The sequence below is a fragment of the Dipodomys merriami genome, unplaced genomic scaffold (genome assembly GCF_024711535.1).
Source record: "Dipodomys merriami isolate MVZ:Mamm:240054 unplaced genomic scaffold, mDipMer1.0.p SCAF_7, whole genome shotgun sequence".
NCBI classification, from domain to species: domain Eukaryota; kingdom Metazoa; phylum Chordata; class Mammalia; order Rodentia; family Heteromyidae; genus Dipodomys; species Dipodomys merriami.
Window position 1 is genome coordinate 45,321,836 of NW_027206290.1, and position 576,716 is coordinate 45,898,551.

Genomic DNA, 576,716 nt, shown 5'->3' on the forward strand with positions numbered 1-576,716 from the left:
GTCTTCAGTGTTCCATTGGGATTTACCTCCCTTTTCCCACCTTTCTTTCTCCCGCATACCTTCAGCTCCCAGCCCATTTCTCTTCATTTGTGAAAGGCCCGCAATAAGGCACCCAATTCAGACATACTCTGAAGGGAGTATTGAAGCTTAAAGCTCCATTTTTTTGTTGTTTTTGTTGTCTTTCCGTTTCATTGAGTGGAAAATCTAGTCCTTTCCAGAATCATAAGTATTGCAACCAACCAGCTGGCTATTTCAGAAGCTTCTCTAATTAAACTGGACAAATTAGTTAACTTTCCTAAACATCTGTTTACTCATCTGGAAGATGGGAATAGTAATACCCCCTAACTCACAGAATTGGTGACAAATTCAGAGAGGTAAAGCCTATAATACTAGTACAGTTGGCCTATAAGAAGAGCCCAGTAAACATCAGCAGTTATTATATTGCTGTGAAATAATTGCTTTATAAAATAAAGTAGGAAGATCAATAGATAGCAGTAACTACCTAGTCTAATTTTACAAAGAAATTTAATTCTAAGTTGACAATTTGGGGAATATACTCATTCTCACAATTTTGCATTTTACACCCACTGACTTTTATCTTGTGGGGTTTTTTGCAGAACATATCCATTTATCTTTTACTGTAGAAAATTTCAGTATTACCTTTTCCCAAGGTCTATCAACCCTAAAATAAGCAACCAACTTGCAGTAGCAAGTAACAAACACAAGCAATGCAAAACAACACCCAGCCCAAAGATCTGATACTAGCAATATATAACATTTTTTCCTCCTTTTCTTGAGTGATTTACTTTATGAATAAATTGCTTTTCTCTAAAGGTCACTTTGTTGTTTCAGAACACTTTACACCTGACATTATCCTCTTTCCTCTTACTGGAGGAGGTTGCACAAAGGATATTTTAAGCAATATTTCCTAAGATTTTATCCATTATACTGTAACAATTCCCTCAAAGGAAAACTTAAATGGAAAATAAAACACCTTAAGGCATTGCGAATATAAGGTGGTTTACCTGGGGGTGGAAGGGGAAGTGTCACCAAAAGCAAAACAGTAAGAATATATTTTATTTATCTTCCCCCTTAAGAAATAATAACTTGGAAGTGGCACTGTAGCTCAAGTGGTAGAGCGCTTGCCTTGAGCTGAAGAGCTGAGGGACAGTGCTCAGGCCCAGAGTTCAAGCCCCATGACTGACACAAAAAAAAAGAAAGAAAAGAAGTAAGAAATAATAACTTATTACACCTGGTATTTATTGATGACTTACTATATACGTAGCAATACATACTAATTATGGATTCTAAATGCACTACATCATTGAGTCCTGACAGTTATTTTATGAGGTAGTTATTACTCTTGGTTTTTTAAGAAAGACGATGAAGAATGAAGGGGAAAAATGATTGAGAAAAAGTCACACAACCAACACGAATGATTATGCTCCCCTCCAATCTATGCTAGTTGGTCAGACTAGCTAGATTCAATTTTTTACTATAACAACTCCAAAAGACAATGCTGAAAATGTTTAATTAGGTTAGTTCTGGAAACCTGAAAGAGAGTAGCCATTTCCTGCAAGCCACCACCCCTTCGTCTGCTTCAGAACATCCATCCTGAACTTTTCATTCCCTAGCATGGGAACCTGAGAATTTTCTAATTCTAAGGTAGCTTCATTTAAAAAAAAAAAAGTCAGATCGATGCTCTTCCCAGAACACATGCTATTTCTGTCTTCTCTAAAACTATCTGAAGGGAATATCGCTCCTGCTTTAAAAATAAAAAATAAAAGTCCTGTGATATCAGAGGTCAGAACTACTATTTGGCCCATTAAGATATTCTTTTTGCCCCTACATATGATACTACTTAAGTCAAATGTAAAAAGTAAGCAATTAGGCTGGGCACGGTGACTTGTACCTATAGTACTAACTAATCAGGAGAACTACTCATGGCAAGAAGTCTGGGCAACATAGAACCTATCTCAAAATAAAAGTAAAATAGCAAAGTACATGCTAAATTTTTAAAAAGTGCTAAAAGTTCTTGATCTATAGATAATTGTAAGTTTGTGGAAAGATTATCTATGTTCCCTCATGGCCTTCAATAGCTAAACCTGAGGAACAGCTGCCCAAGACTTGTTTTTTCTAGTCAGTTTTGTCCCCATTAGCCACAATCACTCATGTTATTTTTAGTGTGATCTGTTGGTCCTCACACCTCAGGACAGACAGACTATTGTTAGCCTGTCCTCAAAAGTCTCTGGCCAAAAGCAGGCACCAGTGGCTCAAGTATGTAATCCTAGCTACACAGTAGGCTGAGATCTGAGGATCCCAATTTAAAGCCATGAGACTTTATAGGAAAGTCTATGAGCCAGAAACAGCTGTGACTCAAATGGTATAGTACTATCCTTAAGAAAAAGGCTCAGGGACAATGCCTAAGCTCTGGGTTCCAGCCCCAGGATGAGTTTAAAAAAGAAGTCTCTAACCAGGCACCAGTGGCTCATGCCTATAATCCTAGATACTCAGGAGGCTGAGATCTGAGGATCAGAGTTCAAAGCCAGCCCAGGCAGGAAAGTCCGTGAGACTTACCTCCAATGAACCACTAGAAAACTGAAAGTGGCACTATGGCTCAAGCAGCAGAGCACTCACCTTGAGCTAAAGAGCACAGGGACAGCACCCAAGCCCAGAGTTCAAGTCCCACGACCAACAAAAAAAAAAAAAAAAAAAAGAATCTCTAAAGTCTGGCCATGGAACCACTCTAATCACCTGGACACTACCTGGACACTTCAAAATTTGCTAAAATTCCAGGAAAGCCACAGAAGAGAAACACACAAGCAAGATACCAAATGCATCCTTTCAGTCTACTGGCAGTACTGCTTGACACCAAGCATATTTTTTAAATCATTTTAGAATATTGGTTTATTCATTGTTTTCTACAACCATCTAATATACCATCAGCCTAGGAGCCTTTCCTTTTAGGACAGCTTCTAAGTTTTGTCTATGAGGGTCATCTCACCAGGGCCTACCCATTTTCCACATGGAATTGCTGGTGAAAGTAAGGATAGAAGGCTCAGCTCCTCTGTCTTCTGGGGTGGGATGGGGTGGGGGGAAAATCCCTACATTTCTTCACTTCCTTTGCAGCTAAGAGGGGGAAATGTGACTTCAGATCAATAGGCTATGAACAAAGGAGACATGCTCAATTTCTGAGAGTTCTCCCTAAAATATCCAGATACAGAGAACAACAATATGGAAATGAGCCTGCATTAGCCTTGTAGACATTCTAAGAAGGCACCATGTGCCCTGTCCTAGTCAGAGGCACCCTATTAGCCTATTTATCTTGGGAGATAAATAAACTTTTATTTAGTTATGCTTGTATAGGTCTGTATATCTTCGCTATAACAGCCTTCCTCCCTTTATCCACCCAGCCCATTGCCAGCCTTGGCTCTTCCTGAGATTTTCAGAGAATGAGCTATCCTATCTCTGCAGAAAGCATAGCTTTGACTCCTAGTACTGCTCCTTGGGAGCTTTTTGGTCAAGTTGCTTCTTGAAACCTGATCTGCAAAATAATAGTTGGGATGAGTTGTCAAAAGGATTAAATAAATAAAGCCAAACTTTAGTCCCTGGCATTTCAGAAGCACTAAATAAATGTCAGTGTCAGTCTTCCTCTTTCCAGGTTCAAATCTAATCATCCCACCAGTGCTCTGCAGGTTTTCTCTGCTCTTCAAACTCCTGGTGGCCATCAATTATCTACCTTTCTCTCACAGCTTAACCTTTCCATTTCTATTGTTCTTCCCATTGACATATAAACAGATGAAAGACTCACCTACCCTAAAATTAAGAAGAAGAAATCTGTCAAGCCAGGAACCACCCCGCATTTTTCTTCTTTAGGACTACAAAGTCATTGCCCACTTTTGTACTTCCCGCTTATTCACACACACACACACACACACACACACACACACACACACACACACACACACACACACACACACACACACACACACACACCTTGCTTCCTAATCTGGCTTCAGGGGCCTTCATTCCATTGGAACATCTCAGTGAAAAGTCCCTCCCCACTACAAATCCTTACGTTGGGCAACCTCTGCAAAGCATGTGACACTGCTGACATAGCATCTTCTTTTCCATACTCACTTGATCTCCATGATTTCAACTATCTCCTCCTCAAAAATCCTTCTCAGTCTCCAGAACAGTGCCTGACTTCTGCCCACTCCTTAATTGCTGGTATATTTATTTGAAAACTGTGACCCCACCCATATGCTTGAGCTGGGCTCAGAAATACACTAAACAGACTTCCCTGAAAGAATAAAGGACTTATATCTTTGATTACTGGGAGTGCTGCTGGCAGAAAACACTAGTGGTCCATCCTTCAGGAAGAAGGTCACCTCGCCCAGGGCCTACCCACTTTCCACATGGAATTGCTGGTAAAAGTAATAATGGAAGCCCTTGCCCCTTCATCCCAACAAAGTATTGCTTTAAGCAGTCAATTGCATTTTCAGTCCTCTCAGCAGGAACAAAGCTTCCTCAAGAGTGTATTTCAGGAACTCTTCTTGAAGACCAGTGTTTCTGCTTCTCTTGCTCCATGGACACTGATCCCAAAGATACACTCATAAACCTGCTGCCTACTAACCATGGTCAGAGACTCTCTTGCACAAGACATCTAGCCTGATGATTCCCTGCCTACATTCCAGGTCCCTCTTTTGAGTTCTGGGGCCATGCTCCCATAATGCATCTCTACCAAGATACCCAAATGTGTACAAAATTCAATATCCCTATGTCCCTAACTTGCAACCACTTAGATGAAATCTGCTTCTTCTCTTTGATTTCTCCCCTGCATATTTTTGGCACAGTGTTCTAGACCCACATGTAACTTAGCTCACATGTAACTTAGCTGGCTTATTAGAGAGTGCTACATTCACATTCATCCTTCAAGCTGGCTTTTTGGGGTTCTTTTGCATTTGCCAAAGTTACTGCAAAGAGAAAAATAGGTGACCATCATATAACATCCACTCAGATTAGAGATTACAAGTAAAGCCTTGAATCTAAGGATCCAAGTAAAAGCTATGAGTCTAAAGTTGCCCAACCATGAAATCATCCATGCTTAATTACAAGAGATGGAAGCATTCCAGATGAGAGGTGTGGCTCAAATACCTGCCTAACAAGCTTAAAGAACTGAGTTCAAGACTCAGTTCTGCCAAAGCAAACAAATAAATAGAAGCCTTTCATAGGCCTAGAAAAACCCAACTTTGAAAGCCAAATTATGAAGGTGATTGAGATTTTCCCTGAGTTTCGAGTTTTTTAATGTCACTTATACATTGTTTGCATAACTATGTAAGTAACTAAGGGGGTTCATTTAAATATAGTATAACAAAATAGAGAAATAATATCTGTATGTGTTTCTATGTTCCCTAAAGCACCAAGGGTTGTACAAATATCCCCATATTCATTCCTCATTTAGGAGCTGCGACCCTCACTCCTGCTGCCTGCCATTTTCTTGGCCTGCTCTTCTCACCCTTCCTCCATAAGCAGCTGTCCACCACAGGCAGGCCTCACCTGGGGCCTAGTAACATATGGAGTATCCCAAACACTCACTTTTCCCACAAAGCCCATCACTGTCAGCTCTTCACACCTTTATTCAGTTTCCCTCCTCAAAACAGTTCTTCTTTGCTGACCATGAAACTCTACCTCCTCCTCCTCTTGAAACTTTTTTTAAAATTTTATTTATTGTAAGGATGCTGTACAGAAGGATCACAGCTACATGAGTGAGGGAATGGGTGCATATCTTGTCTGGCACTGTTACCTCTTCTCTTCTTGTTCTCTCACTATCAAGTTCATTTCCAATATACTGTCTTGTGGGTATCATTACTGCAATGGGTCATCCTGTGTCCTTGTTTCAGCGTTTTGTTATTCCCCTTCCCCTCCCCAGATTAGACAAATGTATATACAGGATGCAGGGTACCAAAATCAAGTACAGTGACAGCAGGGGATATGCCATATGGAGAAGAACATTGAAAGGAAAAAAAAAGACACAGTACATTTAAACAATAACAAGGAAAGGCCTCTCATGTTCATATCTTGGAGTTCATTTCACTTAGCATCATCTTATATGGTCATATGTACATAGATTTTGCACTTTTTCTGCTCATCTGATAAAATCACAGCATTATTCACCATAGCTAAGATATGGAATCAACCCAGATGCACATCAGTAGATGAATGGATCAAGAAAATGTGATCTATATATATATATATATATATGTATGTATGTATGTATATATATACATATATAATGGAATTCTATGCTTCCATCAGAAAAAATGACACCACCCCATTGGTTAGTTAATGGAAAAACTTGGAAAAAATCATATAAAGTGAAGTAAGCCAGACCAAAAGAAATATAGGTCCCATGGTTTCCCTCATTTGCAATAACTAGTATACGTTTAGGCTAATTTTATCTCAAAACTTGAAAACAAACTTTACAATTTCTCCTGGGTGTTGTGTGTGTGTGGTGGGGGGGTGGTGCTGGCATGGCAGGGCGGGGGGGGGTAGTTGTGGAGGTAGGAGGGAAAGGATGGTAGGGGGAAAACAAAGGAGGAAGCAACAATGCTCAATAGGAAATATACTCATTACCTTGCTCATGTAACTGTAACCCCTCTGTACAGCATTTTTACAATAAAAAACGTACAAAAAAAATAGTGCTTCCTTGGGAAAGTCAAGCTTCCCCAAGGCCATGGAGGAACTAAGAATCCCCATTTCCTATCTTTCTGCTTCTCCCTTCCTACCCTTACAAAACCTCTCCATCTACCTCCTCTTCTGCTGCCCAGACCACTCTTCTGGCCAAGAACTTCCCAAACAATCAGCTACATGTTCTTATTTCTGGAATGATGCCTAGCACATCTGGAGAACAAAGAAGTTCCCTGTTCTGCAATTATTTTTATTACTTCTATAAAGCCATTTATCATATAAAAGAGTTATAGGACCCAGTGAAATAATTAGACCCAGTCTCTATTTTCAAGAATTTTGAAGTGAGAAAAGGGAAATTTTCAGGGCTAGACTGAGGTCCAAGGGAGAAACCCACCTCCAACACAAACCTTAGGGGGATGCCAAAATCCTCCGTAATTTTAAATATATACTTATTAAAATCTGAACGAATGAAAAAAATTCATTAAAAGTCTTGAAAAGATTGTGAAGTCTTGAAATAAGTCCAATAATTATGATTATAGAGTTACAAATTATATATAGTCTCCCCACAACCAGAGACCCTTCTTAGAGATGATCCCAGGCCAGGTAACTTGCTCAGATCTCTCCCATCTTCCAGCACAGTACTGGCCGCTCCTGTCATGAGCACCATGTGTACTTTATCTGCTTGCTCTCTTGTCTGTTACACCCTTGTAAAGAACCAGTAGTCAGATCTCTGGGATCTTTTTTGTTACCCAACTTCTAGGTTTAAAAAATATATTTGTTGATTGAATAAATGAATGAAAAACTGAGGGCCACCTGGGTTGCTAGGAAATACTGGTAAGCTGAAAGAGAAAGAAATATCTATTTCCTGTGGTTGTGTACAGTTGAATAGGTTGTGCACCCATAACTTCAGGGAGGTAAGATTCATGTCCTCGTCTATGTAAATGGCAGATCCACAGACTATCTAAAGGTTATTTGTTCTTGAAGGCAAAACTCTGTCTTATCATCTCAGTCCACATGCAGCACACTGAACAGTGCTCCATGCCCTACTTCATGCTCAATGGCCATTAGAGCAATATATATTCTTTTCTTCTTTTCTTTTTGGTGCTGGTACTGGAGCTTGAATTTGGTACCTCATGCTCTTAACATAGCTTTTTTTGCTCAAGGCTGGCACTCTACAATTTGAGCCATATCTCCACTTCAAGCTTTTTAGTGGTTAATTGAAGACAAGAGTCTTTCACATTTGTTTGCCTGTGCTAGCCTCAAGCCTTGATCCTCAGACCCAAGCCTCCTGAGTAGGTCAGATTACAGGCACAAATCACTAACAACCATGCAAGGAACATATATTCTTAAGTGAATGTTTTGTAAAACTATGATAGCCAGCTAATTACCCATCTTCATGTTATGGGTATTTTCATTTTTTAAATTGTGATGGATAGTTGTAAGATGATGTCCTTTCTACCCACAAGCACATACTGGTTTGACAAAATGTACTGAAATAAATATTTATGTCCCATGCACAAGTGGCCCTGGAGACTCAGAATTCATCAGAGAACGAAACAATAAGGACCCTGCCCTCCAAGAGCTTATAGTCAAGTGAGGAACAAATAATAGCAAATAAGAAAAATAAGTGTATTCTATAAAGTCAGGTAAATGAAGAAAATGAATGCCAAATTAAAAGTAGAGGGATGCAGGGAGCAACTTTAGATAAGACCATGTTGTTTAAACACTTGTATCCCCTGGATTTGTATATTGAAATGTGGTCACCCTGGGATAGTATTGTAATCATTTGATGAGTCCAAGTTAGAAAAAGAACATACTTAATCCCTTTTCTTGTCCAGAAATTTTAAAACAACTAAACCTCAGCCCATGCATCTGGCCAGACAAGAATTCAGACAAGATGTGAACTTAAGTAAAGATGATGGAAAAATGTATTAGAAAAGAAGTATGAAAGAAAAAGAGAGCATGTGGCATAGATATGCCACAGAAAGCCAGCAAGGTACCCTTCTTCATTACAATGTTTGGCCTTGGGTTAAACAATGAGAATTGAACAGCTTTCTGATTAGTGAGTCTCCTTTCTATTTCCTATAAGGTCATGATGTTTGGCCTTGGGTAAAACAGTGAGAATTGAATAGCTCTCTGATTGGTGAGTCTCTTTTCTATTTCCTAGAAGGTCATGATGCCAAAAATTGAGTGCCCAGTCCCTTATTTACTTGGTTTTTTGTCCTTTCTACTTCCACATTCTTTTGTAGCCTTCTTCCCCCATTTCCTGGTCCAACAGGTTTTGGTTTATCAGCTTATTCTACTATCTGCAACTCCCTGTTAGACTGTTGTTCTACTAACTTGTATCAGCTTCAAAAGGCTGGGAGTTTTAGAGCCTCATACATGAATTAGTGCCTTTGTAGAAGTTTTTGAGGGAGGGAGCCTGTCTGCCCCTTTTGCCCCTAGAGGACAGCTTCATAAAATGGAATGTGCAGTCACTGTGATCTTGGACTTGCAGCCTCAGCCCCTGCACAGTACATTCTGTTGTTTATGGACTGACTGACCTGAGGTACTTTTTGTTATAACAGCCAGAACAGACTAAAACAGAGGATTAGGGAAGACCACAGTGAGAGAGTGATAATGAAGCAGCCCTAGGAAATGAAGCAAGGAAGAGAGTTGAGCTTTGGGTCAAGGCAGAACAAGCAAAAAAGTAGGGGTGAGAATGAGCCTGGGGAATTCACTTCGCAACAGGCAAGAATGGACATTGCCAGAAGAAAAATACACACACAAAAGAAATACTGCTGCCGGACACCGGTGGCTCACGCTTGTAATCCTAGCTACTCAGGAGGCTGAGATCTGAGGATCTTGGTTCAAGGTCAGCCTGGGCAGGAAAGTCCATGAAACTCTTATCTCCAATAAACCACCAGAAAATGGGAAGTTGTACTGTAACTCAAGTGGTAGAGTGCTCGCCTTGAGCTGAAGAGCTGAGGGACAGTGCCCAGGCCCAGAGTTCAAGCCCCACAACCAACCCAATATATATATATATATATATATATATATTGCTGCCTGCATTCTGGACTTCTTTTTCTAGGCTCCATAGAGACCTTTCTTTTCTTTTCTTTTCTTTTTTTTAGAAACAGTTACTCCTTATCTCAGACTACCAGTTTACAGCACCATTCAGGAGATTCTTTTTTATTTTAAATCTCTCTATATATTATTCTAAGACTTATTTGTATGAACTCAAATATTTGGGAGGGAAAAATCTTATTCTTTCTAAACTCTACAAGTTTTGCAGTTGTTTAAAAGAATGTGGGTGTGGAGGGAATTCCTCCATCAGCCCCTCCTCTCTGAAAATGAGGATTTTGCTGATTACAAAAATTTTAATGGCCCTTTCTTCACTTTACCCCCAGTTTTGAAAATTTCTTATGTGTTGACTGTTGGTAGAATGAGCAAGAAAGCAAGATGAGTCTGGATAAGAAGCAAGGAGCTTCAATCTGAAGAGCAAAGAGGCTGGAATTTTCCTGTGTGCTTTTCTGAGCAAGTAGTGTTACAATGACAATTTGCCATGGCTTTGCTAAATATAACCTGGTTAAATATTAATACTGTTCATTTTAATGAGGTTCTTTTGTTTGTTGTTTAGCAAATCAGCTATTGACCAAAGCTCTCCATATCTTTTCCTAGAAGGTATTTGTGGACAGAGTATTATTATACTGAAGGTTCTATTGTTCTCCAGAAAAGGATTTCTGTACATTTTTTTTTCCTATCATAGAATCCTAAACAAATTGGCAATGTGAAAACCTTTATGATCAGATGAGTTATGCTGAGCATAGTCTTTCTCTGTATGGACCACGCTGTAGCAATGGGAAACCCCAACTCAATTTCATTTGATCCCTATGGTGTTATTTCTCCATCCCTTACAGCCCATTCCCACAAAATGACTGCTTATCTCATAGGCTGAAATAATGTCCACATCCAGATTAGAACCTCTTGAACTATCAAGGACAATGTGCACTCAATGTTCTTTCAAGTAATGGTTAGAAAACAAATGAGTTGTTTATAGAACCTTAACAAGAGGTGATAAACCACGAACATACCTTTCTTTCCTAGTCTATTTCATGTGACCTAATGAAATTTCTTTTTGTTTTTTCTAAAAAAGTCTACCTGATACCCTGGTGGGTTTCTTGCTAAGTCATTTTCTCCCACTCCTGATTTTTAATTGTTCTGTTATTCTGTGGCTATCTTTGTATTTATAGAAGCATTGTTTATTCTCTTTCCTCTTACTATTTTTTTGTTTCATTATTTTATTCACTATCTCTTCTCTCTCCTATTACTCTTTCACTCACAATTTAAAATATAAAATTAAAGCCTTTTTTTTTTCTTTTCCAATTTTGGGACTTGAAGTTAGGGTCTGGATGATGTCCCTGAGCCTTGTTGTACTCAAGGCTAGCACCTACCACTTTGAGCCACAATGCCATTTCTAGCTTTTTCTGATTAGTTTTTTGGATATAAGAGTCTCACAGACTTTCCTGCCTAGGCTGACTTCCAACCGCAATCCTCAGATCTCAGTCTCTTGAGTAGCTAGGGTTACAGATGTGAGCTACCAGCCCCTGACTTCAAGCCTATTTTTAAACAGTTATTGTATTTCTAAAATTAGGTTTACATTCCCCATTCTTCATTGTGAAACTGGCTTTAGGAATAAGAGAAAAGAACTAGCATTTATTACACATTTTAGCTCCAAACATTATGCAAGGTGCTTTGTGGGCATAAACTCATTTAAGCATCTTAACAACTTGAGGTAGACTAGATGTTCTTCTGAGACATTCAGTATCTCCTCCACTTCCTGCCTGTGGCTGTGCCTTTATCCCTGTGTTGGCTTTCTGTTGGGCAGGTGTGCTTTCCCTTTCCCTGATGTGGATCTCAGCCAGGTGACATGTTTTGACCAAAGAGATATTAATAGAAGCAAGTATTTGAATTACACTCTCACAATCAGCTTGCTCCTTTGTATTTGAGGAGGGACAATATTGTCAGGCAAGCCCTCTGATCCCAGAGCACAAAGCCGCTTCAGCTGCCTCCCTGCTGGCCATGTGCATAACCTTCATAACAGGAATAACCTGGACAAAGACTCATCTTTTTTTAATATAGTTTATTGTTATTGTAGAGGTGATGCACAGAGGGGTTAAAGTTATATGTCAGGTAATACGTACACTTCTTTTGAACAATATCATCCCTTCCCTCCCTCTCTCCCAGTATTTCCCTCCCTTCCCCACCCACAAGCTTATTATCTTATATCATTGAAATGTTGTGACTTTCATTACTCAGCAATAGCTGACTGATACACAGCTCTATAAGGTAAATTGCAGTAACTTGTTTTAACAACCAAAAAGCCAGAAGTGGGGCTGTGGTTAAAGTGATAGAATACTAGCCTTAAGAAAGAAAAAAAAAAAAAAACTTAGGGACAGCACGAAAGCCCTAAGTACAAGTCCTAGGACCAGCACACACTCATATATACAAAAAAAATAGAATAAGCCAGTATTCACACAGCTAGAAACTATGAAGCTTCAAAACCTATCTGACTTGAAATTTAGTAGTCTTTTACCCACAGTATAACTTTTCTTTAAACTTGACATTCCTCATCCTATGAAACAAGTTAGGTTTTTGCTCTCAAGTGTCTATTAGGTGTCTTTTATAAGGTTGGTGGTCTTACTTGAAAAATATATTATTGCCCCTGTCCAGAAATCTGATATCCTAGAATTATGTCATTCTTTTGCTGTCAACTTTCAAAATGTGGCCTACTGATAATAGGATTTAAAAGTCTAATAGCTAGTTGTTCTGTAAATAACCATTCTGAACTTAAAAACCAAGCTGCATATATATAATTATGTGTGTGAATATATCTTATATAAAGAGGCAGTGTTAGGTACAAGTATATGTTGGATAATCATTCTCTCTCCTACTCCAGTCTAAAGGTAGGTTCATGACAACACAAGAATTCAGAGCGGTGGGCCCTGATGACACGACTCTCAGAGCCCAGCAGGATTGACAGTATTACTGATGAGTCACTTGTCATTACATTTCACAACCAATAGTACTGAGAAAGTGACAACTACAATGTCTATTGTTTTCAAAAGGCCAGAAGACTTCCCTGGCTGTTAGAATTGATCATCCTAACTTCAATATCTGCAAAGATACTAGAACAAATAGTCATTTTGAAATGAGGCTGTAGACAACTCAATTGCCAGCCCAAAAGGTATTTGCTTTGCTAGGTTAAGCTCTCAATGGTAGACCTTTAAATATTACTATTTGGGGTTATAAGGATGCTGCCTTTTTTCTTTTTCAAATCTGTCTTCAAGTTTACCTGTAAGTTCAGTTTCTTATCTTAAGTACTGCTGTTCTTTTGGCCTAGATAATCTCTTCTTTTCTGAAAGTCTTCCTAATTTACTTTTATAAAATTTATAATTTTTACTATTATCTTCAAATACTTGTACAAAGGAGGTGCCATTTAACAAAGCAGCTTATAAATATATCTTGATTAATGATATCTCTTTCAATATTTTCACCCATCCATCCCTTCCCTCATTCCTCTTAACTTTGTAGGATATACGTTGGATTCTTGACTGCATGTTCCCCTTCCTTGCTTGACCCTACTCCCTCCCTTTTGAGTGCCTGCTTCCTGGTGTTTTATTTTGCTGAACTTTGACTTTGCCTTCCTTGAGTCCACTGCATTTCAGTTACTACATCTGTATATGCTTGCATATCACCCAATGTGATATACTTACAAGTATGTAAGCAAAATCTAGCTTCCACATATAAGAGAAAATATGAGTCCTTCGTCTCTCTGAGCTCGACTTACTTACTTTACAAATGGTACAATATCACTCTTCCTAATGAATAGGTAAAATTCCACTGAGTATATAATACCACATTTCCTTGATCTATTCATCCATTGAGGGGCATTTGGGCTGATTTCCATATGTTGATTCTGATGAATAGTGCTGTAAAAACATGGTTGTGCTGGTGTCTTTGCTGTATCCTAATTGGTAATCTTTTAGGTAACTAGATAGTCCTTTCTTTTTTTTCCTTTTCTTTCAAGGCCCTAGAGCAGGATTTGAACTCAGTACCTGCTGCTTTCATTCATTGGCTAGTGCTCTATCAACTGAGCCATGCCTCCAACTCCTGGACAACCCTAGGAACTGTCCTCTACAAGGTAGGATGTTTAATAGCACAGTCATTCATAGGTATTCTGGTCCCCTGTACCAAAATCTGAAAATGCTCAGGTCCATTATGACACAGTTTTACATGTAACCTAGGTACATCTTCTCATATACTTTAAATCTGCTCAGTGTTATTCACAATCCTTAACACAATGTCAACTCACATAAATGAGTTGAATAAGAAAGCGAGTGGCATTGATCAAGATGCATTCATAAACTGCATTGTTAAATGGCGACTCCTTGTACAATGACTTAAAGATAATAATAAAATATAAAAAGAAGCAACAGGGAAGTGGTGCTGTAGCTCAAGTGGTAGAGCGCTCGCCTTGAGCTGAAGAGCTGAAGGACAGTGCTCAGGCCCAGAGTTCAAGCCCCACAACCGACAAAAAAAAAAAAAAGAACCAACAGTCTGTGCAAGTTCAGTATAGATGCAATTTTTATTATTTTTAAGCATCTGTACAAAAGGGTTTCAATTTAACACATCAGTTTATGAATACTAATCAGTCTCACTTTCCATCATTTTCCCCCTATCTGTCCCAACCCACCCATCCTCTCAAGTTATCTGGCTCCATTTTCACATATGTACATTGAATATTATGACTGTCTTCCCTCACCCTTCCTCTCTCCACAAATGCAAATTTTAAAAAGATTTCACTCTATGGATACAGATAACCAACTGCATATTCTAGCTTCTACTCAGGAGATGCCACTCCCTCCAGTCATTGCCAGATGCTTGGTGGGGAGAGGCAAAACTGCCCCTGGTTGTGAACCACAGAGCACATTAACACTTCTCCAATGACATTTATTTAGAATGCCAAAGCCTTCTACTTATGAGCATGAGGCAGGCCTGGCTTCCATAGATATTATACATAGCCTGTCAGCCTTCTTCTACCCATCCACCTTCCTTATTCCTTCTGGGGATCAGCAGGGCTTTACATGAATTCAACTCTATTTCCAACAAGAGAAATGACAAAAAAATCGATTATCATATCACTTATGAAAATCTTAATGAAAAATATGAAGAACACAATGACTATAGCGGTAGTTCAGTGATGCAGCTAAGGCCAGTTTTATTACTTGTTTCATCTATTTAGTATTCTAAAGCCTCTTAGCATATGGTGCCTGTCATTTTTTCCTTCCTGTGTAAGCCTCCCTTTGTGTTGTCTAACGCTGGGGAAGCCCAAGAACCCCTTCCCTTGTCAGTGCTACAGGAGACTAATGGAATGTCTACTGTCCCATTCACAGAACATCAAAACAATACTCCAACCTCCATCCATCTCAGAGGGGATCCAGAAAGGAATCCTCTACTGCAGTGGGTCAGAACTACTTAAGTAGAATGTACTGTGAATCCCTTTGGAGCTTTCAAACACAGACTCTGATTCAGCAGATTGGAGGTGGGGCCTGAGGTTCTGCATTCTCACAGGTGCACATGGGAGGCTGGTCCCTAACTATACTTTCAGCAGCAAGGTTTAGTAGACCACAGGAGCAGCTGGGGCAAAGACTCCTAGGTGCTCCTACCAGTAAGGCTAATACCAAGGGTCTAAGTGGGACAAACTACAGGTGTTTCCCACAACTTTCTCTAGGTAATCAGCACTGTGAGAAAGACTGCACTGTAGCCCTTATCTTTATAACACTGAGAAACCCATCCCTAGAGCTGGGCCCCATCCAAGGAGCTGTAAAGCCTGCACTACAGGTCTGTCCTCTTCCAGATTATATACTTCCTCCCCAAGGCAAATCACCTCACATAAACACCTGCCTTGGGCCATACAGTGTACCCAGATAGGCTCAAACACCCAGGCTAGGGGCCCACAAGGGCCCTAGAAGTCTGGAAAGTAAGTTTGAATCTCCTTTCAGGCTGTGATGCCAGAATAGTTTGTGTCTTAACTGACAGGCATACTTGTCAACTCACATAGAGAGAATGCATGACTTTCTAGACAGCTAGAATTAGAAAATCCTGTGCTTTCTGTATGTTGGGCACAGCCAGAAGCCCTTCCAATGCTTTGGAGTTTCAAGTTAAAAATCCATCTTTTGAGTATTTATAACAAGGAAAAGAACTTGGGGAGAAGCATCCTATGATCCAGAGAGGCTTCCTACCAGGGTACAAACCAACAGAATTCTCTCCTATATCCCAACCCCAAGAATCACACTTTCCCATCAGCCATACCCTCAGAACAGGTGTATGACTAAGAGGAAAACAGAAAAAGTGGGGGGAGTAGACAGCTCAAGATTCAGGAGGAAGAGTCGTTTCATGGTACATCCATCCAAAAGAGCCCTCATGGCTGTTTGACTGAGGTGGACTAAGAAACACAAGCAGATAATGCGGTGTTGTCATTCTTACTTTGTGGATGAAGAATTTGACTGCGAGAGAGAGAGAAGGAATGTGGGTTCCCAACCCAAGAGTGGGGGTGGGGGGGAGTGGCCTGCCCCAACAGCTTTAGATAAAATTGAAGGCGCTAACATTTGTTGTTGGCTCCTTTTCATCTGGCCATTAGCAGGTATTTTTCTCTCCCCACCCCCTCCAAGTTACTCATGTTACCTGGGCAATCTGACTTAAATCTATTGTCTATGGGTCACACTGAAAACTCCATCTCATTTAGGGCACTGCGATGTTTATAACAGCAGCTAAAACCTGTAACCTAATGAACATCACCACATTCTACATCCAAAATTACTATGATAAACATATCACTTAAATACCGTAAGTCTGGAGACTGCATTTCATTGTGCTATTCCTTGATAGTGTTTTTGCACATGAATTTAAGAGTATGCATTGCTACTTTGACCTTTGAAATTTCCCTGATTGCTCCTCTATCTGCACAGAGGCCCATAATAACCTCTATGAAGCTCTTCAGTTAGTGTGGCATGCAAAGAAATGTCCTGACAGATTTGGAGGGATCAGGCTAAATCTATCCAGGAAGAAAATGTCATTTTCAATTTGCATAAAAGACTTTTGAAGAAACCCATCATATTACTAGCCTTCTTTATGAAAACTTATATTGCAAAGGATGAACTACTAAGCCCAAACAGATCAATAAAAATGCCAGTGTGGTCCGTCTTCATTCCAGTTTTCTGTGGTTCTAACTTTAAGATATGTATCTATCTCACTGTACATTGTTTTTATAAGAAGGGATAGTAAAGACTTCACATTTTAGGTTATGACTTCTTAAGAAATATGGATACAAGGACAAGATAGCTTAGATTTTTCCAGGACCAACCAAATTTTAGATGTTTTTTCAATGCCTATTCTTAGGTCCTGGTCTATAATTTTCCCCTGTGTCCTACAGTACATTCTTATTTTTTCCATCTAAAATAATAGAATACTGACTCCTCAATCTGCATTTTTATTTACTATTTATTTTCAAATGGATTTAATTTGGATAACCTGAATCCTTCCCAAATCTTCCTTTGCGCCCAACTCCAGCTCTCTGTCATTCCCAAGGACTCTGACTAATTTCTTTTTGGGGGGGGGAGGTCCAGTCGTGGGGCCTGAACTCTGGGCCTGGGCGCTGTCCCTCAGCTCTTCAGCTCAAGGCTAGAGCTCTACCACTTGAGCCACAGCGCCACTTCCGGCTTTTTTCTTTTTGCTTATGTGGTGCTGAGGAATCAAACCTAGGGCCTCAGGCATGCAAGGCAAGCGCTCTACCACTGAGCCACCTTCCCAGCCCCTCTGACTAATTTCTTTAAGTCACATTTTTCTGATTTGAGCATCATTACAATTTTCACCTTCATTGCCAGGCTTTGCTTGTGTCCAGGAGTATACATATATGCATCTTTCTCCTTGCTTCAATTGGAACTCCAAAATAGAAACCCATTGCATTTGTTTTTTTATCCATATGCTTAACAAACAAGGCTGGGACACATTATAGTTCATCACTTTTATGTCTTAATTTAACAGAGATAAATAAATACGGTTTTACTCATAGGGAATTCAGAAGTGGGTTTTCTGGACACAATAGAGAAAGCTGGGGCTATTTAAGGTATATCATCCAGGTAACTTGAGTGGCTTGAAAAGATTGGGGAAGGGGAAAAAAATTGCTAATGGCCCAATCAAAAGAAATCATCAACAAATGATACCTTCTTCAATTTTGTCTAAAGCATACGTTGTCTCCAGCAATCAAAAGAGAGATAAATGTAACAGCTATAAATAAGTTCAAAGGCCAGGGGCAGCCTTGGTTGAATTAAAAATAAAATAAAACATGAAGTTGAAGAAGGAAGAATAAATGTTCTGTTGCTACACTCTGAGAATATCTACCAAGAAAAATAAGCTCCATTAATTGAAAGAAACAGAAGCATGGTTCAGAAGAAATATTGTCTACCCACTTTTTTTTTTTTTGTCGGACATGGAGCCTAAACTATGGGCCTGGGCACTGTCTCTCAGTTCTTTAGCTCAAGGCTAGTGCTCTACCACTTGAGCCACAGCACCACTTCTGGGTTTTTCTACTTATGTGGTACTGAGGGATCAAACCCAGGACCTCATGCATACAAGGCAAGCACTCTACCACTGAGCCACCTTCACAGCCCTGTCTCCTCACTCTTTAAAAACTAATTACTAGTCATTGTTATTAGCCAATAATGTGTGATGTGATCATGGAATATAGTTATTTCCAGCTCAAGTATGTAGTTTGTGCTTGCATCAGGAAACTGAAGTCGTTAAATGGAGTACTTGACAAATTAAATTAGGCAACACTTCAAAGGTACTCCCTTCCTTCCTTCCTTCCTTCCTTCCTTCCTTCCTTCCTTCCTTCCTTCTTTCCTTCCTTCCTTCCTTCCTTCCTTTCTTTCTTCCTTTCTTTCTTTCTGTCAGTTATGGGGTTTGAACTCAGAGCCTGGACGCTGTCCTTGAGCTTTTTCACTCAAGACTAGTGCTTTACCACTCTAAGCCACAGAGCCACTTCTAGATTTCTGGTGGTTAATTGGAGATAAGAGTCTGATTGACTCTCTTGCAGGGACTGGCTTTGAACTGCAATCCTCAGGTCTCACTCTCCTGAGTTGCTAGAATTAGAGGCATGAACCACTGGTGCTCAGCTCAGACATACTCATTTCTAAGTTTTGTTTTAGCTAGCAGAGGGGAAACAGCAAAGGGGACATTTTCTGAGGTAACATGAGCAAGAGCTTGGATCTGAGCCACCAACTGTCACACACACATGCATGTAGCTGAATGCATTTTCTACACACAGAGGAGTTTACCCACCCAAAAGTTAGCTTTCTCCCAAGTACCACAGAGATCCTCAGTTTGCGTATTTCTTGACTTATTTCCAAAACCGGGATGCTTCCCTCCCCATACTCTGATTTTTGATCTGTGATCGTTATTTTTTGCCTTGGTTGATAAAAGATGGCACATCCTTTCTTGGCATTCTGTACCCCCAACGTCGTCACCAAAAGCAGATGGCTGTGAACATGTGATCAAACTTACTTTTTGATGATTTTTTTTTTCACAAAGCTAATATATCAATACATGAAAGCACGCAGTCTGGTAACCTAAAATAATAAGCACTACAAAGACCTCCTGTGTTTGAAGTAAAACTTTTCTCTCCTGAACTCCCTCCACCTCGAAATACTCTGCTGCTCCATACAAGCTGTAAAAAGTTCCTCTTCCTTTGTTCACATTGGTCATTAACTCAGGACATAACTGATTCTGATTCTTCTCTCACATAAACCACCAGTACTTCGTACTGGCAGTTTGATGTGCCAAGATTACAGACTGGGGCTTTGTGATGAGATGTGTAGCCACCACCATTTTTTTTTGTCTCACTAAAGTACTCACTATCAACTACTAGTGATTACCCACGCTCTTCTTAAGGCTGTTCCCCACTCAGCTTAATTAAGTCCTTTGTTGATAGAAATAAAGTTTGGGTTTCACCGAGCTCAGCAAAAGGAAGAATCTGTTCCTTCACGTTTGCTAGCTGCAAACACCAGAACTACAATTAGACAAATTCAGGAGACTTTATTGTAATGCTGTACAGAGCTTTTTCCTAAGGTAGAAAGACAAGTGGCCTTGAAAAAAAAACAAAACGAAAGGCCTGGGAAATACAAAATTAGGGAGAAGCATTCAATAAGCCATCATCTACATTGTCACCACAAATTAGCTTTGTCTGTTTCACTAGACCTGCTGGGTCAGCCAAGAGACAGACTTTTGGTATCACACAGACTAACCATGGTAGCTAGAGGCAGGCTTCTGGATGAAAGTCATTTCTGAGAAAAGTGAAGTCATAGTCACGTCTCCAAAAGAGGACACTAAAGATAAAAGCCTAAGGCCCAGTGGCTCAGGCCTGTTATGCTAGCTACTCAGGAAGCAGATGTCAAGAGGAACACAGTTCTAGGCCAGCCCAAGCAAAAAATGTACAGGACCCCATCTCAACCAATAAAATGTTGAATGTCATAGCACACATCTGTCAACCCGACTACATAAAAAGTATAAATAGGAAGATTTTTGTTCCAGGCCAACCAGGCATACAGCCAGCCCCTATTCAAAACCTAATGAAAACAAAATGGCTGTAGGTATGATTGAGTGGTAGAGATCCTGCCTAGCAATTGCAAGGACCTGAATTCCAAGTGCTGTACTACCAGAATGCCAAAATATCACACACTCTGTGATTCCATTTAAGTTGGAAATTAGCAAATTTGACAATTAGGGAGAAAAATGAGGAATGCTGGAAGCAAGCATTTCCCATCATTCGAGAAACGAATGGCCACCCCTTGTAGCTTGTCACAAGGAGAATAATGAGGATTTTGGACAGCTTTGTAGCTTCTCTTAAGTCTCATTTGCATAACATAAATGGATTTGCTATTTAGTTTGAAATATTGTGATTTTCCACAGTGTCAAACAAATCCACATTTTAATGGAGGTCCTGAATCTATTTAAAGTCTAACATATATTACTTGTAAAAGTGTGTTGTTGGAGTTTTATTTCCTTCAGATTTCAGAGGATTGGAGGATGGTCTTTTTACCTCAGTTCGTAAATGTAATAGAGATGATATTTTTGAGATTCCCCTCCCCCCTTGTAGTAGTTCATTTCTTTCCTGAACTTGTTTTCCTCTCTAAGCAGCTTCTTAGTTGTAAGCTACTGTCAAGGAAGGGTTGAGACATGAGGGAAAGCCAAAACAACGTGTTTGCCCAGGCATATTGTGGGATAAAGCCACAGGCAGAGACACAAATATGGTAGGGACATTCAATGAACAAGTATAAGGGAGGTATGGGGGAAGATTGCTGAGTATGCTAAGGTTGCCCCAAGATGCATAAAAAATCTTCTTGGCTTGAAAAAACAGGAGAAATCTAGACAATGGATTGGCCTGTCATTCCCAAAGTATTAAGACAGCAAATCCTGTAGATTTCTACCTAGAGATCCTCATATTTTTTTCCTTGTCAGAGCCTTCAGTTGATGGCAAGACCTGGGACATTTGCAAGACCTCAGACATTTTAAGAACATTTTTATTCAAATATATTACTTGTACAAAGGCATTTCTCTGTGGTATTTCCATGCATGTATACTATATACTCTGATCAAATTCATCCCTCTGTCACACTCCTTCATTCTCCCTTTCACATTCCCTCAGAGAGGACTTTTGTTTGTGATAGGTTCCTATGGGAATGGAACTTCCTAGTGCTCGCACGAGAGTCTATGGGGAAGCTAGGTGCCAGTGGTTCACAGGTATAATCCTAATTGCTCAGGATCAAGAGGATCCTGGGTCAAACCAATCCTGACAGAAAAGTATTCAAGATACTATCTCCAATTACTGAGCAAAATGCTGGATTAGAGATATTTCTCAAGAGGTACAGCCCCAGCCCTAAGCAAGCAAGGCAAGCAAGCATGAGGCCCTGAGTATAATCCACAGTCCACACACACACACACACACACACACACACACACACACACACACACACACACACACACACACACACACACACACACACACACACACACACACACACACACACACACAGAGTACTGGCCCCAGCCAGCCAACACCACACAGAAACAGTTGAATAACTCACATGTTTCTGACCATGCTTAGCAAGCCACAGAAGTTACAACTCACTGGTCATTTTCATGAACAGAGACAAAAGAAACAATACCTTAGTAGTTATTTGCTTAATTGGTTTTAGATGACTCAAACATCAGCACTCCTCAGATATATTTTGATGATATTTGAGCTGGCTGAAGCCAGTGATAACCATAATCGCCCTGCTTAGATGCTTATGATTCACCCTGGTTCTAGCAGACACCCAGAAAGAATACAAAATTGCTTTCAAGGCCCACTACAGGGAGGGAGGATGGGAAGGAGGGACTGTGACTTGAACTCAGGGCCTCATGCTTGCCTTGCTTGCTTACTCTGGGATGGAGAACCAGGCTGTCCTCCATCCATGATCCTCTTACCTCTGTCTCTCAATTAGATAAAATTCAAGTATCTGCCACCAAGCCCAGCTAGTTACAATCTTGAATGAGGTAGAGATAGGTCATTCTGAATTAAAGGAAGTTAAATTTCAGACACTCAGGCAGACTGGAGACAAAAAAGAACTAATTTGCTCTACTGGAAAATAAGGTTGAATTTCTGACCTGAAATATGCAGCTGCTTGTAAACATGTGAAAAACAAGGAGACAAATGGAACCATTTTAGCAGCCCTTCCAGGTAATTCCACATCACTCAGCATGACGGTAAATTGCATTATTTTTTCAACAAGTATTCACTCTGCTTTTCCCCACTGTGAGAAACTTTCCTCACTAGTAAACTTCACCTGCTCCACACTTGTTGGTCACAGATAATAGACTGTTGATACACATTATGCAAGACACAGACATTTAAAAATATTCTTACTTACTTTAACTCGATCTCCTGTGCTTTTAGCTTTCATCATAAGAGGTATATACCCTAGACAGCAGTCCTCCCAAAATGATGAGATGCACAGAGCAGACCAAAATCCAATCCATAACCCAAGGCAGAGTTATCCCTGCTGACTCCCAATGAATAAGAAATAAATATTTGTTGTCAGCTACTAAGACTTCAGATTGCTTGTTATGCAGCTTATTAATAATGGGCTAATATACATGAAAAACTGTAGCCTGAGGAGATGCAATGAAATGTTAAGTGTTTATGTGCTCAGAAGTAGTTCTGCACTGATTCCTTCTCTAACATTCTGCATTACAGTGAGCAGAGTGGGTATCATAGGTTGGTTCTACCCAGAGTCTCTCTCTCTCTCTCTCTCTCTCTCTCCCTCTCTCCTTCAGAGAAATGATCCCTCTCTCTTTGAGAGATCTATTCTTTGTCTCCTGTACAACTACGTTTTTTCACTGAAAACTGGAACAACACACAACCCTCATAGTCCCACATATTAGTCCAGTGATGCTTCTTATAGATTCTAAGAAGAAGCAATTAGAGCTTTTCCCTAGCACATTTTATTAATGTGTGTGTGTGTGTGTGTGTGTGTGTGTGTGTGTGTGTGTGTGTGTGTGTGTGTGTGTGTGTGTGTGTGTGTGTGTAAAACATCCTGGGGTTTGAACTCAGGGCCTGGGCAATATCCCTGAGCTTTTTTGGCTCAAGGCCAACACTGTACCACTAGAGCCAAGCTCCATATCTGGATTTTTGTTGATTCATTGAAGAGTCTCACAGACTTTCCTACCCATGCTGATATTGAACTGTGATCCTCAGTTCTCAGCCTCCTGAGTAACTAGGATTATAGGCATGAGCCACCAGTACCTGGCTTTTCCTAGCACTTTTTCATGCAAGGGCAATAAGAGAACATACTCCCACTCTCTGCATGAACAATGGCTATTGAAGAAAAAAGCAAATGGAGCAAACACCTTGGAAGGAAACAAAGGTACAAAACTAGGACAGCAATTCCCAGGTGGGTCCCATTCCTACTTCTTTCACCTAACTTATTCAACATGGTGATCTCAATTTCCATCCATTTATCTGCAAGTGATTTAGTTTCCTTTTTCTTCATTGCTGAGTAGTAGCTCATGGGGTGTGTGTGTGTGTGTGTGTGTGTGTGTATACACCTTAGTTTTTTTAAATCAATCCGTTCTTCTGTTTGGAGGCACCCTGACTAATTCCACAGTTTTGCTATTGTGAACAGAGCTGCAATAAACATGGGCATGCAGGTATCTTTCTAGTATATTGATTTACAGCCCTTTGGATATATGCCTAAGAGTGGTATGGCACAATATAAGGTAGGTTGCTTTTTAGTTTCTTAAGGAATCTCCATATTGATTTTCATGGTAAGCATACTAGTTCACATTCCCACCAACAGCATATGAGAGTTCCTTTTACTCCAAAATGGTCCCCAGTATTTCCTACTGCTTGTTTTCTTGATGCTTGCCATTCTGACTGAGGTGAGGTTATATTTCAGTATAGTTTTGATTTGCATTTTTTTTTTTTGGTCTGTCACTTGAACTCTGGGCCTGGTGCTGTCCCTGCACTCTTCAGCTCAAGGCGAGTACTCTACCTCTTGAGCCACAGCACCACTTCCGGTTTTCTAGTGGTTTATTGGAGATCAGAGTCTCACTGACTTTTCTGTCCAGGCTGGCTTTGAACCAGATCTAAGATCTCAAATCTCAGCCTCCTGAGTAGCTAGGATTACAGGGGTGAGCCACTGGCGCCCTGTTGAGTTGCATTTCTTTATGGCTAAGAACGTTGGACATTTCTTCACATGTCTATCAGCCATTTCTATTACTTCAAAGAATCATCCATTCGCTCACTTCTTAATTTGGTTATTCTTTTATTCCTTAACTTTTTCCTATTAATCCTTTTCCATTGACTAGCTAGTGAGGATTTTCTCCTATTATGTGGATTGTCCCTTAGTTCTGGAAATTGTTTCCTTTGCAGTGCTTTCCTTTGTTTTTAACTTGATGCAGTCCAATTTGTCAGTTCTTTTCTTTATTTTCTTGATGATTGCAGTCCTATTCAGAACAACAGAATGATGAGGCAAAGGACAAGGGGAGAAAACAATGCAACAGCGATACACACAAGACAATACGTTGGAAATGATCTGTACAACTTGGAGGGAGGGAAAGTAGGAGAAAAATGAGGGAAGGGGTAACAAGTTTGACAAGAAATGAACTTATTACCTTGCTTATGTAACTGTAGCCCCTCTGTACATCACCTTGACAATTAAAAAAAAGAAAACAATTACCCATGTCTGTATCTTCCAGATTCTCTATTTTTCCTGTACTAAAAATTTTTGGATCATACATTAAAAGCTTTGGTTCACTTGGGGATAATTTTGGACAGAATGAGAGATAGGAGTCTACTTTCAGTCTCCTGCATGTGGACAACCAACTTTCCCACCACTATTTGTTGAGGAGGCTGTCTATTCTGCAGTGTGTGTGTTTGGCTCCTTTGTCAAATGTCAGAAGGCTGTAGCTGTTTGGAATTATTTCTGAGTCTTATGTTACATTGGTTTTCATGTCTGCTTTCCTGCCAATGCCATGCTACTTTTTGTTATTATGGTTCTGCAGAATAATTTAAAGTCTAGTATTGCGATACCTCCTGAGTTGCTCATTTTCCTCGGGATTACTTTTGCTATCCTGGATCATTTATTCTTCCATATTCATCTTTGGATTGACTTTTCCGTTTCTTTGAAGAATGACATTGGTATTCTAATTGGTATCATATTAAATTTGTAGACTGCCTTTCATAGTATGGGCATTTTCAAAATGTTAATTCTGCCAATCCATGAACATGGGAGGCCTTTTGTCTTCTGATGTTTTTAATTTCATTCTTTGAAGTTTTATAGTTTTCATTGAAGAGATTTTTCACTTTCATAATTAAGTTTATATCTATATATTTTAAAATATTTGATTATGTTTCAGCAGTTTACAAAGGTATTTCAACTCAATAAATCAGTTTAGAAACACAATCCATCGTCATCATTTTCTACATTTTTTTTTTTTTTGGGGTCCGGTCGTGGGGCCTGAACTCTGGGCCTGGGCGCTGTCCCTCAGCTCTTCAGCTCAAGGCTAGCGCTCTACCACTATGAGCCACAGCGCCACTTCCGGCTTTTTTCTTTTTTGCTTATGTGGTGCTGAGGAATCGAACCCAGGGCCTCTAGCATGCAAGGCAAGCGCTCTACCACTGAGCCACCTTCCCAGCCCCATTTTCTACATATTTTTAAGCTATTGTGAATGGACTAGTTTGCCTGGTTTCTTTTTCAGATATGACTCTTTTTGGTGGACTCTTGGAGGTCTTTTATAGGATCATATCATATGCAAATAAGGGTAATTTGACTTTTTCCCTTCCTGTTTAAATCCCTTTCCTTTTTTGCCTTATTGCTCTGGCTAGGAATTTTAGTACTATATTGAAAAAGAGTAAGGAGAGTGGACACTCTTATTTCTGACTTTAAAAGAAATAATTTCAGATTTTCCCCATTTATTATGCTGTTGGCTATGGGTTTGTTATATCTGGCTTATTCTCTGGCTTTATTTTATTGGAGAATGTTCTTTCTTGTCCTAGTTTCTGATAAACTTTTATCACAAAAGAATGTTGAATTTTGTCCAAGGTTTTCTGTTTTTCTGAGTCAATTGAGATGATCATGTGATTTTTGTACCTAAAGGCTGTACCACATTTATTGATTTCTATACTTTGAACCATCCTGGTATCCTGAAATAAAACCAACTTACCATAGTAACTGTGTACTTAGCTCACCATCTAAATTTTATTGACTAGAATATTCCCTATGTTTTCATCAGGCTGAGGAGAAAAAGACAAAACAAAATGTTCTAGTCCTAGGGCTCCCCTCAAAACAGATCTGATAGCAGATTTCATTGAGAATCTCTGATTGGATCCAACTGCAAAGGGGAACTTAGAACTCAACTGTTAATAAACCCAACCAGTAACTCAACCAGATTTGAGGCTGCTACTTTAGCAGAAGAGAATAAACCAAAAAAGAAGAGGAAGAGGAGGAGGAGGAGGAGGAAAAGGAGGGGGAGGAGGAGGATGACGACGATGAAGAAGGATATCATGGGTTAAAATACAGATACAAAACTATGTTTTCACGTGTTAGTAAAAACAACAGGATTGGAACGTTCACATGAGGCTATTTAAAATTTTTCAAGTGGTGCTGGATATGAAGGTGTTAGTAGCTAAGTTTCAGATGTGATCCAGAAGTCTCCATCTTATCTACTTTCATATTCATTTCCTGCAATAATGTAGTAATGACCTTGCATTGGATAGGGAGACTTCCATAGCCCTTGGACATACATTTCTAGAATAAAATCAAGAGGCTTTCTCATTTCCAGAAAGGAGCCAATTTTTTTTCGCCTGTGCATTTCACAGGATTGTGGTAAGAAACAAAGAAAAGCAAGCTCGTAAATGTCCTTTGTTGTGTGGCCACACACAGAATAATTAGCACCCTCAGTCAGTGGACCCATTTTCATATTCTCACCATCTGAATGTGTCTGAATGCTACTTCCTCCAGCAGCTTCATCTAAGAATGTGTGAAAAAGCACAAAGTATCTGCAAAGCCTTTATTAACCTTGCTTTGGAGGGTGCCGACAACTAATCGTCTTGCAACTAATAAAGTTTTATTGGTTAATTAGTTGATAGACTTTTTCCAATTAAAGTAATCTCTGAAGATGAAATAGAGTTCTTTGACATATTTCTGGTCTTAGACCATTTTGCTTACTAAATATATGATCTTACAATAACAAGGAGATATTGATTCCTTCTCAAAGAAGATAGAAAACAGCCCTAAGCAACATGATACGAGGTGAGTTGCCTGAAATTTCCTTATTCCATGCATGGAGAAACCAGCACTTCTTGTAAAGCATTGATTTGTTGATTGGATTATCCTCATTGCTTTGTTTCCTAGTTCTTCACTTCCTAGACGAGCAAGGAATAATCAGATTCAGTCCGATCATTTTGAACCAGGCAAGCTTTTCCTGGCAACAGCTGTTGCTCTATATCTTGCCCCACAGCATTTCAGAGGAAACCTGTCATCAAGAAGCCTGTGTGGGACATTTAACTGGTTTGCCTGACTTTCTTTGTTTCTTCTTAAGTATTCTCAGAAGGGGGACACACATTGGAAGCCTGCTGTGTGTAATTAAGAGATAATTGTAGTTGTCTCAGCATTTCGGGCTGCTATACCATTAGCTTATTTACAAGTGATGCCTAAATGTGGGTAGGATGACAATTTCAAAAATGAATAAAGAAACACATGCTGAAGGATGAAATGTGTGATGATAATTGAGAAGAGCACTTTACCTTGTTTTTGGTGAGATATGCTACAGTTTAGCTTGGTGTGTGTGTGTGTGTGTGTGTGTGTGTGTGTGTGTGTGTGTGTATTAAGCTTGATGCTTATAAATTAAGCCAACTTGCTTTGTTTTCTGAGAGTAATCATCATGTATTCTGCCCTACTGTGTATAGCCTTGAAGATTCTAACTTTTTATACCATAACTTTTCTTCCTAGAAGACGTATAATGTGATCTCTGGACAACTGAATATGATTAAATGAATTGTACGACAGTGAATAATGATTCCCAATGAATTTTGGAGCAAGTGTATTCAATTTCATTAACATTAGCTAGACTAATGGTATTATCCTTGGGTGTTGCTTTTCACTATTCTACTACATGATAGATAGTAGTGAGTTAGATAGGGGGAAAAATCCTGAAACAATACTATATATATATATATATATATATATATATATACATATATATATAAACATTATTCATCTCATTTGAATAGTCAATGGATGCAGAATCAAAGAACAAAACCCAAAATTTTAAAGTAAAATAAGGTACATAATTCTTGCTATGTTCCCGTTTTCTCCATTAAATTCTATGATGTTTAGATTGGGCTCAATCCAATATGGTCTGTGAAGTCTATGCAGACTGAGTTGCACCTGCCTCATATGCATTTTACCAAACGGTGACATTGTCTAATAGCACTAGGCAGCTGTGCTGTGATCATTTCATCAACACTCTTGGCTTGAGTCAAAGGAAGATGACAAATTCACAAGATGTCTGAGAAGAGATTCCGTTTGCATCCAACACAACTCTATCACCTAAGACATTCTACTTAGTTTTATTTTTTTAGCTTTTCAAGATAATTAAAAGGAGACTATCATCATTTACTTTTTTTTGCAGTTTCCTGAGCTTTATTCAGTTTTCAATGAGGAGGGTTTTTTTTAAATCAGTGCATTTTTTATTGTGATATCAGTGCATTTTTTAATTCTATTTTATTGTAAAGATGCTGCACTGAAGGGTTACAATTACATGAGTGAGGCAATGAACGCACTTCCTGTCAAACATTGTTACCCACTCCTTTGTTTTTCTCCCACTATCACACTATGACTTCCCTCCCTCACTCCTCCATCCCCACCCCAAGTTGTAAAGCTCACCTCCAACATAGTGTCCTGTGAGTGTCATTGTTGAGTTGGGTCATTTTTTGTCCTTGTTTCAGCATTTTGTTATTCGCCTTCCCTTGCCCCAATCAGACAGATGTATACACAGGGTACAGGGTACCAGAATCAAAGACAGTGATTGCCAGGGATAGACCAATGGTAAAAGCAAAATGAAATAAAATAAAAAGAAAGAACTAGATACAGTACATTGATGACAACAAGGTCAACCACCAAAAAAAAAAAAAAAAAAAAAAAAAAGACCTGTTGTTTCCATGTCTTGGAGTTTATTTCAATTAGCATCACTCTATATGGTCATATGTACATAAGTGTTGAGCTAATATGATCCTCTGCTAGTAATACCCTTGGCATATACTGGTTATTACAAATGAGGGAAACCATGGGGCCTATGTTTCTTTGGGTTTGGCTTACTTCACCGAATATGATTTTTTTTTCAAGTCTTGCCATTTCCTTACAAATGGGGAGCTGTCAATTTTTCTGAATTTATATATATATATGTGTATATATATATATATATATATATATAATTTTCTTGATCCATTCATCCAATGGAGGGCATATGGAAATATTACAGGAAGGGATAGGGGATAGCTAGGGTTCCTGAGCACAGGTCGAAACTTCCTAAATAAAGATCCAGAAACAAAATTAAGCAAAGAAAGGCCGGATAAATGAGATCACATTAAGTTGCAGAGCTTCTGCATGGCAAAGGACATAGCTAGCGAGATAAATAGAAAGCCCACAGATTGAGCTATTCAACAGACAAGAGCCTGCCCAGAAACAAATCTCCAAAGAAACAACCATCCCATGGAAGGGGAACAACAGAATGTTGAGACAAAGGATAAGAGGGGAACCAATGCCAGAGTGAGTGATATACACAAGACAACATGTTGGAAATGATCTGTACAAGTTGGTGGGGGTTGGGGGAGGGAAAGTAGGAGAAAAATTGAGGGAAGGGGTAACAACAAGTTTGACATGAAAGTGTACTTACTACTTCACTCCTGTAATTATAACCCCCCCGTACATCACCTTGACAATAAAAAAAGAAGAAGAAATCCTAAAATGTGGTAAAAAAAAAAAAAAAAAAAAAAGTTCAACATAGTCAACCATAAAAGAAATGCAAATCAAAGCCACATTGATATTCCACCTCACGCCACTTAGAATGGTAATTATCAAGAAAACAAATAATAACAGATGCTGGCAGGATGTGACCAAAAGGGAACACTACTACACTGTTGGTGGGAATATAAGCAGTTCAACCACTCTAGAAAGCAGTACAGAGGTTCCTCAAAAGACTACAAGCAATCCCATTCCTGGGTATTTATCCAAATGATCACAAACTAAGCCACACTAAAGCTACTAGCACAACTATGTCAGAACATTTTGAGATCTGAGGGCCCTGGTTCGAAGCCAGAGGGGGCAGGAAAATCTGGAAGACTCATCCCTAATCACCAAAAAGTTGCAAGTTAGAGCTATGATTCTATGTGGTAGAGCAGGAGCCTTGAATGAAAAAACTAAGAGAGAGTGTCAAGGCCCTGAGTTAAGGAAGGAAGGAAGGAAGGAAGGAAGGAAGGAAGGAAGGAAGGAAGGAAGGAAGGAAGGAAGGAAGGAAGGAAGGAAGGAAGGAAGGAAGGGAGGAAGGAAGGAAGAAAGGAAGGAAGGAAGGAAGGAAGAAAGGAAGGAAGGAAGGAAGAAAGGGTTTTATTTAAGAGCATAAAGTTCAAGTTGTTGATAAAGATTATATTTTGATAACTATGTATGCATTCATCTAATAGCCAAACAATTAAACTGTGTGAATATGACTTTTTATTGTTTCATTACTAACACTATGCTCATGTTTGGCTTTCAAACTAATGGTCCTTGCTCTACTACTTAAGCTACTTCTGGATTTTTGCAACTTAAACTCTCAGATTTGTCTGCACTGGCTGGCTCTGAACCTCAGCTGACAAATCTTAGCCCCCCAAGTTGCTAGAACTATAGGCATAAGCCACTGTCAAACTATTACTTCATCATTTACTTTTAAAAACCCAAAAGGCAGAAGCTTATTTGCTCTGTGGCAATAATTATACCTCTTTATTATGGTACTTGTGGAGGAGGACCCATTTAAAGAGACATGGAAGACAGAGAAATACCAACGGCTGGGTGAAATGCGGAGGTGAGCCAAGACTCTGATATGCAGATATGAGTCAAGCCTGAAAAAAATGGGCCAGATGGGATGTAGATGTGAAAACTGAGCTCTTAAGATGTTCCTATATACAAAATTCAACCATGAACCATTAACAAGACAGCCAGCCAGTCAATAACAGTCAGGAAAAGGGAGATGACCAATCAGGAAAAGCCCCACTATCCCCATAAAACCCTGTCCCCAACCCTATACAGGGCAACAACAGGAGCAGCAACAGTACTATGTTCCCTTGCCTAGCTGCTCATCCTTTTTTTTTTTAAGTCTTCTAATATTAACCTTGTTCCCCCTCTGAGTCTTCTGTCTTGGCAAAATTTACCAAGCCACTACTTTTAAACAAACCCATATCAGTTGAGGCTGCCAAAAGTAGCATAATCTTACCATTGTCATTATTATTCAATTATTTCTCCAGTCCTTCTTTATGGGATTTATAGAGTTAATTAAAAACAGCCCGTGTCACCAATAGCTTATCATCTAAAGACAGAGGATTCAAAAACCATACATGATCCTATTCCCTTGAAGCACAATATGGTAAGATAGACTTGGCTTAATACATAGCATGACCTCTTCATCCTGCATGTTTTACCTGCCACTGTCCTTTTAGAATCTTCTATCCTGAACATGTTCTCCCAAAAGCTAGTACCATAAACAAGGATTTGGGCATGAGTCTCTCCTTTGGGTACAAATAGCCAGGAAGAGAGTAAAGCAGTGAGGCAGGAAAGGGGGAGTGTTACTAGCAGGCTCTTGCTGGGGGCAGCAGAGCTGTTCAGTCCTGCTGGGGGCGACTGAGCAACTGTGAAGAACACATCCCCAAAGTGTGGAGAAACTTGAGTGTGTATTATCTACTTCCTACCCCTTTGGGATTGGGGGTTGCTACTGGGGCATCCTCCTCACATAGACCTAACAGAATCCTAGATCCAAGAAGCGTCTGGCACAGAGACAGAAGAGAGAAGCTCCTCACTAAAGCCATATGTCTCCTGCAAATGGTCAAGAGCAGTGCAAGGAGAGACAGGCCCAGTATTCATAGCACCTATTACTCTCCTTTCTCCATTTAGGTATAAGTAGAGTCCTAGCCTGAAGAATACTTAGGATTCAAATCACTTTTTACCACAACTTTAAGATACCATATCTTTCACTGGCCCTAAGACTTATGTATTAATAATAATAATTTACTTTTGTATAACCCATTCTGATTTGGAATAGAAATTAGTGCTCATGTCTGGATCAGTTTTGATGTGATACACAGATGTGATACACTGTGATACAGATGTGATACATTGGTATCTTTTATTTCTTGTCACATTGTTTTCTTATAAGGAAACAGGTACCTAATAAAACGTCCATCTTACATAAGAATACAATTTTCTCAATAGAATTAAAGTGAAATCTATGCTAACCAAACTATTATATATACAGTGTCACCAAGCAATTGCCTATTTGATTTCTTAGGTTCTGTTCATTCCAAACAGGCTCAGTTAAATTAAATTTAACAAGATTGTATTCACTCGATAACACTCAATACACTCAATATTTTCAACAACTGTCTTCATGTGACTATTCTCACATACAATGCCTTCATTCTAAGGTTTCCCCCAGAGTTGGCTCTTACTTCACCAAGTCTGGGAGCAGAGATTAGACAGTGTCTCTCTAGAGCAGTGATGTCAGAAGATATATGCAGTACCCCAACCTATGAGAGGACTCGCTTAATTCTGCAAGTTGAATGAGAGAGACACTCTACCCCAGCATTCCTGCTTTCCCAGCTGTCCTGACAGGAGCTCAAGAGAAGGCAAGATGTTCCCCAATGTCGACTGTGAGACAAGATGCTCAGTCACTACAATGACAGAGGCAGAGCATCAGCACCCCATTTATAATCCTAAAGAGGATATGTAGCTCCCTGAGTTCCATTCATTTGTGACAGCCTTAGAGAGAGAAGTTACCAAATCATAAGTTAGTAACTTCCCCCGCTGTGTACCTGGACATTTGTTGCATTTGACCTTGTGTTTTAGAAGTTTGAGGAGTCCCTGTGGTACCTCTAAGCATAATTGCATTAGGCTGGTACCAACTGTTTAGAGTGCCCTGGGGAGAGGTAGAGGATGATGTTCTGTAAAGAGCCTGCCTCAGGTTACAGAGATTTACAAAAAAGAGATGAGGAAGTGACAGACATCCAGAGTTCTTGAATTCCTGCAACTTAGTCCTTGTGGCTAACTGGGTACCCAGTTCTAGAAGGATGTGAGTGGGTAATTCAAATAAGTCGGCCTGGTGTCATAGGAGCAACAATTTTTCATGCAATTGCTGAAAAACCATTTATGTATAGGTGCTGGGATACAGCAGGTAATACTAAGCCTTAGAGCACTGGAGAAACTCAGACTGTGACAGCAAGTCCCCCTGCTTGACAGGGACTCTTCGTTAGGTAGGAAATTGGGTACTCTTTTCTCCTGTGCCATATAGCACTGCTGTAACATTTAAATTCAAAATCCCTATTCTCATAGTCTGGAAGTTGCAGTTTATAGACACTTCTAATCACTTTACTGACATAAGTAGGTACAGAGCCACATTATAATTTCAGTGAAAACCTTCAGACTCAGATAGGAAAACCTCCAAAAGCATATTGTGGTTTTTTTTAACCTTCTGCTTTGAAAAAAAATGTCATGCATAAAGGGGATCCAAATAGGGAAAGAAGAAATAAAACTCTCCCTCTTTGCAGATGACATGATCTTGTATTTAAAGAATCCCATGGACTCCACTCCCAAATTACTCAAGCTGATTCAAAACTTTGGCAAAGTAGCAGGTTATAAAATTAACCCCCAAAAATCAATGGCTTTTCTATATGCCAACAATGAGAAAAGTGTGGCTGACATTAGGAAAGCAACTCCATTTGTAATAGCCCCACAAAAAATAAAATACCTAGGAATTAACTTAACCAAAGAAGTGAAGGACCTCTATGATGAAAACTTTAAAATCTTGAAAAAGGAAATCAACACAGAACTTAAAAAATGGCAAAACCTCCCATGCTCCTGGATTGGTAAGATTAACATCGTGAAAATGGCAATACTTCCCAAGGCTATCTACAAATTCAACGCGATACCTATCAAAATTCCACCCTCATTCTTCAAGGAAATAGAGGAGGCAATCCAAAAATTCATATGGAACAATAAAAGACCCCGAATAGCAAAAACGCGCCTCAACGGAAAGAACACTGCTGGAGGAATATCAATACCAAATTTCAAACTCTACTATAAAGCCATAGTAATCAAAACAGCTTGGTATTGGCATAAGAACAGACCTCAGGACCAATGGAATAGAATTGAAAACCCAGAAATGAACCTACAGACCTATAGCCATCTAATCTTCGATAAGGAAGCTAAAACAATAGAATGGAAGAAAGACAGCCTCTTCAGTAAATGGTGCTGGCAAAATTGGTTAACTACATGTAGAAAACTAAAGCTAGATCCTTATATATCACCCTGCACCAGAATCAACTCCAAATGGATCAAAGACCTTGAACTCAAAGCAGACACTCTGAAAACATTATAGGATGGAATAGGAGAAACCTTAGGTCTCCTTGGCTCAGGCCGAAATTTTCTGAATAGAGACCCGGAAGCACAACAAATCAAAGAAAGGTTGGACAAATGGGATTGCATACGGTTGCAGAGCTTCTGCAGGGCAAATGACATAGCTAGCAAAATCAATAGAAAGCCCACCGATTGGGAGAAGATCTTTACTAGCCATACAACGGACAAGGGTCTCATATCTAAAATATACTTGGAACTCAAAAAATTAAACCACCCAACAACAAATCCTCAAAGAAACAACTGCCCAATAAATAAGTGGGCGAAAGACTTAAAGAGAAGCTTCTCTGAAGAAGAAAGAAGGATGGCCAATAGACACATGAAGAAATGTTCAACATCCCTAGCCATAAAAGAAATGCAAATCAAAACAACATTGAGATATCACCTCACTCCAGTTAGAACAGCAAAAATCAAGAACTCTAACAACAACAGATGCTGGAGGGGATGTGGACAGAAAGGAACCTTACTTCATTGTTGGTGGGAATGTAAACTTGTTCAACCACTTTGGAAAGCAGTATGGAGGTTCCTCAAAAGACTTCACATAGATCTCCCCTATGATCCAGCAATCCCACTTTTGGGCATTTACCCAAATGTTTACAAACAAGACCACACTAAAGCTACCAGCACAACTATGTTTATTGCAGCATTATTTACCATAGCTAAGATATGGAACCAACCCAGATGCCCCTCAGTAGATGAATGGATCAAGAAAATGTGGTATATATACACAATGGAATTCTATGCCTCCATCAGAAAGAATGACATTTCCCCATTTGTTAGGAAATGGAAAGGCTTGGAAAAAAATTATATTAAGTGAAGTAAGCCAGGGCCAAAGAAGCATAGGTCCCATGGTTTCCCTTAATTGCAATATCTAGTATAGGTATGAGTCAAGCAGAAAAGGTCAGATAATGTGATGTTAGGAAAATGAACCCTTAAATATGTATTTTAATGTTTTCGTTTCTTTCATGCATATGTTTCTAACGCATTTATAAGATTATTTCTTTGTTGCTTTGTATGTCCCTCCCCCACAGTGTAACCCCCACTTTCACTATATTTGATGTCAGTATAACATGTGGAGGAGATGGGGGCAAACAAGTCGTTTAAGGATTCAGGTGGACCTGTTGCAACAATGAGAAGTACAAAATGTCATGTCAAAACCAGCTTTACAATGTCGGTGGGGGGGCGGAGGGGGGTATAATTGGGTGGGGGGAGGGGGGAGGCTGGGAAGGGAGGTGAAGGGTAAACAAAGGAGGAGGCTGCAATGCTTGGTAAGAAATGTATGCATTATCCTGCCCATGTAATTGTAGCCCCTCTGTACAGTATGTTCTCAAATAAAATAAAATAATATTAAAAAAAAAAGAAAAAAATGTCATGGAATAGACTAGACAAACTACTATTAGCAAAGTTGCTTAAAGAAAAAACTATACCGCTGGCCAATTATTTGGAATCCCTTACAACTAAATCTATTATGGCAGGATTCTCAGATCAACAGAAAGATATCCATTAGGTTCTAACTCCCAGATACTGTTAATTGAATAAGAATCATTACTGAGAAAGAGGAAGAGGGTAGTGCAACCAGACTATTTTGACAGAGGACTTTTTACTGAATAGCATAAGAATTCCCGGAAACAAATCAATAATAATAATTTTAAAAAGATAGCGGAGTAGGTAAGACTCAGAATTCTAGCTATGGTCTTAAAAGAGATTTCCAAACATACTTTTACATTTTTCATCAAATTTAAGAAGGCAAGGTCTAAGAAACACAAGCCGTTCCTTCTCCTCTAGGCTGGAAGGAAAAGGAGTGTGAAAATGCATCAATTGGCCCTTAGAAGATCTAAAGGAAGTCTCAGTTGCCATTCTAAGCAACTGTGAGGGGAAGAGGGGAATATAGAGATTGAAAGGACAATGCGATCAGAGTGTATTTTTTTGTTGAGAGAATCCTCTTTATTAGTCATTTCTTTAATGCATTCTCTTTTTCCAAGAAGAAAGAAGAAAAGGAAAAGAAAGAAATTAGCTTCGGGCGGGGGGGGGGGGCGGGGGGGGGAGAATGGGAAGGGGAAACAAAGGAGGCTACAATGTTTGATAAGAAATGTACTCATTATCTTACCCATGTTATTGTAACCCCTCTGTACAGTAGTTTCACAATAAAAAAAGAGAGAGAAAAAAGAAATTATCTTAAATAATAGTTTGCCTTCAAGTGAAGTATGATCCAGAAAGATATCATTAGAAAAAAATTCATTTCTTGTTATCATGTGTGTGTGTGTGTGTGTGTGTGTGTGTGTGTGTGTGTGTGTGTGTGTGTGTGTTATACTGGTACTAGGGCTTGAACTCAAGGTCTGGGTACTCACTGTCCCTTAGCTTTTTCACTCAGTGCTAGTGCTCTACCACTTAAGCTATATAGTTCCACTTCCACCTTTTTGTTGGCCAATTGAAAATAAGAATCCCGCATGCTTTTTTTTTGGCCAAGCTGACTCTGAACCTTGATCCTCAGATCTCAGCCTCCTAAGTAGTTAGGATTACAGGCCTAAGCCACTAATAGTTGATACTTCTTGTTATCTTCAACTCTGCTCATTCAAAGCATAGAAGAGAAGCTCATTGTTTTTTAAGAGTTCTTTTATAATAAAACCTTCATAAAGTAGAAGTGTCATGTGCAATTTCCAGGAAGTATCTTTGACTATTTTTGCCATTCCTTCCTCCTTCCTGTTGCCTGGAAGCCTAAATGGCTGTCCTGGACCATCAAGTAGATAGGTATCAAAGTCTGCACCTGTCTTTGACAGGTACCAAAGACATTGGAGCAAGAGAGAAGAAAATGCTCTCAACTGCTTATTACCAGGCTTCATTTATGTGAGAGAAAAACCATTTCTATCCTATTTACATTATGGTAATTTGGAGGGTTTTCCCTCATTAAAATAAATCTAATTTTAATTAAAACACAGAAGAATGCTTCGCACAGTTCCAGGCTTCTATTCTATCAGTAAACTCAAGCAGTGAATGCTGCCTACTTCTTTCTCAGGATCCCTAGCAGGAGTTGTATTTGAGCCTGCCATTCGCTTTGACTGGGCCACTGGCTTTGACTGAACCACTCACCATGGCTGAGGTTCTAACAGCTCTGATATGAGCCGAGGGTGGTTTTCTTTCTGCCAGAACTGTATGTTGAGAATCAAGAAGCCTTCCTGGGTGAAAACAGTATTCACAATGCTTCCTAAGCCAGATTGCTTCCTAACTTCCTGATTTCTATCAAAGACTCGGTGCTTCGTTGAGGCTTATAACTGATGTTGTTTTGTGTAAAATACTATTTTCATATCTTGTGCTTCATATGTTTTCTTCTCCAATATCTCTCTTCTCCAATATCCCATACAGGATACTTATTACTGTTTTATTGTGTAATGGTTGAGGTGAGAGTAAAGGTTCCTATGCCAAAAAATTCTTCAAAAAAAGAGATTTCAAAAACTATTATGAGCAAAATGGTTAGACATACATAACAACAAAAACTGATGATTAATGTTCAAAGTATCAAAGTTATGAGAAGCAAGGAAGATTAACTATCAAATGTTAGAGGAAACAAAGGAAATGTGTACAAAGGCTGTGGCCAGCCAAGGTCCAAAAATCCAAGTGTTATACCACTCCCCTCCACCTGCTTCTAACCAATACACTATAGCAAATGTTGTGGGATGCCATGTCTAACCAGAATTAATCATTTCCTTCTGCTCAAACCTCCCTAAGAGCCCTAGCCTGGGGCAAGATGTGCCCAAGATATACTTCTGACCTCAGGAGCATTTCATAACTTCAAAGGAAATTTTGTAACTGCTATTAAAATGTTAATCAGGTAGACAACTGGCAAAGGAAACTGAAAACAGAGATTCTGGAAGTTAAAGAAATATTATTTGAAGCTGGGCGCTGGTGGCTCACACCTGTAATCTTAGCTACTCAGGAGGCTGAGATTTGAGGAACACGGTTCAAAGCCAGCCTGGGCAGGAAAGTCCCTGAGACTCCTATCTCCAATAAACCACTAGAAAACCAGAAGTAGCACTGTGGCTCAAGTGGTAGAGCACTCGCCTTGAGCTAAAGAGCTCAGGGACAGCGCCCAAGCCCAAGCTCTACCACTTGAGTCACAGTGCCATTTACGGCTTTTTCTGCTTATGTGGTGTTGAGGAATCAAACCCAGGGCCTCATGCATGCAAGGCAAGCACTCTACCACTAAGCCACCTTCCCAGCCCTCTCTGAGCTTCTTTTATTCAAAGTTAGCACTCTATCACTTAAGCCACATTTCCACTTCTGGCTTTTTTGGTAGTTAATTAGAGATAAGAATATCATGGCTTTCTTGGCTGGACTAACACTGATCCTAAGATCTCGGCCTCTTGATAGCTGGGAATACAGGCATGAGCCACTGGCACCTGGCTCTGCTTTACATTTGTACTTACACACACACACACACACACACACACACACACACACACACACACACACACACACACACACTGCTTGCCAATAAAGACCCCACTACTAAGCAACTTCTTGTGGAATATGCCCTTTGTGTTGTTTTCTAGCAGTAGTTTGAGGACTGCACTGCTGTTCTCTCTCATGAGGTTGCTTTTGTGACCCAATGCATGCATTGCCAAATTTTCTGGCTGAAATGACATTTTGCAATGGAAAACACTTCTTCTCTGGAAAGCTAAGTGGTTCTATAATAATCATTATAAGACTTATTGAGCAGTCACTGTATTAAGCACTGTCTTGGGCTTTATTTCAATGAGTTCATTTAATCCTGATAACCCTGTGATATAGCCACTACTATTAATATCACTATGATTCCCTTAAACAGACAACAAAATGAAGCAAAAACACGTTAAGTACTTTAGCCAAGAGTGTGAGAGAAGTCTGGTTCCAAAACCTATACTTCTCTCACTGTCCTGCTTCTGGAAAATCCTTGACAACTGGTATCTTAAAACAGTGAAACAAACAAAAGGCATCTGGATTAAAAAAGAGAGAGAGAGTAAAAGCCAGGTGCCCGTGGCTCATCTCTATAATCCTAGCTACTCAGGTGGCTGAGATCTGAGAATGGCGATTGGAAGTCAGCCTGGGCCAAAAAGTCTGTTAGACTTTTATCTTTAATTAACCATCAAAAAAAAAGCCAGAAGTAGAGCTATGACTCAAGTTGTAAATTGCTAGCCTTGAGCACAAAAACTCAGGGACAGATCCCAGGCCTTAAGTTCAAGCCCCAGGACTGGCACACACACACACACACACACACACACACACACACACACACACACACACACACGTAGAAATATCGTTCTAATGTACAAAAGACCTATATCACAGTCAAAAAGCCTCTGTGGTAGTGATTTATTTTGCTTCTCACTGAATACCCCAGTGATCCCTTGTATCTTCTAGGCTCCTGGGTATTAATTGAAGCCATATGACTAATGTTGCCAATGAGCTGTAAGTGAAAGAAAGCTGGCCACCTGTAGACTAAAGAATTTAGAAGCCAAGTACCTAACACTGGCTAAGTTGATTGAAGTTTCTGTCTGTCTAATAAAACCCAATGTATGACCTTACATTTCTCTCCTTATCTTCTAGGAGGATTGGGATTGCCACTGGATTCAAGGAGAATAGCAATAAGATGGCAGGGCCCCAGTCACTCTCAGTCTATTCTTATAGGAAAGAGCCTCTTCAATTAAAACCCACTTGGATGTGGCCAAGGTGAAAAAGAAACCTTAGTTGTGTTAAGACACTTGGAAATAGGGGTAATGTGTTTCTGATTGATATAGACTACATATTTGACTCTATGTCATTTCCTCATTTTTAAAGTATGGGCACAAATGCTTTCCTGCCAGAGTTGACATAGGGAGTAAAGGAAAGCTTTCAGTGTAGTTTGAAAATAAAGGATGCCCAATAAATAGTAGCTCTTGCAATTATTCCATATTTTATTTTATAAAAGTAGAACAGCTCAGGTATCATTGTATATAAAAGAATGTGATGAAGGTGGAGGGGCATGGCTCAAGTGGCAGGTTGCTGACTTAGCATGGACCTTGGAGTTCATATCCTAGTACTGAATTAAAAAGTGTTGAAGGACATTAGGACATTTTCCTACAACAGTTTATTATTGAATTCCTATAAATCACTTGTCACTATAAGATAGCTAAATATGTTATGTCGTTTGTTTTGGCACCCAAAATTGATACTCCTGTCTGGTTGTTGTTGTTGTTGTTGCTTTTTGTCAGTCATGGGGCTTTAACTCTGGGCCTGGCTGCTGTCCCTCAGCTCTTCAGCTCAAGACTAGTGCTGTACCACTTAAGCCACAGTGCCACTTCAGGTTTTCTGGTAGTTCATTGGAGATAAGAGTCTCACGGACTGGGGCTGGGAAGGTGGCTCAGTGGTAGAGCGCTTGCCTTGCATGCATGAGGCCCTGGGTTCGATTCCTCAGCACCACATAAGCAAAAAGAAAAAAGCCAGAAGTGGCGCTGTGGCTCAAGTGGTTGAGCGCTAGCCTTGAGCTGAAGAGCTGAGGGACAGCACCCAGAGTTCCGGCCCCACGACGGACCCCCCCCAAAAAAAAAAGAGTCTCACAGACTTTCCTACCCAGGCTGGCTTTGAACCACAATCCTCAGATCTCAGTCTCCTGAGTAGTTAGGATTACAGGCGTGAGCCACTGGTGGCCAGCTACTACTGTCTGTTCTTTCTGTTCTTAACTATAGCTCAAATTCCCATGAAGATAATCTTTTCCCACAGTCTCAAAATGTTGCTTGTGGGGCACCATTCAAGTTCTAGGACATAAGTTCTATGACTTAGGCCTAAGTCAATGATAGCACTTCATTTCTCTGGCCACAGTGATTTGTTCAAGGATGGGTACATTCTCATCTAAAAGCCAATAAAATACAAGGAGAATGATGGAAAAAATTATGTGGGCAGGGGAGTTCTTTCTTTCTTTCTTTCTTTCCTCAGTTGAAGATGAGATGCTGAAATAGTTGCAGAAAGGTAGCCATCGTGAACCACTTCACCTGTCTGGGAATGGAGCCAGAATAGAAGTAGATATTAGCAAACAGCTGAGATGGAGAAATCAGGTTTAGTGACCATTTTGAGACTCTGATTAAGCTACTTCTGAAACTAAATCAAACACTGAGATTTTTACTTTACTGAACTAATAAAATCTCTTTTTGTTTAATCCAATGTGAATTGAGATTTGGGTCAGAAGTGAAGTTTGGTCAAAAGCAAAGTGACTAAAATGAGGTAAAAGTTTGTATCTTCTCAGTTTATATGGGTTTCCTTTTCATTCTTAGAGCACTACACAGATTTTTCTTTGCCATTCTTCTTGGAGTCTGTCTTATGTTCTTTATTGTTACCAAAATTTACATTCTTGGAGATTCAAAACTTCTCTAGCATCTGAGTCCATGATTAGATAAATGAAATTATACTTATGTGCCTAAAGCATTGAAACTCCTATAATTAACATTTTTCCAAAAAGGCAAGTTTACAATCAGGATATATTTATTTTTCTCTCATGTAAGCAAAGTCTAATATATAAGCAAAACAACCATTCTTCAAAGGAGATGTACTTTGCTCAAGAAATATATAATTTGTAATTAATACTATGTTTTCTTATCTTAAGGAAGAGAAGGTTTAAAGTGTAATAAAGTTGTTCTCACATCTGGTTCATAAATTCATTGCACAGATTTTAATAAACTATATTTTATAAACTATATTGTACAGATGTACAGCAATAACAGCAATAAGATTTCTTCCAGGTTGGATTATTTTCAATGTATCATTCTCCTAAAATAGGATTATACCCCATGATTTTTTAGTATATACTTTTTATTGTAAAGATACTGTACAGAGGGCTTATAGTTACAAGAATAAGGTAAAGAGTACATTTCCTATTGAGCCCCCCATTTTTTTTGTGGGTCGTGGGGCCTGAACTCTGGGCCTGGGCACTGTTCCTCAGGTCTTCAGCTCAAGGCTAGCATTCTACCACTTGAGCCACAGTGCCACTTCCAGCTTTTTCTGCTTATGTGGTACTGAGGAATCGAACCTAGGGCCTCAAGCATGCAAGGCAAGCACTCTACCACTGAGTCACCTTCCCAGCCCCTCCCTGCCCCATGTTTTTTAATCATGAGTCTTCACAATGATCTGAGAAAAGTTGATGGTGTAAATATCCCCATGCTATTGGTGTTAGACATAGCCATAAGTCTTGTTTGGGTTAATGAAATATCAAAAGGCATTGCATAAATGGTGGACTCGATCTATTTGCAGGATCTTGATCTTGATCCTGGATCTATTTGCAACATCCAAATAGAACTTGAGTTTCTGCCACCTGTCCTGAAAAGAACATGATGTGTGTAGCAAACTAAGGAGATGCCCTTCTCCATACCTGAATCTCAGTCTAGCTGATAACAGCTGAGCCCAACAGAACTACAGACCACACACCTCACTGGCCAATTCGTTTTTAAAAAAATTGTAATGTTTACTGTAGTTACTAATTTTTGGAGTTTTTTCTTGTGCAGAATTATTTTGTCTCTAGCTGACTGATACATCATTAGAAATAAGTGCTTTAAATAATACTTATCTCTTTTGAGTGTTAATATGTCAAATATTCTGTTATCTGAATTATCTTGGGAATCTAAAGCATATCTTATTAATAACTCAGAATTTATTTGTAACGTCTGCTCCTGGATGAGGAGCAGACTCCACTCTCCTTGCAGCAAAGTCTCCACCCAGTACCTGTGTTACCTAAGCAACTGGCACACCTGGAAGAGGTCACATCTGCATCTGCTGAGGTCACATCTGAATTCTATGTGACCACACCTTTCTCCGCCCCTACCCTAGATAAGGCCTAGCCCAGGCCCAGCTGCCCTCTTTCCCAGGCCTTTCCCAGACGCATGGAGTGCCAACATGGCCTGGTACAAGCCGAAACGATGAATAAATCTACCCCTTCCCTGAATATCACGTGTGTGGTGTACTTCTTACTTGACCACCTCTTTTAAAAACCTAACATTATTATTCTTGTAATATATAATTTATTATAGTAAATAATTTGTGCACATGAATTACATATATCTTACACATATGTAATTATGTCTATTATAGGATATTTTATTATCTTTGTAATTCTAGAGTCACTAGAACTAGGTTCTATTCTTGGTTTTACTAATAAGTTATGGGTATTTTAAAAGTCACTTCTTTTCTGGACCTCTTCTTTTTCTTTCTTATCTTTTTTTTTTGTCCATCATGGGGCCTGAACTCTGGGCCTGAGCACTGTCCCTCAGCTCTTCAGCTCAAGGCTAGCACTCTACCACTTGAGCCACAGCGTCACTTACAGCTTTTTCTACTTATGTGGTGCTGAGGAATCGAACCCAGCCTCATGCATGCAAGGAAAGCACTCTACCACTGAGCCACCTTCCCAGCCCCAACCCTATTTTTCAAATAGGGTTGAATTAGTTATCTATAGCCACAAATGTTATAGTTGTGGTTTTCAAAATCATGTAAAGTATGTACATAAGGATAAAATACAATGTTTATGTTATATTCTTATAGATTTTAGAGTATAGGTAAAATAAGAATTCATAGTATCAAAATTCTAAAATCTTTTTTTTTTTTTTTTGGTCGGCCGTGGGGCTTGAACTCTGGGCCTGGGCGCTGTCCCTCAGCTCTTCAGCTCAAGGCAAGCGCTCTACCACTTGAGCTACAGCACCACTTCTGGTTTTCTGGTGGTTTATTGGAGATAGGAGTCTCACGGTCTCTACTGCCCGGGCTGGCTTTGAACCGCGATCCTCAGATCTCAGCCTCCTGAGTAGCTAGGATTACAGGCATGAGCCACCAGTGCCTGGCCTAAAATCTTTTTCTATTCCTTGGTTTCTTAGATAAATGAGATACATATTTCAGCAAATTTCTTAGATTTAGTCTTGCTGAATTTTATGTGTGCGTGCGTGTGTGTGTGTGTGTGTGTGTGTGTGTGTGCCAGTGCTGGGGTGTGAACTCAGGGACTGTCCCTAGCTTTTTTGCTCAAGGTTAGCACTCTACGACTTGAGCCCCACTTCCACTTCCAGCTTTTTAATGGTTAATTGGAGAAAAGAGTCTGGCCGGCCAGGGCTGATTTTGAATGTGATATTCAGATCTCAGCTTTCTGAGTAGCTAGGATTACAGGTGTGAGACATCAGCACCCAGCTAAGAGTTGCTAAATTTTATCAGATCTCACAATTTCAAAAGAAAGGGGGGGAATATGCTGGAGAAAGTCATATAAAGAAAATTACATTAATCACATAGACTCTGCTCTGTCCATTTAGACTGCTGTAATAGACCATCAAAAAAGTGAGTGGTTTATCCAACAGAAACTTACTTCTTCATAGTTTTAGGCACTCAAAATTCAACATCAAGATGTCAACAAGTTGGTCTATTGGGAGTTGCCCTCCTTTAATTCTGTCAAGATGGCTGCCATTTTGCTGTGTCCTCCAAATGTCCTTCCCTCAATGCATGGGCTCAAAAAGTCAGATATCTGGTGTCTCTTTTCCTTCTCAAAAGGACACCAGTACTAACTGGTGTCTTAATTAGAGTTAAGACCAAATTTGAATTATGGTTAGATACAAGCAGACCATAACAAGTTACACAGTAAAAGGATAATTTAGTGGAAGGAATACAGATTCTGGCTTCAGACAAAGCAAGGATTAGTATCAGACCCTGTCACCTACTAAGGCTATCTTTCAATTGTTTTCCATAAAAGAAGGGATTATGAGTAATAACACACACACAAAAATCAGATTTTTATTGACATCCTTTTTGCAAGCAGGCTGATCTTTGGATTTGATGGAGAAAACTACTATTAACTTGACAAAAGTTTCAAATTACTCTTCACAGGGAAATGTGGCCATTTCTCTATACAGTCAAACTTAGATATGCAAGATCTTCACTACCTGTTGGATATGGCAGATCTTCAGCCCCATCTTATGCCTTAGTTCTCAACTGGATTAAAAGCCACATTCCAAAATTCCAAGTATGCACCTAGAATGTTCTACACAAAGGACAGAAAATCTTAGTCCTGTAACTTGGAACAAGCATGAAGTGTTGGCTGAACCTTTTTAGCACTTTTCTGCACACTCTCTGTCCCTGTGTCTGGAGCAATGTTGCTGAGCTCTGAGTGTAGTATCAAGATGCAGTCTTCAGCCAGATCCTCACCTTCAGCCAGATCCTCATCTCCCCAAAATTGCTTGGCTGCTAGTGTGTATGGTTAGGGAAGAGGCTTGTTTGGGACTGACCCCCAGGCCTTACTCATGCAAGCACTGTACTGTAACCACATTCCTTATTTTTTTTTGTAACAAGAATGCAGAAGTATTCAAATTATTAATTTTGTAGTCATACAACTTGGAAGCTTCAGTGAGCCCAAATGAAATGATATACTGTACACAGAGACAATAGATAGTCATAAACACCCAGAACTTGCTTCAAATTGATGGCAAAAAATTGATGTGAATAAATGAACTTTTACACTGCAAACATAACACCAATGAAAACTTCCTTTTATAGAATAGACCTTTTGGTATACCTTTCATGATGAATAACCTGTTTCTCAGTTAAAGCTTCTATTTCCTTAATGGTAAGAGGAAGAGGAAGAGGATGGATAACACCTAGTTTGTAAATCAGCGATTCTCAACCTTTGACATTAGAATGGAAACATTACCTGAAATGCTTATTGAAAATGCAAACTATTATGGCACACCCCAGATATACTAGCCACATAGTTCAAGAAGCTACATTGCTAATAAACGTATTAGTTAATAAACTAATAAGAAGTTGTATAAGAAAATGTCAAGTACCTATTCCCTTTCCTGTATATGATCAGTAATTACTATTTAGAATACATATTTACACAAATTATCAAACCTGAGATTAAGAGATGGATATTTCAAGACATACTTTATCAACAACAACAAAATCAAAAAATCAGGAGGCTGAGATCTGAGGATCATGGCTCAAAGCCAACCTGGGCAGGAAAGTCTGTAAGATTCTTATCTCAGGGCTGGGAAGGTGGCTCAGTGGTAGAGCACTTGCTTTGCATGCCTGAGGCCCTGGGTTCGATTCCTCAGCACCACATAAGAAAAAAGCCGGAAGTGGAGCTATGGCTCAAGTGGTAAAGCGCTAGCCTTGAGCTGAAGAGCTGAGGGACAGCACCCAGGCCTAGAGTTCAGGCCCCACGACCGGACCCCCCCCCAAAAAATGTACTCATTGCCTTACTCATGTAATTGTAACCCTCTGGACAGCATCTTTACAATAAAATGATTTAAAAAAAAAAAAAGATTCTTATCTCAAATTAGCCACCAGAAAACTGGAAGTGGCACTGTGGTTCAAAGTGGTAGAGTGCTAGCCTTGAGCAAAAGAGCTCAGGAACAATGCCCAGGTCCTGAGTTCAAGCCCCATGACTGACAAAAAAACTATGTGTTTAGGTGCAAACAAACAAATCATATAGCTTGTACTGTAACAGATTTTGCAAGGTTCAAGTCAATTACTCTGTTGCTCTATGAAGCCCCCACTGTAACAGAGCAACGGTCCTCTACTAAAGGTTCATGACACATAAGTGACCATGCATTATAACATACAACCCTACTAACCTACAACTGACAAGGCCTGAGGAAGATGCCTGGTGGAAAAGTGTACAGGAGTCCAGTAGTTTATGGAGTGTGTGGTCCAACAGCCCAATAGGAGAATCCGACATAGGGAAGCAATTTCTTGATCCAATCAGATCATCTCTCCTTGTGAAGCTCTGGTCTCAACCACACTTGAATTGCAAGGGAATGCTAACACAGTGCAGCACCTACATCCATTATCCTCAGGTCCCCCTCTTCTAACATTATCCAGTAAACAGAAAGCTGGAAGAATCTAGAAACAGATGCATCTCTTTTCTGACGCCATTTCCTTAATAAATGACCTTAGTAAATCCCCTCTTCTCCCATATCCCAACTGGAGATCTGTTTGGGAGGAAATTATCTAAGAGAAATGCATCAAGAAAAAAAACAGTTAAATGTTCAAGAGAGGGAAATTAATAAGCAAGCAGTCCTCTCCCCTCTGCCCCCCAATTCTAGGAACCAAGAGAAAGTTCAAGTAAGGAACCTAAGAGAAAGAGAAGAATGGAAAGGGAAGGCAAGAGAGAATCACAACAGGCACCAAGACAGATGGGGAACTCAACATCTAGTTCATGTGTTAGTGCAACAAACTACTGTTCAGGGAAGCTAACAAGTCACCTGGGGTGTGAAAAGTTCCATTAAACCCCTAGGAACTTCTGTGTCCTCTCTTCTACAAGATCTGCTGTGCAGCTGCAGAGATATTCATCTCTCTCTGACTCCTTTTTGTATTCTTTCAGTAAACCCCATTACCCAGAAATCCAAATATACTTCTATTCTTTAAAAGGATAAGAATATCACACTAATGCTCACTTTGGAAGCATGTGTATTTAAATGAAAGAACCCTACAAGATCAGAAGTAGAATTAACATCCCAGTCATAAGTTCATTTACAATGCTCTAGATGTTTTAGATTTTTAAATTAATAAGTCCCCTCAGCTCCTTTTAATTTTGTTTTTATTATCAAAATTATAATGTGATTTCCTATTTTACAACTTCCAGCTACTGTGGCCTCCATTCTTCATTGTGTCACTAATTTAATCACCAACAAAATCCCTTTTAATTCCTTAGAAAATGAATTTGTTCTATGTAATTACTAAGTGGAATAAATTCCTACATTATACTATGTATTGTACCTAAATTCAAAATTAAACATTTGAGAGCTGGATTCAGGTGGCTCACATCTGTAACCCTAGCTGAGATGTGAGGATCATGGTTCAATGCCAGCCCAGACAGAAAAGTCTGAGACTCTTGTCTCCAAATAACCACAAAAATCTGAAAGTAGAGCTGTGGCTCAAATGGTAGTGCACCATCGTTGAGCACAAAAGTTCAGAGATAGAGCCCAGGCTCAGAACTCAAGCTCCAGAATGAGCAAAATAATAAAGAAAAATACAAATAAATAAACATTTGCGATATCAACAACTTATAAGAAGTAGTGAGTTTTCCTAATTTATATTTCTGAAGTGTAATATCTATTAAATTCTCATGCTAATTCAGAAAGTGTCTTAATTTCAAGTTTCCTGTTTTCTTGACACCTGTAGGGTAAAAATCTTAATGTTCTATACACTTCATATTTTATAAAGTTCTGCTCTGAATTTCACTCTGATTTACTTTATGGCCCACACAAGAGAACATCATTCAGTCCATTTTCGTACAAATATAATTCAGTTACTGATTCTAAGAGTTGCTTGGATTAATATTAAAAACTAAAAAATCAAATGTATAAGGATAGGTGATAATGAAGCATCTAGAGAATTGTAATTTTAGTTGAAACACATGAAGAAAACATTATTTACCTATTTGTTCATCTGCTCTATAAAACTCTCAGAAAGAGATAGTTCAGTCTCACACCAGGAAGGTACAAAACTTCCTAACATTGAAACAAATAAATTTCTATCAGGGAAAGTGTTTTCTAGGTTATTTTATCTTCAGAAACCTTCTCTCTCAATTTTGTAATGCACCATAAAAAAATCTCTTCGTTATTTCAAAAGTACTTTAATGAAGTACATGATCTAGAACAGATAACCTAGAGGATATGCTGTATTTTTACAGAAAAGGAGTGGTGGGTTTTGTTTAAAGAAAAGATTTGTATGAATTTAATATAGATGACCTCATTTTCTGAACAACTTGAAAAGAAAACTATACATAATGATAGTATCCACAATAATTATGCTTAAGAATACACAGTCAGTGATGGTAATTCTGCCTTATTGCAGAGGTGAGAAGGCTGTCTTACAAATTAAAGCACCCTCAGCCCCATTCAGAAAGGAAATACAAATTAAAACCGCTTCACTTGATAGCAGGTTGTTAACGTACTCTGTTGGCGATCCTTAGGAAATGGACTCCCACACATTATGGGTAAAATGCATTCTAGAAATGCAGTTGTTGCAATCTCACATGGAAAAGAATTTATCTGTGGAAATTGCAAATGGATCTATGTATACCCAATGTCACTAATGGTGAATTGGAATATGGAATTTCTTCCTTGGGAAAAAAAATACTCTTGTTTAAGTTTGTTCATTATAGTCCTTGTTTATAATAACACAAGACTCTAACAGGCAAACATTGACTAATGAAGACTGACTGAATTATGGTTCACTTTCTGAAATACTATGAAACAAGAAAGAGGAATGAGAAGGTTCTCTATGCATTGATGTGAGAATCTTGAGGATAAATGTTTTTTAAAAATATCAAGATGGAAAGAAGTGGATAGAACTCAGAAAGAGAACTGAAACAATAATGTGCTGACATTCCCATAGAGAATATTGAACATACAAAAGGAAATCATGAAAATGATGTCCTATGGAAAGAAGGGGGAAGGATGGCAGAATGGATAGGTCTTCACCATGAATGTACCATCTCTGCATAAAAGAACAATAATAAAAGTCTTACCAAACACCAGCTTAAAAAGTCTTGGCTCCCAAGTTTGTACCAGTTCAGAAAAAGCCATGCTTTGGTTCCAGTTCTAGCAAGTGTGAAGCCCTGAGTTCAAAATCCCAGTCCCTGGAAAATAAAATTAACTAATTTTAAAAAAAGGCTCTAGCTCAGGGGGCCACCCTACTTGCTGCCTGCCTGGGTAAATGTATTAGCTTTCCACAGTTGTGACCAAATGCCCTGCAAAGACATAAAGGGAGGAATTAGTTACTTTGACCTGTAGTTTAGGTACTTGTTGGTTGGCTCTAAATTGTTGGCCTGAAACAAGGCTGGCCTTGAATGGTGCAGAAGTGCACAGAGAAGGGCAGCTCACTCCCAAGCAGGTAGGAAGCAGTAAAGAAAAGCAGGATAAGATATAGTCCCTAGGGCCTGCCCCCAACGACTACTTCCTGCAACTAGCCCCACCCCTGGAAGGTCCCAGATAGCATAGGAAACAGTCACCACCAGTTGCAAGCCAAACTGAGACTGAGACCTTTTGCCAGCATTTTATAGCCAAGTGTTTTATTTCCTGCTTTTAGTTTTTCTTTTCTGAGAGACGTGGGATTGTGTGTGTGTGTGTGTGTGTGTGTGTGTGTGTGTGTGTGTGTGTGTGTGTGTGTGTGTGTGTGTGTGTGTGTGTGTGTGTGTGTGTGTGTGTGTGTGTGTGTGTGTGTGTGTGTGTCAGTACTGAGACTTGAACTTAGGGCCTCCATCTCTTGCTTAGGGTTCTTTGCTCAAGGTTGGTACTCTACCACTTGACCCAAAGCTCTACTTTTGGCCTTTTGGTTGTATGCACATGCACACACATACATACACACACACAAACTTAAAATGTTTGTTTTGTACATTCTTCAATCTTGGTATAAATTTTTATCTAATAGGCACATTTAGTATAAATAACTATGTTCTGCTATTTACCTCTTGGCCAAAATATTCCAGCCAAAGTATGGTACATTTATCCTTTCCTCCCTAGCATTCTCCTTCCTCCCTTTCTGTAACATTTTCAGTTTCCTTACAAGTAAGGTTTGACTCAACTCATGCCCTATGGTGTTTAAGCCAATGTTTCTCTTCTTGTTGGCATGTGATATAAGTTAGGCCAATTGGGGCCACTGAAACCCAATTTTAGTATTTTTGTTTAAGCTTTAAAAAGGCTAGGCATGTCTGAAGAAATGAAGATATAGCTCTGGAGCAATATAAAGTCAATATAATAATGGGAGACTGTGTTGCCAATGAGACCTAAAAGAAAGTCTGTTAAAATAGCTGTTTGAAACCATTTATTCTTCTGAAAAAGAAAAGGATATGTGTGATTGGCATCTCCTCTTCTTCTAATCTTTTGCCTTGAATAGATATGTGGTACTGGAACTATATTGGCTCAGTTAAAATAATGATGCAAGTATTGTTCTATGACTCACACCCATAATTTTAGCTACTCAGGAGGCTGAGATCAGGAGCATCACAGTTTAAGGCCAGCTCAGGTAAAAGTTCTGTCTAACACCTGTCTCAATTAGTAAGTATATATGGTGACACATTTCATCTCAGCTATGCAGGAGGTTGATATCAAGAGGATCACAGCTCAAGGCCAGCCTGAACAAAAAAAAACTGACAAAATACCATCTCAACAGGAAAAGCTGGGTATCATCCCAGCTATAGCAGGACATATAAGCAAAGGATTATGATCTGGACAAAGGCCAGCCTGGGCAAAAATAATAAGACTGTATCTAAAATTAATGAAAACAAAAATGGCTGGAGGCATTGTTCAAATGGCAGAGTGAGTTGAGCATATTTTTTGGATTATTGGGAAAACAGATAATTTAAATACTTCAAGAATAAGTGATTTATAAGGATAAATAAAATATAAAGATAAATAATCATTTAGGCATGGTTGAAAATCTTAAGGAACAAAGATAAGGAAAGTTTCTGTCTAAAGTTCAGGGTCAGAGAAATAGACTTCCAAAACATCAATCTTGGACCTAGGTATGGTGGAGAAATTGAGTTCAGGAGAATCAAAGTTCAAGGCTTGCCTCTGGCAAAAATGAGACTATATCTGAAAAATAACTGAAAGCGTGCCAGACACTGATAGCTCATGCCTGCAATCCTAATTACTCAGAAAGCTTAGATCTGAGGACCTCACTTTGATGCCATCCAGGGCAGGAAAGTATACGAGACTCTTATCTCCAATGAACTTCCAAAAAGTAGAGCTGTGGCTCAAGTGGCAGAGCACTAGCCTTGAGCCAAAAAGCTTAGGGATAGCTCCCAAGACCTGAGTTCAAGCCCCAGGCTGCCCACACACACCACAATAAATAAATAAATAACTGAAAGCAAAAAGAGTTGGTGTGGCTTAAGCAGCAGAGTGAACACCAAATTTGTGGCCTTCCATTTCAACATTCTTTGCTGGATACTGGATTCCTTTACCACCATAACCTCCTCCCCCACAAAAAAAGAAAAAAAACATCTTTAACATCAATAATCTCACAACCTGTTTTTGTCTACAACTATGCAGGTGATTCTTATATGACCAAAAGAATCCTGTATATTTTACATTTGCTTATTCTTGCTCTTCTCATTGAAAGTACCTATCTTTCCTAATTTCCAGATATTATCTGAGTTCCTCTCAAGACACACTCCAATATGTGTAGAGAGAAGAGGACCTGGACAATGAATTGTACAGAGAAGAGGACCTGGGAAGGGGAGGTCACAGCTCTGTCTTGGCAATATAAAGGAGCCAGGAGAAGTTACTGTAGAGCTGACAACCAACTATTCAGTGCACACTGTAAAGGCAGTGAACCTTGATGGCATTGTTGGGTGACTGAACCAATGCTGGCAATCACCATTCTTAGGGTTTCAGTTATGGGAGTAAATAAGCCTCTACTTGTTTAAGCCACTATTCTTTATGCCTGTTACTTTTAGCCAAATGTCTGCTTAATTGATACTCCTTCCTTCTTTGGAAGACACAAGATAACAAACACAGAAATGTGAAATTTCAGAAGGACAAAGATAGAAAATGTTTGTTTTTATGACCTGCAATCTAAAACTGAACTCTTAGTTTCAATAGTAGTAAATGAGCTGGGTGCCAGTGGCTCATACCTGTAATCCTAGCTACTCAGGAGGCTGAGATCTGAAGATTTTGGTTCAAAGCCAGCCTGAGCAAGAAAACCCATGGAAGTCTTATTTCAATTAACTACTAAAAATGCTGGAAGTGGAGCTGTGGCTCTAGGGGTAGAGTGCCAGCCTTGAACAAAAAAGCTAAAGGACAGTACCTGGGCCCTGAATTCAAGTCCTAGTACAGTATTGGAACACACACACAGAGACACAGAGAGAAAGAGAGAGAGAGATAGACAGAGACAGAGACAGAGACAGAGATGGGGGGCAGGGGAGAGAGCACAAATGAAGATAGCGAATATGACAATATATTTGAACTCTCAGCTACCTGTGTCCCTGCCTGCTCTTCCTCTCTCCTCCTTCCTCCTTCTCCTTTTCTCCCTTTTCCCTCCTCCTGTTTCTTCCTTTTTTTAATTTTTTTTTTTTGGTTCCAATCCTTGGGCTTTTTGCTCAAGGATAGCACTCTAAAGCTTGAGTCACAGCTCCACTTCTTTGGAGGTGCTTAATTGAAGATAAGACCCTATGGGCTTTCATGCCCTGGCTGACTCAGATCTCAGCCTCCTGAGTGTGAGCCACTGATGCCTGGGCTGTGGGGTTTCTAATGCACCCTTTCTACTTCACAAACTTTACTCATCAAAACTCTCCCTACTCTTTAAGGTTAAGCCACAAGTCCATTAAAACATCCTTGCTGATACCAGGACACAAGCTCTTACTCTTCTCAGGAAAGAGAATGCCACTGCTTCATACTGGATTCTCCTCCCACAGGCTCAACAAACTGGCCTGCAGGAGTGTCTGTATTTATTGTAGAGCAGCCAGACTCCTTCCTTTGCATGTGTATGACTGCTGGCATGCTGCAATAGCAGAATTGATTTGTAGCCCAAGACAGTATGACCCACAAAGTTGGCAATATTTACAGTGTGTCCCTTTACAGAAAATAGTTGCAAAATCCAGTTCTGTTGGATTGTAAATTATAGGTAAGCCCCTCCAGTACTTAACTGTTGCCTAGCTTTGCAATAATATGAATCACAGCCTTCATGAATTCTTCACTAAATTTTAAAAAACTTACTCCTATGGGGAACTCAGGAATTCAGCCACTTGGGAAAACAGGTTAACTTCATTTAGTTTTGTTTTTTGGGGGGTCTGGTCATAGGGCCTGAACTCTGGGCCTAGGCGCTGTCCCTCAGCTCTTCAGCTCAAGGCTAGCGCTCTACCACTTGAGCCACAGCACCACTTCCAGCTTTTTTCTTTTTTCTTATGTGGTGCTGAGGAATCGAACCCAGGGCCTCATGCATGCAAGGCAAGTGCTCTACCACTGAGCCACCTTCCCAGCCCCAGGTTAACTTCATTTAGGACCAAATAAAATACAACTCTGGTAACATAGCTGATTCAAATGTATGTAACCATTCAATAATTACTTGCTGCTATGCACCTGTCAGGCCTAAAGCTGGGATTGGAGCAATGTGGGGACAGGTGAGGGCCCTGTGCTGAACCTTAAACTTTTTCTGAATGCCTTTAGACTAGCAGCAGAGCCTGAAACTTAAAGCAATGTGGCTCCATATTTTACATGTGGGAATGCATACAGGAGTGACTTGCCTAGGGTCACTTGACCTACTTAGCTAGACCTAACTCAGAACCCAACTTTTAGCCACCTGTGTCCTCCTACATAGGAAAGGTACTTCCTATTCTGAGAGCTGAAGGTAAAGTACCAACCATATCCTCATGCATTTTTCCAAACTATGTTTTGGGATGGCAGGTGCTTCATATTCTGCTCATTGGAATGATAAAGAAAAGGTGTCCCAAGGTCAAATGTATTTGGGATATGCTGGTTGAAATCAAGTCACTGAAATACTTTGCAGAGCATTCACTATGGGATATGTTCATTGGAAGTTTCTTTATATGCCTATTTTTTCCACAGTGTTATGCTATTAGTCCATATTTGTAATACCAACTATATGAGAACTCCAGTGCATCTTATCCAGTGCAAGGCTATGTGCCATGCTGTTTCTGCTTCTCTAAGCAGGGTGAAACCCTCTCTCACACACTGGTCACTTCTGCGACATTTATGGTCACTGAAACCTCGCATTGGTCACAGTGGGAAATGCCAGAACCTATGGATCAGCATTGGATTTGACTTGGTCCTCCCTGTTTTTTAAGCCAGATTTTTACAAAGAAGAGTCTGTACCTTCCACATCCTTTGCTCCTTGATTCCTCTTCACCAGCTGTCATCTGGCTTCTGCCCAACAATTTCACAAAATTTGATGAACTTTTAGTTGCCAAAGTAAGGTATAGCCAAGCACCGTGGCTTTCATTTGTAATCCTAGCTACTCAGGAGGCTGAGATCTGAGGATCTTGGAAAGTCTGTAAGAATCCCAACTCCAGTTAGCCAGCAAAAAGCCAAAAGTAGAGCTGTGGCTCAAGTGGTAGAGTGCCAGGCTTGAGCAAAAAGCTAAGGGATGGCATCCAGACCATGACCTCAAGCCCCAGTACTGGCAAAAAAAAAAAAGGCACTCTTCATTCGCATGCTACTTGGTTGCTGGTGACATGTCTTCATGGTGACATCACTCTTCTTTCTTTCTGGGTTGCTACATTTTGGTCTCTATTAGGCATATCTATTATCTTCTTAATTTGAGAGTTCCCTTAGGACCCTCTCCTTATCTCTTACCTCATTTTGATTCCCAAAAACTTAATACATGCTCATGGACTCCCCAATATTTTTTTTTGTCTTTTCTGATTATGAAAATTGAACCCAGGGTCTTACAAGCATGTTATCACTGAGCTATAGCCCAGCTTGTAGAGTCTTAGAAAAAAAAAGTCTTCCTCCTGAGCCACCTCCTCTTGGAGATCCTAGAGCGACTTAAAACATGAAATATCTAGAAGTGACCTGATTATCTTACCTCCACAACTGGTCCCCATTTCTGAGACACCATTTCCTACCCAAATGGCCAGGCCAGAAACTCCCAATTCTTCCTATCTTTTATTGCCTTCACCTTGTCCTACCACAGTTGTGAATCCTACTACTATATCTGGGTCCTATGTTCTTTCATGATCAAACAAAATCAGGTGTGTTCAAGGTGTTAGTCTGGACTCTGCCTTCTCAATATTTCTACAGTCCTTTTCTCTCTGGACTTCACTGGTCCAGAGTTGACACCTCGTTCTCTTATCTGAACTTTTGCAAATGCTCTCTTACTGGTCTCCTTGTTTCTCTTACCACTTTCAGTTTATCCTTCACACTGCTGATCTTGTTATTGTTCAAAATGCTTCAATGGCTCCCAGCTGTTTAGAATAGCCGGATAGAAAACCTGTCCTTGGATAATCTCATTTTTATCTCCCTTTTGGCTAATCTCTCAATATACTCTCATGAATACTCACCTTTGTATATTAACTTGAAAATCTCAATCCTGCTCGGAAGTTTCTCTTCCTGAATTGTCTGGTGAACTTCTGCTTATCCCTCATTTATCCCTTATTTATTTCAGCCTAAATGACTTTCCTAAGAATCCCATGAGCAGAGCTAGATCTCTGTCAAACCACTCTAGTGGTTGCACTCCTAATGTTTAACTGACTCCCTAGAGATTTGAACTCAGTGTGGTTATTATAGGCACCTAGCAAGTTAAAAAGCTTCATGCACAAACTGGAAAACATTTTTTTCTATGTTGATAGTTTGGCAGTTGAGAATTCATAATGCTGCGATTTGTTTCTTCATGGCCAGACAGTTATGCATTCTTCACAAAGGTAACTTCTGACCAATGCCAGTGGCTCATGTCTATAATCTTAGCTACTCAGGAGGCTCTTTGAGAATCTCTGTTCAAAGTCAGCTCCAGCAAACAAATCCTTGAGACTCTTTAGCTAACCAGTGAAAAGCCACAAGTAGAAATGTGGCTCAAGTGAGAGAACACCAGCCTTGAGTAGAAAAAGCCAGGCAAGAGCTTAAGGCCCTGAGTTCACATTCTTTTTGTGCCAGCACAAAAATATCTGAAATCTCTGCTAGACTAAGGACATTTTACTAATCCCTCACTGAAGTGCTTTCTACACCGCAGCTCAGTAATCTTCAGATATACAACTCTTACTCCATATCAACTCTGATCAACTCTTACTCCATATCACATACACACACAAACAACAATCAGCTTAAAACCTTTAATGGCCTCCCAGTATTTCAAGTTAAAATGAAGCAAAACCCACTTAGTATGTATGATCTTTTTTCCTACATTGTCCTACTGTCTGTGTTGCAACTATACAGCATGGCTTTTGCATGTGCTTCTCTCTGGGCCTTTTTCCATTCTTCTTCCCCTAGTCCATTCACCATCACCCCTAATGCTGCTTCCTTGGGTAAAGTTTCCTATTTGGGGGGGGAGGGGTTGGTCATGGGGCTTAACATCTGGGCCTGAGTGCTGTCCTTCAGCTCTTCAGCTCAAGGCTAGTGCTCTACCACTTAAGCCACTGTGCCACTTCCTGTTTTCTGAGTGGTTTATTGGAGATGAGAATTTCCCGGACTTTCCTGCTTGGGCTGGCTTTGAACTGCGATCCTCAGATCTCAGCCTCCTGAGTAGCTAGGATTATAGAAGTGAGCCACCGGCACCTGATTCCCTGCAGATCTTCATACACAGAGTTTGTTACATCCTCTTTTGGTACTTAGCCTTGCAATGATTCAGGCACTGTTCAGTTCCCTAAAGCTGGCTGAAACACTGTGTGCTGGAACCATGTCTTGCCACTTCCCAGTGCATCCAGTGCTGTGCAATGGGTAGCACACAGGAGCTCAGTAATTGTTAAATAAAAATCAAGAATCAAAGGCATTTCATATTACCTTTTTTTTTTTTTTTTCCAGTCCTCAGGCTTGAACTCAGCCTGAGAACTGTCCCTGAGCTTCTTTTGTTCAAGGTTAGCACGCTACCATTTGAACCACAGCACCACTTCTGGCTTTTTCTGTGACTTAATTGGAGATAAGAGTCTTACAGACTTTCCAGCTCAGACTTCCCTGCCCAGACTTCCTTCAAAATGAGATCCTTAGGGTCTTACCTTCCTGAGTAGCTAGGTTTACAGGCTTGAGCCATTAGCCCCTGGCTTACATATCTTTACCATGGCCCTGCGATGGTATGTGTTTATTAGCAATTTCCCAAGTGTTTTCAGGTAAATTCACTAAATATTTACAATTGACTGAGTGTTAGGAAGGGTAGTCTAAGCAAGTAATTTGTCCAATGTTACATGGCTACTAATAAATAATTTGGGACTAGAACCAAGGCCTGTAGCTATTAAACAGCCAAAAAAAGACAGTAAAAAGATGAAGTATAATATAACAATATATGTGTGTACCCACAACAGTAAAAATAGAAATCTCCTAAGGAAATTAAAACTTTAGCTTGGTATTTTAGGTTAACTAAATGCTGACATTTTACCATGTTCTGTCTGGGCTCTGAGGAAGAACATGCCACCTTTTTTCTGTACAGAAATGATTTGTTAATATTCTATCATAATTCTCGTTAAAAGTTAGATGTCCAATAAATGTTGGCTGTTAAGTTGGTTAAGGCTAATTCTGGAAACCTTTTAATTCCTTAAAGGAGACACTTTTTGTATGGAAACAAAAGTTAACCACGTAGCAGGTTAAAAGAGGACCTAGATCCATTGGTTTCAAAGAACAACCTCAAACGCAGGCACGCGTTCATTCTATCTTTGAGGAGACATTTCCGACAATTGCCGTGAAAAATCATTCAGAAAACAACTGCCGTTAGACCTCAGACACCATAGATGGGCAGCTAACTGAAGCTAAATGAACAAGTGATCTATTTATTGAGCCTTGATTGCCGTCCTCGGTGGGATCGGAGCGATTCTAGGCTCCCCATTAGGACCGCGTCCGCCCCTCGCGCCGCGCGTTCCGCCTCCCGGTGAAGGATGCGTTATTTGGGAGGAGGGTGTGCAGAGGTGTCCTGACGTGGCTGGCGGCCCGGGGAAACTTCACTCGTCCCACTGGTTGGATGGAATGCACGTGGCCCTTCACAATGAATTCCAGCCTTTGCCTTTAAAGCGAACACGACGTTAATTACTCTTGGATTGGATTAATTACTCTTGGGTGTTGGGGGGGGGAGGTGGAGGGAGGGTCGCATTTTTGTCTGCTCGGCTTGCTTAAGAACTCGATCCGTTCTCCTTTAACTTCCCAGCTGGCTTCGGTACGATGGTAGGGCTCCAGGGAGGCCGCCGAGGCAGAAGCCGGGCCGGGCACGCCGGACAGGTGGCACCCGGGGTGGGATCACCTGCGCCGGGGCTGGGCGGCACCCGAGCGAAGCTCCACCGGCGGGACCCACGCGCCGGAGCCGTGCAGTGCGCCTGCGCGCCCGGTCACGTGGCGCCCACTCAGCATCCAGCGGGTTAAAAGTCACTACAGCAGAGACCGCGCGAGCAATCTTCGGCGGCCGGGAGGCCGGCCTGCCGTGCGCTCTGAGCGCCCTGTAACCGAGTTTGACGGGGGTCTGCCTCGCTGCACTAAACCACCTCCCAACCCCTCAGCCCGGCCCAGTTCGGTGAAGCCAGCAGAGCCACCTAGCGCCCTTCCTCACAGACCGCACACGCGCTCAGAACCGCGTCTTTCAACTGACAATGAAGCCAAATCCCAGCAGCTCCGCTGCTCCCGGCGAATGGGCGCGAGGCTGGGAGGAAGCGGGGAGCGGGTGGACCGTTGGGCCAAGCCCCGCCTCCACCCGCGCCCCTATTGGTGGGCGCCCAAGCGATAAACACGCCCCCTAACGGACCTGTCGCTTTGTGACAGGCGGAGGAGCCAGTTCCTGTTGGGCAGGGGGCGGAGTCGGAGGCTGCCCGAGCTCCGCCCGGACTCCGGGGCTCCTCCCCCTGCTCCTCTCGGCGGGGCGGGCGTAAGGGGGAATGTCATTGCTTCTCGGGGCCGCGGTGCCGCCTCCGTCTGCTGCTGCCGCTGCTGCTGCTGCCGCTGCCGCTGCTGCCGCGGCTCTGGCGCCCTCATCCCGTCGGCGTTCGCCGTCGCCGCAGCTGCACTGGGGACACGGATGGCTAGAGGGGCGCAGGGGCCATCTGGGTTGAGAGAGCGGCAGTCGCAGCGGCTGCTGAGGCGGAGACTCCCCGCTGCCGCCTCCACCCCCCCGTGCCCCGGCCTCGCGGCGCTGAGGGCGGGAGCGCGCTGAGCCCTTCCCTCCGCCTCTCTTTTTTTCCCCTCCCTCCTCCTCCTCCTCCTCTCCCTCTCCCTCCTCCTCCTTCTTCCCCTCCTCCTCCTCCGGGTCCCCGCCCAGCACCCCTCGCACCAGGCGGCGGCGGCGGCGGCGGCGGTGGCGGCGGTGGCCGCCGAGGAGAGCGAGACCCGCCGCCGGGGCACAACATGGCGGAGCCCTCGGCCCCGGAGAGCAAGCACAAGTCGTCCCTCAACTCGTCCCCGTGGAGCGGCCTCATGGCCCTGGGGAACAGCCGGCACGGCCACCACGGGCCCGGAGCCCAGAGCGCGCCCAGGGCGGCGGGCGGCGCGGCGGCGGCGCCGAAGCCGGCCCCGGCGGGGCTGTCCGGAGGGCTGTCGCAGCCGGCTGGCTGGCAGTCGCTGCTCTCCTTCACCATCCTCTTCCTGGCCTGGCTGGCCGGCTTCAGCTCGCGCCTCTTCGCCGTCATCCGCTTCGAAAGCATCATCCACGAGTTCGACCCGTGGTGAGTGTCGGCCGCCCCTCCCCCGCCCGCGGCCCGGGCCCGAGCGCCTGGCGCGCGACTCGCGGCCGCCCCGCGCGGACGCGCCCCCTTTCCCGTCCCCTTCTCCTCCCCCCCCCGCCCACTCCCCCCCACCGCAGGGCGAAGTTTGCCCCCGAGCGGTCCCCGGGCGGGGCCCCGCGTGGCGTCCCGGAGCGCAGCCCCGAGCCCGGCGCGGAGGACGGGGCCGGCCCCCCGCGCGGCTCCGGGCGCCCCGTCCCGCCGCGCACCCCCGCCCCGGCTCGCGCCCTCCTTTTTTGGGCGTGGGGGGGTGGGGAGGGAGGGAGAAGGGTGTTCTTGTGGCGGGATGGGATCCTCGAGGGCCGGCCCGCTGGCCGCCACCGGCTGAGTCCAGATGTGCCGGGGTGATCGCAGCGCAGTTTTCCGCTTTGGCCGTTGCTCGGCGGCGGGCTCTGTAATTCCAGGGGAGGGAAGAGGAGTGTGCGGTGCGGCGAGGGGAGCCCCTGCGAGAGAGTGAGCCCAACGCCGGCGGCTCGTGTCGATCCACTCCCGGGTCTTCTCAAGAGTGGCTTTTTCCTTTCTTCTAAAGAAAAAAATCTCCCTCCCCCCGGGGCCTTTAAGTGCCTTCAGCACCTCACTATCAACTTGGGGGGCCCTTCCGAGCCAGGTGGTTATTCTGTTCAGCCAGACTCGTCACGCTCCCGCGTGAGGCACGGGATCCGAAAGCAGCGTTGCCTTCGCTTCTTGAATTCTTGAATGGCTCTCTGCCGGCAGGTTTGTGGAGAAGAGAACACACAGAGCCGTAGCGATGGGCGCCCTAGATGATAGCACCCGAACGTTTTCGGAAATCGCCCCACTCTCCACATCAGCTGATTAAGACTTTGTTCTGCTCGGAGTTACCTTTAACTCCCCCCCCCCCCCCTTCAAGCTGGCGCCCAGTCTTGAGGTTTTCCCACCTGAAGAGTATGCCTTTTAAACTTAATTGATTCATTTTGGTAATCTGACCTATAACCTTGAGATGTTCTTCCTTATAAACTTTAGTTGAAGTTTAAGCCTAATTAAACTTAAGGATATTGGTCTTACCATCTGCAATGTGCAGAGACTCTTGGTGAGAGTTCGTGAATCTGTAGAGTATAATTTTTTTTGTGTGTGTGGGATGACTTACCCATATTTTTTTAATACACGACTTAAGTTCAGCTTTTATGGAGTGAGAAATTTATACTGCAACATATATTGAACACCATATGGGCCCATTCATGAGAATTAAATTTAGATAAGCAATTACTAAGACAATCTTCCCTGAGACGTTTTAATCCCATTTTGTTAGTTCTTTATTCCTAATAAGTTTTTGTAGTTTTGTGTGGTCTGTGCGGCTTGAACTCAGAGCCTGGGAACTGTCTCTTGAGCTTTTGTTGTTGTTGTTCAAGGCTAGTACTCTACTACTTGAGTCACAGCTCCACTTCTGGCTTTTTTTGGTGCTAAATTGGATATAAATGGCTCACAGATTTAACTGCCTAGGCTGGCTTCAAGCCTTGATCCTCACATGTCAAGACTCCTGAGTAGCTAGGATTACAGGTGTGAGCCACTGACCAGCCCTAACAAGTTTTTTAAAAATAACCTATTGTTATTTAGAATCATAGAAGGACATTTTTAATATACATTATTTATGAGCTTATGCATATCTGTGAAGCCTTGTTAACTAACCAGAGTAATTTTAACTGATCTCAGCTTTAAAACACTTAAGCAAATTGGGATAGAAATGAAATTGTGGGCAAGGAATGTAGTTCTTTGCTGGAGTTCTTGCCTACCATGTGCAAGGCCCTGGGTTCAGTGCCTAACATCGAAGGAGAGAAAACTGGAACTAGAAAGTGAAGACTAGAATTTACTCAACAGCATGAAGAGAAACCTCTATATTTTCAGACTAAAAATAGCAAAAGTGCATTGTTTACCCCACATTTTGTGTATCAAAAATAATAAATATTTCTAGAAAGTTTAAAAATCTTTACAGAGTAATGTTTTTATAACTGGAAGGACAGATACTATTTAAGAGTAACTCTGAAGTTGAAGAAGTTGAAATTAAGGGTTGCAGGAAAAATTGCAACTGAACAAAATATTTGCCTTTTTCGTTTTGGTGGAAAATTAGAAATAAAATCAGGCAAACATCACTTCTAAAATTGAATAATGTAAGTATGAGATGGCTTATTAGTTTATGGTACAGTTTAATATTCTTAAATAACTAAAAGTTTATTTCTTTCTCCAGAGTTTCAAGAGTATTTGAGTTCATAAGCCTTTTTTCTTTCACCTGGGATCCATTTAGCTTCTTCCTATGTATGAAAACATTTCTGGAGTGTTCTTTTAGCTAAATATGTTACTTTAACTTTAGTTCATACACACTGGTCTATATATCTTTCGATGAAGAACTTAAATTAGACTATCTGCTTACAGTTTTAATATTTATTACATTCTTAATGAAACATTTATGCTCATAATGTCAGATGATTCTGAGTAGTAAACATAAAATTAATAAATGAATAGTTCTTATTGTGAATGGTAATTTGTCAGTATAAATCTTCTATAACTTCTAATTCTACTGACTTAAATCAGGTTCATATAAAAGAAACACCTTGTTGCTCACTTTTTTTAAAGCTTTTAAGATCTGAAATAGGCCTGTCATTCATTCATCCCCTCTCATTCTTTTAAAAGAATTTTAAGAGTATGGTTGTGTAGCTTATCCGTCATTACTTTGAATTTTAAAGCAGTTTCCCTACTTGTAGTTTGTAGGACACAAACTACTTGTAGTTTGTACTAATATTTTCAACACTTACTAGGTTAGCAGTCTTTTTTTAAAAATAAGTTTTTTATTATGAAAATATTGTACAGAGGGGTTACAGTCACCTGAGCAAGGTAATGAGTACATTTCTTATCAAGCATTGTTGCCTCCTCCTTGTTTTCCCCTTACCATCCCAGGTTAGCAGTCTTAATACTGTTGTCACATACCATGTTAACGTGTAACAATGGCATGAACCTTTAATAATACTTCACTGTTATTCTCAGGCTCTGTTGTTATGAACCATTTATTTTGGCCTGCCCACACCTTCCCTAATCCCCTTTCCCATGTCTAGTTTCACTTCTGAAGTCATTTTAGTGAAAGGCTTACTTTCTCTGTTTGCTTAAAAAAGTTTTTTAAAATTGAGATTGATTAATAAATTTCACAATTTCCACCGTATTGTAGGATAATGATACTAAGTTTGTCACAAACATTTAACCATCACAAGGCAAATTGTTATTATCATGGTGATTATGAATTTTTAAAATTTGGCAGTAGTTCTTAAATTGGGTGAGACTCAGAAGTTAGCTATAAAAATAACTTGTCACAAAGTTATACTTATTTTTAAAAATCAAGTTATCTTATAAATATTACCAAGTGTGTTCTAAGAGATGGTATATGTTAAGTAATACATATATACTGAGCACATTACACTTTACTTTTAGAACTTGGCAGTGTTTTTTTGGTTCTGATGGCCTCATTTTTTCACTTGAATAATTTCCTCCGTCTATTGATGAGGAAACAGATATCATTGTCTATGTGTGCCAAACACTTGGCTAATCAACTAGTTTAACAGCCCCTAATTATCTTTTTAATCTGGTGTCAGATGTTTGTTCTTCATGTTCTGTTATAACTTTTCCACCACTCTCCCCCAGTACTGGGGATTGGACCCAAGATCTCACACTGGATAGACAAGCATTTTATTACTTGAGATACACCACCAGCCCTTTATTTTGTTTTTGAAAAAGGGGTTTGCTAACTTTGCTTGGGCTGGCCTGCAACAACTCCTGCCTCTATCTCTTGAGTAGCTGAGGTTATAGAAGATTACCACTCTTTCTAGGTTCTGTTATAACTGATAATACTTGTGCATTGTATTAAGTCCTTTTCCATAGCCATTACCTTGCTAAATTATGGTAACTTTTTTCATAAAACCAATGTAGAAGTTGATTCTCAATGTAAGGAGAGCTGCCCTTTTCCCTACTTTCACAAGTTTCTCCCTAGAGAGAATGTTCTAATATGTGGGTTTGGCTGCAGTTATCAGAAAGGCAGCAGATGACTTTTTTTCAGGACAGAAAGTTTCAGGATTGAAACTTGGAATGTAATTTTTTCATTGAAATTATGGTGTAAATAGGTTAATTAGTACAAGCATGTTTTCAAAGGAGTGATAATTCTTGGAACATAAGCTGTTTGTAAGTTGGGGGCTACTTCCTGTACTGAGGTCTGTTTTCTACACTTCGCAGATGTTATAAACAGGCTATTGACCTCATTTCTGAAGAAGACAGAATGGGTAGAATGGGTAGTTTTAGGACACAAAGTCACCAAATTTTACAAAGTCTCTTTGACTGCGACCATTAGCAACAACAATCGATAACAAGAATACTGACACTGACTTTATTATAATTCGTTTTTCTAGCCTTGAGCTTCTGAGACCAAAGTTGCAAGTACATACAGGTAGTAGAATGTATATTAACTTGCTGAATTAGATGAAAGTTTTGAATCTTCTCCCATTTTCAGTAAATGTGATTTCAGTAGGTACTCATTTCATCAAGGCATCAAAAAGATCCTGGGATAGTTAGGATTTACTATCAAAATCCTTAGAACCTTCTGTAGGGTTTTCATCTTGAGGGCTAAAATTCAGACATGAAGTTAAGACTTCATGTTCCTTGCTGCCATAATTCTAATCTTACCAAGCATTAGAAACTCAAAATGAGAATTTATGTAACTGACTTGACAGAATTGTTAGGAATATGGTATTTGTCTGTACCTCATCCTCCAATTTCTATATCTCTAAAAATCATAACAGTAGGGGGAAATGTTAAAAATTTTCCTTCATTATAATATCTTTGTATCCATTAGTACATATGTGCCTCCAAAATAAATAATAGAAAGGTCAATACTATTCTTAAGTGAACAAGTAATATTTTTTTCTGTTTTAGTTTGAAAGCTTCACAATCTTAGGGAACCATAAACATCGTTAATGACTAATAAGGCCTCCACAATTGAACTGATATATATATATATATATATGTGTGTGTGTATATATATATATACAGACATACACATATATATGTGTATATACATAGAGAGAGAGAGAAATTGCAGTATTATGAAGACTTTCAGACATGCAGGAAAGAGAGTGAAATTGCAGTATTATGAAGACTTTCAGACATGCAGGAAAGGTGAAGAAATTTTATAGTGAACACTCATAATCCACTACCTAGATTTTACAATTAATGTTATACTTTGTATTATGTTTGTCCATTGCTGCTTTAAATCTTTAAATGGAGAGGTTGATAGTGCATTGTTTACTGTGGTAAAAAGAGTGCTGTCTTTCCTCAATTCCATGATAAAAAAAAAATCTGTAGTTCAGAGTAGTGTTTGGTTTTCTGTAACACTAAAACATGTAAGTAGAATTTCTGTATTGTCAGTTGGACTGCAGATTAGGATCAGATTCCATCCCAGGTTTTAGTTAGTAATTATTTGAGTAACCTGTAATTCAGCCATGTCTGTTGAATGACTTCATTTTGCTAAGTCTGGTATCTTAGGAGAAATTCTGCTATGCTTTGAAAGGTATTCATGTTGTTTTTATTAGACTTAATCTATGTGAATTATGTCTTTATAATGCCACTTCCATGTTTCATCCACATGTAAAGTTTTATGATTTTCAAACAATAGGCATAGACTTTGATGGGCCCAATTAATACTATTGAAAGGAGAGAAATAAATGATTAGACTTCCATCTTATTTTCATCTCTGATTCTGATGGAACTCAGGACCTGGGCATCATCCCTAATCAGTTTTTGTTCTAGGCTAGTTAGTGCTCTGCCACTTGAGCTGCCACTTCCAGCTTTTTGGTGTTAGTTGGAGTCTCATGGATTTTTCTGCTGGCTCTGATTTCAAACTGCCTCTTAAAAGATGCTAGGATTACAGGTGTGATCCACCAACTCCCTACTTTCATTTTTAAACTATTCTGCTTTCTGAGGTTTCTGTGTTTTCATTTTAGCTATTTCAGTACTATTTAGAGCATTAGAAATGGACGGAAATGGAAATACATAGAATTTGTTTTTAAAGAAGGGTCATTCTTTGACTATCAGCTCTGGGACTTAAAGTTTTATTGGATTTTCTTGGTCTTCTGTGTTTCTTGTATAAAAGAAGTGACTTATAAAAAATTAATAAATAAAAAGGAGGGTCATGTGTCTGCAGGAGATAAGTGTTAGAAGAGATAGGAGCCGATGGTCCAGAGGATCTTATTTTTTAGGTTAACTGGCATGTGTAGACTTGCCAGGAAATCTAACCACAGTTTAAAATTTATTAATTGAAAAAGTGTTTTCTTAATTTCAAATGAAAAAACATCTAAACATCTTGGGATATGTTTGTACATATTCTGATCAGAGCTTTTAAGTTATTCAAATTTATACTACTTCTGTAAGAATTGTGATTATTGCACTAATTAAATCAACTGTATCATCTCTAACCACTTGTTTTTCTTTCTGAGAAAAAATTACTATTTCAGGATAATGTTAAGAGATGCTTTAAATGGTAGTAGATAAGTAGTTTTTACAGTGTTGCAAAAAGTCTGACAATTGAGGAAATGAGGTGACATCTTTTAATTTCCGCAGACAAAATATTTTTCACTTCAGTATTGAGATATGCCTGACTCCAAAGTCTTTGTCTGGTGGGTGTTGTTCTACCCCTGCCTCCAAGGCAGGCTTAAATGAAAAGTATCCTCCATTTAATTTATGTCTTTCAATCATTGCCTGTGATTTAAGTCTTAACATATTGGCCTATCAAAATATTTATAAAAATGCCTAGTCACAAACCTTCCTCTAAGCTCACTAGTTGGATGGGCTAATTATTTTGATCATTTTAAGTAGGAAAGGGGAAATTGGTAGTTGTGTGTTTGTTTGATAGAGGGTTTTCAGAAATGGGCTTTTTTTTTTTTTTTAAGAAATGGAACTTTTAAGGTAGTACCTGAATGGGAGGCGAAGATGTCTGAACTTGGTTAAATGCTTTGTTTAAATTTATTTTGTCTGTACAACATTCATAGTAGTGAGCTTAAAAGTATTAAGCCATTGTAGCTAAGGAGTGACAGGGTGGATAACTGTACTACTTTGAGAGTACAATAAGAATTCTAAAGCTTGGGGCTGAGGGGGTGGCTCAGTGGTAGAGTGCTTGCCTTGCATGCATGAGGCTCTGGGTTTGATTCCTCAGCACCATATAATCAGAAAAAGCCGGAAGTGGCGCTGTGGCTCAAGTGGTAGAGTGGTAGAGCGCCAGCCTTGATCTGGGACAGCGCCCAGGCCCACAGTTCTGGCCCTGTGACTGACACAAACAAAACAAAGAGTTCTAAAGCTAATTTTTTTAAAGAATATACCTTGTCCACTTCCTTGTTATCAGGACAAAGAAGCAAGGAACACAGGGATGGAATACCTAAACTGGCAGATTCTTTTCCAGTGTTCTTTCAGCTGTGGTTTTTTTTTTGGGGGGGGGGGGGTCGGGTCGTGGGGCCTGAACTCTGGGCCTGGGTGCTGAGTTCAGCGCTAGCGCTCTACCACTTGAGCCACAGCGCCACTTTCGGCTTTTTTTCTTTTTGCTTATGTGGTGCTGAGGAATCGAACCCAGGGCCTCAGGCATGCAAGGCAAGCGCTCTACCACTGAGCCACCTTCCCAGCCCTCAGCTGTGTTTTCATTAGAGAGAGAGTCCTATTTTGAGAGGTTGTCTGAAAATTGCTACTTCAGAAATTAGCAGTTGTTTTACTAACTCACTCTTGTGTACCTGAAGTCCAAATAGCAGGCAGGGCATAGAGAATGACAATTAGAGATAATAGGAAAAAGGAACATTTATATAAGAAAGAAATTGTACTTGTAGTATAGTATATAATTTGGCAGTGGGCACTATTTTTCCTATTGGTTTGGTTTTTCTTCTCTCTTCCGTATGTCTGTCTGTCTGTATGTATGTATGTATGTATTTTTGAGAAGAGATGTCACTATGTAGCACAGGTTTGTCTTGTACAGAGATCCTGCCTGAGTCTTCAGTGTTAGGATTACAGCATTGTGACGACATATCTAACCCTAGTCAGACATGTTCCAATATTGAAAATGTTGAAAATTAAAGTTTTGATATGACAACTACAGCTTTTGTGGTGAAGTTTAATTTGGAATTGATGATGTAAAAATTGCATGCATGAATTGCCTGTAATAACCATGAAATCAGATCAAGTATTAAAACTTCATTCTTTTTTGACTTTGTGTTCATTCTTATTGTATAAAAATATATCTAAATAAACACAATTTGTACATAGTAATAAACTTAACATTACTTAGCTGATAAGCTAATAAAGGGTCTGGGGATTTTATTTTTTTTTCATGCATACAACTATATTAAGTGTTTTCAAGTAGAGATTTCCCTCCTCCCATGATACTTTTTTTCTTTAGTGATAGCTAGAAGTCCTTCCAACTTTCAAAAGACCTCAGTTGTATTTGTTTTTAAATTTAAAAATATTGGCAAGTTCTTATTCTCTTCCTCCCTCTCTCCATAGATAATAGCATATGGTACATATTTATCATGTATATATTAATTTTGAAGGTAAAATTCTATACCATTGTACCATTAGAGAAATTAAAATGAATAATTTAATACTTAATTAGTACTTGATTTTTAAGTAATACTAAATTTCTAAGTTCTAGTATATACATAAATTATTGTTTGGCGTGCTAGTTTTGTATTAAGAGTATAAAGCCAAGTTGACCAAATACAGTTGATGAAAGGATATTGACTGGTGGAAACTCAATTATTAAAAGAAAATTAATGTACCATGTCTAGTCCAAGCAAAAATAATGGAGTGTAGAATTATTAGAATTATCAGAAAGCAGTACTCTTGTAATCTTTGAGATAGTCTTTGAAATAAGCCTTTGTTATTGTACACATGATATACAGAGGGGTTATAGTGACATAAGTCAGGTAATGAGTATATTTTGTTTTTGAACAGTGTTACCTCTCCTTGTTTTCTCCCCATTTTTCCCTCCTAACTTCCTTCACAAATTGTAAAGTTCATTTTCAACCTAGTGTCTAGTGAGTGTCATTGCTGCATTTGTTCAATCTTTGTCCCACCATTTCTGTGCTCCCCTTTACCCTCCCCCAAACAGAAATTTACATACAAGACAAAAGGGACAGAAACCAAAAATGGCAACAAAGGAGGAAAAAAAATCTGAAAAGCAAAATAACAAAAAATTCCTTGTTTCTATTTCTTGGAATTAATTTCAAAAACATCATTTTATATGATCATATATTGAGCCTTTGTGATCCTCTCCTATCTTCTTAATTTAGCATGTCCAAGTGTATTTTTTTTTTTGTCTTACCATTCAGTGTATTTACTTGTAGATGTATAGGCACATTCTGGCTACAACAAATGAGGGAAACCTGTGTTCCTTTGAGTCTGACTTAAGTGTTTCAAAGTCTTTCCATTTCCTTACAAATGGGACAATATTCTTTCTGATGGAAGTATAGAATTTCATTGTGTATATATATCACACTTTCTTGATCAGTTCATCCACTGAGGGGCATCTGGGTTGATTTGGCTATGGTATACAATGCTGCAATGAACATGATTGTGCTTTGTAGCTTTAGTGTGGCGTTAGTGGTGGTCTATTGGATAGATGCCCAGGAATAGAAGGAAGCTCTATGTTCAGTCTTTTGAGGAACGTCCATACTACGTTCCAGAGTGGTTGAACAAGTTTACATTCCAACCAACAGGGTAATAGCATTCCCTTTTGGCAACATCCTCACTAGTGTTTGTTATTATAATGGCCATTCTGACTGGAGTTTGGTAGAATCTCAGTGTTGTTTTGATTTGCATGAAGTAAGTCTTAAATGTTAATATAAACACGAGCAGAGAAAAATATTCTGTGAAGGCTTTTTATTTATAGGTGATAGTGTTTCAGTCTTAATTTTCAATGTTTCAAATGTTGAAAAATAGAATAAGGCCCCATAGAGATCATTGCTCCCACCTTAGAGGCACTTAGTATATGTTTTCTCAATCCCTCATCTCCCAGCTTTCATGGTAATTAACTAATTGCATCTTGTTTTTTGTAGATAAAGGAACTTTGTATTGCTCAATGATATACAGTAACAATTTAGTTGAGACTTTTGTTCTTTCTGCTCAGTGTTATTGTTAAGATTCATCAATCAAGTTTATCAAGAGTATTAGGGTAATAAAGTTCAGCAGTAATTTAAGTAGGTAAACTATATCCACTAGGAGAGATCTGCCTGCTCTTTTCTAAGAAAAAGTTCCTCACCTGTAAGAAAGAAAAGGAGACAGAAATTGTCTCAAAACTGAGTTCTTAAGATAAGAGTCAACCTTGTGTATCTCAGATAACCTTGACAACTATTTTTAAGGTACTGCATAGTCAGAAAGATTCAATCTATCAACAGACATCAAGAATAAGAAAGGAAGTAAGGATAGAGAAGAAACCTCATTGTCTTTAGAGACACAATAATCTGGTATTTATCCAAGGAGGTGAAAATGAGATCACTGAGTCCAAGATCTGCTTGGGCATCATGAAAACCTATTTTAAAAGTAACCAAACAACAACAAACTGTCATCTGTTCCTCATATGTAAAAACTAACTGAAGGAAGAGAATGATTTGGTTGGTAATTATTAAAAGAAGGAAGGAGTACTGAAAGGAGATTTGAGTCGAAGGATTTTAGGAAAACACTAAAAACTTTGATGGATTAGAATTGTAGAGGATGTCAATATCAGATTATGTGTGTGGGGTTTTTGTTGTTACTTATATAGCTACTGAATCTAGGAGAGCTTATTTTCTGTGTTGTTTTCTTCTGGTAGTTAATGGGTATTGATTTTATTCTTTGCCATTTCTATATTCCTTTATTGATTTTATAGCTGACTTTCTCTTCAGATAGGATGTAAAGGTAGGATATTAGAAAGATGCCTTAAAAAACTGGCCAATGAAAAATTTGATTTGGAGAATTGGTCTTTGTAAGTGTTAGAGTTTATATGGGTACTCGAGAAGAGGACACCATGCCATGCAGTATTCAGGCAGAGAGACTTTTATTCCCCTAAACTACTCTCTCCCAAGTTGGAACATGTGGCCCAAGGGGCTAAGCCACTGTCAGGTCAGGGTTTAAGTATGGAAGGGGTGGGGAGAAGGTGTGGCAAGGTGAGGGAAGTTGTGGCCAAGCCAGATGTAGATGTGACCTCAGGGCCTGAGACTCTCCAATGGGGGGCATCATATGGGGCAGTCCAGGATATGACCTCAGAGAAGGGGGAGGTGACTGCACAGGGCCTGCCTGGACAGACCTTACATTAAGTACTTGAAAAACTTTTAGGGCTTTGAGAATTTGATGTTTCTTTCTGTGTTAGCAAATGTTTTATTTAGGACATTGGCCAGGTTATGTCATTCTAATTAGAAAGTTCTTAATTGAATTAATATAAAATCTCTAATATGTATCTACTTACTATTTAGAATGATTTTGGTCAAATTTGGTGGTATTTTTCTGCTGTGCATTAGTATAGAACTCATTTAAATAAATAATAGTTTTGTTTCTTCAAACTCTCAGTTTAGCCTATTCAGTATTTCTGTAAAATTCAAACTTAAAAAATTAAGCCAAATATTGGAAGAAAGGATATCTACCACCAAAAAATTCCATGTGATACATAACATAACAGGATATATAAATACTTTGAATTTGGTTGTACTCAGATAATGGTCTAACTTAATGATTTAAGCAATTTTAGTACTAGTAGTGTTTCACTTATGTGAATATCCCAAGTGAAGTTACTTTGCTGAAATAATATTAACTGTTAAGAAATAAGACCATGTTTTGTATCCATAGTCCCATCACTGAGGAAGCTGAGGTCAAAACCACTCTCAAAAACCAAAACATAACGATAAAAAGAAACATGCCAAGTATACTTATTTTTTTAAAAATAAGCTTATTTTTCTTAAGAGATTAATAGTTTATTATTGCCATTATAAAACAAAACTACTTAAATTTTGCTGAGGACTACTCAGTTGACTAAGTTAGCTAGAGATGTTTTGAAGATTTTAACACCTGTGAAGTAAAAATACACAAGCCATTTATTCTTTTCTCATAGGTAAGATAGATTATGGTTACTTGAATTTTCATGCTCATTTTTCCTTTTAATAAATGCAAACAATTTACCATTACTATAGAGAGACATGCAAGATCCTTTAAATTAAGAATATGATTTCTAGTCTTCCTGTAATTAGGAACATAATACTCAGTGACTACAAAGACAGAACCTCTATCCTTAATAATTATATTTTCTATTCTGGCAATTTGTAGTGGTATAGTAACTGTAATATTTTGATGCACTTTGAATTTGACTATAATGTACATGTATAAATCAGCATTCTAACTCTAATAAAGTTGTTTTAATCTTATTAAAGGAGAATTGATGAAGAAAGTAGATGATAATGCTTTCCTTTAAAGTAGAACATATCTTAGTCCACACATGGAAATGATTTATGTTAGCATCATTGATTGCCATCATGAGTTGGGAGATGAATGGCTACCTCAGAAAGAACTTTGAAGGAGTTTTAAGTTTTAGTTACATTCGTATTTCTTCCAAGTACAAATAATGCTCAAAGAGTATGCTTTATGTTTTTTATGAGTTTCATTGTTAATTTTTTTTATATGGAAAAAGAAAGCAATAAAAGTAAAATTTACAAGCTAACATTTTAGAAGTAGAATTGAAACTATATTATATATGTCGACATTATTAAGACTACATTGAATATACATTATTTAGTATACACTAGATTCCTGCAAATGATGACTTTAGGTGGGGTTGGATACATTTGGTTTCATGGTTTTGTGTGTGTGTGTATGTGTGTATGTGCATGTGTGTGTTTTGCTAGATTGAACCCAAACTTTGTAATGCTACACAAGTGTTCTATCACTGAGCTATATCCTAGCTAGCTCCTAGTTTCATGATTCTTGATTTAACTGGATAATTATAGATAATTTAATATACAACTCCAGCAGCACTTTAGGGATCCATCACAGCTTTGACTGATCTTACTTAAACTTTACCATAGAGGTTAAAAGATACTAAAAAAATAATAGGCATGAAATAAGTTACTTTCCATTAAAACATCTTTTTGTTGTTGTTGTTGGTCGTGGGGTTTGAACTCTGGGCCTGGGTACTGTCCCTCAGCTCTTCACCTCAAGGCAAGTGCTCTACCACTTGAGCCACAGTGCCACTTCCAGCTTTCTGGTGGTTTATTGGAGATAAGAGTCTCATGGATTTTTCCTGCCCGGGTTGGCTTTGAACTGCCATCCTCAGCTCAGCCTCCTGAGTAGCTAGGATTACAGGCATGAGCCACCGGTGCTCAGTTCCATTAAAACCCCAGTAGCACCAAGATAAATAAGTATATAAGTTGTATTGCAGTGAACATTTGTACTCATTGACACTTAGGACATGTATGTTCTTAATTTTTAGAATTTAATAAGCTTACTAAGTGGAAGTTTAATTTCATTCCCCAAATCATTTTTATTTTATACTAGGCAAATTTATTGCAGTTTCTGTTTTCGTTTGTGGCTTATTGATCATTACAACAATCATAAATACCTAATAGATATTTTTATTCCTTGCATTTTACATATGTACTGCTTAGTATGTTAGAAGAATGTGCTCTTGCTGATGTCGATGGCTTGAGCTTGTAATCCTAGCTGTTCAAGAGGCTGAAATTTGAGGCATGAGTTTGAAACCAGCTGGGCAGGAAAGTCCATGAGACTTATCTGTAGTTAATCAGCAAAAAGCCAAAAATGGAAGCCTGGCTCAGTGGTAGAGCACCATCCTTGAGCAAAAAAGGTAATGGACAGTCCCCAGGCTCTGAATTGTGAGTACTGGCAAAAGAAAGGAAGGAAAGAAGGAATAAAAAGAAATAATGTGTTCTTGAAGTCAAATAACCTCCAAAGGTCATATTTTGTTATGAAGAACAGTATTTACAAAGATATACAATTATAAATCTATACAGTATTTCTGTCAGCTTGCATAATTTATCCTTGTTCTGTAAGTCTGAGGTGTGAAAATTTTACAAGTTATATTTCATTTGTGGCCAAAAAGTATGACTTTTTGTTTGTCCTCAGTCTGAGGACAGATAATGGTGGATGACTTGTCCAGAGTGATGTCACTGTCACCAGTAATTCAGCCTCTTTTTCTCCTTAAAGTTTTCCTCTAAATTATTCATTTAGATCATTCATCTAGTATCAGCAAATACATTTCATATTCTGTCTAGATAGCTGAACTAGCATCAGTGCTTTTTGTAAGGGCATGCTACAGTTCTCATTATAAAAAAAGCATTTGCTAATATTTGATTTTTCCTACTTCCATACTTTATCATGGAAATTAAGATTCATGGAAATTAAGATGTGTACCAACATGTTAGGCTTAACTTTGTGTGTAGATGTATGTGAGGGTGTGTGTGTGTCCATATTCTGGAGCTTGAACTCAGGGCCTGGGCACTATCCCTGAGCTATTTGTTTTGTTTTTTTTTTTGTATGTTTTTATTGTAAAAATGCTGTACAAGGGTTACAGTTACACAAGCAAGGTAATGATTACATTTCCTATTGAGCATTGTTGCTACCCTGAGCTGTTTTTTGAACTCAAGGTTAATGCCTTGGCATTTGAACCATGGCTCCAGTTAGGCTTTTCAGAGATAAGATTCTCAGACTTTCCTATGTAGGCTGGCTTCAAACCACAATCTTCATATCTCAGCCTCCTGAGTAATTAGGATTACAGATGTGAATCTTTGACATCTACCTGTACTAATTATTTTTTTAATTGGCATTTGTATTCGTCTGTTTTGTGCTACTAAACGAGAATCCTTGACAGGAGATAATTTATAAAGAACAGATTTATGTCCTGTGATTCTAGAGACTAGGAAATCCAAGGGTGAAGGGTGCCAGCTTTCTTGGCTACATTATCCTGTGTTGGAAGATGTCTGGACAGAGAAAATGCATAGATCATATGTATATGCATATCATACGTATGTGCAGAAGGTGAATTTTTTGTTGTTGTTGTTGTTGATACTGTTGTTGTTTTTTGCCTGTCCTGAGGCTTGAACTTGGGGCCGGGGCACCATCCCTGAACCTCTTTGTACTCAAGACTAGCACTCTACCACTTGAGCTTCAGCGCCACTTCTGCCCTTTTCTGAGTAGTTTACTGGAGATAAGAACCTCACAGCCTTTCCTGCCCTGGCTGGCTTTGAACCGTAATCCTAAGATCTCAGCCTTCCAAATAGCTAGGATTACAGGTATGAGCCACCAGCACCCAGCTGTGAACTTGGTTTTATAACAAACATACTCTACTGATAATAACTTTACTTCATTCATGAGGACAGAGCCCTAATGGGTTGCACTGGGGATTAAATTTCTAACATAAATTTTAGGGGCCACACATTTCAGTGTTCATGTAACTCATGAGAAAGATTGATCTAAGTGCTTTATGGTAGGTGAGCCTGAAGCCTAATGATGGTATGTCACCTTATTAAAGTCATAGAGCTACAACCAAGATTTACTGGTTTGCAGGGCTTAAGTTTTGTTTTTGTGCTAGTATTGGGGCTTGAACCTTAGAACCTTGTGTTCTCACTTGGTTTTGCCGCTCACTTCTGAAACTCTACCATTTAAGCCAGGCCTACACTTCTGGCTTTTTACTGATTATTGGAGTTTCTCAAACTTTTCTGCCTGAGTTGACGCCAAACTTCAGTCCTCAGATCTCGGCCTCTTTGAGTAGCTAGGATTATAGGCATGAGCCACCAGCACCTGGCTAAGTATTTTATCATTTTTTGTATGAAAATATAGCTGCATTTATATTTTGTATAAAATATAGCTACAAATATTTGTAACAAGTTTTTTATTTGTCTTGGTGACTAAGCTGAATTGTAAGATTATTAATATGCCTTCCCTTAAGTCTTAAGATGTCTAGAGAAGACTTACATATATTGTGTGAATTAGTGTTTGCTTTATTTGACTTTATCCCTTGTTTTTCCCCCCAGATTATTCCCTGAACAATGTTGTTTAGTTGAACTTTGGGCTTGGGCACTGTCCCTGCGCTCTTCAGCTCAAGGTGAGCGCTCTACCAATTACTTGAGCCACCATGCGACTTCTGGTTTTCTGGTGGTTAGTTGGAGATAAGAGTCTCATGTGCTTTTCTGCCGGGGCTGGCTTTGAATTGTGATCCTCAGATCTCAGCCTCCTGAGTAGCTAGGATTACAGGCATGAGCCACCAGCACCTGGCCTGTGTAGTTCATTTTTTTGTGTGTACATAAACGTTTTTAATCCTCTTACATATTACAAAGTCTGGTGTTCATTTTTAATATTTTTATTGTAAAAATAGTGTACAGAGGGGTTACAGCTACATGAGTAGGGTAATGAGTACATTTCCTGTTGATCATTGTTACCTCCTCCTTGGTTTTTCCCCTACCATCCCTTCTCTTCCCACCTCCCCAAGTCCTCCTGCCCCCCCCACAAGTTGTACAGTTCCTTTTTAACATAGTGTCTTGTACATCTCATTGTTAAAATGGGTCATTTTTAATGTAGTATTTAGTGAGTACCACTACTGCATTTGTTCACCCTTTCTCTCCCTTTCTGTGCCTCCCTACCCTTTCAGAAACAGGTAAGTGAACAAACAAGACAAAAAAAAAAGAAAACAAACAAGCCAGGTATTGATGGCTTGTGCCTGTAATCCTACTGAGGAAGCTGAGATCTGAGGATTGCAGTTCAAAGCCAGCCTAGGCAAAAGAATCTCCATGAGACTCTGATCTCCAATGTAACCACTCAAAAACTTGAAATGGAGCTGTGGCTCAAGTGGTAGAGCACTAGCCTTGAGCACAAAGAGGCTCAGAGACAGTGCATAGGCCCTGTGTTCAAGCCATACAATTGACCAAAATAAAAAGAAAAAACAACAACAAAGAATAAAACCTTGTTTCCATTTCCTGGGGTCCGTTTCAGTAAATACTCTATATGATCAAAAAAGCACATAGGCATTGTGCCTTGAACTTGTGTGTATGTGTAACTTTGGTTTGAACTTAGGACTTTGTGTTTGCTAGGCTGGTACTGAACCACTTTAAATACACTTAGCCCTGCTTTTTGTTTTGGAGATGGAGTTTAAAAACTTTATCCAGCTAGCCTCAAACCTTGAGCTCTTTTAAATCTGAGATAGGACTGTTTTGGGTTAGTATGTATTAGGAAGAAGTTATACTGTATGCATTGTAATAGTTTTTTTTTTTTTTTTTGTATATCTCTATTCTTTTTCTTTCTTCTTCTTCTTTTTTTTTTTTTTTTTTTTTTTTTTTAATGTGTTCTGGTTCTGAAACTTGAACTCTCAGTGCCTGGGAGCACTGGCCTTGAGTTCTACCAGTTGAGCCACAGCTCCACTTCTGTCTTTTTGGTGATTAATTGGAGAGAAATCTCACAGTTCCTGCCCAGAATGGCTTACAGTTGGTTAGTGTCAGATCTCACCTCTTGGGTAGCCAGGATTTACAGGTAAGAGCTACTGGAACCTGGTTTGTATCTCATTTTTAAGTGGGAAGGTTCACAGTAGCTTCAGAAGACTGCAAGACATTTTCAGCCTTTAAACCTTCAGTTTCTCTTATTTTGCTGAGAAGTAGAAACACAAGTACTTTGTCTAAAATACAGTGTGCTTTCTGCTTATGAAGGTGAATTAAATTGCCCCTACCTATTAGTTGTAAGAGTAGTGGTTAGGGAGAGTCATCTTAAGATCCAATTGCAACTTCTTGTGTGTAAATGAGTATATTTATCACTCTGTGTATTTGTAGAAGATTTTAAAAAAATGCATCATTAGTTATTCTTTGCTATTCTTAAACACTGATTTGAAATGTCTATATTAATGCTAGTTTGGGGCATAAAGTCACATGGGTTATGTTCTTAAGTTTTAAAACTAGCTGTATGTTGAATGTGTTTACCAAGACAGTGTTCATCCATATTACTTGGTAAGAGTGGGTTTAGATTGTTTTAATAATCATAGTAAAGTAGATTTTTACCCTGCTCTGTGTATTTAATAATATAGCTGATCATTCTGGCAGGCTGTTTGTTTTTGATCCCTTACTAGATGACAGGAATAATAAAAAGTACACTGAAATTCGAGTTTTAGCTTGTGGCCTTAGTTGTGTTGTACTTTTACCTTCCTTGCAGGTAGATATAAAATATGAGTTCTACACATAAAATTTCTCAATGGGACTGGAAGGTATAAATAACATGACGTACATGAAAACCTTTAGACTAGCAATTGTCTTTGGGCTAGTAATTGTTATCTAATACTTTGGTTTTTGCTCTTACTTTTGTGCAATTATTTTTACTTATTTCATTTGCTTCTGTTTGACATCAGTTGTTACTTGCTCATTTCTGACATCAATTGTTACTTGCTCATTTCCTTTATTAGTGCTGGTTGCTTTTTTAAAAAAGGGATGTATACATATTAACTTTGGTAGTTTTAATCATTGTATGTATAAGAATCTTGAACTACACTTTGCAAACAAGTTCTTAAGAATGTTTGTGTAAAGCTTTTTACAAAATTGATTAATAACAAGTTGTTACTAGTTATGCAGGACTTAACACAGGTTTCTGGCTATGACTAACAACTGTGCCAACATTGGGAATCTGAGATATCACAATTAGACATATTGAATTTGTGTGTCCTTTTGTTTCCAAAGCAATTTAAGAAAGTGCTTAAGCTTCAAGGTTCAGTGTTGCATCCTAAATACATTTTAAGAGAACTTTGTTAATGGTCTTTGTTTACATGTACTTTAAGTATATGTTCCATTGTTTTTAAAATACTTGTTTTATTTTTGAAACCTTTTTCAAATGAGAGTTTACATACAAGCCCAATATATAAACATGCAAATAAAGATTACATAAAACAGTTATGTCTTCCCTCAAAAGTAATTGCAGTAGATCTTTTTGGAATTTCTGCAGTATTGGGGATGGTTTGAATTTTAAGGTTCACAGTACCCAGAAAGTGGTGTAAATAATTACATGCATTGATTGGTATATTTCTATTTGGAATTATATTGTGATCATGCTTAAGTACGTAGGCAGTGGAGTTACAGCTGCCCAGTTCAACTCCCTTGTAGGCTGCTTCATGACTGACTTTAGACAAATTATATAATCGTCTCTATTCTGTCTACCACAAAGATTTATGCATGATGATTAAGTGAAAAATATTCTTGGTGTTAAACCAATGTTAACATTTAAAATAATTAGAATAATATATAATATAATAATAAATATATCATAATATATAAGTATTCAAAATGCAACTTTATTACCACTCCTGGGTATCTTTCTGTTCCTTAAACACACTGATTCTTTTATTCAGGGGTTCTTTGCCTACAATAAGCTCCCCTGACACTTTGGTTGGCTACTAGCATTCTGTTTTTTTTTTCCAGAGGTGGGGTGGCAGGGGAGTATGTGTTGGTACTGGCACTTGATCTTGTGCTCTATTATTTGAACCACACTTGCACTTCCAGGTTTTTATTAGTCAGTTGGAGATAAGATTTCTTGGGTTTATCTGCATGGGCTGTCTTTGAGTAGCTAGGGTTACCAGCCTGGGCCACCAGTTCCAAGCCCTACTTCCAATCTTAAATGTCTCAGAGGTGAGAAAACTTTATAAATTGATTAAAACAGTCTTTACTCACTCCTCCTTTCCTTTTTCCAATTTTAATGTTTTATTTCATTGGACTTTTCTTGAGTTTCAGACATTCTTGTTTCAGTCTATAATTCTCTGTGTGCGTGTGTGTCAGTCCTGGGGCTTGAACTCAGGGTCTAAACACTCTCCCTTAGTTTCATTGCTTAAGGTTAGCACTCTACCACTTCTACTTCTTTCCACTAGCTTTCTGGTGGTTAATTGGAGATCAGTCTCATGGACTTTCCAATCCAGGCTGGCTTCAAACCATCATCTTCAAATCTCAGCCTTCTGAGTAGCTGTGATTACAGGCATGAACCACCAGCATTTTATGGAATTCTGGGGCTTGAAATCAGGGCTTGATGGTTGTCCTTCAGCTGTTTTCATTAAGGCTGACACTCTACCTCTTGAGTAATGGCTCCACTTCTGTTTTTTTACTGGTTACTGGAGATGAAAATGTCTGACTTCCTGCCTGGGATGGCTTTGGAACCATAATCCACAGATCTTAGCCTCCTGAGTAGCTGAGATTGCAGGCATTGAGCCTCAGTTATATATTATAACAGTATAATAATTTGGTTTATGTTTACTGCATTTGAGCTATAGGAGAACAGAGTACATTTTTCAATGCTCTAATCCCAGTACCTAACAAAAAAACAACAACAAAAAACTGTCTCATTAAGTAGCATTTTTGTAAAAAGTGCTCTATAATATATATATATTTATATGTAACATCAGATAAGACCTGATCTATAACTTAGAATCTGCGTATCCTCTCTTTCTTCCTTTCTCTTCCTTTCTCTAGTGTTTGAGTCACTACTTTTTTTTTTTTTTTGCCAATATGGTCAAAATAATTTTTAAAATATAATGCTATTGTTATTATTAAGGTGTTGTACACAGAGGGATTACTAAGTCAGGAGATGAGTACAGTTCTTCTTGGGCAACATCACCCCTTCCTTGGCTTTCCTCCAGTTTCCCGCTGCCATCCCTGCTCATAAGTTGTAAAGTTTTCCATTTTCCACATAGTATCTACTGAATACCATGCCTGCATTTGTTATTGAAGGTGGTACTAAATCTAAGGATGTTCAAGGCCTCTAAGGTGAAATTATACACCTTCTGGAGAGACATTAAAGGAGCAAAACTATTCATGGACTGAATGAAGATTCAGTGTAAAGATGTTAATTTTCCCCAAAATGATTTGTAAAGTAAATGGAATTTTAGTCAAAATCTTGCCAGGTGTTTTGAGAGGAATTGACAGGCCTATTTTAAAGTTAATGTGGAAATGTAAAGGGACAAAAACATAAAGCACTATTAAAAATATTCTCTGAGCCAGGTGTGGCTCATGCCTGTAATCCTAGCTACTCAGAAGGCTAAGATCTGAGCATCACAGTTCAAAGCCAGCCCAGGCAAGAAAGTCCATGAGACTTACCTCCAATAAACCACCAGAAAACCGGAAGTGGCTCTCTAGCCCAAGTGGTAGAGTGCTAGCCTTGAGTTGAAGAACTTGAGGGACAGCTCCCAGGCCCAGAGTTCAAGCCCCACGACTGCCTCCCCCACCCCCCCAAAAATATATATATTCCCTCAGACATCAAGATTTGCTTTAAAGCTGTATTTCTGAAGCTAATATAATCAGCATAAGAATAGGCATAAATACCACTTGAATAGAGTACAAAAAGCAAAAACAAATTCAGACATTTAGTCCTGTAGTTAAATGATAGAGAGATTGAGAAAAGATGGTTATTTCAATAAATGGAACAATAATAATGAGGGAAAAATTAAATTGGACCCTCATTTCTCCATACATGTAATAATTCCAAAGATCTAAGTAGCTAAATTATAAGTTGTCATGAAGAACAGAAGATTCTGGGGTAGCAAAGAACTTTTTTTTTAAAATCTTTTTTCTTTCCTAATACTTTCTACTTCCTTTCTCTCCTTCCCTCTCTTTCTTTAGAGGCACTGGCCTTCTAGCAAAAGTGATAAATTTAGGTTTTTGTCAATAATTTTTTTAAAAAGAACTATCAGTAGTGAAGAGAGAAGCAATAGAATGAGACAGTTCATAAAATTGGCAAAGGAACAGTACCCAACATGTAACAAAAAAAAAACCCCAAAAACTTAAATCAGCTAAAAAATATGGATAGAACTTTTAACACCCAACAACACACTTTTCAGAGAGCTATCTAATGCTGCCAGCATTAAATGGGCTCCCTAACAAGAGACCAATTTAACTTGACTTCCTGGAATGTAAAGGTGCTAAGTGTTGATGACTCAGACTTATCTTTTTGGGAATGTTAATCAAGTAAATGGTAAATTACATCTTCCAAATACTAGAAAGTAAACTGGGATTTGGGTATAGCAGCCCTTAGAAATGTATTGAAGTTTGAAGAATGGGTTTGCTGGGTTAAATGGGTAACTGAGGGGATTAATAGTCTTAAGATTTTATGGTAGGAGGGAATTACGTAAATCTGAAAGAATGAAAAGTGTCTATGGAAAGTAGGCATGATATAGGACAGTGTTAGAGGTAGGCTATATGTGGTTTCAACCATATTAAGAAGTAGACATTTGTCATCTTTAATGTTTGAATAGTTGAATAGAGATTTTTATTTTGAAAGACCTGTGATATGGTATACAGATTGTGAAAAGATTCACGGTAGTTTTGCTAGATAAAAGCTTGAATTAGAATACTGGTAGCAGATCAGAAAAATGGACATTTTACAGACATTTAGAAGTTAAAATGACAGGTGTGTGATGATTTGTATAGAGGATTTAAGAAGGAACTCAGATCTTGAGTTGTACAAGGGAGTTACAGTTTAATGTGTCCAATTCATGTGTACAGTATCTTGATTAGAGCCACCTCATCATTCTCCCTGCCCTCCCCCCCTACCTCTGCTTCCAACTGTATCATTTCCTAATTCCTAACTGTATCAATTCCTAAACCCCTTCCTCCAACATCATCATTTCCTACTTCCATTTTCATGTGTTATTGTTGAGTATTATGGCTATATTTGTGCACCATTACTTTTTCCGTTTGTCTATACCCTTTCCTTTAGTTCCCACCACCTAGACTTGATTCCGCTTCCTCATAATCATTTTGTTTAACTGTTAATTGTTCAAAGGAGTTGCCATCATCTGAATATATATATTGAGCCAGTTTGATCATATATATGTGTATGTGTGTGTATATATATGTATATATATGGATTTGATCATATATGTATTTACATCCATGTATGTTTTAGGTCTGACATCCATATATGAGAGAAAACATGCACCCTTTGAGCTTGATTTACACAATATGATTTTTTTTCTTCTAGATTCATTCATTCATAATCCTCACATCTCAGCTTCCTGAGTAGCTAGGATTGCAGGCATGATCACAGGCACCCAGCACTATAATGTGTTGGTTTAGATTTACTGCTTTTAAGATTGGGGGATGTGGAATGCCTTACCTTTTTTTTTTTTTTTTTTCCCCCTGACTGTTCTTGAACCACAACCCTCCCAATCTTTATCTTCCAAAGTAGCTTAATATTGATGTTATCTCTTGTCAGTGCTTCTTAATCCTTTGAATGTAATGACAAATTCTATGGAACCTCTCATCACTTGTTTAATTCTGTTCTGGACCCTATATGTTAATTTCATAGGTGTGGACATAGGTAGGAAAGAAGTTGAGTTATTTTAGAGGTGTAAACTGATTCTGTTGATATTTTTAATTATTTTTCTGCTACTTAAATGTAAGAAAAATGTGAAAGATATATTTGTATAGCCATAGAATTTAATATAAAAAAGATAGAAGGAATCCTGTTGAACAACTTTATAGCATTTCTTTTTTTTTCTTTTTCTAGGTTTAACTATAGATCAACACATCACCTTGCATCTCATGGGTTTTATGAATTTTTAAATTGGTTTGATGAAAGAGCGTGGTATCCACTAGGAAGAATAGTAGGTGGTACTGTAAGTATATTAACAGTTTATGTTAATTGTAAAGTTTTATAGTTATTTAAATAACTCATTAATTGCAAAGGGGAAATGGCTTCACAACTTTGTATTGTTCATTAATGTATTTTCTATAACTGATTATTCAATCCATATCTTCTTGACCTCTTCCCCCACAGTCTGCTTTGTGGTTTTGTCCCACTAGCCCCTATTTCTGACATGTGGTAGAGCCTGGATGGGGATCTATTTAAATGCAAGTTGTATGTTTTTACTTTATTCTGTAGCAACTTAAGAAAAACCTTTTTGAAAGGAGATAAGAATTTAGAATAACCAGATAATTATAAAATTCCAGGCTGTAAATCTGCATTCTAGGAAATTGAGAATTGGTTATAGTTCACTGAGAATTGTGTTGTCATAAGATGACATAAGTGAAAATATTTTTAGGATTTGGGATATAAGGAGAATTTTGTAAAAGCCAAAGATAGGGGCAGGTGAGGAAAGTTATGTTTTTCATTTTTTGGATGAAGTTTACCAGAAGTTTACTCAATTCCATTCAGTTTTTATGAGTAAACTTTTGACTGTATACTATTTCTGTTTTGTTTTTTATTTATTTTCTTTTCCTTTTTTCTTGCATTTATTTTGTTTTCTCTCTGACATCCTAAGATGATTGACTCAGTAATTTCCAATCTATTTCTACTTGTTTTTTGGAATGGGTATATTGGGATTTGAACTCAGGACTTTGATCTTGCTAGGCAGGTACTATGCTGCCCTTTTTGCTCTTCTTAGATATTTTTTTTTTTTTGTTGGCTATTTTGCCCAGTATTTGGATCTTAAATCCATGGCTTTGCACTTGCTGGGCTTGCTTGCCTCAGGCACTTGAGCCATACTTTAGCCTATTTTTGCCTTGGTTATTTTTGAGGTAGGGTCTCACTTTATATCCAGGGCATCCTAGGCTGAGATCCCCCTATTTGTGCTTTCTTGTGTTGCTGGGGATGACAGATTGTGCCACTGCAACCAGCAGTTGAGATGGTCTTGAGCTTTTTCCTTGGGCTGTCCTCAAATTGTTACCCCTAAATTCTAACTTCAAGTAGCTAGGATTATAGGCTTGAGCCCTAGTCTCTAGCTATCACTTCTTGTCTTGAACTCATCCTCAGTAGAGGCCAGTTTTATCTGAGACTAAGTAATATCCTGATATATGGGACAATATTTGTAAAAGTCTTTTTCATTTTTCTTTGTAGGGATCTTTAGACGTTTGACTGGTTTTAGGGTAGTTTTTAGAGCCAAGTCAATTTCTTGGCTTAAGGTTATACCTAATATTACAAATTTTAAACCTATGTTTATACATCTCAATGAGATTTTTTTTTTCCATTACCGTGTTCCTTTTCAAAACCCAAAGGAAAGCAAAGTTTCTTAACTGCCTTCCTAGGTGGATGAATTAAATTTCTTTTAGTTTTACAAACGGGAGTTGGCTTGTTGGGATTACAGTCTCTGAGCTCTGGAGAAATCCTTGGCCATTTGAGTTTAAATATGCCCTTTTTTGCTTAGAAGCATTTAGTTTTATCATCTGATACTTCTGTGTATTTTGGCTGTTATTTATGTGTCAGCTCAGTCTGTTACATTACATGGATATATTGACTTACCTTGAAAGGTATTTTCTACTTCATTTCCACTTCCATTTTTATTATTATTGATAAAAGTATGCAGTGGGACCTTGTATTAAGTGGAACAAAATTATTACTCTTATTGTCATATAATAGTATTGGGTGTGAACTCAGCCTTGTGCTTGCTAAGCAAGTACTATACTACTTGGTTACTCCGTGAGCACCTTTTTGCATTGCTTATTTGTAGGTGGTGTTCTGCTTTATGCCTGGGCCTTTCTACACTGTGTTCCTTCTGTATATGTTTCCCTTTGTTTCTGGGATGGCAGGTACATTACCACCATGCCTAGCAATTGGTTGAAATGGATCTTGCCAAACTTTGTCATGGCTGGTCTCAAACCATGTTTCCCCACTCTTTGCCATCAGAGTAGCTAGGATTATAGGTTGGAATCACCATATTTAGCAACATTTTCATTTTTAAAGAATAATGTTGAATGACTTTTTAAAATTCTTGTATATTCTTCAATTATTAAATATCCACTTTGTACCTGTTACTATTCTGAATGTTGCAAAGTAAGTTCTTGATATTCTGAAGCTTGTATTCTTAGGAATTTTGGGCAGTTCCTAGTTAATAATTAGTAAGGATACATAGTATGTCAAATGATGAGTTTTGGAGAAAGTAAAGAATGTGTTAAAAGCTAGAGGAGAGAGGATGTACAGTTTTAAATAGATGAAATTTTAATATTTAATTATGGGGGAAAGTTTAAAAAAGAATCTCCTAGGAATTAACTGAGGATGCAGATGTAAATCCTATTTTAATCACTAAAGAATAGCTCATGAATTATATTAGTATTTGATGTCCTCCTTTAGAATAAGGGTGAGTATAACTGTTACCTAGCCTCTTCTAGTTTAGTATTTCCCTTCTACCTTCAAATACTCAATAAGTGATGAAATAAAAACATTTAAATCTTCTAAACCTCAAAATGTCTTTAAATTCACCAACATACTGGTTCTTCTTGACTACAATTGTTTCATTTTCTAAACGTTGGATTCAAAAGGTGGGAAGACTTACAAATTCAGTTTAAATTTTGCATATAACTTATTTTGGGTTTTGTGATTTTTTTTAAAAAAATTTTATTTTATTTTTTGGTTGGTAGTGGGGCCTGAACTCTGGGCCTAGGCACTGCCCCTCAGCTCTTAAGTTCAAGGTTAGCTCTCTACCACTTGAGCCACAGCTTCACTTCCGGCCTTTTCTGCTTATGTGGTGCTGAGGAATTGAACCCAGGGCCTCATGCATGCAAAGCAAGCATTCTACCACTGAGCCACTTTCCTAGCCCCCCTTATTTTTGGTTTTTATCTCCCTTCTCTTAATAAGAATAAAATTAATCCATTAAAATCCCTATAATGAAGGTTGATTAGACTTAGGACACTGTTTTAGAGTGAAAAGAATTAGTGGTATCAATAATCAAGTTACCTATAGTTTAGCATTACATCTTCAGTTTGAGCCACTTTCCTAGCCCCCCTTATTTTTGGTTTTTATCTCCCTTCTCTTAATAAGAATAAAATTAATCCATTAAAATCCCTATAATGAAGGTTGATTAGACTTAGGACACTGTTTTAGAGTGAAAAGAATTAGTGGTATCAATAATCAAGTTACCTATAGTTTAGCATTACATCTTCAGTTTTAATTCTTTTCATGTTTTCTCTTTTATTTAAACATTTCTTCCTATGAGCCTGTTCTTAGCATTCAATCCAAAAATATTTTATTTTTTAGCATGTGAAAAAGCCAAACTTTTGAGATCTTGCCCTTGAACTTACTATGAACTATATGCATTATTGGAGGACTGGTGGTTTTCCTATATCTTATTGCAAATATTATTCAGTATTTCATGTTTTTTTCTTTCTTAGGTCTACCCAGGGTTAATGATAACAGCCGGCCTTATCCATTGGATTTTAAATACATTGAACATAACAGTCCACATAAGAGATGTATGTGTATTCCTTGCACCAACTTTTAGCGGCCTTACATCTATATCTACTTTCCTGCTAACAAGAGAACTTTGGAACCAAGGAGCAGGACTTTTAGCTGCTTGTTTTATTGCTATTGTACCAGGCTACATATCTCGATCGGTAGCCGGATCCTTTGATAATGAAGGCATTGCAATTTTTGCACTTCAGTTCACATATTACTTATGGGTAAGTAAGTAATACTCAATGTGTTGCTGTCATTAATTTCCATGACCTTTCTGCTGAAATTCTTTAAATTGTACACAATACTCTTCATAATATTGCTCTTCATAAAAAAATTAATACTAGATAACATTCCCTAGACACTGTTTTCTCTCTGAATATGAATATATATACACATCTATAATACGACTACTTTAATGTACATATGTAAGCTTTACTCTCTTCAGCACTCACATTGTTCCCACTTTACAGATAATAGTAATATCATAAATAATTCATGTCTAAAGAGAGGGGTTGAGACATGGCTCAGGTGGTAGAGTAACTGACTAGCAAGGATGAGGCCCTGAGTTTGAACCCCATTACTGTCAAAAAAGAGGAAGAAAGTGATTATACAGCTTCAACCTGTCAGTTGGGTATTCTGTAATTCTAGCTATTGGGAGGCTACTTGGGAAAAGTAAAATATGATAGCTCAAAAGTTAAAAATCTTATTTTAAAAGCTACCACTTACTTTGTATTAGCAAATGATTTAAATTTAGTTAATTTTTTCCTGCATAAAATATAATACTACTTATTATTGGGCTACCTCAAGCTTGTATTTATTTAGTTCTAGCTTGTACTTTATTTCAGTAGTGGAAATTGCTCCAAAATATCTATGGGTCAGTATTTTTTTATATTTTTTAGGTAGCTCCTTTTAATAGTTATCTAACCTCATTTAAAACCACTTAGATAGTGGATATTTTTGCTTTGGCCTAGAATTCTAGGATGGCTGTTACAATACGATCAATAGACCGTCTCTTGTTCTTGAGTTTAAAAAAGAAGAAAAGCACCCATGGAGATGAAGATGTTGGCAAATAATAGAATATTGACAGTGCTTTTGCACTGATCAAAATTGTCTAAATATTTTTCATTTGGGTATGCAGCTGAGAATAAAAATTTAAAAACTTAAAGATCTCTGACCTTGAGCCATGATCTCTGTTAAGTGTGTGTGCAGGTGTGTGTCTGTTACTGGAGCTTGAACGCTGGACCTCCACTTTCACCTACTTTTTTTACTCAAGGCTGGTACTCTGCCATTTGAACAATAGCTCCAACTCTGGCTTTTTGCTGTTTAATCGGAGATAAGAGTCTTAAGGATTTTTCTGCCAAGACTGGTTTCAAACCATGATCTTCAGATCTCAGCCTCTTAGTTGCTAGGATTATAGGCATGTGCCACCAGTACCCATTCCTTATTTAATGCCTTCTAATAAGCATGATTTTTAAATTATAAAAATAATACATTTAAGTATAGAGAGGTCTTTATAATGCCAATTAAAAGTTAATTGGTAGTTGAATAAATGCAATATGGTAAACTGTATATGGATTGTAAACAGTACAAACCATGGTATGTTTGTTTATACCTATTTATTGTGAAAATACAAAAATATAATATGTATCCTTTTATACCAGCTTCATAATAGTGCCTCTCCCCCCCCTCCACGCCCCCCTGTAGATGATTGATTCTATGGTGTCCATGTCAGTTCAAAAATGCTAGCCTGTATGGTACTAGGGTTTCAGCTGCCTTGTGGTTAGTAGGGAGGCACTCTACCACTTGAGCCACACCTTCTGCTCTAGCTTATTTTCTAGATAAGGTCTTCCTTTTTACTTAGGGTCAGTTTCAGAACATAATCATTCTACCTTAGCTCCCACAAAGCTAGGATTATACATGTTTTATACTATATTCAGCTTGTCTGGAGATAGGGTCACCAGTTTAGGCTTGCCTCAACACTTGATCCTGTGCCTTATATGTACTGGGATTATAGACATACACTATTGTATCTAGGCCTTTAGTTTTGATGGTAGCCATTTGGAATATGCAACCTTCAGTGTAGTTTTGATTTGTCTCATTGCTGGGCTAAAGGTGTTGTTTTGTTATGTTTTTCATATATGTTTTGGTATCTTGTATTTCTTTGGACAACTTTTTAGTTTACTTACCCATTTATTGGTTAGATTTGTTGCTTTGAATTCTTACATATTTTGGATACTAATCCTTAAAGGTGAAAACATTTTATAATTAATTTCTGAAGTATTTATGTATGTTCTATATGCATTTTCTACTAGTGTCATAGCATTCTTTTTTTTTTTTTTTTTTTTTTTCTTAAGCACTGTTGCTATATTAGAAGGTGTAATAAGCTGGGTACCAGTGACTCACACCTGTAGTCCTAGCTACTCAGGGGGCTGACATCTGAGGAGCACCATTTGAATTCAGCTTGGGCAGAAAAGTTCCTTGAGACTCTTATCTCCAGTTAACCACTCAAAAATGGGAAGTGGTGCTGTGGGTCAAGTGGTAGTGTGCTAGCCTTGAGCATAAGAGAGGCTCAGGGACAGTGCCTAGGCCTTGAATTCAAGCCCCACAAATGACAAAATAAAAAAGGTATTATGGACCAAGTGTATATTTTTGATTTTCATTTGTTGTCTACAAAAATGCTACTATTCATCTAGAGATACTAATATTGATCTTCAGGATCAAGTGATTTAAGAGTATAGTATGAAGCCAAACTGCCCATGATTTTGCTTACTCTTTGATTTCCAGCCCTATTATGGAGAGCTGTTTGAATTCCTACCCTGTGCCTGTTTCATTAATGCTAAAATGGGAGTAATCCAGTGAAAACAGGTGTTATTTTCTAATTTGCAAGTTTTCCTCACAAATAGGCATGGTTTGATAGCATTATGTTCCATTATTCATGAAAATATTAATGTAACTGTTTCCAGATGAACCTAACTCATTTAATTAGAAATGACCTACATCAGATGGGACACTAAAGTGTAGTTCACAAATACCAAAATTGCACAAGCATATTGAACTATTTTCTATGTAAAGAAAAGAAAGTTACTAAAATGGGAGTAATCACAGTAGCTAAGTAATATTGTAGGATGAGCACATGTTTGTTTGTGGAGTTTCCTTTTTCAAAGATTGATTCATATTTGTGTGGTTCTATTTTTAAGCTTTGTGTGTATGTGGGTGTGTGGTACTGGAGTTTGAACTCATGGCTTCATGTGTTTCTTAGGCAGATGCTCTTATCACTAAGCCTTGTCTCCATCTCTCAAGCTTTTTTACTGTTCCATTGATTTTGTTGTTGCTCTTTCACAGTATGATACTGTCTCTATTTCTGTAGTTTAGAAGTCTTAAAGTCCTGTGAGTTTCTTGTTTTTTTAATATTAGGTTGGCTATTCTGGATCTTTTGAATTACATTTTTTACACACAAAAAAAATTGCAGATTGTTGGTTCTTTCTATCATTAACACAGATATCCCTTCCATGTATTTTTTTCCCCTCTGTGGTACAGGGTTTAAATTCAAGGCCACTACTACTTTAACCCATTCCCCTAGCTCTTTTGCTTTATTTTTCAGATGAGTTTTCACATGTTTTTACCCCGGATGGCTTGAACTGTGATCTCCTTACTTAGGCCTCCTACATAGCTAGGATTATAGAAATGTGCCCTCATGCCCAGCTTTTTGTTGGGTTGGTGTCTCTGTAACATTTTGCTTAGACTGGCTTTAAACTGTAATCCTTCTAACCTTTCCCTTTTCAGTAGCTGGATTTTTCAGCATATATCCAGCCTCTTCTTCACTTATTTAGATCTGTGATTCCTTTCATAAAAGTTGAGGCTTTCTATTCTGTTAGAATTATTCCTTGTTTGTTTTTGAGTGACTATGCTAATTGTGTACGTGTTTGAAATGATACTGAGGTTTTTAATCTTAAATTCGAGTTCGCTGCTGATATGCAACATGAAATTAAGTTTGGTTCCTGTAGTGTTGTGTGTTCTGTAGTGTCTTGTGTTCATTTAATAGTTTCAGTAGTTACTTTGTGTTGGGGAGGGGCAGTTTCTAAATACATACTCATGCATCTTTAAGGTTTCTTTCTTACCCATCTGTGTGTCTGTTGCTTCCTTTCTTTTAGTGTATTCACTGACTCAAGTGCAGTGTTAATTGGAGTGAGGAAACAGGACTTTTTAGTTATGTCCTGATCTGAGGAAGCATGATTACGGATTTATTTCTGGATTCTGTTCCTTTCCGTTTATCTCAGTAATTATATTTTTCTCCTTTGCTTACTGTCTTGATTACTATAGTTTCATTATACTTGTTTTTTGTTAGTTTCTTTTGCCATCCCTGGAGCTTGAACTCAGCTGCATCATTGCTCCTACCTTTTGAACTCAAGGTTGTAACACTCTTACCACTGAACCGAAGCTCCACTTCTGGCTTTTTGGTGGCTAATTGGAGATAGTATTCTCATAATCTGGGCTGGTTTGGAACCACGATCCTCAGATCACAGCCTTTGAGTAGCTAGTATACAGGCTCATAATACATTTTTAAGTAAAGAAATTTATAGATTTTAAAAATGTTTGTACGTCCTTTGACTATAAATTTGCATCTTAATTTTTTGGCACAAATTATTTATAACAGGCTTCGATCATTCTTTTTAATTTCTGTATAATATATAGTAGTGTGTTTTACTCCCAATATTGCTATCTCTTATTCTTGTCTGTTCTCTCTTCTGGATTAGTGTAGGTAACATTTATCTAACTTTTGACTTCATTGATTTCTTTTTTCTTCTTTATTGTATTGACTCTTGCTTGTCACTGAGTGATTGAACTGAGTGATTATGAAAGATACAACCCAATCCTAACTATTTACAGTCTTGAATGTTCAGAGAAAGATTGCTAAACAGTAGTCTAGTTTATGATCTATCCTAGAGAGTGATCCAAGTGTTCTTATAAAGAATGTATATTTTGCTGTACAGAGGTTGAATATTATAAATTGATCTTTAGGTCAAGTTGGTTGGTTGATAATATTGAAGAAGTATATTCAGTATACAGGACTTATTTTTCTTTTGAGTTCTGAGATGAAGATGTTGAAATCTCTAACCATAAATATATTGTCTACTTCTGACTAGTTACTTTCTGCTGTACTTCACTATTTTTAGGATCTGTAATAGTATGCTAAACATTAAAATTTTTATTTTCCTACTATGTTGATCTTCTTATTTAGTGAAATAGTTCTCTTTCTCTGTAGCAACTTTGTTAAAATATTTTTCATGTGATAATTTGAAATTGTCATGCTTTGTTATGTGCCTTATTAATACTTTTCCATTCTTTAAATTAAAACCTTTTAACTCCGAATTAGGAGGTTTCATAGAATGTATATGGTTGGATCTTACATATCAGTTGCTCTTAAGTTTTGTTTTGTTTTGTTTTGTTTTTCTGGGTCCGGTCATGGGGCCTGAACTCTGGGCCTGGGCGCTGTCCCTCAGCTCTTCAGCTCAAGGCTAGTGCTCTACCACTTGAGCCACAGTGCCACTTCTGGCTTTTTTTCTTTTTGCTTATGTGGTGCTGAGGAATTGAACCCAGGGCCTCATGCATGCAAGACAAGCGCTCTACCACTGAGCCACCTTCCCAGCCCCAGCTCTTGTTTTTAGCTTGTTATTTATACTGGCTGATATAGAGAATTAAGTGTATATATCATCAACTTACTAATATAATTATAAAATGTACTTGCTTTGCTCCAAAGCAACTCCATTGTTTTTTTCCCCATCTGCTATTTATATATCAGTTCAATCCAGGTGATATTTTTATATTGGCATATTTGTATTTCTATAACTTATACTTAGTCCAGGAGTTTTGTTGTTGCTATGGTTTTTTGTGGTATTGGGATTGACACCACCCCACCCACCCCCCAAGGTCTCAAGCATCCTGGACAAGCATTCCTCCACTGAGCTATATTCCCAGCCCAACCTACTATAAAAACTGACAAGAGACAATATACTAGATGAGAATATCTTTCTTTTTATTATGTAATATTGGTAGTTACATAATATTGGTATTATATAATATTGGCTTTCATGGATCTCTAGAATCGTGTTTACCATGGATTTTATTATTGAAATTCCCTATCATATCATATTTATTTGCTTTTAATTTTCTGATGGTATCCTTATTAATTTATAGACTCTGATTGAAGTGTTTGTCTTCTAAATCTACAACCTGTGTTCATTCAGTTTCTACTGACTCTTTTCCATATGCTTTACTTTTAGTCCTCCAAATATGGGTTATGTTTGTCTGCCTGTCTTATACTTTTTGGTTGAAGTTAGGCATTTTAGTAACTGGATTATTTCATTTTTCTGAAATACTGGTTTGTTTTAATAATTTACCTGGACTCAAACTGTAGATAGAATCCCTGTGTTCTAGTGGGAGTGTTCCATTAATGCAATCTTTTTTTTTTTTTTTTTTTTTGTCGGTCGTGGGGCTTGAACTCTGGGCCTGGGCGCTATCCCTCAGATCTTCAGCTTAAGGCGAGCACTGTATCGCTTGAGCCACAGTGCTACTTCCAGTTTTCTAGTGGTTTATCGGAGATAAGAGTCTCATGGACTTTCCTGCCCGGGCTGGCTTTGAACCGTGATCCTCAGATCTCAGCCTCCTGAGTAGCTAGGATTACAGGCGTGAGCCACTGGTGCCCAGCTAGTGCAATCATTTTTATTTTATATTTTAACTTCTTATGGATCACCCCTGTGTCTGCATAGATTATATGTAAGACAGAAGTTTGAGCAGAGTTTTTATTCCAACACTTGAGCCATCAAGCCTCTGTTCTCTGTTAATCTATCAGTTTGTAGGGTGATAAACAGACATGCAGTCAGTTCTCAAGTTTCCTTTGTTTTTTTACTCTTAGATGGGTTTTCAAGTCTTCTCTGTATCTGAGCAGTTTCTCGGCAGAGATGGATAAAGACTTTATCTCAGTTTTTCTAAATGGGCATCTTATTTCCAGGATCATCTCACTAATTTGTGGCTAGTCTGCTGTTTGTACTATTTTCACAACTTTTGGCTAATGAATTGTGGATTTCTTTCATTTATGTGTGAGTTTATTGATTTTATGTTTTTTTTTCCTCGTTCTTACCATCCAATCATTGCCTGAAGTCCTCTGTAGCAAACAAAGCAGCTGATTTTTTTTTTTTAATCCAGTCTCAGACTGATTAGACTGTCATTTTTGCCTACCAAGCTGAAAGATCTCAACCCTCCTGATTTGGCATAAGCCTGAAGTGCCAGGCTCTCAAGTCGGTTGTTTACTTTTTTTCCTAACTTTTCTTTTTTAAAGTAGTATAAGTGGGGCTGGGAAGGTGGCTCAGTGGTAGAGCGCTTGCCTTGCATGCCTGAGGCCCTGGGTTTGATTCCTCAGCACCACATAAGCCAAAAAAAAAAAAAGCCGTAAGTGGCCCTGTGGCTCAAGTAGTAGAGTGCTAGCCTTGAGCTGAAGAGCTGAGGGACAGTGCCTAGGCCCAGAGTTCAGGCCCTACCACCGGACCCCCACCCCCCAAAAAAAATAAAGTAGCATAAGCTTTTATAACTGGACTCCTTATTATCTGTAATTGAAAACCAAATCTTGAGCATGGCTTATAAAATCCCAGCCTGTCTATTTATCATCATCATCCCAGTCTTTTAAAATAGTTTAGGTGCTATCCTCTGCTTTTGCATATGCTGCTTTTCTTCTTACTGATCTTTCTCCAACCACAGTAAACCTTTAGAACGTGCTCTTTCCAAACCTTGACTACCTCTCAAATAGATGTTGTTACTCTTTCTGTTTTCATATTAGTTCATACTATCCATTTACCATACACTATCTTAAATCAATTCTAAGCATAGATGTTCCTTCCACATTACATGATCTCTGAAATAAGGCTATATTTTAAGTGATAGTCATAGATTCTCTTGAAATGTGGTATACTGATTACTATCCTGTTTACTACCTCCTTGAGACTGTTAGCTTTTTATGGGCTCATTCCATCTGTGTGCTTAATTGGCCCATTGTGAATTGGATATCTTACATCTTTCTTACCTCTTTACAAGGTTCTGTACAAATTTTGTCACTTCAGTAAAGTTCCTTGTAATTTTAACCCAGCCAACTCTTCCTACTTTTGAGATTCAGAGTGTATAAGGACTTTTTGACACTCATTGCTTTGTTCATTTCTGTCTTCTCTCCTTATTTGAGGCAAAACTTAATAGTAATTTCTGAGTGTAGTATAGCACACACAACAAAAAATGATTTCCAGGAGTACTTAAAAGAAGGTAGTAGTAGTAGTGGTAGGAAATAAGAAAGTGAGAGAGGGGTAAATATAATCAAAGTTAAATACATGGGAAATTACAATGAAATTCCCCACACTGCTAGTATGAGCTAATAAAATGAGGAAAATGATTTTCTGGGCAGTATTATTCTTTAAAGCCCCAGTTTATTGACTTTAACCATTTAATGTGGAAAGTGTAAAAAAAGTAAGTTTTTCCTTTTAATTCTTTTGACTGGGAACTATGTAACAAGAGCTTGTTCTTAAAATGTCTCTACTATTGCTCAGTGGTAGAAATGCATGTATTAGGTTAATAAGTATATTTGACTAACCTCAGTTACATTGTCATGTGTGCATGTGTGTACCACTTGAGCTACACCTCCATTTTTGGCTTTTTGGTCATTAGTTGGAAATAATGGTCTTACAGATTGCCTGTCTGGACTGGCTTCAAACCTTTATCCTTCAGTCTTAGCCTCCTGAATTGCTTGTGCCTTTATAGGCATGAGCCACCAGTGCCTTGCGAAGTCTGTGGGGGTTTTTTTGGTAGCAGGAATCTATTGAACATTTAACTCTAAATCAATAAGAACTTCATAAACTGTTTTATTTGCTTGTTTTTTTTTTTAGGTAAAATCTGTGAAAACTGGATCTGTTTTTTGGACAATGTGCTGCTGCTTGTCATATTTCTATATGGTAAGATTTTATATTTGAAACTATGTGAGCTATAAGAGTTCTTAAGGCAGTTAGGACAATTCTTTTCATTCAGGATTAGTTTTCTATTTCTTACCTCTGGAAGTCTTTAAGACTTGCATTTTGTTTGACATGTTCTCCTTATCCCTACTCTTGAGGTGTCCAGTATGTACTTAGTTTTGGGGAGGAGAGATGTACTTGATCCCTTAAATGTCTTATTTATAGAAAGTGAAACAATATTTATTAAAATATATTTTCAAATGTGTAACTTTCTAAAGATTCCAACTTTCTAATGATTTAAGTTTAAATTTTATTGTTCCTAGATTTATTTTTCAATTGCATTGACATGTGAAATGTTTTCCAATTTAGATTACAAGTTACAAGGCAACAAGAAATTTTTCCTATCAAATAATTGAACTGTCAAATAATGTAACTGTTTAGATGAAATAAACACTTGTCTAACACTCAAATAATTTTAAATATTGTACTAAAAATTAGTTTTCTATATTAAACTAACAGTTGCTTAAAGGAAAAATAATCTTAAGTTTTTTTGTTTTTGTTGTTGTTGTTGTTGTTGTGATTTGCCAATTGATTGGCTTGAACTCAGGTCCTGGGCACTGTCCCTGAGCTTCTTTTGTGAGCTCAAGGCTAGCACTCCACCACTTGAGCCACAGCACCACTTCCAGCCTTTTCTGTTTAAGTGATACTGAGGAATTGAACCCAGGGCTTCATGCATACTAGGCAAGCACTGTACTACTAAGCAGCATTCCAGCCTCTAATCTTAAGTTTTTCACAGTCACTACCCACTCAATTTAGTAAATTGTGGCAAGAAATAAGAACACTTAGAAGTCATGGTGAAAGAATAAAGATGAACTCCCTGAGATGGATGTGACAACGTATATCTGTAATCCCAGATTTTCAGGATGTAAAGAATCATGGTCCAAGATCAGCCTGAACAAAAGTGGAAGACACTGTTAGAAAAATAAACTGAAAGAAAAGGATGTAATCCTCTGATTTAAACCTTATAATAGACCCTCTCCCTCTAAGAAATACTAACTGATGGTGACAGAAAATGTTAAAGAATGTTCTCTTGGCCTATTATATTCTCTTATCATTCCTTAAAGTAAGTGGGGGAAAATAAAGATGAATTTGTATGAGCCAAGAAAATAAAGGAAATTCTGTAGTGAAAGATCATACGTAAAATATGGCAGTACTTTCCAAACATCAAATACATGTTGAACTTGCTTTTATTTTTTGTACTTAACATATGGAAAACATAAATGAGGAAGTATTTTGATTTTATGTTCCATTTCCAAAATTCTAATGATTCTCTAAAGTCATTGTTTAATAATGGTCAGATTCTAATTTTAAAACTACTTTTTTAAAAATCAGGGTATAATATTACATTTTCTTCTACCTTTTTTACTCTACAACTTGTAAATTACACTGTATTAAAAGTAATTTTAGTGAATCTTTTATAAGATAGATTTTTCTAAAATAAATATATGTATCTAATTTATAGTTCTTCTGAAATGGAGAAAGCATAAAGTCCTTGTGTTATAAATCATTTTGAATATACATACATCGCAATATACTTAACATATACCCTCTTAAATTGACTATTGGTATCAATTTTTTCAAGCTTTTATTAGAGCATACTCTTAAGAACTTTAATTTTGACAAGAGTTTATTGCCAACTCCTGAAAATTTAATACTATTTTAGTTGAAAATGAATGTTCTTTTTTTTAGGATATTTATTAATTTAGGCCACAATATCTTGTTATTCTGGTTAAACAATATAGTCAAACATTAAAATGAGATCTGTAGAGAAAATTGTATCCAATTAGCACTTTTAGGAATCTCAAAATAGACTATCTGGATATGCCTTTCAGTTGAGGTTTGTTGATGAGTAGTAACATTATTCTTGTTCTCAGTGAACTTTCTTGCAGTGTGTGTGTGTGTGTATTGTGTGTGTGTGTGTGTGTGTATGATACATATATATCATTAGAAACAGATGAAGCAAAAAGCTTATATTTTTCTAAAAATTTTTCTCAGTGAACTTTCTTGCAATATGTGTGTGTATGATACATATATGTATATATCATTAGAAATAGATGAAGCAAAAAGCTTATAGTTTTAATTCTAAAAATTTGTAATCTGTACTTTACAAATCCCTGTTTGCATGGCAGTCTGAGTACTGCCAATTCACAAATGTATAATATTTTCAGCTTTCCTGTTAAATCTGATTTGATTCAGTCATTTCATTAGTGAATTTGGAAAGGTCTGTTCGATTTATCAGATTATGTTATTTTAATTATCAAAAATAAGGCATATGTTGAGTTATCCATAAGTTATAAAAATCCATATTTCAGCATCTCAGTTGTTAAGATTCCTAGTGTTTTATATTTGCTCAGAGTATGTTTAGAAGGCATAAAGATGTACCTGTTAGCCAGGTGTTGGTGGCTCACCCTTCTAATCCTGTCTGCTGAGGAGGCTGAAATCTGAGGTTCATAATTCATAGCCAGCCTAGGGAGAAAATTCCATGAGGCTGTTACCTCTCAATAACCAGCAAAATGCCAGAAAAGGAGATGTGATTCATGTTAGGGCACAAGCCTTGAATGAAAAGCCAAGCAGGAGCTTGAGGTCCTGGCTTCAGATCCAAGTACTGGCACAAAAAGAGAGAAGCCAAACACTGGTGGCTCACGCCTGTAATACTCAGGAGGCTGAGTTCAAAGCCAGCTGGGAGAGGGAGAGAGAGAGAGAGAGAGGAGAGAGAGAGAGAGAGAGAGAGAGAGAGAGAGAGAGAGAGAGAGAGAGAGAGAGAGAGAGAGAGAGAGAGAGAGAGGAAAGAAAAAAAGAAATATACTTGGTTTTTAAAGGGGAAAAATATAAATCATTTATCTTAGCATTTCTTTTCTCATAGGTTTCTGCCTGGGGTGGTTATGTGTTTATCATCAACCTTATTCCTCTGCATGTATTTGTGCTATTATTGATGCAGAGATACAGCAAAAGAGTCTACATAGGTAAGTGATCTGACTTTTCAAATTTGTGTAGTAAAACTTAAAATTCTTTGAACAGGTTTAGTCAGTATTACCTATGAAAATTTAAAACTAATTTTGCATCCACTTTGCTTTGTGTTTTGATAGGAAGATAATGTATTTTTACGTTAGTGCTTTGTTAGCAACTTTAAACTAGATTGTTTTTGTGTTAATAATTCCAGAAAAAATATTTTTGGCCTCTTTGTAATTTGGAATAGACATTTTATCAACATTTTATCAGACATTTTGTCATCATCGTGGACTCACTATAAGAGACTGATATCTTTAAAATAAATTATTCATTATTTACTAAATTTAATTTATTGGAGGCCCTTTTGTATGATATAACACTGAGTTTCTATTATCTCTAAAAAGTGTATGTTTTTATTATTGGCTTTTTAAAAAGCCTTATATTAAGATGCTTAGTGAAAGATGAAATCTTAGAGTATATTTTTCATGAGAACTTTATAGGTTGAGTGAATTAGAGAGCAACTGAAATTTGAAACCAATGTCTTGGGAAAATAATAACAATTTTATTATAGTAATGTAGTATAGTAAAACTAATAAAAATGGCCAAACAGTTTCTCAAAAATTAACCATAGAGTTGCACTGTTTATTTACTCAACAGAAAATATATGTCTTACAACACTTAGATATGAATAAAACTTGGTCATGAATGTTCATAGCAGCATTTATTATTAATAATAGTCCCAAAGTGAAGACAACCTAAATATCAATTAATGAATAAAAGTGATTTATACAAATATTATACTGAGGAAAAAGAGCCACATATAAAAGGCTACACAAGATTATACTGTCCAAAAATAAGCAAATTCATTGAGTCTAACAAAGTGGATTAGTGGTAACCAGGGGCTAGGGAAAGGGGAGAATGATGAATGGGAAGAATGATGTTAATGGATAATGGAGTTTCTTTTGGGGGTGAGAAAGTATTCAGGAATTGGATGGTCACAGAACTCTGAATATATCAAAAGTTACTTCTTGTTAGGATTTTAGAAGATGAATTTTTTATATCACAGCAGAAATCAAAATAAGAGATTAATAGTATATTAATGACGCTTCACTATAGTTTGTAACAATCCACCACTGAAATTATATGTACCACCTTTTATATACTACATTCTCTTCTAAATTTTTTATTCACAAAATTATATTTTATAAGTATATGTCAAAAGAATGGGGATTTTATTTTGATAATCATATAGATATAGTGTATTTTGAACAGTGTACTATACTGTTTTCCTCCTTTAACACCCTTTCCTCCTCCACTACATTTCCAAACAGTATTTGATGGGTTTCATTATGATATCTTCATACATACATACATGCATAAATATATATGTTTATATGTAAAATATTTTGCTCCCTTAATACTCTTTCCTCCTCTTGTCCATCCTGCTGATGCCCTCATGTCAGGTAGTTCCCTCTTTTATACTCAGATTTTCTTGTTGTTATTATCATTTTGGGTCTAAATTTAAGCAAAGACATAGGATATTTGTCCTTTTTAAACTTGGCTTATATTGTTCAATATTGCGATACCATTTTCATCTGTTTGCCTGCAAATGACATTTTCATTTCCTTAATTGCTGTATAATCGTCCACATTGTATACCACATATTCTTTATCCACTCATTGATTGTTGGGCACCTAGGCTGATTCCACAACTTGGCTATTTTGAGTAGTGTTGGTATAAACATAGGTATGTTTATTATATGTTCACTTATACTCCTTTAAATATATATCCAAGAGTGATGTGACTGAGTAAAAGATAGGTATTTTTTAGCTTTTATATTTTTTTCAGTCATAGGACTTAAACTCATATGGCCTGGGTGCTGTTCCTGAGCTCTTTTGCTCAAGACTAGCGCTCTATCACTTTGAGCCATATCACTACTTTCTGTTTTCTGGTAGTTGCTTGGAAATAAAGAGTCTCACAGACTTTCCTGCCAGCTTTGAACTGTGATCCTTAAATCTCAGCCTCCTGAGTAGCTAGGGTACAGGCAAGAGCCACCCGCACCCAGCATTTTTTTAACTTTTTAATCTTTTTGATTAACCTCCATGCTGATTTCCATAGTCACTGCACTAGTTTATGTTCCCACTAGCAGTATGTAGGGTTTTCCCCCTTGCCCATATCCTCACTGCCACTTGTTACTATTTTCTTAATGATTCCCATTCTGACTGGAGTAAGATGAACTCTCAGTGTAGTTTTAGTTCGCACTTAACTGTGTGGCTAAGGATTTTGAACATTTCATATATTTATTAGCCATGTGTTCTTTTTTGAGATCTGTCCATTTGCCCATTTATTAAGCAGGTTACTTTTTTCTTTTTGATGCTTAATTTTTTGAGCTCTTTGTATGTTCTTGATATTTAGCCATTTAATCACTGATGAAATTTTTTTTCTGGTTCTGCAAGTTGTTTCTTGCTTTTGGCAATTGTAATTGGAAATTTTAATTTGCAAAACTTTTTAATATAATCCCACTGTTAATCCTTGTTCTTATTTCCTATGCAGTTGGAGTCCTATCAGAAAGTAATTAACTATGGCTGTATTTTACAGTGATTTTCCGGTTGTAATTTCAGAGTTTCATATTTTACATTTAATTCTTTAACCTCTTTTGAATTGATTTTATACAGAGTTACAGAAAGGGGTCTAGTTTCAGTCTTTGGCATGTAGCTAATCAGTTTTTATTAATATGGCTATTGGATAACTCCAGCATTCCTTTTTTTGTTTAGGATTACTTTTGCTATTTGGAATATTTAACGTTTCCATACAAATTTTAGGACCTTTTTTTGTGCAAAGAGAAAATTGGTACTGCTACTCTATGCATTTTATAGATGAGGAGTTAGAAGAGGAAGCATGATAATTTGCTACAAATCATGTACCTCATAGTAGAGCCAAGGCCTGAGTCGGAGCCTTAAATAAACCACTATAAATACATGCTTGTATAATCACATAACTTTGATGTTGAAATATATCAGCCTATGATATTTGTTTATTCTGAAAACATTATATAATAGTAACTGAGGTCCAGAAAGAATGGTAAAGTACAACCTCAGATTTTTGTTTTGGAAAAGTATAAGGAAAAAGTTTTTTAAGTTAAATGGTTACAAAGGAATAAATATGAGGATTTTGTTGTTTAGTGTTAAATAATTGGGGTTTTTAGTAATTTAACAGGAATACAATCCGGAAAAGAAGATTGTGACACTTATAGATGTCAGAGGTGGTTATACAAATACATTGTTAAGGAGGGCAAGGAAAAGTATTTTCTACATTAAAGTTTAAAACACAAAGCAGCATTCAGTGCTCCTTAAATTTAGCACCAAGATGAGATCAGAACTGAATAAAAGGATGAGAACTGAAAAAAAACCACCTTACATTTGGTAACTCAGTTTTTCTAATCACTCTAGGAAAAAAAATGTACACTTTAGTTGGTCTTTGAGAATATTCTTCTTTGCATAGCAAAGAAAAACTAAAAAGCTTTAGGGATATGTATATATAAAGTTAGATTAGTAAATAATCTCAGAGAGTCCTAATTGTGTTAAAGTTCTCCACTGTTGTTTTTCTCTAATTGATAATTTTCTCTAAATGATTTAATAGAACTTAAAATAAATGGAGAGTGGAGCTATAGAGCAAGTATTCTTCTTCCTTTATCGAAATGTATCAGGATTTAATTTTTTGTCTTAATTTTAGCGATTCTTTAAAAAATACTGAGAGCATGATAATGTGTTGATATATAAAGTTGTCCTTTGAATTTAGCATATAACATCCTTTCTATAGTTTTCCCTCCCCTGGAGAAAAATAAAGGTGGATAAATGGAGAACTCAGCCCTACTAACTAAATTTGTGGTTGTGATCAAAGTACCAAACTAAATGAATTTGAGTGAATTATTTTCATTCAGTTTATTTTAAAATTACTTTCCCTATGAATGTAATTTTTGCAAATGTCCATAGGATCTGTTTTAATATAACTAGAGAAAACTTTGAGCCGGGCAAACGCCTGTAATCCTAGCTACTGAGGAGGCTGAGGTCTGAGGATCATGGTTCAAAGCCAGCCGGGGCAGGAAAGTCTGTGAGACTCTTATTTCCAATAAACCTCTCAAAAACCAGAAGTGGCGCTGTGGCTCAAGCGGTGGAGTACTGGCTTTGAGCTGAAGAGCGCAGGGACAGTGCCCAAGCCCAGAGTTCAAGCCCCACAACCGACCATAAATAAATAAATAAGAAAACTTTGATGTTTACATTGCTTTAAAAAATTTTTATTAATGTTTACATTTTAAGGAGGCCCATAGAACCTAATATGGGTATATGGTGGTGAGAGAGGAACAGCATAGGAGTTGGGACTAGGGAGGTAAAAAGAAGCTGAGTCCAGGTCCTTGAGTGTAGGTCAATAATACCAATGAAGGGAGGCAGAGAGAGGCAAGTCCCAAGTCTGGGACTTAGAGTCCCCCAGTCACAAAACAGGAACAACAACAAAAACCTACTAATTGGTAATTTTTCATTTATTTTAAAACAATCTTGAATACAGAAAAAAACCTATAGTTTCAACAAAGATAATTTCTAAAAAGCCATATATCAAAATACTTTGTGTATCTCAGGTGGCACACAGTGGTATGAGTGTTTAGTGGTTCTTTGAATTTTATCTTATAATAATGTTTGTCTTTATGGTCCTATGCTTTGTAAAAATTATTCTGAAGCTCACACTATTTTTTTTTGGGGGGGGGTCACTTATGTTGCTTGAACTCAGGCCCTGGACTCTGTCCCTGAGCCTTTTTGTGTTCAAGGCTAGTGTTTTACCACTTGAGCCAAAGCACCACTTCTGGGTTTTGAGTGGTTAACTGAGATAAGAGTCTCAGGGGACTTTTCTGGCTTCAAACTGTGATCCTCAAATCTCAGCCTCCTGAGCCACTGGCACTCAACTGAAGTGTATGTGTACTCTTTTCTCTTTTGTGTGTTCTATTCAGGATAGCCAAATTTTATACAAGTAATATTCCAGTATTGACAGTTTTTTAAGATACTGTAAAGAAGAAACTTTTAAGATTTTATATTTGTGACAGTTTCTACCAAGAAAGCATTCATATCCTATAGATCAAATCTATTATTTGCAAGTAATGAATATGTTTATGCTTCTATGCTACCTAGCTTGTGAATATATGTCCCATTTAATTTTTAATGTGTAACTTTTGTACCATTCTTTATCCTACATATTCACCACAATTCAAGGTAAACAAATGATCACATGTGTCAGTGTATTTATCAAAGTTTTAACATTCTTGCAAATGTTTGATTGTATTTGTCAATGCTAGAGCAAAATTGGATGGATTTTAAGTAGTTCCACATTGTGTTTCTTTTATTCTATGTGGTTGACAGAGATTGGATAGAAAAGAATATTTTGTTAGATATTTTCATTAAAATAATAAGAGAAAAGCAACACAAATGGCTAATACAATTTGATGGTTGGCAAAAAAAATTATACAAGAGTACTGTCAGCATAAATTGTTGTCTTGCCAGAGAGCAAGTACTTAAAATTTGGAGAACAGTAAGAGCTTCTTAGTACTTAAAATTTCAGTGGAATTTGAATCATAATTTCTAGAGTCTTGACAATTTGAGCCCTTTAAAGGCAACGATAACATTCTTTTCTCTGTTCAATCTTATCCTGCTATGCTTGGATTTAAAGTACTTTGAAAACATATTCAGGCTCTGTTTAGATTACTATTTATTCAAGATCAGAGATTTTCTTTGTCTAAACTATAATATAATATATGTTGCTTATGCATTTGTAATAAACTTTTTTTCTGACATATTGGACAATGTGTAGTAATGAAGGCCAGTAACTCTGTTTCCACAGGATGGCAGTATGGTAACATTTTCATGATGTAATAAATGATTTACAGCATTATCTGTGTGCTTTTTGTTAGCACTCACCACTTTGATGATAGAATGCTTTAATATTCTGGTTTAAAGAATATTTAAAAAGGTATGAGGGTTGTTTTGGAGTGCCGGGTCAGTATACATTGTATGCATTTATAAAAATGTATAATGAATGAACTTCCGTCTGTACAACTAAGGTATGCAAATAAAAATCTTTAAAAAAACTATTTGACAGGTGCTAAAAAAAGAAAAAGGTGGGAATAAATGGATGGGTAGAAAGTTGTAATAGATGGGGAAAGTAGTTTGATCCAGGTTCATAGGAAGAATAATTTGTAGAGACTGTTACTATAGTGTATACATTGCAGTACTCAGTGTTGTCTACTACTTCTCAGTGCTCATGACATGAAGAGATCCCTACCTCACTTAGGTGAATGACTGGCTTCCTACCATGATTTTCCTACCTCTGCCTTCCAAGTTGCTGGGATCACAGGTGTGGATCATCACACCTTATATCCCCTTTCTCTTATATATTTTATAAAGCCTCCCTCCTCTTCAATCAGTTTCAAAAGTATTTGCTTCATTATGTTTATTTTCGCCTCTGACTAACTTAAATAACTTTTAGAAGGTAGATAGCATTACAGTAGCATATTCTATTTTCAAAATGTGTTGACTATTAGATGTAAAGCTAATATTTGATTGAGTGGGTTTAAGATACAGTTTTTAAAAACACATTGTTAAAAAATGCCATGGGATAAAGTATAGGGAAAAGCATATGTTTTTATTTTGGAGGAAAGGTTGAGTTCATTTTTAAGAATTTGGTTATTTCACCATTTACTAAAGTGAATCCAATTATTCTATATTTTAAGGTGTTGATTTGTAAATAAGATTTTTAACTTGTGGTATTAAGAAGTATATCTGATTTTACAAAGTCAAGAAGAAAGGAGTCTTAAGAAGTTTATGGCCGGTTGCCGGTGGCTCATGCCTATAATCCTAGCTACTCAGGAGGCTGAGATCTGAGGATCGCAGTTCAAAGCCAGCCCGGGCAAGAACAAGAAAGTCCATGAAACTCTTATCTCCAACAAACCATGAGAAAACCGGAAATGGCACTGTAGCTCAAGTGGTAGAGTGCTAGTTTGAGCTGAAGGGCTAAGGGACAGCGCTCAGTCCCAGGGTTCAAGCCCCATGACTGACAAAAAAAGAAAAGAAGTTTGTGGTATTTAGCATTGTATATTGTCTGATAAGCAGCCATTAATGAAAATACCTATGTATTTGCAAGGCACTATGAGATAGAACACATATTCCCTTCCCCTATGTGAATATCTCAGAATCAGTGATTTAAAAAAAAATACTAAAGATTGGGATGACTTGGGTCTTATACTCTTGAATGAAAATACTTTTCTTTGGGTTGCTGCAAATATCACATTTTTTTCACTGGCCTTTGTGACTATGTATAAATGAGATTAATTGTGATATAGGAAATTTCAGAACTATAAAGCAAAAGTCCCAGTTGGCCCATTTTATAACCTGAAATAGTTTTGCTTCAACCTATCCCATCACTCTTACTAAACTTGGACTCTAGTGCATCTGGGGGACTTTGGAATATTGTTTTCTTTAAATAGTTGTACAAAGGAGTTGCCATTCAACAAAGCAGTTTATGAATAGTGCATCTTGATCAGTGTTACTCCTTTCAATATTCTCATTTCTCCCCTCCCAGCATAACCTTTCCCTCACTTGTAAAAAAAATTTTAGGGTATATATTTAATTTATTTTTTGCCACTTAACAGAACTGTTTGTTTATACAGTGCATCTTGATCTGTGTTATCCCTTCAACATTTTTTATCTCCCCCCCCCCCCCGCAATCCCCTTGCCCTTATTTTTCTTAATTTTGTGGTATTATACTATGAATTCTTGACTACATTCTCTCCCCTTCATTCATCTACTCCCTTCTATTTGCTCTACTCCCCTTGCAATTCCTCATTTCCTAGTACTTCCTTTGTTGGGTTTATATAGTCTTTTTTCTTTTATCTTCCATTCTGGGGATTGAACTTTTTGCATGATAGGCAAGCATTGTACCACTAAGGAGGTATCCCCTGTCCTGGATGCATTCTTTATTAATGAGAACGTCCCTGAGGTACTGAATGAGAGTGTTGTCAGACTTAGTCTTTTTGAACTTGCTTGGACATGAATTCAGCAATGTCTAAGAAGACACTGCATTTCTAGCCACCAGAAGAGCAATTGGTAAAATTTTTATATTGTTAAGTAGCATTAGAAGATAGAGAGTATGTGAATATGACTAAAAATACACAGACAAACACATAATTGTATCCTACCTTCTAGTGATTATTTTCTAGAGAATATAATTGAGAAACAAAGTAGCATATTTTACTTTTTATTAAAAAAAAAAACACAAAGCAATCCAGAGATGTAGATTTGTGGTTGCCATTGTCTGGAAAGAGGAAAATGGAGAGCAACTGGTTGTGGGCTTTTCTGCCAGGGTAAATGTTTGGGGACTGGAGTCAGTGAAATAACCCAGAATTATCAACCATAAAGTAGTTCTATTATGTTACCTTGTGTTTAGAGAAATTATTTTCTTCATTTCATTTCATTTAATATGTTTTCATTCCATTGCGCCATTACTACTAATCCAAATCATTACTAATTATTATTAATCCAAATACTGTGATATTATAACATCTGATTTTCTCTTTTTTTATTTGTATTTTATAAGGAAGACAAATCCAGGCTTCTAAGGTGACTGTCATGTTTGGGTGTAGTTGACTTAAGTGTCATGAAAACCAGTCTTCTCAGGACTTGTTTTCCTAGTAATGTTTTGTGTATACTGTTTATCTAAAGGTTTGTTTTCTGAGCTGTAAAAGGCTCTTTGGTCCTACAGTCTTACTTTATTATTTTGGAGAAGGATCTTACAAGTATTATTCAATTTTATTGAAACAGTTGAAGTACTTGTTAACATAATAATTTGAGGTCACATAGTAACGTAATCCCCATCCTCTCTGCCCTCCTTTTCCCCTGGTTCTGCTTCAATATGTGATTGATTTATAAAAGAAATTTTAACTGGAAGACACACTGGTCAAGTTAATTGGCAGTTCAAATCATGTGACAATGAGAGATTGTTATTTACTTATTTACATTGACTGTTTTCATAGAGGGTAATACTATGACAACATTAATGTGTGTAGAAAGTATACTACTGGGTGGGTTATTTGTACTGTTAATGGATAGTCCTCCATTAGCTTCAAGTTATTGGAAGCCTTATTCACTTATTCTCATTCTTCCTATTAAATACCTGAGCTTCTTATTCTTGACTTAACCTAGTCATCTCTTGTTAGACAGCTTAGTGTACCTTCTATTACTGGGTTTCTGTTAAAATAAGGTAAATAAATATTGTTATAATTGAGTGAAGAGCAATATATTCTATGTTAATTATATAGTAAATAGCACAGCAATGCATACTTTAAGAAGTTTGCTTTTCATATATTTACTTCTCTTTTTTGTTTTTGATAGCAATTCACTTAAAACTAAACATTGAATGCTTGTGATGTTCATAGGTACATTAATTGTAATTATTTAAAATAATGATATTAAGTAGAAGTTTTCACACTAGCTAAACTTATTTCAGATTAACTATATCTTCCTATCAGTCTTCAGTTTCAGTGATTCCAAATAGATACTCTTTTAATCATGTATGAACAGGTGAATGAAAAACAGCCTTTTTTGTAATCTCTTCTCAGTTTGCCTATGTTTTAAGATTGCCATAAGCTGAGAGCAAATCATTTTTCTATATTAGATTTTTTTTTTTTTTGGCCAGTCGTGGGGTTTGAACTCTAGGCTTGGGCGCTTTCCCTCAGCTCTTCAGCTCAAGGTGAGCGCTCTACTGCTTGAGCCACAGTGCCACTTCCAGGTTTCTAGTGGTTTATTGAAGATCAGAGTCTCAGACTGGCTTTGAACCATGATCCTCAGATCTCAACCTCCTGAGTAGCTAGTATTACAGGTGTGAGCCACCGGCGCCCAGCTCTCTATATAAGATTTTTAAGTTTAGTAGCTAGTCCATTTAATGGCTTGACTTTTATGTGCTTGATTTTTTCTTTAATCATAGAAAATTTGGTGATAAGTTTTTAATTAATACAGAGTATAAGTGTAAAAAAATTGGCAGGTATGGGTTTGGGAAGGTGGCTCAGTGGTAGAGCGTTTGCCTTGCATGCCTGAGGTCCTGGGTTCGATTCCTCAGCACCACATAAGCAAAAAGAAAAAAGCTGGAAGTGGTGCTGTGGCTCAAGTGGTAGAGCGCTAGCCTTGAGCTGAAGAGCTGAGGGACAGCGCCCAGGCCCAGAGTTCAGGCCCCATGACTGGACCCCCCCCCCAAAAAAAAAAATTGCAGGTGTTCATGTGTGCTGGGTAATGGTAAGGATTTATCACTTCAGGAATATTATGTCCATGATTACCAATAGTAGATAGAAAAAACTTGATTCCATTTGTTAGAAAGGAAACATAATACTTAAACTGTCTTAAGTAATGTTCTGCAGAAAACCCTTAAAATTATATTTTTTAATTGACAGAATATTCATGATTTGTTATGTAATTAATAAGTTTAAGCAAAAAAGTAAAGCAAACTTGGTCATTGTCCAAAAAGAAAAATACCTGACTTACATAGCTGTAACTAACCCCTCTGTATATCACCTTTATAATAACAAAATTAATTTGCTAAAAAGATTTATATGTTTTCAGTACTTTATAGTAGTAATAAACCACTCTTGTTTCCTGTTTTGTCTTCATAGCATATAGCACTTTCTACATTGTGGGTTTAATATTATCCATGCAGATACCTTTTGTGGGATTCCAGCCAATCAGAACAAGTGAACATATGGCAGCTGCAGGTATGAGAAAGAAAACTTTTTTTCCTTTTCTAAAGAATATATCACTCTTTGATTGGCCAGTCTTGCAAAAGCATTAGATTGTTTTTGTTATTTTGGGGTTTTGTTTGTAGATTTTGTTTTTTTAAAAACTAACAACCACCACCAAAATAATGAGTCCCACTTGTGGGAGATTATAAATAAAGCTTTGTTAGAGATTCTCCTTTCAAGGTTAATGATCATGGCTACTTATTTATAACATTTTACAAATACCATTTCAGGTTCAGTATTCCTTACTGGAATGCTTGAGACCATCAGTGTTTCAGATTTTGAAGTATTTGCATAGACTTTATCTTCTGAGCATCCTTTATCCTAAAAATCCAAAATGCTATAAAACTATAACTTTCTAAGTGTCATTTTGGTGCTCAAAATTTTTTTTGAGATTTCTCCTTTTCAGATGCTCAATCTATATTCAACATAGAACTTTGTGAAGGTTGTTATCTAACATCTCTCACCAAATTCTCAGTGGGGTTTGACGCCCTCCCCCACCATCCGAAAAGTTAAAAGTAATGAGAGACAAAGAAAACGTATATTCAGTTTTGAGTATACAATAGTAATATATTTATATATGAATCCATCTGTTGTGTGCATATGCATTGTTACATTTCTTAATGTCTACATCTTTTTTTAGACTTTTAAAATTTTTAAGTAGTTGCACAAATGTTTTAATCTTTGATTTCTAATTTTTAATCTTTATCCTAAAATGGGCTTTTGAAAATAACTCTTAAAATTAAAGTTAAAATTTTACTTTAAAAATTCAGACAGATAAGGGATCTTGTTTGTTTTGTTTAAACTTTTACACTTAATGTTTTGTGCCATGTACATTTTTGTAATTAAATGGTATATACTAGCACTTTAATTTTATTTATTTTAGCAGTCATTTTACATTTCTAATGTAGGAGGAAAGATGATTATATTTTTTAATAATTTTTATTGAGATTAAATGACTATGCAAATTTCACAAATTTTACAATATTGTGGTCAGTAATCCTTAGTTAAAGTCACAAACACATTTTAACCTTCATGAGGCTCATTGTCAATATTGTGGTATATAAAGCTTATGGACTCTATAAACTTTGTTGACACTACAGCTATTTGTTCCAAATCAGGTGATATGTAACATTTCTTTCCTTTTGCTAAGTGTTAAGCTGTTCCCTCTTTCCCTCTCATTTCCTTCCTCCCATCACTGCCCTTGAGTTGTTTAGTTCATTTTTATAAATGTCCAGTGCAGCCGATGGGCTCCTCTGTTGTATTTTTCCCCTGTTTCCCTCTGATTTTGTGCCCTTGTTCTTATGATTATATTTTAATCATCTCAAAGTTGATGGCTGAGAGCTCTGTAGCAAGACACTTTGACAAGAGAAGAAAATACAACTTTATTTAAAACAAGCTATTTCATTCATGAAAGTCTAAAGAAACAAGAGAAAGCTATATTTTTATACCTAGGTTTGACAAGAGTAGACAGTAATGATGTAGAAGTACAATTGGACAAAGATGATCTCATATTAATTATTTAATAGATTATCTAAGAGTATGAAAAATTATCTAATACTGCTAATAAACTGGAAAATTCAGCAAGTCCTGTTTTCTCAGGTTTGGCATCTCTGTGTCTTTATTCTTTTCCTCTGGATTTCAAGAAGTCTCATTTGGAATGAAGACATTAGTATCTGGTTTGAGGCAGCTTAGTGACTTATACTCTACTTTGAGGTACAACAGAGAGACAAATCCTGCTTCTGTTGTTTTCTCAAATGCTCACATTTTGATATTTTGATATAGCTGGTCCCAAAGCCCTTACTGCTTGATTGTAAGTGGTAACTATAAAATCAGCTCTTCCGTGATCTAAGTTATTTGTGCTCTTCTGCGAAGCAGATCTTAGGATTTTTTTTTTAATGATACATTTTTGCTTATTCTACCCCAACCCCCAAAACATGCACTAAGTAGGCTTTATTTGTTAATAGGATTTGACTTTTGCCATACAAAAAGAGTCTAATCATTTTGGAAAAAATAAATGTGTAAAAGGATTTTTGGGTTTTGGCTTTGGATCTATTAATGGGTTGGTGAACTATAACTGACAAAGGAAAAGTTTGTCCAGATGAGATATCTAGATCTATCTAGATGGATTTCATCTAGAATTTCTGAGAAGTTCTTTGAAGTAAAAAGTTTTAAATGGCCTTGGAAAGTGCTTTGTTGAATATTTATATGACCTTTATCTTTAATTAGGTGTCTTCGCATTGCTGCAAGCTTATGCTTTCTTACAGTATCTGAGAGACCGATTAACAAAACAAGAGTTCCAGACACTTTTCTTTTTGGGTGTATCACTGGCTGCAGGTGCTGTGTTCCTTAGCGTCATCTATTTGACTTATACAGGTAGGTATTATCACTTGTATGATGAGAATCTTGTCTCTAGATTATTTTTCAAAAAGGCATTTTTCCATAGTTTTTTTTTAAATTTATTCCACTTAAAGTTTTTCTTAATTTTGCTGCTTTAGGCTCTCTAGTCACCAAATCACTTTCAGTGTGCTTCTGGATTACTCTCTTAATCCTGACTTTACCAGTCCTGAAAAAGAAGTCTAATTCTTTATAATAGAGTATTTTATCTATTTGATTATTGAAGTTCACAAAAATCCATGAGGGTCTGAAGGAGTGGAAGCAAATGTGTTTTAAATCATCCTTATAATTTTATCTAATGGGGTATGGCATACTGGGTTAGATCATTTAACCATTTTCAGCCCCTTTCAAAAAATTATTCAGTGTTGTTTAGTACCTAAACCTTCTTTTAAAGTATAGTCAACTGGAAGATTATTTGGCTATTGCCTTATTTTATCTGATTATTACCTATCAAAGAAAACTGAGGCCAGGCTCAGTGCCTCATACATCTAATTATAGCTACTTGGGAAGTAGAAAGCAGAAGGATCAAAATTTGAAGATAGACAAGCCAAAAACCTTCATTATTAATCAGTTAAAACTAGGCATGGTGGTAGCTGGTGGGCTTGGCTCATGCCTGTAATCCTACTCAGGAGGCAGAGATCTGAGGATCGCAGTTCAAAGCCAGCTGGGGCAGGAAAATCCATGAGGCTTTTATCTCCAGTTAATCATCCGAAAACCAGAAGTGGTGCTATGGCTCAAGTGGTTAAGCGCTTGCCTTTAACTGAAGAGTTCTGGGACAGTGCCCAGGCCCAGAGTTCAAGTCCCCACAACCGACCAAAAAACCTAGGCATGGTGGTACACACTTGTCATCCTAGCTATATGGGAAGGATAAATAAGATTGCATTCCACAGCCAGGCTTACGCTTGTAATCCTAGCTACTCAGGAAGCTGAGATCTGAGGATCGTGGTTCAAAGCCAGCTCTGGCAGGAAAGTCCATGAGACTCTTAGCTCCAATAAACCACTAGAAAACCGGAAGTGTTGCTGTGGCTCAAGCAGTAGAGTAGAGCGCTCACCTTGAGCTGAAATACTGAGGGACAGTGCCCAGGCCCAGGGTTCAAGTCCCATGACCAAAAAAAAAAAAAAAAAGGATTACATTCCAGGCATAAACACAAGACTTAATAAAAAAAAAAACCAGAACTAAAACAAAAGCACAAAGGACTAAAGTCATGGCCCAAATGGTAGAATGCCTGCCTAGCAAGCGTGAGACCTCCAGTTAAAACCCTGTTACTACCAAACAGAAAAAAATGAAAACTGAAATTCTTTTGAAGATAAGTTAAAATTAATTCATACTTAAAAGTAAATTAACTTCATGTATGGGGTGAGGATATGGCTTAAGTGATAGATCGCCTGCCTGTTAAGTGCAGGGTTTAAGCCCTCATCTTCAAAATGAAAAACAACCTTGAATTTTTACAAAATAATTTCAAAAAGAGGATAATTTTTTTCGTATTTTTTTCTTCCAAGGTTATATTGCACCATGGAGTGGCAGATTTTATTCATTATGGGATACTGGGTAAGTTTAGATAGATGATTTACTTCATACTAAACTGCACTTTCTTCTTCTGTTCTTCTATTATAACAGCATTTCAGTCAATACTTAAAGTAACATTAAACAACTGGAATATCCTAGTTTAGTAAATATTGAATCCCTTATATTTTTTTACCTATTTTTATGTACTTAGTATAAACATATATTATTCACATATTTATGTTCTTCATGAAAAACTCATTGTTTTAGTTTTGTTTAAACATTCAGATACAATTTATGATTGGGGATTTTTAGGTTTGTTTTTTTTTTTTTTTTTTTAAATAAAGCCTTTATCTTTAGTCTTTGAATTTTAATTGTTGAGGGTGGATGCTGTTTTATAAATCCATTTGACAAAGACATGAAGAAAATGAATTTTTTTCTAATAGCATATTATTCTTGGTTCTTCTGTAAAATAGTGCAAATTACATTAGAGAATATTTGTTTCATTTTTAAGAGTACTACTATAAAATAAGCAAAAATATTTGGTTTTGAATTGTCAATCAGTTCAGTAAAGCTTATGGCCTCTAAAATGTTTTCCTAGGAATAAGAAAATGCCTATTGAAGATTATTTTCCCACTCCTTCCCTTCTGTTTTGTCTTTGTTACTTTCTAGGTGACCCAATAAAAACCTGCCACAATTTATTAGTTGTGTCTCTGGTCTAACTGAAGGACATAAGCACATTATATAGGAATGAGTTCAGCCTTAAAATAGAGGATTTGAGGGATATACAGTTGTTGATGATTATAACCATTAGGTTTAACCTAATAGTTAATTTACTAGCTTAACTTTTGCTAGTTATATTTGTCTTACTCTATTGACTTTTTAAGCTTTAATTGACTACTTTGAAATCTTTTCAAGGAAGGCATTGAGGAAGTAGAATATCTTACTGGGTACAGTATTTCTTCTAATAAAGTCCAAAAACTGGTAAAAAGTCATTGATAAAAATGCAGGAGATGGAAATGAACTGTGGATTTCTTTATAAGCATAGATACTTCTATTAAAAACCAGAGCCAAAATATCTTGGGGACTAGCTCTGGTTTTAGTAGACCAAACATTTATTTCCATAACAGCTAGTGAAATTCAGATATATATTTAAACAAGAATAGATAGAGATATTTACAATAAAAGAAAATTTATTCCTTTAAAAAGAACTCCTCTCATTATTTAACTGTAATATTAACTGTAAATAATATTTTTTATATCAGGTATGCAAAAATACACATTCCAATTATTGCATCAGTATCTGAACATCAACCTACAACTTGGGTATCTTTCTTCTTTGACCTACATATTCTTGTATGTACCTTCCCAGCGGGCTTATGGTTCTGCATCAAAAATATCAATGATGAAAGAGTATTTGGTAAGAGAGATTTTTTAATGTTCACTTTGATTTGGAACAATCATTTTGAGATTGTTTTGGTTTTTGACTATGTAGTCAAGATAAATTTTCTTAACTATTGTGCATAGTTGCAGTTAAGACAAATTAATTGAATTTTAATTATTATCTATCTTGGAACTTACATGAAATTTATATCTTACATCAAATTCATTATAGTCCCTAAGGTTAATATCACTCTTGTCTGTTGGAAAATTGAAAATTATAAATTTATTGACAGTGTAATTTTAAGTTCATTTTCTAAGTTTTTATATACAAACTACATTTTAAAATAAGGATTGCCTTCCAGTGAATAACCTCTTGATAGTATTTGTATATGTTTCTAAGTTAACAGTACTTGAAATACAAATATGTAAAAGCCGAATGTTGAGAATGAAATACTTAGTGTGCCATGAGGCTCAGTGTAGTGACTTGTACCTGTAATCCTAGCTACTCAAAAAATAGTGATCAGAAAGATCTTGGTTCAAGACAAGCCTGGATAAAACATTAATACCCCATCTTAAACTGGGCATGATAGTATTCATTTTTTATGCAGCAGGCATGGGTAGGAGACTCAATGTCTGAGGCCAGCCCCAGGCAAAAAACATGAGACTGAACCTGAAAAATAACAAAAATGAAAGAAAGTTAAGGATGTGGCTCTAGTTCCTTAAGTTAAAATTTCAATACTAACTCTACTTTCTCAAAAAAAAAAAAAGGATCTTCCTGTGGCTGGCATATAATAAAAAACTTAAAAACAAATGCTTGGTAACATGCACAGGGTCACATAAGCCAGTAATAATACTAGGATGTGAGTGCATTAACACCTCAAAATACTATTCTAAAGCACTATAATGAGGAAGTATAGATAAATGGGGCTACTTTTATATAATTCATTTCTGTAAATTTTAACATTGAACAGAAGGAAATGAGTGTTTTAGAAATCCAAATAGTGCTTACCCTTTTTATGTGGAGGGAGCAGCTACTGAGAGTATGTAATGACGTTATTATAATGTTCTAACTATAGACAATGAGTAAGTAGTGCATTGGGGCATGCATATAAACATACTCATTGCGGCATAAATTTTATGGTCAAGAAAAATGTTTAAATAGGGGCTGGGAAGGTGGCTCAGTGGTAGAGCGCTTGCCTTGCATGCCTGAGGCCCTGGGTTCGATTCCTCAGCACCACAAAAGCAAAAAGAAAAAAAGCCGGAAGTGGCGCTGTAGCTCAATTGGTAGAGCGCTAGCCTTGAACTGAGGGACAGTGCCCAGGCTCAGAGTTCAGGCCCCATGACCAGACCCAAAAAAAAAAAGAAAAATGTTTAAATAGCCTAACATGATTAAAGGAGCTCAGTGATTTTTGTGAAGCCTCCAACTATAAATAATAAACCTTTTTCTTATTGGCATACATTGTCTAGAAGACTATGGCTATTGGGATTTTTTTTTTTTTGGTCATGGGACTTGAACTCTGGGCCTGAGCACTGTCCCTCAGCTCTTCAGCTCAACGCGAACACTCTACCACTTGAGCCACAGTGTCACTTCCAATTTTCTAGTGGCTTGTTGGAGATCAAAGTTTCATGACCTTTCTACCCAGACTGACTTTGAATCACAGTCGTTAGATTTCAGTCTCCTAAGTAGCTAGAATTACTGGCGTGAGCCACTGGCACCTGGCTCTAATTTTTTTTAATGCTCTTTAAAAAGTGGCATTACAAGTTATTCATTTCAATAATAATATCTTAATGCTCTTTTTATCCATTTTTGCTTTTATGCAAGGTTTATGCCACTGGCCTTTCATTTCAGATTTTGATTATATAAATTTAATGTGCTTTAATGGTACAATGTGCAAATAACATTTTCATCTGTCAGTTCTGAATGTTATAATTTATGCTATTGACAAATAATTATTTCCTTATAACTGTAATAAGATTTGAATACTTTTCTCTAAACTAGTTTTGATTTAGTCAGCATTAGTTGTAAATGCTAAAGTGAGTATAAGATATTTGGTCATTATTAACAATTTAGAAACAATTCCTTTGGGAGACATTTGTCAACTTTGAGATTGTTTTGTATCTTTCAGTATTAAAGACCTAGTTTAGTTTTCTGTGAACATTTCTCCCTCAAAGTGTTGTAAGAGGAATGTGTCTTTACAGTTGCTCTGTATGCGATCAGTGCAGTCTATTTTGCTGGAGTGATGGTACGGCTGATGTTGACTTTGACTCCAGTCGTCTGTATGCTGTCTGCAATTGCATTTTCAAATGTTTTTGAGCACTATTTGGGAGATGACATGAAAAGGGAAAATCCACCTGTGGAGGACAGCAGTGATGATGATGACAAAAGAAACCCAGGAAATTTGTATGATAAGGTGGGAAAGCTGAAGTAAGGCCTTTAAATGTTTATATGGTGTCTTCATTGTTCTACAACAGTAAGAAAGAACTGTATATTAAAATATGTGACTAAATGATTGTCATTTCTAGTTGGTCTTCCACTGATTGCTGCACAATTTGAATCTCAAGGTTTTTTTCTTCTTTGGCCCAGCTGGTTTGTTAGTACCCTTCCATTTTTTATGTATTTATTTTTGTGTGTGTGCCAGTCCTAGGGCTTGAATGGGCCTGGGCACTGTTCCTGAGCTTTTCTTCTCAAGACTTCCACTCTTGCCATGTGAGCTACAACACCACAAGCCTTCCTTGTGTCCTTTCCTGTCTGTGTTGGCTTCAAACCTGATCCTCACATCTCAGCCTCCTGATTAGGAGGCATGAGCCTCTAATAATAGCTAATACCCTTCAATTTTATTTTACTTTATTTTATTGTAAAGATGCTGTACAGAGGGGTACAGAGTAAGGTAATTAGTTAATTTCTTGTCGGGCATTGTTAACCCCTCCTTTGTTTTTCTCCTATTATCCCTTCCCTCCCCTACCTTCTTCACTCCTCCCTCCCCCTTCCCCCACCAAAGTTGTAAAGTTCATTTCCAACAGAGAGTATCGTTGTTGCAATGGGTCATCCTTTGTCCTTGTTTCAGTATTTTCTTATTCCCTCTCCCCTCCTCAAATTAGATAAATGTACATACAAGATGCAGGGCACCAAAATCAAAACAATGACAACAGGGGATATCCCATAGGGGGAAGAACATACAAAGGAAACAAATCACCACATAGTACATTAAAAACAACAACAAAGAAAGACCTCTTGTGTCCATATCTTGGGGTTCATTTCACTTAGCATCATCTTATGTGGTCATGTTTACATAGTTTTAGAGCTTTTCTACTCCTCTGATCAATTTATCCTAGACCTATACTAATTTTTGCAAATGAGGGAAACCATGGGACCAATATTTCTTTGGGTCTGGCTTCACTTAATATGATTTTTAATATGATTTTTTCCCAAGTCTTTCCATTTCCTAACAAATGGGGTGGTGTCACTCTTTCTGATGGAAGCATAGAATTCCATTGTGTATATATACCACATTTTCTTGATCCATTCATCTACTAAGGAGCATCTGGGTTGGTTCTATATCTTAGCTATGGTGAATAATGCCGCAATAGTTGTGCTGGTAGCTTTAGTATGGCCTTGTTTATGATCATTTAGGTAAATGCCCAGAAATGGGATTGCTGGGTCCTAGGGGAGCTCTGGGTAGTCTTTTGAGGAACCTTCATACTGCTTTCCAGAGTGGTTGAACAAGTTTACACTCCCACCAACAATGCAGTAGGGTTCCCTTTTGGCCACATCCCCTCCAGCATCTGTTGTTATTAGATTTCTTGATTATAGCCATTCTAACTGGGGTGAGGTAGAACCTCAGTGTTGTTTTGATTTGCATTTCTTTTATGGCTAGAGAAGTTGAGCATTTCTTCGTGTGTCTATTGTCCATTCTCATTTCCTCTTCAGAGAAGTCTCTCTTTAAATCTTTAGCCCACTTATTAATGGGGAAGTTGTTTCTTTGAGGATTTGTTTTGGAGGATTTAATTTTTTAAGTTCTAAGTATATTTTAGATATGAGGTCCTTGTCTGTTGTATGGCTAGTGAAGATCTCCCAATCTGTGGGCTTTCTATTGATCTTGCTTGCTACGTCCTTTGCCATGCAGAAGCTTTGCAGTTTAATGCAGCCCCATTTGTCTAAACTTTTTTTGAATTGTTTTGTATCTAGGTCTTTATTAAGAAAATTAGAGTTGCTCCTATTCCTGTAATGTTTTCAGGGTGTCTGCTTTGACTTCAAGATCTTTGATCCATTTGGAGTTGATTCTGGTGCAGGGTGATATATAAGTATCTAATTTTAGTTTTCTACAGGTGTTTAACCAATTTTGCTAGCACCATTTATTGAAGAGGCTATCTTCTAGGTTTTTGGCTTCCTTATTGAAGATTAGGTGGCTCTAGGTCTGCAGATTCATTTCTGGGTCTTTGGTTCTCTTCCATTGGTCCTCAGGTCTGTTCTTGTGCCAGTACCAAGCTGTTTTGATTACTGTGGCTTTGTAGTAGAGGTTTAAATTTGAATATCCTTCAGTTTTTAAGAGCACAGCTTTGGTCTTAGACCACAACTAAACTTTGTAAATTAGAAACCAGGTAGATAAGGTGGGAATGTGTGGCTCACACCTATAATCCTACTTAGGAGGTTGAGATCTGAGGACTGCAGTTTGAAGCTAGTCCAGGCAAAGGTGAAAAATTCTTTTTTTTTTTTTTTTTTTTTTTTTTTTTGGGTCCAGTCGTGGGGCCTGAACTCTGGGCCTGGGCGCTGTCCCTCAGCTCTTCAGCTCAAGGCTAGCGCTCTACCACTGGAGCCACAGCGCCACTTCTGGCTTTTTTCTTTTTTCTTATGTGGTGCTGCTGAGGAATCAAACCCAGGGCCTCATGTATGCAAGGCAAGCGCTCTACCACTGAGCCACCTTCCCAGCCCCAGGTGAAAAATTCTTAACCTCCAATTAACCAGGCATAGCTGAAGTGGAGACTCTTATCTTCAGTTTACCAACAGCTATAAGAGGAAAAAGCCAAGCCAAGAGTGTGAGGCCCTGAGGTAAGCACCAAAACCAGCACAGAGGACAAGGGAGGGAAGGAAGCACAGAGACATGTTTATTCTTAAGGTTAGTATGTACAGCAACTGCGGAGACACTCTAACAGTGTGCCACACCTCCACCCCAGTGTGAAGTTTTAACAATATTAAAAGATTGTTGTTGAAAATTATATTTGGCTGAACTTTGAAAAACAGCAACACACACCCACACACACACCCACACCCACACACACACACACACACACACACACACACACACACACACACACACACACACACGTTTGTTTGCTGTTAGTAGCTGGAAATACAGTGTTACTCATTTTTAATCTTTACTTTCTTAATTAACAGAACAGGATTATATTTGGTACAAATTCAGTTTTAGTATTGACCAAGTTTTTAAATATTATTAAGCAGTGAAACCTCATAGTATAGTAGGATTAACTGAAATTCTTTCCTTAATAACAATATAATTCATAAAGACATGTTAATGTATTATATTTTGTCTTGTGGATTCATTAGCCTTGTAATTTAGAACTTGTTTTCCATTCTAGTTCTTGGTGAAATTATTTCTTTGCATTTGTGTGTTTAAGGTTATCTTAATTTTAACAAGTCTATTTGTTTTGTAAGATGGGAAAATGGAAGTCTGATTTTATAAATGCATTTTTTCCTGCATTCTAAAGCCCTGTATAGTCTGGGTTATAGCTGAACATTGACATTTCAGTTTCTGTAGTGAAGAATTTGTAATGATGTAAGTGTGTGTGTTAATGTTGCCAGAATGGGGGTCATATGATTACTCCTCTATGTAATTAAGACATAATGTCAGACATTATTGGCTTCTACTTAAATCCTAGCTAGTCAGGAGGCTGTTATCTGAGGATCATGCTTTGAAGCCAGCCCAAGTAGGAAAGTCCTTTTATCTCCAATTCACCATCAAAAAGCTGGAGAAATAGAGCTCTGGCTCTTATATTTGGAGATGTTTTACTCTGAAATTTAACTCCTGGATTAGGTGTATTCCCAGGAAACCTGATTTACATTTGACTTCAGAAACTTGGATGAGTTTTAGAAAGCTCCCTGTCACCTACAGGAGAAAATAGTTACACATTTTTAAAGTGATCTAATTAAGTGATAGATTAACATTCTTAAAACATTTTCCTTTACTGTCTTAATGAAGCAAATCAATTGCTGAAAGTATCTAAACTTTTGTTTTGTTCTGTGTTTTGGTTTTGTTTTTGTTTTATATCTGCAGGCAGGTAAAGTGAGGAAACATGTAACCGAACAGGAAAAAACAGAAGAGGGCTTAGGACCTAATATAAAAAGCATTGTTACCATGTTGATGCTGATGCTGTTGATGATGTTTGCTGTTCATTGTACCTGGGTCACAAGCAATGCCTACTCTAGTCCAAGTGTGGTCCTGGCCTCTTATAATCATGATGGGTAAGAATATAGCTTAGTTAACAAAATCAAATGTTTGTGGAACTGTATTTGATTAGGTTTCATGTTCTTTTCCCAAGTATTTCTATATACATAATCATATACACCAGTATTTCTCTGTTGTACTGATAGTGCATCATCATTACCGTGAAAATTGGTTAGAAATGCAAAGTCATGGCCTTATTCTAAGTATATGCAGAATTAAAAATCCAGGTATTAGATAGCTTTACTCAGATGACTGATGCAGTTAAATTTTGATACCTGATTTATACATTGCCTTGCCTTTCACCTTTCATAGGAGCTTCAGTAGACTTAGGGAATGTGAGGCCTCATACTAGTGAATCTACTTTAACAAGATATGTAGATGATTTGTGTGCCTGTTCGGAAAGCAATAATTTATCTACCTTTTCCTTTTTTTTCTTATTTTTTAATGGCTTTTAACTACCATATTCAAAGTGTGAAATTATTTAATGGCAAAATTTTTCAGTTAGCCTCTTCACATTTAAGATTCCATTTGAAAGATTATTGTAATTCTTTGCAGCACCAGGAATATCTTAGATGATTTTAGAGAAGCTTACTTCTGGCTGAGGCAAAATACAGATGAACATGCCCGAGTGATGTCTTGGTGGGATTATGGCTATCAGATAGCTGGAATGGCCAATAGAACTACTTTGGTTGATAATAACACCTGGAATAACAGCCACATAGCATTGGTAGGTATTTGATTTTTTTTAAGTGATCAAAAATAAATTATTACTACTTTACACTCATACTTCAACTCTGATGAAAATATGGGTGTCGGTACTCTGTTCAGTCCTCAGAATACTTCTGTATAGATTTATTCAATAAAGTGATTTCATAGTATGCTTATTTTAAGAATGACATTTACTTTTGTATATTTTTTTGAATTATGGACTGGTCTGATAGATTTTACTTACTAGAAAATTAAGCAAAATCAGAAACTTTTTGAAAATGTTTGATTTCTGTTTTCTATTTTAAAAGCCTAAGAAAATATTGAAAATATTTAAAGCAAGAACATTATTTTTTATGAGATGCTGTTTGCGATCAAATGGCTAATCCATATAAAGTAATTACTTCTGTATTTTAAAGATTTTCAACAGGGAAAATATGTTACAACTAAATGAATTCTATTTGTATTAGTGTTATAAATTAATAGTAGATATCTGCTGGAGCATGAGAGATAATCTATATGTACTAACAATGTATACTCATTTTTATTTCATTCTATAGGTGGGAAAAGCTATGTCTTCTAATGAAACAGCAGCCTATAAAATCATGAGGACTCTAGATGTAGATTATGTTTTGGTTATTTTTGGAGGGGTTATTGGCTATTCTGGTGACGATATCAACAAATTTCTCTGGATGGTTAGGATAGCTGAAGGGGAGCATCCAAAAGACATTCGGGTAAGAAACTAGATATTTGGGTAAGAATCCTAGGTATGTGAAAGACAGCTCACATGTCTAGATAATTCTTTTATTTTGCTAATTGTTTTGTATTTGCTTTCATAATCCTATTTTTTCATTTAATGTTGTTACCCCCGACTACTATTACAAATATTAAAAGCATTTCTTATGTTTTAATTGTTTTTCCTTTTTTTGTTTTTTGTTTTTGGTTGGTTGTGGGGCTTGAACTTAGGCCTGGGCATTGTCCCTCCCTGAGCAATGCAGCTCATTGCTAGCGCCCTACCACTTGAGCCACAGTGCCACTTCCAGCCTTTTCTGTTTATGTGGTGCTGAGGAATCAAACCGAGGGCCTCATGCATACCAGTCAAGCACTCTACCACTGAGCCACCTTCCCAACCCTGTTTTAATTTTTTCAAACTCATACTTGAGACATCTGCCATGTGACATTTAGGTCAACAATAAATCACATATATGACATCATTATACTATATAGCCTAGGAATATAGTAGAATATATCATCTAGCCTTGTGAAAGTACATTCTTACCATGTTCTGTGATGAAGAAATTGCCTAATAGTGGATATTCCTGAACCTACCCTCAAGACTGCATTTCTTTTTAACTGTGAAACAGTGCTTTTTACTTCTTTATAACCTTTCACTTTAGCCCTGTTTCCATTTCCATTGCTTCTACTTTATACTGACCCTTATGTTTGTAAACCTGAGAGGTCTGGTAACCTTGAAATTTTTCTGTTTGCCTTAGTCCTTTTCCATGTAATAATACATTGATCATGTAATTTTCTGGCTTAAAATCCTTTAACAGTATGGAAAACAGACAGATAAGAGTCAGCTAAAATTCTTTCAGCTTGGTGTTATGATTAGTTTGGGCCAGTCAACATAAATGCTTTGAATACTAGGTCTTATTTTAGGTCTGGAATTATAAAGATCACCAAGGCAAGACTTAGGTCATCACTATTAAAAATGCCCAAAATAACTCATTTGTAGTACTGTTAGGAAAATTTGTAGAATGTCAAAGAAGCTTTATCCTAGCAGCTACTACAGAATAGTGAAGCCATTGGTTTAAAGTCTAAACTCCTTATCCTGGAGTTTTTTTCACTTTGCTACTCTACTCTGTACCCTGAAACTTGCTTGTGGTTTCTTTCCTTGACTCCCCTGGCAAGTGCTTATCATGGATGCTTTTTGGAGTACCTTCACCTACCACATATACACCACTTGTCAGAAGCCCTTTTCTGGTGTACCCTTTTCTTTATATGTCAGCAAATCGCACCTATGTATTGGATAGTTAGATTTTATCTTATTTTCCCCATTTAGTTATGAGCTCTTAAAGAATGAGCATCCAGAATTGTGCACTATTCAAGAAAGACGCAAACAATGAAAGAGTTGCTAGTAAAACACAATGAAAGAGTCTTTGGAGAAATGCATTGTATGTCATTTTATGAGATAAAGCCCAAGTTTCCTGATCAAATGTGAATTTCATGACATTTTCCCTTAACTGTGATGAGCAAACATTTCCTAAAGTTGTTATGAAATATTCTCCCAATATGCACACTTTAACATAATTATCAGTGTTCCCGAATAGATGTTTTGAAAATACCTTATATATAGAAGCCCTGAGTTTCTGTGTTTTTAAATCTCATCATTTTTGAACTTTCTCAATAGATACTACATTCACATGATTGAAATTAAAGTACAAAAGTTTAAAAGGTAGCAAATGCTTGTAATCCCAACATTTGGGAGGCAGATACAAGAGGATTACAAATTTGAGATTAGCTTTAGGGCTACCTAGTGTAGAAAAAAGTGATGTATTGTAAATTTTTTAAATTTACAGTTAATAACAATATATCATGTTCTTGAAAACTGCTGAGAATAGATTTTTCAACTTTTCTTTTTTTGGGGGGGGGCTGGGGTCCGGTCATGGCATGAACTCTGGGCCTGGGCGCTGTCCCTCAGCTCTTTAGCTCAAGGCTAGCGCTCTACCACTTGAGCCACAGTGCCACTTCCGGCTTTTTTTTGTTTCTGCTTATGTGGTGCTAAGGAATTGAACCAAGGGCCTCATGCATGCAAGGCAAGCGCTCTACCACTGAGCCACCTTCCCAACCCTGATTTTTCAACTTTTCTAACTATAAGAAAGTAAATGTGAAATAACACAATGTCAGATCAATTTAGCCATTCCACAGTATGTGTATGTGTGTAAAATTTTATTTTGACAGTTAAAAAAAGCAGACCAAAGTCCCTGGTAACTAAAGCAGGAATTAAAAATAAGGTGTGTACTGTGTTCATATTATATCTTTAGAATTTTCTGTATTAGGATATGGAGAACTTCATTTCTTACATTGGCATTATGTGTTTAATTGATTTATTTGACCTATCCCTGTTGATGAATGTTAATGAAGTTTCTATTTTTTTGTCTTAGAACAGTGGTGCAGCAAATAACTTTCTACCCTTTCTGCATTCCTTATTTCACCATATGCAAGTATCTAGAATAAATTTATAGACAAGGGATTTTTCAATCAAATTACTTTTTTACATTCAGAAATTACATTTTCTAATTAGAGTACCAAATTGTTCTCTGCAGTGATTAATCTATAAATTAACCCAGTGAATATTACTCTCAGCACTGTCCCTGAACTTTCTTTTGCTCAAGACTAGCACTCTACCACTTGAGCTCAGTGCCACTTCTGGCTTTTTCTGTTTATGTGGTACTGAGGACTTGAACCCAGGGCTTCATGCATGCTAGCAAGCACACTCCCACTAAGCCACATTTCCAGCCTTGGATTTTTTTTTTTTTTTTAAAACATTCCCTTCTCCACTAGAGGAGTTGTTAGAGTTCATATGGGAAAAATTAGGAAAAGTCTGAAAGGAGTAATGAGAATGAAGCATATAGGGCTAGCTCTTTACAATTAAATAATGTTGGTTTCATTCTTTTAAAACTGAAGGTTTTACTCTGTTGTCTAAAATAGTAAGATTAAGTTGGGATGTGAGATAAAAATGAAAGTGGTTTTATGAAGGTATGTCAAAAGGTAATTCTCACAGAAAAAGAAAAACAAGAGCCTTGTAGCTTTGGATGTGCTAGATTTAATTAACATAGAGATTTCTTGTTTCTTTCTCTTAGGAAGGTGACTATTTCACCCAACAAGGAGAATTTCGTGTCGACAAAGCAGGATCCCCAACTTTGTTGAATTGCCTTATGTATAAAATGTCATACTATAGATTTGGAGAAATGCAGGTTGGTTAAATCTGTTAGTCTTTATTCAAAACATAAATTGCCTGTAGAAAACAGGATGATATCTTGATCTCATCTGCCATAGAGAAATGTATTTGTCTAAAGATTCTTTGTTTTAATTAAATTTAGATTTCTATGTGAGAAATTAGAAAATAATATATCAATATTGTTTAACACTAGCTCACATCTAACTTTTGTTTGCCTTCCTACCTTTTGACTGCAAACTTTTTGAAGGCTTTATCTCCAGGAGAGAAATCTTCCAGCTTGAAAACAGTGGGATTCTTTCCTACTTGTGGGAACAAAGCCAAAAATTGATTGATTATGTAGTCCCTTTTGATGTTCACTCTATCCTTGTTCTCCTTTACTACAGACAGCTAGAACTGTCTAGGTCAGTTTCAGTAAATGTGAATGATGCAGAAAAAAGTCGAAAGGTCTGCAAAATAAGTGAATATGCAGAGGCTTTGTAGCAGAAAGACGGAACAATTGGCATTGTGTCATATCTTGTCTGAGTTTTAGGTCAAGTTTTTTCAAACCATGTAACCCCTCAGATAAGCTTTATCCCCTGAACTCGACTTTACTTGTTTGTAAATAATGGGGTTGGATTGATGCTGGGTTTTGTGGTAGACCATATGGAACAAAAAGATATGCCTCTGTTGCATAAAAGTCATTTTTTTAAACTAAAAGTAATTAAGAAACATCAAGGCAAAGTTTTCTTGATTCGAACTCTATTCTGTCTAAAGATAGGAATTAAATTTTCTCTAGAAGGCTGCTCTGGAGAGAGGGCACTAGAGGAATCTGCAAAGACACATTAGTTTCTCATATATATATTTTTTTATGTTTTATTTTTTTGTCTGGTCCTAGGTCTTGAACTCAGGGCCTAGGGTAGGTATTGTTCCTGAGGTTTTTGCTCAAGGCTAACATTCATCCACTTGAGCCACAGTTCTACTTCTGGCTTTTTAGTACATAATTGGAGATAAAGGTCTCATGGACTTGCTTCCCAGACTGCTTCAAACCATGATCCTCATATCTCAGTCTGTTGAGTAGCTAGGATTACAGTTGTAAGCTACCAGTGCCTGGCTACTGTTCTTTTTTGAACATGCAATATCTCATGTTTAATTTTTATTGATGTTTCTCCTGTATGATGTGCACTACATATACTAATGAACTTGTTTTTCTCCTGTAACTTTGCCTTCATTATAGGAGTTCATCCCAACTTAGAACTCAAGAGGGTTAAGGATTAAGGAGGCAATTATACAAGTATTTTTATATAATGACTATAATACCAAGTTACTATTGTTGTACTAAGTAAGGTCTCAGTAAAAATTAATTCCATATTGCTTTCTAGTCAAGTGTTTTCACCAGAAAGGAGAGGAATGATTGATTACCTGTCTAATTTTCTACCATCATCAGGATCATGATAGTTCTCCAGCCTGGAGGGATTTGTTTAGGCCTCAATTTGTGAAACAGATTTTATCCTCTTACAGAGTACAGTTATGACTAATATGGGCCAAGACTTGATTTTTAGAATGGTCTGCTTTTATCTACAGTTTAAGCCATGTTGTTAGCATGTGTTCAGTTTTCATGTCTGCCTTAATTATGAATGTTGCATGGCTACAATATAAAATGTGTATTCTTTTTACTGTTGTATAGATAAGCAAGACCCTTTTTCTTTATGTTTTAGAGTGGAATTTATCTAAGTTTGTGCATTTACATAATTGAGGCTAGAATTTCTTTCCTGTTTTTTGTTTTGGCAGTACTGGGGTTTAAATTCAGGACCTTGTTTTTACTAGGCAGGTGCTCTGCCTTGAGCCACACTCACAACCTTGTTTTACTTTTTAGTTCTTTTTCAAGTAGGGTCTGGTCTGGCTTTTTGCCCTGGACTGATCTCAGACCTGATTGTCCTACTTACAGCATCCCAGGGCCTCCTGTGCAGCTGGGATCACAATTCCTCACCTTCAGGCCTATTTTATTGGTTGAGATGGGATCTGACTGAAAAAATTTCACTGGCCTGCCCTGGAACCAGGGTCCTCCTAATCTGCACCTCTCAAGTAACTGTTGTAACAGGTGTGAGCCACCATTCCCAGCCTAGAGAAAATATTTCTCTGAAGAGATTGTATTTAGGCTGATTCCAAAGGTTTTAAAGGAGCCAGTAGTACCCAAACAGCTGAATAAAGACCGTATTCGGCAAAGAATCACAAAACTGTGAGGACCTGAAACAAAAAGCAAGCACCTTCTCTGTGTTTTCTCTAAGCATGTGTGTTCTCTCCCTGCATGTATGTGTGTGTGACGGGGGTTGATTGATTGGGTTGGTTGGTTGGATTTTTTCCCTTTAATTTGTTTTTCATGCTTGTAGATTGCTGATCTATTAAGGAATCTGTAAAATTCTTACTGTGATGTATTTAATTTTTCTTCCTCATTGCAACTCTTTATATTTTTGTTTTCTTAAAGTGTGAAATTGTTAAGTAATGATAATATTTACTACCTTTTGATACTGAATCTTTTCCAATGCAGTTAACATCCAGTACTAATATTACTCTTGCAGCTAGATTTTCGTACACCTCCAGGTTTTGACCGAACACGTAATGCTGAGATTGGAAATAAGGACATTAAATTCAAGCATTTGGAGGAAGCCTTTACATCAGAACACTGGCTTGTCAGGATATATAAAGTGAAAGCACCTGATAACAGGGAAACACTAAATCACAAACCTCGTGTCACCAACATTTCCCCCAAACAGAAATATTTGTCAAAGAAGGTGAGTGCCAAGTGTAGTCATTGTTATAGAAGAGTAACTCAATGCTTGTTGGTTTATGTGAAAAAATTACTAAAAATAGCCAGTAAATTTCTACTTGTTAAATTTATGAAGACTATATCTACATCTTAGGCATCTGTATTGTATTCTTTGCAAACTGAGCGTGTAAGCTCACCTTAACAGCAGCCTTTACTAGATAGCATGATGGTTGTCCATGAACAAGTTGAGATGTTTCTACAGATATGTAGCTTCTTTGTGTTAAGATATTTGTAGTGTAAAATATCTGTGGCCATTGCTTTTCAAAAATACAGGAAAAAATCCTAAAGCTTAATAGAATTGTCATTAGTTCATCTTTGGTCAAAGCAAATTTATATCCCATCTTCATGTTCTATTCTTAGTAAAAAGTTTTACTATATTTCTCACTGAATAAAAATAAGCATTAGCATAAGAAAGACAATATTGCATGTTTCTCTTATACAGAATTTCAACTTGAAATTGATGGTCATGTAGGGGGTGGGAACCAGTAGGAGGGTAAAAGTAAATGATGAAACCCATTAAAATATTTTAAAGATATTATAAAGCAGTAGAGGGGTAGGTACATTTGATTAATACATCATACGAATGTATGAAAATATCACAATACATCCCTTTGTATCTAATTTAAAAAAGAGACTTCTGAAGCAAAAAATCATTTCTTAGGTTACTTATTTTTAGCGTATTATGACAGAATGTGCAGGCAGGAATTTTGGTGTGACTTCTACAATCCTTTTGGAATAAATATTGATATGAATTACTGGGAATTATTATTGTTCACTTAAGCCAAGTAGATCTCTAATCTTTTCAGTCCTAGTATTTGAATGGATGCTTGGGTTTCCATAGTTCAAGATGAGTTATTTTCAGTCATTGAAGTGCAACTATCTTTTCCTGTAATTAATATATACTAAATATGTTCAGAATGTACTTTTGTACTATAAAAATTCTGAATATTATGGACATTTTAGATTAATATTTTCTTGATAACAATTGAGCATGTCTAGACTGACGTGTTTAAAGATGACATATAGTATTAACTCATCCTAACAGTCATTGAATATTCCAGTCTCCAGGTAAAATGATAAATTGTATGATCTGATTTCTCACAGGCTTGAGGCAGGAGAAAGAGGTGAGTTGCACCAGTACAGAAGTCAAAGCAAAGCCTAGAAGCAGTTATTCCAAAGACATCCAGAATAGAGGAGCAAAGCCTAGAAGCAGTTATTCCAAAGACATCCAGAATAGAGAAGACATTTATTTTACTCTTTTTTTTTTAAGTTATTGAACTTGCTATCTCATGAGAGAGCTCCCAAAAGCAGTAATTTTTTTTTAATCTGAACTCTTTTTTTTTTTTTTTTTTTTTTTTTTTTTGTCGGTCGTGGGGCTTGAACTCTGGGCCTGGGCGTTGTCCCTCAGCTCTTCAGCTCAAGGCGAGCGCTCTACCACTTGAGCTACAGCGCCACTTCCGGTTTTCTGGTGGTTTATTGGAGATAGGAGTCTCAGGGTCTCTCCTGCCCGGGCTGGCTTTGAACCGCGATCCTCAGATCTCAGCCTCCTGAGTAGCTAGGATTACAGGCGTGAGCCACCAGCGCCCGGCTTTAATCTGAACTCTTATGCCCTCTTTTCCATAATCTTTCCAAACAAGGACAAATAGGCAAACGATAATTTGTCTCTCATAATTATTTCAAGGATTTTTAAAAATTTGTTTGTCAATGCTTTCTGTTCTATTTTTTATTAATGCTATAAAGTAAGGTTTCTTTTCCCCCTACTTTTCTCTCTCTAACTTGGTTTGACTTTATGGGAGAACTGTCATTCTGGCAATTCTCCTGTCACTGCAAATATGGCTTATTTAAGGCTGCAAAACATCTTTCTGGAATGGTTCAATCTCATAGGAGAAGTCATCCTAGGACTCAGTTAACTGCACAGTCAGAGTTTTGATTTTGTGGGTTATGAAATTGTATAGAAAAAGATTCCTAGTTAGAAGTTTGTACATCGTAATAATTAAGGAAATAACCTTTTTTCTGTTTTTAAAATGTATAACACTTAGATTTTTTGGGGGGGCGGTTCCAGTCGTGGGGCTTGAACTCTGGTCCTGGGCGCTGTCCCTCAGCTCTTCAGCTCAAGGCTAGCGCTCTACCGTTTGAGCCCACAGCGCCACTTCTGGCTTTTTTCTTTTTGCTTATGTGGTGCTGAGAAATCGAACCCAGCGCCTCAGGCATGCAAGGCAAGCGCTCTACCACTGAGCTACCTTCCCAGCCTAGATTTTGTTTTTATAAAACCTAAATTGGGCACTGCTGGCTCCATGCCTATAATCCTAGCTACTCAGGATCGTGGCTTAAAGCCAGCCCGGGCAGAAAAGTTCATGAGCCTCTTTACCTCTTGTAAAATACTCAGAAAAAAATCAGAAGTGGCACTGTGGGTCAAGTGGTAGAGCGCTGACCTTGAGCAAAAGAAGTTTAGGAATAGCACCCAGGCCCTCAGTTCAAGCCCCAGAACCAGCCAAAACAAAAACAAAAGAACAAAAACTTCCTAATAAAAGAGCAAAATATGGGTAACTAATTAGTAATAGCTAATTTTTTGTAACATAAAGAAGGTTGGTTACATTTTACCATGTGTTCTTGTCCCTGTTGGAAAAAATTACGGATTGTTTGAAGTAAAATTTTGAATAAAAAGAATATGATTTTATATTTATCCTGTTGGTAATGCTTCCTCTAAGAGTTGTTTGAATATAAAAATTGAATTGAGCACTCAGATTTTAACAGTCCTTAAACTGTTAATCTAGCAATTTGATGGTGCATTAAATCCCAAAGAATTGTTAAATTTCTTCAATATCTAGAAAAGGGTTGTCGAATTGATACACATATGCTGATATGGTTTCCCCTGTAGGGTTTTATTTAACCTAGTAAACAATTTTTGCAGTAATTTTAGTCACTACATTTGCAGTAATTTAAAACCAGAAAATACTTGTTTAAAGGTATTTTAGTCATATCCTAAATGGTTACAGAAAAATGGTAAACTTACATTTCTGACACAGCTGACTCCTAAACTAGCAAAGCCTTACCATTTTCTGATTTCCTTAATCTAGTGTTATATTCTGTCATGCCTGGAAATTTGAGTAATTATAACTACTAGTAGTTAGAGGTTAAGAGGAATGTATGATGGGGAATGCTGTGGTGGTAGTCTCTCCTTCCATCTTAAACCTCAGGGTTCTTAGGTTTGTCTCAGAGTTCTTAGTATATTCTTCCTGAAGCAGGTAATGGTACTATTCAGGGTCTAGTGCCAGGCAGAGCTAATATGATAACAGATAATATGATAACACAGTCAACCATAGGTAAAAAACCTGAACTAATACCGTATGTTGTGTTTTCTTTTTAGACCACCAAAAGGAAGCGTGGCTACATTAAAAATAAGCTAGTTTTTAAGAAAGGCAAGAAAATATCTAAGAAGACTGTTTAAACCCTGTTCTGGCTCCGGACTTGAAGCAGTGTCTTTGTGAGAACCGGTCTTTGCCTTTAGCTCACGTCGTGTTTCACAACTGAGGGTACAGAACTATATCATTGGTCCAGGTTAATGTGCAAAATTTTCTGGCAATGCCTCACTTAAAAAATAAAATTGGCTTATTGAGAACAACTGTTTTATCAATTTGTAATGTGAAGCAGGACAGAGCACTGCTGTAAACGTCCAGCAGCAGATTTTTTATTGGTACATATTATCCTTCAAATCTGAGAATTTGGACTATTTGCACCAAAGAACCCTCTAATTTGGTCCCTGGCACATGCATACTTGTCATTGTTTTTATTCTTTTACAGAAGACCTGCATTTTGTTTGAATTACCCAAATAGCAATATGTAAAATACAAATGACAAAATGTAATGAGAGCTTCTTGAACCAGTAAACTAGTACAGGTCTAAGAAAGAGGTATTAGAAAAGTTATACTATATTTATTTTCATGTTTCTCCAGTGCAAAGAATGTTTCATCAAATGTACATTGTCTATTGTTTACTGTTGCTTAGGAAGCTGCCTTTTGAAGATGGACCTCTGAGTAACTAATTGACTGAACTAGATTTTTTTTGTTGATACATGATTACTGCTGTTAGCAGTTGTTTTTCACCAGGTACTTGTAGATTTCATGCATTATTCATTCAAGGGCTAAATTTATATCCTTTGGAAATCATGGCAACTGCAGAGAATGTTGCTCACCAGGAAGAGGCTTGGTACCTTAGTACTGAGACTAGTACTGTCTACAGGAAAGATTAAGGAAAACACTCAAAATGGATAGGTATCCAAAGTTCATTTTCTGTGTGTCTTCAAAATGACAAAGGATTTGTAAACTTTGCCTACATTTTTATTCATTTTATATCAGTTTCATTCATCACAATGATTTTATTCTGTGCTCCATATTCTTAATCTTAAAAACATTTGATGAAACTCTTTAGTACTGTATGCATTTTCTTACTTTTATTAAAAATGTGACTATTGTCAAAAATGCACTAAAATATAAATGGAGATTGAACATGTTCATTTTCCAGCTTATAGACAACTTTTTACAGACTTGAAAATTTTCTCCAGTTTAGTAAAAGTGAAAGAGAAAGGGTTTTTCCTGCCACAGGATGTAAACTTTTTTTTATATATATATAACAAGCATAACACACCACTGCTTTGAGTGGAAAAGTGCAGAATAGTATGTACCTTTTATGAAGAAAAATGTAATTACAATGTTCAGTGAGAATGTTACTGCTGATTTTCTTTTTCAAGGTGTAGAATATTCTTTGATTTATAGAATTCATTTTTGACCCAGATGATGGTTCTTTTACAGACCAATAAAATGGCTGAACATTTTCACAAATAAAAGCATAACTAAATCTGGATTTCTGATACCGTGTCATTGGGGATTTTATTTTACTTTATTGCTTTAATTCAATGCAGAAAAGTTGTTAGCTTAGGAGAAATAAAATTACTTCAAATTTTTGTGTTAAGTGTTGTCTTTTGGGAAGCAGAGACAGTGGATTTCGGTTCAAGGCCAGCCTGGGCTAAATTAGGCAGACTTTCAAAAACAAGCTGCCATGGTAGTTCACACCTATTCTCTCAGCTCCTCAGGAGGTAGAGTGGAGGTAGGGGGACTGTGGTGGCTAGGCTGGACAGTTTGAGACCCTATCTGAAAAAGTAAAAAGAACTCTTGTTTTTGAAAGGTGATACAGTACCAATCACATACTTTGCCAAGGTAGTATGTATGAAAAAAATTAGTTCAACTAGTTATGTTACGTTGCCTTTTTACCCTAGAAGGGGAAATCTGATCTTGACATTTGACATGGGGTTGGAAAAACAGGAGAAATGTAGCCAAAGAAGAATTTTCTCTATTTAAGGTTAAGAATCTTACAAATAGATTTTATAAAGTTCTGATAATTCATCAGTAAATTCTTCAATTGTAGAATTTTCTCATGGGGGAGAAAATGTTTACACCTTTCTTATTTTAGAGAAGTGGATTTGGGATTTTGATGTATCTTGTAACTGCTGTATTGTAAATTGCACTTGTATTGTAGCAAAAAATGAGAATAGTAGTTTGACCACATTGGAATGTGGGATAATTGGCTTAAAATAATCTTTCATGTTTACTTAATATTGTACAATACAGTGGAATTCCAACAATGTGACCTTCAAGTTTTAGATGGCAAAATAGCTTTTAAAGTTGTTTTGCTTTTAGTATATATAAGGAAGGCATTGAGGTAGCAGGTCCAAAGACAAATTCACTTTTCATTAACTTACCTGAGTTTACAATGTGTTCATTGAATCCCTAAGCCATGGCCAAGAAGCCAGAGGACTAGCTTATTATACAGGTTTCCTCTTAGACTACTACTGTTTCCATATCCAAAAGGCCTTAAGATGATCAAATTTGGAGCTGCTGCTTTTAAAAAAATAAATTGCTTTGGGGTGGGGGGGGATGTAGCTTAGTATAGAGATGTTGCCTAAGTACAGTACACAGAAAAAAAATTCTAAAATACACATAGCAATATTTACCAACTTAACCATTTTAAAATGGAACTCAGTTGTATTAAGTATGTCTCCTTAGTTTTGTAGCTAATTTCTAGAATTAGCTAGAGGTGCTTAATGTGGGTTTTGCCATATGTCTTCCTCATTGCCCTTAATCTTCAAACTGAGGAAGGTGGAGAAATAGGTACACTTGGAACTCAACAGTAATTTGCAGTTGGAGTGGTAAAAACTCGAGGAAACAGAAAACCAATGAAATGTCAGCATGTCTAGATTTTTCTTGTGAAATACAGCACAAAGCAGCAAAAATATATATAACCTAGTTAATTACCACAAAATAGACAACTCTGTAGTCACATGTGCTAGATTAGGAGATTGAAACAATATGCGGGCATTACAGAAGCCTTGTGATTCCTTCCAGTGACTGTCAGGTTGTTTCTCTTTCCAGAAGGTAATCACTCCTTTTATGGAAATGACTTTGATTTATGCTTTTACACGTAAGTATTTACCTAAACGTTTTATTGTTCCTATTCTTTGAACTGTCTTAAATAGAAATATAGGATTTGTATTTTTTTTGTATTTACTGCTTTCTGAACTTGTCAAAATCTTCCAAGTTGCATCCGTCTTGCACTGGCAATCCTCCTGAGTACAGGGATTTATAGGTGTGCACCATCACCCTGCCAGTCCTTCTCATTATGTTTTGTCTTTCTGGGTAGTGAATAGTTCATGATTTTCTGTTTAGTTTGCCATTTCCAGGTTATTAATGAAATAGGCAATTTGGAAATCCTCCTAAGGTATTGATTGTAGTGCATATTTCCATTGCCCCTTTCCCCCCAAAAAATAGTTTTTATGTCCTGTGCGATTTCAGCATTTGTGTTGTACATTGCCTAGGAATTAATCATTCTAATAGTCTCTTAATATGTGATATGCCTTGTTTTAAAAACAATCTTAATTGAAATCCATGAAGCCAATCTGTTTTCTAAGAAAGATGTTTTGTCTTCGCTATTTATTTTTATAGTCCACCTAGAATTTATTGTGTATAGTTTAAATTGCTTTAGTTTTGGGTTTGTTCTTGTTGGCATATGTTTACGTATTCTGGTGCCATTTATTGGAAAAGACCATTCTTTCAAAGCTCTGGAGCACTACTTTAGCAGCAAATCCAATTCCATAAAATTTGTTAGCTAACAGAGGTCTTGGAGGGTTGGCTTAACCTAGCATTAAGGTAATTAAGATGTAGTAGCGTTCTCATCTTTTCTTGTCTATTTATAGGACCTTGCTTTTTTGGTATTTGTTTTATAGTCAGGCTAATTCTTTATAAACACCTTTAAAATATTGAGAGTCTTAAATCTGTGAACATGGTGTATCCTTACATTTGTATGTTTTTAAAAGTTTTCTATTTGACAGTTTTTTAAGAGCCTGCATGTTTTCATAAATTCTGTGACATGATACTATTTTTGCATACTCTTACAAAATATTGTCAGTTGCTTTTTATATATTGAAATGTATTCAACTACTTTGTGAAACTCAGTCTAATAGTTTATTTCAAAAGATAATTTGTGAATATACACTGTCATCAGCTTTATTTTTCCCTTTAATAATGGTCTTGTATTTAATATTCTTGCTGTTGCACTAACACATAGATAACCAGTCTAGTGCTATATAGAAAAGGTACCATTCCTGTCTCTTCTCACAAGGAAAACTTTGCTTCACTGCTGAAAGTGTTTGCTGTACTTTTTCTGAGATAGCTTTGATCAAAACATTGTTTTTCCACGTTACCATTTTTAATCATGAATAGGTTTGTTTCTCGAGGCTTTTTCACTGACACTGATTTTTCTCCATAATTTATTAATATAGTGAATTACAGACTTTGTTTGCCATGTTAAATTTGTATTCCTGGAATAACAATGATAGGTAGAAATCACTGTTGAAACTATTTAGGTCTTCATATAAAGAAAAAGTTTTGGTAATGCTATTAGTAAAATTGATGGTTTGCTCTCTTATATTTTATCTTTGCGCCTTTGCTTCCTCATTGACAATTTTTTTAAAATCAATATTTTTAAAAAAAACAAAAGAGCAGGGGCTGGGAAGGTGGCTCAGTGGTAGAGCGCTTGTCTTGCATGCCTGAGGCCCTGGGTTCGATTCCTCAGCACCACATAAGCAAAAAGAAAAAAGCCGGAAGTGGCGCTGTGGCTCAAGTGGTAGAGTGCTAGCCTTGAGCTGAAGAGCTGAGGACAGTGCTCAGGCCCAGAGTTCAGGTCCCATGACCGGACCCAAAAACAAACGAGCAGATCCTGACTTATTTCTACAGAATTGTTGACTCTACTAATAATAATTTGTGCTATTTGTGTGAGGAACTTTTTTTTAAACCTGGCATATTAATTGCTTCTTCTGAATGTATGAATTTAAAGTATCCAAGGGTACTTTGTTCAAACCCAATTCTCACACATAATTTCTTGAATTATGGTTACTCTGATTTTAGTTTCAAATTGCAACTTGCTTCTGTGGCCTAACACCAATTTACATATATATATATACACACACACATACACTAGTGCTTTTAGTGTATTTTGGTAATGTTATGTTTCAGAGACATGGATATATTTAAAAATACACATTGGGATAGAGCACTTGACCTGGCAAGTTCAATCAGGGAAAATGGGGTGAAGAGGACAGAAAGGGGAAAGGAGAAGGGTGATTGGCAGTAAGCCCTTATAAACATTAATTATAAAGTGTATATCATGTCTTTGAAAGCAATGTGTGCTTTCGGCCATTGGGCATGTTTCAATCTTTATAACCATTTTTCTTTGCTTACTACAGTTAACGTATACTTTTATAGATTTGTTGGTTTCTCCATGAATTGTGACTTTTTTCATGTTTTAATTCCACATTATTGAGTACCCATTTGGAACTTCTTATTGGTAAATTGGAATGTCAGTTTTATGGAATGATCAGGCTTGTGTCTAAAGTACACACAAGCTTTCACATGGTGTTTTGTGTATCTTTTTCATCCATCTCATATAACCTACTTCAAATTTTTTATCAGCTTTGTGACTTGGTATTCATCAGTTTTTTTTAAGTTCAATAATACTCTCTTCTGATACCAATTAAACATAATTAGACTTTGATTTTTATAGTTGTCTCTTTTGGATCTTTATTCTGTTAAATACTAGAATTGAAACTGATAAAAAAAAATAGTTCAGCGGGTTGTTTCTATTGCAGTTTTCTTTCTGGTCATTGTTGTGGTCTTACCTCATCAGTAGGGAGAATTTTTTGCACTAAACTACATGGTGTTTTAGATTTTCTTTTATGTATGTCAGATACCCAGGGAAACAAACCAACCAGAATTACCTTAATGTACTTTAAGAATGGATGTTGTATACAAAGCTATTGTTCCTTTTTCCCAACCTAAAATGATCCAAGGAGCTCATTCAAGCAGACCTTACTCCTATACAATTATTGAAATTATCATTTAGCCACTGTCTACTTCCCAAAGGAAAATGACCCCAAGTGCTAGACATAAGAATTTCCATCCCTTTATTCTCATTTAGTGAATCTATTTTCATGCTACCATGTCTTAAAAGGTATTAACACTTTTCTATTTCTGTTTAGTTGGGGAATTGATCTAAACTCCTAGTCTACTACTATCAGAAGTAAAATATTAGTAATAATTTTTCCTTTGTATACAATGACATACATGGCATGCACATCTCCAGTAATAGCTACAGGGCCTGTTTAATCATTAGACACTGCAAATCCTAATTTTGTGCCTTCCAAAGATAGAAAATAGGGGGTTTTCCTGCTTTGGGAATTGTATTTCTAAATCTTAAAACCAACCTGCAGATATTTTAAATATCAGGTATCTGCCTTTCTGAAATTAGCTGTGGTGATGAACATGAGTCTTAACGAAACAAAACATAAGATCATGACTAACAACAGTCTTCTCTTGTAATCTCAATATGTTGTGCTGTTAAACAATTCTAGATGAATCATGTATTCCTCCTTTGACAAAATAAGGTTAATATAGACCAGAGGATTAGGCCTATTTCCTGCTTAAGGAAAAAAAAAAAGATACGGTCCTATAAATAAGTAAAAAAGTACATTAACCAACATAAAGCTGGGTACTAGTAAGGCTTTACTTCCTTCATGGAAGATTAAAAGAATCTGTCAGTGGGTGAGTACTGTATTTAATTTTGTTAAAATGTGTGATGTTCTACTTCCATCAGTTGATCCAACATAATTTGATTAGAAGACTATACCTTCCCATATTTAACTGGTACATATATATGTAGAAAACTGATCAAACTATTGGTTTATTTCTGTATTTTCAGTTCAACTGATCTATATGTGGCCTTAAATTAATATAGTACACCATTCCTGTGACTCTTGAAGTCAATGCATGTTTTATTCTATCTACAAGCTATCCTGCAAAAGGGAGGATGTATTCATTGTTTTGTCACTGACAACTAATATCCACTATATATATTATATAACTCTTAGGAAGATACAAAAAATTTTTATTATGGTATGTCACAAGAAATCAAAATGCCAAGAAAATATATGAGAATGAACATTCTACCCATTAGGTCAACTAAAGTATTGGAGAGAATGTACAGAAGTGAGCTCACACATTTCTGATCATTTAAACTGTTAAGATCACTTGGGAAACTGGCATTAGTGCATTTGAAGGGATGCATACACTTATCCTAGCAATTCTTCTGCCACACAGGAAAAAACCATGTTGCTTTTAAAGGAACATTAATAATGTCAAGAAAAAATTGAGCTAAAGAGCCATGTAAAAGGTATTTAGCGTGTGTTTTCAATTAGTCTAAAAACAGACAAAACTAGAATGTGTGCTTTGGGTTGTATACATAGGACAGCAGGGTTAGAAGAGCGCTCAAGTTTGGGAAGGTAGAGAAAATGAGGTTGGGAATGGGCAGTTATGATTAAGGGTTACACATGTCTGCTTTTAAATAATGTCACTGGAATTTTTTAGCACTGTTCTTGGGTTATACTGTGTACTGAGGAGAAGGAGGAATGAGTGAGGAGAGGCCTGCCTAGAAACTGGGCTCTCCTTTGCCTCATCTAGGAGTTTAAACAAGGCTACCCTATTGCAGAGAGAGGTCTGTCTGGGAAATGGTAAGCAGTACTCAGACAAACTTCTGGGTGTCATTCTACAGACCCAGAGACATGTCAGACGAATTATGCGAAAAAGGCACAATAAAGTTCTTGAAAATGAGGTGGAGCAATGCTCTGGGGAAAAATACATTTAAAAACAGCTTTGTACAAAGGAAACCCTAAACAGTTGATAAAGTCCCAAGTAGGGCAAACCTGGCAATGGCCTTCACTCTGGGCTGGCACCAAAGATTAGAAGGCACCGTCATTAGTGAAGGTCTCCCCTGGGTTTGGGCCAGTGTATAAGGAGAGGTGGCTTGCTTTTTCACAGGCTTGGCTTTTTTTTTTTTTTTTTTAAATTTTTGAGAGGTCGAATCAGGAGTCTTGGAAAGCTAATGACTTGACAGGGCTACTTTTAAAGATACCAAAAAACAAACATGGGCCAGTCAGATGAAGAAAATGTCCCTTGAAAATATATATGGTTTGATAGAACTTGTGCTCACAGGACTAAAGGAAAATGTAAGAGATAAGCATTTCTATCTTAACAGCAGACACAAAATAGAATGGGAATAGGATGACTGCTTATTTGAAACCATGTTTGATACCACCAACATTGCATGAAGGGGATTTCAGAAAACAGACTCAGAGAAAGTGAAGCCAGGAACTTCCAAGTTCTAGAATACAGAAGCTAAGTTAGTCCAAGAAATGGACTAACCTCCAAGTAAGGGATCTATAAGTTCAAACTCAATAGCCAAAGAGAAACATGGCTTGCCAATAGGACGAGGGGTCTCCCAACAGAAATATGAAAGGTCTGGAGGCAATGGTGTGATGTTTAAAGGTATTCATGGGAAAATACCTCAGCTATGTCTGTACCAAAAGAAGGAGAAATGGAGACATTCTGGGATAAAGGCTGAGGCAGGGTTAATTGCTACAGACCTCCCATCGCAAGTTGTGGAAAAAGCAAATATACAGGCAAATAGTAGTAATTTGGGTTCATTACTAGTAGTCTTACAGGAGTTAAAGCCATGAAGCATAAATCTAATGGTTACACTGAAAGTGTAGTAAGAAATAGCTGTAAAGAACAAGCCTTTGTATACAATTTAAACTGGTAAAACATCTTAGTTACAATAATCTGTCACAGAAAATGGGTATACCACATACAAGAAGTTTTATCACTACAAACACAAAAGACAGTCATGGAGGAAGTAGCACCTTATATAAGCTGTAAGATGAAGGAAAAATCGTTCAAGTCTTTCCTTTTGAGTAACCTCTTTATAAATGCATAGAATTCCCCAAAAGAGCAGAATAAACATTTTAAGATACAAATACATGCTGTCTGCAAGATATATTACTTGTAAAAGACTGAGTGAAAACGTGGGGAAGATTTATCACCCCCTTATTCATAGATGTTCATCCCAAGAACCACATTGGGGATATCTGTAAAACACCATACTGTTTACAGATCAGGCACAGCAAGAAATACTTAAAAATAGGACATAATGTATCAAAGTACAGAGATGAAACAAAATCTATAAAATGAGAGGTCTCAATCAGTGCATTGAAACTATAAAGGTTGAATACAAGCCGTCAATGAGCGCTAATGGGTATGTAGCATATAAGCCTTAGCAGTGGAGCAGCCTAATATTTCACCATACTACTCAGAACAGTACACAACTGAAGCAATGAGCTGTTTTATTTCTAGAATTTTCCATTAAATTTCTGTGATTGCTATGAGGAACAAACCATGTGAAACTGCCAGTAATGGAGTACCACAGTATGTTACAAGACTCTAGGACACAGTTATTGGCACTTCAGCCTCCGAAATATATCAAGCAAACTGTTGGAATTAAAGGGACAAATTAATTCTGGAACAGTTTAAAAAACAAAAACAAAAAACCTTCCATGCCCCACTTTGAATAGCCAATCAACAACCAGACAGGATCAATGAGGAAACTACTATACCCACCAAACACATTATCTCACATGTACATGGAATCCTCTGTGTTAGGCCACAAAGCAGCTCTAAGTAAAATGTAAAAGACAAGTTGGGTAAAGTATCTTCCTCGATCACAGTGCATTGGCACTAGAAAAGCAGGAGATGCACAAATTAGAAAATATATAAAACACAAGTAAATTGGATAATATAGGCATTTTAGTTTTAAAAATGGTGGCTCTCACCTGTAATCCTAGCTACTCAGGAGGCTGAGACCAGAGGATCGCAGTTCAAAGGGAAAGTGAGACCCATCTCCAATTACTACCAGAACACATGAAGTGGCACTGTGGCCCAAGTGGTGCAGGGCTTTGAGCCCAGAGACCAGGCCCATAGTTCAAACCCCATGACCAAAAAGAAAAATGGATAAAGCTACAAGTGAATTTTATTTAAACTACCTCAAATCACAACCTAATTAGAACGCTAAGGCTGGGGGGGGGGGGGGGGGGGGTAAGCGGAAAGAGGGAAATACAGACCAGAAATTGAGAAAAAGTTAAAAATTTCAAGAATACATGAACAAAATTGGCAGACCTTTAAACATTAAGTGAAATTAGAAAAAAAGTGGAACATTACCAATCCTATAAAGGTAAACTGATTATGAGTATTGTTTGGTATCAATATGAGCAAAGGACACCCATACCCCCATCTTCCAATAAGTGGATTCCTAGAAATAAAACCAGCCAAGAATGAATCACAAAGGGAAATGAAGCTGGGTGCCCGTGGCTCACGCCTGTAATCCTAGCTACTCAGGAGGCGGAGATCTGAGGAGCTCGGTTCAAAGCTGCCCGGGATGGAAAGTCCATGAGATTCTTATCTCCAATAATCCACCAGAAAACCAGAAGTGGCACTGGCTCAAGTGGCAGAGCACTAGCCTTGAGCTGAAGAGCTGACAGCGCCCAGGCCCAGAGTTCAATCCTCATGACCGACAAAAAAAAAAAAAAGGAAATGTAATTAGTATCAAGATTGGATCAGTAATTTAAAGTCCCCCCCCCCCAAAAAAAAGCAGATTGGCCTCACGGGTAAATTGTGCCAAAAACTTAAAAAGGAGCTATCACCAATCCTTACCAAATTCTTCCAGAAATATTCCTAATTCAACCTTTGATGCCCACAGTCCCCCCCCCCCACAAAAAAAGGACACAGCAATAAGAAAATGGGTAAACATCCAGTATCAATATTAGCTCAAAAATCCTTAACAATAGCAAAGTAGATTCCATAGCGTATTAAAAGGATTTAGACCGTGACCAAGTGGGACTCAGAGTTTAAGAACTTAACATTCAGAACACTGACACAATAAAGGGGTAAAGCTACATGATCAGCTGCATAAAAAGAATACCTTTGCATGAGACTAAAATCTAAAACAGCAACAAAAAAAAGGCCAAAAGCTTTTCTGCTAAGATTAGGAACAAGACAAAGATACCTGCTTCTAACTTTCTCCAACATTTTATCCAGGGCATTTAGCCCAGAACTAGAAATAAAAGGTGTCTGTAAGAAGTAAAATTGTCTTCTGGAAAATGACATTCTCTTATCTAGAAAACCCATAATTCGGTAACAAAATATTAAATTTTCCAACATTACAGGATATATAGTCAATGCACATAAAGCAGTTTTTAAGATCAACAATAATTCACACTGAATATTCTATTTGCAGTAGTACCAAATGGTATCAAAAATTACTTAGAATAAACATAAGGTGGGGATGGTTTACGTGCTAAAAAACCACAAGACAATGCCAAAAGACTAAGAGAAAGAGGAACAGTATCTTTGTGTCCATGGATTAAGAAAATGTTACAACACTGTGCTTAGAATCCCTATCAAATTTCTTTTTAAATTTATACAAAGCTCCATCCTAAAATGTATGTGGGCTCTCAAGGGACTCTAAATTACCAAACCATTCTTGTAAACAGAAAAAGAAGTCTCATGCTTCCTGAGTTCATAATTATTAGAAAGCTGCAGTTATCAAAACAGCAATGCTGGCATATAGACCATGGAGTAGAAGGCCCTGACGTAAACAAGTAGATAGCCACATGATTCAACAAGGGTGTCAAGGCCACCCAGTGAGGAAAGACAATCTTTAATAAATGCTGCTGGAAAAAATCACATGTCTACATACAAACGAATGGGCCTGGTCACTTACCTTGCATCACACAAAAAAATAAAAATGGTTCAAAAATCTATAGTCTAAAACTGTAAAACTCATAGAGGAAAACAAATCAAAGGCAACATGACACTAAAATTAGTGATATGATTTCTTAGATATGACATTTAAACCACAGGTTGTAAAAGAAAAATTGCAACAGAATTACTTTCGTGTATCAAAAAAAACTATCAATCAGTTAGGGGTATAGCTAAATGGTAAACTATTTGTCTAAAATACAGGAGGCCAGTGGCATTGTGGCTCAAGTGGTAGAGTGCTAGCCTTGAGCAAAAGAAGCTTAGGGACAGTGCCCAGGTCCTGAGTTAAAGCCCCAGGATTGGTGAAAAACAAAAAACAAAAAATAAAATACAGGAGGCCTTGGTTTTGATCCCCAGCACCACCACCAAGTAATCATCAATATCAGCCCTGAAAGGAAGAAAATACTCAACAAACTACACATTCCATGGATTTAAGGGGTTAGAGGCATGGTTCAGGAGGAGTTAAAAAGCGAAAGCCTCCAATAACCAAGGAAGTTCAAGTCTTCGTCTTGGAAAAAATTAATTCAGAATAAAAACATTCAACAAAAATGATGTTTCTTAAGTAGGTAAAGGATTTGAACAGGCATTTTTCCAGGGAAGATATACAAATGCCAAAAACACAAGATGCGAAGCTTCACTGGTACAGAAATGCAAATCAAAGCTTCAATGAAATAGCATATTAAAATTTCAAAAGTAAGTATTGAGTATGTGGAGAAATTGGACTCTGCTTTTCTGATAGGATTGCAAAATGATGCAGCCAGCTGCCATGAGAAATGACGGTAGTTCTTCAAAACTTGCAGAAGTTTCACGACTCAGCAAATTCTACCTCTGGGTGTACAACTGAAAGATGTAGAAGAAGGGACTTGAGCAAACATTTGTTTACCCCTATGGGTCAGTAAATGAGCCTTTTAAGAAAGGAAGGAAAATGAAATGTGCAACAACATGGAGGAACCTTGAACATATGGTTAGCGCAGTAAGTATGAGCTGACACGAGGTACCCACCACAGTCAAAATCCTAAGAGGGAATACAGAATTATTCTTCAACAAAAAGAACATGATTAAAACAACTCATGACATGGAAAACATATTGGCTTAAATAAGCAAACTGTCTGTATGATTCTATTTGTACAACGTGCCCATACAACCAAAACCAAGGATTCTGCTTATAAATGCACAGTGTATACAAGTAGAATGCAAGCAGATGATAATGGGCCAGTTAACTGCATCAGGCATAGAGAAAGAGACAAGTGTGTGGGATGGTGTCTTTTAGGGCACCGTAAACTTAGGTTCTATTATTTCAGCAGTGGATACATGGCTATGCAGTTAATCTTCTGAGCTGAATATGTTTTCTACAAATCTAGTATTCAATATTTTACAATTTCAAGAAAGCAAAATATAGCCACCATGCTTAAAAAGCAAGGCTTCTCCCTGTTATATTTCCCAGATGGCTGATGTTTTCTAGCAAGATGGGAAAATCTAAAAGCACCATCCTGATTACTCTCAGTCTTGTTGAAGGGTCCTCTCCCCCACCCCCTCCAAGTAGCATCCATCCAGAGAAAGGAAATGCTTTCAAACACTATTCATGGAGATGTTTTAACACTAGTCCTGAAGGAGCTTATACTGTAACTTCCTGAAATAAGTCCTCACACAAAAAACTGAACTTATAATGAACTTGTCAAAAAGTTTTGTCATACAGGTTTTCAAATTGTGTTAAAAAAAAGTTTGATGTAGATGGAACAGTTTGATATAGATGGGACAGCTCCTTCAACAATGACCCATCAGAACTTCTGAATCGCTGAAAATAAGTAACACAGATACACAGAAGGGTATAATATTTAATCGAAATATATTTGTCTAATATCTACAAAGAGTGAACAATTGGTCTTAAGAAAGCAGACAAAAGGCACAAAATTAGTGTAACTACAGAGAAGCATTCATGCGACTGAATTTTTTAAGTATCACTGGAGTGGCACAGTAAAAAATAAGCATGGAGCAAAAGCCATTTTTTTTTCCTTTTTGTTTGGGTCATGTCTGACCTCATTTGTAATGGCTGAGGACTGAAGCCAAGGGATGTACACTCACACAGGATTTATGAGGGTTTTAATCACAGTGGCTTTCTTACAGAGTTTGAATCAAACCAGAGAGGTACATTTAAGAAAAAACTGAAATCCACAATTAGTAATTTCCTTTTCCCAAACAAGACACAAGGATGAGGTGGTGGTTTGTGCATGTTTGTGTATGCATGCGTGTATTTAACTTCTAAAGCCCTTTTTGTTTTTTCATAATAAAAGTAGTGAAGTCTCCATATGATTTGTTTTCTGCAGTAAAGGAAGCAGCTTCTAAAGATTGTATGACCATGCTGGGCACCAGTGGCTCATACCTGTAATCCTACCTATTCAGGAGGCTGAGATCTGAGGATCACGGTTCAAAGCCAGCCCAGGCAGGAACGTCCTTGAGACTCTTATCTCCAATAAACCACCAGAAAACCAGTAGTGGTGCTGTGGCTCGCCTTGAGCTAAAGAGCTGAGTGGACAGCGCCCAGGCCCAGAGTTCAAGCCCCATGACCAACAAAAAAATAAAAGAATGTATGACCCATGCTGCGTGAGCATGACTATCAAAGGATGGGAAGAAAACGCCCCAGTGGGCCTCACTGGTTTCTCCAGGGGTGCTCTAATTGGGAGGCTCCCACAGCCATCTTAAACTGCTTCCTCTCCATCCCATCCACAACCAAGAGCCTCTTCTCTTTCCTGGGTATGGACTAACATCAGAGGCAGGTGGGTGCTAAAAATCAAAACAGTTAAAAGAGATGACAGCCACCAGCCTTTACCAGGAATGAGCCATTTTGTCTAGAGGGAAATAAATTGGGCCATGCTCACTGCTCGCTCAACCGTCATTGTGACAGGAATTGACTAAGTGAGAACATCTTTGTAAGTGCAAAATGGGTTTTTTTTTTAGTGTTTTTTGTTTGGCAAAGTGAAAAATAGAAAAAATTTCAACCTTCATTGATAAAAAAAAAAAAAGGAGCTCACGGGCTACCCATTAAATCTTGGTGAGTGCAGTATTCATGTGTGTAACAACACAGATGTGTCCACTGTGTTGTGTGTGAACACTGTGGACACATCCCAATGGCTCTCGTGTACAGTTAATCCTCCAGCAGAGTCTGCAGGTGTGTTTTTCACAGTATACAATTTTGCTGTTACCATTTCTCCCAACGCTAACAAGAGGTCACAGTGAATGCCAACAGAACCGCAGGACTGTACCACTTTAATTTCTACAAAAACAGGGTTGTGTAGGAAAGCCGTGCACTGCCACTTCATCAGTGTGCCTTCCAGAGAGGGTTGAAGTAGACCCAGCCATCACCCTGAAAAAAGACAAAGTATTAACTGGAGATCTTGCAGAAGGAACAGGGAAGATCTACCTCTACTAGGCAGAGACTACAGTGTAAGCCCAGGACATGCAATCGGCCTGCCTTGTTCCCGCAGATATCCCACAGCCAAGTCACGCTGGTAGGCTCGCTGGCCTTTCTCAGCTCTGACTGCCTTCAGAGCCCAGAGATCTTCTACTCTTTCAGGAGAAAATAATAAAAGGAGGCTCGGTGATTTACATCAGGAAGAACTGCTTGGCAAAACAGCCCCTGGAGACAGTGGGACAAGAGAGGAAGCGGTGGCTGAATGGACGAGTAGAAGAAAAGGCAAAGGTATGTCTCCTATGTAGGAGCTACCGATGCCCTGCTAGCCCACAGCCTGAGAGGGGTGCGTTCAGCAAGATTCCAGCAGAGAGTGATCACAAGCAGATCAATACGTGATCATGAAGTGTCATCATGGAGTGTCAGTTGACTAAAAGACTGGACTCAAAATGGCCTATAGACCTGGTGCTAGAGCAGTGCTCCAGTTCTAGGGGTAACCAGCATTCTTCCTGCCCGCCCGCAACACTTCTTACAGGTTTTTCTGAAACCCCAGAGGTAGAACGCAGTGGCCTTTTGTTCTTTAATAAACAACTCTCCATAGAGGCTGAGGAAAACAGCTGTGCTGGAGAGGGAGGATTCTCAAAGACTGACCTCACCTGGGCAAGGCTCCCTCAAATCCCCACACGGTGAGGTGAAAGGCAGGCTTTCCCTAAGCAGCTGTCCTGTCTGAACCAGGGGCCAGAGCTGAAAAGATCCACTATGATGCCTCAGTTCCTCACTCAGTAGGACAGCGGGCTGCTAGCTTTGTCTAGATTAGCAGACCTGAGCTAACGACCCACAGAAACATTCTGATTGGCTATTGGTATTCATTCATCATGCATATCACATTGCTCAGGGGGAAAAAAAAATCCAGATTCCTGGCTCTGTATGAAGGATCTCTGGCCTGGCAGGAAGTGCTCCCCTCTCCCCACCCCCAGGCTCTCCTGTCCCCGGCTTCCCACCAGGCTCTTTCAGAAGAGGCTCCTGTGTTTCTTAACTTTCTACTCTGTCCTTGAAATGCCTTCCAGTGACTTCCCAAACATAAAAGGGCCGCAGAAACCAACCCAAATATGGCCACCCATGGGGCCCCAAAGGAGGCAAAACTCCACCAGGCAGGCCATCCTCAGATGCTTTCAGCTCCCCTGGCCTGGAGATGGGCTGTGGGGGTCTCGCCTTTATGCCATGCTCTGCTCAGATTTGTTCCTCTTTACCCGGCTGGAGAGGTCCTCAGGTCTGCAATCCCCTCCTTCCCTCCCTAAGAGGCTGGCAGGTTGCGTGTGGAGAGTTCATACATCATGAACGTTGTTACAGAAAGGCTGTCCAAAAGCTTGAGCCAAAGCTGGTACTAGAGCAACACTGCCTCCACTCCAAACCAGGACACCTCCCTGCCCTGTCTTTCCCCATCCATCCAACGGCATGACTCGCCAGGGCAGCCCTAGGTCCCCCTGGGGCCAGGCTGGCGGGTGAGCCCAGCACACGGGGGGCAGCGGTACCTCCTGGGTGAAGTATCTGGGCTGCCAGGGCACCCGCAGGCTCTCCCGCTTCCGCTCCTCTACGCGCTGCTTCTCCTCCAGGCGCCGCTTCTGCTCGGTGGCAGCCTCAATGTCCCCTAATCGTAGGTTTCGGGTCACCTCCTGCCAGAGGTTCCTGGGGATACAGGAAGGAGGGGAAAGCATCAGCAGAGCCACCAGTGGAGACACTGCTGCCAGAGCAGGGCGGGGCATGGGCACAAGGCCCCACAGCAGCCTTCCTCAGAGCCCAGTGCTAGGGTGGAGGCTGCTGGTCACCGTGGCCACGGGGCATGTACCACCTGCTTGTAAGCATCTTCCCAATCCGCTCCTCTAACCCCACACCTAACTTCTCCATGCTCCATTGTTGTCTGCACTTTACAGAAATGAGTCCCAGGAGCAAGCTGAACTGACTTGCCCAAAGTCCAGCTGGTAGATTAGAACAATGCCAGCTTTCCCACCAGGGATCCCAGCACTGAAAGACAAAGATGGTTGGACTATGCACCTGTGTGTGCACGTGCTCACAGGCCTGTGTGCACATCTTTGCTTGTCTATGTGTCTCTGTATGTGTTGGAATCTGTGTCTGTATCTGTATGTGCCTGCATATCTGTGTGTGTCTATGTATCTGTGTATATATGCCTGTGTATCTGTGTGTCTCTATGTGTTGGTGTGTCTGTGTATATCTCTGCATGTGTACCTGTGTATGTTCCTGTGTGTGTCTGTGTATCTGTGAGCGCTTGTCTGTATTCATGTGAATGCCTGCTTTGTGTGTCTATCTGCATATGTGTGTGCACATGCACAAGTGGGTTTAGGACACAGAAGCTATCACCTCCACCCACGCCCACACTTGGCAGAGGTGGCCTCTCCCAAGCAGCATCCTCCTCCAGCCATCTTAGGTGCCGGCCACGGTTCTAGGAAACACTGACCAAGGGGTAAGGACAGAGAAGCAGCCATGCGGTGTTTCCAACCACTGCAACAGCAGCTGTGAGGTCACAGCCTCAGGACGGCCAGTGGTGCAACTCCCTGCCGGCTCTCCAGGCTCTGTCATGAGACCCAGGCCCATAACTCTTGTCTAGGCTGGCATGGTACAGCAGGAAGCCGTGACTGTGACCTCACGAAGCTGAAGAAGGACAGGGTGGCTGCTTGGGACAGTGAGCAATACCCTCCAAGGAAGGTCAACACCAAGGTCACGCTCCAGCTCCCATTCCCCCCAGCCTCACGGATAACAGATAGCAGGGAGTGTGACCCTCTGGCCCACATATTACAGCAACAAGAGCTTTGCAAACGGGAAGCCAGATCTGACAGGGCTGGCGGCATGGCTCAAGTGATAGAGCACCTTGCCTAACAAATATGAGGTTTTGAGTTTAAACCACAGTATCATACACACCCCAAAAAAGAAAAAAAAAAAGGTAGATCAGCCAGGTCTGACTCCCACACAGCCTTTTGCTGTTTCTACTGCACTACTGCCTAATTTAAGAGGAAAGCCTACAGCAACAGATGAGTATAAAGAAAATGTGATCTGTATACACAAGGGAATAATCTTCAGCCATCAAGAAGAAACAAACAGAAAAAAAACCAAACCCAGAAACACCAACACTATGTGCTCATATATGTGGAAGCTAAAAAAAAGTTGACTTAGGGTGTGTGGCTCAGGTGGTAGAAGCATGGCTCAAGCAGCAGCAGCAGGAGGGAGTATGATGCAGGCTAGAGATCTGCCTGGCAAGGGCAAGGCCCCGTGTTCATGATAACTACAGAAGTGACCCACTGTAGAGCTACACTGTCCACACCCAAGACCCAGACAGGAGAAACGGAGGCACTACCAGGGTCAGAACATGGGCCCTGATCCACTTGTATCCCCTATATGCCCCTTGGTCAGCCACTAGGAAAGCTGAGCCGTGGAGCCACACGGACCAGTTCCCACCTGGACTCCATGGGTCCCTGTTTCTGTAGGGGCCTTATCTTCTTTGGGTACACAGGAAGGGCTGTTGTGTCGATGACTTTGGTCTCCCCATTGCTGTAGGTGAACTCCAAGGTGCCATTCCATTCCCCGTGGGCCTTACAGACAATGGTGTTGGTGGGGCAGTGCTTCACCTCTGCCGTGACCCTGAAGAAACACAAGCCAAGGGGAAAGATTCAAAACAGGGCCCTCAGGGTTAGAGGGGTTTCTGGGGGCTTGGGAAGGAGCGATCCAAACACTAGGTCTTAAAATAGGAGCTCGTATCACTGACCCAGGAAAAAGATGGGAAAAGTGGTTCAATCTGAATAGTGTACAGATTAGTTGAAACACAGCAATGCAGCAGCGTTTATCTTAGCTTTCAGAGATAAACAGGGAATGAATACACATCACTGGGTGGAAAATCAATCAAGCAGCTCAGTATATAACTTCAAAACTACTATATTTAGCCACCAAAAGAGTATAAGGTAAGTTGGGTGCTGGAGGCTCATACCTGTAATCCTAGCTACTCAGGAGGTTGAGATCTGAGGATCATAGCTCAAAGCCAGCAGGAAAATCTGTGACACTCTCATTTCTAATTCATCACCCAAAAGCTGGAAGTGGAGGTGTGGTTCAAATGGTAGAGCCCCAGCCTTAAGCAAAAATAGCTAAGTAAGAGCTCCAGGTCCTGAGGTCAAACCCCAGTATCAGCACAAAGGGAATGGGGAGGACAAATAAAGAGGAGGAGGAGGAGGAGGAGGAGGAGAAGAAAGTGCACTCAAGATTCCAATGTATATCCTACAAAAGTAAGGAGGATGAGGAAGGGATGGATGGGAGAGGAGGGATGGATGGGTGAGAAGGTTGAAAGGGTGACATTAATCAAGACATTGTATTCATAGATGGCTTTGTGAAATGGCAACTCCTTTGTACAACTACTTAAATAAAAAAAAAAAACCAAATGTATGTAAAAAATTAAAATAAAGAGCCTTTGCCCGAGCGTTCCCCGGTCTCTGCTTCTGGTATGAGCAACAGCCCACCTGGGCAGAAAGCTGCTCCCAACAGCCCAGGGGTGCCAATTGGATACAGGAGCTGCCAGGGGCAGGGGTGAGGCCGCACGGTGGGCGGTGTGCAGATAACAACAAACAGCAGGCTCTCACAAGGAAACCCACATTTGCACACCTCTGCCAATTTCCATGGTATGTCATCCACCAACATGGTGGCCCTGGACATGACCAGCTCGTGGGAGCCGGTCTGCACCATCTGCAGCCTGGCCCCAAAGCAGCCATGTGTGCCTCCTGCCAACGCCCACATGAAAAAGGGCAGAACTGGAAGGGGGCCATAAGAATGCACTCAGGCTCCTCCCACCGAAACTTCTCCTCCTGCAGAAGACCTGTTTCCCCAGCTCCTAAGCAGAGAAGCAGCTTGTCAGCGGCACCGAGGTGTGACCCAGCGCTCAGGGACTCTGGAGATGCTAACTCTTCAGCAAAAAGCACAGCAGGGTAAGAAGAGGCTGTGACTTGAAGAAGGGGGGGGGTGAGTGTAACAAGACAAAGTGCTTTTTATTATCTGGGGTGTATTTTCAAATGCATGGCCAGAGATTTCCCCCCCAGAATCCTGCCCTATGACTTGGGAAAGAGGTGTCTAGAATTTCTGAACAAGACCTGCCACTTTGTCTTATTTTACAACTTACTCCTCTGCCAGAACTCAATCTTTTGTTTTTGTCTCTCATGGGACTTGAACTCAGGCCCTGGGCACTGTTCCTGAGCTTTTCTGCTCAAGGCTAGCACTCTACCCCTTGGAGCCACAGCTCTACTTCTGGTTTTCTGGTGATGAATTAGAAATAAGAGCCTCATGGACTTTCCTACCCTGGCTTTGAACCACAATCCTCAGCTCTCAGGCTCTCAAGTAGATAGGAATACAAGTGTGAGGCACCAGCACCTGGCTGGAATTCAAGGGGAATGTGAAGGCATCGTAATTGGACAAAACCGCCTCCTCCCCCCACCGCACCTGCCTCTTACCTGTGGACCTTCCCCCCGTAGAAGGGCTTTGTGTGGAAAGTCACCGTGGCAGAGTAGCCCGTCTTGGCACAGCTGATGCTGACCTTCCCTCCAAGCTCCACCCATGGGATGGTGAGGATGGATCGGGCGTAGGCACTGGGCAGGGTGAAAACATACTCTTCTCCATATTCCAGAAGACTCAGCACACCTCCAGGGAAGAGAGGGAGAGTCAGGCTGATGGATGAGAGGACATGTAAGACCCAAGAAGCTCCTGGGACAAATGCATGCTGCCACATCCACCAGGTGCCAGGCACTGGCCAGGGAGCTGAGGGCACATGGTGAACAGGCATCGATGAATCATCAGACAAACATGGATTCCTGACTTGCAGGTGCCTTAGCAGCATCAACTCCCCGCCCCCCCAGCCCCGCCCCGGTCAGAAATATAATACATGTAACATGAACATACAATTCCACTGAGGCAGGCAGGCAGGCAGGCATCAAAGGGTCCCTGGTGGCCAGGGCCACTGATCCAGAACACATCCAGCAACAGACCTTCCCCTGGCTTTCAGGTACCCCAAACTGCCAAATGGCAGTTAGAGAGACCACCAAATGCTGCAGATAAAAGATGCTAGTGGCTCAAGCCTGTAATCCTACCGACTCAGATGACGACATCTGGGGATCCCAGTTTCTCTTATCTCTAATCACCAAAAAGCTAGAAGTAGAGCTTTAGACAAAAAAGTTTAGGGATAGCGACCAGTGACCAGGCCCTAAGTTAAAGTCTCACTGCCAGCATGTGTGTGCGCAGACACACAGACACACGTACACACACACGTACACACACACACACGCGCGTGCATGCATGCACGCACATACACAGAGTAAACTGGTGCCAAGTATCATTGAGGAAGTTAATCTGGCAGAGCTCTCACTCAATACACTTGCTCTGGGGACAAAGACTATAAAGCCTACAATGATCTGTGAGCCCCACAATGTGAAGAGCTTCACCTGAGATGACTCAATCTCTACGAGGAATCTATACACAGCCATCCACACAAACCTCAGTATGCCCAGATGCACATCTCTTCGGTCAACCACGCCATCTATCAGAGTTCTCACCAAATGAAGGTCCACCCAAACTCCATCCAACAACCCACCAAGACCCACCAGCCTGTCCAGATTTCTCCCAATAAAAGCAGGTGGCAGTGATGCCCTCAGAGCTGTGGCATTCCAGCCAATTCCAGCGTCTCCTGCTGAGAACACTTTCCTATTCCATCTTTCATTCACTACTACCTTCTCCTCTGAGATACAGGAGGACCTAGAACCAAGATCCTGAGGGGAGACCCTAGTCCTGAGACTCCCCTGGGAACATGAATACTCTTGAATGTACACTAAAGATGGATAATTGCTTTTCTCTACCATACTTCTTTCCCAATAAACTGCTAACTTTTACTTCCTCCCCCCCCCCTTTTTTTTTGGTTGGTCATGGGGTTTGAACTCAGGGTCTGGGCGCTGTCCTTGAGCTTTTACTCTCAAGACTACTGCTGTACCACTGAGCCACAGCACTACTTCCAGTTTTCAGGTGGTTAGTTGGAGATAAGACTCTCACATACTTTCCTTCCCAGGCTGGCTTTGAACCACAACCCTCAGATCTCAGCCCCGTGAGTAACTGAAATTACAGGCATGAGCCACTGGCTCCCAGCTTCACTCCATCTCTTGTCTCACCAGATGCAAACAACTCAGATAAATAGCTCTACTCACTTGCCAGTGATACTACTACACCAAATACAGGGGTACCTTTGGCTTCCCATGATCCCCTGTGCCAGCTCCCCTGATTGAATCCTGGGAAGCCGAGGTATCTCATGCTCTCATTCCAACTTTGATCCTACTACTCTACCCCTCACAGAAGCTGGGTGCCATGCAAGACTCAGTGCTGTGCAGCGTGTTTGTGAGGAATGCTGCACAGTGTGTTTGCATGCCCATAGCATTGGTACAGGATCCTTGCAGAAAGAGCTACGAGGCCGATAAGAGCTTTTATATCAATGCTCACTTCAGGCCTGGCTTTCTCAAATTGAGTTGTTTTGAGAGGGCAGCTCAATGCAGGCAAAAAAAATAGCAGACATGAGATCAATATTCAAGAACTGGAAGGAAAACCTAAAGAGAGACATCATGAGCTGTGCTGGGAAGCAGACGCTGCTGGGGCTATGTAGTGAGATGGAGGGAAGCAAGAAGGTTAACTCGTCACAAATGAAAACTTTGGAAGGCCGGATCATACAGCTGAGCTAGTCTTTCTTTTCTTTTGTGTTGGTACTAGGGCTGGAATTCAGGGCTTCATACTCTTGCTCGGCTTTCTTCCTCATGTCGGGCTCTCTACTACTTGAGCCATGCCTCTAATGTGGCTTTTTGCTGATTATTTTGGCTGGCTTCCAATTGTGATCCTTGGATCTCAATCTCCAGAGTAGCTAGGATTACAGGTGAAAGTCACTACCACCCAGTTGAGATTTTCTTTTCTTCTTTTCCCTTCCCATCCTTTTCCCCTCTTCCCTTTCCCTTTTCTTTTTCCCTTTCTCTTTTTAAGACAAAGTCTATGTTGCCTTGAACTCATAATCTTCCTGTTTTAGCCTCTCAAATGCTGGGATTTCAGGTAGCACCACCATGCCTGGCCAAGAATGTCTTGGTTTTTTTTTTTCTTTTTCTTTTTTTCTTTCTTTTTTCTTTTTTTGTCGGTCAGAGGGTTTGAACTCAGGGCCTGGATGCTTTCCCTCAGCTCTTCAGCTCAAGGCAAGAGCCAGTTTTCTGGTGGTTAATTGGAGATAAGAGTCTCACTGACTTTCCTAGCTGGGCTGGCTTTGAACTGTGATCCTCAGATCTCAGCCTCCTGAGTAACTAGGATTACAGGCATGAGCCACCAGCACCAGGTGGCATTTTTTAATGTAATGCTTTGTATTAGAACACTCCCTCCACTCCTGGACACACACACACACACACACACACACACACACACACACACACACACACAAATCTCCTCCAAACCAAGGAGAAACGTCCCTCCTGTCCTCAGATATCAGTGAATCCCAGAGCTAAATTGTTTTGAAGGCATGGCAAAGGCACATTTCTTTAGCACTTTCTGAAAACTCCTAAATGTGTGTTCATTCACTAAATCACCTGTAACTATACTTTTTTTCAGGGTTGTATTTTAAAATAATCTGTCCTCAGCTAGGTGCTGTTGACTCACACCTCATCCTAGCGACTCAGAAGGCTGAGATCCTAAGGCTTGTGGCTCAAAGTCAACCCAGGGAAGAAAGTCCTATTAACCACCAAAAAGCCAGAAGTAGAGCTATGGCTCAAGTGGTAGAGCATCATCAGCCTTAAACAAAAAAGCTACGAGATAGTCCCCAGACCCTGAATTCAGGCCCCAGTACTGACACAAACAAAAATGTTCTGTCCTTAATAACTGTGCCTGATCTCAAGAGAAACCAAAATCTCCTGATAAGGAAGCATGGGCCCCTGGAAGGTACCTGGAAGAGTGTGTAGGCCTTGTACCCTTAAGCTGCTACACATGTGTCATTTCTGTCACTGGGACTGAAGCCTTACCCACAGGAGCAACTCACAGGCTGCACGGTGGGTGGGCACTGGCTGGTATTATGTTCCAGCAAGACGGCAGCGGAGGGGAGGGAAACGGCCCTGGTTCCAGCACTAAGCTACAGTGCTCCCTTGACTCCTGTCAGGGCTTTCCATGTCACAGCGGGGAAGCATGGAGTCTCAGGGCTGCAACCTGGTAATTCAAAACCTAATGAAGCCCTTCAAATGCTGCTTGATAAAATCCTCCCCAAGACTGTGGCGTAAGACACAAATTCACACCAGGATCTGGTGCAGTCCCCCTATCATCTTAACTATTCATCAGGAGGCTCAAATCTGAGGATCAGGTTTAAAGCCAGCCAGGGAGGCAAAATGTGTAAAACTTATCTCTAATTATCCACCAAAAAGCCTGAAGTAGAGCTGTGGCTCAAGTGGTAGAGCCCAGCTTTGAGTGAAAAAGCTAAGGGACAGCATCTGATTCTGAGTCGAAATACTTTTATGTATTTGTATAAAAATGGAAAAAAATTAAGCCTGTTGAGTGAGACTGGTCTGAAAGGCAGAGAATGACAGAGAAGGTGCCGATCAAAGTACAGATCTACACAGACATGTTAACACGAGGCCCCCTTGGTACTAAGTGACGCTTATTTGAAAAATGTTACTTTAAATCCAACTTGTGGACTCTACAGAGAATCTAAAGGTAGAACAGTACCTCCCTCTGCACCCCTAAAGAGCTCTACAGGAACCGGAGCCTAGTTTTGAAGTCTGGGGAGTCTCCTTGAATCTTGCTTGCATCCCAAGAGGCTCCAGAGACCACCTGATCAACAGGAAAGAGATGCAACTACTGACAGGCTGTGGCCCAAGAGCTCTACCCTGCCCAGGTCCATGAACACCAGAAACCCTGTGTGAGGCCTTCCTCAGTCTCTCCAGATTCTTCTTTCAGATTTCTTCACAGCTAAGATGCTCTGCAGCTAGTCACTTCTACTTCAGGACCAGCCACACCTGGGGGCTTGAAGACAGGGTATGTGTCGTAAGGCTCCTCAACCCTTGAGCAGAATTATGAGTGTAAGCTCGGGGTATGCAGTGGACTGAAGGCCCGGCCCCTGGACTGTAGGTCTGGTGGTGTTATGCCAAGGTCGCAGGACCCCCACCAAGAAGACCACCTAGAGTCAGACTTTACAGCTGTTTTAAGGTTTTATTTAGACGGGCTGCAGCTTGGGCCTCGTCCTATACTTCGACACAGCGGAGCCTAGGAGGAGAGCCCCGAGCTAAGGATTTGCAGGGCTTATAAAGGCACACAATCAACCAGGTGTTTGGATTGCCAACACATGTTGCTTTGCTAGACAGAAACAAGCAACAAGTGGTCACTGCCTCAAACTTTAACCTTTCAGTGGAAGCCCAGGCTCTGGGTTTTTTGTTTTTGTCAATGGTAGGGCTTAAACTCAAGGTCTGGGCCTTGGCCCTGAGTTCTTTCATTCAAGGTTAGCACTCTACCACTTTGAGCCACAGCATCACTTCTGGTTTTCTGGTGGTTAACTGTAGATAGACTCTCACAGACTTTCCTTCCCAGGCTGGCTTTGAACCACAATCCTCAGATCTCAACCTTCTTAGTAGGTATGAGCCACCAGTGCCTGGCTCAGGCTCTGGGTCTTGACAAGCCTCTCGGGTGGCTTCAGGGGACAATGGAAGAGCAGGAAACTCAGCACCTTCACAAGTGCAGGTCCAGAAGCACCAGGTGCCCTGCTGGTGAGAAACAGGGACTTAAGTTGAAGCACTGGGGACAGCTATATACTTCCTCCTTTGCTGGGAGAGAGACTACACACCCCCTTTTCTCCACTGTGGGGAAGGGGAGCTGCTTTGGCCACTTAATTACCAAAAAGCCACAACTGATGTGGCTCAAGTGGTACGGTGCTAGACTCAGAGACAGGACTTTGGCCCTGAGTTCAAGCCCCAGGAAGGAAGCAAGGAAGAAATGGAGGGAGTGAAGGAGTGAAGGAAATGGATTTACAAATCTGCCTTTATGGAAAGATCCCAGATGTCCATCTAATAGCAGCATGAGTCCCTGTTTAGGGTGGTCTTTCAGAGCCTGGAAGATAGCTATTTCATGTTCCATTTCAAAATCTCATTGTCTTTTCCATGCTCGATTAGTAGCAACAAGCATTTCTGCTGAGTAGGGAACTTCCAGAAAGATCTGTGGAGACATTTCTATATTCCAGAAAATGCATGTGATCAAGAAATACTTCTACCAAGCATTTCTGATGTATCAAGTTTAAGCTGTGTTCAACTGTCGTGTGTGTGTGTGTGTGTGTGTGTGTGTGTGTGTGTGTGTGTGTGTGTGTGTGTGTGTGTGTGTGTGTGTGTGTGTGTGTGTGTGTGTGTGTGTGTGTGTGTGTGTGTGTGTATTGGGGCTTGAACTCAGGGCATCGCCTGCTTGGCTTTTTCATTCCACTGGTGCTCTACCACTTAAACCATACTTCCACACCTGGCTGTTTGCTGATTAAACTGGATACAGATAAGAGTCTCCCAGATTTGCCCAGGCTGGCTTCTAACCATGATCCTCAGATCTCAGCCTCCTGAGTAGCTAGGATTAAGGTGTGAGCCACTGGTGCCTCGCTACGTGTGTCTATGACTGCTGTGCACTCCCCACTCCCACCTTCTGTCTGTTCCTCACACAGCAGCCCTTGGTGCTACTCAATCATGTCTACCTTCCAGGGGCTCTACTCTCACTTTGAGTAAAACAAATCCACATCTTTCCAGGACTACAGCCTAGATTTCATAACCTGCAACCTCCCCTCCTCTGCCCGTCCCTTTGCCACTGCCACAGCAGCCCCCTAGGGATTGTGTAGCACCACAGCCCCACAGTCCAGCTTCATGGCCCTTGTACCTGCTGTTCTCTTTTGCCTGGAGCACCCCCTTCTTCGGCCTTCCAGCTCTGCCCCCTTAGCTTACTAATCACTACCCCTTAGCTTACTATTCACCAACTTAAAATCAAATCCTAGCCAGATGCTGGTGGCTCACAGCTGCAATCCTAGCTGCTCAGCAGACTGAGATCTGGGGACCACAATTCAAAGCCAGTCAGGGCAGGAAAGTTCATAAGACTCTTATCTCCAATTAACGCCCAGAAAACCAGAAGTAGAGCTGTGGCCCAAAGTAATAGAGTGCTAACCTTGTACAAAGAGCTCAGAGACAGTGCCTAGGTCCTGAGTTCAAGCCCCATGATAAAAAAAAAAAAAATCAAATCCTAGCTAATCTGAAGGCTGATATTTGAGGTTTGTGATTTGAAGCCAATCCGGGCAGAAAAGTCCTTAAGACTTTTATCTCCAATTTACCAATAAAAGGCTGGAAATGGAGGTGCCAGCTTTGGGCTAGAAAAAGCTAAGGACCAGGAGTGCCAGGCCCTAAATTCAGGCTCCAGTACTAGCATCCCTCACCCCCCCCCCCACACACACAACAAATCCAATCAACACCATTCTACCACCCTGCACAACAGGCCTTTGCTGCCTGGTGTGTTAGTGCTGGAGATCATCTATGCTGTGTCGTCCCCTGAGCTCACTGGGCAAGCAGGGATTATGTGCGGCAAGGCCTTACCCACATCAAGGAGATACAACTACTTCTCAGATGAGTGGATGCAGAACCAAGAAATCTGTTACAGGGAAGGAGGCGACCCTGCTGGAAGCAGGTGGGATTCAAGGTGGAAACTGTCCTTGCCAACTTCTCTAGAAACAACCATCTTCCCTCTTCCAAGAAGGTAGCATGTGGGGAATCTGGAACAAGTAATAAAATGTAGTTTTTGAACTCAGGTCCTAGGTGCTGTCCCTGAGCTTTTTTTGCTCAAGAGCAGTGCTCTACTAAAGTCACAGCTCCATTTCTGGCTTTTTTTGGGGGTGGGGGGGAAGGGATAGGTAATTAGAGATAAGTGTCTCGGGGACATTTTTTGCTAGCTTTGAACTACGATCCTCAGATCTCAGTCTCCTGAGTAACTAGGAATACGGGCATCAGCCCCTAGTGCCCAGCCAAGTAATAAAATCAAACAGAATGCTAACAGTCTCCTGAATAGCAATCAGAAAGAGCTCACCAGGGCAAGCCTCACAGTATGAGGCAAGCCTTCGGCCACCAATGAAAACACCAAGTTCCAGATAAGTCAAATCAAGATTAATGATGCTCCCACTTTGTTACAAACGTAATCCTTCCCACAGAGGTCCTGAGTTATCTTAAGCTCTCATCTCGTGCTCATAGCCTGCGTTAGGATGCATTAGTGGAGACCTGCCTGCTTCGTGACTTTGCCCCCAACAGTGCCATCCTTTGCCCCTTGCTTGGGCAGAAGGCTGAGTTCAGGAGTGGAAAACAGGACTGGAATCAGAGCACAGGCCCACAAGACAATGCCCATCTCATACCTCCATGAGAACGGGCCTCGGAAGTCCTGATGGTAAACTGAAGTCCCCTCCCCCTCTCTTGCTATCACTCTCCTGAGCCTGTGGCCTTGGGTCCGGCTCCCTAAACCTTCTCAAGTTCTGATCTCTCTTGCATAAGTCAAAGAGTAAAGTTCCAAATATACTTTGGGGAACTGTTTCTGCTTTTCCATGGCTGAGTGTCCTACTTCTTTGGGTCTCTTCATGCTGGAGGGCTGCAGGGACTAGGAACTCACACAGCAAGCTCTTTAGTGGTGAGACTTAATTAAAGGCCCCATTTCCACCCCAGCTGAAGCCTTTTTCTGAAAACATGGCCTGCAGACACAGCTGCCTACCATGCCCTTCACCTACCTGTCTAACCCAAAGCACAGCCAGCGGGACATCCTCAACTCTCCCTCCACACCAGCTCACCAGTCCCAACCCCCATTTTCCCAACCTCAGATATGAGCTACGCCATCCTTCCATGTCAGAAACCTCACCCATCCTCACTCTCACACACATGGGATCCACAGTCCAACTGTTTTGGCTCTCTACCTTGGAACACATCTGTGTATTTTGGATTTGATCTTAAATATCCCCCCAAAGGCTCACTGTTTAAAGGCTTAATCTCCATCCTGTGTGTGGCATTGCTGGAAGTGGTGAAAACTAGAGGAAGGAAATCAGACTATTGGGAGGGTGGCCTGGAAGAGGATATTGGGAATCCTGCCTCCTTCTCTTCTCTCTGCTTCTTGGCTGCCACAAGGCAAGCAACGTTGTACCAGCACCCACACTCCCAGTGAGGCCATTCTGCGTTCACACTTGCCTAAAACCAATGAAGCCAATCAAGTGTGGCTTTGCCGCTCGCTTGGTGTAGGTAGGAGTCACATCCCCAGCCATGGGCCACAAGGTCCTACATGACACAGGTCATCTTCTAACAGGAACTTTGGAAGCTGCTTTTGAGAAAACAACAAAAAAGCCACTGGCTCCTCAACTTGGGCTTGCAAGTCTCTTTAGGGTAACTGCAAGTTTGACATCCTGGCCTCCATTTTGTATCTGTGTCTTTTGGCTGGGAGCCATTCTCTTGTGCAGTTACTTTGCAGCCATCTTGGAATCCAGGAAGGACAAGATGGATGGAGAAACATACTAAGACCAGAAGTGATGCCATTCTGTCCCCAGCACCCACCTACCCTCCCACTCCACATAGCAATGATTCTTAAGTAAGAAGATCCTGCCTGCTTGACCAATCCTGAGACGATGACCACCTGGGGCCCTGGAACACACCTGTGAGCATGATGATTAAATAATTATCCATGCCTCTCCCCCCTTGCCCTCAGCCCTTCTTAAACCTAGAGCAAATGTCTACATGGGAGGGGGAACTGAAAAGCCATCTTGCCTCTTCCCACAGTATTACTTAAATCTCCTTCCTCTGCCCTATCTTCCTGGGACAAGCAGTTGCGCTTGACCTATGAAACCCAGGCATTACTTGTAACTACCTAGTCCTGGTTCTGTCTGGCCACTCCTCTGCCTGATCATTCTCCTAGAGGCAGGGACCAGCCTGCCTCTAGGTCTTTGCTGTGTTCTTTCTGTCTTTTACTCTCATTCTTTTCCCCCATGGCCTTTGGGGCCAGGTCCCTCATTGCCTCCTTTGGTCTCCAATCAAGTGCCACCCTCTCACCTAACAGCTCACCCACTCCTCTCGCAGGACATCCCAGACTCCTGCCATGTTTTCTCTACAGAATTTAGCATCTTCTAAGCATAGCACATTCCTTAGTTCCCCAGGAGATAGGGGTACAGGGGTTTGGTGGGGGCTTTTGTCTTTTGCTTACCCAAGTATCCATAATTCCTTACACAACATTCAGCACCTAGTAGGCACTCACTAAAGGTGTGAAAGAGTCCTTTAGTGTCAATATATTTCCAGTAGCAAAATGCTGAATTTTATGTTAAGATCATTTTTTTCCAGGAAGAACATCACAGTCTTAAGAGACTCAAGGGATCTGTGACGCAAAAATGTCAAAATGCCACCAAACGCAGACACCTCAATTTAACAAGGATTATCATAAACTTCTTCAGACAACTCATAAACTTCATTCACAGCTATTCGCTAAAGTAAGGACGAACAACCCACCAGCGGTGTGATTATGCTCTGTTCTTGCTTCAGAATTTCTAAAAGAGTCAAAAGATTTGCCTTGGGAATTTTTATGAGCAGCTTTTGAATAGACAGCAGCACTATTATGCTCAGTGAGAGCCAGAACACTGGTGAGGATGAATAAAAATGCCTTTTCACACATCTGGAGCCAACTCTCATATTCATGCAAGACTGGAAGGCAAATGTTCCCATAAGGCAGAGCATGCACATGCGCAGAGGTGATGCACAGAGGCGATGACCCAGGTAGGCAAGGCAGCTGGTTGGGCAAAGGCTGTGTCTCATCGCCTGGAACCCACTGGGAAGTTAGCAAATCTGGTCCAAAATCCTTTCTTCCTTCCCACCCACTCCCCAAGTCGAAAACAAAATGTCAACAATCTGCTTAGCAATTGTCTATCGGGTACACAATACTGTGTAAAAGTCAAACACAACGCAATCTGGCTTACCTTCCCCGATCATAGAGACCCCCACGGACATGCCCATGAACTTGCTTTTGGTCCATACGTGAGTGTTGATGCATAGTCTCTTCTCCTTGCACTCACAGTAGAAGCAGGAGATGGGCGGGTGATGGGAAACTTGTTCAGCTACAAACCTGAGTTTGTAGCTTTTGGAAGGGTCATCGGCTACTGGGTGTTCTTGGCAGTCTGTGGGGGTGGGGGGAGCAGTCCTCTTGGGTTTGACCTTGTCCTTGGGAACTTCCCAGGAGCAATGAAACGTCTCACCAATGATAGGGTTGTAGGGCTTCTTGGCCAAGGCCCCCTTGCGGCCCTCATGGAAGGCTGTGAGATAATACTCGACGAAGCCAATGGCCCTCTCTTCTGGTGTGGCGCCAGCAGCCACAGCCAGCAGCAGGTCAGGGTGTGCCATAAAGTCAGCATACATCTCCAGCAGAGACCGCTTCTCCAGAATGAATGTGGGGAGCACCACCTGGACACAGAGGACGCAAAGGCAGACAAGGGTCCCCGTGAATACAGGAAGAAAAGGCTGCAGCCCCTACCAAACCAGTCACAGTGCACGTGGACAAGAACATTGCTTTTGGGGCCTGGGAAGGTGGCTCAGTGGTAGAGCGCTTGCCTTGAATGCTTGAGGCCCTGGGTTCGATTCCTCAGCACCCCATAAGCAAAAAGAAAAAAGCCCGGAAGTGGCGCTGTGGCTCAAGCAGTAGAGCGCTAGCCTTGAGCTGAAGAGCTGAGGGACAGCACCCAGGCCCAGAGTTCAGGCCCCACGACCGGACCCAAAAAATTAAAAAAGAACATTGCTTTTGATGCCACAATGGGGCAAATCAAGGCAAAAATGATTTCAGAGGAATTAGAAGTGGCAGTGGTGCCCATGTGAAGCCAGCTCTGTGGAGAAAACTGGGGTCAAAGAAGAGGCCCATCTCTCCACATGGCCAATCCTAACACATACCCCTCCTTCCTCCCTCACCATTCCTGAGAAACACAGAGAGAGACTGGGAAGGTTTCTGCATTCCTCTGCCAGTGGGGGGTGTTCTCCATGTTCCCCAAACCATGACAGTATACATAGTGTTGCAGCAAAATAGACCAGACAGACCACGACCCACTGCCACCAAGAGTATTAGTGGAGGACAGAAGAATGGTGTATGTTCCCCCAACAGCAAGAGTGGTGCAAAAAGTAGGCCCAGTGTCAGGCAGATGCCACCGCACTGCCATGGGAAAAGAGCAATATCACAATCCCATTTTCAGGGCCAGAGCAAACCAGGGGACATCAGAAAGAAGGAACAGGTGCTTAACAAGACAGGTGCTGGTGGCTCACACCTGTAATCCTAGCTACTCAAGGGGCTGAGATTTGAGGATCACAGCTGGAAGCCAGCCCAGGTAGACAACTCCTTGAGACCCTCCAGTTAACCAGCAAAAAGCTGGAAGTGGAGCGCAAATGGCAGGGCGCAAGACTTGAGAGAAAAAGCCAAGCAAGAGTGAAAGGCCCTGAGTTCAAGTCCCAGTACTGAAACAAAAATACTGTTGAATAGATTACTTAAATAGATAAAAGAGCTTAGCATACAATATCCTCCAGATCTCACAGGTGTTAGCCTACCTCCAAGTTTAAAGGAAATCCAGGTGGTCACCCCGGAGTTCCTCTACCCCAACGCCTACCACTCAACGGCTAATGCCATTTAAAGCAAATAAAGGCCATTCAGAACCTGGGAACCTCACTGTTACTGTAAAAGAAAGGACAGCGAGCCCCCTGTTCCCACTCTGGAGCCAAACCCCAGCAGTGAGCACTACTACGCCACCCAGTCAGCTGAAAAACCCAGCTCCCTTTTAATCTGGGCCATCTAACACTGCTCCACCCAGTGTGGTCCTAGAGGATTTTGAAGCTGGCAGGCCACTTGAACCTGCTGGCTCCACCTCAGCGACCTCTAGATTGACCAATGTCAAACCCTGATTATGCTGTCCTTCCTTCATGTGATTCCTGCATCAAGGAGAACGTAGCTAAGAGCTGACGGTGACAGCACACAGGGTGGCAGATCGCAGCCCCAGCTCGTGTCACTTCTCAAAAGATTTCCTTGCACGTTACACAGACACAATGGAAGGAAGAAGAAACGTCAGAAGAAGAAAGGCAGGCAGATACGCAAAACACACAAATGTAGAGGCAATCAGACAACGCCCAGACCACCAGAAAAGTGAAGTTTAGGAGTCTGGTAGCCAGCTTTTAATACTATCTTTTATTTAAATAGTCTTTAGTATTTATGTGAAGCCAAAAACAAAAGCAATAAGCAAAACTTAAAAATGAACTTATAACACAATCCAAGTAAATCCATTAAAAGCTTTAAAATGTCAGCCTGTCTCTAGATGACAACAATAGTGATTTACACTTTGTTTTCCTAAGTATCTTTCTGCTTTGCCTTAAGAGTAAGCCAGAAAATAGCAGCATCCAATGAAATACAACTGTGCAAATCAATTTCTTAATTTTCTTTCAGGCACAACTTGATGAAACTGATTCCAGCTGCCCAAAGATCCCCTCAGAGCAGGCAGAGAACGTGCATCAGACGCGGGCAGAATCTGGCTGGCGCCTGTCATTTCCTGTGTGTGTCCCCAGGGACAGGTCACTGTCCAACGGCCGTCACTGACCCTTCTGAGGACTGCTCTTCCAAACAGCTCCCTGGGACCCAAGGCCCAGTTCCTCTCCCACTGCATGACCAAATAAATAACAAGCAAGCCATATGTCCCCAAACTGTCCCTCACCTGGAGTCCCTCAAGGGTCCCTGGCTGACATCTCCCTGGGCAGTACAGGTGATAGGCTTCAGCAACTAGACAGACCCTCAAGGAGGCCAATCAATCAGAATAATAAAGCAGCCACAGTCTCCTTCCTACCACCCCAAGCAAATGCCATTTCCTCCTCCTTTCTCCCAGGTCTAGGAGGCAGCCGTGGGAGGAACAGGCAGAGTCACCCAGAGGGCAGCCATCCTTGATGGAACTAACACCTTCAGGTGAGGAAGTCTTCCCATCAGCCATGGCTCCCCCCCTGCTCCATTCACCCCTGGGCAAGTGCTCTCAAGTCTGCACTGCAATTACAATGGCAGGACCAGCTGCAACGTGTACTCTTTACTTACCTACTTTTAGAAAGGATAACATTTCCCCATAACCCAATCAGCCTGACTAAAACTTAGGCTGAAGAACTAAAAATAAATCAGAAAAAAATGTCCTTTCAGACGCTAATCATTAAACAAGCAGCACCAAGAGGGGCCAGAGACTGGGGAGTAGGAGAGAAAAGGAAGTGGATGGAAGCCACCCAGGGGCCCCAACGTCTGTATAATCCCCCCCCCAGTCCTCAGAACTGTCTACTCTGCTGCCCAATGAGAATATATTCCTTACCCCAGTGGGTTTACTAGACTTAAGAGCCAGGATGTCTTGCCATCATTTGATGCTCCTGATTAGGAAGCTAGAAAAGGCTGGGCACAAGTGGCTCATGTCTGTAATCCTAGCTACTTGAGAGACTGAAATTGGGAGGACCATGGTTTGAGGCCAGCCCAGGCAGAAAAGTTCTCAAGGCCTCTTCTCAATCATGAGCTGGGTGGTCACGTGGTACCTGCCTGTTATTCTAGCTACAGCAGACTACAAGAGGCTGGTTATACCTGGATACATGTCCAAGCAAGAAGACCCTATGTCTCAAAAGTAAGCAAAAAAAAAAAAAAAAAAAGAGAACCAGAGGCATGATTTAATGGTAAAAGTGCCTGTCAAGCAAGCAAAAGGTTCTTAGCTGAAAATTCCACGACTGCCCCCCTCACCAAAAGAGAAAAGAAGCAAGGGAAGGAGGTAGCACCGGCTACAATGGTGACTGGAGTTTCATCTTCTAGGCCCTTCTGCTGCCCACCCCTGCGTGGCAAAAAAGCCTGTCATTCACAAATGGGAGAAGCACCAGAGACCACCACGGTTGAAGAAAAACAGCCACAGCAGAGTCCTCTTTCTGTAGCTTCCTAAGTAGCCCTCCTGCCTCCCCTGTTCCCCTCCCAAGCCCTCTCCACACCCAGCCAGAACTAAAATTTCCCTAAGAGATCAAGTCCCACATGGCCCCATCTCTCACAATCTCAGATGACACCCTCACTTTCTCTGCTGGCTGTCCCCACGTAAATAGCCACATTGCATGTCCTAGCTCATCTGAATCACAAAAGGTCACTGAGTAGCTGGGCATTGGTGGCTCCTATAATCCTAGCTACTCAGGAGGCTGAGATCTGAGGATTGTTGGTACAAAGCCAGCCCAGGGAAAGGAAATCTTAAGACTCTTACCTCTAATTGGCCAGAAAAAAAAAAAAAAAAAAACGCAGAAGAGGACCAGTGGCTATACAGCACCAACTTCAAGTGAAAAAGCTAAGGGACCGTTCCTAAGCACCGCACCCTGAGTTCAAGCCCCAGAAAAGGCACTAATTTTCAAAGAACCAATCCTGAAACTGCAGGCTCAGAGATTAATGTTCACAACCATCACTGAGCCCAGCAGAATGCAGGATAGGTGTGGTGGCAAGACCATTCTCCCATCTCTCCATTTGTGCAGAATGCCAGACAGCCTGCAAAACCAGCGCCTGAACATTGCGAACAAGAGGTTGCCCTCTTCGTGAAAACAGATTTCTGCTCTTATTTCTTCTCCCATCTGACCCCTCCTGGGACCCTCCTTCTCTTGCCTGGTGCATTGCAAATAAGGCACTTAATCATTTGGTTCTTGGGCAGTGGACACTCTGGAGACAGAGCCAAGAAGTGCCGAGCGCTAATTGGGCTGTCTGCCTCTGACAGAGGTGAGTGATGGCCCAGCTGTTCAGACTGATGGCGTCCAAATGGCCTGGAATCGTGGCCGTGGATTTATCGAACCATCAGTAAGGACTGCTTTTCTCCCATTAATGTAATTAAGACAATGAACTACTTTGATGGAAGTTTTTTTTTTAAATAAATAAAGAAGACTTGCATTAGGGACTCAGTAGACCATTAATTACATTTAAAGTTGTATCAATTCAGGAGTGAATAACCAATCTTTAGTTTGGACTCTTAGATATCTGAAATGAGCCATCACCCATCCGGGAAGGCAAAAGACAGCCCCGAGTCCCTACCCCTCATCAGGGAGCATGCCAGGTTGAGTGAAGAACAGCAGCACCAGGGGCGACTGCCCAACAACCAGCTAACCACTCTCAGGCCATCTCCTTCAGAGCAGTAGAGATGGGCAACACCCAGCACACCTGCTTTAGGAAGCCAAGCAAGTCCACAAAACCCCAGCCTCACACAGCAAATGGTAAGTAACTCTGCCTACCAGTCTTTACTTCATTGGGCTCTTACCCGGCTAATAAGCCTCCCTTTCCTTCTGTTCTTCTCCAAAGCACTAACCCTCTTCATACCTAACTCTCCATTCACAGAGTATCATGAAAGGGTTCACTGATTTGTTTTTTCTTCTGTATGTGCTGGAGTTTAAACTCAGGGACTGGGTATTGGTCCCTTCAAGGCTTGTGTTCTACCACTTGAGCCACAGCACCATTTCCAGCTTTTTGCCTTGCTTCAGACTGCAGCCTCCTGACTAGCTAGTGTTACGGCACCCCAGCCTTCATAAATATTATCTTGTACAAGCTCCTCAGAAGCCTGTGAGCAGGTACGACTGATGTGTCCACAGAGGAGGAAATGAAGAATGAAGGCTGATATGAGTGGTAAAATAGCTAGAACTAGGACAGGACCTGGTTCTACTTGGACAAAGCCCAGGCTGGACCCTTTAGGTCCCTTGGGGGGCTTCAGACTTGGGGTCGTGGACCCTGTCTCCTCCCAAACAGGGGGGCATATGAGCTCTTGCTGAGTGAGAATACCACACAATGATGCCACACCACACAATGTCCTGACACAGACCACCAGGACAAGCTAAGGGCCAGGTCACTGCTGTGTCTTTTATTGAGAGGCAAAACTCGGGAGAAGTAGCAGTATCTGATGATATAAGGAAAATGAGACTTGGGAGAAGGGAAGTCGAGGCTGAGAATGGGAGGAACGCAGGCCAAAGCCACTTAGAAAAGTTCATTTAACTCCATTTCCGCTGAAGGAAGCTGTACATGTACATGACCCTAGCAATGACAGGAAGCCTAAAGTAGGAAACTCTTGGGGCATGAAACGGGGCTTGGGCACTAGCCCTCAGCTTTTTCCCTCAAGGCTGGCACTCTACCATTTGAGCCACAGCTATACTTCCAGGTTTTGATGGCTAGGTCCATGAGATAAGAGTCTCATGGACTTACCTACCTGAGCCGGCCTCACAGTATGATTCTCCCAATCGCCACCTCCTGAGTAGCCAGAATTATACAAGTGAGCCACCAGTTCCTGGCTTCCCTTGTTTCTGAATAATAGCTTCTGCCCAGTAAAGGAAGCAAGCTGATAAGATAAACATTGGAAAGTTTTCCTTACAGGTACCCAACTGAGCTTATCATAATACAGCATTTGTTCTTTTAGGACTAGAATAGGGCTGCAGAATTGCAAAGCAATCATAGCCTAATAAAATAATATACAAATACAAAATGTACGTCTTAATGATGATTTTTAAACCAAGTGAGCTACAGCATGAAGCCTTTTGAAGTAGTCAACTTGCCAAATTTAATTCCCTCCATGTTTTCTTGTTCCTCAACATAATTTCAATTTTTCTTATTCTCTGTCTTCTGCCACCCATGACTCGACCTCCGAGTTGTATTTTTAAAGAAGTATGATCCACAACACACAGTGAGACCAAAGGAGTATACTTTTAGGAGAAAAACAGAAAAGCTCAATGCCTATGTGCAACTGATCATACTAAGAATATTCATCAAAATGAACTCCAGGAAATGAAAACAAGAGGTTGTTTTTTTTTCTTTTTTGCTGTTTTTGTTTTCTTTCCTTCTTGTTCTGTTTGCTCCTTTATAAATCTTCACGAGTATAAGGGGAGGCACAGAAATGGAGGGACAAAGGGTAAACCAATGCAGCAATGGACACTATGGGAGAAAGGGAGGGAAAAGCTGGGAGAGAGGGAGGGAAATGGTGACACTGTCCAAAAAGAGATGGAATCATTACCTGACTTATGTAACTATAACCTCTCTATATACCACCTTTATGAGAATAAAAATTTTTTAAATGAATAAAAAAGTATGATCTACCATGAGAATGCTTTACTGTGACCCAGAACGAGAGACTCAAACTAAAACTTACATGTGCTAGTCTGACCCACTAAGTTGGTTTTCCAACCCACAGTAGGTCATGACCGACCCACAGTTTAGAAACATGGTTTTAGATCTCACTTGCTGTACCTGGTCACCTATAAGCCATCAGAACTATCTTGCGTCATCTTGGTCTCCACATGATCTTAAAAAGCTTCTTAAGAGCCCAGCCTTCTCTGAAGGCCAACGGCTTACGCCTGCCATCCTAGCTCCTCAAGAGGCTGAGATCTGAGGACTGGGGTTTGAAGTTAGCTTAGGCAAGAAAGTTAATGAGACTCTTCCAGTCAAAAGCTGGAAGTGGAGGTTCACCAAGTGGTAGAGCACCAGCCTTGAGCAGAAAAGCAAAGGGATAACACCCAGGCCAAGTTCAAGCCCCAGCACCAGTATAAAAAAAAAGGTCTTAAAAAAATTTTATAGTTGAAAAATGGTAATTATATAACTAAAAGAATGATATGAGGAAAGGCAGCAAGATGGAAAGCAGGTCTTTGTAGTTAGGCACACACACACAGGAAAGAGCTACACAGAGCAAGGGTGAAGCAAGGGAGTGTACGTTCACAATTCTGCTTAGGGGTGCTGTCTCCCAGAACTTCAGACACACATCCAAACCCCTAAGAATATTTGAAGAAAAGACTTCTCAGTCATCTTTGAGGATTCCATCTCCTCTGGCATCATGTTTCATCACCTTCCTCATAGTTATGCCATTCACTTCTTATTCCCTGGCCTCCAGACCCTTCACAAGCCAATGCCCTGAAGCCTGGTCCTCGGGCTTGACCGCTCAGGAGGGGTCTGGCTGGCCTTCAGAATCGAAAGCTGCCACCCAGCACGTGCTCGCCAGAGACCACCTCCACCTCTCTTGCTGGCCACTGCCTCACGCTGCGGCACCTTATCAAGGATACACCCAGTATCCTGTACCAGGCTAGGTCCTCTGCATGCTACCTCCCATCCCCATACATCACACTACCAAGGAGGCCAAGATGATGGTCAGTGCTGGAAACGGAACCCAGGTAGGCAAAGCCAAAGTCCAGGCTCTTTTTACCATCTCTCAACACCATTTAAACTGTCCAACCACAGGCAAAGCTGCCTTTGCTGCCTGTCTCCAGAAACCCAATGACAGCCCTGTGGTGAGGGATGAAGAGTAGGAGGATCCTCAACATAGCATAGTTAGGCTGCTGTGTTTCTAGGAGCAATCACTGAGGAAGATGCCTGCCTGCACTCAGCACTATGAACCTACCCGCCTTAGGGTTCCTCTCTGTACACACAGCCCATGAAATCTGCATCTCTAGCAAGGCTACCCTTTGGGGACCTGCTGTGAAAGCTAACGGTAGCTGGCAGCAAGCATGAGGCTGGCTTTTCACTGTGGCAATGTTCCTGGCTCTGCCATTTTCCTTCAGCCTGTGTTTCCTCCACAGCCGTGATGCCACCGCGCCCTCTAGAGGCCACCCTTAATCATCCCTAGCACGCAGCAGAAATAAAGGGGGTACTCCTGATGTTCTCTATCATCAAATGGGGTCTAATGATCCCCTAGTCCTCCCAGAGCAGCAGCTCCTCCAAGGAACCAGATGTGAGGCTCTCATGGGGAGAGTAATGAATAAAAACATCTTCTCTGGATGCGTGAGGGAGCACACACCTATAGTAACAGTGCTGGGGGTGGGTGAAGGGAGGAGGAAGGATTGTTGAACTCAGGAATGGAGGCCAGCCTGGCAGTACAATGAGACTCCTCAAATACTCCCTCTCCTCCTGCCCCCCTCACTTTCCAGCTACATCTGGAACATCCATTCTGGAAAGCTATGCTGACCTTTCCCCAGCTCATCACAGTGAAACAGAACTCAGACAAGTGGTCACACAACAACCCAGTGGGACCTACCTTGGTCAGATCCATCCCAAGTTTGAGTTGTGAAATGAGATGAAGAATTACACTGCGCTGATCCTCCATGACGCCCAATTCTGTCTCTTCCGTGTCTTCATTGTCACTTTTTTCATCTTCCGACAAAACCAATTCACGGTCTGAGTTTGGCTAAAATGAAATCATTAACAATCACCAGCTAGTCCTTTAAAAGTTAGAAATGCAAATCACTCCCGTGCTAAACAACATCCCATCCCACCACCCCACCCCCAATAAAACTAATACTGCCCCAGAACTTTCTCTGTAAGCCAGTCCTCTGAGACATGAGCAGAAGCCAATACTGCCCAGGATCAGGCATCGTTCACCTCAGCTCATCTCTACGCCTCCAACCTAAGAACTGCCCCCGAGGGGGCTGGGAAGGTGGCTCAGAGGTAAAGCGCTTGCCTTGCATGCTTGAGGCCCCGGGTTCGATTCCTCAGCACCCATAAGCAAAAAAAAAAAAAAAAAGCCGGAAGTGGCGCTGTGGCTCAAGTAGTAGAGTGCTAGCCTTGAACTGAAGAGCTGAGGGGCAGCACTCAGGCTCAGAGTTCAGGCCCCACGACCGGACCCCCACCCCCAAAAAAAGAATTGCTCCTGATTTTTAAAAAAAATCATATAAAACCTCTTTGCTCTTTAAAAATCTAACTACAGTTAGTTTCTTTAAGTGTACAGATATGAGACAGCACCTCCAAAAAAATCTGACCCTCTGCAACCAATCCTATTAAGTTATATAAACAAAGCCATTTTATAACTAAGATTTTTTCTGTTTATAAATAAAAGTCATATTCCCCTGGGATTAAAATTGCTTTCTACATGGAAAATGTAACAGAGACTATGTCCACTCCATAGAATTACAGTGTCACTATGGCAAGTTTAAAGTCTCAGAATTGGCCTTAAAGAAGGAGACCAAAAAAATATGCAAATTCAAGAAAAAAAAACTCTCCAAGCTTTATAACCATATATTTTGGCTAGATACTCTGCTTTTCTTGATCCAAGTTTATTAATTCAGTTTTTCAAATTACACAGAAAATGAGCAAGTTAATAAACAAAATGCCCAAGAGGATTATGAGCATAAAATCTGCTAGTACTCAGTATGGAGAACCCTGGCCACCATGTAAAGCTGTGCTTGGAATTCTGCTGACAGACAAAAGGCCATTTCACAGCTTCACAGCCATTATGGTCTCATGATGCTGCTCTGTAAGCAAAAGCACTCATAGAGTGCTTTAGGAACATTATCAATTTGTTTCCAGTTACTGATAACACATCAGACATAATAACTTTTTTCCTGTATGTGCCAGTAATGAAGCTTGAAGTCAGAGCCCTGCATTCTCACTTGGCTTTTTTGCTCAAGGCTGGCATTCTACCACTTGAGCCATAGCTCCACTTTGGGCTTTTTGCTGGCTAATTGAAGATAAGAGTCTCTCAGATTTTTCTACCTGGGATGGCTTCCAACCATGATTCTCAGATCTCAGCCTCCTGAGTGGCTAGGATTACAGGCATGAGCCACCAGCAAATGTGGTGCTTTTATTTGAAAAAAAACTGTTTAAATCTGAAAGTATTAAGCCAAAAGGTATTAAATTTAAAGTTACCAAGTCAAAGGTAATAAATCCAAAAGATGTCCTTGCAAAAACTGATTTACTACCAGGCCTTAATGGCTCATGCCTTTAATCCTAGCTACTCAGGAGGCTAAAGATCTGAGAACCAAAGTTCAAAGCCAACCCTGGCAGGAAAGTCTATGAGACTCGTATTCCCATTTAACCAGCTAGAAGTGGAGCCTTGAATGAAAAAGGAACCTAGTAAGTTCAAGCCCCAATACTGGCCCATCCACACACGCACACACACAAACCCAAGAAAGTGAAGGGGTGACACTGTCCAAAATAAAATGTACTCATTACCTGAGTTATGAAATGATAACCCCTCTGTACAACACCTGAGCTCTGGGCCTGGGCGCTGTTCCTCAGCTCTTCAGTTCGAGGCTTGTGCTCTACCACTTGAGCCACAGCGCCACTTCAGGCTTTTTCTGCTTATGTGGTGCTGAGGAATCGAACCCAGGGCCTCATGCATGCAAGGCAAGTACTCTACCACTGAGCCACCTTCCCAGCCCCTGTATACCCCCTTAATAAGAACAATAAGATTATATTTTAAAAAAGGCACCCTGGGATGCCAACTATCTTTCTCCTCAATTCAATATTTTAAAAATGTGCTAAAACGAGTCATCTAATTTAAAATTAGTGCCCCAAACTTCAGGAATCTTCTCTTTGGATTACTCCTTTTCTAAATGTGAGAAATGAATAAATATTTTAACACTTAAAAAAATCCACCTCTAAACCTGATGATGGCTTACCAACCTGATCAGACAGACCATGTTACATCTGAATACCCTTCTCATACATACAGGCTATCTTCATGGTTGGTGCTTGTAAGTATCTGACCTAACCCGTGCTGGTCAACTCCCACCAACATCCAAAAAGGTAATCATCTACATTAGGCCTTCTTAAAATTTCAATTTAAATAGAATTTTCCATAGACACACTCCAAATCATCTTAAAGTCTCCTCTACATAACCTCAATTCTGGGCAGGTAATGGGGAAGGCCTCCATGAAGACTGCCTCTATTATATACCTGATTCTCTGGCCTTTTCCTGTGCTGCAGACACTGGCAAGTTGCTTTGGTAGAACATACAGAAATTACCAAGCTGTCCTAGCCCAGCGGAAATACCCAGATGGAAGTCTGAGAGCATTGCAGCCTGCCTCCCCACCGCAAGCAGGACCTCACCCATGTCCACTTTCTGCTGGGCTACAGGGGTTCCTAGGACCCAGGCACTGGGCCTGAATGGTGAGAGCTGGGTTTTGCAGGACACCAGCCTTCCACCAGCCTCCCTTGGGGCTCTGCCTTCTCTCTCTCCACTGTATTCCAGGCCAGTGTTAAAGTGGCACTTAGTGGGGGGAGGGGGTTACAGACACTCCTTTAAGGTGACCTGGAGCAAGCAGTTACCTCTATGAAACGAATCTTCTCATCCCAACAAGGGAGAGGAGAAGGCAGCACCTAGGTATTTTTTGCTTCAACTGAATCGAGTAATATATCAAGTAAAATCAAATCATCAGGCCTCTGATTGCCAGTAGCCAGGAAGCCTTCTGCAAGATCTAGCCCTGGAAGAGATGGGAACACTAACTTCTTTTGCTCCTCCCACTTTAGACTCACTTCATGTCCTCCCCTGGCCTGACTCCCCTCAGCTCCCCTGGTTATAGCAGACAATGATGCTGGTGCACAGACCTAGAGTGAACAGGGGAGGGGGCAGAGCTCCTGGGATCCTGATATCCCCTAAGGACCACGGGAGCCCAATAAACATCCCCTCACTAACAGAGATCCTTAGCAAACCTCACTCTAACTTCACATAAGGTTCCAACAGTGGTTTGTCATAGCTACAGAGAATTACACACACACACACACACACACACACACACACACACACACACACACACACACAAATACACACAGAGAGTTTGATAACAATAATTGTAATCAGTCCTCCTACCCAGCCTCAAGAAAATAATCAGAGGGTGCTTTTGTTTTGTGTTGGGTTTTGTCCACTCACCAAGTTGCTAGTAAATATCCTAGAGGACCCATCTATCCTGCCCCCACTGGAGTTCAGTCCCTCTGCAAAAGGGAAATGCTAGGCTCTATGTCGGTCTATATTTGGGGTACAAGGAGTAAAGCAGATTAGCTGGCAGTATAAATACAATCTGTCAGCATCCACAGAGCATCTGCATGGCAGTCTGATGACCAGACTACAATAGGGGATTTGAAGGCCAACACCCTTCTTCCTTTTGAGGGTTTGGTGAATTCTGGCGAGGAGTTCAAAGACACAGAAAACAGTCTCTCAGTCTAAGGGCTGCTTTCCACAGCCAGGTGCCTGTGCTTATCCACCATTCTTCCCTGTTTTGGGATGCCTGCTTTGTCCCTAAAAGGCTCACACCTTGCACACCTATAGACTTTTACCTGCACAGCCATGACAACAAACTGCAGGAGTTCAAGGTGGCAGAACGGTGCTTCTCTACATCAGGAAAAATGGACATCATAAGGCTCAGCAAGCAGCACTCCAGTGAATTTCTGCCTCCCCAGAGCTCACGGCAAACGAGCAAACCCAGCCACAAAAATGTGCACAAACTTGAAGATCAAAAGGAATTAAAATTATGTCTTAAGGATCAGTAGGCTTAGGAAAAATGAGATATTTTTAATAAAAAACAAAAGTTATGACTATTTCTGCCACACAAGCACCTTGGGGCCTATGGAGTTACACATATTAATGCAGTTTATATCCATTGGAAGTGTCAGAGAAAGACACATGAAAATTATGTGGTTGTCACCAGGCTACCTTAAAAACAAATGTTGGTGACAGCCAGTTAAGTTACCCAAAGCCCTCTGTGGTCTGAAAAATCATTTCATGTACACACTACTGAAGTGAGTCTATAACTTGAAATGTGAACTCTTTTTTTTTAGGGTTAAGAACAAACTATATAAATGTTTTTATTTAAAAAGTCTTAGAGTTTTATTTTCAAACATGCTCATAGTTTAGTTATCTGTAGCTGCTTTGTATTGGAAAAGCTTTTTAGATCTTGCTCCATTTACAATACATTCTAAGGATGTATGTAGTAAAGCTTTCTTTAAAGCAAAAAAAAAAAGAAAGAAAATTATGTGGTTGCAAAAAAGGTTGGGGATTAGGGACTTTCTTTGATGGCCTAGCCATAGTCTGGATCCAATGAACATTCTTGAAGATGTCCACTACCATCCTAGAACTTTTAGGCTAAGAGTGAGCATCTGGAAAAATTTCTGGAAAGCCTATAGCTCTTCCTGGAGATTCACCATTCCCAGGATGCTCAGAGTCCTTGCCCCCTTCTTAACCAGCAATGAGGACCTGAAAAAAAATGTGCTCAAGGGGTAGAAAAGTCTAACCAGGTCAGTCAAAGCACCTGACTTCTACAACTCATCCTGCAGGTTTGCCTATCCAGGGGACAACTACCAAGAGCTATGGCCAGAAGAAAAATTGTTACCTGTTTTAGATTTCATGGGTTCAAAAGCTCTTACTTGGGATGCTAGTACAGGAGAATACTTGGCTTTTCTTTCATCTTTGTGGTTTTCTGGCAGGGAGCGGTGATGGCAGGGGCAGGTTTGACTCAGGACTCTGCACTTGCTAAGCAGACACACTACTACTTGAGCCATACCTTCATCCCTTTTTCCCTGGTTATTTTAAAAATAGGGTCTTATTTCTGTGCCCACAGTAGCTAGGGTAATAGGTGTGTGTCGCTATACTCAGTATTGTTCAGTTGAGATGGGGATCTCATGAACTCTTTCCCCGCAGCTTGGCCACAGTCGCCAGCCATTGTTGAAATGGGGTTCTCACTAACTTTTTTGGCCCACGCTGACTTCAAACTACAATTTTCCCAATCTCTACCTCCTGAGTAGCTAGGATTATAGGAGCAAGCCATTGGGGCCTAGCCACTGACTTTTAACACAGAAATCACAGTTCTTCAATAAGGAAAATTTCAAGCAAGACAGTGCAATTCTGATCTTTTTTATTCCACACATAAACATAATTTAAGTACTGTTTGGGTCAGTTCCAGGAGAAACCATAAAGCACATTCATCTACAGAGTCTGCCACTTCATCTCCTCCAGGCCAGCGCATCGACTCCCATCTGGGCCCGGCGCCCACTTCCCCTCCTCAGGCAGGACACCATCGCCCATTTTCCTCACTGATTTCCCCTTCTCTCCCAACAGAGACCCCGCCCTCAGAGGAGGAGTTAGTACCATCAGTCTGACTGCTTATCTGTACCTACTTTCTGTTTTGTTTTGTTTTTTAATGTGCTGGTCCTGGGGCTTGGACTCAGGGTCTGGGAGCTGTCCCTGAGCTTTTTTTTTTTTTGCTCAAGGGACAGTGCTCTACCACTTGAACAGACTTTCCTGCCCAGGTTAAGCTTTGAACCACAATCCTCAGATCTCAGGCTGAGTAGCCAGGATTACAGGCATGAGCCAATAGTGCCTAGCTCACTGCCCAACTTTTTAAGGTACCTAACTCCTGCGCTGGCCAACCTCCACCAACATCCAAAGAGAAAAATCATCTATAGCAGGCATTCTTAAAATGTCAATTTAAATAGAATTTTCCACAGACACACTCCAAATCATCCTTAGTCTCCTCTAAATTCTGGGCAGGCGGTGGTGAAGGCCTCTGTGAGGTTTGCTTCTATCATATCCAGCGCCCATGTACAGCTATAGGTGACAGAGGCAAACTTTAGACAGGAAGCCGATGCCTGCCACAGCCTCCGGCCAGACAAGCAGGGCTGAGGAGAGCTCTCTAGCTAGGATTACAATGGGGTCCTACAGCAATGTCTGGCCCCGTGGGTATGCATTGTTCCTTAAATAGACAAACATCTTCAACAGAAAAATATTAACATGCCTGAGCTCAAGAGACTGGCAAGCATCACGAAAAACATACATGCAGAGCAGAGACAGGTAATGCAGCTAGGGAAGGACAGTCAAATCTCCGTCTAACTCTATGATTTTGTCCCATCTGTGTAAAGGCCTGGCAACTTTCTGCACAATGGGCACACTGGAAAGGAAGCACTGTGGTGAAATGAGCCACACCAAGAGGCCTGGCACTGCATGGCGGGACTCAATACACCCAGATTATTAACATAGAGACATGGGGGGATCTAGTCATAAGAGACAGAAAAATGGAAACAGAGAAAGAAAGGGACAGAGACAGACTGAGCTCCACCTGAACCCAGCAAAGAGAACAGGAGGGCTCTAAGGGTCACAGAAAGGCAGGCTATGACACAAAGCATCACCTCAGGGAGCCCTTGCTTGTAAGAGAGGTCAAACAGATCTCTCTACCTACAGCTCTATGAAAGACTAAAGGAGCAAGCAGGGAACAGCATGTTCTCGTCTATAACATGTCTCATTCCACCATGTCCCAGACATGCAACCATGCAGAGCAGGACCACCGCAGCAAGGATGATTTGGGTTTTGTTTTGTTTCTGTGCCAGCATTGGGGCTTGAACTCAGGATCTCACGCTCTTGCTTGGCTTTTTCATTCAACCACTTGAGCTACACTGCCACTTCCAGCTTTTCATTGGTTAATTGGACCTAAGTCTCAAGGATGGATCCTCAGATCTCAGCCTTCTCAGCAGCTAGGATTACAGGCATGAGCCACAAACATCCAACTCACAAGGATGATTTTATGCACTAGGTAACTAAGACTGGGGTAGTGGCGAAGTAGGGAGTGGAGAGAATGGAAAGATATGTAAACAACAGGAGCCTGACAAAGGAGAGGAATAAACAAACACAGAGAACAGGAATAAAGAAACCCAGTGGAAGAAAAGCAAGGAGATCTGACAAGGCACAACTGTCCAGAGATTGACTACAAATTTCTCCCATTCTAATGACATATCTGTGTTATTGTTGTTAACATTCAGAAAATCCATGAAGCCAAGAAACATGGTCACTTTTCAGCCATAGTTCACCAAATTATCACCATAATTACATAACCTACAGTATCTTAACATTAGCAATATTTTACACTAAGAAGCCCCAGCTCAATAGCCTGGTATCAGGAAAGCCAGCACAGGTGCATCTGAAGATCCAGTCCAACTGCCCAGGTGCCAATAACAGCAGCATGGCCCAAAGCATGCTGGGTAGTTCAGGAAATTCCAGGCAGCTTTCTTGTCCCACAGTCTTTAACAAGTAACATATTCACTGTTACGTGCTTGGGAAAAATTCATCTCCCCTGAAGTCAAAGAGATGGAAAGTTTTGTTGGTTTTATTTTTTGTGCCAGTACTAGAGCTTGAATACAAGGTTTAAGGTATGCTGTCCCTTCACTTTTTCGCTCAGGCTGGCACTCTGTAACCTCTGGCTCTGGGGTGTGACTTGCAAACAGGATCCCCAGATCTCAGCTTCTTGAGTTTAGGATTACAGGTGCCCAGCTGAGATGGAAAGTTTTGTTACATAAATGTCAAACAGTGCATCTGGGACTTCTCCAAAAAAGACTCTTTGTTGTCTGTCTCTAATTTTCCCCAGCAGGCCATCATGACTGGGCGAAAGGGCTCCGGGCTGAGTGTCTCGACTCTGTTGCCTGGTCAGAAGCCACGTTGAAGCCAAGGTCTGGTTTTTGTCTTCTTGCACAGCTGTAGCCCCTGGCCCTGATGCAGGGCAGCTGAAGGCTCACACACATGTACTTTCCTCTGTGCCGAGCCACTCCCAAAGCCAGGGAACCACTGTGCCCTGCTGGTCACCACTGTACGGAGTGACCTCATCTTGCCATTTAGAGGTAGTTCAAACACAAGGTCACTGCAAGGAGGGACCTGATGGAGAAGGTGGGGCTCTTGCTCTTGACAGGTCCCAGAACAAGCATGAGCACGTGACAGGCTGGTCCCTGCTGCCATTTTGGAGGTGCTGAGTTGACTGCCACAGACATCACAATCCTTCTGCTGCCTCTCAGGCTGGCTTTTCTGGCGCTAACCACACATACACACACATTTACCACACTTGGCTCTCATCGACTGGAAGGACAGATGCTCTTCCTGAGCAAAGGGGCCGACCTGCAGAAAGGTTAATTTTAAGTAAAACACACCTGGGACAGTAGAAAGATGTCACTTCTGGGGAAGGGAAGGAATGGGGGAGGCATTCAACGTCAGATAATAGGGAATAACTGTCCCAAGAGCGTTCACTGGCATTCCTCTAGGGGACAGAACATTCGCGGGAAATGGCAGTGGGATTTTGTCTCTTCTCCAGATCTGCTTGGAAAGCAGAGCGCCACCATTTTTAAAGAAAGGAGGAAAAGGAAGGAGTCAGGAAATAAAGAAACCCCATAGCATGTATAAGGGGGAAAGGCAGCGGGTATAGCAAGGGGAGAGAACTTTCCTGCAGCTGGGCCTCACAGCTCATTCATGGAAACGGTCACCACCAGCATGCGAGAGACAGAGGCTGCAAGACACACAGAGCAAGCCTTCAGTATCAGCCACTGCATGGAAAAGGGAAAAGAAAAAGGCCTTGGTGGGATGGAGAGGAGCTACTAAGTACCAAGAACTGTGACAGGGGGCCTTAAATCTCTCAGTGGTCCAGTACTAAACCAGTGACTTGTCCAAGGCCCAGCAAGGTGAGGTAAGGAAACAGTCTTGGTGGCTGGCCCAAATCCTGGTATTGTATAAGCAGCACAGATTAGAGAACCTTGTTAGCACTGAGATACAAATCACGGCACAGGAAGAGGAAGACGGATGGACATGGACACATAGACACATGGACACACACACACACACACACACAGAGTCACAAGGCTTCAAGAGACAGTGAGGCACATGTGGAAAGCTCTAAGCTTTGTCTGAAGATAGGCAGTCCTGGAGACACTCCTCAAAGCCACCACTTTCTATGTGCGTTAAGGCCCAGCTCCTTTTCGCTAAAAGGAGATGGAACCAGCCAAAGCTGAAGAGTTGCCCCAAGATAAAACCTAAGAGGCAAAGAGCCACTCTCATGGTGCCCCACATGCTCCTCCATGTGCTCCCTCCAGCCTCTCTAGAAGCTGTAGGATGCCATCAACCTCCTCTGCTAAGTATTCCCAACCATGGGACACTGAGGCTGCAATAGTCCAAGCTGTCCACATAGTAGCCATGACCCTTGACCATGAGATGACATCTCTCCAGGACTAGGGCTGCCTGCCTGGTGCACCCTCCTCAGTGCCTGGAGCCATCTTCCCATGCCCCACTCCGAGTTTTGCCTCTGCTGTTACTGCTCTTCTTCCTCACATCCCTCACATCTGTACTCTCTGACCAAAAGTCTTCAATGGGGCTGGGTGTAGCTTTGCTGTAGAGTCCACAGTAAGACTCACAGGGCCCTGGTTCCATCCCCCACCCAACACCCCCAAATGGCTCTCCAGTACCCAGAGGAAACCATCCATTTAGCTCAACATTGAAAAATTCTCACTTTACCTGGGCCACTTCCCCTCTATCTCTCCACCTGAACTTCTTTCTGCCTACCCTGACCCCAAGCATACAGCAGGCCCTCCCCATCATGGATATTCAACCAACTCTGATCCAAATATTCACAAAAAGATTATATTTGTATTGTACATGGGGAAACTTTATTTTTGTCATTGTTCCCTTAACAATACAGAATAACAACTGTTTCCATAGCATCTATACTGTGTTGACTATCAGAAATGGAGGATTCGTAAAGTGCTACACCAAAACTAAGCAGTGTTTCTCTGGAGACTGGCACATCTGTGGAGTCCTGGAGCCCATTCCTGTGGATACCAAGAAACAACTGTGGTCACCTCAGACTTACACTGGCCCCACACAGCTACTCATTAAAATTAAATAAAATTCAGTTCCCCCATGCCACATCTTAAGTTCTCTAACAGTGGCCAGAGTGGTTAGCAGCTGCCACTACTGGACCATTTAGAAAGAAAGGAGTCCACTATCACAGCAGATCTGTCAGAGTATTACTTGAAAGTTTCACATTCTCCAAACCCCATTTCCAGTCCTCACATCAGCACCACTGGAGGCCCTCACAAGCTGCTGCCCCACCTAACTATCCAGACTTCTTGGTGATAGCAAGCTCAGGAAAGACAGATGGCACGTATACCATGCCTAATAAAACTCAAAAGAACAAACTAACAAACACCTCCATCTCAGAAACACGGCTAAGAAATATTGGGGAGAGGCATTAATAAGTAGTGACTCAGAGGACTGTGCCTAAAGAGTTAAATAAAGAGTCAGGTGACAAAGGCTTCATGCCTGCAATCCTAGCAACTTAGGAAGCCGAGATGTTGAGTGTCACAATTCAAAGTCAGCCTGGGAAGATAAATCAGCAAAAAGCAGGAAGTAGTGGAATGAGAAAGCTAAGGAACACCATCAAGGCCCCAAGTCCAAGCCCCAGTATAGGTACGCATGTGTACATGCACACACACACCCTTTAAATAAAGGTATTTGCCCTAACATTTGCTCCTCCCATAATCACTGGGGCACACAAACAGAATCCTGCTTTTGACATCCACTGGGTAAATTTTTACTGATTTGTGCTTTGTGCAGAGTGGCGGGCTCACCCTAATACTGCAGATGATAAATGCCTTTATTCAGAAAGAAAGTATGAACTGAGGTTCAGGGTTTCCTCCAAGTTCCACACTAGACCTAACTGCTATAGTACAGCCTTAGTTCTCCCCCAAATTCTAGAACTGTGAAGCAGGGACAGGAAAAGAAAAAGCTCAATCAATGTGAGAGTATGCCAACAGAAGGCAGCAGGGAGGAGCTCTCAGTCAGGCTTCTCAATGTGTGGTGACCAGGCCTGTAGCTCCTACATATGACTGAAATGCAAGGCCCAGGGCCTACCTTAGACCCCAGAAATGGTATTTTTTTAGCTGATATTCCTTTAATTCAAGTCTAACTATAATTTATCCCTAATACAATGTGTATATCTTAGCATGCAGTGCTATGAGCTTTAACAAATATTGCCAAATGTTGGCATAGTTTATGTTAATTTCATTTTTATTATATACATATATTCATTTAATTCTCATTTTTTTTAACCCTTAGCTTCAATAGCATCATTGTGTAGCTACAGGTTTTTCAAGTCTCCCTATTCCCAGCTCCTGCAAAACCTGCATCTGAGCCTCCTGTGATTTTGATGCACCCTACAGTTTTTTTTCTTGTGCTGGTACATAGGCTTGAACTCAAGATTCCCTGCTGTTGCTCAGTTCTTCCACTCAAGGCTGGCATTCTACCACTTGAGCCATGCCTACTTCCTTTTGGTAGTTAATTAAAATAGGAGTCTCATGGACTTCTTGCTGGGGCTGGCATCAAATGGCAATCCTCAGATCTCAGCCACCTGTGGCTAGGAATACAGGCTTATGCCACTGGTAGAGGCATGACCAGGTGTTTGAGAAAAGCTGTTGTGCAAATCTCAGGCCGTGGAGGCATGTGGAAAAGCAGAGAAAAGCAGCAGGCTTGCTTACAGACTGACCTCAGGGATGAGAAAGCAAACAAGTGACTGTCCAAATCTAGTCCCATGTGCCCTGCATGAGTTGGCTCTGGCCTGCATACTTACTCAGGGAAATCGACTTTTCCCATAAACTTGTATACCTAAGAATTGGAGAAGAAAATCATATCCCTCAACATTAGAAATCTGTTCTAGAAACCTCAAAACCAGATTTGATAGCTATCAACTCTGACTGGACAAGAAGGATTGTTTTTTCATCCAAGCCATACCAGCTGGTCATTTCAATCTGATGATGCATTTTAACAGGCTATGTTATTCATTTATGCCTTTCATCTGGAAATTCCCTACTGAATCTGTCCAGTAGAAACTGCATAAGGCTAAAACAAAGGAAATAACCAACAGTAACATAAGCCACAGAAGAGTTTTGATTTATTAGCCATTAAAAGGCATGAGACATTTACTGTTCACCATAGGTCAGAAGAAACTACATCAAGAATTCAAGAGCCCAGCACATTAAGAACTACTCTGCAAGCCAGGTGCCAGTGGCTCACATCTGTAATCCTAGTTACTCAGGAGGCTGAGATCTGAAGATCAGAGTTCAAAGCTAACCTGGTCAGGAAAATCCATGAGATTCTTATTTCCAGTTAACCACCAAAAAGCAGAAGTGAAGCTGTGGGTCAAGGGGTAGAGCACTAGCCTTGAACAAAAACGTTTAGGGACAGCATCTAGACTTTTGAGTTTAAGCCCTAGTACCACACATCAAGAACTCTTCTTCAGATAACGCTGTCTGGGGCCACACAAATGGCACATCCATGGAGAGCTCCAATTTGTTGGTTCCATAACACATACACAGGATCATCCATCCCAGCCTCCCAGCACCAGAATCTAGCAAATTTATAATTTGGCTTCAAAAGGCATAGTTTCTAGGTCATCATCTTTGGCTCCCCCATAACCAGGGACTCGCTACCACAGCAGACAAGAGGTGGGAATTTCAGAAACAACTCAGACTGTTTTCCACTTAGCATTTTTCTTAAGAAGCACTCTGGCATATGCAGATTGACATACAGATTTCTGCAAATACTAACAAATCTAAGAAAAACCTTACAGGGCAAATAGGCTCTAGCATTTTAAAATGCAAATTTTAAAGAAAGAAAGAAAGAAAAAACCACAGCCCCTAATTATACAGTGAGGAAACAGGAAGGTAAAAAAATCTACAAGACTCATCTCTAATTAACCACCAAAAAGCTATGAGTGTAGGTGTGGCTCAAGTGGTAGAGCACTAAATTTGAGGGAAAAAGCTAAATTACAGCACTCAGGCCCCGAGTCCAAACTCCAGTACCAAAACAAAACACAAAACAAAATTTAAAAAATTAAGCTCTAGTTCTTGTTCATTCAGATCTTTCTCATGCCCAGATTTGCTCTGTGGCATAAAATAACCCAATGGGGACTCCATGCTAGAGTTTTGATTGCCTGGGTGGAGATTTTTGACAGAATTCTCTACTCCTACATACAATAGCTTCATCCTATTCATTAAACATGATCATAAAATACATTTTCCAAGTTTCAAAATAACTTACAACATATTAACACTGTATTGGCAAGTGACATTTAACTGGGTATGGTTACTTTATGTCACCCATAATTCAATGTCTCTTTCAGGCTGGGTATCAGTGGCTTATACTAGAAATTATAGCCATTCAAGAGGTGGAGATCAGGAGATGAGGCTCAACTCCAGTCTGAGCAAAAAAGGTCATAAAGACTTCATTTAATAACTGGATGCCATCATCTAAAATACACAGGATGCATAAATAGGAAGATAATGACTAAAGCCAACTAAGGTTTAAAAAAAGAGGGCTCTTTCTTAAAAAGAACTATAGCAAAAAGGGCTGGAGGCATGGCTCAAGAAGTAGAACACCCGCCTAGCGAGCATCAAACTGAGTTCAAACCCTAGTATTGCTAAAAATTAAAGATATTAGTTCAAATCTAAACTTAATGAATGATTGAATTCAACTTCTGTCACTGAGTAACAAAAACAGTTGTTTTTATCAACGTGGCAAATATACTGAATGAAACTTCATTAAAACCTAGCAGCTAGGCGCTGGTGGCTCATGTCTGTAATCCTAGCTACTCAAGATGCTGAGATCTGAGGATCACAGTTCAAAGCCAACCCTGGCAGGAAAGTCTATATGACCCCCAGGAAACCAGAAGTAGAGCTGTGGCTCAACGTGGTAGAGTTCTAGCCTTGAGCAAAAAAGCCCAGGGACAGCACTCAGGCCTTGAGTTCAAGCTCAACAACTGACAAAAAACAACAACAATAACAACAACAACTATCAATACCGGAGCCTGGATGGTGACAAAGGTTCAATTCAGAGTCTATGTAGAATTCCTCTGTGTATTTTGATATCTACTTCCAAGCAAGAAACAGTGAGAAGGTGATGCTCCTCATAAAGCATTTCTCAGGTAAGGGGATGATGGTTCAATCCTGACCAGGCTGACGCCCCACAAGCATCAGCATATTTATCACCAAGTGTGTGTTCCCATGTTGCTGTCTCCTCCTGCTGTTCTTGAAGCTAAGTTTTAAGTGAGTGCTATGTTATGAAAAGGCACCAGGAGAATATGTCAAAGTAGTTCAGTCTAGCTAGGCACTAGTGGCTCATGCCTGTAATCTTTTCTGAAGACTGAAAAATCTGAGGACCACAGTTCAAAGCCAGCCTTGGCAGGAAAGCCCCATCAGATTCCTATCTCTAAAAAGCCAGAAACAGAGGTGTGACCCAAGTGGTAGAATGCCAGCCTTGAGCAAAACAGCTAATGGAGTGAGCCCAAGCCCTGCGTTCAAGTCCTAGTATTGGTACAACAACAAAAACAACAACAACAAAAAGTGGCCTAGTCCAAGAGATCTTCCTGGGAAACATCCTACAGGTGGGACAAGAGTCACACATGCTGTTGCCATTTCCAACCTCTGCAAACAAGTGTACCCCAAACATGTAAATACTACTCTGCATAGGAAGAGCTTAGTGGCTTCATAGAAAAGAATTCTTAGCAAATACCCATTCGAAGTTTAATAATCCAATTGAAAATGGGCAAAGGCTGCAGACAGGATGTTCGGATGAAAGGAATAGAAAGGGTGAGTACGTACATGAAAATGTGCTTAACTTCATTCAAAAAACAAGAAGCCACGTCTCACCTAGAGAAGCAGATAATAAGACTTTCATGTTGGAAATGATCTGTACAACTTGGGGGCGGGGGAGGGAAAGAGGGAGAAAAATGAAGGAAGGGTAACATGGTTGACAAGAAATGAACTCATTACCTTACTTACGTAACTGCAACCCCTCTAAACATCACCTTGATAACAAAAAAAATGAACAAGAAAAAAATAAGATGCTCAAATCATTCCTTAATGACAAAGGCACTAGATAATTGGAATCCTCACGTGTTGCTGAGGAATCACAAATTTCACTTCATTTTAGAGGAAGATTTAATACAACAATCAAAAATTTAAATTCCCACACTTACTGCCTGAATTTCACTTACTAGAAAAATTTCACTTCCATTGCTAGAAAATTTCTCTGTGTAAGACATATTTAAATAAATGTACCAGAATAGGCATAGCATGATCTGTTAACAGTGACAAACCAGACGACCTAAATACTCCCACAGCCTGGGTAAGCAAATAGGAGTTAAATAGAAATACATGACTGAGTACAGTGGATCATGTATATAATCCCAAGCTACTCAGGAAGCAAAGGTCAGGAGGATCATGATTCAAAGCCAGCTCAGACAAAATCATATCCCTCATTTCAATTAGTGAGTGAGGTCTGGTGATTCACAGGGGGCAAAGGTAGGAAAATCAAGGACTAAGCCAGTGCAAACAAAATAATCATGAGACCCTAAATGAAGCAAAAAGGGCAGGAACATGACTCAAATGATAGAGCATTTGTCTTGCAGCCCCTTGTCCAGCTAAAAGGCTGGGTGCTGGTGGCTCACACCTGTAATCCTAGCTACTCAGGAGGATCATGGTTTGAAGCCAGCCTGGACAGGAAAGTCTGTGAGACTTATCTCCAATAAAGTACTCAGAAAAAGAGAGAAGTGGCTCTGTGGCTCAAGTGGTAGAGTGCTAGCCTTGAGCAAAAAGAAGCTCAGGGACAGTGCCCAGGCCAAGTTCAAGCTCCAGAAACAGCAAAAAAAAAAAGCTAAGGGGCAGTGCCTAGGCCCTAAGTTCAAGCCCCAAGACCAGCACGTGCGTGTGTGTGTGCATGTGCGAGTGTACACACACACACACACACACACACACACACACACACACACACACACACACACACACACACACACACACACACACACACACACACACACACACACACACACACACACACACACACACACACACACACACACACACACACACACCAAAAAGAACAAGGACTTCTGAGTTTGCTGCACATTTCCAAGGACAGACACAGAAAACATTCTACAGATTCTATAGGACCACTTCAGAAGGGCAAAAACATAAGACTTTGACTTTTGGTTTCCTACAAGTTCCACTGGGCACTTGTTGAATGTGGTAATTACACTGGTTTACTGTGAGTTTTCTAAATTCTCCTTCTTCCACTGCCAAGCCACAAAATTGAATGAATTGTCAAAAAATATGACGTTAGTTCCATGTCTGGATTAATTCTGTGGTTCCTGGGTGGCAGGGAAGGGGTGAGTAGCAGGCAGATGAGGGGGAAGCAAGTTTGAAGTTTTCAAAGGACACAAAAAAGGAAAGCTATTTAACTGTATCTCACCAAATCTTAAACTCATCTCAACCTCCAAAAGATCTCAAACAAGATTTACCTTGTCTACTTCTACTTCCTATTTTCTGTCCTACCAATTGCTTCATCAAGCAGTCAATCAACACAAGCTTTCTGCAAGGTGAGGCTTGGGCTAATAGATGCTTCTCCCACGGTTTGCTCAGTAGTCATCATGATCATCTGTCCCTCACTCCTGCAAGGCACTATTGAGTACCCAGCTCATCTGATTGACAACCATTGATATAATAGAACAATGTCTAATAGTCTCCATTATGAAGACTATTTTTTAATGCTTTAAATTTTTCTTTACACTAAAAACCTACCACATCTTGGGCTTATTTAAATGTAGGTAAACATAAAAGTTCCTTCCTTTGAACGTCCATTTCTTCTCTCATGAAATGGGTATCTATCTACTGTGAGTAAAGTTCGCATCCTCCAAAGAAGCTGTTTCGCCCTGACATAATGTATTTCTTCTGAGCCAGAGCTATGAGCTGACCCTGAACTCTACTATACAAGCAACTGCAGATAGTTGGAATCAAAAACACATTTTCCAAAACCACAATGTCATTTGTGAGGTGGATCTAATCCTAGGTTATATAATAGGCTCTTTTAAGGAACAAATGAGGACTCTACACTACATATCTGTTCTACATATCTGACATTTGATACTCTTGCAATATTAATTTTTTAAAAAGTTATACCCATTTCTTCTATCCATTATTTTATTTTTTGCCAGTCTTGGGGCCTGAACTCAGGGTCTGGGCACTGTTCCTGAGCTTCTTTTGCTCAGGGCTAAGACTCTACCACTTGAGCCACAGAGCCACTTCCAGCTTTTTCTGTTCATGTGGTACTGAGTAATCAAACCCAGGGCTTCATGCATGCTAGGTAAGTACTCTACCACTAAGTCACATTCCCAGCCCCTTCTTCCTGTTTTTAAAGTTAAATGTGCCTGGAGATTGGCAGCAACAGAAGGATACTTCCACAGCTCTTCTCAATGACATGTCATTCCATTTCCAGCAGCTGGGCTTTCTTCTGCCATATTGTGTGTGTGTGTGTGTATGTATGTGTGTGTGTGTGTGTGTACATGTGCACGCGTGTGCACTCACAAGTGCCCCTATCCCTGAGCTTTTTCATTCAAGGATGATACCCTACCACTTGAACCACAGCTCCATTTCAGGCTCTTTCAAACTAACCTGCTCGAGCTGGCCTTGAAACTCATCCTCCTGAGTAGCTAGAAATACATATGGGAACCACCAGTTACCACAGTTACTCTGCTACTCTCATAAGTATTATTGGTAGGTATAAGTATATATAGCTATATGTATCACTATATGTGACCTTTCTGTAATGAGAGCATGTACTAGAGAGCACCTGGTATAGGAAAGTTAATGGTTTGCTTAGCCAACAGTGCATGGATATGACAGAGGACAGAGAAAATGGGCCAGAACATTTTTAAGGCTACATTCCCTCAGAGCCCACCCACTTGGCCCTGATTCTGCTAATCTCTGCAAGAGAGGAAGGTTGTGGCTACTGGCAAGGTTCTGACAGCAGCTAGTACAGCCTATTCAAGTGTTAGAGAAGTAGCTGTCTGGGCCCTATATACACTGGGTCTGTTCAACACTGCCAGAAGTTCTAGACTATTCCATGGCTCACACACTCACTGCTGCATTCATTTATACACATCATCTACTTCCTGCTTAGATATCCTTAGCCATATCAATAATCAGTACCAATAATAATTAAAAATGTGAGGGCTGGGAAGGTGGCTAAGTGGTAGAGCGCTTGCCTTGCATGCATGAGGCCCTGGGTTCGATTCCTCAGCACCACATAAGAAAAAAGAAAAAAGCTGGAAGTGGCACTGTGGCTTAAGTGGTAGAGTGCTAGCCTTGAGCTGAAGAGCTGAGGGTCAGCACCCAGGCCCAGAGTTCAGGCCCCATGACTGGACCAAAAAAAAAAATGTGATGTGAGGTGAAATGAACCCCAAGATAAGGACTCAAATGGTTTTTCTTTCTTGCTATTGTTTCTAACATATTTATAAGATTATTTGTTGCTTTGTATGTCCCTCTCCCACGCATAACTCCTGTTTTCACTGTATTTGATGTTGGTATAATTTGGGGAGGAGAAGGGAAAAAACAAATTGTTTGTATAGGGATACAGATGGACCCATTGCAACAATGAGATGTATAAGACATTATGATGAAAAATGAACTTTACAACTTTGATGCAGGGGAGGGGGGGAATGGGGGGAGATGGGAAGAAATGGGAAGGGGAAACAAAGGAGGCGGCAACAATGCTTGATAAGAAATGTACTCATTACCTTGCTCATGTAATTGTAACCCCTTTGTACAGTATATTCATAATTGACAGAAGGAAAGAAGGAAGGAAGGAAGGAAAGAAAGAAAGAAAGGAAGGAAGGAAGGAAGGAAGGAAGGAAGGAAGGAAATTCCAGTTCTATCACATACCAAGCCCCCTGAATGCTACAAGCTCAATTCAAACTGAAAAAGGTATCTAGGGCCAAATGTCAGTGGCTCACATCTATAAACCTAGCTACTCAGAAGGCTGAGATCTGAGAATCAGGGTTTGAAGCCAACCCTGGGCAGAAGAGTACATAAGACTCATCTCCAGTTAACCACCAAAAAACCCAGAAGTGGAGCCGTGGCTCAAGTGCTAACCTTGAGCAAAAACGTTCAGCGGCAGCATTCAAGGCCTGAGTTCAAGTCCCAGGACTGGCATAAAAAAAGTAGGGAGGGGATTTAGGAATTCATCAATTAACTAGGGCAAGGCCCAAAGTAGATAGGAGAAAAACTTTTTCCTTTCATGACATTCTTTCTCCAAAATCATAAATCTCTGATGACAGGTTTTTCATCTTTGGAAAGTGAATGACATTAGAGCCAGCATGTAAATCACCTGGAGAACAGCGATTCCTTGTGGACGAATAAAAAATGCTAGACTTCGTTGAGGTCAGGCTGGAGACAAGGAAAGAGATAGCAGAGAGATCTGGAACCACACTTAGAAGGTGAGATCAAGGACCCAAAACAAAATAGTAACGCTTTTCATACCACATGGCTACAAGCTGGTCAACACACCACCTCTGGTTCCGATCTGATTTTCTCCCTTGGCAGCAACAGGAATGGCAGGCAGGAGAAGAGAGCAGCAAAGAAGGGGAACCCCATAGGAAGCACTGCGGTGCTTTAAGCCCTGTTCATTCACCAGTTTCAAAGCGCTTGCTTAATCCTTTGGGGACTGCTGCAGGACAGAGGGAGACTGGGCCACGCGTGGCGCTGAGTTTTTTCATAGGATTCCAGCTCACAATTGTGAAATCCCAGGTAGCTGGGCCCCAACACTCTGGGAGGTGTTTATGTCACAAAGCCACCCTGGCACGGGGGAGGGTAAAGGAGGGAGGCCATGTGGGGAGCGATAGGGAGGCTGCTCCCAAAGACTTGGTTAGTCAGGGCTGAACTCATAAAAAAAAAAAAAAAGACATCCCACTGGCCACTGCAGGATCTGGAACCCTCTGAGATCTTCTACTTTTCTCTCACATGGGCAACACCTCACCAAGAAGACAAACCTATCAGCACTACAAAATGAAAGGAAAAAGGCAGTGGAATGGTGGGAGAGAGAAAGAATACCTTGAAGACTAGCATCAACAGAAATGAATCCCCCAAAACCACGTAGGTAAAATACATTGTTATGCCTTGTAGTAAAACTGCCAAACATCAGGTCAAAGAAGCTATTGCTTGATATAAGCACTGGCATTTTAAGGGTAGCTACCATCTTATAAGAAGCTATTTTAGGGGCCAGGAAGGTGGCTCAGTGGTAGAGCACTTGCCTTGCATGCCTGAGGCCCTGGGTTCGATTCCTCAGCACCACATAAGCAAAAAGAAAAAAAGTCGGAAGTGGTGCTGTAGCTCAAGTGGTAGAGTGCTAGCCTTGAGCTGAAGAGCTGAGAGACAGTGCCCAGGCTCAGAGTTCAGGCCCCACGACCAGACCCCCCCCCAAAAAAAAAGAAATGGTCCATTTATGACCTTATGGACCAATGAACCAATCCAGACTTTATGTCTGGAGGACTCTAAGATCCTGGTCACAGAGAAGTTGTCTCAGCAGTGTAATGTAAGCCGCATGCCACTCCTTAGGCTAAACTAACTTCTACTGAAGCTAATGAAACTATGAGGAGCACAGAACAAAGGTGAAAACAACACTCACAGGCAATACCAGTGGGTCTAAATATTGGCATTTTGTGGGGGGAGCCAGTCCTAGGGCTTGGTTTTTCTGGCTTTTTGGTAGTTAATTGGAGATAAGCTTTGTGGACTTTCCTGCCCCAAATGGCTTCAAGCCTCTTTCCATAGACCTCAGCCTCCTGAGTAGCTAGGGTTGCAGGCATGAGCCACCAGTGCCCAGCAGTTTTGAACTTCACAGGGAACTTTCAGACATGGAATCTGCCCCCAAAGAATTTCAGTCTAACCATACACGTGGCATGCGTAAAATTCCAGCACTCAGAAGGGTAAGGTAGAAGGATCATAAGATTGAGGCAACTTGGGCTAATATAGTAAAACCCAGTTTCTAAATAAATAAGTAGAAACCAGATATTAGTGGCTCACATCTGTAATCCTAGCCACTTAGGGGGCTGAGATCTTAGGGTCACATTTTGAAGCCAGCCCAGGCATTTTTATCTCCAATTAGCCACCTAAAAACTAGCTGTCTGTGGCTCAAGTGGTACAGCGCTAGTCTTGGGGAATGGGGTACAGGAGGGGGGAAGCTCAGGGACGGTCCCCAGGCCTTAAATTTAAGCCCCAGGAATGGCACAAAGAATAAAGGAACAAACAAGTAGAATTTCGTTTATGAGATGAATGGCCAAATTAGGAAAGCCTTAGCATGTAAACAATCTCTACCCAAAGTCTCCCTTCTAACAGAAGTTTAATTCTGAGCTGGTTGGGATCCAAACACCCATGGATCTCAAGGGAGGTGCAATATTCCAAAGCAGGGGAGGGGAATTCACTGAAATCCAGTCACCCTTATTTAGGTACTTACACTGAGTAGGTAGGTGGCTGAGCCAATTTAGGCTGTAAGATTAAATAGAGACAATTGCAGCAATGATATAAGACACTCTGTTGGAAATGAACTTTACACCTTGGGGGGGGGAGAAATGGGGGAGGAAGGAGGGAAGGGATGGTAGGAGGAAAACAAAAGGAGGGGGTAACAATGCTCAACAAGGAATGTACTCATTACCTTACTCATATAACTGTAACCCCTCTGTACAGCATCTTTATAATAAGATATTAAAGCTTAAAGAGGAAGAGAACTGGGAAGCTGCTTTCCCAAATAAAGCCCTTGGATCTTCCATCCAGAAGAGACTATGAGGAGATGCAGGGTGTCAAACTATGGCCATGAATCCACAACCACAAAGATTTTCATAAGGATGGCCTGTATCTCTGAGGCCACCAAGAGCCATTGCACCAAACCTAGAACCGTCCACTGCCAGAATTCTTTATTGTGGTCGGTCATGGGGCTTGAACTCTGGGCCGGGGCGCTGTCCCTGCACTCTTCAGCTCAAGGCTAGTGCTCTATCACTTGAGCCACAGCGCCACTTCCAGGTTTCTAGTGGTTTATTGGAGATCAGAGTCTCACGGACTGGCTTTGAACCGTGATCCTCAGATCTCAGCCTCCTGAGTAGCTAGGATTATAGGAGTGAGCCACCAGCGCCCAGCCCACTGCCTGAATTCTTGCACAAGAAACTTAAAACTTAAAATTATTACTGCTTGAGCTGCTAGGTGTTGGCTTTTCTCCTACCTAGCATAGGAAATGGTGTGGATAAAGGACACTAACTTAGAAGTCCAGACATCAGTTTGGTCTCTACCACTGGAAGGTTAGTGAAACGTGGTAAGTTAGCTCCTCCAGTTTAGGGAATGGCCACTTGGCCCCTATAAACTAGCAAGTACTGATTCTAAGGCCATGATCCAAAGAGACACTGGGTTAGGTGTTTATGGAAGGGTGATCCTATCACCCACAAGCTTCCTTGAGACAAATTGTGCAAGTATAATCAACATTTCCTATGTGCAACCACTTGGCATTAAGTTCTGTGAGTTTATTATAGGATGCAATGAAGTAATTTTCAATTATTGTGAGTCCTCACAAACTGCTGACAACCAGTATTTAGTGTCAAGTATTTTGAATAAATCTGTAAGACTGAAAAATTGTGCTAAAAAGTTATCTAAAGGATTCAAACAACACATTCTGTGTAGCATCAAAAAAAAAATACAGAAGGCAGGATGACAGAGAACATGGGGTTGATTAGAATACATTCTAAATGTGTGGAAAGATAAAAATGAAATCTTGCCCTATGTAATTAATGTAAGCTAATTTTAAAAAATCTTATCAATGTACCATACATGTTCCTACAACCTTGTACAAAGGGAAATGAAGAATAAAGATGATAAGAATGTATTAAGGGCCTGCACTGATTAGGCTTTCTACTTGAATGTCAAAGAATTTCAGATTGACACCCTTATGAGTATTATTAAGTGGTTCAAAAGTCCAAAGCTAAGATAGATACTGGTGTTTCACACCTGTAATATAGCTACTCAGGAGGCTAAGAATCATAGTTCAAAGCCAGTCTGGACAGAAAAGTCCATGAGACTCTTACTTCCAATTAACCACCAAAAAGCCAGATGTGAAGCTGTGGTTCAAGGGGTAGAGCACCAGCCTAGAGCACTAGCACTACAAGTACACAACTAATTTTACTTATTTTTGTGGTACTGGTGAAGAATCCAGGGTCATGCATATATATGCCAGGGAAGCACTCCACCTCTAGACTATATTTAATAAACTTTAAATACTTTCTCAAACTTTCCATGGATAAATAGTCACAGGGCAGCAATGAAAAATAGTGGGGGGTTTTGTAATAGTATAATTTGCCCTTGAGAGTCAAGAGCATCAGTCTCTCCCATGAAAACCCTGAGCCAAGGAATTTTAAACCTGTGCTTGAGAGCACACTGTTGGCTCCAGCCTTCCCTCCCCCTTGCCACTATCTCCATCAGAAGTTACCCATCTTCACTGCAGCAACAGCAATGGCATCAAGATCACCCCACCACCCCAGATGAGCAGGTTTGGCACCTCTTATAAAGTCCAAATATACAGAGCCCTGCATCAGCAAATAAGTCAGCCAGGCGGACTTTGGTTAAGAAATTGTACGACTCAATTTTTTTTTAAGTAATTGACCATCAAAATGCCAGAGGTAGAGACTCAAGTAGTAGGCTTGCCTCATAGCAATGTGTGTGAATCTCAAATATAATATGCTAGCAGAGGAAGCCTGGTTTAAAGCACTACAGCACTACCTAAGGACAACTGACCAGGGCTGGGGTAAAGAGACACAAGAGAATTAGGAAGGACAGTTAAACTATTGTATACTGTGATTTAAAACTGATAAAGAATGGTATTGAATTGCAATCTCTGCTTACAACTCTAAAGGTAATTTAAAAACGTATAAGGTTTAATTTTATTTTTGGTGATACTGGAGATTGGATTCAGGGCCTCATGCTTACCAAGCAGGGACTCTACCATCTGGGCTATGCTTCCAGGCCTTTTGTGCACTGTTTTTGTTTTTTTTTTGGGTCCGGTCATGGGGCCTGAACTCTGGGCCTGGGCGCTGTCCCTCAGCTCTTCAGCTCAAGGCTAGCACTCTACCACTTGAGCCACAGCGCCACTTCTGGCTTTTTCTTTTTGCTTATGTGGTGCTGAGAAATCGAACCCAGGGCCTCTGGCATGCAAGGCATGCGCTCTACCACTGAGCCACCTTCCCAGCCCCTGTGCACTGATTGTTTTTGAGGTAGAGTCTCACTTTAGGCTCTGGCTAGACTGGGCTGCGATCCCCCTACTTGTGCATCCCTGCATCCCTGGGGATGGCAATGCTCCGGTGACAAGCCATGATTATGATGGAGTCTTAATCTGGTTGGCCTCAAATCTCTCCCTCCCAAGTAGCTAGCTGGCCAAAGTTATATTTTAAAAGATTAAATTACACTCTCTATCCCTCAATAAACATGACTTTTTAAAACATTAATGGCGGGGCACAAGTGGTTCATGCCTGTAATCCTAGCCACTCAGGAGACTGAGAGATGAAAACTGAAGCCAGGTGGGCAAGAAAATCTCCAATTAACCAGCAAAAAGCCAGAAATGGAGCTGTGGCTCAAGTGGTAGAGTACTAACCTTAAGCAAAAAAGTGGTTAGGGACAGTGTAGGCATTCAAGCACAGGACCGGCATCCCCCGCCCCCTTCCAAAAACATAAATGGTTGTGTCCCTGAGATGCGCCCTTCAGAAAGGTGATAAGCATGTCACCTGAGAGCTGCCATCCAGGCTGAGGCCCCGCTGTGCCCTCCTGTGCCAACAGCCCAACCAGCGATGATACAGGGTAAAAACTGAAACCACTCAGGGATGGCTGCCAGAATTAAAATTGGCCTGGAAATCTGGTGCTTATGGAATTATGGAAAGGATGGAGGCACAAATGTCAGAGGTCTTTTAATCCATGGGAAGCCGCTGAAAGGAGCTGTGACCCACAGGTCAGGAAACTACTGCTACTGCCCTGCTTTCCATATCCGGACAGATTCACTAAGGCCTACAGTGGGAGCAAGACCGACCATCACCTCCTCTGAACACTTAGGTCCCCAAGACTTTGCGTGCCAGGACCTCAACCTCTTAAAGGAATTTCACCTCTCTGTTAAGTGGGAGAAAGCCAGCTGTGAGGAAGCCCTCAGACATGGAGTGTTAAGTCATCTCTCCAACCAAGGCCTGGAGGTAGAACTCAGCTTAAAATACTCAAGACCCTGGGGTCAATCTCCCGCATAAAAACAATCACACGAAAACCCCCAGAAGCAGACATCGGTGGCTCATCCCTCTAATTTTAGACACTGGGAGGCTGAGACTGGGAGGATCTTGATTCAAAGCCAACCCAGCCATAAAAATGTTTATGAGAGTCCTTCTTGACCAATACCTGGGACTGCCACAAGGACAGAAAAGTCCATAGAACTCCAACTCAAAAGTTGGGTGTGATGATGTATACCTGTTGTCCCATCTATAATGGGAAGCAAAAAAGAAAGAAAGAAAGAAAGAAAGAAAGAAAGAAAGAAAGAAAGAAAGAAAAGAAAGAAAGAAAAGAGGAGGATCATAATCTAGGTATATGCCTTAGACCTTAACTCAAAAATAACCAGTGTGGCCAGGTGCTAGTGGCTCAAGCAATCTTAGCTACTCAGGAAACTGTCACCTGAGGATCCAGGATCAAAGCCATCTGGGACAGGAAAGTCTTCAAGACTCTTATCTCTCATTAATCATTAGCAAGATGCAGAACTAGAGGTATGGCTCAAGTGACAGAACACAAGTCTTGAATGAAAAAGCTAAGGGACAACACCCAGACCCTCAGTTTAAGCACTAGTATTGGCACAAAAGGCAGAGAGGGCTGAAGACATGGCTGAAAAGTAGAATATCTGCCTTGCAAGTTTGAGTTCCTTGAAAACCAAAGAAAGTAGAGTCCAACTCAAAAGAGCTAGTCATAGGGTCTATCCTTCTTAGTATAAACAAGATATTCGTCTATAAAGAAAAGATTGCTTAACGGCCTTTTTCAGTCTAAATTTAAATCTGAAATGGTATTATGGAACTGAAAAGTTGTTCTATTGATAAATGAAACTAAGATCTTAACTAATTTCATTATGGAAAAATATTAGGATTTCACATTTAGTTAGCTCAAGCCCCAGCAGGATAAAATGCTCAGTTCATCACATTTGATAACAGAGTTGACCTCCTTTGAGTTATTTTTTGAGCTTTTCTGCTTCTGAGAATTAACTAGACTATGCTTGAAAATGTGTTTGTTTCCGAGATAATTATTTTGTAGCAAGCTAAAAACAGGACAAGGAAGTACCTTTTGTAACCTAAAAGATAATCAAAAAGACAAAGCAGCAAAAAAAATTAAGTTTATGTAGTGTAAGTATCGTGATAACTAGAATTCTTTTGTATGTGTATATGCCACTCATGGGGCTTGAATTTAGGGCCTGGGTGTTGTTCCTTAGCTTATTTAGCTCAAGGTTGGCACTCAACCGCTTCAGCCACAGCTGCTGAACCACTAGAAGACAACAATATAACTCTTGTAGATAACTGATTGTACATGTAAGTAAAAGCAGTAAAGATCTGTTCCTGAGGAAAGTCTAAATTTTAGCATCTTTATCTCCAGATTACATACCAGGGAGACCATGGCAACATTTCCTTTTTCCTGATAGGAAAACTAATTAGAGGATTCTGATAGCATTTTCAACAAGACAAAAAGCAAACAAAAAATAAACAATGTCCTCAGAAGAAAGACTATCAAGGCATAAGAGTTGTCATTGGAAAACACAAGGATAGTCTGCAAAAGAACTCTAATCCTTCCTTCTCAGAAAACCATCAATATACTAGCTTACCCACTTCCCACTGCCTTGAGAAATCACATTGGACAATATCTCCTATGTACTGGCTGACAATATGATTAAGGACAAAGATATAAGTAAGACACCAATGACTGTCCTCAAGGTAATATAAAAAGCTCTTCTTCGGGTTATTTCTTAGAAGTTGAATTTAGGAGCTATTTCTTATGAATTATATGCTGTCTCCTGACGACGTCTCTGACATGGGGCAGAGCACATAGCAACTGTATGTATAAACAGTGGCCTGACTCTTCAACCTTCAGGAGTCAGAAGACATCCATCTCAGGTAAAGTCAGAAGCAACACTAAGAAGGACTAAGGAACATCACCAGCCTGGACAAGTAAATCAACCAGGCCATGAGCTCTGTTAGATTTTGCTTGAGCATGCTATTGGAAATGAGGTTCTGAAAACTGATTACATTTAACTTTCTTCTCTACTCTCTTATTGGCAGACTTCAGGTCTGAACTCAGGGCTTTGTGCTTCGTAGGCAGGTGCTCTAGCACTGAACCACACCCCATCCCTGAAACCCTTTTATGCTTTAGTGATTTTTCAAGTTGGGTCTCATGTTTTTGGCCTAGAGCCAGCCCCAGATTGTGACCCAGCCTGTCGCTGGCAGCTGGGATTGAGTGATGATTGAAAGATAAAGTCTCCCTAACGCTTTTTTCAGATGCTGGTCTCAAACTTCAATCCTCCTGATCTTTGACTTCCAGGTAGTGGGGCTACAGATGTGAGCAACCAGGACTTCCCTATTATTAATTTCTCTCTAAAGCAAGGCTTCAACTATGTTTATTATGGCATGACATCCACACCTCATACATGTTCTCTTTTTTTTTTGGATACTGTATTTTCCGTCTCCCCGCCCCTCCAATCTTGCAGCATTTAGGCAGCGCATCCTCAAATGTCAATACACCAGGTCACCAACTTACCTTGCAAGTGATTTACAAACCACAGGCATGATTTTTTTCCCCAGCTTAAAACTCCCTACAGTCATAGGCCAGATGCCTTCCACACCCTTCCCATTGTTATTTCCCCTGATATGGCCCCATGAAGAACCCAATGAAACATCTCTAAGACAAACAGATGCCTTTTCAGGGCTGTGCTACCAAATCCCTGTCAGAGAATGTCAGGAAAAGCTTGGGGAGAAATGTCCACCGACAGCCAAGGCTCCCTCACAGAGAGAGACCAACCCCAGGACTTCTGCTTTCAAAGTAGATGCCATGAGTGTTCTAGTTTTCAGGCTACAACGATCACAAGCGAAACTAAAACGAACTTCTAACAAATAGTTCAAGTGGGTCTCTCTCAGCTCAGTTCAAGAAGAATATATTCATAGGAAAAAAAATCATTCAGGATGGAAATGTAAAAGCAAAAGGAATCACTATAATTGTCCCCCTTCCAGCTGCCACTGTGACTGACTTAGAGAGGATCAGAGCTGTGTGTGTGCACTGGGGAGGAAGGGGCAGGGTAAGGGGAGTCCAGAGGCTGCTGGACCTGCAGGGGTTCTCCATCTTGGCAGGGGCACAGTGGTGGCCCTCTGCAGCCTGAGCCCTGAGCCCCCACCCCTCTGACTTGGCCTGGTTCGGAGGCATGCAGGAGTGGAGCACAAGGCAGGAGCTTGTACAGCACAAACCACGGGGAGAAGCCATTATTCAGGGTGACATAATATATTGTAACTGCTCCCGTAGATTCAACCGGCATTGTTGTAATGGGCCTGTGGGAATCTCTTCCTCTAGAAGATGACTCCCATTTTAATAAATATCAGAGATCCCTCTTTTGTAGACTCATAATCCACCCCCCCCCCCAAGCAGCTGCCAGACACAAGAACAAGAGAAGCGTCAGGCATAGGGGGACTGATTTTGTCCCCCAAGGCAACTCTTCCATTGGATAATTGGTGGTCTCTTACAACAAAGAGATGAGCAAGTTACAAATATGATCACTGTGTTTGTAAACAAGCAGAAACACAAGCCATGAATGTGCTGAGTGGACACATCTTACCTCTGGCTCTGGCTCTGGCTGGGAAGTGGACTCCTCTTCGGCGGAGTTTGGTAAAAGTGCCCAGGTTATGTTGGCACTGGCTGATGGCAAAGAACCAAGAGTCCCATTTTTCAGCTGTTCTGCAGAGTGTGACTTGGGCCCGTGCCATCCCAGGATGTTTTCTGAAATAAAGACCTAGAATGATGCCCAGAATCTTCCAAATGAAACATTTATAGCTCATGAAATATTTGCACCTCACTGTATGAGACCTTCATAACATGGCCCAGTTCAAGTTACAATGGGCTCTGTTTGGAAGACTGAAAAGTATAGATTCTAATCATGTATTTTTAAGCTAATTTCTGAATTCAAGATCAGAACTGTCAATCCAGATATGGTGGCTCATGCCCATAATCCAGTACAGGGCAGGCTGAGGCCAGAGGCTGGAGAGTTTCAAGTTAACCTGGGCTACACAGTAAGAAGGAACGAATGAACAAACAAAGGAAAGAAAATCAAGAAATATCTGTAATCCTACTCAGGAGGGCTGAGATATGAAGTATCCAAGTTCACATCGATAGGACTCCAACTCCAAAATAACCAGCACAAAGCCAGTGCCAACTCAGGGCCAACTAAGGCCCTGAGTTCAAACTCCACTACTGCCATAAATGAATGAATGAATGAATGAATGAATGAATGAGTGTAACAGACCACCACAGGCTGTTTCTATCCCCAACCCTGGACAGAAACAATTCTCCACTGATAAAAATCAATGTCAGGTAAAAATGATTTTGTTGTTTAACTTCAAAAGATAACTTATTGACAACAAAAAATCTGAAGTCAGATTAATGATTTAAGATGCCAATTGTCAAAACCACGGCCTCATGGTTCACCTGTGTCATCACAACACATCCCTCTGTTGTCAGATGTCAGGAAGCCTCATTGTTCCATTCTACCAAGACACACTATCAACACTGATCTAGTAAACAAATGAATCTTTCAAATTCGCCCTAAACCCCTTATGGGCAATAAGAAGACCTTCTAATACTAAGATATTTAGGTCATATATTATTATAGAATATCTTTCTATTCTTCTTGATGGGGAAGAAGTAGGGAGACACAGATTTCTTAAGTCCACAGCCATTCTGCTATGAGAATGAATAGGCCTTACTGTCAGCTGATTTCTAGATGTTGTTCCCATCTAAGAGCAAGGATAAATGATAGGGAAAGACAGGCTGAAGTGGAGACACACACATGTGAATGAGAAAATCTGCCAACATCACCTTGAAGGAGTTCTGCCCACCAGCCTTCTCACTGGAATGACTCAAAAAAAAAAATTCCAAGGAGTCCAAACTTTTAATACCCAAAGGAATCTGGTTGATGGGAGCAAAATAGCAAGGGCAGAGATAGGGCTGTGTATGCATGTGTGTTTCTTTGTGTAGGGTTATCCAACCCAAGTATGTACTTGTACACCGTGTGTGTGTGTGTGTGTGTGTGCGCGCACGCGCGCGCGCACGCGTGCTACTACTTGAATTCAGGGACTAGGAGCTGTCTCTTAGCTTAGATCCTTAGATCTCAGCCTCCTACATGCACACATGCACCAGTACTAGGGATTAAACTCAGGGCCTCGACGCTGTCCCTGAGCTCTTTTGCTCAAGGGTAATGTGCTACCCCTTGAGCCATAGCTCCACTTCTGTATTTTTGTAGTTAACCAAAGAGTCTCATCAACATTCCTACCTGGGCTGGTTTTGAATCATGATCCTCAGGTCTCAACCTCCTGAGTAGCTAGGATTACAAGTGTAAGCCTCCAGCACTTGACAAATTTTTTCTTTTTACTATCATCTGTTAGATCATATAACTTTGCTGCTTAAGCCTCAAGTGACTTCTCATTACAACTGAAATAAAATCTAAACTGTTTGACTTTCTTCTGTGCTTAAGAGTCTGGGAGACTCATTTCCTTCTCTCCCCATGTATTCTACTATTTTTTTCTGTTCCGCAAATGAGCCAAGTTCATTTCAGTCTTAGAGCCTTTGCCAATGCTGCTCCTTCCTCCCCAAGTACTATTCCTCTACATCACCTCCCACAAGGAAGAGATGACGTTATGAATACACCTAGGGGTAGATGAAATATTCTCTTGTCAAAGATAACCCCAAAGCTCTTCCTGTTCCATCACTGTCTACTGTCACTAGGGCCCTAACACTGCTGGCACTCAGCCAGTTTACTCATTTGCTTCTGGATACTTCAGTCTCTAGAATGCCTAGAGAACAGGACCAATGCTGCTGATTGTATAGCCAGCCCTAGAACTTAGAACATGATCTGGGTAGCCCTGGAATTTACAATATGATCTAGAAGAGTGTGTGCTTGCTATGTGCTAAATCAATGAAGACTATCAAGATATTCAGATATAGCTTAGAACTGGTGGCTCACGCCTATAATCTTAGCTACACTCAGGATGCTGAGATCTGAGGATCATGGTTCAAAGCCAGCCTGAACAGTCAAATCTGAGAGATTCTAACTTTCAATGTACTAGCAAAAGGACAGAAGTGAAAGGGTAGCTCAAGTGGTAGAGTGTCAGCCTTGAGCAAAAAGCCAAGTGAGAGCTGAGCTCAAGACCCAGGACTGGCACAAATTTAAAGGAGTCTCAGAGACAACACATGGGACCTGAGAATTCTCTACATCCACCTGAAAATGAGAAAAGATAAAAGCAAAAGCAGCAAAACGTAGAATGGCCATTGCAAGAGGCTGATGGAAGGCAAGAAAGGAGGAGTTAAGGGTAGAGAGTGTTGATTTCGTAAAATCATAGTATTGGGGACTGATTGCAAAAGGTGAAGTAAGTATTAGCACTGTTGGTGAGAATACATAAAGGCAATTAAGATCGAAATTTCACATATCACTGCCATAGTTTAAGGGACCAAAAAGCCATCAATATTAGTAGCCCGTGTGTGTGTGTGTGTGTGTGTGTGTGTGTGTGTGTGTGTGTGTGTGTGTGTGTGTGTGTGTGTGTGTGTGTGTGTGTGTGTGTGTGTGTGTGTGTGTGTGTGTGTGTGTGTGTGTGTGTGTGTGTGTGTGTGTGTGTGTGTGTGTGTGTGTGTGTGTGTGTGTGTGCGCGCGCTGATAACTCTGAATCCAGCATCCTCCACCTGCAAGCCCACTGTGGACCCAACAGGCTATGCATGCCAGGACCTTACCTGGCACGACACCAGGCCTTCCTGGTTACAGGTGTCTGTTTTCAATCTGACCTCTGTTCACCAAACAACACTCACAAGCAAATAATTAACCTCAGAAGTGACATAGTTCTCTGCACTCCCAAATCCTGAAAGGTCAGGTTCACCCCACACTGGGAACCCTCGTGCCCAGATTCTAAGTACACAGCTTCGGCCTCATATACTGAGGCACACATCTAGGCCATGGCAAACAGAAACCCTGTTCCCCTCCAACCAGGCATTGATCTCATCAAGCTTTTGAAACAGCCTTAGTAAGAATGGTAAGAGAGGGGTTTAAAGGTTGACCAAAAACCTAAACCATCTTATTTTCATTATAAACCTTACCATAAACAGAAGCGTTACACATCTAACATCTTAATATATCTGAAGATCAGAGACAGGTCTGAGAGCCAAAATGTATAGAAGAAAGGTAGATGCTTTTCTAATGTGTTTTCAGACTTCAGTCTAGTTGTCTCACGTTTCTGAGACCAAATGAGCACCAGAGAAAGCATTTTTAAACAAAGGCTCCAAAGTCAGAAGACAGAACAAAATGCCACAGCCCAGGAAGCACTTCAAGAACAAAATCTACATGTGATTTAGAAAAAGGCAAAAGTAAAAAAGAAGGAAGACTCAAGAGACCTTAAGCAAGAATTCACATGGTTTTTTGTGCTGGTCCTGGGGGCTTGAACTCAGGCATTGGTACTGTCCCTGAGCTATTTTGGCTCAAGGCTAGCACTCTACCACTTGAGTCACAGCTCCATTTCCAACTTTTTGGTCATTAATTGGAGATAAGTCACATGGTTCCTGCCTGGGCTAGCTCCGAACTGTAATCCTCAGGTATCAGCCTCCTGAGTAGCTAAGATTACAGGCATGAGGCACCAGCACCCAGCATGTATTGGTATTTGATGAGCTACAGCTACCATAAGCCTCACTGTCCACTAGACCTTCCACATTATTCTTGCAACTTTTCTGATGCCTAAAATATGTTTTCTTTGTTTTGTGTCAGTACTGTGCTTAGACTCAGATCCTAGGTGCTGTCTTAGCTTTTTCACTCAAGGTTGGTGTTCTACCACTTGAGTCACACCACAGCTGTGGCCTTTTTTTGATAGATAATTGAAGATGGGTCTCATGGACTCTCTTGCATATGCTGAAATCAATTTTGAGCCAGGCACCAGTGGCTCATGGCTGTAAACCTAGCTACTGGGGAGGCTGAGATCTGAGGATGGTGGTTTGAAGCCAGCCTGAACAAGAAAGTTCATAAGACACTTTATCTCCAATAAGCTACTCAGATAAAGCCAGAAGTGGCTTTGTGGCTCAAGTAGTGGAGCACTAGCCTTGAGCCAAAGCAACTCAGGGACACATACTCGTTCTGCTAGCCAGACACTGCCTCACCGTCCAGAGCCTACTGGGTGGCCTGCTATGAGTACAGCAGAGAAACTTCAGCAGGAAGAAGTATCTGTCACAGAGAGAAGTCCTGCCTCTCATCTTGGTGTTTTAGAGGAAGGTCCTTGGGGAAAGTCCCTTTGCAGCTCTGAACTTCAGCATGCCATCTGAAAAATGGATGTGGCAGTATCTACTCTGTAAGGATTTCAGATATGTAGCCAAGGCTCAACACCAGTGGGACCAGACCCCAATAAACAATGGTAGATATTTCAGAAAGAAATCCAGACTACTCACAAATCACCTCTGAAAAGCCAACCACACCTTTTAATCTTCAGTGAAACAGAGTACCAAGGGCACTGGAGGAAAACATGGAAAATAAAAACTATTGTGTTGTGTGTGTGCTGGTATTGGGGCTTGAATTCGAGGCCTCATCCTCTCATTTCCACTCAAGACTACCAGCTGAGCCACACTTGTACATGCAGCTTGTTTCTGGTTAATTGGACAGGCTCTTGGATTTGTCTGCCCGGGCTGGCTTCAAACCTTGGAAACCTTGGGTCTCAGCCTCCTGAGCAGCTAAGATTACATGCATGATGAGCTTTTGGTTACCAGCTTTCATTTGTGTTTCTTACAACCTAGGTTGTCTTGCCCACTCGTTTAATTAAGAGGCACCTACGGAAACCCTGGGCAACAAAGGCCGGGAGTACATTTTCTTTATGACTTTATGTATGACTCATCGATACCAAGCTATTTTGTCCTTTATTATTGAATTTAGTTTTTACTAAGTCTTCTTTATCTGCTTACTGATTAAGCCTTCCTCCAAAAAGACTAAGGCATGTTTTGAGAACATGCTCCTAAAGACCATGAATGGTAGCACAGGTCCCCAGCTATTCAGGAAGCAAAGATGGGAGGATCTGGTTCAAATGGAACTCAAATGATTGTCAAGACCCTCTCCAGCAAGATGGTTCACACTTGAACTACCAGCTATGGGAGCAGCATGGGTGAGAGGATCACAGTCTGAGGCCTGCTCTTAGGCAAAAGCACAGAGATCCTAAAACAAGTAGACAAGGATAAGGGTATGGACCAAGTGGTAGGGCCTCTGCCTCGCAAGCATAATGCCGAGTTCAAAATCTTAGTATCTTAAAAGTAAGTGGAAACCTGTTCTGTCTCTGGCTGTTGGATAAAGAGCTAGCAATGTTTTTGCCATACATTCCCAATAAACTCTCTCACACAGGGCCTGTAGTAACAGGCCCTGGGGGGAAGAAGGCAAGAGGGCTGAGAGGGAAAGTCATATGCAGTTCCTCATCTAAAGTGATACACACCAGGGAAACACTGGACAGAAGGTGCACAGCCATGGGCTCAAAGATAGAAGACTGAGAGCAAAGGTCATAAGTGCAATGAAGTGCACAGAGCGATGCTGACAAGTGTGAAGTTTAGTGGAAGGAGTCTATACATGCTGCACTTTTTATATGATATACTTCTCATCTGCAAAGTAAAAATATGTCCAATGCAGACACACTTGGAGTAAAGGGTATTTGAATAGATGGTAAAGACACAGACAAAATGGAAGAAGGAAGGCAATGGGGGACAGACACATGCATGCACAGACCAAGCAACACGCATCCTAAGCACAAAGCCCAGGAGGGACAGGGGTCCTACCTGAGGCACCAGGCTTGTGGTTGGGTGGACCTGCCTGGCGCACGCTCTGCTGTAACAGGCTGAGGCACTCCCCAAGGCAGCTAAGGGTGGCAGCGGAGGTAGCTTTCAGGAGCAGCAGGTCCTGATCCAAGGCAGTGAGGGGGCCGGAGCCTGGCAGGGACTCGATGGCACGCACAAGGTTCTTCTGCTGCCCTTCCACCTGGTTCATCATCTAGAAAACAACAGAAGGTAAATCGGTGAAGGTGCAGCATCTCTTGCCAAAAGAATGGTGGCACACCAGCCCTGAAACTCTGGGCAGTCAGAGAGTGATCATGGAGAACACTCACTGCACACTGGTCCTCTGCTGAGATGGGCAGGCCCAGGTGACTGTCAGGGCCAATCTATGCAAAGACATTCCACCAAAAAAATAAAAATGAGAAGTGACAGCCACAATCAGGTCCACTTTACAGATCTGCAAAAGGTAACTCAATAGCAAAGTCATGAAACACAGAAGTCTCTGCACCTTCCCATAACACCTACACTTTCTTTTATTATGGGAGGATATCTGAGACAACAGTGGCTGTGACTCTCCCTCAAAGCAAAGATACTACCTGAATTCCTCACTACTGTGGCCCTTTACTTGTTGGCAGCACAACTCCGAGATAAAAGGATGGAGCACAAATCTAAAGCTAGCATTTCCTCCAGTAAAATCACAGTGAAGCCAGGGCTAGGCCATCCCACATCCCAGAATGGCACTGGAACTGACCACTCTAACATCCTACAAGATGTCAGGAATAAAAGGAAAACCAGGAGTAGTAAATCCAGCACTCATCTACTCTGTAGGTTAGACTGAGACAAACCTAGATTAGATAACTTTATGTGCTGGCTGGCTTCAATTCTTAAGCTTATCATAAAATGAAACAGTAGTGTTGCTTTGTCTTTGAATTGGTTAATCAAGGAGAAAGAAATTCCAAGGGGAGCTAGTAAAGGACTTTAATGGCATCTTATGAAATTCATCCCCCTTGTGTTTTACAACTTATAACATTAAACAAGATGATGTACATAAAGTGCTTTGCACATCCTCTAGCAACTAGTCAGTCATTTGGAAAAGAGAAGGAGCTTTAACAAACTGTCCAAAGTCAGGGCTAGCGGACATGGAGACTGGACAGACACCTGTTCTCTGTGCTCTGGTCCACTGTTCTTCTAGCATTTCCACAAAAGCTGTCTTGGACATGAAGCATCATCTCTGTCATTATCATCCCCAGAGAATGTCTGTCACCATCATGGTGTTATCAGATACAAAGAAGTAATAACCAAAAATTCTCCATGGACCATTGAACTTGGGCCCCAACTTACTCCATGTTTTTTTTTTCTTTTTTTCTATTCCCTTTTTTTTGGGGGGGCGGGGGAGGTTTAGAATCCTGCTATTTTATATCAGTCACTGCTTTAAAAAAAAAAAAAAGCTGGGCCTGATGTTTTATTCCTGTAATACTACCTACTTGGAAGGCTAAAATTTGGAGGGCAATAGTTCAAGGCCAGTCTGCACAATGCCATTCCAACCAATAAAAAGTTAATGTATCCTGTCATCCAAGCTACCAAGGAAGCGTACACAGATGAACTGAGTCCAGGCCAGCTCCAGGCAAAAATTGAGACTCTATTTGAAAAAATAACAAAAATAAAAAGGGCTGATATACTTCAAGTGATAGAGAGCACTTTAGTAAGCAAAAGGCCCTGATACCCTCACCTCCAAAAAAACTCATCCCTTGCAATCCCATTTACAAAGACAAGTACCATGATAATAAATTAATTTTTACAATGTTTATTAGCATATGTTAGGTACACAACAGGGGTCTCATGCAGGCATTTCCCATCATGTAGACCATATATCCCAATTACATGGCATCTAGCATTGGTGGCTCATACTTGTAATCCTAGCTACTCAGGAAGCTGAAATCTGAGGACTCTGGTTCAAAGTCAGCCTAAGGAAAATAAAGCAGGGAGATTCTTATCTCCAATTAACCAGCAAAGAGCCAAAGATGGAAACGGGGCTCAAGTGCAAGAGCACCAACCTTGAGTAAAAGCTAAAGTGCCCCGGCCCTAAGTTTAAGCCTCAGTACAACACACACACACACACACACACACACACACACACACACACACACACACACACACACACACACACACACACACACACACACACACACACACACACACACACACACACACACACACACACACACACACACACACACACACAGAGTCAATGTTAATAAACACACTGCACATTTATTAACAGGGTAGGCAACAGCCTCACTTTACTGTCTACAACCATAATGCAGCTGTCGACATTGGGTTTTGCAGGTCAGAAATGCTATCTAGGCAGTCAGGCTCTAAAAACAGTACCTATAATGTAAGAGAGGTTCAATCCATTTCTGCTTCTATCCATTTTTGTTAAAAACTGCCTTATCAAGAGTGATTCCCAAACTAATTGAAAATCAGTCTTCTAGTCCAACCTCTTATACTCTGACCCTCCTCACCAACCTGAGCTTTTCTCCAAAGCATTTATTCCCTTCAGCTTAACTTGTAACTTACTTACCATTTATGCTAATATGTAAGCAGAGACCCTCACCTGTGCAGCCCACTGATACAGCAGAAGACAGTGATTACCTACTGAGAGAACCAACCAAATCTCACTGTTCTCTCACTTAAGTACAAGAACTTACCTAAAACACAAAGTCCAATGAACACAATACCACTAGGTATATGCAAGTGCAGCTTTAGTATTCCAAATCTTGAGATTTTATTAAAGGACAATAACTTGTATAATCAGTTCAGCCTTGCTAAGAAATACTACCAACCAGTAAAATTTAATTTCAAACAAGATAAAATGTCTAATATTCCTTGATAGTCAGCTATATATGTAAGTGCTAACAGTTAGGAAAAAGCAGCTTTCAAACTATTGGTGGTAGTCAGCATTTTCTATATTTCCTTACCATAAAACTTTATCTTAGTAAAATAATACAGACGTCTCTAGGGGCTCACGCCTGTAATCCTAGCTACTCAACGAGCAAAAAGTCAGAAGGTGGGACTCAAGGAGTGCCAGACTTGAACCTTGAGAAAAAGCCAAGAAAGGGCACGAGGCTGAGTTCCAGCACCAGTATCAGCATAAAAGAAATAAATAGTAAATGACATGTTCAAAAAGAGGGCTATGATGACTAGCCATACAATACATTATATCTTTCTACTATTATATATGGTACATTCATGTACATTCATGCTTAGGTGCAAAATCAAGTCACTAACTACATAGAATAGATGTTCTTTGGTTTTTGGTTTTTTTGTTGGTCGTAGGGCCTAAACTCTGGGCCTGGGTGCTGTCCTTCAGCTCTTCAGCTCAAAGCTAGCACTCTACCTCTTGAGCCACAGTACCACTTCTGGCTTTTTTTTTTTCTGCTTATGTGTTGCTGAGGAATCGAACCCAGGGCCTCATGCATGCAAGACAAGCACTCCTACTACTGAGCTACCTTCCCAGCCCTATAGGCTCATTTTTAACTTAAAAAAAAATTGATGTCACTATATTCTAATCATAGAGTTTAGGATACTTATTTCACAAGCATAAAATGTTATTTAAGGAAATCTTAAGTAATAAAAACATAAAAATTGGCTGTGGCATGTCCTATCTATTGCCACAGGGGCCTAAGTCTCCAGAGACAGGATCACATGTCAGCCCCTCTGCAAAGCAACTCATTTGTATTTACCAGGAGCAAGGGCCTGTGTGAGAGGCAGGTGGCCTTTTCCAACAAGCAAGGGGAAATCACAGTGAAGTAACTGGTAATTACAAGGACACAGGGAACTGCTGGCACTGAATGGGAGGGGTGTGGGGCTAAACGCCCCACACGCCTGGACCTAGTTCCACCCAACACAGAGGACTGCTGCCTAAGTGCCAACAGTGCTCGCTTAAGTAAGTCATTGGGACAGACTTAGTCATAGTGAGACACGTCATCTTTCCTGATAAACTGAACTCTAAAAATAAAATGGGTGGAACATAGAAATAGGCACATAGAAGCTATTTCCTACAGATTCATTTTTCTCCCCTCCCTCTCTTAGCTTTTCTCCTCATGGCTGGTGCTCTACCACTTGAGCCACATCTCTATTTCTGGCTTTTTGCTGGCTAACTAAAGACAAGAGTCTCCCAGCCTTTCCTACCCAGGCTGGCTTCAATCCTCAATCCTCAGATCTCAGCCTTCTTAGTAGCTAGGCTTGTAGGCATGAGCCCTAAGTGCATAGCTCCATCATCCCCCCACAAAAAAAACAAACGAACTAGTTTTAGTGACATTATCAAAACTGTCTTCACTTTATTTTGATGGTGCTGAGGATGGACTCCTGGGCCTCACACATACAAGGCAAGTGCTCTACAACTAAGCCAACACCCCAGCCGTCTGACCTTCAATTTATATTAGCTCCAACAGACTCCTAAAGGCTGAGGAACCTTGAAAGGTTCCTGGCTCTGGAGCTGCTATCAGCTCACTGCTCACAACATATCCAGACCGGGAGGCATGAAGAAGGGTCCTTCATCAAAAGATGAAGGTGGGCCTTGAAAGATGATGAGCACCAAAACTTTCAGGAGAAAATTCTAAAAGCTCCCATCGCCTTTCGAGAATTAGCAAGGAAGGAAGGCACGACACACCTTCCACCAGCCAACTCAGTTAAATCACTCCTCTTAATTATATGTTTCAACTCAGAGCCACACCTGCATCCCCCAAGACTCTATCCATTGTGTTTAAAAACAATCCCAGAGCTGGGAAGGAGGCTTAGAGGTAGAGTGTTTGCCTAGCATGCATGAAGCCCTGGGTTTGATTCCTCAGTACCACATACACAGGAAAAGCTAGAAGTAGTGCTGTGGCTCACATGGTAGAGTGCTAGCCTTGAGCAAAAGAAGTTCAGGGACAGTGCCCAAGCCCTGAGTTCAAGCCCCAGGAGTAGCCAAAAAAAAAAAAAAAATCCCATTCTTCTTGGAATATAGCTTCCATATTCACAGGCTTCTCCATCTTATCACATCTGCACCAAAATGGGTCCCAAACAATGTCAAAGAGATTGCAAGTATTTACTCTGAGGCTGTGAAAGATTAAACATAGTTGAAGTTAACCTTCACAGACAAGGAAAAACTGGGGCCTATGTCAGGCAGCACAAACAATGGCTTAGGCACTACAAAAATCAATGCTATCAGGATCCAGTGGCCACATGGCTTAAAGAAGCTGAAATCAAGAGGCAAAACCAATATGATATAACATCTCACTGAACGAGTTTATATCTTTCTAACACAGAAGTGAAAGTGGCTGAAAAGGGACCAGGGCCTTGTGTCTTCACTACTTCGGCCAAATTCTGATGCAAGGTTTCTAGGATCTGAGGAGTCCAGTTCTGATACAGGCTGATAGCAACAATTATAGTTATCCATCCATGTATTCAATCATTATGTTCACGAGATCAGAGCAAAGTACTTCCTGAACAGAGATTTCTAATCCCGATTGAGGAACCACAGCTGCTTGTCTCGGTTGGCAGAGACCCCTCAGGCTCCCCTGGGGCCTTCAGTAACTCAATCTATCTTGCTCAGAGGTAGTCCAGACAATCTGACGCCAACTTTGGCTTGGCATTTCTCCCCAGTCTAGAGAAATTCTACATTCTCCCTCTGGGTCTGAAGGTAGGTCTGTGGTTAGCTTAGGCACTTTTCTACTTATACAATGTCCTTTAAAACTATAGTTTAAACTGGGGGGGGGGGGGGGAAGGGGGTGGTGGAGAAAAGAAAGAGGAGGAGAAAGAGGAGGAAGAGGAGGAGCTGCAGCAGCAGCAACAGCTATGTTCCTAGAATTAAAATCTCATACACACCAAGGGCTCATTGTCTTCATTAATATGACTTTACTACTTTACTGACCTCATCAACATTACTTTAATATTCTAGGAGACACTGCTCATATATGACTCCTTACAGGAACTTCGTGAAACATCCACCAACGCTTCTACAGAGGTCATCAATAGACAGATTCCTTGAATGTTTTGCCTCAAAATTCTTACCTTCCAGACAGCGTGAGTTATTAAATCTGAATCCTGACTTAATCCTAATCCAGTCCCCGCACTGCAAACCAGACTTCCAGATTTGTTTTGAACTCAAGGCCTGGGCACTGTCTTTATCACTTCAAGGCTGGGACTCTACCACTTGTGCCACACCAACTTTTTTTCTTTCCTTGGCTGGCTTTAAATGGTTTTCCTCAGATCTCAGCCTCCTGAGGAGCTAGGATTACAGGTGTGAGCCATTGAGCCTGGCTCAAACTTCCAGCTTTTTATTCTCTGACCTTACCATACCTTTCACAGTCATGGTGGACACCCACAGGCAGGGCTACTAATGAAGAACATACAAAAGACACTAGAGGAGACTGGAGAAGCCACCACAATAAGGAATACCCTATACTTTGAATCAGAAGAAAAACAGGTAAAAGGAAGAGGAGGGAAATTGAACATTAAGTAGTTCCTCAACTCTCTGTGGGGAGAGGGCCAGCATGGTATTTTCGGTTTTATGGACCACAGAGCCTCTGGGACAACCCAGGACTTTGCTATACCTCAAGAGGAACAGTACTGGGGCCTGGCTGTGCTCCCAAACAGCTAGGGGTGAAAGGTCAATACAGCTGTCTCCACTTGGGCATTCAGTGAGAGATTTCAGACAAGACTTCAGACATAACTGGAGTGATAGCAAAGTTTACTTAGTATTGTGAAGTTTATATAGAAAGGCACTTCCAGAGGCAAAAATGGGTTAGGTCAGAACGAGAAGTTGAGAATGGCCATCACACACACCCAGCACAGGCTTTTGTGGAAACTGAAGTTCCGCCCCAGGACCCGCCCATAAGGAGTGATTGACAGGAAACTCAAGAAAGAAATACGACACCATCTCAGGAGTCAGTACAGGTGTGATTATCCATGATCACCTAGGAAAAACCCATGGGGGAGGAATTAAAGTACAATGAGAATATAATGACATAATATAACCAGAGGCAACTTGCACATGGGTCGGACCAAAGCTTTGTTCTTCACTGGGAATCAGGCTCAGGGGGGCACAAGGTTAATCTTGACTCCTCAAGATTCTAGCCTTATCAGGCCTTCTTACCAGTCATATCAGGTGTTTAATGTTCTAGAGAAGCTTAGCTTGTAGCACATGTAGACACTCAAGCAACAAGTCTCTATTTTAGGCTCCCTTGGCATCTCCCCATTGCTCTTGTCTAACCTATCCTTCTGTTATAGCTCAGATCATTATGTCTGCTTGTTCCACGCTGTGACAATCTTCTAGACAACTGGTGACTTCTGCATGCATGGAGGACATTTTGGCTTTTATGTAGGAGATGTAGATCCTACATGAATTTTAGTTCACAGGTCCTGGTCTGATTTTACAGGTGCTGGCTCCAATGACGAGTTCATTTCAGCGCTGTTGGGGTGCTATTTTGATCTGCTTGGTTATCTCCCAGTAGTACTCAGGACTTCATGCTTGCCAAACAGGCATTCTACCCCACTTGAGCCAAGCCCCCAGCCCTTTTTTTGCTTAGTTTTCAGATGCTTTTCTGTTTTTGACAGAGGCAAGCCTCAGCCTGTGATCCCTCTACTTTACACCCTCCCATGTAGTTGTGATACCATTCAGGTGCCACCAAACCTGGATTATTGGTTGAGATGAGGGGCTCACTAACACTTTGAGCACCATTGCCTCAAAACCTTCATCCTTCCAATCACTACCTTCCTAGTAGCTGGGATTACAGGTGTGAGCCATAGCCTCTGGCCCTGAAGTCACTTTTTATGCTTTCAGGCCTGCCTTTTAAAAGTATGTAAGTGCACACATCCAAGTCCCTCTCTCACAGCAAAGTGTGCTCCATAGGCAGATCTACCTGGCCAGCTAGAAGATGCCTTACTTTATCTGGCAACAGAATCTACTCTCCTTTCCAGTCAGTTGACAGTTGAGGTGCACTCATTGTCTCCAGATGTATGACACTGAATACAACACAGTTTCTTTAGGAGGTTCACATTGTCATTACCGAGTGAGGTTCATCACTACCAAATATTAAGCCATGACACCAGCTTTCAATGTCTACCCCAACTCCTGGGAGGTCCTGTGAGTGGCATTAAGAAATTCACCATAGCCAGGCTCCGATGGCTCACACCTATAATCCTAGCTACTCAGAATCTGAGGATCACAGTTCAAAAGCCAGCTTGTGCAGGAAAGTCCATGAGACTCTTATCTACAATAAATCACTCAGAAAACCATCAGTTGTGCTGTGGCTCAAGAGGTAGGGCGCTAGCCTTAAGCTGAAGAGCTGAGGAACAGCACCCAGGCCCAGAGTTCAAGCCCCAGGACTGACAAAAAAAAAAGAAAGAAATTCAGCATCAGGAAAATACATCTAAAATACAGTGGGATAGGATAAACTATACAGGATTCTAGACAGTCACATACAGTCATACCAAAAGAGGATACTCTTAGGAGAGAAACACAAAGGCGCAATCCCTACATGCCTCTTTATATTTATATATACACACATATATATTGAAACTACAAACACAAGATAGGGAATTTTTAGTTTTAGTTTTTGATGATTCTGTCTTTTCTTTCTGTATGGTGGATTTGCATGTATATCTTTGGGAGGGTGGGAGGGAACTATAGGGGAAAAGGATGAAAAAAGTGTAGCAGTGGAGCTCACTGGACAGGGATGAAAGTAAACTATACAACTTGTGCGTGGAGACAGGAGGTAGAGACTGGGAGAGAGGGAGGGAAGGGAACACTGTATGAAAGGAATTGTACTCATTACCCATCTCATGTAGTTGTAATCCCGCTGTACATCACCTTTATAGTAACAATAATGTAAATAAAGTCAGCATCTTAGTGGCAGGGGATTATCAGAGGAGGTAAGGCGATGGAGGCGAACACAGGCCTGACAGCATAATCTAGACACAGAACAACTATTTCAGCCACCAGTAGTACACCAAGCCCTAACCAGAGTCCTCAGTGCTGCTTACAAACCAGCCCAGGCTGTCCAGAGCAGAGGCAAACACAGCATTCCAAGCTGTACACACACACATTAGAAAAGCCTCCTAGAGAGGGATGAGCCCTCTGCATTTCTTAACACCTGTCCCCTACCTGTCATTTCTTCACTCCAGGCTTTGTATCAATGTCCCTCACCACCCACCCCCACACTGCACAAATGTAAAATGTAAACTTTGTCTTTACAAACTCTTAAGACACAAGTCCTTCCCAAGACATTTAAGGAATGTGAAATTCTAACACTCACACAAACCTCATGGCTCTGGGCAAAGTTTGGGGCTCTTTCCTTTAGTAGGAGAAAAGCCTCAACTCAGAGCAGCTAGGTGACTGTACAAGGTCACATAGATTTAACTTGTTCTTAAATTTTTTAATGGTGCATATTAAGCATACAACACAATGGCCTTCACTAGGACACTTTCATACATGTACATCAATGTTTACATATCGTGACATTTTCATCAATGCACACTGAAAGAAATATAAAGCAAGTCAATCATGTTCACTCCTCATCATCCTCTCGGCTCCCATCCCCCTCCAGATGCTTCCCCAGATGAATAGTTCTTCAAGATTTTTCCCAACTCTGTAGGCTGTCTCTTCACTCTGGCAGCTGTTTCTTTTGCGGGCAGAAGCTTGTTAATTTGAGGCAATCTCATTTCTCAATTCTTACTATTAGTTGTTTTTGAGACGTGTCTGGCTGACACCTTTGCCTAAGCTGTCCTTAAACTCTCCTGCCTGTACCTCCCACCTAGCTAGAATTACTGAAATACACTGCTATACTTGACTTTGATCTGAAGTCTTTTGTCTTTTGTCAATATGAGTATAGCTACTCCTGGTTGCTTTGGCTTCCATTTTCTTGGTATATGGCTTTCCATCCTTTACTTCTCAATCTATGTGCATCTTTGTGAAGTTTGTCTCTTCAAGACAATAAGCAAAACTTGTTTATTTCAATCCACTCAGCCAGACTGAGTCTTTTAATGGGAGAGTAGTTAAAACCATTTAAAAGAGAGTAATTCCTACTATTGTGCTTTTCCCTCCCTGATTAGAATACTGTTCTTTTTTCTCTTATTCATCTTAATTTACTGAATTGAACATTTGATTCTTTCCTTCTTTCCATTTGTTCACCTATTCCTCTCATGAAATTTATTCTTCCTGTCCTTTTTTTGGGGGGTGGGGAGGTGGGGGGTGGGGGAGTAGTCAAGGAACGTGAACTCAGAGCTTGGGTGCTGTCCCAGAGCTTTTTTGCTCAAGGTTAGCGCTCTACCACTCAGAGCCATACAGCACCACTTCCAGATTTATTCTTTCTTGAGCTCTCTTTCTTTAAGGATTTGTAGGATTCTTTAAGTACTTTCTGCCATGCTGGCTTAGTGGTCATGAATTGCTTTCATCTGGGTTTATCTTGGAAGGACTTTTCTTTTCCTCCATCAATTTTAAAGGATAATCTTGCTGAATACAGTAATCTTGGTTGGCTTGAAAAATACTATTCCATGCTTTCTTGGCTTTCAGGTTTTTTCTTGAGAGGTTTTGATGTAACTCTAAGGAGTTTGCCTTTATAAGTCAATTGATGTTTTTCTCTGGCAGTTTTCAGTACCCTTTTCTTGTCCTGTAGACTTGGTGAAAGACCCTAGTCCCCTAGAATACTTTCTCGTCGACAGGAGGGCGCCCCAGAAACTCAGACTCCAGGCCGGGAGATGCAACAAGCAAGAGGAGTTTATTTGACGTTTGCGCAAACGGACTCTCTGCCTCGAGAAGGCAGAGAGCCCCGAGCAGTGGTTACAAGCCTTTTTAAAGGCAAAAACCACAAGATTAACGCATAACACAAAGCGTCCCTTGATCGGTCCGTTTAAAGGTCACCATATACACCAACAATCACTTTGCCACGCAGGAAATTTTGTAACACTCTTTGTAAAATGATTGGTGCAGTACAAGGCGGGGGGGGGGGGGGTGAAGGGCTGGGGCTAATAATTGGTCAGGCTAATAATTGGTTAGAGCTATTGTGCTCTAAACTAATTAGAGGGTACTTCTAGGGTAATTTAGGCGAAGTGGTTGCCAGATGGCCACTATCTCCAATCCCAGGCCCGGGGAAAGTGGTCTGGAATGTGTCAGGTACTCCCTGCCAGAGGGTTGTTATCTCCGGGTCCCATTCGGGGAATTCCCAAACAGGGACTAAAAAAACACGCACTTGTTTGTTCTTTATTTACCACCACAGACCTTGTCCTGGGGCCAACATCTGGACTCTTGAGATTTTTACCCAATTCCTTATTTCCAGGGAGGGGGTTGGTGCTAGCGCAAGCAAGTTTACAAAAGCAAAACCAGCAGTTAGCAATTGTAAAATGTAACTCTAATTTTTAATCTTTCATTGGCATTTGAGCCACAATGAACACAGAGACGCTCTTTTCTGGCCATGTTTATTTGGACTTCTAAATGCCTTGGATGTCCAAACCTTTCCTTATAATTGGTAAATTTTCACTATCATATCACCTTTAATTTGTATGCAGTTCTTTCTATAGACTCTTAAGTTTGGTCTGTTAATCATGTGCAAGCATTCTTCCAAGTAGTGGTCATGTTTCATTTGGGGGTTTTTGTTTTATTTTTGTTTTTTCTTGTGCCATCCCTTTTTCTGGGACTGGGGTTGAATTTAGGGTTTTGTGTGTGCTGGATAGACTCTGGGTACCCTGGCCTCACAGTCCTCCATCCTAGCATCTTTTTTGGGGTCCGGTTGTGGGGTCTGAACTCTGGGCCTGGGTGCTGTCCCTCAGCTCTTCAGCTCAAGGCTAGCACTCTACCACTTGAGCCACAGCGCCACTTCCGGCTTTTTTCTTTTTGCTTATGTGGTGCTGAGGAATCGAAGCCAGGGCCTTGAGCATGCAAGGCAAGCACTCTACCACTGAGCCACCTTCCCAGCCCCGATCTTAGCATCTTAACTCGTTCACACAGGTGGGTCTCTCCCCTCTTACCAGAATCTGGGCTGGATTTGCCCTTGGCTTTCCATTTGGCACGCTCAAACTTCCTTCCCAAGTAGATCTGTGTACCTGAATCTCAATCCACCATCACAACAGTATCCTTGACCCACTGTTTCCTAGTGGGATTATCTGCATGGCCACTGAAGTGGGGGGCGGGGGGAGATTTGGAGATATGTGGATGCCAAGTCTTCTCTTCTCTCCAGCCAAGAGGTTTTACAGCTTTACTTTAGTGGCAAAGCATAACTTATCTTCAATTCTCCTGAGTCAGGACTCAGGAGAGTCCTGTTGCATTTCAGGGTCCTAAATACTAGGACTTGTGTGGAGCAAGGTTCCCTTTAAGGAGGCAAGGCAAGAACAAAATACCAATAGACAGGTGGAATGAGGAGAAAGGAGTAAGTGTAAGTAAGATTCAAGTCATTCCAAGGAAGAAACAACTAATCAGCAAAGCCTATAAAAAAAAATCAGTGAATTTCTGAGTAGCCCCATAAAAGCTTATCCCAAGTCTCCCATTTGTCCATCAGTGACACTCCTTCATTGCTGGGAGCCTGCTGCTTCCCTCTGCAATGTTCTAATAAACTCTGATTTCTATTCTTTCTTCTTGGTACATTCTTTTACCAGCTCATGGCTTAGAGACCTGCAAGAGTCTGCATTTCCTCTTGTTTATGACATACATTCTAGAAGGAAAATACTATCTCTTGCCTCAGAAAATAACTATGTTTCTGCCTTTCCACTGTTCCTCATGTCACCCTTCCTCAACATTTGAAATTAGTTGTGTTGTTTTCTGATTACAAAACACTGGCTCATTCTATCAACAAAATCAAAACAGAAAAAAAAAAAAAGCCAGTCAAAAAGAAAGAAGTAAAAATTACCTAGAGCCCTACCTCCTAGAGACTAGCACTGTAACATTCCCAGCATTATTGTGATTCCTCTAATACACACACACAAAGGCATACAATTGCAAAGATCATCCTTTTTATAGACTCTTACAGCCTTTTATACTTTAGCAAGTCTCATCTCTGATGATTTCAATCTATTTCAGAATAACTCAGAGAGGTGGAGATGCAAGGCTGGAATGATTCTGCCTTTAAGGGGAGCTGAAGCTGTTGATAGGGACATGGAGATTTGAAACTATCTTTTCTAAATTGTATGTATGTATGTATGTAGACTAGATACTGCTATATTGCTCAGGCTGGCCTTGACTCCCTGGACTCAAACAATCCTCCTGCCTCAGCTAGTACTACAGTTCAGATTATAAAGATGATTGGGTTATTTTTGTTTGAGGATGTGCTGGCACTAGGGTAAACTCAGAGCCTCACACTCTTGGGGTTTTTGCTCAAGGCTAGTGCTCTACCACTTGAGCCACAGCTTTTTGGAGGTTAACTGGAGGAAAGAGTCTCTTAGATCTGTTGCCTAAGCTGGTTTGGAACAGCAATTCTTAGATCTCAGCCTCTTGAATAGCTAGGATTAACACATGTGAGCCAGTGGCACCTCGCTAACCATTCTCAAAATGGTGAAAAACACAAATGTTATGGGATGAATTGTTCTCGAACTCTTACATTAAAGTGCTAACCCAGTTCTGAGATAATATGACTCTACTCCATGGAAGACAAGTTCATTCCAGAGGTCACCAAATTAGAATGAGTCCTATTCCAATATGACCAATACCCTTCATAAAGCCAGGAATTTGCAGCAGGCACCATAGCTTGGAGAGAAGGTGAAGAGGACCATTTACGAGTGCAGGTAAAAAAATCCATCTTTTTTTATTCTGGGAGAGAGAGAGACACTAATCCTGCTGATGACTTCACTTTAGCTTTCTTGCCTGAATTAATCAGGCTAGGGTCACTTCTTATCAGTAAGAATTATCTCATAAAAATAAAACAAGAAAGATTTAGATGGCTCATAGATTCTATGCTTCATTGACTCCATTGTCTCTGGGTCTGCAGAACATTGTAGTAGATGGGCATGGTGGATCAGAGCTGCTCACCTCATGACAGCAAGGAAAAGCAGAAAGAAGTAACAGGAAGGGGCAGGCCAAGATCTACCCTGCCAAGGTACATGCCAGCAACTTACTTCAGCCACTCCTCCTTCCACAGTTCTGCTACTCCCAATTGCCTCATGATCTAGTGGTCTCTGGAAACACCTTCATAGACACATCAGAGGTGTTTAACTAAACTTTGAATCCAAACAAGTTGGCCAACAATTTGATGACTAGCCATCAATGCCTTTTAAACTGCAAGATAAAGGATTTTGAATTCCTAGTTTGTGGTTCTTTGTTAATTCAGCACTAGAGCAAACAAAGACTTCTTTTTAATGGTTGTATTGTACAAAAGCTGTTAATTCCAAACAAAGCAGACCAAGCTTTAAATTGGTTGGGGAGTGGGAGAGGTATGTGTATTGCTGGGTATCAAACCCAGTACTTTACCAATGTCAGTCAAGCACTCTTCTGAACTACACCCTCAGCCAGTCCTGGCTTTTAGAATAAAAGACCCTTCAATTTAATCTATTACTTTAACGGATGTCTGTGTGCCAGCTGGATCTGCTGCCCTTTCATCCCAGACTGAATGAGATCAGCAAGACAAATTCTCTTGAGTGAAGATCACAGAAACCAAACACCACCAGATTACAGGTGGCTCACACTTGTAATCCTAGCTTCTCAGGATGCTGAGATCTGAGAATCAAGGTTTCAAGCCCCGGCTGAAACATCTATGAGACTCTTATCTCCAATGAACCACCAAAAAGCCAAAGTGGAGCTGTGGTTCAAGTGGTAAAATGCCAACCTTGAGTAAAAAAGCTAAAGGAAGACAGCCCAGGCCCTGAGTGCAAGCTCCAGTATTGGCACAATAAAAAATAAAAAATAAGTGTTGAACACTAGTGGCTCAGACCTATAATCCTAGCTATTCAGGAAGCTGAGATCTGAGGATCATAGTTCAAAGCCAGCCCAGACAAGAAAGTCCATGAGACTCTTATCTCCAATTAACACCAAAAAGCCAGAAGTGGAGCTGTGGCTCAAGTGGTAAGAGTGCTAGCCTTGAGTAAAAAGCTCAGAGATAGCTCCAGAGTTCAAGCCCCAGGACACACACACACAACAAGGAAAAGAAGGAGGAGGAGGAGGAGGAGGCAGAGGAGGAGGAAGAGGAGGAAGAGGAGAAAAAAAGAAAGAAGAAAGAAATGCATCTCTAAAGGAGCTTGAAGAGGAAGGAAAACAAGAAAATTGGACAAGAACTTCACCCCTCCAGGCAAATCCTTTACAGCACCTGAGCCTTGACAAAAGAAACTCCAGTGTGTCCAGACACACACACTTTTATGAGGAATTTGCTCCATTAATCTTAGGAAAAGTTATGTTAAGGGATAAGCCACCGATATTTATATGTTATATCCCCACTGGGAAAATGACACTGCTGTCTCCATTTTACTGAAGAATACAATCCTGCACACAAACTGCTTTCAGTATAAACCTCCAGGTGTCAAAAATGTGACACGACAATGATCTACAATACACTATAATGCATTGTGCTTTGCAAGGATAGTCAACCATGGTCAGGGGACCTGCCATTGTCAGCACTTCACAGGGATGGAAATGGACTGCCTGAATGCATTCTCACCCTTTCCCCCACTGCCCCTGACAGTGGGCACAGGCTTTTAAGCAAAGGGATATAGCTCATGACCACTGCTTGGGTGAATACAACACCTGACAGGAACCTACTTTGCTACAATTCATTCTGTATGTATCTATTTCCACAGCACAGCCTGTTGATAGCACTCATTGATCCACTGCTCACTGTGAATTCTATGGGCAAAGCATGTAGTGAGATCTTATTGATCAACCACATCAATAGCCTTAATATTATTTGCCAAGCATATTACTCACAGGAGATGCCACAATGTATGCTTGATGGGTAGATGGATGGAGGAGAGGAATGAGGAAAAAGGAGAAAGGAAGGCAAGCCAGGGAAAGGGAAGGGATTGAAGGGCAGAAGAGGAGGAAAGGGAAGGATTAAGGAAGAAGAAAAGGAAAAGAAAAGGCAGAGATGCAAGGTTTCTGAAAGTGTTACAGGCTGGAAAATCCAAGTGTTTCTTTCTGTTGACTCTAATCTGTAGCTATTGCTGCAAGGCAAAGAAAAAGGAGTATTTTTCCCCTTCATCATGGGACCTTGGAACTTCAGCCTCAGTGAATGGTTTTCTCCAGTACCAATCTCCCAAAATTGTGAGTTACCTTGACCGTACATTGAACTACTCACAGCACATGGTCCCAAGTCCCTTAAAACCTCTAATCTAGCCAGATGCTGGTATAGCTCAGGCCTGTAATCCTAGCTATTCAACAGTTCAAAGCCAGGCTGGGCAATAAAATCCATGAAAATCTTATTTCCAGTTAGGCACCAAAACAGCCAGAAGTGGAGCTGTGGCTCAAGTGATAGAGTGCCAGTCTTGAACACAAAAGCTCAGGGACAACACCTAGGCTAATGTAATCTCTACGTTCTTGGTCCAAATAAGGGCCTACCTGAATAGGTTCCAGGCTCACCTTCCTAACCATCCACAGAATACTTTTCTCCTACTTACCTTACTCCTCCTTCAACCTCAACAGGCTGCTTTCATGAGGAGGCCTTCTGACATATCCCTCAAGCACCAGGGTCCCTCAGGTAGGTATGCACATGGTACTCACACGCTACTCTCAGCTCCAGGAGGACAAGAACCCTGTCTCTTTTGTTCAACTAGGACAGTGCACAGTAGAGTACAGAAAAAGCCATTCCTACAGGTAAAAGCATGTGTGGTGAGCATAAAAATAGCTAGGACCCCTGTCCTGCTCCCTTCCAGGACCATAAACAGATGCTGCCATGACAGCCCTCCACATTTGGGGGAGTAGGAAAGAACAACCTAAATGATAACCAGGAGGACTCTAAAACAGACTTGTGAAGAATGCAGAATACCAACTCTGGAGTTGAAAAGGACCAGGTGGTGGGGGGATGTGGAAGCCATATGAAGTCTGGGAAACCTTAGTCATGAAGGATGAAGCTTTGTGCTTTCCTTGAATGTCTCCTAGGGACCAGCTGATGTGGAGATGGAGATCAGCAGCAGAGAGTAGAAACCCACCCAAGGTAGCACAAGAAGGGGGAGCTTTATTGCATGAATACAGGAAAGAGGTACTCAGAATCTACTAGAGAGCTCTTCTCTTGCCTTTGCTGACAGCTCTGTCCCTCCTCTCTCCAGTCTTCAATGGCTATAGTCTCCAGGTCTGCATCTCCCTCTCCCTTCTGTACCTGAATGTCTTTGAACTGTACCTTAGCTGTGTCACTAGAATCAAATCTACCCAAGTTGTATAAGCTTTGGGCTCTACCTTAATTCAGATGTGACAGAAGTTGAGTATAGCTTGCAGGCACTGCTCAGATCCTGGTCCAATAAGTTAACACTGAGAACAGTGGTCCGTTTATCCATCCTTTCAATATGGACTCTCTCTGTGTCCACTTTTTTGTGATGTTTAAACTCAGTATAGAATTCTGCACTCTATCTCTATCTATCTATCTATCTATCTATCTATCTATCTATCTATCTATCTATCTATCTATCTATCTATCTATCTATCTAGGGGGCAATGTCTTGCTATGTTTCCCAGGTTAGTCTTGAACATCTGACTCAAATGATCCTCCCCTCTCAGTCTCCTGAGTCTCTAGGACCACAGGTATATACCACAGCACCTGGCTGCAAATACTTTCAAAACTCACTTCACACAAAAATTACGAGTTAACTAGAATATCAGTGAACATTTTTGTTGTTGTTGTTGGTTGTGGGGCCTGAACTCTGGGCCTGGGCACTGTCCCTCAGCTCTTCAGCTCAAGGCTAGCGCTCTACCACTTGAGCCACAGTGCCACTTCAGGCTTTTTCTGCGTATGTGGTGCTGAGGAACTGAACCCAGGGCCTCATGCATGTGAGGCAAGCACTCTACCACTGAGCCACCTTCCCAGCCCACATTTTTATCAGAAACAATTGGTCAAATAATGAAGGATTACTCTCAACTTATGCAATATGAATGCCAGTGTCACACAGCTTCCTTCAAAGTATAACAACTTCTTTAAAGTGTTAAGCAGACAGCAAGTTTGTTTAAAAAGCAAGAGGAAGACAGCAGAATAGACTCTCCAGAGAGAGGGTCTAGGAGTTGCCTGGGTTTGCTTCACTTGTAGAACAATCTCATCATGAAAAGTCAGGAGAAACAAAGCAGATTAAAGGAGCTGAAGAGACCAGAGTTCAACCCACAGTCCTCTCTCAGTGTACACTTTATCTGATGATTTCTAAGATCTGCATTACAACCTAAATGGCTCTGCAGTCTATTTTTCTCATGAGGTACCCAGGCCTAACACTTCAATTAACTTTGTAGAAATGAACATTACTGCAAAGAGCTCTGTCTGGGTTTTGCTATCATTTGAAGCAATTCTCTTCAAGAGCCCTCTGTATTTTCCCACTGCAGTGGAGATTACAACAGTTCTCTGTTTAATGGGGAAGAAAAATTCTTTTTTGTGCCACAACCATTACCAATCCAGAGAAACAAAACGTCTGACCCAGCAATCACTTCTTGGAAAAGTAGAGGATGTGAAAAATAGAACAGGGTGAAATTCTCATGAAAAGTGGTTTGTATATCCTGTTTCTACCTTCTCATGAGCACACCACCCACTCACCTGACTTCACACCACCACACTGCCTTACAGCAAAGTCACCTTGAAATTTTCCACTGCGTGCCTCACAATCAACTCCTAACAGGCTCCCTTCAGTTCTTCATTTCCATGGTCAAAAGTTACCACGTGCCAGGTGCCAGGGACTTATGCTTATAATCCTAGGTACTCAGAAGGCTGAGATCTGAGGATCACAGTTCAAAGTCAGCCCAGACATGAAAGTGTGTGAGACCCTTATCTCCAATAAACTACTCAGAAACAGTATGAAGTGGCACTGTGACTCAAGTAGTAGAGCTCTAGCCTTGAGGACAAAAAAGCTCAGGGACTGTGTTCTGACCCTGGGGTTAAGCCCAGGACTAGGGAAAAAAAAAGTCACCATGCTTTTGTGTCATTGCTCGTTCCAATGTCCTTCTACTCAAAGGCATTCAGGTCTGTAGAGCAAGCGCCACCCTCCTTCCCCAGAACCTGAGTGGTACAAGATGACATCACCCAAGTTCCTAATGACCAACCAACTAATGCACCCTCAGGCTGGCAGTCCATGCCTCTGGCTTCAGATTCAGTCTTTCCAAGCCCTGAGTTCAAGCCCCAGAACCAGCACAAAAAGAAAAAAGAAAAGAAAAAAAATATATCTCATGGTGTCTCCCTGAAGGAGGTTCTGGAATCTATGCATGCTAAGATGCTATCTCAAGGGTCTTAGAATATCCAAAAAGTATATTTAATACAACAAAGTACTGGACACACTTTCTTCCTGACAAAAGAGGTCTTAGCTTTCACTGAGTTTTCAGAGGAAATTGTGGTCAGTAATAAATCGGGCAGAGTGTTAGGGGAATGCAATAGAAGAGTGAACTTGTTCAAAGTACACTGAATGCTTGTGCTGAATTATCACTGTAAAACCCTCTTGTACAGTTCACATATGTTAATAAATAAGGGGAAAAATAAATTCATCGTAATTAGATTAACTACAAATTAAATCCAAAGGCCCAGGATTGTGGAACAAGGTCCTCCTGGTTCAGAGGAAAGCAGCCATTTCTATCCTGAGAAGCCTCAGGTTTAAACTGAAGAAAACCAGACCTGCTCTCCCTTTCCTCTCCGAGAAAAGGGGAGAAAGTTATACTGACCAAGTCCACAGCACCTCACTCCTTCTTAACAAATTCAAAGATTTTTTTTCCCCATAAAGGAAGAGGGAGCAGCCACTCAAGGCTTGGTGGACTGTGGTCAGTCTCTGAAGAGGTGGTGTAAGGTTCCTGAATCCTGGTTGTGTTAAAACACAGAAACTGACAAGCTAAAGCTTCAGTGGAGGACACGTACAATCCCCACCCCATGAAAGGTGTTTATTAGTGAGGGTATCCTGTCTCTGCTGCCCTCTATGAAGAAACAGAAGGTATCCTACAGACTGAGAACACAGGCTGAGGACCACTAATGTGCCACAACCTTGGGTATGTCTTTAATGTGTGTGTGTGTGGTAGGTATAGCTACTGGGGCTTGAACTCAGGCCTAGTGTTCTTTCTCATTTTCTCTCTCTCCCTCCCCCTACCCTCTTCTTTCAAACCTCTCCTTCCTTTCCTCTTCCCTTCTCCCTCCACCCTTTTCCATCTCATTTCCCCTTCCACTTCAGGAGCTGGAGCTGGGGCTTGAATTCAGGGCCTGGGTGCTTTCTGTGAGCTTGTTTTTGCTCAAGGCTAGCCCACTATCACTTCTGTTTTTTTGGTGTTTAGTGGTAGATAAAGAGGCTTAAGATCTTTCTTGCCCAAGCTGGCTTCAAACTGTGATCCTAAAATCTCAGGTTCCTCCTAATGCCCCTCTTACTTGGCTTTTTGACTTAAGGCAGGCATTCCATTTGAATGACACCTCTAATCCCAGCTTTGTGCTGGTTAATTGGAAATATAGAGTCTCGTGGATCTTTTTGCCCAGGCTGGCTTTGAACCACGATCCTTAGTTCTCAGCATCCTGTGTACCTAGGATTATAGGCATGAGTCACCAGCTCCTAGCAATTATTATTTATGATATGGAGATTATATTCTGTGACAGTCACTATAAACAGCAGAAGAGCAAACGTAGAACCATTGCTCCTCTGTGGTGTGTGGGGGGGGGGGGGCGGAGTTGTAATCCTAAATGCAAAAAAACAACTCATCTTGACGGATTAGGTCCAAGAGTTATTAAATGACTTCCATGAGGAACCTCAGGCCATAGCTGTCATTCCAACCCACTCTATTGCCCCACAGTTGGCTTTGGTCAGCCAGAGGACCATCTCCACCCTGGGGCAGCTCCATGTGATGCTGAAGCAGAAAGGCAGGGTGGCAGCAGCCAATGCTTGCCTTGCCCTCACTGGAAGGAAACTTGGCAATAATTTGCAGGTTTTTACAAGTCAACACTCAAGTTATGTATCAGTTTTGAAGTTCTAAATAAATTTTAGCAGGTAGGTTAGTTAAGTTTACAAATATAGAATATATGATGAATGAGAATAAAAAGTATGTTTTTTAATTCATCTGTAGTCTCCTGATATTTAGAACTTTCCTCACCTGTAAATTTAGTGCATTTACTTTAGAAATGTGTGAGCCATGCAACACTAATAAGAAGAGTTTCACACTTTTCAGATGCTGAGCAATATAACAAAAAGAAGAAAAAAGCATATCTTGTCTTTCAGCATCAATACCACCTGAGGCTTTTTAAACTTGGGTCATCACCATGTGCCTCTGATCATATAAAATAATATTGACTGAAATGAAGTCCAGGAAATGGAAACAAGAGGGTTTTTGTTACTACTTTTGTCTTTTGTTTGTCTTTAGGAGAATAAGGGGGCATAGAAATGGAGGGACAAAGGGTAAACAAATGCAGCAAAGGTACTCACTAGACACTATGTTGAAAATGAACTATATAACTTTTGGGTAGAGACTGGAGGGGAAAACCGGGAGAAAGTGAGGGAAGGGATGACATTGTCCAAAAAGAAATGTACTATTTACCTGACTTATGTAACTGTAGCCTTTTGTAATCATCTTCATATAGCAATAAAAAATGTCTATAAGACTGGGTGATCATCTTAGGACTTAATTCATTTCCATTTTTCTAAAATTCGTTTTTCACATGCATGATTGATAATACTTTAGCATTTTTCAGACCTCACACAGGGAAAGACAATTTCCTCTTCCTTTTTTTGGACATACCAAACTTTGATTCATTAAATACTAAGAATATGGCCAATCTCTGTTTTCTTTTCTTTTCTTTTCTTTTTTGTTTCGGTCCAAGATTAGGATTTGAACTCATTGCTTTTGTTCATTGACTGATGTCTACCACCTAGGACATACCTCTAACCCCTTAGCCAATCTATCACTGATGTTGAAATGAAGACTAGCCCAAGTATTTTCTCTATAAGACGCGTCATGACCCTCTTGGTGCTTAAGAACACTAACCGTAGTCAGGCCTTACACTTAGGGGCTGCCTAAGACAGCAAAATCTTCGAATGTACAAATACACATATATACATAAGGAGCAATAAAAGGACACTTGCTCGAAGTATGAGAGCTGACACAGGAAGCCAGGGATAGCCTGGTTCTGCCTCTGCTGGCAAGGTGTGCTTTGAGTGACTCAGATTTCACAATTCTGCATCTATCTGAGAATGACCACAAAGGCATCTGAGTATTGATCCTGGGATTTTAAATAAGCTGTAGGGAGTAGACAAATTTGCTGATGCAGAATCTATGAATAATGAGGATTAGCTGTACATTTTTAAGTTCTCAGAGTATTTTGAAAGCCTATTGCTATCAAACTCCAATCTCCAAAGGAAAATATATAGCTATTTGTGTATGTATGGCCATGCACATGCATAAGGTTACATGACACCTGTCAGTTTTATTCTCTCCACACATAATCACAGGCTTCTCTGATTTCCAAGGAAAATGAGAGGGGGGGAGGAGGGAGAAAGAGGGAGAGAGAGACAGAGACTCTTCACCACTGTCTCCATTTCAAAACAAGCAGCTAAACTCAATTAAAGTTCCATAATGTATAGTAAACTGAAACAATCTTCACCACTGCAGTTATTCATGTTCAGAAAATGGATTCAATGGCTTGTCCTTGAATCTTTAAAGGTATTGATTTTGATTCTGAATAAAACTCTTCATATACCTTTTTTCTTTTTTTAAGGAAATCATCCACGGTGCGGCCTGTATACAACAGATCTAATTGGATTTCACATCTTGGAACATTGCTCTAGAAGCTAATGATGCTCACCTGCGGGTTCCTTCTGCTTCATTAAATGGTGTCCTTTGCTTTACAGTACACAAGGCAGTTTGTTGGGGTTTGTTTGCTTGCTTTTGTTTTTTAAAGGTTATTTAGAAACTCTGGGAAGAAAAAATGGAAATAGCTTCCATTCTGAGGAGCTTAATTTCCCAGGCACTAGCAGAGCAGTGGAGGAAGCCATGAGGATCTATGCCTCTGGAACTAACCATTTAGTAGAGGAAATCTGACCAAAAATAAGCACATGTGCAAAGCTACTTGAGTACCATGGAACAAAATCAGTTCAGGAAGTACAATGGGGAGGGGGAGGGGGTTGCAATGAACAGGCTCTGTGGTAGTAAGAGGCCTGGCCAGTGAACAGCAAGGCCTGTGGTACTTCACCAAATTGGGAAGGAGAGACACAAGAGGTCCTAAGGGAGAACAAGGTTGCATGCACAGGATCTTTCAGGTCTAGATTTCACTGTGTGTGAAAGGGTACTTGGAACAGTTTATTTTCATTGAGGATTATCATTTGGAAAATCCATAGTCAGAAAAACTGAAAGTACAGAAATCAAGCTAACACACACCAGCTGGACTCAACAACCATTAACATTTATCATATTTCTTTTACCAACATGTATATTATGTGCACCTCTGTTATCTCTTCCCTAGAGCATTAGACAATAAGTCTCCACATTTTGTTCCACATTTTGCTCCCAAATTTCCTAGTATGAATCTTCAAAATCCAAAACACTTTCCTAACTGCCCATATTCCACCTCGCTTCATAAAATCAACAGTAAAGCCACTAAATCACTCATAAACCATATTCATATATCCACAGTTGTCCAAACAATTAAGATCCACAGCTAGAATCAAGCTGCTGTGTCACTAGTATCTTTTCAACTACAATGTCTCTTTCCATCCCCACTCCACCTGACCCAACACTGTGGTCACATAGTGAGTCTGACACTGGTGTCATAGAATTACCAAAACTTCATATGAAATTTGGAAATACAGAAAAGCTTAAAGAAGAAAATTCACTTATAATCTTTAATTCAGAGAAAATCATCAATGTTTTTGTATATTTTCCTTTCAGGTTATTTTTCCTATACAAACATTTAATGAAATATTTTCCCCTGCAAGTTATTTTAGTGAAATGTGTAGATGAGTCCGGCACCGTGGCTCATACCTGTAATCCTAGCTATGTCATGTAATCCTATTATGTCATTTTTCAGCCACACTTACCAGTGTTCCCCAGCCTGAATGTAATCAAACCTTCAGACCTACTTTGTGATTGGTTGACAGACAGTGTAGGGGATCGAGAAAACAAGCATAAAGCCCTATAGCAAATTGAGGCTGGGACCTATGACAGGAGAATCACCAGAAATAACAAACCCAAGAATGGGCTGGAAGAGGCTAAGACACTCTTGAAACTTCTCTCCTCTCTGCCAGAGTAGACTGGTTTGACCCCTCAACCAGAAAGAGTCCATTTTCCTTGCAATCCCAATTGTCAGACATGTAATTTTAGGACTATTTGTAAGTATGCCATATTTGCATATTTCATTAAATTTTTTTCAAATTGAGATCATGACATGTACTTTCATTTGTTTTTTCACTTACAATGAATACCTCAACCCATTATCTGAGCCAATCCCAACATGTAGAGGTTCTTTGTGACATGAGATGAGACTAAACTATAAATAAAACCATTAGTTTGAAGAGAAATGATGGAGACAATGGAAGGGGTGACACTGATCAAGAGGCATTGTACTGCTAACCAGACTTCTGAAATTAAAACTCCTTTGTACAACTACTTAATACAAAATAGTTTTTTAATTACTAAGATAAAAATCACAAATGACCAATATGCAAAGTGACATTTTTCAACTAATCCCAGACATGCAAATTAGAAATTCAAGTTGGATGCTTTTTTTGTCTGCTTAGCAAGCTGGCAAAATTTTCAGTGTAATTCTCAGTGTTGGCAAGAATTCAGAAAGAAACAGTCAGAGACTGTTGGCCAGGGGTATAAATTAGGATGACTTTACTCCAGGCCATTTGGCAGTATGTTCCCAAAGCCTTTAAACAACCATTTGTGTATGGCAGCACTCAGGGGTCACCCACAAGTATGTGCTCAACAAGAGGCACAGCCTGAATCACTCCCTGAATAATCAGGAGTAGGTTTATATAGCACATATGCAAAACTGTATGCTTCTGTATGGTAGATGTTAGGATCTGCCATCTGTTCATTACTACATGTTCATTACCACAGGTAAAGAACACAGATAAAAGTATATTCTCCAAGAGACTCCTAAGACACTGACAGAGCCAAGAAGTTCCTTGGAATCAACAACAATCTCAGTCTGAGTCCTAGCCAGAATTTGGAAAGCCCAACTGCCCTCAGCCACCTGATGACCCCTTACAAAGAACATTACTACCGAAGATCCCGAGAATGAAAAAATCCACACACACCTCAGAGGGCAAATCTCACAGGAGGCACACATGCTAGCTAGAACTCATAGTAATGTCAGTCACAACCAAAGCCATATGGCAGAGAATCCATGGCTACCTCACATAAAGATCTGGATATCCAAGATTCATGAAGAACTGGCCAAAGGGAGAAAAAAAAAAAAAAAGCACAAGATAGAGGATTTGATTCTATTGTTTGGATTTTTTTTTATTTTTTTGCCAGTCCTGGAGCTTGAACTCTGGGCCTAGATGCCGTCCTTGAGAGCCTTTTGCTCAAGGCTAGCACTCTACCACGTGAGCCATTGTGTCACTTCTGACTTCTTCTATGATTAATTGGAGGTAAGAGTCTCATGGACTTTCCTGCACAAGCTGGCTTCAAACTGTGATCCTCAGATCTCAGTTTCCTGAGTAGCTAGAATTACAGGCATGAGCCACTGGCATCTGGCTTCAATTTTTTTTTTTTTTACATCATGGAAATAAGCCAGGAGCCAGTAGCTATCATCTATAATTGTAGCTACTCAAAAGACTAAGATTCGAAGGTCACAATTAGAAGCCAGACAGAAAAGTGAGACTCTAATTTCCAATTAACCAACTAAAAGGTAGAAGAGGATCTCTGTAGCTCAAGTGGTAGACCATAATCCTTGAGCAAAAAACCTAAGGGACAGTGCTCAGGCCCTTACAATACTTACACAATCACAAAAAGAAAAAAGAAAAGAAAAGAAAAGACAGACAGAAAGAATCACAGAAAGAAACACAGAAAGAAAGAAGAAAAGAAATGTCTTGAGTGGCAGAGAAAAAAATGTGTGGGACACTTTTTAAAACCTTGAACTCAAGGCCTAAGTGCAGTTCCTGAGCTCTTCTGCTTCCATTTTACACTATCACTTTGAGCGACAACTCTACTCAACTTTTTGCTAGTTAATTGGAGATAAGAGTCTCAAATATGGGCTGGGAAGGTGGCTCAGTGGTAGAGCGCTTGCCTTGCATGCCTGAGGCCCTGGGTTCAATTCCTCAGCACCACATAAGCAGGAAAAAAAAAAGCTGGAAGTGGCACTGTGGCTCAAGTGGTAGAGCGCTAGCCTTGAGCTGAAGAGCTGAGGGACAGCGCCCAGGCCCAGAGTTCAGGCCCACAATGGACCCCCCCCCCAAAAAAAAAAAGTCTCAAAGACTTTCCTGCCCAGGATGGCATTGAACCATGATTCTCAGATCTCAGCCTTCTAAGTAGCTAGGATTACAGGTATAAGCCAAAGCCCCCAACAAAAATGACATTTTAAATAAAAGAACAGCCAGATCTTATAAAAAAAAAAATTAGCTCTTCTACTATACAAAAAAAAATTGCTACTTAAAAAAATCATCATACATCTTTTCAAGGCTGAGAGACTGGGAATACATACTTAGTATCTTTTAGAAAAATAATTAATGTGGAGGATACATTTCCAGGCTAAAATCTCCCATTTAGTGAAAGCCACAGTATTTTGTATGCATAAGAAGCAAGGTCATCTATTAAGGATTAACAAGAAATTAAACACAGATCCACTTATCTTGTGCTGATATTTTCTGAAGAGGCTTTTCATGAACATTCACAGAAGACAAGTTCAGTTTCACAGCCTCTAGGTTGTCCAGTAACTTATATCCTGATGTGCATTATCTGTGTGAGCATGGGTGTGGGTGTGTATGCACCTGTGCTCCCAGTACTGGGACTTGAACCTCAAGGCCTTGTGCTCTTGCTTCACTTTTTTACTCAAACCTAGCACTCTACCACTTAAATCACCCTTCCACTTCTGGCTTTTGTCTGGTTAATTAGAGATAAGAATATCATGGACCTCTCTGTTCAAGCTGGCTTCAAAACTCAAAGCTTCACACAGCTGACATGTCCTGGTCGTTAAGCCTGAAGTGAATTTTCTTCTCCCTTGGCCTTCACCAGGCTCTTACAGATCAGTCAGTTTCCCCTGCTCCATTCTTCCTCAAGGCCCTCTGAATTACAACCCAGCAAAGAGGGCAGAAGTGCTTCGCTGAGTCCTTTGCCATCCTGTATCCACACCCTACCCCCGCCACACACACACACACACACTCCCTCTTCACCAGTGTCTACACTGCCTGGGAACTCACAGCCAGAGCAAGAACTCTGGGCTGCAAATCAAGTCTGTCACTTTTCTTGCTGCCTAAAAATAGCACCAACAATAAAAGCTACCAGCCCTGCAGCCCACCCAGGTTTGAGTGAGTTCACAGTGCCACCATCAAACCCCACTGATGCCACTCCTGTGACACAAATAATCTACACAGAAAATGTAAATAAACGAAGGATTGCTTTCAAAGATTTTTAAAATCAGACATAAATAAGTCACCAAAACTGTCTGATGAGAGAGCTGCTTATCAGCCAGGCAGTTAGTAAGGCTTCAATACTGTGTAAGTTTAAGAAGGAAGGAGTCATACATGGAAGTTCTTTGCTTAGCACTCCAAACACACTGACCTTCCTAAAATAAGAACAGCTCATAGGTGTGCCATGCCAGAGCTGTCACCTGGCCTTCTTACGAAGTACCTCTGGTTTGCAAAACATGAAATTATAATGAGCTTCCCAAATTTGGAAAAAAACAAGAACAAAATTAATTCATACTCGTAAGGAGTGATAGAGCAAAGCACGCAGTACCAAAAGAGGAAAAGGATCCTTTAAAGTAAGAGTTCAGTTGGATGCATATTTTGTTTCTTTTCTTGTATAAGTCAGTGTCACAACCACAATTCTATAGATATTTGGGCCCCTGACTGTTGCTGTGGGAGCTGTCCTGTGTGATGCAAGATGCTGGGCAGCTTCTGGGACCTCTACTTACCACATGTCGGTTGGCAGATGTCTGCAATCGTTAGGATACCTAGGGTCAGTCACCCACAGTTCTAAGGCCATAGGCACTTTTCCACATAAAAGGGGGTACATTAAAAAATACACATACACATTTATGACCCCCAATTCCATCACAAACACTGAAAAAGGAGAGGGAAAAAAACCAAAAAACTTCTTGTCTGATATTAAACCATGCTTGGTAGCATACATCTGTAAATCTTAGGAGGCTGGATCACTAGTTCTAGACAGTCTGGACTACATAGTGAGACCCAGACTCAAAAAAACTAAGGGTGCCAGGTGCTGGTGGTTCACGCCTGTAATCCTAGCTACTCAGAGATCTGAGATCTGAGGATCACAGTTCAAAGTCAGCCCGAGCAGGAAAGCCCGTGAGACTCTTATCTCCAATAAACTATCAGAAAACAAGAAATAGCACTGTGGCTCAAGTGGTAGAGCGCTAGCCTTGAGTTAAAGAGCTGAGGGACAGTGCCCAGGACCAGAGTTCAAGCCCCATGACCGACAAAAAAAAAAAAAAAATAAGCTAAGGGCTGCTACAATCCAGCCATACTATTCCTAGGCATCTACCCAGAGCAACAGGAACCAGGGTACAACAAAGATATCTGTGCTTCCATGTTCACTGCTGCACTGTTCACAATAGCAAAGATATGGAAACAACCCAGATGCCCCACTACAGATGAATGGATCCAAAAATTGTAGTACCTATGTACAATGGAATTTTACACAGCCATTAGAAAGGATAAAATAATGGCATTCGCAGGGGAAATGGATGGAACTAGAACAAATCATGTTAAGCGAGGTAATCCAAGATCAGAGAGACAAACGGCACTTGTTCTCCCTGATATGTGGTTGTTAGATTTAAAACACAATGAGATATAACAAAGTCAACAGGATTCAAGTTACCCCTACACACACAATGAGACCAAAAGAGGATAGTCTTAGGAGAAAAGCACCAAATCTAATACCCAAGCACCTCTTCATCTGTATATAAAATAATATGCATACTGAAAAGAACCCCCAAAGATAAGGAGACAAAGGATCTCTTCTTAATTTGTACTCTTTATCTCATCTATGGTGTATACACGTGCACATCTGAGGGAAGGTGGAGCAGAGCGCAGAATCAGTGGAAAGCGGGTACAAAAATACAGCAGAGGTCCATCAGCTGCACGAGACACGGATGAAAGTGAACTATGCAACTCAAGGGTGGTGATGGGAGGGAGGGAACTGAAAGAGAAAGAGGGAACAGCTGATACTACGCAAAAGGAAAGAAATGCACATATCGCCCAATTTGTAAAAAATATTTTTTACTTTTAAAGGTCACAGAGTTCATAAGCTATGTAGACTGAGATGATGACTATCATTGTGAAGACTAAAAGGTGCTTGTGATTTTAGCTAAGTATAACTATGCCACAGTATTGTGAGATTTATATAGTCACTTAATCTCAATAAAGAAGTATTTGGAAGAAAAAAACACAAATTAGGCCAATTGATAAAACTGTCAAGAGATTATTAATCCAATTTTAACATAACCCTTTTGTGTGTTACATTGAAATGTGTTCTGTATATTAAATTTCTCCCTTCTCTATTTAGAAGGTGTATACTCAGGCTTTTTCAGCATTAGATGACTATTTCATAGTCATCTGAAACCAGTCACTTTTTCTCCCCATCCTCCTGCTTCCTCTCTTTTTATGGTCTAGAAATAAATGATTATCTTATCAAAAGAGTTATTTGTAGGCACATCCTAGGAAGATCTAGTTCAGATAATCAGACAAATGTCTGAAAGAAAGAAAAGTTATTAAACTGTTTTTTGTATACACTAGAAGTATACTGACACTTTAGCCTTTATTATAATGATGATTATCTATTTAGCTATAAGTTTCCATAATTTACCTATAATTATTGTTTGACTCTAGATACTTACGACTTACACCTTTTTTTCCTTGAACAACTCTTCTTGATTCTTTGCCCTTCAAATTCAGTTCCTCAAATGAGATGTTTCAAACTACCCTTCAGTGAATCCTGAACCACTCAAAGAATATAAGGAAACTGCCAAGAGACACAAGAGAACTCTTGGAGGAGACCTGACTTGCTGTATCGCAAGCCTTACAGCAATGACCTCCACTGATGACAGTGTATCTACCCCAGACCCTAGAACTAGCACTACATATATTTGTGTGAGTGTGTGTGTGTGTGTGTGTGTGTGTGTGAGTGTGTGTGTATGTGTGTGTATCTCCTGCCAATGGCATGTATGCTCCCTGGATACAAACCAGGGAGCTTTGTTCAATTATAGGCATGTTCATAATGATCTTTGACTAGAAGACACCGACCCTAAGAATGCACAGATGATCTGAAGAATAAAAGAAGCAGTAGAGCATTCATTTAACCCTATTTCAAGAGATTTTTCTAAAAAAATACATTCTTGACACAGCACGAATGTTTTTTTAATTTTCCTTCAGATACCCATGTGAAGATGTAATTTACCAAAATGATTTGTATGAAAAATATGTTTAAAAAATACATGTTTTGTTTGTTTTTTAAAAAAACACAAAAACGAATGGCTGGGGCTATGGTCAAAAGCACCTGTCAATGGACCCATTGCAACAATGAGATGTCATTATGTTGAAAAACAAACTTTACAACTTTGACGTGGGGGGGGGGGGGGCCGGGAAAGAAGGGATGGGAAGGGGAAACAAAGGAGGAGGCAACAATGCTTGATAAGAAATGTACTCATTATCTTGGCCATGTAATTGTAACCCCTCTGTACAGTATTTTCACAATAAAAAAAAAGCACCAGTCAAGTATGTTCAAAGGCTCACACACAGAGAACTGTGGTGTAAGCCACATTTTGCCATTTTACCATGCAATGCACCAGAACAGTAAGTGGTTTGAGCTTTGGCAAAGATGGCAACCCTGTGAGAGTTGAGACAGCCTCCAGAGCACTTGTCAGTAACCCGGAGCTGGGTGTGGCAAACACGTCTGTAACACAGGAGGGGGGAAATAAGAACCAACAGCTACAGGATTTCACTTCACTTCAGCCTAATGCCTTTTTTTGTTTGGCTTGTTTTTGTTTTTGTTTTGGAAGGATTACTGTAACTTTTTCCTGGCTTTAGGGAAAGGCAGATTTCACAAAGTTAAGGGTAGGGGGACACTGAGCAGATCACACAATAATTCAACTTACAACTGAAGACATGACAAAACTGAAAGCGTGTGTCAACTGAACTGCACCACGCACACAGGGAAATTCAGATTTTTTTTTTTTTGGTTGGTCGTGGGGCTTGAACTCTGGGCCTGGACGCTGTCCCTCAGCTCTTTAGCTGAAGGCAAGAGCTCTACCACTTGAACTACAGCGCCACTTCCAGTTTTCTAGTGGTTTATTGGAGATAAAGAGTCTCACAGACTTTCCTACCTAGGCTGGCTTTGAACCGCGGAAATTTAAATTTTTAAATTGTCTTTTGGCTTTTTATTTTCTAAGTTTTTGGCTGTGTTTGATGAAAACCATGTGTGCTAAATTCAGAAATACGGTGGGCTTACTCTCTATCATGCTTTGGCCATACTTATTACCCTTCCCACTTTCCATCTCTTCCCCCTTACCTTCCCTAATAATAATAATCACTTTTAGATAAATCATTCCAAACTCCAGGGCATGGCCTAAGAAGCTGCAGAAAGGCAGTCAATACATTTATTCACCATCAAGGCTGTTTGGCAGCCTCCAACTTATGAAATATAACCAGTCTTCATCAAATGTAAAGAGTCAGTGTGAAAGGGTACCTTGAACTGTATACTGGTGGCTCACATCTATAATCCTAGTTAGAATCTGAGATCTAAAGTATCAGAGTGCAAAGCCAATCTGGACAGAAAATTCTGACCCTTATCACCAATCAGTCAGCAGAAGCTGGAATTAGAACTATGGCTCAAGTGGGAGAATGCCAATCTTAAACAAAAAGCCAAACGAGAGCACAAGACCCTGAGTTAAAGACTCAGTATTGGCACCAAAAATAAATAAAATATAAATGAAAAGTGCACCTTGATTTTCACGACCATACAGAAAATTGTAAGTATTATGATACAGATCAAATGCTGAAATTATAATTTTATAGATACAGTGACTTAAAATGTTATGATTACCTACTTATTATCTAATGGAAAATATTAAATCATATATGTAGCTTGCATTGTATTGCATTGTATTTTCACCGGACCACACTGACATAACTCATACTCCCTTCACTCCCCTACCCCCACCTAGTGGCATACTCAGTTCCAAACAAGTGAACCTTTCAAGAAATTCCATCTACTTCCTATTTCACTTAGGAAACAAACTTCAAAATCCTCTACTTGGTATACATCAGAATTGCAGAAAACTGCCTCATTTTGCACACAAGACCCTTTGAGAGTGTGACTTCATGTGACTCTTCCAGCTCTACCAGCTATTCCCAACTCTAAACCTTGCTTTCAGATATGCTGAAATGACTAACGGAGTATCCCAGATGAAGACTACAGCCTTGAAGTCAAATGCTGCTTGAATTCTAGCTCTGACATTCATTATCTACCTGGCCTTCAGGAGTTAACCTCTCTTCACCTCTAGTATCTTATTTATAAAGTTATGATCCTAACCAGGCCTAGTACACAAAGGTGTGAAGCTAAGTCACACAGTATGTGATGCACATTCAAGAAAGGACAGCTGAATTCATTTACTAATCCCCTTAAACACTCAAGAAAAAAAAACCCTCAAAGAATTTACTTCCAATCACACAAATCCTATGCACCAGAAACATACAAGCAAAGGCTGCTTTAAAAAAAATATGCAAGAACATTAGCTGGGCGCGGGTGGCTCATGCCTATAATCCTAGCTACTCAGGAGGCTGAGATCTGAGGATCTCAGTTCAAAGCCAGCCCAGGCAGGAAAAGCTGTGAAACTCTTATCTCCAATAAACTACCAGAAAACCGGAAGTGGCAGTGTGGCTCAAGGAGTAGAATAATAGCCTTGAGTTGAAGAGCTGAGGGACAGTGCTCAGGCCCAGAGTTCAAGCCCCATGACCAACAAAAAAAAAAAAAAAAAAAAAGCAAGAACACTTACCACAAATGATGACCTACCCTATTAAATAATTTTTGCTATTTGATTCCAGTGTCCTGCATCTTGTATATACATTTTTCTAATTTGGAGGAGGGAAGGGAAATAACAAAATTCTGAAATAAGGATGCAGGATGACCCATTGTAACAACGAGATGTACAAAACACTATGTTGAAAACGAACTTTACAACTTTGGGGTGGGGAGGAGTTGGGGAGGTGGGGAGGAAAGGGATGGTAGGGGAAAAACAAAGGAGGGAGTAAAAAATGCTTAATAGGAAATAGACTCATTACCTTACTCATGTAACTGTAACCTCTCTGTACAGTATCTTTACAATAAAAAATATATATAAAATAATACTTTTTGCTTTTTTATTGTGAGAAAATCGTACAGAGGAGTTACAATTACATGGGCAAGATAACGTGTACATTTCTTATCAAGCATTGTTGCCTCCTCTTTGTTTCCCCTTCCCATCCCTCTCCATACTCCCCCCCTTCCCCCACCGGATCCTCCCTCCACCCTACTTTTTGCTTTTTATGCCAATACTGGACTTGAATTTAGGGCCTGGGAGCTATCCCTTACATTTTCTGCTCAACACTGGTACTCTGCCACTTGAGCCACAGCTATACAACCCTTTCTGGTAGTTAATTGAAGATATGAGTCTGATTTTCTTGCTCAGCTGGCTTTAAACTGTGATCCTAACATCTCAGCCTCCTACAAAGCTAGGATTACACGATGAGCCATAGGCACACTCCTCTCCCATATTTTAAAAACATATACAGCACAGCATTGTTGACTGCAGGTACAATTTTTGCACAACAGATGTCTAGATCTTTCTTTGGTTGCCTTGTGCCCATCAATCTTCAGCTCCATTTCCCCTGACTTTGGCCTTGCACATGTTAAGCAGAACTTCTACTACAGAGCTACACCCCCAGCCACAAAAGGTGAATTTAATATCTTTTAATAATCTTTGAGTTCTATTTACTCAATCAAATGGAAAAGGGCAAGAAGTTCTGAGCAAAAATGATCTTAGAACTTATCCAACTCCTCAGATGAACACTGATGATGCAGCTGTAGGTACTGTGCCCTACAGTGGATAAGCCACAGAGTTTTTTTTTTTGGTCGGTTGTGGGGCTTGAACTCTGGAACTCTGGGCTCTTCAGCTCTTCCGCTCAAGGCAAGCACTCTGCCACTTGAGCTACAGCATCACTTCCGGTTTTCTGGTGGTTTATTGCAGTTAAGAGTCTCACAGACGTTCCTGCTGGGGCTGGCTTGGAACCATGATTCTCAGATCTCAGCCTCCTGAGTAGCTAGGATTACAGTCGTGAGCAATGAGTGACCAGCATCTGGCCACAGATGTTTCTAAAGTGAACAGTACCCATGTTCTCTGGGGACATTTCAATGTTGTTTCAAGTCAGTATGTGGAGTGTAAGAGTAGACAAAGAAAGAGCAACATCACATTTCATCATTCCATGTTCAGTGTCCCTCTGTATCCACAGGCTGGGTTCCAGAACTCCCTTCCCAACAATGAATACCAAAATCCCTGGATGCTCAAATCCTATATAGAATGGTATATATGTGTAATATATGCACATCTTCCTGTACGCTGTACATTGTCTCTATATTGCTGATACTGCCGACAGCGTGAAGTGCCATGGAACAGTCATGCTGTATTACTTAGGAAATAATAACGAGGAGGAACAGTCTGTAAGTGTTCAATAGTAGTACAATTCTTCTCAAATATTTCCAATCTGCTATTGGTTGAATCCAAGGATGTGAAACCCTCATGTCTCATTCAGATTTACTAAGTCCTTGGAGAAAGATTTATTCTGGCTTACAGTTTCAGAAGCTTCAAGTCCATCATGACAGGGAGGACAGGATGGACCAGCTCATATCATAACAGCCAGGAAGCAGAGAAAGACAGCTTGTCTGTGCTCTGGGCTTCTTCATTTTACTCCCTTGATTCCATCTGGGCTCCCAGCCTGTTCTCCCACATTCAAGGTGAGACTTGCCCTCTTAAGTTAATCCTCTCTGGAAACATCCTCACAGACACTACTGCAGGTATACTTCACTAACATAGCAGTTCTCATTCCAACCAAATTGTCCATCAATATTAACCATCACATCAATGATAGAAGGGCTTACTTACAGTATTAGTAACACCCAAGAACAAATCAATCTACCTGTGACAGTGAGAAAAGTACTAGTGGTGAGTCTATGCAAGCTATTGGTACCAGTGCTAATACCAGCCTGTGACTGGGATGCTGGACCATCAAATATGGCAGGTGTTCCAACTCCTCCTGAGAAGTCTTATGAGGAAGTTAAGCCCATATACTTCCCATTAATGTGAAAAGTCTCTAAGATTTCTTTTCTACTCCTCCAACTACTGCTTATGGCCATAAACAACCACCATAAAACTACCCAGGAGCTGGGCACCCATGGTTCACACCTGTAATCCTAGCTACTCAGGAGGCTAAGATCTGAGGATCACGGTTCAAAGCCAGCCCAGGCAGAAACATGCCTGAGACTCTTAACTCCAATTAACCACCAGAAAACCAGAAGTGGTGCTGTGGCTCAAGTGGTAGAGCACTAGCCTTGAGCTAAAGAGCAAAGGGACAGCGCCCAGGCCCAAAGTTCAAGCCCCACAACCAAAAAATAAAAAATAAAAAAATAAAACACCCAGGACTACAGCAAGAAAATATTTTTAATGTACCACACTTGGGAATTAAGCTAAAAAAAACAAAACAAAACCTTAACTATACCATGAAACTCAGAAAGCTATAAAAACTTACAGAAGATATTTACGTTTTATTTTGAAAAGAAAATAATAGTTAAGAAGATCCAGAAAAATCTATCAGCCTATAGTAGCAAAATTTTATCAGAATAAATTGGTTTCTCATGCTCTTTGGATATCTCTAAGTGTACTTATTGCTTATAATTTAAATTAATTAACATAGAATTGTAGTTGCTTTAAAAACAAGTGCTGGTAACTTATGCCTATAATCCTAGCTATTCAGGAGGCTGAGACCTAAGGATCACAGTTCAAAGCCAGCCCGGGCAGGAAAGTCCATGATACTCTCATCTCCAATGAACCACCAGAAAACGAGAAGTAGAGCTGTAGCTCAAAGTAGAACACTGGCCTTGAGCAGAAGACCTCAGGGACATTGCCCAGGGCCTGAGTTCAAGCTCCACAACCAACAAAAATAAAGAAAGAAATTAAAATGATGTATGCCTGTGTGCGGGTGGAACACGTCTCCTGTAATCCTAACTAATCAAGAGGCTGAGATGAGAGGATAGCAGTTGAAAGCCAGACAAGGCAGACAAATCCTTGAGACAATTATCTGTAATGAACCAGCAAACAGCTGGAAGTAGAAATGTGGCTCAAGTGGTTAGAGTGCCAGTCTTTTAAAGAAGAAAGAGAAGGAGGAAGAGGAGGAGGAGGAGGAGGAAGAAGAGGAAGAGGAGGGGGAGGAGGAGAAATAACAACAACAACAACCATCACCTAGCCAGGTGCCAGTGGCTCACATCTGTAATCCTAGCTGAGATCTGAGGATTGCAGTTTGAAGCCAGCCCAAGCAGAAAAGTCCCTGTGAAACTCTTATCTCCAACTAATCATTCAAAAACTGGAAGTGGTTCTGTGGCTCAAGTGGTAGGGCACTAGCCATGAGCACAGAGGCTCAGGGACAGCACCTAAGCCCTGACTGAGTTCATGCTCCACACTGACAAAAAAAAATTAAGAACTTAAGGCCCTGAGTTCAGCCCCAGTAGTGGCCCTGTGCACAAACGCGCACGTGCACACACACACACACACACTCAAAATGAACTATGCACATTATTTCTTTTTTGTACATTGTTTATTGTAAAAATACTGTACAGAGGGGTTACAGTTACATGAGCAAGGTAATGAGTACATTTCCTATTGAGCATTGTTATGTACATTATTTCATGTAAGGTTTTTCAGACCTTTCCTAAGGATGAGTCTTTAAAACAAAATCCATCCTTTGCCAGGATTATATAAACACCAACCCTTTTCTGGCTGTTTGCAACACGCCTCATACCAGGTTCATACTTAGGTTCATGCCAAGCATGACTTTTATTTTGAGCTGAAAGACTAGTCAGTGTAGCAGAAGTGCCTAATTGCCTTCTATTTCATTGTCCCACTTCATGCAAGTGTTCAGTCATGCATGTTGTTAGTGATATAATCTGAAATGACTCATGAATGGGTTACTTCTGTGCACATAAGAGTAACAAACCAGACCTCTTGCTCTTACACGTGAGACATTAAAACAACTCATGGTAAATGTCTAAGTGTGTTTAAATGGCAAGAGCAGAAGAAACTCACAGTCTGGATAAGATCCCAAAGAAGCAGCCATTGCACATATTGCCCCCATTAACAGACAAACAGTATGCAAAATATGCAAGTGTCTTGTTTTAAACATCATCTTTGTCAGGCTCTGGTGACTCATGCCTAGCTACTCAGGAGGCTGAGACCTGAGGATTGGAGGTTCAAAGCCAGCCCGAGAAAAGTTCATGAGATTCTTATCTCCAGTTAACTACCAGAAAACCGAAGTGGCACTGTGGCTCAAGTGCTAGAGTGCTAGCCTTGAGCTGAAGAGCTGAGGGACAGAGCCCAGCACCAGAGTTCAAGCCCCATGACTGACAAAAAAAAAAAATCATCGTTGAGGACAAAACAGGGTTAGGTCCTTCAAAACCCATCTGACAAGAAGAGAAGAATAGCTGGGTACCAGTGGCTAATTTCTGTTTCTTCGCTACTCAGAAAGATGATAGCTAAGCAAGGAGATTCAAAGCCAACCTGGTCAGACAAATCCAAGAGACTCTTATGTCCAATTAGCCAGCATAAATCTGGAAGAGTTGGTTCAAGTGGCGGAGCTCTAGCCTTGAGCAAAAGAGCCAAGTGAATGAATGAGGCCCTGAGTTCAAGCCCCAGTATTGGCACTAAATATATACGTACATAAAAATGCAGCAAGATGGGGACATGAAAAGTGATGGGACACTGTAAACAGTGGTTAGAGAATATGTCTCTGAAAAAAGAAGCCTCAGGCAGAGGCCTGGGAAAAGCAAATGAGCCATGTGGATGGTGTATCAGTAGAGAGCAAAGCTCTGAGGTAAGAGTCTGTTGGCACAGGAGAGCAACAAATGGAAAGCACTTGGCTGGAACCCAGCAGTCAGGACTGGGTCAGAGAAATGAGGTCAGAGATATATCCCAGCACTGGTCCTGAGGAGTCTGCAGTTCTTGGAGGACATTTGCATTTTAGTGCAAGTACAATGAAAATCCACCAGAGTTTTATAAAAGCTATGAGATCTGACACAGCTATAACAAAATTCACTGCTGCTGTGCTAGAGAATACCTGGTGAGCCAGAAATGGGAAGTTAAAAAGCAAGGTAACTGTTAAGAAGATATAGTTTAAACAAATTTAGAGCCAAGCTTCTCTAGGAAAGGGGCTCTGTGGGTGACTACACAAAGAAACTATTTTCTAGCTAGGCACCTACACAAAGAAACTATTTTCTCTGGGTACCTGTGACTCACACCTGAAATCCTACTTACTTGGGAGGCTGAGATCTGAGAAGTGCAGTTTGAAGTCAGCCCAGGCAGGAAACTCCTTAAAAATCTTGAATCCAATTAACCACCAAATAAAGCTGAAAGTGGAAATATGGTTCAGTTGGTAGTGGTAGAGTGCCAGCCTTGAGCAAAAACACAAAGGGATAGTGGCCAGGCCCTCAGTTCAAGCCCTAGCACTGGCATATAATGTATTTTTTTCTTATGTAGAGCTAGAACATATTTAAAAGCTGGAATACAAATCTCGGGTTGTGGTATCAAAATGTATTAATAACTTCTTTTTTCAAAAAGAACAACAAGAAGCTTGGGAATATAGTATGAATAATGAACAGGTCCATTGGAGACCATCTATATTTTACCAACTGAGCAACTAGCTACGATGACCCTGAGTCTCACCCAAGGTCAGTCACCTAGAACCAGGTGTTATGCTAGGGGAAAAGTACACAATTCCTTGTACTAAAGTCATTCCCACTTTTCTCTTGTCAGCCCAGCAAGTTTGAAAGGACACTGGAGGTAAGGAAAAAAGTAGAGGCAAAGGCAGACACTTCAGAGGGAAGTTGTACTGCTGCACAGCAGTACTCTGAAACCGCACAGGAAGAGCTAGTGGCCAAGGCACCCAGCCAGGGCAAGATCCGGTCACATTTGGTATTGTAGTCCCTGAAGGCAGCAAGTTGCCTTAGCAACAGTATCTCTATCCAAGGTGATAAATTATCCTGCTGTCTAACAAATTCAGTTCATTTCTTAAGCAATCAGTGTTCTGGAAATAATATGAGAACAAGCAAATACAAACCAGCCTACAGAGAGGGCAAATCAATCAGTAGGTTTGATCAAAAAACCTACAGCTGGGAAAAAGCAGCCTGGTGCTAGTGGCCTACGCCTGTGATTCTAGTTACTCATGAGACTAAGACCTAGAAGATTTAGGTTGAAAGCCAACCCAGGCAGAAAAATCCAACTCCATTTCCAATTAACCAGCAAAATTCCAGGCTAGACTTATAGTTCAAGTGGTAGAGCTATAAACAAGAGAGACTATATAGTACATATTATTAGAAACCAAGAGGGGAAAAAATACAGATGGAATCTCCTCCATACCCAACAAAAAAATTCAAATATAAAACCAAAACAATATTGGTGGCTTCTGGACAATTGAGTTACTCAGTCTGGGACTGAGGAAACACTCAGAGGTAGACTATGTGTTCAACATTCACAAAACCTTGAACATCATTCCTAGCATGAGCATACACACACACAAATGATGGAAATTCATGGAAATGTAAACGTTAAAAACTCAATTTTAAGCTATGTTATAAATAGAGTTTTGAGAGGGTCCTGTTTTCTTTTTTCAGTTCTAAGGCTTGAACTCAGGACCTAATTGCTGTCCTTTAGCTTGTTCTTCTCAAGGATGGCTCCATTTTCAGATCTTTTTCAGAGAAAAGAATATCAGAGATTGTCCTACCCATGCTGGCTTCTAATTGTGACTCTCAAATCTCAGCCTTCTAAGTAGCTAGGACTGAAGTCATGAACCACCAGCTCCCTCCTACAGTTCTTAAAATGGAACCATGAAACTATTTAAAATTGAGTGAAATGTTTTTATAATAATCCCAAAGTGGAAAAACACTTTTACATTAAGAGAGAAAACTGTGAATCTCTAAAGAAAAGCACAATACTTTGGATATATAAAAATAAAAACATCTCGACACAGAAAAAAATACTAGTAGGAAATCTTTATTCTGTCATCACTCCAGGGCCATACAAAATTATCAATATAGGAAGACCAGCTGTGGGCAACGCAAAGGCTGGGTCCATGATTCCATCAGGCAATTCCCCTTCCATGAACTGACCCCCAGGAATCCTTCTTATCTTCACAAAACCTGCTTGCAAGGACACAAATGTTCCCTGCTGCATGGTAAGAGCACACTGCTGAAAAGGGCCTCAAAGGTATATCAAATAGGTAGGTTTCATTAGGTAGCCGATGAAGAGAACACCATAAGCTATTCAGGCAGGAAAAGAAGTTTATTTACCAAACTGCTGCCCCTGCCATGCATAGTGAAGAGGCATGGCAGAAAAGGAAGGGGTGACCCACCCCTGGGCCAGGACTTATCTAGGCCAGGGATAGGAAGAGGTGTGGCCAGGTGGGGGAAAGTTGTGGCCACATTGGATCCAGATGTGACCTCAAGGTCTGGGACCCTCCTAAGGTCAGATGGGAGGCATGTGACCAGAGGTGGTCCAGGATGTGACCTAGCAGGAGGGAAGGTGATTGCTTCCAGGTCTGCCAGTTACCTAGGTAACAGATACTGGGCAGAAACTTAGCCAAGAGGTAGGGAGGTGTCCCTGTGCAGACCTTATACTGAGTCCCCTGGGGACCATCCAGGACTTAGCCCAGAAGCCCTCTCTCAGAGACAGGGTGGGGCAGGAAGGTTAAGAAGCAACACTCAAGTAACACTCCAGTAACAGAGTGAGAGCCTTTCATTGCCCCTCCTATCCATCCCCTACTACAGAAAGGGTCCTTTAAGAAGACTGCAACTTGGGGCAGCATCAGCTTTTTTTTTTTTTTAATGCCAGTCGTGGGACTTGAACTCAGGGTCTAGGCACTGTCGCTGAGCTTTTTTGCTCAAGGCTTGCACTCTACCACTTAAGACCGAGCCCCACTTTTCCAGGTTTATGTTGGTTAATTGGACAGAAGAATCTCAAGGACTTTCTTGATCTGCCTGGCTTAGAACCAGGATTCACACATCTCAGCCTCCTAAGTAGTGAGCCTCAGCTCTTGCATGTGACTCCCCCAGACTAGGCTCGGGTGAAGGTATGCAGCATAGCCCTGCCTGCCCCTAGAAGGTATAGCCAGGGACCTTCAAACATGGTGCCCAGTTCTAAGGATCAGGGATAGAATAGAGGCACAAAGTCAATTCTTCAAGAGCAGCCTTAAATTCATGCTCTATCCACACAACATATCATTCACAGAAATGTTTTAAAGGCAGCTGCTACCTATATTGACAGGCCTCTGCCAAGTAAAAAACACAAACTTTCTATGGGATACGTGACAATGTGTATAAAAAGATGGTATTTTTAAAAACAAGACTTTTTCAACATTAGAATGCATATATGCATACAGATCCATAGATACAGAACAAACTATGGCAGAAGCTGGCAGAGTGGCTTCGTGAACAGAACAGGAGGCTCAGGGAGTCATGACCGGGGCCTTGGCAACACCATGTATCACCTAAAGTTGGTCAACATTGCCTTGAAGAAAATAGGAACTTTGCCAACTTAACTCCCAGTACGTAGAACACGTTAAGCACCTAAGAAATATTTCTTTGGCAACTCTTCCTGGAAAACCTGTGTGCTTCAAGGAAATCTCCTCTATAGTGGCTCATGTTCCTCCACCTTTATAGTCCAACTTGCTCAGCTTTACCTTGCCCTAAGGGTGAAGAACAAATCCCTAATTAACCCAGGGCAGGATCTGAGCAATCTGCAAGGTGGAAGTGGAGTTCATGACAGCCTCCTAAAGTCTGGAGCCTCCAAATGCCCAAGACAACCAACCCTCCAGTTTCTCAGGCCCTTCTGCCAGCCTTAGACACCCTCGTTTCAACAGTTACCACGCCCATGCCTTAAAAATCATCAGTTTCTTTGGATGTGGCTATGCCAAGGGAAAACTACCGAGAAAGAAAGGGGCTCAGCCTCATAAACCTGTTAGGTCACCTTTGCCCAGCCCCGCCCACAGTATCATAGGGGAGCTTCCTAGCAAGAAAGTCACCATCGGACTGACACATTCTAGACTCTCATTGTTCAAGGAGTTCACTTTGTTTGGAGTTCTAGGGAGAGAACGACGGCACGTACCACAGCTCCTAATCTAGGATCAAGTAGCTGATAATCTGGAATTGATTTTCTAATATATATGAGTGCGATATTAATAGAAGATGTCCTATAAAATACTCAAGGAGAAGAACAAGGCCATGGTCACCCAAGGAAGGGTGAGGATAATGGGGATCAAAAGGCAAAGACCAGAAGACCAAGCCAACAACCAGCCACCCACAGGCACAACTTGTATTGCTCTTCAGGAAGACAACCTCAACTCCACCCCTAAGGGATCCAGCAATGGCAAGTACTTGGGGAATGTGGGCCCTCAAGAGGAGGCCAGAGTCCCCAAACCTCCAGCTACTGGGTCTTCCATATTTAAAGTGGAAGAGAATACTCTACTTAGACATTCATGGCCAATCAACAGCAGGTTGAGAAAGCTAAGGTACCCCCAAATAGTTGAGGTCAGACCCACCCGAGATCCCCCAATTGATATTTATCTCTATGACAAGACAGAGAGTGTTCTACCCAGACCTTTCTGGATAGATGAAGACACTCGTGCCACAGACCCTCGACCAGTGAACAGCAGTGTCCCCAGGTCATCCACAGGGGATCTTGGCTCTGACATGAAGGGAAACCATCTGCACAAACCTTCCTTCACCATCAATAATAGCAACCACTCCATCATTTCATGCCCTCACACAGTCAAGGTGGAAGCCCCCAAACAAGTATCTGGAATCACATTCCTCAAGGAGGGAAATGTGCACAGAGCCGCCTCCATGACCAACAACACCATTATTGTAAACTTTAAACCTCACATCCCTGGGGGCCAAGATGCCGAGCCCAAGGCTGTCAAGTCCAACTCTGAAACAGACATTAGACTCCTCAGAAACACTTCTGCCAACAGGAAAGGGCATGTGACCCTCAGCCCCCAAAGAATCAGCCAACCCCTGAGGATCTCAGCTTCAGAACTTAATCCCTCACTTGAGAGCCCAACTCTGGGAATCCAGGCTGCCATGGTCAAATCTGATGGTGACCCAGCTACATTACACAGGACTGCCTCCAGTAATGAGAATGTGCAACTCACCTCCAGTGCTGCATCAGGTGAAGACCAGGTCATTGGAGATATGGCTGCTGAGGAAAATACACGAGAAAAAGAAAATAAACCATGTAAGGACAAGGTGTCCTCCAAGGTCACCACATCAAGACCACTAGAATCCACACACATAAAAGCAGAAGTTCCAAAAAGTCTACATAAAAGCAGGGGGCTCCAAGGCTCTGTTTCCTAAAAAGCAGTTGTCCCCAAGTCTCTGTACCGCCGAAAAGCAAAGGTCTCCAAAACTTTGCTTCCTAATGATGCAGGTATCCCCAAAACTCTGTACTCCCTAAAAGCTGAGATATTTGAAACTCTGTATCCCAAAAGAGCAGAGATCCCCCAAGACTCTGTAGCCCCCAAAACCAAATGCCAACAAGATATTAAGCCCCCAAAACCAGATGCCACAAAAACTCTACGCCCCACAAAACCAGACATGAGCAAGATCTGGCCATTCAAATTGAGACCCAGAATATCAGATGTGTCCAAAAAACAGATGTCATCAAAACAGTAAGATTCAACCTAGGACCCAAAAAGCTGCTGAACCTCCTGTTGCCAGGAAGAAAGGCAACAGCAGCAGACAGTTAAACCAAACCAGGCCACATCTAATACCAAAAACAGGCCAAAAATCAAGAGTTGCCCATTCATGAACAACTATGAGTAATTCAAAGCTAAAAGTTGTGAAAATTCAAAACTAAGTAGCATGCTAGTGAAGAGAAAATGAAGAGATTTTGAAAAAGCTCAAGAACACCTCACTCAGCAACAGCAAGCAAGAAACTGAGAGTCTCCAAGCAGCTGAGGCCACAGCTTTTGAAAACTGGGCTGCTGGGACCAATTCAAATGCACAAGACAGGGCTGGGAAGGTGGCTTAGTGGTAGAGTGCTTGCCTAGCATGCATGAAACTCTAAGTTCGATTCCTCAGTACCACATATACAGAAAAAAGCCAGAAGCAGTGCTAGGGCTCAAGTAGTAGAGTGCTAGCCTTGACCAAAAGAAGCTCAAGGACATTGCCCAGGCCCTGCCCTGTGTTCAAGCCCCAGGACTAGCAAAAAAAAAAAAAAAAAGAAAAAGAAAAAGAAATGGATTCAAATGCACAAGACACTGAAGGAGACAAGGCCACCTCAAGCACCTCAAAGTACTGGGACAACCCACCCCACCTCTAGGTGCCTGGGACAAGACATCCAAGATGCCACTAACAATGGGCAGCCCACTACCATGTCCCCAGCAGCAGGGGGCCCAGCCTCGGGACTTTTGGCTGCCAGGGTTAAGACCACCGAAGAAGCTAAACCAGTTGATAATGGCTTCATCACCATCATAGTGTTTGCCAGGAATAACCGAGAGGCCTTTAAAAGGCAGAGGGCCTTACTGGAGGCCTCTCATTACCATCCCCCAGGGGAAAAACCCCAAGCACTTCCCAAACTAACACAAAGGGAGAGAACCCCAAATGCCTCACATCAGTTCTCAGGTCTTAGCAGGCACCTTGGATCAATAACACTCACAACCAGGTGAACATGGGAAGGCCAAGGACATGACACTTCCCCATTGCCCCACACCCCAGCCACAGACACCTAAATACCTACCAACGTAAACTTTCCATACCAGAAAAAATGCCAAAATTAGAATATAACTTCAAAGGGAAGACAATGGAGGCACCAACCAAGATAAGACATTCAGGAAAGACAAATTCACATCACTCAACAAAGGCTACAAAACAACAGGAAGCAGCTACATGAGCAACACTTGTGTGGGAAGGACTGTCACACATCCTTTCTGGAGTATTTACTCTCAGGCACTGAAGAACCAGAGCCACAGTGAGGGCTTTATACAACCACAGAAAATAGGAGACAGCAGTCTACCTCACAATCCATGAAACCCACTACAGACTATAAAGAATACCTGGAGATTTTTGAAAGGCTGAAGATGAGGAGCCATTTACCCACAGCCAGTGATGCTGCCCATGCAGAGGAGAGACCACATACCAATGAGCAGGCCTCACAGCCTGAGCAAACCCATGAGGACAGACTTGCTGAGACATGGAACAAACTTAGCACATCACTACGCAAAAGATAACCTCTGCAGAGAAAACTCTGGGACCTAGGCATTCAACAGCTGAGAGCCTATCAGATAAGAAAATGTATGACAAGAAAACCTGGCATTGTCAGAGAGGTTTGGTATTGAGGAGGTTTCAGCATCAAAAAAAAAAGAAGGAAAAATCACCAGAGAAAATCCTGAAACCCTTAAAGCCAATTGGTCTAGCCAGAAAATACCAAGTGGACGAAAGCACATTCACAGATTGAGTTCACTATGGGCACACAGGTATCTAACATATCAAATCAAAAAATACCAAGTATTTCCTACCAGTAGTCATGAAATATTAGCGCAGACATTCATTTTTCTTTATATTATGATTTTTATCACAATACTATTAAACTGGGTTATGTGCTTCTTGCCTTTTTTCATTATTATTAAGGAGTTGTACAGAGAGGCTACAATTCTGTTAGTCAGGTAATGAGGACAGCTCCTCAGGGACAATGACACCACTTCCTTCTCCTTGCCCCATTTTCTCTCTCTCTTCACAGCCAACAAATTTAAGCCCTAGTAGTGGTATGCATGCACATATGTGCACACGAGCGCACGTGCACACACACACACACAATCATTGTGTCCCTATGCTCCATTTCTCTGCAGAACCTGACCTAACTCAGTGCCCAGCTACTCCCAAGCCCCCTCCCACCTCCAGGAGCCCACTGCTTTGGGATTCGTTTGATCCCACTCTAGCTCTACTTTTCCCACTGCTTCTCCACTTTGTGACCTCTGTCCTTTTCCCATCACTCACACTCCAAAAGGTACAGTTAACCTCACTGAATCCTAGAGTTAGTGGTTTCCTAAATATTGGTCTTTTCTCAGCCCCTAAGACCACCCCAAGTCCAGCAGCCAATCTGGGCCTATGGCAAAGACAGTGGTCTGATCAGGATTGTCAGATTGGTCAAGGTACAAGGAACTCAACTTGACTGACTGGTTCCTGTTGGCTCTTGCTTGAGCCCCATCCTTCTTGATCAGGAATCACAAGTGAGAGGTGGAATAGAATACTATACCTGGGTCTCCCAGGGTACACTGTGGTGCGCCCTCTACAGGCTGGTCCATCAGCCAATTGCACAACCAGGGATACTGAAGGTGTCTCTTTCCAAGGATGGACACACAGGTACATGACAGAGAGAGGTTCCCAGGGGGTCTGGGGCTGATAAGGAGCATGTCTGTTGGAGACTGCTCCTAGGTTATCTCTTCATCAACTGCTATACCCATCAGGATGCTGACTGGACTCTCTAGGGACAGACAGCAAACAGGACTGCAATGTGCATCATCTGTACCCACTCTGTACTGGCCACTTTAACTTCTACCATTGATCAAGGGAAAAGCAAGCTCGGTACTTGCTCCCTTCCCTCTGACCTACAGGAGCTGGGAGGCATCTTGCTCAAGGACTAGCACTGCAGTGATGACTCTCCCCACTAACAGCTGCTGTTGTGTCCTAGAGACCCACGCCAGTAAGTTAGTTGAGTCCTTATTGGGAGTTGACAGAGAACAGGAATCTCAGCCACACTTTCAGAGAACGGGGAAAGCTGTCAGGCACAAGCTATGTCTCCATGTGTCAACACAGCACCTGCCCCTGGTGCACAGCATTTGGGGTCTTGTCTATGGAAGTAGGGTCAATATCCCAGGCCACTTTAGGCAAGGTGGTTGTCTCAAGTCACTCTCTTTTGACTTCCCAACTTGGCAGAGCTTCTGCTCAGTCAAACAAATCTGCACAAGAGGTGAAGGAGATGTGATTCAAGTTTCTAATCATAAGACAGATCACCCAGACAGGCTAGGTGGATGTCACTCACTGCAAAGGCCTCAAATCCAGGGCTGAGGCTTCCTTGAAGCAAGTCTGCCCATCAGTCCTCAGACCAACTTAACACAGCTCAAATCAGGTATGCCAAGTCCTCACAAGTCTTTTAACACCTCCCACCTGCACCCAGCCTGGTCTGCAAGACTGATGTCTCAGGAGACTGGAAGCTCAGGAGACTAGAAGCTCAGGAGACGCGTGGGGACGGCTGAGGGATAGGACCCCAATGCTTCTCTTCTCTTCCTGTTAGCATGGAATACTTAGGTCATGCCGCACTGTTCTCAGGATCCCAGACTGCCCTCCAGACCCTACAGCCATTGGTTTCCCATTTCACAACCAGAACTCGCTAATCCTCACTATTCATCTGGGATGCTTCAACATTACAAGTGCCCATTTTACCTTCCAAAGTTACCAAGCACCATTTCCACCTGTTCTGGGCACTAGAAGGCTCTGTAGGGTTTGCATTTGAAAACAACACTCTTCTGCTTTAAAAACATTTGGAAATCAAGAAGCTCCTCATTACAACTTCTGAAAACTGAAGTCTGAAGGTGAGTTCTTTGCAGAGATGTAAAATTGCTGCCAAAAATACATGCCGGAGTTGTCATCATTTATCCCAAAACTCTACAGGGGAACTATTTCAGGCCATTTGCAAAATGAATCACTCTCTTCACACAAAGGACAGGTGGAGGCCGTCTACTGGCTTTCCCTGGTCATGGGATGGGTCTGATTCACTGCTGTCAGCACAGCTCACCATCATAAATTTAATCATCTCATACAAGTCATTAGGGTGGTGGGCACCCTAATAAATTATAGCTAATCTATAATCCTAACTACTCAAAAGGCTGAGGTCTGAGGATCACAATTCAAAGCTACTCTGGGTAGAAAGAAAAAAGAAGTGATGGTTTTGTTTCAAGTGAGAGTGGCAGTCTTGAGCAGAAAAGCTGAGTAAGACCACGAGGCCTGGCGTTTAAACCTCAGTACTAGCACAAAAATTTAAGTGAAATAAAACTACTAAGGGAAATGGGTTACAGTAACTGCTCCCACAACAAATGCTCCACAAAGCAAGGTTTCTAACCAAGTTCTTACAGCATCCATGTGAAGCTGGACCAAATAGAATCACCCAAAAAGAGACAATATTGAGTTCATATTCATGTATAAAGGTGCTAACCTCGTTAAAGATCTTCCCTGTATTAAGTAAACATGGGGAAAGATACAAACTCACCTGGCTGAAATGACATAAACACACATCTTCTTTATGACAAAATGTGAAAGGCTTATTTAAAACCATGTTAAAATCGGGTGCCAGTGGCTCACACCTGTAATCCTAGCTATTCAGGAGATATCTGAGGATCACAATTCAAAGCTATCCCAGACAGGAAAGTTTATGAGAGTCTTATCTCCAGTTGACTAACAGAAAACCAGAAGTGGAGCTGTGGCTCAAAACAGTAGAGCACTAGCCTTGAGTGAAAGAGCTCATTACCAACAAAATAAAAATAAAAATAAAATAATAAATAAAACCATGTTAAATTATTGTCTCAAGAGTTTACCCAGTATAAATCTCTACCACAAATAGCTCTCTCTCTGCCAAGAATCTCACTACCAGAGAATAACTCCTACTTGTGAGTAAATTATCAAAGAAAGCTTAATTAAATCTAAATTTATGCTTCATCTACCCATTACCACTAGGCTGCACAATTTTTTCTTTCAACAAGCTACAGAATCCAAAACATCCCCCTCCTGTATTTCTCTAAAGTCTCCAATGTCACAAACAAAAGACCACTCAGTACACACACACACACACACACACACACACATACACACACACACACACACACACACACACACACACACACACACACACACACACACAGAGGAACTTTTACTTCCAGAAACCTAGCAAACATCTATAAAAATCTGTCAAGCACATAATCCTAGCTACTTGAGAAATGGAATAAAGGAGGGATCACAATATTAATCCAGAACAGGAAAAGAAAATATAAAGTTCATGAGATTCCATCTGGACTAATGGTTAGGTAAAATGGTGCTCACCTGTCATCCCAGCATCATGAGGAAACAAATAGGAGGACTGCAGTCTAGGCATGCCTGGGCAAAGAAAATAACCAACAACAACAACAAAAAAAATGGGAGTCTAGCAGAGTTACTCAAGTATAGAATGCCTGTTTAGCAAGCAAACTTCTGAGTCCCCAAAGAAAATATCACAAAAATCACACTTGTAACAATTGAACTAGAACAAACCTGTAAGCCATGTGAAAGCATAGTATAATGATATGAAAGCGTAAAAGCCAACATTTAAGATGGGCACCAGTGGCTCACGCCTGTAATCCTAACCACTCAGGAAGCTGAGATCTGAGGATCGTGGCTCAAAAGCCAGCCCCCGGCAGAAAAATCCCCATGCGAGTCTTATTTCCAATTAACCACTCAAAAACCAGAAGCGGAGCTGTGGCTCAAAGTGGGAGAATGCTGGCCTTGAGCAGAAAAGTTTAGAGACAGCACTCAGGCCCTGAGTAAGTTCAAGCCCCATGACCAACAAAAAAAAAGCCAAACTTTAATACAATGTATGTTGCACCTTCCACATATTACATGTTTAAGCAGCTGAGGGGTCAATTTTTTTTCCAGGTCCTGGGCTTGAGCTCGGGCCTGGGCACTGACCTCAAGCCTTTTTGAGCTCAAGTCTAGCACTCTACCATTTGAACCACTGTTTTGAGTTATTTATTGAGTAGTTTGTTGGAGATGAGAGTCTCACAGACTTTCCTGCCTGGGCTAGCTTCAAACCGTGATGCTCACACATCTCAGCTTCCTGAGGATTACAGACATGAGCCACCAGTGCCCAGATCAAATTAATTTTTGAAATGTGTTAGATTCTATTTATAAATCAGTTTCAATGTCACCAAATCAATGCTGAGATCTCAGAATCCCCGTTTAGAACCAGACAAATCTGCAAGACTATTATCTCTAAATAACCAGCAAAAAGGGGTAGAGGAGAAATGCCAAGCAAGAGGCTCTGAGTTCAAACTCCAGGACTGGCACCCCTCCAAAAAAGTAGCTTGGTCTAAATTAGCTTTTTTCTTTTTCTTCCTACCCTGACTACAAATGATAGTGTTCTCCAGATATAGTTCCCAGAAAGAAACTTACGAGTCAGTGGTGACACACAGCTTTGTGTTTATTATACATCAACAAACTGTAGTAAAGAGACAACATGCCACCCAGCCACCATTTTTGAACCCCATATACATATAGGTTGATACCTTCACCATCAAGTTGGCTTTAGTTTTCATTTCTCCGACTGCTGGTGGGGACATGTCTATTCCTCAAAATGCAGTGTCTTCAACCCCTCATCTCCCAACTCCTAAGCTATTCCTGTGAGGACACCAGGTTCTGACCGTCAGCATCTCCATTCTTTTAAGTTTTAGATAATAACCACTTCATCTTTCAAGTTGTCCTATCCCTTTTACCCTTGCTATGGCATTCACATAGTATTTGTTCTATTGCCTTTGGCTGGGTATTTCTCTCTTATTCTTCTGATATTCAGAGGCTCATCCATCTTATGTGTGATGATTTCCTCCATTCCTTCAATGATGCTAAGTTTAACTTAGCATCACACGCACACACTGGCTCCTGGGGCTTGAACACGGGGTCTGGAAGCTAAACCTTGGTTTTTTCTGTTCAAGGCTGGCATTCTACCACTTCAGCCACAGCTCCATTTCTAATTTTTTGCTGATTAATTGGGTTAAGAGTCTCATGAACTCTCCTGCCTAGGTTGGTTTCAAGCCTCAATTCTCAGATCTGAGGCTCCTGGGTAGCTAGGATTAGAGGCACAAGCCGTCAGTACCGAGCTTACAGAGATCTATAATTTGTACAGAACTCTCACGAATAAGATATGCATAGGTGAATCTAGATACATCACAAGATGGCATCTACCACAAAACAACTCCCCTGCCCAGTCCAGAGTGGCAGTGGAAATGACAACCAAAAAGTGAACATTTCAACCTGTCATTGAGTGACTCGGCTTCCTAAAATTCTCTCAGCTCATATTTGTATGTTCATCTCAATAATCATACTCAAATTTGCAACAAGAAAAAGTCACCAATACATAAAGGCAATTGTCTGAAGGTATATACTGACACTCAGGAGCACAAACACTGACTCAAAATCACTGCAGAGATATTTTACCTACTTATTTACCATAGAAAAAAAACTCCATGAGAAATTTCAATGAGTTCTTCACATACACAGAAACTAGAGGAGAAAAACAACACAATAAAGAAAAAAAGATTTAAAAAGGCAAGGCCAGAAGGGAGGATGAGGAAGGAGGTTCACAAGTTTCACACCAACTTAGATTACATATGAAGACTGTCTCAAAATATAAGGAAAAAAAAAGGAGTGGGGGGGAAAGATGAAAAATAAAGGCATATAGGTAATCATTTTGTTTAAAAAGCTTAGATCAAGCTGGGTGCCAGTAGTTCATGCCTATAATCCTAGCTACTCTGGAGGCTAATATCTGAGGATCACAGTTCAAAGCTAGCCCAGGCAGGAACGTTCATGAGACTCATCTCCATTTAACCACCAGAATACTAGAAGTGGAACTGTGGCTCAAGGTGGTAGAGTACTAGCTTTGAGCAAAACAAAGCTCACAGACAGTGCCCAGACCCTGAGGTCAAGCCCCATGACCAACCAGAAAAAAAAGAGCTTAGATCATAGTGCATAGATCATTTACACATATACTTACATAAAAAATTCAGAAGTACATTAGACACACTATGTTGAAAATGAACTATACAACTTGAGGGTAAGGATTGGAGGGAAAAACTATGAGAGAAAAAGGGAAGGGGTAACATTGTCTAAAAACAAATGTACTCTTTACCTAACTTACATAACTGCAACCCCTCTGCACATCACTTTTATAGTAATAAGAAAGAAAAATTCAGAAGTAAATTCATGGCAAGTTTAATAGATGTTACCTGCAAGGAAGTAGAATTATGATTCATTTACATATTCTTTATTATTTGGGTTTTTGCAATACACAATTACACTATATACCTATGTAATTAAGCATTTTTGCACATACATACAGACACACACACATAAATAACATACTTTTAAGGTCGAAAGGATTTGGGCATTATGTAGAATCAAATGCTGCTAAAGAAGCTACAAAAGAATACTAAACAAAAGTTGAGAGATTTCATATGGCCGCAGCTCACTACACATAAACACTGCACCTTCTCAAGGCCTTCTATTGTGACTTATAACAACAAGCCTAATAGAACTCATTAAAGAGAACACAAAGAATTCCCAACAAACTCTAAACCTCCAACTGCCCTTTTGTTTAAGGTGATAGTCCCAAAGGACTTAAGAAATAATTTCCTATGAGGCATATATAAAAGACTATAAGTTGTTTTAAATGTACTGGATATATACAGAGGCATTCAGTTCCTGTGAATGGAGGAGCAGTGATAGAAACCAAAGCAAATGAGAAACAGGAGAGCAAGTAATAACTGCTGGAGGTGGGTACCAGCAAATGGAACAGCACTGAGGACAGGACACTGTTCTATTTTGTCTGTACTTGAAATTTTTCCATTCTTCCACAGCAATGCCTCTGAAAAGTGCTACAAAAAGGAACAGTGAGACACACGGATGTACAATAACCACAGCCAGAACGTAAGAAAGTGCCGGGCACCCATGGCTCATACCTGTAATCCTAGCTACTCAGGAGGCTGAGATCTGAGGATCTCAGTTCAAAGCCATCCCAAGCAGAAAAGTCCATGAGTTCATATCTCCAGTTAACTACCAAAACCAGAAGTACATGTGTAGCTCAAGTGAAAAGCCAAAGGAGAGCTAGAGGCCCTGTACTAGAGAGGAGGAGGAAGGGAAAGAGAGGAGGAGGAAGTGAAGGAGGGAGGGAGGGAGGGAAATTAAGCTTTTCTTTTTCTACACATTAGACTATTTCAACATGAGTGATCTACCTGAAACCTGATTCTATAATCATCTTTTATCAGTGTATGTGTATATATGTGTATACTCACACAAAACTTAAGTATTTTATACACCTCTAGAGCTACATAAAATCTATGAAGAAAACGTTTCGTATATATCTAGAGCTTTCACTCAGAAGTTTTGGTTTTATTGTTTGATTCAGTGGTACTTAGATTTGAACTCAAGACCCAACACTTGCTAAGCAGGTCCTCCAGCATTAGAGCCACACCTCTAGCCCTTTTCGCTTGAGCTATTTTTCAGATAGGGCCTCATACTCTTTACTGGAGGCCAGCCTTGGACCACTATACCTCCTATGTAGCTGGAATGACAGTTATCACTACCATACCTAGCTGTCATTAAGATGCACATTTCTATTGGGCTCCAGTGGCTCACACCTATAATCCTAGCTACTCAGGAGGCTGAGATCTGAGGATTGAGGTTCAAAGCCAGCCTGGGCAAGAAAGACCGTGAGACTTATCTCCAATAAACCACCAGAAAACCAGAAGTGGTGCTACGGCTCAAGAGTGCTAGCCTTGAGCCTAAGAGTTCAGGGACAGCGCCCAGGACCAGAGTTCAAGCCCCACGACTGACCAAAAAAAAAAAAAAAAAAAAGATGGAGATTTCCTTAAGTCAAATAAGATCTTCCTGATCTCTGCCTCTCCATCAGCTGGCATTATAGGCATGAGCTGCTATGTCCTGCCCTTAATTCAGAAGATTTTTTTAATGTTCTTTTCTGAATCAGACCAAGACAGTCAGCTGCTATGGCATTGCCTGACTCATCACATTTACACACAAAGGACTGACTAAAGCAGACACAAGATCTTGGGTTTCTCACCTCAGTCTCCTGTGAGACACAGCAAGCACTCCACCACCACTATAAGAACACAGCAAGCTAACCCAGACAGGAGTCAGCTGAAGGGAAAATGGCCGAGTCAGCACTGGCTGTCTCCAAAGCTGACATGAACAGCAAGGACACACAACCTCCAACTGGATGTCCTCCCAGGCTATCACAGGAAGTCACAGAACAACCCAGATAAATTCTGCAAGGCACGGTTAAAGAGCTCTGTGTGCACTATCTTGGGAAATACTCAATGTCCCGCAAAGCTGGCAAAGCTGGCGAAGCTGGCTTCACTCCCAATTTTACATGTGCAGACACTGAGGCTCCAAGTTGTGAAAAGACATGTCCTCAAACAACAGGCCCTCGCCAAGGACTGGTAGCTCACTCCTGTAATCCTAGCTACTCAGGAGGCTGAGATCTGAAGACTAAGGTTGGAAGCCAGCCTGGACAGGAAAGTCCTTGAGACTCTTTATCTCCAATTAACCATCAAAAAGCTCAAAATGGAGAGAAGGCCCAAGTGGTAGAGCACCAACCTTGAGTAAAAAAGAGAGAGTATGAGCCCTGAGTTCAAACCCCAGTACCAACACACATACACACACAAAAAAGAGGAGTTTGCCAGGCCATGGCCACAGTCCCCAACTACCAAGGGCCACTTAGGCCAGTAGGAGAGCAAGGCCTACCTCTCTGACTTCGTGAAGCTGGCCGGAATACTGACTCTTGGCTCTTCGAGCAGCTGCAGGCGACTTGTGATGCGTGATTGTGACAACACCGGGGGCCCCCGCACTGAAGTGTCTCTGGCTACAGGGAGACGCAGAATTGGGTGTTCCATGGGGGAGCAAAGTGAGACTTCGGCTCCGGGAGCTTGGAGTACTCTAGAATAAGCAACAGGTGTCAAAACTCAACAAGTGGCCTGCAGAGCATGGCTATGCTTGACTTACACTAACGTGGGAACTTAGTCTTGGCCTCCACCTCAGTGGAAAGGAGAAGGCAAATGTGTAAGTGTTCCCACATCCCACAAGCTCTCACTGAAGAAGCACAATGGCCATTGACAGTCCCTGCCCTTCATCTTGAATTATATGTTCTATTCTTCACTATAGCCATGAAGAACCGCTGAACCCAACCCTGCCCCATGGGCCCGCAGACCTCTGCTTGCCTCCCTGTCATTGCTTCCTTCCCTAGAATGCTCCCCCTCTGCCTCAGACCCTTCGGCTCAACACTCAACCGCAGCTCAGTAGGGACTGTTCCAGGGTATCTCTCGGGCTTTCTCAGCCTCTCAGCTGCCTTTCTCTACCACGCTGAGATTCCACTCCTCATCTGTGGACAATCTCTAGAGATCCATTCCCACTATCATTCCATAGCCAATGCCTGGCATACAATAATTGTTTTGTGCTTGCTTGTTTTTGTTCTGGTCCTGGGGCTTGTAACCAGGGCTCGGGCCCTGTTCCTGCTCAACACTATTGGCTCTACCACTTGAGCTCCACTTCTGGCCTTTTGGTGATTAACTGGAGATAAGAATCTGGTGGGCTTTTCTTCCTGGGCTGCCTTTGAACTGGGATCCTCAGATATGAGGAGTGAGGGTTACAGTTGTGAGCCACTGGCACCTGGCACAATAATTGTTTATTAAATGAAATGCTTAAGGTTTCCTGCATGAATTAGTGCATTGCACCTACCTCATTTGTTAGTACAGTGCTGACATATTATTCTATCCTAGCATGTAATCCAAATTATAATTCGTCTATGAGGATGGCATGTCTACTTATTGGAGATAAATTTTTCAATAATCAAAAAGCCTCTTGAAAAACAAACCTAGATTCACTGCTCAAAGCATAGACCCTCCCCCACTTTAGTGGATTGGTTGAAAAGGCAGGAGGCATCACTGGAAGAAAATTTGTAGTCCTGAAAATCCTAATACTTTGAAACTAAAAGCCAAAAGAGAAAACCTCAATAAATTTGACTACCTACAAAGTAAAAGCTGGGGTTGGAAGTAAGGCTCAGTTGGTAGAAGGCTAACCAATGAGCAAAAGCATCAAGTACCAACTTCAAGTTCCTGTTTCAAACAACAGCAGCAGCAAAGAGTAAAAAGTAAAAGTTTTCACAAGGAAGCAAACAAACCAGTACCCATCACCAATAAAGCCAAGTAATAAGACGAGGGAAAACGTACACTGAAAACTTTTATTAAATGGGCCACAAGATGAACAGTTTACAGAAAAAGAAATAAATGGTCCATAAACCATACAAAAAATATGTTCAACTATACTCATAAGACAGAGATTCAAACTACATTTAGCACCATCTTTCAACCATTAGCCTGGCAAACATTAAAAAGTTTGAGTGCACAATCTGTCTACAAGGCCACAGGGAAATACATGATAGAAGCAAATAGTAGCAAAGTCCAGGAAGGCAAACTGGCAGAATTGTCACGGTGCAAATGTCCTTCCAGGCCCTTCTCTGGAAACATCCTCCAGATAAACCCATACCCAAAGGTTATGTCACATGTCCCCATTAGTCACTATAGCAGTAAGTTTACTGACAAAGGTTGGGAAAGCTAAATGTTCATCCGTGTGGGGAACAGATTAAATAAACTATGGTACTGTCCTCATGGAAGACAATACAGAGGGAAGTCCCTAATAACTGATCTTGATAAAATGCTGGGTGTCAATGACTCACACCTGTACTCCTAACCACGCAGGAAGCTGAGATCTGAGGATCGAGGTTCATAGCCAGCCCAGGCAAGAAAATCTGTAAGACTCCTATGTCCAAATAATTACCAAAAGTCAGAAACAGAGATGTGGCTCAAGTTAAGGGGTAGTGCCCACACCTTGTGTTCATGCACTATTAATGGCACAAAAATATAAAAGAAGAAAACATCAGTGAAGAGCTCATCTCATCATAGAGAACATGTGGCAATGCAGACTCTCTCTCTGGGTATGTACAGTAGGCAACTTTAGCCTCAGCCTTCCTAAAATGTTAACTGTTCATTACATATAACCAAGAGACTGAGTGGAGAATTCTGGGTACCCTGAAATGCTACAATAGTTTGTAAAAGTCCTCTGGATTTGACATGCTCATAAGTAATAAAAATACAAGTCGGAGCCCCAAAAGGACTGGGAGTCTGAAAGGTCATTTTCCCAATATATACTCTCAGAAAGCTGAAGGTTCACCAGAAAGGTCAATCAGTTCTGGTTTTGCAGGAATTCAGATCTCTTCTACCCTGGATATGGGCTATTTGGACCCTAAACTGCCTGGGAGCCTGGGTACAGACTAAGGTTTATGCAAATTGTAAGCTCTAGTTCCCAAGATGAGAAAGTCTTCTACCGCTTCTATATAAACTATTGCCACGTGTTGATGCTTATACCTTACTTTCTACACATACTTCCCTATACAAAACACGATAAAAACCTTGGTGAATGGAACGTTGGGATCTGAAGCTGCCAGTTCCCCTGGCACCCACGGTCTGCTCTCCATTACTGCCTTGTCCACGGTTGTGGCAGGTTGCAACAAATACACAAGAAGATAGGAACCCATTGATTGCTTCTAAATAACCTTTTATCTAGGTACTGAGAAGTGCATGGTCTGAAAATCTATTTTGATCACAATGAACTACAGCAGTCATTACTTTCAGCCTCAAGATTTTCCTTGGGTGTATGGAGAAGTAAGAGGCTATTTCCTTAATCCTTTAATAACAGTAAATTTGCCTAAGTATTAGCTCTGCTGTAATGCATTTTTGACTGTTTGAATGGCTTATTCTAATCCAAGAAATGGCAAGTTATTTCTTGGGCTTTGAAACCAGACAAAACAAGTTTCATTTCCCCAGCTCCACTAGATTCTAGCCATGTAACCTTGGGTGAGTTATTTAAGCTTTTTCATTAAGCAAGCATTAATTTCTGAATCTTTAAAAAAGGAATAGTAATATTGACCCTTAAAAGCCATCATGAAGATTAAATTAGATCACAAACATAAAATGCTTAGCATAGCCCTAACATGCAAAAGCTACACAGTCAAGGTCTGTGTCATTACATCACTTAAAACGTGATCAATGAAAGCCCCTCATTGATTTTTGAAATATTAAAAAGTTGCTTAGCACAAAATCATAGCAGCCACAAATTACTCTTCATTTTCTATAGGCTCAAAATGGATGCTGAAAGCTGGACATGGTGGTGCAGATTTGTAATATCAGCTATTCAGAGGTCAAGTATCAAAGTCAGCCTGAGCTACAGAATGAGATCCTGATCTCAATTTGTTTTTTCTTGCTGGTCCCGGAGCTTGAACTCTGGGCCTGGGTACTGACCGTGAGCTTCTTTTTGCTCAAGGCTAGCACTCTACAACTTGAGCCACAGCTCCATTTTCAGCTTTTTCTGAGTAGTTTATTAGAGATAAGAGTCTCATAAACTTTCCTGCCAGGCTTTGAACCACAATCTTTACATCACAGCAACCTGAGTAGGTAGGATTCCTAGCATGAACCACAGGCACCTGCCTACAACACAAAAGACCTGAGTGTGGCTCAGCGGTACAGCATGAACAAGACCCTATGTTCAATCCCAATTAGTGCAAAGAAAGGGAAGGAAATGAAGAGAGAGGAGGGGAAATGAAGCCCATAATCTAACTTTGATCAGCAATCATATGATCAGATACCAAGACTATACGGGAATGCATACACACTTTAAATTCTAAGCCAAGCTGAAGGATCATCAGAAATCAGAGGACAGTGATATTAGTTAGCACCCTAGCCTGTAATAACACTGTCATGAATGTCAATAAACCTAGAAGTTCACTCAAGAGCCCAATTACTCTCCTGTTGATGTTTTACCAGTGAAATTACTTAACAAGCCATTTGAATTCACAAGCAGTACATGTAGGGGGAAAAAAAAACCTACTTTTCCAATAACTGGGAGATTCCTAAGGATACATTTATACCCATGTCTCCTCCCAGGTTGAGTACAAGCAGAGTTTCACTGTAACAAAGCCATAGGATAAGGAGAAGAGTCAGCAAACAGCAACCACCATCAATGATCAGGCTCTCTTTCTAACATTTGGCCTGTCTAAAGTCTCCAGGGTTTGTTTCAAAATTCTGTGTGGATATCATAAACATGTATCCTTGCTACTAATCTAAAATAAAAGCTTAAGAAAGTCTGAGGAACAATATGTCCCAGTTTTGTTCCAAATATTTACTTCAATGGGGCAACCAGAAATACCATATGTGCCATCTGCAGAAAATTCTGACTCAAAAGAAACTGTTTACTCATCCTTTGCCTAGCAGAACTGCATTCATCCTGCCATTGGCCACATGGCTTTTCTCCTGTGTGCCCTCCCTCAGTAAGTACTCGCCTGACACAGGGGTGACAGCAACCAAGACGTTGAGAGTAGGTACGACAATGCTAACACCCAGCCTGTCCACACAACCATGAAGACCTCTCTTGTATGTTTCCCAGGTTGTAAAGGGGATAAAACACACTTGATCCTTTATCTACAGTAAAAACCGGCATCAAAGGAAATGAACTACTGCAGCCTCAATCCCAGCTATCAGTCATCAAGCTGGAAGATGGAAGCTGGATTGAGAAGGCTGAGAGCCAAGACCTACACCATCTAGAGGCCTGGTATTGTTCAGCTGTGCTGAAGAGCTGTCCAGCCCTATGATAAGAGTGGGAAGCAGTTAGGAGCATGCTTGCTCCATGCAACTGCCTGTGTTCAAATCCAAGCTGAGTAATGTAGGCAAGGAACATGTATTAGTCTCACTAGTTACTGGATAATGGAGAGAGAGAGAGAGAGAGAGAGAGAGAGAGAGAGAGAGAGAGAGAGAGAACATACATTGAATAAGTACCATCTAATAGCATGTAATAAATATCAACCTTAGTTTAATTAATTAAACTAAGTTTAATTAATTAATTAATTAATAAGCAAGTCTTAAAAAAAGCCTATCAAATATATGGATCTACTTGGGCACTGGTGGCTCACAACAGTAATCCTAGCTACTCAGGAGGCTGAGATCTGAGGATCATGGTTTGAATCCAGCCCAAGCAGAAAAGGCCGTGAGACTTTTGTCTCCAATAAACTACTCTGAAAAACCTAGAAGTAGAGCTGTAGCTCAAGTGCTAGAGCACTAGCCTTGAGCACCAAGGGACAGCACTCAGGCCCCAAGTTCAAGCCCCAGGACAAGTAAAATAAAAACAAAGACTTAAGCATCCTAAGTAAAAACCACTTGCTTCAGAGAGGGGAAAAGGTGTATTTAAGATATGATCTCATATTTTCAAAAACCCATCTGATATAGAAGGTAAAATGCCTATGGATTACTACAGTGCTATTTGAATTAAAAAGTAAAGGATTAATTTAAATAAATATGAATTTCCTGTTTGTTTTTGGAGTAAAACACAAAGTCCTAAAGTAATAATTATAAAAAGTCACCAGTAAGCCGTAACAATCTCTTCAAACATGAGTCAAACATTTACAATTGCTGAGTTTGAATTAAACAGCTGAAATGAAGTGAGAGAATATTCATAAACATACATTTATAGTAACTACACATCTACTGAAGGTAGAAACCTTTCAGATGGAAACATCATCTGAGACAACTAATTATAATGGTATTCAAATGACATTTAATTTAGAATGTATTTTTGTCTTCTTAAATTCTTTCACAGCAAGCAAGAGGAGAGAAGGACATTGTATTTCTGAATAGCTGAAGAGAAGCAGAAAAAACTACTCAGTCTATTTATTTAGAAGAACAAATTTAACCAACTAGATGCATTTTTGTACATTCCTTCTCTCTTCCTCTAACAAAAAAAAATAATATGCTATTTCTTTTCCTTTCTTTCTTTAGCTTTTTCACTCAAGGCTGGCACTCTACCTCTTGAGCTACACATCCACTTCCAACATTTGATCATTAATTGGAGATAAAAATATCATGCTCTTTGCTGCCTCAGTTGGCTTCAAACTGAAATCTTCAGATCTCAGCCTCCTGGGTAGCTAAGATTACAGGCTATGAGTCACCAATGACCTGCTAACAAGCTATTTCTAAGTACACAAAAGTAAGAAAACTATGGCTTATTCCTTTTCTTTCAAATGTAAACACACTTCAAAATAAAACCATAAGTTTCTAAACTACAACACAGGGAAGCTTAAAGGTTCACCACCACCCCACACCCAGGAGTTGATATCTGAATAAACATCTTTTTTTTTTTTCATTTTTTTGGTCAGCCATGGGGCTTGAACTCAGGGCCTGGGCACTGTTCCTCAGCTTCTTTGTTCAAAGGTTGCACTCTACCACTTTGAAAGACAGCTCCACTTCTGGTGTTGGGATTGGTTAATTGGAGATAAGAGTCTCAAGGACTTTCCTTCCCTGGCTGGCTTTGAACCATGATCCTCAGGTCTCAGTCTCCTGAATAGCTAGGATTACAAGCATAAGCCCATCAGCACCAGCTTTGGGGGTTTCTTTGTCTGTTTTTTAATGAATCCATCTAATATTTTGCTTAAGAGTTACACATTCACCTTCTCATCACCCTGTCTTTGTGTTTTAATTTTGTTATCTCAAGCTTAAAAGGCAAAAATAATATTTTAACTCAGAGATTTTCCAAGTTCATTTCTATGATTAACTTCGCAAGATCATTTTAGCTCTACTTTTCCAAAGTCTTGTCGTCATCTCCCAGAAATAGTTTCAACTCAAGTTACCAAGCCTAGGTAACTTGTTATTTTCTACAAATCTGTAACCTATCTTAAATACATTCACTAATTTTACACCTCTAAAAACACGTAAATGCACAAACGCAAAGGGAAAACGATTTTTTTTCCAACAAGCAGTCTTCAGTCAGCTTCTAAACATATTGTACCCAAATCCACTTGCAAATGCCAGATCATGGAAATATCTTACAAGTAAATACATGCATTTCCTATAAGGAGAAGGGAAGAAAATGACATTTTCAGGTCCTACTTCTGCTCCCCCAGACACACACACACAACACAAAATGCCTTATAAATCCTGCTGATTCTTCAGCTGACGCTCTAGCTTTTTCTTTTTTTTTTTCTTTTTTTTTTTTGTTGGTCGTGGGGCTTCTCTGGGCCTGGGCTCTGTCCCTCAGCTCTTCAGCTCAAGGAGAGCGCTATACCACTTGAGCTACAGCGCCACTTCCGGTTTTCTGGTGGTTTATTGGAGATAGGAGTCTCACGGTCTCTCCTGCCGGCAAGGGCTGGCTTTGAACCGCGATCCTCAGATCTCAGCCTCCTGAGTAGCTAGGATTACAGGCGTGAGCCACCAGCGCCCGGCTGCCTTTTCTTATATCAAGATAGACAACTCCAGTGAAAGCACTGGTCTGGTGAAATGGACCTCTTTATCACCCCTTTTTCTCCCCCCAAATCACCCTCAAGTAGTCAGGTATGACTTCACAACCTTCCACCCCTCCACTGTTCATCTCCCACCAACCCTGTTTTGCAAGAACCCTGCAATTCCCAGGACCAAGATGTCTTTGGTATGTTTTCTGAAAACACAGACATCTCACTGACCAAGCCAATTTCCTCCTCTTCCCTTGATGTACAGTAATGGAATTTTAGAGCTAAAGAGAACCTCAGATATGATTCTACTTTAGTCTTTTCCTCTAATAGAACTAAAAACTATGGTCCTTACAAGGCAAATGAACGATGCAAAAGACTGATCCAAATTACAAGTTTCATTCAAGACTCAAAAATAAAACAAGCAAGCCAGCAAGCCAGCCAGATTGATTTTAAGTTTATTCCTTCCAGTTGGTTCCTCTCAATTATTAATAACCAAGTTCCTAAAATAGCATCTACCATGTGGCAGAGGTGAAATAATTGACAGAAAGGAAGCAAGTAGTTATCTATTACACATTCTACCCTTTCTTCTTACCCAAAACTTCAACTCCATCAACTATCACAAAAATATACATAAACACTCCTTTGAAAATAGAGAGATGATGTTGGAACTGCAGATCCCAAACAAGTTTATATTTGCTGTTTGTTTGCTTGCTTGTGCCAGTTCTAGGGCTTGAACTCAGAGCCTGGGCACTGTCTTGAGCTCTTCTGCTCAAAGCTGGTGTTCGACCTCTTGAGCCAAAACTCCATTCCAGGCTTTCTGCTGCTTAACTGGAGATAAGAATCTCTCAGATTTGTGTGCCAGGGTTGGCTTTGAACCTTGATCCTCAGATCTCAACTTCCCAAGGAGCTATGATTAAAGATGTGAGCCACTGGCAACCCAACTTATCTACAAATCTTGATAGTACTATGGGCAGCTGTTTTGATTTCTTGGCACAGGCCACTGTCGTGTGCACAGCAGCCTTTTCCTCATTACCTGATGTGCCAAGTAATATGCAGACTCCATTACGTGGGCAGGGCAGGTTTGAAAATTTTAGCTTTATTCCTTTTAGTATTAGAAACAAGATCACTGTCTACTGCCAACAAAAAATAAAGAGGCAAAATAATAAGAAGGAACAAAAATCCAGCTTGATATTTTGATGCAGTTTTGAGGAATTTAAACTTTAATAAGTTTTACATAATTATATCATTGTCTTGTTTTGCTTTTGAAACATACGTAAATCAAATTAAGTTCTCAGTTAAAGGCAAATTAAGTCTAACTCAGTATCAATTGTTTGTTAAAGATAAAACACCACATTGGGGGGGGGATTGGGTGGAGAGGGGTAGGGAGGATGGGAAGGGATAAGAAGGGGAAACAAAGGAGGAGGCTACAATGCTTGATAAGAAATGTACTCATTATCTTGCCCATGTAATTGTCACCCCTCTGTACAGTATTTTCACAATAAAAAAAAACACAACATGGTAAAATTAAAAAAAGAAGGAACAAAAAATTATCACTGACTATAGATGTGTTTTATATAAAGAAAAAAATTGAGTAACCAAGATGGCAGAGTATAGGCAAAAGCAGCACCTTAGCATCTCAAGGGCTTGGAATGAAAAGTGCCAGGAAACAGCCTCAGAAAGATGTGATCTTGAGTGGACATACTGAAGTGTGAGACCTGAAGAGGCCTAATGTCTTCAAAGATCTAAAGAGGATAAAATGCCAGATGAAGAGCTGAAAAATATTTTTTCATCAAAGGATGGCAAAAAAAAAAGGAAAAACAACAAATTAAGGAAGATATAAGAAAAATAATACAAAATATATAAAGATTGCAATAACTAGTATACATCTGAGACAAACAGAAACTGTCAGATAAGCTGACATTAGGTGAAATGATCCCCAAGATAAGGATTCAAATGTTTTTTTCTTTCTTGCAATTGTTTCCAACATATTTATAAGATGATTTCTTTGTTACTTTGTATGTACCTCCCCCATGGTATAAGCCCTGCTTTCACTGTATTTGATGTTGGTATAATTTGTGGAGGGGAAGGGAAAAAACAAATTGTTTAAATAGGGTTATAGGTGGACCCATTACAACAATGAGATGTACAAGGCGTTATGTCGAAAACGAACTTTATAACTTTGGCGGGGTGGGGGTGGGGTGGAGAGGGGAAGGGATGGGAAGGGTAAACAAAGGAGGAGGCAACAATGCTTGATAAGAAATGTACTCACTATCTTGCCCATGTAATTGTAACCCCTCTGTATGGTATTTTCACAATAGTGTGTATGTGTGTATGTGTGTGTGTGTGTATGTGGAGAGAGAGAGAGAATTAAAACAAGAACAAGCAAACCCCAAATTAACATATGGAAGGACATGATAAAGAGCAAAAATTAATGAACTGAAAAAGTACAGAAAGAGGGGCTGGGAAGGTAGCTCAGTGGTAGAGTGCTTGCCTTGAATCCATGAGGCCCTGGGTTCAATTCCTCAGTACCACATAAACAGAAAAAGCCGGAAGTGGTGCTGTGGCTCTAATGGTAGAGCACTAGCCTTGAGCTGAAGAGCTGAGGGGCAGTGCCCAGGTCCAGAGTTCTAGCAAAAAAAAGAAAGAACAAGAAAAAGTTCTGACAAAAAAAAAAAAGAAAAAGTACAGAAAGACTTAAACAAAAAGTTGGTTCTTTGAAAAGGTAAGATTGAAAAACCCCTAGCTAATCTGAACAAAAAGAGAAGGAAAAAGATACAAATTAGAGATTAAAAATAGGGATACCACAACAAATACCAATAAAATCCAGAGGAACATGAGAGAATGGGTTGAGAAACTTTATTCAAATAAACAGAAAAATCTAGAAGGAAAAAAAACCTGAATCAAGAAGATCTAACATATGCAGATTATAATAAGCCGTAAGATTGAAGCGATATAAAGTATCCCAACAAAGAAAAGCTCAGCTCATTGATTCATGGCTGAGTTGTATGAAACCTTTAAAGAAGAATTTACACCAATATTCTTCAAAATTTTTCATGATATAAAGGGAAGAATCATTTCCAAATTCATTTTATGAAGCAAGTAGCACTCATTTCTGACAAGGACACAACAGAATTACAGACCAATTACTGTTGAACATAATCTCATATATTTTAATACAATTCTTGAAAATGGAATTCAACAGCATATTAAAAAGATCATATACCATTATCAAGTTGGTTTCCTCCCACAAATTCAACATTATATAAATCAATAAATGTAACAGCACATTAAAAGAATCAAGTTCAAAATTCACCTGATCACCTCATCTGACATAGAAAAGGCCTTTGACAAAACTCAACAACCTTTTATTTAAAAAAAAAAAAGCTCTGAAGAACTAGGAATAGAAGAAATGTATCACAATATAATAAAAGCTATATGTGATACATTTATAACCAATCTCACATGAAATGGGAAAATAGTGAAATTATTTCTCCTAAAGTCAGGAACAAGACAAGCTGTCCACTTTCCATATTTTTAGCCAATAGAATTCTGAAATCTCTAGCCAGAACAACAGGCAAGAGAAAGAACTAAAGCCAAATCATGAGTTCATATAATATTTTGCTTAAGAAAAAAAGTCAAATCCTTAATTGTAGATGACAGAATCCTATAGTTAAAAGACTCTACCCAAAATCTCTTATATCTCCTGTTACCTTTGTCAAACAAAATCCATATACAAATATAAGTAGCTTTTCTACAGACAAATAACATGCTGGGAAATAAATCAGCAAAAATAATTCCACTCACAGTAGCCTAAAAAAAGAAAAATGATTTCATTTATTTTATTTATTTTTATTTTTTTGGTGCCAGTACTAAGGCTATCACTCAAGGCCTGGTCACTGTCTCTTAGCTTTCTCACACTTCCACCTCTGAATTTTTATGGATAATTGAGAGGTAAAGAGTCTCAGGGATTTTCTTTGTCTGGCCTGGCTTCAAACTGTGATCCTCAGATTTCGGCCTCTTGAATAGCTAAGATTTTAAGTGTGAGCCACCAACAACTAGTGTCTAGTAGAATTTCTTAATAACAATAAATTTGGTCTTATGGGTAAACAGAAGAATAAAGGTTCATGAAGAGCCAAGTTTTTTTTTTTTAAAGGAGAACAAAGGGGAGAAATTCAGCACAGCAGATACAGATATTAACAAATCTGCAATGAAGATACAAATATGCACACATGCATATACACGTGTATATGCATATGGTGTGCACCTGCGTGCACATACATGTACACACTGAAACACACGAGTCCTACAATCTAAAAATGGGTTCCCCCACAGTCCCTGTCTTTGAATCCTGACCCCAGGGTGAGTCGGCCAGGCAGTGACTAAGTCAGCACCACACAGAGCAGTCACTCAGTGATTCTCTGGACTCCATTTTGGGTTCAGCACCCAGCTCTTCACAGAGCATCATCACTGATGGCTTAGACAACTGGGAAAAGGTTATTTTAATAACCAAGTCTCATAGCATACTAAATCACATGTACTTAAACAATAAGCTCTCTAAGACTAAAATACATGGAACTGAGGCCTATCTTAGGGTTTTGTGCTTTTTGGTGCTAGTTCTGGAGCTTTAATTCAGGCCTTGAACACTATCCCTGAGTTTTTCTGCTCAAGGCTTGAGCCACAGCTCCACTTCCAGCATTTTTGCTTTTGTGTCTGTGTATTTGGTTAATTGGACATATGAGTGTCACAGACTTTCCTGCCCAGGCTGGCTTCAAACTATGATCCTCAGCTCTCAGCCTCCTGAGAAGTTAGGATTACAGAAGCAAACCACTGGTGTCCAGATAAAAGAAGTTATTTTAGTACCAAAGTTTCATTGTCTAATAAGTCTCAAATACTTAAACAGTAAGCTCATTATAGGATTAAAACACATGCTATTGAAAGCTACCTTAGGTATATTCCCCCTCCCCCCAAAAAAACACATGGAACTTATAGTGCGGATTTTAATCATTTCCTCATAATCAGAGGAAGCATGTTCAATGGGCAGTATATCTAAAGTATAGAGGATGAAACATCAAACACACCTCCCTCTGGCATCACAGGTAAGCCGAGGGCTAGGACACCCCAGAATCAAACACCAGGCCTTACTGCAAATGCTAGCTATAAATGACTACAAATAGCATGAGGTCCACTGAGCCTCAATTTAATCACTGCCTGAAAACCTAATTGAACAAATGTCAACAATGCCGCATGCTGTTTCCTCTCCTTGTCCAAGTTGACATTAAGAGACACATGGCCCACACGGAAGACATAAACATGCAATGTCCAAAAGGAAACCTAGTACAACACCAGCCAACACATGATCCATAACAAGCACCTGCTATGTGCCAGGTACTACTCTAGGTGACAGAAATATAACCATAAGCAAAACAGCCTTTTTCCCTTTGGAAAAGACTTTATGTAAGAGAAAAGACATCAGGCTGGGAAGGTGGCTCAGTGGTAGAGTGCTTGCCTTGCATGTCTAAGGCCCTGGGTTCAATTCCTCAGCACCACATAAGCAGAAAAAGCCGTGGCTCAAGTGGTAGAGTGCTAGCCTTGAGCTGAAGGGCTCAGGGACAGAACCCAGACCCAGAGTTCAAGCCCCACAACTGACAAAAAAAAAAAGTTATAGTAAGTTGTAAAACATGGGTGGAGAAACAATGGAAGGCTTTTCAAGGAAGACCTGATAGGAAGGTAACATTTTAAATGCTCAGATTGAAACAGGGTTTTTAGACCACGGGCCCAGAGTCCAAGAGTCCCAAGTTAGGGACTTAAGTACTTAAACAATAAGCTCTCTAAAACTAAAATACATGGAACTGAGGCCTTATCTTAGCGTTTTGTGCTTTTTGGTACTAGTTCTGGAGCTTTAACTCGGGCCTTGAACACTATCCCTGAGCTTTTCTGCTCAAGGCTTGAACCACAGCTCCACTTCCAGCATTTTTGCGCGCGCGCGCGTGCGTGCGTGCGTGCGTGCGTGCGTGCGTGCGTGCGTGTGTGTGTGTGTGTGTGTGTGTGTTTGGTTAATTGGACATATGAGTGTCACAGTCTTTCCTGCCTAGGCTGGCTTCAAACTATGATCTTCAGCTCTCAGCCTCCTGAGAAGCTAGGATTACAGGCATAAACCACTGATGTCAGTCACTCGGCCCCCGTAGGCCAAACAAAGTGACAGGGTGAAGGGCAGAGAAGAGATTTCTGACATAGCAGCCACGGGAAAACAGCACTTCAGCAAAACTTCATCTGTCTTCTGGGGCACAGACACTGGCTTCAGGTGAAATAGGGAGAATCGGGGGTAGGAGATGAGAAAAGTTAAAACAGCATAGTTAAAACAGTCCCAAGTCATACAGGTATGGCCCAGTTGACCATTAGCTCAGTGTGTGTTCAAGAAGGAATTCCACAGAAGTGGTGACTTTATTACTGAAACAGAACAAGAACAAGGTGATCTCCCGAGTTTTAGCTGCTTCCTTTAAGGATAATAATAATAATAATAAGACACTGTTTGTCTGAAGGACAGCTTACACAAGATGACAAGCAGTAAATCTTTTCTTTCCTGGAGTCCAAGGTAATTGCAAAGGGACCACAGCAGAGACTAACTTGAATGAAAGAGCACAAATACAAAGTTGGGAGACTTTTAGTCCATTTTCAGAACCCAGCAGTAATGGTATTTTGCAAGTGGCCTCTTACAAAATAAAGCAAAGGAGTTATGCTAGCTGCAGGTACAAAGGTCCTGGGGTCAAAGAGCAGAGCTCACAGGAGTGCTTGAGCAAGATGGACAGTATGGCAAAGGTGGAAGTGGAAAGGCACACAGCAGGGCAAGAGAGGTAATGGTGGCAGAGGCCAGTTCATTTGGGAGGATACAGATGTACCAGCTGGGCCAGTGCTATCCTGTGGAGCTGGACCACAAGTTCCCCACCCCCTCCCGACCCCAGGGGTTGAATTGGAAATGACAGGTAATTGCCAGAAGAGTGAATACCAGGGATCACTGAGGCCGACACAGCCACTCAGAATGACAAGCCAATTAGAACAATGGCTTCCAGGAAGCTTTGCTTCGGGGAGCCCCCATTCAGGTATTAACTTGTTATTTGCATACAATTTATGTATGTCCCCATGGCATCCGTCATCTCAATTGGATAACTTCCATGAGAAAATGGTATTGCTGCAGCCCCCACAATGGACACTTCAGGATTTATCCCCTTCTCTCTTTCTTCCCGCCGCTCCACGGAATCGACCCAGAAAATGTTTTATGCCACAAATGAATCACAGAACAAAAGGCAAACGCACACCAAGGACTTCTATAAATATTCGGTCTACAACATTAAAAGGGAAAAAGGCTCCTGTGTTGTTCTTATTTTGTGGTTAAACTTGTCCCCTACCAGTGAGTGAGTCAAATCAGTTATGGGGGTGGGGGGGAATAAAAGTCCAAGGTAATTCTAAGACAGATCATGTCAAGAAGCCAATTTGATTTTCTAAAGATCAATAACCAGTCTCTGGAAGAAGCACTCCTCTCTTTCAGAAATCATTACCACCTTCCCAGACACGCAGGCACAAGAAGTGTGGCATTCAAAGGGCACTCCCACCTGTGCTGCAAATATTAAAAAAAAATACAGAAAACCCCTGTCACCATGTGTGCATGAGCCATAGCAGAATCCTATGCATCTGTGAAGTCCTGTTGAGGGCCATTTCCAAGCTCTGTGCAGCTAGCTTCTGAAGATGACTTGCTAATGTCTCAGGGTGTTATGGGTAATAGCACCGGTAGGGGGAGCCACAGGAAGCTCAAGAAACTTTCACACCCAAACACCAGGCATCCATCCAGGAATCCTAAAACAGGACATGGTGCCAGAGCCTCCTGAGCTCTGATCACTGCTTCCCTAGGTCTGCTTCCCTTTGTATAATGATGGGACAGAATCGGGAGCATACTAAATAGTTACGTGAAGGGAACAGGCTGGGCCTGCTCTGGGCTACTCTAGGCCATGGAGAGCAGCAGCTTTTAAGGCTTGCCTGGCTTTGACCCACTCACCCTACTCTATAAAGGAATAGGGTTAACCTAAGCCATTCTACTTCGAGTACAAGTGCCAAAACAAAGTGACTCTACTTTCACCTTGTTTATAAACAAGGTCAGCACATCACAAAGCACAAAATGATCTTTGTGCCAACAAACAATTACACCAGCAAATATACCAAAGTATATCAGAAATAAGGAAAATCCCCCTCCCCTGGCTTCCTATGCAACCTAGGACCAGAGAGATGATGCGGGCTTGATGAATGGGCCTCAATCACTTCATCAGAAGACCAGTGAAGGGGAGGAGTTTGAGTTAAAATGGGATGGCATACATGCTTCAAGGGATAAACATGCCATGATTTGTGATTTAAGACAATGTTGTTTGCATGGATTTTTTTAAATTTTAGTGTACTGAGGTTTGAACTGAAAGCCTCATATTTCTTAGGTAGGCACTCTTATACCTTGAGCCATACACCCCCCCAACTATTTTTTTAATTTAATTACTTTTCAGATAGCATTTTACATTTTTCCCCATGGTCCTGGCCTCAGAGTGCAATCCTCCTACCTAAACCTCCCTCTTAGCTAGATGACGGGTATGTGTCATTATGTCCAGATATTGGTTGAGGGAGAGGGGCAGGTTCTTCACCTCCTGATCCTCACTTCCTGGGTAGCTGGCATTACAGGTATGAGCCAACTGTTTTCCACTAAGAGATAAGATAGCACATTCCAAATGCATTAGCTAAGTGGACCACTCTTGGAGCACCTCAGCCCTGGAGCCACCATGTTCCTGGTGCCTGAGCTGAAAGAAATCCACCAATGCCAACACTGGCTGAGCCAAGAGGTCCAAGCTCACTAGCAGAAGTGGTGTCAGCTCACCCAGGCAGGTGAGCTCTATTACAGCTTGATGGAGGCTAAGTGGAATAAATCAGGATCTTCTCACCATAGCGTCTGGAGGGCTTTGGGCCTGCATGTTCCAAGGACTAGAATTCATCTCTTGTAACCTTGAATCGCGCACTACCTTACAGTAATCTTGCATGCAGCCTTGAGAATGTGCACGTCTGGCCAACTGCCACCTTGCCTGCCATCTTCTTGTGACCTGCCCAAATCAAAGCAGAACCTGCGAAGAACCTGCAACATGGCTGAATATCCCTGATCTCATATGCTCAGAATTCTGAAGGGGTTTTTTTTTGGAGCTTAAAATATTTACATATACAAAAGAGCCTAAACACAGAATTCACTTGTTTCCTATCCACTTCTGCCAAGAAGCTAAAAGTAATTTTATATAGCATTTTTTTCTACACTAAGTGTTGACTGTGACACATGGCATAAGAGCCAGTGTGGCAGTTTTTACTTATGCCATCATGTTGGGGCTTAAACCTTGTGGATTCTGGAGCATTATGGATCTTAAAGATGGTCGTGGTGTAATATTCTGGAGACAGGAAAATAAAATGGTTGATCCTCACATGAGATGCAGGAAAGAACAGATTTTCCATAGGCAAATGAGTGCCTACTTCTCCAAGTGTTTCTGAAGTACTATGGCACTGTTGTAACCATGACAATAGCACATGAAGGAGAAAATTAAACTCTTATCACTCCCTCCATGATGGAACATGAGACTACAACCTGTTAAAAGTCCAAAGTATTCTTTCTTTTTTTTCAAAGAGAGTTTTGTCTCATGTTAAAATCTAATTGGACACCTACAGCTTTAACGGACTTAGTAGCTTTAAATATAATGAATCAACTGGCCTAATTCCCTCAAAAGCAATAAGGAAAGGGAACAAAAGAAGTTACAGGAACTGAGAGACATGTGCTCTTCACCCAGAGTAGCCAGAGCCAAATCCCATTCCTGAGGCCTCAGAGACCATGGGAGGACCTCACACACTTACAAGAGGAGAAACAATGGATATGGAGATGACATACCCAAATCTTACCCCGCCATTCCTCATCCAGTACCCTAAGCACCAGGCCTGCTGAGTCCTTTGCCCCCTGCTTTCTGACCTCAGACTGCCCTACAGAAGCCAGGTTGGAGAGTGCCCAGAAACTCTCAGCCAGACACAAGGCAAACCAGAAGTGCGAGGAAGTTGACATGCACAGACAGGGACCAGTGGAAGATGGAGCATGGCCATGTGGCCAGGAAGTTGGAAAACCCATCTGCATGATTCCTAGGGTGGCCAGAGGACTCAGCAACCCTTGCCCATTGCAGCAACCAGCACAGGTGCACACCCATCCTGCAGGGGGCTTCACCTACTCAGTCACTCCTGGGAGTCCCTAATTCACTGATCTGGGATCACAAGGCCAGGTGGAACCTCATCTCTCATGCTATGCTTTCTGGGGGCTCAGAAGGTGCCAGCCACTGCCAGGAAGGCATGCCTGCTTAACTCTGCCTCCTCCAATAGCTGCTGGTTTTCCTGCTTTCTTTCCGGCCCACCTGGATGTGCTCACTACACACTAGTGCTTCAGCTAGCACACCATGGAATCTCATCTCTTCCACACCTCTCCAGAACCTGTCATAAGGAATACATAGATAAATTTCCACAGGGCCCTACACTTCAACCATAAACAGGGCATAACTACTGTTTTAAAAAGCTTATGTCGGTGCATCTGAGGGACAATCCATAATGTAGGGACTGAAATCTCAATGTCACCGGTGACTCTGACCTTCAGCTCCAAACCCCAAGCAGCCACAAGTGCAGATGCTCCGCTGAGCAGGCAGAGGGCAAGGATGAAAAGGGCCAGGTGTGCCAGGATTGGGGTGATGGCACAAAGAGCTGCTGGCAGGCCAAGCAATTTAAGATTGCTTTTCTCCATGAGCAATTATAGTAAGACGGCTGAACTTCTGTCTCATATCTTACACTGTAAGTACAAGTGCTGAACTACAGTTCCCAAGCACCTTATCTCCAACAAAAAAAAAGGCCCCATATATTATCTATAGAGCAGCACCCAAAATCAATAAATGCAGAGCATTTTATTTCCGCAGGAAATAAAAATGTGGGTTTCCAACCTTGAGCTGCATCCGCCTATATACTCTGTGACCATGGAGTGAGGGATATGCTGAATATCTTTACCAGAAGGAATTTAAAACAGGGATTCAAACAGGGGTACACATGTGTTCACCGCAGTACTGTTCCCAACATCTACAAGGTAGGCAACTCAAATGTCCATCCATCAATGAACGATGGTACATCCATACAATAGATACAATAGACTGAGTAACAATAGAATATTACTCAGTCTTAAAAAGGAAAGTAGTCAATGCTTTCATCTATGCTACAATATGGTTGGATAACAAAAGTATTATGCTAAGTATATCAGACACAAACAGTTACGCATCCTAGGATTTATTTATATAAAATAGCTAGAATTGGCAAATCCATTGGGAAAGGAGATTGGTGGTTGCCAGTGGCTAGGAAAGGGGTCTGTAGGAAGGTAAGGAATGATTACCAGGTTGTTGTGTGCATAAATTTGTGCCAGTACTGGGACTTGAATCCAGGGCTTTGTGTTCTTGCTTGGCTTTTTCACAAAAGTCTAGCACTGTCTCTAAGCATTTTTTTTTGCTCAAGACACCACACTATCACAAACAGCAGCTCCACTTCTGGCTGTTTGAGTGGTTAATTAGATAGAAGAGTCATGGGGACTTGACTAAGCTGGCTAGCTTGGAACTGCAATCCTCAGATCTCAGCCTAGGATCTAGGGAGCTAGCCTAGGCTAGGATTACAGACATGGACCACCAGAACCCAGCTCTCACTTCCAGTTTTTGTTGATTAATTGGAGATAAAAGTCTCTAGGACTTGACCTCCCAGGCTGGATTTGAATCTCGACCTTGGATTTCAGCCTCTTAAGTAGCTAGGATTACAGGTGGGAGCCACTGGTGGATGGCTAGTATGAGATTTTGTTTAGAGGTGATGAAAAGTCATTTTGGAGCTACAAAATGGTGATTATACAACGTTTATGCAGTATTGTCAATGAAATGTCTGTTCACTTTTAAAACAGTTTCACGATAGAATCTCACCTCAGCTCACCTTACATAGTGAACAAAAACAGGTGCCATTTACCAAAGCAGTTTAGGAACATAATGCATCTTGATCCATATGTCACGTTTTCGACATTCATACCCATCCCTCCCCTTTCTTCACTCTTCTTAATTTTGCAGGATATACATTAAACTCTTGATTGCACATTCTCTCTCTGTGTCTCTGTCTCTGTCTCTCTGTCTCTCCCTCTCTCTGTCTCTCTCATTGATGGTCATGGAGCTTGAACTCAGGGCCTGGGTGCTCAAGGCTAGCACTCCACCACTTTGTGCCACAGATCTACTTCCAGTTTTCTGGTAGGTAAGTGAAGATTAGAGTCTCATACACTTTCTCCTGCCCTTGAACCAGGATTCTCAGCTCTCAGCCTCCTGAGTAGCTATGATTACAGGCATGAGCCACCAATGTCCAGCAACCTCTTCATTTTTTTTTATTAAAAAAAGGTAATATCTTAAGGACCAGGCAGCTCTCCATAGATAATTCTAATATAGTCTAACATATTCTGCCTCTCCCTGTCCCACAAGATATGTGGAATATAACAAAACAGTTTATGGTAAGTCTGGTCTGACTTCCTTTAATATGGGTAGGGCTAACTAGATCAAAACTGAGAAGCAAGCTAGGCTTGCCTAGCATTATAGGCTCAAGACAAATCTAAAAGACATCTCCAATTAATCAGCAAAAAACTTGAAGTGGAAGTGTGGCTCAGCTCAAGTAGCAGAGCACTAGCCTTGAACAAATAGCTAAGGAACCGTGCCCAAGCCTTGATTTCAAGTCCCTGTACCAGCATAACAACAAACAAAACCCAAGCAGTAGAGCAAAACATTGTCCCAGGTATTTTTGTTTTTTTTTTTAATCAAAATTTAAAAATCTGAGCTGGGCACAGGTGACTCACACCTATAATTCTAGCTACTCAGGAGGCTGAGATCTGAAGATCCACATTCAAAGCCAGCCGGGATAGGAAAGTTTGTGAGACTGTTATCTAAAATTAATTACAGAAAAAGTGGAAAGTGGCACTGGGCTCAAGTGGTAGAGTGTTAGTCTTGAGCAAAAAGGAGCTCAGGGATAGTGCCCAGGCTCAGAGTTCAAGCCCCAGGAACAGCAAAAAAAAAAAAAAAAAAAAAAAGAAGGAAATCTGCAAACACAAGAGTAAAAACTACTTGGGTTAATGACACTATGACTGAGAAACCTAAACAACTCCATTTCACTTAAGACCCCCATCTCAGTTCTGCAACTTAACCCTTGACCCACTGGAGCCCCAATGCTAGGAATTAGAACAACAAGCCTTGCACAAACAATTCTCGGAACCACGGATGGTGTTTTCTCAAGACAGTATGTCAAGGTATCTGAAATTCCAGAACTGCTCCTCTTAGGGTCTGGTGACCATTATCTAAACCAGACACCCTGTAGTTTAGCACCTATCCTCTTGAGACTCCCCTGTGGTGCAAGCCAACCAGTTTAAAGTACGTCAGCCCCCTTGATCTAACCAACAACTTGTTTCTGGTCCTTTCCCACTTTGTAGTACGCCAATCATACTATAGAGTTGTTTTATGATTTTCCCCCGGTTTGTAGTCATTTGTTACAAGAAGTTATGATATATGCAAAGCACCTGCCTTCCCTAAAAAATACATAAAAGTGCTGTAACCCTGGGCTTGGGGCTGCTGCCATGTATGCAGGGGGGACCAAGCTCAAGCTTGCAATAAAGACTCCTTTGCTTTTACATTGGTGACGGTCTCTGTTGGACTTTTGGGTAAGGATTTCTGAATTCAGAACTATTATTAGCAGTGGTTGTAACACTGCCCCCTCAGTGTTTCCTCAGATTTCATGCCTCCGAATGTAATCCTCATAGAACTTTTCCTCCCGGGAATAAGGTCCAGCACAGGAACAAGTGAAAGCATTTTGTTCAAAACCAAGAATGCAAGACCATCAGAAAGCCTGGCCAGATGATCTATCAGACTTCTGGGAATAACGGTACACCTTAGTCATCTCCCTTATTTATTTAATCATATCCTTGATGGTGACCAAATTCAGAGTTAGGTGGTCCTACAGTTGATTAGTGACTCATTCCAAACTTCACTGCAGCCACTGAGGTGGCTAAATACTGATTTGGCCCAAAGGCCAATCTCTCATGGTGACAAACTGGCTGCCCCAGTTCCACATGACCTGACCTCACCCAGAGCAGAAAGAAAAGAGGGGGCTGGGAATGTGGCTCAGTGGTAGAGAGCTTGCCTTACATGCCTGAGGCCCTGGGATCGATTCCTCAGCACCACATGAGCAAAAAGAAAAAAGCCAGAAGTGGCACTGTGGCTCAAGTGGTAGAGTGCTAGCCTTGAGCTGAAGAGCTGAGGGACAGCGCCCAGGCCCAGAGTTCAGGTCCCATGACCAGACCCAAAAAGAAAAGAAAAAAAGAAAAGAGGAAAGACTATAAATGTCCTTAAATTAAAATCTTCCCATTCTGCCCTTACAGCCTTCCCCTTGGGAGCCATTCACCCCAACTGGTCTTTTGACCATCTTCAACCTCAGATCATGCAGGTGAGAGAGTAACTGGCAGAGGGGAAACAGAATGGCCATCAAGGGCTCAAACCAGCACCGTTCTTCCTGGACCCAGTGGCTCATGGAGCAAATCAGGTTCTGCTGGCAAGGAAGGAAGATGGCTTACACAGCAGGTCACCTCTCCTGAAGCAGAAGAACACAGCAGGGTTAACTTCTTCCTCAAGCACTCAGCTGTTGTCCGTGACTTCAAAGGCATCTTGGAAACATCCAAGACCAAATAAGAAAAATATTCCTTCACTGTAATGTATGTGGTATAAGATATGGACATATCAAAGACAGTAACTGTCAGAAATCAGAAGGGGACTGAAAACACACACACACAAAACCTTCTTGTGTTCCAGGACATAAATGGAGAAACTCAGAAGCTCTATTGAATAGCTGGCTTGTTTTCACTAACCAAAGTTGAGTTGGCCTATGCCTGTAAAATCTAGCTGTTTGAGAGGCTAGAACTGGGGAGAGTCACAGTTTGAGAGTAGCCCAGGCAAAAGCTGATAAGACCACCTCTCAACTTCAAGTGGAGTAGGGTGGCCACATACCTGGCAACCTAGCTGACAATAGGCAAATCACGGCTCAGGCTGCACCCAGGCAGGAATGAGACCTATGTCAAAAATAATCAGTGGCTCATGCCTATAATCCTACTCAGGAGACCCAAATCTGAAGATCAAGGTTCAAAGCCAAACATGGCAGTAAAGTCCATGAGATTTTTATCTCCAAGTTGAAAGAGGAGGATCCCACACATCCATCCCAGGGGACCACACAGAGGTGGGCAGGCACAGGAGAAAGATTATCATAAGGTTTATTAGAGGAGCTATATTTCCCCCAAGAGGGAGCCCATGGCCTCTGCCACCATCCAGGTAGCAGGAGGATCTGAGGGACAGGAAGTGAGGTAGATGGAAGTTCAGGTGGGTCTGGGTGGAGAGAGGGAGGAGCCAGCTGTATGGCAAGAACTCCAGGAATGGGAGGGGGCCCAGGTGTGGGTGGAGCTGAGGACCAAAGGTGAGCATAATACTAACACAATTAACCACTGGGGGGAGGAGGGGAATGGAAGTACAAACAGCCCAGGAACAGCACCCTGATTTCATGCCCCAGGACTGACATGCACACACAAAAAATGTTTTTAATAACCAGTGCAGATCTGGGCATACGTGGTTTATGACTATAATCCAAGCTACTTGGGAGGCTGAGAATGAGTGGTTCATAAGTTGAGGCCACACTGGGCAAAAATGTTCTCAAAATTCCTTCTCACTACTGGGTGCAGCGACATGGACCACCAAGCTTCATGAGATTGGGAGGACTGCAGTGCCAAACCAACCTGAACAGAGTGGTGTGCGACCCAGTAGCCTCAAAGGGAAGTTGAACACAATGGGATGTACCTGTGATCCCAGGATGCTAAGAAACCTAAAGTAGACAGACTGAAGCTCAGGCACACACCTGGCTTGGAAGGGAGACACTTTTCTAAAAATGGCCAGTGTGGAAACAAGGCCCAAGGCCCTAAATTCAAACTCCAGTATTGGCCCCCTCAAAAAAAAAAAAAAACACAGTTGGAAAAATTGCTAGGCCTGACTGGTTCTATCTTTCTTAGTGATGAGAATTATCTGGCCTAGCCTGGTCACAACTTTCAATGACATTTGTGACTTCACTCCTTAATTCTTCCAATCCTGAGACCTTGACCTTTCGGGCACAGGCTTCACTACTGCTCTTTCTTTGAGCTGCAAATTGTCCCGGACTCTTCTTTGCTGAACATATGCCAGATCACTTACCCTGCTAGAATCTACTCTCCACAACCTTATCTGAATCTCCAGTTGGAATAGGTAATCCCTGCTATGGGCTTTCACAACACTGCATTTAGAGTTCAACCAGGAACACTTGCTCTGGGTTGTAGAATAGTGGCTTAGCTATCAAATCTCACTGAACTATCTCAGCTTCAGACTTTGTGAATTCATCTTTTCAGCCCTAGTGTTCAGCCCAGCATCTAACATATGTCTAGTAATGGTCCAAGATAGTATAGGGTGAGGTTTTTACTGTTACTTTTTTTGTTTTGTTTTTGTTGCTAGTTCTGGGGCTCAAATTCCAGGCCTTAGCTTTTGTTACTTAAGAGCCATCCAAGTAGCTCTACCACTTGAGCCACACCTCTTACTTCTGGCTTTTTTGGTGAATAATTGAAGTTTCAGGGACTTTCCTGTCTAGGATGGCTTTGAACCATGATTCTCAGATACCCTCTTGAATAGCTAGGATTACAATCATGAGCCAGCTTGATTTTCCTTTTGGAATCAAGGCACTTAAATCTGACTGCAAAAAGTTACTGAAGTGCCCAAGTCTGGCCCTGGCTCTTGTTTCTCTATAGTAGCACTCTGAAGCTGCTTTATGGGATAGTCTTCCTGTAATACTTTGCAGCACTTCCAACGGAGAGATGAGTCTCTGCCTGCCTGCTAACTCCGGTTGGTCTTATGACTCACTCAAACAACAGAATGTGAAGGAAATCCCATCGAGGAACCATGAAGCCTGTCAGCTCCTGGTCTTGCTCTTTCTGGAACCATGTGAAGAGAGTCAGGTGAGCTGCTAAAGAATAGGAATACGTGATTGAAGACGGCACTTTCTTTTTTTTTCTTTTTAATTGTGAAAATACCGTACAGAGGGGTTACAATTACATGGGCAAGATAATGAGTACATTTCTTATCAAGCATTGTTGCCTCCTCCTTTGTTTCCCCTTCCCATACCCCCTCCGCCCCCCCATACGATCCTCCCCCTCCCACCGAAGTTGTAAAGTTCATTTTTCCACATAATGACTTGTACATCTCATTGTTACAACGGGTCCACCTGTATCCCTATTTAAACGATCTGTTTTTTCCCTTCCCCTCCACAAATTATACCAACATCAAATACAGTGAAAGCAGGGGTTATACCGTGGGGGAGGGTTTGCAAAGCAACAAAGAAATCATCTTATAAATATGTTAGAAATAATCGCATGAAAGAAAAAAAACATTTGAATACTTATCTTGGGGTTCATTTCCCTAACATCAACTTATCTGACCTTTTCTGCTTGGCCCAGACATAAACTAGTTATTGCAAATAACAGAAACCATGGGACCTATGTTTCTTTGGGCCGGACAGGTACTTTCTACTGCCAGCCACAGTCATCACCACACAAGTGAGTAAAACCGTGTTGAACATCAGGCCCTTACCTGCTGACAGTGTCACATGACTACAGACACATGTGAGCACATCCACACAAAATAAAGGAGCTGCATCCAGGTAAGCGAAGCATACATCAGAGCCCCATTCTATTGACGATTGTAATTTTTAAGACATTAAGATTGGGGGTGTTTGTTACACAATAATAGATAACCAATGAATGAGAAATAATGTAAGTAAATCTTGAAATCCAAATTCCTCCTTGTATGAAGAAATAGAAGCCAGAGAAAGCCTTCAGTTATCTCTAAAGCACACAAATCCAGGACTAGATGGTTGCTTTATTCTACATCTCACCCTCACGGCATCACAACAAAACATGGCCTTTTTCAGGCTTCATTGCTTATTAGAGAACACAGAACCTGTTATATTCTGTTATAACACAGAATTATAACATGCAGTCCAAAATGACAGATCCAGCCAGATGCTGGTGCCCTATGCCTATAATCTTAGCGATACAGGAGGCTGAGATCTAAGGATCACAATTCCAAGCCAGACTGGGCAGTAAAGTCTATAAGGCTCTTATCTCCAATTAACCAGCATAATGTTAGAAGTAGAGCTATGATTCAAGTGGTAGAGCACCAGTCTTAAGTGAAAATACCAAACAAGATATATAAGATGATGCTAGTAAAATGAACTCCAAGACATGGACACAGAGGTTTTTCTTTGTTGTTGTTGTTTTTAATGTACTATGTGATTTTTTGTTTCTTTTGTATGTTCTCCCTATGGCATAAACTTTGTTGTTACTGTATTTGATTTTAGTACCCTGGTATTGAATATACGTTTATTTGAATTAGGGAAGGGAAGGGGAACAACAGAATGGTGAGACAAAGGACAAGGGGGTAACCAGTGCAGCAGGGATATTCACAAGACAACATGTTGAAAATGATCTGTGCAACTTGAGGGGTGGGGTGGTGGGAGGGAAAGGAGGAGAAAATTGAGGGGAGGGATAACAAGTTTGACGAGAAATGTACTCATTACCTTACTTATATAACTGAAACCCCTCTGTACATCATCTTGACAATAAAAAAATGAATAAATAAAACTCTAGGAGCACTGTGGGGGGGGGGGGAAAGAGTGTGAGATTCAGAGTTTAAGCCCCAGTACCAGCACAAAAACAAGAAAAGGTGAAAAAATATACAGATCCACAATCTGTACACACATATACCAACTGCTAAGCAAAAAGTAAAAACCCTTCCAAAATCCACGAAGAGAAAAATACATCAATCCTCAGTATTGCCAACATAGCTGTGAGAAAAATACAAACAAAATACCAAAAGTTCATAAAACATAGCCCATTATCCCCTCTTCTTGAAAACAACACACATGCAAGTGCAGAACAGGACATTCGGAAATGGGATGGAGGGGTAAAAAACAAGGGCAGCAGAGAGCTTCTAACACAGGAAAAAAACAACTTAAACTTCTATGTCATGGACACCATTGAATTCAAACAAGCCTGCAAGACAAATGTTACCGCTCTTCTTCCCCGCAGGTACTCATCGACGCCAGCTGCAGGTTATGCTCAGGTAGCTGGCATGGTGCCTTCAGCAGAGAAAGCTACCAATGACATGATTCATCATTATAATTATGATATTAACAGCCACTGAACATGCCCTGGGCTAAGCTTCTCCAGAAGTATTTAGGTACCATAAAATGTCTGTAAAATACTGGAAGGGAAGAGTAAGGTTTAGGTTGCCTATTGATAGAGTAAGATACTAACGCACCAAAAAGAAAAGAAAGAAAAAAAAAAGACTAGCTCAAGGTCAAAGGTGATGGTAGAACCACTGAGAACACATGGATACAACCCCGCCCTGCCCCTCTAATGATGTCTGCATATTATTTGGTATATGAGGTAGTGAGAAAAGAACTAGGAACATGATACTGGCTTCAAAAACCAACAAATCAAAGTATCAAGATTTGTAGATAAGTTGGGTACCAGTGGCTCACACCTGTAAGGCTGGCTACTCAGGAGGCTGAGATCTGAAGATCAAGGGTTGAAGCCAGCTCAGAAGACAAATCTGAGAGACTCTCATATTCAATTAACCAGAGAAGGCCAGAAGTAGAGCTATGGTTCAAGTGATAGAGCACTAGCCTTGAGCAAAATAATAGCCAGGACCTGAATTCAAGCCCCAATACTGGCGCGCTCACACACACACACACACACACACACACACACACACACACACACACACACGCACACTTATAGAAAATAGAAAAACTTCACCATGGAAAACATGTCTAATTTTTCTGTCTTATTTCAAAACACAACCAACTCTCTACTAGCATTCTCTTCTGTTTCAAAACAATCAGACATTGAAGAGGTATCCCTCAAGCTCAGGCCTCTTACTGGGCATCCCACAGTGAGAAGAGAACATTTATAGCCTCATGGTATACAGAACCTCCACGTCCTGGGAGCCCTATGCCTAGAAGAATTCAGAGTTAGTGCTTTTTCCTTGGCCAGAAACACAAAGGCAAGCTCAGGTGTAAATGCCCTTTCAACAGCTTCCCATCACTTACCTTTGAGGACCAGGGGCCAGGGAATCGGCAAGAGCTTCCTTCTACATCGGCCTGCAGCGGGATGAGGCAGGAGGCACCACTGTCAGTTCTCACAACGGCTGAGTGGGTGCAGCCCATAAGATGAGCAAGGAAACCCCCCAACCCACGCCAAAACCTAGCCCGACCTGCTGGGCCTGGCACAGCGCACACAGCTATCAAACTTCAGCCTCAAGCAACCACTCCCTTAGTTACTATGAGTGCAGTACTAGGTCCTGGGAATAAAACTCCACAGGATGTGATGTGCCTCGTTTGCATCACCACATGCCAGGAGCACTCAGATGTGGGCAAATTCCTGGCAAAGCAGGTCCAAAATCTGAACCCTCCAACCTTCATGCAGCAATCCCGGAGGCCAGCCCCTACCAGCCTGGAGAAAGACTGAGAGATCATTCGTGCTTTGCTGCTAGAATATCTTTCAACCTTTCCCTGCCCAGGAGTCTAAATACATGATGGATAGACTCTCTTGCATCTGGCAGAGAGAACGGGGCTTTTCCCAAGAGCAAACTTTCAACTGCAGAACCACCCCAAGAGCTGTGCTGAAACACCATTTTCAACAGCTGAGGGGAAATGAAGAGCCTTGAATAAACAGCCAGACAAGGGATGATTTCAAGGCAGGCCCTAGCTGTGAGGCCATGGAACCTCTCTGATCCTCATCACTTGCAAAAATAGACAATACTTACCAAGAGGAACTATGACATAAGTGACTCTTCCCTGCCTAGGAGCATTAAGCAATGTCTGCAGATTCTAGGTTCTCACAATTGGTAGTGGAGGCGAGGGGTGTGCTACCACCATCTAGTGGGTACAAGCCAGAGATGTTGCTAAATATCTTGTAATGATCAGACAGTCCCTCATAGACTAGTCAGGCATAGAAACCCCAGCTGGAGTGATACATCTGAAAGAAACTTGTCAACCACATGCAGGGCGCTATTTATTAGAGAATATCTTTCTGCAGTACTTGAACATGCAACTCCCAAGCCACAAGATTTTCCTGGTTTTGTTTGCAGGCCTTTTATTTACATCAATACAGGATGAGAATCATGGAATTTAAAAGTAGATATTGGGGCTGGGAAGGTGGCTCAGTGGTAGAGTGCAAGCCTCGCATGCATGAGGCCCTGGGTTCGATTCCTCAGCACCACATAAGCAGAAAAAAGCCGGAAGTGGCACTGTGGTAGGGTGCTAGCCTTGAGCTGAAGAGCTGAGGGACAGCACCCAGGCCCAGAGTTCAGCCCCCATGACTGACTAAAAAAAAAAAAAAAAAAAAAAAAGTAGATGCTATTCTGTGCTGGAAGTTGTGAAGGTAGGCAGTTTATAAATGCCTGCTCTGAAATGAACAAGAGAAGACATTTTAGACAAAGATGTTTGCAGATTGGCCAAGTGTCAGGGTTTAAGAGGGATGGAAGAAGCCATTAAGAGAAGTTAGCCCGGAGATGAATGAGAAGTAAATATCCCAAATACTGGTATCAGCATCAGTAGCCTTTGCCAGTTGCTGAGCTGGCCTGAGGAGCCAGGGAAAAGAAAGATCCTGAAGGTAGGTGCCAAGCTCCTAATGGAATGGAGGGTTCCATCTAAATGCTCTGTATTCCAACCCCAAAGGAGACTCTTAATAATCTGTCTAGGTTTTCAGGGTTAGTTGTCCGACAGAAGATGATGGGGTGAAATATGGGGTAAAGAAACAGGAACATCAAATTGGTAGCACAAGTAAAGGAGGAGAGGAACATCTATGCCTGGTACAACAAACCACTTGCAAATAAAGCTAGGTTTTCCACCTTGGAAGGCAATTCAAACAGATGGACAGACTGTCCATCCCAGAAGTAAGTTTATGAATACAAACCACAAAATGCTACATTAACTGTCAAATGTCCTTTTCTTTTATAATGTATTTACATATTATGTAGTATGTATATTATATATATATATATATATATATATATTATAGATGGTAGTTCAAGGCTGGCCTACTGTAGTCTTCCTTTCTGAGGCTCTGTTATGCAGCTACTTTCCAAAGCCAGTGTTCAAGTGACCTCCCTTGTCAGCCTGACTCCACAATGCCTCCTTTTCCCTGTTCTCTAACTCCCAGAAAACCACTCAGTTCCTTCTGCTTTGCTCAGATATATATATATATATATATATACAATATTACAATATATACATATGCACACAACACACACATATACATATACATATACATATACATATACATATACATATACATATACATATACATATACATATACATATACATATACATATATATATACATATACATAACCAAAGCTAGGTGTACCTTCTGTAATTCTAGCTACTCAGGAGGCTGAGATTTGAGGGTGTTCAAAGCCAACCCAGACAGGAAAGTCTATGAGACTTATCTCCAGTTAACTACCAAAAGCTGAAGGTGGAGCTATGACTCAAGAGATAGGGCACTAGTCTTAATAATAAAAGCATAGGAACAGTGCCCAGGCCTTGAAAATTCAAGCCCCAAGACTAGCACCAAAAACCATTTTTATTTTAAAATATATGTAAATTTTAAAACATAAATGTCTCCTTGACCTAACACAATCTTCCTGGGAAAGGCTAATACTTTCCTCTCAGGCAAGGCAGCCAGCCAAATTTTAAAATTATATTTGAGAAGGTAGGCAAAATTGTTATACTTTATTAAGATAATAAAAAAGCCACTAAACTTTATTGTTTTAATAAAAGCTGCTCTTAAATTTTGTTTTATTTACTTAATTTGATGATAGGTTTAGGAGGTTGATGTTTCACACTCAGTTTTAAGTACCCAAAAGGTAATTATCTGTGAAAAATTCTAAAAGAAAGATAACACTGAGAGTAATACACATGAAAGTAAAATTGCTCAACAGCAGACACAACAAGGCAGAGCTGGGTGAGAGTAAATCCTCAGCTAAGCCCACCCAGCTTTACTTACTGGGAGATTATTAAACATTTGCTCCACATAGCACGGCCCCAAAGACCAGAAAAAATGGATAGGAATTATCCTGTGACTCTTCAACTCAGGCCAGCACACACATTGGGGCTTCTATAGGAGACAAAGTACACATTGGCTTTTAACACAACTTTAGAAAGAAAACAGGTGTTTTTGGTGCTTTAGTGAGAGTATGTGTGAGAGAGAGACAGAAAGAGAGAGAGAGAGAGAGAGAGAGAGAGACAGAGAGAGAGAGAGAGACAGAGAGGGAGGGAGGGACGGAGGGAGGAAGGGAGAGAGAGAGGAAGAGAGGGCGCATATTACAAAAACTTGAACTCAGGGCCTGGCACCTATCTCTTTGCTTTTTGTCCCTTTACGTTTTTGCTCAAGGACAGCGACCTACTACTTGAGCAATAGCTTTACTTGTAGCTTTGAACTGATGAATGCACACATAAGAGTCTCTCAGATTTGTGTGCCTGGGCTGACTTCAACCACGATGCTCAGCTCTTAGCCTCCTACATAACTAGGATTACAGGCATGAGGAATCAGTACCCAACAAGAAAAGTTTTAAACCATAAGTCAGGCCTAAATATGACAGAGTAAGCTATAGAAATTGACTTTCAGATACACATAGGATTTCACATGGACACATTCACCAAGCCCCTTCAACCAAGGTGGCATTCCACCTGCTGCCTAGTGGCAGCAAAGCTCCACTCACACACAGGCCTAGTATGGAGTCTGGTTCTACCTATGGGCCACCCAGGCCACCAAGGAAGAACTTAGCCAAGGAAGAAGCTACTCCACATTCATCATTAATCACTACACAGTTCAAGTAAGGAGAAGACAGCAACATGAAACCTTAAACACTTCCAACCTTAACAAGCACAATCAATTTGGAGTGACAAGAATAGAAGCCTACTCGGAAATGACAAGAATCTGGAATTATCAGCTATCTTCAATGTTTAAAGACCTCACAATAAAGATCACAATGAAAAGCAGGCCCATTAGTGACCCCAAGGAATATCTCCCTGAAAACAACACAACTCACCAGAAGGGGCCCAAAAGCAGGGCTCAGCAAACTGCCTCGCCTCTACATTTTGTTCTTTGGCTTTTGTTTTCTATGCCAGTACGGGGGCTTGAACTCAGAGCCTGGATGCTGTCCCTTCACTTTTTCACTCAAGGCTGATACTCTACCACTTGAGTCTCAGCTCCACTTCTGGTTTTGTTGGTGGTTAATTCGAGATAAGAGTCTCAGGGACTTTGATTCCCCAGGCTGGCTTTGAGCCATGATCCTCAGATCTCAGCCTCCTAAGTAGCACTGGACAGCTTCCCATCTTTCAAAAGCTTTTTACAAATTTAAATCTTAACCATTTGAATAACGACATCTTTAAGTATATAATTTACTAAATTCATAATTGATATACAAGGTGAAAATTTCAGAGTATCAAAAAGCTTTATATATATATATATATATATATATATATAATTTTATAACTCCTCACTTAAGCTCAACCATTAAATCCCCAATCTTCTCCTAACTCTCTAACATGATCAGCCCGTGTGTATTTTCAAAGATGAAGTGTACATGCACATACAAGTATCTCTATACTTCTTGGTGCATTTATTGGTTCCATGATACTCTTATCATTCCACTCATTTAACCTTTTCAGTAAGTCTGGTTGCTTAAAAAGATAAAAATTTCAGCTGGGTGCTAGTGGTTCTCACCTATAATCCTAGCTACTCGGGAGACTGAGATCTGAGGATCACAGTTAAAAGCCAACTTCAGCAGAAATGTCTGTGAGATTCTTATCTCCAATTAACAACAACAAAAAAAAAAAAAAACAGTGAAAGTGTGGCTCAAGTGGAAGAGTGCCAACCTTGAGCAAAAAAGACAACAGCTTGAGACTCTGAGTTCAAGCTGCAGTGCCAGCACAAAACAAAACAAAATTATTATTAAGAGACTTAGTTGTCCACCAAAATAATACCCTGTTTTGGAAGCTAGACACTTCTTATCTTAGGCAGTTTGGTATAGCTGTTTCCCAGGGAAATCACCTGGTAAGGGCTGACTAACCAGCCTTCTCCAAACACCCATCATTCCACTGTGGAAACTCAGTGCCCAGTTCTGTGGGAGCCTGACAGACTAAATCTCATGTAATCTTCACCACAATGCACAATTCAATCCACTTATCTATTCAGAGTAACTTGCCCCTAGGTGGCTCCACTGGGCTCAAATATGGTCCACTGCACAGCCTAGAAAACTAGACATTAACCTCATAGACCCTCAGAAAGTAAACCAGTCACAAAACATGAATATTGCCAATGACTTTTGTTTCATTTTTGTAGTATTTTTGTCTTGTTTTGTTTGCAGTGTCAGGGATCAAAGCCCAAGACCTTTGTGAAAGTTAGGCAAGCACTCTATCAATATGTTAAGACCTGACCGTGCCAGACTGGTTAAGTCAAGATTACCTGAGCTTTTTAAAGCAGGAGGAATATAAATATTTGTACAGGGGCTGGGAAGGTGGCTCAGTGGTAGAGCACTTGCCTTGCATGCATGAGGCCCTGGGTTCCATTCCTCAGCATCACATAAGCAGAAAAAGCCAGAAGTGGCGCTGTGACTCAAGCAGTAGAGTGCTAGCCTTGAGCTGAAGAGCTCAGGGACAGCACCCAGGCCAAGACAACCAACCAAAAAAAACAAAAAAATCTTGTAAGTCTATCAAACCTTTTTCTGAGCTATGACTCTCAGCAATCTGCCTTGAGTCTCAGCTCAAAAACTGAATCACATATGACAGAGATGTTCAGGCAGTGTTGGGTGAGTCTGTACTACAAAAACAACTGCTATCTGTCATATGTGTGATGTCACTTAATTCTAACTTCCCTATAGAGAAGATATCATTACTGTCTCTAACTTGCCCACGTGAAAACTGAATCAGAAATATTACTCTTATTGAGTCACTTAAGACAACAAAGCAAATTAATGGGCTTGTGTGTAGCCCCAGCCAAACTGGAAGACAGTTCCTTCTAATCCAATTCCCCACTCCACTGTCCATAGTGGAAACTTCATTTGTTCTAGAAGATTTTGCCCCTTTCAAAAAAAAAAAAAGATGGAAAAGTAAAAAGTCAACCCACAAGATAGGAGAAAATACCTGCAAATTTTATACCTGGCCAAGATTGGTCATCTAGAATCTAGAATGGACTTGCATGCCTGAGTGAGAAAGCAAAACCAAGCCAGGCAGTGGCAGCTCACACTTCTTAGCTTACTTGGGAGGGAAAATGAGAGCGTTATGGTTTAAGAGCAGCCCAGGCAAAAAAGTTTTGAGAGATTCCCCTACTCCACCAATAGTTGGGTGTGGTGGCAAGTGCCTGTCAGCCGAGCCATGCAGGAAGCTCAGATTAGAAGAAAACAGTTTCAGGCCTACCTGGGCAGAAAGCTCCAAAGAGTCCAATATATGAATGTATTGATAGATGTCACTTATTAGTATTTCATTGTCCCAACAATATGTTTCTTATAATTAAAAGTTTCTTGCTTGCTAAAAAAAAAAAATGTCTGTGTGTCATACCTCTAATCCCAGCTACCTGAGAACTGCAGTTAAGGCCAGCCTGGGGGGAAAAAGTGATTATGATGACAAAGAACAAGTCAGATGTAGTGGGCATAAGGCTCAGCACTAGAGGTGAGGTGCCAAGCTCACCTGGCTATTTGAATATCTGTAGTCCCAGCTGTGTAAGAGCTGTAGGTAGAAGAATGAAGATCGAAGGCCAACCCTGACAAAAATTCAATACCCTATCTGAAAAAAAAAGAAAAAACTATCAATTAAGGACTAACAGGATACCGGGTGCTGGTAGCTCATACCTGTAATCTTAACTACTCAGGGGCTGAGACCTGAGGATCATGGTTCAAAGCAAAAGCCAGCCCGGGCAGGAAAGCCTGTGAGTCTCATCTCCAATTAATCACCAAAAAACTAGAAGTAGAGTGTTTGGTTACCAAACGAGAAGTCTTAACTTTAAAATCCAGGTACTAGGGGGGAAATGAGCAACATTTTATTTTAATGTTATTCCTGATTTTCACCTGCCAGAAGCTAATCACTTTCTACATATAAAAGCAATCATGAAGCCAGGTTCTGGTGACTTATAACTGCAATCCTAGGTACTCTGAAGGCTAAGATCTGAGGATTGTGGTATGAAGTCAAGCCAGGCAGGAAAGGTTTATTTGTTTGTCTGTTTGGGTGTTTTTGTTGTTGTTTTTGCTGTTGTTTGCTTTGGTTTGGTTTGTTTTTTTGATCGGTGGTATAGCTTGAACTCCGGGTCTAAGCTCTTCAGCTCAAAGCTCAAGGTGAGCGGTCTACCACTTGAGCCACTGCACCACTTCCAGTTTTCTGGTGGTTAACTGGAGATACAAGTCTCACAAACTTTGGGGGGCTGGGAAGGTGGCTCAGTGGTAGAGCACTTGCCTTGCATGCTCGAGGCCCTGGGTTCGATTCCTCAGCACCACATAAGCAAAAAGAAAAAAACCGGAAGTGGCGCTGTGGCTCAAGTGGTAGAGCACTAGCCTTGAGCTGAAGAACTGAGGGACAGTGCCCAGGTCCAGAGTTCAGGCCCACGACCGGACCCAAAAAAAAAAAAAAAAATTTCCCAGGCTGGCTTTAAACCACAATCCTCAGATCTCAGCCTCCTGAGTAGCTAGGATTACAGGCATGAGCCACCATCGCCTGGCTCCAGGCAGGAAAGTTAATGAGATGCTTCTCTCTGATTATCCACTTAAAAAAAAAAAAAAAAAAGACCAGAAGTAGAGTACTTGTTGAGGAAAAAAGCTCAAAAATAGCACCCAAACTCTGAAGTCCCAGGACCAGCATCCTCCCCCCCCCCAAAAAAAAATCTTATTTGATCTAACACTTGATAAGAAAATACAATATACTAAGTTGGATCTGACATCAGCATTAATAACACTACTATAATTGTTATTAACATCAATATCAAGAATAAAAATACCAAAAGAATAAAAATACCAATACTAAGAATAGCAACATCAACAGGTACCCAGTGCTTCACACACACCAAGTGGATTCTTCCTACTGTCACATGACAGGGCCAGGTGTAAAGTCCTAGGCCTCCAAGGACACACAATTCCTCTGGAAAGACATGCTCACATACACAGATCCTCTCTGGCCATGAGGTCACAAGGCATCCAGGGGAGCAAAAGACTTGAACACTGCATAGAGAGAAGAGGCAGCGGCCTTGCTGGTAGAAGAGCAGCTCACTCAAGGAAGCAAGCAGGTACACACAGCATGCAAGCCAACTCATCTAGAATACCAAGTGAGTACATGCGGAATACAGGAGGGAGAGAAAACAAACAAGGACCCATGGGTCTCCAATGCTAAGATAAAGTTTGGTTCTTTGTTTTAGAATGCTACATGTCAGTAAAGGGTATCAGCTCTGTCCTTCACAGAAGCAGTGTGGGAGACGCTTTCTCCATCAATAATTCCAGTTGATGAATACTTAGCAGACCTCCAGCCACAAGAAACAATCCGTTTCTGCCTCAGACAACAAAGGAATAGGTCCCTGGAGATAATATGACTGAATGTAATCAAGGACCTGTTTCTTAGAACAATGCTGGGATCTCCACTGTGGGTTTGAGTTTTATTTGTGGTACTACAGATGGAACTCACGGGCTTTACGTGTGCTAGACAAGGCTCTACCACTGAGCTACAGCTTCAGCCCCCCAATGTGTTTTTTCTCTCAGTGAGCTACTTATTCCTCCCTAAGCCTTTTCTGAACCCTCATTCCTTGATCTGCTCTTCGCTAGATCTAGATAGGAAGTTAAGAAAATAGAGAAGTCTTTATTGGTGTTCTACCCATTTAACAACATGAAAAGATTTTTCCCCCACTGGTGGACAAATTCAGTAAGAAAAGGTAAATGATTGAGATAGTTTCTAATACTCATTATATTTGAAATCCTTTGGCTGGTTCACAGGGTCCCCTAAGCCCAATTCCAACCTAGCTTTTTACTACATTGGGCTTTAGTAGTCCAGCCTCTGCTCTCACCCTTGACCTTTTCCTCACCAAAAGTAAACAGTGATAGCCACACCTAGGATAACACTAGGTCCCATGAGAATGTTCATCTGTGCAAAGAGTTTGAAGACAACAAAGTTAGATCAGATTCGTCTATCATTCAGGCTCACTGTCCTTGCTAGGCAATTCTAAATTTAAATGCAAATTTTAGGATAAAGAATTAGGCAAATTTAGTCAGGGAAAAATATGATGTCTAATAGAGGATTTAAAATTCATTAGATGTCTTAGGAGGTCTTAAATGAGCAATGAAAGCTGCTGAATTGCAGAGACTATACGTATAACAATTCATGCCAAAAGCCCAAATCACAAGCCTTTTCTTTCTACCCTTAGTAGAATGAGAGTTGCATATCAATTCATACAAGGCTTTGCAGTCTTAAGAGCCCCATCTTACTGAGTCAGGACAGCTTGAAGAGTAGTCCCCTTATAGCACACATGTATACAGCCTTGTGGTGAGGGCTGTCAATAAGACACACCCCTGCTTCAGCCATGACACCTGGTAACCCCAGTGATTAGTCAGCATGAGGGAGCGCTGGGTGCGAGGAAGGACCTAAAGAGTAATGAAGCCGCCTGGCAAATGGCTGTGGCTGGTTGATCTCGCATGTGTACCAGGACCTTTCCCTAGGTTACCTAGCCAATACCCCAACCAGCTTGGTTAAGTACACAAGAGTGGTTAAGTGAAGAGACCCACCAAAGGATCCTACTGGGCTGCTGGGGGCAGACATTGCTACAAAGGGACATTCAGAAACTTTATCTGGGGAGGCATAGGGAACATGTGGGCTGTCGCAGGGAATTCAGTTTGTATGTTGTAGCAGGTAGAGGGAAGTACAGATGTAGAATTCAGTGGTATATTCAGTAGGTAGCTAGAAGAGATATAAAACTACTGGTTTATTGTTTACCTCCCCTTATCTGGGAGGAGGTAACATACAGGGCTCTGCTGTTTTGGCCAAGGTATAGCACAGCAGAAGCACCTGCCTTCCAGGAACTACCTGTGGGCTCTAAAACCATGTGGGAACACAGCCTTAAATCCCCACTCCAACATTCTAGCCCAATCTCCTACACTGACTGCTTCAACAGAAGCGATGATAATAGTCAACCAAATATTTATGCTAATAATGAAGACATATAGATTGTTCCACTAAAAACAGTACCCAATTTAATTTTTTTTCAGTACTGGTGTTTGAACTCAGGGCTTCATGTTCATATGGTTTGCTTGCTTGGCTGGTGATCTACCACTTGAGTCAGGACTCCAGCCTAGGTTTTTAGTTAATTCAAGATGACATCTCCAATAGTTTTTCTGACCCGGCTGGCTTCTAACCATAATCTTCTTGATCTCAGCTTCCTGAGTAGCTAGGATTATATATGTAAGCCACCAGTGCATGGCTAACAATACCTACTTTTTTCTCTCATGTACAAAGAACACTGCTGATAATTCATTGATGTAATCCTCAGAACTATTCTAGGTAATCTGATAAATGACACTGAATACTTTTGGGGTATGATGAAGCACATTTGATGCCTCTCAACAATATAGAACCATCAGAAGTAATGTTAAGGCCATAGACTGGCTAGCTTATAAACAACAGAACTTCAGTTCTCTTAGTCCTGGAGGCTACAAAGTCCAACATGAAGATGTCTATAGCTCTGTTTCTAAAAGAGGCAAGAGCCTCTTTCTCACAGATGGCCGCTGTGGCTGTGTCCTTACATGTCACTCTTTTTTGTTTTGTTTTTGTTTTTGTCAGTCATGGAACCTGAACTCTGGGTCTAGGCATGTCCCTCAGCTCTTCAGCTCAAGGCTAGCGCTCTACCACTTGAGCCACAGTGCCACTTCCGGCTTTTTCTGCTTATGTGGTGCTGAGGAATTGAAACCAGGACCTCATGCATGCAAGGCAAGCGCTCTACCACTGAGCCACCTTCCCAGTACATGGGACCACTCTTAAAAGAGCATTAATTACTGACCAGAACTTCAACCTAATGTCTAAGTCCTAAAGCTCCCAGTTCGAATTCCATCACCCTGAGGGCTAGGGTTCCAGAATATTAATGTGGGGTAGCACAAGCCCTTACTAAATAGTTTTGTAAACAGATTTAAGGGCAAAATGTAGATTCTAAAACTATGATCCCTATGACATCCAACCATGAAAATTTAAAATAATCAAAATAAAACTTGGACTTGGAAACATGGCTCAAGTGGGAGAGTGCTTGCCTAGTAAACTTCAAGGCCCTGAGTTGGATCCCTCATACTGCCAAAATGATTAATAAATAATACTTAATCCAGGAGCTCGTGGCGCACTCCTGTAATCCTAGCTACTCAAGAGGCTGAGAACTGAGGATTGTTGTTTAAAGCCAGCCTAGGCAGGAAAGTCGTAGACTCTTATCTCTAATTAACCACCAAGCAGCCAAATTTAGAGCTGTGACTCAAGTGGTAAATCACCAGCCTTATGTGAAAAAAGCTAAGAGATAGAACCCAGGTCCTGAGTTCAAGCCACAGTAACAGGAAAGTAAATTAACTATTAATAAAAAAAAAAATACTTAAAATTCAGGTCTTCACTAGTACACAGCCATATTACAGTGCTCAGGAGCCACCCTGGGCTTTACATTGGGTAGCACACATATGGAATTGTCCAAAGCCTATCTTACAGTAAGGAGATGTAAGCTGCTCATTGAGATGAAGGTGATCTCTAGGAACGCACACTTGCAAATGAAAGACAGGTGTGGCATGGCTCCTTTTTATGTTGACCCAGGCCCAGTATGCCTACACCCGTACATGGAATGGTCACACCTGGAGTCTTTCACTCTCCTATCTTCTCCATATTTTAGGCTGTATATGGCAAATATTAATAGTTATCTTAGTAATGCTGGTCCTGTTACAGGAAAAAGGCCTTCACAAGCTGTCAGCATGCTTCAAGTGAGGAGTGTCTGAATCATAGGTTAGAAATCTCCAAACCCCATCAAGACTTAGGAACATCCCATCCCAGTTCACTGTGATTTAGTTGGCAAAAAAAAAAAAAATCTCTGAAACGTCACAGAAAAGGAACTAAAGCCCAATTAGCATGACAGCAGCTCTGAAATATACTTCAGATAGGAAGCACCCACAAGTAAGACCACCTTCCATGTCTACAAGAACAAAAGAAAAGTATTTGAAAACACTAGCAAAAAGTTCCCTGAGTTGGGCATGATAGCACATGCCTGTAATTCTAGCACTGAGGAAGCTGATGCAGTAGGATTCAGAGTTCAAGGTCAGCCTAAGCTACTTACTAAAATTTTATCTCAAAGACCAACCAATAAAAAATTTGGCCAGACAGAAATGGATGCATTTTCAGAGAAATACAAGTTGCCCAAACTGAGCAAGGAAAAAGTAAACCAATTAAATAAGCCAATATCCTACAACGAGATACAGGAAACTATCAAAAGTCTTCCAACAAAAAAAAGCCCAGGACCAGATGGATTCACAGCAGAATTCTATAAGACTTTTAAAGAAGAACTAATACCCATACTCCTCAAGCTCTTCAGAGAAACAGAGAAGGAGGGAGCTATCCCAAACTCATTCTACAAAGCCAATATCACACTCATCCCCAAACCAGGCAAAGACCCAACCAAAAAGGACAATTACAGGCCAATTTCCTTGATGAACACAGATGCAAAGATCCTTAATAAGATTCTAGCTAACAGAATCCAGAAACACATAAAAAAAATCATACACTATGACCAGGTAGGCTTCATCCCAGAGATGCAGGGATGGTTTAACATACGTAAGTCAATAAATGTAATTCAACACATCAACAGAGCCAAGGTCAAGAATCACATGATTATCGCCACAGATGCAGAAAAGGCCTTTGATAAAATTCAACATTCATTCATGCTAAGAGCTCTGGAGAAAATAGGAATAGAAGGAACATTTCTAAAAACAATAAAAGCCATTTATGACAGACCAATAGCCAATATTATACTTAATGGGGAAAAGCTACAACCAAGTCTCCTAAAATCAGGAACAAGGCAAGGATGCCCACTGTCTCCACTCCTCTTCAATATAGTCCTGGAACCCTTAGCCAGGGCAATAAGGCAAGAAAAAGAGATTAAAGGGATCCGCATAGGGAAAGAAGAAGTTAAACTATCCCTTTTTGCAGACGACATGACACTATACCTTCACGATCCCAAAAACTTCATCCCCAAACTCTTAGAAATCATAAATCACTTCGGCAAAGTAGCAGGATACAAAATAAACCCACAAAAATCAGTTGCCTTCCTGTACACTGACAATGTACAAGAAGAGAGGGAAATAAAGGGAGCAACCCCATTCACAATAACCTCCCCAAAAATAAAATATTTAGGAATTAACCTAACCAAAGATGTAAAAGAACTATTTAAAGAAAACTATAAAAAGTTAAAGAAAGAAATTGCAGAAGACACTAGGAAATGGAAAGACCTCCCATGCTCTTGGATAGGCCGACTTAATATAGTAAAGATGGTAATACTTCCAAAATTAATATACAAATTCAATGCAATTCCTATTAAAATCCTAATGATGTACATCACTGAAATACAGAAAACATTCCAAAAATTCATATGGAACAACAAAAGACCTAGAATAGCCAAAACAATTCTAGGGGATAAAGACAATATGGGAGGGCTATCCATGCCGAACTTCAAACTCTACTACAGAGCTATAATAACAAAGACAGCATGGTACTGGCACAAAAACAGACCCGAAGACTAATGGAACAGAATAGTAGATCCAGAAATAAATCCACAGGCCTACAGCCAGCTGATATTCGACAAAGGAGCCAAAGACATACAATGGAAGAAACACAGCCTCTTCAACCACTGGTGCTGGGAAAACTGGGCGGCCACATGCAGAAAACTAAAAGTAGACCCCAGCCTATCACCATGCACCAACATCAACTCAAAATGGATTAAAGACCTTAACATTAAACCTGAATCTCTGAAACTACTGCAGGACAGAGTAGGAGAGACACTTGAACTAATAGGCACAGGAAGGAACTTCCTGAACAGAGTCCCAGGGTCACAACAAATTGGAGAGACACTCGACAAATGGGACTACCTTAAAATAAAAAGCTTCTGCACAGATAAAGCTATCGCAACCAAGCTAGAAAGACAACCAACTAATTGGGAAAAAATATTTACCAGCAATATATCAGACAAGGGGTTAACATCCTGTATATACAGGGAACTCAAGAAACTAATCCCTCCCAAACCTAACAAACCAATTACTAAATGGGCAAGGGAACTAAAGAGGGACTTCTCAAATGTAGAAATAAAAATGGCAAAGAAACACATAAGGAAATGTTCATCATCCCTGGTGGTGAAGGAAATGCAAATAAAGACAACCCTGAGATACCACCTTACCCCAGTCAGAATGTCCCACATCCACAAATCAGCCAACGACAAATGCTGGAGGGGATGTGGAGAAAGAGGAACCCTATTACACTGCTGGTGGGAATGTACACTTATACAACCACTTTGGAAAGCAGTCTGGAGGATCCTTAGAAAGCTAAAGATTGACTTTCCTTACGACCCAGTCATACCACTTCTAGGAATCTACCCTGAACAACAGGAACCAATATACAAGGACACGTGCACCTCCATGTTTATTGCAGCACTGTTCACAACAGCTAGGATATGGAAACAACCCAGATGCCCCACCACAGATGAATGGATCCAAAAATTGTATCTATACACAATGGAATATTATGCAGCCATTAGAAATGACAAAATAATGGCATTTGCAGGGAAATGGATGGAGCTAGAAGGAATCATGTTAAGCGAGGTAAGCCAAGAGCAAAGAGACAAACGGTACATGGTCTCCCTGATAAGTGGATGCTAAATCCAAAATGTTAGGTGATATGACAAAACTAACAGGATTTAAGAAACAAAGAACTCCCACTCATCTGGTCGAACCACTACTAAATATCCCCATGCTGCAGATCACATGTACACTATTATATGTTATAGACTGTGATAGACAATTTGCTCCAGGAAAGTTAGAATGAACTTGTGACTTTAAATGAGCATCATTATTCCACAATACTGTGAAATTCGGGAAATTATGTAATCACTTAATCACAATTTAAAAAAAAAAAAGAACCTTGGGGAAGGTAGGGAGGGAAGGGATGGTAAGGGGAAAACAATGGAGGGGGTAACAATGCTCAATAGGAAGTGTACTCATTACCTTACTCATGTAACTGTAACCCTCTGTATAGTATTTTTACAACAAAAAATTAAAAAATATTTAAAAAAAAAAACAAAACTAAGGAACTGGGAGAAAGCAAGGGAAGAGATGACATTTTCCAAAAAGAAATGTACTCTTTACCTGACTTATGTAATTGTAATCCCTCTGTACATCACCTTCATAATAACAATAAAAAAATTTTTTAAAAATTTTGGCCAGAGTTAAAACCAATGAAATTAAAATCTTCAAAATTCGCATGCCTTTTTAAATATTCTTTAGCCTCTTGATATCTTCTCCGCCACAATTTTTACACAGATCCAAAGTCATTTAAATAGCACTGTTCTCATACATTTCTCTAATGCCCCTCCTCTCCTTGAATTAGTGACACTCCTCAATTTGAATATCCCTGAGTTCCCTGATGCAACCACTGGAGAATGTGAAGCCGCAAAAAACATACACATAACCACAAATGAATTAAAAAGCAAACTTGCTTTCCTGAGGGCTTTGCAAAAGCATCAAAGGCAGGGAAAAATTTGCAGCTTTACTGCAAACCAGCCTGGCCTCTGAACCCCAGAATCTCCCCTCCAGGGGCACTCTACCCAGGGGCCCTCCTACTAAGCCTGCTCTTACTTGATCTGCTCTGCACAAGCCATGTGATCACCTTGGCAATAGTTCTTGTCAGCACTTCAAAGAAGAGACAAGGGATCAGAAGGAATAAATAGGCTCAGCATATAACTGACAGAGAGCAAACTTCCTCCTTTTACCCTTTACCTCACAATACAGAAGGTCATGAGTCCGGATATGGACATGGTCAGCTGATGCTATTCATTTAATGTTCATGAAAAATAGCCCCAAATGCTCACCTCTGGCTCACCTTCTTTAACAACTGCACATACATACATACACACACGTCTCAAAGTCAGTGCTAATTTGAGGTAATATCACACACAAAAAAAGTAATCAGAATCAATTTAGAAGACTAATTTTAAAAGAGAAAGATTCCTTAGATGACTTAGAAAAATTAGAAATCCTCTTAAACAGCTATCTGCTCCACGACTTAAGTTGATATGGGGTTCATGGGCACAAGTAAACCTGTACCTTTCTAATTAACTTCTACCAAGAAACTAGGATGGAAGACGGGCTCACACGTGAGCTTAGTCACTTTATCAGTGGTTTTGAATCCATCATTAAGTTCATTCAGCCTATCTCCTAATACAACATACAGCCTCCCTCACAGGACTGCAGTGAAAAGAAATATGATCCAAGCCAGGCAGCACTGGTGGCACACACTTATAATCCTAGCTGCTCAAGAGAATGAGATTTGAGGATGGACATTCAAATCCAGACAGGGCAGGAAAGTCCATGACACTCTTATCTCCAATTAATCACACACACACAAAAAAAACGGGAAGTGGTGCTGTAGTTCCAGTGATAGAGTGCTAGTCTTGAGCAAAAGAGCTCAGGGACAGCACCCTGGGCCAGAGTTCAAGCCCCAGGTCTGGCAAAAAAAAAAAAGAATCCTGCCTGAACACTAATGGTTCACACTTGTAATCCTAGCTACTCAGGAGGTTGAGGTCTGAGAATCAGGGTTTGAAGCCAGGCCAGGCAGGGAAGGTCCATTAGATTCTTGTTTCCAATTAACCATCAAAAAACCAGAAGTGGAACTGTTGCTCAAATGGTAGAGCACTTGAGCACAAAAGCTAAAAGACAGCACCCGAGCCCAGAGTTCAAGCCCCAGTATTGTCATAAATAAGAAAAAAGGAAAAGAAATAATAATGTTGGATGTACAAATACAAAGTATTAACTTACCAGTACTTCTGCCCACAGGACTGTTCCTGTCCCATCTCAGTGATTATCAGGTCCATTGGCATCCCTTCCCTAGAACAAGATAAATTGGCTCCCTCTCTGTTGAACACTGAAAGTACATTTATCCACTCCAAGATGGTTCTAGGTTCTCTTAATACTTGCCCAGCCAGGCAGTTCTATGCTGCTTCACTGTTTACACCAATGAAAATGAAAACAAAATGCCTGGTTCTGTTGTTTATTGTTCATGGAAAGTTGGTTATCAGTACGTCCTAATGTGCTGATTCTATACCCTGTATCTCAAATGACAGAAGCACAGGATAAATCTATGCTACATCCAAGAAAGGGGAAGGCTTTCCTTGTTGGCAGTTTCTGCCCATCCAGAAGCAGAAGCTATCAGAAAGAGAAGCCCATCACACACAGAGGTCCATGGCACTGCATCTCTGAACAAGTCAGAAGATCCAAGTTCAATGTTATTGTGGTTTGAACCTGAAATGTCACTTAAGGGCCTAAATATTAAGGTGTGGCTGGCAGATGATGAACCTTTGAGAAGTGACTCACACCCGTAATCTTAGCTACTCAGGAAGCTGAACTCAGAAGATCGAGAATGACTAGACATGAGCGGATTAGTCCACTGACAGATTCTTGACTAGATGCCATTACTGGGATGGCACTGGGACATGTGAAAAGTGTCCTGTCATGGCAGTTTCAGCCCCAACCCCTCCACAATGCTTTGCCTTGTCACAAGCCCACAGCCATGAGGCCAAAGGACCATGGACTGAAAGAAACCTGTAAAACTGTGAGCCAAAATGAACCTTTCTTCCTTTTACAAGTTTTTCTCAGGTGTTTTGTCACAGTAATGGAAAGCTGACTAACCCAGTCTCAAGCTCCCCAGCCTCCTCATTAAGAGCTTCCTCCTGTGTAGACCACAGGAAGTGGAGGAACCAGCCAGCCAGAAACTTACATTTGAAGTAGATTTTCTTAAAGTCAAAGCATTTTCTTCATGGATAAAAAGGATTTCTGTAAGTAAAACAAGTCTGTCATGAAATGCTGTGTAGCTCCATCTATAGAAAATTCTAGAAAAGGCAAAGCTATAGCCAGCAAACCGATCAATAATTGCAATTGCTGAGGGAGACTAACCACAATGAGTAAAAATAAAGGATATCTGGAAGGGAGAGCAGATAGAATTGTGATTCCGGAGATGGTCACATGACTGAATACATCACTGCTGTCATAATGCACTGAATATTACAATTTAAAGACTGAATTCTACTGTATGAAAATTGCATCTCAATATCCCAATAAACCTGAATTCTTTATAGGGAACTGATTAAGCAGTACTCTACCAGTAATTCTCAACAGTGTAAAGGAATATTTTAACCCTCTAAAAGCAATGAGATACCATTTCTGAAAGAATGATTTTTTAATATTAAAAAATAGTGTGTTGGGCAGCAGTGGGACAGTGTTTTCCATAGCCTACTGGGGAGAATCTGATCCACTAGAGAATGAGAAAGAAATGCAGTGAAGGCTTAGCATATATTCTACAACCATTGTGCTGGTTAAGCACTGATTATGCAGCTAGCTAAATGAGATGGCAAGTTTCTACTCTGAGCTTGCCTTCATTTTCCCTACTAAATTCTGCCAGGCAGCCTTAGATTTCATAACATGTCTGCAGATTCCAAGTAGTGCTCATAGCACAAACCTCTCATTGACTACTCCTGGCTGGCATGCGAGGGAGGGTAGCAGCAAACTAGCGCCAGTTCTCTGGTCCTGTTACTCACAGATGAACCAGTATTCTCAAAAACTAACCAGAGAATATACAGGAAGAATATAATTCTCCTTACCCCCATCCTAGTGTTCATGTTTTGAATTCAGGTTCCATACTCACCAGGCAAGGCCTTCTACCACTGAGCTACACAGCTAGCCTTTATTTGCAATAGTTATTTTTGAGCTAGAGACTTACTTCTTTTGCACATTTGATCTTGGATCACCTCATTTATCACATCCCATCATCACTGGGAAAGTTGGTTTGAGACATCACATCCTGCTTCTTCTGACTAGATGGAGTCTTATGGACTTTTCTACCAAGGCTGGCCTGGAACCTTGATCCTACTGATCTCATAGCCCCAGTGTTACAAGGCAATCAGCACAGTGCCACCTATCGACTGCCTATTGACTGAGAAGATGTCTTGCATGTATGCCTAGGTTGGCTGCAAGCTAAAAATCAACCAATCTCAGCCTCCTAAGTAGCTAGGATTACAGGTGTGAGCCACCAGCACCCTGTTTCATATTCTTCTTTCCCTGATTCTAGGATGCATTTACTTCTTCTTTACAGTGATTCATCAAAACACCAAAGCACTCAGTTGGCTAAGTAACCTCAATCCCCACTTCTAAAACAAATTCCAGATGAGTCAAAGACATAAACATAATTGAATTATAAATTCACAAAAATACACTAAAAAATGTTCTTATAATTTTGGAACAAAAGAAGATCTTAAACATGATGCAGGGGCTGGGAAAGTGGTAGAGTGCTTGCCTTGCATGCATGAGGCCCTAGGTTCGATTCCCTCAGCACCACATAACCAAAAAGAAAAAAGCCGGAAGTGGCACTGTGACTCAAGTGGTAGAGCGCTAGCCTTGAGCTGAAGAGCTGAGGGACAGCACCCAGGCCCAGAGTTCAGGCCCCACGACCAGACAAAAAAAAAAAAAAAAAAACATGATGCAGAACCAAAAATCAAAAAGTGAAAACATTGCCGGGCACTGTTGGCTCACACCTGTAATCCTAGCTACTCAGGAGGCTGAGATCAGAGGATGACAGTTCAACCCAGCCCAGGCAGAAAAGTCCATGAGGCTCTTATCGCCAATAAACTACTAGAAAACTGCAAGTGGCACTGTAGCTCAAGTGATAGAGTGCTGGCCTTGAGTTAAAACATTCATAAAGTTTACCATAAAAAAATGAATGTTCCACTTAGCAATAAAAAAAATTTCAAACTCAAAATCTAAATAGCCAAATAGAAGAAAGCATCTATAGTATAAATAACAAAAATATTACATATATATGTATACATAACATATATAACATATACATGTCATATATACTATATATACATATCATATTATGTGTGTGTGTGTGTGTGTGTGTGTGTGTGTGTGTGTAACTTTCACAAACAAGGAGTTACTGCAAATCACAAACAGAAAGTAAACCCAATAGGAAAACATGTGAAGGACAGTAACAGTTCACCAACAATAAAAATAGGTGGACTGAGGTAGAACCTCAGTGGTAGGGTGAATTCTTCATATGCAAAGGTCCTGGTTGCAATCTCCAACACTGAAAATTCAATAAAAGTTACAACAGGCCAATAGACACATGAAGACATATACAAGCATGAGTTCAGAAATGGAAGTAAAAATACTGGGGAAGCCCCATTTGGCATCTGTGACACAGACCTAATGTTGATAATACCCAAGGCTAGTAAGAAGGGAAAAAGAACTTCTACACACAAAATTAGTGAAATCCAAAGTAGAGAGATTTTTTTAGAAGACAATTTAGCAATTTCTATGAAAATTCTGAGGACAATATATTCTATGCTTCAGCAATTTCACCGGAATAACTTCATTCTATAGACATATACCTAGAGGTATAACAATATTTCAGTAACAACGTTTATTACAGCATGATGTATAAGAACAATGACAAAAAGGGAAGAACCAAGGTAGGTAGGTGCCATGGCTCACCCTTACAATCCTACCTACTCAGGGAGCTGACATCTGAGGGTCACAGTTCAAAGCCAGCCAAGGCAGGAAAATCTGTGAGACACTTTATCTCCAATAAACTACTCAAAAACGCTGAAAGTGGAGCTGTGGCTAAGTGGTGGAGTGTTAGCCTTGAGCAAAAGAAGCTGAGAGACAATGCCCAGGCTCTGAGTTCAAGCCCCAGGACTGGCAGAAAAATTAAAAAAAAAAAAAAAAAAGGAAAGAACCAAACATGTCTGTCAATAGTGGACTTCAAGAAACCACTGCCATTCATTTCTGGTAGCACTGGCCAGTCATGCTGACCAAAACAGAGACCCACATTGTATACATGTTGGGATGGGGGAGCCAAGCACAGTGGCTCACAGCTATAATCCTAGCTGTTCAGGGTACTGAGATCTGACAATCCTGGTTCAAAGACAGCATAAGAAAACAAGAGTCATAAGACTCTTATCTCTAATTAAGCAGCCAAAAGCCAAAAGGGGAGCTGTGGCTAAGTGATAGAACGCCAGCCTTAAGTGAAAAGCCAAGCAAGAGTACAAGACTGAGTGCACACCTCAATACCAAAGGAGAGGGGAAACTAAACTGCCCTGCAAAGACAGTGCAAAGTCCAGAGCTACCATCATTCATGGAAAACATAGAATGTCAGAGATGGGAAAGCTTTAGAAGGAGGACCCTTCCTACTATCCCTGAAAGGTCACGTCAGCACAAACCCATAAGGATCATGAATGAGCAGAACTGTCCAAAGCAGGTCAACAGGGGTGTGGCTCAAGTGTAGAGTACTAGCCTGGAAAGAATGAAAGCCCTGAGTTCAATCCCCAGTACAGTCCAAAAGAAATGGCATTGTGAAAAAAGGATTTGGGGTTGTATTTAGAGACAGAACAGCCAAGTATGAGTAAAACATTTCATCCCAGGCCCTGAGCTAGGAAGCAAGCAGGTATATAGGATTATTGAAGTTTGAAGTGTGGATCTTTCTATCAGACATAAGGAATGGGGTGGGGCGGGAGCAACTGGATACAATAAATATGAACTAACAAAAAAGAAGAGCTTTTTCAGTACTGATTTAACAAGTACCTGCTGCTCTGAAGTAGAGCATTTTGTAATATCCCTGTAATTCAGTGGCTGAATTTAAAATACTCGCCTCCTCTCCCCCATATATCTAACACAAGATTTTCCAAGATCCTGGGGAGCAAGTGAAGCATACTGAAGACCAAGTTTCCAGACCACATTTCACACAATGCCTGCAAAGAACATGATTAGTCTGAGGTCATAGTTTATTGAAGGCTTAGTGATAACAACTCATATACAGGGACTGTACATCCAACTGCTCCACCTCCACATGAAGTCAGCAGCTCAAGCTAAATAACAGGGATATTAACTGTGGTCTGCATCAACAACGGAAAGCAATGCAACTGGCTACGCAGAACCAGCCCAGAATATCTGCAGGCCCTTGAAGCCCACCTCTAAGAATGCCCCATTTGCTCCCCACATGGCTTTATGTCCATAGCAGGACAAGAACGAGTTTCCTCCGCAAGAGATAACATGAAAAGCATCTTCTCCAAAGGCACAAGTGATGGGCTGAAAGGAGCCACCCAGGTGACTCAGAAGCCTCTTTCCCACCCAGGGTCACTTACCTTCGAATTCATTTCCATGTGGAATTTGGCACAAGCTCGAAGCTGAGTCACCCAAAACTGTTTCTCTTTTGCATCAGCAGCTAAAATAGAGAACACAGAGAAAGAAATGCTTGCAGAGATTGTTCTCAAACACATCCAACTGCTTTCTATACCACTTGAGGGGGTGAGAATCTAGGGAGACAGGGAGAGAAGGTAATGAGGGAAAGTGTTCTCAAGTAGCTGGAACTTCCAAGAGCTGAATGACAATCCCTTCTCCCCACAAAATTTCTTCTTGCACATTAAAAATCAATTCTGACATGTCTTATAAAAACAATTTTTGTCAATGTTTTAATATCGTCTGAAAAAGTCATTTCTACTTTTTAAAAAAAAGGCAGTAAGAAAGGAAACAAAGTGTTTCCTACCAAATGCCCCTACCTGGTATTGCGAATATCAAGACAGAAGTACAAGCTGATCCATGGCCTTCTGTGATCCAGAGTTGTTCTGGGGAGTTTTTTGAGCATTCACAAACTAAACGCTCCATTGTATGTGTTCGTTGATGATTGCACAGAACAAGAATCAAATGCTACCTTCAAAATACCCAAAATTTTCCCACAGCTGGGTGCTAGTAGCTCATGTGTATAATTCTAGCTACTCAGGAAGCTGAGATCTGAAGATCATGGTTCAAAGCCAGCCTGGGAAAGAAAGTCCATGAGACTCTGAGTTCTAACCAATTACCAAAAAGCCAGAAGAGGAGCTGTGACTCAATCTTGAGTGAAAAAGCTAAGGACAGGCCACAGACCCTGAGTTCAAGGCCCAATACTGGCACAAAATAAAATAGAAAAAAAAATCCCAAAGGACACTAAGTCCAAGTCACTTGCACAATCATATTTTTCCATCTATACTCCAACTCTTTTTTTTTTTTTTTTTTTGGGTCCGGTCGTGGGGCCTGAACTCTGGGCCTGGGCACTGTCCCTCAGCTCTTCAGCTCAAGGCTAGCGCTCTACCTCTTGATCCCCAGCACCACTTCTGGTTTTTTTTTTTTTTTTTTTTGCTTATGTGGTGCTAAGGAATCGAACCCAGGGCCTCAGGCATGCAAGGCAAGCGCTCTATCACTGAGCCACCTTCTCAGCCCTATACTCCAACTCTTGAATAATATATATAATTATTCTTAAATATACTGGACATGTAACTAGTGCTAATACAATCTCAATCATCAATTTACCAGTGACTGCATAAATATTCTATTAGCTACATAAATGCAAAAAAAAAAAAAGATTCCCATAGAAATTATTCTTGCTTACCTAGACCAAAGTATCATTTATTAATGAAATCTGGCTTCAGCTTAACCTTTCAGGGGAAGAAATCTAAAGCTAGAAAATGGGAAATTCTTGGCTCCGGTCCATGTAAGACACGGGGATAGCTGGCCCTTTAAATCCAACCTGATCTGTCCAGAGTCCCATTGTATAAATATGAGAAAGACTGTGTAAGACAGGGGGTGGGGATTAACTTCTGAAAACAAAGGAAGTACTACTACCCAAAGACTTAATACACAAAGAGAAAACAAGACTGCCAGTTCCCAAGGGGAGAGGGACAAGGGGAAGCAATGAACATGCAGAAATGTCCCGGATCTTTCATAGTTGATAAATTCAGGCTAAATTTAGCCCTTGTGACTATTTCATGAGGAAAATAAAACTTTTATGTATGCTATTAAAATTGCCCTTTAAAAAAAACTAGGAGTTTTAACAATCCACAGAATATTAACAACTCAGTGTGAGATGAGAGAGCTCAACTGTCAAATGGCTTAGATTTTTCTTTCATATGGGCTTCTGTCATTTTATAAACCACAGGCAAGAAGTGCCATTAAAGTTTTCACCTGCTATTGTTTCTACTCTGGCAATTTATTAAGCAATAAATAGCAAAGCGAAGCCAAGGACCATATAAATCTAGTCAGCTGGAAGGCGTGCTATGTGAATCTCAAAAAAGAAAGTGTATCTTAATACGTGTCAGAAAAATCAAAAAAAATTTCTTTTTCAACCCAAGGCATTTTCATTTCATAGGCTTTTGGACTGTTTTATTGATTCTGATATAGGATTTGTATATAGACAGTAAAGAAACATGAGCTTACTCCTTCTCTGAGTGGTAGACTTGGGCAGGGGAACAAGGAGAAGATGAGGGAAAGGTGGGATCCAGACCCTCATTACCGCCTTGTCGGGCGGTAATGACAGCACTTGGGACAGGTAAGAAGGTGCTGTCTCATGGTACTTAGCTCTTACTTAGAAAAATATTCTGTAAAAAGGCAGAATTGCCAGGCCCTAGTCACTCACTCCTATAACCAGCTACTCAGGAGGCTGAAATATGAGTATCACAGTTCAAAACCAGCTCTAATAGACCAATCTAAGAGACTCTGATGTATAATTAGCAAAAAGCCAGAAGTACTGGTGAGGCTCAAGTGGGAGAGCACCAGAATGGAGCAAAAAAGCCAAGCAAGAGCACAAAGCCCTGAGTTCAAGTCCCAGTACTGACACAAAAGGAAAACAAAATGGTAGAATTATGAGCTGCATTGCCATTACCTACAAAAGCCCAGCTTGTTTAGGCCTTAGTAAATAACCTGGATTATGTGCGCAGGCTCTGTGCACACGTATGCACATGCATTGCACTGTAAATTTGAATTTTGTCTGCTTTGCTATTTTATTAGAAGAAAACTGGCATAATCATGGCAATGCAGCCATAACAGGATCTTGAAAGAATGAGTGAGCAATCAAATCACAGTGCATTTACAAGGCAATCTGGCATTTCTGGGAGAAGGATGTGCCCAGCTAAACATTGGACTCTCTCAACTGTCAGCTTCATTTCTAAGGATGTCATCAAACATCACTTTTGAGAGGGCACAGGGAAGATAAAAGTGCCCAATGGGAAGTTCATGCCAGCTAGCTTCTCAGTAGGCCTTACCTCTACTTCAGATGGCTCAAGAAAAACTCTAGCATGTGTGTATGTGTGTGTGTGTGTGTGTGTGTGTATAGATACTATAAACCTCTCCCACAATCAGTGAAGACCAAAAATAACATATACTGAGTAAATCCTAGACATCCTCCGAGCTCAGCCACCAGTGCCATCCCTCCTCTTCCTCTATCCTTAATTCCTCAGTTCATCAAAACAAGCAATTCCTAATATCAACTCCACCTCCTCATCCCTCGGGGCAGGGCGGGGGTGGGGGATGGTTAAGAAGAGCACTGACCATTCCACCAGAATCCTCCAAATCCTTGCAAATTAATAAAGTGATTTTTTTAAATTATCATTGAGTAGTTGTACAAAGGGGTTTCAGTTCCACATGTCAGTTTGAGTGCAATGCATCTTGATCAATGTCATCCCTTTCATGATTCTTCCCACCCATTCCCCCAATTTACCTGGTTCCATTTTTCATATGAGTACCTTGAATATTATTGACTGAACTTGAAATGATGCCAGGACCTGGGGGCTCATGCCTGTAATCCTAGCTACTCAGGAAGCTGAGATCTGGGATCACAGACCAAAGCCCAATCCGGCAGAAAAATCAAAAACTCTCATCTCCAATTAGCCAGCGAAATGCTGGAAGTGGAGGTATGGCTCATATGGTAGAGTGCTAGCTTTGAGAAAAAAAAAAAAAAGGTAAAGGAAAGGGTAAGACTCTGAATTCTAGATCAGGTATTAGCACAAAAAGGGAGGAAAAGAGGGAAGAAGAGAAGGAAGGAGGAAAAAATGGGAGGGAAAGACAGCACAGTACCTGTGAAAGGGCCCAGGAGGCCTGCTAGAAGCCTCCCCAGAGCACTCACCTCTCAGCTTGTACATCTCTCCACTGGCAGCGTACACAACCAGCATGTGGGGAGCTTCGTCGCTCAGAGACACAATGGCTCCAGATAAAGACAGCACTCCTCGTGGCTTCTGGTGTTTGCTCTGCTCATTCACAAAATACTGCAGCATGCCAGTCTCAAAATCCAGCACAAAGTACCTGCACAGAGAAAGCACAGCACATTACTACACACTCCCCGCCTGTCCCACACAACAAAGCATTAAAGTCTATCAGGCAGTTCACATCAAGGTATCAAACTCACCAGGCTGGACCCAAGTTCCTCCCAGGACCCCACAGATGTCAACCACAATGTGGAGAATAGACTTTTTGTTTGTTGGTGCCAGTACTGAGGCTTGAACTCATGGCCTAGCACTCTCCATCAGGTTTTGGGGTGTGTGTGTGTGTGTGTGTGTGTGTGTGTGTGTGTGTGTGTGTGTGTGTGTGTGTGTGTGTGTGTGTGTGTGTGTGTGTGTGTGTGTGTGTGTGTGTGTGTGTGTGTGTGTGTGTGTGTGTGTGTGTGTGTGTGTGTGTGTGTGTGTGTGTGTGTGTGTGTGTGTGTGTGTGTGTGTGTCTCTGTGTGTGTCTGTGTCTGTATGTCTGTGTCTGTGTGTCTGTGTCTGTGTGCGTGCGTGTGTGTGTGTGTGTGTGTGTGTGTGTGTGTGTGTATGTTTGCTTAAGTCTGACACTATTACTTGAGCCATAGCTCTGCTTTCGAGGAACTAGTTTTGAAATCAGAATGGATCCTGTACTAGGCCTCTGTGGGCAAATGTTGAGGGTCACTCAAGACTGGGGACCAAACCTAGAAGGTCATCTGGTGTATAATGGCACTATTTCAAACCTCAGCATGGGGGATCAGCAGGCACTGTGACAGCGAAATGCATGCACCTCCGACCTTATGGACATTAGCTAGAATTCAGGAGGCCTCAAAAGATGTAGTACACTTTACCCCCAGCAGCAAAGCTCAGCTTCCTGCCAGTGCTCAGGTACCACAGAGCCAAAGCACCTGGTATGAGGACAAGGCACTGGCAGGGCTTTTGCAGGCACCTAGACACCTTCAGCAGGCCCTGCGTATAGCCTTTTCACATCAAGGGACAACAACAGCCAGGGCCACTGAAGGGAACTGCAAAGCACGCAGGTCACATAGGTGTCTGTGGCTAAATATCTAGCTGAATTATTCTCTCACGGCCATCACCCAGCAAGGCCAAGACAGCTTTCCCTTCTCCACTGGAGGGAACATCCTCAATGGAGACCAGTTTCTGCAGTCTAGACAGCCAAGCAGGGCCCGCCGCCCACCCATCCTTCCCCCCTACCCTGACTCTCTGCCACCTTCACTTTCTGCTCCACCATCCTGGCCTTTTCTCTCTTCCCTCCTATTCACCAAGTACCTCCTATCAAAGGGCCTTTGCACAAGCTGCTTACTGTGACTGGAGCAATTACTCAAAGAGTAGACCACAAACCGACAAGAGTCCATAACAGCCTTTTGAAACCTCCCAACTCTTGGATTTGTTTTAGCCCCCAACCACATGAATCAGAGTGTCCTCAAAGATCAGATGTTTCCATCACATGGCACACAGCTGCCTAGAGTCATGGAGCAGTCCCGGGGTCCTTCCCCACAGGCAGGTAGACAAACACCTTCCCAGAATGCTCAGCCCCTGCCTAGAATGTGGTTCCTTCCCCTTGTAGCCATGGGATGTTTCCTAAGCAAGCCTTCTCACAGCACCATGAAACTCTCCTTCGGCACACTGGCCACAGTGAAGTCCATATTTGTGTGACTGAGTCAATGTCTACTTCCTCCACAATGTGGAGATTAAACTGTCTCACTCAGTGCCCCTGACGCCCCATTGCTATTCAGTCCCCATGGTAAAAGAACTTGGGGGGGGGGGGCGGGGGGAGAAAGTGTACTGAATCCCAGGGCATTTGGATCACACAGTGAGGTCAAAGAGGCATGGCAAAATATTTATTGCCTGTGTTTGAGGGTATATTCAGCACAGGTCAGACACAGCTCACACTACCATCTGGAGTATAGTCCTACCCCACACCCATCTTGGGACTTCAACTCAAGGCCTGTCCCTGAGCTTCCTTGCTCAAGGCTAGTGTTCTACCACTTGAGCCACAGCTCCACTTCTGGTTTTTTAAGAGTCTCTGGACTTTTCTATGGGGTCTTGCTTTGAACTGTGATCCTCAGATCTCAGCCTTCTGAATAGCTAGGATTACAGCTGTGAGCCTCTGGCCCCTGGCTTATTCCTACACATTAATATGGGTCAAAAAACTGCCAAGCACTACTAACTCATGCCTATCATTCTAGCTACCAAGATCTCAGTTCAAAGCCAGTACAGGCAGAAACGTCCATAAGACTCTTATCTCCAATTAATCACCAAATATCTATGCATGGAGCTGTCATTCAAGTGGTAGAGTACCATCCTTGAGAAAAAGAAAAAAAAGCTAAGGGACAGTGCACAGGCCCTGAGTTCAAGCCTTAGTATCAAAAGAAAGTAACTCCTTCAAGGAGAGAAGAACCAAACTAAGTGCTAACTTTGCCTAAGTATAATGGAGTGACCTGGACAAGTGACCTGTATTCAATGTGACTAGCTGCACAGTCACAACACTGAAATAATCCTGAGAGGTAGCAGGAAGGAGAAACCCTGGTACTGTATGCCTCCACCTGGGGACAGAGCCAAAGCATTCCCACTGCAGAGCAGAGAGAGAGGAAGGCAGGGGTTATGTGCCCAAGAAAAAGGCAGAGCAATTTTCTGTGTGATGCTTTCCATTTCTCCACCCACCCTGCCTCTGACTACAAGGGAGAAAAAGCTAACTGGTGCTCACCATACCACCCACCCATGGCCGGGCTTGCCTGCCACACCCTCAAAGCCTCTCGCAGCACATCCAGCAAACACATCTCTATTTGCACAGATCATTTGGAAGCACACACAATGACTGAGTACCAGATTCTCCTTTCAGAAAGGATGGCAGAATAACCAAGTGATGTCACATTATGCAAAATCCTGGGACACATTAATGATTCTTTTTCACATTCCCTATTTTAAAGCTGGCATCTTCATTCTAATCTACTGCCTAGATATGGGGGGGGGGGGGAAACACCTGCTTCCTAAAACCATACAAACACCAATGCACAAGTTGCACTTATTTGTACTGAAGATGGGCATAAATCATTTACTCCTTTTATCAATGTATTAAAATTTTATCATAATAGGTGGGGGCAATGGGATTCTAGCTGGTGAAAAATTCCAGCAAACTGAACAGTATTCTTTTAGGTGCTAGAGTCCTATATGCACGTGTCAGCGTTAGAAAGAGCAATTTCAAATGGCCATCTCCACTGGGAGGAAAGAAATTAATCTTGGCTTCCGTATACATCTCTGTCAGGTACTGCTGTTTGGAGCCTGGAGCTAGATTTGAAGGTCACAGCATGTATTGTAAATAGGAAACTTAACCATATTTCTAGATTAGGCTTCATTAAGCCAACAAGTGAAATTGCTGAACTCCTGAAACATTCCTAAAGTTTTTCCCTTATGGAGACATGGAGACAACTTAACCTATTCTATTACACATACATTTTATCTTTTTATTTTGAACTGTAGTGATGTACAATTCGGCTTCTTTGTAGATAAGCTTAATTGTGTAAAGGAAACACATCCGATGCTATATTAGATTAAAAAGAGTCTGTTGGCCAGGCTCAAGTGGTAACTCATGCCTGTAAGAAGGTTAGAAGCCACCCAGGACAGACAAATCTGGAAGACTCTTTATCTCCACTTAACCAGCAAACAGCTGGAAGTAGAGGTATGGCTCAAATGGGAGGACTCCAGCCAAAAAAAAACAAAGCCATGTGAGAGTCCTGAGTTCAAGCTCCAGTACTTGGCATGAAAAAAAAAAAAAAAGCTAGAGGAGGAAGAATCAAAGGAGTGAAACCAACCCAGGATGATAGAATCCCTTAGCTCTACCTGGCTAGCATCTTAAAGGTACCTTGTTGAATTCTAGGCTGGGAGTCTAAGGCAGGCAGCAGCCCCTTCCTGGGAAAGATAGAGGACTAGCTACTGTCACTAATACCCTTAGCTTGCACACACACACATGCATTCACACACTTCACATTCATACCTGTACTTATATATGCTCACAAAAATGTGTACACGCACACAGTTACTCATCTGTTCACACACATACTCACAACTAACTCATACACATTTGCATACACACTTACACATGCATGTGTACTCACACAAACTCACATTTGCCCTCATTCACTCTCACACACACAGTGCCACCCACTCCTGCCTACTCACAGTGCTGTCTGTCCCAGGCTGGCACTTCTCAAGCTCATTTGACCAACTATAATTTTCTCCCCTTATCCTAACTGCCTCAAAGTTCCTTTAAAGATCTAACCTTCAGGATCTTCACATTGACAAAAGCCTACATTTTCTCTCTGAGGAGAGAACATGTCCACAGCTCCCACCACATCCCAGCAAGAAGAAACTGCATCCAGTCACAGGCTAAAGCTCAGCAATGTGAACTAGCTGAAGTTACAGCCAAACTACACAAGAATTACAAAGAAAAACATGCAGGAGAAGCTTTCCTCTGATGAAGAACTGCACCTATAAAGCCAGTCACGATTATTAAAAAGTCAGATCATTTCATCTAAACGTGAAAGCAAAAATTAAACTGAGTAAAGCCGCCTGAAGGAGTAACAACGGCCATCTTGTCTGAAATAAGCAGGTCTTTCCTTCCAATAGACCTGGTAGTATCAAGACTTCAGATTCCTTAGTCTTGAGGATTGAGGACCAGGCCCCTCACTTCCACAGCAGAGGCCAGGGCCAGCCACAGAAGTGCTACTGATCCCAGTATCCCCCATTGAAAGAAACCAGAGGAACAAATTTCTTCCTGGCTATACGCATCATCCCTGCTTCATCTGCCTCAATTTCCCCAGGCATCAGTCTCTAAGAAGCCAACTACTGGACTGCATGACCAGGTCAGACCTGCACTCGGTCACAGTCCATTGTGCCCTGATCAAAGGCAACAGGCAGCTGCTTAAGGACCTTCCACACTCCCACATTCCCACCAACACAGCAAAATAAAACAGGCAGAGACCCTCTCCCCATTGCCATTATACCCCACAGCTCCACTGATGGGTCCAGCTAATGCAGAACCCAGACATGGAAAGAAATGTTACTGTATATACACCCATGTATACATACCAGTGTACACAGTACCTATCACAGGCCTTCCAATTCCCCCTGCCTATCAACACAACGCCACTTCTGAGATCAAATAGCACATTTCCCAAACTTCTAATCCTCACAGCTCAGGTGAAGACTACATCGATAGCTGACCTCATTCTATCTCATTATGAAGGGACCAGAGCCCAGCTTTCCTAAATCACGAGAGCTCAGGAGGTGGATTTCTTGGTTTTGTTAATTTGGATGTTTTTTTGAGAAAGACTGGAAGTTACACAATTACCTGGCATGGAGTTCCTAAAATCATGGGACATCCCCTAACATTAAGCATGAGCTGGCCTCAGTAGAGGGCCCCAGATGCCAGGCCTAAATAAAGGCATCTAAAGACTAGGAGGTGCCAGGCCGGGAAGCTGCTGCTCAGCACCACCTGGCATAACTAAAGAATAACTCAGAATGAATGCTCAGAAGTGTGAGCTTGGATGCCTTGCTCTTGGATTGATCTAGCATGAAATTCAACTTGCCTTTAAAGACTATAAGATTTAATGGGAACCCTAAGAATGGAGCCCTGACATGGATTAATAGAGGCTTACAGAACACTGCCTCAGTACTTTCTGAACGCCCAAGTCTTGGGTTCCTGGTACCTACAGGTGACAAAACTCCTTTAAATATATTCAGAAACAGCAAAGAGTGCTTAATGCTCACAAATCACAATGTCATGGACAGTGCTTTGGACCCTTGATGGGCTGAGTGCTCACTCAAGACCCTGCTCTCCTACTAAACCTGAACAAACACATCACATCAAGAAAATGGTATCTTAAGCCAGGCACCAGTGGCTCACATCTGTAATCCTAGGTACTCAAGAGGCTGAGATCTAAGGATTGTGCTTCAAAGCCAGCTGAGGCAGGAAAGTCCATTGAGAGTCTTATTGTTAGCGATATCTCATGATAGTGGGGTGTGGTGAGAAATGAGAACACTAACTCAAACGGAACTCAGCAAAGTTTATTTCTGTGCAGAAGGCTGTGTGAACACACCAAAATGGTGTCAAAACACAAATAAGGTGAGCACTGCAACACTGTCTTTTGAGGAGGAGCATTGTCTCCTTACCTCAATTAGTCAGGCTCAGGGTTCACAGTCACTTGCAACTGGCTAACACCCAACATTCAAACCAAAAGGGCAAGAAACATTGATAGGCTATAGCCCACAGCTGGTCCTGGGACCTGAACTCTGAGCCTGGACACTGTCCCTGGGCTCCTTTTGCTCAAGGCTAGCAAATCTACCACTTGAGGACTTCTGACTTTCTCTGAGCAATTTATTGGAGATAAAGAGTTTCATGGATGTTCCTGCCAAAGCTGGCTTTGAACCATGACCCTCAGATCTCAGCCTCCTGAGTAGCTAGGGTTACAGGTATGAGCCACTGTCACCTGGCCTTGGCAGACTTTTAATACACAGCGGACCAGCACAGATAAAGAAGAGAGGGGAGAGGAGGGAAGAAAGGAGGAAAGTAGGAAGGAAAGGAATATGGAAGGGAAGGGAAAGGAAAGGAGAGAGGAAGTGGGGAGAGGTAGTGGGAAGGGGAAGGGGAAAGAAGGCAATACTGGCTAAAGCCCTGAATGAGGACAGACAGCTATACCCAGGGAGTACCCAGAGAGGACAGAGATGGGAAGTTATCCTATGGAGGCCAGCAGTGACAATCCCAGGAACAAACAGGTCTATGGCTCAGCTTCCCTGAAGAGTCAGGTAGTGCACCACACTACTCCTGGCCTGGCCCAGCCTGTTACCTCCAGCAAAAACTCAGTAGAAAGAGGGAAGAAGTGTGATTAGGCAGTAAGAGCCCTCATTATGGCCTAGACTAGTGGCTTAGTGTCTATGTCAGCCATGGGGCATGAACTTAAGGCCTGAGCACTGTCACTGAGCTTTTTTCACTCAAGGCTGGCACGCTACCACTTGAGTCACAGCTCACTTCCAGCTTTTGATGGTTAACAGAAGGCAAGAGTCTCGCAGACTTGCCTGCCTAGGCTATCTCTGAACTGCAATCTTCAGATTTCAGCCTTCTGAGAAGCTAGGATTATAGGCATGAGGTACCACCCTCCAACGTGACCAGTGACTGTTAAACTTCACCTGTATCACAATCTTCAAAAGGTTGTTCATGGCTCCAAAAGAGTTCTGAGTTCAGGTGAGGTGCAAGATTTGAATCCCCAACATTTCTGGCCAAAATGTAAAAGCTGTCAAAATGGAGCTGCTTTACAGCAACCATAATTTATAAAGTAAATAAAACCAGGTTAGGAAGAAAGGATTCTTACACACTGCCTGATAAATAACTCTCCCAAAGGACTCTGCCAGAACCACAAGCCTGCACAGAAAAAGCACTTCTCCCAGGACATCCGCCCACAACTGTCTGCTCTACCTCAGACTGACGCCATTCCAGCTAACAATCGATGTTTCAGAAGAGCTGGCAGAATCTCTTCATTTCTGCCCTTGAAAAAGGCTCCTTGAACACACCCATTGTTTGCTATGGTACACGAATTCTTGCTTCCATACTGTTACTTCCAGACATGGATCAGTGTTCTTGGAGAATCTCTCTTGGGATGCTCTTTGTTTTAGTTAAGTTGACACACTAGTATTCATTTCTGTGATCTTGGGCAAGTGACTTGTCCACTCAGAGCCTTAATTTTACTATTGTAAAGCTGAAAGCTGGCAAATTCTCTGTAGCAGACCTTCTGCCATGGTGGTTGTTTATAGGGTATTAAAACACACACACACACACACATATACAGGTGAATCAATGCCAGTGGCTCACCCCTATAATTAATCGTAGCTACTCAGGAGGCGGAGATCTGAGGAACCAAGGTTCAAAGCCAGTCCAGGCAGAAAAGTCTGTGAGACTCTTATCTCTAATTAACTACCAAAAAAGAAGAAGAAAGAAGAAAGAAGAAGAAGAAAGAAGAAGAAGAAGAAGAAAGAAGAAGAAAGAAGAAGAAAGAAGAAGAAGAAGAAGAAGAAGAAGAAGAAGAAGAAGAAGAAGAAGAAGAAGAAGAAGAAGAAGAAGAAGAAGAAGAAGAAGAAGAGGAGGAGGAGGAGGAGGAGGAGGAAGAGGAGAAGGAGGAGGAGGAGGAGGAAGAAGAGGAAGAAGAAGAGGAAGAAGAAGAAGAAGAAGAAGAAGAAGAAGAAGAAGAAGAAGAAGAAGAAGAAGAAGAAGAAGAAGAAGAAGAAAAAGAAAAAGAAAAAGAAAAAGAAGAGAAGGGGAATTGTGGCTCAAGTGGTAGAACAGTTAGCCTTAAGCAAAAAAAAAAAAAAAGCCCAGAGATAGTTCCCAGGCCCTGAGTTCAAGCCCCAGGACATGTACCAAAAAATAAACAGATGCCCATACTCTATTTCTTTGTTTTGGTTTGGGGTTTTTTTTTGGGGGGGGGACAGTCCTGGGGCCTGAACAAAGGGCCTGGGCACTCTCCCTGAGCCTCTCTGTGCTCAAAGCTAGCACTCTACCACTTGAGCCATAGCACCACTTCCACCTTTTCTTGGCACTAAGGAATCAAACCCAGGGCTTCATGCATTCTAGGCAAGCACTCTACCACCAAGCCACACTCCCAGTCCCCCATACTCTATTTCTAAACATAGAAGTATGCTAGACATAAAGCTGATGCTCATGTTGCAATGTATCAACAATATAGTCAATTTATGACAAAGCCAACAATACAGAACTTCAGGTGAGACCCTATACTTGCTCTTTATTAGAGGGCTTGGTGGGGGCAGGGAGTGTCATAGAAATTCCATTTGGCTGGATCAAAGACCTCAGAGTCAAAGCAGACACCCTGAAAACATTACAGGATGGAATAGGAGAAACCTTAGGTCTCCTTGGCACAGGCTGAAATTTTCTTAATAGAGACCCAGAAACACAACAAATCAAAGAAAGGTTGGACAAATGGGATTACATGGAATTGCTGAGCTTCTGCACGGCAAAGGACATAGCTAGCAAGATCAATAGAAAGCCCACTGATTGGGAGAAGATCTTCACTAGCCAACGGACCCTTGTCCGTTGTATGGAACTCAAAAAAATCAAATCCCCCAACCACAAATCCTCAAAGAAACAACTGCCCAATAAATCAGTGGGCTAAAGATTTACAGAGAAACTTCTCTGAAGAGGAAAGAAGGACGGCCAATAGACACATGAAGAAATGCTCAACCTCTCTAGCCATAAAAGAAATGCAAATCAAAACAACACTGAGATACCACCTCACCCCATTTAGAATGGCTATAATCACGAACTCTAACACCAACAGATGCTGGAGGGGATGTGGCCAGAAGGGAACCCTACTGCATTGTTGGTGGGAGTGTAAACTTGTTCAACCACTTTGGAAAGTATTATGGAGGTTTCTCAAAAGACTCCACATAGAGCTCCCCTATAACCCAGCAATCCCACTTTTGGGCATTTACCCAAATGATCACAAACAAGACCATACTAAAGCTACCAGCACAACTATGTTTATTGCAGCATTATTTACCATAGCTAAGATATGGAACCAACCCAGATGACCCCTCAGTAAATAAATGGATCAAGAAAATGTGGTATATATACACAAGGGAATTCTTTGCCTCCATCAGAAAGAATGACATTGCCCCATTTGTTAGGAAATGGAAAAACTTGGAAAAAATTATATTAAGTAAAGTAAGCCAGGTCCAAAGAAACATAGGTCCCATGGTTTCCCTTTTTTGCAATAACTAGTATATGTCTGAGTCAAGCAGAAAAGGTCAGATAAGTTGATGTTAGGTGAAATGAACCCCAAGATAAGGACTCAAATGGTTTTTCTTTCTTGCTATTGTTTCTAACATATTTATAAGATGATTTCTTTGTTGCTTTGTATGTTCCTCCCCCACAGCATAACCCCTGTTTTCACTGTTTTTGATGTTGGTATAATTTGGGAAGGGGAAGGGAAAAAACAAATTGTTTAAGTAGGGATACAAGTGGACCCACTGCAACAATGAGATGTACAAGTCGTTATGATGAAAAATGAACTTTACAGGAGGGGGGTGGGTAGGGCAGAGGGGTGAGGGGGGGGAGAGATGGGAAGGGATGGAAAGGGAAGGGGAAACAAAGGAGGAGGCAACAATGCTTGATAAGAAATGTACTCATTGCCTTGCTCATGTAATTGTAACCCCTCTGTACGATATTTTCACAATTAAAAAAATCTTAAAAGAGAAAACAAAAAGAAATTCCATTTGGCAAAAACTCCACTCATCTCTCAGTGTAGTCAGCTTACACAGGTTATACGTAAGCATAAAGAATTCTGGATAAGCTGAGCACCAGTAGCTCATGCCTATAATCCTAGCTACTCAGGTCACTGAGGATCTCAGTTTGACACTAGCTTGGGCAGGAAAGTACATGAGATTCTTCTCTTCAATTAACCACCAAAAAGCCAGAAATTGAGCCAAAAGGCTCAAGTGGTAGAGTACTAGGCTTGAACAAAATGCTCTGGGACAACACCTAGGCCCTGAGTTCAAGCCCCAGGACCAACATAAAAAGATAAAAAGAAAAGTTAGAAGTAGAAGTGTGCTCAAGTGGTAGAGCAGAAAAAGCCAAATGACAGTGTGAGGTCCTGGGTTCAAGGCCCATTGCCAGCAAACACACATACATACAAACACAAACACACACAAATCTGGATAAACCTGGCTATGTTATAACTAATGACAGAAGAACCCTAGCTATTTAGGAGGCTGAGATTTGAGGATCAGGTTCAAAGCTAGCAGGAAAATCTGTGAGACTCATCTCTAATTAATCACCAGAAAACCAGAAGTGGCGCAGTGGCTCAAGTGGTAGAGCGTTAACCTTGAGCGGAAGAGTTGAGGGACAGCGCCCAGGCCCAGAGTTCAAGTCCCATGACTGACAAAAAAAAAAAGAAGGAAGGAAGGAGGAAGGAGGAAGGACGAAAGGAGGAAGGAAGGAAGGAAGGAAGGAAGGAAGGAAGGAAGGAAGGAAGGAAGGAAGGGAGGGAAGGAGGGAGGAAGGGAGGGAGGGAGAGAGGGGAGGGAGGGAGGGAGGGAGGGAGGGAGGAGGAAGAGGCAATAGTCACATGAAGCTAAGGACCCAGAGCACCAGCAGGTTTGCACTGCATGGAGGGAGGGTTCGTCTTTATTCCAGAATCAAGAGGAGTCCCTGAAGAGTACTGAGCTTGGTGGGTAGCTTGGAAAAGGAGAACTCATTAGCTGCAGCATAGGAAGAGGCTGGGAGAGAAGCTGGAGGGCAGATGGGCCACTCCAGACTCGCTGGTTTCCAATGTCATGACAGAGAGTCTCACCCACAGATCTCCTACACCTAGGCCAAACTGTCAGTGCCACTTCAGTACAACAAATGAGAATGTATTCATGAAAACAGCTGGATTATGAGCATGCAGCTCTGCAGGGACTGGCTGTCCCCTTCCCTGCCCAGCTGTTGACTAACAGCTCCCATGGGGCAGGGCAAGCTAGGGCCTCATGTGTCTACACACACAATGGTCAAGCCAGAGAAGTGCTACCATCTGAGGTTGCAGTCTGCTGGGAGTGAGCCATGGACAAGTCAGGCTCTAGCTGTGATCCCAGGACAGGAGGAAAACATCCCCCATAGAGGTTCTTACACTAGGGACCAAGACAGCAGGACCTGGCAGGCCCATGCCACTCACCCACATATTGTAAGCAACAGAGCCCGAGCTCAGCCACAGAGAATACTGACAGACAAAGGCAAAGCAGACATGCCTATAACCTGAATTTCACCTAGGCCCTGCCATGGCACAGCTGCAAAAGTATAGCTAGGAGAAACATTCTGGTAAAAGGTGCCAAGGTCTTGCTTGTCTTGGCTGAACACCAAGCATTCACAACACAAAGGAAAACACACATATCAACATGATGAGCAACATCAATCCAAAAAACAGGTGCAGTGGCTCAAAGCCTGTCATCCTATCTACTTGGGAGATGGATTTGAAGGACCATAGTTTGAGGCCAGCCTGGACAAAGAAACTCAAGAGACTTATCTCAACCAATGGCTGGCTGAGATGATACACATCTATTATCCCAGTTACAGAGGAAGCACAAATAGCGGAGACAAGGACTAGAATGGCCCAGGCACAAAGAAAGAACTTATCACAAAAAGAGCCAAATAGCTGGGTGCCAGTGGCTAATGCCTGTAAGGTGAGCTATACTCAGGAGGCTACCAGGATTACAGTTCAAAGCTAGCCTGGGCAGGAAAGTTCATAAAACTTTTATCTCCAATTAACTGCCAAAAAGCCTTAAATTGAGCTGTGGCTCAAGTGGTATAGTATCAGCTTTGAGAAAGAAAGAAAAAAAAAAAAGCCCAGGGACAGAGCCCACATTCTGAGTTCAGAACTTGCACAAAGAAGAAAGGAAGAAGAAAAGGAGGGTGGGTAGGGTGTGTGTGTGTGTGTGTGTGTGTGTGTGTGTGTGTGTGTGTGTGTGTGTGTGTGTGTGTGTGTGTGTGTGTGTGTGTGTGTGTGTGTGTGTGTGTGTGTGTGTGTGTGTGTGTGTGTGTGTGTGTGTGTATGTGTGTGTGTCTCTGTGTGTGTCTCTGTGTGTGTTTGTGTGTCTCTGTGTGTGTCTGTGTCTGTATGTCTGTGTCTGTGTGTCTGTGTCTGTGTGCGTGTGTGTGTGTGTGTGTGTGTGTGTGTGTGTCAGAGAGAGAGAGAGGAAGCAAGCAAGCTTATGTAGAAAGGACTGTCAGAGTGGCTCAACCATTAAAGCACTTGCCTAACAAATGACCCCAATACTTCCTCTTCCACCCAAAGAAATACCCAAAGAGAATGCATTTCTCCAACACACATTCAAGTGATTAATAAATACATGAAAAGCAGCACACTACTAGTATTTAAGACGAGACACCATTTCACATGCACAACAAAAAGGACAAGCAAGAACGCATGGTGAGAATGTGGGACAAGGAGGCGCTTCCTAGAGTCCTGGTTACAGTGTGAAATCAACAGCTACCTGAAAAACAAACTGACCCTGGGAATCTACTAGACAGAAATGAAAACAGATATGTCCACCCCCACAGACTTGTGCACCAATGTTCAAAGTAATACTTGTTACAGCAGCCAGAAATCAAACCCAAATGTCTATCAACTGAAGAACACACATACAAAATGCAGCATACCCACACTATGGAATACTAGTCACAATAAAAAGAACAAAATTGGGACACAGGAGAAAACCAAATATATACATATATACATATACATATATATGTGTATATATATATATATGCTAAAAAGCCAAAAATCCACAAGATAATATACTGTCTGAGACTGTCTTGTGCATTTCTGGCATGGACATGGTTCAAGTGGTTGATCGCTTATCTAAGCAAAACATAAGGCCCTGAGTTCTAATTCTGGGGGTAGGGGTTGTTGTTGAAATAAAACATTTACAAATTGGGCTGGGAAGTTGGCTCAGTGGTAGAGCGCTTGCCTTGCATGCCTGAGGCCCTGGGTTCGATTCCTCAGCACCATATAAGCAAAAAGAAAAAAAGCCGGAAGTGGCGCTGTGGCTCAAGTGGTAGAGCACTAGCCTTGAGCTGAAGAGCTGAGGGACAGTACTCAGGCCCAGAGTTCAGGCCCCATGACCGGACCCCAAAAAAAAAAAAATTTACAAAACCATAGTTTATCTACTTTTAAAGAATATTTAAACTTCTTTGGGAAAAAAAAATCCCAGAAAGATATTGAATGTGCAAAAAGAAAAAAAAACTGGACAACAGAATAGTAGTAAACTAAGGTTGATATTAGATGTGCTTGGGTTTGTGGCCATGGCTCCTGCTTTGTATCTCCCCCTCTAAGGCAAATCATGGAAACTAGAACTTCTCTTACCAAAAATGAGTCACAAAAACTCTAATCTTCCTTCATATAAGTCACAACTCACACATGTGAATTAAACTTGTCAAAAGAATAGCGCAGGGGTGCCAAATGCTTGCAATCCTAGCTACTCTGGAGGCTGAGATCTGAAGATCACAGTTTGAAGTAAGCTCAGATAGGAAAGTCTGTGAGACTCATCTCTACCAAAACTACACCAAATAAAAAAAGGGGGGGGGCTGGGAAGGTGGCTCAGTGGTAGAGCGCTTGCCTTGCATGCATGAAGCCCTGGGTTCGATTCCTCAGCACCACATACGCAGAAAAAACAAAAGCCAGAAGTGGTGCTGTGGCTCAAGTGGTAGAGTGCCAGTCTTGAGCTGAAGAGCTGAGGGACAGCGCCCAGGCCCAGAGTTCAGGCCCCATGACCAGACCCAAAAAATAAACAAAAAAGGGCACTAGTAATGAGCAAAAGAAGCTCAGGGACACTGCCCAGACCCTGAGGTCAAGCCTCAGGATTTGCACCAAAATAAACACAGACAAAAATATAGATGCTTTTTTAAATGTGGAAATAGAGACTGAGCACTAGTGGCTCACGCCGTAATCCTAGCTACTCAGGAGGCTAAGATCTGAGGACCTCGGTTTGATGCCAGCCCAGGGAGGAAGTCTGTGAGACTCTTAATCTCCAGTGAACCACCACAAAACTAGATGTGGCGCTGTTGAGTAGAGTCCTATAGCCTTGAATGAAAAAGCTCAGGGCTACCACCCAGGCCCTGAGTTCAAGCCCCACAACCGACCAAATTAAAAAAAAGAAAAAAAAAAGAAAAAGAAAATATCACACTAAATCCCACTAATATATACAACTGACACATGAATAAAAATAATTATATAAAAAGCAGTAGGTATTCCTTTATCATAAGGATAAATCTCTGAAGCAGTTGGCATTATATGGAATGATAAAACACTTAGAAGTGTTTCCATTTACAAGAAGTTTTTCCTTTGTTACTTTCTGTTTTCTTTTTATTGTTGTTTTTTGATTTTTGTTTTTGTCAGTTGTGGGGCTTGAACTCTGGGCCTGAGTGCTGTCCCAGAGCTCTTCAGCTTAAGGCAAGTGCTCTACCACTTGAGCCACAGCACCACTTCCAGCTTTTTCTGTTTATGTGGTGCTGAGGAATCGAACCAAGGGCCTCCTGCATGCGAGACAAGCACTGTATCACTGAGCCATTTTCCCAGCCCTCTGTTTTCTTTTTGTCTTCTTTGTACATTGGGAATGTAAGGTGACATAGAAATGGAGGGACAGCAGGTGAACAAATGAAGCCATGGTATTCACTAGATACTATGTTGAAAATGACCTATACAACTTGTAGGTGGGGACAGGAGGGAAAAACTGGGAGTGAGGGAAAGGGTGAGACATTGTCCAAAAAGAAATGTACTCTCTACGTGACTTACGTAACTGTAACTCCTCTATGCAACACCTTTATAATAACAATTTTTTAAATTTTTAAGTCTTTCTACTTAATATAAGAATACTGTAAAACTGCCAGCTCACTTCATATTTCAGAACATCCTGTACTATGCATTAAGACAAGAAAAAGAAATCAGAACCAATCAGCAAAAGTGATCCTTCCCAATTCCTCTAACACCCCAAAGAGTTCATTGAAATTTTCCTAATATTCATACAAATCCATGAAATGGCAAAAGTACAGAATACCTAAAAACTAGGTCAGAATAAAGCAAGGAACTGCTGTTTTCTGCAACTGACCGCAGTGGCTTCGACTCCCAAGCCTTACAATTTCTGTTTAGTGGAAAAGCTTAAGAACTAGGTAAATATGAGAAGAGCTCTCAGGAAACTGCAGGTCTGGTAGGAGGAGAGCCCAGGGGTTTGAATAGGAATTAATGTCTACTGAGGAACCCTTTATGGTGGGCACATATCCATATACGACATGCACTGGTCAAGCCCAACCTCCGCTGATCCTGCCTGCCTCCCCCAACTCCACCTAAACCCCTTCTTACACACACACACACACACCACACACACACACACACACACACACACACACACACACAATTTTCTAACCACTAGATCACATTTCTACCTTTAGGCCAACTTTAGATATATTTTTTAAGTCCTGCAATCAAAGCTGAAAGTCACAGAGCGCCCGCTGGTGGCTCGCATCTGTAATCCTTACTACTCAGCACTTGCTCCCCTCCTCCACTGGCCAGAGCCACGGTACTCTGTCTCTCTCCCTAGTATATAAAAGCCATAGCTGTGCAGCAATGTGAGATTATCTGTTAATATCCATACACTCACTAGACTTAAGTCTTTCAGGAAAGAAATCACAAGGGATTCTTCACTACCAACTCCTCCATACTTAGCACAAATACCTGGCGCCCAAGGGGAAAAAAAGAAACATTGAAAATACTGAAAACTTTTCAGTCACTCAGCCTCAATGCCCCTTTTATAAAGTCTGTGAAATGGGGTAAAGAAGACCCCACTTTACATCACCCCACCTCACATCCAGCACTTTAAAGATGGACCTGGAGCAGAGTTCTGGTGGCTGCCAGGTACCAGTGGCTCATGCTTCTAATCCTAACTACTCTGGATGCTGAGCTCTCAGCATCCAGGATCATGGGTCAAAGCCAGCATGGGCAGGAAAGTCTGGGAGACTTCTCTAACCACCAATCACATTCCCAAAAGCTGGCAATGGAACTATGGGGCTTCAGTGGTAAAGCATTGGCCTTTAGCAAAAAATGCTCAGAAATAGTGGCCCTGATTTCACACCCCAGGACCAGCACAAGCACATGTGCGTATACACACACACACACACACACACACACACACACACACACACACACACACACACACACACACACACACACACACACACACACACACACACACACACACACACACACACACACACACACACACACAGGGTTGGATGCAGAACCCAGAAATCCCTAACACGTTTCATTGCCAGTCCTAATACAGCCCCCAAGTCAGCACACTGGGCACCCTGATTTCTGTGGCATCTCCACAGGGACAGTGCAAGAGGCCAGTCCACTGGGTGATGAAGAAAGCTGGGGTGCATGCAGATGATGGAGGATTCACAGCTTCTCCCACTCCTGTGACAGCACTAGCTCCAAGCTCCCCTCCCTCCTCAACCCCCAGTCCAAAGATACATGAAAAAGAAGAGGCCACCACAAAGATGCTTCACAGACTTTAAAGACAGAAAGTATGAAATGGAAATCTCCCACTTCAGAATCAAGGCCTCATCTTAAAGAACGGTGTTTACAGCAGGGGAAATGGGAGGCAAAGGGAAAACACTGGTCAGGAAATGTCAAATGTGCAGACAGGAAATCAAAGATGGGTGTGGGCTAAATTCAATGACCCAGAAGTCCCCAGAAATATTTCCTCCCTGAATTCTTTTTTTTTTTTTTTTTTTTTTTGGTCAGTCATGGGGCCTGAACTCTGGGCCTAGGTGCCGTCCCTCAGCTCTTCAGCTCAAGGCTAGCGCTCTACCACTTGAGCCACAGCGCCACTTCCCGCTTTTTCTGCTTATGTGGTGCTGAGGAATCGAACCCAGGGCCTCATGGATGCAAGGCAAGCACTCTACCACTGAGCCACCTTCCCAGCCCTCCTCCCTGAATTCTGAGGGCTACTGCACCACCACAGAAGAGAAGACAAAGCCAAAAGACTAGTACTGCCACAACAATGCCCCTAGTAGCTGCTGGTATTACCAAAATGGATGGCACTTCCCGCCTCTTCCCGCCACCATGGGCAGTGGGTTCCCTCTTTCCCTGGGCTCTCCCAACTGGCAGCATTAGCTTCATTGCTTGATTATCCTTTCCTGGCTCCACAGCCCACATCTCTCAGACAGGCAGGAAACCCAAGCACTTAGCAGGAGCCTAATGGCCAGCAGTTAGCTATCTCAGAGCTGAGACAGGCAGGCAATTAGCCCTAGGTCCTAATGCACAAGAGGAGAACACAACACACAGGAAATCAGACCTGGATGCAACTGAAGGCTCGAGAAAAGCACACTCATTTTCAAAATGAGATCCACTGGCCAATTCCACCTAGCATTTCAATTAAACTAAATTGAAAGGGCAAATTTACCCCCCCCCAAAAAAAAAGCCACCAAAAATATTAAAATCACACTGTCCTTCCAACACAAGTTTCCAAGACTCCACACAGTAGGATCACCCATGGAGCCACATGGCAGTCCAGGTGGCTCTGAACACACACCATACCCTCTGGAGAACCCATAATCCCAACCCAAAAACAGATTGAGCAGAAACTTCCACAAGCAACCAGAATTATTTCCAATCCGGGTCTGAACATATCAAAGTCTGTGCCTATTGAAACATCTGGTGTTTGGCCACTGAGCTCAAAGATGGAATTTCCCTAATTTTCTAGAGGAAGCAGAGGTGCCAATTAGTGGGAAGTCTTTGGTTTTGAGATTTTTCCTCCAACAAATCCCTTCCTAAGCCAGAGACAGGTACTAACACAAGTGAAAAGTATAAGCAACAAAGGAACTGAGTGATACAAGTATCTATTCCATAGGAATTTCATGAGGATTAATTAAATTAGGTCCCAAATACAGGGTCATAAGCATATAGACACAAGAATGTTCACTAAAATACGGTATATACAGGGGAGGACTGAAAGAGTGTAACTGAGTTGAACAACTAACCTACAGTTTAACAAAATGAATACCAGCAGCTGAAACCTATGCTGCTAGAAGTGGGGGAGATCAAGGGGAAGGAAGATAAATGGGAGAGAGGAAGGGCTGGGGGAATAGAGTCTTAATATTCAATGTACACAGGTAAAAATGAAACCAGTAACTTGAGGAAATGGATAGACTTGGGAAAGATGGTAAGAAGATGAAAGGGGTGATACACTGTACTCAAACTGACATTCTGAGTTGAAATCCTTCTGTAAAACTATTTAAATAAAAAGTAAAAAATAAATAGCATTTGTAAAATACTTAGAATTATTTCTGACACATAGCAAATACAATAGAGTATCAAAAACATAAACTAAGAAAACAATGACCAAGTTACCTAGTCTTTCCTGCCTAGTTTCTTTTTTTTTTTTTCAGGGGCAGGTGACTGTGATTGTATTCTCCATGCAGAAGCTGTGATTTTGCATTCCTCCAGTTACACGGAGACGTCAAACTTATCCCCATGTGTCAGAGGCTGTGATACTGCATAAAGAACATCCCATTGCAGCAAGCTCATGATCATTCATCTGGAAGATCAGATTAAAACCCAAGCAGAGAAGAGGACAGAGATTAACACATACTGCTGGATTTCAAACACAGACTATGATAGTTTCCAATTCTGACTTCTCCATTACTTGATCAAGAAAAATACCTAAGACTTCTTAGACAATGAAATATTCCCTTCCCAGAGGGGGTGAAAAGGTAAAGAGGGAGAGAAAGGAGGAGAGAATGAAGGAAGAGGGAGGGAAGGAGGGAAGGAGGGAAGGAGGGAGGGAGGGAAGGAGGGAAGGAAGGAAGGAAGGAAGGAAGGAAGGAAGGAAGGAAGGAAGGAAGGAAGGAAGGAAGGAAGGAAGGAAGGAAGGAAGGAAAGAAGGCAGGCAGGAAGGCAGGCAGGCAGGCAGGCAGGCAGGCAGGCTATATTTGTTCAATTATGGCCATTCTAATCACCTCAAAGGAGAGAAAGAGAACTCTTTCATCAAGATGGTACTGGAAGCAAAAAAGGAAACTCCTTCCCTTCCCAAAGCCAAAGCAAAAACAAAGGCTTTGAAGGCCAAGGCAGTGCTGAAAGGCATTCACAAAAAGATGTACCCTTCACACTACCTTCCAGTGGCTCCAAAGACTGCCCCAATAGCCTCCAGTGAGTGTCTCAAGGTGAAACAAGCTTAACCACTATGCTATCATCAAGTTCTACCTGACCACTGTGTCAGCCATGAAGAAGACAGAGAACAACACTTCTGAGTTCATCTTGCACGTCAAGGCCAACAAGCACCAGTCTCTATGACACTGACGTGGCTAAGGTGATGGATAGAAGGCATATGTCCAGCTGTTACCTGATTATGATGCTTTAGATGTTGCCAACAAAATTGAAACCATCTGAACTGAGTCCAGTTGGCTAATTATAAATATAAATTTATACTCAGAGAGACAAAGAGGAAGAGAGGAAGAGAGCAAGAACAGAAAGAGAAGTTGTAAACTGGTACCAGGCATCACTTTGAATACCTGTAATGCCAGAACTCAGAAGCTAAACAGAAATATGAGATTTGAGGATCTTGCTTCCAAACCCAGACCAGATAAGAAAGTCCATGAGACTTTTATCTCCAATTAACCAGCAAAAAGCCAGAAGTGAAGCTATAGGTCAAGTGGTGGAGCATCAGCTCTTACTGAAAAAGCAAAGAGTCAATACCCAAGCCTTGAATTCAAAACTCAGTATTAGCCCACCCCACCCCAAAAAATAAATAAAAATAGAAAATGAGAGAAAATTATATCCATGCTCTCTTCAGATGAATAAACCCACATCCAGGTGTAGCCTGACTTTTGAGCTCCATTACTACATCTAACCTTGTTCATCTCACCTATGCAGCAACCTAACTTTGGAAGAGAGCTGCTGCTTCAGACTTAGAGGGCTGAGCACCAAGATCAGCATCCTCTGTAGATTATGTTCCCTGCCCCCAGCTCCCAGGCAAGAACAAAAAGCCAATCCCCTTTTGCTCAGTCTGCACACTTCTACTGCACACTTCAGGCCATCTCAAGACCTCATGAATTATTTCTCATCAGATATATATGACCCACCCACCACCACCAGTATTAATCTATTTCTTCTGCTCTCCCACCAGCAAATGGGAGCTGAAAAAGTAGGAAGTTATTTATTCTCCTATTATTATTGTCAGCTAATAATATCAGGATCATCGATGCTGGCTAAACCAGCATCATGTCACTTGGTTAAACATCCCTCTTTGGGCTTGCTGGGCTCAGTATTATAAAGGAGAAGGAGGTTCATTCATGCTCTATGATGGGTAAACAAATGTGCCCCTTGATTATCTCTGCCCCGGTATATCTACCATCACTGTCTTCAAAGAAAACTCTTCAAAGCCAAAGCTATTCCCCCATCCAGAGACACCACCTACAGTACCTCACAGATATTTATACTCAGCAAAACAACCAATCCCCAATCGCTGAGGGCCTACTCCATCAATCTGAGGAACACTCTGACTTTCCACTGGCTACTCATTTTCTCTGGGCAGGAAGATGGGCAAGTAGACCTGTGGCAGGTGGAACTCACCTGTGAAGGATAAAAGCCCCACCTTGAGGAGAATGTTGAAAGGGATGATATAGATCAAAACGCACTGTATCCTTAAACTGCTTTGTTAAACAGCGACTCTTGTACAACTACCTAAAAGTAATAAAACATATTTTTTTAAAGAGGCTGCACCTGGTAATGATGCTTTTAAATGATCCATGGCTGGCAGAGCACTCTGTGAAGTAAGGCTTGATTTTTGAGACACCAGCAATGAAGTAACTGATGACAGCTTGCCTGTCAGACCTGCTTCCATAGAGAATTTCACATTGAAAGAATATAAAATATCATGGCTCTGGGAAGCAGGTCTTACACCTCCAGCCCCCAGAAGAAGCAGTAAAATTACAAACTGCCTCGGAATTATTGATGTCACAATTTATTGAAAGGACTTCATTAAGTCATAAGTCACACCCCTGCTGCAATGCCATATTATCTACCACAGCAGCTTGATCATAGAGTAAAAGCAGCCCAGGGGTATGACTAAGAAAAGAATTCCAAACCTGAGCTCATTCAGAGGTCCCAAAGAACACATGGTCTCATTTCAACATGCACCTGCTAATACAGAGTAGGCCTTCTTTAGTCTGTTTTACATCAATGAAATGTAAGGCCAGTAAATTCCAACTGGCACTCCTTCTGTCTCAAACTAGTTTGTAAAAGGCCTTGGGCCCAGGACCAGACATGTGAACTTGAGGTCTATAGCTTATTTCATGAAATGCTGAGGTTTCCTACAATTTATAACTAGTACCAGGGACTAGTTGGAGATCCACAACAAACAAAAAGAAAAAAAAGATTCCTGCCTTCAGGGAGCTAAGGTTCAAATGGCGGGAAAGAAATTACAAACATATAAACAAATATGTTCTGCACCAATAAGTGCTTTAGAAATAAAAATAATCAGTGTCTGATGTTAAAGAGTGGGAAAGGTTGCTGTACAGAAGATCCAACGTCACCTCACCACAAAGACCTTCTATAAGGTGATTCTGAGTAAAAAAAAAAAAAAAAAAAAAAAGAGGCATGCCAGCTGAAGGAAACAACTATGTTCAGAGCAATATATGCCAGGTTTAAGGTGGAAGAAGGTTGGATGTGCTACGGAAGGGCTGAAGACTGGTATGGGAGCAGGAGGCAAATGGCCTCAGCAGAAAAGCAGAGCTGGTTCCCACAGGGCCTTGTAGACACAGGAAGACCTGGAGTTTCATTCCACTCTGTAGGAGGAGACATGACATGAAAGGACCTCCACCACTGGGTGGCTAGGAGCAGGAGTCAACACAAAGAGTATAGCAACAGTCCAGGTGGAGAAGGGCGTCAACATACAGTATATAATATACACAGGGTATCAAAAAAGCTTTACCTTTTCACTTTTCCCAGCACAACTAAAAGAGCTGAATTCTCTTCCACCTGTAGCCTGCAACAGGTAGCCTGTCTCTCTCCCAAAACAATAGAGCAGATGTTTTTGCCATCCATAAATGGTCCATTTCCATCAGCTGGAATTCATGGATAAGGCCAAAGAAATACAAGACAGGAAGGAGCATCCTTGACTTAGGTTTCCCATTGCTCCCAAACATTTGTTTACCTTTAAACACTCTTTGTCCCTGTCACAGCACCCTGATTCCACTGGCCAGAAGACCAATGGAGGTATCCAAGGAGTATAATGATCCTGCAGATGGTAGAAGCACCTCTGGACAATGAGCTGAGAAGCTCCCCTGGAACACTGCACCAAGCACTGTTGTATTTGGCTTTCCCTTAATTAGTGATGCATCACCAAGCAGGAAACCATGAAATCACTTCCACAGCCGCAACGCTAAGAGTAGAAACTGGCCAAGGGTCTTTTAAACACTTGAGCTTTAAGTCACAGGAAGAAGGATCACTTGGCTCAAAAGAGATCCTGAAACGGACTGAGCTAGGATCCATCAGGATTCAGGGGAAAGGGTGGGGGTACTGGAGCTCAAACTCAGGGCCCAGTGCTCTTGCTTATTAGCTTTTTTTGCTCCTAGTTGACACTCTACCTCTTGAGCCACCCCTCACTTCCAGGTGTTTGCTGGTTTCATTGGAGATAAGTCTCTGGGATTTGTCTGCTTGGATTAACTTCAAGCCACAATCCTCAGATCTTGGCCTTCTGAATACCTAGGAAGAAACACTTGAACCACTGGAACCCTACTCCATCAGGATCCTTAATGGCTACTCAACGCCTCTTCCTTCTCATTCTATAGACTGCACTATAGACTGAACAACCTAGAGGTTAATAAACAAAGGTGGCTCAATGGTAGAGAGCTTGCCTCGCATGCATGAGGCCTTAGGTTGAATTCCTCAGCACCACATAAACAGAAAAGGCCGGAAGTGGCACTGTGGCTCAAGTGGTAGACCACTAGCCTTGAGCTGAAGAGCTCAGGGACAGCACCCAGGCCTAGAGTTCAAGCCCCATGACCGACAAAAAAATAATAAAATAAACAAGGTAAACTTCTATAAAGAACCACCATTACCTTTCCAACCAGGCCAACCCTGGCCTTCTGTTAGCCCTGTGAAACTATTTCTAGAACACTCTTCCTTCCAGAGAACTACTAAGGTGATCAAGTCACTTCATCAAGACCTGTCATTTCTTTTTTTTTTTTTTTCTTTTGTCAGTTGTGGGGCTTGAACTCTGGGCCTGGGCACTGTGCCTCAGTTCTTTTGCTCAAAGCTAGCACTTTAACGCTTTGAGCCACAGCTCCACTTCCAGTTTTTTGGTGGTCAATTGGAGATGAGAGTCTCACAGGGACTTTTCTGACTAAGCTGGCTTCAAACCTCAATCCTCGAATCTCAGCCTTCTGAGTAGCTAGGATTGCAGGCATGAGCCACCAGCGCCCAGCAAGACATGTTATTTATAAGCAATGTCCTCCACCACAAGAAATATATTCGCTTCTAACTGGAATATCAACCAAGTTGATTTGGTTTCTGGTCTTCTGCTTTTTGTTTTTCAGAGGCTGTTATTAAGGCATCCAGAGATGAGTCTTGGGAAACAGAACTAGCATAATGGAAAAGAAAAGGTCCCATTAACTCCATGACTTTTGTGGCTAATAAAACCTATGTTTGGTGTGGTTCAAGATTTTAAAAAACGGCGGGGAGGGGTGGCAGGAAGAGCTTCTCAAATTGCCTCTTCTCAGCAAATTAATTAGCAAAAAAATGCAAATTAACCTCCTCTCTGCAGTGACTCACGGATTCAGCTGAGCCACTTGGGCATCCCAACCATTTCACTCCCCCCTCAATCTGGGATGGAATGAGTATGCTGTGACTTACATAAAACCCTCACATCAGCTTTTACTTTAAGCCATTCTCCACATCCTAGTCAAAACAAATGCCCATTTTGCCTCCAGGAATGTCACATCTATCCACTCCAATTGCCCTCAGAGTAGCCGCTTTGAAATCAGCCATCCAACACCTTTTTATTTAAGAGAGTTAAAAAAAAAAATTCCAGATACTAGAAATCAGTGAGATGTCCAGGAGGCTAGCAGCCTGGGAGAGTGCAACACCCCTCCTCATTTTTCATCTTTGTCCTCAGCTCTGGAAACAAGAAAGACTCACGAGACGCAAGGAATTCAGAAATCTTACTCTGCTGAACTTACTGACAAAACCTATGGGCTGAAATACCGCACAGACTTCCTCAGCAAAATGGGACCGAGAACCATCGCTTCCTTCAACCAAACCCATTTCTTCAAACCTAACATACATTTAAAGGATGGCTAATTACCCCTCAGATAAACCATTTACTGAATTAAAGGTCCTTCTTCCTTTATTAGAATCGAGTGTGAGGACTGGGAAGGTGGCTTAATAGTAGAGTGCTTTGCCTTGCATGCATGAGGCCCTGGATTCTATTCCTCAGCACCGCATAAGCAGAAAAAACCGGAAGTGGCGCTGTGGCCCAAGTGGTAGAGTGCTAGCCTCGAGTTGAAGAGCTGAGGGACAGCGCCCAGGCCCAGAGTTCAGGCCCCACAACCGACAGGGGCGGGTGGGAGGAGAATCCAGTGTGAGCTGGCAGACTCTCTTCTCTTTCCTAGATCAGGTAGGTTCAAGGTCCACATGAGTGAATTGTTCCTCTCATCGTAAGGCAAGGCCCTCCTCTAAGTGCAGTAGCCACACAGAACTCTGATATGGCCCTACCCTGCCTAAACCTCTGTCTAAGGTAGCACTGTAAAAACATACAGAGCCAGGGTTTCTCAGGGCCTGTGGTAAAGGCCCTAAAATAGACACTGGAAAACATTTTGTACAAAGAATCAGAAAGTCACCTTATTTATTTATTGGTGCCCATCCTGGGGCTTGAATTCAGAGCCTGGGTACTGTCCTTGAGCTTTTGTGCTCAAAGCTAATAACACTCTTCTACTTGAACCATAGCTCCACTTCCAGCTACTTTGGTACTTACCTAAAGATAACAATCTCAAAAACTTTCCTCCCTAAGCTGGCTTCAAACTGCTATCCCTCAGATCTCAGCCTCCTGAACAGCTAAGATTAAAGGCGTGAGTCACTGACACCGAGTTCAGTGGATTATACCTTTTTTGGTCACAACTACTGACTCTGCTGATGTAGCACAAAAGTAGCTTCAGCCAATAGGAAACACATGCATGTGGCTGTGGAAGCTTGTTACAGAGTAGGGGCTGGTTCTGAGCCTTTTGCCCTTCCAGTGGCAGATACTACAGGCCTTCAAGTGAACTCCCCCATGCCTTCCCACAGTGGGAAACACCTCACATACAGCACTCCGGCTCCTTACAGCCCTATTTCACCACCTATGCAAGGTGTCTCATTCAAGGACTGTGCAAATGCTAACCAGTCTCCTGTGGTAAATCTAGGTATATTATGGAAAGAGCTGACTGGGCTTGCTTGTAAACAGCAGTCTCAAATTATTAATACAAGGCAGGAGCTGAAGAGTCATATCCCAACCACTATTTAAAATGGTTAAGTCTCATGAGGCCCTGAGTTCAAATCCCCAATACCACCAAAAATAAAAAAAGGATACACTTGGCATTGCAAAACAATGTGAAGGGGGGCTGGGAAGGTGGCTCAGTGGTAGAGTGCTTGAAGTGCATGAAGCCCCAGGTTCCATTCCTCAGTACCACATAAACAGAAGACGCTGGAAATGGCACTGTGGCTCAAGTGGTAGAGTGCTAACCTTGAACAAAAGAAGCTCAGGGACAGTGCCCAGGCCCTTGTTCAAGCTCCAGGACTGCCCAAAAAAAAAAAAAAAAAAAGTGAATGTGTTTACTGTCACAGGTCAGTACACTTTAAAAATCATTAAAATGAGCCAGCTGTAGCAATGCATGCCTATAATCCTAATTAACTCAGGAGGCAAAGGCAGGTCTGTGGGTTTGAGACTAGCCTAGGCACAATTAACAAAACCCTATATCTCAAAACAAAATACAAACAAAAGGGCAAGGAGGCATGGACCCAGAGGCAAAATGCTGACTAGCATGTACAAGGTCCTGGGTTCAATCCCTAGTAACACACACAGACACAGACACAGACACAGACACACACACACACACACACACACACACACACACACATAAGCAAGCAATTTTTTTTTGGGGGGGGGGCGCCTGAACTCTGGGCCTGGGTGCTGTCCCTCAGCATTTCAGCTCAAGGCTACCACTCTACCACTTGAGCTACAGCGCCACTTCCGGTTTTTTCTGCTTATGTGGTGCTGAGCAATTGAACCCAGGGCCTTGTGCATGCAAGGCAAGCACTATACCACTGAGCCACCTTCCCAGACCACAATTTAAATTTTATCTCTATTTTTTTAATGGCTCTTGAGACTCAGTGTTTGAGCTCATATTTGTAATCCTAGGTACTTAGGAAGTGGAGATCAGGAGGATAGCTGTTCAAAGTCAGAGCCAGACCTTCCAAATCAACAGCTGAACCCAGTGGCATATGCCTGTCAATCTAGCTACACAACAAGCACAAATAGAAAGACTGCAGTTCCAGTTAGCCTAAACAAAAAGGCAAGATCCTATGTTCAAAAGCAACCAGAGCAAAAAGGGCTGGAAGTGTGGCTCAAGCAACAGAAAAATTCATTATGAAGGAATTTCAAATGGCAGATGGATGCAGTTATTTCCTAAACTCTTATAATAAAATGGAAAATCAAGAAAGCCAAAAAGCTCTGGCACTGTTTCAAGGGCAAAAAATATATATATATCATATACATCTTCTTTTCACATCTATCTTTTTACTCTAGAACTTACGTCAACCTACAACCCACTGTTTTGCTAGAAAGAAAACTCTCCATGAAGCTGTCACAGGTGACAGAGCTTTGTGCTACCAGGTGCTAGGATCACCCTACGAAGCAGCCCCCACCTTTTCCTGCCACATCCAGATCCACACAAGCATGCTCTCTCTACTTCCTTCTTTGCTGCTCAAGAAAGTAGATTGACAAGCATGGTACTGGCATACTGATAACCTGAAATCCAGGTTAAGTTTCCTTGCTAAGTAAAACATGAACAAACTTCCATGTCCTATGTGTGAAATGTACAAGCACACTCACCAACCCATACGTAAACTCATGGATGCCACAATCTACTAGAATTTTCCAAAAAGCCTCATATTCCATGCATCGAATTCATACCAAGTAATTGGGAGACCATAGTGACAGCAAGGAAGTCCACATCAGCCTTTGTAAACTGTGTCAGAAAGGAGATGACTGTGTGAGTACCACTTTTATAAATCCACATCAAAGAAAAAATGTCTATGTATAAACAACAAGCTGGCTTAGTGAGCACAACGCAACAGATGGAAGCAAAACGCTCAGAAGTAAAATATTTCACAAGTTCCTCACAAGAACCATTGATTCAGGAACCAAACATACAAAAAGCACTGCTATGCCCTACTCAATCTGTCGTATCTTTAACCCATCAAATCTAGGAGAATGGAGGAACGGCTCCAGGAAAATCCAGTAGTACACAGAGACTGCAGCCACTATTTCTTGTTTTAGCTCAGATTATCTCCTTCAATTAGCACATCCTCAAGTGTGCATAGACACCAGTGAACCAAAGGTGCCACCACCAGCCAAGTTGGAGTAGGCTGACCAAAATAAAACTAGACCAAGATCAGTTTCTCTTTCCTTTTCTTTCTCTTTCTTTCTCTTTTTCTTTTCTTCTCCTCCTCCCCCTCCCCCTCCTCCTCTTTCTCCTACTCTTCCTCCTTTTCCTCATCCTTCTACTTCTCCTCCTGCTTCTACTTCTCCTTCTTCTTGTGCTAGTGCTCAGGGCTTGAGCACTGTCCCTGAGGTTTTGTGCTCAAAGCTAGCTCTCTACCACTGGAGCAACAGCTCCACTTCGTCTTTTTTTTTTTTTTTCTTGGTGATTAATTGGAGTCTCACAGACTTTCCTGGATGGACTGGCTTTAGGCCACAATCCTCAAATCTCAGTCTCTTGACAAGTACAGGCATGAGCCACTAGCACCCAGCTCAAGATCAGTTTCTCGAGCAGTCAATCGTCAGGGTCTGTACATTTGCTGGTATCAACTGCGCAGCCCCAAGCAGCTGGTACAACTTCCCAGACATACTAACCATAGCAATCGTCTCTGCAATGGGTCTCATATGACTAGTATCTCATGAAACCCACTTTGGAAACTGTCACAGCAGCAGACTGTGGCTCTAGATTTTAGTATCAAGTTTTTCTGGTTTTCCTAAATTATTCAGTCTAAATACAAAGAATATAAGGATCTAACAAAGGGTAAACAAATGCAACAGAGGTACAATACTATGTTGAAAATGAACTACACAACTTGTAGGCAGGGATGGGAGGGGAAAACTGGGAAGGAATGAGGGAAAGGGGTGACATTGTCCAAAAAGAGATGGACTCTTTATCTCAGTTATATAACTCCGTTGTAATCAACTTTTTAACAATTTCCAAAAAATTAAAAAGAATAAAAATGAAAAAAAGAATCTACTTGATGACTAGAAATGTCCAAGAATTCACAGGCACTGAGTAGCTATTTAAATCAAATAAACTGAAATTGGGATAACTCCTCAATGATCAGCACATTGTGTGTGCCTGAAAACAAATGTGTCTATAGATCATCACATAGTAAGTAGGTCCATTCTGTGGGTGTTCAGTGGCTTTACACTACAATGAAAGCTCCTGGGATCTGGCTTTTTCTACCATCTGTCCTGGAGCACCACACTTTGAACATGGCGTGCGTGCGTACGTGCGTGCGTACGTGTGTGCGTGCGTGCGTGCGTGCGTGCGTGCGTGCGTGCATGCGTGTGTGTGTGTGTGTGTGTGTGTGTGTGTGTGTGTGTGTGTGTGTGTGTCTCATCTGCTAAATCTTGGAGTTGTTTTAACAACTTCTCTCCCAACTCTAGTCCTCACTGTCTGGCCACACAAAACTTCCCTATGCTTAACTTCAGCACAATCTCCAGGTCAAAGAATGTACTATATTTGTTCTGGACACTGGTCAGATTCTATCCGGAAAACTAAAGCACACAAACATGAGCCCACCAGCACTGAATTCAATTCACAGGCCACACTGTAGAACTTTTCAGAATGACCAAGACACACTGGGGGGATGGGGGAGAAGGGAGGTAAATATGGTGGTTCCTACTTGCCAACCAGTTTCAACAGGAATAAAATAGGTGGATTATGATACTGGAGTCCACCTAAGGCAGGAAACAAGAGCCTATTTCAGAAGTTCACAGTACAAAAAAAAAAAAAAAGGTCTGAGGCTTGGCTCAGCACAAAAGTGGATGCCTAGAAAGCACGAACCTGATGTCAAACCCTAGTACTACAAACCCAATAAAAGAAAAAAAAATTGAAAGGCGTGGCAATACTACCTGGTTTGAGTTCAAATCCCCATATGGTTACAGTACAGGTACAGGCACAAGCACACAGGCAGTAGTGTGTGTGTGTGTGTGTGTGTGTGTATGTGTGTGCGCACACAAACACAACTAAATACAAAAACCTGCTGTGGCTCAGCCAACCAGACACAAGGCAAAAGACCTGAATGTCACCTCAGGTCCTACAGTGCCTCTACACTACCTCCAAGAAGAAACAGAACCTGGCTCTTCTTTTAGACATACCTGGCAGCTTCTTAGTCCTCAAAGCTGGTTCCAAATTACAACCTCTACTCTTAGGAGAAAACTGCTTGTCCTTCACTGAATGACCTCAGATGCCTGGGCAGTCCACCCCTCTCCTCCATCCAAGCCAACCTTGCACTCTTACCTTGCATGCTTACCCACTCTGCAAACTGTTTGCTCCCAGCCTCTCCCCCTCCTGCATGCCCCTCCCCTCCAGCCTTGCCCATTCCTGCCTGCCCCATATCTCCAACCACTGCCAGTGCTCCCAGCTCCCCCCCCCATCCAGCCCCACTCACACTTGCAAGCTCCTCCTTTATAACCTCTCCAACCTCTGCATGCTCCCCACCTCCAGCCACCCAATTCCTACAGGACCCAGTCACTGGCCTTGCCCACCTAGCAAACTCCTCTCCTCCAGCCATGGCCCTCCCCTAGACACACACACACACACACACACACACACACACACTAGACACACACACACACACGACACACACACACACACCACACACACACACACACACACACACACACACACACACACACACACATCTTGTACCAGCCTTCAGCAAACCCAACCCTGCCAAACAAATAAGACTACTAAGATTAGGAGAGATTTCCCATAAACACCAACATTTTCTCTCTGTTCCCTGGCTGCCAGCCTGAGAGCTGCTGTCTTGTCACACATTCTCCACAGCCATGAATGGAAACGCAGTATCAGACACTGGGAGCCCAAATCAGACTCTCCTTCCCTTCAGTTATTTATCTCAGGTTGGCACAGCCAGGAAACAGCTCACACAAACATGAATCTCATAGATTCTCTCCTGCTCCTCATGGCCTCTTCATTTACTCTCCATGTCATGTACAGGTTTTGTCTCCTTCCCTAAAACATTCACTTGAAGAAAGTAAGAAATTTGTCAACTTGGGCTGGGAAGGTGGCTCAGTGGTAGAGTGCTTGCCTTGCATGCATGAGGCCCTGGGTTCGATTCCTCAGCACCACATAAGCAAAAAGAAAAAAGCCGGAAGTGGCGCTGTGGCTCAAGTGGTAGAGCGCTAGCCTTGAGCTGAAGAGCTGAGGGACAGCACCCAGGCCCAGAGTTCAGGCCCCACAACTGGACCCAAAAACAAAAAAAAAAACAAAAAAAAAAAGAAATTTGTCAACTTAACTCACAGTACTTAGAACATGTTAAGCACATGAAATATTTCTTTGCCAACTCCTCCTAGAAAACCTGTTTGCTTGCACTGCAATCTCCTCTACAGCTCCTCATTAGTCCCTTTTAGTCCAACTTGCTCAGTTGTACCTTGCCCTAAGGGTGAAGACCACAGTCCTAACTAACCCAGGACAGGATCTGAGCAATCTGCAAGGTAGAAGTGGAGTTCATGACAAGCCTCCCAAAGTCTGGAGCCTCCAAATACCCAAGACAACCAACCCTCCAGTTTCTCAGGCCCTTCTGCCAGCCATAGACACCACTGGCTCTACAGTTACCACGCCCATGCCTTAGAAGTCATCAGTTTCTTTGGATGTGGCTCTGCCAAGGGAAAACTACCAAGGAGCAAGGGGCTCTGCCCCATGAACCTGTGAAGCCACCTTTGTCCAGCCCCGCCCACAGTATCATAGAGGAGCTTCCTAGCAAGAAAGTCACCATCGGACTGAAACATTCTAGACTCTCATTGTTCAAGGAGAGTTGACTTTACTTGGAGTTCTAGCAAGACAGCCAAGGCACACAACACAGCAGATAGCCTACAAGTAGCTAATAATTTGTAATTATTTTTCTAACATGAAAAAGTGAGACACTGATAGAAGACATCTTACAAAGGACTCGAGAAGAGCAAGGCTCTAGTCCTCCAAGACGAAGGGCGGGGGGCAGGACAATGGGGTCCATAGAGCAAAGACCAGAAGACCAAGCCACCAACCAGCCACCCACAGGCACAACTTGTATTGCTCTTCAGGAAGACAACCTCAACTCCACCCCTAAGGGATCCAGCAATGGCAAGTACTTGGGGAATGTGGGCCCTCAAGAGGAGGCCAGAGTCCCCAAACCTCCAGCTACTGGGTCTTCCATATTTAAAGTGGAAGAGAATACTCTACTTAGACATTCATGGCCAATCAACAGCAGGTTGAGAAAGCTAAGGTACCCCCAAATAGTTGAGGTCAGACCCACCCGAGACCCCCCAATTGATATTTATCTCTATGACAAGACAGAGAGTGTTCTACCCAGACCTTTCTGGATAGATGAAGACACTCGTGCCATAGACCCTCAACCAGTGAACAGCAGTGTCCCCAGGTCATCCACAGGGGATCTTGGCTCTGACATGAAGGGAAACCATCTGCACAAACCTTCCTTCACCATCAATAATAGCAACCACTCCATCATTTCATGCCCTCACACAGTCAAGGTGGAAGCCCCCAAACAGGTATCTGGAATCACATTCCTCAAGGAGGGAATTCCTCAAGGAGCCGCCTCCATGACCAACAACACCATTATTGTAAACTTTAAACCTCACATCCCTGGGGGCCAAGATGCCGAGCCCAAGGCTGTCAAGTCCAAGTCTGAAACAGACATTAGACTCCTCAGAAACACTTCTGCCAACAGGAAAGGGCATGTGACCCTCAGCCCCCAAAGAAGCAGCCAACCCCTGAGGATCTCAGCTTCAGAACTTAATCCCTCAGTTGAGAGCCCAACTCTGGGAATCCAGGCTGCCATGGTCAAGTCTGACGGTGACCCAGCTACATTACACAGGACTGCCTCCAGTAATGAGAATGTGCAACTCACCTCCAGTGCTGCATCAGGTGAAGACCAGGTCATTGGAGATATGGCTGCTGAGGAATATACACGAGAAAAAGAAAATAAACCATGTAAGGACAAGGTGTCCTCCAAGGTCACCACATCAAGACCACTAGAATCCACACCCACAAAAGCAGAGGTCCCAAAAACTCTATCCCCAAGAAAAGCAGAGTACCCTAAGGCTCTGTCCCCCCAAAAGGCAGCTTTCCTCAAGACTCTGAGCCCTCCAAAAGCAAAGGTTTACAGGACTCCGCCCCCTAATAAAGTAGATATCCCCAAAACTCTGTACCCCCTAAAAGCCGAGCTATTCAAAATTCTGTATCCCAAAAGATCAGAGGTCCCTAAAACTCTGAGGTCCCCAAAACCAGACACCACCAAGATTCAAAGCCACACAAAACTGGACATGAACAAGACATGGCCATTCAAATCAAAACCCAGAATACCAGATGTGTCCAAAAGAACAGATGCCATCAAGAGAGTAAGATTCAACTTAGGAGCCAAAAAAGCTGCTGAACCTCCTGCTGCCAGGGGAAAGGCAACAGCAGACAAAGTCAAACCAAACCAGGCCACATCCAATACCAAGAACAGGCCGAAAATCAAGAGTTGCCCATTCATGAACAACTATGAGGAATTCAAAGCTAAGTACCATGCTTCAGAAAATGATGAAAGGGAATACTGCAAGGACATCTCGCTTAACAACAGCAAGCAAGAAACTAAGAGCCCCCAAGCAGCTGAGGTCACAGCTTTTGAAAGCTGGGCTGCTGAGAGCAATTCAAATGCACAAGACACTAAAGGAGACAAGGCCACCTCAAGCACCCCCAAACTACTGAGACAACCCACTCTACTTCTATGTGCCTGGGACAAGGCATCCCAAGATGCCACTAGCAAGGGACAGTCCCCCACCATCCCCTTAGTAGCAGGGGGCCCAGCCAGGGGACTTCTGGCTGCCAGGGTGAAGAAGACCACTAAAGATGCTAAACCAGTTGATGATGGCTTTGTTACCATTATAGTGTTTGCCAGGGATAACAGAGAGACATTTAAGAGGCAGAGGGCCTTACTGGGAGCCAATACCTCTCGTTACCGTTCCCCAAGGGAAAAACCCCAAGCATTTCCCAAACTGGCACAAAGGGAGGGGGAACCCCAAATGCCTCACACCAGTTCTCAGGTCTTAGCAGGCACCTTGGATCAACAACACTCACAACCAGGTGAACATGGGAAGGCCAAGGACATGACACTTCCCCATTGCCCCACACCCCAGCCACAGACATCTAATACCTACCAACGTAAACTTTCCATACCAGAAAAAATGCCAAAATTAGAATATAACTTCAAAGGGAAGACAATGGAGGCACCAACCAAGATGGGCATTCACATCTCTCACCAAGGCCTGCAGCACAACAGGAAGCAGCTACAGGAGCAACACTTGTGTGGGAAGGACTGTCACACATCCTTTCTGGAGTATTTACTCTCAGGCACTGAAGAACCAGAGCCACAGCAAGGGTTTTACACAACCACCGAAGACAGGAGACAGCAGTCTACCTCACAATCCATGAAACCCACTACAGATTATAAAGAATACCTGGAGATTTTTGAAAGGCTGAAGATGAGGAACCATTTACCCAGTGATGCTGCCTATGCAGAGGAGACACCGCATACCAACAAGCAGGCCTCACAGCCTGAGAAAACCCATGAGGACAGACTTGCTGAGACATGGAACAGACTCAGCACATCACTACGCAAAAGACAACCTCTGCAGAGAAAAGTCTGCGATGTAGGCATTCAACAGCTGAGAGCCTATCAAATGAGAAGACGCATGACAAGAAAACCTGGCTCTGTCAGAGAGGTTTGGTGTCGAGGAAGTTTCAGCATCCAAAAAAAGAAGGAAAAGTCAGCAGAGAAAATCCTGAGGCCCTTAAAGCCAATTGGTCCAGCCAGAAAATACCAAGTGGATGAAACCATGTTCACAGATTCATACTATGAGCACACAGGTATCTAACACATCAAATCAAGAAAGTACCAAGGATCCTACAAGTACTCACAAAATATTACTTAGAGCAGATACTCATCTTTTCTTTTTGTTATGATTTTTATCACAGTACTATTAAATTGTTATGTGCTTATTGCCATTTTCCATTGTTGTTATTAAGGAGTGGTACAAATGGGCTACAGTTCCATAAATCAGGTTACAAGGACAATTCTGGGACAATATAACTCCTTCCATCTCTTTTCACCATTTTCCCATTCCTGTCACTGCCCACAAGTTTAAGCCCTAGTTCTGGTGTGCATGCACATGTGTGTGCAAACACATACACACACTCACACACACACAGAATTCCCTGTATCCCTATGCTCCAATTTCCTGCAGAACCTGACCTAACACAGTGCCCAGCTGCTCAAGTCTCCTCCCAACTCCAGGAGCCCAGAGCTTTGGGACTTAGTTGCTCCCACTCTAACTCTACTCTTCCCACTGCTTCTCCACCTCGTGGCCTCTGTCTGCTTCCCATCACTCACACTCCTAAAAGCCCAGTTAACCTCACTGCAACCTAGTGGGCTTCCTTAGTACCGTTCACCCCAAGTTCAGCAGTCAGGCTGGGCCCATGGCAGAGACAATGGTCTAATCAGTTTTATCAAGCTGCTCAAACTACTACTAGAATTCAAAGCCAGGAAAGTCCATGAGACTGTTATCTCCAATTAAACACCACACAGGCATACGAGGAGCTGTGGCTCAAATGGTAGAGCACTAGCTTCATGCAAAAATAGCTCAGGGGGGGCTGGGAAGGTGGCTCAGTGGTAGAGCGCTTGCCTTGCATGCCTGAGGCCCTGAGTTCGATTCCTCAGCACCACATAAGAAAAAAGAAAAAAGCCAGAAGTGGCGCTGTGGCTCTAGCACTAGCCTTGAGCTGAAGAGCTGAGGGACAGCGCCCAAGCCCAGAGTTCAGGCCCCACGACCGGACCCAAAAAAAAAAAAAAATAGCTCAGGGACAGGACTCAGGCCGAGTTCAAGCCCAAGGACCAGCACACACACACAAAAATCTATACTCATATACCTGCTTGGTACATTTTCCAGTTAACTGTGTCTAAAATGTTCTGTTCCCATTTCTCCCTTCATGAACAGAGTAACAGAGATCCAGTTTACCTTTCCTGGTGTCCAGGATCATCTCAATGTTCTTAACATTGTGTCAGACAAGACACCAGCTCTGCAGCCCATGGGAAGGGGGTTATATGCCACCAGTGTACAGTAGAGGAGCCTCTGTGTGTCCTGTTGTAGTATTCAGGGATAACCATCAAGTGGCAGCAAGCCTTTATCTCTCTCATTAGGTTCCTGTATTAATCTACTGTAAACTAACTCATCAGAAACACCTTCTCTAAACTGTGGTTGCTATAATTTTAAGACCTAGGATGGTCTACAAAACACTTGGCATTGAAGGCTTCGTCACCAGCTTGGTAATGTACGGAGGTGGTAGAACCTTCTGAATGTAGGGCCTAGTGGGAGGTCTTAACTCACCTGAGCTGACCGACCTCAGTCCCTTGCTCTTCCTCTCTGGAACTCACCTACCATGGGCTAAGATGGCTTTACCACACAGGCACTACACCATTATGCATCAGGCTTAAGTGACCATGGACAGAACCTCCAAATCCATGAGCCAGAAGAACCTACTTCTCACAGAGCATGGTGGTGCTGTGTGGAATCCCAGCTTCAGAAGGTAGAAACAGGAGACTGTCAGATTCCAGCTCAGCCTAAGGAACAAGTTCAGAGTCTGCCTGGACTACACAGTGAGATTCTGCCTCAAAAAAAATAATAGTAGTAATAAATGTAAAAAGCAAAATAATCCCCTCTTTATGAATCAGTTGACTCAGTTGTATTGTTACAGCCACAGAACTCCATGTATAAAGAGGCTGAGTTGGGGCTGGGAAGGTGGCTCAGTGGGTAGAGTGCTTGCCTTGCATGCATGAGGCCCTGGGTTCGATTCCTCAGCACCACATAAGCAGAAAAAAAAAGCCAGAAATGGTGCTGTGGCTCAAGTGGTAGAGCGCTAGCCTTGAGCTGAAGAGCTGAGGGACAGCACCCAGTCCCAGAGTTCAGGCCCACTACTGGACCCCCCCCCCCAAAAAAAAAGAGGCTGAGTAAATTAATTGCTATGGAGTTCTGTGAGTTCTCACACGTTTGTATGTTAATGGCTTGGGATTCTCACCTTACATCCTAACCCTAACAGGAACACACTAGTTGGCACTATTAGAAGGTGGTAGAATCTCTGCAAGGTGGGACTTAGTGGGAGGTCTTAAGTAACTAAGGAATACATAGTAAAAACTTTAAATTGGTGCTGGATGTAGAAGCTCACCACCATAATCCTAACTACTCCAGAGGCTGAGATTGGAGGATCATGGTTTGAAGACGTTTGGAACAGGAAAGTCCATGAGACTCACATCCAATTAACACCAAAAACCAGAAATGGAGCAGTGGCTCAAATAGTATAGCACAACTTTTAGTAAAAACACATCAGGAACAGCACTTAGACCCTAAGCTTCTGCTCCAGAATCAGCACCAAAAAAAAAAAAAAAAACTACAAAAAGAAACAAAGAAAAGCAAATTGCGGATAATTAGCATAGAGTTAAGAAAAAGGAGGAAATGAAAACTAAACAAGAGCTACACAGTAAATGAAAGTCATGAAGCTACTACAGGTTGAGCTTGAGTCTTAGTCACAACAATTATCTTCTTCTAACTCCAAACACTCAAATACCTTTACAAAAAAAAACCATTTACAGATACTATTTGAGACTCTAAATACCTTTTAAAAAATATCTTTCACACCTATAATCCTAGCTATTCAGGAGGCTTAGATCTAAGAAATGTGGTTCAAAGTCTGTGTAGGAATGTCCCCGAGAGCTTATCTCCAACTAACCACCAGAAAACTGGAAGTGGAGCTATGGCTCTAAGTGGTAGAGCACTAGCCTTGAGCAAGAGCTTAGGAACAGAGCCCAGGCCCTGAATTCAAGCCCCAGGACCTGAAAAGAAAACAAAACTTTTCAAAAAGTATCTTAAAAATTTTTTTCAAAAAGTATCTTAAAAAAAAAAAAAACTCTGAGATTTGCAGATGTCATTTAAGAATTCAGATTTTAAAAATACCTGGGGGGTGGGGGAAGCAGGAGAAAATGAGGAAAAAGGGTAACACCATGCCAAAAGAAACATACTCATGGGACTGAGAAGATGGCTCGGTGGTAGAGCGCATGCCTTGCATGCACGAGGCCCTGGGTTCAATTCCTCAGCACTAGATAAGCAGATAAAGCCGGAAGTGGCGCTGTGGCTCAAGTGGTAGAGCGCTAGCCTTGAGCTGAAGAGCTGAGGGACAGCACCCAGGCCCAGAGTTCAGGCCCCAAGACCGACAAAGAAAAGAAAGAAATATACTCATTACCTTTCCAATAAAATAAACACCTTATCACCCAGCAAGCTCCTCCCAACAGCCACGCCCACTCTCATGCTGCTCCTCCTCCAGCCACGCCCACCCTCATGCTGCTCCTCCTCCAGCCACGCCCACCCTGCAAGCCCTCACCTGCCACAGCTCCCTGCTCGCAGCGCCACCTACAGGCAGTCGCACCTGCGCCCACGCCCGCAGTTCGTCTTTGCCAGTTCTCCATCTTTCTTTCCCATCCTCACCCAGCACCTCCCAGCCCCCAAGGCGCCTAGCGGACCACACTCAACCCCCCTCCTCCCTGTCCCCATGGTCCCTCTGTATCCTCTCCGTGAATATCCTCAGAGCCCCGCCCCTCCTCGTGTCCCCTCCCGGGCTGCTCCCAGCTTTGCACCCCATGTCCTCCCACCCCCTGCAGCACAGCCCGCCCAGCCCCAAGCCTGGCCCCGGCTCCACCCCGCAAGGCCCCCCTCCCCGCTCCTCTAACCTCCCTCCCTCCTCCCCGGGGCCCCCAGCCGGCCAGCGCGAGGGCCAACCGCCCAGAACCCCCTGGCCTGGGCCCACCCTCCTCTCCGCAGCTCCCCACTCCCCCACCGTTTATGGTGCCTAGCTTTCTGTTCTTTTCTAAAGTGCTCCTGGAGTTTGAACTTTTCCTTTTTAAGGTGCTACTGGACTTTGAACTGAGGGCCTTAAGCCCTGAGTTGCTACCTAGGGACTCTGCTGCTGCTGCTGCGCCATGCTCCTCCAGTCCCTAATTCACCCATCTCAACACGAAACAAAACAAAACAGGTCTCCCCTCAAATCTACAGCCTGCTCGGCCAGATTCTCCCGCCAGTCTTCACAGTCAGACTCCCACAGACATCTCCAGATGCGAGAAACAAGTTCCTTCCCGCCCCCCTCACCCCAACAACTACACACTGCAAGACAGTGACCACACAACACAGGCCAGTGAGGATGACCAGACCAGGGATCAACACCCCAGACACTGACTTAGAGGGTGAGAACTGGCAGAGTGTATCTGCTAGGAAAAGAGGGTTCTCATGAACTTTCATTTCCATGTCTCCATTCTATTGTATTCATGTATGCACACACATGGAGAAATGCACAGTTGAAAATATTTTTCACTGCAGTCAGGCTGAAAACATTTTAAAAGCCCTAGGTGTTGGTGCTGAGGAGGTTGGCCTCAGTTTGCTCCTGCTTTCAGTCAAACAATGAAAAAGGCTTAAGGCCAATAATGTATGCTATGTCAACACCAACTCAACAACCAGGGGAAACACCCATAATGGCCACCCTCCCACACACAGGATGAACACACAAGTCTAACCTGTCACTTTCACTATTTCTACTGTCTTTAAACTACACAAAGTCAGTTTACAATGTTGAATCGCTGTGTGGTATAGTACAACTGCAACCTTAGCACTGGGTGAAGGAAGGCCAAGAGCTTGAGGCTAGCCTAGGCCATATAGCAAGACCCTACCTGAAAAAATACATGTGTGTACATGTATGTGTGTGTATGTGTTTTAAAAGAATGTTACAGTCTTCTTCAACTTGCTTTTCTATGCATTAATGAAGTATTTTTTTGTTAAAATGAAGTAGGGAGACTGGGTCTGGCCAGTGCCACCTAAGCCAATTGGTGGATGGTAGGGTCTGGCATCTTGTCTTCATGGTGGGAGAAGGAGAAGCCCCCACCTCCCAGGTGATGGGTGTGTCTGAATCCCTGGAGAGAAGGGATGGCACTTGGCTGATAGGTTACTGAACCTGTCAGTCCAGTGCCTGGGACTGGGAGTTTCCTGTGACCCTGCCCCCTGGCCTGACCCTATTTAGGCCCAGATCAGCACAGAGACAATTTCACCATGCCACATGTCTCCATATTCCTGTCCTGTCTCTGGTCTCCTGGCTCTTCTCCAGTCAACATGGCATCCTAATTAAGCTCTCCATTGGAGCTGAATTGGTTTGTTGGTATGTGTTCTTTCCTTCCTCTCTGGCCTGTTTCCTAACTGTGTTAAGTATTATTTGTGGGCTGCAGGCCTTTCTAACAACAGACTGCCTGCAGACCACTAACACTCCAGTAAAGACTCTTAAGATTCAACTCTTAAAATGTGGCTTCTCTGTTTTTCCTACCTTCAAACAAAAACTCATTTTCATACTTAGATTGTTTTTCTGAGGCCCAGGGTAGCAAGCCAAAGGCTTTTTGAATGTCATTCCTATTTCCTTCTCAGACATCTAATTATCCCCTCCTCCCCTTCCCTTCCCTTCCCTCTCTGTCTCTCCAATATCTAACGTGTTCCCAAATAGCGGATGGGCCCCTCCACTTGCACAGCACCATAGCTTTGACTGGAGCAAAGGATTCCTGCAGGAATCCTCCCAGAACCCCAAGCAGGTATCCCAGGACTCCTGCAGTTCCCAGTGCTTTCTGACATTACAACTCCTTTACTTATGAAATGCATGTATGCATCCACTGCAGCCCCAGCATGTAAAGTCCTTACTGGGTAAGCTACAACTCAAGATGGAGAAAGACTTAGTTAACATTTGTTGAAAATTGAGTACAGCACTCAAAACCTGGGTCTCCTCAGGACAAGCAGAGAGGGATACACACTTGCAAAGAGTAATATTTAAAGTAACTTTTAAAATGGTAAATATTTTATGTTAATACTTTAGTAACCACTGCCACGCCGACTCCAGTGGAGTCTGCTTAGCATGGGGAACCATCTATCAGACCAAGATAGGGGCTTCAGAGACCTATCTCTGAGTTTTGGGACTTCTCCGTCGTCCCGACAGAACCCGATCCGCGGCAAACCACAAACACACAGGACATGTTGACGCAAGATCAGCTGCAAACAAGGAGAGAAGGACAAACAGACCAGGCTCATTCTTACTCCAAAGGCAGAGAGAAAAGGGAAATGGAAGTCATCCTGGGTAAATAAAGCAATCTCAGGGAAGGCTAAGCAAAGAGAAGGCTCTCTGATAGATATAAAAGTGGTCAGTTTTCAGTGGATTTAAGAGCTCAGAGTGAGTCCAGCAAACCTCCCAGAACTGGGTAAATTCCAACAGAGGCACCTAGGAGCTGAGCAATAAACTAGAAAGGTATCAAGAGTTCAACAGAACCAAGCTTAGACATTCCCACTCCCCAAGAGGGATCTGGCTGCTTGCCTACTGCCAAGATCCCTGCTGACCCCAATTTCTTGCTTCCCATGATCTTTTTTGGATGAACTGCTAAGCAAATGCGAGAGAGAGAGAAGCAGTTTCTGCTACCTGCCATCTTCCACGTCTGATCCAGGAAAGAAAGTGGAGCAGTGTGAAAATGCAAGTGAAATGAATTCCTTAAATATCAGGAAGCAGAGGATAGAAGTGAAGATCTCCTTTTAGCACTTCTTGCTGCCAAATGAAATCTCCAAAGAGGATAAGGTGCTAGCTGCATTTTGTCACATGCCATCTGATTTGCCAGATTTTAAACATTTCAGAATTGTTATCAGTGCTGGTTATCACCAGGCTTCTCTTCCTTTCTTCTCCTATGAGTCAAGAATTCAATAACAAGCTGGGCATCCTGTAATCCTATTTAGGAGACTGAGACCTGAGGATCACAATTCAAATATCTGAGGGTCCCAATTTAAAGCCAGCTTCCCCAGCCAGAGTAGGAAAATTCCATGAGACTCTCATCTTCAATTAAGCATCAAAAAGTTGTGGCTCAAGTGGTAGAGTACTAACCTTGAACAAAAAAGCTAAGAGACACTAAGTACCCAGGCCCTGACTTCAAGCCCTACTATCAGCAAAAAACAAAAAATCTAATGAGATCCACATAAACTGGTATGGTACATGCAAATCATGTCTGATCATAGAAAACTGGAACACAAGCCTCCAGCACCTTCTGGGCAGACCAGCAGTACCATTTTTAGCACAAAGATCTTTTATCAGCCAACCTGTACTTGTTCTAGAAAAGTAAAGTCCAGGAATAAAGTCATGTCCATATTCTCAGGCACAGAGAAGGATGAATACCAAGAGACTGGAAAGTATCACTCACAGTAACAAAGGAAGATGATGATGAAGGTGGCATAGCTCTTCCTGTTAATGTTCCACAACTAGATACTACAAAACTGGTTCACACCATCTCAAACTGCCCTATTTCAGCACTACCTGGCATATGTACTGTATACTAGTGGCCCCGTCTTTAAACAAAAAAACACCAAGATGACAGATGAAGAGATTGTGGAGACATCTAGAAGGATAGGAAGACAAGACACATAACTAGTCCTCTAAAAGTACATACAAGATATGAAAAAATTAGACTAGAGGCTTCTGGCATACTTTTTGCAGCTACCAGTCTGGCACAGGAACAGGAGGTTGCTACCTAACAGATTAATTTACAGACATAGCCAAAGAATGAACTGTTCATTAATGTGATCCTGGTGATTAAAGAATCCCAATCTAGTTAAGTTCCTGGACAGTTACCTGGTGGCAGATGAGTCCGGTAGGAATGGAGCATTCTTGCTCGTGGGTCAGTTTCTAATGCAATAGGACCTGAACGGATGAGGCACAGCCTGCTGCTGTATGCAAAGTGCTTACACACACTCCAGTTTTTTCCTGTTAAGTATGTGTATGTGTAAAGGTACCAGGGCTTGAACTCAGACCCTCATACTCTCCCTTAGCTTTTTCACTCAAGGCCTGGGCTCTACCATTTGAGTCATAACTCTACTTCTGGCTTTTGGATGGCTGTTTCTGCTAGGTCTGGCTTTGACTGTGATTGTCAGATCTCAGCCTCCTGAGTACCTAGGATTATAGGCATGAGTCACCAGCATCCAGTGGCACTGGGTTTTTTTGTTGTTTTTGGTCGTGGGGCTTGAACTCTGGGCCTGGGCACTAGCTATCCCTGAGCTCTTCAGCTCAAAGCAAGTGCTCTACCACTTGAGCCACAGCGCCACTTCTGGTTTTCTGGTGATTCATTGGAGATAAAAGTCTCATGGACTTTCATGCCTGAGCTGGCTTTGAACCTCGATCCTTAGATCTCAGCCTCCTCAGTAGCTAGGATTGTAAGTGTGAGCCACTGGCACCGGCATCACTAGAGTTTTTACAAGCTAATCAGATTAAGTCATCTACAGAGACATCAAAAGTGAAATTTTGCTTTGGAGAATCAAAGACTCAATTAAACTTACTGGCTTTGGTTTCTGTGTCCATATCAAATGTAATGTGTACATTACATTTGTCAGGTAGTGCAGAAATAGGGCAGTTTGAGATGGTGTTAATCAGTTTTGTAGGCTCTAGTTGTGGAACATTAACAGGAAGAGCTATGCCATCTTCATCATCATCTTCCTGTTACTACAGGTGATGCTTTGTAGTCTGGAAGACCAAACTAGATGGCACCACAGATACACAGAAAGTTCATGGTCCACAAAGTTAACATATATTCTTTGGGTATAATGACAATTGAAATCATCAAAGGATAGCTTCTGTGCCTCACTGAAAATTTCATTTACAAACTTTCCCCAGGATTTGAAGATTTCATTTTGTGAGTATGTGTGTATGCTGGTCCTAGGGCTTTAACTCAGGGCCTGGAAACTGTCCCTGAGCTTTTTCAAAAGCTCAAGGCTAATGCTCTATCACATGAGCCACAGCTCCACTTGAAGCTTCTGTGGTACTTAATCAGAGGGTAATTAAGGAGATGGCCTACATATAACATGGAAAGAAAAAAAAAAAAAACACCTCTTCCAGAAGAAAACCAAGACAAAAATGCAAAAAGAAGAGTTTGACTTTCAAATGAACTCCTTCTATTTAGGGTCCAGAATGAATTGGGAACTGATTCACGATCCTCATAAACCTTCAGCAGACAGCCTATCAAAACCATTTCTTAGTGCACGAGATCAGTCTTATTTTCCTGACTTCATTATATTAGATCATGTCAGATTTGAGTATTTCGGGGTATTTGTTCCATGTACTAGTCTTTTCTCTCCTGCATAGTTTTTGTTTTCACTCACTTGTCTTTTCAGTTATTTCATGAAGTTTTTCTCAAAATTCAAGTCAAGTATGATTGAAATTACTTACATCTTGTTTTTTATACATTAGCACAAGTTACTTTTACATGTAACACATTTCAATTCAGAACTTGGAATTTAAAAAGAGCATGTGATTTTTCACCTTTTTTCAACAAATGAGAGTATATTTTAGAAATTCTTTGGCAGTAAGTATGACATTTGTTACAGGTTTAGAAAGAAATAATAATTTGTATTTATAAAGAAGTCATTGAGTCACAAAAGGATACAATTCTGTCTTCCTTTCTCCCTGTTTCTCCTTTGTCCACAGGAACCAAAAAGATTTGCTAGGGTTCAAACTTGGATTTCATAACTTTGGTTGCTACCAGCATCATCCCCTTTCCTCTTCTTCCCCTTTTGTTTTGGAAATTAAGTTTCTGGGTTGTTGCAATTTTAGGTTTTGTTTTTTAATCAACCAGCTCTCATACATATCCCCACATACCCTCTGAGACCAATAACCACTGAATTTCAGGGTTTACATATTAAGTTTTTTCGATTTAAAAGGGAAAGCATTTGAGTGAGCAAAAATCAAAGGGGAAACTTGATCCTTGGTGTGTCCAGAATCGTTGAAATAAGAACTGTCAATATGGAATAAGAACTGACAATATCATAAAGATTCAGCTTATGACCACTAAACTGTAAAGAGGATCAAAGCCACCCCAGCAGCAAAGTCTGTGAAACTCTTAATTCCAATTAACCACCAAAAAGCTGAAAGTGGAGCTGTGGCTCAAGGGGTAGAATGCTAGCCTTGAGTGAAAAAGCTCAAAGACAGCACCAAACCCCTGAGTTCAAGCCCCAGGACCAGCACCCCAAAAAAAGAAAGAAAGAAAGGGTTAAATTGGATGTAGGCAGAGCTTGGATCAACTCTTCCACCTGTGAATCCAGGATGCCATGTAAACATGGCACACTCTCAAAGCTGAGGCACCAGCGCCTACAGCCAGCTCTGCAGCTGACATCACCAACAGTGAGAAACGTGAATGTCATCCTCACAAAAGCAGTGCCACGCTAACTACGACTCTTTGTCGAGGGCTGGCCAGATCTATACCAGTGTGGGAAGTGACCTCTGCCTGTGACCCCTTCCTCCTCCGCCAAGCCCTTCTGAAGGCACTGAGGGGGAGCAGGAGCAGGAGGGAGGCCTGCTGAATTCTACAGGTGAACATGGCTTGAAAGACGCCTGCAAAAGAACCCCACAGGACAGAGAAGACGCCTGTGCAAATCTTCCACATGTTGAGCCCAGACAGAGACACAAGTCTGGGTTAGAACATGTTTCCCAGAAGCAGAGCCCAGGAAGCACTCTTAGCAGAGGCATGGAAGAAGGAAGCTGCTGCTGCATGCGAGAGGGAAAGATGGGAGTTGAGAGAAGCCCAGCGTGAGTGCCCTGCTGCAGAAAGCCCTCAGAGGAGATGCTCTGTGTAGGCTCCGGCTAGCTGGAGACTAAGGGCTGAGCATCTATTCCCAAGCATTGACTGGGTACCAGATCTCCCGCTGTGGAGACCAGTGTGACTGCAAGTCACCTCCAGACCCAGGACTTGAATCCAGAAAGGCAGAAGGAAGTGGTGATATTTCAGAAATCAAGGGATTCGAGCACTGGCTGCCTCAAAGGATCTGCCCGGGGCACCAACCTGAAGACTATGAAACCACCACAGACAAAGGAAAGAGAAGGCTCAAATGTCTGAGAGGTCTGGGGAACACAGGCATCTCCACTCAGTGAATGAGCACCTCTGAAGAGTCTTGGACATGCAGTGAGGTTTCACAGCCCAGACTGCAGGCTCACCTCCAGGTACACTGCCTGATACAAGCAGCAGCCTACATTTTTACCTCCCATCTGCACATGAGCTTTTGCTTCAGTGAATCTCTAACCACACTTGAGTCATAAATGGGCCACAATCATCAGTCATATAATTGAGAACTTCCTTCCCATTTTATGGTGCTTTTTATGTTCATTTTATAAAGTTTCATGTTTTACTTCCAGGTTTCACCGTGTGTACTCAATGGGCCCCAGGAGTGTTGCTAAGCAGTTCTAATTTTCCAAGAAGTCTTTCTCTGCCTCTCCTTTCCACTAAACCCTGGCTAAGAAACTGGAAACAGTTTCCAGGTGCTGGTGGCTCATAACTTTAATCCTAGTTACTCAGGAGGCTGAGATCTGAGAATCCCAGTTTGATGCCAGCCCAGGCAAGAAAGTCAATAAGACTCTTATCTCCAATTAACCAGCAAAAAAGCTGGAAGTAGAGCTGTGGATCAAGTGGTGGACAGCAAGTCTTGGGGGTGGGGTATAAGCTAAAAGACAATGTCCAGGCTCAAGCCAAAAAAATAAAATAGAAAAGGCTCCCAGAATTGGTTTTCTGTGCCAATAGATAACTTGGTACAAGCCACTGAAGAAAAAAATGGATTCAGAGCAAACTCAAAATCATGACTAGAGCCTTGCAATAAATATCATCTATTTAGAGGGTATATATGGGTATTTACAAGGCAAAAATGGGGCCAAATAAGTGACATTTAAAAACTAACCTTGTAAATAATATGCTACCTGATAAATCAGCATGAAAAGAGCAGGTATTTGGTAAAGTGTTAAAGAAATTCCCAAGTCATCACTAGGTCCAAACAGAAATAAATATTCAAACCAATTAACACATTAATTACGATTCACTGTGATTACACTTCACAGATAAGCTTCTAATGACATTAGGGAGAAGGTAGAGACAGGGAATTCCAGATTGATTTCTTAATCAATGTTGGCCATTTGGCCTCCACTTCTTCTTTGGTTACAGTAATTATGTCATCATAGAATCACCTATCAACTGAAAAAACAGGAGATACAAAAATTCTAATAGAAATAGGCACCATTTACATAGCATCTTCCATGTGCCCAGGATGGTACAAGTAGCTAAAATCACTCTTGCCAGCCACCAGTGGCTCATGCCTGTAATCCTAGCTACTTAGGCAGCTGAGATTCTCAGGATCAGGGTTTGAAACCAGCCCAGGTAGAAAAATCTATGAGACTCTTATTTCCAATTAACCAGCAAAAACTTTATAAAATGAGCTGTGGCTCAAGTGGTAGAACACCAAAGTTGAGTAAAGGACTAAGGATAGTATCCAGATTCCCAATACTGGCATCAAAAGTTAAAAAAAAAAAAAAAAAAAAAAGTCATTCTCTAGTCTCATGAAAACACTATGTAGTACCGCAAATATAAATGAATGCTGGATCCCTACCTCATAAGCTCAAAAGTCCAGACAGATTAAAAGACTTGAGAAAAGTAAATTTAAGAAACTTTTATCAGAGAACACAAGAAATTATCTAGCTAGCTATGAAAGAAAATGTTGAATTTATGCCACACTCAAATAAGAACTTTCTGACCTTGGGTACTGACTATGGTCTAGGCTGGGGTGCTGCTCTCAGTGAAATATCTAAACTGTCAGTTCTGCTGTGTGTTGAAGTAGCACACAGAGAATCAGCAATTTTCTAACCAGGTCTCTGCTGGAAGTTCTACTTATGTATGCTGGTGTTTGTTTGCCAGGTACAAGAGGCATTTTGCTTCAGACAGCAAGCCTTAAACCTAGCTGGGAAGTGACCACATGGCCAACTTGGTGCATGAAATGGGGCTCCAGTAACTTTTGCCAAGGCTAGCATCAAACTGGGATCCTCCTAATCTCTCTTCTAAACTGCCATCATAGGTGTCTTCCACCACACCTGATGCCTATGTTCTTTTATATAACCAAGTAAGAGGTTCTCAAAGAAATAAGTTACTAAGATCATCTAAGGCAATGTAGTTCTAAAGAAATGACTAATTAGGAGGCTGAGGCTCATGGTGTGAAGCTATCCTGGCAGACTCCATTTCTGATTAAGTAGCAAAATGCCAAGTTGGTAGCATGGCTCAAGCGGTAGAGGTCCAGCCACAAGCAAGCATGCCAACTAATCTTCAAGCCACATACCAGCATCCAAAAGTAAACATTTTTTAAATGTCCAAAAAATGAAAATAAATCACCATTTAAATAACAACATAGATTGAACTTTTTATATTACATAGAATATTTATTATTACCACTTTGCTGTTAAGGAAACTGAGGCTTAGAAAGGAAGACTCAATGAAGCAAAAGTGACAAAGCCAGGATTTTACACTTAGCCAGGGCTGGGAAGGTAGCTCAGTGGTAAAGCGCTTGCCTTGCATGCTTGAGGCCCTGGGTTAGATTCCTCAGCACCCATAAGCAAAAAAAAAAAAAAGCCGGAAGTGGTGCTGTGGCTCAAGTGGTAGAGCGGTAGCCTTGAGCTGAAGAGCTGAGGGGCAGCACCCAGGCTCAGAGTTCAGACCCACGACCGAACCCAAAATAAAACAAAACAAAATACACTTAGCCAAAAGTCCATGCTTTGAACACTAAGCCTAGATATCATTCCTGGGCTTCAGGAGTCATGTGGAAGGGCCTGTTCAGTATGCATCTATCTTCTGATCTTCCATATGTTGTGGGGAATAAGCAGTATTTATTCAGGATTTCTCTAGTCTAAAGCCATTCATTTATTTCCTTCTTAATATATGTCCATATTAAACAAAAACAAAATCCTTTTAAATTCAGTGGAATTTGCAATTTGTAGAAAATCAATGTTAAAGCCTAGTAATTTCCACACTACTTAGACTGCTTAGAAGGAATCAATTGTTGGCAACCAAGGTCCTAACTAGCACCTTTCAAAGAGCTCTGCTCTGCCTCTCAAGCCTGGACCCTGCACGGAAGCCTGGTAGACAGGAAACATCCCCAGGAGGACATATGCTTTCCACTTTCCAGAGGAAGAAAAGGACATGGAGGACTAGAGGAGTGGAAAGAACAAAAAACACTCCATCAGGGCCGATCGGTATTTGCTAGGGCTCCCAGAAAAGCAAGCCTAAGAAACAGAGACATCAGGGCCCAGGAGAAGGATGGTCCTTCAAGCACTCTGTCTTGTTCCCTAGAGTGGTATTTGGAATAAAGCCAGTAATCTTAGAGGTCACTTGGCGAAGGAATGACAAAACCTAGGCTGGCCGGGTAGCCTATATATATGTCCCTGACACAGAAATACTGCCAAGGCTTCTGCCTTACTGTCATTACCCATAACCTTTCGCTCAGATGAGTTCATCTCCTCTGAGCATAGTGAGGAGATGTGGAAATAGCTAAAAGCAACACAGCCCCCAGTAACATCATGGCCAAGGAGCTGAGACATGGCTGATATCATTTGTAGCCAAAACTGAGGAAAGACAAGGAAGCAGGCAGAATTCTTGCTGATGTGGCTTTTAACCTATTCTGAAGGCAATCAAAAAAAAGCATCTTCCAAATGTTCTGAGCTTCAGTAGCACTTAAAAATTGCCTTGCCATTCCTGAATCTGCCTGTTCCTGTTTCCTATTCTGAAAATTCACATTGTGTGGGATAAGACTGATGTGTGGTCACTGGCTTCTTGGCTTACTGTATGTACACCAGCTAATGTGCTCTGAAAAAATTAAAACATCTGCTATGCTTCACCTTTGTGAACATTTGCAAAGAAGGCAGAAGAAAATTGAGCTACCACAATACCCTGGTCAACTTTTAGCCCTGGTCTGATCCTGATCTTGCTCATTAACCTTCTAGGTATTGCTAAGAAGTGAATTCTTAACTCTCTTACTGAAAAAGTAAAAGCCTTATAAAATGACAGTGCAACTCACAAATTAGTGCCTAAAGTAGCTTCTCTTCTAAATTCATTTTGTATCTTGTAGGCCTCACCAACTATTGGAGTAGTACAACTGTCAGATAGGTGATGCGCTTTGTTTGTTTTGTTGTTGTCTGGTACTGGGACTTGAACACAGGGCCTCACACTTTCACTTAGCTATTTCTCTCAAGACTATCACTCTACCACTTGAGCCACACCTCACTTCTGGCTTTTTGCTAGCTAGAGATAAGAGTCTCACAGACTTTTCTGCCCAAGCTGGCTTCAAACTTTGATACTCAGATCTCAGCCTCCTGAGTAGCTGGATTACAAGTGTGAGCCACCGGGGCCCAGCTTGCTCTTTAATAATAACTAGTATTAAATGCATCAAAATTTCACAAAAAAAATGCATTGGAAGTAAAAGAAATGAACAAAGAAAAATAATTGTGATATAAATTGTGGGATTAGGGCCCTTTTTTTTTTCCTGTAAGAACTCCTGATTTGTTTATTTTGGTAGGTTGTGGGGCTTGAACTCAGGGCCTGGACCCATCCTTGAGCTAATGCTCTACCACAGCACCACTCCTGGTTTTCTGGTGGTTCGTTGGAGATAAGAATCTCAACACACTCTCCTGCCCAGGTTGGCTTTGAACAGATCTAAGCCTCCTGAGTAGCTAGCATTACTGGGGTGAGCCACCAGCACCAAGCAAACTTTCTTTATAAAGCTTGCTTTTTTGTGGAATTGAAATTTGAACTCAGGGCTTTCTACTCCACCAGCCTTTTTTCTGGTGGTTATCTTCAAGCTCGGATCTCGATTTCTGTCCTGGTGTCCTGGGCTGTGACGTTCCCATCACCTTTGTCACTGGAGATGACAGACATGAGTCACTACACCCAGCCATCATGCTCCCCCCCATCGTTTAGGATGTCAGGTGCCCCTCCGCCAGCCATTGATTGAGATGGAGTCTCCTGAACTTTTTTATATACCAGGGCTGGCCTCAAACTACAATCTTTTGATCTTGGCCTCCAAGTGAGCTACGATTATAGGCTCCAGTCACCACACCTGTAAAAGCATTCTTCCATGATGCTAAATCTCACCTGAGATGTTTAAGTACTGCATTCTTTTTCTTCATCACCTACACAGCCAAAGGTATCAAGGTATTTTGGCCTTGTTTTCCAAAAAGCCTCTAAGCTAGAGGCCAGCCAGCAAAGAAAGGCCCAGAAGCCAACTCCAACCCCCCACTACTGTTGTAAGAAAAGTCCACTGGAACATTGCCACACTCATTTGTTTGCATATGGCTTCCTTCACACTACAGTTGGCAGAGTCAAACTTATTTATTACTTTACAAAGAAGTCAGACTCCTTTACCAAAGGAATTATTTTCTGATCCCTGCACTACAGAGTAACCATTACAGCACATAGAAAGCTCACTGATGCACCCCAGAACTGTTCCCCAAAAATCAAATACCACCACTAAAGAGTCAGGGTCCCCAAGACACTTTTAGAACTGTGGTCCTCAAGAATGAAGACGCATAGGATAGGATTAAATACACCACACCTGACCACAAGCCAAGGTCCAGCCAGGAACTGATCCCAAGCCATCAGGGAAAGCTCTGCCCTAAAGAACAGTTAGGGTATATGTCTGAGACAAGCAGAAAAGGTCAGACAAGTTGATGTTAGGTGAAATGTACCCCAAGATAAGTATTCAAATGTTTTTTTCTTTCTTGCAACTGTTTCTAACATATTTATGATTTATTTGTTTCTTTGTATGTCCCTCCCCCACGGTATAACTCCTGCTCTCACTGTATTTGATGTTGGTATAATTTGTGGATGGGAAGAGCAAAAAGAAACCATTTAAATAGGGATACAGGGTAGGGAGGGAAGGGATGGTAGGGGGAAAACAATGGAGGGGGTAACAATGCTCAATAGGAAGTGTACTCAGTACCTTGCTCATGTAACTGTAACCCTCTGTATAGTATCTTTACAATTAAAAAATTTTAAAAAAATAAAAATAAAAAAATAGGGATACAGGTGGACCCATTGCAACAATGAGATGTACAAGTCGTTATGTTGAAAAACGAACTTTACAACTTGGGGGGGAGGGAGATGGGAAGGGGAAACAAAGGAGGAGGCAACAATACTTGATGAAATGTACTCATTACCTTGCCCATATAATTGTAACCCCTCTGTATGGTATTTTCACAATAAAAAAAAAAAAAAAAAGAACAGCTAGGAATCCCAATGGCAGTGGCTCACACCTGTATTCCCAGCTGTGTAGGAGGCTGAGATCTGAGAATCAGGGCTCAAAGCCAGTCCAGGCAGTGCTTATCTTCAATGAACCAACAAAAAGCCAGAAGTAGAGCTGTGGCTCAAGTGGTAGAGTGCCAGTCTTGAGCAAAAATGCTAAGGGATAGTGCCCAGGCCCTGAGTTCAAACCCCAGTACCAGTACAAACATACATATATACACACACAGCTACCTACTAGAAAATGCTGGCTCTGGATAAAGTCTCCAATTTTAATGTAGTCTCTTCACAGCTATCCAGGTGCCTTCCTGGATTTAGAAGTCTGACATTTACAGATACAGCATATGAACAGTACACTATCTACTGACAGCATAAGGGCTGCTGGTTTATTCATCACCTGGAAATAAAAGCAACACTGGGTACTGAAAGCCACTATTATACCCAGTTCTCTACAGTGTATCTAAGGATATTAGCATCTGAGTCAGAGATAAGATATCCAGACAAGATCTTTTAATACTGCAGAACACAGAGCTCCAGAAAGGTACCCACCCTCCCTCTTTCTCTTTCTCTCCTGCACATTCTGAATATTCTCCATGACTCAAAACAGCTAATAAAGAAACCAGATGATCAGGTAAATCTCAGGGCAGTCCCAAATAACAGGAAGCCAGGGAGGTGGCCTTTGCTATTAAACAAAACCAACACAGCAAAACTGACATTTTCAGCACTGTCTTTCTGGAGTTTTACCACCACTGCCGGAGGAGCACAGATCTAACTTCTCGCTCTAACTCTGCCACAAACCCTGGATAGAAACTAAAGGTCATCTCACTGGGGCCATTTCCTCCCCTGAAAAGCCAAGGTAGGGCAAGCTCATCTGAAGCCTTCAAGGCCCCTCATAAAGGCTCTGGGAAGAGGAACAGTTCCTTCTCCTCCCTTTCACTGTGAAGCTATTTTGATTTATTATGGAAAATAGTTCCAGAAAAAGGATATAGGAGAAATGCCAAGATTATTCCTGGCAACTCTGCTACTTAAACATCACCATTCTCTCAAACACAGAGAATGAGATCTGCTCACAGGGAACCCCAGCTCTCCCCCATGAATTCCACAGGAAAACGGTTCTTCAAGCCCTCCAGATATGAGGGCCATCTGAGTATGCTGCTAAATACTTAAGGAGCTACACCTAAAAAAAAAAGTGCCTATGAGCAACAAGCAACTCATGACTGAAGTTCCAGAAGTTAGGGACCCACAGAGACCCCTTCCTGAACTTTGATCAGCCTCCCCTAAAAGCACACAGGTTTGCCACACTCAGTTTGTTATTGAGACCCTCGGCTCCCCTCAACACAGAGAATTAACAATACAGTACAATAGCAGGAACAGGTACATCAACTGGCATTACAAGCAGACTCTGGAAACAAGATACACCAGGGAAATCAGTTTAAATATTTTGTCATTAGACCAAATTCTTTATTTGGATCCAATTGACCTAAATGAGAAAGACAAGGCTAAATGGACCTACAGGTTGCCAAATGGTCTATGATAGCAGGCTTTTCCTATAAAACAAACACTTTGCTTCTATATTTTGTATTCATTATTAAAGTATGAGTGGGAGACTTGTTTCTCTTCCCCCTTCCTCTTTGTCTGTCCTAGGGCTTAAACTGTGGGGCTGGGCCGTATCCCTAAACTTTTGTGCTCAAGGCTAGTGTTCTACCACCTGAGCCACAGCTCAACTTCTAGCTTCTTGTGGTTAATTGGCGGTAAGAGTCTCGTGAACATTCCTGCCTGAACCGGCTTTGACCCACAATCCTCAAATCTCAGCCTCCTAAGTAGATAGAATTACAGGCATGAGCCACCAGAACCTTTCAAAGGAAGATCAGGGGCCAGAAATGTGGCTTAGCAGTAGAGTGCTTGCCTAACATTCATGAAGTCTGGGTTTGATTCCTCAGAACCACATAAACAGAAAAAGCTGGAAGTAGCACTGTGGCTCAAGTGGTATAGTGCTAGCCTTGAGCAAAAAGAAGCTCAGAGACAGTGCCCAGGCCCTGAGTTCAAGCCCCAGGACTGGCAAAAAAAAAAAAAAAAGGAAGATACATTCCAGGGTCAACAAAGGGTTAAAACACAACCAAAGATGTCAAAAGCATGGTTTAAAACACCTAGAAGCTGGGTGCTGGTGGCTCACACTTACAATCCTATAATCAGCTACTCAGGGGCTGAGACATGAGGATCACAGTTCAAAAAAGCCAGCCCAGGCAGAAAAGTATAAGCCTCTCATCTCCAATTAAATAACAAAAAGTCAGAAGCAGAGGTGTACCAGAGTGCCAGCTTTGAGTTAAGGGACAGTGCCTAGACCCTGAGTTCAAACTCTAATACCAGCACCAGAAAAAAAAAAAAAAATAAGTTCATAAAGACCCTTAGGGGCCTCCTGGAAATGTTTACTTAGGACACCAACAAGAGAGCTACTCAAAAGATCCAACACCCCACCAGATAGAGTACATTTATGAAAGTCTACAACAAACCAAGCTCTAGAACTATGCAAACCCACTCAGTGGCTCGCCAATCAAATATTGAGCACCCATAGCAAACAGGAGCCCATGGCTGACCTCCTGACAGGACTGAGATATAAGCCACCACACAAGAGTGCGCATGGGCAGCCTAAGTTTGAAGAAAGATGCCCTCAGAACTCCACATGAAATTTGCTTAGTGGTACTAGAGACCAGATTTGAGACCTAGAGGACATGGAACTGTAGTGCAAAATGGTAGAGCACTAACTTTGAGCAGAAAAGCTCAGGGACAGAGCCAGGCCCTGAGTTCAAGTCCCACAACCAACAAAAATAATAAATAAATAAATAATTGGGACCTTAAGTATACCAGGAAAGCACTCTACCACACCTAGCCCTAGAAATTTTATTCTAGCAGGCAGATGCTAGGGCTAAAGTTTAAAGTATTGTAAATGACTATGCATATGTTAAAGCAAAGGTCACACATAAACTCTGCACATTCTGCTCAAGTCTTCTCTAAACATGAGAGAGAGACGGAGAAGAGCGTGGAGGGAGAGCATAATAACCCTATAAAAATAGAACAATACCATCATTTCAAATTGTTTGGGTAAGGAGGAAAAGGAGGCAGGGAGAATGATCGGAGTACACTGTAAACATAGGTGGAAATGTAACAATGAACACACCATAATCAATATAAATAAAAGACAAATATGACAACAACCACCCCCCCAAAAAAAATAATAAACCAACCCCTACCAAAAGACAAAAGGAAAAATGGCAGTTCCTTTTTTTAAAAAAATCTCAAAAAGCTAATATGCCAGTACACAGCTATAATCCAAGCTACTGTGGTAGAACACTTGCTTAGCAATCCTAAAGCCCAAATTCAATCCCCCGATAGTACTCCAAAAATAGTAATTCCAAAAGTCATCAAGCTATACAGTGAAAACAAATATTTAGCAGAAACATTTTTGGTTTTATGCAACTGTATCTGGACTGGTAGTCCAAATTGGCCTTCAACCTGAGACTCTTCTGCTTCAAGCCTCTTACTGGGATTTTTGGTATGTACCACTACTTGTGCCTTGAAAACAGAAACATCTGTTCATTTTGTGGCTCTATAAAGCTCATTTTTAGAAGTTAAAAAGACCAAGTACAGTGGCTCATTCCTGTAATCCCACCTAAACAAGAAGCTTTAATAAGGATTATAGCTATGGCCAGACTAAGAAAAAACAAAAGATACTACCTGAAAAACAAGCAAAAAAAAAAAAAAATGGGTTGGAGGTGGTACAGCTCATGCCTAACAAGCCCAAGTCCCTAAGTTCAAACCCCAGTAACACCACACACACACACACACACACACACACACACGCTCAGAGCTCTCACATTTCATTTTAAATAATCTAAATGTAAATTGTAATGCAAATGTTACCAATGAGCTTAGCCTGGGATTTTTGAGACCCTGTCTCAAAAAATAAAAATGTTAAACTGGGCACCAGTGGCTCACAGCTACAATCCTAGGAACTCAGGAGGCTGAGATAGGAGGATCACAGCTCGAAGCCAGCCCAAGCAGGAAAGTCCGTAAGACTCTTATCTCCTATGAACCACCGGAAAATCAGAAGTGGCACTGTGGCTCAAAGTGGTAGAGCACTAGCCTTGAGCAAAAGGAACCCAGGCCCTGAGTTCAAGCCCTACCGCCACCAAAAAAGAAACAAAAGGTAAAGCTTATGCTATGCTTTTTTTTTTTCATCCTTTCAGGTAGATGCATACAGGAGTGATGTCATCCAGCGGTGCCCCCCTTTGCCCACCACTGCACCCACAGTGAGTCTACAATTCACTTGCAGCACCTCAGGACTGCAAGATCCCTAGGGCAGAGCCGTGTCACCTGGTGACTTCCAGCCCACACAGGTCTAGAAAGACAAGCCTGGGGAAGCAAAACCATGGCCCTGTGTACAACACAGGTGCCACAGGAAAAACCTACTCCACTTTGATTTCCCTCACGAAACACATGTGTGCTGAGTGGTTACCACGTCCCTGGACTTGAGTCTCATGCCCTGCCTGCCCTCCTGCATCTTAAACCCCAAAGACCTCCTTGTTTCTTTGGCAGTTTCAAATAATATTACAGTACACTGTGTGACTTCTGTTTCTCAAAGGAGCTATGAACTGTCTCCTTTCCTTTTGTCTTCATACTTGGAAATGAGTAACTTACACTAGATTTGTGCAAATAGGACGAAGGACTCCCTCTATACCCTGCACTCAGATTCATACTTGGTGTTTTGGCATGTGTGTCTCACTATGTGCTGTGGCCATGGCTCCTCTCCTCTCCTTCCTCTTCGACCACCCACATCCATCTTCCTCCCTCCCTTCCCCTGCTCACTTCCCTCTCTCTCCTACAATACTTTTTCTTGAGCCATTGGAAAATAAATGGTAGCACCTCTTATCTCTAAATATTTCAGTACATGTTTCCCAGGAATAAGAATACTCTTTTTGTATGTATGGGCCAGTACAAAGGCTTGAACTCAGGGACTGGATGCAGTACCTGGATGCTGTCCCATAAGCCTTTAAAAAGGCTGACAAACGTCAGGGCTAGCATTCTACCACTTGAGCCACATTTCTACTTCTGGCTTTTTAGTGGTTAATTAGAGATACAGAGGCTCACAGACCTTCCTGCTCAGGCTGGCATTGAACCTTGATCCTCAGATCTCAGCCTCCTGAGTAGCCCTGAGCCACCAGCGCCTGGCCAGGTACTCTTATGTAACAACAGTATCATTAATGTTATTAATCAACAATGTCAGGTGTTTTTACATAGATGCAATAGCATTTCCCGACAATATATATATAGTCCATGGCCAATGACATCAATTGTCCCAACGACTGGAAGAAGGGCAAATCAGTAAATGTATAGAAGAGACACCGGACTTACTCCCTTGCAATGCATAGGGCCTTCCCTCTAGGACTTCCATGCAGGACATTTTTACTGTTTCAAAGCTCCTTCCTGAATTACTTAAGGAAGATCTCTGACAACATAATTTAACCTAATTGCCCCATGCTTCAACAAAGTCCTATTTATTTTGGTTCTGGTAAGAACATTTTCTTGTAGTAAAATTCAGTAACATCACTTTTCACATCCTCTCAATTAGAAATTGTTCTAGGGCTGGTGGCATGACTCAATCGGTAGAGCACATGCTTAGCAAAATCATCATCATCATCATCATCAAGTAAGTTTATATAAAAAAAAGTTGTTCTAATCTAAGCTGTCCCTTTGCCCAGTACCTCTCTATATTCTCAGTTTAAAGAAGTATTTCTCCATCTTTTTATCATAAACGGTCCCCTAAAAAACCTAGGTTTATTACCCCAATGCACCCCTGTAATGCAACACCTACAATACAAGTACACTGAACAACCAGTAGCTTCAGCAGTGCTTTACACATAAAAAGTGACTTCTTTTTACTACCAGCACCCCAGGGGCCAATTCCTCACCGTACTGTATGAGTCGGTCCAAAGCTCCAGAGAAGGAGAGCTGCATCAGACCAGAGCTCACGCCAGCCCAGGACCCTGAGCTGTGAAAAAGCCAACAAAAGCTAAAGGAAAAGGATGGGGGGAACTTACCACCACTCAGCACATCTTTCCCAGGCAGAGAGTTTGTGCTGTTCCAGTTCTATTTTCTTTTTTGGCTGAACTGTGGCTTGAACTCAGTGCCTTGCTCAAGCTAGGTGGGCATTCTAGGTATTCCATCACTAAGCCATGCCTCCAACTTTGCTTTTCTCACATTCACACAGTGTTTACTATGTGTCCAGCGCTGACCCTCGCACTTTACTGATGCTTTAATTGAATCCTCCTGGCAACCCACAAGGTAGGTGCTCACACCTGCCCCTTTCACAAAAGTGGTTGAAGGAGGCATAAAGAGTTTAAGCAAGATGCACAGCGAGCCTGAATGGAAGCCTTCCCTGAGCTTTGCTCACTGTGGAGGACAACAATGTGCTTTCTTCTATCCCAGAAAGAAGGGCTGTGGCTGGGCAGAGCTCACCCAACCAGAAACCACAAAGCCCATCACTCAGCAAACCCAGATGCTTTTACAATCCTCTCACAGCTTGAGTTCCCTTCATTTGTTTTCGGCATCCTCTTAGTACAATCAAGAGGCCAAGGTAAAGGTTACTAGGGTCAAATGTATGAAATCCTTACCACCTGTCAAGGCTATAAAACAAGGAACATCTAGTCCTTTCTGAGCAGCCCACCTACGCTCACTCACAGGCAAGAACCCCTCATGCTGACTTTTACCACATCTGGTCTGTGTGAAAGCTCAGGCTACAGTAATAAAGAAAACCCCACAGACAGATGGAGCACAAAGAAGTGACCACCAACATTATAACTCACATTATCATCCCAGCACCCAGGAGGCCGAGGCAAGACTATGGCAAATGTGAAGCCAGCCTGGGCTATACAGTGACATCCTTCCTCAAACATGAAAGTGACACCGGCCTCTGGCGGCACACATCTATAATCCTAGCTATGCAGGAGGCTGAAATTTGAGGGTCACCGTTCAAAGCCAGCCTGGGGGAGGCAAATCTGAGAGACTTCTTATTTCCAATTAACTAGTAAGAAGAAATGGAGGTGTGTCTCAAGTGGCAAAGTGCCAGCCTTGAGTTGAAAAGCCAAGCTAAAGTTCAAAGCTCTGCATTCAAGCCTCAGCATTGGGCAAAAAACATAGGGGGCAAAACTCACCATAACTGGGCATATGTGACTTCCATCAAGATTTACACCCCCCTCACCCCCATCAACTTTGACTCCCAACAGGTCACTGAGTGATGATGGTTCAACTAATATCAGCAACCAACCTGACTTTGAAGCAAATACTCAAGCCCCAAGGTCTTCATGCTATAGCCCATCAAAGCCAGAGCACTACAGATACACAGGCGCTGCTCCTAGAAACTGGCCATCTTAACACACGAATTATACTCTCTCTCTAGTCAGCAAATGTTCTACAGACTATTTTAAAACAAGCATCACAATTCTACAGAGTAGAATTATATAACAAGATCGTAGGCTTAAAAGCGCTTACAAATAATTCATTCTAATTTTCCTATTTTGGGGCAAAGGGAAAACAATATGCTTCCCATTTCGTCCCATTTACAGATGAGAATTTACATGATGGTTATATAAGATGAAACAACTAAACAGAGAAAAGATAAATGCACAAATCTCCCAAGCCTGGAGTTTACTGGTTCTTTAGTAAGTTGCAAATGTTTTGGCTTTACCTAGTTTAATGCACAATTAAACATAGGCACTAACAAATTTAGTCAATTTCACTGAAGTGTTTGAAATTGTGGAAAAATCATGCCACACCGGGGCATCTTCCAACCCATATGCACAAAGCCTGCAGTATCAATACCTCAATGGCCAAGAAGATCAGAGTTAAGGCAAGACAATTTTATCCAGCCAAGGATATACTACAGGCCAATACCAAGTGTGCCAGTACCAAGGCTTGAACTCAGAGCCTGGCCACTGTCCCTTAGCTTTTTCACTCAAGGCTGGCACTCTATCACTAAAGCCCTAGCTCCACTTCTGGCTTTGTGAAGGTTAATTGGAGGTCAGAGTCACATAGACTTTCCTACCTGGACTGGCTTCAAACCAGGATCCTCAGATCTCAGCTTCCTAAGTACTTAGGATTACCGGTATGAGTCACCAGCACCCAGCTCACAGCCATTTCTTTAAACAGCGGATGGTTTTTTCAATATTATTTCAAGTTCTTAGAAAACTTGCAATAATACAAAGAATTTTTTTTTACTAAAGAACTATTAAAAGCTGGGTGCTAGTGACTCACACCTGTAATCCAAGCTACTATGGAATCTGAGACCTGAGGATCAAAGCTCAAAGCCAGTAATTCTGAACTCCAATTAGCCATCAAAAAGTCAGAAGTTAAACTGTGGTTCAAGTGGTAGTAGTGCTAGCCTTGAGCAACAAAGCTCAGGGACAGCACTCAGGCCCTTAGTACACAGGACCTGGTACACTGTATACTGGTATACACACATAAATACACACACACAAAAGGGCAAATAACATTTTACCCCAAATGCTTTATTATTTTATAGAAATATGTAAGTATGCTGCTGGTAGCTCATACCTATACTCCTAGCTAGTCAGGAAACATGTCTGAAGTATCTCAGTTCGAAGCCAACCCAGACACAAAATTCTTAGAGAATTAACCAGCAAATGCAAGTCTGGAGGCATGGCTCAAGTGGTAGAGTGCTAGCCTAAGAAGCAGGAGGCCCTGAATTCATACTGTAGTACTGGCAAAAACAATCAAAAATGTACATAACAAACAGTTTTCTTGAATTATTGAGAATAAACTGAAAAGCATGCTGTGTCCTACGTACTTCAGGGTACAAGTATTCAACTCAAATAATTAACAAAGGAAAGTGCTATGATCTACAGTACAGACCACATTCAAATTTTACCAGTCATCACAATGTCACTAATAGGGGAAAAAATGATCAGATCTAAGTTACATTAAGAAATTTAAAGTTTAAGCTAGAAACAACATACAAACAGGGAGACAAAACCAAAACCAATAAAACCACCAGTAATACAACAGTGCTGGAGAGGAAAAGGAAGCAAGCCAATGGAGAAAGAGAAACTCGGAGCTGGGCACTGACAGCACACACCTAGAATGCTAGCTACTCAAGAGGCTGAGCTCTGAGGATCGCAGCTGTAAGCCAGCCTGGGCAGGAAGGTCCATGAGACATTTATCACCAATTAATCACAGATAAAAAGATGGAAGTGGCACTTCCAGTGGTAGAGCATTAGCCTGAAACACAAAAGCTCAGTGACAGTGCCTAGGCCCTGAGTTCAAGCCCCAGGACAAACACAAAAAATAAAAACACTTCATCCTGACTTAAGCTGAATTTCCCTAACATGAGTTTAAGCTGCTTGGATACAAAAGCTTTTTTTTTTTTAGAAGCAGTATCTTTTCTGGACAACTCATTAAAAAAAAAATCCCAACATGAGGGAAGCTGTGGTATCTTGGTATATTGTTTCTTTCTTTGTGTAGGTGTATGTGTGAGGGGTGAGGGAGAGGGGAGGGAGGACTAGGGCTTGAACTTAGGGCCTGGGTGCTGTCCCTTAGTTTTTCCCCTCGAGATTGGTACTCTACCACTTGAGCCATGACTCTACTTCCCGCTTTTTGGTGGTTACCAGGAGATAAAAGTCTCACAAACTTTTCTGTCCAGGCTGGCTTCAACTTGAGATTCTCAGACCTCAGCCTCCTGAGTAGCTAAAATTAGAGCTTGTACCAAAGGAATCCTGAAAGCTAACATTGGACAGAATTATTTCAGTTACAGGAAACTTCAGATTAACTAAGCAACTGTAACAATGTGACAATGCATTTTGGGTCAAGACCTCAACTGCAGAATTCTCATTAACACAGGTTAAAAAAAAAAAGCTCACATTAGCCAAGCTAACAAAAATGACCACAGAGGTGTGCTAGGGAGGAGTGGCTCACCATCTCACCATGAAGCACTGCGTGGTAAGAACACATTATATGTCCTACACAGCCTACCTGCGCTAACTGGCTTTTGTTCTCTTCAACTTCTGAGAAAAAAATCTGGAGTACCATACCTAATTCTGGAATACACATACAGAAAGTCCTGGACTGCACGGTTAACTCCAGGAGTTGATAACTTTTTTGTGTGTGCCAGTACTGGGGTTGAACTCAGGCCCCAAGCATTGTACCTCAGCTTTTTCACTCAAGGATAATACTCTGCCACTTGAACCACCCCTCCACTTTCTGGCTTTTGGGGTGGTTAATTTGAGATATGAGTGTCACAGGCTTTCTTGCCTTGGCTGTCTTCAAATCACACTCCTCAGATCTCAACCTCTTGAGTATCTAGGATTGCAGGTGTGAGCCAGTGGTGCTCACCTGACAGCCTATTTTTAAGGCACTAGCAACAGAATAAAACTAGATACTCAAGAACCCCCCAAGCAAGTTGTACACCAACACACGCCTCTATTTCAGCTTAAATCCACAGTCAGCCTCATGGACCAGAGGCCTCTGTAGACATCTATCAACATTTACAAAGAATCACAGGGTCACAGCCACTTGCACAGCCCCCAAAAAATGAAGTGCAGAAAGTGTCCTTTCTGAATAGGAAAGAGGAGTAGCAGGAAAGTAGCCCAGCACAGGCCAGAGCTGGCAAGAGAAAGCTGCAAACACACAGTCCTGAAACTGTCAAGAGAATCTGACCAGAAAAAAAGTTCTCCAAACACCACCCACTCACAGAAGAGGTGCTGCCCTTGGGACACTACAAAATCACTAATTGAAACAACAAGGCCAGCTGTGAGAAGACAACAGTTGGAGGCGCTGGAGCAGGAGACACCGAATAATGGTTATCTTGCAGTGGAAGGAGCTAGAACTAGTCTACCCTGAGGCAAAAGTCCTCTGTCATCTCATACAAGACTGAGGGAGCAGATCTCCAAGTTCTTCCAAGAGACATAAAGAGGACAAAAACAAACATTGGTTCTACAACTTACTCAGTTGTGTAACACTGCCAATCAATGCCTCCATTTCTTCATCTGTAATACAGGAGTCCTACCTACATATGGTGGGGTTAAATCTGACTGCAAACAGAGGCTTGCAGGAGTTTAATCCCCACTCCCCATGAAAAGTTCCAGAGGCTGAAAGCCCACGACTTGTCAAGCGGCTTCAGTAAACTAAGTCCTAAGGGGCTAGGTTTCTTCTGTTGTGATAGATCTCATCCCAGTCACCACATAATTCAAGATGGCTTCTGGACCAGCCATCATATATGTCTATATTCTAAGAGGAAAAGAGAGAGAGGAAAAGAGACAGAGACAGAGACAGAAACAGACAGACAGACAGACAGACAGACAGACCAAGGTCCTAAGAAATTACTATGTGACAGGCCAGACGCCTAAAATCCTAGCTACTGTGGAGGCTGAAATCTGAGAATCACAGTTTGAAGCCAACCCAGGCAGACAAATCTGTGAGACTCTTTATCTTCAGTTAACCAGGAAAAAAGTGAGAAGTAGAGGTGTGTTTCAAGTGGTAGAGGACTAGCCTTGAGCAAGAAAGCCAAGTGAAAGCCCAAGGCCTCAAGTTCAAACCCTAGTACGATCACAAAAATAAAAATAACTAAGTGACAATTCTGCTTACCTACAGAATATAATGGCATAGCCCTCCCTATCTGCAAGGGGAAAGAAGGTTGCGAAAATAGTTCTATTTTAGATGGCTTGTGAAGCCAACTAAACCCTGGATGTCTGTGACTGTAGAAGAGGAAGAAGTAAAGCTTGTAAATAGTCCCAGGACCAGCATTCCCCTTGTAGTGCACTGGTATTTTATGTGCTGTGGTCTCAGAGCCTCCAGGAAGCAGGCTTTCAAGCTGGTCTACCTTGTACAATCTAATCTCTGTCATATCCAACCCCACCTGATGGGGGCAAGAAGTGTCCTGTGTCCCCTGCCTCTGCCCTGAGACTAAGCGCAGCTTAGTGGTGCACATCCACCACTCTACAGGGAGCCAGCAGCCCACACCCAGTGCGTACCCTGCCTGCCGGAGTTCCTGAGCCCTTTACAAACCACTTCTTGGTGAATCCCAACAACCAAATGACACAAACTGCATGACCCTCTTGAGGCTAACTAGTTTGTCCAAGGTCACACAAGGGAGCACAGAGCAGAGCTGCTGGAGCTCAGTCTACCTTAGAACACCTTCACTTCTTGCAAAGGGGTTTCCATGTCATCATCTGGGATCATCACACCATCCCTGATAGCTATGTACAACCCACTGCCTTTTCTATAAATAGTCATTTGGCTGGGTGCTGGTGGCTCACACCCGGAATCCTACCTACTCAGGAAGTTAAGACCTGAGGGCAAGGGGGCTGGGGAGGTGGCTCAGTGGTAGAGCGCTTGCCTTGCATGCCTGAGGCCCTGAGTTCGATTCCTCAGCACCACATAAGCAAATGATGATTTTCAGCCGGGCGCTGGTGGCTCACGCCTGTAATCCTAGCTACTCAGGAGGCTGAGATCTGAGGATCGCGGTTCAAAGCCAGCCCGGGCAGGAGAGACCATGAGACTCCTATCTCCAATAAACCACCAGAAAACCGGAAGTGGCGCTGTAGCTCAAGTGGTAGAGCGCTCGCCTTGAGCTGAAGAGCTGAGGGACAGTGCCCAAGCCCAGAGTTCAAGCCCCACGACCGACCAAAAAAAAAAAAAAAAAAAAAAAAGACCTGAGGGCCACAGTTTAAAAGCCAGCCCAGGCAGAAAAATCTATGGGACTCTTATCTTGAACTAACAAGCAAAAAGCTGGAAGTGGACACGTGGCTCAAGAGTTAGAATGCCAGTCCTGAGTGAAAAAGCTAAGCAAGAGTGTTAGGCTCAGAGTTGTAGCCCCAGTTCTGGCACAATATTGAAACATGGCTCTACCCACTTATTTACGATGGGTAGGTTACACAGTTGCCAGGGAGACCTTACACACACACACACACACACACACGCACACGCACGCGCACACTCACACACACACACACACACACACACACACACACACACACACACACACACACACAGTCTAAATTCTTTCCTCCCCTACCCTGTACTGAAAGACTACCTCCCACTTTTAGGGCTGTCAGCTCCCTAAAGCAGGACCTAACCTTTAGGCCTCCTGTGTTTGTGTCTCCTTCTCGCCTGGTGTTTGCCATACACACAAAGCACACCCAACTACTATGCTGGAGTATGAATGCCCCAGATCCATTACCTGAAAAGAGGAAAGGGTCTAGAAAATGGTGCTTCTAGTTTATTCCAGACTCAGAAAGACTCCCAATTCTGTGCAGACTGCACTTAACAATGCAGAGGCAGAGAAACTAGACTTTGTACACCTGTCTGCAGCCTGCTGGAGCTCTGACCAGGAGATCACTACAGGACACACAGAAGGGCTATATCTGTCACCTCATCCCCTAAACTCTCCCGAGGGCAGGCTGAGCAGACCCCACCCTCAGTCCCAAGCCCCAGCCTCAGGGTTTCCTACAGGCCCTAAAACTGGCCATTCAGATAAATACCAAGAATATCCCTGAGAAGAGTAACTAAAAACTGATATGGACTGCCTTTCAATTTTTTTTTATATTCTCATCAATACACGTATAGAAAGGAGCCAAACCACAGAAAAATATAAATAGTCTCCATAAAACCATAACACCAGGAAAAAAAAAAAGCTATTTGTGGCTTAAAGACCTCCTCTGACCTTCAAGGCATAGACTTGTAACAAAGGACAATGTCTAATGTTTCCTAATTTTGTCCTTGTTATTGATATCATGGCACAAGGCACAAATCAACCACTTTCTTTCTGGACTGTGACTATATTCAACCCAGTCTAGGTTATCCGAAATCAAATTCAGAGCTGTTATCTTTGTGATTCTGTCTTGGCCTGGACCCAAATCACATCAGTGAGCCACGGAAAACTACAAAAAGCCTCCTGTCTTTCCTGTACAATCGTTTCAACCATTCTTTGGAGACACAAAGGCCCAAATGGCTTCTTCAGAGAGTCCAGACAACTATCAATGAGCAGACAGTAAGGGGTCCCCAGGCCAGGCAGCAGACAGTCACTAGCTGTGCAAATCCATCAAGTCCACTAGGTCCTCCCACATGAAAATAAAGGCCGCGACATACCTGAGTGCTTGCCTAAGTCAGGTCTAAAACAACTCATCAACTCAACCCCTGTAAACACAAAGTTACTTACGTGTGGATATGTCAAAAACACAAGACTCACCGGGTGCTGATGGCTCACATCTGTAATCCTAGCTACTCAGGAAGCTGAGCTCTGAGGATGCTGGTTCAAAGCCAGCTGATGTAGGAAAGTTCATAAGACTCTTATCTCCAATTAACTACCAGAAGTAGAGTTGTGGTTCGAAGTGGTAGAGTGCAAGCTTTAAGCACAAAAGCTGAGGGACAGCGCCCAGGCACTGAGTACAAGCCCCACAATTGACTCCAGGGGCTTGAGGGGAGGAACCCACAAGACTCTCAGCCCCCAAACTTCTGGAGAACTTACGATGCATCAAGCTTCATGTTAGGGAAGCACCATGGTGGGACTGGAGCATGTCTCAGCTTTACAACCCTCTACAGCTCAGGATCACTTAGCAAGAAGGAAGTCTGGTGCCAGGCACTGGTGACTCATTCCTCTAATCCTACTCAGGAGGCTGAGACCACGGTTCCATGACTACCCAGACATGAAAGTATGTGAAACTCATCTCCAATTAACCACCAAATAGCCAGAAGTGGAGCTGGGCTCAAGTAGTAGAGTACCAGCGTTGAGGCTTCAGGCTCTGAATTCAAGCCCTAGTACTAGCATGCTTGTGCACATGCACATACACATACATATACACAAGTAGTTCAGCAAAGGTGTAAGTTAAGGTCAGAGGCTTGCACTCCTCTACCCCTAGAAGTAATGCAACACACACATACACACACACACACACACACACACACACACACACACACACACACACACACACACACACACACGTAAGGACAAGGCAGCTTTGTTTCCCAGAAGCTCCACCAGAAGCAAACTACAGCCTGTTGTGCAATGGGTGTTGTGCAATGGGAGTCACTGAAGACACCCTGGAAAAGGCTCAGGCACTTTCTACACAGGCCACATTAGGACCCAGAAACTTCATTCTAGAGACTTACCCAAGAGAAATCAAAACGTGTTTACATAAAGACTTACACACCAACACAGCTTTGTTTTTAATATCCAAAAACGTAATACGCAGGTGTTCATGTACAGGTAAATGCATGTAAAACCACTCCACAACAAACAGAAAGGGGTGACAAATCTACTGAGGGACCAGCAACATAGAGGACTCTCAACACATTATGCTGAACTAAAAATATATATATATAAATATATATATATATATATATATATATATCCTGTGTGCTTTCATTTAAATGAAATTCAAGAACAGAGAAGACTAATTCATAGTAACTAATTCATAGTAACATTCATAACATAGTAGCTAATTCATATAAAGGAATGGCAAAGAAAGGAGAATTGGCAGAAAAGAAGCTTCAAAAGAGGGGGAAGGTAAAAATGTTCTATGCCTTTTAGAGCAATGATTACATGGTATAAATAAACAGCTGTCAAAAATGTACCAAGCAGAATGTTTAAGACCTGTGCATTTGCTACGTGTTAATAAACCTTTTTTTAAAAAGCCAGGCTCATTAATGAGTCATTCTATTTTATGATGATAAGATGGAAAGCAGAGATTATAGATACACTTCCAATTTGATTGATAAACAGTACTTAAAGTTTCACCAGGTGCAGGTGGCTTATACTATAATCCTAGCTACACAAGAGGCTGAGATCTAAAGATTGCAGTTCAAAGCCAAGCCAGGCAGAAAAGGCTGTGAGATTCTTATCTCGGAAGTGGAGTTGTGGCTTAAAGTGGCAGAGTGCTAGCCTTGAGCAAAAGGAGCTCAGTCAGGAACAGCACCCAGGCCCTAAGTTCAAGACCTACAAAAAACAAAGGCGGGTGCCGATAGCTCACGCCTGTAATCCTAGCTACTCAGGAGACTGAGATGAGGATCATGGTTCAAAGCCAGCTCAGGCAGGAAAGTCCATGAGACTCTCATCTCCAATAAAACACTCAGAAAACTGGAAGTGGCACTGGCTCAAGTAATAGAGTACTAGCCTTGAGCTGAAGAGCTGAGGGATAGTATCCAGGCCCAGAGTTCAAGCCTCATGACAGAAGGAAGGAAGGAAGGAAGGAAGGAAGGAAGGAAGGAAGGAAGGAAGGAAGGAAGGAAGGAAGGAAGGAAGGAAGGAAGGAAGGAAGGAAGGAAGGAAGGGAGGAAGGGAGGAAGGGAGGAAGGAAGGAAGGAAGGAAGGAAAAAAGAAAGAAAGAAAGAAAGAAAGAAAGAAAGAAAGAAAGAAAGAAAGAAAGAAAGAAAGAAAGAAAGAAAGAAAAGAAAAGAAAGAAAGAAAGAAAGAAAGAAAGAAAAAAAGAAAGAAAAAAAGAAAGAAAGAAAGAAAGTCTATTTGCCCATTACAGGAAATTAGATTTACTTGACAGCTTTAGAAATAAAGCTGTCAAAAAATATGCCTCTTCATATCTTCATATTACCCACCTTACATTTGCCCAAGGGGTCTGTATAGTAGGCACAAGAAGAAATTTACCAGCCTTTCCAAACAAGCCAACTACAGTTATGATAGCTACCTGGCCCTCCTGTGAAAGAGATATCTGTCATCTGGAGGGTGATACCAATGGAGGGATGGGAAAGGTCCCTGGGGGAAAGGGAGATAGAGAGCAAGAACCAGCTTAGAACTATGACCATAAGGGAGTTGGAATAATGTCCCTACCCCTAAGATGCCTACATCCTGATCCCTGGAACCTATAAATGCTGCTTTATATGGCAAAGGCTTTGGCATGTGGCAGCAGTGATTAAGGATCTTGAGATGGAAAGATTATCCTGGATTATCTGAGTGGGCCCTGAACGCAATCACAGGAGTTCTAGTGGAGGGAGGCTGAGGGGGGTCTGATACAAAGGAGGAGGCAGGGAAAGACAGGCAAAGACTGCAGTGATAGAGTTTAAAGCCAAGGAACAGAGGCAGCCAGAAGCTGGAAGAAGGCAAGGCATACATATTCCTTAAAGCCTCAGAGTGAGTGCTAGTACTTTCTCCTGCCAGCAATTTGATTGTGGCTCAGTTATTGAGACTCCAAAACTTTGAGAGAAGTTATGTATCGTTTAAGTCACCAAGATAACTCTGTTCCCCAGATAAGTTCAAACTTCGTATAAGTATTCAAAGTAACACAGTTCCTTTCTGTAGGTGCTACTGGCTCACACTTGCCATCCTAACTACTCAGTATGTTAACATCTGGAAGATTAAGGTTCTACACCAACTCAGGCATAAAAGTCCATGAGATCCTATCTCCAGTTAACCAGAAAAATGCTACACTGGAGGTATAGCTCAAGTGGTAGAGTACCAATCAAAGAAGAGTTTAAGAACCTGAGTTCAAGACTTGGTACTGGGAAAAGGAAAAGAAGAGGAAGAAGGGGAGGAGGAGGAAGAAGAGGGAAGGGAAGGGAAAAGGGGAAAGATAGAGGAGGAAAGAGGGAAGAGGAGAAAAAAGAGGAGGAGGAGGAGGAGACAAAGAGACAGGAGAAGAAGGAAACATCTGAAAATGTCTTCATCTTATAGCTGAGCAAAGATTTATTAAACACAAGTCAAAAAAGAAATGGAGGAACAAAGAGTGAACAAATGCAGAAGTGATACTCACTAGACACTATGTTAAAAATGAACTATACAACTTGTGGGTGGGATGGGAGAGAAAAGAGTCAAAAAGAATATGAAAATGTGACTACATTAAAATTAATATATCAAGACACTAGTAAGAGATGAAGTGGTAGATATAAACAGAAGAAAAGAATCTGCCTTCTCTGCATATGAGATGTGCCAGTGTGCACCAGTGTATCAAAGGGCACGTGTGTCACCAGAATATATTAGGTATCTTAAAAGCTGGTAAGACAAAGGCAGACATCTATTACATAGGAAGACAGAGGACTCAACAACATCTTGTAAAACATGACATCCAAATGGCCAATGAACACATAAAAAGGTGCTCAACTTGACTAGTCATCAAGGAAAGGGATGTTAAAATCACAGTAAGATACCACCACACTACACTGGCTGAAATGAAAGCAAGAGACACTACCCCAAGTATGTACAGGAATATGGAGCACCAGAACTCATACACACTGCTACTGGAAGTACAAATGGATACAACCAGCATAGAAAACCCTGGCTATTACTAGTTATTTTGTGCATGTGTAAGAGTTAATGGTTCCATTGTATTATTTGACCATGACATTTTGGAGAAACATTCCCAGCTGTAATGTTGTGTATGGTAGTTCTCACTGGATGCTAGACTTTCAAAACCACTATTCTTCTAATAAATTTTGTTGTGAAAAACTAAAAAAAGAAAAAAGAAAACCCTGGCTATTAATGGATAAAACTTCTACAGAATACATTGCACAATAGAAAGCACACTTATCCTAGCGAATATTGTAGCCCAGCTTCATAGATTTCAGTCAGGTGAGCTCTCTTGTCACCAGCTATAATAAAGCAGAACATCATGGTAGAAGGGTGTGGTAGGGTAGAGCTGCTCACCTCAGGGTGGTCAGATGCAGTGACAGAGAAGACTCTAAAGACAAGGCACTCCTTTTACTTTTCACTTTGTGGGGAGAGGGGGGTACTGGGGCTTGAACTCAGGGATTTGCACTCTAGCTTTTCTGCTCAAGGCTGGTGCTTTATTACTTGAACCATACCTTCACTTCCAGCTTACTGGTGGTCAACTCTCAGATTTGTCTGCCCAGGCAGGCTCGGAACTTCAATCCTCATATCTCAGCCTCCTGAGTAGCTAAAATTAAAGATGTAAGCCAAAATACTCAGCCAAGATACCATTTAAAGGCAGACATACCTCCAACCGGGCACCGGTAGCTCACATCTCTAATACTAACTTCTCAGGAGGCTGAGATCTTAAGATCACAGTTCAAAGTCAGCCAGGGCAAGAAAGTCCTTGAGACTCTTATCTCTAATTTACCAACAGAAAACTAGAAGTGGTACTGTAACTCAAAGAGTACTAGCCTTGAACAAAAGAGCTCAGGGGCAGTGCCTAGGCTGAGTTCAAGCCCCACAAGTGACCACTTCCTGCAACTAGGCCCTACCTCCTAACAGCCACTCATCGATGAATTCATCAATGGATTGATGACCCTCCTATAGGATCTAATTACCTCTCAAATGCCCTTCAGCTCTTAACCCAAGAACCTTTTGGGAGACCGTTCAGTATCTAAACTGTAACATCCAAAATTTGTACTTCTAGATTAATACATCCACAGAAAAGCCTATGTATTGACTCCAAAACAATACACACTAGAATGCTCCAAGTAGTACTACTTGTAAAGGCCCCAAACTGGGAAGTAATCAATCCAGAACATTGGGATGTATTTAGCATATTCAAATATACTCAAATACCAACAGCAGTAGAAACAAACAGAACAAAACTATCAACAGAATCATGGAGATGCTTTCCACACATGATGTTAATATTTCCCATCAGCTGGCTAGCGCTTTTTTGCTCTTTCTGGATGGAATTGTGAATAGAGCAGCCTCTCTCCAGAGGTGGATAGTGTCAGGTCCATGAACTGAACTAACAGAACCCCAGGCTTACAGGTCTGGATCCTGAGACCTACAGGCTTAGAACTCCAAGTTCTAGAGGCCAGAGACTTACAGCTGCAGGTGCTCGGGCCAGGGGCTTACTGCTCTGCATCTGCAGTAGCCCAGAATTCAGAAATCAGACATCCACTCAGCAGGCAGTGGGCAGTATTACCACTCCCATGCCATGGGTGTCAGGACCCTTGGCTCCCAATAGCAGCAGTGTTAAAGTGCTAGAGCTTTGGGTGTTGGGACCCTCAGCTCTCAGCACTTGGGGGAAACTTGGTACTCCTCCAGTGTCAGGGACCCACAGTATCTCTCTCATCTTCTCCATACTTCCACAGTCCATCATATCTCCAGTCCTCTGCTCCCCATCCTTTTTACTGTCACTCTCTGCAACAGTTCTGCAGCCTCCTCAAGCACTCTGTTACCACAACAGCTGCCTAATGAGGTGCCTAATGCCACCAATGAGGCAGAGCCTGCTGTCACCTGCTGTCACCCTCTCTTCTGAATACCAATTCTACCCAGGTAAATATCACAAGCCAGTAAGCAAAGACCACTCAAGAGAAGGCTTTCATCTGACTTAATGTTGCAACATTCTGGGAAGCACAAAATAGTATCTGGGGGCTGACTCAGAAAGCAAGCTAAACACCCTAGTTATATAGTAAGAAAAAGGGGAATGGTACAGGTATGGTATGCAAATACAGCTTTGTAATTTGTATCCATCACAAGCCTTACATAAGAACCAATCCAAGGCTTCAAATTGCACCAATAAAGAGTTTTCTTCTCAGCCACTCAGCAAAGTGCTCTTCCCCTGACCCCTTGATCTGAGTGAGAACAGCTGGAAGGTGTGCAGGGTCACGTAGAATTCACCAAGACTTGTCCCAGAGTAATGTCTTCCAAGACAAGTGTGTGTTACCTGGAGCACTCAGCCAAGGCTTCCTGAAGTGCAGCAGTGGTTGTAGTAGTCCCCTGAAGCTGCTGGAATGTTCTCAGGTGACCATAACGTTTACAAAGCATCCAGGTTGCTGCAGGGCATTATGGACAGTGACAAAAGGTGCTGCTTTGCTGCCAGTTCTCCCCGCAAGGCTGCCAGGCAGAAGGGAAGGACCTGCTGGCTGCCATTCAAGAGATCCAAAGGCTCTCCAGGGACAATTTTGCTTATTCACAGAAACAAACTGAAAAAGACAAAGCTGGAGGTATAGCTTAGGTGGGAGGATGTGACTTAAGAGAGGGGTGTGGCTAAGGGGGGAGAGTGTCTACCTAGCAAGCCCAAGGCTCTTGAGTTCAAACTCTAGTACAATGCCCACCCCACCCCAAAAAAAAACCTGAATACATGAAAAGACTGCCCATTACAATGATGGAGGTTTAAGGAAAGCTCAACACAAAACCAAACTTCTTTTAACAGAGTAGAAAATTATAACACTCATAACTCTACCAAGCCAGGAAAACCACACCACAATGGCCATTTTGGTGTAAATCTCAAAACCTACAATTTTTCACACATTTGCAAAATGGAGAGGGTAGACCCTGCAGGGAATGGTTAATACAAAGCAGGTACTCAATAAATATTTGAAAACATAAGTGAACACATCGTATTCTGCACTTGTTTTGTAACCTAGGCAACCGCCCCTTTATTATTACTGTCAATGAAGCAATCCAGTGTCCCTAAAGGATTTTAGTGCGCAGTCTCAGAACTGACTGGCAGACTCCATGGCAAGATGTGCAAACCTTTCCTATAAGCACACACAGGCAAGAACAGGAAGCCAGGCAGTGGGCCCAACTCTGGTATCACCAACGACCTCTAAAAATGAAATACTCAAAACACATTCATTATACTTCAGTGTGGCTTCCAAATTGTAATATTATGATTTTGCAGGGAGTAGTAATGGGAATCAAACCCAGGGCCTATACATGCAAAATGAGTACAGCCTAAGCCCCCTGGCGATTTTCTTTTTCTTTAATGGGACAAATAACTCGAAAATCTGACATTTAAGCTGTATTCCCAAAGTAATATCATTAATGTCAACCAAGTCAAAAGCCTGGCTGAGTACCAGTGGCTCATGCCTATAAGCCTGGCTAACCGGGAAGCTAAGATCTGAGGATCCCAGTTCAAAGCCATCCTGGGCAGCAAAGTCCATAAGACTTTTTATCTTCTATTAACTACCAAAATGGAGGTGTGACTCAAGCAGTAGAGCACCAGCCTCGAACCAAAAAGCTAAATAAGAATGTAAGAGCCAAGTGCTGGTGGCTCATTCCTGTAATCCTAGCTACTCAGGAGGTTGAGCTCACAGTTCAAAGCCAGCCTGGGCAGAAAAGTGAGACTCTTATCTCCAATTAACCACCAGAAAACCAGAAATGGCTCTGTGGCTCAAGTGGTACAGTGCTAGCCTTGAGCTGAAAAGCTGAGGGACAGCACCCAGAGTTCAAGCCCCATGACTGACAAAAGAAAAAAAGAAAAAGAACATAAGACTCAGTTCAAGCTTCATTATCCAGCACTCATGCACACACATATAGCCTGGATATAAAGTCACTAATAGCCCACTAATAGTTGTGTTTGTGATGCCCCTAATGTCAAGGTAGACATAACAGGAAAGCCAGACTCTGACAAACAGTTGCACAGAGCAAAACAAGTGATAAACATACAAGAACATAGTGACAAGGAGATACAGAACCAAGAATTCTAATGTTAATAATAATGGCTTAGGCATGGTGGCACCTGTAATTCCAGCTACTAGGAAGGCAGAGATCAAGAACATTATGGGTCGACGTCAACCTGGGTCAAAAGTTAGCAAGACAATCTAAACAAACAAGCTGGGCCTTGTTTTTCCCCCACTATGAAGGATCATCATTACAAGCAAAAAAGATGGAGTATAGATTAAATGTTGAAGGTCCACCTATAAAGTGCAAGTCCCTGGGTTCAAACCTCGATACTAGCAAAAACAAAAAGATTAATAATCATGTAGGACTATGTTATTATAGCTACTCTTGTTAATACTATTATTAATAAATTACATATAACTATAATAATAAAAATGATAGCCAAAGTAGAATTAAACTCTGGTTTGATATCTTCTTAGTCATAGTCACTTTTTTTTTAATCATAGAACATACCTTATTAATGATGTGGGTGTCCCTTTGAAAACACAGGCTGAAATGTGGCCCCCAACTGTGTCAGTGTTGAAAGGCAGTGGCACAATGTTCAGGTCATGGTCACAAAGGCTCTGCTTTCATGGGAGATTACAATTGTTCTCCAGAGATGAGATTCCTTCCTGAGGTAGGGAGTCTTGCTGTCTCTCAAGACTAAATCAGCTACTTCAAGCTCAGGATGTTAAAAGCCAGGCAATCCCTTATGGGCCTTGAGTTTTTTTTCTCCTACAGGTACCTGATTGCTCTTCCCTCATCTAGCATATTACTGCAGAACCTCACTAAATGTAGGGTTCGATCTTGAACTCCATGCCTCCAGAATTCAGAGCTAAATGAATTTCTTTTTCTTGTAAATTATTTAGTCTCTAGTATTTTTGTCACAGCAACAATAACTGACAAAGACACGTAAAGACCAACATAGACAAAATCCAGTTCTCAGGGAGCTTGCATTCCAGAGTGGAAAAGAAAAATGGTAAAATGTGGATCCTGCCAGATGGCCACCAGCAATGGTTATAGAGAAAAACAATGTGAGAAAAACGATAGGGAAAGGAAAAATGAAATGTTCGTTCCAAGTTTTAAAACAATCCCTTCAGTCAGGCATCAGTATCTCAGGCCTATAATACTAGCCACCTAAGAGGCTGAGATCTGAGGGCTACAGTTAAAAACCAGCCCAGACAAAAAAGTCTGTGAGACTCATCTCCAATTAAGAACCAAAAAAGCCAGAAGTGGAATTGGGGCTCAAGTAATAGATTGCTAGCCTTGGGCCAAAAAGTTTAGGAATAGTGGGTAGGCTCTGAGTTCAAGCCCCAGTACTGGCACAAAACAAAAACAAAAGGACAGCATGGCTCAAGTGTATGCATAAAGCCCTGAAATTTATCCCTAGCACCATGAAACTCTGCAATAATTATGTGAAGAACCAGCCACTGAGAAATAAAAACTAGGACTTCATGGGTCAAGCCAGGCTTATTGGTACATGCTTATAATCCCAGTACTCCAGAGCTGAGACCAGATAGTTGTGCGTTCAAGGCTGAGCCACAGAGATCTTATCTAAAAGGAAGGAAGGAAGGAAGGAAGGAAGGAAGGAAGGAAGGAAGGAAGGAAGGAAGGAAGGAAGGAATTTTAGGTACCAAAAAGGATCAATTTAAGGGACAAACTGAATCCCATCACAGCTACCACTTCCTGTATCCTGTGGTATACTATTTACCCCTCACTCAGGCTTAAAGAAAAGTAGCCTCACATCCCCCATATACCAGACAACAGAAGCCCCAGCAATGATGGACCTGGCTGGATGTCACACATGGGCTAAGTGCTAAAATTGCCATTTTAACCTTAAGTCCACCCTATTCTGCCTCCCCAGGAAATGCCCACCCATGGTCTGAGGATCATTCCTCTGCCAACACCTACCTTTTTTTTCCTGTGTCAGTACTGAGGCTTAAACGCAAGGCTTCAAGCTCTTGCTTGGCTTTTTTGTTCAAGACTAATGTTCTACCACTTGAGCTTACCCTTCCATGTCCGACTTTTTGCTGGCTAATTGGAAATCGGAGTCTCAAAAAGTTTCTGGCCCAAGCTGGCTTAAAAGTATGATCCTCAGATCTCAACCTCCTGAATCTAGGATTGCAGAGGAAGCTAACAGTGCCACACCATCTACTTTCCTCCTTATCCTACTCAAGATGTGCCTTTCAGTATTTTACAGATTTCTTATATCTCAAAACAATCCCTAAAATATTTTAGGGTCCTGGACTAACCACCGGAGGCTGGCTCCTTGTTTGCAGTGCTCTTCCTTCTCCTTTCTCCAGGGAGAAAAAAGTGAATGGAAATGAAGACCCTCAAATATTTAAATGACAATTTCCAGATGCAATCAGGAATTCTTTGCTTAAACACATGACCTTCTAAGCAACCCCAAAGCAGCTCTCTTTTGCTTCGAGATTAAGACGATCCTGACGGCAAATGAGCTTTCACACAGCTCATTATCCGACAGGGACAGGCACCCAGACCAAACACAGCACAAAGGAACTAAATCTGGGTTGTCCCACAAAGTACATTCCTCTCCTGTGTCCTCATCCCAACTGACCAGCCTCTTGGGCCTAAAACTCAAGGCTTCGCCTCCTCCCCTTTCTTTCTCCATGTCCACATCCAGCCCATCAGCAGTCTCCACCCAGGCCATTCCAAGAGGTCCTCTTCTCTCCACTTCCCTGCCTCTGCCACAGAATAGGCACCCAGTATCTCTTGCTTGGACTCAGTGATGGGCTCCTAGCTTACCCTCTGACCCCTTGACAACTCTTTATCTTTTCACAACAGAGAGAGTAAAGGAATCAAGCTGGCCAGCGGTGGCTCTCTCCTGTCATCTTAGCTACTCAGGATGGCTGACACCTAAGGATTGAGTTTTCAAGCCAAGCTGGGCAAAAAAGTGGAACTCTTATCTCCAAATAACCAGCAAAAAGTGAAGGGGTGGCTCAGTGGTAGAGCACTAGCCTTGAGCTAGAAAGCTAAGAGAGAATGTGAAACCCAGTGCAAGGTCCAGCACATACACACACACACACACACCACACACACACACACACACACACACGTAAATGAATCAGACTGTGTCACATGCCTGCCTAAAATCCTTCTAGATAACCAAGATGAACCTACATTCCTAACCCCTCCCAAGCACTGTGAGATGACAGGCACTACCCAAGATCCAGAGATTTGCTCTTTGCAAGTTCACTCTTGGAGATTTTTATCTCCAGTTAGCCAATAAAAAGCAAAAAGCAAACAGCAGAGCAGTGACTCTAGTGATAGAGCACCAGCCATGAGCAAAAATGCTAAAAAGAGGGCTGGGAAGGTGGTTCAGTGGTAGAGTGCTTGCCTTGCATGCCTAAGTCCCAGGGTTTGATTCCTCAGCACCACATAGGCAGAAAATGCCAGAAGTGGCACTGTGGCTCAAGTGGTAGAGCACTAGCCTTGAGCTAAGAGCTGAGGGACAGCGACCAGGCCCAGAGTTGAGGCCCTACGACTGACAAAAAAAATAAAATGCTAAAAAACAGTGCCCAGGACCAGAGTTCAAGCTCTACCACCTGCATCAAAAATAAATAAAAAGGAAAAAAGAAAGTGTGGACAGAAGTAAACAGTAGATCCCACATAAGCCATACCTGCAAATATGAACCTCTATTTCACTACCCTTCCTAGCTTCACATTACCATTCCCCACCTGTCCCTTCATTTTCTGGGATCTATTTAGCCTTTAATACCATCCTACAAGCCTGAAACACATTCTCTAACTATGTGTAACAAACAACTGAAGAAAAAAACCTTATTTCTCAAACTTATTTTTATTTTGAGGTAGCAGCGATTGAACTCTGGGCGCTGCTCCTGTTAGGCAGGCATTCTTACTACTTGAGTCATTCCTCCAGCCCATTTGGAATTGGTTATCTTTGAGGAAGGGTCAGGCTGACCAGGGCTGTGATCCTATTTGTGCTTTCCCATGCGGGGATAACAGGAGCATGCCACTGTAACCAGTCACTGAGCTTTGCTCATAGCTTCTCTCAGCCCCTGGCCTCTCTCTTTTTCCAACATCTTTTTTTTAATCAGTGCCTAGGCCCAGAATTCAAGCCCCAGGACACACACACACACACACACACACACACACACACACACACACACACACACACACACACACACACACACACACACACACACACACACACACACACACACACACACACACACACACACACACACACACACACACACACACACAGCTTCTCTCAGCCCCTGGCCTCTCTCTTTTTCCAACATCTTTTTTTTAATCAGTGCCTAGGCCCAGAATTCAAGCCCCAGGAGACACACACACACACACACACACACACACACACACACACACACACACACACACACACACACACACACACACACACACACACACACACACACACACACACACACACACACACACACACAGAGAGAGCTGGTGAAACGAGCTACTAGCGTCATGACAGCTTGAGTGGACTCACCAAGAACTGTGTGTGGCTGGAGGCTATCACTAACTGCAGGCAATTTGAAAAGAACTGCCAAAGACGTTGGGAGACCCAAAGCAGAAAGGCAGCAAGAATCTGTACCAAGGCATCACCCCAATACCAGGGAATAGCCAGGCTCACTGTATCCTTTGATCCTAATTTGCCTCTAATACTTCATGAGAAAATAACTATATTTTGTTTCCTGGAGCAGATCCAAGCACAATGTCTGACACATGGTAGGTGCCCAATAAATGGTCCCTGATGCCGGGTTCATCAGGCTCACACCTGTAATCCTAGCTACTCAGGAGGCTGAGATATGAGGATCAAGATTCAAACTTATGCCAAGCAGGAAGTACATGAGACTCATCTCCAATTAACCACCAAAAATGCAGGAAGTAGGGCCATGGCTCAAGTGGCAAAGTGCTAGCCTTGGGGGGGGGGGGGGAAGAAAAGAAAACCAGGAACAGCACCTAGGCACTGAGTTCAAGCCCCAGGAATGGCATTTAAGAAAAAAATCCCTGGTGGGGTGCCAGTGGCTCATTCCTATAATCCTAGCTACTCAGGAGGCTGAAATCTGAGGATTGCAGTTCGAAGCCAGCCTGGGCAGGAAAGTCTGTGAGACTCTAATCCAATTAACCACCAGAAAACCAGAAGTTGTACTGTGGTCAAATGTTAGAGGGCTCACCTTGAGCTGAAAAGCTCAGGGACAGTGCAAAGGCCCAGAGTTCAAGCCCCACAATGCACCCCACACCCAGAAAAAAAAAAAAGTTGCTGAGAGCTGGGCACTGGTGGATTATACCTATAAATCCTAGCTACTCAGGTGGCTGAGATCTAAGGATCCTGGTTCAAAGCCAGCCCAGGCAGAAAAGTCCATGAAACTCATCTCTGGCTTTTACCCAGAAGCGGAGCTGTGACTCAAGTAGTAGTGCTAGCCTTCTGTGAAAGAGCCTAGGGAGGGTATGAGGCCCTGAATTCAAGCCCCAAAACTAGCACACACACATACATACTCTCTAAAAACAGGCTCCTGAGTAAACTAATTGAACGAATGAAGCATCTATGGGGTTGCCATCCCAATCCTCTTTTCTCTGCCATTTCCTCTCCCTCCAAAAGACCTATAGAGAAAGGAGTGTGTGCAATCAAAGGTCATCATAAATCTTCTCCAGACCACTAATGGACCCTGGGCCTTGGTTCAGAGAACACAATGTGGGAAATACACACTGCCACACAGAGACATTAACCATTAAGAGACAAATTTTGGGAAATGAATCTACTCTGGTAAAAGCAGGCATTGGCAAACAATCAACAGCTATAAAGACCAGCAAATTCAGTAAAGATGAGACCTCACTGGGCATGCTCAGTGGCATACACAACACAGCATTTGACCTACATAGCCTTCAACCAGGTAGATTTGTTATTAATTTTGCCTCTACTCAACCTTGCTTCTAAGTCAGGCATGATGTACCATGCCTATAGTTCTAGCCACTCAGGGGGCTGAGATCTGAAGATGATGGTCAAAGCCAGCCAAAGTAAGAAAGTCTAAGGAAGTCTTATCTCCAATTAACCACCAAAAAAGCTGGAAGTATAACTGTGTTGAAGTAGGAAAGTACTACCCTTGAACAAAAAAGCTAAGGGACAGTGCTCAGGCACTGAGTACAAGCCCTAGTACAGACAGACAACACACAAACACACAGACACATAGAAACTAGGATAAACACACACAAACTAGAATAAAACTAGGCAAAAGAATATTACTCCAATTTCTCCTCAATCCACTAAATCCTCTAATACACATTGCAGGAATAATACTCTACCCAAGCAAGTAAAACGTCTGTGATCCAGACAAAAAGCTCTCTGGGCCTCGTAAGCTCTGGAAGCAAAGCATTAGAAGTGACCACCCAACACGCCAGCCCAGTGCTGTCACTGACCAGGCACCTTGAACGGCCACTAACTAGATACAATGTCCAAGTACTGACCTGGGTTTAATCATTTCCTAGCTCTCTTTTCCTAATCACTCTACCTTCTTTTCAGCTTTCAAGAACAGGAGGAGGAAAGGGAGAGGGAAGAGCAGACACAGGCTATTTTGAGAGAGAAAAGGATTCCAAAGTTAAGTGCAACTTCCACCAACATAGTAACAGATCTCCAAGGAAACCAGGGTGACTGGAGCATTCTGTGTCTAGAACTCCATGGAGAAACAATTTGGTTTCCATCCATCCATCCAGGGTCACCTTGCTCCAAGTTTTCACGTAAATAAAAGCCTGGGACGTTTCAGCTGGAAGCAATATGAACATTTCCAAACAGTGCAGGAAGAGATGACCCAGCAGTCAGTCCACCCAGTAGAGATCAGCAAGAACTTTCCAAGGATTAATTCAAATCTCATGGTCCCAAACCTATTATAAGACCAAGTAACGTTATTAAGGGGAGAGCAAAGGATCTCACCATAGTTTCCAATGCCTTTACATGGCTCTCTGCATTTTTCTTGGGCTTGTTTTTCTAAAAAAATAAAAATGAAAAGAAAGAAAAGAGGAGTGCTGAGTGCTGGTGGCTCAAGGCTGTCATACTAGCTACTCAGGAAGCTGACATGAAAGGATCACAGTTTGAAGCTAGCCAGGATAGGAAAATCCATGAGACTCTGATCTCCAATTAACCAGCAAAAGCCTGGTGTGGAGCTGTGGCTTAAGTGATACAGCACCAGCCTCAAGTGAAAAACCTAAGGGACAGAGCCTAAGTTCAAGGCCTGGATAGAACCAGAGAGACAGAGAGAGAGCTGATTCCTAGAGGTTTTCCTGGACACTGTAATCACCCCTAGTACACTGGGAGCGCCCTCCTGACTACCCCATCTTTCTATGTCTCTGTCCATAGCTAGGCTTCCCAACTTTGAGGAGGAAACTTCAGATGGTACCTGAAGGGGAAATAATACGACTAAATAGAAAACTGCCCACCCTAAAAGGAAAGTGTTTTCGTTTACTTTCTCTTTTTATTTTTATTTTATTTACATGAAGCTTCCTCTGCAGAGACTGGAGACTGGAAGCCGCCAAGTTGGCAGGGGTATGCCTGCGCGCTGGAGGTCGCCTAGGATGACAAGTAGCAAGCTTTTGGTGGGTAGTGGTAACTGTTTTCACACACCAAAGTTTAAAGGGAACTAGGCTGCGGGGCGGAGGGGTTGCTGAGATCGGACCACAGCGAGCCACAGCCTCCTGAGCCAGGTACAAAGCGCGCTCTGCGCCCTGCCTTCCTCCGCCGTTCTCCAGGGGTGCAGGGGAACAGAAAGCCGCCGGCTGGCCGGGAACCAACCGGCGCACTCCGGCCGCCACTCCACACGCCGCGGGTCCCGGCGGCCGCCGCCGCCTCCCTCCCGCCACTGCGGAGCGGCCAGGCGGGGCCCCGCCGCGCCCATCCCGGGCCACCCCGGCGCGGAGCGGGGACGCAGGGAAGGGCGCGGGGCCCCGCCGCGCTCGCGCCCGCACCCCGCCGCACGCGCGCGCACGCGGAGGCCGCGGTACCTGTTCTGCCAGCCCTGGAGGAGGTTGGTGTATTTGCTGAGCACGCCCTCGAGCGCCGGCTCCCTCCGCCGCCCACCGCCTCCCGACGGGCTGGCGGCCACCGAGCCCGGGCTGCTGCGGCTGCCCCCGCCGCCCAGCACGGCCGCCACCGAGCGGCCCGACACTCCCCGGGCCGCCAGCGAGCAGGAGGGCGAGGAGCCCGCCGACGTGGCGCGGCTGCTGCTGCGGCTGCTGCCCTGGCTGCCCCCGCCGCCGTCTGCGCCCTGGGCCGCGCTCTCCATGGCCCCAGAGCGCCCGGGACGCGGGAGCCCGGCGCGGCGGCGGCTCCGGTTCCGGCTCCGACTCCGGGCGCTCGGGCCGCGCGTGGTGCTCCGAATCCCCGTGAAATGCCTGACTCACACGGGAGGAGGACGACGACGAAGGGGAGGTGGACGAGGAGGAGGAGGAGGAGGGCTGGGGAGGAAGCCAGCGGGGCTGGATGCAGCTGCGGCCGCCCCTCCTCCCGCAGCGGCCGCGGCCGCGGCCCGGCCCCGCCCTCCTCCCGCCCTCTCTCCCTCCCTCCTGCCCGCGACTTCCCGGGCCCGCAAGTTGCGAGCGCGCGGCGGGCTGGGCCAGCCCCCGCCCCCGGCCTCCTCCTCCCCCTCTCGCCCCGCGTCCCTGCGGCCAGCTGCCCGCCAGGCCGGCCCGCCCTCGGCCCGAGCCCGCCGCCCTCGCCGGCCTTCTGCCGCCCCCTCTCGGATCCCAAGGGGCGAAAGGCAGTCTGGGCGCGGCGCTCCCCACCCCTGGCCACCCTGGGACCATGGAGGGAGGGGCGTCCACACCCACCCGCCCGCCGGGGCCGCGCGCGGACACGGACCCCTGGAAATCAGCCTCTCCCCCAAACGGCCGCCTGGCCGACCTGGCGCCCCTGCGTGTGCTGCCACAATCACTGGCCGCTCACTCAGGTGTAATCTAGCTACTCAGGTGAGCTGCGAGTTAGGGTGGGCATCAGGGCCGGGGGTGGGGTGAGAGGTGAGGCGTGCAAATGCCCCGCACCTCACACTAGTCCCAGCCCTGATGGACACAGACCACTCTGAATCATTGTGATGACCAGCACCGTGCACACAAGGAGCACGCACCTCAAGGGGTTCAGGGTCGGAAACTGTCCTGCAAGGCAGGCAAGGGACAGCTGATCACAAACACAAGCAGTCTCGGTTGCCTAGGACTTATTTCCCTGTCGCCACGTCAAGCAGACTTCACTCGAGTGGAGGTCAACTGCTTTCAAGTCTAAAAGTGTCACTGTGTGGCAAAAGCAAGAAACGTGCACTCTTTACACCCCAGGAATAATCTGTGTAAATATACTCAGTGTAATCTGGGCGTTAACCTAAGAAAAACAAGCTCTAAGGAGCTTAGATCTCCCCTTCCCACAAGCATACAAAAGAAATACACACTGTGATACTGCATACCATTGGTTCACACCTGTAATCCTAGTTACTCCGATGCTGAGATAGGAGCATCACGGCTCAAAACAAGCCTGGGCAGGCAAATCTGTGAGACTCTTTATAACTAACTACCAAAAAGCCCAAAATGAAGCTGTGATTCTTGTGACAAAGTGTCAGCCTTGAGAGAGAAAAAAAAGTCCCAATATGGGCAATAAGTAAATGAATAGTTAAATAAATACATACATAAATAAATATCACTTCTTACAGAAAGCTTTCCTCAACATGTCTGAGTATAACAAGGAGGAAAATAACGTACAAAGTTCTCTTTAGAGAGGAAAATAGCTTTGTGATCGCTAGCAAGACAACTTGAGAACAAATGCAAAAGAAATTGGCAAAAGGAAGAGAAAAATGGAATACATCTGTTTAAAATTATTCACAAAATACCTATGTCTACTATAGAAGCCATTTCCTTAATTTAGCCAGGTGTTTAGTCATTAATGAAACTTTAAAATGCAAGTAGGTTGACAGGATGATTGTATGATTTTAGAGTGAAAAATTGTGAGCAAACTCAGTAGTCCCTAACCAAGCCAAGTTGCTCATCTCTAATCCTAGCTGCTCGGGAGGATGAGATCTGAGGATCTAGGTTCAACATCAACCAGGCAGAAAAGCCCATGAGACTCTGCAATTAACTAGTAAAGAGCCAGAAGTGGAGCTGTGGCACAAGTGGTAATGCACCAGATTTGAGTGAAAAAGCTTAGTAAGGGCATGAGGCCTGAATTCAAGCCCCAGCATCAGCACACACAGCACTACCACCACTGTTACCACTACCACACCACACATTAGTAGCCCTGGATGATGCTGACTCTGAGCCTTGTTCTGTAGGTAGACCTGAAGAGCCAGTAGAGCATTTCTGGAGCTTCCTTCTCTAGCTAACACTGTCAGTCTGGACAGTGACCCACAAAGCTGAGAGGAGTGGAAATTAATCTCATTGACCAAATGTGATGAACGAGGCTGGTCACCACCAGATCACCCGCTGATTTCATTTGTTTATACTTCTGTTAAAAACACCCCTTGTCTCAGATAATAAAACAGTAATAGCTAGACATTCATAGGTGATTCACATCTAGCAACCATCTAATTCTCCCAACTGTCCCATAAAGAGACTCCATTCTTATTCTCTGTTCATGGATGAAGGAAACTGAGCCAAAAGCAGTGAAGCAACTTCCCCAAGTTCTCCTAGAAGGAGGATCTGAAATCTGAGGACTGTGTTTCCATTTATCTTATGCTGGTCTTGGGGCTTGAACTCAAGGTCTGGGCACTGCGAGAAAAAAATTCTTTTCTATTAAAGTTGTTTGCTTCCTGACACTTCTGTGAGAAGTGTTTTTCTGAAAAGTTCCCGCTTTGGCCAGGTGGCTTGGCCCTTGATAATTGCATTTGATCTTTAATGAAAATATCCTGTTAGGGGCTGAGAAGGTGGCTCAGTGGTAGAGTGCTTGCCTTGCATGCATGAGGCCCTGGGTTCAATTCCTCAGCACCACATAAGCAGAAAAAGCCAGAAGTGGCACTGTGGCTCAAGTAGTAGAGCGCTAGCCTTGAGCTGAAGAGCTGAGGGATAGCGCCCAGGCCCAGAGTTCAGGCCCATGACTGACAAAAAAAGAAAGAAAGAAAATATCCTGTTAGAAGCTCATTGAATTTGGGCTGGGAATGTGGCTTGGTGGTAGAGTGCTTACCTAGCATGCATGAAGCCCTAGGTTTGATTCCTCAGTACCACATAAACAGAAAAGGCCAGAAGTGGTGCTGTGGCTCAAGTGGTAGAGCGCTAGCCTTGCGCAAGAGAAGCTCAGGGACAGTGACCAGGCCCTGACTGAGGCCCAGGACTGGCAAGAAAAAAAAAAAAGTTCATTGAATTTTAGTTAGATCCTGTTAATTAAGCCAAATCCTTGCCACAGACTGTGAACCTAAACTGAGCATGTGGAACCAGAGGTGCAGAGCCTGCTGGGTTAGGGATAAAAAGGGAGCAGCCTGCTTGCTTGCCAGATTTTTGGGGATGGTGCGCCACTCTGCAGAAGTAAATCTTGCTTTGCCAAGCGCCTTTCAAGTTGGTGTCCTTATTCCTATGAGACACCCCAATACCCAAAGCCATTTCTAATAGTGCTGTTATATTCAAGGCTGGCACTCTACCATATAAATCACAGCTCCACTTCTGGCTTACTGATGGGTAATTGGAGATAAGAGTTTTATGGACTTTTTGCCTGAGCTGGCTTCAAACTGCATTCCTCAGATCTCAGCTTCCTGAGAGCTACCTAGGATTACAGGTGTGAGCCATAGACCTGGGCTCTGAATCTCAATGTGTGTGTGTGTGTATGCGTGTGCACACACACACACACACACATCAATCCTAGGGCTTGAACTTAGGGCACTGACTGTCCCCAAGTATCTTGTGCTCAAGGCTAATACTCAACCCTTCTGACTTTTTTGTAATTTATTTTGGAGATTGTCAAGATCTTTCCTGCTTTGGCAGCTTTGAACTGTGATTCTCAAATCTCAGCCTCCTGAGTGGATAGGATTTGAGTATAGGTATGAGCCACTGAGCCAGGCTTTGAGTATTAATTCTAAACCGGCACATTATGCCACTGGTGACATTGCTTCATAATGGATGGGCTTTCATTTCCTGAGCTTAATGAAACCACTGAACGTACCACTGGGTGCCTAGAATTTCATTTCCGGTTACATTTTGCACATTTAGGAATCCATTCTTGCTTTGCCATTCTGAGGAGAGCAGGGAGGGCTTGGGCACCCAGCCCCAGGGCTATACTCCATGACAACAAGTATTTCTTCCTTGATAACAAAGCCCAATTTTACAAGAAAAACAACTCTGGAAAAGCCAAGGCTGAAGCAAGGTCTGCTCATTCCATGTCCAGTGAGTGCTCTTGCACACACAGTGCTTGCCTGAACCTCAGTAATTATATGGATGTTCAGTTTGGCCAATCAGTGTGGAGACAAAAACACCAGAAACTAAGTTAGGGATGCTTTACTCTCCAAATGAACAAGCAGCATTAAGATCACTCAGGGAAAGCTAGGAATGGTGGTACACACCTGTAATTCCAGCCCTCAGAAGGCACAGGCAGGAAGGTTATGAATTCAATGACAGCCTGGACTATGTACTGAGAGAGAGAGAGAGAGAGAGAGAGAGAGAGAGAGAGAGAGAGAGAGAGAGAGAGAGAGAGAAAGAGAGAGAGTAAGAGGGGCTCTTAACAACAGTAATCATTCACAGAATATCTATTAAAACTAAAATAAAATTCCTCTATTAAATGATATGACAACACACACACCCAACACACACATACGCCTTAAGATTCCGAGAGCTGGACTTTTGAGCTCTTACACATGGCTGATAAAAATGCAAAATGGTATAGCCATTTTGGAAAATAATTGGGCTGTTTCTTGGACGGGGGGGGGGGGGCATACTGGGACTTGAACTCAAAGCCCGGGTGCTGTCCTGTAGCTTTTTTGCTCAAGGCCAGGGGTCTCCCACTTGAACCACAGTTCCACTGCTGGCTTTTTGCTGGTTGAATAAATATAAAAGTCTCAGTTTTCCTGCCTGGCCTGGCTTCAGTTCTCAGAACTCAGCCTGCTGTGTAGCTAGGAGTAGCCCACTGTACCCAGCTGGCAGTTTCTCTTGAAGTTAAATATACCCTTACCATATGACCATCACAATTTGTATTTTTTTAATTTTTGAGATAGTGTCTCACCATATAGCCAAGGCTAGCTTCAAACTTCTCTAATTCATAATCCTGCCTCAGCTTCCCAAATTCTAGAATTATATACACATCCACCACCATATTCAATAATTTGCTTTAAAATTTGTGTGTGTGTGTGTGTGTGTGTGTGTGTGTGTGTGTGTGTTGATGGACATTGAAGCCAAGACCTTACTACCTGTCAGCTATTTCATAGTTCTCAGTTCTAATGAAAACCTATGTTTGTGCACAAAAATGACATGGAAATGTATATTGATACTTTATTCATAATCAGCAAAATAACCAAAATGACCTTCAACAGGGAATGAAGACAAAAACAAAAATATTATATAATAATACAATTAAAAGGATGAAAAGACAGCAAGCTAGCTTGGCATCAATGACTTACACCTGTAATCCTAGCTACTCAGGGGACTGCCATCTAAGGATCATGGTTTGAAGCCAGTCCAGGCAGGAAAGATCATAAGACTCTTATCTCCAATTAACCACAAAAAGCCAGAAGTGGAGCTGTGGCTCATGTAGTAGAGCACTAGCCTTGAGCAATGAAGCTCAGGAACAGTTCCCAGGCCAAGAGATCAAGCCCTAGGACCAGAAAAGACAGAAAGCTATTGATAAATTGCAACATCATAGATGAATCTCCAGTACACTTTTTATATAAAAGATTGAAGCGAAGCCTGGTACTGATTGCTCATGCCTGTAATACTAGCTACTCAGGAGTCCAAGATCTGAAGATAGCAGTTCAAAGCCAGCCAGGGCAGAAGTAAAAGCTGTCATTCAAGTGGTACAGAATAGCCTTAAGCACAAAAGCTCAAGGATAACACCCAGGCCCTGAGTTCAACTGCAGAAGCAGTCCTGTACAAACACACACACACATACACACACACACACACACACATACACACACAAAAGCATGTACAGGTAATTCCATGTTTATGATGATCTGGAAAAGGCAAAAACATGGTGAAGAGCAGAACTATGATTACCAGGAGGTTAGGGTAAAACAAGGCTTTGACCACAAAAAGGAAGTTGAGAGAACTATTTGGAGATATGTGGAGTGTTGAAACTGTTCTATGTCTTGATTGTGGCAGTGATCCCAAAGACGGGATGGCAGCTCTTGTCAAATCACCAGCCCAAGCCAGGTGCTAATCTGGAGGCTGAGATTTGAGGATCATGGTTCAGCAGCCTGGGAAGGAAAGTGTATGAGACTCTTACCTCTACTTAACCACCAGAAAAGCAGAAGTGGCGTTGTGGCTCAAGTGGTAGAGCACTAGCCTTGAGCTGAAGAGCTCAGAGACAGCACCCAGGCCCAGAGTTCAAGCCCCACAACAACTGACAAAAGCAAAAACAAAAAACACCCGCCAAGCAGCCAGGCATAGTAGCTCCTGCATGTAATCTAGCACTTAGAAGGCTGATCTTAAGTTTGAGACCAGACTAGGCTACACATTGAGATCCTACAAAACTCCATCCAGAAGAGTATATTTTATTAAATGTAAACTTCTAAAATATATTTATTAAAAGAAGAAAAATACATGAGATCCTTCATGCTAGAGAATGGGTTTTCTATGTTAAAGGACCAAAGCCTGAGCCAGGCACTAGTGGCTCAAGCCTCTAATCCTAGGTACTAAAGAAACTGAAATCTGAGGGTTACAATTTGAAGCCAGCCCAGGCAAAAATGTCTGTCAGACTCTTATCCAATTAACTAGCAAAAAGTCAGATGTGCAGGTGTGGCTCCGATAGTAGAGTGCCTGCTCTGAGCTTGCACATGCGCGCGCGCGCGCACACACACACACACACACACACACACACACAAACATAAAAGGCAAGAGGCCTTAAGTTCAAGCCCAATGGATGGATGGATAGATAGATAGATAGATAGATAGATAGATGTGACTGTAGCTTTCTTTTTACTTTGTGTGGACAACTTAGTTTCTCTCAATTGTCCCAGGCAAATAAAAAATTACATGGAATGTGCCTGATTATTTTCTAGAGATGTTTCTTAGACTCTAAATGTGAACAATTTTCTCCTTCTTTCCTTTTTTTTTTTTTTTTTTTTTTTTTTTGCTGGTCCTGGAGCCTGATCGCTGGGCCTGGGTGCTGTCCCTTAGCTGTTCAGCTCAAGGCTAGCACTTTACCACTTGAGCCACAGTGCCACTTCTGGCTTTTTCTGCTTATGTGGTGCTGAGGAATCGAACCCAGGGCCTCATGCATATAAGGCAAGCACTCTACCATTGATCCACCTTCCCGGCCCCTCTTTCCCTTTTTTTGTGCACTATTGCAACACAAAAGAAGACCTCACAAGGAAGAGGTAACAATGTTCAATAGAAAATGTACTCATTATCTTACTCATGTAATTGTAGCCCCTCTGTACAGTATTGTTACAATAAAAATATATATTAATAAAAAGGAAGACTTCATACTCTTGCTTAGCTTTTTTTGCTCAAGGCTGGCACTCTACCACTTGAACTACCCCTCCACTTACTACTTTTTGCTGGTTAATTGGAGACATGAGCCTCTTCTACTTTTGCCCAGGCTGGCTTTGAACATTGATCCTCAGATCTCAGCCTCCTGAGTAGCTAGGATTACAGGTGTGAACCACCAGCTCCTATCTAGTATGAATAATTTTCTGTAGCCAAATTATGGGATTTGAAAAATTCACAAAAAACCTAAGTTGCCAAGGAGGGAAAGGATGTGAGTGGACCTTATACTTTATATCTGCAAATGTAAGAACTGGCTTTCCCAAAATTTAAACAGGGAAAAATATTCCACAGAAAGTCTTGAATACATGTCTGTACTCTCCAGTCTAAGGAATGAAGACAATACATAAATAAATCCCTTGCCACATGCTGATGTATTTTTTAATTCAACGTAACATTCAGGAAAGGACACAGTGATGGATTCTTAAAATCCTAGCACTCAGGAGGCTGAAGCAGGATTGGGAGCTTCCTAATAAGACCTTGTCTGGAAAAAAGAATACAAGGAAGAAAGGAAGGAAGGAAGACAGGGATGGACAAAACCTAGCACTCAGGTTGATTTCTACAAAATTATAAAATAGAAAACAAGACTGCCTGGAGCAAAAGGCAAAATAGTAGAGACCCCACTGAAGAGCATATGGACTTAAAGAACAGCCAAGTGCTGGTGGCTCCATACCTGCAATCCTAGCTACTCAGGAGGCTGAGAACTGAGGATGGTGGTTCAAAGCCAGCCCAGTCAGGAAAGTCTATGGGAGTCTTATCTCCTATTTAAAAAAATAAAAAGAAAAGAAAAGAAAAGCTAGAAGTAAAGGTGGGGCTCAAATAGTAAAACACCAGTCTTGAACAGACAAATCCAAGTGAAAGTGCAAGGCACTAAGTTCACACCCAATTACTGGGGGGGGGGGGGGGGGGGGAATTAAGAACAAGACCAAACCAAAATCTCAGGCTAAGGATGGTAGATCCTTGGTTCTTTCTTTGTGAGACAAGCATTTGAGACCCTGAATTCCATCACTATCACTGGGAGAAAAAAAAGGAAAGACAAAACAAGCAGATGTTCCTACTCACCCCCCACCATTGACAGTGGGGTGAGGCAGAAGAAAGGAAACATCGAGACTCACGACTCACGTTGCTGCAGAGGTGGGCGCCTTTATTTATAGATTTCAAGCCTTTCTTTCAGCTGCATGCCTTGCTTTCTGACAAAACACATTTGGGATCATCAGGTTCTTGGATTTACTGGCAGACATTATGCAGTAAATTATTTCTGGCTATGAGAGCATGGCCAGTTGATGTACATACCAGAGCTCTGTAACTATGCCTGTCATAATGTCAATAGACAGTGTTTAAGTTCTAACAGTCTCCCTGCAAACATTTTATGCACATCATTCATCCATCCCCTCTTTACTTTGTGGTGCCAGAGAACAAAGCCAGATCCTCACATGTGCCAGGTAAGCACTCTACCCTTGAGCTACATCCCCAGCCCACACTTCTTTTGTTTTTTCTTAGTATTTTTTTTAATTATCAAGGTGATGTACAGAGGGGTTATAGTTACATAACTAAGGTAATAAGTACAGTTCTTGTCAAGCCAGTCCTGGGGCTTGACCTCAGATATGGGCATTGTCCCTTGGCTTTTTTATTCAGGGCTGGTACTCTACCACTTAAGCCACAACTCCACTTCCAGCTTTTTGCTAGTTAAATAAAGATAAGAATCTTATGTGCTTTTTCTGCCCAAGCTCATTTTAAATCTCAAACCTCAGATCTCAGCTCCTGAGAAGCTAGGATAACAGGAGTTATTCACCAGTACTTGGCAGCTTTATTTGTTTTTTTTTAAATCCACTAATAGAGTTAGTGGATTGAGAAGGTCAACAGAAGGATTATTTATTTATTTATTTATTGTTGGTGATGGGGCTTGATCTCTGGGGCTGGGCACTGCCCTCATCTCTTCAGCTCAAGGCTAGTGCTCTACCACTTGCGCCACAGAACCACTTCCAGTTTTTTCTGCTTATGTGGTACTGAGGAATCAAACCTAGGGCCTAATGCATACACTCTATCACTGAGCCACCTTCCCAGCCCCAACGGAAGGATTTTTATTTTCTTTTCACTTTCCATATCAAATAGTCTTCCTATAACAAATTTCATCAAACAAACATTTGCGATTGGAGGAGGCAGAATTGTAATCCAGGGCCCTTTTCATCCTATGGATATGAATGGACATCCAACTTTGTCTCATTCTTGACCAGGGGGCCTCTTTGAGCCTCAGTCTTCTTACATGAAAAAACTGTGCTGAAAGTATCCACCTCCAGGTGCTGATATGAGGCTTAATAAAGCACCATCAAATGAGGAAGTACTGGGAGTTTTGTTTTCCATGGAACATTTTTGCTCTTAGATGAAAGAGGAAATGATATTAAATTAAACTATATTCCAGGAAGTGGTAGTGTGGCTCAAGTGGTAAAGTGCCAACCTTTAGTGAGAAAACCAAAGAAGACACAAGGCTCTAAGTTCAAGCCCCAGTTCAGACATGCAAACACACACACACACACACACACACACACACACACACACACACACACACACACACACACACACACACACACACACACACACGTTATGCTCTATTAGCACATCTCAACCCTGGCCACCCACACCCTGCCCATCTGATACTACTAACAAAATACACCAGTGCCTAAGCCAGTTGATTTCTGCTAGCAGGGTTGTGATTGAGTCCAATGAGGGGCTACAGCTTAAAAAAGAACATCACAACTATATTGATCTGGGATGGCAGTGATTTAGATACATTTTGTCAGTAGCAAAACCCATAAAATTCCAGTCCCCTTAAATATCCCTTTTATTGTCTGTCTCTCTGTCTGTCTGTCTGTCTGTCTGCCCCTCTCTCTTTCTCTCTCTCTCACTCTCGCTCATATAAGAAAGAATGTTGACAGTACAAGCATTTGAACTCAGGGCCTCCAAGCTTGCTAGGCAGGTAGTCTACCACTGCCTTCAACCTTGGTTTTTTGTTTTTAGTTTTTTTTTTGGGGGGGTAACATTATTTTTTTATAGTGGGGCTTGAACTCAGGGCCTGGGTACTGTCCCTGAGCTTTTTTTCTCTAGGCTAGTACTCTACCACTTTGAACCACAGCACCACTTCTAGTTTTCTGGAGGTTAATTGGAGATAAGAGTCTCACAGATTTTCTTGCCCAGGCTGGCTTTTTAACTGCTATCCTCAGATTTCAGCCCCCTTAATGCTAGGATTACAGGCATGAGCCATCAGTGCCTGGCTGTTAATTTTTTAGAGGGAGAATGCCATTTATTTTTAAAGGTAGGGTCTTGCTTCTGCCTGGCTGGATGAATAGTCTTTGATTCACTTATTTTAGTGTTCTTATCAGTGCTGGGATGACAGTTGAGAGCCACCAAGTCCATCTTCCCTCAGTTGACAAAGAGTCTCAAGAACTTCTATCTTGCCTGGCCTTAAACCACAGTCCTTCTGTTCTGAGCCTCTTAAAGAAGTAGAATTACAGATGAGTCACCAGTGCCTAGCTCATCCAATGTGTTTCCAAGACTGTTGAGTGTTACCTACAAAATATCCTTAACTCATTTGAATGGCTCATTTTATAGTTTTATTTCCTTTGCTATCTATCAGCTCAGTGCACATTGGCACTCTTCTATTTCGTTTCTGGATCTATTGTCTTATTCCTGATTATTCCTTACTGACATATATCTGTTGGGTTTTTATTTTTATCCTTATTAAGGTTTTCTCCTTGGTTATGTCAATGTGTACTATCTCAGTTCTTTTTAAAATACTGACAGTAGAGCACAAGCCAGCACATGCCCAATTACAGATCACCCGCCAGACACAAGCAAACCAGCCTGGGGCCAAGAGCCTGCAGTCTGGGGCCACTGCCACCTCTCACTCTGTGGTCAGTAGATGCCAGCTCAGGACCAAGAAGCCTGGGATTTAGGTAAAGACAATCTCTCACACCAGCCGGTGGGAGCCTGCCCTTTCCAAGGACCATGCTTGTCCCCAGTCTGGACTCATACAGGGACAACATCCCACTAAAGCACAGTGGGAATCTGTGCCCTCTGCCCCCAGGGCTCAAATGAGATCTGGGTGCTAGAATGCTGCTCATGGCCACTGTGGAAATAGATGCCAGTCAAGGACTCAGGCCAGAATGAGGCCCCCCTCCCCACTACAACTAGTAAGAATCTGCCTAGCCCAGACACAAAATCTGGCCAAGACACTAGACTGCTGTGTACAACATAATGAGAATACACCACTAGGCTTAAATGAAGACTGGAACACCAGACCATTCTGCACATCATAGAGCTCCAACAACTGATCAGAACATGTTACCCTATCTGCATCAACCAGAGCTGAAGGTGGCCAAATGCAAAGTCTGACAGAGATTTAACCAGCAAATCACACTCCACCACCACACTTCACCACCTCCTGAATGACCCTGACAATCCCTGAACCTAAATGCATAAATCACAATGAAAGATTACAACATTCATGATCAAGACAACAAACCAAATCCAAAAGCCAACAATAATCCAGGGAAGGACCCTAGGGAAGTGAGGAGAACAAAAGAACCATCAAAGAAATGATGAGAGAATCACCAATGAAATAAAATGGGATATCCAAACATTTTTAGAAGAATACAAGGAGGAAATGACAAAGAACATACAGGTCACCCAAAAAGATGGAGAGAAAAATTGAAATGGTGCACACATCATTAAAAGATGAAATTAACACCGTGAGAACTGACCTCAACAAAGAACATCGAAGAATTAAAGATTCAATTCCCCTATTACAAACCATAGTTGAATGCCTATGCAACAAAGTGGAAAACAGAGTATCAGGAGCTGAGGATAAAACAGGAATTGCTGGGTGCCAGTAGCTCCCACCTATAATCCTCTACTCAGGAGGCTGAGATCTGAGAATTTCAGTTCAAAGCTAGCTCAGGGGAGCTGGGAAGGTGGCTCAGTGGTAGAGTGCTTGCCTTGCATGCATGAGGCCCTGGGTTCAATTCCTCAGCACCACATAAGCAGAAAAAGCCAGAAGTGGCACTGTGGCTCAAGTGGTAGAGCACTAGCCTTGAGCTGAAGAGCTGAGGGACAGTGCCCAGGCCCAGAGTTGAGGCCCCACAACCAATAAAATAAATAAATAAATAAAAATAAAAAACTAGCTCAGGCAGGAAAGTCTGTGAGACTCTTATCTCCAATAAAGTACTCAGAAAAAGCTGGAAATTGGGGTTGGGAAGGTGGCTCAGTGGTAGATCGCTTGTCTTGCATGCATGAGGCCCTGGGTTCGATTCCTCAGCACCACATAAGCAGAAAAAAAAGCCGGAAGTTGTGCTGTGGCTCAAGTGGTAGAGTGCTAGCCTTGAGCTGAAGAGCTGAGGGACAGTGCCCAGCCCCAGAGTTCAGGCCCCATGACGGGACCAAAAAAAAAAAAAAAAAGCTGGAAATAGCACTTTGGCTCAAGTGCTAGGCTTGAGCAGACAGGCTCAGGGATGGAGCCCAGGCCCTGAAGTCAAGCCCAAGACCAGGAAAAAGCAAACAAACAAACAAACAAAAATGAGGAATTAGAGCAGAAAAAAAACAAAGGTATGGAAAAAACACTCCAAATATACTGAAGGGAAATCCAAGAATTGGCTCAGCCAAAAGATCAAATTTACACATAGCCAGGATCGATGAGGGGGAAGAATTCAAAACCAAATGCAATGGAACCCTGATAAAATAATAACAGAAAACTTTCCCAATCCTACAACAGAAAATTTCACCCACCTGAAAGAAGCATACAGAACTCCCAGTAGACACATCATAGTGAAAATACTTTACTTAAAAAACAAGGAATTAATTTTTTTTTTTTTTTTCGGTCTTGAGGCTTGAACTCTGGGTCTGGGCGCTGTCCCTCAGCTCTTCAGCTCAAGGCGAGCGCTCTACCACTTGAGCTACAGCACCACTTCCTGTTTTCTAGTGGTTTATTGGTCTCACGGTCTTTCCTGCCCCGGCTGGCTTTGAACCGCGATTCTCAGATCTCAGCCTCCTGAGTAGCTAGGATTACAGGCGTGAGCCACCGGCGCCCGGCAACAAGGAATTAATTTTAAATGCAGCAAAATCAAAGAAGGAGTTGTATTACTAAGGAAAAAAGAACAGAATCACTGCAGATATCTTCACACAAACTCTTAATTCAAGGGCAGCCTGGAATAGTAGAATTCAAGTCCTAAAGGTCAACAACTGCCAACCCAAACTGGTGTACCCAGCGAAGCTATCATTTATAATTGACAGTGAAACTAAAACCTTGCATGACAAGCAAAGATTAAAGGAACTCATGAACCTTAAACCAGAATTATGAAGAATACTAAAGGGAAGCATATACTCTGAAAAAAAATCAACATCAAGGAAACACATTAGAAAAAAATCATAAGAACACTAATTTAGTAAGCACAGGAAGAGGAAAGAAGCAAAATACAGAAAATCAAGAAAATGGCAGGAAGCATGACACATCTCTCCATAATAACCTTCAACATTAATGGACTCAATTCCCCAATTAAAAGAAGTAGAGCAACAGATTGGATCAAAAAATAAGATCCATCCATTTGACCCATCTCACAGTCAAAGATAAAAACAAATTTTTAGGGAAGGGATAGAAAAAGATCTTTCATGCAAATGCATTGTACGAGAAGGCAAGAGTAGTCATACTGGTATCTGATAAAATAGATTTGTCATTAAAATCAGTATGAAGAGTTGCCAGATGCTGGTGGCTCACGCCTGTAATCCTAGCTACTCAAGAGGCTGAGATCTGAGGATCATGGTTCAAAGCCAGCCTGGGCAGGAAAGTCTGAGAGTCTTATCTCCAATAAACCACTAGAAAACCAGAAGTGGTGCTGTGGCTCAAGTGGTAAAGCGCTCACCTTGAGCTGAAGAGCTCAGGGACAGTGCCCAAGCCCAGAGTTCAAGCCCCATGACTGACCAAAATAAAATAAAATAAAATAAAATCAGTATGAAGAGACAAGGACAGTCATTACACATTAATAAAAGGAATGATTCATGAAGAGGAAATCATAGTAGTCAATATTTATGCAGCAAACAATGGAGTTCCTATGTTAACTAAATACTTTGGGACTTACAGAACATGATAGACCCACACACAATAATAGTGGGAGTTTTTTTTAACTTATTTTATTTTGTTGTAAAGTTGTTGTACAGAGGGGCTACGGCTACATAAGTATGGTAATGAGTATATTTCTTATCAAACATTGTTACCCACTCCTTTGTTTTTCTCCCACTATCCCTCCTCCTCTGATTGTCCTCTCAAGGTTGTCAAGTTCATTGCCAACTTAGTGTCTTATGAGTATCATTGTTGCATTGGTTCATCTTTGTCATTGTTTCACTATTTTGTTATTGCCCTTCTGTTCCCCAAATTAGACAAATGTATATACAAGACACAGGGTATCAAATAAAAAACAGTGACTACTGGGGATAAACCAAAGGGGGAAAAAAGAAAGGAAGAACTTGATACAGTATATTAATAACAACAATGTCAACAACAACAACAACAAAACTCTCTTCTTTGCATATCTTGAAGTTCATTTCAATTAGTATAATTTATATGGTCATATGTACATAGCTATTGAGCTATTATAATGCTCTGCTACGTTTATCATAGATATATACTAATGATTACAAATGAGGGAAGCCATAGAGCTTATGTTTCTTTAGGTCTGGCTTACTTCACTTAATATTTTTTTCCAAGTCTTTCCATTTCCTTACGAATGGGGCAATGCCATTCTTTCCATTGTGTATATATGCCACATTTTCTTGATCCATTCATCTACTGAGGGGCATCTGTGTTCATTCCATATCTTAGCTATGGTAAATAATGCTTCAATGAACATAGTTGGCTGGTGGCTTTAGTGTGGCCTTGTTTGTGAACATTTGGGGAAATGCCCAGGAGTGGGACTGCTGGATCATAGGGGAATTCTATGTTTAGACTTTTGAGGAACCTCCATACTGCTTTCCAGAGTGGTTGAACCAGCTTGCATTCCCATCAGCAGTCTAATGGCACTTAGTTGGAGATTTTAATACTACACTCTCACCAAACAAAACCGAACAAAAGATAAGCAAAGAAACCTCTGAATTAAATGACACCATGACCCAATTGAACTTAACAGATATCCACAGAGTATTCCACCTGACAATGACCAATCCACATTCTACTCAGCAGCCCATGAAACATTCTCCAAAATTTATCTTATCATAGAACACACAAAGAACCTAAGCAAATACAAAAAGATTGAGATAACTCCTTGCATCCTATCTGACCACAGTGGAATCAAACCAGTTCTCAACAACAAAACATATTTCAGAAAACACTCAAACACATGGAGATGAATAACCCAATACTAAATAACACCTGGATCAGAGAAGAAATTAAGGAAAAAATTAGAAAGTTCTTACAATTCAATGAGAATGAAAACACGTCACAATGGAACCTCTGGGATATAGCAGAAGCATGCTGAGAAGAAAATGTATAACTCTACAAACCAAATCTAAGACTACTACACAGAGAGATAGCAAAGAATAGGGCAGAAATTAATGAAATAGGGGCTGGGAAGGTGGCTCAGTGATAGAGCACTTGCCTTACATTCATGAGGCCCTGGGTTCGATTCCTCAGCACCACATAAGCAAAAAGAAAAAAAAAAAGCTGAAGTGGCGCTGTGGCTCAAGTGGTAGAGTGCTAGCCTTGAGCTGAAGAGCTGAGGGACAGCGCCCAGGCCCAGAGTTCAGGCACCACGACCGGACCCCCCCCCCAAAAAAAGAAAAGAAATTAATGAAATAGAGACTAAATAAAAACAATACATAAAATCAATGAATCAAAAAGCTGATTTTTTTGAAAAAAATTAATAAAATTGACAGACCACTAGATGAAGAAAAGAAGATATTCAGATCAATAAAATCAGGGGTGCCACAGTAAACATTCTAGAAAGAAATCCAAATGATTATTAAGGGCTACTTCTTTTTTTTGGGGGGGAGGTCCGGTTGTGGGGCCTGAACTCTGGGCCTGGGTGCTGTCCCTCAGCTCTTCAGCTCAAGGCTAGTGCTCTACCACTTGAGCCACAGTGCCACTTCCAGCATTTTTCTTTTTGCTTAGGGTGCTGAGGAATCGAACCCAGGGCCTCATGCATGCAAGGCAAGCGCTCTACCACTGAGCCATCTTCCCAGCCCTAAAGGGCTACTTTCAAAACCTATATTCACAAAAGAAGGAAAACCTAGCGGAAATGGACAAATTTCTAGAGACATACAAACTGCCTAAGTTGAACCAAAAAGATATAAACCAGTTAAACAGGCCAATAACATACAAAGAGGTTAAAGAATTCTTCGAACAAGGAAAAACCCAGGCTTGGATATATTCACTGCTGAATTCTATAAGACGTTTAAAGATGAACTAACACCAATACTCCTCAAGCTTTTCCATGAAATAAAAACAGAAGGAGCAATTCCAAACTCATTCTATTAAGCCAATTATCACACTCATCCCAAAACTAGGTAAGTAAGGATCCAACAACAACAAAAAAAGAGAACTACAGACCAATTCTCTGATGAACACAGATGCAAAGCTCTTTAATTAAATATTAGCTAACAGAATCCAGAAATTAAAAAATCATACATTATGACCACGTAGGATTACTCCCACAGATGCAAGGCTGGCTTAACATACACAAACTAATAAATGTAATTCACCACATCAACAGAGCCAAAGACAAGAACCACATGACCATCTCAGTAGAAAAAGCCTTTGATAAAATACAGCATCCATTCGTGTTTAAAAAAAAGAAAAGAAAAACTTTAGAGAAGCTAGGAATAGAAGGAACATCCCTTAGAACAATAAAAACTATATATAACAGACCAACAGCCAACATCACACTGAGTGAGGAAAAATTAAAAACATTTCCCCTAAAATTAGGAACAAGGCAAGGATGTCTACTCTCTCCACTCTTCTTCAATATAATTCTGCAATCCTTAGCTGGAGCAATGTGGCAAAAAAAAGGACATAAAAGGGAAAAGGAAAGAAGAAATCACATAGAGAAAGAACTCAAGCTATACCTATTTGCAGATGGCATGATCTTATACCTAAATAACCCCCAAAAACTCCATCCCCAAGCTTCTAGAGCAGATCAACCTCTTTAGAAAAGTAGCAGGATAAAAAATTAACCCACAAAAATCAGTAGCCTTTCTGTATGCCAACAATGTACCAGCAATAAGGGAAATCATGAAAACAACTCCAGTTGCAATAGCTTAAAAAAATGAAATACTGCCAGGCACCGGTGGCTCATGCCTGTAATCCCAGCTACTCAGGAGGCTGAGATCTGAGGATCTCGGTTCAAAGCCAGCCCAGGCAGGAAAGTCGTGAGACTCTTATCTCCAATAAACCACTAGAAAACCAGAAGTGGTGCTGTGGCTCAAGCAGTAGAGCGCTGGCCTTGATCTGAAGAGCACAGGGACAGAGCCCAAGCCCAGAGTTCAAGCCCCATGACCGACCAAAAAGAAAAAGAAAAAAAAAAGAAAGGAATACCTAGGAATTAACCTGACCAAAGATGTAAATGATCTTACAGCAAAAACTATAAAAATCTGAAGAAAGAAATCAAAGAGAACACCAGAAAATAGACCTTTCATGTTCATTGTAGTGCCCACGTTGCAGGACCCCCACCAAGAAGACCACTGACAGTCAGATGTTCTGAAATGCAAAAGCAAGGTTTTATTTAGATGGGCAGCAGCTTGGGCCTCGTCCTACACTCCGACACAGCAGAGCCTAGGAGGAGAGCCCTGAGCTAAGGATTTGCAGGGCTTATAAAACCAGGTGTTTGGATTACCACCACATGTTGCTCTGCTAGCTGAAACAAGGAACAAATGGTCACTGCCTTAAGTACCTTAACCCTTCATTCCCCCCCTTCCCCCCGCTTGACTTATGGTCCTGAGACACAGTCTTGTGGCTCTGGCCCCAAATTAAACTCCAACAGCTCTCGATCTTGAATGGGTTCTTCTAGTCCCTCTCTGACCTTAGCCATAAACAACAATACCAATAACATTCAGTCCATTTTTCTTTTCTTCAGGCATACGCAGAGTGGTTGGGTAGGATGCTTGGCCCATGTTTTCCCACTGTCATCCAGGGGGTCAGCCGGTTTGGTGTGGGAGCAGTGGATCCAAGCAGCAATGCCGTCCACCTTAAGGGCAGTAGGTGTAGCCAGTAGCACCATGTAAGGTCCCTTCCACCATGGTTCCAGAGATCTCAAGTTGTGCCTTCGAACAAACACCCAGTCCCCTGGTTTAAACGAATGAGGGGTAGGAATAGAAGCAGAATCATATAATGCTCTAAGCTGGGGCCACATACTCTTATGCACCAGCTGTAAATAGTCAAGCTTACTCAGAAATTCAGTGTCATCCAAATCAGCAAGCAATTCAGTCTGGAGGCTAGGGATAATGGGTGGAGGGTGTATTTCAAAAGGAGTAAAGCCAAGCTGATAGGGTGAATTTCTTACTCTAAACAGGGAAAAAGGAAGGAGCGATACCCAGTCTGCGCCAGTCTCCAAGGCCAATTTAGTTAAGGTCTCTTTTAGAGTCCAATTCATTCTTTCTACCTGCCCTGAACGCTGGGGTCTATAAGCATAGTGCAATTTCCAGTCTGTCCCTAGTGCTGCGGCTATTCCCTGACTTACTTTTGAGATGAAGGCCGGTCCATTGTCCGACCAGATGTTGGATGGGAAGCCGTACCTGGGTAGGATTTCTTCCAGGATCTTCTTAGCCACGACATTCGCAGTCTCGTGCTTTGTTGGGTAGGCTTCAACCCATCCTGAAAAGGTGTCTACAAAAACTTCTGTGAAGTCTACTTCCCAATACACACCTGGCCTATCTCCACGGAGACGAGTTCCTTTTGTAACCGGATGATTGGAGACATTGGTGAGCTGATAGGCTTTACAATTTTTAACAATGTCTTCAATGAGTTGATTTCCTTGCCTAATTTTTACTTCTGAGTGTTGGAGCAAATCCTGCATTCTTTGGGTTCCCATGTGAGAAGCCCGATGGATTCTCTTAAGAATCCCCTTGCTCAATCTTTGTGGCAAGATAAGTTTCCCCTCACCAGTTTTCCACCAGTCTTTATTTTCTTCTCTGCCCAGGGGTTTATAGGCCATGGGAATTTTCTTTATCCACTCCAAGTCTTCTTGGGAGTACTGAGGCTCAGGAGGCAAAGCTCGTGGCCCTGGGTCTACTAGAGTCAGTACTTCCGCTCTGGGCTGGAGATCCACCGCCTTAGCTGCTTGACCAGCCAAATTATTTCTTTTGGTTATAGAATCAGTTACCTTTTGATGGCCAGGGCAGCGCATAATGGCAATATTTGCTGCTTCCCATAAGGCCCGGATGAGGCTTAAAATGTCTTGTTTGTTTTTAATAGTCTTTCCCTCAGCTGTCAGCAGCCCCCTCTCTTGGTAAATGGCTCCATGGACATGCACGGTGGCAAAAGCATACCGACTGTCTATGTAAATGTTTAGTCTCTTCCCTTTTCCCATCTGTAGGGCTTTTGTTAGTGCCACTAGTTCTGCTCTTTGTGCAGATGTTCCCTGGAGGAGTGCTTCTGCCCACATTATCTCAGTGTCTGTGGTGACTGCTGCGCCCGTGTACCTTTTTCCATCTGGAATGAAACTGCTGCCGTCTGTGAACCAGGTATGCTCGGCCTGAGATAGTGGTGAGTCCAACAAGTCTGGCCTGACACTATATACTTGGGCCAGGATCTGCTCACAGTCATGCAGGGGCACTTCCAGATCTGGATCTGGCAGCAGAGTAGCTGGATTTAATGCTATAGGTATGCAAAAGCTGATCCACACGGGGTTAAGTAACAAGGTCTGGTAATGAACCATGCGGGCATTGCTCATCCACCGGTTGGGCGGTTGTCTTAGCACCCCCTCTAGAGCGTGTGGAGCCTTGGCCTGGTCTCTCTTTTCACGCTCAATTTCACGTTCTCTGTCCTTCCTTTCCTGTCTTTGCTCCTCTGTCTCTCTCTTATTGTAAACCTTTTCTGCTGCGGCTACTAGATCCCTAATAGACTTTTCACCAAATCTGTCTAGAGCCTACAACTTTCGCTTTATGTCTGGTGCAGCTTGATTTATATAGGCAAACAATCATCTGAGCCAACTCCTGGGTCTCAAGATCATACGGGGTATATTGACTAAAAGCTTCCATGAGCTGCTCAAGATATGCTGCTGGACGTTCACTTCCTCCCTGTCTAACATCATAAACTTTGGCCATATTAGTAGGTCGGCAAGCTGCCGCCTTGAGACCTGCCAACAGAGCCTGGCGATAGACAAGGAGTTGCTCCCTACCTTCAATCGTATTGTAGTCCCATGTTGGTTGGATCTCAGGAAAATAGGCAGCGATCAGGGCAGTATCTGTGATGGGTGCTCCTGTGGAGCCAGGGATATGTTTCAAGGCCACCTCTCAGATACGGTCTCTCTCTTTGGTGGTAAAAAGGACCTGTAAAAGCTGACAACAATCATTCCAAGTGGGCTGGTGAGTAAAGAGAATAGTTTCAAGCAAACGAATTAAACCCTGGGGTTTCTCAGAAAAGAGGGCATTTGGGGTGCGCCAATTGTATAGATTACTGGTAGAAAATGGCCAATATTGGAATTGCTGTTGACCATCCACATCCATAGGACCTACGGCGTGTAAGGGAAAACAGCTGCATTAGAAGGGGGGTTAATCCCACGGCATTGTCGAGTGACTGGCCCCTCAGAAACTTTAAGGGCAGGTACTGAGGGTTCGGCTGCTGGTTCTATAGCTCCCTCCTCCTCTTGATCATTCTCAGGCTCTGCAGAAGGAACCTGGGAAGGGGAGTATGGGGGAGGAAACATTTCTTTTTCCAAGTTATAAGTCTAGGGGGCTAGATGGAGTGTTGCCCATGGTTTCCAGTCCTGTCAGTGGTACAGTCCAAAAAACAATAAACAGTACAAACAAAACACACGCAGGCCTGACAGTTTAAAAAAAAAAAAAAAAAAAAAGCTTACAAAGTGGAGATCTCCTGAATTGGTCCACTGACTCCTGTAACGGGGAAGCAGAAGAAGCGGATCCACAGTGGGTGAGTTGGGCCTCGGTTTGTAGGCCCTCTTGGTCAGTTCCAGCCCAACATCAAACCAACCCATGCCCCACAATTCTCACGGTGGGGTTCCAAGGACTGCCCCCCCTCACAAGAGGATCTAGGACGTCTCCCAGTTTCTCCAGGGTTGTCGTGCAAGCACTCAATCACTGAGTCACCTTCCTAGCCCCCGTTCATAATTATATAAAATAATATACATACTGAAATGAGCTCCAAGGTATAGAAACAAAACACTTTTTTTTGGTTGGTTGTGGGGCCTGAACTCTGGGCCTGGGCGCTGTTCCCCAGCTCTTTAGCTCAAGGCTAGCACTCTACCACTTGAGCCACAGAGCCACTTCCGGCTTTATCTGTTTATATGGTGCTGAGGAATCAAACCCAGGGCCTCATGCATGCAAGGCAAGCGCTCTACCATTAAGCCACCTTCCCAGCCCCCAAACACTTCTTTATAATAATAATAAAGTAAATTAGTTTAATAAAAAATGTTGTAGGTAAACACAATTTATACATTCATTGGCCTTTTGTGGACATTCCCATATTAGTATAAATTGGGGTTCATTTGTTAAAGATCTCCTTTTCAGAAATGGTTGTAGTTGTACATAACTACAATCCCAGCATTCTGGAGGCAGAAACAGGCTGGAAGATTGAGAGTTTGAGGCCATCCTGGGTTCAAGCCTTGTCTATAAATAACAAGTAAGCTGGGCACCAGTGGTTTCTAACTTTGATCCTAGCTACTCAGATGGCTTAGATCTGAGGGTTGCAGTTCAAAGGCAGCCTGAGCAGGAAAAGTCCGTAAGAGTGTTGTCCCCAATTAATTATCAACAAAGCTGAAAGGAGAGCTGGGGGCTCAAGTGGTAGAATGTTAGCCTTAAGCTACAGACAAGCTCAGGGACAGTGTGTAGCCCTGAGTTCAAGCCCTAGGACCAGCACAAAAAAACAAACAAACAAGAAAACAATCCAACAAAAACTGAAAATAGATGTAGTTGTACTGCAAGTGTGGTTGCAGTTATAGAGTACCTGTACTGCAAGTACAAGCCCTTGACTTCAACCCTGTTAGTGCCAAAACATGTGTGTTCATGTATGTGTATGTTTACTTAATTTTTACTCATGGGCACACACTAGGCAGATGAAGATACAGAAATTAGAAAATGGCAGGGACATCATTGGAAAATTCAAATCAGCCCATGCGTGGCAATCTCCTGGCAAGGCGTAACTTCTATTTTAACTGGGTCCCCGTTCCTGGTCAGCACTGCTTTGTTGTTTACTGGCTTGATCACTTGTCCCCTCTCTGCCATCTGGGTAGCACTATTTTAACTCAGACACAGATGGCAGCAGAGCTGCAGTGCCCACCTGGAGCATGGTGTAGATAAAGATGTCATTTCTCCCTCTCCACCTTAGCACCCCCTCCCCAACCTGACTGCCCTGTCAGAGATAGCAGTAGCACAGACTTTCTCTTCCTTTTTGTTTTCTTTCTTCATCTCCTTCTAATACATGTAATCCCCTATCTATCATCTGGGATATTGTTGAGATAAAAACATTGAAAATAATGTATTTCTTGGCCACAGTCCCTGGGAGAATACACCTGTAAATCCAGCATTTGTGAAGCTGAAGCAGAAAGACCAAAACTTCATGCTCGGCCTGGGCTACCTCGTACACTGGCTCCTGCCTCTAGGTATTCTGGAGGCTGAGAGCAAAAGGGTCTGAGTTTGAGGCCAGCCTCCGCAGAAGACTTTGAAAGATCTAATCTCAAAAATAAAGATCAAAAGGCAGGGTCTGGAGATGTGCCTCAGTTGGTAGAGTGCCTTCCTAGCAAGTTCAAGGCTTTGATTTCAAACCCTAATGCCACACATAAAAAAAGACAGAGGGGGGAAAAAGTTGAATCACACTTGAATTCTGTCTCAAATTAAACAAAAGGGGCCAGGTGCTGGTGGCTCACACCTGTAATCCTAGCTACTCAGGAGGCTGAGAGCTGAGGATCTCGGTTCAAAGCCAGCCTGGGCAGGAAAGGCCATGAGACTCTTATCTCCAATTAAACACTAAAAGCCGAAACTGGGACTGTAGCTCAAGTGATAGAGCACTTGCCTAGAACAAAAAAGCTTAGGGACAGCGCCTAGGCTCTGAGTTCAAACCCCAGGACTGGCACACACACACACAAAAGTCCTTTGTGGTGTGTAAGTCTTGCTTTGGGATACTAAAGCTGGCCTCCTGAATGGTGCTCCCTTCCACAATACTCCCCCACCCAGGAAGTACAGGGAACACTGTCTCATAATGAAACTTCCAAACTGACTCAAACTCATTTTTCCTTCTTTCTTTCTTTCTTTTTTGGGGGGTCCAGTCGTGGGGCCAGAACTCTGGGCCTGGGCGCTGTCCCTCAGCTCTTCAGCTCAAGGCTAGCGCTCTACCACTTGAGCCACAGCGCCACAGGCTTTTTTCTTTTTGCTTATGTGGTGCTGAGGAATCGAACCCAGGGCCTCGTGTATGCAAGGCAAGCCCTCTACCACTGAGCCACCTTCCCAGCCCTCAAAGTCATTTTTCTTCTATCCCAGGATGGGACCTGGAGGGCAGAGAGAGCCAGGAGATGTTCTCATTTTAGCTCAGGCTTCTGGAACAAACGCCCTCCATCCTTAGTACTTCTGAACAGCTTCACTATCTCCTTGATTCCTGAATCAAGTGTTCTAAAGTCACCTTGGCAGCAACAGTCATATCCCCATCAGAAATCTCAGCCCATCTCAGGCCTTGTTTTTCTGGGTCTTGTCCATACACCCATCCTTCTCGCTCTCTTTCATCTTTCTCTCTCAGCATGAAATGTCATCGTGACAGCATGATGTGCTAGAGTGAATCCTCTAAGCAAAGGAAGATGACTGAGATCAGAGTTGCATCCAGCTGATGCTCTAACGTGTCCTTAAAAACATCAAAGGTCCATGCCTGTTGCTAGTGGCTCATACCTGTAATCCTAGCTGCTCACGAGGCTGAGATCTAAAGAGCAAAGTTCAAAACCAGCCTGAGCAAGAAAGTCCATGAGATTTTCAACTCCAATTAACCACACAAACAAACCAAAACAAGAAAACACCCTGGAAGTAGAGCTGTGGCTCAAGTGTTGAAGTGCTAGCCTTGAGTGAAGTGGTTCAGGGACAGCACCCAGGCTCAGAGTTCAAGCTCCATTAAAAAAGACAAGAAAAAAGATCAAAGGGCCAGGTAGCATTTGATTTCAGTTGACTCCCATGGCTCTGGCTCAAAGTGAAGCCTTTTCTGGCCTCTATCTTTCCATCAAGTAGAGACATGGACCCACCAGTGGCTTCTGTGAGGGTTACCTGTAACCCACAGGAGGCTCTAGGGACTCATGTTGGAAGAACAATGACACATCACATGGCCCTGCCCATATGGCTGACACAGCCCACACTTGGGTAGTTACATGACATCTGGGCAAATCTCAGCTGCTCTCAGCACACATGGCCAGCCCCTGCCTGCCTGTCACCCTCCCTTTCCTGCAATGGCTTCCCCACTGCTCTGGCTCCAGGCAGGTCATGTTAGAGCTTCCCAGCCAGTCCTAAAGGAGCTCAGCATGGCCCCCTCCCTTCCCAGAGCCACACTTTCCTTGGTTCCAACCTCAGTAAACGAAGACCTTTGTCTTACATCCTAGTGTGCAGTTCCCCAAATCAGAACCCTTAGCCAGGGTCACTCCTGGAAGTTTTGGAACTGGGGAAAAAAAAAAAAAGATGGAAGAAAAAAATGCCTAAAATGAGGGAGACATGCTTCCTAATTCAGCGGAGACTTATGTGACGAGAACAGCACCCTCTCCCCTCTGTGCTGATCCTCAGCTGTGGCAGACCAGCAGGAGTGTGATGGGTCTGTCTGGCACACAGTCTGCCAGAGAGACACTAATGGTAGCTTGTTCAGAAGAGTTTCCAGCAGAGTCTGAGTTTCATGTCTCTCATTCTTCATGATCCTAAATGCATATTTCAAATGGAAAAATCTGACTTGTGCCCATATGTATCAAATACACACCACAGCTTTTATCCAACTCACTGGTTAACAAGGATACTAGGGAGATGTTAAAACTCTTCAGAGAAGAGTTTGAGCCAGGTGCCAGTGGTTCTCCTCTGTAATCCTAGCTACTTAGGACACTGCAATCTGGATTTGATGCCAGCTTGGACCAAAATGTCTACTAGACTCCATCAATAACCAACAAAAAGCCATGTGCCTCAAATAGTAGAACTCCAGACGAGCAAGCAAGCTGAGCAAACTCAAGGTCTTAAGTTCAAGCCCCAGTACTGGCAATAAAAATTAACAAATAAGGTGCTGGGAAGGTGGCTCAGAGGTAGAGTGCTTGCCTCGCATGCATGAGGCCCTGGGTTCGATTCCTTAGTACCACATAAGCAGAAAAAGCTGGACGTGGTACTGTGGCTCAAGTGGTAGAGTGTTAACTTTGAGCTGAAGAGCTGAGGGACAGTGCCCAGAGTTCAGGCCCCACGACTGAAAAAAAAATGTAAATTCAAATGAATAACTTGAATAACAGATGTATATTCTTGAGCAGACAAAATGAGTCATTAATTACTGTAAAAGATGTTAGTACTGTTGCTCTCCTAGAACTTAACTTATATGCATAAGGAGATACTTTCTTTGAAAGCCAAAAAGTATGATGGCTCAGCTAATTGGAAGCCTGAAACTGAGAGGATTTCAGTTTGAGGTTAATATTGGCCAAAAACTTCCTGAGAGTCCCTCCACCACTCCCAACAAGCAAGCCAGATATAGTGGTACATATCTCTAATCCTAGCTACACGGAAGGTATAAGAAGGAGGATCTTGGTTCAGGCTGTTAAAAAAAAAAAAGTACCTAAAGAAAAACACACACACACACAAAGAACTAGAGGCATGTCTTAAAGCATAAAGTGTTGGGTAGAGTGGGGGGGGGAGTGTAGTGTTGTGGAGATGGGAGGGAAGGGATGGTAGGGGAAAAACAAAGGAGGAGACAACAATGCTTGATAAGAAATGTACTCATTACCTTGCTCATGTAACTGTAACCCCTCTGTACAGTATTTTCACAATAAAAAACACATTAAAAAAAAAAAGCATAAAGTGTGTGCCTAGCAAGCTCAAGGCCAATTCTATCCCCAGACTGAAAACAAAAGAACAAATGAAAAGCCTTGGAAGGGGCACTGTGGCTCAAGTGGTAGAGCACTTGCCTTGAGCTGAAGAGCTGAGGGATGGGGCCCTAGACCTAGAGGTCAAGCCCCACAACCAACAAAAAAAAAAATGCCCAGTGCCAGTGGCTCACGCCTGTAATCCTAGCTACTCAGGAGGCTGAGATCTGAGGATTTCGATTCAAAGGCAGCCCGGGCAGAAACGTCCATGAGACTCTTACCTCCAATTAACCACCAGAAAACTGGAAGTGGTACGGTGGCTCAAATGGTAGATCGCTCGCCTTGAGCTGAAGAGCTGAAGGACAACTCCTGGTCCAGAGTTCAAGCCCCATGACTGACCAAAGAAAAGCCTTAGTCAACAGAAAACCCCCTGGACAGTGACCAGCACTTTCCTTGAAAGGGCCCTCTAATCCTAATCCAAGGACAACCCTAGGATAGTATTTTCTCCTGGCAATTCCAACAAATCCTTCAGGACAATTAATTATGCTCCAGAAAACTTCACCTTGATGTGAGAGGAGGACATCAAGGCTTGTGAAGCAAAGACCCTCACCCCATTGACTTGATCAGCCCATGGCAGGTCTGGACTCAGAATCATCCAAGAGGGCCAGGGCTCCTGGCTTACACTGGCCACTAGGGGACGCTGCACTCACTCATTCATCTATTGGCTCACTTTGCAGCTCATACTTTCTCCATCCATTCTAGGTCCTGCCATGAATCTATGTCCCTGCTGAACAGTCATCTGAGGCCAGACCTGTTGTTGTTCTTCATGGAGGACCTCTCCCCTCCCCCCACCCACTCATACGCACATGTGGGATCTCCCAGACTCTGGAACCAGAAACACAAACGAAAGCAGCGTTTACTGATTTCTTTTTTCTTTTTCTTTCTTTCTGATTTTTTTTTCCCACCATAACTGGGATTTGATCTCAGGGCCTTAGAGCTGGCTCTAAGCTTATTCTCTCAGGGCTGGCGCTCTACCATTTGAGCCATAGCTCCACTTCTATTTGGTGGATACTGGAGATGAGTCTCACAGACTCTCATGCCTGGCTTTGAAGGGGTATCCTCGGATCTCAGCCTCCTGAGTAGCTAGATGGGCACCCAGCTCCAGAACTGAGTTCAGATGAGCAAAATTCAACAACACTCTACACATCCAACCTAAGAGAATATTTCCAGGGAGGGAGCTTTGTGAACCTTTCCAGTTGCAGTGTGTCATGCTCTTGGGAGAAATATTACTTATTGTTAATTTTGGAGCTGGTACTGTTCTGTCTTTGATTCTCTCCTGATGAATGCCCAGGAAAATGTTAACAGTCCAAGCGAATGTTTGCCTGCTTGGGTCTCAGTGGGAGAGACAGTGAGATTATTACAGCGCTGTGGAAGGAGGTTAGCAAGTGCTTTGTCTAGACTTCCCTAGGTGGGGGGGAGTGTTTGAAGGAGGAGGCCTCCTGGGGGGAAGAATCAGCTGTCTCAATGGTAGGAGATGTGGGCTGGATTTAAGGCCAAGCACAGACTTGGTAGAGTGAGGATTTGGCAGTTAACCTTTCCAAAATGCTAAAGCAAAATCAAACAGGATACTGTGTGAGGAGCTCAGAGGGAGACTAGCATTTTCTTTCTTTCTCTCCTCTCTCTTTCTCCTCTCTTCTTTTTTTCTTTCTCTCTCTTTCCTTTTTTCTTTCTTTCTCTTTCTCTTTCTCTCTCTCTGTCTCTGTCTGTCTGTCTGTCTGTCTGTCTCTCTCTCTCTCTCTCTCTCTGTCTCTCTCTGTCTCTGTCTGTCTGTCTGTCTGTCTGTCTGTCTCTCTCTCTCTCTCCTTACTGTATGTTTGCCCAGGCTAGTTTCAAACTCACACTCCTCCTGCCTTAGCCTCCCAAATTCTGGGAACAGAGTAGCACACCTGGGATGAATGCTGCTTTATTATTTATTGAGAGAAACACTCTACTTTGAACGTGAGCCCATCTGTGGATACTGTATTTTCTACCTGTAATCCCTAGACTCAGGCAAATACTGGAGCCCCTACGTGAATAGTAACTAAAACAAAAGGGTTGAGGATGTGGCTCCAGTGGTAAAGCCCTGGCGACATGGTTCAATCACAAGACCTTGAGTTTATATCTCACTACTGACAGACGAACAGTAACAGTTGCAGGGCATATTGGCATATATCTGTAATCCCAGCTACAGTGAAGGAAGAGGTAAGGGGATTGAAGTCAAAGACTAGAGATTATCTCTGAAAAATAATTAAAGCAAGCCAGCACAGGTGGCTGTCAACTGTAATCTTAGCTACTCAGGAGGATGAGATCTGAGGATCCAGGTTCAAGGCCAGCCCGGGGAGAAAAGTTTGTGAGATTCTTATCTCCACTACACCACCAAAAAAGCCAGAAGTGGAGCTGTGCCTCAAGTAGTAGAGGGCTATCCTTGAGCAAAAGAAGCTCAGGAACAGCACTGGACCCTGAGTTCAAGCCCCAGGACCAGACAAAAAAATAAAGCAACGAGTACTTCCAAAATCATAGAACATCATGGACCTAAAACAAATCATGTTAAGTGATGTAAACAAAGCTCAGAGACAAACAGTGTATATTTTCTACATATGCAGAAGCTAGATCTAGTGTATACAGGAATAAGGATACATTATACAGGACTCTAGACATCCACACAGAGTGAGACACAAGGAGGATGCTCTTAGGGGAGGAACACAAAGGTGCAATGCCTGTGTGCCTCTGATTATATAAAATAGTATTTATTGAAATGAACCCCAGGAAATGGAAACATGAGGTGTTTTTCTTTGTTGCTGTTTCTTTTTTCTTTGTTTTGTTTGTTCATTTATCTGTCTTTGGGAGGGCAAGGGTGTAAGCATTATACCCACCTTTGGTGCTCAGCTCCACCCAGCCCTGAGCTCTTTCCAGCCCTAGAGTTCCTGCCATACAGCTGGCCCCTCCCTCTCTCTGCCCAGACCCACCAGAGCTCCCACCTACCTCACTTCCTGTCCCTCAGACCCTCCTGCTACCTGGATGGTGGCAGAGGCCATGTGCTCCCTCTTGGGGGATATATGGCCCCTCTAATAAACCTTATAATAATCTTTCTCCTGTGCCTGCCTCTGTGTGGTCCCCTGGGATGGACGTGATGGATCCTTCAAAGGGGAGGACACAGAAATGGTGGAACAAAAATGAACTGTACAATACAACTTGTGGGTGGAGATGGGAGGGGAAAACCAGGAGAGAGCGAAGGAAGGGGTGACATTTTCCAAAAAGAAATATACTCTTGGGTGGGGAATGTGGCTTAGTGGTAGAATGCTTGCCTAGCATGCATGAAGACCTGGATTCAATTCCTCAGTACCACATAAACAGAAAAAGCTGGAAGTGTTGCTGTGGCTCAAGTGGTAGAGTGCTAGCCTTGAGCAAAAACAGCTCAGGGACAGTGCTCAGGCTCTGAGTTCAAGTCCCAAGACTGGAAAAAAAAAAGAAAGAAATGTACTTTTTATCTAACTTTTGTAACAGTAACCTCTCTGTATATCACCTTTATAATAATAATTTTTAAATGCCGCAAAAAAAAAAACTCCAGCATCAACAACTAAAAAATAAAATCCTAGACCTTAGACTCCTTGCTGTTTGGGTTGTTTACAAGAGTGAGGGAGGGCTAATAAATTGGAGGAATCACAAGAATGGACAGATATCAAGAATAGAAGGGCAGATGGCCTGACATTACTAATTAAGTATTACTCCAGTCAGGCATGGTAGTAGATGCCTGTAATCCCACCACTTGGGAAGCTGAGACAGGGAAAATTGCAAGTTCTGACTAGCCAGCCTGGGCTACATAGTGAGATGTTGACCCCTGACCTCTCAAAAAAAGTTGTCAAGGGCTTTCCTGCAGCACTGAGTGCAAAGCACAGGGGCCTTGGAGTGTGTGTGCACTCAGGAGGTTCAGTATCGTGCCACATAGACAGAAATGAACAGCCACCAACTCTGACAGGAGCAGTGCATAGGCCAAGGGACCTGGTGCCGTGGTGCCAAGTCTCTGGTTTTCTAGTGGTTAACTGGAGATAAAATTCTCATGGAGGGCTGGGAAGGTGGCTCAGTGGTAGAGTGCTTGCCTTTAATGCATGAGGCCCTGGGTTTGATTCCTCAGCACCACATAAGCAGAAAAAGCCAGAAGTGGCGCTGTGGCTCAAGTGGTAGAGCACTATCCTTGAGCTGTAGAGCTGAGAGACAGCTCCCAGTCCCAGCATTCAGGCCCCATGACTGACCCCCCAAAAAAGTCTCATGGACTTTCCAGCCTGGGCTGGCTTTCAACCATGATTCTCAGATTTTAGCACCTCAAGTAGCTAGGATTACAGGTGTGAGTCACTAATGCCTGGCTCTGTGCAACTCTTGTCTCCTGTGAACTACCAAAAAGTCAGAAGTGAAGCTATGGCTCCAGTGGTAGAGTGCTAGCCTTGAGCAGAAAAGCTAAGGGACAGCACCCAGACCCTGAGTTCAAGCCCAGCACCTCTATGTCCCTGCTACAGTTCCTCTCAGACCACCACAGCCCTTGCTCCTGGTTTGCAGAGAGGAGCCACATTGTAGATGCATCCCGAGCCATCTGTCCTATTTCCTGAGAACTTTCTAGGAAGCAGGCTGATCTTCAACAGATGCTGAGTGTCAGGAAAGGACAGGCAGATCCCAGAAATAATGGCCACAGAGGAGCAAGACACAGACTGAGGGGGACCCCAGGCTGCAGGGGCTGCAGGGAGGATTCTGGGATGACAGGGCAAGCTCTTGCTGAGCCCCAGGCCAAGAAGGAGAGCTTCCATTTAAGAACAGAGCAGGTGGAGGACGTGCACAGGCATTGTGTCTTGAGGAAGACCGTGGAAAGTTCTAGCACAGTGGTGATGCGCTCTATCTGCCCAGGTCACGCTGGCCCATCAGTGGAGGTTGTTTTGTGTAAAACAACAGCTGAGTTGGGGAAAGTGAGAAAGACGTTGTCACACCAGCCTGGGGATCTGATGTCTTTAACTAACTACCTCCTCTGCAGTTCTGGAGGCAGATACAAAGGCACATCTAAAATTATTTACGTACATCTTTTTCTTTTTTCTTTTGGTGCCAGTAGGAAGGCTTGAATTCAGTTCTTCAGGTTTGAGCCTTGAAAATCCACAATAGGAAAACTGGGAAATCCTGTTTGCAGGTACCATTCTCCAGTGCTTCTGTGGCTTTCTAAGCTTCTGAGGAATGTATAAATAAAACTGGTTTCTGAAAATCTTCTGAGCTCCCTTTCACTCACTAAAGCTATTGAGCAAACCTCCTTTGTGCACAGACATCACAAGACAAAAGCCCAGGCCTCTCCTGAGCTCTGGCCGCCTTCCAGAGCAGCCAACATGCTATTAACCCTGAGTGTGGGCTGAGTACCAAGCACCAAGGCAATGCAGGCCCTGGGGGCAGAGGAAAGAAAAAAGCGACAGATAATGTCTGCCCTTGATTCAGAGCACTTACTCTCCCCCACCTGAATAGGACTTGAACTCAAGAGTCTGATGCTTTCTACTCAAAGGCTGGTGCTCTGCTGCCTGAGCCATGCCTCCAGCCCTCATGACACTAAGCTGTCATCAGTCTATTTTTTTTCCCTTTCCCATTCAATTCCTGCTCTGTTTCTCTCCCAGGAGACACCCACTTGGGTGGCCTGTAATCTGTTGCCCTTTGATCTGAGCTATTCTTCACTGCAAGCACTGGAGCCTTAGAAATGCTGGCATCCTGGTACCAATAAACAAAGGGGTATCATGCTACAGATCTCCACTTGCCCCTTCCAACACCCAATACATGGTCAAGATCTGGGAGCTGGGCACCAGTGGCTCACACCAGTAATCTTAGTGACTCAGGAGGCTGAGGTCTGAAGATCAAGGTTCAAAGCCAGCCTGGGCAGACAAAACAGGGACTCTTCATCTCCAATTAACCACTAAAAACACAAGTGGAAGTATGTCCTAAGTAGTAGAGGGTCTGCTTTGAAAGGTACAAGTTAAGAGAGAGTGCAAGGTCCTGAGTTCAAACCCCAGTATTGTTTGAGCATGCATGTGTATGCCTGAGCATGAGCGTGCACACACACACACACACACACACACACACACACACACACACACACACACACACACACACACACACACACACACAGATTGACAGACTGTTCCTCTAGTTACAGGCTCTATGGGCTTCTGTTATAGGGATTTCTAATTGTTACTATAATACAACCTTCCCTGCCTCCAGGGTGCCTCAGCTCATCTCAACAGATCAGACTTTCAGCCTTCTATGAACTAATGGAAAGGCAATTTAAAAGACGCTTTGGCTGGGTTCTGTGAACTAATTAAAAGTCCTCCAACTTTGCACCTGTGTCCTTTGATCTGAGTCATTCTCTACTTCACTTTACAAGGAACTTGGACTCCAGGAATGAAGATTCACTGATAGCTTCTTGTGTGGGAAGCAAGCTGCCCCTCAAACGAGCAATACAATCTTTTATTTATTTATTTTTCTGGCATTGGATATTGTTGTTTTTTTTTTTAAGTAGGTCATGGGTCTTGAATGGGTCATGGGTCGTGGGCCTGGGCACTGTCCCTTAGCTCTTCAGTTCTAGGCAAGTGCTCTACCACTTGAGCCACAGTGCCACTTCTGGTTTTCTGGTGGTTAACTGGAGATAAGAGTCTCAGGGATGTTCCTTCCCAGGCTGGCTTTGAACTGTGATCCTCAGATCTCAGCTCCTGAGGATTACAGGAGTGAGGCACTGGCACCCAGCTGGCATTGAATCTTGAGCTCAAGGCTTGCACACTGTTCTTAGCTTTTCAAGTATGGTGCTTGACTACTTTAGCCACAGCTCCACTTCTAGCTTTTTGCTGGTTAACTGAAGATAAGAGTCCCATAGACTTTCCTGTGTAGGCTGCCTTCAAATTTCGATCCTAAGAACTCAGCCCCCTGAGTAGCTAGCATTATAGGTGTGAACCACCAGCGCCTGGTGAATTCCATCTTCTTACCCTTTTAGAGACTTAACAGCTCAGAGAAACCATCTGCCATACAACTTATCCCTGCCTGACCCAATGGTGAAGTGATGCAAATTTCTATAAAATTCCTCCAGAGAAAAAGGAAAAAAAAAAAAAAACACACAAATTTTCAGCGAGGCTACCCCTGGAGCAGGACTGTTTAAATGATGCATAACTTTCTCAGCCCTGCTCCTGATCTTATTTAACCAGAGGCCAATGTCTGTATCCCAGAAGGCAGCTGAAGATGTGCAGAAGCTCTGTCTTCCCACAGCTGCCCTGTCAGCAATCTCCTTTCTCGGCCCTTCACCCTGTCTCTTTATTTGGCCTAGGGGGTGAGTGGCCAGACCTAACCTGGGACTCCTGGACCCTGGGCCTGGGAAGTTAAAACCTGGCATTACTACAGAGAGAAGCCGCCTCGGGAAAGCAGAGGCCCAGGATATGAGGCAGGGGAAAGGCAAAGCCTGCCACAGCCTCACCACAGGGACTGTGATGCAGAAAGTGTCTGGGAACCACTGAGTCTTGGCCCTGTGTAAGCAGCTGAGAAGGAGGAATTGCTCCTGCTGTTCATTCCCCCTGCAACCGCTCCTAGGTGGAGGTCTGCCTGGGAGGCCTTGGTTCCTGCATGGGTCACCCCTCAGCTTCTCCGTGGCTCAGAGAAAACAGAGCTGCTGCAGGTCCAGCCTGGCTAGCACACAGATGTGAGATCCCCATGAGTCAGGCCAAATGAGGAGACAGGGAAATTGTATGTATTGTTTTCTTTTTTAGTCCTAGGGCTTGAACTCAGGGCCTGGGTGCTGTCTCTCAGTTGTTTTTGTTCAAGGCTGGACTTCTACCACTTGAGCGCCACTTGTAGCTTCTTTTGGTGGTTAATGGAAGAATCTCACAGACTTTCCTGTCTGGGCTGGCTTTGAATCACAGATCTCAGGCTTCTGAGTAGCTAGGATTATAGCCATGAGCACCAGTGATGACTGGTTTTTATAAATATAAAAAGTGCCAGATTCAGAAGTTGAAACCAGAAAGCATCTGTCAAAGCAGCTAGGTTTGCCTCTGTTTGAACGCTAAGTTACAAGAGAGACTGGGAGTCCTAAAACGGGTAGGCAACTCTCCTCTGCCCAGGCTCCTGTGACTCATCCTGACATCCTAGCTGCTCAGGAGGCTGAGCAGGATTGAGGTCTGAAGCCAGCCTAGACAGAAAAGTTGATGAGATACTTTCTTATCTCCAGTTAATCAGCCAAAAGCCACAAGTGGATGTATGGTTCAAGTGATAGAACTCCAGCCTTGAGTGAAAAAGCCATTTGAGAGAGTGAAGCCCTGAGTCCAAGCTCCAGCATTCGTACTTAATGAATGAATGGATGAATCAATCAAACAATCGATTAATTGTCTTCCCCTTTGAAATAGTAGAATGTGGCAACTCCAAATGGCCAGATTGGAAGCTTATCTGGGAAAAGCAAACACAACCCCATCTTTTTTTTCGGGGGGGGGGGTGTCCGGTCGTGGGGCCTGAACTCTGAGCCTGGGCACTGTCCCTCAGCTCTTCAGCTCAAGGCTAGCACTCTACCACTTGAGCCACAGCGCCACCTCTGGCTTTTTGCTTATGTGGTGCTGAGGAATCGAACCCAGGGCCTCATGCATGCAAGGCAAGTACTCTATCACTGAGCCACCTTCCCAGCCCCACAAACCCCATCTATTGTCCTCACGTTTCTGCATGGGCGGAGACATGTGCTCCTATACAATAATAAGAAGCCCCCCCTTAAGTGGCTTCCAGAACCATTGTGTAACCTTTGGAGGTTGCTAGATGATGTGACCGTGTACATTCCCCAAGCTCAAAAGGAATAAGGTTCCGACTCTCATTTCCTTCATAGGGAACAGGAAATGTTTCTCTACGTTAACCCTATTTCACTAAAATAAATCCTTGCTAAAGCTTTCGCTTTGTGTGACTCTCCTTGTGTTCAGACAGCCTGAAGTTGTTGTCATGAGTAGGTTTCGGGGACCTAAGACTTTGTGTGGGAACTGGGAAGCTGGGGGAAGCCCTCATACTCCTCTGGTGATCTCCACCAGTGCCACCCAGCATGCACCAGGAAGTGAGGTGCTGGCACTCAGCAACTCAGCAGGTCTTCTCTCCTCCCGGGTGGTCTTTACGACATCAGAAGCTGCAAAGCTGTCACCAGGGTCACTCCTGCAAATGGTCAAAGCCAGGTGGCTTCTTTTTCATGGTTTCTTTTGGCTTACAACTTCTGTGAATTTTGAGCATCCATTGTATCACTAAACTGAAAGAAATAAGATTTAAAGCTAGTGGCTTCCTGGTAGAGTGCTTGCCTAGCATGCATAAGCCCTGGGTTCCATTCCTCAGTATCACATACACAGAAAAATCTGGAAGTGGCACTGTGGCTCAAGTGGTAGAGTGATAGCTTTGAGCAAAAGAAGCTCGGAGACACTGTCCAGGCTCTGAGTTCAAGCCCTAGGACTGGCAAAAAAAAAAAAAAAAGATTCCAGGCTAGACATGGTTGTACACACCTGTAATCCCAGCATTCTAGAGGCTGAGCTATGAGGGTCATAAGTTTGAGACCAGTCTGGCTACATAGTGAGACCTCATATCAACAACAACAAAATGGAAAGGAAAAAAATGGAAGGAAAAGGAAAAATAAGTAAATGATGAAATGACAGCCAGGTGCTGGTGGCTCACACCTGTAATCCTAGCTACTCAGGAGGCTGAGATCTGAGGATCACAGTTCAAAGTCAGCCTGGGAGACTCTTACCTCCAATAAACCACTAGAAAACTGGAAGTGGCACTGTGGCTCAAGCGGTAGAGCACTCGCCTTGAGCTGAAAAGCTGAGGGATAATGCCTAAGCCCAGAGTTCAAGCCCCACGACCAACAATAAAATAAAATAAAATAAAGATGAGATGACTGAAAGTTCTTGGAAGATGAGTGTGTCTGTTCTTGGTTGGGTTTGATCCCGCCACCTGGGAAAGCAGTTTTGTAGGACTGAACTTGGATAGTATCAAGCATCTGTGAGCTTAGCCTGGGGTTTATTCTCCCTTGCAATTAGCTTTTCCACTGTGTGCAAACAATTCTCATGCTACTATGTTTGCTTTAAGAAGACTCCTTGCAAATACTAAAATGCAAGAGTAGATGACCTGGAAAATAGTTTACAATAAAAATGTTGAACCAGGGCTGGGAAGGTGGCTCAGTGGTAGAGTGCTTGCCTTGCATGCATGAGGCCCTAGGTTCGATTCCTCAGCACCACATAAGCAGAAAAAGCCGGAAGTGGGGCTGTGGCTCAAATGGTAGAGTGCTATCGTTGAGCTGAAGAGCTTGAAGGACAGTGCTCAAGCCCAGACTTCAGGCCCCATGACCGACCCCCCCCCAAAAAAAATTTTGTTTGTTTGGTTTTTTGGGGGAGGGGTCCGGTCATGGGGCCTGAACTCTGGGCCTGGGCGCTGTCCCTCAGTTCTTCAGCTCAAGGCTAGCGCTCTACCACTTGAGCCACAGCACCACTTCTGTCTTTTTTCTTTTTGCTTATGTGGTGCTGAGGAATCGAACCCAGGGCCTCAGGCATACAAGGCAAGCACTCTACCACTGAGCCAACTTCCCAGCCCCCCCCCCCAAAATTTTTTTAGGCGTCAAAAAACCTCAGCAAGGCACTGGTGGCTCACGCCTATAATCCTGGCTACTCAGGAAGCTGAGATCTGAGGATCCCCATTCAAAGCCAGCCCAGGCATGAAAGTCTGTTAGACTCTTATCTCCAATAAACCACTCAGAAAACTGAAGTGGTGCTGTAGCTCAAATGGTAGAGCACTAGCCTTGAGCTGAAGAGCTGAGGGACAGTGCCCAGACCCAGAGTTCAAGCCCTAGGACTGACGCCCCCCCCCCCAAAAAAAAAGATACAAAAAATCTCTATATTCCTCAGGCTGATTCTAAACTCTTGGGGTCAAGTGATCTTCCTGCCTCAGCCTCCCATATAACTAGAACTACATGTATGAAGCATGATGCCTATCCCTAAGACATTATCACCCCTGAACCTAGACATCAGTGACTGAATTTAGAGTTTGGTCTACTGTCCACTGTGTCCATTAAAACAACAACAACAAAAAGTAAAGTTTCCAGTGTGCTCACATTGGAAATTACTGAATATACAAGGCAGAAAACAAAAGAAAATCAAAGAAGAACTGAGCAGAAAAAATGAGAACAAGAGGTGAAGGAAGAACAACTAGAATTGGTGGACATGGAAAAGAGAACTCACAGGAGTGAAAGAAGAAAATGAAAGGAGGAACACAAGAAGGGAGAAACAAAAAAGCAGCAATCTTTCTTTGTAATCTCAGATCAAGGCAAGAGCCACCCCTGATCTGTCTTGTGCAGTCATTACTACATTCCAGTTTTAAAACATTACCCTCCGGATTCAAAACCCAGTGAAGAAAGATGGAGGTGGACCTTCAGCTTAGGCTAATTTTGTTTTCCTATTTAGCCACCAGGGGGCAGAACAGTCCACGTAATTCAATCTAGATAAACATTTGAGGAAGACGTTGAGCTCCTGGCCTCTGGGAAACCGCCCCAGGAACGAGACAGCTGCTCACACTCTAGTATATTGGAAACCCAATTATCCAAATAATGGCGCTCCAAAGAGAGAAAGGTGGTTTGTCGGGGGGGGGGGGGGGGGGGGGGTGGCAGTGGGTGAATGGATGTGCCAGTATTAGGGCTTGAATTCAGCTTGAATCCAGGGCTTCACCCTCTCCCTTAGCTTTTTCATTCAAGGCTGGTGGTGTTCTAACACTTGAGGCACACTTCCACTTCTGAGGTTTTGCTGGTTAATCAGCCAAAAGAGTTTTGGGGATTTTTCTGCTTTGGCTGGCTTTGAACCTCAATCCCCAAATCTAAGCCTCCTGAGTAGTTAGGATTACAGGGCTTCAATCCTCAGATCACAGCCTACTAAGTAGCTAGATAACCCTGTATCAGTTTGCCTTTCAATCTTTGAGGGTTTTTTTTGGGGGGGGAGGGGGGAGGGACTTGAGTTTATTCAGAGTCCTTGGCTTGGAGCTCTACCACTTGAAAAATGCTTCCAGTCAGGCTTTTGGCTGTTTACTGGAAATGGAGTCTCTTTAACTAAGCTCAAGGCATGAGCCACAGGAACATAATTGTTGAAGATTATGTTTTGTTTCTTTTAATCATTGTGCTTGATATTTATGGGAATACATCAGTTTTCTTCTACTTTTATTTTTTTTGGCGGTACTGGAGTTTGACCTTAGGTCCTCACATTTGCCAGGCAGGCACTTTAGTGCTGAGCCATGGTTCCAGCATAGTTTTGTTTTTGTTTTTTATGTACTTTGGTTTCTTTTTTGCTTAAGTAGTTGTACAAAGGGGGTTCATTTCAACATGTCTGTTATTGGGTACAATGCATTTTGATCAATGTCAGTCTTTCTGTCATTCTCCCCCATCTGCCCCATGCCAAGTTGCCTGGTTCCATTTGTTGTTTCTTTGTTTTTGTGCTGGTACTAGGACTGGTACTTAGTGCCTGGGCAATGTCCCTGAGCTTTTTCACCCAAGCCTGGTGCTCTACCACCTGAGCCACAGCTTTTGGGTGGTTAATTGGATATAAGAGTCTCTGGCTGGCTGGCTGGCTGGGAACCATGATTCTCAGTTCTCAGTCTCCTGGGCAGCTAGGATTACATGTGTGAGCCACTAGCACTTGGCTACCTGGCTCCATTTTTATGTATGTACATTGAACATTATGACTGTTTTCAGCTACCCTTCCTCTTTCATATGCCCCTCTCTCCTTGACTTTCTCTCCAACACGTTTCAGCTTCCTGGTATTCTTTTTTTAAAACTGTAAGTCAGTTATTCAAGAGTTGCACCACTGGAATCTTCCCCTGAGAATCCCATACTTTAATCAATTCGCTCATATGTATTTGCATGTGACCCTGAGTATGTTTTGGCATATGTTTATGATTTAGATCTAACTTCTACATATGAGAAAACAGGTGCCCTTTCACTCTTTGAGCCTGACGTCTTTCCTTCACTTAACATACTTTCTTCCAGGTTTTCCCATTTCCCTGATAATGACATATAATTCTTCCTGACAGATAACTAAAATAAATTCCATTATATGTATGTATGTATGTATATGTGTTGTATGTGTATATACATATATACCACTTTTTTTTTTTTTGTCGGTCATGGGGCTTGAACTCTAGGCCTGGGCACCGTCCCTCAGTTCTTCAGCTCAAGGTGAGCACTCTGCCACTTGAGCCATAGTACCACTTCTGGTTTTCTGGTGGTTTATTTGAGATAAGAGTCTCATGGAGTATCCTGCCTGGGCTGGCTTTGAACCGCAATCTTCAGATCTCAGCCTCATGAGTAGCTAGGATTAGAGGTGTGAGCCACCAGCGCCTGGCTCTATATCACATTTTCTTGATCCTCCCACCCATTGTAGGGCATCTGGGTTGATTCCCTAACTTGATTATGGTAAATAGAGCAGCAATGAACATGGGTGTGCAAATGTCTTCACTAAATCCTGATTTGTACTCTTTTGGATAAATGCTCAAAAATCATTAATCATAGGGAAGTTCTATGTTTAGATTGTGTGTGTGTGTGTGTGTGTGTGTGTGTGTGTGTGTGTGTGTTGTGTGGGTGTGGGTGTATGTGGCGGGCGGGGGGGGGGGGAGGGACAGAGAGGAGGAATGTGTGCACGTATGTGACAATCCCAGGGCTTGAACTCAGGGCCTGGGCACTGTCCCTGAATTTTTGTGCTCAAGGCTAGCACTCTTCCACTTGAGCCACAGCTTCACTTCTGGCTTTATGTGATTAATTGGGGATAAGAGTCTCATGGACTTTTCTGCCCAGGTTGGCTTCAGTCTGCAATCTCAGCCTCCTGAGTAGCTAGGATTACAAGTATGAGCCGCTAGTGCCCAGTTTATATCCCATTAAGACACATTTTATTGCAAATTATGAACCTGAGCTCAGCCAATCTGAGAAGAGGGGCAGAGTCTGCTGGGTTAGGGATAAAAGGGAGCAGCCTTCCTGCTCTTTTGTGCTGTGCTTGCTTGCCAGATTTTTGACTTATGACATTCCTTTTGACAGAAGTAAACTTTGATGTGCTGAGTTCCTTTTGAGTTGCCATCCCAACATACTGAGCCATTTCTGACAATGAGTAGCTAGGATTACAGGCCTGAGCCACCACCAGTGCCTAGATGTTTAGATTTTTTCTTTTTCTTTTTCTTTTTTTTTTTTTGGTCAGCCATGGGGCTTGAACTCTGGGCCTGGGAAATGTCTCTGAGCTCTTCAGCTCAAGGCTAGCACTCTACCATTTGAGCCACAGTGCCATTTCCAGTTGTCTAGTGGTTTATTGGAGATAAGAGTTTCACAGACTTTCCTACCCAGGCTGGCTTTGAACCATGACCCTCTGAGCTCAGTCTCTTGAGTAGCTAGGATTATAGGCATGAGCCATGTGCACCCAACTTGGATGTTTAGATTTTTGAGAAATCTCCCAACTGCTTTCCAAGGTGATTACACTAATTGACATTCTCATCAATAGTGTACTAGGGCTTACTTTTTATTTAGGATACTTTGACAAAATTACTATTTTGTTTTAGCTTTTTACTTTTAGCCAGATAGGTTTTTTTTAACCTTTTTAAAAACTATATAGCATATCACAATCCTCCCACCTCAGCCTGCTAAGTGCTAAGTGCTCGGATTACAGATATGCTTTCCATATGACCTCTCTGGTCATTTCTCACACCCACTTACAGATAGGAGCGGCTCGATCCCATGGAACATTGTGTTCCTGCCTGCAAAGGTCATGGGAATACTTCATTCCTGAGGCATGTGCTGAGGGGGATGGAGTCAGCTTGACTGTTTAGAAGACAGCCATTAAGAAAGAAATAGACTGTCTCACTAGCCTGTCCATTCCTAAAGGGGAGGCTAACTGAGGCAAACACTGAGAAACCACTTGGAGACTGGAGATATCTCTGAGAGATGGCAGGGCACAGGACAGCAATCACAGAGATCCAACACAACCATTGACAATCAATAAATAATTTTTTGTGACAGTGCTAGGGATTGAGCTCAGAGCCTGGGTGCTGTCCCTGAACTTTTTTTGTTCAAGGCTGGCACTTTACCACTTGAGCCACGGCTACATCCCCCACTTTTTGCTGGTTAATTGTGGATGAGTCTCAGCTTTTTCTGCCTGAACTGATTTTGAACTGTGATGCTTAGATTTCAGCCTCCTGAGTAACTGGGATTACAAATGTGAGCCACTAATGACCAGTGAACAAATAATTTTTAAGAATAACTGTTATATTTACAAGCAATAAAAATTCTAATAATGCCATGGAAACTAGCCTATAAAACATTTCTTGGAATTGCTTTCCAGTCAGTTTCAACACAGCTCTATTAAATCATCAAATACCCAGAAAAGAAGATCATAAAATAAGAATTGAGGTTACATTAAAGAAGGTTAGAGGCTAAGTTTATAGTGTGCAAATTCTCTTAAGGAAGCAAGTGGTAAAATTTTACTAAGCACAACCTGTAAATAATATAATTTATTGTTGTTGTTGTTGTTGTTGTTATTGGTCATGGAGCTTGAACTCAGGGCCTGAGCCTTTCTGCTCAAGGCTAGCGCTCTACCACATGAGTCACAGTGCCACTTTCAGTTTTCTAGTGGTTATTGGAGATAAGAGTCTCGTGGAGTTTCCTTCCCAGGCTGCCTTTGAACCATGATCTTCAGGTCTCAGCCTCCTGAATAGCTAGGATTACAGGTGTGAGCCACCAGTGCCTGGCCATAAAATATTCTTGACGTAGAATTACATTTTGTCCAACAGCAATTCTTTGTTTCAAAAGAGTGACAAGGTAATATGAAATGTTTCTACTAGGTAATGGAAAGAATGAAAATAATTGAGAACTTAAGTAAATATCACTTACAGTAATAGTAAAATGATTGGAGATTTTAGAGCTTTGGAAAAAGCAAGCAATTGGGCTTATCATTCCTGAATTTAAGATCCATTTTAAGCCATGCACCAATGGCTCATGCCTATAATCCTAGCTACTTAGGAGGCGGAGATCTGAGGATCACAGTTCAAAGTCAGCCCAGGCAGGAAAAGTCTGTAAGACTTTTATCTCCAGAAAACCAGAAGTGGCACTGTGGCTCAAGCAGTACAGCACTTGCCTTGAGCTGAAGAGCTGAAGGACAGTGCCCAGCCCAGAGTTCAAGCCCCATGACCACCACCACTAACAACAAAAAAAGATCTAAATGCATAGATGAAACCAAAGTCACCAGTACTTTAAAATTTTATTTTAATTTATTGTACATAATCTTTGAAAAGATATGCAATGGAGTCAGATTTAGTGGTGCACACCTGTAATCCTAGCACTCAGGAAGCTAAGGTAGGAGAATCTTGAGTTCAAGAGCAGCCTGGGCTACACAGTTAGAGACTTTCTCAAAGAAAGCCTGTAAGATTATTTTGTTTTCAGTTCTTTGAACTGAGAGGCTTTGTGTGTATGTGTGGTGTTAAGGATTTAACTCATGACCTTACACGTGTGTTTTGCCACTGAGCTATACCAGGAGCTGTTGTTGGCAGTACTGAGGGTACTTGCTGGCTCAGCTGGCATTCTATCACTTGAGTCATAGTTCCAGCCCTGCTTTTTGTTGGTTGTTTTGAAGATGGAGTCCAGTAAACATTTTTTTTTTCTTTTTGGTTGGTTGTGGGGCCTGAACTCTGGCCTGGGCGCTGTCCCTCAGCTCTTCAGCTCAAGGCTAGCACTCTACTGCTTGAGCCAAGCACCACTTCCAGCTTTTTCTGTTTATGATGTGCTGAGTAATGGAACCCAGGGCTTCATGCATGCAAGGCAAGCACTCTACCACTGAACCACTTTCCCAGCCCCGAGTCTAATGAACTGTTATGCCTAAGGCTGTGCTTAAATTTTGATTCTCCAGATCTCAGACTCTTGTGTAGTTAGGATCACACTATTTAGTGTCTAACTCTCAAAATTTTGATGGTAGTAACTTTTTTTCAGTGATGGGGTTTGAACTCAGGGCCTTAAGTGTTCTAGGCAAGCACTCTAGCACTTCAGCCATTTCCCCAGTCCTTGGTGATAATTCTTATTTTATTTTTATTTTTTTGCGTCTGGTCGTGGAGACTGAAATCTGGGTCTGGGCGCTGTCCTTTAGCTCTTCAGCTCAAGGCTAGCACTCTGCCACTTGAGCGACAGTGCCACTTCCGGCTTTTTCTTTTTGCTTATGTGGTGCTGAGGAATGAATCCAGGGCCTCATGCATGCAAGGAAAGTGCTCTACCACTGAGCTACCTTCCCAGCCCCTTTGCTGATAATTTTTAAAGAAATATTTAAAGATAGACTTGAGGGGAAAGCAGATAAAGGAAATAGCTTTTTTTCTCAAGCAAAGATTAAAAAATGAAAAATAGGAAATGTGTCCAAGATCTTAGAATATTTCAGAATTCAATCTGCTTAAGTGGAAAATTATTACTCTATTGACAATCTTTAGGCAATCCTTCTATTTTGTTCTTATGGAAGAAGTTCCTTCTTTTTCTTTTCTTTCTTTTTATTTTTTATTTTATTTATTCTTTTGGTTGTGGGGCCTGAACTCTAGGTCTGGGCACTGTCCCTCAGCTCTTCAACTCAAGGCTAATGTTCTACCACTGTGAGCTACAGCACCACTTTCTGCTTTTTCTGTTTATGTGGTGCTGAGGAATCAAACCTAGGGCCTACAGGCATGCGAGGCAAGCGCTCTACCACTGAGCCACCTTCCCAGCCCAAGAAGTTCCTTCTTTTTCAAAGGAGAAGTTCCTTCTTCTATGCCACTCTCTTTACTCTAGAAAAAGCAAAGGAGGCCAGGGGTGATGGCTCACACCTGTAATACTAGCTACTCAGGAGGACTAGTTCCGAGGATCAAGGTTTAGTTAGCCTAGGCAGACAAATCTGAGAGACTTTTGTCTTAGTTGGAAGTGAATATATGGCTCAAAGCACTAGCCTCAAGTAAAAAAGCCAAGTGAGAACACAAGGCTCTGAGTTCAAGCCCCAGTACTAAAACTCACACACAGATACACAGATACACAGACACACAGACACACAGACACAGACACAGACACAGACACACACGCACACACACACACAAGCAACTGAAGAATAATTAACCTCTACCTTCTTTGTATTCTACAAGGTCATCTAAGTAGGACACTGGTGGAGGGGCTGTGAACATGAAAAAAAACTACATCTCCAATTTTAGATTCTATTGTGCAGTTGAATTGATAACAATGTTAATTTTCCATTTCTTTAACATCTAGATAATTGTGTGTTAGCCTTTAATTTAATGGCTCGATGGGTATGTGTCAAATTCTTGTTAACATCACAGCAAACTTATTGGGGAAAATTATATCTAATGCACTCTCAAATGAATTTGCCATTGATACAGGGTTTAAAACAAAATATTCTCGTTTTCAGGCCAGGTGCCAGTGGCTCATGCCTGTAATACTACCTACCCAGGAGGCTAAGATCTGAGGATCATGGTTTGAAGCCAACCAGGACAGGAAAGTCCATGAGACTCTTATCTCCAATTAACCACCAGAAAACTAGAAATGATTCTGTGGCTCAAAGTGGTAGAGTGCTAGCCTTGAGCTCAGGGACAGTACACTGGCCCTGAATTTAAGCCCTACAACCAACTAAAACAAAACAAAACAAAAAATCCTATTTTCTTTCCTCGCTTACATTCCCTTCCTTTCTCCCCACCCCCCTCCTCTTTTTGTCCATCATGGGGCTTGAACTCAGGGTCTGGGCGCTGTCCCTGAGCTTTTTGCTTAAAGCTAGTGCTTTAGCACTTTGAGCCATAGCTCCACTTCTGTTTTTCTGGTGATTATTGGAAAGGATAATCTCATAGACTTTCCTACCCAGGCTGGCTTCCAACCATGATCCTCAGATCTCACCCTCCTTGAGTAACTAGGAATATAGGTGTGAGCCACAAGCAGTTGGCTGAAAATTTGTATCTTTACTCAAGACTAGCCCTTGTAACTATTAGTAATATTGATCACTTATCAAGTATGAGACCCTGAGTGGCAAGAAAAAAAGTAATATTGAAAAGCAACTCAAATTATTAAAATGTTTGTTAGTAGTCATATTTAGGGGTTTGTCAAACTATATTTTGATCTATTCTCCTTAAAAATGTACTTAGCCGGGCGCCGGTGGTTCATGCCTGTAATCCTAGCTACTCAGTAGGCTGAGATCTGAGGATCACGGTTCAAAGCCAGTTCAGGCAGGAAAGTCCATGCATGAGATTCTTATCTCCAATAAAACACCAGAAAACCAGAAGTGATGCTGTGGTTCAAGTAGTAGAGCGTAGCCTTGAGCTGAAAAGCTCAGGGACATTTCCTAGGCCCAGAGTTCAAGCCCTACGACTGACAAAAAAATAAAATAAAAATAGAAATGTACTTAGATTTGATCTATTCTCTTTAAAAATATACTTAGTGTGGTGTGCATGCCTGTAGTCCCAGGAGGAGGTGGAGGAGGAGGTGGAGGAGGAGGAGGAGGAGGAGGAGGAGGAGGAGGAGGAGGAGGAGGAGGAGGAGGAGGAGGAGGAGGGAAAGAAAGTGAGCTCTTGGAAAATGTGAAGTATCATATCATTAACTATTTTATTATTATTTTTTGTCAGTCCTGGAGCTTGAACTGAGGGCCGGGACACTGTCCCTGAGCTCTTTTGTTCACTCAAGGCTAGTGTTCTACTACTCTGAGCCACAGCTCCACTTCCAGTTCTTTTTTTTTTTTTTTTGCCAGTCATGGGGCCTGAGCTCTGGGCCTGGGCGCTGTCCCTCAGCTCTTCAGCTCAAGGCTAGCACTCTACCACTTGAGCCACAGTGCCACTTCTGGCTTTTTCTGCTTATGTGGTACTGAGGAATTGAACCCAGGGCCTCTTGCATGCACGGCAAGCACTCTACCACTGAGCCACCTTCCCAGCCCCACTTCCAGTTTTTTGAGTGGTTAATTGGAAATAAGAATTTCACAGGGAGTTTTCTGCCTGGGCTGGATTTGAACTGCAATCTTCAGATCTCAGCCTCCTGAGTAGCTAGGATTACAGGTGTGAGCCACTGGTGCCCAGCATGACTAAATTTTAAAACAGAAGTCAGATCGATTCTCAATCTTTGTCAAAGGACTTGTTACATAAAGTACTTTTTCATCTCTCCTAAGGCTTGTTAAATAAATTTACTTTTTATTTTTTTTGTCGGTCGTGGGGCTTGAACTCTGGGCCTGGGCGCTGTCCCTCAGCTCTTCAGCTCAAGGCGAGTGCTCTACCACTTGAGCTACAGCGCCACTTCCGGGTTTCTGGTGGTTTATTGGAGATAGGAGTCTCACGGTCTCTCCTGCCCGGGCTGGCTTTGAACCGCGATCCTCAGATCTCAGCCTCCTGAGTAGCTAGAATTACAGGCGTGAGCCACCAGCGCCCAGCTAAATTTACTATTTTTTTATACAGGTGATATACAGAGAGGTCACATTTACATGCACCAGGTAATGAGTACTTGCTATTCACACAGTGTCATTTTCTCCCTTATTCTCTCCCATCCCCTCCCTCCCATCTCCACTCACAAGGTGTATAGTTCACTTTCATCAATGTCCAGTGTGTTCCTCTGCTGCACTTTTTCACCCTTTTCCCCCAGATTCTGTGTCTCTCCTTCCCCCTCCCACAGATACATATGTGACTACACTGTATATAAGGTAAAGAATACAGAATCATTAAAAAAAGAATAAACAAATAAAAATGTCTTTTGTTTCCATATCTTTGGAGTTCATTTCTTTCTTTCTTTCTTTTTTTCCTTCGCTGGTGAAATTTGAACTCTGGGCCTGGGCGCTGTCCCTCAGCTCTTTGGGCTCAAGGCTAGAGCTCTACCACTTGAGCCACAATGCCATTTCCGTTTTGTTTTTTTTTTTTCTGGTGGTTAATTGGAGATAAGAGTCTCACAGACTTTCTTGCCTGGCTGGCTTTGAACTGCAATCCTCAGATCTCAGTCCCCTGAGTATCTAGGATTACAGACATGAGCCACCAGCGCCCGGCTTAGAGTTCATTTCTATATGTACATTATTTTATATAAATATTAAGAGGCATTTAGGCATCACACCTTTGTGATTCTCTCCTGAGACTATTCTTTTTTGGTCTCACTGAATATGAGTATCTAGAATCCTGTGTAATTTTTCAGATTGCAGGGAAATATGTAAAATATTAAAATATGTAAAATATTTGAAGAGCACAAGGCCTTGTCAAATTTATTTTCTTTAGCCAAATATTCACCTATTTAACAATATGTGACTATCAAGTTTCAGGTATGATTGAGGAATCCAGCACTACATAGACCCATCTTCATGGAATTTATGGTCTAACATGAAGAGAAGAATGCATTCAAATATTACACAAATGAAAAGCACAGTTAATTGTATGTCATGCACAGGATGGAGACAGTATTACAAGAATATAAAACATAATGTTCTTATTATGGTTGAATGACATTTTAAGTGAAGCCAGGATGGTGGCAGTAAATGGGCTGTGTGGAAGGATTACATAGAGATGGGGGGGGGGAGTTTCAAGGCTATTTTCCTTTCTCCAAGCAAGGTTCACTTAACTCCATGAAGAAATATGTTAATATGCCAGGCACCTGTGGCTCATGCCTGTGATCCTAGCTGCTTAGGAGAGACTGGCTTGCCAAGCAGACCTCATTAAAGTATATCTGTACTTAAATACAGGGAATAAATCAAATAATTCTTTCACATAGAGTCCAAAAGTAACCTAATACTGAATGTGCTTTCATCAAGCTAATAGGCCTGGAATTTTTCTACATGCTAGAGTATTCATTTCTTTATATAATGTCCATAGATTTTTGTTCTAAAGCTCTTTATCTGTTTTCCTTCCTCAGCCTTTTAAGACAAGATGTCCTTATGTAGCTCAGGTTGGCCTCCAACTCAGGATTCTCCTACCTCAGACACCAAGTAAAGGTTGGTTTTGGGGTTTCTTTTTTTTCCATCAAGGGGTTTGAGCAGGGCCTGGATTCTGAGCTCTTTTGCTGAAAGCTAGCATTCTAACACTTTGAGTCATAGCTCCATTTCCTGTTTTCTGGGGGTTAGTTGGAGATAAGAGTCTCATGTACTTTCTTTCCTGGGCTGGCTGTGAACATTGATCCTCAGATATCTGTCTCCTGAGTTGCTAGGATGACCAGTGACCAGCGAGGTGTTTGTTTTTGTAATTGCTTTTTTTTTTTGTCAGTCGTGGGGCTTGAACTCTGGGCCTGGGCGCTGTCCCTCAGCTCTTCAGCTCTAGGCGAGCGCTCTACCACGTGAGCTACAGCGCCACTTCCGGGTTTCTGGTGGTTTATTGGAGATAGGAGTCTCACGGTCTCTCCTGCCCGGGCTGGCTTTGAACTGCGATCCTCAGATCTCAGCCTCCTGAGTAGCTAGGATTACAGGCGTGAGCCACCAGCGCCCGGCTTGTAATCGCTTTTTGAACTTTAAAAAGAAATAAAAAAGAGACAGGGTGTTGGTGACTCATGCCTGTACTCTTGGCTACTCAGTAGGGTAAGATCTGAAGACAGAAGTTCAAAGCCAACCTGGGCAGAAAAGTCCATAAGATGCTTATCTCTAATTAACCAGCAAGATGCCCAAGTGGAGTTATGGCTCAAGTGACAGAGTACCAACCTGGATTGGATAAAGCCAAGCAAATATGAAGCCCTCAGTTCAGGCCCCAGTATTGGCACACAAAAAAAAAAAAAAAAGAAAAAGAAAATTAAAATCTGAGTCCTGCCTCTCAGGAATCTGATGTAATTGAACTGGGTTGCCTGGGCCTAGGGCTATCCCCAAGCAAGCTCCAATGAGAGCAGTAATAGTTTAACCTGTTTTCAACAATCATATCCTTCTCAGACAGCACCTAGTTCAGTGTCATTGCAGAATGACACTCAAAATGAGGACAGAGGAAAGAAAGCATGTCTTAAAGCCACAAATGACAGGCTTACATGGTAGTTCATGCCTATAATCTAGCTGTTCAAGAGGCTGAGATCTGAGGATTGCAGTTTGAAGCCAGACTGGACAAGAAAAAAATTTTTTCTGCCAGTCCTGGGGCTTGAACTCAGGACCTGGCACTGTCCCTGAGCAACTATGTGCTCAAGGATAGTGCTCTACCACTTGAGCCACAGCACCACTTCTGTTTTTTTCTGTTTATGTGTTACTGAGGAATCAGACCCAGGGCTTCATACATGCTAGGCAAGCACTTTACCACTAAGCCACATTCCCAGCACTCCCTGAGACTCTTACCTCTAATAAATCTTTAGAACAAGAGCTGTGGCTCAAGTGGTAGTGTTAGCAAATGAGCTCCCTTCCCATAGCTTAGCGCACTCCTTCCCCTCCACAGCTTAGCGTGCTCCCTTCCTAGGCAACACTAGGCCCATTTAGTAAAGGCAGTAAATAATAAGCCTCCAACAGCCTTTACCTTGGGATGGCACTTCTCTGGGGCAGCTACACCATGTAAGACCACAAGAGGGGCTGGGAAGATGGCTCAGTGGTAGAGCACTTCCCTTGCATGCCTGAGGCCCTGGGTTTGATTCCTCAGCACCACATAAGCAAAAAGAAAAAAGCTGGAAGTGGCGCTGTGGATCAAGTGGTAGAGCGCTAGCCTTGAGCTGAAGAGCTGAGGGACAGCACCCAAGCCCAGAGTTCAGGCCCCACGACCAGACCCAAAACAAACAAACAAACAAAAAGACCACAAGAACCCCTTAGAGGGATTTTCAGATCTGGGAAGCTGCAGGGTCCCTTATCTACTACTTGGGCAGCAGCCATAAATCCATGATGAAGCCCTTGGCCTTCATGTCCACACCAAGGTTTCTGCCTCCTAGCCCCTTCTAGTCCCTCCTAGGTTATATAGGTCACCCCAGACAATAGCCCTTGTGAGAAGGAGTCTTGCCAGCACCTTTCCTGGCAATAAACATTTCTTTGTTCTTTGTACCTGGATGTCTGCATGGGTCTCTGGCAAAGTCTACTAATCTATCAGGTAGAGTGCTAGACATGAGCAAAAGCAGCTCAGGGACAGGGTCTGGGCCCTGAGTTCAAGCCCCAGGGTCACCATTAAAAACAAGGAAAAAAAAAAAAAAAACCAGCCACAAACCAACGCAAACAAGGGCCAGTCAGACCTGCCAAGACTAGGAGGAGCCAAGGCCTGCCCTGAAGAGTGTGTGACCCCTGTCCGCTCACCTCCATTCAATTTCCGGATTTGCCTCTACATAGATTAGTCTCCAACCCTCCAGTGCCACAGGCCTCAGAGGATCCAAGTTCACAGGGAAGTTCCGAATTGCCTGCCTATGTGTTGTTCCTGAGCCAGAGGCTGGAGAGACAGATGTGTTCAAGGAGATTTGTCAAGTCCCAGTCACTTTGGGGTTGAACTTAGAAACTCGACCCCAGGGCACCAAATGGCAGTGGCAGTTCCTGTAGCACAAGAGGAGGACAGGCGAGTAGGAGGACTCCAGGGGCTGGGTCGGACCTCCCCTGTCCCTGAGGGTGCAGCCAGCTCAAACTCCAGAGCAGAGATAGCTAGTGCTGCCCAAAGGCAAGGCTGTGCACGAGGGCGGGGCGTGGACTACACTTCCCGAAATGCCTCGGGAAGGGGTGGGGTTTGGGAGCGGCCGCCAGGCCCTGGCCCGGCGTGCGCAGGGGTTCTTGGGAGTGGCGGGGCGGGGCCTCGCGGCTGTCAGCTGTGGCCCGGGGGCGCCCGGGCGGGGTGGCGGTGGCCATTGGCCCGGAGGCGGTCCAGGGTGGGGTCTCGGTGCGCCGCTTCCAGCTGGGCCGGGGCGACCCGGGCAGGGATGCATCGAACCGGCTTGGCCATGGCAGAGGCGCCACTGAAAGTGTGCATCGTGGGCTCGGGGAACTGGTGAGTGTCCGGCCGGAGGGCGGCGGGCGGCCGGCGCGAGCCCCGCCTCCAGGAAGCCCGGCTGCGGCCAGGGGGCCGCGCGCCCCCGTCACGGCGTGGGCACCGCGCGCGGAGGCGGGGCCGGAGAGCCGTCGGCCGGGCTGGGCACTGCGCGCCGGGAGGCCGCGCCGAGGCTGGCGCCGGGAGGCGCTGGGCCCGGGAGCCCGCGGGGACCGCGCCGGGAGGCCGCGCGCGCCTGCCGGGCACCTGTCTGCGCGAGGGCGGCCGCGCGCCCAGCGCTTCCCGCGCGCCTCCCGCACGTTCCGCGCAGCACCCGGAGGACCCTCTCCGCCCTGCGCAGCGCAGCGCCAGGCTGGAGCGCTTGACCCAGGCGCCCGCGTGCTTCCTGCAGTTCTGGTGTGGGGGAAACGGAGGCACCAGCGGCTGCCCGGGTCTCCGCAGCGGCTGGCACAAGACAGACCTCACTTGTCTCTGACTCTACGAGATTGTATCCGGAAGCAAATCCAAGTTCAGAGAGGCCTTGCTCCCAGGGACGTGGGGCATTCTCGGGGAAGGTGTTTGCAAAGGCTTGTCCTGCCCCTGGGCTTTAATCGGAACGTGGTGGATAAAGCACTTGGTGCCAGGTGCTCCTCCAGGCCCTTCCCTGCTGTCAGCTCTGAGTGCCCTTGCTTAGCCAACTCCTGGAGGAGTCCTTGGTGCTTGGGGGAAAGGAGAGGAGCCTGGGAGGAAAGGAGGCAGAAGATAGCCTGGCATTCCCATGCTCTTTCCCCAGGCTACGCATTCTTTCCCCTTAGGGGCCATGATGAGCTTTCAGTGTAGTTCAGCTAAGGCCTGCTTCTGTGTCCTACCTCACACTAAGCTCAGGCTTCTCCCACTGTTGTCCGCGTGGGGAGGAGGTAATTGGTCTTAGTCTTCCTTTAAGACTTGGCCCAGAAAGTACTTCTTCAGGAAACCTGACCTGGTTTCCATCTCACAAAGCCAGTAGCTTCTGAGCCTCCTGAGTAGCTAGCACTCCAGGCATGAAACACAGCACTTGGATCTGGATTGACATTTAATTTTCTCCATTCTTCACTACCAGCTCCTGCGACTTAACATCTCTCCTAGTGCCTGGCATGTGCTAAGTAAATAATGATACGTAAGAAAAGATAACTTTTCCTGATGATGCAGATTGGACCCAGGGCCTCTTGGATGCTAAGAACATCTTCTACTACTCAGCTACCAAACTGACTCTTAAAAGTATAATTGTATTTGATTAGGTAATACAAACCTAGATGCTGGAGATGGAACCTTGGGCTTTGGTACTTGAAAGACTATCACTCTACCACTCAGGCCAACGTGAACAGGGTTTGAAAACCCAAAGGGGCAGTAAAATACAGTGGAAACAAGTCTCCCATCCACATTTGTCCTCCCAGGTTTTCCCTCCTGAGGAAAAGCCTGTGAGTTACTTTGTCCTTGGGGATAGTTTCATCAGACACAAGGGAATGCTACACAAGAGTTTGTCTCCTTCCTTGCAAACACAGGATACTGTTCAACCAACAACAGAATGTTCTGCAGGACTCCTGAAGGAGTTCCAGTTGCCTCTGAATAGTGTCATTTGGACCCTGGGCTTGGCTCTGGCACTTTCATCTCAAGGTCAGGTCTGTGTGATTGATGTTAGTCACCTCTGGAAACCCTCCACTTAGCACATGGCTGTCTGTCCCACCTCCTCCCCTTCTATGCCCCATACTGGGAATTCAGTAAACTCAGGGCCTCACTTCATCCACATCCCCTGTTCCAATGCATGTTCTCTCATCATTAGTTTTCCTTTTGTGTCAAATTCTACAAGCAGAAGCCCCTTTGCTGTTTGCAAGGTGCTGGTGGTAGAAGTGGCACCATTTTGGCTGGTTAGATTGGGCCTAATAAAAGCAGTGACATAAGCCTTCTGCACCCTCCAGAGATTTGGCAGCTAGCCCATGATTTCTGATGTAGTGATATACTCGACTGTTTTCTTGGCCCACTCCACCCAGGGAAATGGAGTAGAACTTGGCCAGTGGCATTGAAGCCCAGTGATTGAAAAATGTTCTGAGAGTTTGGGCTGGCTGCCTAGCTCCATTAATTACTGGATCAGACAGGAACCATTTTTGGCTTCTCTGCCCCTTGGCTTGGGTTCTATCACTCCAGTGTGAGGAGAGGGGGACCATGACCTCTGCAGAGAAGTTCAGGCAGAGGGGCTGAAGACAAGATGGAGAGAGAGGAACACTGGGTCCTGGTTCAGTAGTTTGTCCTAGGTCAGTACTGTGGTCTCTGCAGGGATGGGGACACCCAGGCAGGGCCCTGGCCTTCAGGCAGTTTGCCTTCAGGTGTCAGATAAGTACCAGCTTAGAAGATAAATGGAAAGGAATGTGAAGCACGTGTGCTTCACCTGTTTAGACATTACACTGGAAATAGTGGTTCCTGCATTATGAGTAACCCAGACGACTTGCCTTCTAAATCCTCACTGCATCTAGACTTGAATCCTATTCCCTAAGGCCAAGACAGACTTTTCTCTAAGGGACTTTGGTCTCTGGTTAATTTTAAAGCAGAATACTGGAATCTGTACCTACCCGAGTAGTTCTGTTCTTCTCTCTGGAAAGTTAAAGTTGCTTAAGCAATATTTATCCTTGAGACTTTGAAGTAGCTCTGATTGCTTGTGTAGATAAAGGTGTTGACTACCCTTTAGCTGTGAGCTTGGAAGTGTTAGCAGTTGCAGTGAGTCCAGGAACTTTAGCAAGTGGTGAACCCCCAACATAACCTGTCTTGTCCTTATCTCACCTTCTAGATGGATGAGAGATGTTGGACCCTGGTATCTGGGGGAAGCAGCTGAAGAGTTTCTGAACCTATCACTTGTTACTTGGAAAACTTTTTTCTGGGTTCCTCCAAAGATGTAACAAGGTTTCTTTGCCTCTCATTTTGGGAGGATAGCTCTGGAGAAATGCAGAATGCATTGCAGAACTAAAGCCTCAGGCTGTATGTTATAATCAACTTCTGTGAGACAGAAATCATCTTCCTTTGAGGAAAGGCAGGGCCATATGGTAGGGAAGGGCTTCGGAATCAACTCCTGAGCTTCTGCCCTGGTCATAGCTTGGCAGCCAGCAGGCTTTGGGTCATTGCTTATATTGGTCATTGCTTATATTGGTATTTGCTATCTGGGATTCTGGTTAGGATTATTGGAGATTATCATCAAGAAGTGTGTGACTAGCAGTTTGTTTTTTTCTCTCTCTCTTTCTTTTTTGGTGTTGCTATTGGAGGTTGAACTCAGGGCCAGGGAGCTATCCATTTTTTCGTTCAAGGTTGGCACTTTACCAATTGAGGCGCAGCTCTACTTCTGGCTTTTTGGTAGTTTATTGGAGATAAGAGACACTTTCCTGCTGTGGTAGGCTTTGAACCATGATCTTCAGATCTCAGCCTCTTTGAGTAGCTTTTGATGCTCAGCTTGTTATTTTCACCATCCCTGACCACAGCCATCTCTATAACTAGGTTGGACTTTGGCCAAGAAGTGGAGGCAGAGTATCAGAGAGAAGACAACAGATTTGAATGACTGACAGGCAGCTGGTAGTTTTCCTGGGACTATTAGTTGCTACTCATAGTACTGGACATTTCCCCGAGTGTGTAGGTCGAGGCGGTGTTGGTCTGCTTTGCACTGATGCCCGGCAGGGTCTGGATGGATGTGGCTCTGCAGCTCTTTATCCTTCTTGGACACCTTGATCTGTGCTGCTCCTTTTGTCCTGCTGCTTGGAGATCTGAGAAGTGAAGGTAATTTATCTCCTCTGTGAGCAGAGTGCTTCTTTCTATGTGTGTGGGAGGGTGTGATGGAGAGAGATTTTTCTCTTCTTTTTGTTGCCAGTCATGGGACTTGAACTCATTGCCCAAGCCCGGTCCATATCTTTTTTCACTCAAGTCTAGCGCTCTACCACTTGAGCCACAGTTCTGCTTGTCAATTTCTGGTGATTAATTGGAGATAAGAATCCTATGGACTTAACTGCCCAAGCTCGCTTTGACACAATCCTCAAATCTCAGCCACCCAAGTAACTAGTATTACAAGCATCAGCCACCAGCGTGTGGCTCTAACTGGGTTTTTGAGTGGATCCACTCAGTCATAGGAAGTGTCGGCATGGACTAGACTCATTGGCTTTCAACTCTTGTGAGGTTTACATTGAGGGTTTTCATGTGCAGACAACTCGATAATTGTAAAATGTAATATGTATGTTAGAACTTAGTATGGATAAGTTCACATTATCATCTATAATTGGATGATGAAAATTTCACATTCTGCTGAAAGACCCCAGACTCCTGGGATACTTTCGTCTACGGGAGGGCACCCCAGAGACCAAGACTCCAAACCAGTAGATGCAACAAGCAAGAGGAGTTTATTAAGCGTTTTCGCAAACAGTCTCTCTGCCTCGGCACAGGAGAGAGAGCCCCGAACCGCTGTTACAGGCATTCTTTTTTTTTTTTTTTTGGGTCCAGTCGTGGGGCCTGAACTCTGGGCCTGGGCACTGTCCCTTAGCTCTTCAGCTCAAGGCTAGCACTCTACCACTTGAGCCACAGCGCCACTTCCGGCTTTTTTTTTTATGTGGTGCTGAGGAATCGAACCCAGGGCCTCGAGCATGCAAGGCAAGTGCCACTGAGCCACCTTCCCAGCCTGCTACAGGCATTCTTAAAGGCAAAACCCACAAGATTAGCATATAACACCAGGTGTCTCCAGGATTGGCCCATTTAAAAGTCACTATACACTCCAGCAATCATTTTTACTATGCGGGGAAGTTTATAACACGCTTTGTAAAACAGTTGACTCAGGGCAAGTCTAAGGGGAGCGGTCACCCTGGAGGATAGTTACAGGCTTGTGATTGATTAACATTTGGCCTAGTTTGCTGAACTTGCCAGGTGGTGCTTATCTTGGGTCCCATTCTTGGGTCCCATTTGACCACTTGGGGAATTTACTTGTTTGTTCTTTATGACCACAGACCTTGTCCCAGGGCCAGCATCTGGGCTCCAAGACTCTTTACTCAATTCCTTATTTCCAGAAAGGGGGGGGGGGTTAGTGCTAGGGTGAGCAAGTTTACAAAAGCAAAATCAGCAGTTAGCAATTGTAAAATGTATCTCTAATTTTTAATCTTTCACTGCCTCATTTGCACTTGTGCTGATCTTACCGTGAATGGCACATCCTTTTAGTCTCACCGTTCTTTTCTGGGTTGAGAATGTGGCTCTGTGGTAGAGGATTGCCAAACATGCACAGGGGTCTGGGTTCAGTCCCTAGCGCTGCAAAAACTTTTTTTTTTTCTGTTAATACCTTGAGATTATTTACATGACATTCAACTTAATTCGCCTAAGGTGTACAATACAATGGCTTTTGCTGTATTCACAAATTGCAACAATCACCTCATCTGCTTAGTAAGTCCATACCCAGACAGGGTGTAGTGGCTCCTGCCTGTCATCCTAGCTACTCAGGAGGGGAATTGTAAGTAGGTAAGTCTGAGGGTGCTCCACTCTACAGCAAAAAATGGAGGTGTGGCTGATGTGGCAGAGCACCTGCCTAGCAAGTGATGAGGCCCTGAGTTCAAACCCCAGTACTGCCAAAAGAAAATCAACTCATACCCTTCAGCTGCCATTCCATTTTCTCCCCACCTCCCTCAGCCCTAAGTAACTGGCAGTGTTTAGTCTCACAAATATTTTTCTGTTCCAGGATTTGCCATTCAATGTGTGGTCCTTTGTGACTGGCTTCTTTCTCGTCATGTAAGGCTCTCATCTTTCAGCCAATGCTGAAACTTGGAACATGCACCAGTACTTCAGCCTTTTTCTGGCTTAATACTCCCCTTAATGAACTCCCTATATACTGTCCACTAATCTATTATGGAACTTGAACTCGGGGCCTGGGCACTATCCCTGAGCAATTTTGCTCAAGGCTAGCAGTCTACCACTTGAGCCAAAGTTCCACTTCTAGCTTTTGGTGATTTATTTGGAAATAAAAGTCCCAAGGCCTTTCTTGCCCTGGTTGGCTTCAAACCTGGCTTGGAACTCTGATCCTCAAATCTCAGCCTCCTGAGTAGCTAGATTTCAACCATGATCCAATGCCCAGCCTTTTTTTTTTTTTTTTTTTTTTTTTTTTTTGAGACTGGGTCTCCTTCTGGAGCCCAGACTTGCTGCAAACTTGCAAACTGTTTGCTTCAGCCTCCCAAGTGTAGGGATTTCAGGCATGTGTCCTTACACCAGGCCCTTAATAATTTATTATGGGTTGGACTAATTTGCTTCTAGCAAAGTGGAACCCTATATGAGGGCCAAACATGCTTATCTTGGCCCCATGGCTGTGCAAATGTCAGATCTGGTGCTGAGAGTGAAGGCTGTGGAACTTCACATCCATGATCTGGTATCTCCTTGACCCACACAATTGGAGACATCTGTTATTCTCTCTGGTCCTGGGTCTGTAATCTGATGCCTCCAGAGGTTATGGCAAGTCTGTGAGTCATACAGCTATTAAGTACTGACACTGTGGGAGTTTCTCTGCCTTTCTGCACCCACTTGAAAGGTGACTGCAGTCACCTTTCAATTTAAATTTAAATGTTAATTAAGCTTAAGAGCCTTGAGCAAGGTAGAGACCTAGAAAGTAAGCAAGCAATTACCAAAAAAAAATACAGGCTGGGTGGAGTGGGTCACACCTAATTCTAGCTGCTCAGGAGGCTGAGATCTGAGGAACGTGGCTCAATGTCAGCCCTGGCAAGAAAGTACATGAGCCTTTTTTCTCCAATAAGCACCAAAAGGCCAGAAGTGGATCTGTGGCTCAAGTAGTAGAGAACTAGCCTTGGGCAAAAGAAGCTTGGGGACAGTGTCTAGGCCATGAGTTTAAGCACCAGGACTGGCACTAAGAAAATACACTTATATTCTAGTATTGTTTTAAATACCCCCTGTGGCCAACACTGAACAGCAGAGCTCTACACACTGCTTTTCTCCTTGATTTTTATGTAACTGTGTTAAAGATCTTAAAGTGTACACAGAAACACAGAGTGTCATTGTCCCCTCCCCCCCATGACAGCGTTCTCTCTGTAGCCCAAACTGGCCTCACTCACAGTCCTCCTGCCTTAGCCCAAGTGCTACAACTATAAACAAGCACTAATTACATGTTTTGGGTTTTTTTCCCCTTGCAATGAAGAGGTTGGAACTCAGGCTTTGCACTTGCTATGGAAGCACTGTATTACTGAGCCACAGCCCCAGTTCTCATTCTTTTATAGTTTTAGTAGTCCCAACTCATCTATGCTTTGGGGGGATGGGGGCTTGAACTCAGGGCCTGTGTACTGTCCCTTAGCTTTTTCCTGCTCAAGGCTGGTACTCTAGCACTACAGCCTCACCTCCACTTCTGGCTTTTTGGTGGCTAATTGGGGATAAGAGTCATACAGAATGCCCTGCCCTGAACCTCTGCTCCCAGCCTTCTAAGTAAGCTTTTGTGAATTGGGTTCACCACTTTGCATCTAGCCTTCCATATCATTCTCTGGTGAGCATTTCCCTCTGCGTGACCCAAGGTCTCTTTCATCTCCATCCTCTTCTTCAAGAGATATTCACATTGATTTTTTTTTTTCTCCTTCTCTCCCTGTGGCTGCTTTTGATATTAAGCTTAGAGAGGCTCTCTACCCAGAGATCAAATAAACATTCACCAAGTTGAATCTGTTTTTAAAATGTTTCATTTTTATATTTGCATTAAAAACAGTGCCATTTGATTGTAGTTTAAAAGCCTTTTAGGTGCAAAAAATTACACAAAATGTTAACGTGCTTCTTCCTAGGTGATGAGATTCTTCATAGTTCTTTTCTTTCATGTACTGCTCTTAGGAGTGGGACTATAAATTCATCAAGCTAAAATGGATCATCCTCTTGCCCTGGGAACCTTAACCCAGATCAGCTCTGGGAGAGATGAGCATGGATTGTGGAGAATGTGGCTAACCTCTGCCAGTTCTCTCCAGGCCTCGGTTTCCTCCTTGGGAAAAGGAGAGGTGTGCTGCAAGGTCCTTTCTGTCTTCACATGGCTTTGCACTCCAGGGCCATTCTTGACCTTTGCCTGACTTGGTAGGCAACCATCCTTTGGCTGATGGACACATCTTCAGCCTAATTCACATCTCATCCCTTCTTAGGAAGATGGGAAGGGGACAGAACAAATACCAAAGGATGAGCTGGGGTCTGTTTATCCCTTCTTGCCCTGATCTGCAACAGAAGACCCTGGGTATTTGTTTTTGTTGTTATTGTTAACCACTGTACACGTTCCTGGTCTGTTCATTCATGTGAGGGAGTAGTAATGACACCAGCCTTGAGACAGATCAGTGTACTCCTTTCTCACTCCTGGCTCCTCACTGCCTTGTCCACCATCTCTACCTCCCCTGCATGCCCATGTTTCCCTCCCCTCCCTCCCTTCCTCCTCCTCCTCCCTGCCCCCTGAGACCCACCCAGCCTTCAGAAGCCACCTTTCCTCTGAATGACCTGGCAACTGTCATTAACACTGGGTGGCAAGTCCTCTCCCCTTGGCCACCTTGTCACCAGGCAGCAGCAACACTGTCATTCTTCTAGTTCCATGGGGGCAGAGGTGTGTCTGCTTTTATTCTCTGGATCCCTGCCCCCAGCGGGGAATCCCTTCTTCATGGGGCTCCAGCTGGATTATCAGCAATTCCATTTTACACCAGGACAAACTAAATTGGTGGGAAGTGTGGGTTTTAGAAGCAGACAGATCTGGGTTTAAAATCCTAGCTCTAGATACACAGTAGGACTTTTGGTGATATTTATATTCTCTGAGCCTCAATTTCTTCTTCTGTAAACTGGGGGTAATCTGTACCTCTTGTGGTCTGCTGTCAAGAATAATTGAGTTCTTACCCAGCACTAGTAGCTCATTCCTGTAATCCTAGCTACTCAGAAAGCTGAGATCTGAGGATTGCAGTTTGAAACCAGCCTAGGCAGGAAAGTCTATTAGACTCTTATCTCCAGTAAATCATATAAAAATCCATAAGTGGTACACAGTGGCTCAAGTGGTAGAATGCTAGACTTGAGCTAAAAGGAGCCCAGGGACAGTGTCCAAATCCAGAATTCAAGCCTCACGACTGGCAAAGAGGGGGGTGAGAAGGAGAGGGAAGAAAGAGGGAGGGGAGGAGGGGGGGGAGAGGGAGGTCTTAAATACCTACCCAGGTTCCCTTTAAGTTACATTTTCATAGCATTGCAGACATGAATATTTATTGAAATGAACTCTTAAATACCTACCCAGGTTCCCTTTAAGTTACATTTTCATAGCATTGCAGATACGAATATGTATTGAAATGAACTCCAGGAAAAGGAAACTTGTTTTTTTCTTTGTTGTTGTTTCTGTTTTGTTTGTTCATTTATCTGTCTTTTAGAGGGTAAGGGAGTGCCACAGAAATGGAGGGATCAAGGGGCTGGGAAGGTGGCTCAGTGGTAGAGTGCTTGCCTTGCATGCACGAGGCCCTGGGTTCGATTCCTCAGCACCACATAAGCAAAAAGAAAAAAGCCGGAAGTGGCGCTGTGGCTCAAGTGGTAGAGTGCTAGCCTTGAGCTGAAGAGCAGAGGGACAGCGCCCAGGCCCAGAGTTCAGGTCCCACGACCGGACCAAAAAAAAAGAAATGCAGCAGTGGTACTCACTAGACATTGTTGAAAATGATCTGAACAAATTGTGGGTGAGGATGGGAGGGAAAAACAGAGAGAGCGAGGGAAGGGGTCATAGAGTCCAAATGGAAATGTACTCTTTACCTGACTTATGTAACTATAACTTCTCTATATCACCTTTATAATGACAATAAAAAATAAAAAGGAATTCCTCGTTTTTTTTTTTTTTTTTGGTCGGTCATGGGGCTTGAACTCTGGGCCTGGGCGCTGTCCCTCAGCTCTTCAGCTCAAGGCAAGCACTCTACCACTTGAGCTACAGCGCCACTTCCGGTTTTCTGGTGGTTTATTGGAGATAGGAGTCTCACGGTCTCTCCTGCCCGGGCTGGCTTTGAACCGCGATCCTCAGATCTCAGCCTCCTGAGTAGCTAGGATTAGAGGCGTGAGCCACCAGCGCCCGGCGAATTCCTCGTTTTTTTTGTGTTTTTTTTTTGGTCCAGTCATGGGGCCTGAACTCTGGGCCTGGGCGCTATCCCTCAGCTCTTCAGCTCAAGGCTAGCGCTCTACCACTTGAGCCACAGCACCACTTCCGGCTTTTTTCTTTTTGCTTATGTGGTGCTGAGGAATCGAACCCAGGGCCTCATGCATGCAAGGCAAGCACTCTACCACTGAGCCACCTTCCCAGCCCCTGTGTTTTTTTTTTGAGACAGGGTCTCACTATGTATTCTAGTCTCTGCCTTCTGAGTGCTTACAGATGTGCACCACCATGCCTGGTTTGCTCCTGCCCTTGTTTGTTTACTGTCAGTACTAAAGCTTGAATTGGGGCCCAGGGGCTGTATTTTTGTTGTTTGTTTTAAGGGGACATTTGTGTCATTTCTGACTTTTTGCTAGGTGGCCAGTGCTCCAGTACCCAGAGATGAAATTTCAGGTCACAGGAAATGATCAGCCTTGTAGTCTGTGATAAGCACTTAAAAAGCTAATTTTGAACACTTTCGGATCTTGTGAATTCAAGGAAATACATTTCCACCAACACATAATTGGTGTTAATAATGTCCATGTGCTGGGTTGAGATTGTGGGCCTATTTTGCTTAGAGCCCTCAAACTGCTGCCTGCCTGACCTTTCCCCCAGGCCACACTCGTGTGTAACATGACCCCTTCCCCCAGGAACCTTCTGTGACAAAGACATTACTGTGTCTTCAGCAGTTCCCTAAAAGCTGGTCTGTCTCAGTCTGATTTCCCCTTAGACCAGAAGGGAAAGAACACTTATTTCCTTTTATTACAAGATAGAAATGTTGATCCTGTGTTACAGTTCTCCATCCAGAACCCGTGTTGGTAAGAGCTCATCTAGGTAGAGCTCTTCTGCTGTTTCCCTTTTTCCTCTTCTGCTTAGCGATCTCCAGTGTGACCTGGGGATTTATGATCATAGCGTCCTCTATGAAATTCAGTTGTCATTTCCTCTCATCTTTGTCTTCTAAAATCTGCTAACTTAAAGACAAACAAACAAACAAACAAAATTCCTGGGCTGGTGTGGTAGAGTGCTTGCCTAGCATGTATGATGTCCTGGGTTCGATTCCTCAGTACCATATAAACAGAAAAAGCCAGAAGAGGCACTGTAGCTCAAGTAGAAGAAAACTAGCCTTGAGCAAAAGAAACTCTGGCCACGACCGACAAAAAAAAAAAAAAAAAAAAAAAAAAAAAAGAAACTCTGGGACAGTATCCAGGCCCTGAGTTCAAGCCCCAGGACTGGCCAAAAACAAACTCCTTTACAAGCCAGGTACTGGTGGCTCATTCCTATAATCCTAGTTTCTCAAGAGGCTTAATCTGAGAGTCTCAGTTCAAAGCCAGCCCAGGCAGGAAAGTCTGTGAGACTCTTCTCTTCAATTAACCACCAGACAACCAGAAGTGGAACTGTGGCTTATAGTGATAGAGTGTTAGCCTTGCTCAAAAGAGTTCAGGGACAGCAGCCAGACCCTGAGTTCAAGCCCCACAACTAACAAAAAAAAAAAAAAAATTGAAGCCAGGCACCAGTGGCTCACGCCTGTAATCCTAGCTACTCAGGAGGCTGAGATCTGAGGGTTGAGGTTCAAAGCCAGTCCAGGCAGGAAAGTCCATGAGACTCTTATCTCAAATTAACCACCAGAAAACCAGAAGGGGAGCTGTGGCTCAGTGGTTGTGTGCTCACCTTGAGCAGAAGAGCTGAGGGACAGTGCCCAGGCCGAGTTCAAGTACCACAACTGATCAAAAAAGAAAAAAAGATCCAAAACTCTTTTTCTAGCTGAGTGTGGTGATTCATGCCTGTAACCTCAGCTACTTGGAAGGTATAGGTCAGAGGGAGTGTGGTTTGATGCTAACCTAAGTCTAGCTAACAATATCCTCATGCTAACAAACAAGCCTAGAAGTGCTGGTTTGAGACTGCATTTCCAGCTATGTGAGAAGTGGCCCAAAGCTGGTATTGGCAAAAGAGCATGAGAACCCACCTGAGAAAAACACTTAAAGCATGTCTTTAAATGCCTTCCTAACCAGCTCGAGATCCTAAGTTCAAACCCTAGTACTGCTTTTAAGTTTAAGCAAATAGAAAATAGCTGGGGAGGTGGCTCAGTGGTAGAGTGCTTGCCTTGCATGCATTAGTTCTTAGGTTCAATTCCTCAGCACCACATAAGCAGAAAAAGCCAGAAGTGGTGCTGTGGCTCAAGTGGTAGAATGCTAGCCTTGAGCTGAAGAACTGAGGGACAGAGCCAGGCCGAGAGTTCAGGCCCAGGACCTACAAAATAAATAAATAAATAAATAAGAAGAAAAATACAAACTGCTTCACTGAGATAAAATATGTACACTGCAAAAATTCAGTGACTTTTAGTATATTCCATAGTTGTGCACCCATTGCTACAGGTAATTTTTTTCTCAAACACTTATATCACCCCAAAAAAGAAACCTCAGACCCTTTAGTACTCACCTTATTTTCCCCCAGGTAACCGCTAACCCACTTTCTTGTGTGTGTATGATAGGGATTTAATCAAGGGCCTCACATTCTTTTTTTTTTGCGGGAGGGGGGGGAGGGGGGGGTCCAGTCGTGGGGCCTGAACTCTGGGCCTGGGCGCTGTCCCTCAGCTCTTCAGCTCAAGGCTAGTGCTCTACTACTTGAGTCACAGTGCCACTTCCAGCTTTTTCTTTTTACTTATGTGGTGCTGAGGAATCAAACCCAGGGCCTCATGCATGCAAGGCAAGCGCTCTACCACTGAGCCACCTTCCCAGCCCAAGGACCTCACATTCTAAACAAGCGTGTACCTCTGAGCTATACTCCCAGCCCAATTTGGCTATTCTGGACATTTCATATGAATGACACAATACGGTATCTGGTCATCTTTGACTGCCTTCTGGTGTTTTGTTACACTGGCTGTTCATAGGGGTTGCACCATTGGAATCCTCCTCTGGTATATATACATATATGCATCTGACCCTGTATTTGTTTTGATATGTTTATAATTTAGATCTACCTTCCACATGAGAGAAAATTGTGCCCCTTGTCTCTCTGAGCCTAACTTTAAAGTGGGCTTTGTAAACCACAAGGCCTCAGACCTTTCCAGAGGCCATGTACTTGAGTGTGGAGAGACAAACTCCTGTGTCATTCATTGCTCATTTCACTACAAACATTGTATATTTCACTATATACACCTTCTGACTTCGTAGGTAATCTTCATATTTTATGTAATTCTGAAATTGAATCCCTCACCTTCACCACATTGCTAGTAAGAGATCATAGACTGCTACTAGTTTTGGAATACTATATAGCAGTGAACAGAAATGAATTGAACCAGAAGGCTTATGCAGTTACATGGCCAACTTTCTAAAATAGTAATGGAGGGCAAAAAAGACCATCACAGATGAATTGTGTTCTTCTTAATTGTCTTTCAGAAATGGGCTTGATGACCTCATGTTTGTTTAGGGACAGCTACATATGGCAAGATGTACACTGTTTAGAATGGTGGCTGGGCGAGGGGAGAGGTGAACAAGGAAGAAGAGGGATGTGGGGCAAGACACAGGGACTTCGGGATGTGGCTCATGTTCTGCTTTATCTTTTGCACTGTTGGCAAGTCACATTCTACTTCTTAATCCAAATAATGGGTACATAATTTTCAATTGTGTATGTGCACGTACATGCATGTACATGTGTGTATATGCCCTTGCTGGTCTTGAACTCAGGGTCTGGGTATCTTCCCTGACCTTTTTCTCTCAAGGCTAGCCCTCTACCACTTGAACCTCAGCTTTACTTCCAGCTTTTTGCTGTTTAATTGGAGATTTGAGTCTTTCAGACTTCTTCCAGGGCTGGCTGGCTTCAAACTTTAATCCTCAGATCTCAGCCTCCTGAGTAGCCTGATCACAGGCGTGATCCACTGGTTCCCAGCTCATTTTAATCTTTATTCTTTGAGCAGTTTGTATATACTTTGTTTTCTTGTGTAAGAGAATTTTTCCTGAGATATCTAAATGTGGATTCTGCATAAAGTGGCTCTGTGATTCTGTCCCCTTCTCCTCCCTCCCAGGGCAACGATTAGGGCCCCAAAGGGCTGAAGATCATCTCCAACATCATCCTGGAGAAGATGGGCATCGACATCAGTGTGCTGATGGGTGCCAATATAGCCAGCAAGGTGGCTGCCGAGAAGTTCTATGAGACCACCATCAGTGAACCACCCAGGGGAGACATGGAGGTCTCTCCTGCGTGTTCCCCTCCCTCCTTGCTCTCCCCTGTGCTGCTAGAGTGGAACCCAGGGCCTGGCGCATGCTCCACCCCAGAGCTGCCCCAGCCCATTCCTCATACTGTCTATGGTGGGCCTGGGAGTGGGCGAGTTATGTGCAGAACCATTCTGTGCCTCTGAAGTGGTCCAGCCACACCAGAGTGAATGGAGAGCCAGGGAGATGACCTGATCCACCTGGAAGGGGGACCAGTAAGTTAGACATGGAAATAGAAGGTTGTTTGTACCCCCACACAGGAGGGTGTTTGTACCCACACTCAAATGGGAGAGGTCCCTTGGCCAAGAAATTCCCTTTTTATCCTTTCATTCCTTCCCTCCCTCCCTTCTTCCTTCTTTTCCCTTTCCCTTCCCCTTCTTATTCATGACTGAATTTTGCTGTGTTGCATATGTTGCCTAGACTGGCCTTGAACACTCTGTCTCCTGCTACTATCTCCAAGTTGTTAGGACTGACTACAGGATGTATCACTCACCTAGCTTAGCTTTTCACAGATCACAAAAGCCAGTCTCCAAGTCCTTGCTCACTGATTCCGATGAGACTGAACAATGGGTAAGGGAAGTTCCCATTTTCTGGTGACTAAGGAATGACTTTCAAGGTCGTGCCACAAGGTAGAATCTTGGTTCAGATTTGGCTGTCCTGTTTCCTGAAATAGTAAGCTTTTTTTTCTGTTGTGAAGAAACATTCTCACACTGATGTTGGGAAGATTCTCATTGCTTATAGGAAGGGCTTTGAGAGTCTGAAGTACCTGTGAGCTGCCTTAAAGTGTGCACTGGTGTAAAAATAATAGTTCTGTATTTTTAGACACTTTGCAAACATTTAGGTTTTTCTCTACCATTGCACAACTTTTACAGATGTTTCTCCTCAACAGATGCATAAAAAGGACCTCAGAGACCAGAGGCTGGCATGAAGTTCATGGAAAACGTACCCCTGGATACTCATAAGTTCCATATAGGACATTTATAGTTCGTTTCATTGCAGTCCCCCCTTGGTTTTCGTTTTAAATGTATGTACATTTTAGTCACTTTCTTAGGGAAAATAAAAGTAATCTTTTTTGTTTTTCGCTTGGTATACTGTCTTCTATCTGTGCAAACTATTATTGTAAGTTACGTATTTTCAAATTGCTTATTTTGAATTTGTAACAGAACATTTTACAGTTAACACACATTTTGATGCTATATAGTGTTCATCAATAACTCCATATAGTCAGACCTTTAAACTTTTCATTGAAGTGCTGGGCATCAGTGACTCACACCTGTAATCCTAGCTACTTAGGAGGCCAAGATCTGAGGATTGCAGTTTGAAGCCAACCCAGGCTGAAAAGACCCCAAGAGATTCTTATCTCCAGTTCACTACTCAAAAAATTGGAAGTGGAACTGTGGCTCAAAGTGGTAAAGCTCTAGCCTTGAGCAAAAGAGCTTTGAGGTGGTACTCAGGCCCTGAGTTCAGCCAACCCACATACATAAAAAATTTCATCAAGGAGTATTTTTGGGGAATGCAAAGGTGCCAAACTAATATAAAGATACATTGGGAAGTTCAAACTTTGCCTCCAAGATTTGGTCATTGATTCTGTTGAAATAAGGTTGTAAAAGATCACCCACCCCCAAAAAGAGAGTATGAGTGAATTACCATGGATATATGCATAGAAGCCATACAGAATATGAAACTCAGGGCAGGGGTGTGGCTTAGGTCACAGAACACCACCTACCAAGTGCAAAGCCCTGAGCTGAAACCCCACTACTGCCTGTCACCCACTGCCCCCCAAAGAAAGAAAACTAAAGAAAGGCGTAAATACCCTCTTCAGGAGGCAGATGGAAGTGGGTGGCAGACAATTATGGAGGGGTTAAAAGTAGGTTTTAGGGGAGGAATTGAGCCTGGAGGACTGTGGCCTCAGGCAGAGTTCTGGGCTCGGTGTTTGATTTCCAGTCTCTTCCTCTGTGGTACGTCTGTCATCCTTAGTAATGAAATGTCAGTGTGGAGATTTAAGGCTATTGTACTGACTCTCATTGGTGGGTCTGAGTCAGGTGGACGCAGGAACTTGGAGAAAGCCCTTCCTTGCATTGGCATTCTTTGATGCACTCAGTTTTAAGGCCACAGTTGATACATTTTGCAGTATCATTGTTCAACCCTTGGCAAAAGAAAGCAAGAGTGGCTTAGTCAGCTTTCTAATCTGGCATTTGCAAAGGTGATACAGCCCCATTGTTAAAAATAGTCAAGGCTGGGAATGTGGCTTAGTAGTGTAGTGTTTGCCTATCATGCATAAGACCTGGGTTCGATTCCTCAGTACCACATAAACAGAAAAAGCCTGCAGTGGCACCGTGGCTCAAGTGGTCGATTGCTAGCCTTGAGCAAAAGAAGCTCAGGAACCGTGCCCAGGCCCTGAGTGCAAGCCCAGGAATGGGGGGAAAAATCAAGCAGTATGAGAAGGTAGAAAGTGAGAGTCAAGAGGGCCCTGCAGTACCGCCATGCAGTCCAAACGCGAGTGTGAGCAATGGTGTGAGAGGGTGAATCCAGACAACAAGGCGGCCCTGGAGGCGTGGGTCAGGGAGACGGGCAGAGGAGGTATGGCGGGCCACCTCCAGGCTGGGTGGGCAGCCCGCCGGCGGCAGGGTCCACGGTGATTATTCGGAGGCTGCCCCAGGATGTGTAGGAGCCCCAGCTGATCCCGCTGCTCCAGCGCGTGGGCCGCCTGGACGAGTTCTGTCTCCTGATGACGTTCAGCGGCCTCAATCGCGGCTTCGCCTACGCGCGCTACGGCGCGGTGCCCAGGCTGCCATGGCCCCGCTGCACAACCACCCCCTGCGGTCTTCCTGCCCGCAGCACGGAGGACAAGTGCGAGCTGAGCGTGGAGGGGCTGCCGCTGAGGGTGACCCACTGCAGCCGCCGGGCCCGGCCTCCAGGAAGCCCTGCTGCTGCCCAGTCCCGGGTCGACAGCAACCCAGATTGCGCTGCTCAAGTTCAGTTCCCATCGCGCAGCTGCCATGGCCTTAGTGGAAGGGCAGTCACGCCTCCGTGGAGACCCAGTGACTGTGGAGTGGCTCAAGCCAGACCTGAAGCAGCTACTGCGTCCCCAGCTCATGCGTCCCTCCCTGCAGCGCCTACAGCCAAATAGTAGTCAGCTGGCCCTGGCTAAGAACAAGCTGGGGTCCCAAGGGCCTCGAGCCGCCCTGCAGATGCTGTGCCAACGAATGAAGCGAGGCAGCCCAGTGTCCCTCACCAAGCGTTTGGACACAGGACCCGCTGGTTGGCATCGCTTCTGGTACCAAGTAGTGATCCCTGGGCATCCAGTGCCTTTCAGTGGCCTCATCTGGGTTGTGCTGACTCCAGATGGGCAGGATGGTCATGAAGTGGCCAAGGATGCTGTTTCTACACAGCTGCTGGAAGCACTGAGTGAGTCTGAGGCCAGCTTCTTGTGGTGTGGTGGGGCTGAGGCGGGTACTATAGTGAAGCAGTAACATCCCTCTCTCCCCTCCACAGGCAGCCAGAGCCTGTGTCAACACCCAGCCCAGCAGGCCTGGGCAACCACTTCTGATCCCAAAATGGGGAGGGACATGGGCCCTGCATCGCATCTTCCTCACTGGATCATAGCCCCATACCTGGCAGCTGCTCAGGTTTAGCTTAAGTTGCAAGGTTTGTCTTTACTCTGTGCGCTTCCTTGGCCATTTCCTATGTGATATGCCTATAATGAATCTTTCTTTGTTTTTATGTGAGGAACTAGCCAAGTCCTTGGTGTCTACTGCTTGTCATTATGGTTTTAGTTAATATGGCTTGAGTTTTTCTGTGTTGTTATCTGTATTTATATTAAACCCCTGGTTAGTAAAAAAAAAAAAAAGTGAGAGTCAAGATTGTAATTTTGTATAATTACTGTTAGCAGTTGCTAACTATCCTTCCAGAGTGGAATTTGTCTATGCATAGTATGCACAGTACATATTAATATAATGTGCCAGACATGCATATTAATATATTCTTTCAGTTAACTTTTCAATTTGCAATTTTAATATAGCCTATGAAAAAAGTGTTTTTCTCCAATAAGATTTTTGCCTCATTATTTTAATTCAGTCTGTTAACCAATTAACTTTTCCCAGTTGGTTGAAAATGGCGATTACTCAATCATCACGGAAGGCTGAGAACTAATCTCCATTTACTCATTAAATCTGTATCTACTTGCACATTCTGGCCAGATGTTTACCTGCCTCTTGCCTTGTCTGTTTCAGAGAAGTGACTTGGGCTTGTTTGTGAAGACAGATAAATGCCCAGAGGTTACTCTCTTTCTGTTTGGCTTCTGTGTCCTTTCTCTGTGGATTGAAAAAAAATGGCACTGGTGACCTGAGTTAAATTAAACACTAAAAGTAGATAGAGCTGGGTGCCAGTGGCTCACACCTGTAATTCCTGCTACTCAGGAGGCTGAAATCTGAGGATCATGTTTGAAGCCAGCCCAGGCAGGAAAAATTGGCGACACTTTTATCTCCCACTAACCACTAGAAAGCTGAACTGTGGCTTAAGTGGCAAAGCACTAGCCTTGCTCAGGGATAGCACCCCATGTCTCGAGATCCAGCCCCAGTACTGGCTGGCGCACGCGCACGCGCACGCACACGCACACGCACACACACACACATACACACACACACACACAGACAAGATAGAACATGAGGGCGGTAATTTTAAAATGAAATGTTTTATGTAACCTGAACGTAATGAGGCTATGTCACACAAGCCAGAAGAAAGGGACAGACATTGTCAAACAAACATCTCTTACTCCTCAAAAGGCCAGTGGACTGAAGGACAGCCGAAGGCTAATGGAGCACCCTATGTGTTGGAGATGGCTGGAGGCCTGATCAGGAATTCAGCAGGGATTTGGGAACTTAGATCCAGGAATGCAACAGTGTCCTGGGCTGCCCCCACAGTGACCCATTTGAATGGCAAACAGACCTTGATTCCCTCCACAAGCCCCTGCACATCGAATGAGGGTGCCTACCTGACCTCCTGCAGCTCACTTGGAAAATAAGTGTGTCAACAGCCCAGCCAGGAAAGTTGAGCATTTGTCTCACGGGCTTCTACATTCCTCTAGAAAAGCCTCCGTTCTTTGGGCTGGAAATACCTGTAAATGAGTAAACATACTGTAGCTTGACATTTTACACCACAGCAAGGTGTGGTTTCATAGTTATCTCAGCTATTTATTGCCATTCAAAAGTGTACAATGGAATTGCTTGTCATATAGATCTTTGCAAGGATTTGCATGCAAATTTAATTTACTCTTTAAGCCAGACAAGCATATATAATTATCTGCTGTGACTAGCATTATAGTTTTGAACAATGCTCTGAAGAGCAATAGGTGAAAAAGGAGAGATTCAGATGGGAGCTTTTAAACAATTACTCCATTAGAGCTGCTGAATGAATTTTGTTGTTGGGGCTTGAACTTAGGGTTTGGGCACTGTCCATTAGCTATTTGGCTTAAGGCTGATGCTCTTCCCACTTGAATCACAGCTCTGTTTGGAGCCTTTTGGTGGTTAATTGCAGCTAGAGTTTCTCAGATTTGTCTGCCTAGGCTGGCTTTGAACTGTGATCCTCAGATTTCAGCCTCCTGAGTAGATAGGACTACAGGCATAAGCCACACCAGTGTCTAGGTTGCAACCTGAGTCGGAGCCAGTGGCTCATTCCTGTAATCCAAGATATGCAGGAGACTGAGATTTGAAACAGGTTTGAAGTTTAGCCCGGCAAATAAATTCAACAGACTCTTATTTTCAGTTAACCAGCAAAAACCCAGAAGTGGATGTATAGCTCAAGTAGTAGAACACCAGTCTTGATCAAGTGTGTGAGGCCCTGAGTTCCAGCCCCAGCACAAAGAAAAATATCTTTTATACAGTGGTCACTTTAAGGCTGTTTAATAAGTGAAATGAGTTGTGTGTGATTTGTGTATGTATGTGTGCAGGTCTTGGGGCTTGAATCCAGGGCCTGGGTGCTGTCCCTGAGCTTTTATGCTCAAGTCTGGTACAGCTCAAGTCTACTACTTGAGCCACAGCTCCACTTCCAGTTTTTTATGGTTAACTGGAGATAAAAGTCTTACAGTCTTACTCGACTGGGCTGGCTTTGAACTGTGATCCTCATTATCTCAGCTTCTTGAGTAGCTAGGATTATAAGTGTGAACCACCAGTTTCCAGCTGTACATGATTCTTAAATGCAGTGTTTAAAGAACTAGCAGAACGTAAAGGAGTTGTGATTTTTAGTTCAGTTATTTTGCTCCACTAAGTCCTCACTTGTTCTTGTAACACGTCTTGGAAGCTTTTATTAGAACCCATTAAGCTTCTACGAGTCTTGTCTCCATGTCAAATTAGTAGTATCCCTTAGTTGGGGCAGTGGTGGCTCATACCTGTAATCACAGCTACTCAGGAGGCTGCGACCTTGAGGCTCGAGGTTCAAAGCCAGCCCGGGCAGGAAAGTACATGAGACTCTTACCTCAGGAGAGCCCAAAGTGAAGCTATGGCTCAAGTAGCTGAGCACTAGCCAAAGAGCTCAGGGACAGCCTGGATGAAAAGACTGAGTCTGAGAGACTACATTTCCAAAATAACCAGCAGAAAGCCAGATGGAAGTGCAGCTCAAATCCTAAAATGCTGGAGAGTGAGCACAAAGGCTTGAGTTCAGGCAAATACCAAAGGAGACACGTATTGCTTCTCTCAAATCTCTCCCATCTTGGGCATAAATGACCTGGGCTCCCTACTCATATTGTGATACACTGGGTTCTTCTTACCTGCACTGTGGATTCCTGAGGCCTAGAATAGAACGTGAGGAGTGGCCAGCACACTGGCCACTGCTGATCCTTTAGGCCAGGCATCAGAGACCTGGTAGTGCCTTTGGGATGTATTGATGGAGCCTTGTCTTACTGATTTCATTCTAGCTACTGGCTTGTTCTTGAGCCTGTTAGAGAATCAACAGAAAAAGGGGACTAACTTGCTGACTCACACCTAGCTACTCAGGAGGTTGAGATTCCAGCCTAGGCACTGTCCCTGAGATTTTTTTTGCTCAAGACTAACATTCAACTACTTGAGTCACAGCTCCACTTCTGGCTTTGAACTTTGATCCTAAGACCCCAAGCAGCTAAGATTACAGGTGTGAGCCATTGGTGCCTTGCCATCTTTGCACTGTCAACTGTCGGCTAATTTAGGGTTTATTTCTAGGATGTCTATTCTGTTCCATTGTTTTTATGCCACTATTGTGCTGATGCTTTGAGCCATATTTTAAAGACAATCAATGTATTGCTTCCTACCTTTGCCCTTTCTGCTTAAAATTCCTTTGGGAAGGTGGGTGACTCCTGCTCGTAGTCTTAGCCAATGGGAAAGCTGAGTTCTCATTATTGCAGTTCTAACATGTGTTGGAAATTTTGTGGGACTCTAAATACCTATTAACTAGCAAAAAGGTAGAAGTGGAGCTGTGGCTCAAGTGTAGAGACTGGAGAGAAAAATCCAACTAAGATCTGAGTTCAAGTCCCAGTACTGACACATACATGTATACACATACTAAACAAAGGTGATGAAAAAATGCGATCTGCTGCACAGGTTTGGGGGGTTAAATGTTTATTAAATCAGACATTTGAATTCTATATCCACCTGCAGACTGTAAACAAATACAGTATATGTGTAAGGTAAAGATGGACAAATTAGTGGAAAACCTAAAATGCCCTTTAAACACCAGAACCTCACCACACCCTCCTTAGGCCGATGCCAAGGACTCTGTCACAAAGTTAAATGAAAAACCATTCGGTTAGCTCCGCTCCATCTCCTAGAGTGGACTTCAACACCTGGATTTGTTTATTTGTTTCACACTGCAAGTAGGCTGCATTTCAGCAAGGCAACAACGTAAGTTTTTGTTTCTGTGGTACTAGGGATGAGACCCAGGTCTTAGACATTCTTAGCAAGTGCTTATCACAGAGATACAATCCCAGACGTGGTTTTTAGAGACAGGGTCTTATTGTGCAGCTGGGGATGGCCTTAAACTCCATCTCAATTGCTGGGATTGCAGGTGCATACAACGATGTCCGGCAAAAATATAGTTTTTATATTCAGAGATTAGCTGAACTAGTACAAATTAAGTTTCTAATGTAGGTCTCTCCCTCCCATTACCATAATTAACAAGAAACATGAGTTAGAAATAAATGACAGACCACAGGTAGTTACAAAAATAGATGACTTATAGGATAATAAATATAGTTAAACTGATCACAAAACTTATTAAATTTACTTTTTTCCATAATGTGAAGATTATTTAAGTACATTCAAGAGAGACGGGGGGGGATGGGCCGGGAGAGTTGCTGGCAAAAGGAAAAGTATAAAATCCACAGCAGGAAACTGATGCAAATGAGAATATGCAAAACACAAAACTCCTCATGATCCTACGTAGACACCAAAGTTAGCTTTCAGCCCTTTTTATATCTTAAAAAGTAACTCTGTGTTACCTATGTAAAAACATGTAAAAAGATTTATCCAGAGACAAGAAGTTGGTGGATTGAACAGCCTCATTAAAACAGCTAAAATCTGGAGGATCTAGTGAGATTTTATATATTTCTGACATACAGGGCTTTCAAAGAACCCCATAGAGTTTGGATGGTTTTTTAAATTCCCATACCAAGCCATTGTATAAGAATTTCAGTTTTACAAGTGGGGAAGACTTTAAAAATTGAAAAATTCTGAACTGAGATAGGGGAGGGAGAAAGCTAAAAAGACCTGCCAAACACAGCAGAGTGCATGAATATGTAAGCGACACTGCTGGAGAAGGCTGTGTGAGGTCAGGCGGAGGGCTGGGCCCAACCCCACGTCACCTGAAACCCAGCCAGGGATCCCCTCCTGACTCTGGAATGGGAATGTGCGTTTTCAGCGGGTGACAGTGTCACCAGTAAGCTTCCTCAGCCCTCATGGCAGAGCGGGTCAGGAAGAGCTCAGAAGTCATGATACTCCAGATTCTTATTCACCTAAGTTCCTGCAGGCACTGAAGGTTACCTCCTCCTCCATTTAGCCTGGAAACTGGAATGGCCACTAGACTGACCCCAAGACCCTTGTTTCCCATGAAACACTGTTGGGGGAAGGCTACTACAAAACTGAAGTTTTGATATTTTTTACACCAGTACTGAGATTTGAAGTCAGGTCCTTCAGTTCTCACTTGCCTATTCCATTCTAGGCTGGTGTTCTACCCCTTGAGCCACACACCACTTACAGCATTTGCTGGCTAATTGGAGATAAGAGTCTCTCCAGTTTCTTTGCCTTGGCTGGCCTTGAAGGGTGACCCACAGATTGTCAGGCATGATCACCTAGTTTACAGGCATGGGCCACTGGTACCCATGTCTAAAATCTACTTTTTTCTTTTTATTTTTTTTTGTCATGGGGCTTGAATTCTGGGCCCAGGCACTGTCCCTCAGCTCATCAGCTCAAGGTTAAGACTCTACCACTGAGCCACAGGGCCAATTCAGGTTTTCTGGTGGTTTATTTGAGATAAGCATAACACTGCTGGCTTTGACCTGCGATCCTCAGATCTCAGCCTCCTGAGTAGCTAGGATTGTAGGCATGAGCCATCGGCACCTGGCTAAAATCAACTTAATGAAGCAAACGTAGTGGTTCTCAAGTCAGAGCAAGCATGGGAAACACACGGAAGGCAGTTGTTCATCCAGAGGCCACTGCAGGGGCCTGGGAGGGGGCTGGCCTGGGAATCAGCACTTCCAAGACAACACTGATGCTGCTGGTTCAAGCCCACTTGGAGTGGTGGCTATGAAGATCCTCACCCACACAAAGCCCAGGGCTTTTCTACAAGCAATTCACAGCCTAGTGATGTCTTGGTGGTCTCATGCCTTGGCAGGGTGGAGAACACAGTGCCCAGCTCCTGGTGCAGTCCAGGTGAGCACTGTCCCTTCCGAGAGACACCAGCAGACAAGTCCAACCTCACACAGAGCACAGGAAAGGGTCTGCCCCCAGGGAACTTGTTGGCCAGGACAGGAGAATCCCAGGTGAGCTTCCTGTGCTCTGCTGTTGCTGGGTTTGGACAAAAGCACGCCCTGAAGACAAAGAGCCTAAAAACACAGGAGACTTCAGTGAGAGGAAACTACATATGGGGATTATCTTGTTAAAAATATCTACTTGTTAAAAAAAAGATCAGCCCACAATCAAGTCATTTTGCTGCCCTTGAGATAGTGTTTACAAGTTCAGCGTGGTGACTTTGTCCTCAGCATACCTACCATCTTGAGGCTGGTCAGGTTTATCAACAAAAGAATGACAAGAAATAAACCCCCCCATTCAAACACACACAAGTCACACCTAAACCTTTTAGCTGACAAGGCTGCAATCTTACGGTTACACAGCAGGAAGAGTTCAAATACCATCACTGAAAAGGATATCTCATGTTGTTCATAGAAAGATCCACAGAAGGACAAGGAGCACGCACATGTCCACACGTGTGTGCGGCTGTTGTCAATGGACTGCCTGTCATGATTCAAGATCACCCTGGAACTCTTCATTCCAGATGGGCGATGGGAGCACAGCCAAGCCAACGCTGCCCTGTTGCCAAGTCCTGGTCTCCACACAAAGCCAATATGGGAGAGGCAGAAGGCTGCCCGTCTGCGGCACAGCTCACTTCAGATGTGTTCTGGATGGCTCTGGAGACAGGCCAGCATCTCTGCCACGGGTCTGCCTTCATAGCAGATCTGATACACGGCAGTGAACAGCGGAAACCTGGGTGGGAGGAAGAGAGGGTGGCAAGGTTGGTGATCTGCTTCACCTCCTAGAGCACATTCATCCTCTGCCCCGCCCCCCCAGCAGGCTGCTTGGACAACAGTGACCAGCCTACATGTCTTCACAGTCGCAGAACACAGAGACTCGGTAAGACACACGGGTATGCCAGGCACCTCTGGCTCATGCTTGTGATCCCAGCTACTCAGGAGGCTGAGCTGTAAGGATCACAGTTCAAAGATGACCTAGGTAGGAAAGTCCATGAGACTCTGACCTCCAATTAAAAAAAAAAAAAAAAAAAGCCAGAAGTAGAGGCATGGCTGAGTAGAGTGGCAGCCTTGGGCAAAACCACCAAGCAGGTATGTGAGGCCCTGAGTTCAAACTCTAGTTCTGGTATGGGCATGTGCACACCCACATACCCAGACACACGGGTAAGCAAGGCACAGGATTGTCCTTCAGGGTAAATGGCAGCCATGCTCAGAAAAGAGCTGTGGCTCTGGATCTTGGCTGATTCTGGATGAGACCAAGGTCCTGTCGCTGTTTGAAAAGACCAGAGAATTTTAAATTGTCCCCAAAGAGCACTAGAGTCATCCCACGCCTGGCCAGAAACACTTCATGCCCTGCAAGAAGTAAAGTGGGGACCACCTTAGCAAAGTCCCCATCTCCCTTCCATGGAGGAAGCTTCGTTTATTTTGCTTTTCCTCTGAGATGTGAGCACACACAGTGAAAGTGTGAAATGGACACAGGGGAGAAGGAGAGGACTGGAGGCCACTGGGAGGAAAGATGCCATCATCAGGGTACAGCTCCCCCAGCACGTTTCCTCTGTGCATGCATGTGTAAGTACATGGACATGCACCTGCCCTGTTGTTTGTGTTGCTCTCCTAGCTGCACTCACTTTTTCAAAACGAGAGACAGAGAAAGAGAGAACACAAAGTAAGCTTGACAGAATCAATACAGCCTTAAAGGTTATTCTGAGAATCACTTGGGTAAGCTCCAATAAAGACAATTTTAAGAGAGCAAACACAGAAACAGCCGGATGCTGGTGGCTTACACTGGTAATCCTAGCTACTCAGGAGGTCTTTTTTAATTTTTGTACCAGTCCTGCATGTTTAACTCAGGGGCTAAGTGCTGTCCCTGAGTTTCTTTTTTCTTTTCTTTCTTTCTTTCTTTTTTTTTTCCCCTAAAGGCTAGCTCACTACCATTTGAGCCACAGCTCCACTTCCAGCTTTTTGGTGGTGAATTGGAGACAAGAGTCTCAGGGACTTTCTTGCCCAGGCTGGCTTCCACTGTGATCCTGAGATCTCAGCCTCCTTGGCAGTTAGGATTACTGGTACCTGGCTCAAAAGTGAAGAACTTTCAGTCCTAGCCAGTCTCTGAGGTGGAAATAACATCTTCTTCATTCTATAGAGGTGGGACCCAAGGCCCGCTCTGACTCAGAGCCACTAAGCCATGTTTCCATCCAAATGTCATTTCCTACAACACAGAACCTGCAAGGCCGATGAGTCTGGCCAAGAAAACTCTAAAGTCAAGGTGAGAAGAGAACAAAAGGCAGCACACACCTCACAGAAAAGACCTGACACAGCCCAGTCCATCTGCCAGACCACTATGGACATTTTGGCCTTCCTGGAACTGGGGTTCAGGGGTGATAGAGGCTGTGTGGTGAGGGGCAGGGCCTAGCCCTTAAGGACATTATCACACACAGGTCAGTTAAGGGATGGCTTGGGCCCCTCTTGCTCGTGTGCCCGAGTCTTCCTCACAGTTTAGCTGAGTATGGAGACAGGACCTTTAAAGATGACCTAAGCCAGGCACTAGTGACTCATGCTTGAAATCCTAGCTTCACAGGTGGTGATTTCAGATCAAAGCCAGCCCAGGAGACTTTAGCTCCAATTAATCACCAAAAAGTTGGAATTGGAGCTGTGGCTCCAGTGGTAGAATGGTAGCCTTGACCAACAAAAATTAAAAAGGGGGCTGGGGAAGGTGGCTCAGTGGAAGAGTGCTTGCCTTGCGTGCCTGAGGCCCTAGGTTTGATTCCTCAGCACCACATAAGCAAAAAGAAAAAAAAGCTAGAAGTGGCGCAGTGGCTCAAGTGGTAGAGCACTAGCCTTGAGCTGAAGAGCTGAGGGACAGCACCCAGGCCCAGAGTTCAGGTCTCATGACCGGACCCCAAAAAATGAATAAATAAATAAAAAGGATAATACTCAGGCCCTGAGTTCAAGCTCCAGGATCAGTGTGTGCCTATCGGCACACCCATGTGCACACATACCCCCAACTCAACAATGCCCTATATCAAAATGAAGGCATTTTCTGGGCCCTAATTCAACCTGACTGGCAATCTTCTAGAAGGAGGACTTCAGGACACAGACATGCAGACATGTGATGGAGTAGAGACACAGAGAAGATGACCTCTGAACCAGGCAGTGCTGCTCACACCTGTAATCCTAGCTAATTAGGAGACAGATTGGAGGTTCACAGTTTAAAGTAAGTTCCAGAGTGAGCAGAAAAGGCTTGCCAGACTCTTATTTCCAATTACTCAGCAAAAAAGTGGGAAGTGAAGCTGTGGTTCAAAAAGTAGAGAACTAGCCTTGAGCATAACTGCAGAAGGAAAGAGCCCAGGACACCCACCCATCCCTCCTCCCCCAAGATAATCTCCACCAACCAAGGAGAAGGCCTCCAAGGAAACTAACCAACCAACCCTCCCTCAATTGGAGACCTTGAACTAAGAACCTCCTAAACTGTGAGCCACCCTGAGTACTTCACTATGACAGCACGAACCAAGCAGTGCAATTGTCTCACCCTTAGCGTGCTCACAAAGATGCAAGTACAAGGAGAGCTAAGCTAGTGGTTTTTTTGGTTTTTTTTTTTTTTCGGTCATGGGGGCCTGGGTGCTGTCCCTCAGCTCTTCAGCTCAAGGCTAACACTCTACCATTTGAGCCACAGATCACTTCTGGTTTTCTGATGGTTTATTGGAGATAAGAGTCTCACAGAGTTTCCTGCCTGGGCTGGTTCTGAACCATGATCCTCAGATCTCAGCCTCCTGAGTAGCTAGGATTATAGGTGTGAGCCACCAGCACCTGGCATGAATTTTATATTAGCAGAAAACTGCAAATAATTTTACTGTCTACCAAAAGAAGATGGGTTAAATAAACTGCATATTTTCTGTGAGGTTCTTTCTAGAATGAGCCTGACCCCAGGTCTAAACAATCAGTCCCTGGCAGGGACAGTTATTCATGGCTGGAAGGGATGACGAGGCTTTAGGGAACAGCCTGGGGCCACTGAGGTTGGCACATGGGAATGCTCACATCCTGTCAGATGCACACATGGGTGCTTGCACAAAGTCTAGCTGGCACTAGACTGTGAGGGCTGTGTCAAACGCCAGCCTGTAGAGCTGAGCTCCATCTTCAAAGGAGAACAATCATGAAGTGATCAAGTCCATCTTTACTGTGTGGACTGTTTCAGCAGGGCTAAAAACATGACTTCTCCAAGACATGTGGCTGACACAAGGTAGCAAGAATGCTGCACCCCCAATACCTACTCCTTTACAACAGTGAGGAAGAAAAAGGAGGGAGGAGGACAGGAGACCAGAGGAGTCGGCAGAAAAGAGGCAAGAAGGGGCTGGGAAGGTGGCTCAATGGTAGAGTGCTTGCTTTGCATGCATGAGGCCCTCGGTTCCATTCCTCAGCACCACATAAGCAGAAAAAAACAGAAGTGGGGCTGAGGCTCAAATGGTAGAGTGCTAGTCTTCAGCTGAAAAGCTGAGGGACAGCGCCCAGGCCCAGAGTTCAGGCCCCATGACCAACCAAAAAAAAAAAAAAAAAAGAAAAGAAAAGAAAAGAAAAGAGGAAGAAATAATTAAGAAATGGCTCATGCCTATAATCCTAGCTACTCAGAAGGCTGAGATCTGAGGACTGTGGTTTGAAGCCAGCCCAGGCAGGAAAGTCTCAGACTCATCCCAGTTAACTACCAAAAAGCTGGAAGTGAACCTGTGGTTGAAGTAGTAGAGAGCCAGCCTTGAGTGAAAAAGCTACGGATAGTGCCCAGTACCTGAGTTCAAGCCCAGGACCTAGACACATCATTGAAACCTATAGTCATGCTAATAAAATGTTCATTAATTCAGAAGAGAAGGAAGAGCAAGTCATCCCCGGATTCTGTGCTCAGGTTGGGCTCATGATCTCATAGGTCTGCCATGGGGGTGGCTAACTACATCCTTTCTCCTCACCCTTCCAGCCTCTGATGGGGGAGGAAGTACACGGCACTTTGGCAACTCAAGCTGCCAACCTCTCCAAGGCCACTCCCTGGCCCTACCCTTCGCACATCCTGGGGAAGAGAATGACCTGTAAACGGTGCCTAACAAAATGCCTGTGTGTGCTGGGTTTCCACCTGCTTAGTTCACACTGGTGAGCTGCTGTGTGATTGGACCACTCAACCACTGAATAACAGGGTGTTTCGTTATCTGATTTTTTGTGCTGCTTAGGATCAAATTCAGGGACTTACACATGGTAGGTAAATGCTACTGAACTCATATACCATTGAGCTACAGACATCTCAGCTCCTTGTTTTTTAATATGATGTCTTGTTTGTAGCCCAGGTTGGCCTTGAACTTGAATACCACCTGCCTCAGCCTCCCAAGTACTGAGATTACAAGCATGCAATACAATGCCCAATTTAGAAATTCTTTTGAAGTCTTATATAAATCATTGAGTATCTGGTGATAGTGAAACTTTCAGGTGGCTCTGTGTGATAGGATTTTGGGGGTGGGTAGGCAGGTTGGCAGGAATTAGTCTGTATTCACTGGCTTTAGGAGAAAATGTAGCTGGGATCCTGGGCTCAGTGGTTGTCTTGTTTAGGGAGTCAATCCTCCCTTACCCCTGTTGAGTCTAGATTTTTCTTCTGTTTAGAAAACGAATACAACAGTCCCTTAGTTTTTTCACTCAAGATGGGCACTCTACCACTCTACCACAGCTTCAGTCCAGCTTTGGTGGTTAATTGGGGGTAAGAGTCTTATGAACTTTTCAGCCTGGGCTGGCTTTGAGCCTTAAATCTTAGCTTGCATAGTAGTTAAGATTACAGGCATAAGCCATTGACACCTAGCAGAGTCATCACTTTTTAAAAATGTAAAAGCCCTTCCTGAATTCCCCAGCAGAACAAAGAAGAATTTATGACTTCATATTCTATATAACAAAGAAGAATTTATGACTTCATATTCTATAATACCTTAGAGAACAGGGCTGGGAAAGTGGCATGCATGAGGCCCTGGGTTTGATTCCTCAGCACCACATAAACAGAAAAAGCCAGAAGTGGTGTTATGTTTCCCTGGATTACCAATGAGGTTCTAGAAACACAGCAAACAGCTGCATTCATCTACAATCAAAGACCACGTGTCACTTACTTGTCAATGAGTCCCTTTTGTTTGAGGATGCGGTATACTTCAGCTGATGTCTGGGGTCCTTGGAGCTTTTGCCCATTCAGCATCTCCTTTTCCAGTTCTTCGATGGTCTTAAAAGAAAAACATGAATATAAAAACCTGTAGTAAAAACTAAAAAAAAAAAAAAAAAAGAAACACTTATTTCAAGAGAAGGAGGGGCTGGGAATGTGGCTTAGTGGTACAGTGTTTGCCTAGCATGCATGAATCCCTGGGTTCCATTCCTCAGTACCGCATAAACAGAAAAAGCCAAAAGTGGAGCTGTGGCTCCAGTGGTAGAGTGCTAGCCTTAAGCCAAAAGAAGCTCAGGGACACTGCCCAGGCTCTGAGTTCAAGCCCCAGGACTGGGGGAAAGAAAAAAAAAAAAGGAAAGGAAAAGGAAAAGCGAAGGAGAGGGTCAGGCACCAGTGGCTCATGCCTGTCAACCCCAGTGTGAAAGCGAAGGACTGTGGTTTGATGCCAGCCAGGCAGGAAAATCTGTTAGACTCATCTCCATTTACCCACCTGAAGCCAAAAGTGAGCTGTAGATCAAGGGGGTAGAGTGCCAAACTTGAGTGTAAAAGTTGAGGGGCAGTGGCCAGGCCCTAATTTCAACCCCCAGTAGCAGCACATACACAAAGGAAAAAAAAAGGAGTAAGAGGTAAATGCTCAGCTTTAAGCCAAGAAAAGATAAAGACCAAAAAAACGATGCTGGGGCAGGCAAGAGCAAGCAGGCAGGGCAAACAGAACAAAGAGCCCAAGTTGGGTTAACAGTGCACATGTGGCTCACCCAGCCCCAGGAGTTTCAGGTGGAGGAGGAAGAAGAGGGCAGCAGAGCGGGGCAGGAGGAAGAGGGGCAGGCCAGTGCTACCTTCCCAGTCCTGGCAAAGGCCTCGGCCACCCTGCGGTTTCGTCCTCCATAGCAGGTGGTGATCAGGTCAGCCACCCCACAGCTCTCCAGGAAGGTGCCGGTGGACACCTGGCCCTTGCAGAAGATCCTGGCAAAAGCGATCATTTCCATGAGGCCCAGGCGGATGACGGCAGCCTTGGTGTTGTCTCCACATTGGAGGCCATCGCAGAACCCAGCTCCCACAGCCACGATATTCTGCAGGAACGACAAAGCCAGGATGGAAAGGGATTGCACACAGGCCCTCAATAGCTGCAGCGGTGGGAGAGCCTAGCTAGACAACGACAGATGCTAAGAGCAGTCTTGCTGAATCCCAAATGGACTCACTTACTTATGCCTTTTGGATTGTTACTTAAAGTAAAGCTGAATGCTTTCTTCAGCTGTTATAAACTCTGTAAAGCCCAAGGGGACACTGATGAATTTCTTTTTTTTTTTATTTTTAATCTATCTATCTATCTCTATTTATCTATCTATCATTGTAAAGATACTGTAGAGGGATTATGTGAGCAAGGTAATGAGTCCATTTCCTATTGACTATTGTTACACACTCCTTTATTTTCCCCCTACCATCTCTTTCCTCCTCTTCTCCCCCTCCAAAGTTGTAAAGTTCGTTTTCAACATAGTGTCTTGTACATCTCATTGTTACAATGGGTAATCCTGTATCCTTATTTCAGCATTTTGTTATTTCCCTTCTCCTCCCTAAATTAGAAAAAGGTATATACAAGATGCAGGCATCCAATCAAATACAGTGACAACAGGGGTTGTACCATGGAGGAAGAACATACAAAGAAACAAAAAAAAAATTACATAGTACATTCTAAGTACTTTAAAAAGTATAGCAACAAAGATAAAACCTCTTGTGTACATTGATGTATTTCTACAAGCTGACTGCAACCACAGAGCAAGATCCAGAAAGAACACAACGGGTACCTCAGAAAGACCCCAGCCCCTTTCAGTCCCTCCCTACCAAAGGTGACCCCCTGCTCCCAACTAAGCATTATGTGAGTGGAGGCCAATAGCATGTGATCTTCCTTACTAGCTTCCTTGTCTCCTTGATGTCATGTTTGTGAGATGCACATTTTCCATAGAGTACATGTATTTAATTGTCATGCACTATTCCATTGTGTGACCAGACTAATATACTTATCCATTCTTTTGTCCCTTAGCCTTGGTAGATTTCATTACAAGCAGTGTTACTATGGGCCTGGCACGTGTCCTCTGGAGGACATGTAGGCAAATCTCAGTCTTCATGTCATGGCCTCTCCTACACACAAGACAAATTGCACACACAGCCAAGGTGACAGTCATGCAGGACTTCTTGACCTGTTTTCAGGCTATCCAGCCACACTCAATCGGTGACACACTGCTTCTGTCTGCCACTGCAGATGCAATCAGCTGCCAGAGTCCAGGTGACCCACAAAGCCTAAAACACGTTCTACCTGGCTTACAGAAAATGCTAACTGGTTGACTTAGCAGGAAAAATAAAACCCAAACATGTATACATAACTAACATTCATAAAGCAATACCCTGAAACTTCATTTCAACATATGTGCACTGGCAGGCCATGTAAAGATGGACAGACCTTACTAAGCCATGATAGGCACTATCGATGCCTATTAGGAAGGGGACCATGCAGATATATAATGAGACTTAATTTGTCCTCAGGAAGCTCCCAATTTGAGAAAAGAGATGCAACAATACACAGAAAGAATGGCAGGCACCAGTGGATCACACTTAAAATCCTAGCTACTAAGAAGGTTGAGATCTGAGGATTAGGGTATGAAGCCAGCCTGGATAGGGAAGTCTTCTAGACTTTTTTTTTTTTTTTTTTTTGGGGGGGGGGGGGAGGATCCGGTAGTGGGGCCTGAACTCTGGGCCTGGGCACTGTCCCTCAGCTCTTCAGCTCAAGGCTAGTGCTCTATCACTTTAGCCACAACACCACTTCGGTTTTTTTCTTTTTGCTTATGAGGTGCTGGGGAATCAAACCCCAGGGCCTCATGCATGCAAGGCAAGCACTCTACTACTAAGCTACCTTCCCAGCCCTTCTACACTCTTATCTCCTATTAATTAGCAAAAAGTTGTAGGTAGAACTGTGGCTTAAGTAGAGCATCACCCTTGAGAAAACATGTTAAGCAAGAGTGAAAAGGGAAAAAAAATTTAAAACAGTTTAAGGAACTAGCCTTATTAGCAGCACAAAACAGTAAGTAAAGGAAAAAGGCAGAGAGAAGAATACAGAAGGCTAATCTAATTAGAGTATAATAATTGAAATGCCACGGTGAAACTCTTTGGTACAATTAAAATAAATAAGAATGGCAGGCTCTGTAGAGGGATGGGCAGGAAATAGCAAGAGGAGTAAAGTGAGAAGAAAGAAGGTAAATGAGGGTGAATAAGATTGAAATATTTTTATGAATACATGAAAATAGAACAATGAAACAAACTGAAATTGTTTTAAGAGTGAAGACGGAAAAGTGATAGAGCCGGTAAGGTTAATGGGATGCGTTGCATGCATGTCTGCAAATTTCACAAAACCATTCTTGCAAAATCAATGTATGCTAATAAAAAGTCTTAGTAAGGAAAAAGAAAGACAGAGAGAAAAAAAGAGGGGGCTGACAAAGGGACAGGGACCAGAGCTTCATTTCAAGTAAGAAGGCTGAGGCTTGGGATAAAGGTCAGTAGTGGAACATGTGCTAGGCCCTGGGCTCCATCCCAAGTGCTGCAAGGAAAAAAGAAAACTTGTCAAGGCAGGGAAGGCAACATGGAGGAAGTGATATCTGAGCTGAGCCTCAATCCTATGGACAGGTCCGATGATCACAGGACAGCAGTGCAGAACTGGCAGGTATTTAGCTCTCCAGTGGAAAGGCTGGCTCCTGACCCTTGAACTCTCAGCTACTTCATCAGGGACAATGCATGCCAGAAAGATGTAAGTATTCTGTGTCTAACCACAGCAGTGTTTTCTATACTTCCTGCTAATGATACAGCAGTTAGTGCCTGAGCACCCCGCCCCACACTGAGCATGAGGTTCACCATGAGGAACAGCCAGCCTTGGGGAGACTGAGTCACAGAGCTCTACCCAATGAAGCACATTATATAAGCTCTCCTGAAGCTTTTGCCTACTTCCCCACCCCCACCAAGAGAACACAGGGCCTTTGTTCACTTCTGGAGGTAGAGGGTGGGGGAATCAGAAGTGGGAGGAGGGCTAGAGAGCCAAGGATGGGAATGGAAGGCTCTGAATGTGCTGTCTCTCCTTCCTCAGTGACAAACCAGCACTCATGGAGGTTGTTGGCTACTCTTCTCCTTGTCAAGGCAGAAAGAAAAAGTCAAAGCCATATGTTGGTGGCTCCAACCTGTAATCTTAGCTACACAGGAGGCTGAGATATGAGGATCATGGTTTGAAACCAGCCCAAGACAGAAAGTCTGTGTGAGACACATATCTAATTAACTAGCAAAAACTTGGTGGTGGTGTGGTTCAAGTAGTAGAGCATTGCCTTAAGCCAGAAAGCTAAGGGAGAGTGTCCAGGCACAGAGTTCAAGCCCTAGGATCACACGGAGGGGGAAGCTCCCAGAGAAAACAATAACAGCTAACTTTGTTGAACACTCCTGGTGCTCATATATTATTAATCTTCACCCCATTCTTACAAAGCAGGTCCTGAGGAAACTGAGGTAAGCAGCTTGCCCAGGGTGACATACCACCCCAGGCCAGTAACTGGAAGGAAGGCACACAGCTAAGAACTTTCAAACAGGAAGAGCTGACCACACATCACAACAGAGGCGGCAGGAACTCGGTCACTGGAACTGGCCAAGCAGGACTTTATGCACACACCGAGTGTAAACCAGGAAACCAGGAAAGTCAGGTGCTTTCGTGTCACTTGGCTCAGACAAAAGGCAGGCAAGGAAGCAGGCAGGCACACAAGGCTGCCAGGGGCCTCTTGGTTCCCCAGGATCCTCTACTGCAGGGCCCAGGGATCTAGACTGCCTAAGAGCTTCCAGAAGACATCTAACCTCGTCCCCAGAAGGAAACAAGGCTGGCATCCACTCAGTCAACCCACTTCCAACACACTCTGGGCTCTGCTCAACTGAATTGTCTTCTGATAGATCGAGAAATCTCTCCCTACCACTTATTACTGTCAAAAGAAAAACAAACACCCTGAGCCAGTCAGAGCATGTGATATTTGCATTCAAGCAGATGCCCTCTGAGATGGCTCAGCTGTGAGAGTTATCATTTTGTGCACTGAAATCTGCCCTGAAATATCTGCAGCTAAAAATACCAGGATCTTCAGAAGGCAGATGTGCTTAAGCCCTTCCCCATTTCCTGGCACTATGCAGAGGAATCAGCCAGCCCAAAGCACCATCTTTGCAATTCTGTATCAGGGTGAGTTGGTTGGATGGGCTCAATTCCTCTGTCACTGCCTGCCCACACAAAAAAGAATGGAAAACCAGAGAAGTCAATTTTATCACCTGCAGGTTACACAAACATTACGTAGGAAGAATCACCCTCAGGAATCCTGGGCCCCTGCCTTCTCTCCTCTGGAAGTTCAACCACCCATCTGCCTCTTCCTGGGCCCAGTATCCCATGCACTTGACCTCTGAGGGCAATGTCTGCAGAGCAGGCTTACTAAAGGCAAGGTGCCATGTACGGGTGCAAGTTGAGCTCTGGCAGATAGGTGTCAAGGATGCCATGTCAGGCCCACACTTTGGCCACTAGGCTGAGCACCCTGACACAAAGCTGCCTTAGCCCATCCCCTAAAGCCATTTCTACCTTAATATGATGTTTGCTATCTGTTCTATCTCAAAGTCTAACCACGAAGTCATACCAAGCCTTTGCCAGTGGCTACTGTAACTAAAAAAACTGATTTTTAAAAATTTGAAATAGGGTCTCAATACATAGTCCAAGCAAGCCTTCAACTTGTAATCCTCCTGCCTCAACCTCCCACATATTGAGATTACAGGTGTTCACCACCCTCCTCAGCTCAGAAATTCTATTTTAATTTTGTTTTGGTGCTGGTACTAGGGCTTGAATTCTGGATCTAGGCACTGTTCCTTAGATTTTTGCTTAAGACAGATGCTCTACCACTTAATCTACATCTTCTAGTTTCTTGGTGGTTAATTGGACTTGAACCATATCTCCACTTCTGGAAAGTTTATTTTTGTTTTGTTTTGGTAGCTAATTGGATATAAAAGTCTCAAGGACTCTCTTACCTGGGCTGGCTTTGAGCCATAATCCTCAGATCCCCACTTCCTGAGTGGCTCTGATTACAGTTGTGAGCCAGGCTACTTTTTTTTTTTTTGTCAGTTGTGGGGCTTGAACTCTGGACCTGGGCGCTGTCCCTGACCTCTTCAGCTCAAGGCGAGCACTCTACCCCTTGAGACACAGCACCACTTCCAGTTTTCTGGTGGTTAATTGTGGATAAGTCTCATGGACTTTCCTGCCTGGGCTGCCTTTGAACCAAGATCCTCAGATCTCAGCTTCCTAAGTAGCTAGGATTACAGGCATGAGCCACTGGTGCCTGGCTTCCAGGGCTACTTTTAAACTTTTAATTAATTAATTAGAAGCACAAAGATAAAGTGCTCCTGCTATTGGCCCTGAGCTGTTTTTGTTTTTTGTTTTTTGTTTTTTTGTTTTTTTTGTGTCGGTCATGGGGCCTGAACTCTGGGCCTGAGCACTGTCTCTCAGCTCTTCAGCTCAAGGCTAGCGCTCTACCACTTGAGCCAAAGCGCCACTTCCAGCTTTTTCTGCTTACGTGGTGCTGAGGAATAGAACCCAGGGCCTCATGCATGCAAGGCAAGCAGTCTACCACTGAGCCACCTTCCCAGCCCCTAGCCCAGAGCTGTTTAATGGCAAGAATGAAACCCAGAAATGCATTCACAGCTCATTGATGACAGATGTCTAGACATAAAGGCCAGGCCAGCCCTGGAGTACCTCAACCCTAGTGCCTGTTATCCTCTGATTCTAGGTTGAGGGAGATGATCTCCTAGAGGAGGGGCACTATGCGGCAGGTATAGACCAGCCTGGCCATACTGTCCTGTTGGATGCAGCATTGGGACTAAGACATGGAGGGAAATGCTCAAAATGGGCTGCATTGATGCTCATATGAACACTCTTTGAACGATGATCCTCATATTACAACCTCATGAGTAGCTAGGGTTACAGACATGAACCATGAGCACCCAGCCTTAAAGCTCTAGTTTTCAAAAGAGGACAATACTTGTATACTCTTGCTGGAAAGAGTGAAAGACTGAGTCTGGCACTGGTGGCTCATGCCTATAATTCTAGCTACTCAGGAGGCTGAGAGCTGAGGATCCTGGTTCAAAGACAGCCCAGGCAGGAACATCCACGAAACTCTTATCTTCAATAAACCACCAGAAAACCAGAAGTGGTGCTGTGACTCAAATGGCAGAGTGCTAGCCTGAAGCTGAATTGCTCAGGGACAATGCCCAGGCCCAGTTCAAGACCCATAACCAACCAAAGAAAGAATAAAAAAATAAAAATGAAAGACTGTACAAGGATCATGAGTGTCTCAGGATACAATCTGGTCACTGATTTTCACTTTCTTCTATATTGTTTCCCAGTATATGAAACATGCTTAATATAACTACATGAATAATCAGGGGAAAACCCAAAACTATCATTTATGGAGTCAGAGATTACCAACTGGGAGCCAGTGGCTCATGCCCACAAGTCTAGCTACTTAGGAGGCTGTAGCAAAAATGTTCATGAAACGCCATCTCAAAGGAAGAAGCTGAACATGACATGCATACCTGTTATGATGGAAATATATAACAGGAGGACTTGGGAGGTGGGGGAGGGAAGGGATGGTAGGAGAAAAGCAAAGGAGAGGGTAACAATGCTCAACAAGAAATGTACTCATTACCTTACTCATGTAACTGTAACCTCTCTATATAGCATCTTTACAATAAAATAAAAAATAAATACAAGGGCTGGGAAGTTGGTTCAGTGGTAGAATGCTTGCCTAGCATGTATGAGGACCTGGGTTCGATTCCTTAGCACCACAGAAGCAGAAAAGGCCAGAAATGGTGCTGTGGCTCAAGTGGTAGAATGCCAGCCTTGAGCTGAAGAGCTGAGGGACAGTGCCCAGGCCTAGAGTGTATTCCCCACGACCAGCAAAAATACATAAATACATACATACATACATACATACATACATACATACATACATACATACATACAACAGGAAGATTGTTGTCCAATGCACTCCCAGACAGGACATGAGACCCCATCTCAAATAGCCAGAGTAAAAAGGAGTTCAAAGAGGCATTGTACTTATTAACTGACAAGTTGAATTGAAACCTCTTTGTACAACTGAAGATAATTTTTAAAAGAAAATAATTGAAAACATCAAAAAGAAAACAAAACAAAAAGGGCTGAGGTTGTACTCAGTTACAGAGTTCTTCTCTAGCAAGTGTGAAGCTCAGTTCTAGCCCTAGTTCCACAAAATAGAAAATGGAGCCAGGTACCAGTGGCTCACACCTGTAATCCTAGCTACTCAGGAGGCTGAGATCAGAGAATCATGGTTCAAAGCCAGCCTGGGCAGGAAACTCTATGAGACTCATCTCCAATAACCTATTCAAAAAAGCTGGAAATGACGCTGTGATTCAAGTGGTAGAGTGCTCTCCTTGAGCAAAAGAAGCTCAGGGACAGGGCCTAGGCCTAGAGTTAAAGCCCCAGGACCAATGAAAGAGAAGGAAGGAAGGAAGGAAGGAAGGGAGGAAGGGAGGGAGGGAGGGAGGGAGGAAAAACATGAGGGAGGGAGGGAGGGAGGGAGGGAAAACATGTCCACCATTCATCCTTGCTTAACAGGCTCAAATGATAAATATTGTCATAGTGCCTGGATACAAACCAAAAAAGGAAAGTCATATACAGTAACCAAAGAATACCAGACTAAGATTTCTAAAACACTCCAATAGCACCAACATGTCCTGCCTTTGTCATTACTCCTTGAATCTTGCTCCCTTCGTCTGTCCAGTTGGATTCAGCGAAAATCAAAAGGCCTGGCTCTCAGTTTCCAAAACCCCAGACAGGAGAAGGGAGAGTGTTAGAGCCCCTCCCCCCTCCCCATCTGCCTCCAAGGGTTTAATCTTTCTCTGTGGTAGTTGCAGGCACAAATCTACTTACAGGCTTCCTGCCAGGAGAAATGAAAAGCCATTCTTGGTTCAAACACAAAACTTGCATAGTCTAGAATTTTCTCATCCAGCACCCTTTGTTGTGGGCAGGATTTCACAGCTTCTCCACTTCCAAAAACATCAAGTCACTTAAAAGAGCTTTACAGCAGCTCGGGCCATTAGTGAGCAATTAGGCATTCATGATGTCCCCTGCTGTCAAGTGGTCATTTGTTTAATGGAGGAATATTAAAACCAAATAAAAAATCTCACCCAAAGTAAACAATGAAGCCAAAGCCAGCTTCTTAAATGCATGACAGGGCCTGTCCATGCTGTGAAGAACCTTTCGTGCACAGTTAGAATTATGGGACCTACTGCCTGGGAGCCCAGGCTTTAATTGGCTTTAATTTTTTAAATGTTCATTGTATATCATGACCACATATATACACACAATATTAATTCTAGGAAGTGGTTTTAAATTCTGACTAGAAAAAAAAAAAAAAGACGTACTGCTTCTGAGAGTGGAAAGGTATTTGAGCCTTGGTGTTCTGGCAGATGAATGAGGATGCTAATTTCCTTCCCTAGGAGTTTTAACTCATGAAAAGTAGCCTTTTTACTGTAAAACATAACAACAACAACAAAAAAACCCACAAAGCTGAGCATGGTAGTGTACGCCTGTAATCCCAGCTACTCTAATCTCTGCAAAAGTAGGGAGAATCTTTTAAAAACAATCAAAGATGCTGGGCACTAGTGGCTCACACCAGTAATCCTAGCTACTCAGGAGGCTGAGATCTGAGGATCACAGGCAAGAAAGTCAATAAAACTCTTATCTCCAATTAACCACCAGAAAACCAGAAGTAGAGCTGTGGCTGAAAGTGGTAGAGTACTAGTCTTGAGGAGAAGCTCAGGGACAGTGCTTAGGTCCTGAGTTCAAGCCCTATGACTGACCAAAACAAAAACAAAAACCCAGAACTATAAAAGAAGCCAGAAGCAGGTGGATCATGCCTGTAATTCTAATTATTCAGCAGGCTGAGATTTGAGGATTGTGGTTGGAGGCCATAAACTCAGAGCAAGGAAGGAAGGAGCTGCTGCATCTTGCTGAAACATACAGACTCCTTACTTGGGCCTCCAAATTATCCAATAGCAGGAGAAAAAGTCTGGCATCCCTGCCTCCATCTTGTATCCATCTTTTTATAAGCCAGTCATCTTAGAATCCAGGAATGCCAAGACTTAGCAACACATGTTTCCATGGAAGAATACAGGAAACTAGTCCAAAGGAAGGGGACTCCAGAGCCTCTCCAGAGTTGATAAATCTTCTGGAACACTTCTCGGAACAAGGAAGAGACAGTAGTCAACCATGCCATGCCAGGCTGGGATTGCTTTAACAGTGCATACCTGACACTACCACCCCTACACACCCGCATTCTCTATTTAAACTTAAAACTCACATTTGTACCCAGAAGGTGCCTGAAGATGAACTCAGTGTCAGGTAATAAACCTCTCTCTGCCCTTCACCATTAGAACCTCTTTAGTTGGCATAGAGGGGCAAGGGGCAGAACCAGGCAAATCCTCAAAGTTTGGACCTGAGGTCTACAACTCTGGTTGCATCATGATAGAGACAGACTTGACCAAGGCTTCCCCTTGCTAGATGCTAGTGGATCATGCCTATAATCTCAGCTGAGATCTAAGGGTCCCCATTCAAAGACTGCTGGGGCAGAGAAGTCTGTAAGACTCCTGTCCAATTAATCAGCAAAAAGCTAGATGTGGAGATGTGACTCAAGTGGTAGAACACCAACCTTTAGCCAAAAAAAAAAAAAACAAGTGAGAAAGCAAATCGCTGAGTTCAAGCCTCAGTACTGGCATAAAAATAGATGAATGAAATGTTCTCCTTTACCGAAAAATTATAGGACATATTATTGGACATCATTCCTGTACCAAACCCTCACAGAACAGACGAAGCAGAATGGAGTTGCTCATGCCATGTGCCCCATCAGCGAAGTGAATCACTAAAGGAAGCAGCCATGTCCTACAGCAGGCCAGCTTTTCCTGCCAGCAAAATAAGGAAGTCTCCTTTGCTTTAAACCTGAAGTGCTGTGTTAACCAGTAAAGGTTTTCCTACATATAGTTCTCAGCCAGGTGCTGGTGGCTTAAGCTTATAATACTGAAGAGCTGAGGGACGGTACCCAGGCCCAGAGTTCAGACCTCATGACAGGCAAATAAATAAATTAATTAATCAATTTTAAAACCCACAGGCTGCTCCTAGGCAAGAACTGAATAGAGGCTGACTGGTCTATTATTAATTTGTTATAATTCTGCCTCAACATTCCCAAGTCACTGAGCTGTGGATGCTGCAAGTTTTAGTTTGACCTATTCCCTCTACAGGGGGCAAAGATAAACTATTAGAAAAACCTTTGGTCAGTGGTGGGGGGAGGGAGGGAGATGTGTGTGTGTGTGTGTGTGTGTGTGTGTGTGTGTGTGTGTGTGTATTTCTTTTTTCCTTAAAAAAGACCAATCAACCAAATCACCACACCAGCAAAGTACAGAATTTAGGGAGAGCCAGCTTCTGCTCCTGCTGGAGAAGACACAAGTAGGCTCGTTAGCTCCTGGGTAAAACCCTGGGAAAACAATGTGGCCACCACCCCAAAGTACAAAACAGCACAATTCTAGTATAAGAAAACCATGAATAAGAGTGAGCTCAACCACCCAGGGAAGGGAGGGTAACAGGAAGTTATAAAGAAGTCACTGGATTCACTTTATGTGTGTGTGAGTGTGCACGCGCATGTGTGTTTATGTGTGCATGCATGTATGTGCATGTGCATGCGTGCCTGTGTGTGTGTGTGTGTATGCATGCACACACACCTGGGCTTGAACTCAGGGCCCTGCAATCTCACTTGGACTTTTTTACTCAAGGCTGATGCTCTACTATTCAAGCCACAACTTCACTTCTGGATTTTTGCTGGTTAAGTGAAGGTAAGTCTCTAGGTTTGTGTGCCTGAGCTGGCTCCAACCTTGATCCTCAGATCTCAGCCTCTGAAGCTGCTAGGATTACAGGTGTGAGCCACCAGTCCCCACTTATATTCATTCTTCACAGAGCTAAGTGAAAATCTCGCAGAGCTGCTTCCCAGGACTGGACTCCAGACCACCCACTTGGGCCTAGCCTGAACCACTCTCACCCGGGGCAGAAGGACCTTACCTTAAGAGCACCACAAAGTTCCACCGTGTCCGCATCGTCCACCACAGTAATTCGAAAATTGGGAGTCTGAAGAAGTTCTTTGAAGATCAGGCCATTCTGCATTATTTTGCTGCCTATGGAAAAAGAAAAAATAAACACTCTAATGTCAATATTCAACCTAATCAAGAAGCCAAAATCCTTTTTATTACATAAACAATATAATTACTGCAGTCCCTTGAAATTCCAAGAAAGCCCAAGGCACTACAGAAGGGACAGTTGCTCTTGACTCCTGAGATGACCCACTTTCACATGTGAAAGTGCCTTTTTATGAAAACTACTATGCTTAGTAAACTTCATGCTTCCACTCAAACCTCCAGTCTTGCTTGATATCCGCTCATGCAAGAATGGAGACAGAAGCACTGAACTTCTGGGATCAGTAACAGCATTCAAAGAGCCCCTAAGGCAGCTGGGGGCATTTCTATGCTTACCATTCTAAACAAGAAAAGAAAGTCCAGATGGGTGTACAGCCTGTCTTGGTCACCTAGCTAGTATACTGGAGGCAGAGGACAAGTTCTGAACCCATGTGTCACTCTACTCCAAGGTCCCAGCTCTGGTCCTATGCTGTGCCACTTCTTGGATGTTGAAAGAAAGAAGATGAGGAAAAACCAAACAAATATCACAATTTGAGCTGAACAATTCCAATGCAGAAAAAAGCAATTAAAGTTGGCCCTAGAAGCAAGTAATAGAGGCTCACATCTGTAATCACAGCTACTCAGGAGACTGAAATCTGAAGAATATGGTTCAAAGCTTGCTGGGGCAGGGAAGTCCATGAGACTCTTATTTCCTAAACACCAAAAAGCCACAAGTAGAGCTGTGGCTCAAGCAATAGAGTACTCTGAGTGAAAAATCTAAGGGACAATGCCCACGTCTTGAGTATAGCACAAGGGAAAAAAAATTACACTCAATATGTACCAAGTTCATTTTGTAAGCTCTGTACATTAGGCTAAGTTCTCCTTTTCCAAATACTGGAACTGTGTGAGGTTGGGCAAGCTGACTCCTTCCTCTTTGGGTGTGGCAGCAGGTATCTATGTGCTTCTGGGCAATGCTGTTTCATCATCTGCTTGGGTAAACCAGCCCTGGCCCTAGCACACGGTCTCAGTGTGTCTCCTCTACCTCACCACCTGCCCATCCCTAGTCACATGCAGCCATCTGTGCCCAGCTGGAAGCTAGCGCTGCCACTAGCTAGTGCTGAGGAATGGGCAAAGGGAGAAGAAGCTCTGCCCCTGAGGTGAGGCGGGGACTTGTCTGTGGCTACAACTAGCACATGCTGTTCAGAGAATGGGTTTCACTCACGACAACCTCATTCTCTGAAATACGCCTTTTACAATTACCATGTTAAATCGTGGGCATGAAAGTGCTGTTTTTCTCAGCGTAGTAGGTCACACCTGTAATCCTAGCTATTTGCGAGGCTGAGAACTGGTTCAATAGCAACCTGGGCAAAAGGTTCAAGAGATCTCATCTCAACCAACAAAGTTGCATGTGGAGGCTCAGAGCTGGAGGTTTGTGTCTGGAAAAATTGGAAGTGGAGCTGTGGCTTATAGTGGTAGAGCACTAGCCTTGAGTACAAAAGCTCAGAGACAGTACAGTACTCAGGCCCCGAGTTCCAGCCTGACTGACAAAATAAAAAAAAAGAGTGTGGTGGAGTTACCTGTCACCTCACCTATGTGGAAAGCATAGAGGATCAAGGTTCAGGTCAGCACAGGAATAATCTAGGCAATCCTATCAGAACAATAACTAAAGCAAAAAGGGCTGGTAACATCACTCCAGTGGCAGAGCACTTACCTAGCAAGCATCAGACCCTGACCACTCTCCATACAAACAAACAAACAAAAAGTGCCTCTTCGTTATTACTACAGGTCCCAAGCAGTGATGTGGCAAGCAAGGAGCCAAGCCATCTATCTGATAGAGACAATGACCCAGGACCATATGAGATCGACCCTCTTCCAGGCCATTTTAGAGGTAATCCATTTATTTAATAAAAGTCCTTTCCAACCTCAATTTCGGTCTCTGATTGCTTATTTGTTCACTCAGAAGTCTCACAGACTTACGTATCTGAGACATTTATCAGTGTCTGACCCATTAACATAGTGATTGGATCACTCTCAAGATTCTGTGCTAAACTCAGGACTGAGGACAGTGCTCACCACAAGGGGGCACCAGCGCTTACTATGTCGGTGTTTCTCAAAGAAGCTCAAAAATCACACCATTTTTCTTCATCTTCCATAGTCACAGGTGGGTCAATATTTCTGAATTTACCACAATTAAAAGTTAGCTAGTAGGGCTGGGAAGGCGGCTCAGTGGTAGAGTGCTTGCCTCGCATGCATGATGCCCTGGGTTCAGTTCCTCAGTACCACATACAGAAAAAGCCAGAAGTGGCACTGTGGCTCAAATGGTAGCGCACTAGCCTTGAGCTGAAGAGCTTAGGGACAGTGCCCAGGCCCAGAGTTCAGGCCCCACGACTGACAAAAAAAGAATTAATAATAATAATAATAATAATAATAATAATTAGCTAGTGCTAGCCAGGCACCAGTGGCTCATACCTATAATCCTAGCTACTCAGGAGGCTGAGATCCAAGGATCACAGTTCAAAGTCAGCCCGGCATGAAAGTCCCTGAGACTCTTATCTCCAATAAACCACTCAAAAACCAGAAGTGGCACTGTGGCTCAAGTAGTAGAGCACTTGTCTTGAGCTGAAGAGCTGAGGGACAGTACCCTGGTCCAGAGTTCAAGACCCACAGCCAACAGAAAAAAAAAGCGGGGTGGGGGGACGGCTGGGAAGGTGGCTCAGTGGTAAAGTGCTTGCCTTGCATGCATGAGGCCCTGGGTTCAATTCCTCAGCACCACATACACAGAAAAAGCCGGAAGTGGCGTTGTGTCTCAAGTGGTTGAGTGCTAGCCTTGAGCTGAAAAGCTGAGGGACAGGGCCCAGGCCCAGAGTTCAGGCCCCACAACCAACAACAACAAAAATAGCTGGTGTTAGGCATGATGGCACACAACTGTAATCTCAGCACCAGGAAAGGTGAAGTGGGAGGATTATTAAAGACCTGATCTCAAAACCAGAAAAAAAATTAATTAAACTGAATGTCATCAATAGAGGAAATCGTGAGTGTTGGGAACAAGGTAGAGTACTTATCTAGTATATTCAAGGCCAGTGCTTCACCACCAGAATGATTGAAAAAGAAGAAAAAGGAGGGAAAGCCATGTGCAGTGATTCTCAACCTTAATCCTAGCAACTTGGCAGGATCAAGATTCAAATTGGAAGGATCAAGATTCAAGTCAGCCAGGCAGAAAAGTTTGATTGATTTCACCTCTGCAGAAGCCATGGCCGTCCAGCCATGACAGGAAGACTAAAACAGGTGGATTTGGAGGCACGCTTGTCCCCAGGTGGTTATTTTTGAGAGATGGTCTCAAAAATACCCAGGAAGCTGGGATCCAGAGGATTGGGTTCAAAACTGGCGTAGGCAGAAAAGCCCATGAGACTCTATCTCCAATTAACTAGTAAAAAGGAAAAAAAAAGCCAGATAGGAGGCAACTCAATAGAACTTCAGTTATGAACCCAAAAGCTGAGTGAGGGTAAGGCCCTGGAATTCAAGCAAACAAACAAGCAAAAACAAAAACAACACAGTGCAAAAGAAAGGGCCTGCATTCCAAGTTCAAGGCCCTAAGTTCAAACCCCAGCACTATCAGAAACAGAAATTGAAGGGAGGATCCACTGTAACAATGAGATGTACAAGACTCTATGTTGAAAATGAACTTTACAACTTGGGGGTGGGGCAGGAAGTTGGGAGGTGAGGAGAGGAAGTTGGGAGGTGGGGAGGGAAGGGATGGTAGGGGAAAAACAAAGGAGGCAACAATGCTCAATAGGAAATGGATTCATTACCTTACTCATGTAACTGTAACCCCTCTGTACAGTATCGTTACAATACTATATATATTATATATGTTATGTTATATATATGTTTTATATATTATATTATATATATAATATATATAAAGGAAATGGAAGGGAGGGAGGAAGGAGGAAAGGGAGAAAAAGGAACAGAGGGAGAAAGAAGGGAAGGAGGAAGGAAGGGGTGAAAAGTACAAGGAGGGGGGGTGAGATCTGCATAACCACAGTGCAATTCAATGTTGCTATACTACTAACAGATGATCCAGATTCAACTCTCATCAGTGACCAGTGTGGTCTGAGACAGCAACTTTCCCTCCATAACTGAGGTCCAGAACGCTGTTGCATTCCTGAATCTAGGTTCCCAAAGCCCTGCTGAATTCCTGATCAGGCCGCCAGCTCCAACACATGGAGCGCTCCATTAGCCTTCAGCTGTCCTTTTGAGGAGTAAGAGACGTCTGTTTGACAATGTCTGTCCCTTACTTCCAGCTTGTCTGATATAGCTTCATGATTAAATTCAGGTTATATACAACTTTTTAAAATTATCACTCTCATGTTCTATCTGTGTGTGTGTGTGTGTGTGTGTGTGTGCACACGAGAGCGCGTGCATGTGTGCACACCTGCCCATGTGTGACACACCAGCACTAGGGCTCAAACCCAGGGTCTTGGGTGCTATCCCTGAGCTTTTGGGTGCAAGGCTAGCACTCTACCACGTAAGCCACAGCACCACTTGCAGTTTTTTGGTGGTTCATAGGGTTCAAACATTGATGCCAGGCACTGGCAGCTCACACCTGTAATCCTAGCTACTCGAAAGGCTAAGATCTGAGGATCACGGTTCAAAGCCAGTCCCGGCAGGAAAGTCCAGGAGACTCTTATCTCCAATTAACCACCAGAAAACTGTAAGTGGTGCTGTGGCTCAAGTGGTACAGAGCTAGCCTTGAGCTGAAGAGCTGAGAGACAGTGCCCAGGCCCAGAGTTCAAGCTCCATGACCGACTAAAAAAAAAAAAAAAGAATACCCACAGCCAAAAAACCCTCGATCGGGCTAGGAAGGTGGCTCAGTGGTAGAGCGCTTGCCTTGGAGGCCTGAGGCCCTGGGTTCGATTCTTCAGCACCACATAAGCAAAAAGAAAAAAGCCGGAAGTGGCACTGTGGCTCAAGTGGTAGAGCGCTAGCCTTGAGCTGAAGAGCTGATGGACAGCGCCCAGGCCCAAAGTTCAGGCCCCACAACCGGACCCTCCCCCAAAAAAAACCCTCGATCCTCACAGCCTAGTGAATAAATAGCTAGGATTACAGCTATGAGCAACTGGCACCCATCTCTAGCTACTTTTAATGCTTTGCTTAATTTAACTCAAGACACCAGTGCCAGCTTTGTCCAACCCACAGAGAAAGGGCACAGACAGAAGTCAAGGGGAAAGAGAGGTGACAATGGGACATTTACCTTTCTTGACAAACAAGCCCAAGTCACTTTCCTACAATACACAGGCTAGAGGCAGATAAACAACCCAGCTAGAATGTGCAGGTAGTTTAAAAGACTAAGTTTCAGTGACCAAATGGAAATGGGTTCTCAGCCAAAAAAAAAAAAAAATGTATACAAAATTTTTATTACTGTATTAGGGAGAATAAAAGCTTTTTTTTTTGGTTCCGGTCATGGGGCCTGAACTCTGAAACTGGGCGCTATCCCTCAGCTCTTCAGCTTAAGGCTAGCGCTCTGCCACTTGAGACACAGCACCACTTCCGGATTTTTTCTTTTTTGCTTTTGTGGTGCTGAGGAATCGAACCCAGGGCCTCATGCATGCAAGGTAAGCGTTCTATCACTGAGCCACCTTCCCAGCCCCTACATATTTAAAATGAAAATCAAGGGGGAACTGCAATGAAACTATACGCATCCTATATGGAAAGTGTGAGAATCTAAAGGTTCATTTTCCATGAACTTCATGTCACTCACTACAGAACTCAGCCTCTGGTCTCTGAGGTTCATTTTATGCATCTGTCAAGGAGAAACATCTGTAAAAGTTGTGCAGTGGTAGAGAAAAACCTAAATGTTTGCAAAGTGTCTAAAAATACAGAACTATTATTTTTACACCAGTGCATATATATTTTAAGATACTTCAGATTCTCAAAGTCCTTCTTAAAGCAATGGGAATTTTCACAACATCAGTGTGAGAATGTTTCTTCCCAACATGTAAGAACAGAAAAAAAAAAGCTTACTATTTCAGGAAACAGGACAGCCAAATCTGAACCAAGATTCTACCTTGTGGCACGACCTTGAAAGTCATTCCTTAGTCACCAGAAAATGGGAACTTCCCTCACCCATTGTTCAGTTCTCACCAGAATCAGTGAGGAAGGACTTGGAGACTGGCTTTTGTGATCTGTGAAAAGCTAAGCTAGGTGAGTGATACATCCTGTAGTCAGTCCTAACAACTTGGGAGATAGAAGCAGGAGACAGTGTTCAAGGCCAGTCTAGGCAACATATGCAACACAGCAAAATTCAGTCGTGAATAAGAAGGGGAAGGGAGCCGGGCGCTGGTGGCTCACGCCTGTAATCCTAGCTACTCAGGAGGCTGAGATCTGAGGATCACGGTTCAAAGCCAGCCCGGGCAGGAAAGACCGAGAGACTCCTATCTCCAATAAACCACCAGAAAACCGGAAGTGGCGCTGTAGCTCAAGTGGTAGAGCGCTCGCCTTGAGCTGAAGAGCTGAGGGACAGCGCCCAGGCCCAGAGTTCAAGCCCCACGACCGACAAAAAAAAAAAAAAGAAGGGGAAGGCAAAGGGAAAAAAAGGAAGGAGGGAGGGAGGGAAGGAATGAAAGGATAAAAAGGGAATTTCTTGGCCAAGGGACCTCTCCCATTTGAGTGTGGGTACAAACACCCCCTGTGTGGGGGTACAAACAACCTTCTATTTCCATGTCTAACTTACTGGTCCCCCTTCCAGGTGGATCAGGTCATCTCCCCGGCTCTCCATTCACTCTGGTGTGGCTGGACCACTTCAGAGGCACAGAATGGTTCTGCACATAACCCGCCCACTCCCAGGCCCACCATAGACAGTATGAGGAATGGGGTGGGGCAGCTCTGGGGTGGAGCATGCGCCAGGCCCTGGGTTCCACTCTAGCAGCACAGGGGCGAGCAAGGAGGGAGGGGAACACACAGAAGAGACCTCCATGTCTCCCCTGGGTGGCTCACCGATAGTGGTCTCACAGAACTTCTCAGCAGCCACCTCGCTAGCTATATTGGCACCCATCAGCACACTAATGTCGATGCCCATCTTCTCTCGGATGATGTCAGAGATGAGCTTCAGCCCCTCGGGGCCCTCGTCGATGCCCTAGGAGGGAGGAGGAAACAGAATCACAGAGCTGCATATAGCTGCTTTATGCAGAATCCACATTTAGATATCTCAAGAAAAATACTCTTACATGAGAAAACAAAGTGCATACGAACTGCTTAAGGAATAAAATAAAGAAAATGAACTATACAACTTGTGGATGGGGATGGGAGGGAAAAACAGAGAGTGCAAAGGAAGGGGTAAAAAGAAATGTACTCACTAACTGTAGCCCCTCTGTATATCACCTTTACAATTAAAAAAACCACTTTAGGCTGGGAATGTCACTTAGTGGTAGACTGCTTGCTTGCCTAGCTTGGATGAAGCCCTGAATTCAATTCCACTGTACCACATAAACAGAAAAGGCCAGGGGCTCGGAAGGTGGCTCAGTGGTAGAGCGCTTGCCTTGCATGCATGAGGCCCTGGGTTTGATTCCTCAGCACCACATAAGAAAAAACCCGGACATGGCGCTGTGGCTCAAGTGGTAGCGCGCTGGCATTGAGCTGAAGAGCTGAGGGACAGCGCCCAGTCCCAGAGTTCAGGCCCCACGACCGGACCCCCCCCCCCAAAAAAAAAAAACCAGAAAAGGCCAGAAGTGGTGCTGAGGCTCAAGTGGTAGAGTGCTAGCCTTGAGCAAAAGAAGCTCAGGGACAGTGCCCAGGTCCAGAAGTCAAGCCCCAAGACTTGGGGGGGGGGGGGGAACCTTTAAAAATTAAAACAAACAAATGCAAAAAAAAAAAAAGAATAAAGATTAAAATGGCAAGTGCCTGTAATCCTAGTTACTCAGGAGGCTGAGATGGGAGGATTAATGTTCGATACCAGCCTGGGCAGAAGTCGGGTAGATTCTTATCTTCGCTTAAACACAAAAAGCTGGAAGAGGAGCTGTGGCTCAAGTGGTAGAGGGTGAACCTTGAGCAAAAAGCTCAGGGAAAGTGCCCAGGCCCTGAGTGCAAGCCCAAGCACTGGACACACACACACACACACACACACACACACACACACACACACACACACACACACACACACACACACACACACACACACACACACACACACACACACACACACACACACACACACACACACACACACACACACACACACACACACACACACACTTTTAAAAGTATGCACCCATCATTTGGATTAAGAACATGACTCACCAACAGTGCAAAAAATTAAAATAAAGCAGAACATGACCCACATACTGAAGTCTCTGTGTCTTTTCCCACAACCCTTCTCCTTCCTCATGTTTCCTCTCCCAGCCAAGTCACCATTCTCCAATAGTGTATATCTTGTTGCATGTAATTACCTAAACAAACATGAGGTTCATTAAGCTAGTTTTCTAAAAGTCAGTTAAGAACCACACCATTTATCTGTTATGGTCTGCTTTGGGCTCCATTACTATTTTAGAAAGCTGGCCATGTGACTGTATGAGCCTGTTCATTCCTGTTCTCTGCTCTACAGTATTCCAAAACTAGTAGTAGTCTATGACCTCTTATCCACCCTAGTGCTGTTCAGCACAGAGGCTGCTCCAGTTCACCTTCACACAAACAATGAACTGCAATACCCTCCGGGGCCCCTAGCAGTGTGGTGAAGGTGATAAACTCATTCTCAGAATTACATAAAACATGAAGATTTCCTATGAAGCCAATTAAATGAAGGTATGAAACTCGCTTATAGTGAAATAAAAAATGAGGGGCTGGGAAGGTGGCTCTGTGGTAGAGTGCTTGCCTTGCATGCATGAGGCCCTGGGTTCAATTCCTCAGCACCACATACACAGAAAAAGCCAGAAGTGGCGCTGTGGTTCAAGTGGTAGAGCACTAGCCTTGAGCTGAAGAGCTGAGGAACAGTGTCCAGGCCCAGAGTTCAGGCCCCATGACTGACCAAAAAAAAAAAAAGACACAGGAGTTTCTCTCTCCACTTAAGGGTATGGCCTCTGGTCTGAGGACTTGTGGTTTAAAACACCCACTTTAAAGCTAGGCTCAGAGACACAATGGGTGCAGTTTTCTCTCCTATGTAGAAGGTAGATCTAAAGTATAAACATATATGAAAAATAGAGGGTCATATATATGTTAACTAAATATGATATATACAGGGGAGGATTCCCTCCTTCGAACAACCAGTGTAACAAAATGCCAGGAAGCTAGAACTTGTTTTATTGGGAAGGGAGGGGAAACAAATAGAGGAAGGGTGGGGAGTCCAGTTGTAATACTCAATGTATGGATGTGAAAACAGAACCAGGGAACTTGAGGGGATCGGTGGCACTTGGACATATGGAGAATGATGGAAGGGGTGACCCTGACCGAGATGCATGGTACTTACAAACTGACAAGTTGAACTGAAACCTGACATACAACTTAAAGATAACAGAACAAAAGATGCATAGTAATTATAAATTGATTTGTTATATTGAAAACCCTTTGTGCAAATACATAAAGAAAATTTTTAAAAAATTAAATATGAAGAGCCCATTTCAGGCTCTGTCTCCCTCTAAAGCGTAGGATCTGGTTGATGATGAGTCATGTCCCAGCTGAAGCAGGTCCTGGGGATGCCCAGCGCAGGCTAGGCAGAGCAGACTACAGCATCAGAGCTGCTCTCCTCCAGGCTGACTGACCTGCTGCTACAGAACGCTGCCCTGCTCCTAAACCTGATCCGAACCAGGCCTGTGGGTTTTGGGTTCTATTACCTGCCAGGCATCCTTATAAATACAAACAAAACTCAAAACTCTGCCTCTACCTTCCCCCCCTCCACAGCTGGAGCTGATGAGAGGCACTCTCCCTCTCCAGCCACACCCTTCCAGCCTGCTCTGCACACAACCTACCTTGATGAGGGTGATGCCCAGGGCCTTCTTGGGAACCCTACCCGTGATCTCATCGCAGATCCTGTGGATGAACTGGTGAGGGATGACAAACACCAGCAGATCGGCATCCTGCACAGCCTCGCTTAGGTTTGGGATAGCAACCTGCAGCATCAGGAGAAACAAACAATAGTCAGACAGCATGCATCCATCTGGAATTGCTTCTGCCCATTTCCCTTTAGTAAGGAAGAACTGCTGCAGTCCCTAATCTCCACAAAGAATCCTGACATACCCTTTATTTTTTTTTTCTTTTTTTGAGACAGCTCTCCCTCCTTAAGTAGCCTGGCTAGTCTCCAACTCAAGATCTGCTTTAGCCTCCTAAGTGCTGAGGTTGCAGAGATGCACCACCACACCCAGCTCCCACGGTTCTTTTAAAGCTACAGTTTGCAGGTAACTTATGTAATTTGGGTGCAAGCAGTCTTTATCTTAAGGCAGGGATGGTCCTTAATTTATTCAACTGGCATATCAAACACTCAAAGTCAAGCAGAAGCGGGAAGGTGTCAGTAAGGGTTTGTAGGAAACGAATGCTTCCTTACTCTTCAGTAGTGGCTATAGGTCTTTTCTTGAACAGTATGGGATGGTGGCATGAAGCCTGGAGCTACTGCAGCCATTTTAGACATGTGTGGTGAGGCTTCCATGTGGATGAAGCCAAGTATAGAAAGCAGAAGAAAAAAAAGAAAGTTTCATGAGCATAATTTCAGCCAATGCACCTGAAGCCAGCCTCACATGGACTTCTTTCCTTGACAGCACTAGGGTTTGAACTCAGGGCCATATATACTTGCTAGGCAGGCTCAATATTGCTAAGCCACACCCAGTCTGGTTTTCACTGGCTATTTTTACAGTAAAGTCTCACTTCCTGTCCCGGTGTACTGTGAGCCACAATCCAACCACAGACTTCCCATCATCACGGGGAACACAGGTGTGCACCACCATATCCAGCTTCCCTTCCAAGGAGCCAGTCTCCTGGATTTTTTTTCCTTGGTTGACCTAGAACCATGAATATCCCAGTCCCAGACTCCCATGTTGTTTGGGATGACTGGTCCACTGCACCCAGTGATATATGAGTTGAGAAGGGGTTGTTATAAATATGCTCCTCAAGAACCACTGGAGGGGCTGGGAATGTGACTTAGTAGTGGAGTACTTGCCTAGCATGCATGAAGCCCTGTGTTCAATTCTTCAGCGCCATATACACAGAAAAGGCTGCAGTGCTGTGGCTCAAGGGATAGAGTGCTAGTCTTGAGCAAAAGAAGCTCAGGGACAGTGCCCAGGCCCTGAGTTCAAGCCCCAGGATTGGCAAACAAAAACAAAAACTACCAGAGTCACAACTGAAGAAATAAAAACAAAGAATTCTCAAAGCAAGGCAAAATTTACTTCTGCAAAAAGATGTGCCATTAGCCAGATTTTGGTCAAAGCAAGCAAGCGGCAGGCTCCCTCTTTATCCCTAATACAGCTGGTCCCACCTCTCTGCTCTTGTTAGCCAATCAGAATAAAAAAGAGGGTAGGATGTATTTGTATAAGGTGACCATTAAAAGACTTTAAGATTAACAGTGTACAAGCAATCTCAAAACATACTCCCACCTTCTGCTATTTTCTTGTCCAAGCTGAGGTGTGTCTTAATTTCTCTTCCATTTTGGAATAACCAGCTAAGACAAAAACCTTACATTTAAAAAAAAAAAAAAATCCTTCCTTATGCCAAAGCATTTATTCAACAAGAACAAAGCCACCAGTCCAAAACACAAACTTTTTTTTTTTTTTGGGTCCAGTCATGGGGCCTGAACTCTGGGCCTGGGCACTGTCCCTCAGCTGTTCAGCTCAAGGCTAGCGCTCTACCACTTGAGCCACCTTCCCAGCCCAAAGACTTGCTGACTTCTTTCTTTTTGCTTATGTGTGCTGAGGAATCGAGCCCAGGGCCTCAGGCATGCAAGGCAAGTACTCCACCACTGAGCCACCTTCCCAGCCCTAAAACACAAACTTTTAAGAGAAATTATTCTGATATGATTGACAGGAAGCAACCCACTTCCAAAGAAAAGATGGCTTTTCTCACAGGGTCTCACAAATAGTTCTGCCCAGGTAGGCCTTGAACCATGATCCTTCTACTCTCAAATCTCCCAAGTAGATAGAAGCATGAGCTACCACCGGTGCCCAGCCCCTATGTGTATTTTTTTAGTCAAATAAAGCAAACCATTCTTTTAGCTTAAGCTGGTGTAGATGACTCAGTCATTCCCACACCTGAACCACAGCCAAAAGCTTAGGGCATCTCCTTCCTTCCTCATGAAGACAAGGAAAGTCCGTATTTCCCTTCTGAACACCTCCAGACCAGTCTAGGGTTGGGGTCATAGGTACCAGGGACTTATTACCCCTCAGTGAAAGCCTCAGACGAGGTATCTCCCCAACATCCTCTAACCCACCACTCCCCTCCCCGCTGCAAGGCAAGCACAGAAACCACAGCCTTTGTCCTAATGCCAGAGCCTGTGGAGCAGAAAATTCTGTGGGATTATTATATTCAATTAGCCACCAAAAAGCTGGGAGTAGAGGTATGGCTTAAGTGGTAGAGCACCAGTTTTGAATGAAAAAAACAAAGTGATAGCACCTAGGACCTGAGTATAAACCCTAGCACTGGCCTAAAATAACAACCCTAAAAATACTACTCTTGGGGAAGATAAGGAGAGGGACAAAGGGTGAACAGAGCAATGAAACTCAATAGACAATGTTGAAAATGAACTATACAACTTGTAGGGGAGGAGGGTCAGGAGGGAAAAATGGGGAGAAAATGAGGAAAGAGGTGACACTGTTGTACTCATTACCTGACATATGTAACACCTTTATGAAAACAATAAAATTTAAAACAAACAACAAAAGCCAGTGCTCTTTGTCCCACCTTACTATGTAGGAAATTCTCTCACCTACCTTGTCTGACAGTAAAGCGTAAGACCCCTGTTCTGCAAGAACATTTGCTATTTTTTTTTTCTTTCTTGGTCAGCCATAGGGCTTGAACTCTGGGCCTGGGCACTGTCCCTCAGCTCTTCAGCTCAAGGCTAGCACTCTACCACTTGAACCATGGGGCCACTTCCCTATTTTTCTGTTTATGTGGTGCTGAGGAATTGAACCAGGGCCTCATGCATGTGAGGCAAGCACTCTACCACTGAGCCCCCTTCCCAGCCTCGCACTTGCTCTTCAGACAAAAAGGAGCAGAGGAAACCAACCAGGTCTTGCTACTCACCCCCTACACTTTATTCTTATCAGGTCACACTCTGTACAATCTCTCTCGAGACTCTTTCTTTTTCCTTCCTTCCAATTTTTTTTCTTCAGCTCTTGCTTGGCTTTTTTGCTAAAGGCTGGCACTATACCACTTGCGCTACAGCTCCACTTCTAGCTTTTTGGTGGTTATTTGTATGGCACACAGTGTGTTCATAGAATATAATGCCTTTTATACTCTATCAAAACCAGGTCTTACCAGCTAACAAGTCATTTGAATCTCATCTCTCAGAACAAGAGGCTGCTTGGCACACCAGTGGCTAAATCCTAGCTTAAGCTAAATGACACATCCTAACTCATCAGGAGGCTGAGATCTGAGGATTTTGTAAGCCTCCTTGTTTAAAATGTTTCTGAGGGGCTAGGAATGTGGCTTAGTGGTACTGTGCCTGCCTAGCATGCATGAAGCCCTGGGTTGTTTCCTCAGAACCACAAACACAGAAAAAGCCAGGAGTGACACTGTGACTCATATGGCAGAGTGCTAGCAAAAGAAGCTTAAGGACAATGCCCAGGTCCTGAGTTCAAGCACCAGAACTGGCAAAATATAAATAATATAAATAATATAAATAAGTAATAAATAGTTTCTGAGGCTGTCCACTGTTAAAGATCCTAAAATGGGATAGGAAAGACAACCCCAAACACAGTTTGTCTTTCAGCATAAGCAGGACTGAGGAAGAACCAGAACAAAAGAACCAGGGCTAGCTGTTTAAAGCCCAGGAGTCCAGTGCTCTCATCCAAATGAATAAAAATGTAACCCCCAACAACAATAAAAATCACTGAAAACCAATGAGAACAGCCATATGGACAAACCTGAATCTTTTGTATCCTCTGATTCATAGTATAGAGTGTGCTGATGAGCAACTATCCACTACATGTTGTCTACTCTGCAGGTGAGACCCAATCCCCACCAAGCACAAGTGCCTACTGATCTTCCCAAGTGCAATAGCATGGCTTTTTTTTTTTTTTTTGGTCAGTCGTGGGGCTTGAACTCTGGGCCTGGGCACTGTCCCTCAGCTCTTCAGCTCAAGGCCACTTGAGCCACAGTGCCACTTCCGGTTTTCTGGTGGTTTTTTGGAGATAAGAGTCTCACGGACTTTTCCTGCCTGGGCTAGCTTTGAACCATGATCCTCAGATCTCAGCCTCCTGAGTAGCTAGGATTACAGGCATAAGCTACTGAGCTTGGCTATCATGACCTTTAAATCTAACTGTAGCTAAAAAAAACTTCTACATTCATTCATAACTCCAAATAAATGCACTGAATCAAATGTGAAAAAAAATACACAGAAAGTATGGGTGGGAAAGCTGGGTGCTGGTGGTTCATGCCTGAAATCCTAGCTACTGAGGAGGCTGAGATCTGAGGATTGCAGTTTGAAGCCAGTCTGGGCAGGAAAGTTGGTGAGACGCTTACCTACCAATAAACTTACAAAAAAGCAAGCCAAAAAGTGGGGTTGTAGCTCAAGTGGTAGTGTGCAGGCCTTAAACAAAAGAAGTTCAGAAACAGTGCTGACGCCCTGAATTCAAGCCCCAGGCCTGGCATGTGCGTACACGCACGCACGCGCGCACGCACGCGCGCACACACGCACACACACACAAAACCATTTTAATAAGGTAGGCCTTGGCATCTGCAAACTTCCCCACATTTAATTCTTTTCATACAGTCCTCCCAGAAGGCAGCCCTCATTTTATTCCTCTTTCTGTCTACAGCCACAACACCATACTCTACCCTCAGAGGCAATGCTCATGGAGGCAGTGGTATGAGCACACAAGGTAAACCAGAGGAAGCAGGAAGCCACAGGGAACTGGCTTCCAAATAGACTGTTACAGAAACCTACAGGGGGGTGAATCTGGCAGCCGAGGGGAGTTCATAGACTCCACCCACACCAGCAGCAGGGTGATGTTCTTTTCTTTTTCCACACCCACTTCCTTCTTCCCCTCCAAATCCATAGAACCAGGCCAGGCAACAACCTAGTATTTTTCTCTCCCAGACTTAGTAAGCTTACATTTTCAAATGTCACTCCTACAGTTCTGCTATTTTCTTCTATTTCCCTGTGTGATTTAGGCCTTGACCTTGACTTTAATTATAGAATAGGACATTAGTTGGCCTGAACAGCTGACCAAATTACAGGCACTGAGAGAGTGACATCAGGGAACACAAGCAAGGAGGGCATCACTAGTTCCAGCTCCAATGTACTCTAAATGCCAAAGAAGAATCTTCTTGCTGGGTGCTGTAATCCTAGCTACTTGAGGTTTGGAGCTAAAGATTGAAGTTTGAAGCCAGCCTGGGCAGACAAGTCTGAGAGACTCTTATCTCCAGTTAATTAGTGAAAAATCTGAAACTGGGGTATGGCTCCAGTGGTAGAGCATGAGCCCTGAGCAAAAAAGCTAAGGGAGGGCGTGAGGACCTGAGTTTTAGTCCTAGTATTGGTACAAAACCAACAACAACAACAAAGGAGTCCTGCTATGATTTGTTGGATATGTCTTGGGATACTGAAGTATCACACAGAAATAGGACACCAACTCAAAAGGAACTTAGCAAAAATCAACAACAACAAAAAAATCTACAAAAGCAAAAGGACATGCTACTGACAATAAGCCAAGTAAACAAGAACTGGCCTGGGAGTTGCCCAGGTTTTATTCCTAATATGTCACTGAGCTTTTGTTCTGATTTTGATTGGTTAGAATTTAGGTCCACAATCTTGTGTGACTGGTTAGTTTTCAAGGGGTTTTCAGTTTATCCAAGCAATCAACCCAAACCATGGCCTCCTGGCTCTTACAATTCTTACTCAGCTGTAGCTGGATCATTCTACCACTTGAGCCACACCTTCAGCCTCTAGAGATATTGTGTGTGTGTATTTGTTTGTGTGAACTCTTACTACTCGAGCCATACCTCCAGCCTCCAGATATCTAGTATGTGTCTGTCCTGAGACTTGAACTGAGAGCCTGGAGATACAAGTCTGATAGATAGACTTTCCTGCTCCCGCTGGCTTTGAACCATAATCCTGAGATCTCAGCCTCATGAGTAGCTAGGATTACAGATGTGAATCATGGGTGCCATCCTAGAAAGTAATTCTTAAAACAGGATGTGGCTCACCTAAAATACCTCTTGTAGGATGGAGGCTACCGTTTAAATGGTGGTGATTACGTCACTTTGATAGAAAAGATTCTCACTCCTACAGAGTACATGGTATGTCCCCCAAAGCTCATTCGCTGACATTCTGTCTCAGCACCTGAGACTGTGACTACATTTGGTGACAGCACCCTCAGAGAGGTAGTGAACTGAAAATGCTAAGAGTAAGGGAATATGACTGCTGTATGATACATGGGATCCAACAGGACTCTGTCCCCACAGCAAGGGTTATGACACAGCCAGCAGGAAGCTCCACAAGAAAACAACCATGACATCTGTTCAGAACTGTCACAGAAAGAAACAAATTCTGTTGTTTAACTCACCCCACCTAGGGCACTCTGTTTACAACAGCCCTAAGAGTAACACAAAGCCCATTTTCAATCAGGAAAAACCAGAGCCAATGGGAAATAACAGGAAAGTCACTTGGCCAGCTCCAGGTCCCCAGCTCCACCAGCCAAGCAAGATCAAGCAAGAATGAACTAGAGTCTCACCACATTTTCTGGTAGCTTGTGTCCGGGGAGATATTTTACATTTTCATGGTCATTATTTATTATGTCAGTCAGTTTTCTGCCATTGACTGTTTCTTCAAAGACCCACATCTTCACTGTGGAGGCAAACTTCTGCAGCTTCTGAACATTATTACCAATGATCTTCGCAACAGCTGAACCCCTACAAAAAAGAAACCAGAAAAAAAATAATTCACTTGAGCAGAAGAATTTGATTTCAATTAAGTTAAATGCACTCAATTTAAATTCACAAGGCCTGTGCTTTCATTCTGATCAAAGACTGAGCTTGCTCGAAATGAGACGTGTATTCATCTTAAGCCACATGAAATGTGCTTGTTCCCATTGGTAAGCCCAGGAACTTTGCATGAAGGTGAAAAACTATCCTTCTTGAAACCAATAAAAGCCAAAGTTAACTTGGGGCAGTGTGACATAAAGAAAAGAAATCCATCTACTTCATGATGATGACACTAGAGGGTTTTATTTATTTATTTTTGTTCAGTCATGAGGCTTGAACTCTGGGCCTGGGTGCTGTCCCTCAGCTCTTCAGCTCAAGGCAAGTGCTCTACCACTTGAACCACAGCACCACTTCTGGTTTTCTGAGTGGTTTATTGGATATAAGAGTCTCACAGCCTTTCCTGCTCAGGCTGGCTTTGAACCTGTGATCCTCATATCTCAGCCTCTTGAGTAGTTTGGATTATAGGCATGAGCCACCACGCCCAGCTACTAGAGGGTTTTTGAAGTCTCCAAGGACACCAAATTGTAGTTCAAATCTACTAAGATAAAAATGTACCCACTGGAAAATAAACTGTTCAGATAAACTGGCCCAAGGTGGAATTCTAACTGGAAAGACAAGAACTACATGGATGTTGGGCATTTATCCAAAAGATTTTACAAGTCAGCATACAATAAAGACACTTGAATATTGGGGCTGGGAAGGTGGCTCAGTGGTAGAGCGCTTGCCTTGCATGCTCAAGGCCCTGGGTTTGATTCCTCAGCACCACATAAGAAAAAAGAAAAAAGCCAGTAGTGGTGCTGTGGCTCAAGTGGTAGAGCGCTAGCCTTGAGCTGAAGAGCTGAGGGACAGCACGTAGGCCCAGAGTTCAGGTCCCATGACCAATTAAATAAATAAATAAATAAATAAATAAATAAATACTATATAGCTGAAAAAAATATTTTTGTCCTGGATAGGGAAACGAGGAGAAGGGATAGAGTTCAAGAAAGGAGGAAGAGACAAATGGAGAGTGGAAGAATGGGCAAATACCGTCATTATTTCAATGTATACATTCAATGGAATCAGGTAATCTGGGGGGTGGTGTTAGGAGACAGAATGATATTGATGAAGATGCACTGTACTTATAAATTAATACACTGAAATGAAACTCCCTTACACAGCTACTTAAAGATAATAATAACAAAAAAAAAAAAACAAGAAGAACCCCAACTTCTAAGAAGCTATTTTAGCTAAGCCATATTCTGTTATTAGAATTTTTTTTCTTGAGGTTAGAGGCATGGCTTAAGTGGTAAAATGCTAGCTAAGAACTGTTTTTCTGACCAGTTCCTGCTTTGGCCAGGGCTTGGTCTTAAACTGTACTTTAATTAAGATATCCTGTTACCAGTTGTGCCCTGTTCCTGTTAAATTTTATTAAGCACTATCATCTCAAACTAGCCAATCACACAGCTTGTAAGCCTAACTTCTGACCAATCAAAACATGAGGTAGTATTATGCTAGGGATATAACCCCTGCGGATTGCCAGCCCACCGCACTTGCTCACTCAGCTTCTTCAGACCTTTCTGCCACAGCAAACTTTTCCTTGACAAGTTCCTTTCAAGTTGGTGTCCTTATTCCTACATGAGACCCCAATGTCCCAAGATGTTCCCAACAATTTCAAAGGGAACAAAGAGAACAGGACCTAGATTCTGAGCAACAAATCCAGGAGGCCTAGAGCCATGAAGTCCTCATCTCTCGGTATCTTTATTCCACTAACAAATTCTGGTCCTCATCTCTCTAGTTCTACTCAACTAACAAATTCAGTCTCTAAGGCCTTATGGAAATCACTGAACCCTAACTTCTCAATATCGGTCTCAACAGCTCCTTCCTGCAGTACATGAGACACCCCGGCATGGGTTACCTTTGCCATTTCCTAGAATCTCTGCTGACCAGAAGTAGGCCCCTAATCCCAGATGAGCCAATCAGCCCCCCAACGGCTCTAAAGAACCTTCCTTCCTTCCTTTCTTTTCTTCCTTCCTCTTTCTTTCTGCCTCTCTTTCTTTTTTTTAATTTTTATTTATTTTTTTATTGTGAAAATACTGTACAGAGGGGTTACAATTACATGGGCAAGATAATGAGTACATTTCTTATCAAACATTGTAGCCTCCTCCTTTGTTTCCCCTTCCCATCCTTTCCCATCCTCCCCCCCCACCCCCCCCCGTCCCCCCACCGAATCCTCCCCGCTCCCCCTCCCCCACACACACCAAAGTTGTAAAGTTCGTTTTTGACATAACGACTTGTCCTTCTCATTGTTGCAATGGGTCCACCTGTATCCCTATTTAAACGACTTGTTTTTTCCCTTCCCCTCCACAAATTATACTGACATCAAATACAGTGAAAAGCAGGGGTTATACTGTGGGGGAGGGTTTCTGCCTCTCTTTCTGCCTTTCCTTCTTTCTTTCTCTTTCTCTCTCTTTCTCTTTCTCTCTCTTTCTCTTTCTTTCTTTCTCTTTCTTTCTTTCTTTCTTTCTTTCTTTCTTTCTTTCTTTCTTTCTTTCTTTCTTTCTCTTTCTCTCTTTCTCTCTTTCTTTCTGCCAGTCCTGGGGCTTGCACTTGGCCTGGGCACTGTCCCTGAACTTCTTTTGTTCAAGACTAGCACTCTACCACTTGAGCCACAACATCACTTTCAGCTTTTTCTGTTTATGTGGTACTGAAGAATTGAACCCAAGGCTTCATGAATGCTAGGCAAGCACCCTACCACTAAGCCACATTCCCTGCCCCAAGAAGTTTTTTCTTTGATAACTCTAATGAAAGAATATGGTAAAATGCATCTTGCAAATTCAAATTTTAGGACATCTGTAGTTTTCTAACTATTCTGAACAGAGTAGATGGTAAGAAAGGGAGGAGGTATCCCAGCTGAAGAACATAGAAGAATTGTCATCCTTCCTCTCTCTTCCCTCAGAGATGGGGGGGGGGGGGAGGTGTACGTTGGCATAGGGCTTGAACTTAAGGCTTGTCCCTTACCTTCTTCACTCAAGATTGATGCTCTGCCACTTGAAACACAGCTCTACTTTGGGCCCTGTGTGTGTGTGTGTGTGTCTGTGTGTGTGTGTCTGTGTGTGTCTGTGTGTGTCTGTGTGTGTCTGTGTGATTAATTGGAAATGAGTCTCTCAGACTTTCCTGCCTAGGCTGATTTCACAATCTTAAGATTATAGGAATGAGCCACCAGCACCTGGCTCCCTATCTCTCATTCTAGCCAGCTCTAATTTATTTCAATCTATATGCTTTGACAACTACAAAAACCTGAATAAATCTATCATAGATGATTCTATATCAGGAAAGAAAAAAAATGATAATTTATACCATCAAGTTTCAACTTTGATTACACACTAGAATTACTTGTGAGGGTCAAGATCCTGAGTTCCAAGCCATACCCAAACCATAAAACAATAAAACTGGCTCCTCCAGGGTGGCATTTTTCAAGTTCACAGTGACTCATTAGGGAACTTGGGCGGAGAACTGATGCTCAACATGATCTAGAACTCTCATGCCCTCCTCCTACCAAGAAATGTTATGGTAGGCAGCTGTGCCTACCGATGTCAGCAAAACAGCTCATTATCCATTTCTGCTGATACTTGTAAATGGGAGGCTGAGTCTCCCCATCACTACACCTTTCTTCTCAGCTGAGTATGGCTGCTCATACAGTGGTCCCCTCGCATCCAGTCAAACTGGAAGATGACTGGAAACATAGCTCAGTGGTAGAGTGTTTGCCTAGCAATATGAGGCCTTGAGTTCAACTTCTAGTAGAAGGGAGGAAGGCTAATTCAAACACAAATCAGGCAGGGCGACAATGTTTCATGCCTGTAATCCTAGCTACTCAGAAGGCTGAGATCTGAGGATCAAGGTTCAAAGCCAGCCTGGGAAGAAAAGTCTCCATGAGACTTATCTCCAATTAACTACCAAAAAACTGAAAGTGGTAGAGCGCTAGGCTTGGGCAAAAAGAGCCTAGGGATAGTGCCCAGGTCTTGAGTTTAAGACCTACCACTGACTGAGAACACACACACACACACACACACACACACACACACACACACACACACACGTTTAAGACCTACCACTGACTGAACACACACACACACACACACACACACATACACACACACACACACACACACACACACACACACACACACACACACACACACACACACACACACACACACACACACACACACACACACACACACACACACACACACACGTCAGAACAAAAGTCTCCTTCCCCTGATCTTTTCTGTGGCCTCAACAGGAAGCCAACTATTTACAGGCAGAGGTAAACTAGAAACATCTGCTGAAATGAGCTAGAATTCAAATAAGAGGGGTACTATTTTGTTTTGTTGGTTGTGGGGCTTGCACTCTAGCCTGGGTGCTATCCCTCAGCTCTTCAGCTCAAGGCTAGCTAGTGCTCTACCACTTGAACCACCACAGCTCTATGTCTGGTTTTCTGGTGGTTTACTGGAGTAAGAGTCACACAAACTTTCCTACCCGAGCTGGCTTTGAACCGTGATCCTCAGACCTTAGCCTTCTGAGTAGCTAGGATTACAGGCGTGAGCCACCAGCGCCCAGCTAATGTGGGTACTGTTAAGAACAAAGCCCAGGGCTGGGAATGTGGCTTAGTGGTAGAGTGCTTGCCTTGCATGCATGAAGCTCTGGGTTCAATTCCTCAGTACCACCTAAACAGAAAAAAAGCCAGAAGTGTTGCTATGGTTCAAGTGAAAGAGTGCTAGCCTTGAGCAAAAGAAACTCAGGCCCTGAGTTTAAGCACCAGGACTGGCCAAAAAAGGCAAAAGAAAAAAAAGCCCATCAAGCCATGTCTGCACATTCTTTTTGGTTTACTGGGGACTTAAATGACTGGACAAAAATTACAGGAAATTCCATTGTGTGCAATGATTTAATCGGCGCATAAGTCAAGGCCTCATTATGCTTCCTCCCTAGTCCTATCAGTAATGTCACCCAAGCATTCAGCCAGCCATCTCAGTCATTAAACACTTACTGGGCACCTGTACCATACAACACATTGGGCTAGCTATAGGGGGGTCAGCAGAGAAACTTAGCAGAAACTTAGCAGCCCCAAAGATACTCAAGGTGAAGAAGAGCCTTCACAATTAGGAGTGTACTAAGAGGTAAAAGGAACTGAAAGGACATTATTTCTACAGGTCAACTGTCTAGACTTTTAACACAAAGGGGCCCAATGCAATCCATAAGTCTCCACAGACTTCTGTAGAGGAAACCATAATGGTCAGAGCCTAGTCAACAGTACAGGAAGAGGACCATACCCCTGCTAAGAAGCAAAAGAACTTCATGATCAGGGCTAGGATGAGCAACATCCAATACTCAGCTAAGCTCAGAAATGTGAGGAGGGCCAAGCTGAGAATGCAGCTAGCCAGGGCTCATGAGCAATAATGAGTGCTTGTTATCCTAGGCAGCTGAGCCCAAGATGGGGTGGGCAGTCTTGCAGCCACAAGTGATGGGATGAAATCACCAAATATGACAACTTAGAGGGTACTGGAGGTGACTACCAGGGAATCCTGGGCCAGGCTACTACATCTGGAGCAGGAGTTGAGGGGTCAGTTCAGAGTGAGGGAAAGACATCAATTCAATGAACTTTAAAAAGAGACAGAGATCTTGGTGCCTAAGGCCTAGTCTTGTTCTAGGTAACTCATAAATCCTTTGGGGGGCAGTAGAAGTCACATTTCATTTTTTAAATACTCTTTGGGTAAGAAGTTGGACTGAACATTTTCTCATTCTGTTAATTATATATAATATCAATTATATATGTTATATAATTATATATAACATGCAATATATAATATCAAAAAGCATAACTTAAACTGAGCGCCACTGGCTCACGCCTGTAATCCTAGCTACTTAGGAGACTGAGATCTGAGGATCACGGTTCAAAGCCAGCCCAGGCAGGAAAGTCGGTGAGACTCTTATCTCCAATTAACCACCAGAAAACTGGAAGTGGTGCTATGGCTCAAGTAGTAGAGTACTCACCTTGAGCTGAAGAACTGAGGGACAGCGCCCAGGCCTAGAGTTCAAGCCGCACGACCAAGCAAATAAAATAAATACATTAAAAAAAAGGAGCAACTTAACTTTCCTCCTGAATCAAACAGAAGTGATGAGTTCTGAAGATGGCTTGAAGGTCTTGACACAAGTGGAATCTATAACTAACTATAAAAATGGGACAGGGGATGAAGGTATAGCTAGGTATATATAACACTTGCCTAGCATGTGTGAGAACGTTGACTCAGTACACAGAGACTATATATTTTTATATACCCAGATATATTTTTTTCAAAGTAAGTCCAGCACCAGTGGTTTAATTCTAGCTACTGAGAAGGCTGATTTCTGAAGATATTAAGACTCTTATCTCCAATTAATTAGCACAGCCAGAAGGCATGGCTCCAGTAGTAGAATGCCAGCCTTGAGAGAAAAAGCTAAATGAGAATGAAAGACGAGTTCAAGCCTAATACCAGCACCAAAAAAAAAAAAAAAAAAAAAATTAGAAACCGAAGAGGAGTTGGGGATTTGGCTTGGTGAAGGGCAAGGCCCTGAGTTTGATACAAGTCCAAGTCCTGGTTACAGTCCCCAAAGGTGGCTTGCATGTGACTGGCAGTGCTGGGTCCCATGTTTGGGGTTAGGGTGACACTGCACAAGTAGAGTGGGCTGTAGGTCTTGTCCCCCTGGGCAAGGACCCAGCTCTTCCATCTACAGGATGATGGATGAAGCAGGTGATTTCTTGAAAATTCCTTCCATTGCTTCCCAAAGTGAGCAATAGAAAGCAGGAACACCCAAAGGCTGGGTACTGCCCCCCTCACCCCCCCCCCCAGCAGCAAATGACACCTTTGTGCTTTTGTCATCTGTCACATCTCTTAGACACCTAGCATGAGCTGCCATCTCTCAATGCTAGTGGCCCCTCTTCTTCCCTGGAAGGCCTGGGTCTCCTCTTGCTGGGTGGTTATCTAGCAAGAACTGTTCTGTTTGGGGGCTGTGGTTTTGTTACTGTGACCTCCAGCTAGTGCTCTTTACAAAGTACTTGAAGGAAAGTAATGAAATAGCTGTACAGGTATGAAGCAGACAGAGCGAGGAGGCCCAATGAGGTTAGGCTCATCCTGTCTGGACTCTGGCACTCTGATCTTCTCCGAGCAGTGAGCATGATCTAGGGAGGGGCTGAGGAGCCCAAGTCAGTAAAAAGTACAAGCCGACCTGGGATAGACCCAGCCTGTCCTAGGTTTTTCACATCACCCATGTAAACATGAATTATCTTAGTTTTGGACCATATCACATCTGCAATGCTATGAAAATGCAACTTAAAGAGAACCTGAGCAGGTATTTGATTTAAGAACTCAATTATTGACAGCAGACCACAGGGATATAGATTACCCCACTTTACAGAAGAAATTGAAACTCAGGGAATGTAAATGTCACCAAAAATCCCACTGTGTATCTAGAGCCAGGACTTCAAACCCAGATCTGTCTGTTTCTAAAATCACACTTCCCACCAATTTAGTTTATCCTGGTGTAAAATGGAATTGCTGATAATCCAGCTGGAGCTCCATGAAGAAGAGATTCCCTGCTGGGGGCAGGGATCCAGAGAATAAAAGCAGACACACCTCTGCCCCCAAGGAGCTAGGAGACTGACAGTGTTGTTGCCTGGTGACAAGGCGGCCAAGGGGAGAGGGCTTGTGACCCAGTGCCAATGACACTTGTCAGGTCATTCAGAGGAAAGGTGGCTTCTGAAGGCTGGGTGGGTCTCAGGGGGCAGGGAGGAGGAGGAGGAAGGGAGGGAGGGGAGGGAAACATGGGCATGCAGGGGAGGTAGAGATGGTGGACAAGGCAGTGAGGAGCCAGGAGTGAGAAAGGGGTACACTGATCTGTCTCAAGGCTGGTGTCATTATTACTCCCTCACATGAATGAACAGACCAGGAACGTGTACAGTGGTTAACAATAACAACAAAAACAAATACCCAGGGTCTTCTGTTGCAGATCAGGGCAAGAAGGGATAAACAGACCCCAGCTCATCCTTTGGTATTTGTTCTGTCCCCTTCCCATCTTCCTAAGAAGGGATGAGATGTGAATTAGGCTGAAGATGTGTCCATCAGCCAAAGGATGGTTGCCTACCAAGTCAGGCAAAGGTCAAGAATGGCCCTGGAGTGCAAAGCTGTGTGAAGACAGAAAGGACCTTGCAGCACACCTCTCCTTTTCCCAAGGAGGAAACCGAGGCCTGGAGAGAACTGGCAGAGGTTCTGCCACATTCTCCACAATCCAGGGCAAGAGGATGATCCATTTTTAGCTTGATGAATTTATAGTCCCACTCCTAAGAGCAGTACATGAAAGAAAAGAACTATGAAGAATCTCATCACCCAGGAAGAACCACTGTTAACATTTTATGTAATTTTTTGCACTTAAAAGGCTTTTGAAGTACAATCAAATGGCACTATTTTAAATGCAAATGTAAAAAATGAAACATTTTAAAAACAGATTCAACTTGGTGAATGTTTTTTTGATCTCTGGGTAGAGAGCCTCTCTAAGCTTAAACAGGGAGAGAGAGAAAAAAAAACATGTTCACTTAAAGAAAATGAGTGAGATGAAAGAGACCTGGGGTCACTGTCGAGAAAAATGCTTACCAAGATGCAAAGTAGTGATCACCTATAATTAATAAAAGCTTACTTTGGAGGCTGAGATCTGAGGATCCTGGTCCCAAGGCAGCCAGAAGTGAGGCTCTAGTGATAAGAATGGCAGCCTTGATCAAGAAAAAGCTAAGAAGCCAGGTGCCGGTGGCTCACACCTGTTATTCTAACTACTCAGGAGGCTGAGATGTGAGGATGTGGTTCAAAGTCACCCTGGGCAGGAAAGTCCATGAGACTCTTATCTCTAATTAACCTACAGAAAACTGGAAGTGGTGCTGTGGCTCAAGTAGTAGAGTGCTCACCTTGAGTTGAAGAGCTCAGGGACAGAGTCCAGGCCCAGCGTTCACCAGGACAAAACAAACAAACAAAGGGAAGAAAGAAATGGAAGGAAGGAAGGAAGGAAGGAAGGAAGGAAGGAAGGAAGGAAGGAAGGAAGGAAGGAAGGAAGGAAGGAAAAAAATTTAAGGGACAGTACACAGGCCCCAAGTTCAAGCCCCCTGCTCACAAAAGTATAGATACCCATTAAGAGTTGGGACTCGCCGGGCGCCGGTGGCTCACGCCTATAATCCTACTCAGGAGGCTGAGATCTGAGGATTGCAGTTCAAAGAAGCCAGCCAGGGCATGAAAGTCCTTGAGACTCTTCTCCAAAAAACCACTAGAAAACCAGAAGTGGCGCTGTGGTTCAAGTGGTAGAGCGTTTGCCTTGAGCTGAAGAGCTAAGGGACAGCGCCCAAGCCCAGAGTTCAAGCCCCACGACCGACACACACACACACAAAAAAAAGAGTTGGGACTATTACAACTATTAAAAGAAGGAAAAAAAAAGAAATGAGAAATTAAGCTGCAGGCAAGTCATAGAGTGCTTATGTAGCAAGTGCTATGAAGAGGATGGAACTCAGACTGGCTTTTGTTTTTTCTTTCAAAGCTCTAACTTATGAGTCTGGTGTGGTAATCAGTGCCTGTCTATAATCCCAGCACTTGGTTGGAGGCAGGAGGACTGTGAAAGAGGCCAGTTTGGGCTACAGTGAGCCCTGGGGGGCGGGGGGGGGGGGGACACAAAAAAAAGACACTCTTTGTGTCTGTATATACATAAAATTCAAGATCGTAAATAAAAATCAGGTGGCTCATGCCTGTAATCGTAGCTACTCAGAAGACTGAGATCTGAGCATCACTGTTCAAAGCCAGCAGTGGCAGGAAAGTCTCTGACATTCTTACCTCCAATTAACCACCAGAAAACTGGAAGTGGCACTGTGGGTCAAAGTGGCAGAGTTCTAGCTTTGAACAAAAAAAGTTCCAAGGCTAGGATTTTGGCTCAGTGGTAAAGTGCTTGCCTAGCATGCATGACGCCTTGGGTTCAATTCCTCAGTACCATATAACCAGAAAAAGCCAGAAGTGGTAATGTGGCTCAAAGGGTAGAATGATAGCCTTGAGCAAAAGAAGTTCAGGGACAGTGCCCAGGCACTGAGTTCAAGCTCCATGACTGGCAAAAAAGAAAAGAGAAAAAAGATCCAGGATAGCGCCTAGACCCTTAGTTCAAGCCCCATGACCAACAAGAAAGAGAGGAGAGAGAGAGAGAGAGAGAGAGAGAGAGAGAGAGAGAGAGAGAGAGAGAGAGAGAGAGAGAGAGGAAAGAAGGAAGGAAAGAAGGAGGGAGGGAGTGAGGGAGGGAGGGAGGGAGGGAGAAAGGAAGGGAGGGAGGGAGGGAGGAAGGAAGAAAGGAAGGAAGGGAGGAAGGAAGGAAGGAAGGAAGGAAGGAAGGAAGGAAGGAAGGAAGGAAGGAAGGAGAAAAGCAGTGTATAGAGTTCTTCCACTGTTCAATGTGGTAACCACATAGGGTATTTAAAATAATACTAGAATGTAAGTTTATTTTTTTGGTGCCAGTCCTAGGACTTAAACTCATGGCCTGGCCATTGTCCCTGAGCTTCTTTTACTCAAGGCTAGCGCTTTACCACTTGAGCCATGACTCTACTTCCATCATTTTTGGTGCTTCATTCCAGGTAAGAATCTCAAGGATTTCCTGCCTGGGATGGCTTCAAAGCACATTTCTCAAATCTCTGCATCCAGAGCAGGTAGGATTACAGGTATAAGCTACTGGAACATGTATGTTTATTTTTAAATTGTTTGCATAAAATTTGAAATCAGGGCTGGCCTTCCTAGACAAGGGCTCTACCATTTGAGCCATATATACCAGCTCTTAAATTTGGATGCTAGTTTTAGTTGATAGACATTTAAATTTAAGCCAGGTGGCTCATGCCTGTAAACCTAGCTACTCAGGAAGCTGAGATCTGAGGATTCCAGTTCACCACCAGTACAGGCAAGAAAGTCCTTGAGAAATTATCTCCAATTAACCCCCAGAAAACCAAAAGTGGTGCTGTGGCTCAACTTGGTAGAGAGCTAGTCGACCAAAAATGCTCAGGGACTATGCCCAGGCCCTGAGTTCAAGCCCCATGATTAAAAAATTAAATTAAATTTAGTGTATACAGTCACCTTTTTTTGTTTGTTTGTTTGTTTGTTTTGGGGTCCGGTCGTGGGCCTGAACTCTGAGCCTGGGTGCTGCCCCTCAGCTCTTCAGCTCAAGGCTAGTGCTCTACCACTTGAGCCACAGCACCACTTACAGCTTTTTTTTTTTTTTTTGCTTATGGGTGCTGAGGAATTGAACCCAGGGCCTCAAGCATGCAGGCAAGCGCTTTACCACTGAGCCACCTTCCCAGCCCCTACAGTCACCTTTTTTAAATGTATGCAGAAGGGCTGAGAAACTCCCACATCATCAGTACTTAATAGCTGTGTGACTCACAGACTTGCCATAACCTCTGGAGGCATCAAATCTACAGAACCAGGACTGAAGAGAATAACAGATGTCTCCAATTGTGTGGGTCAAGGAGATACCAGATCATGGATGTGAAGTTCCACAGCCTTCACTCTCAGCACCAGATCTGACATTTGCACAGCCATGGGGCCAAAATAAGCATGTTTGGGCCTCACATAGGGTTCCACTTTGCTAGAAGCAAATTAGTCCAACCCATAATAAATTATTAAGGGCCTGGTGTGAGGACACATGCCTGAAATCCCTACACTTGGGAGGCTGAAGCAAGCAGTTTGCAAGTTTGCAGCAAGTCTAGGCTCCAGAAGAAACCCTCCTCCGCAAACTTAAAAAAAGGTAAGAATTGGAACCCAGCCAGGCGCCGGTGGCTCACACCTGAAATCCTAGCTACTCAGGAGACTGAGATCTGAGGATCACGGTTCAAAGCCAGCCTGGACAGAAAAGTCTGTGAGACTCATCTCCAATAAACCACTAGAAAACCGGAAGTGGCGCTGTGGCTCAAGCGGTAGAGTGCTCACCGTGAGCTGAAGAGCTGAGGGACAGCGCCCAAGCCCAGAGTTCAAGCCCCATGACCGACCAGAAAAAAAAAAAAAAAAGAATTGGAACCCAAACCTAGGCTAAGTATATACCCCAGTAAAATGAAAATGTGTACCTGCACAAAAAACAAAACTCTATATAAAATGTTTCGCAGCATTGACAATAATATCCAAAAGAACTAGCCAAGCAGGGCACTGGTGACTCACATCTGTAATCCTAGTTACTCAGGAGGCTGAGATCTGAGGATTGTGCTTCAAAGTCATCCCAAGCAGTAAATTCTGTGAGGCTCTCATCTCCAATTAACCACCAGAAAACCAGAAATGGAGCTGTGGCTAAAAGTGGTAGAGTACTACCTTGAGCAAGCCCCAAAACCAACAAAAAATACCCATAATGCCTAGTAGCTGGATCTTCATAGTGGACAGTATATGGAGTGCTCATTCACGCGAGTATTGAGCCAGAAAAAGGCTGATGCACTGGCGCATGCTCCAAGTTTCAGCATTGGCTGAAAGATGAGAGCTTCACATGAGGTGAAAGAAGCCAGTCACAAAGGACCACACACTGAATGGCAAATCCTGGAACAGAAAAGTATTTGTGAGACTAAACCCTGCCAGTTACTTAGGGCTTAGGGAGGTGGGGAGAAAATGGAATGGCAGCTGAGCTGATTTTCTTTTGGCAGTACTAGGGTTTGAACTCAGGACCTCATCACTTGCTAGGCAGGTGCTCTGCCACTTCAGCCACACCTCCGGTCTTTTTTGCTGTAGAGTGTTTTGTTTTTTGCCAGGGAACACCCTCAGCCTTACCTACTGACAATTCTCCTCCCAAGTAGCTAGGATGACAGGTAGGAGCCACTACACCCTGTCTGGGTATGGATTTACTAAGCTGATGTGTTGTGGCAATCGTTGCATATTTGTGAATACAGCAAAAGCCATTGTACTGTACACCTTAGGCAAATAAATTGAATGCCATGTTCATACTCTCAAGGTGTTAACAGAAAAAAGTTGTTGCAGGGCTAGGGATTGAACCCAGACCCTTGTGCATGTTAGGCAATCCTCTACCACAGAGCCACATTCCCAGTCCAAAAGAGAGCAGTAAGACTAAAAGGATATGCCATTCACGGTAAGATCAGCACAGGTGCAAACAAGGCAGAATGTGAAATTTTCATCATCCAATTATAGCTGATAATGTGAACTTAAGTTTTAACACACATACTGCATTTTACAATTACTCAGTTATTTGAGAATAAAGACCCTCAACATAAACCTCAGAAGAAAGGGGCTGGGAAGGTGGCTCAGTGGTAGAGCACTTGCCTTGCATGCATAAGGCCCTGGGTTTGATTCCTCAGCACCACATAAGCAAAAAGAAAAAAGCCGGAAGTGGCACTGTGGCTCAAGTGGTAGAGCGCTAGCCTTGGGCTGAAGAGCTGAGGGCCAATGCCCAGGCCCAGAGTTCAGGCCCCAAAAAAACAAAACAAAAATAAACCTCAGAAGAGATGAGAACCAATGAGTCTGGTCCACACAGACACTTCCTACTACTGAGTGGATCTACCCCAAAACCCACATAGTAGAGGGTGTCTACACAACCCACCTCACCCTCCCATGGGGAAGGGAGCACCTCTAATTAGAAAAGATCAATTTTGTTGATTCTCAGCTCTTCAAGGAGGGACAAAAGAAGCTGCACAGATGAAGGTGTCCAAGGAAGGAGTCTCATGCTGGTAGTTCACACCTGTAATCCTAGCTACTCAGGAGACTGAGGATCATAGTTCAAAGCCAGCCTAGGCAAGAAAGTCTGGGAGACTCTCATCTCCAATTAGCCACCAAAAAAGTGGAAGTAGAGTGGTGGCTCAAAATGGTAGAGCACTAGTCTTGAGTGAAAATGCTCAGGGACAGCACCCAGGTCCGGCATTCAAACTCCACGACCCAATGGGCTGGGAAGGTGGCTCAGTGGAGGAGCGCTTGCCTTGCACGCCTGAGGCCCTGGGTTCTATTCCTCAGCACCACATAAGCAAAAAGAAAAAAGCCGGAAGTGGCGCTGTGGCTCAAGTGGTAGAGTGCTAGCCTTGAGCTGAAGAGCTGAGGGACAGCACCCAGGCCCAGAGTTCAGGCCCCACGACTGGACCCAAAAAAAAAACAAACAAACAAACTCCATGACTCCCCCAAAAAAGTTGGGGGAGAGGATTAAAGGCTGCTGACCTTTTCTATCTGGCTGGGGTTGCTACATGAATTACTGCTTTCATCCAAGGGATATTTCCATAGATAGCCAGTGCTCAGGTTATTACATCAGAGTTCTCTAGGGATGGAGAAACACAAATTCCAGATTTTTTTTTTCTTCTCATAAGCCAAGCAAACCACTTCCTTTTATTGGCCTGAGCAAGCCTGGTAGAGATGGTATGAGTGGCTATACAGAAGAGAACAAGAAGCTGCTTTATTATCCAAGTCAGTGTCTGTCCAACTAAGAGTTAGGTACTAAGATGATTCAGGGGGAAATGAAAATGATGAAACTTTATAGAAATGTGCGATTTGGGGCTGGAAAGGTGGCATAGTGGCAGAGTGCTTGCCTAGCATCCATGAAGCCCTGGGTTCAATTCCTCAGTACCACATAAGCAGAAAAAGCTGGAAATGGAGCTGTGGTAGAGTACTAGCCTTGCAAACAAAGCTCAGGACAGTGCTAAGGCCCTGAGTTCAAGCACCAGGACTGGCAAAAGGAGGAGAAGGAGGAGGAGGAGGAGGAGGAGGAGCAGGAGGAGGAGAAAAGATAATCAAAGAAGAAATGTGGGATTTGGAGTAAGTAACATCTGGGTTTGAACTTCACCTTTAACCCTGAGTTAAATTCAGTTACATCATCTAAGACTGAGGTAGCAAATAGGCTTGGTACAAACTTTAAGTGAAAAATCCTATAATATGGGTGGTAATTACTATTACTTCTCCTTCAGGAGAGAGGAAGTGGGAGAAAAGCATAGAGAAAGGAGAGAAGGTTCCTGAGAAAAAGACACCTACCTTGCTCAGGATGAGACACAGGCAGTAAGGTTTCCAAGTTGTACAGAGGTTCTAATCCTAGACCAGGAGGGAACTCTAGAGTTCTCGCAGCTAAGCCCTAACCTATCCCACCATGTCCTCCTTCCAGACCAGGAGCTGGTAGCTCATGCTTTTAATTCTAGCTACTCCAAAGACTGAATCAAAGGATCAGGATTCACAGCCAACCTGGGCAGGAAAGTCCAGGAGACTCAACAAGTCAATTAACCACTATAAAAGCTAGAGTGGAGCTATGGCTCAAGTAGCAGAACTCCAGCCTTGAATTTAAAAAAAGACAGTGCCCAGAACTTGAGTTTAAGCCTCAGGAACAGCAAAAAGAAGAAAAAGAAAGCAAAATCTCCCTCTAGCTCTCACAGCAGAGGGGGTCTGACGCTCCCATCTCACCCCCCACTGGCAAGGGAGTACTTCTGATTAGAGGAGATCAACTAGGTTGTTTCTCCCTCTCCAAGCAGCAGGACAAAAGCAACAGCACTGATCAAGGTGTCCAAGGAGGGTAAAGAGCTGCAGTGCCACATTCAGCTAGACCCTGCCGGGCATCAGTGCAAAGCAGACCAACACCGCCCTGACCTACACACTCAGGGAAATGTCCAGTACTATAAGTAGCAACTAATAGTCCCAGGAAAACTACCAGCTGCCTGTCAGTCATTCAAATCTGTTGTCTTCTCTCCCATCCTCGGCCTTCACTTCTTTTTTCTTTTTTCTTTTTTCAGAGCTGAGGACCGAACTCGGGGCCTTGCGCTGAGCAGGCAGAAGCTCTTCCGCTGAGCTAAACCCCCAGCCCCTGCCTTCACGTCTTGAACAAAGTCCAGCATATTTTTAGAGATAGTTCTGGTCAAGGATGATGAAACTAATGAAAATAAAAAGATGGACAGCTGTGGCTCACACCTGTAATCCTAGCTACTTAATAGCCTAAGATCTGAAGTTCAAGCTTGAAAGCCAGCCCAAGCAGGAAAAGTCTGAGACTCTTATCTCCAATAAATAACAAAACAAAACAAAACAAAAAAACAGAATTGGAGTTGTGTCTCTACCACTTTAGTAGATTGTCAGTCTTGAGTATAAAAGCTAAGGGACAGCACTCATGCCCTGAGTTCAACCTCCAGTAGCAGCACCAAAAAAGAAAAAGAGAAAAAAAAAAAACCAAACCTGCTAGTCACACCTTCTCGATGATCACCTCCAGTAATCCTAACCAGAATCCCAGACAGCAAATACGAATATAAGCAATGATTCAAGCAGTTTACCCAAAGCCTGCTGTCTGCCAACCTAGGATCAGGGCAGAAGCTTAGGAAGTTGATTCTGAAGCCCTTCCCTACTATACTGCCCAGCCTTTCCTCAAAGGAAGATGATTTCTGTCTCACAGAAGTTGATTATAAGATACAGCCTGAGGCTTTAGTTCTGCAATGCATTCTGCATTTCTCCAGAGTGATCTTCCCAAAATAGAGGTAAAGAAACTTTGTTACACGTTTGGAGAAACCCAGAAAAAAGTTTTCCAAGTAACAACTGATAGGCTCAATAACTCTTCAGCTGCTTCCCCCACATCCCAGGATCCAGCACCTCTCATTCACCTAGAGGATAAGGCAAGGACAAGACAAGGTTATGTTTGGGGCCCAGCACCTTTGCCAGCACGTCCTTCTGACTACAGTTCCTGGCAAGTGCTGGACTCAAAGCAACTGCTAACACTTCCAAGCTCACAGTTAAAGGGCAGTCAACACCTTTATCTACAGAAGCACTTAGACCTACTTCAAAGTGTCCAGTATAAATATTGCTTAAGCATCTTTAAGTTTCCCTAGGGAAGAATAGAACTACATAGTAGGCACAAATTCCAGTGATCTGTTTTAAAATTAGCCAGAGGCTAAAGTCCCTCAGGGAGTAGGATGCAAGTCTCCCAGAGGGAGGATTCAGGAAGCTAGTGGTCTGAGCTACACACTGTGTAAGAACCACTATGAGTGTAATGTCTGAACAGGTGAAGCACACATGCTCCACTCCACTACACATTCTTTTCCATTTATCTTCTAAGCCCTTATTTAGCTCACACCTGAAGGTAAATTGCCTGAAGGCAGAAGCCCTGCATGGGTGTCCCCATCCCTGCAGAGACCACAGTACTGACTTGGGACAAACTACGGAACCATAACTCAGTGCTCCATGCTTCCTGTAGGCCTCTCTCTCTATCTTGTCTTCAGCCCCTCTGCCTGAACTTCTCTGCAGAGGTCATGGTCCCCCTCTCCTCACACTGGAGTGATAGAACCCAAGCCAAGGGGCAGAGAAGCCAAAAATGGTTCCTGTCTGATCCAGTAATTAATGGAGCTAGGCAGCCAGCCCAAACTCTCAGAACATTTCTCAATCACTGGGCTTCAATGCCACTGCCAAGTTCTACTCCATTTCCCTGGGTGGAGTGGGCCAAGAAAACAGTCGAGTATATCACTACATCAGAAATCATGGGCTAGCTGCCAAATCTCTGGAGGGTGCAGAAGGCTCATGTCACTGCTTTTATTAGGCCCAATCTAACCAGCCAAAATGGTGCCACTTCTACCACCAGCACCTTGCAAACAGCAAAGGGGCTTCTGCTTGTAGAATTTGACACAAAAGGAAACTAATGTTGAGAGAACATGCATTGGAACAGGGGATGTGGATGAAGTGAGGCCCTGAGTTTACTGAATTCCCAGTATGGGGCATAGAAGGGGAGGAGGTGGGACAGACAGCCATGTGCTAAGTGGAGGGTTTCCAGAGGTGACTAACATCAATCACACAGACCTGACCTTGAGATGAAAGTGCCAGAGCCAAGCCCAGGGTCCAAATGACACTATTCAGAGGCAACTGGAACTCCTTCAGGAGTCCTGCAGAACATTCTGTTGTTGGTTGAACAGTATCCTGGGTTTGCAAGGGAGGAGACAAACTCCTGTGTAACATTCCCTTGGGTCTGATGAAACTATCCTCAAGGACAGAGTAACTCACAGGCTTTTCCTCAGGAGGGAAAACCTGGGAGGACAAATGTGTATGAGAGACTTGTTTCCATTGTATTTTACTGCCCCTTTGGGTTTTCAAACCCTGTTCATGTTGGACTGAGGCTACATGTCAGTGGTAGTGATTGTCTCAAATACCAAAGCCCAGGGTTCCATCTCCAGTATCTACGTTTGTATTATCTAATTAAATACAACTATATTTTAAAAAGTCAGTTTGGTAGCTGAGTAGAAGAAGATGTTCTTAGCATCCAAGAGGCCCTGGGTCCAATCTGCATCATCAGGAAAAGTTATCTTTTCTTACATATCATTTTTTACTTAGCACATGCCAGGCACCAGGAGAGATGTTAAGTCTCAGGGGCTGGTAGTGAAGAATGGAGAAAATTAAATGTCAATCCAGACCCAAGTGCTGTGTTTCATGCCTGGAGTGCTAGCTACTCAGGAGGCTCAGATATCAGGACTTAGGTTTGCAGCTAGCCCAAGCATAAAAATCCAAGAGATTCTTATATCCAATTTTGCCAACCTTGGGTGAAAAAGCTAAGGGAGAGCTCCCTGATCCATGCTTAAAGCCTTCACACACACACACACACACACACACACACACACACACACACACACACACACACACACACACACACACACACACACACACACACACACACACACACACACACACAAGCTAAGGGAGAGCTCCCTGATCCATGCTTAAAGCCTTCACACACACACACACACACACACACACACACACACACACACACACACACACACACACACACACACACACACACACACACACACACACAAGTTTACCAAAGGCCAAGTGAGAAATCAGATCCTCCCATACAAGCCTGGGCAAGAAAGTCCTTGAGACTCACCTCCAACTGACCCCTAAAAGCTGGAAGTGGAGAGACTCACCTCCAACTGACCCCTAAAAGCTGGAAGTGGAGCTCTAGCACAAGTAGTTTTATACTCCTCTTGAGCAAAAAAGCTAAGGGACAGAGCAATGGTCCTGAGTTCAAGTCCCAGTACTCATACCCAAATGAAAAAAGAAGTCAATCCAGAACAGTGGAAGATGCCAGCAACAAGAGCCCTGCCAGAAGCTACTGGCTTTGTGGGATGGAAACCAGGTCAGGTTTCCTGAAGAAGTACTTTCTGAGCCAAGTCTTAAAGGAAGACTAAGATCAATTACCTCCTCCCCACGCGGACAACAGTGGGAGAAGCCTGAGCTTAGTGTGAGGTAGGACACAGAAGCAGGCCTTAGCTGAACAGCACTGAAAGCTCATCATGGCCCCTAAGGGGAAAGAATGCATAGCCTGGGGAAAGAGCATGGTAATGCCAGGCTATCTTCTGCCTCCTTTCCTCCCAGGCTCCTCTCCTTTCCCCCAAGCACCAAGGACTCCTCCAGGGGTTGGCTAAGCAAGGGCACTCAGAGCTGACAGCAGGGAAGGGCCTGGAGGAGCACCTGGCACCAAGTGCTTTATCCACCACGTTCCGATTAAAGCCCAGGGGCAGGACAAGCCTTTGCAAACACCTTCCCCGAGAATGCCCCACGTCCCTGGGAGCAAGGCCTCTCTGAACTTGGACTTGCTTCCGGATACAATCTCGTAGAGTCAGAGACAAGTGAGGTCTGTCTTGTGCCAGCCGCTGCGGAGACCCGGGCAGCCGCTGGTGCCTCCGTTTCCCCCACACCAGAACTGCAGGAAGCACGCGGGCGCCTGGGTCAAGCGCTCCAGCCTGGCGCTGCGCTGCGCAGGGCGGAGAGGGTCCTCCGGGTGCTGCGCGGAACGTGCGGGAGGCGCGCGGGAGGCGCTGGGCGCGCGGCCGCCCTCGCGCAGACAGGTGCCCGGCACGCGCGCGGCCTCCCGGCGCGGTCCCCGCGGGCTCCCGGGCCCAGCGCCTCCCGGCGCCAGCCTCGGCGCGGCCTCCCGGCGCGCGGTGCCCAGCCCGGCCGACGGCTCTCCGGCCCCGCCTCCGCGCGCGGTGCCCACGCCGTGACGGGGGCGCGCGGCCCCCTGGCCGCAGCCGGGCTTCCTGGAGGCGGGGCTCGCGCCGGCCGCCCGCCGCCCTCCGGCCGGACACTCACCAGTTCCCCGAGCCCACGATGCACACTTTCAGTGGCGCCTCTGCCATGGCCAAGCCGGTTCGATGCATCCCTGCCCGGGTCGCCCCGGCCTAGCTGGAAGCGGCGCACCGAGACCCCACCCTGGACCGCCTCCGGGCCAATGGCCACCGCCACCCCGCCCGGGCGCCCCCGGGCCACAGCTGACAGCCGCGAGGCCCCGCCCCGCCACTCCCAAGAACCCCTGCGCACGCCGGGCCAGGGCCTGGCGGCCGCTCCCAAACCCCACCCCTTCCCGAGGCATTTCGGGAAGTGTAGTCCACGCCCCGCCCTCGTGCACAGCCTTGCCTTTGGGCAGCACTAGCTATCTCTGCTCTGGAGTTTGAGCTGGTTGCACCCTCAGGGACAGGGGAGGTCCGACCCAGCCCCTGGAGTCCTCCTACTCGCCTGTCCTCCCCTTGTGCTACAGGAACTGCTACTGCCATTTGGTGCCCTGGGGTCGAGTTTCAAAGTTCAACCCCAAAGTGACTGGGACTTGACAAATCTCCCTGAACACACCTGTCTCTCCAGCCTCTAGCTCAGGAACAACACATAGGCAGGCAATTCGAAACTTCCCTGTGAACTTGGATCCTCTGAGGCCTGTGGCACTGGAGGGTTGGAGACTAATCTATGTAGAGGCAAATCCGGAAATTGAATGGAGGTGAGGGGACAGGGGTCACACTCACACTCTTCAGGGCAGGCCTTGGCTCCTCCTAGTCTTGGCAGGTCTGACTGGCCCTTGTTTGCGTTGGTTTGTGGCTGGTTCTTTTTTTTATTTTCCTTGTTTTTAATGGTGACCATCGTGGGGCTTGAACTCAGGCCTGGACACTGTCCCTGAGCTTCTTTTGCTCAAGTCCAGCACTACCACTTGAGCCCCAGCTCTTGTTGTGAAGGCTTATTAGATATAAGAGTCTCAGGAAAGGCTGGGAATGTGGCTTAGTGGTAGAGTGCTTGCCTAGCATGCATGAAGCCCTGAGTGTGAGTCCTCAGTACCTCATAAACAGAAAAAAACAGAAGTGGCATTGTGGTTCAAAGGTAGAGCTCTAGGCTTGAGCACAGATATTTTCAGGGATAGTGCCCAGGCCCTGAGTTCAAGTCCCAACACTGGCAGAAAAAATTTTAAACTGCAATCCTCAGATCTCAGCCTCTTGAGTAGCTAGATTATAGGCATGAACTACCATGTAAGGCTGTCATTTGTGGCTCTAAGACATGCTTTCCTCTGTCCTAAATAAGGACATGATTCATTTTGAGTGTCATTCTGCAATGACACTGAACTAGATGCTGTCTGAGAAGGATATGATTGTTGAAAACAGGTTACACTATTACTGCTCTCACTGGAGCTAGCTTAGGGATAGCCCTAGGTTCAGGCAACCCAGATCAATTACATCAGAATCTTGAGAGGCAGGTCTCAGATTTTAATTTTTTGTGTGTGTGCCAGTATTGGGGCTTGAACTTACGGCTTCATACTACTTAGCTTTATCTAATCCAGGTTGGTATTCTATCACTTGAGCCATACCTCCACTTGGAGCATCTTGCTGGTTAATTAGCGATAAGAATCTTAGGGGCTTTTCTGCCCATCTTGGCTTTGAACTTTGATCCTCAGATCTCACCCTCCTGAGTAGCTATGTCTATAGACATGAGGCTCCAACACCATCCCAGATATTTCTCTCTTTTTTGTTTCTTTTTAAAGTTCAAAAAGTGATTGCAAAAAGAAACACCTAGCTGGTTGCAGGTCATCCTAGCAACTCAGGAGACATACATCTGAGGATCAGTGTTCATAGCCAGCCCAGGAAAGAAAGTCTGTGAGGGCTGGGAAGGTAGCTCAGCGGTAGAGTGCATGCCTTGCAAGCATGAGGCCCTGGATTCGATTCCTCAGCACCACATAAACAGAAAAAGTCGGAAGTGGCGCTGTGGCTCCAGTGGTAGAGCGCTAGCCTTGAGCTGAAGAGCAGAGGGACAGTGCCCAGACCCAGAGTTCAGGCCCCATGACCGGCAAAAAAAAAAAACAAAAAAAAAAAAAAACAAAGTCTATGAGACTCTTATCTCCTATTAACCCTCCAGAAAACAGGAAGTAGAGCTATGACTCAAAGTGTTAGAATGTTAGCTTTGGGCTGGGAAGGTGGCTCAGTGGTTGAGCACTTGCCTTGCATGCCTGAGGCCATGGGTTCGACTCCTCAGCACCACATAAGCAAAAATTAAAAAGCCGGAAGTGGTGCTATGGCTCAAGTGGTAGAGCGCTAGCCTTGAGCTGAAGAGCTGAGGGACAGCGCCCAGGCCCAGAGTTCAAGCCCCATGACCGACAAAAAAAAAGAAAAAAAAAAAAAAAAGAATGTTAGCTTTGAGCAAAAGAGCTTAGCATCCAGGCCCTGAGTTCAAACCCCTTGACCAAACAACAACAACAAAAAGTAAAGAAACCCAAAAACCTGTCATCCCAACATTTACTTGGTGTCTGGGTTAGAGGCCAACCTGAGCTACATAAGGTCATCTTATCTCAAAAGGCGGAGAAGGGATAACAGATAAAGAGCTTTAGAACAAAAAATCTATGGACATTGTCTAAAGAAATGAATACTCTAGCTTGTAGAAAAATTCCAAGCCTATTAGCTTGATGAAAGCAGATTCACTATTAGGTTACTTTGGGACTCTAGGTGAAAGAATTATCTGATGTTTCCTGTACTTAAGTACAGAAATACTTCAATGAGGGTTGGGAAGGTAGCTCAGTAGTAGAGTGCTTGCCTGCATGCTTGAGGCCCTGGGTTCAATTCCTCAGCACCACATAAGCAGAAAAAGCCAGAAGCGGCGCTATGGCTGGAGTGGTAGAGCACTAGCCTTGAGCTGAAGAGCTGAGGAACAGCGCCCAGGCCCAGAGTTCAAGCCCCACAACCAAAAAAATAAATAAATAAAAATTAAAAAAATTCCAAACTTATAAAATGCACTTATCCAGTGAAGTACTACATTTGCATTGTTATACATAAGAATTTACCTCATATGGGGCTAGGAAGGTGGCTCAGTGGTAGAGCGCTTGCTTGCATGCTCGAGGCCCTGGGTTCGATTCCTCAGCACCACATAAGCAAAAAGAAAAAGGCCGGAAGTGGCGCTGTGGCTCAAGTGGTAGAGGGCTAGCCCTCTAGAGTGAGGGACAGCGCCCAGGCCCAGAGTTCAGGCCCCACGACTGGACCCAAAAAAAAAAAAAAAAAAAAGAATTTACCTCATATGATTTCTTTTTAGTCTTAAGTTTTATATTTCCTATAGAAACTCTTATTTGCAGACATTACAACATGCATAATAATAAGCTTTCTGACTAATCTGTGAAGATGTCTTGCTTATACCTACTGTATCCAGTGATCACCTGACATCTACAACATGAGCCACAGTACACAGACTGTGTGGTCATTAGCTTGATAACAAAAAAAAACAAAAACAAAAAAAACCAAGCAAGTAGAACTAATAAACATGTGGATAAGGGAATAAAGCAAACTGCAGGATTAATGCAGATAGTGTGATCACATTTCTGTTTGGAAACAAGCAAAGTTAAATACATCACTAAGGATAAATACATGTTATAAAGTCCTCCTCCATTTGGGCTTTACAGTCTCCATGCTAGGTCCTTAGCTCGTATCTCTAGCCCCCAGCTGCATCAGCCAAACATCCTCCACCCAGACTAGAACTCTACCCTGCCCTTCACAAAGAAAAGAGAACACTCTCTGCAGCTCTCATCAGTTTCTCTAGGAGAGGCCTGCATTCCCACTCTGCCCAGACTTAAACTCGGCCCTGCCTACATGCTGTCTTCCATGACCAGCTGAGCACTCAGAGTACTTCCTACCTCTATCCCCAACAGTGTAAGAATGCCCCTGAATAAGGACAGGTACCATTTCTCCCTCTCCCCTGGGAGAGGTGGCCTTGTCAGCCTCAGTTGGCAATAAACTACTTTTCCTGTATATGACTGTATCCATGTGGTCTTCTGGGATGGGTGTTTTCACTACATGTGCCTATATGAAACAGGACAAAATAGAGAAAGCATAAATAAAAACTTAGGATGGCAGTTTTGCTGGGAATAGGCTAGTTCTTTTTTTTCTTCTTCTTCTTTTTCTTTTTTGTTGCAAATCCTGGGGCTTGAACTCAGGGCTTGGGTACTGTCTCTGAGCTTCTTTTTGCTCATGAGTAGCACTCTACCACTTGAGCCACAGTGCTACTTCCTGCTTTTTCTGTGTATGTGGTACTGAAGAATGGAACCCAGGGATTTATGCATGCTAAACAAGCACTCTACCACTAAACCACATTCCCACCCCATAGGTTAGTTCTTTTTTGAAAAAAAAAATTGTATATTTTATTAGCACCCATTAGTTGTACAGGGGTTTTATTGTGACATTTGTACACATGTAAACAAAGTTTCCTGATCAACCTCATCTGTCCAGCTCTCTCCTTTATCCTACTCACTGTTAGGAAATTGAGTCATGAGTGTTAGGAAAGATCAAGTGGACAAAAGGAGAGAAAGAAGGCAGAGACCTCAGCAGACCAAAACACACTTTAATCCTGGCTGCAAAGGGACTCCAGGTAACACTGAGCAGGGTCAGAGAAACAGGGAGTGGGGGTGGGGGAGGTGTTAGGATCTTTATACATTCAAATATGAAAGTTTCTTTTGAATGTCTTTGTTGCTGTAGCAGACTGTATAATGTTCTTGCAGCAGAGGCAGAGGATACACTTTCAGATAAGGTCCTGGGTGAAGTTTTGCTGAGAATAACTCAAGGACAGGAATAAGATGCTCAAGAGGAGATTTTCTGGAGAGGTTCCCAGGGAAGGTGGTCAGTAGACGACAGGAGCATCATTGAGACATGAGAACAAAGCAGATTCCCAGCACACCCTACTTAAAATAATTTCAACAGGTTTCATTGCTCAGTTTTTACTGAATACTTCCAACTGGGCACTAGTGGCTCACTCCTGTAATCCTAGCGATTCAGGAGGCTGAGAAAGTAAGGATTGTAGTTTGAAGTCAACTTGGTCCCAGAAAGACTGTGAGACTCTTATCTCTAATGAACCACTGGAAAACCGGAAGTGGTACTGTGGCTCAAAGTGGTAGAGACCGAGCCTTGAGCAAAAGAGTTCAGGAACAGGGCCCAGACCTCAAGTTCAAGTCCCATGACCGAAAAAGGAAAAAAAAAAGTTTGACCATATTCATTTTTATTCACCCTCTTCAGAAGGTTGGATATTCTTTACACATTTTATATATATTATAAACACGTGGTGTTTATATAATAATCATGGAGGAGAGGAGAAACTACAGTACAGATGAGTGAGGAAAACCACATTACCCAAAGTGGGTGAGAACAGTGCTCTGGTCCCAAGGTGGAGGTGGCCATTCTTGTGCCATTTTCAGGGCCGATTGTCTGAGACGGCAGTGCTGGTGATGCTGGCCTCCTTGTGTCTTCTGTTCCAGGAGCACTGCGCATCAGGGAAGACAATGAGTTGGCTAATGTCATTGTGGCAATACCAGTTCTTCAGAGGACTTGTCACTTCACAACATTTCCTATTAAAAATGTCGATCAACATACAAAACAGGCCACAATGAAAACCTAAAAGAATTCCCTTAGGATTAGAAGTGTGACTCAATGGTAAGCCAGCCTGCCTAAAAAGCATGAGACTCAGAGTTAAAAATCCCAGGACTTGGCTGGGCGCCGGTGGCTCACGCCTGGAATCCTAGCTACTCAGGAGGCTGAGATCTGAGGATCGCAGTTCAAAGCCAGCTTGAGCAGGAAAAGTCTGTGAGACTCTCATCTCCAATAAACCACCCAGCAAACCAGAAGTGGTGCTGTGGCTCAATGGTAGTGTGGGAAGAGTGCTAACCTTGAGCTGAAGAGCTGAGGGTCAGGGCCCAGCCCAGAGTTCAAGCCCCATGACCACCACCACCACCGACAACAACAAAAATCCCAGGACTTGGAAGAGGGAAGGGATAGTGAGAGAAAAACAAAACAAAGGAGTGGGTAACAATGTTTGACAAGAAATATACTCATTACCTTACTCATGTAACTGTAACCCCCTCTGTACAGCATCTTTTTTTTTTCCTTTTTCATGGTATCTATTTTTCTTTTTATTTTTTGTGAACATACTGTACAGAGGGGTCTGTACAGCATCTTTACAATAAAATAAACTTTTTTAAAAAACAAAAAAATCCCAGGACTTCTAGATTTAAATTTTTTAAAACTTTTTGGAACAATCTTCTCAAATTTTATTTTTGTGCCAGTACTAGGGTTTGAACTCAGGGTCTTGAGTTCTCCCTTAGTTTTTGTACTCAAGGCTGGTATTCTACCACTTTAGTCACACCTTCACTTTTGGATGGTTAAGTGGAGATAAGAGCCTGGGGTATCTTCAGACCATGATCCTCAGATCTCAGCCTCCAGAGTAGCCAAAATTACAGACATGAGCCACAAGCTCCTTACTTCCCAAAGTCTATATTTTAAAAAATTTCTCAGAGCCGGACTACTTAGGAAGCTGAGATCTGAGAATCATGTTTCAAAGCCAGCCAGGGCAGGAAAGTCCTTGAGACTCTCATCTCCAATTAACCACCAGAAAACCAGAAGTAGGGATGTGGCTCAAAGTGGTAGAGGGCTAGCCTCGAGCTGAAGAGCTCAGGGATAGCACCCAGACCCAGAGTTTAAGCCCCACAACTGAAAATTAATTAATTAATTAATTAATTAATTCTCAGGCTTGGTAAAGTGCTTGCCTAACATGCATGAAGGCTTGGGTTTGATTCCTCCGTACCACATAAACAGAAAAGATTAGAAGTGGTACTGTGGTTCAAGTGGTAGAATGCTAGCCTTAAGCAAAAGAAGCTCAGGGACAGTACCCAGGCCCTGAGTTCATGCCTCAGGAGTCAAAAAATAAAATAAATAAAAATTTCTCTGTGGCACTGAAGGCATTTGTATGGATTGGAACTGGTTAAACTCATTGCTCTAATGGGTAAGGGACCCATTAGTGGCCACCCTAAAGAGATATATCCCTTACCCTGTCCTCTCACTCTACCTGCCAATACTTTCTTCCTAATAGGCACACACTCTAGGGTGACACGTCCTGGTCCAGCCATTTCCAGTGAAATTGGTCATCTTAATGTTGCTATTGCTAGTCCAGTGAGATTTAGATCTTTTGGTGAAGACCACATGCCTCACTCTGGAAATGTCTATGGGCTTTTATCTCACTTCCTGTGGAACTAGCAGATGAAAGGCAGTTGGGCTTCTCATGAAAACCAACAGACCCCAGACATGTCCCAGTAGCAGGTGTGAATAAGTTGTTCATGCCCAAGTGTATATGCCTCTTGAGCTCTGAGATTACAGGCATCCACCATTATGCCCAATCCAGGTCATTTCATCTTGAAAACTCACAAATTGGGGCTGGGAATGTGGCTTAGTGGTAGAGTGCTTGCCTAGCATGCATGAAGCCCTGGGTTTAATTCCTCAGTAAACAGAAAAGGCCAGAAGTGGCACTTTGGCTCAAGAGGTAGAGTGCTAGCCTTGAACAAAAGAAGCTCAGGAAACAATGAGATATACAAGTCGTTATGTCAAAAAACGAACTTTACAAGTTTGGGGGGGGGATCAGGTAGTGGGGGTGGGGGATATAGGAAGGGATGGGAAGGGGAAACAAAGAAGGAGGCAACAATGCTTGATAAGAAATGTACTCATTATCTTGCCCATGTAATTGTAACCCCTCTGTATGGTATTTTCACTATATATATATATATATATATATATATTACAACAACAACAACAACAAAAAGAAGCAGCTTAGGAACAGTTCCCAGGCTCTGGGCTCAAGCCCCAGGACTGGCAAAAAAAAAAAAAAGAAGAAGAAAAGAAAACTCACACCTTTTTAGCTGGGTGTGGTCCCAGCTATACAGGACAGATGGCCTAGAAGAGGCAGAACTGGAGGCAAACCTTGACTAAGAAGCTTTTGTATTGACACCTGCACAATGAAAAGGGGACCTGTTTAGCAACTTTCTTCCCTCTCTGCCTCCTTTTTCACTCAGTATTTGGGTTTGAACTTTGTCTTTGGCTTGCTAGGCATGTGTTCTTTCTTGAGATACACCCCTCTCTTCACTGCCAACCCTGTTAGTCATTTCTAGTTGCTATGACAAAATACCTGACCTAAATAATTCGAGGGAAGAAAGGTTCATTTTGACCCACAGTTTGAGAAAATTCAGTCCATGGTTGGCTGGCTCCGTTGTTTCTGAGCTATAGTGAGACAGGTCATCATAGTGGAAGGAAATGGTAGAGAAGAGCTGCTGGCCTCTGGCAGTCAGAGGCACAGACAGAAGAATGAATGAATCTACTGAAGTTGGTGACCTCTCAGTCCAATAGTGCCTGTAGCTGGGAACTGTCTTCCATATGTGAGCCAGAACAAGGCCAATTACCACTAGACCTATAAGCTGGCAAAGCAGGGAGAGTGACAAGGAGCACTGGAGGAGGATTTCCAAGCTGCCAGCTTAAACAGCTTTCCACACTGTTCTGCACCTTGCTGTTTTTAGCTAAGAAAATAACCATGAGCCAGTAGGGTGGTACACACTTGAAACTCCAGCGGTTGGCAGGCTGAGGCAGGAGATTTAAGAGTTAAAGCTGTAGCCAAGCAGTGGTGGGCCATACCTATAATCGTAGCTACTGTGGAGGCTGAGATCTAAGGTTCACATGTTGAAGCCAGCTCAGGCAGAAAAGTCTGTAAAACTTATCTCCAATTAACTTTTTTTAAGCTGGAAGTAGAGCTGTGGCTCAAGTAGTAGGGCACTAGCCTTGAGCACAAAAGCTTATGGACAGCATCCAGGCCCTAAGTTCAAGCCCCAGAACTTGCACACACCCAAAAAATGTTAAATCTCAGTACTGATGGCTCATGCCTTTAATCTTACTGAAGAGGCTGAGATCCAAAGGATCTTGTTTCAAAGGCAGTCCAGATTTTAAAAGTCCATGAAAATACATCTGTAAGTAAATAGCAAAAGACAGGGAGATGTGGCTCAAGTGGTAGTGAACCTGCTGAGCAAGCCAAGTGAATGTGAGGTCCTGAGTTTGAAAAATAAATATATATTTCTAAAGAGTTTGAAGCTAGCCTGAGTTACAAGTATTTTGAGACCCTGTCTGAAATAAAACAAATTGTAATTGTGATATTTTGGTACAGGGAGCATCTGCTATGGACAGAATGGGTTCCCTAATATTCATGTGGTAAAATCTCCATCCTCAGCATGGAGTCCTTGGAGATGGGACTTCCAGGTGGCCATCAGGCCTGAAGATGGAGCTCTCCCAGTACACTTGGTTTCCCCATGGAAGAGACATTGGAGGCCTTGCTTCCTCTCTGAGCCCTCACCAAGGGCAAAAGGAGCACAAAAGATCTCACTACACAACTTAGGCTTGTCAAACTCTTGTCCTCCTACTTCAGCCTTTTGAATGCTATGATTACAGTGTGTGCCACCATGCCTGGCTTCTTTTATTCACTCATGTGTGTGTAATTAGGCTTGAACTGGGGGCCTCCCCTAGTGCTTAGGGTTTTTGTTTTTATTACTGAAGGCTCTTCTACAACTCCATTTCTGATGTTTTGCTGGTTATTTGGAGATAAAAATCTTTTGCATTTATCTGTCCAACCTGGCTTGGCTTTAGACCTCTTTTCTCAGATCTCATCATCCTGTGTAGCTGAGATTACAGGATGATTCATCAGTGCCCAACTCACTGTTGAAGGTTATTTTCCATGTTCCATTGGACCTGCCATATTCCTATTAGTTTCTCATGAACGATAAACTGTATCACTGACTTTGTTTTTTTCCTGCATCCTCCTTCCCAGAATTATTTTGCTATGATCCTAGAATTTGTTGTTCTAGACTGCTTCTTTGATCCTGTGCTCTCATTCCTCTTGGTTTACTCAGTGTTTATTGAGAGAATACCATGTAATAACTTCAGCATTTTTTTTTTTTTTTTTTTTTTGCCAGTGCTAGGGCTTGAACACAGGGTCTGGGCACTATCCCCAAGCTTCTTTTTATTCAAGGCTAGCACTCTACCACTTGGACCACAGCACCATTTCTTGCTTTTCCTGTTCATTTGGTGCTGAGGTATCAAACCTAGGGCTTCATGCATGACAGGCAAGTACTTACCACTAAACCACATTCCCAGCCCAACTTCAGCAAAATTGTTAGTGGTGGTGATGATGTGTTATTGTGTGTGTGTGTGTGTGTGTGTGTGTGTGTGTGTGTGTGTGTGTGTGTGTGTGTGTGTGTGTGTGTGTGTGTGTGTGTCACTACTTGGGCTTGAACTCAAGCTCTGGGTGCTCTTCTTTCATTTTTTTTTTCCCTCAAAGCTAGTGCTCTACCATTTGAGCCACAGCTCTACTTGTGGCTTTTTGCTGGTTAATTGGAGATAAGAGTCTCTTGGACTTTTCTGCTCAGATGAGCTTCAACCATGTTCTTCTTCAGACCTCAGTCTTCTGAGTAGCAAGGAATACAAGTGTAGCTACTGACATCCAGCTGTGTTTGTTTCTGTTTTGTTTTTGCCAATCCTGGGGCTTGAACTTAGGGCCTGGGCATTATCTCTGAGCTCCTTTTGCTCAAGGTTAGCACTCTAACACTTGATCCACAGTGCCACTTCTGGCTTTTTCTGTTAATTGGGTACTGAGGAATGGAACCCAGGGCTTCACACACATTAGGTAAGCACTCTACCACTAAGCCACATCCCCAGCCCCTGTGTTTGATTTTTTGAGGCAAGTCTTGCAATGTAGTCTGGGCTGGCCTTGAACCAGCAACCCTACCTCAGTCTGCTGAATGCTTCATTTGTTTTTAGTCCTCTTTATTAATACAGTTTATAGTCTTCCTTTCTACCCTCTTTATATGAGCTATTGGGTGTCTTTCTGTGAAATCTTTAGAATTCTCTTTTTACCCACAGTGTTCTAGTCCAGCTTTTCATTCCATGTATTTGGTTTTCTTCAAACTGCATTTCTTTTTAAATGTTCATTTCTGTGAATTTTTATCATTTGATTAGTAACTTCCTGCCACTTCATATTTTCTGTATGAAATTAGTTTTTACATTGCTTTAACTTCTCTGTGCATTAAAAAACTTCATGTCATGGGCTGGGAAGGTGGCTTAGTGGTAGAGTGTTTGCCTAGCATGTCTGAAGTCCTGGGTTCCATTCCTCAGTATGACATAAACAGAAAATACCTGAAATGGCACTGTGGCTCAAGTGGTAAAGTGTTAGCCTTGAGCAAAAGAAGCTCAGGAACAGTGTCTGGGTCCTGAGTTTAAGCCCCAGGAGTGGCAAAAAGAAAAAAAAAACAATAGTGCCATGTAAGTTTCCTTTTTTTCCAAAGAGCTCACTTTCTTTCATTTTCTTCTTTTTTCTTTCTTTTCTTTCTTCTTCTCATTCTTTCTTTCTAAAAAAAAAATAAAGGCCATGGTCCCATTTTCCAAGAGCTCATTTTCCCTTTTTTTGTGTGTGTGCTTGTCCTAGGGTTTGAATTCAGGGCCTGGACTCTTTCTCTAAGCTTTCCTGTGCTCAGGACTAACACTCTACCTCTTGAGCCAAAGCTTCACTTCCAGCTTTCTGTGGTTAATTGGAGATAAGAGTCTCACAGTTTTCCTGCCTGGGCAAGCTTTGAACCATAATCCTCATATCGAAGTCTCCTGAGTGACTAGGATTATAAGCATGAGCCACCAACTCCTGCCCAAGAGCTCTTTTCTTAGTATCTCTTTAATCTTGGAATATTACTTACAGGTTTTGATGTTTTGGGTTTTTGGGTGTTTTTTTTTTTTTTTTTTTGCAAGTCCTAGGGCTTGAACTCAGGGCCTGGGCTCTGTCTCTGAGCCTCTCTGTGCTCAAGGCTAGCATTCTACACTTGAGCTACAGCACCACTGCCACCTTTTTTTTTTTTTTTTTTTTGTCGGTCGTGGGGCTTGAACTCTGGGCCTGGGCGCTGTCCCTCAGCTCTTCAGCTCAAGGCGAGCGCTCTACCACTTGAGCTACAGCGCCACTTCCGGTTTTCTGGTGGTTTATTGGAGATAGGAGTCTCACGGTCTCTCCTGCCCGGGCTGGCTTTGAACCGTGATCCTCAGATCTCAGCCTCCTGAGTAGCTAGGATTACAGGCGTGAGCCACCAGCGCCCGGCCACTTCCACCTTTTTGTTGTTGTTGTTTTGTTTTGTCAGTGGTGGGGCCTGAACTCTGGGCCTGAGCACTGTCCCTCAGCTCTTCAGCTCAGGGCTAGCGCTCTACCACTTGAGCCACAGCGCCACTTCCGCCTTTTTCTGCTTATGTGGTGTTGAGGAATTGAGGGCCTCATGCATGCAAGGCAAGCATTCTACCACTGAGCCACCTTCCCAGCCCCCCCTTTTGATATTTCTTAAAAACAATATATCCCTTGTCTCCTTACCTATATCTGTCCTGTCTCACGTTCCCCAAAAAGACTTTGGTGTTTTTTTAATCCTGAAAGGGTACAGAATGTTGAGAGGGACCAGATATATTTTATTTTATTGTTGGTCATGGAGCCTGAATTCTGGGCCTGGGCGCTGTCCCTGAGCTCTTTAGCTCAAAGCTAGTGCTCTACCACTTGAGCCACAGCACTACTTCTGGCTTTTTCTGCTTATGTGGTGCTGAGGAATCAAACCCAGGCCCTCGTGCATGCAAGGCAAGCACTCTACCACTGAGCCATCTTCCCAGCCCTTTTAATTGTTTTTATAAAGGTAATATACAGAGAGGTTACTATTTCATAAGTCAGGTAAGTACATTTCTTCTTAGGCAATGTCACCCCTTCCTTTGTTCTCTCCTAGTATTTCCCCTCTGTCCCTGCTCACAAGTTGTATAGTTCATTTTTTCTCTTTAAAAAAAAATCAGGGGCTGGGAAGGTGGCTCAGTGGTAGAGTGCTTGCCTTGCATGCCTGACGCCCTGGGTTCAATTCCTCAGTACCACATAAGCAAAAAGAAAAAAGCCGGAAGTTGCGCTGTGGCTCAAGTGGTAGAGTGTTAGCCTTGAGCTGAAGAGCTGAGGGACAGTGCCCAGGCCCAAAGTTCAGGCCCCATGACCGGACCCCCCAAAAATAAAATAAAATAAAATAATTAAAAAATTTTAAAAAAATCATAGCAGTGATGTACAGAGAGGTTGTAGTTTCATAAGTGAGGTCAAGAGTACATTTCTTGGGCTTAGTGGTAGAGTGCTTGCATGCATGAAGCTCTGGGTTCCATTCCTCAGTACCACATAAACAGAAAAAGCCAGAAGTGATGCTGTGGTTCAAGTGGTACAGTGCTAGCCTTGAGCCAAAAGAAGCTCAGGAATAGTGACCAGGCTCTGAGTTCAAGCCCCAGGACTGCCAAAAAAGAAAAAAAGAGCACATTTCTTTCTCAATGTCACCCCTTCCTTTGCACTCTCCCAGTTTTTCCCTCTTTGCAGTTGTTGTTGTTTTAATTTTTATTTTTATTTTGTCGATTGTGGCGCTTGAACTCTGAGCCTGGGTGCTATCCCTCAGTTCTTCAGCTCAAGGCTAGGGCTCTACCACTTGAGCCATAGCACCACTTCTGGTTTTCTGGTAGTTTATTGGAGATAAGAGATTCAAGGCCTTTCCTGCCTGGGCTGGCTTTGAACCTCAATCCTCAGATCTCAGCCTCCAGAGAATTACAGGCGTGACCCACTGGTGCCCGGCTTCTGTGTTGTTTTTAGTGATACATGGCTGCTGAAGGGAAGAGAGGGGGACAGGGTACCACACGTCTATAGTCAGAGCTAATTAGCAGGTAGAGGTAGGAGGATTTTGAGATTGAGACTAGCCATGGAAAAGTTAGGGGAAGTCTATGACTGTTATGAAGAGGATTCCATAAAGATATAGAAATCTTAAAATCAAATTGAAATTTTAGAAATGAAGTGTTCAATAGCACCCCTGTCCCCCCACCCCCCACAGAAAAGTACAATAGAAATCCTAGCTACTAGAACAGAAGAAGTTGAAAATAGATTATCAGGGATTGAAGATAAAACAGAGGAGTTAGAGCAAACAGTTAAAGATATTGATTTGGGGTTTTTTTTTGGGGGGGGTCCGGTCATGGTGCCTGAACTCTGGGCCTGGACGCTGTCCCTCAGCTCTTCAACTCAAGGCTAGCGCTCTACCACTTGAGCCACAGCACCACTTCCGGCTTTTTTCTTTTTGCTTATGTGGTGCTGAGGAATCAAACCCAGGGCCTCAGGCATGCAAGGCAAGCGCTCTATCACTGAGCGATCTTCCCAGCCCCCAGTTAAAGATACTGAAAAAAATCTAAGAAAATACAACTCACATTTACAAGAGCTTTTAGAACCCATCAAAAGATTAAATGTATAAATCATGGTATAGAAGAAAAAGAAATATAAACTAAAGCACTGAGAACCTATTCAATAAAATAATAGGAGCAAACTTCTCCCATCTCAAAAGAGAGGGTCATTCAGGGAGATGAGGCTTCAGAGCACCAAACAGGTACTCTGGAAGAAACACCCCAGATAAATTATACTTAAATCACTAAATATACACACTATTGAAAGCTGCAAAGGAGAAGAGGCTAGTCATATGTAATGGTAAGCCCATTAGAATTCAGCAGATTTTTCAGCAAGTGGTAGGAGTGTTCGTCTTGAGTACAAAAGTTGAGGGACTGTGCCCAGGCCCTGAAAATAAAACAAACAAAAAAAACCCCTCTCAAATAGCTTAATGAAGCCGATGCTAGTGGCTCATGCCTGTAATCCTAGCCAGCCCAGGCAGGTAAGTCCATGAGACTCTATCTTCAATTAGAAAATGGTTAAGTGGCACTGTGGCTCAAAGTGGTTGAGCTTGCCTGTAATGAAAAAAGCTCAAGGATAGTGCCCAGGCCCTGAGTCCAAGCCCCATAACCAAGAACAACAACAAAAGCTTGATAACACATCAAACTTCCAGAGAAACAGGAAAAAGCTAAACCCCTAATTTGCAGATGAAAATAAGCAATAAAGATTAGGGAAGGAATTAATTGGAGATTACAAAAAAAATACAAAGAATAAAACCAAAAGTTGGTTCCTTGAAAAATTAAGATTGATAAACCTCTAAATTAACCCCTGATTTAACCAAAAGAAAAAGATTAAGAGGCTCAAATTAATAAAAATTAGAGGTGACAACATGTAATCCTTAAGATCATGAGGGAATATTTTGAAAATCTATAAATAAACTGGAAAATTCAGAAAAATGGATAAAGTTCTGAATTCAGTTGATTTACCAACATTGAACCAAGAGGGTAGAAACATCCTAAACAGAACTATAACAAGGGATACAATTGAAGCAGTAATCATCTTCCAACAAAGAAAAGCCCAGGACAATCTGGATTCACTGTTGAATGCCATCAGATCTTTCAAGAACTATATTACTCTTCCAAAATGTAAGGTCTACACAGGGACACCTCCCTTACCTCTTGGCTAAGTTTCTACCCAGTATCTGTTACCTAGGCAACTGGCAGACCTGGAAGCAATCACCTTCCCCTCCTGCTAGGTCACATCCTGGGCCACCTCTGGTCACATGCCTCCCATCTGACCTTAGGAGGGTCCCAGACCCTGAGGTCACATCCGGTTCCAGTGTGGCCACACCTTTCCCCACCTGGCCACATCTCTTCATGTCCCTGGCCTAGATAAGTCCTGGCCCAGGGGGCAGTGGGCCCTTTCCTTTTCAGCCATTCTTCTCCACCTTGCATGGCAGGGGCAGCAGTTTGGTAAATAACCTTTTTTTCCTGCCTGAATATCATGAGGTGTTCATTGGCTACCTAATGAAACCTACCTGTTTAATATACCTTACACAAAACCACCTCACTTTTGTGTGCTTTTCCACCTAAACCCCTCTTGGTCTCTATGTACTTGATTTATTATTATTATTATTATTATTAGTCATGGGGCTTGAACTCAGTGCCTGGGCATTGGAGTTTTTTTGCTCAAGGCTAGCCACCCTCTGAGCCACAGCTGTATTTCTGGTTTTAGGTGGTGAGTTGGAGGTAAGAGTTTTATTTAGTCTTTCTTGCCCAATATGGCTTCAAACTGTGATGCTCAAATTTCAACCTCCTGAGTTGAAGAACGCAAAAAAATGATCATATATATATGAGACAGCACCTAACAGCCATTTTTGCTTCTGTATGAATTGCTTTGTACTGGATGATTGTATGGTTTTTGTATGATTTTAACTGTGACTGGTTTTAGTTACTTAGTAGTGGAATGTCAGCCTGGGAGCCTAGAGTTGCTTAGTAAAAAAACTTCAAAGGGTTTACAGCCCTGACCAAGGGGGCAAAGTCCTCAGAATTATCCTCACAGCTGCAACGCCCCTCCTGGAGAGCGAGGCAGTAAGGCCCTAGGGAAGAAATATAATGTTTTAAGAAACCTAAGCAACTCCATTTTTGTTTAACACTCTATCTCAGTTCTGCGACTTGACTCGTGATCCATTTTAGCCCCAATGCTAGGAATTTATGACAAAAAGCCATGCACAATTCTTGGAGCCATAGATGACATTTGCTTAAGGCAGGTGTTAGCCCCCAAGTGGTGTTGCCCCCCACCCACCTAGGACTAATAAGAGTTTCTAAACAACCCATTCTTCAGAGCCCGGGGCGAGACATGCCATGCATTCTGTTCGTCCGGGTGTGACTGGTAACCTTGGGTGTGACTAGTAACCTTGGGTGTGACTGGTAACCTTGGTCAAGCTATGGACCAAAGACATTTTTCTGTAAAGGTCAACCAATCATGTAATTTCTTATGTAAAAGTTCCTTAAAGTTGTTTGTTCAATACTATAAAAACTGCGCTGATCCTATGCTCTGGGCCTCTTAGCTTCACCAGTTACCATGTGCGCGGAGGACCAAGCTCGAGCTTGCAATAAACCGGCTCTTTGTTGCTTACATTGATCGTGGTCTCTGGTGGTCTTCTGGGGGTCCCCGAATTTCGGTATAACAGAGTAACTAGAATTAACAGGCATGGGCCACCAATGCCCTTGTTTTTGGTTTTGTTGCTCTTCTCTTGGCTAAGTTTCCACCTGGTACCTACATTACGGAAGTAACTGGCACCTGGAGGCAGTCACCTTCCCCTTCTCTGAGGTCATATCTTGGGCTGCCTCTGGTCATGCCTCCCTTCAGACTACAGGAGGGTCCCAGGCCCTGAGGTCACATCTGCTTCCAGTGTGGCCATACCCTACCTGGGCACACCTGGCTGCACTTTCTCCCTACCTCTCCCCTACTTAAACACAGGTGGGACTCTGCTCTCCCCTTTCGGCCACTTGCTGTCCACCACGCATAATGGGGCAACAGTTCTGTATTTTAAAAAAATCTCTTCCTGCCATGGAGTTCTCTGCATCAGCTACCTAATTAAACTTACCTACCTAATTACCCTACAAACATAAAGCTCTTTCTCCTAATGGAATGAGGAAGTTTATTCTTGGCTAAACATGGGTGGCCCTGGGTAGGGAACATGATTCAGGTTATCCTGAATAATATGTTCCAGTATGGAGAGGGTTCCATAGACATTTTTTGTCTGTCTATGCTAGTCCAAGGCCTTGAAGTAATGGCCTGGGTACTGTCCCTGCGCTTTTGCACAAGACTAGAGATGTACTACTTGAGACACCTCTACTTCCATCTTTTTGGGTACTTAATTGGAGATGTATCTGATGGGCTTTCTTACACAGACTAGCTTTGAACTGAGTAGCTAAGATTACAGGCATGAGCCACCAGTGCCTGGCTTACATAGACTTTTAGAGTCATAGAACAAAAGCTTAAAGTCAGTACCCTACCAAATCCATTAGTGGGGTACCAGATAAGTGGCTTACAGCCCAGGGGAATCCTTTCCTCTTGGTTTCAGATGTTATCTGAGTTTTTGGTTGAAGCCAGTGGTCTATACATATTTAATTTTTTTTGTTTTTACTTCATGTTCACAAATTTGTTCAAGCAGATGAAACACTTGGTAGTAAATATCTCTTTAGGGGCAGGGGTACTAGTGTCTCTTGCCTATAGAAAATAGATCATTGACAGTCTGCACCCCTTTTCAGATTGAAAGGCACTCACCAAAAGTTATAATGTGTGCATGCGTGCATGTATGTGTAGTCGTGAGACTTGAACTCAGTGCCTGGGTGCTGTCCCTGAGCTCTTTTTTTTTCAATTCTGGGGCATCAACTCAAGGCCTGAGCAACAGTCCATCAGCTTCTTTTGCTCAAGGCTAGCACTCTACCACTTTGAGTCACAATGCTACTTCTGGTTTTTTGAGTGGTTAATTGGAGATAAAAGTCCCATGGGGATTTTTCTCCTTGAGCTGGCTTTGAACTACCATCCTCAGATCTCAGCTTCCTGAGTAGGATTACAGGCGTGAGCCACCAAAGCCTGGCTTTATTATTATTATTTTTAATATCAAAAGATATTTTTAGACTCAACTTAAAAGCAGGAAAAAACTGAAAAAGCAAATAAGCTCCCCTACCAAACTTGATTTTTAAAGTTATAAGATTTCACATGAGAGACATTCGAGGGGTGATATAAATCTGCCTTCTCTTTTGAAAAGGAAACATTTTGGGAATTCTTCATGGGTGGGTAAAGATAAAAAATGAAAGGCTCATCTGGCAAAAGGAAGTCATAGAGGTTACTGTGTTTTGGGTGGACCCTACCCATGTTGCTCATCCAGAAAGACTGTATAAGCTGCTAGAAGACTGGGCCTTGTGTTTACTTGCTTAGCTCACAAACCATAAAAGCTACAGCTAAGAACAATCGTTCTGAATCTTAACTCCTACCTCCCTGGGTGGGGAGTAGGAAATGCTTCTCTTCTCTTCTTCTTTAACTTTGTGATGCAAAAATAAATCCTTGCTAAAATTTTCAAAAAAAAAAAGCCACTAATATTCAAATCTGCATACTTGGCCTAAGTGACACTATCTTGTCCTCATGTCCATCTCAGTGTTTTAACAGATGATGGGGACTTTTCACCCAGGACCAAGAATTGCAGGTGTGTCAAGGGTAGCTAAGATCCAGAAAGTTTTGCCCCAGGGAATTCAGGGCACCTGTGGACTCGAGATGCCTCTTGCTTCTGACCTTCTTACTCTCCTTCAGTCACCAAATTTATTTCCTCTGGCACTTCCAATCAGGAGCTGCAAGTCACGCCCGAGGGCGGGCGGAAACTCCCTTGGAATGCCTTCTGCATTCCTTGGATGTCTTGTCTCTTAAGGACTGCATAAACAGAGAGCGCCTATTTTATTATTGCACTGTAGTCTTACCCCAGTACCAACTGGGTAATTGCTCTCAATGGCCCAAAGACAGAACTGTTGATTACGCCATTCTCAGAGATTTAGATGATTTTTTTTGGGGGGGGGGGGGAGTTGGTCGGTCATGGGGCCTGAACGCTGGGCCTGGGCGCTGTCCCTCAGTCTTCAGCTCAAGGCTAGTGCTCTACCACTTGAGCCACAGAGCCACTTCCAGCTTTTTCTGCTTAGTTGGTGCTGAGGAATCAAACCCAGGGCCTTGAAGTAGGCTCTAGGAAAAGACTCAAGCTGGCACAGCTTCTTGACAGGCTTTGCCTTTGTTTTAGGGATTTTGGGGGAAAAAAACAAAAAACAAAAAACCTCTAAACAAAGTTAACTTGACCTTGGCTCCAACCAGCCCAGTTCTTGGAATGGAAAGAATGCCTCTAGGTCCCCCTCCCCTTAACAACCTAACCCACCTTGATTGTTCTGTTAAGGACTGACCTGTAAAACAGATAGGTTGTAATCTGGCTCTTACTGGCAACACCAAGAGTTTACCATAAACTCCGCCTTTTTCACATGCTTATGTTAAACTCCACTAAACTCCTCCTTTGAGTATGCTTACCATAAGCTCTGCCTTACCATTGAAGTCGTGAGTCATTTAAACCAAAAGTGATAGGCTGGTTTAAACAGCCATTATGTAACAAAGTGTAACCTCATTGGCCACCTGCGTGTGGTCTAGTATGACTGTGCAGTCTTTTGGGTGCGTGACAATCTCATTGGTCACCTGCATGACCAGGCTTGACCTCGTGAATTTTGCCTTTAAAAACCTAAGTACGTGGGCTGCTGGGGGTCGCAGTATCAGCTCCTGAGCCTGTGCTGCAGCCCTGGCCGGTCAGTGTAGGAACCTTCTCAATAAAGTTGCTTCCTTGGCTCTGTCACTCCGGACGACTAGGTGGGCTTGCTTGCCTGAGTAGGTCTTCCTACTATAGGCCTCAGGCATGCAAGGCAAGCATTCTACCACTGAGCCACCTTCCCAGCACTGGTTTAGGTAATTTTTGCCCTCCACAATGGTAAGTCATATTTAGGCTTTCTATGCTCCCCGGGATAACCCAGCTCTCTGCCAATCCTGCCTGGCTTTCTCCCTCCTTCTCACACGTGGACAACCCATCTCTGAACGCTCTGAGCCCCCTCGGGAGCCTGGTGTGTCTGACCCCCTTTTGACTCTGCCCCTCTTCCTGCCAAGCCTTTGGCATCTTCTCCACCTTCTTCCTCTTTGCCTTCCTTCCCTTCACCCTCTCTCCCTTCAGAACCCTGGGGCTTGCACCCAACTTTGCCTCAGTGGCATGCAACCTCCACCAAACTCCATGTTCCCTTTTCGAGAGGTGGCAGGGCCAGAGGGCATTGTTAGAGTGCATGTTCCATGTTCAATGTTCAGTATTGCTCAGATTGAGAAGCAGCTGGGACCTTACTCCCAAGATTCTAATAAATATATCAAACAGTTTAAATACCTGGCTCAGACCAATGACCTTACTTGGCATTGAAATGAACCCTGAGATGGGGCCCAAGCTGGTATGATTCCATTTTGAGCTTTGCCTTTGTTTTAGGGATTTTAGACTCATTGGCCCTAGTTTTCGGTATGAAAAAAATACACCAGGTCCCCCTCCCCTAACAACTTTACTCACCCTTGATCGTTGAGTTAAAGACCGACTGATAAAACATAGGTTGTAATCTGGCTCAAACTGGTGATACCACGTACTTAGGGTAAACCCTGCCTTTTGCCCACCAAAGGTAGACTCAGCCTTACCTGCTAAATCTGCGTACATTTTAAACCAAGGTGATAGGCTAGTTTAAACAGCCATTACAGACAAACTGTAACCTCATTGGCCACCTGTGTGTGGTCTGATATGACTGTACAATCCTTTGTGTTCTGATCCCATTGGTCACCTGCGCGGGACTGGGCTCTACCTCATGGATTTTGCCTTTAAAAACCAAAGTATATGGGCTACTTAGGGTGGCAGTATCAGCTCCCGAGCCTGTGCTGTGGCCCTGACTGGTCACTGTAGGAACCTTCTCAATAAAGTTGCTGCTGAGTAGGGGTCTTCCTACTACAGCATGATATATATCGTGTGTGTGTGTGTGTGTGTGTGTGTGTGTGTGTGTGTGTGTGTATGTGTGTACTGCTGCCCCAGGCACGTGCTGACAAAGCCCACTGCTTAAATAATTACTTTCCAGTAGGAGCAACAGCTGTGCCCAGGGAAGAGCCCAATTGGAATTATCAACATAACACTCCTGGGAGGGAAAACAGAAATAGGGTGATAACTTGCTTAGTGGCTGGCCTTCAAAAGGCAGCCTTTCCAGGCTGGGAAGATGGCCCAGTGGTAGAGTGCCTACCTTGCTTGCCTGAGGCCCTGGGTTCGATTCCTCAGCACCACATAAGCAGAAAAAGCTGGAAGTGGCGCTGTGGCTCAAGTGGTAGAGCACTAGCCTTGAGCTGAAGAGCTGAAGAGCTGAGGGACAGTGCCCAGGCCCAAAGTTCAGGCCCCATGACCAACAACAACAAAACAAAACAAAAAGCAGCCTGTCTCCCTGCTAATTATGATAAATTAAACCACATTACTCAAAGGCCCAATGAAAACCCAGCTGAATTTCTCAAACACCTCACAGTAGCGCTCCAGTGCTATAGTAGGCCAGACCCAGAGTCACCAGAGGCCAAGGAAGTTCTTAATACTCATTTTATTGCCCAATCAGCCCCCTGATATTTGGAAAGAGTTTAAAAAGGCTGAGGATGGTCCCCAAATCCCTCAACGAGATCTAGTTTTTAATAATCAGGAAGATCAGGAGATTGCCAATAAGACTGCCCGTAAGAGAGAGAACTATCAAATCCTGGCTGCTGCCGCAACCCAACGTATATATGCCGCCGGGACCATGCTACAAGTGCAGACGAGAGGCCCATTGGGCCAAAGTCTGCCCCTCACCTCGACCTCCCCCTGTACCCTGCATAAGTTGTGGACCACAGTGACACTGGGGAGTCGTCTGTCCCTCTTTGCCTCCACAAGATATCTCCTGGTACCACCCACTTCTCAGTGCTGGACCTCAAGGATGTGTTTTTGAGAAACCTAAGCAACTCCATTTTTATTTAACACTCCATCTCAGTTCTGCGACTTGACTCGTGACCCACTGTAGCCCCAATGCCAGGAATTTAAAACAGAAAGCCATGCACAAACAATTCTTGGAGCCATAGGTGGCATTTGCTTAAGGCAGGTGATTGCCCCTGAGTGACCTAGGGCTAAGAGTTTCAGTTAAAACCATATAATGGCCCAACCAACCAGTTCTTCAGAGCTCAGGGTGAAACATGCCATGTGTATTGTTGGACTATGTGTGACTCATAACCATTTGTGGTCAAGCTATGGAACAAGGATATTTTTCTGTAAAGGTCAACCAATCATATTTGCCCAGCTTAGCTTGCTTTAAATGTTAACCAATCATGTATTTTTTATGTAAAAGTTCCTTAAAGTTGTTTGTTTAATACTATAAAAACTGTGCTGATTCTATGCTCGGGGGCCTCTTAGCGTCACCGGTTACCGAGTATGCAAAGGACCAAGCTTGAGCTTGCAATAAACGACTCTTCGCTGTTTGCATTGATCAGTGGTCTCTGGTGGTCTGTGAGGGGGCATCCGAAAACGGGGTACTTCATTTTGTTACGTTTGTTTGTTTTTGTTTTTACAATCCCCTTGCATCCTGACTGTCAGGACCCCTTTGCTTTTACGGGTGGACCTGGATACTTCGAGGACCCAACAATTACCCTGGACAGTCTTCTCTCAAGGGTTTCAAGACAGTTCCTCCCCCCGCCCCCCCACCACACCCCCCGCCTTTTTTTTTTTTTTTTTTTTGGACAAGCTTTAGCCAAGGATCTCTTCTCTCTTCAGGTTTGGCTTACCCAGGTCACCTCAATCCGACAATGGACGTGCTTTCATCTCCAAAGTGACCCAACAGGTGGCATCCTCTCTAAACATGCAGTGGAATCTTCACATTCCTTATGGCCTCAGTCTTCTGGGAAGGTTGAAAGAGCTAATGCGCTCCTCAAAACACAACTTACTAAACTTTCTCTAGAGCTCCAGCAAACCTGGCCAGAACTGTTACCCCTGGCACTCACCTGCTTACGTGCCTCTCCCCGCAGCTCTACTTTTCTCAGCTGCTTTGAATTAATGTATGGAAGACCTTTTCTCTTAGGTAATTTCCCTACTGACAATACCAAGACTCCACTGGTAGACTACCTTCCTGTCCTAACTTTTTTTAGGCACATGTTATTCCAACATGCTAATCAATGTCTCCCTCCACCTCATCAAGGCCCCTTCCCCACTTTCCCAATTTTGCCTTGAGATCAAGTGTTTCTCAAGACCCTTAATCCATCTGGTTCGCATCCTAAGTAGACAGGCCCTCACTAGGTTTTGCTGACCATCCCCCAGCATTCAAACTCAAGGGACAGCCACAGTGGATTCATCTGTCAAGAATAAAAAGGGTTCCTGCTCCTGCCCCTTCTATACCAACACTGACTTCAAGGTATACTTGTTCCCCCTGGGCCTACCAAAATAAGGCTGTCTTGCATCCCTGAAGATCCAGTGAGTAACACTGAGCCAGCTGCTCTCCACACACCTCTCCCTCATCCCTTAGGTCACCTCCAAGCCATGGACATCCAATCTTTTCAGTAATACTTTCCTTTCATTTTTTTGTCCAGCCCCTGCCTCAGGAGACCTCCTCCAGACTTCATCTAAGGACTTGAGTCTACCAAGGGACAGCTGTTGCTTGCTTCCTTCTCTGGGAGAGGACCACATTTCTGCCTTTTACCCCTAATGTCGGTACCCCTTGCCAGCAGGAAGTAGACAGAGAGAATCTGCATCCTTTTTCATAATTACTAAAAGGCTGGAATGTAAGGTCTAACCCAGGAATATGGGACAGACTTCTCCCTCCTCCTGGCTAAGTCTCCACCCAGTGCATTACCTAGGCAACTGGCACACCTGGAGGAAAGTTACATCTGCATCTGACATGGCCACACACTTCTCCTACCTGACTACACCTCCCTTTCCCTGGCTACACCTTCTCTCCCCTTACCCCCCCCCCCACCCATAAGACATGGCCCAGGGGTGGCTGGCCCCTTTTATTCACCACCCATGTGGAGTACCAACCTGTCCAGAGGCCAGCCTGCTGCTTGGAAATAAACCTTTCCCTTGCCTGAATACTGAGTGGTGCTCTCTTTCATGGCTACCAATTTAATTTACCTAACACATATTATCTGAGTTCTGGTTTCATCAGATACATAATCTCTATTCCCTAGAGGTGGTGGGTACGAGGGAACTGTTGCATGTAAGGGCAGAGGCCTCAGAGCATGTGCCCTGCATGCAGTATTGGAGATCAGGCTCTGTAGACAGCTGCCTGGGGAGAGCACAGATGAAGGCTCTGAGGCTACTGGTTTCTGGAGGAGACCAGTTTTTTGGTGAATTTCTAGAAGCACCACTATGTTTTGTTGGGGAAAGAAGGGGAACAAAAGTGGGTAGTGGATGAGAGGGAAAAACTGGGAGATGGAGGAAAGGATTGCCATTGTCCAAAAAAATGTACTCTTTACCCAACTTATGTAACTGTAACCTCTCTATGCATCACCTTCATTTTATTTATTTATTTTTGCCAGTCCAGGGCCTGGGCACTATCCCTGAATTTCTTTTGCTCAAGGCTAACACTCTACCACTTGAGCCACAGCACAACCTCCAGCCTTTTCTGTTTATGTGGAGCTGAGGAATCGAATCCAGGGTTTCATGCATGCTAGCAAGCCCTCTACCACTAAGCCACCTTCCCAGCCCTCAAAAACACTCTTATGTGGGCTGGGAAGGTGGCTCAGTGGTAGAGTGCTTGCATGCATGAGGCTCTGAGTTTGATTCCTCAGTTCCACATAAGCAGAAAAATCCAGAAGTGGCACTGTGGCTCTTAAGTGGTAGAATGTAAACCTTGAGCAAAAGAAGTTTAGAGACAGTATCCAGGCCCTGAGTTCAAGCCCCAAGACTCTCTGTTGATAGCCTCCTCTGAAGAGCTAGTGTATGGGTCTTAGTTGCCATGGGCCCTTGGACAGGTTAGCTATTGCTAGCCAGACCAAGTTGCTCTTGTCAATGAGAATTCAGGAGGAAGCCAAGAGTCCGAATGAGGTGGCTCAGGCTCATTCACTGTGCTAAAAGACTGTTTGTGACATTTGCTAATGGACTTCATTCAAGGGGACCAGGGCAGTAATTATTGGGCCCGTTGCATTGGCCGGGAGTTCACCACTTAGGCCATTCCTCTAAGCCATGAATTGGGCTTCACAGTGGAAGCAAGACTGAGCTCAGCTCTGATGCCAACGAGGACCAATAGATATTTAGGACTAAAAAATTACCCCAAGGCAATGTCAAGATAAAAGGTTTCAGACTGAATTCTCCATAGGACTAGTACTAAAGGCAGATAAAAGGCACATTCAGATGGTTAAGGTTGCCAGATATTAAAGAGTGGGGCTCATAAGCCAGTTTGGCTGGATTCTTGCTGAAACTGGGCACTGAAACTTAAAAGATCCTGGCTAAAGTTTTAGCCAAAAGGAGAGACACTGTCTGCTCAGTGGTAAGACTGAGAAAAACAAACAAACAAACAAACTCATTTCTGGAGTTTTCCATGTGGATGAGGCCCCTACAGAGCTTCAGAAAATCATCAGTGATTCTGATTGCATTGAATATTTCTTTTGAAAAATGTGGTGATTGGGCTGGGAAGGTGGCTCAGTGGTAGAGTGCTTGCCTTGCATGCATGAGGCCCCAGGTTCAATTCCTCAGCACCACATAAGCAGAAAAGGCTGGAAGTGGTGCCGTGCCTCAAGTGTTAAAGCGCTCGCCTTGAGTTGAAGAGCCGAGGGACAGCGCCCAGGCCCAGAGTTCAGGCCCCACAACCGGCAAAAAGAAAAAAAAAAAGTGGTGATTGATATGACTATTCTTTATATTTTTGCTGGTTACAATGTGATGCAACCATTGATAAGATTTTTTTCAGAGGATAAAACATTCCTTTCTTTATTCATTCCAATCAAGTTAATCAGTAAGGTTGGCTTTCCTACTTGTATTGAAACAGGGGTATGTACCAGTCTGCAGGGAGTGGGTAGGTGGGGGCACACACCCCTATCATTATGGACCAGTATAGCCATATGGAATTATATTCTAAGATTCTCAAAGAGGCTGGGTACCAGTGGCTCACACCTGTAATTCTAGCTACTCAGGAGGCTGAGATCTGAGGATCATGGTTCAATGCCAGCCCTGGCAGGAAAGTCTGTGAGATTTTTTTTTTTTTTTTGGAGGGGGTGGGGGTCCAGTCGTGGGGCCTGAACTCTGGGCCTGGGCGCTGTCCCTCAGCTCTTCAGCTCAAGGCTAGCACTCTACCATTTGAGCCACAGCACCACTTCTGGCTTTTTTTTTCTGCTTATGTGGTGCTGAGGAATCGAACCCAGGGCCTCATGCATGCAAGGCAAGTACTCTACCACTGAGCCACCTTCCCAGCCCTCAAAGACCATTTTTTAATGTCAGACTGTCTTTTGGGCTTTTTCTTGGCCTGCTCAAATTCTCAGTATGCAGGACACAGGATCCTGTGGCCTGGATGGACCCGCTGGCCCTGGTACCAGTCACTGCCACAGTTAAGTCCTGTTTTCCCATCTGTGAGATTGGGATGATATTTGTACTGTACAACTCCGTTTTGTGGGTTGGTTGCTAAGAAAATAGTCATTAGGAGAGTCAAATGAGTGCTATCTCTTTCTGTGCCACCTTGGTCAATCCAGGTCACCTGCACATACGTAACTTGGGGAAGGCCCTGGCAGCTCCCTCCCACGTGAGCAGAGGACAAAGGGACATATCACAGAATCACCAGAGGTGACCTGACTCTCCAAAGGTCTTGTCAGCTCCAGACTGCTCCCCCTCAGCCCTACAGTAGACCTCCAGTTTAGCCCAGATATGAGGAGTGCACAAATTAAAAATAATATATATTAAATATATTATTTAAATAATATAATAAATAATATAATGTAATAATTAAAGGTAATATATATATATTTTTTATTTTTTATCAGTGCTGGAGCTTGAACCAGGACCTGAGCACTGTCTCTGAGCTTCTTTTGCTCAAGGCTAGCACTCTACCACTTGAGCCACAACACCACTTCCAGCTTTTTCTGTTTGTGTGGTACTGAGGAATCGAACCCAGGCCTTCATGCTGCTAAGCAAGCATTCTACTACTAAGCCACATTCCCAGCCTAGATAATATTTTTTAATTTTTTTTATTATCGTTAAGTAGTTGTACAAAGAAGTTCCCATTTTACAAAACAGCATATGAGTACAAAGTGTCTGACAACATTGTCACCCATCTCTCCTAACCCATCCCTTCTCTCACTTTTTTTCTTAAATTGAGATTAGGTGATTACTTAAATTTCACATATTTCACAGTATTGTGGACTAGTGATACTTAGTTAAAGTCACAAACACATTTTAACCTTTACAAGGCAAATTGTCATTATCATGGTCTATACCGTCTGTGAATTCTATGAGCTATGACAATACAGGTTATTTTTTCCACATCAGGTGATGTTTACATTTCTTTCCTTTTGCTTAGTATAGGCTGTTCCTACTTATTCTGTGTCCTCCTCCTGTCTTCCCTCTGTTGTCTATATTTATCTACCATATATATGGTTAAAAAAATGGAATCATTGGTATATATACACAATGGAATTCTATGCCTCCATCAGAAAGAATGACATTGCCCCATTTGTTAGGAAATGGAAAAACTTGGAAAAAATTATATTAAGTGAAGTAAGCCAGGCCCAAAGAAACATAGGTCCCATGGTTTCCCTTATTTGCAATATCTAGTATATGTATGAGTCAAGCAGAAAAGGTCAGATAATGTGATGTTAGGAAAATGAACCCTTAGATATGTATTTTAATGTTTTTTTCTTTCATGCATGTGTTTCTTTTTTTTTTTCATGCATGTGTTTCTAACGCATTTATAAGATTATTTCTTTGTTGCTTTGTATGTCCCTCCCCCACAGTATAACCCCTGCTTTCACTATATTTGATGTCAGTATAACTTGTGGAGGAGAGGGGGAAAAACAAGTCATTTAAGGATACAGGTGGACCTGTTGCAACAATGAGAAGTACAAGTTGTCATGTCCAAAACGAGCTTTACAACGTCGGTGTGTGGGGGGGGGGGAGGGGAAGGATTGGGATGGGGGGGAGGGGAGAGGCTGGGAAGGGATGTGAAGGGTAAACAAAGGAGGAGGCTGCAATGCTTGGTAAGAAATGTATGCATTATCTTGCCCATGTAATTGTACAGTATGTTCACAAATAAAATAAAATAAAATTTAAAAAACTGGAATCATTTAGCGATGATATGACAAAATGGGTGGCTGTCCTTTGTTTCTTGAGTCCTGTTACGTTGCTATATCTTCTTGTATTTTGGCTTCAGCATCCACATATCAGGGAGACCATGTGCCGTTCATCTCTTTGATCTTGGCTTACTTCGCTCAAAATGATCTGCTCTAGTTCTATCCATTTCCCTGCAAATGCCATTATTTTGTCCTTTCTAATGGCTGTATAATATTCCATTGAAATATAGGAACCACAATTTTTGGATCCACTCATCAGTAGTGGGGCATCCGGGTTATTTCCAAATCTTGGCTATTGTGAACAGTGCAATAAACATGGAGGTGCATGTGTCTTTGTATACTGGTTCCTGTTGCTCAGGGTAGATGCCTAGGAGTGGTATGGCTGGATCACAGGGGAGGTCTATATTTAGCTTTCTTTTTGGGGGGGGGTCTAGTCATGGGGCCTGAACTCTGGGCCTGGGCGCTGTCCCTCAGCTCTTCAGCTCAAGGCTAGCATTCTACCACTTCAGCCACAGCACCACTTCCAGCTTTTTTGTTTTTGCTTATGTGGTGCTGAGGAATCGAACCCAGGGCCTCAAGCATGCAAGGCAAGCGCTCTACCACTGAGCCACCTTCCCAGCCCCTATATTTAGCTTTCTGAGGTACCTCCAAACTGTTTTCCAAAGTGGTTCTATTAGTTTACATTCCCACCAGCAATGCAGTAGGGTTCCTCTTTCTCTGCAGCCCCTCCAGCATTTGTCATTGGCTGACTTTAGGATGTGGGCCATTCTGACCGGGATAAGGTGGTATCTCAGTGTTGTTTTTATTTACATTTCCTTTACATCCAGGGATGATGAACATTTCCTCATGTGTTTCTTTGCCATTTTTATCTCTTCTTCTGAGAAGTCTCTCTTTAGTTGCCTCTCCCATTTCATGATTGGTTTGTTAGATTTGTGAGGGGTTAGTTTCTTGAGTTCCCTGTATATACTGGATATTAGACCCTTGTCTGATATTTTGCTGTTAAATATTTTTTCCCAATTAGTTGGCTGTCTTTCTTTGTTTCTTTTTCTTTTGGGGGGTGGGTCTGGTTGTGGGGCCTGAACTCTGGGCCTGGGCACTGTCCCTCAGCTCTTCAGCTCAAGGCTAGCGCTCTACCACTTGAGCCACAGTGCCACTTCCGGCTTTTTTTTCTTTTTGCTTATGTGGTGCTGAGGAATCGAACCCAGAGCCTCATGCATGCAAGGCAAGCGCTCTACCACTGAGCCACCTTCCCAGCCCTGGTTGCTATTTCTTTATCTGTGCAGAAACTTTTTATTTTAAGGTAGTCCCATTTGTCAAGTCTCTCTCCAATTTGTTGTGGCCCTGAGATTCTGTTCAGGAAGTTCCTGCCTGTGTCTATAAGTTCAAGTGTCTCTCCTACTCTGTCCTGCAGTAGTTTCAGAGTATCAGGTTTGATGTTAAGGTCTTTAATCCATTTTGAGTTGGTGTTAGTGCATGGTGACAGGCTGGGATCCACTTTCAGTTTTCTGCATGTGGCCGCCCTGTTTTCCCAGCACCAATAGTTGAAGAGGTTATGAGTCTTCCACTGTACGTCTTTGGCTCCTTTGTCAAATATCAACTGACTGTACATATGTGGCTTTATTTCTGGGTCCTCTAGACTGTTCCATTGGTCTTTGGGTCTTTTTTTGTGCCAGTACCAAGCTGTCTTTGTTATTATGGCTCTATAGTAGAGCTTGAAATCCGGTCTCATGATCCCTCCTGCATTGTTTCTTTTGCCTAGAATTGCTTTGGCTATTCTAGGTGTTTTGTTGTTCCATATGAACTTTTGGACTGTTTTCTCTGTTTCAGTAAAGTATGTCATTGGGAATTGCATTGAATGTGTGTGTCAATTTTGGCAGTATAGCTATTTTCACTATATTAATTCTGCCTATCCAGGAACATGGGAGGTCTTTCCATTTCCTGATATCCTCTATGATTCCTTTTTTTAGGCTTTTATAGTTTTTATGATGACCCTTTACATCTTTGGTTAGGTTAATTCCTAGACACATTTTTTTGAGGTTATTGTGAATGGGGTTGTTTCCTTGATTTCCCTTTGTGCTTGTACATTGTTGGTGTACAGAAAGGTGACTGATTTTTGTGGGTTAATGTTGTATCCTGCTACTTTGCTGAAGTGGTTAGTGGTTTATAAGCTCTAAGAGTTTGGGGATGGAGCCTTTGGGATTGTTAAGGTATAAAATCATGTCATCTTCTTCCTCCCCTATGTGGATCCCTTCAATGTCTTTTTCTTGCCTTATTGCTCTGACTAAGGATTCCACAACTATGTTGAAGAGGAGTGGAGAGAGTGGGCATCCTTGCCTTGTTCCTGTTTTTAGAGGAATTGGTTGTAGTTTTTCCCCATTAAGTATAATATTGTCAGCCTAGATAATATTTTTAAGTAAAAATAAAATGAAAAACAAAATTAGGAAAAAGAGTCCCACAGACATTTATTTCCCTGAGCTGGCTTTGAACTGCGAACCTCAGCCTCCTGAGAAACTAGGATTATAAATGGAAGCCACCAAGTCAACTCTGACTTGATTACTTTCTTCTAGGAAACCTGAGCTTAGCTTTTGGAGGGAAGAGTATATTTGCTGGAAATTGCTAGATTTCTCAGCTTCCTCTCTTCTTCCTCCTCCTCCTCTTTTCTTCTTCCTCCTCCTCCTCTTCTTCCTCCTCCTCTTCCTCTTTCTTTTTTTTCTTTTTCCAGTCCCGGGGCTTGAACTCAGGGTTTGGGCCCTGTCCCTGAGCTTCTTTTTGGTCAAGGCTAGTACTCCACTCTGAGCCACAATGCCACACACCACTTCCAGCTTTTTCTGTTTATGTGGTACTGAGAATCAAATCTAGGGCTTCATGCATGCTAGGTAAACACTCTACCACTAAGCCACATTCCCAGCCTTCCTCTCTTCATACCAATAGCTCCCATTGATTGACTCCTTGTCTCAGGTCTCACTGTACACAGGTTCAGTGAGAACACATCAGCCAATGCACAAATTGGCTTCCTGGAATCTCAGCTCTTTATACACAATTTGTGGAAACTGTTAATGAAATTTGAGTCCACATGTGTTTCAGTGTTTGCTAGCACAACTTCTACCCACCAGCTATTATCCAGCAGCTGGGTTTGTAGGTATTATTTATTTGGTGCCCGTACTGGGACTTGAATTCAGGGCCTGGGTGCTGTCCCTTAGTTTTTTTTCCCCTCAAAAGCTTCAACACTTGAACCACAGCTCCATTTCCAGTTTTTTGGTAGTTAATTGAAGATGAATCTCACGGATTTTCCTGCTTGGACTGGCCTCCAACCTCAGTTCTCAGATCCTCAGCTTCCTGAGTAACTAGGATTACAGGTATGGGTCTCTGGCTCTTGGCTTTCCAGAAGATGTTTATTAAAATAGGGTGCCCATTATCCCACATATTCCACTGGCAAGTGTGTATTGATCCCCTTCCTGCTGCCAGGCTTTATAATTTATTCCTAATTTTAGAACTTTGCCCATAGCCTGTTACATTTTAAATTCTACAGGAACATGCAAATTCAAATGAATTAATTTTAGATACTAAAATAACTTTCTGTTCAGATGAAAATTAATCATACATGATTTATAAAGGTATTTGAAAGCCTTCTTGGAATTAAAACAATTTTTAAGATCATTGTATTTTGACAAGCTGGGCCAAAATAGTTATACAAGAAGCCTGCTGAGTTTTAATATATATTTCAAGTTGTTTTATGGCATTTAAAGTAATAGAGTAACTAGTAAAGCACAATATATAGAAAACTAAATATTCTTTTTTCTTTTTTGGCTATTTAACCCAGGCCAGCCTGGAACTGGAGATCCTCTCCCTCAACCTCCAGAGTGCTGGGACTACAGGCGTGCACACCACACTAGGCTCTAAGAGCATTTTTTTTTGGTCAGTCATGGGCTTGAACTCTGGGCCTGGCGCTGTCCCTGAGCTCTTCAGCTCAAGGCTAGTGCTCTACCACTTGAGCTACAGTACCACTTCTGGCTTTTTCTGCTTATGTGGTGCTAACGAATCGAACCCAGGGCCTCATGCATACAAGGCAAGTACTCTACCCAGCCACCTTCCCAGCTCCTCTAAGTACATTTTTAAAGAGAATAAATCAAAATATAGTTTGACAAGCCCCTATATATGACTACTGAAAAACATTAATAATTTGAATGGCTTTTCTTGGTTGGTAAGTGATCACTGTTACTAATAGTTTGAAAGGCTCATCTTGAGTGATGATATAAATTTTCAGCTGGGTGCTGGTGGTTCATGCCTGTAATTCTAGCTACTCAAGGAAGCTGAGATCTGAGGATCACAGTTCAAAGCTGGCCCAGGCAGGATAGTTCATGAGACTCTTATCTCTAGAAGACTATCAAAAACAAAACCAAATAGTAACAAAAAAAAGAGTGGTGGCTCAAGTGGTAGAGTGCTAGCCTTGAAATTCAGGGACAGTGCCCAGGCCCTGAGGTCAAGTCTGGGGACCAGCACTAAAAAAGAAAAGAAAAGAAAAAGGGTTGTCTCTCCCCGTCCCTTCCCCCCCCCCCCCGCCCCCGACCTCAAACAAGAAATTTTTTTTTTTTTTTTTTTTTTTGCCAGTCCTGGAGCTTGAACTCAGGGCCTGGACACTGTCCCTGAGCTTCTTTTTTTTTTTTTTTTTCTTTTTTTTTTTTGGGGGGGGGTCCGGTTGTGGGGCCTGAACTCTGGGCCTGGGCGCTGTCCCTCAGCTCTTCAGCTCAAGGCTAGCACTCTACCACTTGAGCCACAGCCCCACTTCTGGCTTTTTCCTTTTTTCTTATGTGGTGCTGAGGAATCGAACCCAGGGCCTCATGCATGCAAGGCAAGCGCTCTACCACTGAGCCACCTTCCCAGCCCCTCCCTGAGCTTCTTTTGCTCAAGGCTAGTAATCTACCAGTTGAGCCGCAGAGCCACTTCCAGCTTTTTCTGTTTATGTGGTACTGAGGAATAGAACCCAGAGCTTCATACATGCTAGGCGGGCACTCTACTACCGAGCCACCTTCCCAGCCCCATTAATGGGAAATCTTGTTGAAAGTAAAGGAAAGAAAGAAGGGAGGGAAGAAGGAAGGAAGGAGAAGGAGAGAGGAAAAGAGAAGAAAGGGAAAGAAGGAAGGAAAGAAGAGAGGAAAGAAAGAAGGAAGGGAAGGAGGAAAAGGGAGGAAAGAAAATAGAAAGATTAGCTGGGCACTCATGGTTCATGCTTGTAATCCTAGCTACTCAGGAGGCTAAGATCTGAGGACCCAGGTTCGAAGCCAGCCTGGGGAAGGAAAGTCCACTAGAGTTTTATCTCCAATTAACCACCAGAAAACCAGAACTGGCGCTTTGGCTCAAAGTGGTAGAGCACTAGCTTTGAGTGAAAAAGCTTAGGGACAGCACCCAGGTCCCCTGAGTTCAAACCCCATGACCAATTTTTTTTTGTTTTAAACTCTGCATTAATAGTAAATTCATTTGAGATTGCATTAAATATAATTTTCCCCAATAACATTCCTGTGATGTTAACAAGAATCTGTGACACACCCATAGAGCCAATGGATTGAAAGCCAACAGACAATTCTTTAGATATTAAAGAGTTCAAATTCAGCTGTAAATCCATCCAGTCCTGGGCTTTTCTTGGGTGGGAGTTCTCTTATTGCTTTTTCTATTTTGATGCTTGATATGGGTCTGTTAAATTGGTTTAAGTAATCTTGGTTTAGTTTGGGCATGTCGATATTTGCTAGAAATCTGTCCATTTCTTCCAGATTCTCAAACTTATTAGCATAAAGGTTTGAGAAGTATTCCCTTATAATGTTCTGAATCGTGGTTGTTTCTGTGGTAATGTTTCCATTCTCATCTCTGAATCTGTTTATTTGGGCATGTTCTTTTTCTGATAAGATTTGTTAAGGGTCTGTCCATTTTGTTAATTTTTTTTGAAGAACCAACTCCTTGTTTTGTTGATTATATGTTTTTTTTGGACTCTAATTCATTTAACTCTGATTTAATATTCATTATTTGTTTTTGTCTACTGGATTGGGATTTTGCTTGTTGCTCTTTTTCAAGGAGCTTCAGGTGCCTTGTTAAATTATAGGTTTCAGATCTCTCCCATTTGTTGATGTAGGAACTCAGAGCTATAAACTTACCTCTGAGTACTGCCTTTGCTGTTGAAAATGAACATTACAACTTTGGGGAGGTGGGGAGGGAAGGGATGGTAGGGGAAAAACAATGGAGGAGCTAACAATGCTGGATAGGAAATGTACTCATTACCTTACTCATGTAACTGTAACTCCCCTGTACAGTATTTTTACAGTAAAAATATATATCAAAAAATAAATAAAGAATTCAAAAGCTGGGTGTTGGTGGCTCACACCTGTAATCCTAGCTACTCAGGAGGTTGAGATCTGAAAATCACAGTTAAAAGCCAGACCGGGCAGGAAAGTCTGTGAGACTCTTATCTCCAATAAACCACCAGAAAACCGAAAGTGATGTAGCTCAAGTGGTAGAGTGCTAGCCTTGAGCTGAAGAGCTGAGGGACAGCATCCAGGCCCAGAGTTCAAGCCCTATGACCAACATAAATAAATAAATAAATAAGTAAAATAAGAGTTTGAAAATTAGTACAGTTATCAACTGAAGTAATCTGTTCAATCGAATCTAAAATTGAAAATGTAATCTTGTTCTTTTGTTTCATGTTCACAGAACTCCCCAGGAGTTTCCTACTTAGATGATATTTAGATGTAAGGAGCTAGAAGGCAATCATTCTTTTTACTTGCCTTGCCTCTTTGTGGGTGTGCCAGTACTGGGTCTTGAACTCAGAGCCGTGCCCTTTACTTGGTGCTCTACCACCTGAGCCATACATCCATTTCCAGTTTTCTGTTGGTTATCTTATCTCCAATAAACCACCAGAAAACCAGATGTAGTGCTGTGGCTCAAGTGGTAGAGCACTAACCTTGAGCTGAAGAGCCCCGGGAGAGGGCCCAGGCCCAGAGTTCAAGCCCCATAACTGACCAAAAAAAAAGTTACCACCAGAGATTGGGGATATGGCTGAAGTACTAGAGTGTTTGTCTAGGAAGTATAAAGCCCTGAATTCAAACCCCATCACTGAAAAAAATATATCAGAATTTTGAGAGCTGGATCCTACTCAAGAAACTTTGCTGGAGACATGGCTCAGCAGTAAAGTGCCTGCCTAGCAAATGTGAGGACCTAAGTTCAAACTCCAGTACTGACAAACAAACCACAACACCTATATATTCCCATAAATATCAAACACAACGAGCAAAAGAAACAAAATCTTCAACAACTGGATGATGATAGCTCATGCTTTGACCTCAGTTCTTAATCTCCATCACTAACCAGTAAAAAGCCTGACTGGAGGCATGCTTCAAGTGGAGAGTACCAAGCCAAGCAAGCAAGGTGAGTAAAACTCAAAGGCTTTTAAAAAACGCTCAGCTGGGTGCTGGTGGTTCCTGCCTGTAATCCTAGCTACTCAGCAGGCTGAGATCTGAGGATCATGGTTGAAAAACAGCCTGAGCAGGAAAGTCCGTGAGATTCTTATCTCCAATTAACCACCAGAAAACCGGAAATGGCGCTCTGGCTCAAGTGGTAGAGTGCTAGCCTTGAGCTGAAGAGTTCAGGGACAGCACCCAGGCCTTGAGTTCAACCCCATGACTGACAAAACAAAATATCACATAAAATCATAGAAGGACAAAGTAATACAGGGTATCTAGCTCAGGAGGCTGTGATCTGAGGATTGAGGTCCTATAATCCTAGCTACTCAGAAGGCTGAGATTTGAAGTTCAAAGTCAGCCCAAGCAGAAAAAAATCCCCTAGACTCTTGTGGCCAATTAAGCAGCAAAAAGCCAGAAGTAGAGATGTGGCTCAAGTGTTAGAACACTGGAGTGAAAAAGCTAAGGGAGGGGGTGAAGCCCTTAGTTCAAGCCCTAATACTGGCACACCCACCCACTGCCATCCCACCCCACCCACCCCACCCACCCCACACAACCCTACCTTTCATTCTTTGGAGCACCATTATTTGGGTAAATATGTTTCTTTAACTTTTTTTATTTTTCTCTTTCTTTCTTTTTCTTTCTTTGGGTAAATGTGTTTCTTTAACATATTCTCTCTGTCTCTCTGTCTGTCTCTGTCTCGGTCTCTGTCTCTGTCTCTGTCTCTGTCTCTGTCTCTGTCTCTGTCTCTGTCAGTTGTGGGGCTTGAACTCTGGGCCTGAGAGCTATCCCTCAGCTCTTCAGCTCATGGTTAGCACTCTACCACTTGAACCACAGTGCCACTTCCGGTTTTCTGGTGGTTTATTGGATATAAGAGTTTCATGGACTTTCCTGCCTGGGCTGGCTTTGAACCATGATCCTCAGATCTCAGCCTCTTGAGTAGCTAGGATTACAGGCATGAGCCTCGGGCACCCGGCTTATGTGTTTCTAATTATACTAGAGTGTGAGTCTCTTTTTCCTGGGGTGGTTTCCAGGAGGCCAGCAATCAATGGTCTTCCTCAAATGCTTATCCAGATCTAAGAAGCCACACAGTTTGATGAATTGAGTGGGCTGTTCTGCCCCCTAGTGGCTAAATAGGAACACAAGTTTAAATTTAGCTGAAGGATGCTGTTTCCGCTATTTGTTTTTTTATTTATGTCGTTCATGGAGCCTGAACTCTGGGCCTGGGCGCGGTCCCTCAGCTCTTCAGGTCTATCGAACCCAGAGTCTCATGCATGCAAGGTAAGCACTCTCCCACTGAGCCACCTTTGCAGCCCTTCTCTGCTCTTCTTCACGGTAGGTTTTGAGGGTTTGATGCATGGAGTTCTGATCTCTAAAATTTGGAAGGTGATGTTTTCAAATTGGAATGTAGGGATGGGAATGTGACTGAGTGGTAGAGTGCTTGCCTAGCATATATGAAGCCCTGGGTTCAATTCTTCAGTGCCACATATACAGAAAAGGCTGGGAGTGGGCTGTGGCTCAAGTGGTAGAGTGCTAGCCTTGAGCAAAAAGAAGATCAGGAACAGTGCCCAGGTTCTGTGTATGTCTTCAACCTGCTCTGTTCTTTCCTGGAGGCTGTCCTCCTTGAATCTTCCACTTCCTTTCCACTGGCCAGTGAGGAGTTCAGCAGGGGCCTGTCCTACTTCACCCCAGAAATTCTCCCTGCAGCCCCAGGTCCCCCTCTGTGTCTTGCTCCTCTGTGACCATTATTTCTGGGATCCATTTGACCTTTCCTAACACTCAGCACCTGTTGAAGATCAGCCTGCCTCCTAGAAAGTTCTTAGGAAATAGGATGGATGGCTCTGGGTATACCTACAATATGGCTCCTCTCTGCAAACCAGGAGCAGGAGCAATGGCAACCTAAGAGGAACTATAACAGGGACATAGAGGTGCTGGGCTTGAACTCAGGGTCTGGGTGCTGTCCCTTAGCTTTTCTGCTCAAGGTTAGCACTCTACCACTGGAGCCATAGCTTTATTTCTGTTTTTTGGGTAGTTCATTGGAGATAAGAGTCTCATGAGGTTATTGACCCAGGCTGTCTTGGAACCTGGATCCTTAGAATTCAGTCTCCTGAGTAGTTAGGATGACTGGCATGAGCCACTGTGGTGCCTGGCTAGGGGCTGCTTTTGATAAAAAGATCCATTCTCCCCTTGTCTGTTCTTCTATTACTTTGGATAATGAAACAGAATAAAAGCCTGGCATCTCTGCCTCCATCTTACATCTGTCTTTGCTGCCTTAAGCTTTGGGCAGTATTCCTGCTCATCCCATGTATAGTGCTCATCATTTAGGGAACTTCCCTAAAGCTTCTATTCCTCCCCCATTCCCCTGCAAGGCTGAAGCCTTTATGGTCAAAATCACCAAGTATTTCAAAGATTTGCAGAGACATCACAATCAACAGATGAGCAACCACAAGGTTTGACAACATTGTATTCCATGTCACGGGAGAGCCATCTAGAAATCTCCTGTCATTATCTAAACCTGGTAGAACAGGCAGTAGTGTCATCAATAACCCAGATTTTGCTGCTTTGACTTGTGGCATTTTTGTTTTGCTCAAGGTTAGTGCTCTACTATTTTAGGCACAGCTCCACTCCCAGCTTTTTGATGGTCAACTGGTGGTAAGAGTCTGATGGATATTTCTATGCAGGTTTGCTGCAAACTGCCATGACCCAGGACAAGGCAGTATTGGAAATGGGACCATGGAATTGAGATTTGGGGTGCCAGGAGACCTGAAGCCTTCTGCCAACTTCAGATCTCAAGATTCCATTAACCAAGATTTTTATTGCATTTCTTATAGGGAAGTATGTGCAGAAAGTAAGCTATAAACATCAATATATGACAATATTTTGTATACAAGTGATAAGTGAGTTCCTTATCTTGGAAACTGGAGGTAAACAACAAAATTTGTAGGCTCCCACTCAGTTTAGGATCCAATTAGCCCACACCCAGGATAGAAATCTGAATTCCTGTTAAGCCAGAACTGATTGACCTCTCCAGGAAACTTAGCATTCTGAGAGTTTTTATTGGGAAAATGGCCTTCCAGACTCCATTCTTCTGGGTCTTATAGCTTGAGTTTTTGGGCTACTACCCAGGTTAGCCTCAAACTGTGAACCTCAGATCTCCACAGCCAAGTGTGAGTCACCAGTGACCCACTTGCTTTAGTTACTTTTCTCACAGAATCTCAAGCCTTTGACTTCAATCCCCTTACCTCTACCTCCCTTGTAGCTGGGATTATAGATATATGCCATTATGGCCAGCAACTGTCACTGTTTGTTTGGCAGTAGTGAGATATGAACTCAAGGTTTTGTGATTGAAATGCATCCCAGGGCTTGATCACTTGAACCACATCCCCAACCCTTTTAGTTTTAGTTACTTTTCAGACAGGGAGTCCAGCCTCAGATGGCTATTCTCGTACCATGTAGCTATTCCTACAAAGTAGCAGGGATTACAGGTGGAAGACACTGTACCCAGAGATGGTGTATAGTTTCAAAGAAGAGTGTTTCTCAATGAGTAATAAAGCAGCATTCATGGGGCTGGGAATGTGGCTCAGTGGTAGAGCACTAGCCTTGAGCTGAAGAGCTGAGGGACAGCTCCCAGGCCCAGAGTTCAAGTCCCACGAAAGACTCCTTCCTCCCCCCCCCAAAAAGCAGCATTCATGCCAGGTGTGGTGGTGTGTTTCCAGTATTTAGGAGGCAGAGGCAGGAGGATTATGACTTTGATACCAGTCTGGACATCATACAATAAGGGAAGGCAAGTGGGAAACTCTAGGCTATCTCTGAGCTCCACATACAGTCTCATGTTTGGTTTTGCTTTAGCGTTTTCAAAAGGTTAACTCTACCAAATCCTCACTCTAGCAAGTCTGTGCGTGGACCTAAATCCAGCCCATACCTCCCTACCAGGCAGCTGACTCTTGCCCTGAGGAGCTCTCCTCCTTCAAAAACTCTACTGCCACCACCACCTCCCTCACCACCCCAACCTAGGGAAGTCTAGACAAAACACTTGCTAACCTCCTTCCACAGCGCTGTAATAATCTCACTGTCTCTCCCACTGAGACCCAAGCAGGCAAACATTCGCTTGGACTGTTAACATTTTCCTGGCCATTCATCAGGAGAGAATCAAAGACAGAACAGTACCAGCTCCAAAATTAACAATAAGTAATATTTCTCCCAAGAGCATGACACACTGCAACTGGAAAGGTTCACAAAGCTCCCTCCCTGGAAATATTCTCTTAGGTTGGATGTGTAGAGTGCTACTGAATAATAGAGTAAATTAGACTTTGCCAGAAAACTACACAGACATCTAGGTTCAAACAACAAAGAAAAGGTTTATGCCAGTAAAGGGACCCCTTCTCACAAGAGAGAAGAATGAGAAGTGCTAGCTATGGTCTTAGGTGACCTTTATAACCTCTGAGATTTAGGGGATCTTGCTGCGTTATATGGTCATAGCTGCCCCAAAAGAGTGCCCTCTCGGGTGACCCATATGACCTTTGAGATTCAGGGATCTAGCTGCCTTGTATGGTTATAGTTATCCCAAAGGAGAGCCCTCTCAGTGTAAGGGGTAGGGGCTAATCATTTACTGCTTTTACTAAATGGGCCTAGTGTTGCCTAGGGAAGGAGCATACTAAGTTATGAGAGAAGAGACTATTGGGCTGACAACAGCAGCAATAATAATCAGAAGTCAATTCTAGAGGGGCCGGGAAGGTGGCTCAGTGGTAGAGTGCTTGCCTTGCATGCCTGAGGCCCTGGGTTCAATTCTTCAGCACCACATAAGCAGAAAAAGCCGGAAGTGGCACTGTGGCTCAAGTGGTGGAGGGCTAACCTTGAGCTGAAGAGCTGAGGGACAGCGCCCAGGCCCAGAGTTCAGGCTCACAACTGATAAAAAAAAAAAAAAAAAAGAAGAAGAAGTCAATTCTAGAGCTGGGTGCCAGTAGCTCATGCCTGTAGTCCTAGCTATTCAGAAGGCTGAGATGTGAGGATACCCGTTCTCCCTCCAAAAAAGTTAACCTCTCCCCCAAATAATAATCTACAAAAACCAAGGTTGATGGCATAGCTCAGTGCCCGAGTGCCTGCCTATCAAGCTAGGAAAAGGCTCTGAGTTGAACCGCCTCTGCTCCATCCTGTCAGAGACACAGAGAGAAAAGCACACAGAAATGGAGAGAAACATTGAATAAATTGAACAGATAAGGAGACTGGGATTTTTCTGGGTTTTGCTACTAACAAAATGTATCACTGCAATCCCCGATTAATATAGTTGCGAAGTTCTTTTCTAAGTTGTAACTCGGTCCAAATGCAGGGTCACAACCCTCAGCTGGCGGGAAACCAATGGGCTTGGGCCCTGGTATGAATTTTGTTAGTAGTTTCAGATGTGCAGTGTGTGGTCAGCCAAGGTTGAGATGTGCTAATGGAATGGAATGTGTGTGTATATGTGTGTATGTACATGTGTGTGCACACACGTGTCAGAACTGGGGCTTGAACTCAGAGCCTGTGTCTCCTTTGGCTTTTTTACTCTATCACTTGGGCCATACTACCACTTCCTAGAATATAATTTACTCATATCATTTCCTCTCTTTCATCTAAGAGCAAAAAGTGTTCCAAGGAAAACAAAACTCCCCGTACTTTCTCATTTGATGGTGCTTTATTAAACAAGGCAAGTTAAAGCCTTATGCTAGCACCTGGAGGTGGGTACTTACCAGGTTTTTTCATGTAAAAAGATGGAGGCTCAGCCAGGTGCAAGTGGCACATGCCTATAATCCTAGCTACTCAAGATGCTGAGATCTGAGGATCGTGGCTCGAAGCCACCCTGGGCAGAAAAGTCCCATGAGACTCTTATCTCTAATTAATCACCAGAAAACCAGGAGTGACGCTGTGGCTCAAAGTGGTAGAGCTCTAGTCTTGAGCAAAAACAAGCTCAGGGACAGCACCCAGGCTCTGAGTTCAAGCCCCATAACTCCCCCTCTCCCCACCAACAAAGACTAAGGTACAAAGAGGTCCTAACCCAAGCATCAGACAAAGTCCAAATGTCCACTCACGTCCACAAGACAAAAAGTTCCCTAGATTACAACTGTGCCTCCTCCTATCCCAAATGTTTGTTTGCTGAGATGTGTTATAGGAAGACTATTTGATATGGAAAGTGGAAAGAAGAAAAATCCTTCTGCTGACATTCTCCATCCACTAACTCTGCTCTACTAAAACTATGTAGGCTGTCGGGCTCTGGTGCCTCACGCCTGTAATCCTAGATACTCAGAAGGCTGAGATCTGAGGGTCATGATTCAAAGCCAGCCTGGGCAAAAAAGTCTGTGAGACTCTTATCTCCAATTAGTCAGCAGAAAACCTGAAGTGGCATTGTGGCTTGAGTGTTAGAGTGATTGTCTTGAGCTGAAGAGCTGAGTGACAGCACCCAGGCCCAGAGTTCAAGCCTCATGATCGAAAAAGAAAAGAAAAGAAAACAAACAAACAAACAAACAAACAAAGGCTGCCACACACTGGTGACTCAGGCTTATAAATCCTAACTTCTCAAAAGGCTGAAATCTGAGGATCCAGATTTGAAATCAGCCTGGGCAGAAAAACCACATGAGATTTTTATCTCCATTTAACCAGCAAAAAGCTGAAAATGTAGTTGTAGCTCAAGTAGTAGAGTACCAGCCCTGAGTGAAAAAGCCAAAGGACAGTGGCCAGATCTGAGTGCAAGGTCCAGTACCAGCAAAAAAGGGAATTGTGAGCTGGAGACATAGCTCAGTGGCAGAGTACTTACCTGGCACATGTGAGGACCTAGCTCTGTTTCCTGGCACCACAAAAAAAGAGGGGATGGATGAATAGTGTGCATAAAATGCTCATAGGGAGACTATTAGAACTTAAACACTGTCTATTGACATTATGACAGGCATACTTACAGAGCTCTGTATGCAACATAAACTGGCCATACTTTCATAGCCAGAAATACTTTACTGCATCATGTCTGCCAGTAAATCCAGAGTCTGATGATCCTAAATGTGTCTTATCAGAAAGCAAGGCATGCAGCTGAAAGGCCTGAGATCTATAAATAAAGGTGCCCACCTCTGCAGTGATGTTTCATTTCCTCTGCTTCATCCCACTGCCAATGGGGGGTAAGACAAGTAGGAATCTTTGCTTTCCCCCCTCCTGCCCCTTTTTTTATTTCAGTGCTGGGGATACAATTCAGGGTCTCCACTACACGTGAGATAAGCAAAGAATCTACCATCCTC

At 42.6% G+C, this 576,716-nt stretch overlaps 3 protein-coding genes, 1 long non-coding RNA gene and 1 pseudogene across 9 annotated transcripts; 3 read left to right on the forward strand and 2 right to left on the reverse strand.

Moving 5' to 3' along the window:
* Window positions 1–60,583: 60,583 nt before the first annotated feature.
* Window positions 60,584–135,475, forward strand: Stt3b (STT3 oligosaccharyltransferase complex catalytic subunit B). The gene is made up of 16 exons (XM_070006480.1): window positions 60,584–61,254; window positions 84,826–84,934; window positions 88,423–88,710; window positions 97,408–97,473; window positions 100,394–100,493; window positions 111,179–111,277; window positions 113,531–113,677; window positions 115,199–115,247; window positions 116,468–116,622; window positions 118,785–118,996; window positions 122,876–123,063; window positions 123,602–123,773; window positions 124,312–124,485; window positions 127,615–127,728; window positions 130,268–130,480; window positions 133,883–135,475. Exons 1-16 carry the CDS (start codon window positions 60,938–60,940, stop codon window positions 133,961–133,963), a joined length of 2,484 nt encoding a protein of 827 aa, XP_069862581.1. The 5' UTR covers window positions 60,584–60,937; the 3' UTR covers window positions 133,964–135,475.
* A 12,106-nt stretch (window positions 135,476–147,581) lies between these two features.
* Window positions 147,582–402,155, reverse strand: Osbpl10 (oxysterol binding protein like 10). Of its 5 annotated transcripts, none has more exons than XM_070006481.1 (12): window positions 401,666–402,155; window positions 318,886–319,061; window positions 315,098–315,177; window positions 264,819–265,010; window positions 209,708–209,918; window positions 203,493–203,653; window positions 174,272–174,421; window positions 165,200–165,680; window positions 154,671–154,857; window positions 152,641–152,823; window positions 150,705–150,858; window positions 147,582–149,127 (listed from the first exon to the last, which is right to left on the reverse strand). In XM_070006481.1, exons 1-12 carry the CDS (start codon window positions 401,944–401,946, stop codon window positions 149,083–149,085), a joined length of 2,301 nt encoding a protein of 766 aa, XP_069862582.1. In that variant the 5' UTR covers window positions 401,947–402,155; the 3' UTR covers window positions 147,582–149,082. The 5 variants fall into 5 exon arrangements, with proteins under 5 accessions (XP_069862582.1, XP_069862584.1, XP_069862586.1 ...); XM_070006483.1 differs by lacking the exon at window positions 401,666–402,155 and adding an exon at window positions 400,139–400,186; XM_070006485.1 differs by lacking the exon at window positions 401,666–402,155 and adding an exon at window positions 357,564–357,635.
* A 51,131-nt stretch (window positions 402,156–453,286) lies between these two features.
* On the forward strand, window positions 453,287–468,873 carry LOC138816609 (uncharacterized). Of its 2 annotated transcripts, XR_011368694.1 has the most exons (3): window positions 453,287–453,462; window positions 454,983–455,094; window positions 467,598–468,873. It is a non-coding gene; the product is annotated as an uncharacterized lncRNA (long non-coding RNA). The 2 variants fall into 2 exon arrangements; XR_011368693.1 differs by lacking the exon at window positions 454,983–455,094.
* Window positions 468,874–470,056: 1,183 nt separating this feature from the next.
* Window positions 470,057–471,390, forward strand: LOC138817150 (dead end protein homolog 1 pseudogene; annotated as a pseudogene).
* A 3,963-nt stretch (window positions 471,391–475,353) lies between these two features.
* Gpd1l (glycerol-3-phosphate dehydrogenase 1 like) lies at window positions 475,354–533,606 on the reverse strand. Its single transcript, XM_070006486.1, has 8 exons — window positions 533,429–533,606; window positions 513,092–513,269; window positions 506,186–506,326; window positions 503,226–503,364; window positions 496,120–496,232; window positions 484,775–485,008; window positions 483,892–483,998; window positions 475,354–478,508 (listed from the first exon to the last, which is right to left on the reverse strand). The coding sequence occupies exons 1-8, from the start codon at window positions 533,494–533,496 to the stop codon at window positions 478,412–478,414; spliced, it is 1,077 nt and encodes a 358-aa protein (XP_069862587.1). The 5' UTR covers window positions 533,497–533,606; the 3' UTR covers window positions 475,354–478,411.
* Between the last annotated feature and the right edge of the window lie 43,110 nt (window positions 533,607–576,716).

Excerpts from the sequence above, each read along its gene's own strand:
- Stt3b (XM_070006480.1), top strand. The coding sequence starts at position 60,938 with ATGGCGGAGCCCTCGGCCCCGGAGAGCAAGCACAAGTCGTCCCTCAAC. Across the intron at positions 88,711-97,407 it reads AGTTCACATATTACTTATGG|GTAAAATCTGTGAAAACTGG; the intron begins GTAAGTAAGTAA and ends TTTTTTTTTTAG. Across the intron at positions 116,623-118,784 it reads CAATGATGAAAGAGTATTTG|TTGCTCTGTATGCGATCAGT; the intron begins GTAAGAGAGATT and ends GTGTCTTTACAG.
- Osbpl10 (XM_070006481.1), bottom strand. The coding sequence starts at position 401,946 with ATGGAGAGCGCGGCCCAGGGCGCAGACGGCGGCGGGGGCAGCCAGGGC. Across the intron at positions 319,062-401,665 it reads CTCCAGGGCTGGCAGAACAG|GTACTTTGTGCTGGATTTTG; the intron begins GTACCGCGGCCT and ends TTCTCTGTGCAG. Across the intron at positions 209,919-264,818 it reads AGCTTCACGAAGTCAGAGAG|ATGATGAACCAGGTGGAAGG; the intron begins GTAGGCCTTGCT and ends GTTGTTTTCTAG.
- Gpd1l (XM_070006486.1), bottom strand. The coding sequence starts at position 533,496 with ATGCATCGAACCGGCTTGGCCATGGCAGAGGCGCCACTGAAAGTGTGC. Across the intron at positions 513,270-533,428 it reads ATCGTGGGCTCGGGGAACTG|GGGTTCAGCTGTTGCGAAGA; the intron begins GTGAGTGTCCGG and ends TCTTTTTTGTAG. Across the intron at positions 506,327-513,091 it reads ACAAGCTACCAGAAAATGTG|GTTGCTATCCCAAACCTAAG; the intron begins GTGAGACTCTAG and ends CTGATGCTGCAG.